The 498,680-nt window shown below is 44.2% G+C and overlaps 17 protein-coding genes and 1 long non-coding RNA gene across 41 annotated transcripts; 6 read left to right on the forward strand and 12 right to left on the reverse strand.

Annotated features, from left to right (window-relative positions):
- Positions 1-20,083: 20,083 nt before the first annotated feature.
- TEX12 (testis expressed 12) lies at positions 20,084-24,054 on the reverse strand. Of its 2 annotated transcripts, none has more exons than XM_053401990.1 (5): positions 23,962-24,054; positions 21,674-21,739; positions 21,353-21,464; positions 21,212-21,263; positions 20,084-20,681 (listed from the first exon to the last, which is right to left on the reverse strand). In XM_053401990.1, the coding sequence occupies exons 2-5, from the start codon at positions 21,731-21,733 to the stop codon at positions 20,516-20,518; spliced, it is 390 nt and encodes a 129-aa protein (XP_053257965.1). In that variant the 5' UTR covers positions 21,734-21,739; positions 23,962-24,054; the 3' UTR covers positions 20,084-20,515. The 2 variants fall into 2 exon arrangements, with proteins under 2 accessions (XP_053257965.1, XP_053257959.1); XM_053401984.1 differs by lacking the exon at positions 23,962-24,054 and adding an exon at positions 22,559-22,635.
- On the forward strand, positions 22,661-98,140 carry LOC128420398 (uncharacterized). Its single transcript, XR_008332017.1, has 3 exons — positions 22,661-22,802; positions 23,965-24,386; positions 97,951-98,140. It is a non-coding gene; the product is annotated as an uncharacterized LOC128420398 (long non-coding RNA).
- IHH (Indian hedgehog signaling molecule) lies at positions 29,617-56,384 on the reverse strand. The gene is made up of 3 exons (XM_053401945.1): positions 55,191-56,384; positions 41,581-41,842; positions 29,617-33,519 (listed from the first exon to the last, which is right to left on the reverse strand). Exons 1-3 carry the CDS (start codon positions 55,494-55,496, stop codon positions 32,870-32,872), a joined length of 1,218 nt encoding a protein of 405 aa, XP_053257920.1. The 5' UTR covers positions 55,497-56,384; the 3' UTR covers positions 29,617-32,869.
- Positions 60,101-191,225, reverse strand: NHEJ1 (non-homologous end joining factor 1). 5 transcript variants are annotated; one of them, XR_008332010.1, is made up of 9 exons: positions 190,409-190,542; positions 188,300-188,489; positions 186,578-186,787; positions 183,787-183,925; positions 181,432-181,490; positions 74,479-74,596; positions 71,337-71,461; positions 66,962-69,402; positions 60,101-60,177 (listed from the first exon to the last, which is right to left on the reverse strand). XR_008332010.1 is itself a non-coding variant. In XM_053401960.1 (9 exons), exons 3-9 carry the CDS (start codon positions 188,486-188,488, stop codon positions 69,322-69,324), a joined length of 921 nt encoding a protein of 306 aa, XP_053257935.1. In that variant the 5' UTR covers position 188,489; positions 188,964-189,060; positions 190,952-191,225; the 3' UTR covers positions 66,441-69,321. The 5 variants fall into 5 exon arrangements, 4 of the variants coding, with proteins under 4 accessions (XP_053257935.1, XP_053257949.1, XP_053257940.1 ...); XM_053401960.1 differs by lacking the exons at positions 60,101-60,177; positions 190,409-190,542 and adding exons at positions 188,964-189,060; positions 190,952-191,225 and having other exon boundaries at positions 66,441-69,402; XM_053401974.1 differs by lacking the exon at positions 60,101-60,177 and adding an exon at positions 188,964-189,060 and having other exon boundaries at positions 66,441-69,402; positions 190,409-190,541.
- A 2,592-nt stretch (positions 191,226-193,817) lies between these two features.
- SLC23A3 (solute carrier family 23 member 3) lies at positions 193,818-205,085 on the reverse strand. 5 transcript variants are annotated; one of them, XM_053401887.1, is made up of 12 exons: positions 204,150-205,079; positions 203,501-203,664; positions 203,190-203,284; positions 202,145-202,218; positions 201,017-201,198; positions 199,807-199,930; positions 199,430-199,577; positions 199,088-199,341; positions 197,667-197,772; positions 196,443-196,616; positions 195,596-195,691; positions 193,818-194,722 (listed from the first exon to the last, which is right to left on the reverse strand). In XM_053401887.1, exons 1-12 carry the CDS (start codon positions 204,246-204,248, stop codon positions 194,397-194,399), a joined length of 1,842 nt encoding a protein of 613 aa, XP_053257862.1. In that variant the 5' UTR covers positions 204,249-205,079; the 3' UTR covers positions 193,818-194,396. The 5 variants fall into 5 exon arrangements, with proteins under 5 accessions (XP_053257862.1, XP_053257871.1, XP_053257879.1 ...); XM_053401896.1 differs by lacking the exon at positions 196,443-196,616 and having other exon boundaries at positions 204,150-205,081; XM_053401904.1 differs by lacking the exon at positions 203,501-203,664 and having other exon boundaries at positions 204,150-204,238.
- Positions 205,086-205,603: 518 nt separating this feature from the next.
- On the reverse strand, positions 205,604-217,434 carry CNPPD1 (cyclin Pas1/PHO80 domain containing 1). Its single transcript, XM_053401934.1, has 8 exons — positions 217,148-217,434; positions 212,780-212,882; positions 211,271-211,352; positions 210,287-210,407; positions 209,314-209,442; positions 208,551-208,612; positions 207,956-208,073; positions 205,604-207,118 (listed from the first exon to the last, which is right to left on the reverse strand). Exons 1-8 carry the CDS (start codon positions 217,214-217,216, stop codon positions 206,516-206,518), a joined length of 1,287 nt encoding a protein of 428 aa, XP_053257909.1. The 5' UTR covers positions 217,217-217,434; the 3' UTR covers positions 205,604-206,515.
- A 6,723-nt stretch (positions 217,435-224,157) lies between these two features.
- RETREG2 (reticulophagy regulator family member 2) lies at positions 224,158-249,322 on the forward strand. Its single transcript, XM_053401928.1, has 9 exons — positions 224,158-224,580; positions 233,868-233,974; positions 237,933-237,963; positions 238,862-238,997; positions 240,459-240,543; positions 240,766-240,903; positions 241,426-241,520; positions 242,603-242,738; positions 246,296-249,322. Exons 1-9 carry the CDS (start codon positions 224,324-224,326, stop codon positions 246,976-246,978), a joined length of 1,668 nt encoding a protein of 555 aa, XP_053257903.1. The 5' UTR covers positions 224,158-224,323; the 3' UTR covers positions 246,979-249,322.
- A 2,079-nt stretch (positions 249,323-251,401) lies between these two features.
- STK36 (serine/threonine kinase 36) lies at positions 251,402-269,826 on the reverse strand. 2 transcript variants are annotated; one of them, XM_053402009.1, is made up of 27 exons: positions 269,513-269,826; positions 268,656-268,770; positions 268,268-268,408; positions 267,642-267,719; positions 266,524-266,654; positions 266,188-266,437; positions 265,264-265,357; positions 264,973-265,142; positions 264,681-264,877; positions 263,925-264,039; positions 263,677-263,820; positions 262,979-263,158; positions 262,064-262,161; positions 261,617-261,722; positions 260,970-261,111; positions 260,233-260,360; positions 260,022-260,126; positions 259,754-259,849; positions 259,198-259,292; positions 258,392-258,455; positions 257,808-257,918; positions 257,596-257,670; positions 256,206-256,377; positions 255,816-255,963; positions 254,417-254,576; positions 253,218-253,961; positions 251,402-251,846 (listed from the first exon to the last, which is right to left on the reverse strand). In XM_053402009.1, the coding sequence occupies exons 2-27, from the start codon at positions 268,737-268,739 to the stop codon at positions 251,700-251,702; spliced, it is 3,975 nt and encodes a 1,324-aa protein (XP_053257984.1). In that variant the 5' UTR covers positions 268,740-268,770; positions 269,513-269,826; the 3' UTR covers positions 251,402-251,699. The 2 variants fall into 2 exon arrangements, with proteins under 2 accessions (XP_053257984.1, XP_053257985.1); XM_053402010.1 differs by lacking the exons at positions 257,596-257,670; positions 257,808-257,918.
- A 38-nt stretch (positions 269,827-269,864) lies between these two features.
- On the forward strand, positions 269,865-278,470 carry RNF25 (ring finger protein 25). 2 transcript variants are annotated; one of them, XM_053402011.1, is made up of 10 exons: positions 269,865-269,976; positions 271,386-271,460; positions 271,885-271,987; positions 272,081-272,148; positions 272,909-272,978; positions 273,080-273,151; positions 273,827-273,967; positions 274,881-274,970; positions 275,640-275,774; positions 276,116-278,470. In XM_053402011.1, the coding sequence occupies exons 1-10, from the start codon at positions 269,927-269,929 to the stop codon at positions 276,854-276,856; spliced, it is 1,545 nt and encodes a 514-aa protein (XP_053257986.1). In that variant the 5' UTR covers positions 269,865-269,926; the 3' UTR covers positions 276,857-278,470. The 2 variants fall into 2 exon arrangements, with proteins under 2 accessions (XP_053257986.1, XP_053257987.1); XM_053402012.1 differs by lacking the exon at positions 269,865-269,976 and adding an exon at positions 270,415-270,527.
- A 924-nt stretch (positions 278,471-279,394) lies between these two features.
- LOC128406908 (olfactomedin-like) lies at positions 279,395-287,496 on the forward strand. Its single transcript, XM_053375055.1, has 7 exons — positions 279,395-279,453; positions 280,384-280,450; positions 281,738-281,911; positions 282,840-283,049; positions 284,782-284,953; positions 286,153-287,106; positions 287,332-287,496. Exons 1-6 carry the CDS (start codon positions 279,395-279,397, stop codon positions 287,058-287,060), a joined length of 1,590 nt encoding a protein of 529 aa, XP_053231030.1. The 3' UTR covers positions 287,061-287,106; positions 287,332-287,496.
- A 65-nt stretch (positions 287,497-287,561) lies between these two features.
- On the reverse strand, positions 287,562-296,477 carry LOC128420486 (mitochondrial chaperone BCS1). 2 transcript variants are annotated; one of them, XM_053402034.1, is made up of 8 exons: positions 296,370-296,477; positions 293,541-293,917; positions 293,254-293,393; positions 292,442-292,636; positions 291,663-291,726; positions 291,283-291,452; positions 289,940-290,057; positions 287,562-287,994 (listed from the first exon to the last, which is right to left on the reverse strand). In XM_053402034.1, the coding sequence occupies exons 2-8, from the start codon at positions 293,858-293,860 to the stop codon at positions 287,742-287,744; spliced, it is 1,260 nt and encodes a 419-aa protein (XP_053258009.1). In that variant the 5' UTR covers positions 293,861-293,917; positions 296,370-296,477; the 3' UTR covers positions 287,562-287,741. The 2 variants fall into 2 exon arrangements, with proteins under 2 accessions (XP_053258009.1, XP_053257998.1); XM_053402023.1 differs by lacking the exon at positions 296,370-296,477 and adding an exon at positions 296,069-296,164.
- Positions 296,478-296,582: 105 nt separating this feature from the next.
- Positions 296,583-309,648, forward strand: ZNF142 (zinc finger protein 142). Of its 3 annotated transcripts, none has more exons than XM_053402008.1 (10): positions 296,583-296,666; positions 297,260-297,347; positions 298,034-298,344; positions 299,799-300,512; positions 301,069-301,314; positions 301,854-302,666; positions 303,572-303,749; positions 303,873-307,083; positions 307,833-307,938; positions 308,909-309,648. In XM_053402008.1, the coding sequence occupies exons 3-10, from the start codon at positions 298,083-298,085 to the stop codon at positions 309,394-309,396; spliced, it is 6,018 nt and encodes a 2,005-aa protein (XP_053257983.1). In that variant the 5' UTR covers positions 296,583-296,666; positions 297,260-297,347; positions 298,034-298,082; the 3' UTR covers positions 309,397-309,648. The 3 variants fall into 3 exon arrangements, with proteins under 3 accessions (XP_053257983.1, XP_053257977.1, XP_053257982.1); XM_053402002.1 differs by lacking the exon at positions 296,583-296,666 and adding an exon at positions 296,765-296,885; XM_053402007.1 differs by lacking the exon at positions 296,583-296,666 and adding an exon at positions 296,765-296,885 and having other exon boundaries at positions 297,260-297,343.
- Positions 309,649-311,375: 1,727 nt separating this feature from the next.
- PLCD4 (phospholipase C delta 4) lies at positions 311,376-344,672 on the reverse strand. Its single transcript, XM_053402047.1, has 16 exons — positions 344,482-344,672; positions 331,508-331,566; positions 330,138-330,296; positions 327,223-327,451; positions 326,173-326,302; positions 325,087-325,318; positions 324,533-324,734; positions 323,039-323,183; positions 322,448-322,600; positions 321,720-321,887; positions 320,644-320,800; positions 320,023-320,139; positions 318,481-318,659; positions 318,136-318,271; positions 316,787-316,936; positions 311,376-315,198 (listed from the first exon to the last, which is right to left on the reverse strand). Exons 2-16 carry the CDS (start codon positions 331,530-331,532, stop codon positions 315,095-315,097), a joined length of 2,286 nt encoding a protein of 761 aa, XP_053258022.1. The 5' UTR covers positions 331,533-331,566; positions 344,482-344,672; the 3' UTR covers positions 311,376-315,094.
- A 7,317-nt stretch (positions 344,673-351,989) lies between these two features.
- Positions 351,990-363,063, reverse strand: CNOT9 (CCR4-NOT transcription complex subunit 9). Of its 4 annotated transcripts, none has more exons than XM_053402125.1 (8): positions 362,922-363,063; positions 358,521-358,700; positions 358,022-358,137; positions 357,481-357,590; positions 355,924-356,033; positions 355,035-355,133; positions 354,444-354,535; positions 351,990-353,646 (listed from the first exon to the last, which is right to left on the reverse strand). In XM_053402125.1, exons 1-8 carry the CDS (start codon positions 362,943-362,945, stop codon positions 353,475-353,477), a joined length of 903 nt encoding a protein of 300 aa, XP_053258100.1. In that variant the 5' UTR covers positions 362,946-363,063; the 3' UTR covers positions 351,990-353,474. The 4 variants fall into 4 exon arrangements, with proteins under 4 accessions (XP_053258100.1, XP_053258093.1, XP_053258108.1 ...); XM_053402118.1 differs by having other exon boundaries at positions 351,990-353,649; positions 362,922-363,062; XM_053402133.1 differs by having other exon boundaries at positions 351,990-353,643; positions 362,922-363,060.
- A 114-nt stretch (positions 363,064-363,177) lies between these two features.
- USP37 (ubiquitin specific peptidase 37) lies at positions 363,178-397,603 on the forward strand. Of its 3 annotated transcripts, none has more exons than XM_053402057.1 (24): positions 363,178-363,630; positions 368,133-368,342; positions 369,611-369,779; positions 369,946-370,043; positions 371,363-371,544; positions 371,808-371,879; positions 374,322-374,419; positions 375,450-375,534; positions 377,229-377,390; positions 378,765-378,896; positions 379,447-379,570; positions 380,598-380,803; positions 381,835-381,952; positions 383,526-383,605; positions 384,071-384,235; positions 384,756-384,821; positions 385,866-386,010; positions 386,796-387,051; positions 388,429-388,595; positions 389,563-389,626; positions 390,959-391,074; positions 392,309-392,378; positions 392,823-392,961; positions 393,738-397,603. In XM_053402057.1, exons 2-24 carry the CDS (start codon positions 368,187-368,189, stop codon positions 393,823-393,825), a joined length of 2,958 nt encoding a protein of 985 aa, XP_053258032.1. In that variant the 5' UTR covers positions 363,178-363,630; positions 368,133-368,186; the 3' UTR covers positions 393,826-397,603. The 3 variants fall into 3 exon arrangements, with proteins under 3 accessions (XP_053258032.1, XP_053258050.1, XP_053258041.1); XM_053402075.1 differs by having other exon boundaries at positions 389,566-389,626; XM_053402066.1 differs by having other exon boundaries at positions 368,170-368,342.
- Positions 397,604-399,211: 1,608 nt separating this feature from the next.
- On the reverse strand, positions 399,212-427,916 carry VIL1 (villin 1). Of its 3 annotated transcripts, XM_053402094.1 has the most exons (21): positions 427,800-427,916; positions 422,059-422,208; positions 417,991-418,096; positions 416,688-416,762; positions 415,572-415,768; positions 413,077-413,185; positions 412,244-412,354; positions 411,336-411,538; positions 410,341-410,419; positions 409,838-409,936; positions 408,414-408,567; positions 406,955-407,055; positions 405,657-405,794; positions 405,153-405,311; positions 403,807-403,986; positions 403,486-403,631; positions 402,426-402,570; positions 401,724-401,912; positions 401,146-401,214; positions 400,154-400,291; positions 399,212-399,395 (listed from the first exon to the last, which is right to left on the reverse strand). In XM_053402094.1, the coding sequence occupies exons 2-21, from the start codon at positions 422,190-422,192 to the stop codon at positions 399,282-399,284; spliced, it is 2,646 nt and encodes an 881-aa protein (XP_053258069.1). In that variant the 5' UTR covers positions 422,193-422,208; positions 427,800-427,916; the 3' UTR covers positions 399,212-399,281. The 3 variants fall into 3 exon arrangements, with proteins under 3 accessions (XP_053258069.1, XP_053258059.1, XP_053258078.1); XM_053402084.1 differs by lacking the exon at positions 427,800-427,916 and having other exon boundaries at positions 422,059-422,282; XM_053402103.1 differs by lacking the exon at positions 427,800-427,916 and having other exon boundaries at positions 417,991-418,101; positions 422,059-422,156.
- Positions 427,917-432,065: 4,149 nt separating this feature from the next.
- CTDSP1 (CTD small phosphatase 1) lies at positions 432,066-459,486 on the reverse strand. 2 transcript variants are annotated; one of them, XM_053402145.1, is made up of 7 exons: positions 458,788-459,480; positions 444,365-444,513; positions 442,007-442,108; positions 440,804-440,860; positions 439,250-439,342; positions 438,461-438,646; positions 432,066-437,580 (listed from the first exon to the last, which is right to left on the reverse strand). In XM_053402145.1, the coding sequence occupies exons 1-7, from the start codon at positions 458,852-458,854 to the stop codon at positions 437,452-437,454; spliced, it is 783 nt and encodes a 260-aa protein (XP_053258120.1). In that variant the 5' UTR covers positions 458,855-459,480; the 3' UTR covers positions 432,066-437,451. The 2 variants fall into 2 exon arrangements, with proteins under 2 accessions (XP_053258120.1, XP_053258130.1); XM_053402155.1 differs by lacking the exon at positions 440,804-440,860 and having other exon boundaries at positions 458,788-459,486.
- A 9,515-nt stretch (positions 459,487-469,001) lies between these two features.
- Positions 469,002-493,153, reverse strand: SLC11A1 (solute carrier family 11 member 1). Of its 2 annotated transcripts, none has more exons than XM_053402168.1 (15): positions 492,466-493,153; positions 486,735-486,856; positions 484,067-484,189; positions 483,520-483,639; positions 482,865-482,971; positions 481,581-481,651; positions 481,305-481,372; positions 479,810-479,965; positions 477,710-477,868; positions 476,309-476,407; positions 475,655-475,774; positions 472,980-473,129; positions 472,209-472,282; positions 470,175-470,328; positions 469,002-469,438 (listed from the first exon to the last, which is right to left on the reverse strand). In XM_053402168.1, exons 1-15 carry the CDS (start codon positions 492,482-492,484, stop codon positions 469,358-469,360), a joined length of 1,623 nt encoding a protein of 540 aa, XP_053258143.1. In that variant the 5' UTR covers positions 492,485-493,153; the 3' UTR covers positions 469,002-469,357. The 2 variants fall into 2 exon arrangements, with proteins under 2 accessions (XP_053258143.1, XP_053258153.1); XM_053402178.1 differs by lacking the exon at positions 492,466-493,153 and adding an exon at positions 488,948-489,069.
- Between the last annotated feature and the right edge of the window lie 5,527 nt (positions 493,154-498,680).

Genomic DNA, 498,680 nt, shown 5'->3' on the forward strand with positions numbered 1-498,680 from the left:
ACCTCACCAAGATCCTTCATGTCAAAGTGCTCCTTCAGTTGAGCTAGGGTGCTTTGGTAAAAAGCCTGATTCTTCCAAAACATCAGAAGATCATCAACAAAACATAAACAATACAGTTTGTTTTGCCCCTCCTCCTTGACAAACACACATGGATCAGCTTTGCCTTGGTGAAAACCTAGAGAAAGCAACGTTTCAGTGAGTTTTGTGTTCCAACACCTGGCACTCTGCTTGAGACCATACAAGGATTTCCGCAGTTTACAGACCATTCCCTTCTGTATCTGCATCCCGTCAGGTGGAAGCATGTACAGCTGCTCGTTCAAAATCCCGTACAAAAAAGCTGTATTAATGTCATGATGGGAAACATGCAGTTTCTCCTCCGCAGCGATCTTGAGCATCAGCCGAATGCTCTCATATTTGACCGTGGGTGAGTAGGTCTCATGGTAATCCTGCCCTGGTACCTGTGAAAAACCTCTGGCAACCAATCTGGCTTTGTGTCTGACAACCTTGCCATTCTGGTCTGTCTTGGCCTTGAAGACCCATTTGCTGCCAACCAGTCTCATCCCTGGGACTACCGGTACCAGTTCCCAAGTCTGGTTCCTGTTTAAGGAATCAACTTCAGCCTTCATGGCTTTAAGCCAAGGCTCAGCATCTTTAGAGGTTAACTCCTGGACCTCTTTGAAGCTTGAAGGTTCCCACACCTTCTCTGAGCTACTAAGAACAGCAGTTGCCATCTTAGCAAACTCATCAGCAAATCTCTTTGGAGGTTTGCCTTTGGTCGCCCTTTCAGACCTGCGAACCAGACGCAAGTCTTCTGGACTCATCTCCTCCTTCTTAGGAGAAAAACGACCAATGGTGAACAGTGGTTCTTCCAGTTCATTGTCAGACTCATCAGATGGTCTGACTGAGGCCTTTGCGCTCTTGTAGTCTGCTGTGTCATCACTGTCACTGACAGCAGCAGCAGCACCGCCCACTGAACTGGAATCCGAACTCTGATCATCATCATCATCATCATCATCATCATCCTCAGTTTCCTCAGCTTTCTCAGCATGATCTGCTTTCTTCACATCACCTTCATCCTCCTCTGGGTAACTCTGGAAAATTCCCACATTTTCCCCCCACTTAGGATTGTACTCAACACTCCTTGTGAACTTAATGGATTTAGAGTTAGTCATCCATACCCTGTATGCACCTTTTTCGTACCCCATGAACAAACCATGTGCCCCACGCTTCCCAAGCTTGTTGCTTTGTGGGGTGTGTACCCACATGTCAGAACCAAAGATTTTCATGTGCTTGGTGTTAGGTTTCTTACCAAACATCTTCTCATAGGGAGTGCAACCAATAGGTGATGACAATCTGCGATTAAAAGTGTAAACAAAATTCGCCAAAGCCTCCCCCCAAAACTTCTCAGGGAGATTGGCATCATGCAACAAGGTTTTTATCCCTTGCAGCAACGTTTGATTTGCTCTCTCCGCAAGCCCATTCATCCATGGCGATCTAGGCGTTGACATGTCATGTTGGATTCCCTTCTCAGTCAGGAAAGCTTCAAACTGCTGAGAAGTGAACTCCCCGCCTCGATCAGTAAACAGACAACCAATCCGTTTACCGTGAGCATTCTCCAACCAAGCACAGAATGCCTTGAACTTAGGAAATGCTTGCGATTTCTGCTCGAGCATAAACACATGAATGTACCTGGAAAAAGAATCAATTAGAACCATGAAGTACCTTGCTCTTCCCAAAGAGGGCGATAGAGGACCTACTAGGTCTGCGTGAACTAGCTGGTAGGGTTTGGAAGCCTGCCTGCTAGACTCCTTGCCTTTTGGAGCAACCTTCACCTTGTTCTCTGCACAAGATACACATTTCATGTGAAACTTACAAGGTTTGATGTCCAAACCTTCAACCAACCCAGGCATCTTGGCTAGCGCTTGCCAAGAGAGGTGACAAAATCTTCGATGTGCATCATGAATGCATCCTGCATGAAGAACCTTGTTAGTTTGTGCAACACAACAAGTATCAGCATTAGACACAGCAACATCATCATAAGTTAGACTGAACAAACCATCCACCAACTTTGCATGCCACATGTCCTCTTTGCCTTTCTGATGACACAGACAGTCCTCTTGAAGGAAACCTCAAAACCACGCCCAGTCAGCTGTGGTACACTAATCAAATTGTCCGCAGCTCCTGGAACAAAAAGTACATTACTAATGGTAGTATGCAGACTTTCAAGCTTCACAGTCCCAACTCCTGTAGCTTGCAAAGTCCTTCCATCAGCCAGCTGGACCTCTCCATCTTGAGGTGTGAAGGAGATAAACAGATGGCGGTCTTTGGTGAGATGGTGCGTGGCCGCAGAGTCAATAACAAACCTGGCCTTGGCCTTGTTTCCCACCGGCGTGGGCTTTTGCAGCTTGCTTTTAGCCTTTGGTGAAGCTGTGCCAGCAAACATAGCCTTGTTTTCCACTGGCGAGGGCTTTTGCAACTTGCCCCCCTGCTCCTGGCCATCAGACGTGCCTTTAGCCTTTGGTGGAGCTGTGCCAGCAAACATAGCCTTGTTTTCCACTGGCGTGGGCTGTTGCAACTTGCCCCCCCGCTCCTGGCCACCTGCAAGCATCTTGCTCTGTTTACATCTGGTCTTCCGGCCTCTGCAAAGGCTCTGACCTTGGTTCTCACGAGAAACAGAGCTCTCAGCTGCCGACTCTTTGGCTCCCCCTGGAGGCTGGAATGCTGCCTGGGATGACGTGGCAGTCTTCTCCCCCTGCAGCTTGCAACCGGTGCCCTCAGCATCCCTGCATTCACTAGCATTCTGGGAAACAGCCAGGACCTCCGATGCATTCAAACACTGGGCTGGGATTATTGGCTGGTGGGCCTTTTTCAAAGCATCCCACATGTCACGTGCCGTGAGATTTCCAGCAAGCGTCTTTATTTCCTCCAGAGAGACGGATAAGACAATAATATCCACGGCCTTCAAATTCTGGCCCTGCCATTTCTCTGTCCGAGGAACTGGAGTGGCTTGAGATACAGTATGCCAGACTCCAAACTGACGCAGCAAACTCTCACACCATTTTGCCCAGGTCTGATAGTTGTGCCGATTTAACTTTGGGCACTCAGTGGCCTCTGAAGCTTGGAAAAACTCCATTCCAGCTTTTTACGTGAGCCGTTAGCCTTTATTGCCTTCTAAGACTTCTTATCTCGGCAGCTCATAAATCACGATGCCTCTGGCTCGGCTCCCAGGCCAATTAGTTTTGCCGGACATCAAAGGCTCTTGCCGGCATTCAGAAAAGCCTCTGCTTTCGCTTTTCCAGCACATACCTTTTTGCAGTCTGTCGCTGTCTTACTCCTGCAAGTGCCGTGAATCTGGGCCCAAAACCTGTTGTTGGGATACTGCCAGGGAGATAAAGTCCATCTGAGCCCCCAAGCTCCTTGCCGGACGATCCATCGACCTCCCTTAGTCACGCAGTATCTAGCAATTGTAGCGACACGAAGCCTCAAGAAAAGATAGCCACATTCTTGGACTTGTGCACACTCTATCAGCAGAATTCACACAACAGAAGTTGCACAGCATGAGAGCAGAACATGCATATTTACAGTTTATTAGGCGTTGGTCAGAACAAAGAAAAGCATGACCGTCTGCTCCGACTGCTCAGGCAAAAACAGCCAAAAACGAAAGGAACTTACAACATAAACATCCTGTGAGACAGGAACTTACGCAGGCTGTTATACAAACATCCTGCTCCCTTTTAAGGTGGAACGGAAATATCCTAACAGTGGGAGGCAAAAGAAGCCAGAAGAAAAATAGCAGGCAGAGTATGATGGTTGATGTCTATTTAAATCCCTGGCTGTATTTATGGGAGAAGCAAGACCCTCTTGGGGTGATGTGAAACCGCTCCATCGTAGGCTCAGGTTGTATATATGCACAAATAAACGATAAAGACAGTCTCTGCTGGGTCTAATTTCCAAAAGGAAACACAAACCCTGGGTAGGTGATCCTGGAAACCCTGGAATATTGGAGCACTCGGAGATGGTAGTTTCATACAACCAGAGTTTTTTCCAGCTGGAACTCACTGGAACTCAGTTCTGGCCCCTCTCAGGTGGGCACTGTCGCCATTATAAGAGAACAAGGGAGGCATTCATGGTGAGTTCCAGCACCTCTTTTTCTAGAAAAATAGCACTGCGTACAACACTATTAATTGGGAGGGCAGTTTGGAAGCTGGAAGATCCCTAAGGGAATCATTCATAGAGCAGCTCATTCCAGTGGCCACCTAATTTCATAGCCAATATTTCTCTGCTTGACAATTAACTTTAAGATGCTGTCTTTAAGAGTCTAGGGCAATGGGGAGGGGTGAGTGGCAGGCACAGTCCTAAAAGGCAGAAGCTAAAGCTGGACAAGTTCATACTGTAAGGCTCCAAGCAACGATTAGGCAAACCTCCCAGAGAAAAAGGGTATGTCTACTCCTCCCATCATTCCTACTCTGCAATGCCAAACAGGGAACTCTGACAGGGTAGCCAACGTGGCGTCCTCCACTTGTTATTGGATTCCCAATAGCTACAGCCATCATGGCCACTGGTCAGGAATGATGAGAGATGTAGTCCAGCAATATTTGGATGGCACCACATTATCTATCTCTGCAGGACATTCTTTGGTCACACACATGACTATAAATCCATTGGAGATGGGTTGATCTGCATTTGCTGAGGATTAATTCTACCACCAATGTCTAATTGGCCAGGTGCTAGGATAAGCCATAGCACAGGTCTTCCTATTTAATGTTATCAGTAGATCTGAGTCCAGGAAACCCCAGCTGGGACCAGGTGCCCTGGAAATCCCACAACCTCCTCTTGAGGTCTAGATCCTGCAGTGGAAGAGCTGGGCCTAAGACTAGGGCAAGGGGTCTAGGCAAGGCTCAAGACAGAATAGAAGTGCTGGCTGGAAGGGGCGGGCACCAGTCAGTGATAGATGCCAGCAGCACTGATGAGTTCAGAGTCTGCAGGTCATCAATCAGACCCAAATCAGATTAAGGTGTCCAGGCTCTGATTAGCTTCATTTCCCATTGAAGGAAGGTGCGAGTCCATTGCCATCCGTCACAACTAGGCTGACAGCTCACTTGGCCAGCAGCAAGGATGCATGGGTGATTAAAGTCAGCAAAAGAGCAAGTGTGGGAGCATTTCTACCTGCACACCCAACTGAAAGGCAAGGAGAATTGAAAGAGGTTTCACCTGAATGTGAAGGCCCTGGTAATATGGAATAATTGCCAATTTGGGAAGGTTCAAAAAGAGAAGGGTGGGTGGGGAATGATCAAGGTAAAAGTGAGTTTCCAGCTAGATATCAAAGGTTAAATAGGACACCAAAATCAGACGGAGATAAGAGGTTCCTTCTTTTGTTCTCCTGTTGCTCAAGGCCATTAACAACAAAATATCCAGTAAATCTGTTAAAATAAAACTTTAAAGCCACTATAAGAGAAAACAGTTTGAGAGTAATCGTATAAAAAACGTTTACTGCTTGGTCAAAGGGCACCAAATTTTATACACAAAAAGAAAGACTTTTTCCTAACCTCATCCACCTCATTGAATGGGAGAAAGAAATGCAAGAAACAACAAAAATTTAAAAAGATGGGTGAAAAGGCATGTTGGATAGGAAATATCGTCCTTCTCTTACCCACCTAGCACCTTTTAATATGCCACATGGCATCTTGTAATGATCTCTCTCTTGAAGCTAAGTACCTTTTAATGCCCTTGACCCCCAGGGCCATTAAAAAGGATTACCTTTTGCTATGCACTTGAGTAAGTTTTCTCAAAAGGAAAGCTTTTTGAGCCAGGTCCTTGTGCTTGAATGGAAAACTGCATTTAGTGCAGAATACCTGCAGCACAATTGCTGACAGAAGTGAGACCTTGTCAGCATATACCGTATTTATTGCTCTATAAGACTCACTTTTTCCCTCCTAAAAAGTAAGGGGAAATGTGTGTGCATCTCATGGAGTGAATGCAGGCTGCGCAGCTATCCCAGAAGCCAGAACAGCAAGAGGGATTGCTGCTTTCACTGCGCAGCAATCCCTCTTGCTGTTCTGGCTTCTGAGATTCAGAAGATTTTTTTTCTTGTTTTCCTCCTCCAAAAACTAGGTGCGTCTTGTGGTCTGGTGCATCTTATAGAGCGAAAAATACGGCAATACCTGTGCTCAGATGTCTGCACTGGTTGCCAATTCGCAGGTATATTAGTATATAAAGCCCGTAACAACTTGGGACCAAGTTTACCTGTGAGATCACCTTACCCATATGTGCCCACTCAACCATTTTAATCTGTAAAAATGGCACTGATACAGGTACCGCATAATAGCTATTCTGCATGCGTAAGAAAACAATCTTTTAATGTGGTAGCACCTATACTTTGGAAATGCCTGGTTATTGACATCAGGCAAGCACATTCACTGTACTGTTTTTTGTGTCTGCTGAAAACATTTTTGTTTAGACAAGGCTACCTAGCTATGTAGAATGTTGATGTGTGTTTCCATCTGTTTTTAATTTATCACTGATTTTAATTTTTCTTGGAATGTTTAAAATAGTTGTTTAACTGTTTTTACTGATAATTTTATTGTATTATCCTTTTTGTAAATCACTCTGAGGTTTTTTATTAAAAAAAACAAACAGTGTATAAATATTACGAAATTTTAAAAAAATTAAATGGGGGGGGACTGATGCCGTTTCCCCCTACTCTCTATCTTTGCTATGGACATGACCCCACACACTTCTTCAGAGAAGCTTTTCATTAGCACACTTTTCCACTTGGCCTAGCAGTTCATTAAAGCCAGAGGGGTTTGTTTGAGGAGTAGCTTCATTAAATAAACAGTATCTTTGAAGAGTGGGCTGGTTGGGAGGAAACCTGCCTTGTTTACTTTCCCCATTAAGTCTGTGTACTGGGAAGGGTAGTTCTTCTCCCTGCTTTGTCAAAATGGTTTGTGCTCCTCAACCACAGGCCTCCTTCCTCCTACTCCATCCTGTCCTTTAGCTCCCCCATATCTTCACATCCAAGTGTCTCATACAGATTCCCTTCCATTCTTCCACTGCTTGTTCCAGATAGAAGATCACAGTAGCAGAACTTTGGGTGGGGGGCAGAACAGCCAAGTATGTAAGCTCTTTTTCTTTTCTTTCATCACAGCATCTCTCATGGTCCTCCACAATGAGCTGTGGGCAGGAATCTGACTCCATTGAAAACATTTTGCTTACCTGAGATAAGGTGCATAGTATCCATCAAGTTATTTTGGCATGTAAGACAGAAAATCCCACAAATGCCTCTACCCTTTCCTGGTAACAAAAATACAATAATAATACATTAAATAACTAGCAACTTGCTGTCCTTTCATGGCACCCAAAATCAGCTGCTTGAGACAGCTGCCACACTCTGTTATACTGTAAGGTCAGCCCTGCAAATAGGGAATAGGGAATCTCAGCATGTGTGACTTACTCTTACAATGAAAGTTTCCTTTTCCTAAACTGTTCATGCAGCCCTGCTTCAAATAAGGACATGAGAAAAGGCTATATACGAAGAACAGCCTGCACCCAGAGCTTTAGGATCTGCATCAGAGGTCCTTTTCATTGATTTGCTATTAAGAGCTATTAGATGGACACATACCAGGGACTGTAGGAAAATCTGCAGTCAAAGTGACAATCATGTTTGCTAAATAAGCATATGAAAGGGTTAAGGCTCACAGAGTTCCTGCATTCCTAGAGAAGACAGGTTGGTGTGACATCATATCTCCTACTTTCTGTGGCAGGAAATAGGACAAAGGATCTTAATCTTTTCTCCTTGCCTCAGTCTCTCTCTTCTTTCATGCCAGCAACATGAACACTCCATTTTGGAAACTAGTTTTATATTTTGTAACTAAGAAGCATTTTCACCTGCATACTGCTTGGATATATTTGCTGCCTGCATTGAAATGTAAGTAAACATTTTTTTGCTTTTATATCTGGTACATTCTAAAATGTCTGGAACATTCTTAGCAACAGGGACAGAGAGGGGAAAGGTTAGCAGACCACAAGTAAACTGGAATAAGAGGTGTAATTGTCTAATCCATAGCTTCCACTAAGTTGCAAAAGCACATGGGTTTTTATTCTGCTAAAAGGGTTTCACAGCCTGTTTACTCTCATATTTCTCCCACACACATGGGACAGGAGGTTTAAATTTTAATTTTCAGATTTAACCCTCAATTCATCCCCATCAGGGACAAGGCTTTTTCAGTGGTGGTCCTGAACCTCTGAAATATATGTGATTTCATTGTTGTTGGTCTTCAAGCAGCCCTTTAAAACATTACTTCTCTCCCTCCTTTAAAAACAAAAACTGATAACTTTCAGTAAGATGTAATACAGTGGTACCTCGGGTTAAGAACTTAATTCGTTCTGGAGGTCCGTTCTTAACCTGAAACTGTTCTTAACCTGAGGTACCACTTTACCTAATGGGGCCTCCCGCTGCCGCCGCACGATTTCTGTTCTCATCCTGAAGCAAAGTTCTTAACCCAAGGTACTATTTCTGGGTTAGCGGAGTCTGTAACCTGAAGCATCTGTAACCCGAGGTACCACGGTACAAGCTTTGCATGAATCTATTACATTCCATGTGAAATAAAGAGGGAGAAAAATATAGTAAATTCCATTTACAGAAGATGGAAGGAAACAGAAGACAAGTAATAAGCATTTGTGATTCCTGTGGTTGCACATTATTTTGCACTTGATTATTCCACTCCATTACAAACAATGACCATTTTTCAATAGAGTTTTTGCTTCCTTGCTGACATTCTTGATTTCTCTGTTTTTGATTATGTCTGTCAACTTTAGCATATCTCATGTCCTGTTCAACCATTCTCTTAATGATGGGGAATCTTTCTCTTTCCACTTTTTGCAAATTGGCATTCTGGCAGCTGTAAGTAAGTAAATAAATAATATAAATAAATAAATAAATAAATAAATAAGCAAGCATTTCTATTTTCTCCCCGTTTCCTTCATTTTCTCATGTTACCAAACAAAATGACTAATAGGTACTGTGTTAAATTATAACCTGCCATTTCCCCAGTATTCCCCAACAAAACTTCTTAATAAATGTACATTCTTATCCTCCTCACCCTATCGTCAACATTTGTCATCTGCTCCAGGAGACATAGACACATATCAAAATAGATAGATATCAAGACATTTCAATTCCTTGATGCATTTGGTTAATTTTTTTAAAACAAGAAAATAACTTCAAAAAGTTTTTGAGTTTAACATACAAACATTAGATGACAATAACGTCTGTAACAGTACATTAATGAGAGAATTGAGATGGTACTATGATGAGGCATCAAGGCTTCTGAGTAGAAACAAAAGTCCAATCGAGGACAATCAAATGTTGTATTAACCAAGATCAGATCTCCATGGGTTCATGGTGGATTATGGTTACTTTCTGAAGTGGAAGCATATTCAATAAAGCAATACCATACCCCTGGAATGTGTCTGATTCTGTTCCTTTTCACCTGGCCACATCCTGATACCAAATTTCTATTACACTTGTGTGTGAAGTTTTCCATTTTTTAAAGCAACTGTTAATCCTGAAGTTATTGCTACTGTTGTTGTGTGTCTTAAATTGCAGTGGTACCTTGGGTTAAGAACTTAATTCGTTCTGGAGGTCTGTTCTTAACCTGAAATTGTTCTTAACCTGAAACACCACTTTAGCTAATGGGGCCTCCTGCTGCCAATGCACCGCCAGAGCCCGATTTCTGTTCTTATCCTGAAGCAAAGTTCTTAACCCGAGGTAATATTTCTTGGTTAGCAGAGTCTGTAACTTGAAGCGTATGTAACCCGAGGTACCACTGTATTGCAAACTATCTTGTGAGAGTAGTGTGCCCTGAAAGGATTAGAAATCTTTTAAATATAGTAGCTAACTACAGCCTCCTATGGAAATGGAGGTTATCATCATCACACTGCAGCACAGCCAAGAAAAGAGAGCAGAGGTGAAGCCCAGCAGAATGGATGGATGTACATAGAGACATAGTCAAGGCTTCTCCTACTCAAAACTTATTCCCACCACCAGTCCAACTGATAGCACACTCTCCCCTTCTTCATTCCATCTTAATGCTCTTTTCATTGAGTAGACACTCCAGCACGGGCAGGAGGAGTTGGATAAATCAGCCCCCTTTCCCACGACCTTGAGCTCTAATTAATGTCATCTCATTAAAAAGATAATGGGCATTTATTACTGTTTCTCTGGCTTCTGATTAACCCACTTCTCCCTCAACACTGCCAAAGGGAGGTGGGTAGCTGCTTCCTCTCAGCCAGGTTAACCCTGAAGCAGGTGAGATTGACACCCATCTAGAAGCAGTGGGGAGTCTGGCAACAAAAAAAGCAAGGGGTGGAGGGAGCCTGGCTAGTGAAGTTGCCCCCCACTCTATGCATGATAGGAATAAATTGCACCAAAGATAACTATCTCTTTTTGACAAAGGAATACATTGTGAGCAAAACTTCACCTGCTGAATATTTGATTGTTTATTCCGTGGGTTGACAACATGATGTCTGTGGGCACATTCACACCTACAGAGGCCTTCCCTGCCACCCCAGAATCCACCCTCTGCTGAAATTAGTCTTTAGATAGTCCTTCTATTGCACTCAACAAAAATTTCATTCCTATCTATCAGGCCCATGCAGAGCTGGTCTGAGGCCGTCAGGAAGAGCTTGTCTGAAGCTTGTCAGGAGTCTAATTAGAATAAAATTATAAACTTAAACAACAAAGTAGCCTGTCCCTGGAGGGTGCCACCATCCAACTTAGCCCTCTGAGGCCAGGAGCAAGCATACCCAGCTCCTGCTGCCCCTGCCACACAGGCCTGCTAATTGTGGTGGCATGTGTGTTAAACTTACCTCTGCATCTCAGTGCCCCCACAGAAAACATTCCTCACTACAATTAGGCCTGAGAGAAGCCTTATACTGGTGCCAACAGAAGGCTTTTTTTTACATTTTTTTTGGAAATCAACTGGTGAAGGTAAGATTTAATCCCTTCCTTGCCCACAGTATTTATTATTATTTTTTGCATTTTTCAAGTCTAATTGTTGGGGGGGGGGAATCTTCTTGGAGATTGCCGCTGGATAGGGAAATGTAACTCTTGCCTCCCCATACCTATATTCTCTTCTTGCCCTTATTATGCTTGGAGAGGAAACAAAAACATTTTTTCAAGCCTAATCTCTGTCACAGTTACCTGTTTGTGGTGTGTGCCTGGTGCAGTGTATATACGGTATGCTTGTGTGGTTGCAATATGTTTGTGGCGTGTGTACAGTTTGTGAGAATTTTTCACTTCAGCCACCAAATAATTTGATGCTCCTGGCGTACTCTGCACTCTGCCATTTGCTGCTCTGCCTCAGGTAGCACAGTGGCTTGAGCTCTATGTTGTTGTTGTTTAGTCGTTTAGTCGTGTCAGACTCTTCGTGACCCCATGGACCAGAGCACGCCAGGCACTCCTGTCTTCCACTGCCTCCTGCAGTTTGGTCAGACTCATGTTTGTAGCTTCAAGAACACTGTCCAACCATCTCATCCTCTGTCGTCCCATTCTGCTTGTGCCCTCCATCTTTCCCAACATCAGGGTCTTTTCCAGGGAGGCTTCTCTTCTCATGAGGTGTCCAAAGTATTGGAGCCTCAGCTTCATGATCTCTCCTTCCAGTGAGCTCTATAGACAGAGGCAAATCAGGAGCCAAAAGCCCTGAGACTGACACCATCTCTCTTTTTTTACGAATTTATTTTCTGTAGCTTTAACAACTGGATGTGGCTGCTAGACATGATGGCTGCGTTCTTCATCCACTGTTGGAAGACAGTGTGCTTCTGAATACCAGTTGCTGGCAAGTGCCAGGCTTCCCACAGGCATCTGGTGGACCACTGTGAGAACAGGATGCGGGATTAGATGGGCCTTTGACCCCATCCAGCAAGGCTCTTCCGATGTTCTTATCATGATAATCTCCATTAAATGAAAAGCTACTGCTTTTGATTTCTGCATACCAAGTGGAAGGGAGCTTATTTGTGTTTCTGGCCAGTTGGCAACCCTCACTTGTGGTCCAGGCAAGAGCAAGGAGTCCCTTCTGTTCCTTACCCTGATGAAGCGAGACCCTCAAACGACCTTCCCTTCCAATCCAGGTGCCATCGTGTGGGTGTGAACGCCATAAATAAAGCGCCGGCTCGCTTCTCCCCCGGCAGCCTTTAAGGCTAATGAGCCCCATTATATCAATCACTCCGCTTAGCGCGGCTCTATTAGCCGGAGCGGTGGCGGATCAATCAGGCTGAGGACTTCACCTCGTCACGCTGACACCTCGGAGGCGAGGGCCACGCCGGGCGCTGCTCGCTTATTGACTCCTTGCCTAGGGAATAGATTAAACAAATTAAATTTCTGGGGCGTTTCGGATCGCCGCCGGAGGGGGCTGCCTGCCTGCGGGGGAAAGGAGCGAGGCGCACCGCTGGGGCGCACCATTCTCGCCACGTTTCGTTCTCTAGCACTTCTCCCGGCTGCGTGACAAGCAAAAATTCAACAGGTGAAGCCCCATATTGGCACGGAGGAGTGGGTGTTAACGATTGGCCTTCAGCACTGGAATCATCGTGTGTGCGCCTTGGTTATGTCCGGTCACCTAAATGAGAAAACGGGGAAACTCAAGATAGCGTTACATATTGATGGGTGCTTAGATGTGGAGGTGAAGCTGAAGTTCAGCTCCCCGACATAAAACTTGGGAGTCGATATGACTGGAATGGCATCCCAACCCCAAGGAGTGAAGGCCCCTGTATGCTATTAGGAAGCTGCATGATTGCTTCTGCCTTGTTCTGTTCATGGACCATCGGGCTCTATATCCATTTCCCGGAGAAGCGTCAAAGGCAGAAGACAAAGCTGTACTTGAGAATGAACGTGGCCTGGGTAAACAAAACTCTGGATTAAAATCGAGACGCGGAATTTCCTCTAATGATCCTTCAGTACTTTTCCGTGCCGGACAGTTCTTTGCTTCTTAAAAGGCAATGGAACCGGTTAATCTAGCCCAGAAGCCTGGAAAGAGGTGGAGTTCACCGTCTGCGCTCTGGATAGTATGTCTATCTGTACAGTATAGAGAAGCCAGAGTGGACAATAAACGCAGCATGTACTCCACACAAGTTGAAGAAAAGACTTGGGGTTGGTCACTACCAACCTCAGTTGTTGTTTTTAAAGAACTCTATAAATGCCATTGGAATAACACTAATCTAATTTGCTAGGCTGTTGCAAAAATGAAAGGGAAGGGAAGGGTTTTAAGGCACAGAGATGTGAGCTGCAATCCCACTCTGCAATGAGGGTTTCCTAGGTGGCCTTTGGCCAAGCCGCAACCTCTCTGTCAAGTTGATGTGAGGAGTCAAGTGGGAGGGTCCTGCAAATGCCACTCTGTGTTCCTTGGAAGGAGAACAGGTCAGAAGTATTGTTGATTCATAACAATGGGTGCAACAGGGAAGTGAGAGCAGGAGGCCTCTGTACAAAGCAGTTCTGGATGTGGAATGTGAAGGAAGATCCTGCTAGTCTTTGGAAACCCAACAGAAAGTTGTGAGGTTAAAAATGAGGGACTATGAATCCCAGATACAAGGTGGAAGTGGTTGGTGTTTCAATGTAAATTGTTTTTAATATTGTATTTTTATATTGTTGTAACCAGCGCAGACACCTTATGGTAGAAAGTGGATAAGAAATAGATAGGTAGGTAGATAGGTCATCTGGAGCAGCAAAATGCTTAAAACTGGCTCAAGGGAAGAATCTTTTGTGGTCTTCATAGTTTTCTGGCCACCTCTGTTATTCCTGTCCTTTTTCCTAACCCTTTCACCACCACTATGATTTCCTAATCCATGCCTTCCCCTATTTCTTGTGTTCCTCTTCCCCAGTCTTTAACAACATATTCATAGCTGTTCAGTGTGTTTGTTAGGGTTTTATTCTTTGGGGGGGAGGGATTAATTCAAAACACCCAAATGTTTGTTTTTCTGCACCCACATATTTCTTTTATTTCACAGCACAGAACAGATGTATTTAGTTCATTCACTTTCCCTGCCAATGCCCCCACTCTATGCTAAGTCCTCATTCTTAGCATTTGCCAAAGGAAAACACAGGAGATTTTAATATACTCATGCATTGCCATTACCTCCCGTCTGCAAATGTCAACGCATTCCTGTTCAGTCCTTCAATTGCCTGTTTATTTAAAGGAATGGTCCCACCTTTTCCCAGTGGAATAGTGACTCCCGCGAGGTTAGTGAGGAATTAGAAATAATTTAATTTCCGTCTCTTGACAGGTGCTTTGAGCAGAAAAGCCTCTTGTCAGGAAGCAAATCCATCTTGCTGTGGACTTACATCAAATTTCATTCACTAATTAGAAAGTCTTGCTCCCCCTCACCTCCCCAAGCCCCTACAGCCCTGCCTGCCGCCTGCCCCTTCTCCTTGCTCACAGCAAACCCGGCACCATTATGAAAATAAATTGTTCCATTAGCCGCATTGTTGCTGCAGTTGGGTCCCTGATGCCGTGAGTTATTAGCTGGGGAGGGTGGGCATTTGATTAAGACAAATGATTTATTAAGGGAAAGGGCACTGATTAGATTTGACTGGCCCCCTCCCCGCTCCACTGTGTAGGCTGTCAGCCAATTCCAATTGTGTTTCTCTCTCTCTGTCTCTCTCTCTCTCTCACACACACACACACACACACTCCCCAAGGAGTCATCCACTCGAAGGTCACCAGGAGATGGCTGTTGTCGGCACCACAAGCACATTCATTGCATATCATACATCGGAAGAAAGAACTACTTGTTGATTCAGCCAGGTAGGCTTCAAATCAGGAACCGTGGGCCTCTGAATGTATTTATTAAACACAGATTTTCTACTTCAGTAGGGATGGTGATTTTGGCCCACACAGGGCCAAAAGAACACCAGGCTACTGATTCCCTTGGTTTTGCTGCAACCAGAGGAAAATGCTATGCTTATCTCTAGCTCATAGGTGAGCAACTTGCAACCCTAGGGCTGCATGTAACTTTTAGACTAATTTCATGGACTGGCAAGGGGTTAACCAAAAAAGGGGTGGAGGGTGGCAGAGAGATAGGCGCAGCAAGCTAGTGGCAGAAAGAGAGAGTAAAGGGGGGCTTTGTCTCTAGCCCCACCTACTTTGGGATCAAGCCCTGCCCACTGCTAGTACGCAGCCCTGAGAACAAAAAAAATATTACTGTTGCACTGAGATCCTGCCTATAGTCCTCTCATAGGGATCTAGCTGGCCACTGGACTAGGTGGACCATTGGCCTGATCCAGCAAGGATCTTCTTATGTTATTGAGGTTGCCTACCCTGTCCCCGCCTTGCTCTAGATCAGGGGTAGTCAACCTTTTTAAACCTACCGCCCACTAATGCTCCTTTCTTGATGGTAAAATTTCCTTACTGCTCGATGGAAGGAGGATTCAGCTTGTGCCATAGAACCCTCTACCGCCCATATAGAATCCTGAAACACCCACTAGTGGGTGGTAAGGACCAGGTTGACAACCCCTGTAGTAACAAGCTTACAACTAAGCAGTAGAAGTAAGATTTGATTATAGAGATAGAACTTTTCCCGCAAGGGACTATCATACTAGCTGTGCCCCACCTGGGCTAGAGTAAAGGAGATTTGGGGTTAGAAGTAGTTTCCCCAATAAATCATTACTTTTTGCCTCTTGAGCCAAACTCAAAAGAGCTGGTCTCTGAAGGTCTGCAAGGCCCATACTGTAGGCCCTTAGAAGATAAAAACTTTGTGTTGTTCCAAGGAGGAAATAGGGGGCTTATTTATTTGAGAGGGGTTTAATGTGGACAGTATCCTGTTTATAAGGGACTGTCCATGGTACTGAATATTTAAGAAAAAGAAAGGTCTCTGCTGTGATCAGGCTTGGATAAGCAATAGATAAAGCTGAAAGTGGTAACTAGTTCTCAATTCCTAATTCAAAATAGAACTGTATTAGCAGCCTGAATAAGGTACTGAACTTCATATGTGCCTGTCCCCCAAAATAAGCTTTGGGTCACCTCATATCATACATCTCATTGATCAGAAGAATATCCCCTTCAGTACGCACAAGTAATAGCTCTGATCAAAAGTGCTATAGCCAGCTAGGAAACAACTTTAGCCTTGTAATACATGGATGGGGGAACTTCTGCAGATGTTGGTCTGCAGGTGTTGTTGGACTCCAGCTCCCTCCCACCCCAGCCAGCATAGCCAAAGGTCCAAGGCAATAGTATTGTAGTCCAGCAACATCTGGAAGGCTACAGGTGACACATTCCTATTGTGAGATATCAGAATTCAGAATCCAAAATACATGGTTTCTTGGAAGGAGTGACATAGGAAACCCGTTATGTTTAGCAACAGACTCCAAGCCAAGTATTGATCCTTCTTTGTTTTGGCTTTAAGCTACTTGAATTTAGTGCTTTCTCTTCTATTTTTCATTTAACCTAATTGAAAGCTCAGAATTGTGGATGGCTCTACCAAAATGCCATCTTTGCTCAGGGTTGGGGAACCTCTGGTTCATCCGATGTTGCTGGACTCTCCTAATCTCTGACCATAAGCTATGCTGACTGGAGCTGATTGGATCGGAATCCTGCAGCATCCAGAGTGCCACAGGATCCTCACCCATGCACTATATTACACTGATCATGTTCATTAATCCTACACTGGAGTAATTTAAAAATGAAGCTGAACCCAGTTGTGTTCCCTTCCTTTCTCAGCTCCTCTACTAAATCCAGTAGCGCCCGATTTAGGATGGTGTGGGTGGATCCCTTGTACAGGGTGCCAAGGGGCACAAATAATAATAATAATAATTACTGTATTTTTTGCTCTATAAGACTCACTTTTTCCCTCCTAAAAAGTAAGGGGAAATGTGTGTGCGTCTTATGGAGCGAATGCACGCTGCACAGCTATCACAGAAACAAGAACAGCAATAGGGATTGCTGCTCTTGCTGCGCAGCGATCCCTCTTGTTGTTCTGGCTTCTGGGATTCAGAATATTTTTTTTCTTGTTTTCCTCCTCCAAAAACTAGGTGGGTCTTGTGGTCTGGTGCATCTTATAGAGCAAAAAATACGGTAATATCTATATTTTAATATGGGTGAGGGGGCACACCAATTTTTGTCCTTGCTCAGGGTGCCATATTACCAAAGCCCACCCCCATACCCAGCAAAGCATTGGTTGCTTGTAGCTGATACAGAAGTCTCGGTGTTGCTGCCCCCAGCTCTCTTTCCAAATCCTGGTAGACCCCACACAAACATCAATATCAATTAGACTGATTGAATCATTAGTGTGTGACAGGCAGCAATAGTGGCAGCAGATCCCTCTCCCAGCAACCTCAAATCCATTTCATAGAGCTCAGAGTGAGCCAGTCTGAGTGGATTCAAAGCTGGCAAAACCCTTTTCTCTCTTCTGCCCTCCCTCAAGCACTGCATATTGCCACACTGAAACAGCCAAGTTCAGCCAGAATTTAGGAGAAGCTCTGTCCCTTGCCTATTCTTTCTCAGAGAATTGTGAGGAGATGATGATATCATCAGAATAGGTTATATCATCACAGGGAGCAGATTGCTTTGTCAGGCACTCTGGACAGAACAATGGAAAAGGAGGCTGAAAGGGGCAGTCATTGATGTTCAAGTAATAGCTCTTATCTTTTTGGTCATAATGAAGAACCCCATGAGAGAAGTAGTAGTGGCTGGTGCCATTGGAAGTGCTAGGGCAGAAGGTAAAGAGCCCAACAGCTGATGGATCCAGCACTAATGATTTGCAGAACCATCTAATTCTAGTTTTGTCCCCATTCTCTTTGCTGAGTTCTATAAGGGCAAGATTGGCATGAAGGAGGAGAGAGCTGGCAAGAAGGCCGGCCGGTGGGGACTAGCTTCAGACAGTGGTCAGTGCCCCATTCTTCCTACTGGGCCTAACTGGTTGGTATTAACACAGGGACAAATTCAAATGACCCCCCAAGACCCCCCACACCAAATGAAGTTTAATGCATGATGACCATTAAGAACCAAGTCAACAGACTATAAAGATTTTTAAAAATGTATAATAAAGAAATCATCTCAATCCAGTATGCAGATCAAACTTCTGCAAGGGACACTTTATGTGTTTTAATTAGCTGATGAGGGCTGTAGCTGTAAACAATAAAATGCCAGGGATGCTTAGACATGCCAGATCAAAAGACAAAAAAGGAGGGTAGGGTTGTGCATAAGCTGAATCATAGAGAAAATATTTCCAATAGATATGGGAAGGACTTATTGAGGCAGTGTTTGTGCACACATATACACAATATTGACTTCAGAAGTCTTCACAAGCATTTGGGCATCTCTGAAAGATTGCATATACACTCAAGTTTTTGGGACCCTCATCCTCTTAATCAGGCGATCAGTGAACTGAGATGAGTCACAAACAAAAGGTGGAGCTATCCAGCACCTATTGGGGGCTGTGTCATATGACTGGTTGGACCAAAAGCAACCTTCAGGGATGATGGGAATTGTGGTTTAGCAACTTCTGGAGGGCCACAGGTTCATCAACCACGGTCTAAAGAGTAGTGATGGGGCGACTCTCTTAAATGTCTTAAACTACCTAACTGCACCATGAAGGATCCAGAATAGAGTGTTTTCAATAGTCATAGCTTGGTTGTAGAAAGTCTGTTCCTGAAGAGACTCATCAAAGGTCAATGCTGTGGAACTTCTCAGGATCAGTGCAGACCCTTTTGATCAAGTATAAGCCAAATGTCTGTCCCACTGAATGAATATTTGTTAGTACATGTTAGATGTGGACCTTTCCAGTTCATGTCCAAGATTTGCTGTTCTGTGGCCCTACTTGGAGGTGCACAAGTTCCTTGATTCAATACTGTCTTTGACCTGTGCTGGGAGGGAAGCAGGTACACTGACTGGTATCAGTTTTTCAATATCTCAGACAAGGGATATTCCCAGCCCAACCTGAAGATACCTGGGATTGCACCTGGGACCCTTTTCAGGCAGAGCAGATGCTCTAACCACTGAGCTACGACCCTTCCCCTAAATGAAAGATCAACGGGAATATGTGTAAACACTGCACAAGGAAATCAGGATGAATGTTCATTGTCATATAACTGCCTGTCAATGAATTCAAATGAATGTTCAACAGATACCATAGAGTCTAACCTCTGCACAAGCTTGTGCAAGTAAATTGAGATGAGTGCTGAATAAACAAGTCTTATCTGGAGGAGTCCCCATAAGTTTGTGTTCCTGCTGCTACTGCTGCTGGGCCTGAGTTCCCAGCGCTGCCCATCTCCAAATCAACACCTCTCTCAAAAATAAGAAAAAAAGGAAATGGTTCTCTTATTTCTTCTTGACTTTGCATGACTAACTCAGCATGCAGTGATGACTTTGGGGGTTACAATGAAGGGTCAAGCCATACTTGATCAAACAGCAGGGCTGACATGACAGCAGGACAGAAGGGAAGACACCTCCTTGTTAACAACCCAGAGCTAATGAACCTTTTCCTCATTGCCTAAATGGGCATAAATAAATATACATACTCTGCGGGGGGGGGGGCAGGGGGAACACTGGTTTTGAAAAACAGGAGTCCCAAAAGAGCATCATGCCCCAATGAAGGGAGTGGTGACTATCCCAGATGGGACCAGAAGGTCCTGCCCCCACAGCTGCCCATTCTTACCCGTGCCATTGACATGGAAATGAGGACAAATTGATGGGAGACATTTCCATTGTAATGGATCTGTGGAAGGCAGGCCCACCCAGCCAGCCACCCACTGCCAGAATTATCCATCCTCCTCCTGCTGCCTGGAGGAAATGCTTGCAATGGATCACAGCACCAGGCCCTGGCTAATAAGATTAAACGGGCCATAAATAGCCCTTAGTAGAGTGGAACAGCTCCCACATTCCTATCCTTGTCCTGAGGCTTGCTTTACCTTTTTCAGAAAAAAACTTATGAAAGTGGCAGGATATCTGAACATAGCCTATAGTTCAGATATGATTAATTAATTAACCTGTCCTTCACCATAAGACCCCAGGGTGGATTACAGCAAAAAAATATAATACAACAAAACAAATAAAATAATCCCATGTTTTCAGTCTGACTGGATTTCTCCTGCAACTTGAGATTTGTTGTTCAGTGAATATCTTTTTAATAAGCATGTGAGTTCACAAATTTTAAACATTAAAAACAGGGTTGCTCATAATAAGTCCTCAGAGGAAAATATCCACAGTGCCAATGCCACATACCGGTACATTTGAATTACAGAATTCATTGTGAGGAGCAATGCAGTTGCAGAAAGACATGAGTAAGTGATGTGTAGTAAGGGCTGGAGGTCATGAATAGAGGTCACAAAGAACAGACAGGTAGACATGCATGGCAGAGATTCTATCCTCATGACAGAGATATTTTTTACAAGCAGTGTAATCATAACTTGCATGAAGACAGTATACAAGTATGTGCATCAAGCATCCAGCCAGATAAAAGGGTATTTCAATTATATATTAGTGTTCAGCAGATATAGAACTCTAAACATGCAGCCAGTGCCTTTGAATAAAGATCATTTACTAGATAATCCATTTTCACTTTGTAGAGGGCCTGTCATTGCGGCAAACCTGTGCTTTAGATTCTCCCATTTCAGTCTCAAGTGATATTCTATAGAACCAGCTTCTTTCAGAATTCCTCCAAGCTCCTCTACATATGAGGCATCCATTGCTGCTCTCTCACTTTATTTACAAAAAATAAAAATAAAAATCGGTAGTTAATATAAAGCTACAAATTAACTTTAATTTTTACTGATGTCTGCTGGAACCTACTCATTCTGTAAACATTTCTGCAATAATAATGTAAACATGCAACAGGAGCTATATATACTGGTATGTGTCTCATTTTTTAGGTATATTTTTGTATTTAAAATATTCCTAATTCACAGAATAAATAATTGTAGACCCTATATAAAATATAGTTACTTGTAATGTCAATATGTAGGGAGATCAGAACAAAATAATTATTTTAATTTCAAAGTAATTATATTATGAAGTGTCACTAACAGAGGATAGGTCTACACATAAAGCGAAGAGCAAATGTCAAACACTGAAGTTGTTCCAGATAAGGAACAATAGTTTGTTGGTTTAATGTTTTAATTAATAAAAATTTCACAAATACCACTTTGAAATTATCAACAACTTAGCTGAATATTTGTTACACCAGCTGGATAAATACTATAAAAAATAAATTAATAAAACAGTATACTTGCCTTAAAATATGAACATATTTTGATAGTAGAATATTTATTTCTTTGCTTGTATCTGTTAATATAAATATTTGTTTTAGTAAAAAGTAGATGTAAAGGTTAATTAAGTGATATTTATTACGTATATAATTTTATATACGTCACCATTCAAAACTTTTTCTAGGGCTTCAGTTTTGAGAACTGCCTGGGAGCTTTCAGAAAGAGACAAATCCATTTTCTCAAAAGAAGACATTTGTGGATTTTCTGAAGATTCATTCTGTCAACAGAAAACAAACAATGGAAAGCTGGAATAATTTTTCAGCCTTGCAGAACTGTGCACATACTTTTTTTTCACACCACACTTATCACATAATATGTGACTGTATGTGTCATAGAAAGGCATTTTTGGAAAAGAAAAAGAACCCAAACAGAAACTGCAATCATTTTACATTTAAAAAATAAAAATAGCTATTTAAAACTGCTCACCTTTTCTTCCTTTTTACGTTTTTTTCTATTTTCATCAGACTTTACTGGGTTACTTGTCATTGTTACCTAATAAAAAATGCAATGTCATATTTGATAAACAATATTTTTTTCCTGTGAAGGTATTGCAAGATGTAACTGCAAAATAATATCACAGTGCTGTCCTTACTTTAAGAAAACTAGACAGAAACTTTAAAAAGCAGGGACAAAATAACTTGCATAGCGACCAGTCCCAAGGTCTGTATTCAGGCAACAATTTTTATTTTACATGAATGGCACTGTTAACAGTTGTACAATTGTTTCCTAGAACCTATCACCCATCACTCACTGGAAACATTACAGTTTGAAACATGGAATAGATCAAAAGCAAGGAAAAACAAGAACCGCTGTTTAGGAAAAGAGTGAAATGGTATTTATTTGGAAATGAGGTTTGGCAGCTCTACTTAAACATATTGGCCCATCAATACTGAGAGGTTGAGCAGATCTAATCGGTGTATTTCATTGTGATGACCACCGTATGTTTCATATTTTCATCTGAATGTGCAGTCAAAGGAGTACAGCAGAGCTTTCCAAACTGTGTTGCGACACGTGTGTCGATTGCAGTGTGTAATTTTGTCATGCGAACGCTCCCCGCGCTCTTCCCAGGGCAAGAAAGGGGTTAGTTTAAGTTCTGGTTTGCTAGTGAAACTAATCATGAGGGGAAAATGAATCCCTCATCGACATGGACAAACGCGCGCTCTCCTCCTTATTAAATGTAAACACCCTCTAATGGACACCCTTTAACTTTTATCATCTTTATATGCGTGCGTGTGTTTCCACACGCTCCCTCCGTCCCTCGTGTGAATGCACCCCATGGGCAGTTTTCCCGCATTTTCGCCCCCTCATCACCTCACACCTCCCTTAAATGTGGTGGTGGAGAAAGAGAGAAGACTTCTCTGCGCATCCCCGCTTCCGAGCATGCGCATGGGCGGAGCGAGGGGGGCACGCGCCGCAGGGTTCAGCTACCCCCTCCCTCCTCAAAAATTTTCTGATGACCGTTAACGATCGGCTCGTGCTCAGGGAGTTTTGGCGGGAAGCGCGTGTCGTGTTTGCTCTCCTCAGCTCGGGAGAGAGAAGTCGAAGCGGAATAACGGTACAAATTGTCTTTAAGAGAGTTTATTTTGTAGGCAGCAAGCACGTTTGAGGCAGGCTTCCTGTATAGAAACTATGAAAAAAGTTGTGAGCCCTCCCTCAGAGCCAACTCAGGTCTCCTTTTATCCTGGAAGTTTATATATAATTACCTTGTTCACAAAAGCTTATTTAAAGTCTTACTCATACTCAAAGTCAGTCCGTTGAAGTGAATGGAGATGACTAACTTTTCCAGTTCTGTGAAGAATTTAGTGGGATGCAACCCAAAAACAGGTAGCCATGTTGACTCATTTGAGAAAGGAGAAGGCACAACAATAAAGTAATACTGAGGACCAACTTTTATCAGGACAGCTTATGGGTTACAGTATTTATCCTTCAGCGACTTTTGAAGGTGTATTTATCCAATATGAAACTCCCAGTTTGTTTGGCTGTCATTTAAAAAGCACAGAAGCAACATGCTGTCCGTTCAATTTGTTGCACCACATAAAACACCTATTTTCTCATAATTGCCACATACACAAAACTGCACACTGCTCCATATTCTTAATTGAGGATCACTCCTTGCAGATTCTGTTTTCAGAATTACAAGAAGAACAAATTAGAATCAACTCATTCAAAGCAGGCTACTGTAGTTATTTTTGTTTACCACATTTATATCCTAGCTTTGCTCTCCTCCAAAGATAATCTCCCTCTCCCCAGTTTATCCTCACAATAACCCTGTGAGGTGGGCTAAACTGAGATACAATGACTGGCCCAAAATCACTCAGTGAGTATCATGACTGAGTTCAAATTTGAACCCTTGGCCTCCCAGGTCCTAGTCTAACAAACTGCTACACCCTGCAACAACCCATTTGTGCTTACAAGTTTATTGTCAGAGCTGTAACAAGAACATGTGTTAATGGTGTAGAATTCACCATGTTTATGTATGTTTATTGTGTGGGGAATCATATCTGTGTTACTAGATTTTGCAAGCTGGGAATTCATGTGCCTGTTATTCCAGATTAATCCACACACAGATTGAAAGTGTGTTTGTGGCATGTTACTCAGCTTCTAAATCTTTCCAGAAACAAATGAAAATTGCAGAAGACAGAAGTACTGTATAAGAGACCAGTACAGAAGTATTTCTTAGTTTTAAATGTTGCATAATAATTACTTTTTCCTACCAGCAGGTGGCTTCTTCACTGAAACTTCTGTGTACTGACACCTCAATTGTTGAGGGATACCCTTGAGGTGACTGCAGCTCCATTTCTGGAAAATGAGTTAAGATAGATGCAAGACAGTTTGCAGAAACCTGTGAGTGGAGAAATAAATCATGCGTTAAACAATCAGAAAAGGTTTCTGACACAGAGCTAGGACTGCCAGCTTCTGAAGTGAAACATTTGGAGTCAATGCTCAATCCCAGGCATTTCCATCCACAACCTCTTTTCAATGTCAGAATGCAGCTCATGGGCAAGTAAAAAGCGTTATTGAGCAGGGTCAGAGTGCACAAACTTTCCTGATCAAGGAATGTGACTACCAAGCAAGCATCAGCTCCATCACCACCCTTGAGAAATAAGTTACTCGTGAAAAAATGAGACACAGCTACTGAGTGAGTATTTTAAGGAATTTGGTTCTCAAGTTTAGGAATAATGAGAAAAGATTAAGGATGGAGGCATATGCTACAATCCTAAATCATGTTTATGTAGCTCTTCCATCTTGTGCAGTCATTAGATTATTAAATGTTTAAATTTATTTCCCCTTTTTCATGAAAGTTCAGTAAAATAGGAAGGAACATAAGGCACTGCATTACATGAGTCGTCAGACCATTGAGCTATCTAGCTCAGGACTGTCTGTGGGTGGTGGACTTCATGCTAGCAGGATCGCCTTTGTTTTTGGAGACACACCAACTACATTTAGAATTATAGAATTTGGAGGCCAGGGATTTGATATGAGTGGCAGAAATGAACTGACATGACAGTCGTTCTATACACAAACCCACGTCTGGTTACCTCCTCCACTTTAAGTTTTCTTCTTTTCAGTAGTAATATTTTTTGTTGTTGTCGTTTTGGGTTTTTTTTTGGGGGGGGGGTCATTTTGTTGTTACTGTTATTCAGCAATTGGAAGTCAGAAATCCTTCCCTATCTATGATCTCTTCTGCCCATCCTGGTCTACTGCAATGCCTAACAGCAGCTCTCCAGTGTTTCATTGGAGATACAATAATCTTTCCCAACCCTGCCTGGAAATGCCAGTGAGTGATATAGTATATCCCCAAATGCCATTCTGCTCCAATACCATCAGGCTCCTGTGAATTCCTTCCCAGGTGCATTGTGTCAGTATTGGTCAGTGAGTGGTAAACAATGAGCTTTTGGATCCAGGTACCAGAATTGTATCATAAGGCTCTTGAAAAACAACCCTGACCTAAATGTTACATTCCATTTTATATGTTGGATCAGGATTTTCTGGCAACAAACTACTACTGCTTCATTACAGAATATGTAAGCAAAATCATTCTAGGTTGGGACATTCTTGTATTCTCTGATACTCTGGACCAAGTATTTCATATTAGTTTCAAAACATTTTACTTCTGGGCAGATGGGACATGCTTCTGATGTGAGTTTACTGGTGTCTGCTGTGGCCAGCCATGTGAAGAGAGAACACATCTCTTATTCAAACTCAGTAGTATTCTGCACACCTGAGGGCAATGTTGGCTTGAAGGGACAAATACAATTTCCATGGAAGGATCTTCTGACATGCAGCACCCCCTGCTGACCCTTTGGGGAATGTTCAAGAGTAAGGAAATTAATTAAAGCGCTGCCACTAAAAATGCAGAAAGTTGGAGGGGACACAATTCTTTCAGTCCCGTATATGGAATGTAGGGAAATTGCTCATTTACATATCCAGCCAGCACAATCATGGCATTCTTTTCACCTCCTCTAAAGACACTGAGGAGTGCTTTCCTATCAGTGCTTTCCTATCAGAGTGTTCCCTTTCTGTCACTATTGCACAACCTTCACAGTTCTGCTTCCTGCTGTTACCTTTGTTTAATCATTTGTTCAATGTTTCTTCAAGACCTTTAGTGAGATATATTTGCAGTTTTAAAGCATTTGGATTTATACCCCATTCTGTCAACAATGATCCTGGGCAGTCGGCACTAGTCATGGTGTAGTGTAGTCATGGTGTAGTGTAGTGTACAGGTTAAGAAAATGTACCAAAATTTGGGAAAGTTGAAGTTCAAATCTTTATTCCGCCAGAGGCAAGCCATTATCTCTAAGCCCCTGCCCCCATATGTAGCATGGAGGGGGGAATAATATATACATAATTTATAGTACTGTTTTCATTATTACTAAGGTAGTAATAATACTGAACATTGTTAGGATTATAGGATGCTATCTTATACCAAATCAGACCATTGGTCCATCTAGCTCAGTATTGTCTATATTGGCTGGCAGTCGGTCTCCAGAGTTTTAGACAACAGTCTTTTTCTAAGTCCTACCAGGAGTTGCTGGAGATTGAAGTCTCAGGTGATAAATTTATTAGTCTTTAAGAAACCAGGAGACTTTTAATTGTTCTTACTGAATGTGTTAAATGTTTGATTAAACTACCACTGTTTAATAAGGACACAAAAATGTATCCTACGAGTGATTTAATCTCTAGTTTAAGCATTTCCTTTCATAACCACTAGATGGTGCGCTTGTGCTTCCAACAGTTAATTACCTGGTTGTGATGGTCCCTATAGAACAGTCACTGAGAAAAGCAAAACTGCCTTGGACGCATGTGCATTAGTTAGTGGTGAACCTCAGGCAGGGCCATCTTGCACATGAGACAAGGTAAGGAAGTTGTCTCAGGCTGCAGATTTGGTCTCCGAGGAGTGTACCTCATCTTTGCCACCTCCCCCAGGCCCACCTATTGCCTCTTCATCCGGGCTCTCCTGCAGCTGCCCTCTGCCTGCTCCAGGGAGCGCTGCAGAGGAGGAGGAGGCGGAGGGAGTGCAGTGGAAGGGGAAGCAGCAGCAGGTGTGGGGAGGCATTTTCTGTTTTGCCTGAAGTGAGAAACATCCTAGGCTGACCCTGGCCTTGGGACAAGTTTTGTCTGAAAGACTGCTTTCAGTACAAACATGTTTGACCACTTAGGTCAGTAGTGGGGAACCTCAGACCCAGTGCTTCAATTTGACTCTAGGCCAGGGGTCAGCAAACTTTTTCAGCAGGGGGCTGGTCCACTGTCCCTCAGACCTTGTGGGGGGCCGGACTATTTTTTTGGGGGGGGAATGAACAAATTCCTATGCCCCACAAATAACCCAGAGATGCATTTTAAATAAAATGTAAAAACACGCTGATTCCCAGACCATCCGCAGGCTGGATTGAGAAGGCAATTGGGCCGGATCCGGCCCCCAGGCCTTAGTTTGCCTACCCATGCTCTAGGCTCTATCTGGCCCACAGACATTTATATTAATTGTTTTGTCCATTTTTCCTTCTGATCATGCCTAGTTTGTCTGTCCATTGGCATGTGCACCCTCCCAAAAGATTGCCCAGAATAAAATACAGTTTTCCATCTGAAAATGTTCTTTGCTCCTGATTCAGTAAAGGTTCTTTACTCTTAATGGTGGCATCATGCTCTACAGATCATTGGAGTGGGCGTTTTCCATGTTTGCCATCAGTTGTTTTACATTTGTCCAGGCATTTCCTGACCTCCAAGATCAAATTTTTCACTTCTGTATTTCTGCCACTACATTTTACTATGTTTTTATGATGTGTTTAACACTTTTGTACCTTGTTATGTTTTATTATGTATTGTGAACCCTTAGGTTTTTAATAGTAAAGGGTCTAGAAATTTTCTAAATGAATAAATAATATTCTAATCATGCTAAACTTAGGGTGACTCAATTGCTGGATTGGAGACTGTCTATTGCTGTATATATGAGTCAGTTAACATGGTTGGATTTATTATGGCATAAGCTTTTTCGGGGACAGAGCCCACCTCAGGATGCTCTCCTAGTTTGTAGGTATCAAACTATGAGGACATAGAGAAAAGTTTTGTTTCCTGTCTCCCAAATGAGAAAAAACTGCCAAGCAATGTATGATATATCAATGGTATGTAGTGTACTAATGAAGATCAGATCTGACCATATTAGGTGTGATATACTCCATATAGGTGGCCCCTGATGATAAATTGGCATAGCAAGTTGAATAGTGTAAATTGAATGGTCCTAAAGAGGGACAATTGCTTTCTCAGGTAGGCAAGCTGCTCCCAGACTTGGTGTGAAATTTGCTGGCAAGTTATAATTCAGCAGCTGTAGGCTGGAGTCTCTCTTTGAAGGAGAACAAATAATTGTTGAAGAATGATACATAATGTCTCCCAATTTACATCACAATAATATTGTGATCCTCCACACACCTTCTCAAATAAGATAAAGATTGCAGTCTAAAATAGTTTAAAATCATAGATTCATATTTTAAAAACTATCCAAAAGCCACAGCAGAGCAAGACCTTTATTAGTAGCAACTGAAATGTCATAAAATATGGTTTGCATGGTTTTATGTACTATTGTAAACCAATTTGATACTTTCCTATGAAATAGCAGTAGTATATAAATATTTTTTATAAGTAAATAAAATAAAAGTATGTAATCTTCTCCAGTGCTTTTTTTCAGGCTGGTTGTCAAGCAAACCTACAAAAAGGTTTGGAAAGAGGTAGCTGGGCATGATGGAGAAGGCCCAAAGACTGCAGCCTGTAAACATCTTAAGATGGAGTACAGGATATGTCATGCAGACTTAATTTGCTTAGCTCACACCAATTTGCTTCAATGGCAACTGGGACAAAAAAAACCCCACAACAGTGAATAACAAATAATGCATTATTATCATCAGGATAAACACTATTTTAAAATGTCTTGTCCTTTAAGGTGCTTCAAGCTTGTGTTTCTGCTGTAATAATAGATATAAAAACTCAGTCTAGAATCTGGCTGAATACTTTTATTTACTGTAGCACTTAATTGAAGTTAGTTCAGGATGCAGCAGGGATTGTCCATCTTAGATGCTTGTTGGTTCAGTGAGAAAATTTTAGACACTATATTCAGTGCTCTTGCAGCTACTTCCCTTTATATGGTGATACGTGTATCTTCACATTCTTCAAAATATGGGTAAATGTGCTGCATTTGGGGCCCGTCTGGCTGATTCTGAGGCCCTTGACTTCTTTCCCAAGAACTTGTCTGATGGCAACAGTGCTTTTAAGCTCCTCCCCTCATAACCAAGCCATGGAAACCCTCTTTCATGCCTACATGAAACAGACTCCATTGGGGTCTGTTCAATCTTGATTAGCTCTGCTCCAGAAATGGCTGAATTTCACAGCCTATTTAGAATTTTTGTGTTTGCAAGTGCACATGCACAAAGTGCTGCACCAGTTCCATTTGAAGTGTGGGGCAGAGATCCCAGGCATCCTAGAAGCAATGGATGGGGTACAGCTGCTAGCATCCTAGTTATTTTAAGAGAGGTGTCACCAGTGTGGCATGAGTGACCACATAGGCTTCTCTGGTTCCCACAGGTTCCCCTCCCTCTATTGAAATTAGGCTTGAAAGAAGCATTCTAGTGTCGCCTGTAGGGTGTTGCAGGGTGTTCTGGCTTGCGGAGGTGGTGACAGTTTCTCTGGTTTGCAAACATACTCACAAAAAGGTTGGCAACCTCTGTGTTAAGAAATAACATACTTTTCCTTCAGAACACTTGAACTCTCCTGATCAATTCCATAATGTCTGTTAAAGTAGAGATTGTATGCTGGGAGCCAGACCTGTGTGTGTGTGTGTGTGTGTGTGGTCTTTTGACTCAGAGAAAAAAGACACAGACACCAAGTGTGGGTCAAGAGATTTATTAGACTTCTTGCCTGTTTAGGAAATCTACATCCAGTGAAGAGACAAAAAGCTTTGCAATTCCCAATGGTCCCATTAAAGTATCACTTCTGAAATAATTCTTAAATACTTTTATCCTTAGAAAAAAAATGTCCCATCCCACCCCATTTGGTGTCATTCAGCAAAAGGGTTTCTTCACCAGGGAAATCTTTTGAGCACCCTGCAAATGCAAGCAAATAAATAAATGTCATGGGGTAGGAGATGATGCCTTCCCAGATGCTACCACCCCAGTCACAATATTGGGACTGTGGGTGGCCTTCTGAGCTACACTGCTAGCAAGGGACATGCTTATTCCTTGTTGTCTTGATGACTTAACTGGTACCAGACAAGGAAGAAGTAAGAGCGTGGGGAAGGGGCAGATTCTGGTTCTGACTAGTGCACAAAGTGCTATGGGATTTCTTTAAGGAGATGAATGAAATTAGGGCACCTGGAACCCAGCTAAGGGCTACTTCACATGTGACTATTTTCAGAATGGATATTACTTGCTTGCAGGAAAAGATTGTATACAACAGCTTTACAACTAAATTTTCAAAGATTAATAGCCTGAGAAAAATATAACCAATTTGCCCACAAAAAAATCTATTAGTCATCTTTGGCACATGGATGGTCCCAGGGAGAAGGGAGCGGGGGGCGGGGGAGAGAATAAATGAACTCTTTTCATTAGAAGACTTAACTGCCAAATCACCTGAAAGTTGTTATTACACACAATTGCACAAGCAACTATTTGTAAGCCTTGTGTACACTGCCACCTGGGGTGAGCATGAGGGTCTACTGTTCTGCATGTACACACAGCACAAAGCCACATTTTCCAACACACATGTGCACATGCGGAAAACTAGTGTGAGTGCTCATCAGACACTGTTGTGTGCATGATATGTATTTTTCCTACACAAAATTTATTTCCTTGGAACTAAATTTCTGACACATGAAGAGGCTCCAAGAATGGACGTGTGCATCTCCTTGGCAAATGCATCTTCCCAAACCCATGTTTAAATGGAATCTGATTGTTGTGTGCATGCATGTGTACAAGGATGAATCAGTAGATGGGAGTGTTTAACACCCCCCTGCCTACTGCTTCTCCTTGGCAAGTGCTCTCCCAGGTAATCTCTGTCGTCATCGTCCGTCCCCCCCCCAAAAAAAATCTGGGTTTCTTTCCTTTCTTGAAATGTGGCTGAGCTTTTTGTAAAAAGGCCAGGGAAGGGATTGCATCAGAGAATTGGTTGGTAGGGAAATTGTTACATAACGCCCCGCCAAAAAACAAACAATCAAACTGATTCTCTCCCGCAAATGTTACCCCCACAATGCTGCATAAGTGTGGTCTCATAGGAACAAGTAGTTCCACCATCCTGAGATACTATGTTACTTCTGAGAATATCCAGGACAGAACAGCTAAAACTGAGCATGTAGTAGACAGTGCATTTTTCCCCTCACATAAGCACAGGCATCAGAACCTCTGCCGGGTTAATAGAATGGGGACTGTCCCGTTAGAGTGCTGTGATAATGGAGGAAGATTATCTACCCAGTAATTACAACCCAATAGATTATATATTCTTCTCCAGTACCTTCAGGAAGCAAAGGATGGTTTTACAAAAGGTAACTGAATCCATCTCTCCTGCACCTCCATTTCTCCTCCCCATGTCCCAGTTTGCTCTAACAGAAACTAGGTATTCCAAGTCCTGCTCTCCAGCAGGACAGTCAATATGTCGTACTTTGCAGAGGACAGTCTTCTGTTTGGAGGGGTGGCAAAGGACAGTCCTTTATTTCAAGGGCTGCCTACTGTGAATCTGGATTAAAAAGAAAAAATCCTAAGAAAGGAGAGCAGCAGAGGAGTGGGGAGGCTTGAAGCTGCCCATCTACAGTTATCACCTGGAAACAACACACAACATTCACTAGGTCACTGTCTTCCCTGCTATGAAGAGATGTGTGTTTCTATTTAAATAACAAGTTGTTATTTCTAAATTTGCAACTACATATAAATTAGTATATGCAAATCAATGGTTTTGATGATGCATTTCCTGGGGGGTGGGGGGGATTGTGTAAATGTCCATCCTACCCTTTAGGTGATTTCCTTTCAAGATTACTTAACATGGGTTAACATCCTTAGTTAAACTGTTTTAGCCTCCTTTTGATGAGCATTCAATACTTAAAGCACATTGATAAGGCACATTTCTCTCCCCTATACAAACCCCTGTTCTTTCAGTGCATGGTTATTGCTAGTAGCAGATGGCATGGTGGGGTGGCGGTGTTCACCTGACCTCCTGTCAGTCGGATCTACTGGTTACTGTGAGGTAGAGGGGTGAAGTGACAACACTGATGTAAATCCACTGGGAGAAACCCAAATTTGTCTGGCTCAACCTTACTACTGCCTTGCCCCTGAGCTACCTCCTGGTAAGTAGCCGCAATGCAACCAACTGGAGGTCAGGTGCAAGCTGCCAGTGTCCACTACTGATTATAGGTGGAGTGATTCTTTACTGAATCTGAGAATGAAATGAGGCGTTATAAGTATTCCAGGCTTAAATTCACCTGATTCAGAGAAGACGGTGTGATTTTATAAACAACCTTCACTTTCTACTGTCTCTTCCCTCATCATAACTCGTGCCCACCTCTCCACTTCAGGGCTGGTGCACTACCTCTTGTCCCACTCACAAGCCCAGTTGACTGGCAGCTGGAAAGAGCAACGGAAGAGTCCCATATGTCTTCCTTACAGCCACTTTGCCTGCCACAGTGCTAGGAGGAGCACCACATGGATGTCTGCCGAGAGAAAGTGTCCTGCAGGCCCCCCATACTCAGCCCTCCCAGATACCTTCTTGTAGCAGCCCACCCCCTCCAACTTCCCCAGTCTGCATATTGAGATGCAGGATTTCCTTCCCCTCATTCATTCACCCCAGGCTTCCAGGCCTCCACTCACTACCTGCATCCACCTGGTTAACTCCCCCTCTATCAGAGGCTCCTGAACCAAAATAGCAGCATACAACCCTGTCATTGGGCATCCCCTTCTGTAACCTGCCAAAAAGGGGGCAACTCAGATAGAGGTCAAAACCTCTCTTTGGCCCTTATGCCTGGGAAAGGGTATAGGGAGCCAGTGGCCTCACCTTTCCCCCACATTCAGGATTCTGGCTACCATGCAGTCCCTCCCTATAACCACAGGAGGTGACACCTGGTTTCTCCCTCTTTAAGGGGCACCTGATGACGTCGTCTCATCTCTCAAACTGTGCTGTGGCCAATGGGTGGAAACTGTTCGAAGCCAGGAGCATTCGGCCTAGGCGATAGAGAAGTGCAGGGTACCAATGAACGCCTTCTGGTTGAGTCTGCTCACCCCCTGCCAGGCTGCGAAAGAGTCGAAGGGGCCAAAAGGCCAGCTGGGCCAGGTGCTGCTCCTGCACCAAAGCAAAACAAGATGCTACCACTCCATCCACCACCACCGTCCCATGGCGAGTGAGGGGGGCATAGGCCCCAATATCCATCTGCACTGAGGCTGCTGCTACCCTGGCTGGTCTTAGCTCACTCCCATCTGTCACCAGCACATATTGGCCGGGGTGTACCAGGCTGGCAAAAATAGCCTTCATGGGTGCAGTGGCATTCTCCCCCACAAAAAGGAGGTGTGCTGCAGTGAGGGCAAGGCGGCGGGGTGGATCCCGCGTCTCAATGACGTGGAAAGCAGTCCGTGCCGATGATGCCTTGTCCAGAAATGCCAGGAATTCACTGTATATGGGACGGCCTTGCTCATCCATGGCTTGGACCCGCTGCCCAGGCCTCAGTGCCCACACTGGAATCTTGGTCCCGCTTTCTAGAGTTGCCAGTGCCTGGGCTGGGAAACAGCCTCCTGTCTTTGCCGCTGCTGAATGCTCTAGACAAAGAGAGGGAGAGGGAGAAACAAATAGAGAGACCAGCCCAGTTACTAGAGGGAGGGAGATTTGATAAAGGTGCAAATAAGTAAACATAAATGAAATTTGGTAAGATTTAGATGGGCTATGGGTGGTTGTGATGAGGGTAAGTTTTGTTATGGGGGCCTTTAAACTGGAATCAAGTGGCCTCTGTTTTGTAGGTTGGTGGAGTTCATATAGACTACTGTTCATATAGACTACTGTTCATATGAACAGTACAGTTCATATAGACTACTGATTAATTCATCTAGCAGGGGAGTTGGGAAACTTTGCAGTCCAAGGACCACATTCCTTTCTAAGAAACCCTTTGGGGGGGGCCACATGCCAGTGGTGGGCCAAAGACAATGAATGTAAATTTCACCTTTGTACAGCAGGTTAGCTTCTACACATACCCTTCCTACACTCCATCCAGGGCAGAAGTTTAATTGGAGTTCAATGACACATTTCAGCCATTCAGGAACACTCAAGGAGGAGTGCAAAGCAGGGGCAGTAGGGGCAGGATTGAGAAAGGGGTGTGCTGAGGAGAGTTTCTAGTACCAGATAGAGAGGATGGAGGGCCTATATATGATGTCACATGCACAACAGCACATTCATCATTCATCTGATTTCCCATCTGATTGCCCTCCAGAGGTTTTGGACTGCAACACCCATCAGCACCAGCCAGCATGGCCAATGGTCAGGGATGATAGAAGTTGTAGTCAATCAACATCTGGAGAGCTACAGGTTGGGAAAGGCTGATCTTGATTAACCAACACCTAGGATCCAATGGTCTTATTGAGTATATCTACACAACTAATTTACACTAGCTAAATAAAAAACATTGGTTAACAGTCATGTCTTCCTCAAATATGCTGGGAATTGTGTGGTAAGGGTGCTAGCAGGCAACCCCTATTTCTGTTTCCTCCTTCCAATTATAGTTTGAATGAATGAACGAATAATGCACACTCTCAAACATCAACAACAAATATTCTACCACTGATCTTTTACACAGTATAACAAAGATAGCAAAGACTATCTTTGTTATACCTGGGAGGAAGTGATCATGCTCTCCTGGGTTGGAAGATACAGAGGCAAGGGAAAACTGAGTGTAGTCAGACACACACTCTGGACTTTAAGAAGGCCAGTTTTGAAAAGCTGAAGGAGCTATCACGTGGTCAGAAATGCTTGGTGAGAAGGGAGTCCAAGAAGGATGGAAGTTTTTAAAAGGAGAAATATTGGAGGCCCAAATGCAGACAATACCAACAAGAATGAAAAGTGGGAGGCATCTAAGAAAACCAGTGTGGCTGCATAAGGAGCTTACAGATGAACTGAGAGTTAAGAAGGGCATGTATAAGAAATGGAAGAAAGGGGAAATCCCAAAGGAGGAGTATACATGAGTAGCCAACAGTTGCAGATGGAAAGTCAGGCTGACTAAAGCTCAGAATGAGCTCAGGCTTGCAAGAGAGGTTAAAAATACTAAAAGGTTTATTCAGCTATGTCCGAAGTAAGAGGAATAACAAGCAAGTGGTGGGTCATCTGCGTGGGGAACACAGAGAAATGCTATTGGGTGAAAGAGAAAAGGTGGAACTACTCAACACCTACTTTGCCTCTGTCTTCACTCAAAAGGAAAGTGATGCCCAACCTGGTGATAACAGAATAAATGATGTAAGGAAGGAGCTGCAGCCCAAAATATGAAAGAGGTAATAAGGGAACACCTAGCTACTTTAAATGAATTAAAATTTCCAGGGCCTGATGAACTGCAACCAAGGGTACTAAAGGAGCTTGTGGGTGTAATTTCAGGAAATCTTTGAGATTTCTTGGAGAACAGGTGAGGTTCCTACAGACTGGAGGCCGGCAAATTTTATCCCCATCTTCAAAAAGGGGGGAAAGGAATAGCCAGGCAGCTACCGACCAGTGAGCTTGACATTGATACCAGGGAAGGTCCTAGAACAGATAATTCAACAGTCAATCTGAGAGCATTTAGAAAAGGATGCTGTGATTACTAAGACCCAGCACGGTTTTCTCAAAAATAAGTCATGCCAGACCAATCTGATTTCTTTTTTTGATGTAATTACAAACTTGGTGGATCAGGGAAATGTTATGGACATAGTGTATTTTGATTTCAGTAAGGCTTTTGACAATGTCCCCCAAGATATTCTTGCGAGAAAACTGGTAAAATGTGGGTTGAAAAAGGTAACTGTTAGGTGGATTTGTAGCTGGTTGACTGACCAAACTCAAAGAGTACTCATTAATAGTTCCTTGTCATCCTGGAAAAACATGACAAGTGGGGTGCCGCAGGGTTTTGTCCCGGCCCCATTGTTGTTCAACATTTTTATAAATGACTTGATTGAATGAATTAAGGGGATGCTCATCAAATTTGCATATGACACCAAACTGAGAGGGGTAGCTAATGGCGCAGAAGACAGAATCAGAATTAAAAATGACCGTAACAGATTGGAGAACTGGGTGCAAGCTAACAAAATGAATTTCAATAGGGACAAATGTATGGTTTTGCACTTAGGCAGGAAGAATCAAATGCACAAATATAGGATGGGGGTCATCTGGCTTACTAGCAGTACATGTGAAACGCATCTATGGGTCTTGGTGGACCCAAGCTTAACATGAGTCAACAGATTGATGCATCAGCAAAAAAGCTAATATTATTCTAGGCTGTATCAACAGAAGTATAGTGTCCAGATCAAGTGAAGTAATAGTACCACTCTATTCTGCCTTACCTCCCTGCTCACTGCGTCTGAAGCAATAATTTGCTCTCCACTTGCAAATGCAGACACTCAAAACTGGCTTGCACTGACTAATTCCAAGTGGACACACTTGGAAAACTGTGTCCAATTCTGGGCACCACAATTTAAGAAGGATGTGGACAAGCTGGAACATGTGCAGGGGAGGGCAACCAAGATGATCAAGGGTCTGGAAACTAAGCCTTATGAGGAGCGCTTGAAGGTGTTGGGTATGTTTAGCCTGCAAAAGAGGAGACTGAAAGGAGATATGATAGCCATCTTCAAATATCTTAAGGGCTGTCACATAGAAAAGAGAGCATGCTTGTTTTCTCTGGAGGGTAGGACTCGAACCAATAGCTTCAAGTTGCAAGAAAGAAGATTCTGACTAAACATTCGGAAAAACTTTCTGACAGTAAGAGCTGTTCAGCAGTGGAACAGACTCCCAAAAGAGGTGGTAGGACTCTCCTTCCATGGAGGTTTTTAAACAGAGGTTGGATGGTCATCTGTCATGGATGCTTTAGCTGCTGCATTGCAGGGGTTTGGACTTGATGACCCTTGGGGTCCCTTCCAGCTCTAAGATTCTGTGATTCAATGATTCTCTAACTGCTTTATAGATTTGGCAAATACAGTTTTACTGCCCTTCAGTAAATCTGCCTCAGTCTACTTGTAGTGCTTCTTTGGTTAAGATCTGTATTTACTATTTGGCTTCTGCTTGGAAGTAGAAAAGGTGGGAAATTAATGACATGTAAAGCAAGAAACCATTCTTTAGTCATCAGCCTTCAGTGAAAGGGTAGGAAAAGCCACGCTCTAAAAATGGGTGGGTTCAACAGCCAATTAAGAGCATCAGAATAGATCTGCTCAGCAAATAGCCTGAGAAACAAGGACCACAATAAGAAGAAATACTTACTTTTCAAGAAGGCAGCTATGGCTTCTGAAGCTTACATAACCCAGCAAACAATCAGAAAGCTGGTAAAGCACACATGGTTTCTAAATAGTACTGATTTAAATTTATTTAAAACTTAACAGAAGCCCTGCTGGATGAGGCTAAGGGCCCATCTAATTCAGTATTCTGCTCTCACAGTATCCCATGGAAAACAAAAAATAATAATAATAAATAATACGGCCTCGGTCCTGTATACCTGAAGGAGCGTCTCCACCCTCATCGTTCAGTCCGGACACTTGAGATTCAGTGCCGAGGGCCTTCTGGTGGTTCCCTCATTGCGAGGTTACAGGGAACCAGACAGAGGGCCTTCTCGGTCGTGGCGCCTGCCCTGTGGAACGCTCTCCCTTCAGATGTGAAGGAAATAAGCTATCTTATCTTTAAAAGACATCTGAAGGCAGCCCTGTTTAGGGAAGTTTTTAATATTTAATGCTGTATTGTTTTTAACCCTCAATTGGAAGCTGCCCAGAGTGGCTGGGGAAACTCAGCCAGATGGGTGGGGTATAAATAATATATTATTATTATTATTATTATTATTATTATTATTATTATTATTATTACCACCTGCTAGCAGGACCTCCATACAACAGTGCGATGATGGCAATATAAAGCATATTGTATCATGTGTGATTTATGCAGCATTGATTTCCCTCTAGCTAGTTCTTCAGATCCCTAAGATGAAAGGAGAGCCTCCCCAAGGTAGCAGAGAATACGTCCCGCTCTCTCTAGGCACTTTTCATGTCCAACGTCCTTGCACTTAACAAAAACAGTACTCTTTTCCTCCAATTCTCAGTTGGTTGTTTTTCAGTAATGATTCTAAACAGTTCTTTTTTCAGGGAGCACTCAAGGGTATGCAGTATCAGTAGCCCCCACCCACCCCTGTTAAAAGTGTAGCGCTTACTGTAACAACTTCATGGTGAGCACTGGCATCTTTTTTTTCCTTAAAAAAAGCACTGATTCTAAAAGAACAAACAGCCATCCACAGCCTTGCAGAAGAGGACCAAGAGGGCAATGCCTTTCTTTCTCCTATTCACTTCACCATTTGCAAGAATGGGGTTCCCTGTCTACAAGGAGCAGCCAACACAGCCCCAAGCTCACCTTTGGATCTGGCATGCAACTGACTTGTGAGATAATCTCAGTTTTGTGCAACATCTGCTGCTATTGTTGGTCAGATTTAACCACATGCAAAGAGATGTTGGTATGTAGAGAGCAATGGAGTTGGTACGGCAGAGCAACTCAGAGAGTAAGCTGCTATAGGCATGTTCTCCCTTTCATTCTTTCTCTCTCTTTGTCCCACATGTGCAATAAGTAAATAATAAAAATGGTCTACCGTACTCATATAATTCATTTGAAACCAATTGCTATGTCTATATGAAATGCTAAAAGTTGTCACCATGTGGGAAGAAGGCACTTAAAAATGGAGAGTTTAGCAGATGCCATGCCATAGTCATGCATCTGCATATCTCCATTGTTCAGTCTTGGCTCACAGATGATATAGTCATAGCCAAGTGACCAAGGGTGCCCTTTTGAGCATACCATATGTCAATTGAAACAGTAAAAATCAATACACAATGTATCTTCATTGTTTGGGAAGGGTCACAACTCAGTGAAAGAGCACATGCTTAGGTCCCATGTTCAATCTCCAGCATTTCCAGGTAGAACTGGAAAATATTCCTGTCTGAAACCCTGAAGAGCTGCTGCCAGTTAGTTTAATACCGAGTGGTCTGACATTGAAAAAGGCAGCTTCCTCTGTTCTTATGACCTGCTTGCTGCATGCAGTGGCATAGCGTGGGTTGTCAGCACCCGGGGCAAGGCAAGTAATTTGTGCCCCCTAACCCGTGGATTTGCACCCCCTAACCCACAGATGTTGCGCCCGGTGCGACCGGCCCCCCCTGCACCCCCCACGCTACGCCACTGGCTACATGGATGATACAGTCAAGAAGGTGCTCCTGGTACCATGAGCAAGACTGTGCCATCTCTGTGCCAAGTCCAAACAATGAAGATACATAGAGGTGCAATGAAAGAATCCCCTTCCAGAGTCTGATAAGTGCTTTACAGGAGACATTTTTGTGAATGTTCAGTTAATTGGCGTTCATCCATGGAAGAGAAATCAAATGAACATTTGAGGCAGTGTAGGATGTACGTTCATTTAAAAAAAAATCATTTTAAGCCTTATAGGTAAAAATACACTGAGCCTGTTCTAAAAGAGGGTTTTGTTTTTGTTGCTATGGGATCAGATTCAGTGGCTATGGCCAAGCTAGTGTGCAACCTGGAGGGATTGTAGTGGTAGTTGTTGTTAGTTTGGTTTCAACCCAAGTCTCCAGGAAAAGGGCAAGTTTAAATATAAAAAGCTAGTATAGCTCATTTTTTTAAAAGGAGGTAAGACTTACAGAAGCCAAGTGAATGAAGAGATTGGGGGAGGGCAGAGGACAGACAGACCAGGCCACACAAATGGTACAAAAATAAAGGCCATTTATTAAGGTACTTATGGCAGGCCAGCTGCCCTGAATACACACCATTTCCAGACACTTAAAAGTCCTCCATTAAACCAGTGTTTGCTTCTCTCACACTTCATCTTACACAGGCCAGGACATTCCTTCTGTACTCAGTATGTTCCACTGCATCAGGAGTGACCAACCCAAAGCCCTCCAGATGCAGCTGGACTACAACTCCCATCAACGCTCATTATTGGTCTTGCTGGCTGGGGCTGATGAGTGCTAGAGTCCAAATACCTGGCAGGCCACAGGTTAGCCACCCTGGCACTATACATTAGCCCTACCCACCATCCATCAGCCTGAAATACTGGAGCAATGCCTCCCTTCCAGAATAGCCTGTACTCAAGTGCTTGTCTCCACCTGTAGTAAAACCTGCACCCAGGATAAACTCTCTAGTGTTCACGCTCATCCTTTTTGCCCCACCCAGTCTCCATCAAAGCTGTTGCCAACCCTCCAGCATCCAGTGCTTTCCCTGCAAGATTGTGCTGCTCCTCTATAGTCATTTACTACCAAGACAGTTTCTCAGTCTTTGGCACTTTGTAGTGTTGCAACATCCTTTTGGAAGCATGGGCACCCAGAAGCAGACACAGCATCCCAGGAATGTGTGCAGCATCAAAGAGACAAATCAAAAGTGTTTTCCTACTCCTGCTAGTGAAGCTCAGAGGAAATGGACAGTCTGTAGAGCTCCACAGTCAAGATGCCCAGCTTGGAGGTGGCAGGCCACAGTACCCAGTGCAACCATTTGAAGATTTATGCATAATTTTTTATATCCACCGCACTTAGACCTAACTTGCAGCTTTGTAGATATCAAGGCTTTGGGGACCCAAAGTCCAAAGGGACAAAAAGTGCTTGTTTCTTAGCCACTTGGCTGGCACAGCTACTTCCTGGAGAGTATAAAGTGGCACAGTCCATATTGGTGCCAGAGGGGAGAAGGTTGTGCTCCACTCTGGCTGAGCCAGTCTCTTTCTCCAGCGCTGATCTCTCCTGGTGTGCTGCAGTCAAGTAGGTGGAGACTCGGCTGTTGGGTCAGGCAGTATAAGCTCAAGGCAGGGCAAAGGCACTTCCTTCCCATCAACCAGAGACCCTGTGGGTCTGGAAAGGGCCGGAACACCAGCAGCTCATGCTAATGGTCAAAGGATAGGAACAAGATGCCACAGTCAAAGTGTGGTACTCTGGCCAACAGGGGGAGAACCTCAGCACCTAATCCCAACAAACAACTCAGGCCCCTACTGTCCTTAATATACCTAGGGCTGGACCAAACTTGTTGCTGCCCACTGCTTGTAGAAATCTACATTTTTTTTCTGGATGAGAGGATGTGCAGCTCAGATGAAAAATATTAGCCATGTGTTCAACAGGGAGAGTATTTGCAGGGAAATATTTCCTGTGGCTTTATAACAACCAGATCTTAGAGCAGGTGTGCTTGGTCCCAGCCCAGTGAGGGAGACACTCGGGGGAACTAAGCCAAACCAAGATTAGCTAACGCTAACATAAGGTATTTAATTGCATGCAGGGATGGGAGAATATCTGTGGTTCACCAGCTATTGCTGGACTACAACTCCCATTATGCCTGATAATTGGCCATGCTGGTTGTGGCTGGAGGGAGTTTGAGTTCAACAATACTGGTAGGTCCACAGGTTCCCCAGTTCTGATGAACAGTAAGAATGGAGTACAGCATTGCTACTGTTATCCCACGGTGACCCATACAAGCAAAAATGTGCTCTTCAACCTTATAACTTACCCACTCCACCTTCCATTACCCCAAACCTTTCTTCAATTGTGCCTATCTCCCTTATTCATGATTCACAGATACTCTCCCACTGCCGCCCCCATTCCTGCCAGTCTCCCTCAATCCCATCTCAAAACTGTCCTTACCAGATTTGACAGAGCAGTGAATGTGAGCCTTCGATTCATAGTAGACCCAGTCGAAGCCAGCCTCAACAGCTAAACGTGCGAGCATCCCATACTTGTTGCGGTCACGGTCAGAGGTGGTGATGTCAACAGCACGGCCTTCATAGTGCAGCGATTCCTCTGAGTGGTGCCCATCTTCATCCCAGCCCTCCGTCACACGCAGCTTTACCCCTGGCCACTGGTTCATTACCGAGATGGCCAGAGAGTTTAGGCGATCCTTGCAGCGCTATGGGAAGTGGGTGAGAAGTGACAGAATAGAAATAGATCAGCATAGAAGAGAGCATTACCTGGAAGTACAAAACTTGGATTAGATTAGGGTGGCCATGTGTCCTTCTTGACAAAGGACAATCCTTTCCTTGAAAGGGTGGCAGAGAATAGTAATAGTAATACTGTAATAATAGTAAATAATAATAATACATTTATTATTTATATGCCGCCCATCTGGCTGGGTTTCCCCAGCCACTCTGGGTGGCTTACAGAATATATAAAACATCAAACATTAAAAACTTCCCGATACAGGGCTGCCTTCAGATGTCTTCTAAAAGTTATGTAGTTCTTAATCTCCTGAACATCTGAAGGAAGGGCATTCCACAGGGAGGGCACCACAGTGAGGGAACCACCAGAAGACCCTTGGAGGAGGACCTTAGTGTCTGGGCTGGATGATGGGGGTAGAGACGCTCCTTCAGGTATACTGAAAATCTGTTTTTGTTTTGTTTTGTTTTGCAATGTGTAAATGGGTAGCCTAGATTAAATTCCCCACCATATCAAGCATTGCTTAGCCACAGTCCAGAACATTTACCATTTGGGCAACAAAGAGCCACACCTGGGTCAACACACATGCAGCCAAATGATGTGATAACATCCTGATGCCGTAGCAATTCAGTCCACAACTAGATGCTAAAGTCACTTTGCTTTTCAAAATGTATTCTACATTCTTGTTAAACCCCTCTCTAATTTTAATAATAATAATAATAATAATAATAATAATAATAATAATAATAATAATTTTATATACAACCCTTTATCAAAAGATCCTAGGGTGGTTACAACATTAAGAACACATCTTATAGAGCATAACAATAAAAACCTAATAAAAAGCACAATAATAGACAGATAATAATAAAATAATCACAATAACAGCCACTCCCCCAGTTTTAACAGACCATAGATTATTTAATGGACAAAGGCCATATAATGATAGTGCCAGGCAAGCCTCTCTGGGGAGAGCATTCCACAGATTGGGGGCCACCACAGAAAAAAGGCTAATTCTTGTGTTGCCACCCTCTGTACCTCTCAGGGAGTGAGGACATAGAGCCTTGGATGACAAGTGCAGGGTCCAGGTTGGTTTGTATGGGGAGAGGCTGTCCTTAGGTATTGAGGTCCTGAGCTGTGTAAGGCTTTATAGATCAAAATCAGCACTTTGATTGGGTTCAGAAGGTGGTACCTCTCCCTTACATAGAGACATAATGGTCCCTCTAGATTGTCAGGATTTTGCAGGAGGGATTCATGCACTTTAGGTGTGTGCAGTTAAGGTGGATTAAAAGTCTCCAGTGCACAACAAATCCTCCTTAAAAAAAGACTTTCTGCAGTTTGGAAAATGAGTGGAAAATTCGTTGAAAAGTGTGGGATAAACTAATGACTAACAAGAAGATGTGTAAACACTCCAAAGTAGATCAGGATGGGTACAAGATGGGAGATGATTGCCATATAACTGCCCTGTAAACAAATCAGAATGAAAGCTCATTAAAGACTGGTCATACTGTAGTCTAATATCTGTGTAAAGCAAGTCAGGGTGAAAGTTCAAGAAACAGGTAATCTGGAGGGGCCCAGTTTCTCAGCTCAGTCCTTGTTCCTGCACAAGTAACATGGGTTCACCCACACCACTTTTTAAAATGCATAAGACAACTTTTGGCAAAGTTAGAGAGATGTTGTATGGATGTGCACAGAGTTGCAGGATTTGTAGAAATACCTCAATTATTTTTGTAGCATCCCCACGCCATTAAGTTTTTTCTAGATATCAGGAACTCATTATTAATATATAGATATACACACCATATGGGCATGACATGCTCTATTGCTTCTGTCCATACTGAACAATATTAAATTCATTGCTTTACTGTCCTGTTTTCCCTCCATGCCCTATTCATGAACCTCACTGATTTGGCTTACAAGTGAATGAGTCACGAAATATGTCACTTGTGACTAAAGTCCTGCACAGACCTAAAAGCTTACATTAACCCTGGGATACCTGCACAGGCCATTCTGATCTGAGAGCAGCCAAACTGAGTTTCTTGCAGGATGCCGATTGATTGGTAATGACCCAGGTGATCATGTGTACATTGGTGCTGTCAGGGCAGGACTTTGAGGCAGAGGTCCAGTGCCCCTTTCTTCAGAACAAGCAGAAGTCTCCCCATCCTGAATACAGCAGTGTGGTTTCCCACAACTGAAATAAAATGAAGTAAAACACATTTCTATCTAAAGAGGGTGTGTGCGTGTGCTAAGTTCAGAGTCAGAAATGTCCTAAAACACCACTGCACTCATGCTGCAATATTCACACATACAGTGGTACCTCGAGTTACATACGCTTCAGGTTACAGACTCCACTAACCCAGAAATATTACCTTGGGTTAAGAACTTTGCTTCAGGATGAGAACAGAAATCATGCAGTGGCAGCGCAGCAGCAGGAGGCCCCATTAGCTAAAGTGGTGCTTCAGGTTAAGAATAGTTTCAGGTTAAGAACAGACCTCCAGATGAATTAAGTTCTTAACCCGAGGTACCACTGTATTTCATGAAATCCTGGGATATCACAACAGAGAAGCAGCCCCACATTGGAATGTGTGGTTTTGTGTGTGGAAAAAGAGGGGAGAATCATCCCAAACTGCAAAAAGACAGCAAAGCCCTTCCATGTGTGACCTTGGAATGTGGCCAACAATCTGCAAGGATGAAAGGCCTGACCCTCCCACTCCTTAGGTCACGTTTCACTCAGCCTTGAGAAGAGGGCAAAGAGCAATGCAGCAGCAGCACAAGGGTGAGGCAAAAAACCCGCCCCTGCATTCAGAGGAAAGGTCATATATGGCCAGGGCTGGCCTTTGTCCCTAGTAAAACAGGGCAGGCACAAAGGGCTATCCCAGTTTCTACAACCACACACACCACTGTTTGTTCTGGACCTCAAGAGATAAGGTGCTACAGAAGGCAACAAACAGTGTTTTATATATGAGAGAGATTTATATATTTCCTTAAAATACCATAGGAAAGGTGAGGGTTACATAGTTTGGAGTTACATAGTTGGGTTCCCATCCCCATCTCTGGCTCACTTTTCCTTGTAACAACAGTTAACAAACCACTCCAAATCACCTTAACTTTGCATACTGTAGAAACAAACAAGCTGATGAGTCCCTTGGGTGAATCTGGCTGCATCAGGTTTTGTGAGATTGTTATTATTTATTTTATTTTATTCAATTTCTTACCCATCCTTCACCATATGGTTCCTGGGTGGAGTACAGCAATGCTTTTTAAAAAAATAAAGTACAATATTAAAACCAGTTTAAAACAAATGTTAAACTGCAGACCAAGAATAAGGACTAGCTCTAGACATGTCAGGGCCCCAGAACACCATGTTAAAATGCTAACTCCTGAGTTAGTGAATCCAAATACATGGGCTGTTCCTCTCATCAAAATAACTCCTCTTAATACAGCCTTCAGACAAGACTTTGTTTGTTATTCCTCACAGTCAGCTGCACAGGGAATAGCCATTGTACCCGTCACCTTCACCTCACATTCATACTCTTCCAGGCTATATCATTTACCCAGAGCAATGGGAAAGCTCATGGGAGAATTACATAGGGAATCACAAGGTACATATTCTTCTGCATTGGGAATAAATTCAGAACTGATTCACATATATGCTAATTCCAGCTGTAGCCAGAAGGTGTCAGCGTAGAGCTGCAACAGGAAAGCCAATTGGCACAAGGCAGGTGCTTTAATTCATTGACCACAAGGCAAGTTCTAAAGAAACACCTCTGATGCCCAGATATAGGAACAGATAATCTCAGAAAGAATCCCCAACATTAGGTGCGGAGGCTGCTGTACCATGGTGCAATTTGAGCTGCAATGAAGGGTTTGGAGAAAGCAGCAGAAGAGGAAAGGATCAAACTATAGTAGCTATGTAAGCCTCAGTGCCCAATCAATTCTCCCAAGGCTAACAGCATAGGGGCTACATGTTGAGCAGTAAAAAAGTGGGATTTTGTTAACAAGGTGCTAGATATTTGGTGAAGCACATAACACGTCTGCCCTTCCCACCATCCAAGGGGATAATCATAAATTGTAAATATAAATACAGGGCACATTTTCAGACTGCTGCTATTTTCTGGTGGGATTCAACCACATATTGACAAATTCAGGCAGCACAATTATACCTGATTGGCAGCTCTTGTGTAACAAGCCCATTTTCTCCAAAGACTGCACTTTTTGCAATAAGGGAAGTTACAGAAATGCACTAGAGGGTGTGAGATAACACTTGCTTTGATGCAACATCATTCAGCCTCATTAATGTTGTCTAATTTCTCTGCAAACAAATCAGGCTGAATGCTCAGTAAACAGCACATGGAGCGGTACATGCTCACATATGAAAGGGATGAGGTTCTCCTCATTTCTTGCCTCAGTTATTGAGTCCAATTCATCAGTAAAAGGACAAAATTCAGCAAGCCCTGCTTCCAACACTATACCAACATATATTCAGCCACAAATATTCTCCAGGGTTCCCTCTCCACACCCTTAGAATGGAAGCCACATTCCAGGGCATGCAGTCAGTGATGCTATGAAGAAGTTGTCTATGGTGAAAGGTGGGGATAGGAACTATATTTACTAATCATTTGGCAATACCAGCACTGTCCATTTGCTCCTTGTCCAGAAAATGTAACCTACATGAGTGGCTAACCTGTGGCCTTGCAAACATTGTTGGATTCTAACATCTATTAGCCCCAGCCAACAATCCCAATGGTCAGGGGTAATGGGGTTCACAGTCCAGCTGCTGCAGGTTAGCCTTCTCTGATTTATATTATAGTGGACAGATCTACAGTACACTTTAGAGAAGGGCTGGTAAGTGTTAGTGTGGTATAGAGCCTAGAAAACAAGGAATACCTGGGGTTCAAATCCCCATTCAGTAATGAAATTCACTGGATGACTAGTCATTATCTCTCAGTCTAACCTACTTCTCAGGGTTATTGTGAGGATAACAGGGATGAGGGAGAGAACTACATATACCACTTTGAGATCCTTGGAGGAAGAGTTGGGTTTTAAAAATTAGCAAATAAGCCTCAATGGCAAGGTAAAGAAACGGCACGTGGCAAGCAAGGGCAGGGACTACATTGTTTCTGCTTTATACAGCACTGTACACATTGCTTGTGCTAAATAAAGGTTAAATACAACCCACAGTATTAAGTAGGCAGAGCTGGAAGTTTCTGCAGCTCAACTTCTTGGAGAGGACCAGGGCTCTGCCTTGGATAGACAGGGGGAATTTACCCAGCCTGCATATTTCTGTGCTGCTCAGAAAAGTATCCACTGTTGTACAAATTGATACCAGCTCCACTAAGTTGCTGGCAACTTTTGGTCTGGAAAGCAAAGAATGGCACTTATTCCTGCAGGAACACTGAGCAGTAAATAGGCATCATGGGGACCATGAAAGCCACCTCCAGGAGGGACAGTTGCTTGAGGTGCTTGGAAGATCAGTTGTCTTGGTAGAGTCAAAGGATGATGGCTGGAGCTGAGCACTAGACCCTAGAACTAGTACTCTTTCCCCTATCAGATTGAGAGGGGGAAAGACCAGCAGCAGCTCACAAACGAATACCAGCAGCCTGTTCATAAGCATTGATGATGCTTTGTGCTAATGATGGTATTGGGGCTGTTGTCCCACTTTCAATAATGTATGCACTTGCAAAGGTTTTGGGGTGGACGTACTACTTTGTTTCCAGCCAATCTATATTCTGTAACCTTTTGATGGAATTCTATAACTTTCTATACCATTGGTGTTCTGGGTTTGGTGGCTTCTTATTCTTTTTCTGCCTGCTTTTCTCGTGCTACTGTGCAACAGTACCCCGCCCAGATGGCAATAATGCAATCATATTGAGGGAGCATCACAGAACATCTAATAAAGCAGAATGATGTGTGAACAGTTCAGTATAAATCCACCACTAATGCAATATTATTGCATCAATCACATGTTGCAGAATACATCCACAAACCTCCCTACCTCCGCCCATGCATGCATGCATGCACACTCCAATCTGGAGGAGCCCAGAGGATGTTGGCCTGGCCTAACTTAAGCTCCCTGCAGATCATGGAGAGGGAGCTTTGGTTCAGAGAGCAAGGAGAAGGAAGCTGGGGCTGGGGGGGCGGTGATGGGTGGAGAAGAGGTGAGGCAACTATTCCTGGGCCTTATCTCCACCTCTGAGCTCAGGCACCAGAAGCAAACAGAGACTGACATTCTTGAGAAAGATGGAGTGATAAGGACATGTGGGCGGGATCCTGTTGCCCAGGGATATGCAGACCCTTGGACTTGATGAAACTCAAGTCAAGAGCAATAAGAAACCAGTAATGGGGGTGGGGGTGGAGAGGAAAGGAGGGGCTGAACAAGAGCACCCCTCATGCTCAGGTGATACATTTTGAACCTCGCATCATGCCTCAGAAGCTATGCCTTCAGCATGCCTGCCTGCTCTGGAGAAAAGGTGGGGATGCTGACAAAAGTCCAAGTATTATCAGGTTAGCTTGTTGCTGTAAACATACACAAACATCATTGGATTTCAGGTTCCCTCATCCCTAACCACTGACCATGCTGCCTGGGACTGATGGGAGATGGAATCCATCTTCTGACGGGCCAAAGGTGGTTCTTCCCTGAACTATAACATGCTAAGTGATACTTCTAGCAGAGTCTCTTGAGTGCGGAGCCCTTGTTGAAAGCCACATAGATCCCAAGCCCTGTTAATAGAGGCAATGCATGATTTTATGTTATGATTGTTCAGCCAGATAATCCATCCCTATGCCTAGTCAAGCTGCCATGTGCAACACCAGTGAACCTCTTTGGTTTTGCCTACTCTGTCACACTCTCTGTATTTTAACCAGTGACAGACCCCACCCCCATGCCCCTAGGGTGGGTGAGAGCACTGACCCAGCAGACCTCCAGCTGCATCCCAGAGGCTTTAGGAGACTCACCTGCACCATAACCCTGACTGGTGGCAGGCAGGGTGGCAGACCAGGAGGGGGAAATAGCTCTTTATCTGCATTCCTGGAGCCCACAGGCATTTCTCCGGTGATACCGAAAGAGTCCTACATAACTTCCGGCTCCACAGTACCCATCCCCCAACTATCACCATCCCAGGTTCCTGCTCCAACGGGCAAGACTTGTGGAATTTACAAGAGGGAATAGTCCCCTGTGTAAGCATCTCAGTCATGCTTGTGTCAACATCTTCACAATGCTCAGCACTCACCTTGCTCAAATATCCTTCCAGCAACCCTGGCCAGCAGGGGAAACTGAGGCATGGGGGAGGGGGAAAATAAGCCCCATTCAGCATCTTGGTGTCAGAACCGAAACCTACAGGTTCTTGTAACTATGTCATTTAGGGAGGTGTTAGGAGCACCCCCTCCCTATTTCCTCTGTCTTTCAGATCACAGGGCTCTGTACAGAGCAGTAGCGACATCTCATTGGGTCTATACTCCAAGATGCAGTTCTAAAACATTCAGTGGGCCTAGATCTTTCTGACATCCCCTGTCACTCCAGAGGTCTAATCTACTACAACCAATCTATTGCACTTCTTCCCCTACCCCACCACAAAAAAGAATAGCTGGCCAAAAGTAGCTGGACCCTAGCAATTCACCTCACAGGCCTCCCTCCCAACCTTTCTTCCCACTATGCATTGGTTATCTCAGACTATTGTCAAAACCGAGGCTTTAATCAATGCCCTCCAAATGTGGCCCTCCAAATGTTGCTGGTCTACAACAACATCTGCAGGGGGCATAGATTCCCACATCCCTGCTTTAAATGTTAGGAGTTTGTTTGTTTTTCATTTACCACATCTGTAACATAAAACTTCCACTTGGCTAAAATGGACATCCATACATGCATGCACACAAACAAACAAACAAACACTACAGGGCTTTTTTTAAGGGTCCAATATGAAAACGCTCCCAGAGCTGGAGACAAAAGGCAGATTGTTTTCCCCAGTCCTTCTTATTCTAGATTTAGTATGTAACCCTATTTGGGGCCACCATCTCCTCAAAACAGGCTAAATGGAGAATCCGGATGGTTTTTAAAACAAAGATTAGACTCTGAATAGTTTGCTTTTTAAGAATTAGCTTTGATGTTACAGTATGCTTAGAAGGTGGCCTAGTGAACTCTAGGCTGCCTATAGACAGTCAGATTCTTTGCTTCCAACTTAATAAGCAGAATCACCTTGCTATAACAATCCCCCAAGACAGATTCTATCCCAGTTATGTTAACTGGAAAGCTAGGGCATCCTTTTCAAAATGTCCCAAACATAAGGATCAGCCTACCAATTTCCCCCACAACTACTTCCCCCAGGTCAATTCCCCGCAGACGTTAGCCAGAGGTAAAGCAGTGGGTAGGCAATGAGGTAAAGCTAAACACCTCCCTCCTGCCTACTAATTCTCCCCTGCAAAACCTCCTTCCCCTTCACATGGTAAACATAGGATTGGAAAAACCATGCTTCCTGTGCAATAATGTCATTCCAATCTCCATCTGAGTTAGCATACTCAGGATCCTGCTCCACATTGTGTTACGTGATTCTTGGGTAAGCACATTATAACAAACTTTTGTTACCCTAGGACTTATAAGTGAAGCGGAGGCTCTTGGGAAGGGAAGGGTGTGATGTTTCTGAACAGGTATCACTTGCGTATTAATTCTACTGGCACTTTCAAGGAAGGAAATCCCACTGAAGTTACTGAAACTTATTTCCAAGAAAACACATTTCAAATTGGACTCCAAAGACTAAAATAATTTTAATTAATAAATTCTTAGTTTTCAAAAATACGTGCATTGTGTCTTTTTTCAAATTGTGTTTTCTACAAATCAGTTTAATTTGCTGTGAGACATTAGTGTTGCATGCAGTATTAGGTTGGGAAGAAAAGAGGCGGAAAGAGAGGAAGGGTGGGCATGGTGCATGGGGTGGGGTGGGGATGCTTCTATTCTTCCATGTAGTGTATGCGTGGGATTTTGTGTCAGCATCACTTGTGTGGGTTCTCTTTCTATTCACTTGTAATATTTCTTTGGTAGTGAGAGAGGTTGGGGGGTAGCCTACGGTGTGGTTAGTTGTCTTTGGTTGGCTGTAGTGAAATCTGTTTGTGTGTGAGAGGGGGTGGATTTTTGGGTCAGGTTAGCCATTTTGATTTGTATACTGTCAGTGGATTCTTGTTGTTGTCTTGTTCAACTATGTATGTGATAAAGGGGAACCATGCTCTTCTATTCCATGCATCTTCTATTTGTCCCCATGTCAGTAATGGATCCCCATATTTAGCTTGGAAAGGGATTTCCCCTTCCAATAGTCAGAGACTGGCTGGGGACTAAAAGAGTCCGGTTTCAGCTTTTGCTGTAGCTGCATGTGACATGCTGAGCCTGCTAGGCATGTTTTACAGGGCTCTAGCTCAGTGGTGGAGTATCTGCTTTGCATTCAGAAGGTCCCAGATTAAATCCCCAGCATCTCCAAGTAGGAGTGAGCCTCTCCCATTTGAAAATCTGGAGAGCCACTGCCAGCTGGTGTGAACAATACTGAGCTAGATGCACCAATGGTCTGATTTGATGTAAGGCAGCTTCCTATGTATGCTTATCCCTAGTCCCATAGGCTTTTCTGGCATGGCATACTTGAATCCCTCCTGCTCTATGGCTATCACAACATAGGAGCCAACTCCTAGGGGCTGTAGGGGCTTCAGCTACCACAATAAAATATTTTGAGGGGGCTGGGCCCCCACAAAGTTTGTAGGCATTCCCATTCAAATGGTGTGTGTGCACTGTGTCATGTGACTGATTATGTGGGGTGGGCTTACCTGGGCCCCACAATAGTTTATTCAAGTTGGCACCCCTGTTTCACAGTAATTGCCAATGTGATGCCCTGCAGATTTTTCAGACTATGACTCCCATCATGTTATGCTGGCTGGGTTTGAGGAGAGTTGCAGTCCAAAATATCTGGAGGGTACCAGGCTGACGAAGACTGCTCTGCCATGTCATCTGATATTGAACTGCATTTTTCTTATATTGTAGGGTTTAACTGAGTGTCAATAGCATCTGAAGAGCATAATAAATAACCCACTACCCTCTAGCCAGGGATTCTGTTTTCTGACATGACCACACCAGCACAATATTCCTAGGTGGTTCACAAGCAGAGCATGTCCTCAGAGCTTTCACTATCCCTTGTTAATCTCCATCATTTGATATGCAAAGTGGGCAGCAGCCTCTGAAAATGAATGTTAAAACTTTTGACTGTTGGAGCTAACAGCTGCCAACCAACACCTTTGATGTTTTCATCTAAGCCAGGAGTGGACAGAAGGCTGATCATGATTAACCAGTGCAATGGCACAGGTAATTGGACTTAACAGCCTAACAGCCCATCCACTCATTAGATGGTAATGTGCATTGTTTCACTTGCTTCAGAATGTGATAAATCAACCCCAACATATTTGGAGCCATCCTGCTTATTCTCCCAAGTGGGGCCCCAGACTTCTGCCCCCAAGTCCTGCCCCTGTTGACACTGCTGCACCAGTTTCTGGTGATCCACCCAGCACATGCTGGCTGCAAGGATTCTTACAAAGGATGTTGGACAAGATGGACTTTGGTCAAAGCCAGCAAGGCATTTCTTATGTTTGTTTGTTTACATATTTAAATATTTATATCCTGCCCTTCACACCACAAGTTATGTGAAGGGAGCCTGAGTACAGTATGCAACTTAGATCACATTTGTAGAATACAAGAATTATGTTCTTTCTTTTTTAAGTAGACCACTCAAGACTGATCTTTTTTTTTTTTTAAAGTTTGGGACATGGTGGCGTCTGCCTGTTGCAGAGTAGATCAAATTAGGTCACAATTAAAGATACATTGATTGTTCTTTTTATTTATTTAAATAATGCTATTAAAACCAAGTGGCAAACGTCATATTCAAGATATGGCATTCCTGTCAGGTGAGACATTCAGAATATATCCTCCCTATCCTAAAATCCAACTTCTGGGATTGATTGTACCCACAAAGCACTTATCCATGCTTAACCACTTGCTCAAGTGCCAGTATTGGGTACTGCTTCTCTACCTATCACACTTTGGGTGCAATCCTATGCATACTTACATGGGAGCAAGCTGTACTGAACTTAGTGGGATGTAGTTATGGCAAGATGAGCGCTGCAACCCCAGAGTCGTCTGTGTGTGACTGGACCTAACGGACAGGGGTTCCTTTACCTTTACCTTTCCACACTAAAGCTGCAGCCCTTAACACACTTTCTAGGATGTAAATCCCATTGAACACAGTGGAATTTACTTTTGGGCATAGCAACATAGAATTGAACTGTGGGGCTACAATCATCAGTCTACTTGAATAGGTGCCAGGTCCCCTTTGTGGAGAATGAGCCAAAACAGAACTCTTGGTAAACCAGTCTTTTCATAGTAACATTAGTGGAGAAACCATAGTAAAGGGGCATTGGAGAGAAGCCAAAATAGTTTCCAAGAGGGAATGTGCTGCTTGAATTAGATGCTAGGGAAATGGTTTCTGCAGTGATGGGGAGGACAAACAGCAGGTCAGGGGGCATATATGCCCACCCTTGCTGCCTTGTAAGGCCAAATATGTGCAACCACTGGAGGTAGGTATCAAAGTATTGCCCCCCAGACAGGTCGTTTTTGCTAACAGACAGGTGCCTTGCTATCACAACCTACTCTCTATGCAAGCAAGCTATAATTGGACAGTGGCTATAGAGCTGGACCTAGATCAGAAATCGGGATCCAGTGGCTCTCCAGATGTTGTTGGACTCCAACATACAGCAGTCCCAGTCTGCATGACCAATGGCTAGGGATAATGGGAATTATGGTCCCCCAACCATACATGAACAGATCCCTGTATGAAATCCTCTCAGCCACAAAGCTCCACTGGGTAACCTTGCTTGCACTGTACTTTTCAGCCTAGACTATCTCACAGAATTGTTCAGTCTATAATAAGAATATGAAATATATTGCAAATCTGTGCTGTGGTGATCACCTCTATGGAAAAGGGTGTGGGGAAGAATAAAGTTCATAATAATAATGATTCTTAATGCACTTCAACTATCATTTTCCTCCACATTACAATATGTGTTTCCATATTTCAATTTATGCTGGTGCCTGATGAGACGTCTCATTTCTTGAAAGAAATTGAGAGCAGGGATGAGAGAGGGAGGAAGAGAAATGAAAGGATTTAATGCTGTATGTGAAACTAAGCAGGCAGGCAATCAATCCCCAAACACCTCAATTTCTCCCCATCACCATCCTACCAACCCTTCAAAGTCCTGGGCACCTCTGCCGGATTGGGACCATGCACATATAGAACTTCATTTGTGGCAATCCTTTGTGTATCCTCTCCAAGGGAAATGCAAAGGGTAATGACACAAGAACTGGCCTTCATAGTGGTGGCTCCTTGATTGTGGAATGTTTTTCCCAGGGAGCCTGAGGGAGGCAAACCTGACATCTTGACTAGCTGTTTTGGGCACCAGGTAAAAATCATGTTTATTCACCCAGGCCTTGGGAGTTTAATTTCCTGAACATGTTTTTAAGTGGGATGGAATGGAATTGGATTTGCTCATCTATGCATGTTATTTGGTATATTTTATGTTTTTATTCTTGTTTTATATCTATTTTGTTTTTTAAAGTTGCTTTGAGTTCATTTCCCCCCCCCCGAAAAACGCAACCAATGCATATAATCAATAATAACAAGAAGTTGTCGCGGAATGCATCCGCCCTCACAACACCTAAAGAAGGGTGATTTTTCCCGTGCTACTGCTACCGGTGCCAAGCGGATAAAAGGATCTGGTATTGATTATGCATCATCGCCCCTAAACTTTCATCAGGGTTTCCACCGGCAATGAGAGTCTAATAACTTTCCAGGTCTGGATTGGGGAGCAGGAAAGTGATCGGAACCCGGAGCTGACTTCCAAAAAGCCATTCCAAAGGTCCCGGTAATCTCTCCATGCTTCCACGGTCATAGTGCCCGTAGCTACGCTTTGCTTTCCTCGAAAGCCGGCGAAACCCACAGGACTGGATATGGAGGTGGCAGCAAACAGGTGGCCAGAGCCCACACGGAGTGAGCAGGTGCCCTGGAGAAGGGAAGGCGAGCGGCGGAGGATTCCTTCCCTTTTTCCGAAGGGCTCGCCGGCCACTTGGTACAGAGCAGCTCAGCGGAGCGCGGAGCGCGGCGCCGTGTTTAGCTTAGCCACGGCAGGGGGCACGTGGGTTCGGGTTCTAGCGTGCCGCTCAGGTAGACTCGAATGGAGAAGGCAGGCAGCGAAAGCGAGCGAAGGCGAGAGACGCGGCTGGAGCAGGGGCTGGGGTTGGTGCCTACCTGGGTCATGAGGCGATCGGCGCCCGTGTTCTCCTCGTCCTTGAAAATGATGTCCGGGTTGTAGTTGGGCGTGAGCTCCTTGAAGCGCTCGGAGTTGCGGGCGATCTTGCCTTCGTACCTGCCGCTGGCGCCCAGCGTCTTCTCGGGCACGTTGGGGCTGAACTGCTTGTAGGCGAGCGGGATGAGCTTCCTGGGCGGGCGGCGGCGGCTGCCTACCACTCGGCCCGGCCCGCAGCCGCGCACCGGCGGCGCTAGCAAGAGCAGAGTGCAGCCGCTCAGCAGGAGCAGGAGCCGCGCCGCCTTCATGGCTCCGACGACGACCAGCGGGCGCTCAGCAGCAGGAGGAACTGTAGCAGCGGCAGCGGTGGTGGTGGTGGTGGCGGCAGCAGCCGGGCAGCCCCGGGCAGCGAGCAGCGGCAGCGTCCATGCGGCGAGCGGGGCAGGTGCGCTGATGGGCCGCTCTGAGCCGGCCCGCTCCGGCCGCCGCCAATAAATAGCGCGGGCCCCGTTTGTTTTGGCTGCCGCGGTTAAATCGCCGCCGCGCTCCAGCGGTCAGCGCCGCCGCCGGAGCTGCTGCTCTCGCTGCCGCTGCCTCTGCTCGCGGCGCACGAGTGAGCGACAGAGAGGGGAAATTGAAGAGATCCGGGATCGGGGACCGCCAGGACCGCACCCAACCCGTGGCCGGCCCTCCCTCTCCCTCTTTCCTTCGCCTCCTCCCCGCGGAACCTGCCTGCCTGCCACTACCAGGGCCCGCCGACGGGGAGGGGGGGCAGGAGCCCGACCCACCCCCGCGCCTCGCTCACCTGCTGTCATCGGGGGAGGCATGCGCCACGGCAAAGAGGGCCGCCCCTTCTCCCCCTCCCGCCTGGCGCCCAGTCCCAACTCCACGTGCGCCACGAAGAGGGGCCAAAAGGCTGCGGGCCGAGGCACACGCTTACTTGCGAGTAAAGCCCACTTCTGTTAGTGTCAGTTCGGTCGCCGGACAAAAGCCCCCACCAAGTGCAGGATCGGTCTGCAAATGCCATTCTCCACCCCACCACAGTCCCAGGCTGCCACAATTGGCGCCAGTTCTGGCTGGGGGAGTTAAAACGGGTGTCCAACCCGCTCTCATATCCCTGGCTGGGATTACAAAAAAATAAAGAGGACAGAGAGTTGGGGGCGGGTGCCCTCAGCTCCTCAAAGCTGCTTCCCCTGCTGATCCCTTAATGCCCCCCCCCGCCAATTTACCCCCATCTCCGCCGCCCCGTGTTGTGTTTGCCTTGGGGTGTCCCCGCCTGGCTCGCGTGCCCGGCTCCCTGGGTTCCGACGGGGAGGGGGGGAAGTTAAGCTGGTTGAAGTTTAACCACCACCTCCTGGGGCCCTATTGTTCGGCAGGAGGCCCGATATTTCCACAGCGACTCGTAGGATCTGATTAACCGGCTGAGACAACAATGCCGCCTGGGCCGGGCTTCCCCTTGCAGCTGCCAGCGGGCAAAGTCAACACAACGCCCGGGAGCGCAGCCTGGAGACATAGGAGCCAACTCCTAGGGGTCGACGGGCGGGGCTTACCTGCCCCCCATATTTAATTCAAGTTGGCATCTCTGTCTGGAGAGGAGCGAGAGCTTTCTTATTCAGTCCCGGGGCCGTGTACCTTCAGAGCACATGCAAAGTGATAGGGAGGAAGGGAGGAAGAGAGCGTGAACCCGAGCATGTGAAAAGTTTTTTTTCGGATTCTCTTTCATAATCGAGAAGTCAGAGGCAGACTTGTGCTTCAGGGCTTGGGGAGAAGAGAGTTCTCAAAACATACTGAAGAGCTTCGGCTTGATCGATTTTCTTTTATATAATAAATGGACTTCCCGGAGGTCTGCCCTCCTCTGGACTCTGTTGCTCCTCACCTTTAATTCATCCATCCAGCCATGGGCGTAGCCACGATTTTTTTTTGGGGGGGGGCAGGACTTTGTTAACGGGGGGAGCAGGACCGACGTGATTGGTCAGTTAATTAAGTATTTCTATTGTTTTACTTGATCTGGGGCTGCTGCTGCCCCTCCTGAACCCCCTTGGCTACGCCCATGCATCCAGTTCTCTGCCACTTCTCTGCACAACCCAGTTTTCCCTTTCCTTACCAACCTGAGATTGCACTGGTCAGGGGTCATTCCAGTTGTAGTCCAACTGGATCTGGAGGGTGCCCGTCTTAACTACCAATGCAAAAGAGTGTATCTGAAGGACCCCTCAGACCTACCTTGATGGGAACCCGAATGGGCTACCCATAACCTCTAGTAACGCCCGCTCCCTCCTTTCACAATCACAAAACATCTGCCGATTATCTATCTGCCACCTACTTACTGCTTTCTGTCCTACCCACCACTGATGCATTTAGGTCCATTTTAGTCTCTGGACCAATAGATTTCGCTTTTTCAACCCATAGTAAGACATCCCTTCCTGGTCCTTTTGCTGAGTGGGGTCCTGGATTTGCTCTGATGGCACCACCTCGACCTACACCCACCTGGGTTACATTCTATCACCAGGCTCCCTATATGGGAGAGAGAGAGAGAGAGAGAGAGAGAGAGAGAGAGAGAGAGAGAAAACCTGCTACAGCCATACTGAGCTGTACGGGAAGCTTTTTCTGGGGGTGCCTTTTCCTGGGCTGGGCCTTCTCACCAGTGTTTGCAACCCATCCGGTGACCCTAAACCAAGATCTGATCCAACATTACCCTAGAAGGGTGCAGGAAGAGGTCGCTTTTTGAATATGGCAACCTATTACTGCAAATATAAGCATATCATAGCTATTGGTGCCTGCACAGCCATTCTGCAGCCAATGTGGAATTTGCTCTAAAAAAAGAAAATTGCAGGGTGAGCTTATGACTCGCCTTAGGTCACTCACTGAATCAATGGCAGAAGCGCAGTGGTGGTGGAGAGATTTGAATCCAAATCCTCAGAGTCAACTCCAACTATCTAGGCACCAGGAACACACTGGCTTCCTGGGTTTGGTTGAACACATACACACGTGCACGTCCATGCTGGGGCTATGAAATAATCATGTCTCCTGCAAGTTCAGTGGAGACTGGATGGGATGCAGCATGGAGGGCAGTACTGAGGTTGCAACTCTATCCACTCACTGGATACTCTCCATGGGGCATTTGTTGCGAAGAGGACACCAGCAGCCAGCTTGCCCCCGCCCCCCTTGTTGCGGCTGCTGTGGCAGACAGCTAAGGTAGGGTGGAAGCAAGAACAAGGCAAAAGGATGGAAAGGAAGGAGCCACAGAAAGGCATATGGGGCAGTCAGTGGTTCTGGCGATTAGGACGGGCAAGAGATGTGTGGACTTAGGGGGGGGGCTTCAAAACTGGCACGATTCATCTCTGGGGGAGGGCAGCTGCTTTGCATGCAGAAGGTTCCAGATTCCAGACATTAACACGTATCTTTAGATAAGGTTGGCAATATCCCCTGTCTGAAATCACGGAGAGCTGCTGACAGTCAGTGGGGACAGTAAGGAGCTAAAGTGGACCAAGTGGATGGTCTGATTCTGTATAAACCAACTCCCTAACTTCCTGTCCCTTGAGCCGGCACCCAGAGGCCAGCAATCCCGTTAACCTGTCAGGGGAGGATCGGCAGAGGAAGTAGTAACAACCACTTGATTTTAGTATTGAGCACCTTCAAGCACGGGCTGGTACAAACTTTCAGGGCAACAGGGCGCCAACCATGAGGAAACAGGTCCTGGCTCTTCGCTGTTCCCATGAGGTCAGGCATCATCCTTGCGATTTAGGGATTATTACCCCGTCTAGGCTGTAGTCTCTTCCCTGGACTGTATCAACTCTATCAAAGCGTGAGGTGGGTAGTGGGAGTGAAGAATAGCAGATAGGTTGAAAACTACCCCGCGTCCTAGCCAGTTCTGCCAATCCAACTTTCCCTTTCTCTCCCCCCGCCTCTGTAGGGGGAATCGACAAAGAGCCTACACAGCCAAGAGTTCCCGCCCTGAAACGCTTCCTCTTTACTCCCAAACGGCCCCGATCAACTTCTTCGGGCTTAACACAACACGGCCCACAGGGTTACCATGCCCAGGAACCAATGTCCCCACTGTGGAAGGACGTGTGGGTCAAGAATTGGCCTCCACAGTCACTTACGGACTCATTGTTAAAACCGTGTTTGTGGAAGACAATCTTACTCGGCTACGAGTGATCGCCAAAGAAAGAAGACCTGGGGAAGCTCAGCTGTGCTTCCCAAGTAGTTTGAGAGCTGGGTTCTACAGCCTCTGCCTTGGATGCAGGGGGCCTCTCTGGTTCTGACGTGAGGGAGTGGGTGGTGGCTTTGACTGACTCGAAAAGAGACGTGGAGGGTGTAGCAGTACTGAATGGATCCCTCCCTCCTCAGGCTGGCACACGAAAAGGGCAGCCGGAAAAATCCCCATAATCACAACTGGCATTGCAGTCCAGGGGGCACTATTTCCTTATTTTTTAAAACCGAGGCGCACTTCTGTGATAGGAGAGGGGGAATTTTCCTTGCATTACTGACCATCCAGATTGAATTTTTGCAAAGCGAGGCTGCCTACTTGGACGCTGTCCGGGTCCCACGTGCGCGTTGGGTTCAGCACAAGTTCTCGGTGTAGTCACTGCAAATCTAATGCGCGGGAGATTATCTGCTCCAGGTTTATGAGTTTCCATTGGCTTCCACTGAATAGCTCTGCCCACAGATAAAAGCAGCAGGTATCCAGAGGTAAACAGAATTGCTGCTATCTCGTGGTATCTCCGGGTAAAGATGGAGGGCGTGCTATTTTCTTTTTTCTTTTTAATAGATGCTGAGTGCCAATACTTTTTAGACCTGTTTACAGTGTGTAAAACTAATATTAATAATAATAATAATAATAATAATAATAATAATAATAATAATAATAATAATTTATTATTTATACCCCGCCCATCTGGCTGGGCCTCCCCAGCCACTCTGGGCGGCTTCCATAAAAACCAAAAATACAGTAAAATATCACACGTTAAAAACTTCCCTGAACAGGGCTGCCTTAAGATGTCTTCTGAATGTTAGGTAGTTGTTTATCTCTTTGACATCTGCTGGAAGGGCATTCCACAGGGCGGGCGCCACTACCGAGAAGGCCCTCTGCCTGGTTCCCTGTAGCTTTGCTTCTCGCAATGAGGGAACCGCCAGAAGGCCCTCGGCGCTAGACCTCAGCGTCCGGGCAGAATGATGGGGGTGGAGACGCTCCTTCAGGTATACTGGACCGAGGCCGTTTAGGGCTTTAAAGGTCAGCACCAACACTTTGAATTGTGCTCGGAAACGTACTGGGAGCCAATGTAGGTCTTTCAAGACCGGTGTTATATGGTCTCGACGGCCGCCCCCAGTCACCAGTCTAGCTGCTGCATTCTGGATTAGTTGTAGTTTCCGAGTCACCTTCAAAGGTAGCCCCACGTAGAGCGCATTGCAGTAATCCAAGCGGGAGATAACCAGAGCATGCACCACTCTGGCGAGACAGTCCGCAGGCAGATAGGGTCTCAGCCTACGTACCAGATGGAGCTGGTAAACAGCTGCCCTGGACACAGATTTGACCTGTGCCTCCATGGACAGCTGTGAGTCCAAAATGACTCCCAGGCTGCGCACCTGGTCCTTCAGGGGCACAGTTACCCCATTCAGGACCAGGGAATCCTCCACACCTGCCCGCCTCCTGTCCCCCAAAAACAGTACTTCTGTCTTGTCAGGATTCAACCTCAATCTGTTAGCCGCCATCCATCCTCCAACCGCCTCCAGACACTCACACAGGACCTTCACCGCCCTCACTGGTTCTGATTTAAAAGAGAGGTAGAGCTGGGTATCATCCGCATACTGATGAACACCCAGCCCAAACCTCCTGATGATCTCTCCCAGCGGCTGCATGTAAATGTTGAAAAGCATGGGGGAGAGGACAGAACCCTGAGGCACCCCACAAGTGAGAGCCCAGGGGTCTGAACACTCATCCCCCACCACCACTTTCTGAACACGGCCCAGGAGGAAGGAGCGGAACCACTGTATGACAGTGCCCCCAGCTCCCAGCCCCTCAAGACGGTCCAGAAGGATGTTATGGTCGATGGTATCAAACGCCGCTGAGAGATCCAGCAGAACTAGGAAACAGCTCTCACCTTTGTCTCTAGCCCGCCGGAGATCATCAACCAGTGCGACCAAGGCAGTTTCAGTCCCATGATGAGGCCTGAATCCCGACTGGAAGGGATCCAAATGGTCCGCTTCTTCCAGGCGTGCCTGGAGTTGTTCGGCAACCGCTCGCTCAATCACCTTGCCCAAGAATGGAAGATTTGAGACTGGGCGATAGTTGGCCATCGTGGCCGCATCTAAAGATGGTTTTTTAAGAAGCGGTTTAATAACCGCCTCTTTCAGCGGGTCTGGGAAGGCTCCCTCACGGAGGGAAGCATTCACCACCCCACGAAGCCCATCGTCCAGTCCTTCCCGGCTAGCTTTTATAAGCCAGGATGGGCAAGGATCCAGGAGACAGGTGGTTGGTCTCACTCGTCCAAGCAGCCTGTCCACATCCTCGGAGGTAACAGATTGGAATTGATCCCACTCAACTTGACTAGACAGAACTCTAGCACTCTCCCGCCCCGGCCCTGCTCCCACGGTGGAGTCTACTTCTTCCCGAATCTGAGCGATTTTATCTGCAAAAAACTTTGCAAAATCATTGCAGGAGAACATGCGGCCCATACTGGGCCCCGATGTTGCAGGTGGTTCCGCTAAATTGTGAACCACCTGAAAAAGTCTCCTGCTGCTGTTTTCTGCAGATGCAATAGAGGCGGTGAAGAAATTCTTCTTCGCCGTCGCTATCGCCACTTGGTAGGCTCGACATTGAGCTCTAACCTGTGTCCGGTCAGATTCGGAATGAGTTATCCGCCACCGGCGCTCTAGCCGTCTCAACGATTGTTTCATTGCCCTCAGATCCGTGGAAAACCACGGGGCTGTCCGGGCTCCATGCAATCGGAGAGGGCGCTTCGGAGCCAAACAGTCAATAGCCCTGGTTAACTCCGCATTCCAGCGGGCCACCAGGGAATCAGCTGAAAGGCCATCAACATGGGATAAAGCATCCCCTACCACTCTCTGGAAACCATTTGGATCCATTAAGTGGCGGGGGCGGACCATCCGAATTGGTCCCACCTCCCTGCAGAGGGGATGGGTCGCAGAGAAGTCCAGTTGTGTCAAATAAAACTATCACTGTAAAATGAACCATTCTATGCTCCAATCAGCTCATACTAGATATGAGGGAGATATGCTATGCTGGGCAATTAAGATCCACACCAGAAAATTTAGCTCAGAGCACCCTCCCCTTTCTCCTGGGCTTCTGAGACATCATTACACACCATACACAGTCCTATTGTCAGTCTTAAGGGACAGAAATGCATTAAAAAGAAAAGAAAGTTCAGACTCCTGAAACTGTTGCAAATCACAAGTGGAGAGAGCTCTGTTGCACTCGTCCTGCTTTTGCGTTTCCCATAGGCATCTGGCTGGTCATTATGAGAGCAGAATGTTGGTCTAGATAGGCCTTTGGCCTGATTATGATGGGGCTCTTATGTTCTTATGTGTGGTGTTCACTTTGAATACACACACCCCAAGTAAATAACAAGGTATATGCCCTGCACTAGGTGGAAGACTGGGGGCTAGAACTTAAGAGGAAGAAGTGGAGAGAGAAGAGTTAAGGCTGATGGGAGTTTGGGACATCAACCTAAGAAGGGGCGTGGATGGTATGAAGTGCATTAACATACTCTTCTCTACCCTCTTCTCAGGGCCTTTACACTCAGGTTACTGTCTCACTAGAAGACTGTAGCATTATAAATTTTTATAATACAAGCAGGAGCTAATGGAGATCACTCACAAAAATATATAGGCAGTTTTGCAGACTCCCTACAAGTTAGTTAAACACTGGAAGGCAACTCTTGCATCTGTAAACTAAGAGAACAAGTGTAGATTAGGAAAGCATGTGTATAACTTTGCTCTGCAGCTTAACTAATTTTACCCTCCCCAACTGCTTCCCTTATCTTTCATTAATGTTTTCCTTGGTTCACCGTAATAGTGTAAGTGGCCATGAAGAGCTGTATAGTTATTGGGTGGGACACTGAAGGAAGTTTTTCAATATGGGGTACTATTTCTATGGAGACAGAAATCTATTTTTGTATTCTTGAATGAATCTTTGTATTCAGGCACTGATGTGGACCAGAGGTAGGGATTTTTCTCAGCCTGAGGGCTGAATTTCCCTTCTGGGCATCTTTCTGGGGGCCATATGCTAGTGGTGGACAGAGATAGAAGCAAAAGTGGGCAGAGCAACGAATGTAAACTTTGCCTTTGTACAGCAGGCTAGTTTCTGCATACACTCACACACCCCTCTCTATCCTCCATCCAGGGAAATCAATGACACATTCCAGCCAGGCAGTAACATTCAGGGGGTCCTGGGTAGAGTTCAGTGGGCCATACTAAGAGGGCTGGAGGGTCTCTATTTGACACCCCATAAACCTGAGGTTCCCCACCCATGCTGTGGAGACTAGAAGGCAAGGGTGGAGACTGAAGTTGGTTCCTGGGTTTGCAGTTTCTCATTCAAGAGAGGTGCTTTACTACCTGAAGAAATTGGGGCAGGGGAGATTTCTTCCATAAAGTAAGTTTTCCCCCTGCAAGGTGCCCTAGTATTGCATTAAACCAAAAGCTTCACCTTTGTGCAAATAATGTCCCTCTATGCAATTTGTCACTCATAAACATATGAATGAACTAAGAAACATAAGAAACAGCAGGATTTACATTTGGGAATAGACCCTGGACCATCCCAAGCTATGCCAACTGTTTCTGATTTGAGTGTGGACTTATTTTAGGGGACAAATATTGCAGTAGGGGGTCCTATAGTTCCTTCACTTGCGGGTACATTTCCACCAGCTGGTTCAAAACACATTGACTATACTATGGCCAGCACATAATTCAGGTGTTTAAACACTTGCACTGGCTGCCCATACACTACACTACCAGGCCAGGTTCTTGTATTAATTTACAAGGCCCTTAACAACTTAGGTCCAGGATACCTCAGGACTACTGAATCCCTTATATCCCTGCCCAGTCACAGAGGTATTTGGGGGAATCACTGTTAATGGTCTCCATGGTTCAGCTGCACGACTCCTACCCACCAGAAGCAGTGCATTCAGTGTTGTGCGCCCAATTTTATGGAACTCCCAGTTGAGATCAGGTAGGCCCCCACTCTGTTGAACTCCAAGCACCTCTTTTATCCCAGCAGGAATTTTAATAGAAATATGAATTTATAATGTTGACAATTTTTAAATATTTTCTGTATTGTATTTATTGTACACGGGACATGGGTGGTGCTGTGGTCTAAACCACAGAGCCTAGGGCTTGCCGATCAGAAGGTCGGCAGTTCAAATCCCCGCGACAGGATGAGCTCCCATTGTTCGGTCCCTGCTCCTGCCAACCTAGCAGTTCGAAAGCACATTGAAGTGCAAGTAGATAAATAAATAGGTACTGCTCTAGAGGGAAGGTAAATGGCATTTCCGTGCACTGCTCTGGTTCGCCAGAAGTGGCTTAGTCATGCTGGCCACATGACCCGGAAGCTGTCTGCAGACAAACGCCGGCTCCCTCGGCCAGTAAAGTGAGATAAGCGCCACAACCCCAGAGTCGTCTGTGACTGGACCTAATGGTTAGGGGTCCTTTACCGTTACCTTTTTATTTATTGTACACCACTTAGAGACAATTGTAGTTAAGTTGTAAAATAATTGTTTCAAGAAGTAAAAATAAATAAGTGGCAATAAAAATATATATATAAAAGATACACACTAGAAAACACCTTGTACAAACATGCAATTTTGGCAGAACACAGTGGACCCTAAGGCTACTATCCTATATACAAATTCTACAGGGCTTTCATTTTAGTAAAAACAACTATTTAAAAATAATTAAAATCAATGATAAGCTGAAAAACTGAATAAAACATGTGTCTACATATCTGGATAGGCTTGCCTAAACAAAAATATTTTTAGCAGAGAGTACCAAAGAGAGTACAGTGAAGGCACCTGCCTGATGCCAACAGGCTGGGAGTGTGGGTGCTGCCACAGTAAAATATCTATTTCTTACACTGTGAGATGAGTATCATGCGACACCTGTAACAGTGCCAGTTCTGCAGATTGGTCAAGTGCCATATATGGATAAGGTGATGTTTTACCATAAAGTGGCTTCCACTGCTAATAGTAAAACCAGCTAATATAATATTTTAACATGAAACTAGAGTGACTGGCACAGACACAGTAGTTGAGTATTACTTTGTGTCATGGTAGTAGCTGTCATTAAACTCGTCAAACAAATTAATAATGTCATAGTCTTGTCAGCATACTCTGTGTCATTTCTCTCTGCTACTTAGCCTGATGAGCAAGTACGCTCCTTCTTAACGATACACCAAGTCCTAATTGCAATGGCTGCTTTTGGACCCTTCCCAGTGTCACTTGCCGCCTGATTTCCTAGCAGGAAATGTCTAATGCAAAGGTGAAAGTAGCTCAGCCAGGAGTAGTCTCTGAACAGGAACACCACTACTTCAATTTTTTATTTTTACAAAAAAACTCTTTCACTTCTCCTTATGCTGATGATGTCTCTTTAATGACAAATGCAGATGCTTGTCTGGGCTGCACCACTTGGGCAGGGCCGTGTGGTGGTCAGGGACTGTGTTCTGCAGACAGAGCTCACACCCATTCTGCCTGTTGCCTGTAGCGTGTTTGCTTGGAATGACAGCCTCTAGGACATCCTCAGACAGGAGCCAGATGATTGTTTTAAAGAGAGTTAAAAGTGGTTTGAAAGAGACTTTGATTCTTGTGGTGTACAAACATGTCCCTTTTGTCACTTTGTTGCTTATTCAAACAGGTTGTGCAGGTTTTTTCAAAAATGAAAAGCCTGCCAAACTTATTGGATCAAAGATAACAGTGGAATGAGTATACACACCCAAGCAGTGTTCACTCTTTCAAGCTGCCCCCAACTTCTTGGGAAGGGGGGAAAGATGTTTGTTTGCCTCCTCAGTTTGTATCAGGAGATGTGCAGTTTTGTCCCTTACTGTCTCAGTACAAATCTTTGCACACTTCCCCTACAGGCATGTTTCCTTTGCCTGAAATTGTAGGCTTAGGGCTTGGGGTTTTGTTTGTTATGTTTGGAGTTTTATGTGCTGTGTCTTACCCATGTGGATGAAGACAGGAAGTTGGTACTTTGTTAGTACAAGAAGTTACAGAATTGTTATCAAGAAAGCACAGGACAAGCATCAATTGCAACTAATCTAGTTTAATCACCCTGGAACATTCACAGGCACATTATTGAAAGTGCAATCATGTACAACTTCACCATTAACACATTGGGGGCAAATCATTATGAATGTGCAATAAAAAAGACATCTGGAGGGGCTCTATGTTTCAACAATTTTCCCCCTCCCCCCAATATATATTCAGATGTAATAAACATAATCATATTAATTACTTTAAAAAGACAGATATGTCAACAATAGAAATGGAGGGGTATGAAGTCTGAGTATAAAATTAGTGTTAGATAAACTAGGGAGCTAAGACTGACTGCAAGTACATTGTACACTGACAGGCAGTGGCTGACTATCTAGGGTTCCAGACAGGTGCATTTCCCATATCTATCTGGAGGTACCAGGGATTGAACATGGGATCTTTTGCATGCAAAGCATGTGCCCCCCCAAGAACATTAAGTTATATATTATGTAATCACTCATTCTATATGGTTCAAAATATGAATTTAAGACTCCAGATTTCAAGATTTCATAAACTCCAGATTTCATTTTAAAAACATTCAGTAATGTAAAACTGTACTGTTCTGGTTAATCAATCTAAGACTCTACAATCAGTTCACTGAAACCTTTTGGTCCTTCTGTTTCTGCAGTGGGAACCATAGCAGAATGTGTCACACTATGTCAGTGGACAAACCCCAATATGTTAGGATGAATCTTTAGATAATTCCAGAACTCTGCATCTACTATTTCTTCATTTTTCATATCAGTATCTTGTTAACAGGCAGCAGAGTTGAACTATTCTGGCTTCACTGGGGAAGAAAAGGAAGAGACTTTTTAGCTTAATTCCCTCTAAGGTCAGAGGAGTTAATTTCATTGTGAATGGTTCTGTGGCTATTGGGTGTGGCCCAGCAGGACAGCATGAGCACTATTTGACTGACAGCCAAAGTGGGCAGGACAGCATTTGGGGGAAGGTAATTCTTTAGCATCACTTGCTATAGCAGAAGCCTCTTCCCCTTCTGGCCTCTAGGATGTGGTTTTCCAGCTTGCTTGCAATGATAGCCTGTAATTCCTTTGGCCAAGAGCAATCTGTTTTTATTCGCCTTTTGATCCTGGAAGCAGGTATGAGGGGGTAGTATGTTAGAAACCTGCTTTGCAGCTACAGTAAACTGCTTCCTTTCACAACACTAGGACTTCATGGGCATCAAATGACACAACGTTTGCTATAAAAATCTGGAGGTTTGGTATAGTGAAGTTCTGCAGGTTGAAGGATAGACGAAGGGCATAAGAATGAAGTAAAAGTCAGTGCAAGAAGAGAACTGTACTCCAGTGAAGACAGGACTATGTAGTAATGAACTGTATGAGTAAGAAGGGTTTACAGCACAGTCCTGTACAACTCATGACCGCACAAGCCAAACAGAGCCCAGAAGCCTAATGCTATCATTGCCAGGTGCTATACAACCCCACTGTTCTTGTGGTCTCAAATAGCAAAAGCAATAGATGTACTGAGATCTCAGTGAGCCCTTATACTCGTATGAGGCAGAAAGGTGATTTTTAAATATACTGCCCTGTGATCCTCAGATGAAAGATGTCATTCAGCTTGGCAAGTCCAAAGTTGTGTAGATCTATGTTGCAGAAAATGTTTCAGGATGTGTGGAACTTCAGCTTACAAACATGATGATATTAAACAAAAAGTCCAAGAGAACCCCATATGTGCTCCGAGTTCTGGGTGCTGCAGTTCTAAACTTGTTGTTAGACATGGTATATGGCAAGTTTTGGAATATTGATAGGCAGCAAAAGATTTAAATTAATTATTATTATTATTATTATTATTATTATTATTATTACTAGGGAAGGTGTCATTTTTCTACCTCAGGCACCAGCATCCCTTGGACTGCCTCTGTGCAAAAATAAAGGTAGAAGGTTATGTCCTATCTCTAGCTATAAGGGCAGGAAAAGTCTGATCAGTCAAAGGACTAAGGTTTCACAGACTTAACATTAGATATTTAGGGAAGAGAATATTCTGTGCCTTAAAAAAAGCAAATGTTTGCATCAAGGAAAGTGGAGCCCAGGCTAAAATTATGTTCGTGTGAATTTGCTTGAATCAGTATAGTGTACCTTCATTTCATCAAAATTTAATCCTCTGCAGGATTTTTTTTTGAAAAATAGAGTAGAACTAAACAAAGGATGAGAGGAAGCAAGTGCTGAGTGGAAGAGAAGGAAGACACAGATTAAGAGACATAGATTCTATGCAGAGACAGAAGACCATGCAAATCACACAGACTAACACAACCCCAACCCATGCCCTGCTTTGGGTTTTGCACCTTTGTTAGACGATGTCCACATCCTTCTTAAACATTTATCTACCACCAAGAAGGCTGTAAGCGTGTAGAAAAAAGAAGATGTGGTTCAGCTGATTGATGCTGGCAATGCTGCATTGTATAGTGCATGTGTAAAAGACACTGCATCAGTAAGCCCAACTTTTTTATCCAAGGTCTTCATTACACACACATTAACAAAGTGGGGTATAGATTTTATGGACAGAATAGGTGTAGTAGGAGCCCAGATAACTATCAATCTTGGATTCCTATCACTGTCCACTTTCTTTTCCCTGCTTTTTACTTTGAATGCATCATCTCCAAGTTTCAAGGCTAGTATCTGTACTCCAGAAATTAAGAAAAAAATAGCCAGAGGTAGGGCAATAGACAGCTGTAGTGTGGAAGGGGATACTGCCCACTATGGTGCCCAACATGGCAAGAAAGAGGGGAGAGGGAAGGAACAGAGTGGCATAGCTGTATTCTGGAGCAAAAAAAAGTCCATCTCTCTTCCAGTTGCTCCAGGAAGAGGGAGAGGTTCAATACAACAACAGCATTTCTGTCTCTGTGGAAGAGTCATTTGCATCAGCCAAATAGCCCTTTTGCCTTCTTCCTTTTGCTCTTGGCAATGGGCAAATGAACCTTCTGGGTCTGGGAGGAAGGTACCTGGAAAGAAGAGGCAATAGTTAGAACCAATCAGTTAACAAATCAATTCATCAGTAGGAACAAACAAAAACAATTACAGCCACACAGGATCTCTCTGGTATATTCACTTTGAGCATTTGGCTATCCAGACACAGAGCTTACAGTTGTTGCATGGGTTGTGAACAGTAGCAAGTAGCTGGCAGTAGCACTTGGTAATGTTGGTTGGTCATGGGATAAATGTGTCTTTTGTATATCTAACTTATGAAGGTTACATCTGTGGGGCAAAAAGAAGCTGGAGGAGTCCACAGGACATCCATGAGTTAATCAATCTCACAGTGAACAAGGGAAGTCCCTACTCCAGACACCAGCTAGTCCTCTTGATGCAGGGCACTCAGTAAGGGGATGGTGAAGCATGGTTTGGATTGACCAAGACCCCCTTGCCTATGCCATTTCCCCTTTGTTTATATGAAAACTACATTCCTAAGGACTCTCTAGTTACTCTTTTTCATGCAGTAAATCAAATCTTGATTTTGCTTTGCACTGACATTTTAGTACTTTTGTTTTTCCACATGGCCAAACTTATATTCACTTATTTATACAACACGTGCAATTTTTACTCATTTGTAACAGGGATAGACACCTTTCCATTAGGAAGCTCCGCTGTGATAGAACATCATATTTTTCTAGCACTCAAAATGCAATATATAATCACTGGGGAAATGTAATTCTCTCTCCCAGTCACTGCAATCTGGAATGCTGTCTGGAATGCAGTTGTATGAATGTCACATACACTTATTGCCTAGTGCCTATAACAACACTACTGGCAAACGACCTAACTCCTCACACACACAAATGCCATCCTCATTTTATGAGCTTTCAAAAATTTGTATGCGCTGGCAGGGTCAGTACATGATCTTCTCTTCCCATGTGACTTTGCTACTTCACATATCACTGGAGCACTGTGGGATAGAATAATATGAAAGTGGCAACCATACTGCTTCAGCAAACTAGGCCTTAGGTCTGCTTTCAATTCCTGTTTTCTCCCCTTCTCATTAGTTTCTCCTTATTCTGTAAAACCCATCTACCCTTTTAAATCTTTCTTCTACCAACAGCATGTTACTCCACTTGCCTGGAAGAGCATTCTCCTTCTAATCTATTAAGCTACCTCCCAACACTTTTCCTATTTCATTTCTCCCCCAGCATAACATGTTTCCACTGCCATCCTTGGTCACATCCTCAATGGGTGACTGCACAGCTCCTGTGGCTCCCAGTATGAATCCCTATGAAACTGCTGCCAGAAGGATGAAGGCAGATGTACATTTTAAAATGTCTAAGTGAAGGGACCATAGCTTAGTGGTAGAGCACATGCTCTGCATGCAAATGATCCCCAGATTTAAACCCTGGCATCAGGTAGCAGTAATGGGGAAAACCTTTGGCCAAGAACCCTGGAGAATCATTGCCAGTCATAGTAGAGAGCACTGGACTTGGTGGACCATTGGGATGAGTCAGAAAAAGGCACCACTTTTCCCATGCCTTCTGCTGCTAGGGAGCTCTCCTCCTCTCCTATTTACATTACAAATATACCTTGACAAGCCTTTTGCCACGCACCCCCAACCCACAGCTGGTATTCAGTAAGCGGTGAGCAACAGCACCTCACACTCTCTTGTGTTTGTTGCCAAACTGTAGACATTCACCTGCCCCTTTCTATTCTGAGATTGCAGGACATACATGGGCTGGCAACCTATGGTTTGCTTACTCCGCCACACCTCTGTGGAGCTGGCAGACCACTATATAACATAACAGAGCTGCAAAATCTAGTAGATGCATCAGGATCTCTGGGAAAGTTCCTGTGTCTCTCCATCCACATTCACGGCATGGTTACCCCGAATCATATCCTCATACATCTATCCCTTCCCTGGCCCATTCCCACATGTACGCTGAGGGGCTCCTCTCACCACTGTGTCTTGTGTACACTGTGCAGCTGCTGACTGCGATTCAGTCTTCTTCTCCTCATTTGGCAAATCTGCAGCCTTCTGGGCAAGGTCCTGGAAGCTGGCATGTTCAGGACTCTCACAGTCTCCTGATAGTGTCAAATAAAAACAACATACATGGGAGCGAGGAATTAAGTAGGCCAATGTACATAAGAAAGAGCAGGGGCAAGGGATAGAAATCAAATAAATATATTTTTGTAAATTGACATCTCCTATCTACCTAGGTACCTACCTATACAGAAATATAAATCCTTCCCCCTAAGATCACAGAGCTGTAGAGTAACAACAGTAGTGTCCCGGGAAAGGATAATTTTAGTTTAACAAGAGGCCATCTCTTCTGGCTTCTGGGGGTAGCAGCAGCAACCAACCCACAAGTCTATCCTCCCTCCAACATCTAAGGAAGATAATTCACATCCTCACTCTATACCACTTACATAAGTTTAAAACTTGTAAATGGAAACAGCTGGAAGGAGTTGGGCCATACTGAAATGTGCAGGGGAACACTAACAGTAGGGAAGGCAAATATGACCACATTTTATTTAGTTATCCAAATGTATAGCTTCGCTCATTAAATTTCATAGTATTTTACAAAATTAAAAGTATCAACAATAAAAGAATAAAGAATAAAAAGTCAGCAAGAGTACATACAGTAGCCGTCATAGAAGAAATCAGTCCATGAAGATTTTTTGAAACATAATTTTTATTGGCTTCCATAAAGGACAGAAGGGGAAAATATGTGTGTCTCTTTTTTGGAATAATTCCAAAGAATTAGGACTGCCATTGAAAAGGCACTGATCCTTGTAAAGACCTCAACTGCCAGGAGAGAGAGCATAGAGAAGGAGACTTTCCCTAAGATAATCAGGACCCGAGCATTTGAGGGCTTTAAAGGGTTAAAAAGCAGCACTTTGAACAGGGGCTTGAATCAAATAAGCAGGTAGTTCGCACATGGGCATAGCCAGGATTTATGTTAGCAGGAACAGGATTTATGTTGGGGGGGGCAGAACTGAGCTATCTGCAATGTGATAGGTCAGTTAGTTAAGTATTTTTATTATTTACTTGATTTAAGCGGGAGGCAGCTTCACACACATACACCCTGCCCCCTGGCTACTCCCATGAGCACAGATGCCTCAAAACAGGTGATATAGGACCATACTGATAGGCACCAATCAACAGGCAAGTAGCTGCATTATGTACTAGCTGAAGCTTCTGAATAGACTTTGAAGGCAGCATCATATGGAGTGCATTATGGCAATCCAACCTTGGAATAACTAAAGCAGGGATGGGGAACCCCATGTCTAACACCAAATGCAGCTCTCCAGCCTTCTCTCCAGACCACACTCCCTCCCCAGGCTACAACCCTTGCTGGCCTTCCTTCAGAAAATCAAGTCTTTTTGCCTGGCCTTAATGTCTCTTTGTACACTGATTGACTCTTCCTTGCCTATATGGAGTATAGAGAAGGGTATGCAAGTGTGTATGAATTAGGGGTCTTTATCATGGTGTCTGTGAAGGTTTCCAATGGTGTGCCTGGGCAGGTGCAACAGACTCTGAGCTTTCACTTCTTTTTAAAGTAAGTCTCTAGCTCTTCTAGAAAGGAGGTTATGGGGCAGAATGTGCAAATTCCTTTTAAAAAAATTAGTTTTTATGAAGGAGTTTTTGTTTTAGAAAGCAAACAGATAAACAGGGAAAGGTACATCTATTGTCTCCACATTCAATTCATAGTCTTTTTCATAGTTCGTTTATGCATATTGCAGTTTAGGGGGAAGGAGTGGGGGAGAGAGATAGGGGGTATTGTTCTTTTATTCTATTGCCTATTACTGTATTAGTTTAGGTGGGCTGTGTCAGCATCACATGGGTAGGTCCTTTGTTTATGTATTATTTATTATTGATAATGTGAGAGGTTAGGGCAGGCTTCCTCAACCTCAGCCCTCCAATGTTTTCAGCCTACAACTCACATAATCCCTTGCTAGCAGGACCAATGGTCAGGGATGATGGGAACTGTAGTCTCAAAACATCTGGAGGGCCAAGGTTGAGGAAGCCTGGGTTAGGGGTTCCCAAGCTTGGTTGATTTCATTCAGCTGAATGCAGTGTGGCTTGTTTTTTGGGGGGAGGGCTAGGTTGTCGGGTCAGGCAAGCCATATTGATTTTTATGCTGTTGCGGGGGGATAGGTCATTGTCCTGTTGTGCTGTGTTTGTGATAAAGGGGAACCACACCGGGGCATAGCTGTCAACTTTTCCCTTTTCTTGTAAGGAATCCTATTCGGAATAAGGGAATTTCCCTTTAAAAAAGGGAAATGTTGACAGCTATGCACCGAGGTGAAGGCGTCCTCCTTTGCTTGTCCCTGTGTTAGTTTGAGTTTGTTGGTTAACTTCTCTAGTAGCGTGGGTTCCCACACATTTCGATACCCATGGTCTATGTTCACTCCCGATAGGTTCTTCCAGTGTTTAGTTACGATATTGTGTAAGCATCAGGTTGTTGGGGGTGGTTGGCTCTCTAATTTTGTGTTATGTCATGTCCTCCAACAGCAGTCATTTTGTAACTGGCTCTCCCAGTATTTCTTCAAAATTCAAAATGTGCTCACAAGTCCAAAAAGGTTGGCAGCCCCTGGTATAGATTCTAGCCTATTGTACAAAGATACGTGCCAGTGGTGGGCAGGAGCCAAAGGCAAAAGTAAACAGAGCAATACATGTGAACGTGGCCCTTGAAAGACTGCCCAGAAAGGAATGTGATTTGGGGGCTGAAAAAGGTTCCTCATCCCTGTACTAAAGCATGAACGATAATGGCCAGAGTAGCCAGTGCTTAAGACAGATGAGCAGGAATTGCAAGGAGAAATGGCAAGGGTGTACAAGAGAATAATACACATAAAAATGGCACATCAAGAGGTTGTTTCACTCTCTTGTGGGTAAGACTAGCTTTCTTTCTTTTTTTGAGCTAGAAGCAACCCATCTGGAGATGCATCAGGAAAACTGCATGGCTATTTTGTGGCAGTTCAAAAACATCAAAGTTAAGATTATTCCTGTTTATGGCCATTGCCAGATGTATTCCTATCTTCACAAGAGTAGTGTTGCAGTAGACACATCCTTCCCATTGCATGATTCATTTACTCACCTTCCCAATGCCGTTTGCAAGCTGCCCTAGCCTGCTTTTGGGACACTGACACATAGAGCTCTTTCAGGTTAGAAGTGAATTGGTGCCCATCTCCCAGGCAGCAAGCCTGGGGCAAAATCTGTGAAGCAAAAGGGGAGCATGTCAAGCTAGCTATGAAGCATGTCAGAGGTGGGAATACAAGAATCTAGACTACACAACACAAGACAGCCTCATTTCAACTACAGTGGTACCTTGGTACTCAAATGACTTGGCTTCTGAACACCGCACACCGGGAAGTAAATGTTCTGGTTTTCGAATGTTTTTTGGAAGCCAAACGTCCGACACGGCTTCCTTTTGAGTGCAGGAAGCTCCTTCATCCAATCAGAAGCCGTGCCTTGGTTTTCGAATGTTTTTGGGCAGTGCTTTTTTCTCAAAAATTGTTTAGGGGTACTCTCATTTTCCTACTGATATTGAAATACTGCCCCTCAATGAGGCCAAACTTAAATTCACAAAATGTTTAGGGGTATGCGTACCCCTGCATCCCCCCAGAAAAAAGCACTGGTTTTGGGAGTCAAACCAACTCCCGAAATGGATTAAGTTTGAGAACCAAGGTACCACTGTGCAGCTCACCAGATAGGCACTTAGAAGGGTGCTGATTCTGTACTACAGTGTTACCAATAATGCTTGTGATAGGAAAGGCATCTCAGTAGTTGTACTGCATACTAAACAGCCGTAATTCGGGAGAGATAATATTTAGTGGTAGAGCACATGCTTTACATACAGATGGTCCAGGTTCAATCCTTGGTACCTCCAGTTAAATGGGTGATGTAGCAGGGGAGGGGAGGGATCTCTGCCTGATATTCAGGAGAGCAGGCAATACTGGGCTAGATGGACAAAAACACTGACCTGATATAAGGAGCCTCATAGATTAATTCTTGCAATGGCTCTCACTGCGAAACAATCAGTGCTTCGAGTATCACTTCCTGGGGAAATTCTCACTATACATTAAAGGATTTCCAATTTTCAATCTGGAAGCTAGAATGAAATGGGAAAGATACCCAGTTTCACCAGATCCAAAAGGGGTAGCTACAGTGTTTGGAGGAGGAGACAGCTGCTGCTGCTGCTACCTACACCAGGCATGTGCAAAGTCCATTTTGGGGGCCTAATCCAGCCCGCTGATCAATTTAATCCAGCCCCCATAGGAGTATATGTCCTGGGGTAAAATCCTTTAAAAAAAAGCCCTGCAACTTCAAGGTAAACTTCAATCCTAAAAAAGCTGAACAACTTTGGGGGGAAATTGTAAAAAGCTCAACAACTTTGGCTGGCCCTCACACATGTTCACTTTGAAAAAAGTTTGGGCACCCAGATACACACACTGATGAGGAAGAGCTGTGAAACAGTCCCCCCTCTCTTTTATGACAAAATGGTGAGGAGAGCTATCATCACAGGGTGAGGGGCACAAGGCCTACACCCACCCCTGAACACAGTGAGCCCAGCCTGCTGCCTGCATTTCAAAGGCTTCCAGAGATAACTTCTCTGTGCACTGTGCCTGCTCCACACCCAAACAGTCGGGAGAACAAAGTGTAACAGATAACAGGGCAGTTCCTCTCCAGGCACTCACCCACTGAGCTGCTCAAGGCCAGAGTCCAAAGGCAGTGCCTGTCACCCACTCCTCCCACTCCAGGCCATAGGAGTGGCACAAGGCTCCCAGCTAATAGTAGAGGGGACAGTAGGCTGACAGAAAGGGGTGGGGAGTGAGAGAGGAATGTCACACAGGTCTTGATACAACTCCCAAACCACCCTAAACTCTTTCAGGACCATTTGAGCATCAAGTAGGGCTCCAGCTTCCCTCTGGCAACTGGTCATTTGCATATATTAGATTAAACATGTTAAGCTGCCTTATACTGGGTTGCACCATTGCTCCAGTATAGCCTAGTGTTGTCTGCTCTAACTAGCAACCACTCTTCAAGGCTTCATGCAGTGGTCTTCCCCACCTCTGCAAGATGAGATATTAGGAACTGAACCCAGAACCTTCCTGTAAAGCAGGTGATCTGTCACTGAGCTACAAAGATATTCCGCTACATGTGGCGGGGTGAGGGGAGCTTATTCTTCAGATGTGGAGATCTTCCTATTCTATCCAAATGCCAACATCCTAGAAAATATTAATGTGAGGTCCAAGGAACTAAAGGAGGCTGGGATCACTAATTTGGGAGATATCCTACTGAGTGGCAGAAGTCATGTAAAATAATCTGGGGATAATCTGACGTCATCAATTTCTGTTGTGTACAGAAGTCTGAATGGAAGCCTCAGCTTCACGATGCAGAGTAGTGGGACTCTGCCTATCAACTCCCTTCCCTACAACATGAGGTTTGTGACATGAAGCTGGGTCCATATGAATCACTCTCACTGCAATGCAAGCGTGTGTTTCTCCTTCACCAAAATGAGCAGACATTTGCCTGCTACAAGTTCAGACAAAAGGCTCTGCCATTGCATTGTGACTAGAGCACATTCTGCAAATGATATAAATAATGCACCTGCTCTTTGATCTATCACTTTGGGTTCAATGGAAGTAAATGGTTCCACATCAACAGAAGAGGCAACTACACAGTTGGGAGACGACCACACACACCAAATTAAGCTGTCCTGATGGCAACTGTTAAAGAAAGCAAGGAGGTTGGGATGCAGAGGATATAATCACCAAGGGTAGGCAGTTAAGGAGTATTGGAAATGAACCTATAGGCTATGACAGGGAATAACAGGATGAAAAGACTTATTCTTGCAGTTGCTAATGAAAGGCCCTTCCAGTGTAACCAAAGCCTTCACAGAAAATGCTTTTATTTGTATGTGCTTATGTTACTTGGTTCTTCTGAGGAATCCAGACACTTTCCTTCAAAGTGCTTCTGCTGCAGGAAAATCACATATTCCCAGTACTGAAAGGATAATATTATGCCACACAGCAAATGCAACCACTCGTCTCCCCTAATCATACACACATTTGGATTGCAAATGCTGCAGGATTGTGGGCACCTACTGACTATGGCCCATAACATGACTGGAGATGAGTGACAACCCTTTGCCATGCCGATGTTATCATATTTTTTGTTTCTCCTTAGCACTTGGAAGTTTTGAGTACTCATTTGCTGTTCCAGGAAGCCCTTTAACAACTGTGCCTGCAGCACAGCCTCTCACCATTTACACTTTATGATTTTGTTTCTCTTTTCTTTGGAGGCTATGCAAAGGAGGACACAAATATCTCATTTTACCAATACGAGCATAATGAAAAGCTGCTCCTTTGAAATAAAGCTGCCCCACCCCACACATTATGTTGTACATTATGGCACCGAGTTGACAAGCATCCAGAATAATATGTGCAACCACTGGAAAGGCCCACAGAGTCTTTGGCAAATGCTGCATTCACCTTTTACAGCCATGAAGGCTAGAAGGAGGTGCTTTTTCAAATGAAACCTAGTGTTATGACCTATTCATAGTGACAGTGTGATTATATCCACCCAGTATAATTCAGTACCTCAGCAATTTTAGGGAGCATTCACCCTGTTCACTGATACAATATGGTCCAGAATACCATATTCAAAACAGAAACAGAACTGTGTGTTTTCCTGCATGTCTCTAAAAGGAGAAGGCAAACACATTGGCCAGAGGTATACCACTAAGGAAAATGAAAGGAAGGGATTGCCAGGGACTTGAGCAATTGTTAATGGTCACTGCATCTACAAACTGTGCTTTTCTCTATAGCACATGGTTCGGCTTGCTTGCTTGAGCCATCTTGTTCAATCTGTTCCTCTGTAGATGCTTTTTCCTGCAGTACCCCTGCTCTTTTCCTGAGGAACAGTGGACTTGTTTGCAGGGAGGGAGTAGTGGGTGGACTTGCTTTTGAGAGGAGCCTAGGTTTAGATAAACCTTTGTCCCCTTCATACCCCACAAGAGGGACCGCAAACAAAAGGTTTTGCTTATAACCATTGAAATCAGCATTTTCATCAAGTCCAGCCTGTGGTGAGTTGTAAAACTGGCAGGTGAATGAACCCCAAAGGTAGGGCAAGAATAACCAATAGGCAGTTGGAGGTGCCAGATCAAAGGCAAAGACATAGTCATAACTCAAGGAAAAGTAAACAGCAGGGGACCGGCACAGAACAAAAACAGTGTACCCAGGGCAGGCACCGTGGCAGGTCATTGCCACCCTTCCTTGCTTTCCCCATCCATTCACTCCCCCCCTACAATGGTAATACTGGCAGAAATCAAGGTGGTAGTAAATCCCAGGGCATGGTGACCCCCACTGCTTTCTCTAAGCCACTGCCAGAAATTGTGCTCTGTGTATCTCAAAGCCTATGGTCCCTCACTAAGACGAGCACTGATTCTTTGCACAAAGCTAAGGCTCAAGTGCCCCATGTTACTCTGGACTGTAAGCCCCATGATGGCAGAGGACATTATGGCAATGACTGCAGAGGATGAGCAAAATCTCTGCACTTGTCATTCTAGAAAGGGATTCTCCACATATTCATAGGAGAGCCATTAGACCCATTTTGGCATATAAGTGGTATATAAATAAATAACAGGGACATAGGAAACTTATACAGTGCTGTACCATTATCCCATTTAGCTCAGTATTGTCTACACTGAGTGGCAGTGGGTCTTCAGAGCTTCAGACAGGGGTCTTTCCTGGACCTATGTGGAGATGCTGGGGACGGAACCTGGAACCTTCTGTATGCAAAGCATGTGTTCTACCACTGAGCTGTAGCCCTGTCCATGAGATCAGAAGGTATATATTCCACTATGATGCCCTTGGGGCTATTAAGGCAGCAAAGATGAGTTGGGGTTATTAGCATGTCTCTGTAGAGCAGAAACTTGCCTAAGTAACACAAAATAAGGTCATCTTGCCTAAGGAAGCTCTGGTGCCATCTGGTGTTGACAATGCTCCAGATTTGTTTTTTAAAAGAAGTGTCTCAAGGCTCAATCCTCATTAGGTAACAGACCACTATGAACCAAGCATGGCAGAGACTGAACAACACACCAACATCTCAGAAACTGGTGTTCCCTCTGTTAAAACTGCCCACCCAGTGGATTCATAGCACCTGTGCACTCACTGTTTCCATAGGAAGCCCATCCTTATAGTGCATTTTAACCCATTTGGAGGAAAAGGGAGAAGAGGAGAGCACAAAATACCTTCTTTCCTCTTTGTAACGTAACGGAACACAACATAACATCTGCTTTTGCTGTCCAGTATCTGAGCCCTGTTCAGATGGCTAGCCACTCTTTGCACCCAAGTGGCATCTACACAGTTTGGGTAATCACCCCAGTGGGGGTTACATCAAGCTGCTAGATGTGTTAATCATCACACATCATTCTAGTCTTGCATTTAGTTTAATTCCTGCAATAGCCCAGGATGGCAGCAGACTGTTGGTGGCAGCTGGTTAACTGTAAGACATCTCAATCTCAATTTGCAGCAATCCTAATTGTATCTACCCAGAAGACAAGTACTTTTGAATTCAGTGGGACTTACTCCCAGGTGAGTGGGAATAGGAATGCAGCCTCAGTTCTTAAAGCAAGTTGGATTCTCATAGACCAAATATGTAAAACCAAGTTAAAATGTGTCCAGTACAGCATATTCGAATGTCACGAATTCCTAAGCAAAACTTTTGGAGTAAAGTTATTATATAAAATAGTCAAGCTAGTAAACAAACAAGCTAACTCTCAACAAACAGAACCATTCCAAGACACAAATACTAATTGGCTAACAAGGCACATTATACTTCCTCACATGATGTCATCATGTCTTCCTCCTCAAGGCAAAACAAAACAAGGAGACATTTTTCAAGGCTGTCAGAATTCAAAACTGAATGTGTTGTTCAGATTTTCAGAAATCTGCATTGTTTACAAATGAACAACATAGGTCCACAGCCCCATTCAACTCAGGATTTCCACAGCAATCATTGTCTAAAAGAGAGGTTATAACTACTCCACAATGCCATGATTTATGAAACCTTAGGCCACCTACAAATGTCACCTAGTTCATTACTAATAAGTTACTTAAACAGTCCAGAAACTGCCCCAAGCAGCCTAAACTGTCTCCTCAGTATTCTGCTCATTCACCCCCTTCCCCCCCCAACAGATAATTTATTATGGACTCCATGTGCCTGAATCCATTGCACCAGCTCCTTCACAAGATAACCAAAGCTTTCTAGGACAGTGCAGTAAAAAATGTCCCAAAGATAGCAAAATCGCTACCAAGCAATGTCCAGAAGGGAGTCACTGGGGAAGATGCCAAAAAGCGCACATGCCATTCCCTTGCCTGGGAGCTGTTGCTGAGGTGGGCGGGTGGTTTGGATTGTCCCTGTACAAAATCAGCAAAAAAAGGTGCGTCTCAGCCGAGCATGACGGATGCAGAGTGTTCGCCAGCATGAGTTAAATGGGGGTATGCTGCTGCCTGTGTTATGACTACCTGACAAGGCCAAGTATGTATCAGATGCCAGCAGCTCAAGGCTAAGGTTGGGAGGAGGACTACAGGATTTACACAGTATGCCATCTAGGAACTCAGTGATCTGCAGGGCACTGGGGCAGAGATTCTGAGCCTTCAACTCTTAGGCCAAGAGGGCAGAACTAAGGTTTGCCAGGGAACAGGGGAGCCACAGCACAATCCATTCTGCAGCTGTGAGATAGGCAACACTTTATGAAGGACATGTCAGAATTCCTTTCTGTGGGACAAAGCTGTAGAATAGTCATGAGACCCCCCCACCCTGGGGGATGGACAGGCTGATGTTAGATCTCATGAGGGGTTGGGTGGAAGGCTGATCTGTAGCAACATTCCTCAACCTGGTGCCCTCCAGATGTTAGGGACTATACCTCCAATTGTCCGTTACTAGTGTCCACGCTGGCTGGGCTGATGGGTCCCATAGGCCAAAACATCTTGAAGGCGCCTCCTCTATTATTTGTCCCTAGCATCCGGTATTCCAAGGCATCATTTAATAACAGCTTCTATGGGCAAGACATAGTGTGGCAGATAGAAGGATTTTTAGGGAGCCAATGAATGAGTGGTAGAATTATTTTAGCTAGGAAGCATCCCCACTTTTTTTTTAATGGTACAAATTTAGAAGGCAGGCACTCAGGCCCGGTTACCTGTAAAGTCTGTAAGTCCAGACAGCTTCTATCTAAGCCAGGGGTCAGGCAAACATCTCCATACTTTATTCCAGGTATAGCATGAGTTTCAAAGACTTGAGACAATTGATAGTCAAGTAAATAATGAAACAAGGTTGGGACCAAACAGCAATGAGAGCAAAAACAGCAGTTGTCTGGGTCTCCAGCACCACAGAATCAAGGGTCTGTGGATGATCAGAGAGCACATTACCTATAGGCCATATGTGCAGCAAACTTCCATTTCCTTCTGAAGTCAGCAACTTAATTAATGCATGCAGATAGGGTAGCAAAGGCCACCAGACAATATACATTTGCTCTGCAGGAAATGATCTAGGAGGGACCACATCCTACCTTGCAGGGATTATTTATGATGGTGAATTAAAGCCATTTATCTGGCCAGGAAGGAATATTTAGAGGTACAGCAAAGACATTAATGTGTTGAACAGAAGCGATGATCAAAGAAAGGTAATCATATCTACATTTGCATCTTAGCTGACACAGTGTTGCCCTGTTAGGGGCAGATAAGTCAGAAGAAGAAAAAATACTTTTTGGAGACAGCAAATATGGATGTCTTTTTTGATTCAGGGGAACAACATACTGCCCTCCAAATAATGTTAGACTGAAATTTCCATCAGCACTGACCATTGAACATGCTGCCTGGGACTGATAGGAGACCAACATCACCTGGAGGGCAGTGCATTGGGTACTCCTGGATTAGAGCAGTACTTTTCCAACTGCGTTTCAGGAAGCCTTGGGTTCCTCGCAAGTTCTACAGAGATTATTCAATGAGAAAACCAGCAAAGAAAGAAAGCTTGACCACCATTAGCAATACTCTTCATTCAATGTACAGGAGTGAGCGGGGATAAGGGCCTGGTCTGACCCAAGCTAAATTCATCGAGGGGAATTGCAAAGGTGATTAGAGTTGGCCTGTGTCCCACAGGAGGTGAATGTACAACCTTGAACATGTCCCCAGCATCCAAGGGTTCACTGGAAGGCAAGTTGGTGTGGAAGAAATCCCCTCAACAGATAGAAAACTGGATTAGAGAAATATGAGAGAAAATGCAGAGCAACCTTATCTGTAATAAGTTCACAACATAACTGTTAATTTAGGCTTAAGAAACTTTGCATAGGATTGTGCTGCACATTCTACTAAAGTTTAGCCTCAAAAAGTGTTTTGGTTGACTTTGGGAAATTAATCAAGCACACCTAAAAAGAAAGGATTTAGATGTGCAGGGAGACTAGGATTCTGAGCAACATGGTATACTAGCATGGTATACCAGCACAGACATGTCAGAGGAACAGGCAGGAGAAACTGGTAACCTGAGTTTGGCAAACAGATGACCACTTGCTTACCCCAGATAAATAACAGAAACTCATATCTAACCTCCTTGCAATACTTATGGATGGAGTTTCTTATTGTGCCTATATAGCTGTTTTCTGACTCCCTTGAACACAACAGGCACTGGTACTTTACACAGCCTGCAGCACCAGAAGGTGACTAGGCTGTGATGACCACTGCCTGGTAAGTCCTAAGGCAAAAGCCCATTCCTAACCCTTTCCCCTCCATGATTTGTGTTCTTTTCTCCCCTCCTCTATATGTTCAAATAGGAAACAAGCTGCTAGCAGCACTGTGCAGTGGTTTCAGAGTGCTGTGTATATATTTGGGGGTGGGAAGGGGGAGTATATTGGCTAAGGTTGCAGTGCCCAATGACCAAGTCCCTATGTGAGCGCAGTCTCTAAATCGGTCATTCCCCAGGAGCAGTCTGGACCCTTTCATTATCACACCAGAGCTTGCCAAGTGGTTACAAACATTTTCCCTGGCAAAGCCCATATTCCAATTTTTTAATATATTTTTAACTGATTGGGGCTGGCTTTGAAATTATAGCCTGGGCTGTGGCGGTGCGACTGTCAGATCTGCCCACATTCCCGTGGGCAACCTCAGCACATGTTCCATCGAGGGAGGGCATGCTTAATAAATCACCCTGTGGCCAGGGGAGCATAGGGGTTTGGGCTGAGAGGGGGGGAGGGGTTTGGGGAGGAAGGAAGAAAGGGAAACAAGGCATAAGGCATTGAGCACTGGTTCGTGGCAGAGCAGTGTGGAACCCAGGACCCAAGACTGGTGTCACCCATGACAAACCATAGGGAGTGAACTGGAGGTATCCTCAACTTTGGCATGACAGAAGAGACTCAATATAAAGCTTCTTCTCAACCACTATGTGACAATAAGGCACTCTGGGACCACTGAAGAGGGCTACTGCTCCTGGAGTGTTTTGCCTTAACTTAATCCTACTGAAACACAGATTTATTCAATTTTTGCCACTTAAGCCACTGTATTGTAAAGAAGATTGGGCATGAATTTGCCAGCCGTGCTAGAAGGGGATGGCACAGCTGAACTTGAGTCCATGTATCCTAAGAAGGCAAAGTACTGGGCTCCTGCTCTTTGCATGCAGCTATCAGACTACATGTTGCACACACCCCTGTAAGACAACTCATCGAGAGCTGGGAGTGTTTGGGAAAAGCTGCTGATTGCAGGACTTTCAGTTAACAAAGCAGCACAGAGTCCCGACTCTAGATTTCCCTCTGCCTTTGGTGCAGAGGATAGACATAAGCTAACTGACACATTCAGGAGAGGTCCTACATGCACAGCTAGAGTCAAAAAGCCTTACAGGTCTGGCCTCCATAAAGGAAGGAAATGGATGTTTCTAAAGAGAGAGAGATTAAGTAAAACTTTGAGAAGCAGGTTTGAAAGAGCTAGAAGTGATCCAGGCTTAAGGTAACGAACAGGAATAGGAAAGAAGCTCTGATTTCATCCTGGCCCAGTGCCCCATATGCATATGGGTCAGAAGGGGGCAGCAAAAGCAAATGAGGGGTGGTAGAAGTGTTGGTTGAGCTGCTAGGCATCTAAACGTGTCCATGAGAGCCAGGGACGGATTTGCTCAGAAGGCCAATGTACAGGCAACTCTCAGCTTCCAGGTCATCCCAGGGACCCCTTCAGGCAGGAAAGCTCTAGGAGGGTCAAGCAATGGCTGAGGGGGACTGAGGGGTCGTAGGCAGGGCGGCCAGTGGGGCAAACAGGAAGAAGCCAGCAGGGCGGAAGTGGGGAGCGTGACAGGCCAGCGTGGCCGAGCGCTGCACACAATGTTTTCCTTTCCCCCCTGTAGCCCCGACGCTTAGAGAGTAAATGTCAGGCACATAAAGGCCGGCACTGTGGAACGGGGAATGCAGGGCCGCTGTCCCTGTGTAACTGCCGCATAACACATAATCAAGGCAGTCTTTCCCCGCTGAGGCACCCACCTAACAACTGACAGTCTATGCTCGCTCTGAGACCACAGCAGCCCGGCCTGCTGCTCAATAACCTTTTCTTTCCCCGTTTGCTGCTGTTTTCCTGGCTTGGGTTACAGGCCTTTTCTCACAGCTCTCCATTTTGAGGTGTGCATGTGGGGGTGGGGGAGAGAAACATTGTGAAAGCCCTATGTGGAATCATCTCCACTCACAGACCCCTCCCCTCCCCTTTGTGCAATTTTGGACAGTCTACAGGAGAGGTGGAAATATTTCTACCCCAGGAATAAGGCCAAAGGAAATGGGACAGAGTTGCAGGAACTTGGGAGAAAATGTATCAAGGGGAAGGGGATAGCCCTCTAGGTCAGACACTGGCCCAGAGTTTAGAGGAAATGAGTTAAGTTTGCTGCTCTGCCACAGAGACCCTGTGTCACCTTAGATGTGGCACTTAACAGCAAGGCTTTTGAAAAGAAATACTCCAGTTTTGACTAAACAGTGCCAAGAAGAGCATAATAATCATACCAAAGCTCTTCAATAAAGAATGGCAAGTGTTACCGTAAAGCAGGAGTGGGGAACCTTTAGTCCTGCAGATGTTGCTGCACAACAACTACAAAAGCAGGACCTGAACACAATAACACTCTCCCCTCTCTTCTTAGCAACTGGTATTCAGAGGCATACTGCCTCCAACCGTGGAGACAGATCATAGTTATTGTAGTTAGTAGCCACTGATAGCCGTATCTTCCATGTATTTGTCTAATGGTTGGTGGCCATCACTATGGGAGCTAATTCCACATTATAACTATATGTTGTGTGAATGAGTGTCTCCTCTTATCTGTTCTGATTGTTCCAACATTCAGCTTTGTTGGATAGTCTTGAGTTTTAGTATGAGGAGCAAGGCAGAAAAAAACGCTTCTCTATTCATTTCTCCACATAATGAATTATCCTATACACCTCCACATCCCTACCCCCTCATCTCATTTCTACACTAAAAAGCCCCAAATGTTGTAACCTTTCCTCATAGCAAAGTTGCTTTAGCCCCTTGTTCGTTTTAAGTGCCCTTTTCTGAATCCTTTCTAGCTCTACAATATCCTTTTTGAGGTGAGGCAACCAGAACTGAACACAATATTTCAAATGTGGTCTCACCAGATTTGTATAACAACATTATGATACTGGCAGTTTTATTTTCAACTGCTTTCCTAACGATCCCTAACATGGAATTCATCTTTTGTGCTTTGTACTTAAAAACCACTATGAGCACAATGTTTTTGTGGAAAATGTAGTATATAAATAAACTGACTTGGGATGTGTGTGAGAGAGATTGTCATTAGTGCCCCTTTCACCCTTGAGCTGAAATGCCTCACATTCATCTTAACTCTTTCCTGTGCAATGCAATACTAGCTTTGGACAATACTTCCTTGTTGCCTTTTAAGACTATGAAAGATGCCAGGGGTCTGACATCCATAAAGATGCATAGTTTTAATAGTTATTTGGTTCTGAAAGTTGTACAAATTGGCAAAGCAGACTGACGTGGTCATCTGAGCAATTGTTCTGTTGCTATTTGCACATGAGGTCAGAAGCACTTCTGGGGTCAGGTCTGCTATGTGGAGTGTGGGATTGCCATTAGTGTGCATTCCATCCTTGAGTTGGAGGCAGGAGTTGCCAATGGGTACACATGTGCCCACTGTGCCCTGGTGCCCACAGCAACCCCCTATTGGCTGAAGTTCAGAACTCCAAAATCAGAATAAAACTAAGTCAATTTGCATGGTTTTAGCTAATTTTCCTACTTGGTTTATTGATTTTAGACATTTCAAAGCTGTATTTCTGGACCATATGCACCCAAGGTGGCGAGCAGCAATAGAGTAATGAAACTCAATAAAACAAAACAGCATTAACAAAATTTTCAAAATTAAGAAAGATAAACCCATCAAAATGCATTAAAACATGCCAGTATAAAACCATTCCGAAGGCACAGCAGTAAAATAAAAATGTCAAAAAAAGAAAAGCAACAAAAAAGTTAAGAGCCTTTTAAAAGAAAGACCTTTAAAAGTCTTTAAAAAATATAAACCCTGTTTTAAATCAGCTGTACTGGCTGCCAGTTTGTTTCCAGGCCCAATTCAAGGTGTTTAAAGACCTAAATGACTTACGCCCCAATGGTAGAATCCAATGTAGAAATTCACAAGGATTTCTGCTTGCTCAATGGAGTGTTATGCCCCTTACCTTATCCCGTGCACCCCCTAAATCTGTTCTAGGGGTCCCCCAAATCCTCTGAAGCAGATTTGGTGAGGGTGTAGGGGGAGGGGAGGGGGAAAGTTCCATTGTGCAAACAGAAATCCCAGCACTGACAGGATATGGTAGCCAAATGCTGCTTTAAATATCTGAAAAACCGTATTCTGCCCTATAGAACCTCTCAGATGTTTTTATCAGCAGAGGAGGCCCTCTTGGTAGTTCCACTGCCTTCAGAAGTTTTTTTTGGGGGGGTGGCCCATCAGAGGGCAGTCTCTGCGTCAGCCCTAAAGTTGTGGAATTCCCTTCCCATAAAGGTATCTTGATTATACAACTTCCATCATATGCTGAAGACACACTTTTTTTACTGTGGGCTTTGACACCCAAGATAAAGATTGTTAGGACACACCCTATTCTTGTGGCTGTAATTTGTTTTAAAGTGTTTTAATATTAGATTTTTAAGCTACTATAACCTGTCCTTATGGTGAAGGGTGGGTAAGAAATCAAAATACTACTACTACTACTACTACTGCTGCTACTAAATAATAATAAATAATTATACTAACATCACCACTATACCTGAAGGGGCCAACCCTATTTCCTGTAGGAAGAGTTCTATAAGGTAGGTGCCACTGCTGAAAAGGCCCTGTCATGGTGACCTCCAGTTAAAAGTATGATGGAGAGGAGTGAGTGGAGGCTTAAGAGAGTATTGGATAAAAGTGCACAGCACAAACCCTGTTCTGATTATCTCTCTCATAAAGAAAGTGGAGTTTTCATTACAAGTTAAACAGGGGAGTTTGGGTTTCCTTTTACAACAAGGGAGGAAAAAGGCAGAACTGCATCATAAGCATGCCAAAAACAAACAAACACCTGAGGTCCAAAACTGTAGGAAGCTGCAGAACCTTTAACGTACAGCTTCCTGAGCAGGCCAGTATGTACCAGTCAATGGCCTATGGGAGGCTAGGGTTGTGTCAGTTAGGGCATAGGAGAGAAGATTCCAAACCTTCACACAATTAAAGATCCAAGCAGCTTTGCAGGAAGTGCTGTGACCAAAGTGACTGCCCAGAGCCAGTTAAATCTGCACAACTCAACATGTACTATTTTGTCACTGCAAGATCTGCTCCATATTCTGAAAACATATGTACAGCTTACCTTCAGGTAACTCAGTGTAGGATTTTTGCTATGTGATATGATATGCCATGCTACACTTTCTGGATTCTCCATGTGCATCCCTATCATCCTCAAACATTATTAACTGCTCAAGAATCCAGCTCAGCTAAGTGGTCGTTATTAAAAACTGGCCCTCTCTGATCTGATGTTAGAAAAAATTCAGCCTGCCTTTGGAATGGGCCATGTAGAAGAGGATGCTGGACTAACTGGTTTGGGGGAAGATGGATGGTGCAGTTTTCCAAGAAAAGAGAAAGCAACACTCATTAGCAAAGTCTGGAAATTTGGGCATAAAAATATGAATATTTTGGACTAGCTATTCACACATCTAGGATGGCAACTTTAGGGGGAGTTTTCACCATGACAGGAAGACCACAACCCATCTCAAGTTGGCATATTGGGTTAACCTTTATGCTTTCACCCTAGGAAGTAGGCTAGAGGTTTGCATTTATATTCATTTTGTTTTGTAGCATTGCATATCCTATTTATCCCATACAACTACATTCCCTATCCTCCCTATACAGGAGGATAGGTGAGTGGTAGAGCATCTGCTTTGCATGCAGAAGTTCCCTGGTTCAATCTCTTGCATTTACAGGTAGGACTTCAGACTCCTATCTGAAACCCTGAAGAGCTGCTGTCAGACAGTGAAGACAATACTGAGCAAGATAAATAACTGACCTGATTTGCTATAAGGCAGCTTCTTAAGTTTCATCTTCAGCTGGCTCTTGTTCCTAAAGAGTAAATCAAAGTACTATGACATCAGAGTGAAATGCTGAAGTGAATTAGTAAACTTGTTGGGGTTCTAACTCTTCAGAGCTAACAATCCTTCTGATTCTTCTTTTACATTCTTCTTTTACACTCTTAAGGGCTCTTGGCTCAGGGAAAGCACTACCAGAGCCCCCTTCTCCTGCCCAAGAGGAACACTGTAGTATTTCAGAGCAATTCTACCCATGAGAGAGCAAATGGAGTCACAGATCATTAGCAAAGTGTGCACTTTGCATGCAGAAGGTCCCAGGTTCCATTCCTGGCATTTCAAGCTAACGAGATCTCATTGGAAAGCTACCATTAGCAACAGTATGAACCATATGAGCCAATGGTCTGACTGACTATAAGGCAGCATCATATGTTCAAGTGGAAACTCGCTTGTGCCAGTTGGCTCCTGGTGGGGCTGGCCAGATCCTTAAGCACAGGAGAGGCACAAAACACATCTAGTGACAAATTGACAGCGGAGAGGAAGGGTGTTGTTTTGCTCTTCACCCCTAATCTAGAAGAAGCCTTGTAAAGAAAGAGCCATTCATGCACAGTGCTATGCCATACAGTGCCTGTGAAAAGCCACTAGCAATGGAGGGGATTGCACATGCACAGTAGGGAGGACAGAGAGTGGGTTATTCCATGCTGCACAAGGAGAGAAAGCAAAAGGTAAATAAGTGGCTGGCGAGGGGGCAGTGGAAAGAAAACACATTGCAGAGCAGCCGGTGGAATCCGTCCCACCCGAGCCAGGAGAGAAACCTTTGATCCTGCTGCCCACCCTGAGTCACTCTGCAAACCACATAGCGTCAATAGCATCCAAAGGCAGCTCCCAGCAAGCAGTGAGAAGTGAGAACCGTAGCATTACTCTCTATCACCAGGGACAGCACAGGAAAGAGGGTACCAGCATCTCTAAGCATAGCGAGTTCTCATGAAACACATTGAAGTTTGCCAGAGACTGTATGGATTTATTGATCACTGTTCCACATCCTGTTTGCAGTAGACAATGTCCAAGTTCTGATATCAGCTACAGTGACAAGCTGTACCAACCTTCACTGGACATGGCTTCAGTCTCACTTGGGTTTTCTTGCTCTTTCTCTGGTAGTTGTGTGACCCAAGTATATTATTCAATACACTTTAGACTATTTATAAATGATCCGAGGGTTACCAAAACATAAGAGTTTAGATGATTAGTATGGAATATGCAAGACAGGAAGAACCTACACATAAAGAGGGAAGATCCTAGAAGGGACGTTCTCTGTCCATTTCAGTTGTGGATCCACACACAGGTTGAAATGTCACACAAAGCTAATGACATCTTTGTTTTAGATGTCATTTTGTCTTATAAGTGTTCAATAAGGAAGCTGCAGCTTTCCTTTCAGAGCACCAAAATACACCCATATTTCTTTGACTTAATTTTCATGTCATGAATGTGACATTGTGGTCACTCTTTTTCTGCATTCAAATGAGCCTTATGCTTCCCAGATTGCAGCTCTCATTTGTAGTTATAGGCTATATTTGGTGATTGTATTTTATACATCTGATTGAGGTGAAAGGTATTCTACAGAAGTTCTTTAATTTCCCAGACCCAGAAGTGACCACAAACCCTAATATTCAATGGAGAACTATGGGTGGAATTCAATGTCTCGCTCTTCCAATCGTTCTGTCTGCACAAGCGTTTCAGCTTGCCAGCTGGGACAATTCCCCTTCTTCTCCCCTTGTGCGCTGTTCTGGGGGTTCTCCTGACTGCCTCCAGCCAATTTTTTGGGGCGGGGGAATGGGGGCAGGTGGAGAGAAGACCTGTTCCACAAGTGGTAGTCCCTATACTGGGTTAGGTGAATCCCATCCCTATTTTTAAAAATAAAAAGTTGAACTTACTTAAAAAAAAATATTGGAGTGTAATTTTCAATAGGTGATGTCTGAAACAGCACAGAAACTTAACACGGAGGCCTGGGCTGATGCATGGCTTCCAGCATTGCTAATGCTGCATGTGCGGCCAGTTGTATGCAGGCACACTGCACCTCAGATGCTGCTCCTGAAGCAGCTTTTCATTCAGCCATTATTTTTCTTCTTCTGGGCAAGCCAGGAGGCAAATTTAGACACAGTAAGGAGGAGACTTTGCAGTGACAACTGAATATTACTCCTAGTGCCTGCGTCTTCCTTCCAGGATCAAAGCAGCAACAGAGACAACCTCCCTGCTCCTTCCTCTTCCTCTATCCCTCATCAACAACAGGAGGCATAGGGAGGCAGGCTGAGGAGAAGAAACTACAACAGCAGAAATGTACACCAAGGCATCAGCTAGACTGCATCAGAAAGGAAGCTGAGGCTTCACTTCAAAAATAAAGGGCCAGATTCAACTAAGTTGTTATGCTAGCAGAAGCCAGTGCAAAGAGCTGTGCTAGCACAATGGGACTATTCGCCTCCTCTTCATCCCTGCACCCTCCCCAAATTTTCTCAGAAGTGTCAGAAGAATCCCTGGAACAACACATGGGAGGAAGAGAGAGGAGATCCTTCTGTCTGGCAAGCAGAAATGCTTGCACTGCTGAAACAATCACCTTGAATTCCACCCTTTTTTTAAAAAAAAGTAAAGAAAGTGGCAATAGTGCTGCTGTTGTGCCTTAGTACAAAAACCATCCCAGTTGTGAACTGAGCCCTTTCAACTGAAGACCAGTGTTCAACTACGGAGGGAGAGTTGTGGCAACCTACGACACTGACCACCAATGTTTCTATATAGTGCTACAATTTTCCATTCTTCTCAAGTCCAGGTACCTTTCATATTTCCTGCAATACAAAGGCTGGTAAGGCACAACCCATTACTTTTGTTCACTGGTTTAAGCAAAGATGGGCTGAAGACCACAGCATGGCATCAACCCCTTCTGTAAACAAGGAGCATAATAGTAGCATTGCGTCATCTTGCAACTTCTTGAAGATGTGGAATGCTGGCAAGAGACTGGATTGGCGAGACAGGAGCCTAAGAGGCAGAGAGCAATCAAAGGCCATGGGGATGGGCTAAGCAACAGCCAGTACACCTCCTATCAGGATTAGGCAAGACAACACAGATGGAGAATGCAGACGCTTCCAATGGAATCAACCCAGATTATGAGCTTAGGGAGGGAATTTGGGTGCGTTTGAGAATGAAGTGGGCACAGCTGATTACCAACCATGTAGGCCGGTTTGAAGGATTTGTGGTTTTTGGGTAAACTCAGAGAACCCATTTCCCCTTTATCAGTGACTTGGCCCGAAACATCACAGGAAGTAGAAAGCATGCGGGAACACTGTCCCATCCTGACCTAAAACTTCAGCAGGAAATAGTGGATACACCAATAAGTCTATCACTGAGTCAAGTGTCTCAGCCACAACAAAAACAGGAGGGAGAGAAGGGATTAACCATAGAAACATATATCTGCCTGCAACTTCCTTGTTCCCATATACATCTTCCAAGGCACCTTCCGTTCTCCAAGAACATGAACACCCAGGACTCTGGCACACCAGACATTAGTCTACATTGGAGTTTCTAAGTGAATACCTGTCCTAGCATCTGGAAGGAAGGCACAGCCTAAAATTTCTCCAAAGAGACACATATCCAGCCAGTGCAGGATTGGCTGCCCTTGGAGTACCCTCTGCTCTCAGCTATCAAAATGTGAGAAAACAGTACAACCTGACCAACTGGCTTCCAATCTTCAGAAAAGGAGCACTACCCAAAGCACCTTGCAGCTAATGTTTGTGAGAGGGTTGCTGTCCAGTTACTGGATGTCTGCATTGAGAATGGAATGGAATGGAATCTGCACAGGCATTTGGCTCCTAGATTGCTGGAGAGGGGACCTCATCCAGGCAGTACTTGGCCATCTGCCTGGTCCCTTGCATTGAATGTTAGTTCAGTGCTTTTGGTACAGAGGAGAAAGGTAGGCCTACGAGTGCACAGCTGTCTCATTCATAGCCCACAGAGCCAATGGTCTTTGGCCCAGTTCCCTCCCTCTCCCCATTTATTCAGGCTCTGGGACACCTGCCCCCACATCTCCTCTAGCCTGGATTCTCTCAGGCAGAATGGCTCTTTCTGTTGCGTAGGTTGCAGTGGGATTCTCCTCTGGCCAAAACACACATAACACAGGACGAGAAAGGTGATGTAAAAATTCTGAATGGCCCGTGAGTTGGGCAGGTCCTAGGGATGCCAACAAAAGCTTGCAAGCAGCCACATGAAAAAGGAGGCTTCTCTCCCTGCTCAAGACCCGGCCAAACATTTGGCACAAGTGCAAATACCTTAGATTGTTTCCTAAGGGGATCTCCCCAACAACAAGGGTTCCACCCTAAAGGAACACTCCTTACCCTGCATCCTAACAAAGGTTTCTCCTGTTTCCCATGCACAGCTCTCCCCTCTACACAAAGTTCAGGACTATATTGCTAGAAGATAGTATAGTGCTCTGAAACTAATGCCCAGAGGCACTGCCCAGAATCAGAAGGGACTGTTATAAAGCAGGAGTAGCCAAGGTGGTACCATCAAATGATGTTAGACTCCTATCTCCTCTCAGGTCCAGCCAATAGGATCAGTGATGATGGGAGCTGCAGTAGAGCATCAGGTTTTCTAGCCTAGTTAAAATACATTTCTGCTGACCCCGCAACCCCACCAAGCCTGCCCTTGCAATCATGGTAAAGCCAACTTACAAATATGCCACTGGGAAAGTGCAAATCTGGAATTTACACAGAATGCACTTTGGATGCTGACAGTGCTATCCAAGTACAGAATCTACAGATGTAATGGAAAAGGGCAGGTGTAAACTGGTTAAACTGCAATCTCTACACAGTGAAGTATTCTTCCAGGAAGCACTCTATTCCAGGGAATAGCCCCTTGAACTTTGAAAACAATTTGCTCCCAAATGAATAGGAACTTCCCATCAACAAAGATGGCATATGATACTAGGAAGTGCTAAGTTAGCACTTGCAGAGGGAGGGATCTCCTAGCAAAGTTCAGGCTACACCATAGGGAGTAATGGTGAAGAGTCCATTGGTGGACAGGCAGTCTCAGGTGTGATTCAGGCACCATTATGTTCTGGGTAGGCCTAAGACGGAAGAATGGGGCCTACTAATTTTAGTTCCACCATACCCATACTGTCCTCAGAATCTTGGCTTTGCATGATGTGACTAATGATTCAGATGCCCAACCCCAAAGATGATGGTATGATGGGTTCAAGATTACTTCACTCCCAAGACCCTGTTTCCTGCCCCCAAATAAGATAGATAGCTATGTGAAGCTAAAAACTGTAATTGTTGTAGTCTTGACAGAGGCATGCTTCAAACTTCATACACCTTCCTGAGCAGCCAAGAAGGGCCTGACTAGCCTGGTCTCCATCAAATACCAGAAACCTGAGGCCAAAGAAAAGGCTGTTGGCTCCCCCTGGTGGGAGCCACCACACTGTGAAGGAATCACCCTGATCAAGATACCTCCATCAAGCTTCCAAGGGTAGTTTCCTCCAGTCACACTCAGCACAGAAGCTAAGACAGTGTCAAAAATCGCCCTGTTGGGAACTTCGAAAGGGGCTCAGATGTGAGAGTAGGGGAGGGATATCAGACTCGGAAAGGATGGCTATATGTGCTCTTATGAGGTGGTGCTTCTGAGATGGGAGCAACTATCTGAATCCCAGGATTCTGGAGTCAATTAAAAACGGAGAGTAATCACAGTAGAGATGAAATTGCTTGCATCCCTCACTGCCTCTGCCAGCTTTGATACAGACATCCCATGGAAGGATGTGGGTACAGCAGGCAAGCAAAGGGTTATTGTAGCTACCAAAATGACTGAATGGGCCATGGAGACAGGGTGGGTGGCATGTGGAAACCGTTACCTGCCTGGCGATAAATAGAGGATTCAGTCTCTGAGCTTGTCAGTCAGGGGCACCTTTCACCGCCTGAGCTAAAAATTCCTTTTAAAAAGGAAAAGAAACAAAACAAACTGAAAACACAAAAACAAAAAACAGAAGGTGAAAAATTCCTTGACATTTGGAGCCTAAAAATATCCGTGGCCTGGCTGGCTGGCTGGCAGGCAGGCAGGGAGGCGACAGCACTCTGAGTTTGTCAAGCAAAGGCTTTCACACCCTCTGCGTGCTGCAGCTGGAATGCCAAATATATAGTCAAGCCCCTACCCATCAAAGCAGTCTGCTCGTAGTCGGTCTCGGGCATGAGGCACTGTGGGTTTGGCCCACAGAGACGCTGAGAACATTTCATAGGGATGCTAAAGGAAAAGAAACACACACACACACACACACACACACACACACACACACACACATGATTAACGATGGCCTCTAAGGTCATGTGGTGGGAGGGTTATGGGCTGGGCATAAGATACTTGCCCCTCCATGAGGGATCCCAGCCCACTCAGAGCACTCATTCTTATCACCTTGTGTCGTGCACTAGGGTGGGGATGTTTGGGCTGGCAGGGGGCCAACATGGCCCTGCATTCCAGTCAAGGCTAAATGTCTCAGCCAACAAAGCCGGCAGTGCTGGATCTAGAGAAACAGCGAGGAAGTGACACTTTAGGAAAAGCCTGGCAGCGGAAGAGGGAGGGCAAGCTCTAAGGCTGAGTTGTACTTGGAAGAGTAAGTACTGTTACACTGTCACACACAATGCCTCAGAGCACATAATGTCAGGCTTGACATGGTGGAGAGAACAACAATGACATTGTTTTACAGTGGCCACAGAGTGCACTAACATGGCACAGGACAGCCTGCAGATCAGGACTGTATGGGGACAGTTATGAAATTAGAAGACACACAGCTGATATAGCACACTGCACACATTATTCAGCAAATATGCTTCAGTGAGATGTTGCTTCCCTAAATATACTTGGTGGGGCAGGACTTCCCAATGACAGTGCAGCGCATGGCAAACAGCTCAATAATTCAGAGGACACCATAATCTACAACTCAGGTAGCCTCAACAATCTCAATAGTCTCTCATTTGTCTCCAAAACAATCCTCTTGTCTTGCAAAGTCAAAGCAACTGAGAATCCCCAAGGAATTCCTTCTGGTCCTGTTCCCTCTCTGCCTATTATCTCACTATTCTAAACAGACTAGGAACATTTCCAGGAGATTGGGGAAAATGTGGAGAACACTGGCTCTCCATTCTAGAAAGAGACATGAACCGAGGGCCTGAATCTAATAGCCTTTGCCTGGATTCTCAGACAATGTCAATAGCCCATCTCTCTATTACACCATGTACTGATAAGAGCGCTTTTCACCACATTTATTATGGGTGGAGCCTCCAATGGCTAATGCCCAAGTCCAGTTACTTCTCATAGGACTGCTGAATTAACCTTAAGCGCTAGAGAATTAATGTCACTAGGTAGGGTCTGTTTTCTGCAGATTTACTCCTGCTCTTAGGAGGATTACCCTCACCTCTCACACTGGATAGGCCCCTCTGTCTGCAGTGGCAATTTCACTTGAATTCCAAGGGTGGTTTTCCCTTTCGCTTCCTGCCAGACAGTGATCCAGTCCCTGAAGAGGTATTAGTGGCAGCCACTAAATCGTGGTCCTAATCCCAAGCTGACAGCACCCAGGGCTACAGGATGGGGAGGGCCACGATAGATCAGTGCACCAAGCAAACAGAACGCCATGCCACTGAGAAATTGCACATTACACGCCTGTCCCTACCAATAGGATGATGTTGTCAGGTTATGGGCAGCAATAATCTCTGGCACCGGGCAGGGATGCCCTGGTCCTGAGTTCATTGTCAGGTGAGGGGACAGAGAGAGCTCAGGTTTCAAGGGATACTCAGACACCTGCTACTAATAAAACACTCACTGTCATGGGATCACCCTTACAGGCTCTAGGCAAAGGAACCTTCCACAGGGCACAGAGGGGCAAAAAGAGTATGTTGGTGATTTTAAAGAGCTTCCAGATGATCCCTGGGTTTTATATATATGGCACACTTTCCTGACAGAAACAGCATGGCGCCATCACCATCATTCTGGTTCCAGCCTCTAGACAGATAGAAATAACCATAGCACTGAGTAAAGCTGTGCAGAAGCAGCCACATAAGTAGCATTCCTTAAAGGGGTCGTCATTTCTGTAGGACTTGTGAAGAAATATGTGTTTCACAAACTTTATGTCATTCACATCAACACCAAACCTGTTGAGACAAGTCATTATCATGTTTAATTTACAAAAGGTGGCAATTTACCCATGGCCTGCAACAGAACTGGCACTTGAACTCAAGACCCCCAGGGTCAAATCCAGAAGTGACCCATATATAAAGGTTTGCTATGGGGTTCACATAATACAGACCCCTGAATGAACATGAAGCCAAATCCTATCATCATCAGGGCTACCTTCACATGTAACACCCTGAGGGGTAGTCTGTTGTAGCAAAAACAATAAAAAGATCCCTAAAGCACCTTAAAGATGAATATGGACTAGAGACAACTTCGTGAGAGGCAGAAAATATTGTCCTCACCTGGACACCTTCAGGTACACACAGAGGGACCATGGTGTAAAAGGAGCTCTTTCCTACAAAGAACTAGCTTAATGCATGTATTTCATTTCACAGTAATACATCTCTGAGAGAAAGCCACAAGTGGCTGTGGGAATCTCGCCATCCTTTAGCTTAGCTCAGCTTCATCAGTAGAAGGTGACCCCTGGACCCATACTGGCTCCAACTAGACACTATGGAAAACTGGTATTTCTCTCTGCATTCCATTCTCAGGCTCAGTGGAGACTGCTTAGTAATCAAGGTGGCAGAAGAACACTGAACACCTTGCTTATAACCCATCCCTGTTGCTAATGCACACCCCGCCAGCTAGTCCTTCAAGGGAATTCCCCCCCCCCCGGAATAAATCCAACAACACTGCATTAGCACAGGAGATTCCCTTGTGCACCCCTAAAGCCCAGTTTTGCCACTCCAATAGCACTATTAATTCTTTTATTTATTGTTGTTTATTGGTAGGCATAATGCCAACACAGCAAAGGTCAAGGATCTGTGCTCCAAAAGAACAATAGAGACATAAAAATGCACTTGTGTGTAGTTATAACCTGTTTGCACTACCAACAATCCTCCTGCTGCTTCTAACATCAAAGGGAGATGGAACGATGACCACACCTCCAGTACTGAACATAGGACAACCACCACTGGCTTAACTTAGATTATACTTTAAAATATGATATGATGTCTTTATTTCAAAACCCCCTAAAAACTCTGAAACCCCATTTTAAAATACAATATACTAAAAAGCTAAGTAATGTCTGAATAATGTTTCCATTGCATGAAATCAGCTCTACTGAAGTACCAAGAGGATAAAAGAGCTGCTCTTAGAGCTCAATCCATTCTCCTGTATTTCTTATTTGTCTCCATTCAGTACAACAAACGGAAAAGGTTAGTTCTATGTAAGAGAATATGCTTCCCATAACTATTTCTTCTGTGGCTACTTTACACCACATCAGTTGGCCATCTAGCCTAATATTCTAGTACTCTCTGCATTCATGGAACACAAGGCTATCAAGGGTGACTAGCCACAATGACTATGTTCTACCTTCACTGTCAGAGGCAGTGTACCTCTGAATGCAGTTGCTGGGAGTCACAAGTAGGGGGAATGCTGTTGCACTCAGTCTCACCAAAGGCATTTATCTGGTTGGCCACTGTGAGAACATGCTGGATTAAATGGGCCATTGGCATAAAAGGTAAAGGTAAAGGGACCCCTGACCATTAGGTCCAGTTGTGACCAACTCTGGGGTTGCGGCGCTCATCTCGCTTTATTGGCTGAGGGAGCCGGCGTACAGCTTCCGGGTCATGTGGGCAGCATGACTAAGCCGCTTCTGGTAAACGCCGTTTACCTTCCCGCTAGAGCGGTACCTATTTATCTACTTGCACTTTGATGTGCTTTTGAACTGCTAGGTTGGCAGGAGCAGGGACCGAGCAACGGGAGCTCACCCCGTCGCGGGGATTCAAACCGCCGACCCGATCGGCAAGTCCTAGACTCTGTGGTTTAACCCACAGTGCCACCCGCGTCTCGGTACTAGGCATAGGCCTTTCCTATTACCTACTCCGTATTAACTGGAGGTATCAGGGATTGAACTTGGGACCTTTTTCTTTGCAAATCATTTGCTCTACCACTGAATAATGGTCCCTCCTCACCTATCAATCTAGGGACAAAAGGGTGTTGAGGGAATAGTAAGCATGACAACAGCACTTGCCGCAGCTAGGTTGGGCCACTTTGGGAGGTAAGAGTCAGTGCCTCGCCTGAGTCATTCACAGAGCTGATCTCCAGGGAATCTAATTGATGAGTGGAGCACCAAAAGGTGTGACATGCAGACTTTATTGAACTAAGGACTAGACGGGGGCGGGGAGAGAGAGAAAATATAGCACAACTGAAGCATTACCTTTGTGAGTCAACATGAAGAAAGGGTACTGAAATATGTGCATATGCAGCCAATTCATATATTGCCTTCAAACCCCTACATGAATACATACATAAGTAGGGAGGAATGAAAGAAATCTCTTCCAGAGTAACAGTGCTTTGAAAGATTAACAAAGCACACATTACTACAACACAGATTTTTGAAATCCGCATGGCTGTGATCACACCCTTAGACATTGAAACTGTTCTTCCTTTTCATTCTGATGCCTTCTCATCTTCTTTCATTAGTAAATCCTCTCCTTGTTGGGTGCTTCAATGACAAGCGTGGGCCCAAACAGGTGACTCCATAGCCAGTGGAGTACTCATTTGCAGCAAGCAGCCTATGAAAATCTCCCCCATCCCCATGATCCTCCATGTTTGGAGATGGAAAGGACACCATGCTTAACTATTTTGATGTGTTGTTCCTGGACAACATTTGAAGATTGAGATTTTCAAAACCTGACAAGGCCTCCTTACCATAAGAAACCCTGCACCCACCTCACAAGGTTGTGCCGAGAATTAAAAAAAAAAAGGGGGGGTAATGATGTTGTTCTGAGCTTCTTGAGGGAAGAGTAAGTTTATTACTTTTTTAACTTACCCTGTATACAGCAATTTATTCCAGTTTATTCTATACGCTGTGTACCTAAACAGAAAATAACACTAGAACTAATAATTTCCATAACGTCTAAGAAACATTCTGTGGCTATGGATACAGGCAATATCCAAAGATGTCAGCCCACTTGTGCAATGGAAATCTGCTTGCACAACAGGACTTTCGGCTTCTCTTCTCCTGCTCCATTCCCCAACGTACCCACCAAAACTGCTCTAGAGGAACTCTCCAAAGCAAGATTTAGGGGCACCCAGTGGCTGCAGGAGGGACGCAAGAAAACAGAATCCCCACTACCTAAGCAAATGCCCACTTGCACTATGTTGGATCTCACCCAGAGGCATGAGAGCTCATTTTCATGTGCATAAATGCCGACACTTATGCAACATGATTTTTAATCCTTTTTTTTTTTTGTAGTAACAGTAGCGAACCCTCCTTCTCTGTGCCATGTCACAAACAGCTTTGGAAATTACCTCAGCTTTCCAAAGCAGCTTGTCACACAGCAAGTTGCAAATGGCTATTACCAAGTCAAAAGTCCCACTTGGCCATGTAGCATTAGTTGTGCAGTCAATCCTTGTTTTGCGCAGGGGTTCTGTTCCACCCAGACACTTTTCACGATGTCTTTATAACTTTTGGGGCTACTTTCAGGTTCAATGCCATGCATGTGTGTGTGACTATGTGTCATTCTGACGTGCGTAAGTCAGGAGTTCCTTGTACAGTTATTTGGATTACATCCTATATCCAGGATCTGGATAAATCTGTATCTCCACAGGGGTCACTGGAAAAAAAGAAATAAGTAATTTGGAATCTGATTATTATGGCGATTATGTATGCCTCTCTACAGAATTTTTATTTTTCATAGAAAGCTTAGGTGGCTCAAAAGGGTAAATACATGTTTTATATCAGTTTCCAGTGACAGCCATGTTAGTCTGTTGAAGAAAAGGCAACATAAAGTCTTGTGGTATCTTAAAGACTAAAAACTTTTGTAACTTTTTAAATTTTATAGAAGTGTACTTCAGGAAAGATCCTGTAGGACAATGGTTCCCAATTAGCTAATCTCTGAGGATCCCCTATTTTCCAAAAGCCAAGCCACGGACTCCCTACTTTTGAAAATTTTGATAACTCTATGGTAGCTACCTCTGCAAAGCAATTTTTTGAACAAAATATGGGGTAGTCTCTAAAAAGCAAATGATTTTAGGTATGCTAAAATAATAGACTAGGGCTGAGTGACACCTGGTTTTCAACACTGTGATATATCAGCAGCTAAACATCACGATATTCCGATATATCATAATGTCTGAAATTGGAGATCAGGCATGGGGATCAACTGTGGAGATGGGATGGGTGAGGGTAGGAGAGGAAGCGGAGTAACCTCCACCACATGGTTTGAGTGGGAGGGGACCGGGATGGGGGGGTGCATCAAGGCGCCATTAGCAGGGCAGCCAGTGAAGATGCATGTCCACTGTGGCTGCTGCTGCTTTCCTGCTGACTAAGAAACGTGCTCCACCTCAGTGCCCGGGGAAGGTAGTGCCACGGTGCCTTGAAATGAGGGCAGTCAGCTGCCCTATTCTCCATCAGCGTGAGGGAAAGGCAGCACCAATGGAGGGTTGCATCTCCTTCTGGGCAACCTTCCATAAGTACATGCCAGTGGTGGAAGAATGGATATGACTCTTAGCTTTGCAGAGAAGGGCAGCTATATTTGCAGGTATCAAAGATTTGGGGGGGGGGGAGAGATCTGAGTTTTGCAGCTTTTACCAGTTTCAATTAAGTGAAAAAAGTTCCTTCACTCAGCCTGCTTTTGCTATTTGCAAAGGTGGCACATATCTCTCAACAAGATCTTCAACTGAATGTCCAGACTTGCAAATGGATCCTGATTTGAGTGTGTGTGTAAATGGTGTGTACATGTGCTAGCCGCGGCCACTTTGGGCACATACCTCCTCCTCCAGGGAGTTTGACCCTTGAGAGGAAAAATATACCCAACCCTGACTTACAGCATCAAATGCAGATATTTAAGCTGGGTGAATAAGTGACTAGCAGTAAGTAGCATTGCCAGTAAGGATTTAGGGGTTATGGTGGATTATCAACTAGACATGAGTCAACAATGAAATGCAGTGGTTCCAAAAGCAACACTGCATCCAAGACTTCAAGAGCAATAGTATCACTCTTCTAATCACAGGAACTGCAAGCACTGCATTCAGTTCTGGGAACCAGAATTCAAGAAGGATGTTGACAAACTAAAAGGGATTTGCAGTGCAAAAGGAGGAGTCATACGAGCAAGCAGTGAATAAATTAGATACATCAAGCACATGAAAAAGAAAAAATATGTTGAAGGGATAGAGAACAGAGAACACATCGACAGTTTTTCAAATATTTTAAATGACTTTGAAAATAAAGAGAACTCTTAATGCCCAGCCATGCCCATGGGTACATTTTCAGAGAGGTACAATCAAGATAATCATAAAAGGTGGACAAAATCCAATTATAACAGCATATCAGCAGTGAAGCAGACTACCTAGATAAGCTGTGGAATCCTCTTCCTTAGTCCCCCCCCCCTCAAAAGTCCTGGACAGGCCTATGCCTTATGACAGTGGTTGCCAAACTTTTTGGGTCCTGGGGAGCAAGTGGGCCCAGATTCAACTAACCCAATGTGCTAGTTGAAGTCAGTGTAAGGGCTCCTTCCTCTCATCCCCTCCCTGATGCCCCCATGCCTCCCCCAAATCTACTCTGGTTGATCAGGAGACTCCTCAGAATAGCACTGGTTGGTTGGCAGATGGGGCTCATTCTGTCTGGCAAGCAGAAGAATTGTTTGCACTGATGAAACTGATGAACTGACTTTGGGAAGGTGCCATGGGTACCGGTTAGCTGCCAGGGGTGTGTCCTATCACAAAATGGTTGCTGCATAAAAAGAAAAGAAGCAGGAACATAAAATAACAATGTTCTGCTTTTGCACTGATCTCTCCTCTCCGCAAACTACTTGGGAGCAATCCCTGATGTGGGCCAGGGAGAAGGAAAAGGTAATGCTAATAATGATATGTCTTATTGCCCCTCCCCAAATAATACAACTTTGGAACAAAGTTTCCCATTTACTGACAGAAGCAGCTGCCTGCGCTACCTGCCAGCAGGTGGCAAAACAAACAAAGTAGTGACAGGAGGATTCCCGTGTTTCTTCTTGCACATTTAAAAAAAGTTTCCCAAGCAGCTATCTGCTGACTGTTCCACATCCCTAGCAGGCAACAAAATGAGTGGCAGGCAATGCTCACACTTCTTCAAACCTCTACAAACATGTTTTTAAAAGTCTCTCTGGTAGTTGCCTGCTGCCTGCTTTATGTGGCTGGCAGTAAGAAAACAGAACAGAGTAACAAACAAATGATTCCAATAACTAGAAAATAAGACAGAAGCAGGAAAATTGCACAGGAAGGTGGGAACAGTAGCTTTAGGACACCAGGGATTTGTACTGCCTGGTGTCCAAACAACTCACTTATCACTCAAAGCTCTGACTTTACTCATTGGCTAAAAACATTGGCAGGCAGGAGCAGCCAGGTTGGTTCATTTTACAGAAATTGCTTAGAAGGTTACCTGTACAGCTTACTTCATTTTTTAAAAAAGGAAGTTTCGAGACTTGACTTTTTTTTTAAATGAAAGTTCAGATCCTGAGCCCCCTACCAGGGGGTGCTAATAAAGGCCTTCACAGGCAACATAGCTCCCACAGGTACCAAGTTTACAGCCTCTGCCATACAAAGTGTACTTTATTTATCATAGAATCCCACTCCCTCAGGAATGAACATTGGCTTACATGGTCCATGAGATGCCTTCAGATTCTACATCACTACCTAAAGGACAAATAGTGAAAACAACTACATCTGCCCTCGAAAGCGAAACCGGGGGGGGGGGGGGAGTTTCCATTCCACTTCACGGAAAGGGTTAGGTACAGACACCTTTGGTTTGCTCAGCCCAATAGATTCGACTGCCATTTATTGCCAGAAGCGCTGGAGGCAGTCATCCAAGGCAAGGCCCCACAAGGGATTGCTGGCAGAGTCCGCACCTAGAGGTTGACTTCAAGTACAATGTAAACATATGGACAAAAAGTGTTTATATAACAAATCCAGGCAAACTTCCTTCCAGGAACTTCACTGCAGCTGCCACACAACAGGCTAGCAATCATGACTTGAGCTAGGAGAACGTTGACAGGATTGGGAACTCAGGATCAAGTACATCAGATTATGGAATTGGCCTGGTTCACCCATAATGTAAACCATGGCTTATTAAACCATGTCTTATAAAACCATAGCTTAGTGTTTTGTGTGAACCCAAACCAGCAGCCTAACTACATGTCTTAACTACATGTCATTCATCAGCCATGGTCTGTAACTGCTTTACAAATCTTATTGTTAACAATTGCTTGGTGTTATGTAAGAACCCAGACTGCTGCAAAGCTACCTAGTTTTGTGTTAAGAGCATCTTCCTGGCTTGTATCTCCTTTAAAGGAGGAAAGAGGGAGAGCTCAATAAACCAAGGCTTAAAGGATGTGTGCCAGATGCCTTAGATTTAACTTTGGTTTACTAACTGTGATTAAAATTAACATTAAACTTGGTTTAGTATTATGTGCAAACTAAGCTACTGGCATCTGACAAGATCAGGATGCGGAGGTAATCCAACAGAAAGTAGTCCAATATTGGCAAGGAAACAGAGACCAAACTTGGATCTTAGGACCAGATACAAGAACAGACAAGACAGGGCCCAAACCCAGGGTTCAGGAGCAGAATACAATGTCAGGCAGCCCAAGATGGGGGGAAAGTAGTCAGCACAGCAGACACAGAAGTTTTTTTCTAGATACTGCAATTCTAACAAAACTCTAAGCTTCAAGCCTGCAAAGCACAGATGTGGCAGGTCACAGAGCCTTAAAACATAAGAACAACCCTGCTGGATCACACCAAAGCCCCATCTAGTTCAGCATCCTATTTGCATAGTGGTCAACTTGATGCCTATGGGCAGCCTGCAAGCAGGACATGACAACGGCACTCTTCTCACTTGTGCTCCCTTGTGCCAAAGCTTGAGTATCAGCAACTCAAAGTGTTGCAACAGACACTGCTACTTGGAAGAAATTTGCTATCTCCCAGAAAGCCTCTTTCCTTTTTTTAAAAAATAAGATATTTATTAAGATTTTTTATAATATTACAATAAAATAAAAAAAGAAAAAACAGAACAACAAAAATACAGAATAAGGAAACTTTTTAAGAAAAAAAAAACACACACATACATTTTCAATTACTTATTTTCTTTTAACTTGTTTCCCGGACCTCCTCATACCTCCCTTTTTTGTATTCCACCCCAAATTGTTAGTTCAGCAAATCCTTACCATTATATTATTACCTATTTATAATCCTTTTTTTCATATTCTCTTAAAGCATTACAGCTGGAAACCACTTAATTTCAATCCAACATCATTCTAACACTCATTAATTTTACAATATTTCTGTAGATAATCTTTAAATTTCTTCCAATCTTCTTCCACCGACTCTTCTCCCTGGTCTCGGATTCTGCCAGTCATTTCTGCCAATCCCATATAGTCCATCACCTTCATCTGCCATTCTTCCAAAGTGGGTAGTTCTTGTGTCTTCCAATACTTTGTAATAAGTATTCTTGCTGCTGTTGTAGCATACATAAAAAACGTTCTGTCCTTCTTTAGCACCAACTGGCCGACAATGCCCAGAAGGAAGGCCTCTGGTTTCTTCAGAAAAGTATATTTAAATACCTTTTTCATTTCATTGTAGATCATTTCCCTGAAAGCCTTAATTCTTGGGCACGTCCACCAAAGGTGAAAGAATGTACCTTCAGTTTCTTTACATTTCCAACATTTATTGTCAGGCAAATGATATATTTTTGCAAGCTTGACTGGGGTCATGTACCACCTGTATATCATTTTCATAATATTCTCTCTTAAGACATTGCATGCCGTGAATTTCATACCTGTGGTCCACAACTGTTCCCAGTCAGCAAACATAATGTTATGTCCAACATCTTGTGCCCATTTAATCATAGCAGATTTCACCGTTTCATCCTGAGTATTCCATTTCAACAGCAAGTTATACATCTTTGACAAAATCTTAGTTTTGGGTTCTAACAGTTCTGTTTCTAATTTTGATTTTTCCACCTGGAAGCCGATTTTCTTGTCCAAATTATATGCCTCCATTATCTGATAATAGTGTAGCCAATCTCGCACTTTGTTTTTTAGTTTCTCAAAGCTCTGCAGTTTTAGTCTATCTCCCTCCTGTTCCAAAATTTCCCAATATTTCGGCCATTTGGCCTCCATATTGAGCTTTTTCTGAGCCTTTGCTTCCATTGGTGACAACCACCTTGGGGTTTTATTTTCCAATAAATCTTTGTATCTTATCCAAACATTGAACAATGCTTTCCTGACAATATGGTTTTTAAATGCTTTATGTGCTTTAACCTTGTCGTACCACAAATATGCGTGCCAACCAAAAACGTTGTTAAAACCTTCTAAGTCCAAAATGTCTGTGTTCTCAAGAAGCAGCCAATCTTTTAGCCAGCAGAATGCTGCTGATTCATAGTAAGGTTTAAAGTCTGGCAGGGCAAATCTGCCTCTTTCCTTTGCATCAGTTAATATCTTAAATTTTATTCTGGGCTTCTTGCCCTGCCAGACAAATCTAGAAATATCTTTCTGCCACTTCTTGAAACAATCCATTTTGTCCACAATCTGCAATGTTTGAAACAAAAACAACATTCTAGGCAAAACATTCATCTTTATAGCTGCGATTCGACCCAACAAGGAAAGCTTCAAATTTGACCAAATTTCTAAATCTTTTTTCACTTCCGTCCAACATTTTTCATAATTATCTTTAAATAAGTTCCCATTTTTTGCTGTCATATTAATCCCCAAATATTTCACTTTCTTGACCACAGTTAAACCTGTCTCATTCTGAAACCTCTCTCTTTCAATCGGTGTTAAATTTTTCTCTAAAACCTTAGTTTTTGACTTGTTCAGTTTAAATCCTGCCACTTGACCAAATTCTTGAATTAGTTCTAAAACCCTTTTAGTACTAGATTCTGGCTCCTGTAACGTCAGTACTAAATCATCTGCAAATGCTCTCAATTTGTACTGTTTGGCTCCGACCTGTATACCTTTAACCAACCGGTCCCTTCTAATCATGTTCAGCAAAACCTCCAGGACCGATATAAAAAGCAATGGAGAGATTGGGCACCCCTGTCGTGTCCCTTTTTCTATCTTAAATTCTTCCGTCACCACATTGTTCACAATTAATTTTGCCTTTTGTTCAGAATATATTGCACCTATACCATTTTCAAAACCTTGGCCTACCCCCATCCCCTGTAGGTTCTTCTTCATAAAGCTCCAAGAGATGTTGTCAAAAGCTTTCTCCGCGTCCACAAATATCAAAACTGCTTTAGTATTTATATTCACTTCTAACTTTTCCAATATATTAATTATATTCCTCAAATTATCAGACAGATGTCTTCCCAGGAGAAAACCCGCTTGGTCTTTATGAATCTCTTCCATCAATACTTTTTTCAATCTCTTGGCCAGAATGTCAGCAAAAATTTTGTAATCCACATTAAGTAACGATATAGGGCGGTAGTTCTTAAGCTGAGTCTTTTCAGTCTCTGTTTTCGGTATAAGTGTAATATACGCCTCTTTCCACGACTCTGGTGCCCTTTTCCCTTCCAAGATTTCATTGCAGACTTCCTTCAAAGGTTGTAATAGCCACTCTTTCAAAGATCTATAATATCTAGAAGTCAGCCCATCCGGTCCTGGAGATTTGCCCAATTGCATATTTTGAATGGCACCTTCTACTTCCTGTTCAGATATTTTATAGTTCAACATTAATTTACTTTCTTGAGAAATTTTCTGTAATCCATTTATTTTCAAAAATCGGTCTATATCCATTTCTTTCTGAGGCCCTTGTGAATATAATTGTTTAAAGTACTTCTGGAAACAGTTTCTAATCTCAATTGGGTTATGTATGTTCTTTCCTTCCACTTCTAAATTTGTAATAGTATTTAATTTTTGTCTTTTTTTCATTTGCCAAGGCAGCAGTTTCCCACATTTATTGGCTGATTCAAATGTCTTTTGTCTCATTTGTTTAATTTTCCATTCTATTTCCTGATTCATCATTTCCATATATTGTACTTGATATAATTTTATTTCTCTCAAAATCTCCTGCGACTTTGGTTTTGCCCTCAATTTCTTCTCACTTTCTTTTATTTTCTCCAAAATTTTGTCTTTCTTCTCATTTTGACTTCTCTACTTTATTGCATTCTGTTGTATCAGAAACCCTCTCATAACAGCTTTGCTTGCGTCCCAGATTACTCTTTTTTCTACATTGGTGTTCATGTTTATTTCAAAATAGTCTCAAAGTTTTTTGGGCCTTTTTATACACTTCTTCATCTCCAAATAAGGTGTCATTCATCCTCCATCTGAAGGAGCCGGATGATATTTGCTTCATCTCCATCCTTAGAGCATTATGGTTGGAGCAAGTTTTTGGGCAGATTTCCACTTTCTTTATCTTTGGTGCCATTCCTCTAGTTACCCATATTTGGTCAATTCTAGTCCATGTCATCTTGGCTTCAGAAAAGAAGGTTCCCTCTCTTCCCAAGGGATTCTTCGTTCTCCAAATGTCCACTAAATCCATATTGTCTGTCATCTCAAAAAAGGTTTTGGGTGACTACCTGCCTTTGTAGTCCTTGGTGACTACCTGCCTTTGTGCCTTGTCCATGTTTGTAGATACTACTCCATTCATGTCCCCCATCAAAATTGTGTTATAATCCAAATAGTCCAATAAAATCTCATGCAACTTTTTAAAGAATTCAGATTTCCCCTCATTCGGTGCATAAATTCCTATGATCAAAAATTTCTCTCCTTGAACTTGAATTTCAATTGCCAAAAATCTTCCTTGTTCATCTTTAAAAATTAATTTCGGTAATAGTCTCTCCTTTGCATATATCACAACTCCTCTTTTTTAAACTTTATCCGATGAAATAAACTCCTGTCCCAATCTCTTGTTAATGAGTATTTTCCTGTGTAGCCTTGTTACATGGGTTTCTTGTAGGCAAATCAAGTCCAGAAAGCCTCTTTCCTTACACCATCCCACAAATAAGAGGACTTGGATAGTTGAAAGACCCACACCTGCTCCCACAAAAGCCTGCACAGCCTTTAAAATCATCTTCAGAGGACATGCTTAGATGATACCCACCTTCTGAAGTGGGGTGAGTGTTAATGAAGAACAAAGCCTTTGATGTTTGTTTTTTAAAGGTAAAGGTACCCCTGACTGTTAGGTCCAGTCGTGGACGACTCGGGGGTTGTGCACTCATCTCGCTCTATAGGCCGAGGGAGCCGGTGTTTGTCCGCAGACAGCTTCCGGGTCATGTGGGTCATGGTGAACCAGAGCAGCGCACGGAAATGTCATTTACCGTCCTGCTGGAACGGTACCTATTTATCTACTTGCACTTGACGTGCTTTTGAACTGCTAGGTGGGCAGGAGCTGGGACCGAACAACGAACTGTTGACCTTCCGATCAGCAAGCCCTAGGCTCTGTAGTTTAGACCACAGCGCCACCTGCACCCCTTGTTTGTTTTTTAGGAAGAGCTTAAAACATATTGGCGGATTTCTGCTTCTTCTAATATGAGTTGCTATTGCTGCTTATTTTATCTGCATTTGCTGTCTATTGCTTTATTGATTATGGTTTTAGCGGCTGACTGTGGTTTTTATTACTTAGATGAAGATGTGGGATTGAAATTTGATAAATAAAAACTTACGTGCATCTTAAGTGTTAAATATTCCTAATACTTGGAATATATGAAGATTGGCACAGTCTTACAGAGATGAAGTAGCCAAAGCCTGTTATAACATGAATCCTGACTAAATAAGGTTCAGCCATGCAACCTTTAGAAATGCGGAAAAACCTTTAGTCACTTGGCCACATTGCCTCACTGCTGAATCACTAATCAGCTGCGAATACAACACTTATTTACCACTGCCATTCCCCCAATCCACACCCCTTCCCCACAACTACCCACAAGGTACAGCAACACTAGACTCCTCTGCTTGTGCTGAGGACTTTGAAAGAGAACTATAGGCAGTCTTATTGTTATTTTATCTATTAAATTTGCATACTGCCCTTCATCTGTAGATCTCAGGACGGTTCACAACATAATTCACAACAATATTCACATATTGATATCCATAGGTAGACTGTACAAAATCCACTTTCTTAATCTTAACTCCACAGCAAGACACGTAGCAGTTATTATTATCTGCACAAACATATTTGGACTCCGGCTTGTAAAAGAGTCTGTATTTTGGAGGATTGATCTCTTAAGCACCTTACTAGTGTACTGGAGGCGAGCTGCTCAACAGAGGCAGCAATTTTCCCAAGCCTGATGCACCTTGAAAGGTTGTGGTTTGGGGATAAGCACTTCTGTAATCCCCTAGAGAACAGATGCAAGGTTGTTAACTGTCCAGAGGAACTAGCTTTCAGCTTGGTGCAGTTAGGGTCTGAGAGATGGTTTACAGTTGTGTGTGGGAGCAGTGGGGCCAAGCAGGGCCTGGGGTTCCAAAAGGTTCACACCAAGTTTAATTTGTAGCTATTATACTAAGCATTTCATCCGTACACCTCATTGCATCTAAGAATACTTCATTCCCATCAAGAGCATGGCAGAACATTACACAATTACAGTTTATTTGTGGTCTCAAATTAAGTAAAGCTTTCTCAGTTTTTCTAGCAGCTTTAGCAAAATTCATGCTGGGTGTGTGTGTGTGTGTACCACAGGAGGATACAGCCTCATGCTACTGTGTGCCAGTGAAATGCCGACAGCTCAGAGAAAGCATCCAATTCTCTCCATCCCTAAGAATGGCTAAGAACAGAACCATTTTCCCTTCCAGCCACACCCCACTCCATCCCCCCTTCCCCCAAGGGAAGCAGCTGTACAAATGGTTGATGTGGAAGGAACATGCCAACCACTTGAAAGGAGCATGGTATGAAAGCATGGCCACTCCTCTGCCTCTCAAGACGGGAGCTCTATAAATAGAGATCCTGGTGCCCACCCTGGGTTTTCCCTCAACCATTGTGGCACAGCCTTCTGCCAAATAATCTCCCCCACCCCTTGGCAGTTTATCCCACCATAGACAGCTGCTGCTGGACAAGCCTAGGATACTGAAAGGGAGTGACATGAACCCACAGCTGGTTCAGAACAACTTTGAGATTTTTAGGGAGAATCTAAAGAGGTTAAATGCCTACCTGTATGCACACCTGATATTTCATCCAAAGTGTTCTCATAATCCATCAAACTGATTTGTGCAGAAGTGTAATTGAAGAAGGCAGGGAAGTATTGCTTCCCTGTGTCCCACCCAACATGGATCCATATCCATCTACCCCCATGCAGCTCACGGGTTCCTCCTGACTCAGTTCAACTACAAAATGCTTCTGGGTCAGATCTGGGTCTTTGCCTTGGGAACATCCAGACTCTGGTCTTCTCTGTGTGATTCCTTGGGCACTAATTAGGCATCTGTGCATGCTGCTATTTCAGTCTGCTGGTTTCCTATATCTGGCCACCAGCTCTCCTGTTTGCTGCTTCCTTCTCCCATTGTTCTAGCCCCCTTCAGCAACACTCCTCAATTTAGATTTTTGCCTCTACAATGACCTCCTGGGCTGTCTTGATATGAAACTTTTTCCAAGGCTCTGCTTCAAATCCCTGGGACATTTCTCCAACCCAACCCTGGTAGAAGTCACACCTCCTTCTCTTCCTATGCCCAACTACCTACACCATAGCACTATCACTATCACAAACACATCAGACACCAACACATCATAACCCTGTTCCTCCTTCCACACTCACACATTAAATGAACACATGGGGCGGATTATGCTTGATGGTCCTGCCCACAACTTCATTGTGTGGCCATAAGGTGAGAACTCGACTAATATGTGCACAGTGGGTATAGCCTTGAGCCAACCTTGAAAGGAGTAAGTGACATATGGCTCAGGGCAAAACAAGCTTCCACCACATAAGTAGCAAACTCAGGCTCATGGGAATAGCGGTGAGAAGCTCCTGAAACACGCAGAAGTGAACAAAACAGAATAGCAAATATAAACCAACATATTTTGGGGTATCTTTTTTGTGGTGGAGCAGCTCAGCCTTGAGTGAAGGAGAAGTATTTTTTAACAGAACCAGACCAGAACTAGCAAATTTTCACTTTGTGCACCAATGATGTAGATGAGGGGAAATGGAAGGGAAATGCAACTACGACTTTTTGTCAGAGCAGGAATAATGACATCCTCTCCTAGAGCACTATGGTAATTGGCAAACCTTCCTTGCTCTGACAAGGGAATAAGACTTTCAAGTTTGCTTGTGACAGATTATCATGGAGAAAGTCAGAGAATAAGGAAAATAACAAAGCAAAGGCTAGGTACTTCTTTCCTTTAATTTGATGGAGTTCCTACTTTATGCCAGCAGTTGAAGTGGCAACACCTCCTTGCAAGATTGGTCACATTTATAATTAAAAGCTAAAGGTTGCATTTCTGCTAGCTGAAGATCTGTTGTATTAAAGCTCTTTAAAAAAATAAATAATCTGAACTATGCAGTCACAAATAAGCATCAATTAGTTCCATGAAGCTTACTCCCAGGATGCATAGGATTGCTGGTATCCTGATCCTAATAAAACAAGTATTATGTTATATACTGCTTCTCCCTCCCCTTCTCTCTCTCTCTCTCTCTCTCTCTCTCTCTCGGGAACAACACAGCTGCCTGTGTTTTAGGACTCCCCTAGGGGTGGGGGGTGTCTATACACTCTACTTGGGAACATACTATGGAGACTGATGAGTACCTACATTTATGAATGTACCACTACATCACTGATGTGAGCAAAACAGAGACATGGCAGAAATAAGAGGTTAGTCCCCACATTCTGCAGATTCCCAGAGGGGAGCCTTCCTTAAAGAGACTAGAGGATCGAATGAGAACAGTATGCACAAGCCACAGCTCATTATGTCCAAATTAAGTTAATTGCATGTGAATATGAAAATTAATTGTGGAATTGGGTTATTACTGGTTGCCACTGTAGATTTTTGATCGAAAAGGTTACTGTCCTCTAGTCTTGAAAGGAGTAATTTGTTTCTTTGCCTCAAGTGAAGACTGAAAGCTGCTGAAGACATCTGGGTCTGTTTTACTGAAGTTATTTCTTGCCATGTAAAAGCTTTTGGCATGGCATACCTTGTTCACTCATACCATCTTCCTGAACTACCGTTAAATATGAATGATCTTAGCCAAATGTAATAGGGGTATGGGCGTATTTTTGCTTATGGAACATCCAGCTTCTATGCATGGGGTTTGGACTAAACTCCTTACCATTTCGACAGTTCTATAATCTCAGGTATCCAAAATAGGGATGAGGATGTCCAGTACCCTCTCAGCTGTAAGAAAATGTGGTCCATCAACACAGACAATAATGGTTTAAGATATATGTGTCCACATACACATAAATACATACACTGAAAGTTATAGCTGAGACAAAAGAGCCCAGATGATTCATGTGTGACAATGCAGGGCTCCCCTGCGAGGCTCTCCACCCAAATGATGCAGTGGGAGGTGGACACCCTCAATATGTACAGGAGTAGAGGGTGGAGGTGGGGAATGACAATGATCAAGAATTTCCTGGCCTGGCTCTTGCTCCAACCCAGCCACCCCATCCAACGTCATAAGCAGCCGGAGGTGCTGTCTCCTCAGCACCCACAAATCCTCATGACTGGCCCCAAGCAGCCTAAGACCTTTTCCTCCGCATGACCACAAAGGGAGAAAGTTTCCAAATTAAAACACTAAATCTGGCACCAAAGTGCCCATGGCAGGAACCATTTAAACTGGCCATTAAAGTTTATACGTTAGACGGGCACCGAGAGCAAACCATCAACAGCAGGAAAACAGAGCCGCTCCTCTGGGAATGGCTAACCACTGCTTTTCCCTGGAGCAGCCACAGGCCGGCTGTCATGAGATGAGTTCACTGGCCATCAAGAAGCCTCTGTTTACTCACCCAAGCTGCCCACCCCCTGCATGCTGTCATTGACCGAAGCAGCTTCACTGGGGCTGGCAGTCTAGCACTTGGCACAGAGAGAAAAACAAGCAACAAAGAATACTAGAGTTGAACACAAACCCACAAACCACAGCACCCACAGGTCAACCTCAGAGCACTGGAGGAGGGGGAGAAATGCAACGAGTAGCCTCAAGTGGAGGACACAGCCTCCCCCACACTTGCATTTCTTATATTCCGTCTTTCTACCTGCCTCATTCTCTCTCTTGCCTTATCTTTCCATGAAAAATGAATGAAGCAACACAGAGATATCATAGGTTACTGGGAGGTGTCAAGATTAAGCCTGCATTCCCACACAATATACAGTATGTTAGAGAAACACACACACGAAGTGAGTGACCTTCAGACAAAACAGACAAGGGCGGCAGAGCTCATGAAGGACAGGATAAATGAGAAATAAGAACTCAGTTTATTTGGGGGGGGGGAGAGAAAGTGATGTTGGTTTTGGGGAAATTATGAATTTGCTTATTTGCAAATTAGGCAAATTCAAATAAGGGAATTTGCATCAGGAATTTTTCTCATGCCCTAGAACAAAGATGAGCAACCAGATGTTACTGGACTGCAACTCCCATAGTTCCTGACAATTGCCGCTGCTGGCTGGAGTTGATGGGAACTGGAGTCCAACAACAGCCAGAGGACCATAGGTTCCCCAGTTTTACTTGTATTTAGTCAGGCAACGGCAAAGGACTGCTGGACGGTTAAGTCCAGTCAAAGGTGACTATGGGGTGCGGCGCTCATCTTGCTTCAGGCTGAGAGAGCCGGTGTTTGTCCACAGACAGCTTTCTGGGTCATGTGGCCAGCATGACTAAACCGCTACTGGTGCACGGAGGACTGTGACGAGTGCCAGAGTGCACAGAAACACCATTTACCTTTCTGCCGCAGCAGTACCTATTTATTTACTTGCACTGGTATGTTTTCAAACGGCTAGGTTGACAGAAGCTGGGACAGAGCAACTGGAGCTGCTCACCCCACTGGGCGGATTCGAACTGCCGACCTTCTGATCAGCAAGCCCAAGAAGCTCAGTGGTTCAGACCACAGCACCACCAGTGTCCATTTTACCTATTTTACCTTTTGTATTCAGTAAACTAAGCTAAACACTTTGAAACTGCCAAGCTTACCTAATAATGTAATTGTGATTGGTACCCATTCACTGTTACAAAACTAGTCTGTAGATGCAAAGTTGATTCTCAGTAATGGGAAGCTTCCAGCCAGTTAACAGCAGCAGGCAGGTGTTAACGGAGAACTGCAAAATAACCAAAGGAACTAGACAAGGCTGCCCACTGTCACCTTTATTGTTAATATTAGTTTTAGAAGTTTTGGCGCAAAGAATAAAATGTAACTTTGTTGACCATAAAAATGAATGTATTACCAAGGATGGTATTTTTGTTTCAAACAATAGTGGTGATCGGCAAGACAGATTGTTTCAATAAATAGCAAAAATATATTTCTAAATATATCTGGCAGGGAAAAAACCAAGAATAAAATATAAAATATTGATAGATGTGAAAGAGAGAGGAGGTTTTCCCCTGCCGTATATGAGATTATATTACGAAGCTTCCTGTCTGTGGTGGTTGAAGGAATGTTTGTCCCTGAAGAATCCACATATTTTAGACTTGGAAGGGCATGATAATATATTTGGCTGGCACATATATTTGTGGTATGAAAAGGTGAAACCACATAAAGAATTTACAAATCATATACAGTTGTACCTTGGTTTTTGAACGCCCTGTGACTTGAACGTTTTGGCTTCCAAACGCCGCAAACCTGGAAGTGAGTGTTCTGGTTTGCAAACGTTTTTTGGAAGTCAAATGTGTGATGTGGCTTCTGACTGAGTGCAGGAAGCACCTGCAGCCAATTGGAAGCCGCGCCTTGGTTTTCGAACATATTCTGAAGTCGAATGGACTTCCGGAATGGATTTCGTTCGAGAACCAAAGTACAACTGTAATTAGGAAACATTTATATAGAGTATGGGACAAATAACAAATTTATTGGAGCCAAAAACACCACTTTGACTTTCACCACTGGAAGCCATAGAGGTGAAGAAGAAGAATATGGTGGAAAATGTAGTAAATTATAAAGAAAATTAAAGAAAGGAAGATGGAGAATTCAAATTAAATGGATTTAAGGATTTATCAGAAATGTTAACAACATGGATACAATATCATCATTTGAATGAAGTATTTTTAAAAGATATGAAAGGGTGGTTTGGGGGACAAATATGTCAATTAGAGAGAGACCTACTAGACTGCAATGCTAAAGTAGTGTCTAAAATGTATAAGATGTTATTGGTATGGGAGACAAAAGACGAACAAGTGAAATCTTCAATGATACACTGGGCAATAGATATTGGTCATAACAAAGAAATGGAGGCATGGGACCGATTGTGAAATATAGATATAAAATTTACAGCATTTTATGGTTTAAGAGAAAATTATATGAAAATATTATACAGCTGGTACTTAACACCTAGTAGATTGGCAAAAATGTATAATTCAAAATTGAATAAGTGTTGGAAATGTAAGGAGAAAGAAGGTACCTTTTTCCATATGTGGTAGTCATGCAATAATGTTAAAGCTTACTGGGAAATGATATATAATGAATCGAAAAATATGTTTAAGATAACATTTGTTTAAAAAATGCAGAAGCTTTCCTTTCAGGGATTATGGGATCAGAGTTACCTAAACAATATAGAAATTTATTTATGTATGCAACAACAGCTGCAAGAACAACATTTGCCCAAAAATGGAAAGTAGAAGTAGTCCTGACGAGAGAAAAATGGCTACAGAAAGTAATGGACTATGTAGAAATGGTGAAACTTACTGGAAGAATAAGAAATGAAGACAATAAACTTTTTACTAAGGAATGGAAATGGTTTATTGGATTTTACAAACAAATTGTAAACATATTAAGACATTAGCAGGATTACTGTAAAAACTTGCTGTTTCTAAAGCACATATGAAAATAGATGAAGAAAAGAATAACTAGAGATAATTGGGATGTACAGGTAAATATGAAAATAAATTTTTGGAACTGCAGGAAGAGGGGGAGGGAAGTTGAGGTTTGAAATGTTAAATTATTGTTGAAATGTTTATTTGTTATAAAATAACAACAACATGCAGGTGGGATGCTGAAAAACTTTTCACATACTCACTGTGATATTCCAGAAGGGTGGCAGAGTTGGACTGATGCAGCAAATGAAACACAGAATTTCGTGGCACATTAACAACTGACTGTAACTTGAACTTTTGTGGACTATCCATAGTTGGCATAGGAAGAAGCAAAGATCACCAATGTTGAAGCAATGATTCTTCAACATCAACTTAGTTGGACTGGTCATGTTGTTTGGATGCCTGATAATCATCTTCCAAAGCAACTACTTTATTCTGAACTTTAGGTGGTCAACAAAAGAGGTTTAAAGACTCACTCAAGGCAAATCTTTAAAAATGTAGGATAAACACCAACAATCGGGAAACACTGGCCTGTGAGTGCTCCAACTGGAGAACAGCCTTTACCAAAGGTGTCATGGACTTTGGATGAAAGGGAGAAACGTGCTAAGAGGAAGGCACATTCGGCAAACCCTCACCATGATCAACTCTCACCTGGAAACCTATGTCCCCACTGTGGAAGGATATGTGGTTCCAGAATTGGCCTCCATAGTCACTTACGGACTCATTGTTAAGACCGTGTTCATGGAAGACAATCTTACTCGGCTACGAGTGATTGCCAAAGATGAAGGATATGCAAAAAGCAGCAGAAATGTAAACAGGGAGACTAAAAGGCTATGAAATGCAAAAGGGCCAGAAGGCCTATGACATTTATGTGCAAAGCTCAAGTGCAGTGCTATAGTGGGCAAGAAATCCATGGTTCCTATTAAGATCTAAAAATATCAGATTTGATGACAAATTCTAATCTACCAATCCACAGGGAAGCCTTTGATTTGATTTGATTTTTTATGGAATGACTTTTTAGGAAAGTAGAAGGATATTCTCCAGGTGGTTTCTGAATGTTGCCAATTTTGATGTCAGATTTGTGTCTTTCTATTCTTTAGAGCAGGGACTGAGTTGTCTGCCCTATGCAGACAATTTAAAAAAAAAAGGTAGGATAGGCGATTAGAGGATGAGCAAGTGAAGCGAGCCTGAAATCATGTGGTCAATATTATTAGCAATGCTTTCTTTCAGGGAGTAGGTAAAGGTAAAGGGACCCCTGACCATTAGGTCCAGTCGTGACCGACTCTGGGGTTGTGGCGCTCATCTCGCTTTATTGCCTGAGGGAGCCGGCGTACAGCTTCCGGGTCATGTGGCCAGCATGACTAAGCCGCTTCTGGCGAACCAGAGCAGCACACAGAAATGCCGTTTACCTTCCCGCTGGAGCGGTACCTATTTATCTACTTGCACTTTGATGTGCTTTTGAACTGCTAGGTTGGCAGGAGCAGGGATCGAGCAACGGGAGCTCACCCCGTCACGGGGATTCGAACCATCGACCTTCTGATTGGCAAGTCCTAGGCTCTATGGTTTAACCCACAGCGCCACCGGGGTAAATAGTACTGGCACCTCTTTTTTGTTGTTAAAAAGTGTGGCACTTACTCTAACAACTTCATGGTGAGTACCGGCACCTATTTTTCTAGAAAAAAAGCAATGACAACCTGAAATTGTACTGCCTGGGTAGATACAGTGACAAACATAACATATAGCAGACTTTTTTGGGGTAGAAATTTGTAGGTCAGACAGACCAGTCTCTATACCAGGGGTCAGCAAACTTTTTCAGCAGGGGGCCGGTCCACTGTCCTTCAGACCTTGTGGGGGGGCCGGACTATATTTTGAAAAAATATATATGAACAAATTTCTATGCCTGACAAATAACCCAGAGATGCATTTTAAATAAAAGCACACATTCTACTCATGTAAAAACAAACAATAGACAGGCCCCACAAATAACCCAGAGATGCATTTTAAATAAAAGGACACATTCTACTCTTGTAAAAACACGCTGACCGTCCATGGGTCGGATTTAGAAGGCGATTGGGCCAAATCCAGCCCCCGAGCCTTAGTTTGCCTACCCATGCTCTATACCATGGGAGGAGAATCTTTTCCAGGCTGAGAGTCACATTCCCTCATGGACAATCTTCTGGGGGCCACATGCCAGTGGTGGATAGGGCCAGAGGCAAAGTGGGAGGAGAAATAGGTGTCCCTTTTACCTATGTACAGAAGGCCACATTCCAGTCATGCAAAAGTCAGTGCTTTTGATCCCCCTGCTCCAATCCCTCCATCCTCCAGGCAAGCAAGAGGCATTATCACAGCTGAAGGACATATTTCAGCCAGACAAAAGTATTTGATGGGGGCAGGGAGCAGGATCAGTGAAGAGGGCAAGATCTGGGCAGAGGCAGATCTAGGGGAGCATGACTGGTTCGGTCACACTGGGTGTGAGACCTCAGGGGCCCTGTAGGGGACACCGTAACTATGATGTAGAATAGAAGGTGAGAAGGGGGAAGTGACGGATTTTGGCATCGCACAGCGCACCACTGAAATTTGAGGCCCCTAGGTTCACCCCTGGTCTAGGAGGCCACATATGTTCCCTGGACACAAGGTTCCCTGCCTCTACTCTACACAAAAGAATAAATGGACAAAATCTGATATCAGAAAGGCAACAGTCTTCAGCAACAACAAAACTCATTTAAAAGAAGGCACCTTTTGCTGAACTACAATTCATTAACAAACCTGTCCCTGTTCATTTACTGCTGCTGTAAATAGTCACTGTCCTTATCTTTTATGTATCTGTGCTTTGCACAGAAGTGTCACAGATCTGCATTTCCCAACTTCTTCGTTCTGCTGTTTACAGCTGTTGTTTTCTCTGTAGCCATGCATCCATGCCAGCGAAGGAGAACAATTTATGCTTCTCCATGATCCTAATGAAGTGGGCTCTAGTTCAAAAGCGCTTCAGCTGCATTAACTCTGTTAGTTTTTAAGGTGCCACAAGACACTTTGTTGTTTTTCCCTGTGGTATGCGGATACGATAGTGGCTTCTGCTGCTCAACTGGTTGCCAAGACCAACCTTCAAGCCAATACCCTGCAATTCTACCCTATATAGATGGTGAATGATGACAGGGCAACACTGGAAATAGCAAGGAGAACAATCCCCAAGCAGAACCTTCCTCATTGCCCCAACCATTTTCTCCCCAACCTGCTATGAAGGGTTTGGTGTGGAGAGTGAGAACGGAGTCTTCAACCTCACAGAAACTCCTCACAAAATAACTTTTACAATATGGACATGGAACAGCAGAGAAAAGACTTTCCTCCTCTTCCATTAGAGCTTATTGTTCATCTGCTAGCTAGAAAGCCAAGCAACCAACAGCAATCAGTAACTAAGTGGGACAATTTCCTCCCCCAAATGGATCTCCCAGTGTATGTCACTGGTGCATGGTGCCGAGTCTTGTATGGATATGGAGACGGAAGTGGGAAGGGTTTGCTCCATATGGTGTGTGCAGCATGGCATCAGGCAATAAATACTACCTGCAAAATTTCACTACGATACTGTGCATACTTTCAGTGAATTTGCTCCCTGATGCACAAGACAAGTAATTCAGAACCTGTGTTAACAAAGGCCACTAACCTCCTAACAAAAACAAACAAATGAAAACAATCCCATGCTACAACTTACTAGTATTTCTACGTCACATCTAGCTTCTACATCAAAATTTACATGCTCAGCTTTGTTATTGTTACGGGCCACCTGAATCTCTGCTGAGCAGTGTGCAAGATTCTAAGGGTCTTGGCACTTAACAAGAGTTTGTCTTTCTTTCAGAAAATTAGGCACACCAGAGGCTACAGTATTTTTATGATATATGGTTTATTTATACATATATACAACCTGAAGCTTTCAATGGAGGAGCTCACACCAGCAGCACCCCAAAACATGCCAGCTTATTCCATAGTAGCAGCACCAGTATCCTCTACCTTGCAGGGCACATCCCAGCTCAACTGCTCCTCTTTGCTTCCTGGTTACATCACTTCCAATCCCCCTTCCCTAAACTAAGCCCCATTATCTACAGAGGGAGGGAGGACTTCATTCATTTGCATTCTAACACCTTTTCCCTTTGATCCTCACAGGCTGTCATCTCACAAAGAAGTGTGCCTGACTTCATAAGCACTTGTCGATTTGGCAGGATTACAATGACCAATACACAACCCAGGAAGTGTGCCTACTTAACTAGCTTTTACATGCACTAATAACAGAGGCTTATCAGTGGGTCTACTACCTCTTAGTATGGTACTATCTCTTAGTACCTCTAATATACACTTGGGTCTGGCTATTTCTTGGTTCTAACATGCCAGTTCTAATTAAATTCCAACATTTATTAAACCCAAGCATTTAGCACCCACAGATCTATAACAAGATTTTAACACCAGAAACTGCCAAAAATGACTGCCAAAAAAGGAATACCACTACATAAGGCAATCTTCATGAGAAAAGGAGGCTTTCTTCAGTTTCTGCACACTTTCCCCAAAAGCGCGTTTACTTATAAGCAAGCATCCCAAATTGGTGACTAAGGCAGATTAGACAGTTTCCCTAAGAAACTATTTGAAAGAATGTCACTGCAATGCAAGCACAGTAAATGTACTTGGGGGGGGGTGTTTGGATGCCCATGCACCTTCCTAGCCATTGGTTGAGCTCCTGTGGTATCACAGAATATTCAGCAACATTCCAAGTGCTAAGGCAGAGCTTTCCAAACTTTTCATGTTGGTGACACACTTTTTAGACATGCATCATTTCATGACACAGTAATTCAGTTTTACATCTTTTGGAGACACAGTAATTCAGTTTTACTAGCAAACCAGGGATTAAACTAACCGCTTTCCAGCCCTGGAAGGAGCAGGGTGAGTGTTTGCGCGACACACCTACACACTGCTGGTGTGTCACGACACACAGTCTGGAAAGCTCTGTGCTAAGGGGTAAACCTATCAGCACAAAGGGCTAGAGAACAAAAGTAGTAGTGTGTTGGTGGGAAGAGGTGAAGAAAGCAAGGGAGCAGCACTTTCTCAGTAGTGATCAACTGTTTTTTTTTTTTATAATATTTTTTATTACGTTTCTTTCCAAATTTTATACATTACAAACAAGGAGTTTACAAGAAACCATTTTTTTTTTTTTTTAAACAAAAATCCCAAATTGGACTTCCCCACCCCTTCCGATTCTGCGTTCTTTATATTAACAATGTCAGCAATTTGTTACCTTATGTCATACCTTATTGTAACTTTTGCATGTTATGTATCTATTATCAATGTATTATGTCAGAATTTTTATACCTTTAAAATAAACATAACATGTTCAATTTCATATTATCTCCTTTTCTCTTTTATCACTTAGTTTACTATTTACTTAATCATAATTGCTAAAGCATATCATTTTCAAATCCTGCACCGTCTTAAAATTCATACAGTTTGTAATACTTTTGCAAATAGTCTTTAAACTTTTTCCAGTCCACCTCAATTGTTTCTACATCCAAATCTCGGATTCTGCCGGTCAGTTCAGCTATCTCCATGTAGTCCATCAACTGCGTCTGCCATTCCTCCAGCGTGGGTAAATCTTGTGTCTTCCAGTTCTTTGCGATGAGTATTCTTGCTGCTGTACTAGCATACATAAACAAAGTTCTGTCCTTCTTTAACACTTTCTGGTCCACCATGCCCAACAGGAAGGCCTCTGGTTTCTTGGGAAAGGTATACCTAAATACCTTTTTCAACTCATTGTAAATCATTTCCCAGAAAGCCTTAACCTTTGGGCATGTCCACCAGAGGTGAAAGAAAGTCCCCTCTGCTTCCTTACACTTCCAACATTTATTGTCAGACAGGTGATGTATCTTAGCTAACTTGACTGGGGTCATGTACCACCGGTATATCATTTTCATAATGTTTTCCTTCAAGGCCGTACTGGCCGTGAATTTCATTCCGGTGTTCCATAACCTTTCCCAGTCTTCAAACATAATGTTGTGTCCAACATCCTGTGCCCATTTAATCATAGCAGATTTAACTGTCTCATCCTGTAAATTCCACATAAGCAGCAAGTTATACATTCTAGATAACAGCTTTGTCTTTGGTTCTAACAATTCTGTCTCTAGTTTCGACTTTTCCACCTGGAAACCAACTTTTTTGTCCATTTTGAAAACCTCTTGAATTTGAGCATAATGTAGCCAATCTCGCACCTTATTTTTTAGTTTGTCCTGGCTCTGCAACTTCCAATTATCTCCAATTTTTTCAGTCAATTCCCAATATTTCGGCCAATAGGCCTCCATATTGGGTCTTTTTCGGGCCTTGGCCTCCACTGGTGATAGCCACCTCGGAGTTTTACTCTCTAATAAGTCTTTATATTTCATCCAGACTGCGAAAATTGCTTTTCTGACAATGTGGCTTTTAAACAATTTGTGTGCTTTAACCTTGTCGTACCATAGGTATGCGTGCCATCCAAAAGCATTATTAAAACCTTCCAGATCTAGGACATCGGTGTTTTCCAACAAAAACCAATCTTTCAGCCAGCAGAAGGCTGCAGCTTCATAATACAACCTCAAGTCCGGCAGGGCAAACCCCCCTCTTTCTTTCGAATCTGTTAATATTTTAAACTTTATTCGGGGCTTTTTGCCCTGCCAGATAAATCTAGATATATCCTTCTGCCATTTTCCAAAGCAATCCACTCTGTCCACGATCTGTAAGGTTTGAAACAAAAATAACATTTTCGGCAACACATTCATTTTTATAGCTGCAATTCTTCCCAACAAGGAAAGTTTCAATCTTGACCAAATTTCTAAATCCTTTTTAACTTCCAACCAGCATTTCTCATAATTATCCTTAAATAAATTCAAATTCTTGGAGGACAAATAGATCCCAAGGTATTTCACTTTTTTAACCACATTCAGTTCTGTTTCTCTCTGAAACCCCTCTGTTTCTGTAATTGTTAAATTTTTGGTCAGAACCTTAGTTTTTTGTTTATTCAACCTAAATCCCGCCACCCGACCAAATTCAGATATAAGTTCGAGAACTCTTTTTGTACTGGATTCTGGCTCCTGCAGTGTCAAAACTAGGTCATCTGCAAAAGCTTTCAGTTTATATTGTTTCACTCCGACCTCTATCCCTTGTACCAACCGGTCCTCTCTGATCATATTCAATAGCACCTCCAGGACTGAAATAAATAACAGAGGGGATAGAGGGCACCCTTGTCGTGTCCCTTTTTCAATTTTAAATTCCTCCGTCACCACATTGTTCACTATTAATTTAGCTTTTTGTTCTGAATAGATTGCATGTAATCCATTCTCAAACCCCCGTCCCACTCCCATCCCCTCCAAGTTCTTCTTCATAAACATCCAAGATATATTGTCAAATGCTTTCTCCGCATCAATAAAGATTAACACCGCCCTTGTGTTCCTGTTAGTCTGCAAAAGTTCTAAAATGTCAATGATGTTTCTAGTGTTCTCATATAAATGTCTACCAGGGAGAAAGCCAGCTTGGTCTTTATGAATTACTTCATTTAAGACTTTTTTAAGTCTATTTGCCAAAATGTCTGCAAATATTTTGTAATCCACATTTAGGAGTGAGATGGGACGGTAGTTTTTAAGCTGAGTCTTTTCAGATTCTGACTTAGGTATCAATGTGATGAAGGCTTCTTTCCACGTTTCTGGTGCCCTCTTCCCATCCATAATCTGGTTACATACCTCCAACAAAGGTTGTATCAAATAGTCCTTCAGAACCTTGTAATATTTGGAGGTAAGTCCATCCGGGCCTGGAGATTTGCCTAGTTGCATATTCTGAATGGCACCTTCAATTTCCTGTGTGGTTATTATAGAGTTCAAGATTGATCTTTTATCTTGAGTTATTTTTGATAGTCCATTTGTCTTTAAAAATTGATCTATCTCTGATTCTTTCTGGGGCCCCTGTGCATACAGTTCTTTGAAATATCTGTGGAAGCACCTCCTAATTTCTTCTGGTTTCTGTACGGTCCTTCCATCAATCTCTAGATTTGTTATCGTGTTTAGCTTTTGTCTTTTTTTCAGCTGCCAAGCTAGCAGCTTTCCACATTTATTTGCTGATTCAAAAGATCTTTGCTTCATCTGTTTTATTTTCCATTCAATCTCCTGATTGATCAATTTTGAGTATTCTGCTTGGTGGAATTTAATTTCTCTCAGCACCTCCTTGGACTTTGGTTTGGTTCTCAGTTTTTTTTCTCCTTGGTGTATTTTCTCCAATATTTTGTCCTTCTTTCCGTTCCAGAGTTTTTTCTTGATTGAATTCTGTTGTATCAGAAACCCTCTCATAACAGCTTTACTTGCGTCCCAGATCGTTCTTTTTTCAACTGTAGTATTCAGATTTATCTCAAAATAGTCCTTTAATGTTTTTTGGGCCTTTTTCACAATCTCTTGATCTCTTAGTAGTGTGTCATTCATTCTCCATCTGAAGGAACCGGGTTGAGTTAATCTAAGTTCTATTTTCAAGGCGTTGTGGTCGGAGCATGTTTTTGGGCAGATTTCCACCTTTTTAGTCTTGGGTGCCAGCCCCCTGGAGGTCCAGATTTGGTCGATCCTTGACCAAGACAGGTGGGCCTCAGAGAAAAAAGTTCCTTCTTTACCTAGGGGGTTCTTTGTCCTCCATATGTCGATCAAATCCAGATTGTCAGTCAGTTCGAAAAAAGTTTTGGGCAGTCTGCCATCAGATGTTAAGTTTTGGTTGTGAGACTTATCCATATGTGTAGACACCACTCCATTCATATCTCCCATCATTATGATGTTAGCATAGTCCAGATAGTCCAGCAACGTCTCATGCAGCTTCTTGAAAAATTCTGATTTCCCGTCATTTGGGGCATAAATTCCTAATATCAATATTTTTTCTCCTTGGGTTTGAATTTCAATTGCCAAAATTCTTCCTTGTTCATCCTTAAATAGAAATTTAGGTATCAGGCTCTCCTTAGCATAGATCACCACTCCTCTTTTCTTTACTTTGTCAGACGAAATAAATTCTTGGCCTAATCTTTTATTTACCAAAACCTTCCTGTGGAGCCTGGTCACATGGGTTTCTTGTAGGCAAATAATATCCAATTGTTCTTTCTTCAATATGTGAAATAACCTCCTTCTTTTCTCCGGGGAATTTCCGCCATTTATATTCCAACTGAGTAGCCGCAGAGACATCCTGAACTATTCTGCTACACCTAGAGCGGTGTATCTTCTTTCTCCTCTGGTTCCGAAGGTGCAGGTATTGCTCCACCTGGGTTGGGTATAGGCCAATTAGCTGCTGCTTCTTTTTGGAGGTCTTCTCCGTGGTCGTGCTGGAACTTTTGTAAGTCCTCTGGTGATCTTATTTTAACCTTCTTCTGTTTGTAAGTGAATGATAGCCCTTGTGGGAACTCCCACCTATAAGGAATTGTGTTGAGTCTCAGTAACTTAGCCAAATCTGAGTAGGTGGCTCTCAAGTCCAATAACTGTTTAGGAATATCTCGATAAATTTCCACCCTTTTCTCTTGTATCACAATTGAGTTTTTGAAGTGTAGGCCTAGTATTTTGTCTCTCTCCTCCCTTGATCTCAAAGCTATTAAGCAGTCTCTGGATCTATCTTTTCTTACTAATCTTCCCAACCGAAAAGCCGATACAATTTTAAAATCAATTTCTTCTTTTAAGTCCCAGAACTTTGTAAACTCTGTTGTCAAAAGTCCTTTCAAATCTTCTTGTTCAATTTCTGGGACTGCCCTTAGTCTAAGGTTGGTCTCGCGATTTTTCAATTCCACCAACGAGAGATAGGTTTGTTGGTCCCCTATCTGTTTATGAAGAGGCTTGACTTCCGCTTTAACTTCCTCGACTTCTTTTTTAGCTGATGTTGCAATTTGAACGGCTTCCCCTGCCAATTTACGATTCTCTTCTGTTGCTCCTTGCAATTTTTCAATTGCTTGAGTATGTTGGGAAACCTGATCTGTCAATTTCTGAATCGAGGATGTTGCTTGGTCAATTTTTGTTGATTGGTTATCAATTTTTTGATTTATTGCTGACAGTTGTTCCAAAACTTGTTTCAGTACTGCCTCAGCTCCTCCTGCTGCCATATCTTCCTCTTCAGATTTTTCAGGCTTTTCGGTTTCTACTTTTTGTGTCGCAAGCACAGCTGGAACTGATAATCTACGTCCCTGAGTTAAAGTTGTTTGCAAAAGCTGTGCTTGCTTTTTTGCTTTCTCTTTCTCCTTAGCTTCCTTAGCTTTGGCTGCTCTTGTCTTTCCTGTGCCACTCATCAGTCAACGTTCAAGGTCAAGTGTTGTAATCCCATGGGAAAGGCAAGTCCAGAATTAAAAACAGTCTATTGAGAGAAGGTAAACAAAAAAGAACTTTCCCAGGCCTCTGTATTCCCAATGTCCTCTAGGGGGAGTGCCACCAAAGTTTTAGTAAGAAGAAGGTAACTTTAAAGTCTCTTTGTTCCAACTTTAAAAACAATTTTAAAAGCAAATTAGTTCCAGCATGCTAAAAGAAAAGTCCTGCAGAGCCCTTTTCAATATATAACAAAGTTCCAGCAAGGTGCCTGCAATTGTATCCACTTCAGCTAGATGAGCTCAAAAGTTGCAAAAGTATCTGGAAGCTTGCAACAGTTCCGCAGTTTAAACAACTTTACCCGGCCACCCGGGAATTTGGGGTTAGAGTCTTCCCTTGCCCTTGGGGTGTCCGCTCCAGGTCAATTTTATGCTGTATTTATTCTTTAACAGTAAAATTCAAATGTGCACGAAAGTCCCGATTTAAAGCTTCAAAGCTTCCCTGTTCACAGCGCTTTCCGCTCTTTAGACCGTCTGCTTTGATCTTGAAAGCAGTGTCGGAAGACGGACTTCCTCTTTCTCGTCTCCCGTTTTTAGCCAAATTTTCCGATTTAATTTGTAAAATCTTAGGTCCTTACTCACGGGTTTGATGTTTCAGCCCGATGTTTCTTGGAAGAAAGGTCAGCGCTCATCCGTGACAGCCGCGCGGCTTCGCCTCCGCAGAAAGAGCGATGAACCCACAGCACCGCTCCCCCTCCTTCACTCCGGAGCCCCTTACGGGGTTCCTTTTGTGATTTCGGGGTCGCTCCAGGTGCCCGCCGGGTCCCACGGCCACGGACTCACTCTGCCCGTGGTTTATCTTGATGGGTTGCCGCTGCGCCGTCGCGAGCAACCCTTTTCTGCGGTGCCCCTCTTCAGAGCTCGAAGAGGTCCGCCATCACGGTTTTGCGCCGCCTCCGGAAGTCCAGTAGTGATCAACTGTTAAGCTGAATGTGTCAATGAATAGTAAGTGATCTCTGTGCAAATGGGGAAGATGCATTTTATTGATTTTCACTTTATTACTTTCTATGCCACTTTTCATTATGAATACTTCCAGGGTCTATAATAATTGTTAATTGGCAATGGACAAGTAAAACACATGCCTGCAAATGTTCACTTTTTAAAGTACTTTATTGAATTAATAGTATAACATTAAAACAAAATGCATCACACTTGACCCCATGGTACACCTATGCTCACACCATTAAGAGTCTGCATCAAAAACTTTGGGCACACACTAGAGTGCGTAAGAAACTAAAACAAGAGAGCAGCTCAGCAAACAGCTGCTTGTTAAGTTAAAATTAAACTCTGCACAAATATTGACCTTTGGAGGGGAAACAAACTGGTTGCAATATATTTACTAGCTTTATAAATGGGGATGACCATATCTGCCTTATGTGCCTCGTCACTTGGTTGGGCAAAGGCTGAAGTGCCACCAGCACATGGTGACAGTGTGAGGGACTGTGAGGTGCAGGAGGACAGCAGCAGCCTACTCGGTTGCAGGTCAGTGTATCCTTCCTTTGGGCAATGAGAAGGTGCAACACTTTGGATAAACATGAAGCAGAACCTCCAACTTTTGTTACAAGCTGCAGAAGGGCTGAGCCAGCAAGAAAAATTACTGTGTATTCTGTGGAAGGCTCAGTGACATTACAGCCCTAGAGTTGTTTCATCATATTCCTCACCCCACATGTCAGATGTGGGGAACCTTTTTTAAACTCAAGGACCACATGGGGACTGCATACCAGAAGTGGGAATGGCAAAAGTGGGTGTGGCCACACACACCACTCTTCATCCTCCATGCAGGCAAGAGGAGTGCATAGGTGTGGACAGAGAGGCCAGGGAGAGGGTACATTTGGCTCCTGGGCACAAGGTTCCCCACCCCTGCCACACCTAAAGATCAGGAAAAGATTTTCCTATAGATCAGTGGTTCCCAATTAGGAGTCCAGGGACCCCTGGGGGTCCACAGAATGCACCAAAGGGGGCTGTGACATCATTCCTTTCCTCCCCCCCCAACCAATCAGAAGTCGTGCCTTGGTTGTCAAACATTTCGGAACCCGAATGGTCTTCTGGAATGGATTACAATACATTCGACAACCGAGGTTTGACTGTATTGGCCAAAACCGGTTTTGAATTCACAGCGTGATAACAATTTTGACCCAGAAATACACAGCACTATATTGCTCCTCACGCAAGGGAAAGCAGGGCAGCTGATTTCAAGGCACCACTGATATTGCATGATGATCTCAGCCGATAACGCTGTTGATCTGAGCTACCTACCCTTACGCTGAGGGAGACCAGGGCAGCCAATAACACTGCAGCCTCCCCTCAGGCTGAGGGAAAACAGGGCAGCCAATTGCAAAATGCTGCCTTTCCCTCACACTGACAGAGAACAGGGCAGCTGACTGCCCTCACTTCAAGGTACCATGGCACTACCTTCCGCTGGCACTGAGGCAGACCACCTATTCTTAGGTAGCAGGAAAGCAGCCTCCGCCACAGTGGATGTGCATCTTCGCTGGTGTGCCACTGTGGGCTGCCCCACTGATGGTGGCTTGATGCACCCTCTATCCCCATCCCCACCCACTCAAACCATGCGGTGGAGGTTACTCTGCTTCCTCTCCTCCCCCCACCCACCCCCACCGTAGCTGCTCCTTCCCTCCTCCCCATGCCTGATCTTCAATTTCAGACATCATGATATATTTGAATATCACCATGTTTAGCTGCTGAAATATCATGATGTTGAAAACCAGATATCGTTCAGCCCTCATCTGTTTTTTAGTATACGTAAAATCCTTTGCTTTTTAGGAGCTACCCCACATTTTGTTCAAAAAAATGCTTTGCAGAGGTAATCACCATAGAGTTATTAAAATTTTCAAAAGCAGGGGGTCCATGGTTTGGCTTTGAAAAATAGGGGGTCCTAATTGGGAACCACTGCCATAGATGACAAAATTATCTCAACACGTTATGAGTAGCTCTCTGCAAATGTACCATTTTGCCCCAAGAGTGGTACTAGCCTGATCACAGAGCTCTATTGTAGTTTATCAATATATCATAACTGCATACTGAACAAATGAGCCTCGTTTTGTAAGTTGCTGTGGAGAAAAAGCTTTTGAGCTAAGTATGACAGGATATATAAAAATGCATTTTTAAAAAATGTAAATTGCCTTCTGCATATCTGCCCAGTCACAGCAGAACTTCAGAAACAAAGGACTCTCTGGGTTGAATAAAGTTTAATAAGCAAACCACGCTCAGCTTTTGAATAACACTGAACATGTACGAAAATCACTACCACCCGTTTTTATATTGCATCCTTCCAGCTCTAATTTGAACTTTAGTCACTGACATAGAGAGACAGTTCTAGGGTTACTGCCCCCCTAACTGACTGAAGAAAGTGAGGCTTTCACAGTTTCTTCTTCTGATTCCTGCCCCCTAGTGCAGAGGCATCTCATGGGCATCAGAATAAGCTGGATCCAACCTCCCCAAAGCACCTGGGGTCTGAGGTTTGATTCACACAATCACTTTGGACACATTTTCATTTTGCGCCAATTCTCTTGGGGGAGGGAGGGGTCAGGCTATTATTTGTTTATTACATTTATAGGTGTAGTGGTGGTGTTGTGGCTAGAGCCTCAGATTTGAACTGAGGAGGCCTGGGTTCAAATTCCTACCCTTCCATGAAGTTCATGAAGTGACCTTGGGCAAATTTCTATCTCAGTTTGATCCACCTCACAGGTTTGTTGCAAGGAGGAGGAGAAATAACCACATTTGTTGCCTTACGCTCCTTAGAGGTAAGGCAAGACATAAATTCAGTCTATCAGTCAATCAATAACGCTGTTTTTCCCAAGGAACCCACAGAGATGTACACAGTTCTCCACCAAGACACATACATTTTATTTTCATAAAGACCCTGTGAAGTAGGTTAGCCTGAGAAAGAGAAAGAATATGACTGACCCAAGGTCACCCAGTAAGCTTTAAACATGAAACTTCCCAATCATAGTCAGACACTCTGACCACTATGCTGCATGTTGTTGTTTAGTCGTTTAGTTGTGTCCGACTCTTCGTGACCCCATGGACCAGAGCACGCCAGGCACTCCTGTCTTCCACTGCCTCCCGCAGTTTGGTCAAACTCATGTTGATAGCTTCGAGAACACTGTCTAACCATCTCGTCCTCTGTCTTCCCCTTCTCCTTATGCCCTTAATCTTTCCCATCATCAGGGTCTTTTCCAGGGAGTCTTCTCTTCTCATGAGGTGGCCAAAGTACTGGAGCCTCAGCTTCCAGATCTGTCCTTCCAGTGAGCACTCAGGGCTGATTTCCTTAAGAAGCAATAGGTAAAGTTAAAGGGACCCCTGACCATTAGGTCCAGTCGTGGCCGACTCTGGGGTTGCGGCGCTCATCTCGCTTTATTGGCCGAGGGAGCCAGCGTACAGCTTCCGGGTCATGTGGCCAGCATGACGAAGCTGCTTCTGGCGAACCAGAGCAGCGCACGGAAACGCCGTTTACCTTCCTGCTAGAGCCGTACCTATTTATCTACTTGCACTTTGACGTGCTTTCGAACTGCTAGGTTGGCAGGAGCAGGGACCGAGCAACGGGAGCTCACCCCGTCACGGGGATTCGAACCGCCGACCTTCTGATCGGCAAGTCCTAGTCTCTGTGGTTTAACCCACAGCACCACCCGCGTCCCATAGTAAGAAGGAATAGGCTATGCTAAAAGCACACTCAACAAAGTGCTCTTTTTAAAAAATATATTTAAAAAGTCATCACAGCTTTCAGAAGAAGCGCCAAACATGTGAGCTGGTCCAAATTTCATCTTTCTTGGCAGACAAGACTGAGTTATGACAGAAAATGCACATCTCAGAGTGGTATTGGGGGGCTATGGAGGCAGGAGGAGGATGCTGGGGGTAAAAGATTCACAAAGGACAAGCGGGACTGTGTATTGCAGGGGGCTGCACAGCCAGGAAGAAGGAGGATAAAAAGCTCACATAGCTTTGGGACAGGAGGGAGTTGTATGCTATTTTCCGGATGAGAAGATTGGAGAAGAGGGCTGCATTTCACATATTGATTCTAAAGACCCAGCCAAAATGTAGGGCTACAGATCTCTAGTTCTACTTAACTCCCTAACTGACAGCTTTCTTCTTTAGGTATTTGCTTTATGCCTGGCTATTTTATTTCTAATTGTAGCTACCCACTTCCCCTCTGAACCAGGATGGGATTTTGACCAAAGCAACCATCTTTTGCAATTGTGGCTTTCTGGTTGTCTAGTAAACCCTCCCAATTATTGTTCACATTTCCCTAGTGAAAATCTGCCTTTCCAGCGCATTTGGCTGGTGATGTTTCCAAACCCATCTCCAGGAAATCTGCCCTTTCAAAGCCCCAAATAGTTGCTAGCTGGCTTGAAACCAGCATCAGGTAATGACTGGAAGTTACATGCTACAACCAAGTCACTGTTACTTGCTAAGACAAGGCAAGAAATGGAGCTAACATAAATGGGTTGTCAGCCTTCATATGTACAGCTTGCTGTTATCCATGTATCAGAGGATGCTTTGCACCACCTATATGTTGATCCCCATGAAAACAAATTGGATAGGACTTGGCAAGGATATTTCTTGAAAAGAAATGTGAAGAATTCCATAGATTAGACCAGTTAGAACTGGACTACAGAACATCTCAATTAAATTGCTGCCTCCAAGAAGCAGAGACCTGAAATGTGAGTAGGTAGCAATCTGTTCTTTACTCTTTCAAAACATTTAACTCTGTTTTGGATTTTTAAGATGGGGCAATTTGGAGAGACTTAATCTTTTTCCAGTGTTTCTTTGGGTTTCTCCATGTGCTCTCCCAACTCGTAAAAAAGCAAACCCCAAAACCTCAGTTCCTGATTCCATAAAATACAATAAATAGGCATACAATATATTTTGGCCGATGTAAAACTTATGGAGAAAGACCGGAGAGGCAAAATGGAAGGCTCCAATCCAAGTAGCACTAGTCATGATTAAGGCCCAGTGAAAGCAATGCAACTCAACTGGGAGAAACTCAGTATGGTAACAGACAGAGTATTGGACTAGGAGTGTGGAGATCTAGGTTTATATCCCCACTTGGCCATGAAACATACTGGGTAACTTTGGGCTAGTCATATATTCTCCTCTATGACCTGCCTCACAAGGTTGTTATAGGGACTGAAGGGATCAGAGGAAAGAACCTTGCAAACAATCCTAAGATCCTTGGAGGAAGAGAGAGATAAAAATGCGATAAATGAGCAACATAAAATGAGTCACAACTTGTTCCATTGCTTTCAATGGAATTTCACTGAAGCTCAATTCAACTCATATCCCTAAGTTATGCTAGTGAAGTTATAGAAATTTTAAATGGTGTACGTGCTAATGAAAGTCCCCAGTCCAGTTAATGTTTGTCACAACAAAGGTCCATTGATAATGGACAGTTTATTTAGTCTAGAAAGAAAGATATCGAGATTAATCCAGTTTCTAGGTTCTCTTACGGTTTCTCTCATCAGCACAAAGTTAAACTAACAAAATGGTCATTACAAGCAAAAACAATTCTATTGGAGATAATGGAAAGCTCCGGATACTACCCTCCCCAGTACCATTTCCACCCTAGCCACACTGGGAAACAGGATTCAACTAACTCAGTAGCCAATCATGGTGCAGGACCCAGAGTATATAGTTTATCAGATTTTTCACAGATATATTCTGCCTACTCATGACATAAACATACCGTACCAAGAACCACAACTCTACTGGCACCCCTACACAAGAAAGGAAAGGGACACAGGTAGCTTATCTGAAACTGATACAGTATTCTTTTAGTGGTCATCTCTGCAGTGTCACATGTGGATTCTGCACTTGCAGAGAGCTCACCCTAGGAACATTTTTATGGAACATATTTATGGTCTCTGCGTAGTTCTACATAAGGCTGACTGTTCAGCAATGCAGGGCCAGCTCAAGACATTTTGGCACCCAAGGTAAACCACAAAATGCTGCTCCCCTCTTCACTAGGGAAGAAGGGGTGAATGATCTACAACAAGAACAAGGGAGGAATAAAGATCTACATCAGGATCTGCTGCCCCTGTGGATCCTGCCGCCTGAGGCAGACGCTTAATCTTGCCTCATGGGTGGGCCAGCCTTGCAGCTCTGTACCCAGTGGAGGGTGCAGGGAAACTCAGGAAAGTAGTTTATGAAAAGCATCTCTACTAAACATTGCATCTGCTCTGGCATGTACATGTTTAGTGAGCATAGTGCTTCACAGAGGTGAAGTGCTTCACGAAAGTGGAAGGTGTGAACCATATAGCAGCTTTACCCAAGTCAGTTATGAAAATACCCCAGCAACTTAATTTATTCCCAATGCACTCCATTACTATTAATCCTGGTGAGATATACCATGCTACTGCCCGAGATAGGGTGGGAAACAATAACAAGACCTGCAGACAAAACATTAACCAGGGGGAGGAGAAACTGGAGGGGGCTAGGTCAGGGGCCAGCAAACTTTTTCAGCAGGGGGGGCGGTCCACTGTCCCTCAGACCTTGTGGGGGGCTGAACTAGATTGTAAAATAAAAATAAAAATGAACAAATTCCTATGCCCTACAAATAACCCAGAGATGCATTTTAAATAAAAGGACACATTCTACTCATGTAAAAACGTGCTGATTCCCAGACCGTCCACGGGCCGGATTTAGAAGGCAATTGGGCCGGATCCGGCCCCCAGGCCTTAGTTTCCCTACCCATGGGCTAGGTAAACTGAAAGGTCCTTGGGGCCTGACAAAGGCAGACTGTTGTCAATGTGAGACCAAGGAGCATTGCTTGGTACTTAAAAGATTTGCGGCAAGGGCGCATAAGCACAATTTTGTGTATGTCAGTTTCCATGTATAGATGAAAATCTAGACTTTAAATGTCACAGAAGGCATGCCAACTAATTTTCCATCCAAATCACCCCAGATAAGTTATTCTACTAATTTGCACCCCACCACATATCATCCCAAGTCAGTTCTTCTTCCCCAGTTTCCCAACAGATCCGATGCTAAATCAATTCAGTTCCCTCTATTCACTATCCTCCACAGCATCTCTAGATAAATAATCTCAAATTCATTTATTTCCCAAAATTCATTACCCAGCCAGAAATACCCAGGCACTAAGGAAAATATTCAGTCCCACCCCTGGCAACCCCAGTAGTAAAGTCACTAGTCCATATGCTAATCAATCTTATTAGCTATAGCCAATAAACAATAGCACTGGCGGATAAGGGATTTGCCACCTCTTTTTTCTTGATAGTCTATAGCGTCCACAGCCCTGAAGAATTTACAATTGAGGTGGGCCAAGAGGTTAGAAGTTAGAAGAGAAAGCAGAAGGGGAGAAGAAATCAAAGGAGATAAGTAAAAATAATGGGAGAAATGGCAATATATCTGAGGTGCACCATAGCTGATTTCTAATGGGCAAATGATTGTGGTGCTTTACCTGCTGGATTTCCTGGTCGTCCCCCCATCACAACCTTTAGGCTTGCCAGAGATCTGAAAACCCCCAGCTAGACATGCTCCTGCACATTTAGCAAACATACAATATAGAAATCAACAGAGGGGATTGTATGGCATGGGGAGTACACTAGATGACCTTCAAGGCCCTTCTAACTTTTATCATTCTATGTGGATGGTACTGGTTGCTTGTTGGATTCTTGCAATGTGGAACAGTAGATCCAACTGCATGGTAGCTTCAGTTGCACAGATTTCATGTCTATTCAAGCAAATAGGCAAATCTGGGAGCTAGGTCCACTCCTCTCCCACTGACAGCCATCTGACTTCAAGGTAGTATTGAAGCTGGAACCACAGCACAGAACTCCATGCCATATCAATATTGCCTAAATAATGTGTCTGTTGAGGGTGTTGTCCTTAGCAGCTGTAATTTTCTGGCATTTTGGAGCTGAGTGAACCTTAATATAACATATTAAACGGAAATGATTTTTTTGTAAATTGAATTTATTAGTACAAGGAACTCAAGGTGGCATAGGTGATTGTCTTCCTCTCCATTTTATTATCATAACAACCCCGTGAGGTAGGTTAGACCAGTGACAAGGTGGGCGAAGCTGCCCCCCTATAAATACAAATCAATACAAATCTGAGGTTATGCCCCCCAACAAAAATCCTGGATATGCCCATGCCCCCATCCTACCAGTAGAAAGGTAGGTATTTAAATGTTTTGTTTGTAAATAGAACATGTTTTATTTATATTTGTTTATAATTTATACAAAATACAATTACATAAAACGATAAAAACATAATGAAATATTGTTGAAGCAGAAAAATATAGAATCGTGGAGTTGGAAGGGACCCCCAAGTCCAATCTTTCTAGTGCAACCCCCTGCAATGTAGGGAACTCAGCTAAAGCATCAATGACAGATGGCCAACCAACCTCTGCTTAGAAACCTCCAAGGAAGGAGAGTCCAGAACCTCCCAAGGAAGATCCATCTTCCATGTATTATAAAAAGTAAACAACACTTATTTGACCCCAGTGATTTGACACAGAGGGGGAAACCTACAGACACAGTCCAAAAGGCGCACAGGGAGTTCTGTATATATGGGAGAATTTTAAAAAGCAAGTGGTCCTCATTGACCTGGTGCAAAAAGATCTTGTCATTTGGAGGAGCCCGGGCTGCCTAGATAAAGCACTATAGTCCCCCACACCCTTACCTGGGAGAAAGGCCCACTGAACTCAGTGCAGCTTTCTTCTGAATAGACACTTAGTTATTTACTAGATGCAAGTAAGCAGCACCAGACAACCCCACTCAACTAGGTGCTAGGGTAGATTTCACCCCATGTCTTGCAGAGCCAGGCTAACACTGCCGACAGGCCCTATGCCCCGTGGCAACATCCGAAGGCCCTGATCCACTAGTCGCTGGGGTGAACTGCACCCTGCGCCTTGCAGAGTGAGGCCCACTGGGCCCAGCATTGGCAGCAACAACAAGCAGCTCCTGTTTACCCAGCCCTACCCATTGCCACCCCACCACTGTACTTACCTGACCTGGTTCCGGATTGCGGGCTCTACTGGTCAAAATGGGAGCCTTAACAATAGCCCTCTCCCGCCAGAAACAAACCAGGACTGCTCCAAGAAAACACATGTGGCAGAAAGGAGCGCTAGTCCCTGGTGGGCCACTCCCTTACCCACTTGTGATTAGCCAAGCAGATAGCCAGCCAATCAGAATTTTTAAAGTGTGTGTGTGTGTTTCCCTCCCTTCACTTCTCACTTCCCTCTGTGGCCCCCTAGCCTAGTGCTGTGGCCCCCCATTTGTATATTTTTCACCTATGGCCCCGTTAGAATATTCTGGGGGGCCCAGGGGCCAATTGACCCCTGATTGAGAAACATTGGGTTAGACTAAGAGACATTAAGTGGCCATGTCACCCAGCAAATTTCATGGCCGAATGAGGATTTGAACTGTGATCCTAGTCCAGCACTCTAACCACTACACCACACTGACTCTTTATCAGACACACTCTGCAACAAAGACAATTTCCTCTTTAATATAATTTAGCTGCGTAACTCTCTCTCTCTCTCTCTCTCTCTCTCTCCCACACACACACACACACACACACACACATATATATATATATATATATATATATATATATATATATAATTACTGCCCATTATCTTTCAATGCCTTAACCCAGGGGTAGCCCTCCAGATGCTGTTGGATTCCAAGTCCTATCAGCCCCAGCCAGCGTGGTCAATAATTAGAGGTTATCACCACTAGCTACCCCTGCCCTAAACATAAACCTATTTACCCAGGAGCAAGCCCTACTGATTTCAATAGAAATAGTTTCCTAATAAGTATATGAATGACAAGCGCATGAATCTCTTTTGCAAACAGAGTGGCCATTAAACCATGACCGAGTGAGACAAAAAAAAGCGACAGCAGTAGGTGTAAAAGGACAGCAGAAGAAGCCCACCTCTTGTAGTACACTAGTCTTCCCCAAGACCAAGCTCTGGTTATGCCTCTGGAGAAAGTTTCTATCCATAGGGAGTAAATGTGCTCCCCACATCATTAGCTAAGCTCCTATACACCACCACTCCTCTAATCCAGCAGGTAGGTCCTGACCTCTATTAGTAATATGGCCTACAAAAAGGTGTGTACATGTATGTGTGCATATGTAACACATGCACAAAAGTTTGCACAAAAGGCATGTGCATGTATGTGTAACTAGGAGGAGTTCCTCCCATTAAGCATGCCCCAGGCCTTGTGCCATTCAAGAGCCAGTGGGGGTGGCAGTGCAGGAAGATACAGCCTGCATGAAGCGAGGAGATGCTTTGCTATCCCAGGCCTCGGAAATCCTGAATAGAGTCTTATTCAGGCTGAAGCAAAACTCTGTGAAACACACAAGAATCCTTTGAGTAATGGGCGTGCGGGAAAGAGGCTTCTATAATTACCAGCAACTGTTTGAGACGCATGCTGCCCAGAGACATGTACTGTGCAAAACCACTTGAAAAGGGGCCTCGTAGGAAAGGCAAAGCCTGGGGATTTTTTTTTTCAAGGAGTCCATCATGTAAGGATCCCGGCCGTTCCAAAATAATTCTGCCATATTAAAAAAACCCTCCAAAACCTCAACTTAATCGCTTTGTCCCGCTGGGACTGGTGAGCCTTGTGAAGGGGAGAAGGGAAACAAAATCGGCTTCCAATTAGAGACTAATCCCAAAGTAAAGCCCGGGAGCTATTACAGAGCCAAAAGGCATACAAGCAGCGCAGGCAGGGGAAAAGGAAAAGAGAGAGTCAGGTCTATTTGCATTAGGCATAGCCTTAGCCACTCTGCTCATGGGGGTTGAGAACAGGGCCTACTCCAGCTCCCTGCGCCTCTGCCCCCCCCAAACTGGACGTGGTACCAAATAGCTGTTTACAGTCAAGGCAGCCAGCAGGTCCAGAGACTCCAGACTAACTCAATGGAGAAACTTCCAGGGATCTCAAATCAAGACTGGAAGTGAGCGAAAGCTTTACAAAAGTAGTACAGTTAGAAGCACAACCTCTGCAGTCCTCAAAATCTGTTTTGTGGACTGCTGTGGGTTCAGAAACTGTTTTGTGGACTGCTGTGGGTTCCGAATGGCAGCATGGGAGACACATGACTGGAGGGTGCAAGAATGAGCCCCAAACCACTTTGTGAGAGCGCGCACCGAGAGAGCAGACAATGTTAACTTTGAACGTTGGAGAGAAGCCTGCAACAAGGTACTTATAGCAGCTTAGGATTCCTTGTCACTTTTGGCAACTGAAGAATCCAGTGAAGAATCAATAAAGGAGAAGCCCCCCCCCCACATCCCTTCTCTGTGTGAAAACCAGAAAATAGAGCAACTTCCTTCCACAGTAACACATCAAGCCTGAAGCAATTACCAGCCTGATGTTAGGTTTAGAGGGCAGAAAGGTCACAGCAGATAGAAGAGGGAGAGCATGTTCAGATCCCTGTCACCCATGAACCTCACTGAATATTCTTGGCTCCATTATAACAGACCTCACAAGTTTGTTGTGAAAATTGGAGGTAACCATGTACATCCATCACCCTGAACTTCTAGGAGAATGGGCAGGATAAAAATGTAACAATGAGACAACAAAAGGCAATGATCTGAACAGAGGAGCATGTTGTGAAGTGGGTAGGAATCAACCTCTCCAAAGTGACCAAAGGAGTTCCTAAACGGACACAACACAATACAACTACAGCAGTGAAACAAGGTTTTATGAGGAGAAAAGTCCCCAGGCTAATCATCCTTCTGGCTCAGGAGTTCCTGCTTTAGTGTGACAGGCCCAACCACAAACGATCAAGTCACCACACCTTTTAGTCACTCCTGTCTGTGCGGAGCTGTGTTCTACTATCAAACAGGAAAACACAGCCAGAGCAGTAAAGGAGAAGACAGGGTTAGAGTCAGAGGGGAGTTACCCTTTCTACTGCACAAACCCTATGCTGCTTCTAACGATTTGTGCATTCTTGGTGTGTGTGGATGCCCTGTCAGCAAAATATCATGGAAGTTTTATGGTACCCCATCCATGCTCAAATGCATGTCACAGTCCCTTTTTTGAAGTCTTGCCTTTCAAGGATGTGCCTCCAAGTCTACTTGCCAGCAATTCAATCTGTAAATGCTTCCTATCACCAGCAGGAGGCTTCACCTCCCAGGCACAGTAAATGGGAGTTGAGGTTAAACCTGAAAGCAACCGTTTTTGCTGCTCTTGGTTTGCTCTCTCTGCATCAAGGGGCCAGCCCAAAGCCTTAGAATCATGGGGCACAGCCTTGAGGGGCAAGATCAGATTTGGAAGAGAGACAATCAACAAGGCAGGGAGAACGGAAAGTAGGGAGAAAAGGCTGTCTGAGGTTGCACAGTCTTTCCGCTCTCTCACAGCTCATGGTCTGGGGCCCGTCCAATGCAAAGCCAGCATCTCACCGTGGGTAACCACCAATGCCAGCACCCAAATGATTTATCCCCCTCTCTGTCCGGGGGCTGCTTTATGAGCTGTGCAGCCATGCAGTTCTATAAAGGATAGGCTTGTATTGCTTGGTCTCCTGACCCCCATGTGGCCATACACCTCCCCCTCTTCTCTCACAGCACCCTACGCTATAATGGAAACCCCTTAGCCCACAAAAGAACAGTAAACAGTGCAGGGAATAGCACGTGGTGTGACATGACAGGCTGAGGCATGCTCACCTTGAGAGCCGAAAGGCAAAGCCATGCACTGGGGTCTTGACCCAGGCGAATAGCTTGGATGGAGGGTGGGTAGCCATAGAAGAAATGGGTGGTAATTCCTGAGCAAGCAAGGGCCCCAAACCTGGTAAGAAGAGGAAGCTGAGGTGGTAGTGAGACTGGAAATTGGAGAGGGAGCCATAGTCAGATAAGGTTCACTGAGAGCGATCCAAATACTGAAATTTTGTGGTAAGGCACACCTGGACTCCTATCTTTCCTCACAACAAAGCAGAGTTTGGGGTCCTGCAAGAGACAATGCTGTGCCTGGTCTGCACTGTGAATTAAAGAAGGCCTTACCTCCCATCCTGACATTCCTCCAGCCAAGAAAGAAAGCCACCCTCACTTTCTCAGTTCTTTGTTCAGGCCCCTGTGCTTCCCTCCCCAAAGCACATTGCATTCAGAAATGGCTGGTTTATTCTACACTGAGCAAAATATGCAGCCTCCTGCTGGCTGCTCATCACAGGTTGCAGAATTCGACCATCTCTTCTACCATCCATATTCCCTAGACATCTCTTGCTCACACTATCAATATACACCTGGCCTGTTTATAATAAGCTAGAGGGAGGAGGGCATGACAGAAGAAAGCACCTTAAAGATCACATAAGAAGTCAAATTCCGTACCAAGGAAAATCCTTGGAGGGAAACCTGTAAAGAGGCCATTCTTCTGTATTATTTACACAGCGACAAGGGTGATCAACTCTAAACCATTCTTTGGACAAAATAAAGAGCTGCAAGAAATCTTGAAGGAAACTAACAATAGGTTGGAGCCAAGACCCTGGAAGAAAAAAGAGACAGTGGAGGAACCATAGCTTTGCACACAGAACATCCCAGTTTCATTCCATGGCATTACAGGATGAGGCTAAGAGCAGATGAAGGAAATGACCCCTGCCCGAGATCCTGGCAAAGTATCGCCAGTACTGGGCTAGATGGGTAAATAGTTTAACTTAGTATAAGGTAACTGCCTATGTTCATAAGGCATTGCCCCAAAATTGTATTGATATTGTCATGTTAAATTTATTACCCATCATTCACTAGCAGATCCCAGGATGGGTTACTACAATCTCAAATTCAACATTGCAAACAGGTAAAACGAATCACAATCACAGGAATAGGGTGAGTCTCAAAACACATATCTCAGTTGTCAAAAGCCAGGGCAAATAGGTGTGTCTTCAGGATATGATGAAGTGCCAGATGCACCTCTGTGGGAAGGAAATTCCATAACCTAGCAACTGCTACTAAAGGTGCCCTCTCAGGCCACCACAACCCAAGCTTCAGAGGGCAATGGAACCACCAAAAGGGCCCCCTCTGTTGACAATAACACCCAAGAGAGTCTGTAAACAAGAGACGGTATCTCAGAAATTGGGGGTCTATGTCATCTAAGGCTTTAAACACTAACAAGAGCATCTTCAACTGGGCCTGGAAACAAACTGGTAACCAATGCAGATAAAGCTGGGGTTTTTAAAACAAACAAAATCACCAAGAAGTTTGAAACCTGTCACACTCCCATCACTTTTTGACTGGCATCAGACAGGCAGGAGACAATATATGTGGGTGCCTGCACTAGAGATGGTCCAGCAGAAACCTCTAGGCATTGGCATACAAGTAGCAAATATTCCATCAGGAAGAGGAAAACAAAAGCATCTCACGACTGCAAGGCCCTAGATCCTAGCTCATATGGGCCACGTGGCAGCAAGACAGCTCCCCTGAGGCCTGGCCTAGCCAGCCAGTGTGTCGTCCCCAAGCGCGTTCTGACACTGATAGAGAGGGAGAGAGAAGAGAGCCTTGTTCTTGGGCCAAGACTGAGCCAATTCAGGCACCATCTCCCCCGGGCTTTCTTGGGAGAAACGTGTCTCTGTAACAGCTGTGTCTGTAAAATGTATGGAAATGCCAATAAAACCTGTATCAAAAAGTATATGGATATGGATGGATGGATGGATTATATATATATATATATATATATATATATATATATATATATATACATACACACACACACACACTATGAAATTAAGAGTACACAGGGAATTCAGCAGGGCTGCTTCCCTCGGAGCCGTAAACACCCCAAACAAGAGGCCAAGCAAAGTCACTGCGTCCAGTAGCTAAAAGGAGCAGCTCAGACAGCCAGGCGCTCCCAGGGATTGGGAGGAGGCCGGGGGGGGGGGTAGGCATATATTCAGTAGGTTGATGGGAGAAGTCTGTGGGTTGGATATGGCTGAAGTATAGAAACAGACAGGCAAAGGGGAATTGAAGGTGATATCCTCTACCTACCTTGTCACCACTTTGCTCCAAGAGGATTCCTTTAATCATTTTGCACTCACCTCTTGCCCCAGCATTACTAAGGCAAACAATAAAACAGAGGTGGGGAACACTTTTCAGCCCAGGGGCCACATTCTCTTCTAGGCAACCTTCCAGGGGCCATATGCCAGTGGTGGGCAGGGCCACAGACAAAAGTAGGCAGAGTATGAAATATTAATTTTAACTTTGCATAGCTGATTTACACACACACACACACACACACGGCTCGCTCTCTATCCTCTACCCAGGCAAGCAAGGAGCATGATCAGAGTTCAAGGACACGTTCCAGCCAGGCAAAAAAATTAAGGGAGACTACAAAGCAGGGCTGGTTAGGGGTGGTGCTTTGGAGGGTGTGTGGCCTGAAGGGTCTCAAGAACCAGATAAAGAAGACTGAGGTTCCCCCATTCCTGCTATAAAAGTTCTGAGAAGCATGGTTATCAGGGAAAACCCACAGATGCAATATGGTGTCGCTTGCCCAAGGAGAATATAAAGCTGCAGTTGTTAAAGTTGCCCAGTTGTAAGGAGAAAAAGACAAAGCCTATAGCCTCAGGGCCAAAACAAAATATCAAAGTGTAAGGATGGGAGTAGTATGTAGCTGTAAAATAGGAGCAATCCAACTTAACTCTCTTTACAACAGCAGATACCAGAAATGTTTACAAGCGACTTGGGGTCTGGGCTAGATGGACTGCAAATTTCTCCCAGCAGGACAGCAAAAGAGTGAGGGACAGATGTGTTTGTGGTTAATCACTATGGCAGTTATGAAGTTTGGGGTGAGCCAAAGGAAATTGGGGTAGCTGATTTAACAAAAAGATTAACTCTTCCCTAACTATGGTCAAGCCAGGTGTGTTTGTGTATTATCCAGGAAACGCTGCAAGCCTAAACTTTTGCAATCAGTGTAACATGAGTGACTGTATGAACTCCACTCATATTGACTGGCAGTTCTTAGAGTCAGTGGGACAGACATCTACCTGCCATGGGCTTTTTGTTTGCAGAATACTCTTCCACAACACCATTAAAGCACAAGGCAACAACATACATTACTCTGTGCACTCACTCTCATCTACATAGAGCTAATGGACAGAGCAGCATTATTGCCTAGCTTTAGTTTCTCTCTTGGCTCCAGAGGAAATGACAGTATCAGCCTACTTCTTGGACAAAACTAACAGTTCATATTGGTATTGAGAAATCAGCTCCCCTGATCAAATCTAGCTGGATCCTTGTCTCTCTTATTACAGGGAAGCCAAGATCCATGCTGTCCAAAGATTGTCAGAGAGTTGACACTTGAGTTCCCTATTTCATAGAAACTCACAAAAGAACTTCATTTTACCCACCATCCTATCTCCCAATAGAGTCATGTCCTCTCAGCAACCTCCTGTGGGAATCCCCAGTCCTGGAGGGAGAGTACATCATTGCTACAAGTAGCTCTACTCTTTGGGAGAGGCCAAGGGATTCTGTCTAGATCAATTCTTTGTAGGGGGATCACATTCACCCCTGAGCAAAGAGGCCTCTCCTATTACAGCTAAATTCTCAGCAGTAAAAAGGATTCTCACAGTCAAACTTTCAAGATGATTCAGTAAGATCTGAAGAGACAGCTCAGAACAAGCCTTAAACCTCAGAACTCAACAGGAAGGCTTCTGTCCCACCAGAAAACCTAGTCATGGAAGATTAAGTTTTGTGGTAATAGTAGGGGCCATGGAGAAGCAGCCAGAACTATTTCCAAATTGCTATTTCAGAGCTAGGGGTCATTTTCTTCCTAAACACCTGCTGTTCACAGATTCAGCATTAGAAAAAGATCTGTTCCTCTTTCAGTGTGACTAACAGCAAAAAACCAACAACCAGTGTGGTGCAATGGTTAGAATGTTGGACTAGGACCTGGGAGAGCAGGGTTTGAATCCCAACTCAGCCATGAAGCTCACTGGGTGACCTTGGGCCTGTCACCATCTCTTAGCCTAACCTACCTCCCAGGGTTGTTGTGATGATGAAATGGGGAGAAGAACCATGTACACCACCTTGAGATTCTTGGAAGATAAAGCTGGTATATAAATGTAATAAAATAAAAAATAAAAAACTGCTAACAAAGTTACAGAGGACCCAGCCTCGCAATGCTACTAGCCTGCAAAACATGTTATTAGCCTACAGTGAGCAGGGAGGCAGGGAGACTAGGAGCTCCATCCCTCCTGCAGCAGCCCACTATATTTCTATGCTGGGTGCAGGCACTCACTTGCCTGTATGCAATTCCTTCTCATCTATGGCTACCAAGAGAGATGGAGGAATTCTTGCCTTCAATAGGTCACCCTCCTGCTTCCATGTCGGTCTCTAAAACAATTGCCTCTCAACATATTTCTGTATCTTGATGTTTTGTGTCCTCCATACTGTCCTTACTAATACCCAGAGAATGCCACTCCACTGAGTGTTGAGTTCAAGTAGTAGTCTGTTGACTTCTGCATACTGGCAAGGGGTGATGGAGGAGATTTCTAGGAAGGAAAGCTGCAGGAGAAACTATTTGGGGCTGTGAATGAAAGGTGAGGAAAGGGGGGGGTTAAGAGACAGAATGCAGACGTTCGATCCCATTCATCTTCAAGGCTTATCCTTGAAGTAAGAGCTGAGGTTGCTACTAAGGAGGAAAGCTTTTCACAAAATCTACTCTCACAGGGCAGCGAAGGGATCTGCATTTTCACTCACTCCTGTGTAACAATTCCTGCTCCTGCCTTGGTCCCACTCTGACAGAGTCACTTTGTGGGCTGGTATGTGCCTCACAGGTGAGAAGGGTGAGCGCACACACCGACACACACTTGTGTACGCACTCATAGATATATGAAGGCTTATGAATATGGATGAGACTCTGTGGACTCATGAATATGGATGAGATGCTGTAGGCAGCAGAAACATCAACAAGACTAGTAAGAAGTCCTAATATTACTCTTGGCGAGAGAGCATATCAATATCCACTCCAGGGAAACTGAGAAAGCTCCATAACACGGCCAGGGTTAACAGGGAAGTCCCAACAACCCCTCCTCCCCACTTTCCCTTCCTACCCCCCCCCCCCCACAGCACCATAAAGAACTGACCCAAAGCCTGAACAAGGCCACTACACTGATTACCTCTCCATGAGGTGGCACCAAAATGATCAGTGTCTATTGCACAGATGGGATTATTTGCATCAGACCTAAAGATGTGTCTGGAAGTCATGCCAGACTATGCCAGCTGCACAGCTGTCTTGCAGGTGAGAACAGCCCCAGTGGGACCGATAAGGGATAGAGCAAATAGTATTGCTCATACTCAATGGTGGGAGCAATAGTGTAGCTTACTTGGGGGGCAGAAAGCACAGCTCATCTGCTACATCTGCTGAAGAGTTAAGGGGTTAAGAGTTAAACAGCTGGACCAAGGATGAGGAATGCCCTCCTAATGTTGCTGGGCTACAACCCCCACAATCCCTGACTATTGGCCATACTGGCTGAAGCTGATAAGAGACAAACAACATCTGGAGGGCTACAGGTTCCCCATGCTTCCATTAAATCAAGAATGCCTAAAAAGTATCCAAGAATATTTTTTACTCTAAATCTCATATTCAGCAACACAGTCTTCAAGCCAAACAACATAAAACTGCTAGCACATTTGCAAAGCTAAGCAGAGTCCAGTACGGTTTCAAATTGGATGGAGGATTGTGTGTTAAGATGCCTGCATTGCTGGGGGTTGGACTAGATGACCCTCAGGATCCCTTCCAACTCTACAATTCTAACATTTAAAGCATTTGAAAGGTTGGAGGAACCTCTTGCACATGTACATTTATTTTGCAGTCAAGGCCTAAATCATCCTGATTTCTGCTACAGGACCAGAACCAGCAGAATCTGAGTCACTATCAGCCTGGTGGTTAACTTTTTGTTCTTTGCATATAAAAGCATGAGATCAGGGTAGTCCCACAGTCAACCAGATGCTGATGCAGAAAAAAGAACAGTGCGGGACAAATGCAAGGATATACAGGATATTTAGAGAAATTGTGTGTGTGTGAAATGATAATCAGGCTCCATGTGAAAGAACATAGAAAGGAGAGAATGCAAATGGAATATTTAAGATAAACTAAATGAGGAGAACAGTGTAGTTGGCTTGGGATTCTAAGGTTGCTCTTGCAAGAGTACTATAGAAGATTGGTACTGTGGACACCAAACTTACAGAGACACTCCCCGACCTCGCAACACTTGATCATACTTTCCCCAAATGCCCTGAAGCTCCCATTTCCAACATTCTACTATCGCCTTCCCCCTGTAGATTTCCTCTGTCAATCATCAGGGCACAGGGTCACACCCAGGAACATGAACCCCAGACAAGGCTCAGGAATCACACTTAAGCCACACACAATTACTACACTATATGCAGCACTAATAAAAAGGCTTGAAGTTTTCCTAGTGCCACACAGTAAATGTATTTATAGAATTCCAGGCGTGAATTGGGCTGCTCAGAGTCACACTCCTCCTCGGCGTCAGTATCTCCAGGAATTATTTGGCCTTTTCACATTGTTGCTTTCACTGAGAGATTGCACTCGACCTACAGGCACCCGGGCAAACAGGCCAGCAGTGTTCCAGCCTTCAGACACTTACAGGGGGAAGGGTAGCCCAGCACGGGTTAATGAAGCTAGTTAATGTTCAATGTTTTTAGAAGGAATAATAGGGTATATGGAGCTGCAAGTCAGGAATGAAGCATAATCAAGAGAGTCAGGATTTAAAGATAGTGGTAGAAATGGGGGTGGGAGACAAAAAATAAGGAAACATGAGAAATACTAAAAAGGGGGGGTGCTTCATACAATAAGGATATTGTGGGCAATAGAACTTTGAGCAATATAATAAGTGATAGATATATTAGTTACATTGATGTCAACAATGAGGCTGGAAACTACAAGGTACCTGCAGGTCAGCATTAGAACATATTTGTGATCCAAACACAGATTATCACCCTTCAAAATGCAGTGGAGCCCTCATGGCTTGCAAAATAAGTGCATGGCTTGCAAAGTAACAAGTTGACTCCCTGTGGAAAGTGCTTCTGCATAGAAAACAAAGCACAACCCCTGTGCAGATCACCACATAGAATAATAGAAATGTAGAGTTGGAAGGTACCTCTGAGGGTGATCTAGTCCAACCCCAAGCAATGCTGGAATCTCAACTAAAGCATCCATGATAGGTGGCCATCTAACCTCTGCTTAAAAACCTCCAATGAAGGAGAGTCCACCACCATCTGAGGGAGTCCATTCCACTGTTGAACAGCTTTCCTGGCAGAAAGTTCTTCCTGATGTTTAGTTGGAATCTCCTTTCTTGTAACTTAAAGCCCCTGGTTCAGGTCCTACCCTCCAGAGCAGGAGAAAACAAACTTGCTCCATCTTCCATATGACAGCCCTTTAGATATCTGAAGATGGCTGTATTATCTCCTCTCAGCCTTCTCTTATTCCTCAACTGTTCCCCATAAAGCTTGGTTTCCAGACCCTTGATAATCTTGGTCAACCTCCACTACACACGTTCCAGCTTGTCAATATCCTTCTCATATCATGGTGCCCAGAAATGAGCACAGGACTCCAAGTGGGGTCTGACCAAGGCAGAATAGAGTGGGACTATTACTTCTCTTGATCGGAACACTTTACTTCTCTTGATGCAGCCTAGAATAGCATTAGCCTTTTTTTGCTGCTGTATCACACTGTTGCTTCCGCTGCAGAATCCAAACTGATGTGACCAGAAAACGCCATCGCTTACAACAAAATCTAAACCATGCTGAAAGGAGGGCCATAGACAATCTCAGGAACAACCTGGACATTATAATTAAAGAGGCAGACAAGGGTGAAGCTGTTGTCATCATGAACAAAACTGATTACATCCAGGAGGCTCACAGACAACTCTCCCATACCATCTTTTGCACACACAAAAAGCAAAAAACAAAAAACAACAACTGGACTCAGATCCCACACAGGAATACAAAAAAGAACTGAACAAGATTGTTAAGGAGCTACCCCCACACATCCAAGAACAGATCCTCTCAAACACACCAGCAGAACCTCGACCAGAAACTTCTATCTTCTACCCAAAATACACAAACCAGGAAATCCAGGATGCCCCATCATCTCAGATATCGGCACTATCATAGTGTGTGTTTCTGGACTCTGTTCTGAAACCGTATGCCATCAGTACTCCTAGCTACATACGTGACACCACAGACTTTCTGAGGAAAATACAATCTTTGAACAATCTACCTAACAATACTATACTAGCCACTATGGATGTGGAATCCCTGTACACCAACATCCCACACAACGATGGATTACAAGCTATAAGGAACACCATTTCAGATAAAATCACAGTGGACTTTGCTACCAAACTCTGCTGTTTTGTCCTCACCTACAACCACTTCAAATTTGGAGGTGACCTGTTCCTCCAGATCAGTGGCACAGCAATGGGCACCCACATGGCCCCACAGTATGCCAACATCTTCATGGCAGATTTGGAACAATGCTTCCTAAACTCCTACTCACTCAAACCTCTCTTGTACCTGCAATACACTGACAATATTTTTATTATCTGGACACATGGTCAGCAGACCCTGGACACCTTCCACCAGACATTCAATGACTTTATTTATTTCAGCTGTATCAGACCAACATGGCTACCTACCTGACTGTTGACTCATGTTAAGCTTGTGGTCCTCTAAGACCCCTAGAGCCTTTTCACATATACTACTGGCAAGCCAGGTGTCCCCCATATTACATTTGGGCAGCTGGTTCTGTCTGCTTAAGTGTAGAACCTGACATTTGTCCCTACTGAAATTCACTTTGTTAGTTTCGGCCCAGTTCTCCAATCTGTTAGGGTAATCTTGAATCCCGATTTTGTAGCATTAGCATCCCCTTCCAGTTTGGTGTCATCTGCAAATTTGATAAGCATCCCCTCAATTCCTTCATCCAAGCCATTTAAAAAGACGCTGAACAACAATGGGCTCAGGATAGAACCCTGTAGCACCTCACTTGTCACTTTTTTCCAGTATAATGAGGAACTATTAGTGAGAACTCTGGGTTTGATCAGTCAACCAGCTACAAATCCCCCCAACAATGATCTTGTCCACCCTGTCTTTTATCAGCTTCCCCACAAGAATATCATAGGCAACTTTGTCAAAAGCTTTACTGAAATCAAGATGCACTAACTGAAATCAAGAATCAGATGTGCTAATTCACCACACAAGGACATCTTAATGACTGCAGTGTATATTCACTGGGAAGCTACAGCATATACACAGTACATCATGAATCGAAAACATGACATGATGTTATCTATTTGTCGGTTGCATGTTATTTCTTAAATGCTTTCTATTAAAGAGAAGGAATCAGATAAAACAGCCTTCAGGCTATTCCTTTCCTGCTTGTTTGCTCTATTCATTCTCTAAGGTAAACCAACATAAGTATTTTCCATCCTATAAACCAAATGTTGTTTCAGATCCCATTTTAAGGCATCATTTATAGCTATCAATGTAGGAAATTCTAGGGCTTCTAGGGCTAGAACATAACTACTTTATACAACTCAGTCACGGTTTACATAGCAGGCAAGTTTTGCCCCAGCATGAAGGGAAGGTGTGCATCACAAAACACTCATGAATGTGCACTGCAGATCTGTGACTGATGTGTCTTCCAAGCACATAGGTGCTGCAAGTTTGGAGATGAACACCTTCCATTCTCACACTATGGCACTGCTATCTATGCCTATGCAGTTTGAATTGGCTCTAAGAGCATGCTCATACACAAGCCTCCTAGTCCCTCCATTTGGTACTTTGATGCAGTCAGAAGCATAGAAAACAGCTTCCAAAACCAGCAAATGCAATAATGCACAGGTTTGTTTACATCCATTCCCTATAACCTTAGCTATCTCTTGCTATTTCCCCAGTCTAACACATGAACTGTCTATATAGTCTATGTGCAGGCTTTGTGTGGATGTCATGCTACCTGTGAAATTTATTATTTATTACATTTATAACCAGCCCTTGGAAGAAGGAGCTCTGGGCAGCATACACTGCCTCTTCCCACACATAAACACGTTATCACCACTAACTCCCTGTGAGATAGCTCAGGCTGAAAGATAGTGACTAGCCTAAGATCACCCAGCAAATTTCATGGGTGAGTCAGGATTTGAACCTAGGCCTCTCCATTCCTGGTTTGACACTCTAACCACTATACCACAGAGATCCTGGGGGCTTAGCTGGAATCTTCCAGTCACATAATGCACATTTGGATAAACACTGAAATGCCTGTTTAAATCTGTGATTCATGGAAGCGTAGAATATTCCCTGAAAGGAAAAGGTTTTAGAGAAAAACCTGTATAGAAGGGTAAAAACAAACAAACAAACAAAAACCTTTATAGGGTTGTAGGGTACAAGAAAGTAAAAAAAAAAGTTTTGCACAGGGCCTTTTGCTCTGGATCCCTCCCAAAGGCAGGTTTAAGGCAGAAGGACCTCCCATTCTTTTCCTCCAAATTCAGAGATGGGCTCTGTCTCTCAGCTGCACATGTTTAAAAGAGAGCAAGCACACATGGTCCTTGGAATATCCACAAATTCCTTGCTGCCTTCCAATCCCCCTCCAGCCCAAAATGGGGAAAGGCCGTTTGAAAGGCTCCCTGCACTATTACAGGGCAAAGGATAAACAGATGGAATAAATATAGAATTGCTTTATTACAAGGACGGCCCACGCTGGTGGCTGGCTCATTCCAGGGCACATCCCTCTTGTGCCACACCAGGCCAGACCTCAATAAAGGCCAGATTGGAGATGCCTTGTGCTCATTTACCACTCCAGCACGCATCCCCACTCCCCTTTATGTGCATGTGTGGGATGGCGGCTTAAACTAATAGCAACAACGCACCAAGCATGATATTTCAACAGGGAGTAGCTAAAAATACTTTTTGTTTTCAGTTCCTAAAACTAGAGATTTTGAGGGGGAGGGGAAAGTCATAAAACAAATTACAGATCTAGAGCAGTGTGGGGGTGGGGAGGGGAGACCCAAGAGTAGGGAAAGAAAAACACCCACAATGAGTAAGAAGTGATGATGAGCAAATAAATAGACAGACGCAAGCTTCCTTTACACTGGCACACGTGCAAATTGTGGTAAAGAGGACATATTGGCCGTCTTTTCCTTTTCCTGGGCGTGCCATAGGGTTGGGGTAATCCTCCTTTCTGTGCTATTCTTTTCTAACAGTTCTTGGAGGATTTTTTTTTTTAAGTCTTAAAAATAATTTGATCAGAACACCAAAATCCATGGTAAGGATCCAGAGTGTGCATCAAATTCCCTAGGCCATTATGTTGTAGATAACTATTTGTAGAAGATCCGAAAATAGGCAAGTTCCTCACACAAATCTCAGTGGCAGGCACAAGGCATGAGTGAGCTTGGTCCAACTATAGCTAAAAAGCAACAGACTAGACTGGCTCTCGTTTGCCTTGATCCCCAGGTGGGAGGTCATCAAGAAGACCCTCCTCTCTCAGAGACCCTGGATAGCCATGGCCAGCCAAAAGAAAGAGGGCAAGATTAGACAGACTAACCGTCTGGCTTGGTATAAGGTAGCTTCAAAGATTCATAAAAAGGTAGAGTTGGAAAGGCCCACAAGGGTCACCTAGTCCAACCCCCTGCAATGCAGGAATCTTTTTGCCCAACTTGAGGTTCAAACCCACGGGCCTGAGCTGAAAAGTCTCAGGCTCTGGAAACATCTATTCTTCACAGAAATCATATTGTGCAAGCTGTGCATAAAATCCTCAAATACCGTATTGGCCTGAATAGAAGCCTCACTTTCCCCCCAAATTCCGACCGTGAAAAGTGTGGGTTATATTTGCAACCTTACAGTATGCAGCCAGGAGCATGGGGCAAACAGTGCCAGGAGCACGGCAAAGCGGCGCCCGCCTTGCGAGTAGTCCCCTGTCCTCTTCCCTAAGACCAGGAAGAGAGAGAGCACGGAAGGGGAAAGGCCACCAGCAACGCAGCACAGCTCCCACCCCCCCACCCCCAGTATGTTTATATTCGGGCCAATATGGTAATTTAAATTTTATTTTCCCAACAGAAAGAGTAAAAACTTTGCACATTTGGAAGGACTTTTCTGTGTAAAGACAGTGGTTTAGAAATATTTTTTAAATATTAAAAGCTTAGATTATAAGAACAAAGAACTGCAGATTTCACCCTATGAATACAGAGGAAGAGGAAAAAATTGGTCTTGCTCCCCAGCCTGGGAAATGGGGGTACTAATAATGTCACCAAAATTAAGCTTATCTGAGAATACAGTGCTAAATTTGGGCATCCACCCAGGCAGGACTTCCGCCATCAAAAAAGCATTGGAATTTTAATGTTGAGGCCTCTGTTCATGTGCAGCAAGGGTTGGCAGTAGAGCCCAGAAAGAGCAAGAAGTTCTAGAATCCAGCAGGAAATTTCAGCAAGTTCTGAATACAGAAACTCATCAAAATCTTTGCAGAGCAAATCTGAAGGGTCCTGTCCATCTTGAACTGAGTTTTTTTAAAATTTATTTCTTTTACTTACTACACACTGTATTCTCTCTTTTTTTCATAGCCTATGTAAAAGCACACATTCCTACTGGTGGCAGGACTGTGTGAAATCTGTGAAGGTGCTCCAGAAGGGCCCTTAGTACCACAGTTTTTATCTTTAATAAGGCAAAGTTCCCATAACTCAAGGCTTGTGAATATTGGCTTGAAAGTGTGAGCAATATCTGCTCTAAAGTCCACAAGCCACAGCTTGTATTTTTAGATATTCCCTGCTGAAAAGTGGGAAGCTGAGCAGGGGTAAAACTTCAGTGTTCTAACTACAGGATGAGGAAAAAAGCTTTGGAGATGCAGAATAAATTATGTATAATAAATATATGTACATTTTATTAATTTGTATAATTTATGCAGGGTGCGTACTGCAGCTATTCTTTGTAGATTTTTTATATAAAAAACCCCACACAGCTTTCATATACTACATTCAAGCTATAAAGCTAACAATCTCCTCCTCATATCCCTCATTCAACAAGATCTGTGGCTGAGTCAGATCAACAGCCCACAGCCCACAGCCCAAATATGCTTTCTCCAGTCAATGGAGACTGCATCATTAGCAACCTATCAATGGATGATTTAACAGGGCAAGAGACATCATATTTAACTGCCTTGTATATATGATTTTATTGTTGTGTTTTGAATGTTAACTCTGTACACTGCTTTGAGATTTTATAAAAAGCGGTATAAAATATTTCTAATAAATAAATGAATTGTGCCATTATGACTGACTTTCAGACGTCTTTGGGACATTCCAAGTGTGACATTAGAACATCATTCTTAGTATAGCTACCCACAATTTTATAAAAATCCTTTCAGAAATTGCAAGTGTAAAATAGCCATTTGATGATGTTTGATGCATGATGGGAAATCTACCCTTCCATGGTAGCCTTTCCACAGAATTACATCACCACAGGGCTGAGGAAAGCGAAGATAGAGAAGGTTCAGAGACACCTCTCCTTAATGCTATCCCTGCATGCGTAACGCACACACCATGCTATGCTATGCACTGAAAGGAAGGTGAATCTGTGCACAAGGGCAAGTGTGCGGAAGCTGTTCACATCCCCTAGCCTGAGGCTGCCGGGTGAGGAGCAGGGCAGCGCCAGGGTCGCCAGGTTATCGGATGATAACAAGGCAGCACAACCAAAGCACGCGACTTCCAGCAATGCAAGGCTGCTTCCTTTGTTTTGGGAAAACAATCCCAAGAATGAGACCTTTCCTGGAATGTCATTGCCCAGCCTAAAAGTGTCCCCCAATTGCACCAGTGCAAGCACAAGTCATTCCCCTCTGAACCCCTTCCCCCCTCCTTGTCTTTTTTTCCCCAAGGAGGCTCATAGAGACTGGCCATGGGGAAGGTGGAAAGCATAAAAGCTATTTTTCTTTCTGAATTCAGAAGTCGCAAGAGAGTGCTGCTGAAACAAGTTTGGTCTGGCATCCTGCTGGACAGAAAGAAAGACAAAAATCACAGGCTAGCAAGGGTTCCCACTCGTGAAGCTTTGCAAATACTACACGAGACCAGATTAAAAGCTCCACAGAGACATGATAAATCAGAACATAGGTCCAAAACATAGGTCTGAGTAAAAGACCATTTAATAAAGATAATACACGGGATCACAGCGCATATTTAAGAAAACGAAGAAAAAGAGGTAAATGCCATTTTTTAGGGTGCATTAACAGAATACAGTGGTACTTCCAGTTAAGAACTTAATCTGTTCCGGAGGTCTGTTTGTAACCCGAAACCGCTCATAACAGGAGGCGCGCTTTTGCTAATGGCACCTCCCGCTGCTGCTGTGCTGCTGGCGTGCGACTTCTGCTCGCATCCCGGGACAAAGTTCGCAACAAGGGACATCTACTTCCTGGTTAGTGGAGCTTGTAACCCATCGTTCCCAAAGAGGACAGTACGTAACACGAGGTTCTACTGTATTTGCATGCATGCATGCAAAGACAGAACTGCTTAACTCAGAAATGGCTTCCATGTCCAGCTTGGGTCACAGATGCACTGTAGTGGGAACTGTGATGTCTTTGTGAACTCAGGAAGCTGCCTTAGGGTCTCTCCAGGCTGGCAGTATGTCCACCCCAGAACTATTGCAGGTGCAAACATTACTGAGAATAGCATCATGTATCAACCCGATACCATCATGAACACAAATAAACGTGACCATACAATTAAAAGGACATCTGGAAGGGCCCTTATCATTATTTAACTCATTATTGTCTACACTGATTAGCAGTAGCTGTCCAAGATTTTAGTTTTTCCCCTGCCCTTTATGGAGATGTCAGGGATTAAACCTAGGGCTTTCAGCATGCATTGAAAAGTTCCTATCATGCAAGACAAACATGGGAACATTGTTAGAACACAACTGGTGAGTGGCAGTGGTGCTGCCCTGCTGTGGTCTTTTGCATTTCACCAAGTTATCTCTTGGTTAAAATTAAAGCAGAAATGCTTTCCTAGCACCTCTGCAGAAAATTCATTAGCTCTCAACCACGTTGTGCCAGTGCTAGTAGGACCATGGGTTTATTCTCCAATTGAATTAATCAGAAACTAGCTTTCACAGAGATGGATTATCAACCAGCAGAAAAAACAGAACTAAAGGTGTCTGCTGATATATCACTTGCCTCATTCTCTTAGAATGGTAGGGGTCTTCATTTAAAGCCATACATTTAAGCTCACTTGCATTCATGGTGGAGCAGTGGCCACAGAACAGCTGTATGACCAGCCTGCAAAATTAAGGAAGTTGTGTAGTAAAGATAGCATCCCAAGTGCTTACTTTAGTTTCAGCTGATTTCCCAGCTACCAAACTGAAATTAATTGCAATGGAACTGCTCTGAGTAGAGCAAAAATTGGAATACAAGTCATGATATATATATTTCAGACAGATAAAAAATAAGATAGGGTTTCTAGTACTTTTATGTTTCAACTATATATATTTTTAAGAGAGAAGGCATAACCTGGTTTAAAATTAAATCTAAGTTCTATTTTTAAAAGTATGTTGAAGTATCTGAGCAGAATTCAATGTAACGCTAAGGAGATTACTCTGTGAGCACAAGCATTTCCACTTGCCTGATGGAATGATCTCCTCTCTCCTCCACCTGTGCACTGCTCTGGGGTTCTTCCAACCACCCCAGAGCTACTTTGAGCAGGCCACAGAGGGGTGAAAGCCACATTGCACTAGTGAAAGTCTTTGCATGGGCTTTTGCTAACAGAAACCATTAGTGAATCTGTCCCTATGCATCAAATCTCTTAAACTGAACCCATGCTCCTCTTTCAAAGACACCAAGATAAATGGCAAAAATATTTGTAATGTTTGACCTCAAAGGTCAAATAATAGATAAAATATTAAATGCATTTTGCAAGGTTCATTCTGGGTCCAAGAAGTGGCGTGTAAGCACAGGTGGCAAGATCCAGGAGACACAATTCGGATTCCCATCAGGATCATCTGCTAACCCCTTTATAGGATTCTTTACTTTTATTTTATGCTCTCTGAGTTTTGCAGAGTATTCATTTCTCAAATTATGAATGATTATAACTATCAAAACAAATGGGATAGGTATTTACTTGCATGGAGAAACACAGATCTGCCCCATTAACTTTTCAGAAGTTCTGGACATGATGCGTTGGATACAAGGAACTGAGAGAAAGGAAGGTAGGGTTAAGGCATTAAACACTGCTCAGCAAATGCTGCTGTAAAAAGTGTGTACAAGTGTTCACAGAGTGCTGCAGCAAATTTGATAGCCGTTTTTGTGGTTCACCAAGTCTATGCACATATAGAAATAACATATCAGAATCTTCCCCTTGTATCCTGCCACAGCTCTAGTGCTGGGATAGGGAAACAGGGGCCTTCCAGATGTTGTTGGATTACAACTGCAATTACCCCTACCCACTGGCCATACTGCAGGTGGAGTTCAACAACACCTGGAAGGCTACTAATGGTGCTCTAGTGAGAAATTGTTCTAATTGGAAGGCACCTTCCGCATGTATCTTTGGATTCACCCCTTTCAGTCTAGTCCTATGTGTGCTTATTTTATTTATTGAAACAGTTATATCCTGCCTTTATGCCCCACTCCCCAAAGTGTTTATCCACGAGTCATTTCTACTATGTTCAGTGAGGCTTACTCCCAGGTATGTGTGTATGGGACTAAGAAACCTATTAAGTTCACAACTAGCTGCTTGTCTCTGAGGGTAGCACAAAAGGTGTGTCAGCTGCATGATCAAAGATTTTGAAATATGCCCCTAGTAGTACAGTATAAAGGCTCTATTTAATGCAAGCAAATGTGTTTTAATTATAGCAGCAACCAAAGAGTGTGCTCATTTATTCAGGAAACACGTGAAATACAAAATGAAGAAACTTGATTTAAATAACTGATTTAACTCAGGTTTTTGGGTAGTGATTTAAATCCATCCATGCTGCTGCCAGTTCTTATGGATTCCAGATTCCTTGTTTCAAGGATATGGGCTTGCAGGCCAAAGTAGACTGGGAGTGCTTTGAACTCTCATCCAGTGCTGTGACCAACCATCCCTCAAAGTAACAACACTAACCCACTGCCTCAAAATGTATGCTCCCCCAGCCCCGCCCCAGGGAGATCCCTGCACTGCCCTTGGGTTCTGCCCAAACTTTCACTAAAGCTGCAGTCTTGGTGGAGGCACACAGCAGATCACTGCCCTTGGGCAATTCTTGCACCATTTGGGGAGAGGAGGCAACGTAATAAGAAAAATAAAATGCATAAGGGAAGCAGTAATTACTGCGTGGCCGACAAGAGGCTGCTTCCTCAGGGCCGTCATTATGTGGCTAAATTTAACGCCCCACTTGGAGGGGGGAGTGAAGCACCCGCCCGCCGGCTCCTGCTACCTTCCCCCGGTGCCTGCTGAATGGCAGCCAAGAAAGCCATAAAGCAGGTCAGCAGGGTTTTTAATAGTCTATTTACCAAGATGCTGTTTTTACTGCCGAGGTTTTGCTCTTTTTATCTCTCCATTTTTACTCCTTTGCTCTTGAACAGACTAGGCTGTATTTTCTGGTTTGGTCTCTCTCTTTCTCTCTCAATCTCTATTTTCAGGACTCTAAATTTATATGGTATGTCCCTTTTTTGGTAAATATTTGCCATGACTATGCCAAAGCCCATCCAGTTGAAAAGGCCCCTCGGCCCACAAAACATCAGCCTGGGAAAGACACGAATCTCATTAGCACCAGCCATGAAAAGGGGCCATAGAGACAGAGCATCTCATAGACCCTCTGAACTCTCCACATGTGGATATATATTTAGCCATGTGTGCTGTACAGTCACAGAATGGGACAGTCTGGGCACATGCACACTGGCAGAATAATGGGCATTTCATCTGGCCAAAGGGGCTGAGGGGAGGGCCTCTGAGGGATGGGGTCTGTGGCTAGTGCTTCTCCAATATCCTCCTGTCTGGGATTGGGTTTTGGAAGAGCTCACTCCCCAGTGGGCCCATCCTTGTCCCAGAAAGCACAGAGGAGCCTCAGAAATTCTGGCTTAGTCAGGTCTGAATATCCACATCTCCCATCTCACCCAATCCCAGGGGCAGCCCAAAAGACCACATCATGGTCCTGTGATGGAGGCTAGCTGTCAGGGATTACAGTATAAGCCATAGATAGGAGATCAGATGGAGAAATGACATATGTCACTAAGTCTGGAGAGGTGGGGTTGGGTGTAACATGTGGGTCTGGTCTTGGATGGCTTGAAGTCCCCAAAATATCACTGGGTAGCTAGCAAGTTGGTTATCCCTTAAGTCTAGCCATTGCAATAGCAAACACAGATTTGAAAACATTAAGAAAAATAAACAAATAAAGCCCACACTGTTTTTAAAATAGGCACATTAAGGATTTTTAAGGCAAGCTGATTTCCTGATTTTATAGCAACTATTTAACAATGATATCAAAATATCAATTCAGATCAGAAAGTAATTGTGATAAGAACATTGACTGAGGCTTGGCATTTATAACATCAACATGCTGAACTTCATGTCACAATGCTGAAAAACCAAAACGATTAGACTATAGATCATTTGTGGAACTAGCTAACCTGTTATAGCTCCCTAATAAATCACAGTTGCCTGACAAAACCCAGGAGTTCTGAGTTTCCTATCAGGTGTACTAAGGTCCAGGATGGATATCAGGTTGTCTTGAGATGACTGTAGGTTTCTCTAGGTCCTCATTTATCCTGAGGTACTCCCCAATGTTCCTCAGAAGAAGTCTCTCCAGGGTCTGGGTCAGTAACCTCTTACTGCTACCTGGAAATGCCAAGTTCTAACATGGACATCAGCCTGCCTCTTTGTTACCACTGATGAGATACTCCCACAACTATGCATTCAACACCCAATCCAGGCAGCAGGTGTGATTATGTATAGCACTGGAAGATGAAACTTACAATTCATGACTGTAAAGCTACTTCTGCAATGTGATTGGCTAAGCATTCCCTGTGTCCTCCTAGGGCAACATACCAAAGAGCCATAAAAGCACCACAGCTCCCATATACAGCCTGCCCTGATCTCCCGGCTGTCCACACAGTCAATATTGTCAGATACTGGGTTGTGAACAGGACATATGTGAAGTAAGATTTTGGTGCAAGGAATCTCTTATCACCTCAGACCTCTGCTTCTCTGGAGCTGCTTCTAACACCGCTCATTGTGTGTAGCTGCATCAGCTGGGAACCTGGGAAGCTTCCTGTGCAGGCATGTCCTAGAGCTAATAATCAGTTCAGAGGCCTGATCTGGACCTCCATGATCCCACAGATTTTGGCAGAAGTGGTAGCAAAAAGGAGACCAATTTAGACACAGCACTGGGGAAGACAAATCCCAGCACCCTGATGAGGATGCAAATTGCTCCCTCCCTAGTTACCTGATCAACCATTTGATGAGCAACTTCATTCCTCAGTTGTTCTGCGCTGGTAGGGTGTGGGTGGGTGTGCTGCCTGTTAGTACGTGAGTGTGTTCAGAATGGCCACACCCACTAGTGGCATGTGGTCCAGTTAGCCATGGGCAAGTGTGAAACTCTAGCTAAAATAAAAAAGTTAGCCACCTCTGCCATACAGGAGAGAGAAACCTTTTAGCTTGATGCCTCTCCCAACTTTAAGTGCCCTCTTGTACTTTCTCTTCTCCCATCTCCTAAACAGCCAAATAATATTCATAATTGCAAATATGAAATATATGAAAATAGGCTTCGTATTGCCTCATTGTTTTCAAATGACAGGGGGCAGGGTTTGTCAAATGCTCAGATCGGATCCTCAGAAATGTGCTGGTCACCTTACTGTGAAGCCAGGAGAATTGGGAATGGCCAAATTTTTCTCTCCCTCTCTCACAATGCTAGAACTTGGGCATCATCCAAGGAAGCATAATAGTAGGAGATTCAGGACAAACAAAAGGAAGTACTTCTTCACAGAAGGTATATTTGTAACGCAAGGTGTGGTGATAGCCACTAACGTAAACGTAAAGGTACCCCTGACCGTTAGGTCCAGTCACAGATGACTTTGGGGTTGCAGCACTCATCTCACTTTATTGGCCAAGGGAGTCGGTATACAGCTTCCGCATCATGTGGCCAGCATGACTAAGCCGCTTCTGGCAAACCAGAGCAGCACATGGAAACGCCATTTACCTTCCCGCCGGAGCAGTACCTATTTATCTAATTGCACTGAGTGCTTTCGAACTGCTAGGTTGGCAGGAGCAGGAACCAAGCAACAGGAGCTCACCCCGTCACAGGGATTTGAACCATCGAACTTCTGACTGCCAAGCCCTAGGCTCTGTGGTTTAGCCCACAGCACCACCCGTGTCCCTAACTTAGATGGCTTTAAAGGTGGATTGGGCAAATTCATAGAGGACAAGGTTATCAATAGCTACTAGCTATGATGGTGAAATATTAGCTCCAGTGTGCCTCTGAATATCGTTGGTTAAGAAACATTACACTCATGTCTTGCTTGTGGGCTTCTGAGAGGCCTCTGGTTGGCCACTAGGAGAAACATAGTGCTAGACAAGATAGCTCTTTGGTTTGATCCGGTATGGCTCTTTTTAAGTTCTTAATATGTCACTAAGCAATCTATAAGAAACTGTGGGCTACCAAGTCATACAAGAGGCTTCTGTTGATTCTCTTAAGACCAGGCAGCTTGTCTGAGGGGTACAAGTAATGCCCTACAACACCCTTCCTGTCCAAAAGCAAAGTCAGGTGAGTCAGTATGCTTGGGCAATCAACGAAAGGAGACATGTTCTCATCCCCCAGAGGAGTTCCAAGGGAGTGGAAGGCCAATTTGTCTCCAGTGGTAGCTTGGTCAGCCACAACACCCTTTGATATGGAGGTGTTAGGCTAACTACAGCACCCACCTCTTGACCATATTTACATCTACACATCACAGCAGTAAAAGTATATAAACACTACAGATGTACATGCATGCAGGTCTGTCTCCCTCTAAATAAATATTGGCACGCTGTAAAAATAATAATGCATTGTACACATGTGTACACTGCCAGACTAATATTCCTTGTCTGGGTGGCTTCAACATATATATTCCAGGGATGGGGTAGGGGAGTCACACAACCGCACAGGCAAGACCATCAGTGAAGCAGCTCACATGCATTTGGAAAAGTAGAGGTACAAATAGAGGAACCCACAAATGGTCCAGTATCCTGCCACTGAGGACATCTATGGAGAACAGCACACTACAGATAGGCCTAATCCACTGCCAACTTGACAGTACCTCTTTAATATGGAGAGCATCTTCTTTGCAGTGTTTCCTTCAACCCACAGAGGTACATATATAGTCTCAGGAGGTAGATACAAATGAACACAGATGGGGAAATGGAATGACAAAAAGCAGGGTAGAACAACACGGACGGGTCCTTGTTTCAAACACTAGCAAGAAGTCCAGTTTCCTGTTATGCCTTGATTCAGACCTTGTCCTATTTCATGGAAGAGCTATGTAAATCAAACATGAGCACAGAACTCACTTACGACAGCAAATGTGGACAAATAACTTTTTCCAAACAGCGCAATTAACTTCAACAGATATGCCTGCCACCAATTGATAAAATTAAACCAATATTATATTTGTTTTGCTGCAAAACGATTTCTAAAGACCTGTATCCATTTCCCCCTAGGGCAGGCAATAGACAATGAGCCTGAAATTATTGAAGTCATATTTGCTAGATCTTTACACTTTGGCAATTTGGTCCTTTCCAGCCAAGTTCACCCAGCACACATCCCTGCAAAGTCCCACTAGCCTTCAACCAACCTTCTGCTTCAAAATGTGCTCACTAGTTTTCCTGCTGCAGGAATCCAAAGCTGTACCATTACATTAAGATAAAGAACACAAGAAGCATCATTACAAACACAGAGATGGTGGCAGCAAGTAGCTATTACTGGCAGAAAGATCAGTACAAAGTGTTATTAAATGTTGTATGGCTCTGATTTGTCACATGCCATGGATACCTCTTTACAAATTAATCCACCCCAGGCAGAACTTGGCACATTCTGCCCCTCCCACCAGATCCAAATTCTATACATAATTTATACATCTGGGTTTTTACCTAGACATTTGCAAAAAGGTGAGGAAAGTTATAATCAATGACAAGGAAAGGAAAGGCAGAGAGCTAATAGAAGGGTGCTCTACCTCTCTCTCCCTTTTGACAGATGCTGGAAGTCATACGCAAGGACCCCTTTGATTTCTGAGCCTTACAGAAAACACTGACTGCTCATTTTCATACTACCCCCTGAAGCATAGCCCGTATATCACACTGCAGAGAACACAAATAAGATCTGTCCCTGGATGCTTACACACAAAAGATCAGGATCTTCTTGTTCCTCTTGCCTGCATTTTCTTTTTCTGCACTGGAATAAGATTGTCAGCTTATTCTAATCCCAGAAAGGCCAGCTATTGCTTATTGGAGTGGGGAAATATGTACAGGCCTGCAATCTAATCCACTATGCTTCTTTCCTTTATCTAACAACAACAACAACAAGAAGAAAGTCAACACACTTTCATGCTCTGGTATTGAGAGGAAAGGAAAGAGATTTAAGAGTTCATCAGCTGTCCTTGCATCAGAGAGAATGTTTGTGCCTTAAGAGTAGGAGGACTGGATTCTATTCATGGTATGCCTTGGAAAGAAAGGCAACAAGGCCTTTCCTGGCCAGCACTAGCAGCTGGGGCATGGCCAGAAGCCCTCAAATATTAAATGACGTAAGTGCTGAACACATGGGGAATAGCCACTGCCCAAGCTCCAGAATTGGCCAGCCCGCACATCCTCCACCCTGCAAGGAACACAAGCAGAGTACCCCATTCAGATGCTCACTATGGTGATTCACTCCACATTTCAAGAATGGATCCCATAGAAAGGAACCCAGGTTTGGCAGAAGTACACCCCAGGACAGCAGCCAACAGCAGCCTTGCTGCTCCTGCCACTGGGGTTTGTTCTCAAGCTTGTGGTCTGGCCTCTATTTCAGGGGCTGCTGTGCCCAGTCTGGTTTCAGCAGCATGCAGCCCAGCTGACTCACAAGCCAGGGTAAACGGTCTGTGGTTCCTGCTCCACGCCAACTCCCTCCTCACCTGATTATGCCTAAATCAATAAATAAATACAGCGGCTCACCCTCTGAAAGACGCCTGGATGGCAAACAAATGGGGTAGGAGAGCCATAAGAACATGCCAAGTGGGAGCATGAATACATACACAACCCCGTACATAACTAGCTTGGGCAACTCTATACTGAGTCACTGATGCAGGTAATAATTACCCTTCCACAATATTGACAATATTATGCATTGACAGAACCTTTCTGTTCCATTTCATGGGCTCACCTGCACCTTTCCATGTCAGTCTACCTTTCACCAAGGTTGTTTTTCTAGTTGCCCTATATATAGGACCAGCTGTAGGATCTTTTTATTTGTGGAAAAAGTGTAAGCAGGGCTAAGTGTGCTTTGTGCTTTTTTTAAAACAAGAAAAAAGAAAAGATGGCTTCTGCAGCCTAATAGTGCAAATTAAAATATGCTAGCTGTGTGGGACAATGACATAGGCAAGACACTGAAATCCTACTCCCTGGCCACTGGAAACCCTTAATTGCTTAATGCTCCGCTTCTGAGATTTCACCAGGTGTTGACCACACACTTCCAGGCTGGGTTGAAGTTCAGTGCCAGAGCACTTGTTGTGAAAGCAGAAGGTCCGTTTCAATCCCTAATATCTCAAGGGAGGACTGGGAATGATTCCTGTCAGAATCCCTGGAAATTCATTCCCAGTAGATAAAACTGAGCTAGATGGACCAATTGGTACAAGGCAGCTTCCCAAGGTCTGATTTGCAACAGTTTAACTACAATTTAACACACAAGCATTTTGCTCCTTCCCTTGCGCCTAACTATGCTGTGCAGGGGAGAAAGAAGGCAAACATGAGCTCGTGGTGTCTTTCTCCTCAAACAAGCCATAAGCAGAAGCCAATGTGTATTCAATGGCTTACTGCTCACGGTTTACACATCACGACAAGCGAACTCATAGAACATGGGAAGCTGCCTTGCATTGTCAGACCACTGGGTCCATCTAGCTCAGTATTGCCAGCAAAGATAGGCAGCATCTCTCCAGGGTTTCAGATAGGGAGCCCCTCTCAGCCTTACCTGGAGATGCTGAGAGTTGAACCAGGGATCTTCTGCTTGCAAAGTGGATGCTCTACCTTTGCCCAACTCCAACCTGTTTCCTCCCCCTTGCATATTAAACCATACAGTTTAATGTAACATGCAAAATGGGCTGGTCTTCCTGTGTTCCCACGTCTGCATGTTTTCACAGCCATAGGATCTAGAAACTTCAAAAAACAAACCAACAAACCATGATGATCAGGTTAGTATCAAAGATTTTGTACTTGTGTGGGATCGCAGAACACACACAGTCCTAAATGTTAGAGCCAATTTAAAGGTGTAGAAGTAGCATGTGGTACTATGCATTTTAGACTATACTTCTTCTGAATATACTACTACTATACTACTCTAACACCTCTTTTCCTATATTGAGCTGCAGATCCTTCCTTGCATCGCTTATTCTTTTATCATCAGATTGGGCATTGCTTTCCTTTTGGTGTTGAGGTTTTTCTCAAAAGGCAAAGTAGGGGTTGAGCAGTTCCGCCTTCTCTCTGTCACCCAATACTATATAATTTTTCCATCTTCTCCACACAGAAGACCAACTATTTGCTTATTATTCTTATTCTGAACACAGCCAATGAATTTTTAAAAAATTATTTTTAACCTCTCTTGCAAGTTTGAGCTCATTCTGAGCTTAAGAAAACTTGACCTTATCCCTGCCAACTGTTGGCTACTCGAGTATATTCTTCCTTCATGGTTTCCCGATTCTTACATTTCTTATATATGTTCTTCTTAAATCTCAGCTCACCTGCAAGCCCCTTATGCAGCCACACTAGTTTCTTTAGGTGCCTCCCATGTTTCTTTCTTGCTGGAATTGTCTGCATTTGTATCTTCAATAGTTCACCTTTAAGAAACTCCCATCCATCTTGGACTCTTCTCTTTGAGTATTTGTTGGACCTTATACTCTTGGCAAGGACACGGGTGGTGCTGTGGGTTAAAGCCTCAGCGCCTAGGACTTGCCGATCGAAAGGTCAGCGGTTCGAATCCCCGCGGCGGGGTGCGCTCCCGTCGTTTGGTCCCAGCGCCTGCCAACCTAGCAGTTCGAAAGCACCTTCGGGTGCAAGTAGATAAATAGGGACCGCTTACCAGTGGGAAGGTAAACGGCGTTCCGTGTGCTGCGCTGGCTCGCCAGATGCAGCTTTGTCACGCTGGCCACATGACCCGCAAGTGTCTGCGGACAGCGCTGGCTCCCGGCCTATAGAGTGAGATGAGCGCACAACCCTAGAGTCTGGCAAGACTGGCCCGTACGGGCAGGGGTACCTTTACCTTTATACTCTTGGCAGAGTTTGAGTTCCAACAGATATTGGGGTAGTTGAAGTCTCTTGCCACTACTATATTTCTTCTTTTTTGAATATTTGGTAATCTGCTGTAGGAAGGCATCATCCAAATCTTCAGTCTAGCTTGGAGGTCTATAGCTTACAACCTCAGTGTCACTGTTGTTTCTCTCTCCTACAATTTTTACCCATATCCTCTCAATCTGTATTCCATTTTCCAAATGGATGTCTTCACAAGTGTACACATCCTTTGCATATAATACTGCTACTCCTCCCCTCTTGTCTCCTCTATTCCTTTTGCATAGGTCATTCACCTCAATTTCTACATTCCAGTCATGATTCTCATCCTACCAAGTTTCAGTAATGCCTATTAGCTCATGTTTGCCATCCTGTACTGAGAGCTCATCTTGCTTGTTTCTCTGTTAGTATAGAGAAAACTACAGTCTACGGTCTGAATAATTTGTATCTTTCCCTCCTGTTAGGAGTTCAAAGCAGCATACAAGGGTTTTTCTCCATTTTTATTCTCAAAAGGTCTCTGTGAGGAAGGTTAGTAGGCTGAGAAACAGAATTTGGCCCAAAGTCACTCAGGAAGCTTTAGAGTTAAGTACCACTATTTTTGAAAGTTGCTTTGAGTTGCTTTTAAAAGTAATTAATAAGTTCAATAAATAATAATAGTTCACAGAGAAGGATGCATCAAAATGTTTATTGAATTCTCAGCTTGTGGATAATTTCCTAGCAAAGGTTGCTAATAACTCTTTTTTTAAGAAAAAGCTAGTCCCTTCCCCCCCTTTATCCCAAACTCACAGCCAAGTGATACAGGAGATGGCCAAGAGAAATTCTACAAGACATTTGCTTGCCAACTGTTGCAGGTGGTGCCCCTCAGCCATGGAAATTGCCATGTTTTCCCAGCAAACCCAGCTCCCATGCTTCTCTAGGCTCCAAACCACAGCCACCTTTTGCTAATGAAAACCATTCCCCAGAAGGAAGGAGGTGACAGGAACAGTAGCTTCCTCTCCCTCCCTCTGCAAATGGAGCTGGCAAACGGAGTGAAGGTCACTGCCACGGCCGTCTGTAATGCAGGAGGATCACTGCTGCCTGCCAAACAATAGCTGCTTCTCTCAAGGAGAATATTTTTAGCACCAATAAAAATGACAGTGTGGTGAGCTGGGCAACAAGCAGGCAGGTGCTAGGTGAGGCCAGGCTGAGCATTTCAGCGACCTGGGAAATCCAGGGAAGCAGGGCTTTTTCCAGAACTGTCCTACCCAGAGTTTTCTACTTATGTGCCATCTAAGCCAGTATGAGACAGCCCCAAACTAAAAAGGAAGAACCTTCACCCTGCTGTCCCAAGCCTACTTCCCAACACAAAATAATTTAGGCCACTCTCAGAGGAATCCCATATTGACCCTTCTAGTTCAGTATTATCTAACTCACCAGGGTTTCTGACAACAGCCTTTCCTAGCCCTACCTGAAGATACCAAGGATTGAAACGGGGGCCTTCAGCATCCAAAACATACAGGTCTATATGACTTATTATTGTTATCACCACCAACATTTCTAGGTTAGATTACTGCAACACGCTATATGTAAGGCCGCCTCTAAAATTCAGCTGGTGCAGAATTTAGTGGCCAGGTTGCTCACTTGGACAAGACAATTTGAGCATATTACACCAATCCTGACCTGACTACACTGGCTGCCAATTAGTTTCTGGGCCCAATTCAAAGTGCTGGTTTTGATCTATATAGTTCTAAATGGTGCAGGACTGCAATACTTCAACAACTGCCTCTCCTAATATGAACCAAACCAGACCCTGTGACCATCATCTGAGGCCCTTCATGAGAGGTCTGGAGGGTGGTAACACAAGAACGGGCCTTTTCTGTAGTGGCTCCTCATTTGTGGAAAACTCTCCCCATGGAGGCTCACCTGATGCCTTCATTACATATCTTTAGCTGCCAGGCAAAAACATTTCTCTTCAACCACGCATTCTGCTGATTAACATTCTATGGCTTTTAAAATGTGTTTGTGGGAGGGGGTTATCAGTTTGTTTTTGTTTTATTCTGTATTATGTGTTCTCATTTTGTATTTTTCTGTTGTGAACCACCCTGGGATCTTCAGCTGAAGGGCGGTATACAAATGTAATAAATCATCATCATCTATCCACTATATAGTATAAAACCAACATATAAGTGTCATGGATTTCCCCAAATAACTGTAATTTGCAAAGGTGTTGAGGATGTTAGAAATCCTTAGTATCTCTCACAAAATTATAGTTCACAGAGTCCTCTGGGAATGATCATTCAATCTTTTTAACAGCACAGTTGTAATTGTGTGTATTCAGAAGGAAGTCCTATTGAAATCAATGGAGCTTATTTCTAAGCAAGTGGTGTTAAGATTGCAGCTGAAGTCTAAGAATTAAAAGTCATATGTACATATATATGTATATGCCACTAACATTCCTTCCACACTCTTTCTAGCCCCTACAACAAGCATGGTAGTGCCAAAGTGACTTCCCAGATCAGTTCTCCCAATTCCTCCCTCCACAATCCCCAGGAGACTTTCAAGACACTGACGTGCACCCCTTGTCTAGCCCTCTTAACCTAATCCAGGGGAGGGAACCCCCTCCTCCTCCCTCCGTTGTGCTAACAACAGCTTTGACCCAGTGCTTACTGGCGTCAGTGGGAGGGTGCTCTTCTGCAGATGTCCACACTCCCTGCTCTATCACTCACTTAGCCTGCCCAGCTACAGCAGTGACGGACACACTGGGGAACCGCCTGTTTGTTTATCTTCCTCTTCAGCATTGCTTATTTTGATGGCACATCCTTCTGGTCCAGCCCAGGTTGACCCATGAGCCCTCCACATCCTGTTTGCTGGAGCTAACTGCGCAGAGACGGACAAAGGTGCAGCACAAAAGTCAGGACCATGGTACACAAAAATATTCTGGGGAAATATTCTTGGGGACAGGCTATATTTGAATCAACAGTTACTTGCAAATGAGCAGCTAAGACAAATGTGGTTCCGGACCAAGGTCCAGGCTTGCTGCGCAGCTTGAGGAATTATAGGTACAATAGCTCTTTGCTGCCCAGACTTGCAGCACAAAATGCCCAGAAAAAAGCCTCCTACAGAGCAGCATAAGAAAAGTAGAATAGGGAACAGCAGCTGCCCTTACCTGGCATGAAAACCCTTAAGGACTGCACAGAAGTAGAGGTCTTCAGACAGTATTCATGCACTGAAGAAAGATTAGCATGCATTGCTGAGTACTGCCTACCCTTCCTCCATCAACACATTCTCCAATAGCCCAACAACTCATCTAAGTCTCAAAAGGAACTCCTAAAACCCTGTCTGCAAATAGCCTCAAGACATATTATTAGAATCTCTGTCAAAATAAAAAAATTAAAGCCACCTAGAATAGCATCCTTTTTCTCTTCTGGACTCTTACTAGGGCCAGGAAAGAACAGGTGCTCCCTCTTTCTTTTTCATTACCTTTCATAAAAAGGAAAACACATTTATTCTTATCCATCCCTCTTCTGAAGGGAAACTGCCTTTCCAGTCTCTTGACATCTTTCATTCTATGCTCAGCACCCTCTTCAACTTGTCTTCAATTTCTCAATGCACCAGGCCCTCACCAGCTGGTCTCACCTACCAAATTGGGCACTGAACCACCAATCCTTGTTTTCTCAGCTCAGCTTTCCACTCAGTTGTATACACTATGGGTGTGATTGTGCAATGGGGTTTCCACTTCTCTACAACTGAGTCCCTTCCTCAAAAAAAAAGGGGGGGGAAAGATGGCCCAGAAGGATCAGAAGAACCCCTGTAACAGCATGTGTGGGGGGGGGAGAGGGAGAAATTGCTCTTTTTGGCAAGCCAAAAAGTTTCCCTGATGGAATGATAGCCTTAGTGTGACACTAAATTCCTCCCTTCGTATAGTAGCCCTTCATAAGCTATTAAGTTTTATACAGGGCAGACACATTGAAATTAATGGACCTAACTTAGTCATATTCATTAATTTCAGTGGGTTTACTCCAAGGAAAACTTAGCTGAAAACCACCCCAATTTTACTTTTGGAAGTGTCCCAGACAATTGTGTCAAAAACTTAAGTTGATAATTTAAAGAGGTCTGCAACTTCATCCTCTGAATTTGAACAAAAGAAACTGCTTTATACAGTCCAAACAGACCTATATGCAAAGGTCTCTCTCTCTCTCTCCAGCCAATTTTCCAGCTTCCAGGCTATTTGCTCTCCCTTCAGGAAGGCCATTTACATGCAACAACAACAACAACAACAAAACTTTATTAGCAAAGCCAACAGGCCACAGCTGTACAAGAGTTAAAAGTAAAAATAGAGATAAAAGGAGGAAAAGAACAGGCAAAAGATGGTCCGTTGGATGAACAAGTCTGTCACTCAGATGGTGGCCCTCAATTTCGCAGCTCTCTCGATGTACCTCGCGACCTTCTCTGTTATCTGACTTTCCGTATCAGATAATAGAAAATACAGTGTAATGTCTGATGAACGGCCGGGGTTGGAGAGAATGAGTGGAGTAATAATCTCATTCCTTAGGTCTTTGTAGAGGGGGCAAGAAAGAAGGACGTGAGACACTGTTTCCGTGTTACCATCTCCACATGGGCAGAGTCGTTTTTCAAATGGAGTCTTTTGGTAACGACCTTCGAGTACAGCAGAGGGAAGAACATCCCATCTAGCCAATGTAAAGGCACGTCTGTATTTCGGGATGGTTAGTTTAGACAAGTATGAAGCTGGAGAATCAAAATGAGAAGGGGGAAAGTAGGTGGTGCCTCGCAAGACGAAAAGAATCCGTTCCGCGAGTCTCTTCGTCTTGCGGTTTTTTTGTCTTGCGAAGCAAGCCCATTAGCGGCTTAGCGGATTAGCGCTATTAGCGGCTTAGCGGATCAGCTGTTAAGTGGCTTAGCAGATCAGCTGTTAAGCGGCTTAGCGGCTTAGCAGATCAGCTGATAAGCGGCTTAGCGGCTTGGGAAAAAGGGGGGGGGGAGGAACAAAACACCGCAGGAACTCACAAGACATTTTCGTCTTGCAAAGCAAGCCCATAGGAAATTCGTTTTGCGAAGCACCTCCAAAACGGAAAACCCTTTCGTCTAGCAGGTTTTCCGTCTTGCGAGGCATTCGTCTTGCGGGGCACCACTGTACTAAAAAAGTCAGGCCATTGGTTCATTTAGCTCAGCATTGTTTACAACACTGACTGGAAATGGCTCTCCAGAGTCTCAGGCAGGGAGAGATCTTCCCCAGCCCTACTTGGGAGATTCCAGTGATGGAACCTGGGACCTTTTGCATGGAAAGCATGCATTCTACCACTGAAATATTGGAAGTAGGCTACCCTGATGTCCACTAACTAGCATCATACATTCACAGGAGTATAGCTGTCAGCTACACCCTAGACAGGCCTGCACAATGTATGACGCACCAAACCAAATGCTGTCCAGAAGGAAGACAGGAAAACCAGAAGATACAAAGGTCCTGGTAGGATGCCATACATGGCTGGTGGCCTACTTTTAGTCTAGTAGGTGACTAGTTGCACAGGCCTGATTTAAAGGAAGTGGCAATATTATCATAGAATAATGAAGTTGAATGAGATCTTAGAGATCATCCAATCCAGCCTTCTGCTTGGTGTTGGATTCTTACAGCATCTGACAGATGGCAGTCCAGTTTGTGTCTTAAATATCTCCAGGGAAGGAAAGCCCATTATCTCCAGAGGCAATCTGGAAATTTTCCCTAATATTTAGCCAAAATCTGCTTCCCTGCAATATCCACCCACTGGTTCTAGTGCTGCACTCTGGAATCCTGTCCCTATTATCATAAAACAATTACTGTATTTTTCACCCTATAGGACGCAATTTTTCCCCTCCAAAAATGAAGGGGAAATGTGTGTGCGTCCTATGGGGCGAGTGCAGGCTTTCGCTGAAGCCTGGAGAGCGAGAGGGGTCGGTACACACCGACCCCTCTCGCTCTCCAGGCTTCGCACAGCTCTCCGCAAGCCGTGGGAGCCCGGCGCTGGGCTCCCACGGCTTGCGAAGAGTTGCCTGCATGCCGAAGCCTGGGCATGCTGAGCTCAGCGCGCCCAGGCTTCAAGCTACGTGCAGCTCTCCGCAAGCCGTGGGAGCCCGGGGCTGGGCTCCCACGGCTTGCGGAGAGCTGCCTGTTCTGGGGGCTGGGGTTGGGGTTGGGGGAAGCTCGGGCTTCCCCCACCCCAGCCCCGTGCCTGGGGGGGGGAATAAAATTTTCCCCTTTATTTCCCCCCAAAAAAATTAGGTGTGCCTTATGGGCCAGTGCGTCCTATGGGGCGAAAAATACGGTACTACTGAAACATACACACACCAGTCATTTGACCGACCTTGGATAGACAGTGTGGAAAAAATGGAAGGACTGTCCAGAGCTTGCCAATTGGCAACTTTCACAGAAAGCCAAATACCATGTTTATTGCTCTTCACATCATGGTTTGGCTGATAAATGTCTTCTGTAGGATTTGACTTTTGCCCTTATTTTTTTTTTTTTTAAATGAATATTTATTGAATTTTCCAATTTTATATAAACACAAAAAGAAAAAGGAAAAAAAAAATATTAAAAACAATTCGGTTTCAATAACAGTTTTTCATTCACATGTTTCTTTGACTTCCTCATACCTCCCCTTCTTGTTCTCTAGTTCAGTTTATTAATTCAGCAAATCCTAATCTCTTAACATTCCTTTTAAAATAAAACCTTATTTTCCATTCAACTTTTTTAAATTTAATAACATAAACAATTATAATCCCCATTATCTTTATCATAACAGCTAGAGACCACCAAAGTTCAAACCAACATCTTTTCAAAGTTCATTAATTTTATAATATTTCTGTAGATAATCCTTGAATTTCTTCCAATCTTCTTCTGCTGCCTTTTCTCCCTGGTCGCGGATCCTGCCGGTCATTTCTGCCAGTCCCATACAGTCAATCAACTTCATCTGCCATTCTTCCAGAGTGGGTAGATCTTGAGTCTTCCAGTGCTTTGCTATAAGTATTCTTGCTGCTGTTGTAGCATACATAAAAAAAGTTCTGTCCTTCTTTGGCACCAAATGGCCGACTATGCCCAAGAGAAAAGCCTCTGGTTTTTTCAGGAAGGTATACTTAAGTACCTTTTTCATTTCATTATAAATCATTTCCCAGAAGGCCTTAATCTTTGGGCACGTCCACCAAAGGTGAAAGAATGTACCTTCAACATCCTTACATTTCCAGCATTTATTATCGGGCAAGTGATATATTTTTGCGAGCTTGACTGGGGTTATGTACCACCTGTATATCATTTTCATAATATTCTCTCTTAAGGCATTACATGCCGTAAATTTCATACCTGTGGTCCATAACTGTTCCCAGTCAGCAAACATGATGTTATGTCCAAGATCTTGTGCCCATTTAATCATAGCTGACTTAACCGTTTCATCCTGTGTATTCCATTTCAGCAGCAAGTTATACATTTTTGACATGATTTTAGTTTTAGGTTCTAGCACTTCTGTTTCTAATTTAGATTTTTCCACCTGGAAGCCAATTTTCCTGTCCAAATTGTATGCCTCCCTTATCTGAAAATAATGTAACCAGTCTCGGACTCTATTTTTTAATTTCTCAAAACTCTGCAGTTTCAGTCTATCTCCTTCTTGCTCCAAAATTTCCCAATATTTTGGCCAACTGGCCTCCATATTGAGTTTTTTCTGAGCTTTCGCTTCCATTGGTGACAACCACCTTGGGGTTTTATTTTCAAGTAAATCCTTGTATCTGATCCAGACATTAAACAAAGATCTCCTGACAATATGATTTTTAAATGCTTTGTGAGCTTTAACCTTGTCATACCACAAATATGCATGCCATCCAAAAACATTGTTAAAACCTTCTAAATCCAAAATGTCCGTGTTTTCAAGAAGCAGCCAATCTTTCAGCCAGCAGAATGCTGCTGACTCATAGTACAGTCTGAAGTCTGGCAGGGCAAAGCCACCCCTTTCTTTTGCATCAGTTAAAATCTTATATTTTATCCTGGGCTTCTTGCCCTGCCAGATAAATTTAGAGATATCTTTCTGCCACTTCTTAAAACAGTCCATCTTGTCCACAATTTGTAGTGTTTGGAACAGAAACAACATTTTAGGCAATACATTCATCTTAATAGCTGCTATTCGACCCATCAAGGAAAGCTTCAGATTTGACCATATTTCGAGATCTTTTTTCACTTCTGACCAGCATTTCTCATAATTATTTTTAAATAAGTTCCCATTTTTAGATGTCATATTAATCCCCAGATATTTCACCTTCCTCACCACAGACAGACCTGTTTCATTCTGGAATTTCTCTTTTTCAAACAATGTCATATTTTTCTCTAAAACCTTGGTTTTGGTCTTATTCAATTTAAATCCTGCCACCTGACCAAATTCTTGGATTAATTCTAAAACTCTTTTTGTACTAGATTCTGGCTCCTGTAATGTCAAAACTAGATCATCTGCAAATGCTCTCAATTTATATTGTTTGGCTCCGACCTGTATACCTTTAACCAACCGGTCCCTTCTAATCATGTTCAGCAAGACCTCCAGGACCGATATGAAAAGTAAAGGGGAAATTGGGCATCCTTGTCGTGTCCCTTTTTCAATCTTAAGTTGTTCCGTAACCACATTATTTACAATTAATTTAGCCTTTTGTTCGGAATATATTGCACCTATACCATTTTCAAACCCTTGGCCTACCCCCATACCCTGTAGGTTCTTTTTCATAAAACTCCAAGAAATGTTATCAAAGGCTTTCTCCGCATCCACAAATATCAGAACAGCTTTAGTATTTATATCCACATCTAGCTTTTCCAAGATGTCAATTACGTTCCTCAAATTGTCAGATATATGTCTTCCCGGCAGAAAGCCCGCCTGGTCCTTATGTATCTCTTCAATCAATACTCTTTTCAATCTCTTAGCCAAAATGTCAGCAAAAATTTTGTAATCCACATTTAATAAGGATATGGGACGGTAGTTTTTAAGTTGGGTCTTTTCAGTCTCTGTTTTCGGTATAAGTGTAATGTAAGCCTCTTTCCACGATTCCGGTGCCTTTTTCCCTTCCAAAATCTCGTTACAGACTTCCTTCAGAGGTTGTACTATCCAATCCTTCAAGGATCTATAATATCTGGAAGTCAGTCCATCCGGTCCCGGAGATTTGCCCAATTGCATATTTAAGATGGCACCTTCTATCTCCTGATCTGTTATTTTACAGTTCAACAATGCTTTGCTTTCCTGTGAGATTTTTTGTAATCCATTTGTTTTCAAAAATCCATCAATGTCCCTTTCATTCTGTGGCCCTTGTGCATATAATTGCTTAAAATACTTCTGAAAACAATTTCTTATCTCATTTGGGTTATTTATGTCTTTTCCCTCTACTTCCAGATTTGTGATTGTATTTAGTTTTTGTCTTTTTTTCAGTTGCCATGCCAGTAATTTCCCACATTTATCCGCCGATTCAAATGTCTTCTGTCTCATTTGTTTAATTTTCCATTCTATTTCCTGGTTCATCAGTTCCATATATTGTGTTTGGTAGATCTTTATTTCTCTCAAAATCTCTTGTGACTTCGGCTTGGCTCTCAGTTTTTTCTCACCTTCTTTAATTTTCTCCAAAATTTTATCTTTTTTCTCATTTTGCCTTCTCTTTTTTAATGCATTCTGTTGTATCAAAAACCCTCTCATCACGGCTTTACTTGCATCCCAGATTACTCTTTTCTCCACATTTGTTGGCAAGTTTAATTCAAAATAGTCTTTTAAAGTCTTTTGGGCCTTGTTGTATACTTCTTCATCTCTAAATAGGGTGTCATTCATCCTCCATCTAAAGGTACCGGTTGTTGTTGACTTCATCTCCATCTTTACAGCGTTATGGTCGGAGCATGTTTTAGGGCAGATTTCCACTTTTTTTATCTTTGGAGCCATTCCTCTAGTAATCCAAATTTGGTCAATTCTGGTCCATGTCATCCTGGCTTCAGAGAAGAATGTTCCTTCTCTCTCCAAGGGGTTCTTAGTTCTCCAAATATCAATCAAGTCCATGTTATCAGTCATTTCAAAAAAAGTTTTTGGTAGTCTACCATCTTTGGTAACTACCTGTTTTTGGGCCTTGTCCATATTAGTTGATACCACTCCATTCATGTCCCCCATCAAGATTATGTTGTAGTCCATAAAGTCCATCAAAGTCTCATGCAGCTTCTTGAAAAATTCCGACTTCCCCTCATTTGGTGCATACACACCTACTATCAAAAATTTTTCCCCTTGAAACTGAATTTCAATAGCCAAATATCTTCCTTGTTCATCTTTGAGGATGAATTTCGGTGAAAATTTCTCCTTAGCGTAAATCACCACTCCTCTTTTTTTGACTTTGTCAGACGAAATAAATTCTTGCCCTAATCTTTTATTTACCAATATTTTCCTGTGTAGCCTCATAACATGAGTCTCTTGTAAGCAAATCAAGTCCAAATGTTCTTTCTTTAATATATAAAATATCTCTTTTCTCCTTCTAGGGGAGTTCAATCCATTACAATTCCAGCTTAAAAGTTGCAGAGACATGGTTAGTTAATTGGTTTTCCCTCCTACTGCACCAAGTTGTTGTTCTTCTTCTGTCGGTGGCTTGTCTCTCCTTGGGCCGGAGCGTCCAGATAACAGATTTGCAATCTCCAAAAGTCCTTGTCCTGGCGTCAATACGTCCTCAGCAGAGTCCACTTCCTTCTGCAGGTCCTCTTCGTGGTCTTTCAAAAACTTGTCCTTGTCATTCACTGTCCTTATTCTTATTTTCTTTCCTCTATATTTAAAAGATAGACCTTGGGGGAATTCCCACCTAAAAATTATTCTGTTTTTCCTCAGCAACGCAACCAAATCTCTATAGTGGGTCCTTACCTCCAAGATATGTTTAGGTATATCTTTGAAGATTTCCACATAAGTGTCCCCAATTTCCAGGGTTCTTTGATAGTGTAGGTTCAGTATCTTATCTCTTTCTTCCTTAGTTTTCAAAATTATCAGACAGTCTCTTGCTTTGTTCTTTCCTTGCCTTCTGCCAAGTCTGAAAGCACTCACAATAGTGAATTCTTCCTCCCCCAGGTCTTTTTGCCAAAACTGTGTAAATTCTTTTGTAAGAAATTCTACCAAATTATCTTTCTCAGCTTCTGGCACGCCTCTTATTCTTAAGTTTTTCGCTTTTCTTTCAAGATCTATCATCGACAACGTCAAATCATACTCTTCAAATTTCTTATGTACCGGTGGAATCTGTTCCTGGGCAGCAGTTGCAATTTCCTTGGCTTCCTCAGCAAGTTTTCTGGTTGACGCCGATTCTTCCAATAATTTTTCAATAGACTGCGTATTAGAATTCACCTTTTTCCCTAGTTCATTTATACTTGAGGTATTCAAATTAATGCTGGCGGTGTTCGCCTCAATTTTTGCACAGGCCTCTGCCACTTGTTTATTTGTCTCTTCAACTCTGTTTGCCAATTTCTCCAGAGATGCATCAATTTTACCCAATGCTTGGGCTAACAGTTCATCAGTTGACATAGCCTTTACTTTTGCCTGTGGGGCAACAGCTCCTGCTGTGCCCGCTACACCCCCCGTTGAGGGCCTTCTAGTAGTATCTACTTTATATTGTTTTCCGGACCTGGTAGTTTTGTCCTGTGTCAACTCTGCTTTGTCTGCCATAACACTCACATGCACTCCCAAGGTCAGTCACACACTTAAGGAATTTGTTTTGGTAGAATAGAAATTTTCCCACAGCAAAACTTGCAGTCTAAAGTGTCTTTGCGACGTAGTTGCCACTAGGGGTCTCAGGCCAGCTTCTTATTGCAACTTTATAACCAATAATGTTCAAAAGGCCCCCATTTCTTAGTATCAAATTAGTATCAAATTTTTAGTCCCAAAATGTTGCTTTCCTTTCCCAGCTACTGTATCCTTTGCAGAGCTAAATCAAACTTTTAACTCCATTCTCCGTTGACAGTTCCCTCTGATCGGCTTCTCTGTCATAGGCAGTCCGTTCCCAAGTTTTAAAGTCAGCAGATGTATTTTAAAAAATTCCTCTCTTTGCAGGTCTAAGATCTTTCAATATCTCTCCACTGTTCCTGCTAACAGTGGGGTGAGTTTTCTCTTCAGATATTGGGTTTTAATCCTCCCAAAAATTCTCCCGAAAAAGTCTCAGCTTTGAAGTCTCTTTACTTTGATCTGTTAACAGTCCGGGAAGACAGACTTCCTGTTTTTTGCCTTTCCCGTTTTCGGCCAAATTCTTTAAAAATTTTCTTTCAAATAGTGTCAAATTCCTACTCACGGGTAGTTGTTTTCGAGTCCGATTAACCAGAGAAGAAATCAGCGCTCTCCGATCCTGGCTGTGCGGCTTCACTTCGCGGAGACGGGTAGACGGCTCTCAGCTCCGCACCCTTTTCCCCCGGTCCGTTCCGGAGCCTTTAAAAAGGCTCCTTTGCAGCGGGGGGGGGCACAAATGGAGCCCGCCGAGCCTACAGCTCACAGGCTTCCCCACCTGTGGTTTTTTTCGGGTCCCCGCTTCGCCGTAGCGGTAGAACCCCAGCTCCACGAAGCCGATCTCCTCCGGTGTTTAGAGGAAATCCGCCATTACGATCGCTGGCGCTGACCGGAAGTCCCGACTTTTGCCCTTATTACTCCTTCTAAAATCAAGATGTCTCAGTCCCTAGGTAACTCTCATGGGCTGTTGCGTTTCCCCTGGAAGCTCCAACCAATTACACATAAGTGCCCTACTACTGATTACATAGTCTTGCAACTGACCCTCTTTAAGCTTGCCTTAAATTCCAATTCACACTTGAACATATAAACAAATCTCAACTTTAGGCTTTGTGAGCCCACATTTGCTTAGCATGACCCTTAAAACAGTCCTTCCAATACAGGCTCTTTCTCAAGGCCACTTTGCACATAGTTCTTTTGACACAGAGATTAACTTTGACCAGTGTGAACAGCACAGCAGTTTGAGCCCTGGCACGTGCCAATATAACCAACACACAGAGAGAGAACCCCAACTTTCCATCTCTTTCAAGTGCATGCCAACAGACCTTACTCTATAACCCTCCACTCCTCAGCCTTCAGGGAATAAGAAACTTTCAGTCACGGCACGTGGCATTGGAAAGAGAGCATGAAATCACTGCAGCCGGTAAGAGTAGGAGCGTGGGAAAATTCCACAAGCCACTTCCTATGACATGAATTACAAGCTTGTACATTGTTAAGAGCGGTGAAACTCTGAGGGCTCTGATACATAATCAGTAAGCTCCTATGCTGAAACCCCGACAGACAGGTGTGCATATTGCTTAGGCGTAACCTCTCCTTGAGCTCAAACCAGCAGCCATGTTCTGGAGCAAATAAGTAAAAAAGGGCTGCTAAGGGACCTGCTCCAAACAGAACAAGCTCATAAACACTAACATCAATACCCTGGTGGTTGGGTATCAGCAGATAATGATACACACAAAATGTAGACAATCCACATGGGCCAAGATGGCCTAAGAGCAAGAGCCAACCACTTCAGACACCACTAAATGCATAGCACTCTATAAATGTTGGCATTAGCATAGGACTTCATTTGCTGCTTATTTTAACTAGTAGATGGAAGAGGCAGAAAACCAACCAACATGGAGATAAGATGGCAAGGGGGAGGGGAGTAGTTACTGCCCAGAAGAAAAATGGCAAAATGGAAAGAATGGGGTTGGAAAGGGGTACACTCCATAAAAGCAATAAGGAATGTTCAGGATTCTCAACTCTGACTGCTGGAAAACAGTCTTAACACCTGCTTTATCAAGAACAGCAGAAAAGCTAATGAGGGTAAATGGGATTTGCTTGCATAGGGGAAATGGGAAGCTTCAGTGCTAGCACTGGTGGGAAGGGCGTAAAAAAATTACTTGACAAATGTACAGATGCCATCACTTTGTCCAAATGTATAGTACAAACTAAGTGCCACAGTTTGCCCCCAGAGATTATTGGGAATGGTAACTGGTGAGGTTAGAGGGATTTCCAATAGAGATCCCTAGCTTCATCTCATAAAATTACAGTCCCTGGGATTCCCTGAGACACAGTATGTCTAATAAATCAGTCTTACATTTGCAGGAGAGATATGCCCTAAATAAATTCTCACTTAGATTCCATATTAATCCAAGCTCCGTGACACAATCACACATTATGCTAACTGCAGCTTAACCTAGCACAACACAACAATGGCTCATTTACTCTAGCACTTCACAACATGACTGTACAACAGATTGGAAAGACAACATTACACAAACCTATGCTAAACTAATCATACCTGCCTACAGTTAACCAAAACCAAAGCACACCTACATGGCACAGTCATGCTCATGCATGTATAGCTGCAGTTCATGATGCCTATTAGTATAACTTTGCAGGGAGAAGAAGAACCAACCAGAGGCAAGGGGAGAAGGAAACCAGTGAAGAATTGGAGAATCAAAATATCCCACTGGCAGACAACCACAACCAGAAGTTCTGAGTACATGTCACTACTGCCTACAATACTACCATTTACCAAATTAATTAGGAGAAGCAATTTATCCTATACAATAACTTAATGAAAACATGAAGATTCTTGTACCTTAGTCTCAAATGTCTGTAGGAAAGATTCTTCATTGAAAGGTTCTGTCTTTAAACGTTCTGCAAGAGAAGTACCAACAATAGAAGAGTGAGTGGTGCTCCAATCTGGCCAGGTATACAAGCTCTCTTTATTCTTCAGATGCTACATTACCTTGGAAATAGCTATATATCACCTATTGAAAGATAACTCAAGCAATCTTATCCCATTCCCACCTGAGAACACACAAAGATTAGTCAACACCCTTTTCCTGTGTCAAGCCCACAGCTAGGCACTGAGTGATTCAACTGGTATATACCTGGGTACAACTGCATCTAACTATGTCAACATGATGTAATATGTATGGCCTGATACATAGTGTTAAACCCAAGAGACTGAAGTTCAAACCCCAGTTCAAACAAAGGCTCCACAAGGGAGTCTGGAAAACTTTCTCTCAGCCCACTCCTCTGCTAATAGGGACAACCTACCTCACAGGGTTGGTGTGAAGAAAAATGAAAAGGGTGAATAAGAGGACCATGCTACATAGGTAATGACTAGTAAACCTCCAAGAAGAGAGCACTTTACACCTCGCTCCCAGGAAGGGGCCTGAGGTCAGTGGTCTATCTAGGGCAACTGAGGACAAATGTAACACATCTGTGTTACATCCTATTTCCTAGCTCTGAGAACACAGAGCTCTCCCCTGTGGGGACAGAACATATCTCCGGTTCTCTGTGCCTCAGGAAATCCCTGGCCCAACTCAGCCTGTCATTTTAGACTAATATAGAAGTGGGGTATGACAAGTCACATGTATGGAGTTCAGTCTTTGTAAAAGATCCAACTGTGCAAAATACCACCTCTAGCTAAATAAATGCAAGAAAGCACAGCTGCGTGCATGTGTACATGCACATATATAGGAACCATTTCAGACCCCTTGTTCTTTGAGCGCAATGGGACTTCCCCCTTCCCCTCCTGTTTTCCCCAGAACTGATACAGAGGGTTGGGAACCCCAAGAACAGATTTTGAGGCACACAGGGGAAAGGGAGGGAAGTTCTATTGTGCAAGCAGAAATTCTTGCCCAGACAGAACTACTTCTTAGCACAGTTGAATAAAACCCCATGCTCTTATATATGTTGTACATCACTTGAATACCTTTTTGTGTAATGCGTTCAATTAATAAGAATAAGAATAATTGTGAAGGCCCATTTCACAAGTGGCAGATATCTGCAAGCTGTATAAACAATCAGTGAGAACAGTGGTTGGCATCTGCTCAAAGAGACTGTGCAAAGAACAAGCCATACCAAATTAGAAGTTCCGATCCACTTTCCCCAGCAATTACCAAGTGGGGTGGGGAAAAGGGGACACTTAAGATGATATGACAATCAATCACACTACATGGTTGTACAGAGGAAGAGCAGGGCAACACAAGGCCTCCTCTGCTGTCCCAGAGTACATACTAAACCTTGAACACACATCACTGGCACAACCCAATCCCTGTCTGGCTAATCTGAATCTTTCCATTCTCTGGGGTTTAACAGCCAGCAATGGAATCCCTCCCTACCCCCAAAAGTATCTGAAACAGAACACCTGTAGGCTTATCTGCAACTTTGCAGGGGGTAAGAAGAACCAAGCCTTATGAGGAATGGTTGAAGGAGCTGCGTATGTTTATCTTGGAAAAGAGGAGACTGAGAAGAGATATGATAGCTATCTTCAAATATCTTAAGGACTGCTACATAGAAGATGGAGCAAGATTGTTTTCTCCTGCTCTGGAGGGTAGGACATGAACCAATGGCTTCAAGTTACAAGAAAGGATATTCCAACTAAACATCAAGAACTGATGGTAAGAGCTGTTTGATAGTGGAACAGACTCCCTTGGGAGGTTGTAGACTCTCCTTCATTGGAGGTTTTTTAAGCAAAGGTTGGATGCTTTAGTTGAGATTCCTGCATTATAGGGGGTTGGACTAGATGACCCTTTGTGGTACCTTCCGATCTTTGATTCGGGGAGCCCCCATTTGCTCCAAATGCTTGCAGAGCTTCTACAGAGCAGAAAGAACAGCCTGACTCCACTCAAGCTCCTTTACAAGCTGGCACTAGCCCCAGCCTCCTGGGTTGCAGCCAGATGCTCAAAGGAAAGGAAAGAGCCCTTTGGCTAGCCCCCAAGCATTTCAGCTACTGGTCAGTCTCCAGCTCTTTCCACCTTCAGGGCACTGACCCCAAAGCTTCTGGTTAATAGTCTGGAGCAGCTGTGTGTGAAATCCAGGTCAGGATGGCTAATGGCCAAAGACTGCATGCTCGGTGCCAGCCATGAGGAAGGAAGGAAGGAAGGAAGGAAGCTTGTGTCCCAAAGTGGAGCAGAGTGCAGGCAGCACCCTCCCTCCTTACCTCGACTGAGAGTAGCCCCACTCTCCCGGTAGTCTTCGATCTCAGCATCCTTTCGGAGCAACAAAGATGCCAGCTCCTGCACTTGACTCTGCAACACCAAGCTCATCGCCATCAGGGGCTGCACAAGCTGGTGGAACACCTGTCATAGGGCACAGAAAAGAAGGGCAAGGGTCAACAAGCAGCAATGAGAGCAAAGGGCCTGGTGCCAGCCATGGTCATTTAAACCAAGCACAGGGATGACAAAAGTGCCAATGAAGCCACACACTATCTTCCGCTCCATCCCCTTCAGAGAGGGACACTATAAGACCCAGCAAATGTATATTTGCAAATGAGAAGGAAAAGCTCTGCCATGTGCCATAAACTCTATTTGGGACACTGCCATGATCAATAATGGTCCTCAGACTACAGTAGCAGAGTTCCCTGCCTTTTTTGTTGTTTGCCACAAGAGGGCTCTGCAACAAGGTTTTCAACCTGGTCATTTAAAAATAAAAGCTCATGCTGGACTTTGAGTGAGAAAGGTGCAATTCAGACCTAGAGCTCATCCAGACTTGCCTGTGCCCTGTCACTTTCCCCCTGAGTGAATCTGATGTTTACTGCTGAATCAGAGCAAACGTCTTTCAAGTTTTCTCTGGATGATGTTTACTCTGATTTACTGCAAAAGAATGGATTTTCCGGGAGAAAGCAGTAGGACAAGGGCAAAACTGTTTGGATCCATGACTAGAAAGCTTGGGACAAGCAGAAAACTACCTGAACCCATGCTTTCTAGGCATGGGGCAAGCGCAAGTCTGTATGAGCCCCTAGTCTCTGCTGTTCCAGCACCTCCCAGAAAGCTGCATGAGAAAAAGCAAGGCACATGAAACATATATTTCACACTGTAGCTGAAAAGAGAGATGTTAAAATCAAGGTGCAGAATAAATATTTACCCTCAAAGCATTATGGCATCAAGGTCTGAAATACTCTATGGATTCTTGAGCTGTACTTGCCATCATGGAATATGGACTTTGGAACAATATGCTTGCTCCCTAAGAAGTCCTAATTAGCTCTGTTTTAATCGGAATAAAAGAAAATCCGCCCACCTTGGGAAACAAGAACAACCTCAACTGTCAGCCAAAATACTGGTTGCATACACCATCCGAGACATAAAGTAAGTGGTGAAAAAGCTAAAATTAGATGTGGAAGAGCTATGGCATGCAGCTGGGCAGCCCTGGATCACTCAGTTCTCAACTGATTCTAACATTTAGGGACCAATGCCTGCCAGACAGGGAAGAAAGAAGAGATATGCCACATAGGGGAACTCAATCAACCTGCCCAGGCAGCTTTCCCCAGGCAGAGCTGTTACATTTCACAGCATAAAAGTGCAAAAAACAAATACTTGAGTTAGTAACCCAGTAGCATAACTCAGTAGAATATCTAAAAGTGCAAGGTCCATCAAACACTTGACAGCTGACAAGAGATGCAGAATGATGCATAAGCAATAAATAAAATAGCTATTAACTCCCAAGTGCTAGTGCTCTTCTGAAATAGCACCAGCTACATTATCTCAAAAAGGTGTTTAGGTTCTATACAGCTGTCTGTTATTTTACTTTTTAAAAAAGTATGTCTCTCATGCTCTCTGAGATGCAAGTAATAACAAATCTCAAGTGAAATAACACAACTAAATTCTGTATCTCTAGGCCAGTCAGAAGAGAATGTTACCTGGGTATGCAGTGCCCCCTGGTGCACACATGGCAAAACTGTAACCAGTCAGCTAAAAACTATATGAGAGCAGAGCATTTAGGCATTTATCTGAGCAAAGCTGGTCCTAAGACGACATCTGCTTCCACATCCTAAGTAGTATTATGTAAACAGACAGACAAAACATACAGAGCAGGAAGGCAGCACTCTGCAACTGAGCAGAGGATGGCATAGGATGAGATGCCATCCAGAGACACTAAAGCAAACATTAAAAAAACAGAATGCAATTTTCTAGTTTCCAGGCAGCCTAAAAAACAGTAGTCTAATATTTTCAAACCTGGGGCCCACTTTCAGCCAAATATTCATTATGGACTCATTTGTTAATGTTTTACCATTTAAATGCTTGGTGGTAGTGTCACCAGCTTAACACCTTAAGTGAGGCATGGGTAGCCAACATGGTGTCCCCCAGATATTTACTGGCCTACAATTCCCATCATCTCTGACCATTGGCCATGCTGACCTGGGCTGATGGGAGTTGAGCCCAACAACATCTGGAGGGCACCACATTGGCTACCCCTGCATTAAGATGTTCAAGAAATTGGCTCCAATTCTCACATTGTATTAGGTCTCACACTCTGCTACAAGGATCTGCTTTTTGGCAGGTGATGGCTGATGCAAGTACAGTGATACCTCAGGTTAAGAACTTAATTCATTCTGGAGGTCCATTCTTAACCTGAAACTGTTCTTAACCTTAATCTGTAACCTGAAGCATCTGTAACCTGAAGTGTCTGTAACCCGAGGTACCACTGTACACAATCCTACACTTTAATAACAGGCAGATCCAGAGCATTTGCCAATTAACTGATAAGCAGGGCTGAAACCAAAACCATGACTACGAAGGGGAAGCTATATCCTCAGAACATCTCATCTAATAGCTAAGAATTATTCCATTAATCCATTTGCTGGTCTGTGCCTAGAATCCTCTTAGATCTAGGCAAACATATCTGAGTTTCTTATCGTCACTCAAATATCTTTATCCCTTCCCTGGAAGATCCAGAAACCAAGAAGTACTCCACTGAAGCACTGACCTTCCTTCTCAATCCAAGAGCCAACTCACCATCTTAACAGGTGCTGCTGAACAACGGAAATCCCAGTAGAAGGGTAGCCCTGAGAGCTCACTCTTCACACGAAGAGTCAGTGTGCTGGAGCTGAGCTGGCAGGAGAAGATGGTAGAACTGCTCTTTTCTCCTTCCAGAAGGGGACATATCAGACTGCGCAGGCGGCTTAGGAAGGAGGATACATGAGCTGTCAAACGCTTATTTAGCTCCTGGATGAGATTTCAAAAAATACAATGAGACTGTGTTATTCAATAAAGTTATATTTTTTTAAAAAAAGAGATGGGGTCAAAATTACTAATGCCCACAGAAGACTGGGCAGGAGTTTCCCCACTATCTCCTCCCTCTTCCCCACCCCCACCCTGCCAGTGGATAACATTGAAAGGTGTGTGCACACACCTGCTGTCCAGAAGATCGCAGAAACCACGCTAAAGGCATTTCTGCAAAATATGTGTGCATCTGAGGCTTATTTGTTTCCTGTTTATTTCTATTGTGCTCCATCTCTAGAGATATGGAATGAGTAAGAACATTTTTTAAAAAAATACATAATAAAAACGGAAGACCTAATATTGCAAAAATTGCTTTTGTACAGACTACACATCTTTCCTAATAGTTTTGCCAGGAACCTAGGAAGCTGCCTTCTATTGAGTTAGACCATTGGGTCCAGTTACTCAGTATTGTGTACACTGACTGGAAGCAGTCCTCTAGGTTTTCAGACAGGTAATATTCCCATCTCTACAGGGAGCCATTGGGGATTGAACCTGGCAGCTTCTGCATGCTTTGCCACTGAGCTGCAGCACTTTCCCTTGTTGCAAGGATATTGCATCTTCTAAGCATTCAATGTACAATAACCTGTACCTGAGAAAACTCTCCTCTACTCATTGGCAACTTGGAATATGGAAGTATGAGTGCTAACAGACCTACTGGATATGGGTTGTGGTGAAGTCATTAAGAGTATTGAACTAGAATCCAGAAGATTAAGGTTCAAATTAACACTCAGTCATAAAGCTCATTGGATAACCTTGGGCCAGTCACTCTCTTTCAGCCCAACCTACATAATAGGGTTGTTTTGTAGATAAAATGGGAATAGAAAGAACCATAAACATCCCTTTGAGCTCCTTGGAGATAAGGTGGAATATAAATGCAATGTTAGATGAAAAATAAAATTTCCGAGAAGTGATGATTCCACACAAAATCCCCAGTCACACTCTGGGCTCATCTGCACTTCCTTTTGTCCCATGATTTCACCTACAGTATTAGTCCTGTGATTTCCAGTCATGGGTCCAAGAGGTTCTTTTTTTGTCCTGCCACTTTCCCCAGGAATGAAAGTTAACTCACATAAAATCCAATTGATGTTTGTTCCAATTCAGAAGTAAACAGCAGGTTCTCCCACGGAAAGCGGTGGGACAAATAAAAAGAACCTCTCAGGCCCACAACTAGAAATCACGAGACAAACAGAAGTGTGGATGAGCCCTCTATGCCACTTTGAGATTTTTTTTAGTTTTAGTGAAGGCTTCTACTGATTTGGAGGCTGTGCCTACTGATAGGATAGCAGTCGCAGTGTAAGAATGCAGAACATTTACAAAACAGGGCTAGTGACAAACAAGAATGTATTGTCTGCGCAGAATTGCCTTGTTAAGGTTTCTTTTAAGCCTGAGCTGATAGAATAGCTGCTGAGGTGGATATACCATGTGCACATTTCACAACCCTAATTCTTTACTTACCTTTGATCTCTGTTGTATCACCTCAGTATCTACCTTTTCGTACCACATACTGCTGAGGTCAGAAAGGAGCAAGGCATAGCCAGCATCTCCAAACCAAACCTTAATCATCAGTTTTGTGGACTCATCAAAGCAGACTGAAGTCCAGGGCTGCAGGAGGAGTCTGTTTTCTGGGTCCTCAGTGCTCTCCATCCTATAACAATAATGAAATACACTTTTATACACTTAATCACATTATTTCTACATGGTAAACAAATTGAAGCCCTTCTGTGATGCCTAATCCTCATTTTTTAAGAAAGAAAAAAATGAGGGACATCTGAGTCATGGAACTCCCACATAAGATCAAGTTTGGCCCTTCATCAGCTGGCATATGTAACATTCCTAGTGTGGCAGAGGAACCTCAATCATAAGAACAGACTGCTAGATCAGGCCAAAGCCATCTAGTCCAGCATCCTGTCCTCATAGTGGCCAACCAGATGCATGGGAACCTCCAAGCAAAGCCTGAACACAACAGCATTCCCCAACCTGTGATTTCAAAATACGAGTATTCAGAGGCATACTGCTTCCGACAGTGCAGCACTGGCAGGAGAACGTGCTGGATGGCTGGAAAAAGAGCATGTGAACCAGGAGTGATTTGCTATGAAAAGAATTCCAGGTGTGTACCCACCTACACCACAGCAGCCAAATGTGGAAGAGTTTCTTTTCCTCTCTCTCTCTTTCTTCTCAGGTGGATTGTAAGCTACTTCTCCCTTCTTATAATGCCACTGGGAAAGCAGAAAAGGCATTTTGTTTATGTTGTTGACATTTTGCACAAAAGATTAACAAGAGGAGATAACAGAATAGAAGAACCAACACTTTCTTTAACTAACTTAGGCAAACGGGGCAGTGATGCGCCTGGGTCCTCTACTGCCCAAGGTGAGGAGGGGTACTAGGTGAAGAATGTGGCAGCCTTTCTGCTTACAGTTACTCTCCTGAGATGAGGGGGATTAAAGTGTTGCTGGATGGTGTTGGAAAAGTTGAGGATGGGGAAAAGGAAGTACTTTTTCACACAGTTCATAGATGAATTATAGAATTTGCTACCACAAGATGTAGTGATAGTCACCAGTCGTTTTAAAGAGGATCAGATAAATTTGTGGAGGATAAGACTATCCATTGCTAGCAACCATTATGGCTATATACTACTTCCACGGTCACAGGCAGTATGCCTCTGAATACTGGTTGCTGGGAATCACAAGTGGAAGGAATGCTGTTGCACTCAAATCCTGTTTGCAGGCTTCCCATACTGTTTCAGTGGCTTTCTGTTCTTCTTTCTTGTTCATATAGGTGATGGAATTATACCAGACTGGCATACATCTATCCAGTTTTGACCTTTAACCTGCTTCAGTTTGTAAGCCAGGTTTTCGACAAAGTCCCATTTACCAAACTTTTCCAAGCCAATTGTCCATCATGGCTCCCTTCAGGCTTCACCAACACCTGGCCACTGTTTAAAAAGCTGCCATCAACAAATGTCCTTTAAGTTCTTGACTTTTTTGGTCTAATTATATCCAATATATATATATATTCAGTAAGGCAAGCTGTGGGGCGATATCTATGGTCTGTCTTGTCATTCCCTCTATTTCCTTAAAAACTATAAACCAATATTCTTTTGCCAGCAGGGCTTTTCTTACTGGGAGGAAACAGAGGGAGAGTGAAGTCAGTGCTTTGCTGCCCTTTCGCTCCCCTCTTCCTGCATCTAGTTCTTCAGGAGTGACTCATCAATTAGCCCCAAATAATTGTATAAGGTTGTAGTTATGATGACTGTACTTGTCTTGAGAGGGTAGAGGGGTGGCTCAAAACCTCTTTCTTACTTCTGCATAAATCTGAAGAGGCTCAAGCTGCAAGCATCCTGTTATTAAACATTTTAAAGCATACAAGGAAAAAAGGAGTGTGTTTGTTGATTTACTAATAGGATTGTTGCTTAATACCCTATGAATACAAAAAGAGAAAGCATTGTCCCATTTGGTATCCTCCTTCCAGAGCCTCAAAATTCTGGGGTCTTCCTCGGAATTTTCCGCGGGTAAGGATTCCAACCTGAATCAGGGGAGTAATAATTGAATCCGGGCTACGAAATACCTTAACATACTGTGACTGGAAGCTGTGGAGGCGAGAAATGTTCTGAGGAAAGCCCAGCGCTACACCTTGGAACCAACCCTGACTAAATCCCACTGAACTGAAAATCGGGGTCGGTTCTCCCGCAAAGGCAAAATAGGGGCGGGACCCAAAGGCATTTAGCAACAACAACAGCCCTGCTGCTCCGACTCCACTCCCACAACCAGTTTTGCTCGGCCCGGGAGAGAAAAGGCCGCCTTTGGCGCTTCAAAATTCTAAGCTCCTTTCCAAGCCCAACCCTCGTCCCACATAGCTATAAACACATAAACACGACATAGCCTCGCAGACCAGTACAGCACATGTAAACTACAATTCCCAGCGTGCCATTCTCGTCTCTACGGGCATGCCGGATGATGTAGTCATGGAGATGCCTGCCTGCCGCCGGCCGGAATTAGGCCAAGACGGGAATTCCCGTCTTTCATCCCTCAAGTAACTGGGGCAGCGGGAGAAAACAGGCTGGGGGAAAACCTTATTATATTTTCTGTCTCCATTTACTTCCCGCCTTACCGTGACCTTCGGCTCCCACAGCAAGGAAAGTGAGGCCTCGCCGAGGAAGGGGGAGGAGATTCAGGCGGCGCCGGAAACTCTCCTGTGGCTGCTGTTCCTCAGAAGCAGTTTCCCACCTATTTAATTTACGTTAAATCCGTCGGCGACCGTTGAAAGCGGGGGAGTTTCCCTCGTGTTGGTGCGCGCGCGACATCCGCTCCTGAAGTATCGCAGTAAAAACAGAGCGAAGCTTCAAGAGCCAAATATCCGTGGCAATATAAAACGCAGTGCTGTTTATCATGTGAATATAAATAACACAATTGACAGATTATTATTATATTTGCCACTTTCAGTGAACATGGCGTTTCAAAAGAGTGTCCAAACGAAAAGCTCCCTGCCTCAGGGTGCTTACAATCTAACCTTGGGATCCTAACAGTGTCTACCTATTTATTCTATCTTAATTGTGTCTGTCTATTTATTTATTTATTTCGTAAAAATCACACAGCGCTTGATTGTAAAAAAATACAAAAGAAAAAAACAAATAGTTTACATGTTGACTCAGTCCTATTGAATTCAGTAGGGCTTGCAGGTAAAAGTGAGGCTAGAACTGCAGCCTACATTGCTGTTTGAGAGGTGTGAAACCTATGAGCAACTGAAGCCTGGCTATCCCTGTCTGGTAGGGTTAAAATATCAGCTTAAGTTAGTAAAAGGCGAGCTGAGGCTTAGAGTCCACTTCCACCTCTTGTGACAACCACAAGTTTGGTCCTTGAGGGAGAACTGCTCCCTCAAAACAGGTTGAACACCACTCCCCATGAATAGACTGCCTTTCAATAAGATGTTCCCAAAATGACATACAGCAAAACAAAAACAACAGTCAACTACGTTATCTGAAAAACAACAATAAAACTAACAGGTGATTCTTAAAACACCTAGCAAAATTTAAGTTTTCACTGCCCTTCTAAATTATGTTGCCAATGGGGTTGCTTTACATAGTAGGACATTGGTATTTCATATGATGCCTCTGTTAGGGTTGCCATGTGTCCTCTTTTTGCAGGATACATCCTCTTTTTCCAGGGGAAAATTAGAGACAAATTGCATTTATTTGATTTGAATGGTTATCATAGCATTCTCTCTTTTGCTCTTCAAAATATGCCCACCCTGTTATCTTCTATGGTGTTGCATATATCTTAGGGTCAACCCTTTACTCCAGTTATGCTAGCTGAGTGGCCTTTGGAAGCAGTTTAAATGCCACTCTCTGCTAGTGGAGCAGGAACTAAGTCAACAGAATGATGGTTATGTCCAGTGCTGTTTTTCTAGAAAAAGATGTGTTGGAACTCACCATGAACCTTGTTCTCTTGTAATGGCAATGGTGCCCACCTGAGAGGTACCGGAACTGGGTTCTGGTGAATTCCAGCTGACAAAAAGCCCTGGTTATGTCAATGGAGCATAGGACTGCCAATACATCCGGAATTTCCCAGACATTGCCGGGATTCATCCTTCTAAGATGGCGTCCAGGCAGAATTTTCAAAAAGCGCTTGAAACGTCTGGGGAAACCCAGGCATATGGCAGTCCATATCGGAAGCTGTGGTTTTTTTTCAGCAATTTTTAATAAATACCTAAAAAAAACCCACAATTTTGGGTGGAGATTTTGCAAAAAAATACTCAACTTTTCTGTCCGGATTTTCACTTTTTGAAATATGCCAACCCTAATGGAGCACCTCCTACAAAACTGGTGTATCTGTGACACAGAGAACCTGTTGTGTAGTATTGCTCTGCCCTCTAATTCTTTGCTTGCATTTATTAACTTTATTCAGGTGGCGTAGTATTCAAGCCTTTGAAGTTTCAGCTGAAGGTCTTTCTTACCAAGCCAGTGTTTTATCTGCCTTTGCTACCTTACCACAGATCAAGGAAGCCTGGTGGTAGACCACATGATTTTCTGGTTTGGGAAAATAGGTTATCTTCTGAGCACCATCCCCATTCCCAGTTATAGAATGTGGTACTAAAATTAACTTTGTGAACAGGAAAGGAGTGCAATTTTTTTTATTCATATCCAAATGAGACTGAAAAAAGAACAAAGTGGGGTAGGATCCCTCTAAGGGTTTCATTATGCTCACAAATTCCTCAGAAATCCAACTACTCAATTAATGTGGGACAGCTGTTAGAGTTCAGCTTCATCTTTACCAAATCTGGGTATATGTGTGATTAAACCACATGTCACAAAATGCCAATGAGCTGCCAGTTACCTCATTCAAGGGAAACAAAACCCAACTATACACGGTGGCCCTCACTGCCCAGAGAACTGGGGTGCACGTAATATTTTCTAAAGGTGTGACTAGTGAGAATCTTTACATGCACACACCCTCAGGTTGCTTATGTGTAGCAGAGGGCCGACCCAGCCATTGCGGGGGAGGAGGAGTGCTGAGGCTGCCATCTTAGGCAGCAGAAGCTCCTAAGGCAGTGCCCTGCATGCCCAACTGTCTCCACCTCCAGCCATGGGCATAGCCGAGGGAGGACAGGAGGCAGCTGCCCCCCCAATCAAGTAAGTCAATAACTGACCAATCATGTTAGTTCTGCCCCCCTTAAAAACTCCTGCCTCCCTCAACAAAAATCCTGGCTAAGTTCATGGGGTCAGCGAAGAAGCAGCACCAGCACTGGTGCCAATTTCTGGCAGTATCTCAACGATTTTTGAAACTGCAGAAGATGTTGCAGAGCTGCTTCTGCAACAGTGGCAGAGGTGACGGGACAGGTGGCAGGGTGGGGCAGTACTTCCTGTTTCACCTTAAGTGGCAAAACAGATCATGCCACCCCTAGCAGTGCATCTCTATACTTCTGGAAGAGGGAGACACCAAAGGTCTATTATCTCCTTGACACAGAAAGTGGGTCATGGTCAGCTAAAGAATGGTAGCCTCCTTGAGGGATTCACGACAGCTCCCTCCCTCCCTCCTATGAAAGGAGGAGAGTCCCACTTTATTAAACTAAGAAATATACAGTACCCAACAGGAAACTGTAGCCCTGGATTATAAAGTGTGTTAGGCAAGTTATTCACTTGGAATTGAGTTGGTGATACATTTAAAAACAAAAGGGCAGAAGTACAGAAAATATGTTCATCCTCTACTCTAGCTTCCCTGGGGCATGCTACAGTAATGCAGGCCTAGTTCTTGCATGCTGCTATGGGATAGTTTCATTCCCACACGCAGTGACATTAAATGGGAAGTCTTAATGCAAGTTGTCACAAAGGTATAGAAAAGAAATCCCAAAGGTGATGCTGCAGAAAACATTTTAGACTTGTAGAAGCATGCATGGTCTCCAGATTTGTTTCCATATTTGTCTGAAACCAGACTCCTCTGATGGATTTTCAAGTACCTGTCCTTGAATAATGTTTCTGTTTAGAGATCAGCATAGAGAGGTCATCTCATTAGCTGTTGGTCTGCCATATTTATGATTCTCCAAATTCCTTTGTGGAATGTTAGGTTCTTGGCACTGTCTCCAGCTCCAGTTCTGACTCCAGCACCACTGTTTCTGGTTTCAGCAGCAGATCTGTGGTTTGCTCTTCTGAATGCCGCAATTCTTCCAGGGGGTAAGTGTTCACAATCTCCACTTTGTTGTCCCCCAAGGAACAGAGGAAACAGAAAGGAAAGCCCTTACGCCATGAAGGTGTTGGATGCTTTTGTAGGACTAGAGGCAGCTGATTTCTTTGTGCAGAGCCGTTTCTGCATTGCTGCAGGGAATTCTCTCTGGCCTCTGGTTTGCTTGCTGATGAGTAGTTGAGCAGCCCACGCTCTTGCAGGGTGCCTTGATAATAACAATGACAGGACAACTTAGAAGAACTATGTATTGTGGAATATGGATTGCAGCCATTTAGTATCTCTGTCCAACCACCATAATTCTTTATTCATTACGTACATACCACCTCTCAGCCCCCAAAAGGGTCTCCCCAACACAGTCTGCAAAATTATGTAATTTATTTAAAGTAGATTGTTTTAAACTATCAAACCAGACAGCAGTAAAACAAGGCAATAATACCAAAATGTGAGCAGGAAGGAATTAAAATATACCAAAGGTCTAATGGAACAAATGCAGCATATTTCCCAATCTAACCATTCTTATTCATGGCTGTTATTTTTTTCCCATTTGTAAATTTAATGAAAAATGAAAGGAATAAAAACATAAAAGAAAATAAACAATCTAAACTCTAGTGGGTGAGAGTTCCATAGTTGGGGGCATCACAATCAAGAAGGCCTTGTTCCTCTCTTTAGATAAGCATACTTTATCTGGTGAGGGAATGAAACAACATAATGCCCCCATATATCACTAGGATGTTGTAAGAAAACAATTTTGAGACTGAAATGTTTTAGGTTGGTATGTTCCTGCGCCAAAATGCTTACAGTCACCGTAGTAACAACTGCTACTACAAATCAGGCCATGTTTAAAGAATTCCCACCATAACAGCTGCCATCCCTTAAGGTTTCCCAGGTCTAAGTGGTATCTATGGTCATCATGTCAGCAAACATGGACACTACCAATTCTTATCTGCAGTGATTATTCTATAATAATACCATACAACTAATTAAAAGACCCACTGCAGACACTCATCTGGAGTTGAGCACTGAGAGAGGGATAACAGTAAAAGTATCAAAACGAAGTAACTGGTGACTTCCTCCTTACCGGAAACTGTGTTCTCTAAGAAAAAGGATAGGAATCCAGTTATAAAGGCAGGAACCATCAACAGAGAAAGGAGGAAGAGGTCTACAGGGACACAACCTGCAGAGAGAGCATCACAGTTATCTTAGAAATGCCATAATGTGGTACCTTGCTTTCAACATCCCTAAGTCGATCCAACAGAACCTCAGATAGTTATTCATTGTAACTAGAATGGGTCAGAAATAATTTTCTGTGGCAAAAAGGCTTCCACCCAAATGCTGAAAGTGTGGGATAACTAACATGTTTAAGTCTAATTAATGCACGAAGAGATTAAATAGAGTAAGATGTCCTGCCAGGCTTAGCTCACCTTGCGAGGAAATGAGTAATCGAGCATATTGTTCACCCCCAGTCTACTAGAGAAGCTCAACATGTGAGGAGGAAAATAGGGACACTTGGAGAGTCTGATATAGTCCTTCCTCTTTATGATTCTAAGTACTTTCTACATATCATGCAAATAAAAATATTTGGCTTAAAATGAAATAACGTGCAGTGTAACATTGATGTACAACTAATAAGATTATTATTATTATTATCATTTCATTAATCAGTTTTAGATAATCAATAAATAGGGGATGCAAAGAACCAAAAGGGCACACTCCACAAAGTGCAAAAATGTCCAGATAGCTTTAGAAATTTAAATGTTTGTGAAAACTTTTAAAATGCCCCCCCCCCCCGATCTAGCTGCTTTTTGCAAGACAGGGACACAACTTGAGGATCCTGTTATGGTTCTGAATTTCCTGCAGAAGGCAGTCTCAAGCTTTTCTTCTCACCACAGCTCTGATCATGCCAGCCCCTGCCCCCCTCTTGGCACCTGTAGCTGTGGCCAGGGATCCTGGTGCCGTGAAGAGCCACTTCGGAACCAGCAGACCCATGAACATAGTGAAGCCCACAATGAAGATGTTCCTGCCTGAGTCAATGTTTGTGTACTGGAAGTAAGAGACACCGGTGCCCACAGCCATGCTGTATGTCACACACAGCACTCCTCCTGAGGATAACAAGGGAGAAAGAAGCATAACAAAGTAGCTGAACTGACTTTGGAAAAGGGAAAGGGCAAAGAATGGAGAGGGACTTAAATATGAGTAACCATAAGAATAGAGCAGGAGCCTTGAATTTGCCCATAAACAGCATCACCTGGTATCTCCCCCACTCTGGTAAGAGGCAGGGTTTTTTAATTGAAATTATAGCTATTATTTCTAAATTTGTACACACACACACATCATCATCATCATCAACAACATCATCATCATCTTATGAAAATTGCTGTCCTTTTTAGCAATGCATAACTGGTAACCTAGCCAGGAAGTGCACCCACACTATAATAATATAATAATAATTTATTATTTATTCCCCAGCCACTCTGGGCGGCTTCCAAAAGAATATTAAAATACTGTGATACATCAAACATTAAAAGCTTTCCTAAACAGGGCTGCCTTCAGATGTCTTCTAAAAGTCTGATAGTTGTTGTTCTCTTTGACATCTGGTGGGAGGGCATTCCACAGGGAGGTCGCCACTACCGAGAAGGCCCTCTGCCTGGTTCCCTGTAACTTGGCTTCTCGCAGTGAGGGAACCGCCAGAAGGCCCTCGGTGCTGGACCTCAGTGTCTGGGTAGAATGATGGGGGTGGAGATGCTCCTTCAGGTATACTGGACCGAGGCCGTTTAGGGCTTTAAAGGTCAGCACCAACACTTTGAATTGTGCTCAGAAACGTACTGGGAGCTAATGTAGGTATTTCAAGGCTGGCTCTAGGTTATAGAATTTGTTGGCTGGCAATGGCACCCTTTAGGATTATAAAATATCATTTAGAAGGATAACCTTGACTGAGAACTTAAACTCATTTAAAATTACGTCACCATGGAAAGAGCATAAGACCCTCATTTATGTCTAGGGTAGCCAATGCCTTACATAGTAGTGGAAGATAATGGTTGTTCCAACATACATTATAAAGTAGGCAGCAGTGAGAGATGCCCCAAACAGGGAGGGGGTGGGCTGGCTAGGTGGCACGGAGATATAAGGAAAGGAAAGGAAGCGTTTATTACCATGAATTGCCAGAGGGATGGTGGTAAGAATTCCCATGAGCCGAGGAGACAGTCCCAACAGTACACTTGCCAACGCACTGATCCACACTGCACGGCATGAGGGAGCCTGAATGTAGGAAACAGGGCATGAGACTGGAACCTTGAAAACCCATGACCTCAGGTCTCTCCAGGCATGGTACCCCACAGAGCATTCTGCATTCGACAGGATGACTAGTGGGCAGGGTGGGGGACTGTAGTGGATGGAAGAAAACAGGAGGAAAACCTATAGATGAGAAAAGACTATTCTTCATACTGCAGTCTCTGTGGGAAGACATTCACATGGTAACATTTCCCCCTCCTTTTATCTCACAGCCTCTCCTGGGTCCTCTAAGATGCTATCCTATCCCCAGGGTTGAAGTAAGAGTCAATCGTCCATCCAGTTGGCTTCTGTATGTGCAGTGGAGGGTGGTCCATTAGGACACTTGGGGCACTGCCCCACCCAACTCAATCTGCCCTTAGCCAACCCTCATCCGCCTCCTTTCTTACAACCAGCCTAGGGGGTGGCACCATCTGCCCCCTCCCCCTCCCTAGTCTGTGCCTCTTGCAGAACTCAACAGGGAGCAAGATGGAGACAAAACAATAATTACCGTATTTTTCTGTCTATAAGACGCCCCCATGTATAAGACGACCCCTATTTTTTGACCCCAGCATTAAGAAATAAGTATTTTAAACATTCTGTCTATAAGACGACACCCCCCCAATTTTAAACTTAAAAAAATTGGGGGAAAATATAGTCTTATACACGGGAAAATATGGTAGTTGTCACTTCCCATCATTGGTTCTGGTTCCACTTACTGTAGGTCTCCCTGTCTTACTTCACCACGCATTCTGTAGGGCAGAGCTTTCCAAAGTTTTCATGTTGGTGACACACTTTTTAGACATGCATCATTTTGTGACACAGTAATTCAGTTTTTCTAGGAAACCAGTGGGCAGCCCACTCCCTTTTCAGCCCCGGGAGGAGCGCAGGGAGCGTTTGCACAACACATGTACACACAGCAGCCAATACTAATGTGTTGCGACACACAGTTTGGAAATCTCTGCTGTAGTGTGTGGTACAAATGGAATTTCTCCAGATAATTAATATTGCACGTGTATAACGTTGTTCAGGGTTTTATATGTTAACAACAAGGCTTGAACAACAAGACCTTTAGAAGGACTGCTGCCACTACCAGCCAGAGAAAACAATACTGGGGTAGAAGGACCAATTGCCTCTGACTCAGCATCAGACAGCTTCAGATGTTAATGGGGAAAGGCAAGACTTAAGGCAATCTCTGAAACAGGAGCTCATGTACCAATTGTTGGAGGAGAGTGATCCATGGGACATCTCAGTGCCTACTCTGAACCTGCATAAAGGAATCCATGATCTCGACCCATGCTCTTACCTGGGTCAGTCTGCCGGCACAAGCATTGGGCATGCTGGATGCAGTTCCAGATACACTGCCCAGCACAGCTGCCAGGAGGGTGCCAAGGCCCTCAGTACAGAGCCCTCTGTTGCACAAATGCTGTGGTGGAGGTGGATCCCATAAGGACTTGCTGCACAGCAGATAGCAGCCCACAGAATTCACGCTTGCGGTAACACCCATAGCAGCACCAATGCCAATGGCACGGGTACTAAGTACTGGCCAGCCCTGTGCTCCTGCGGGACAAAGAGATAGAAAAGACGAGAAGTGAAGTCCAGTCATTAAGCCAATGAAAGGGCAAAGTATGGTTAAGCCATTTATTACCTGGGTAAGGCAGCTTGAGCCATGGGGACTGCAGGGTGCTATTGGTGAAGGTTAAGTGGGGTGTGGAAGGATGCAACACATCCCAAGAGGTTGGAACAGGTCTCAGCATCCCACAGACAAGCCAGATCCCAGAGAAGGGCAGCAGAATCTATAGGAATGCAAGACTGAAAGTGAGAATTTGCCTACCTGCCCCTCTTGCTGTCCCTGGATCCATCTGCATAATGCCAAAGGACACAGGATTAAGCTGTGCCATATTTCTCAGCTCAGGGCTTTGGAAATATTGGAGATTTGGGGAGTGGGGGATAACAGGGGAAGGGGAAGAGGAAAGTGGAGAAGGGAGCCAAGTTTGGCTGTACCGTTAGTTCATTAATTCATACCGAAAAAAAGTGCAGGGCTGGGCTGCCCGATTTTATAGTGAGCCCTCTTGCTTGGCTCCACTGGCAAACGGGCAGTCGGCAGGAAGCCAGGTGCTGGGATAGCAAAACGCACAGCAACACAAGCCTAAAAAGAGATCATGAGTGATATTCAGCAAAGCAATGCCCTAGGAATATAGGTTGCTTGGTCCTAACACAGAGAATATGTAAATCCCAAGAGCTGCCATGAGGACAGCTCGGCTCCAAGAGGTTTCTCAGTTGAGTAGCTACTCCTTTCCCCAATACTACCCAATGTTCTATTTCCATTCCCTAATGCAGGCACCCCCAAACTTGGCCCTCCAGCTGTTTTGGGACTACAACTCCCATCATCCCTAGCTAACAGGGACTATGACCGGGGAGCCCAGGGTTAGAATCCCTATTCACCCTTGAAGTTCACTGGGTGACCTTGGACCAGCCACCATCTTTTAGCCTAACCTACCTCACAGGGTTTTTGTGAGGAGAAAATAACCATGTACACCACCTTGAGTAGCTTGGAGAAAAAGGTGGTATATAAATGTAATAAATAAATAAAATAAATATTGTTGGGAAAACTCTGGGAATGAACAGTGTTTTCTGGGATTCTCATCCCAGCACTAATGTTAGAGCAGAAACAAATATTAAACAAAGTACTCCAGAATCTCAAACTTTCTACACAGCTCGAGTCACATCCGCACCAGACATTTAAAGCACATTGCTTCCCCCAGGGACTCCTGGGAACTGTAGTCTGTTAAAGGTGTTGGGAGCAGTATATCTGTGCAGGGTAAAATGCACTTCACAGGATTCTTATGGTGCTTTATGGAATGGATGTGACCTTATCCCATAAGGAGGACCTCAAGTTTTGAAACCCTATACTTTTTCATCATTGGGGAATGGCTCCTGAATGGGGTGGGGAGTGAAAGGAGAAGATAGGAAAGCCACCTTTCCCCCACCCCCTTCAGCTGACATGTCTCTGGTTTGAACCTTAGGTTTTGTGGGATTTAAGACTTTTGGCTTAGATTTGAATTTGAATCTGGCAGTTTTAGTGTGAGAAAGTTGGTGACTGTCTGAATTTCAATTCCAGCCCAATATGCCTCATTCATTCCCTTCACAACCTCCTTTTGAGAGGGCATGAAGCACAGTTACTGGAGCTGGCTGGTCTTTTGAAGAGAGCTAGCAGTCAGCAATCTGAACTTACAGCAGGGCAACTCCCCAGTTTTCAGAGCAGAGAAGAGCAGCAGGTCTGTATGCTGAAAGTCCAATGACAGAAAGGCTTGGGGCCAGAACCATGGGTCCACAGCGATGGGTAATCCACCCACAGGCACCTGACATCCCCAATGCCACCTGCACCAGAGCGGAAATCAACACTGCACCTGAAACCTGGAAGGGGAAAAACAGGCAGAACAGGGTCAAGTTACAAAACAGGGATGTGGAATTTTAGGACTGGGGGCCAGATGTGGGCCTCCAAGCATCTCTATCTGATGCTCGGGACTCTTGCCACACCACACACCATCCCTCTCCTCAGGTGACACCCCTCATTGGCCCTGCTTTACCCTTTCCTGGAGTGTTCTTGTCGGGCTGAAAAGTGGTTAGAGTGATCAACTAGGCCCAGCACCAGGGTTCGAATTCCCACTCAGTCATTAAGCTTACTGGGTGACCTTGGGCCATTTACAGTCTAACTTACCTCACAGGGGATAAAAGGGGGAGGGGGAAAATGTACATTCCCTTAAGTTCCTTGGAGGAAAGTGGGCAGGCAGGTGTTAAATGTAAAAATAAACAAATTCTCACAATGCCTCTTGCTTGCCTTGATGGACAAGAGAGGGTTGTGTGAGAGTGTGTAGAAACCAGCTGCCTTACAAAGGTAAAATTTGCATTTGTTCCTCTATCCACTTTTGCCTCTGACTTCACTGACCACTAGCATGTGACCACCCCACCCATAAGGGCATGTGTCCCCCAGGTTGAAACAGGTCCCCCAGCCCTGTTACTATAGGCCTCCATTACATGCTTCCTCGGGGATATTTTTTTTCATGCAGGCAAGGTGGTGTGAGAGGCACAGGCAGAGCTGGTGGGACAGCTATGGTAGGATTGGGAGACACCCCAAAGCAATTGAGAGCAGAGTCCAGCAGCCTGGTGGTGAATTACTTTCCATCCTTCATGGTGGCAACAGAACATGCCATGTGCTGCCATGACTCTGGTACACCCACCAAGCTGGTATCTTATGTCCAAAGGGATCCAAGAGACCCTGTCTTCCTGGTGTCTAACCCTAACCCCACCACCACTGATGCCAGCCTCTCCGTATTGGGTTTAACCAATCAAAGCTGCCAACCTCATGGAGTAACTGGTCCCAGTTTCTTGAGTTTTCACAATCTGGCCCAGAACATATGTCAGGGGCCTCAGTGCCTGAAAGGGAAGCAGGGACAGATAAATGAGTTGGGAATACAGTGAAATGAAGAACACAATGAGGAGAAGAGGAAGATCCCAGAATTCAAATTAGTGTTAAGCAGATTTCATATTTTTAAAAACTGATCTGCAGAAGTCATTGCTTCTGAATGGAATGCTGATGTGAGGGATAAACAAGGATTCTCGAGGAATATGTAGTGGAGGAAAACAAGGATAAAGGGCTGAAACCAGTCACTGGCGTCAAACACTGACAATTGCATCCCTTTGACTACCTACTGTATACAAGGGGATGAGACTGAAAGGTGTTTTTCCCATTTAGAAAGACAGACAACTGAGGGAGAACATGGCAAAGAATTGTAAAAGAACTGGAGAGGATGCGTAGAGAAATTTCTTTCACACAATACTGGTCACCAACAGACAAAAGGAAGTACTTCATGTAATATACAAGGTTCATGGCTAAATGATGTGGTGGTGGCCACACTGACATGGGGAGAGGCTTCTAAATCTGTGGAAGCATGGACTTGTCAATGAGCGCTAGCCATGACAGTGAAATTAAATCTATAAGATCTGAGGCAGTACACCTTTAATTGTCAAAAGCTAATGACAAAAAAGCAACAGAGAGTAGCTGGTGAGCTTTTCAAGAAGCATGTGATTGACTACTGTTGGACAGAAGGCTGGACTTGTTCTGATTGTTCTGATCCAGAAAGGCAAATTACACACCTAAGTCTGCCCAATCGAACAAGAGATGGTTGTGCTTATTTTTGGAACATAGGATTCAGCACTAAGACGTGAGTATTCACTGTGCAACAAAACAGCAGCCACCAATGGCTGGTTACCATTCTTGCTGGATCCAAAACTCCTCAAAAGAGATGGCATTTGGAAACCTTGCCATCCTTGCCCTGTGATTGCAGTGTCCTGTGCTGGTGGCTGAGTATTTGGAAGAGGACTGGGTACTTTTGCCTATAACTCACTATTTCCATTTGACTGGAGAATGGGAGCCACATGTTGGGTCTGTATCATGGCTGGGATAAGGAACTCAAAAGATGGAGCCTGAACCAGCGGCAACCTGCAGGGAAGACAAAGGGGAGATCCTGCTACAAGGAATGGACAAAGCCTAAGGGAAGGAGCTGCTAACTAGAAGCTGTGTAGAACTAGGCATTTTCCAGAATACTAGTCCCTGCTTAGACTTCTAGTAATAGAAGGCCACACCCAACTCCCCAACTAAGAAGGCAGCAAGGCTGTGGGATTCCAGTAGGTCAAGGGTTGCCTAGAGCCAGCTTACCTGGTTCCCAATCCACACTGAAAGGCTGTGGCTATGCCACAGGCAAAAAGGTTGCATGCTAGAAGTTCATTCCAACATGGAGTACCATTCAGCATCTTGCCGGGGAGGGTGGCGATGAAGAAAAAGTGAAAGATGCAGAGAAAAGATACCTGGACCAGGAGATGCTAGGAAGGAACAACAAGTTGGTCTGAGCCATGGCCTTGTGAGCCCCTTCACCCTTCCCTAGAAGATGGCACAACACACTTAAGCCCAATAGTGTGTCTCAGTCACTCCCAAAGCTTCAGATGCTGGCTTTGCTGCCACTCATACATTGCCGCTTTCTTTAATGAGACCCACATCAAAGTACAGTTGCTAACACCAATTTCTGCCTCACCGGCAGTTCCAAACTTCACCTAGTATCTGCAGGTGAGGATTTAATGAAAAACAGCCCAAACCCTGGAATCACATTCCTGCATATATTGCATCAGAGATGACCACTGGTTCATCACTGCTCTTTTTTTCACAAGATGCTCCTCACTTTTTGCAATTGTCCAGAGTTGCAATGTTTGTCTGCATTGCAGCAAACAGAGCCTTGTGACACCCTTTTTGCGGAATATGTTTCCTCTTGGGTGTTGTGCTACACCCGCCCACTCCAAGCAACCCAACTCACCTGCAAGGCCAACAAGCAGATCAGGGGCCAGGGAGGAAATTTTGGCCCTTTACGAGCATGGGGAAGGATGCTTTTAGAAGCCCTGTTGACTTTGTTCATGATGTCTGTCTTTTTCCTTTGTGCTGGAAAGTGACCTAGCAACTGAGTATATCGCCAATTCCTCCCCTTCTTTTATTTACACCCTTCACTAGCCATATGCATCTGAACTTCCACCTTTGGCCCTTCCAGGCCACAGTTGCTCAGCCTGTTAGCTATTAACTTGGCTTGCCCAGTAACTCACCACTAGTGCTGAGAGGTAAAAGGCATGACTGAGCAGGGGTTAAACTACAGCAAGCTGGTTTTATGTGGACCACGCCTGACCTATTGGACAGTATCAGCAAGGGATAGTGCTGTGGTTGGCCATCTATAACCAAGGGGCAGTGTGCATATGATAAACATGCCTAGGCACTTGCTTATTTGCATAAAAGGGACCTATTACATGTTATTATTTCTCACAGAGACCATACTTAAAACAATTAAGAGAAAGAACTATCTGGGTGGGAAAGAGCTTAGACTAGTCAGTTTAAAGCTGGCCTGGGGACATTCTTGGGGAATCATGTGAAGGCACTGAATATTACCACCTTGCAGGTATGTTTTGTCAGCATTTGAACTTGTTTACTTAATAAAATCCTAAAAGAAAAACAAAAGATTACTTTGCTGAAACCAAGTAGGTCTGGTCAGTGTATGGATGAATGACCATCTGGGAACTGCAAGTACACTCTACTGGGTTCCACAACAGATGAAAGTTAGAATATAAATTTAAGGGAATTGTATGGCCTTTTTAGCACAATTCTTCTTCTCTCAATGCTGGTGGCAAGAATCGGTGCTTCATCCCTCTTACAATTCAAAAGCCATTTTGGACAGCTACAAATGCCAGGATTGCTACTGTGTGTGTTTGTGTATACACACACAAGCTACGGAAACCCCTCCCCGAGTGTACCTGCATAATACCTAGCACATGCATTTCTTGCTCACACTTTACATTTTTAGATGGACAATGGAAGCATCTTAGGCATACACCTAACACTGTAATGTTTGAAGTGGCTCCAACACTCCAAGAAGGCTTCAGTTCTCTTTGTATTATTGTTACATTTTAATCTTGGGGTTTTTTTTCAAAGAGCTCACAGTGACATACAAGGTTCTCCCCACGCGCCTCTACCATTTTATCCTCAGAACAATCGTGGGTTAGGCTGAGGGATTAGGTCACGGCTACCCACCCAGCTCCTATTTGCAGTCCTGGCTCAACCGCAAGAGCACTTCACCCCTTTCCCCAAACATTTCATACACTGTAAAACTTTTGCAAGTTGTGCTCACTGTGACTCTGCAGGTTTTTCTGTTTCCAAAGAAAGGGAAGCTAGTAGGGAACTGGCAGCACTTGGCTTGGGGTTTAGTACAAAAAAGAAAAGGCAAGACAGTTGCACATCAACAGCTATATTTATTAGAAGAGATCCCATCTACAAGAAATAGTGAAAAAACTACAGCAAAAATGTGCTGGTAGGAACAGGGCGTAAGAAGTGGTCGCCATCCCTCCACCCCCTCCCAGCCCAAGAAATGGAGGGGGCAGTCAAGCACTCACAAGCAGAAATCCCAAAACACTGACCTGACCTGATGGATCATGAGCCTCCCCCTGCAAATCGGTGCCCTTTTCTTCTCAGACTTATGGCTAAGAAAACTCCAGGCTAGTCCTGCATGGCTCTTAGAAAGCACACTATCTTCATAAAGGAAAGCAAGGTAGGCAGGCACAGGCCAAAGTAATGTTAATTGTGTGGCAATCACTTGGTGGCCTGAATGTGTAGAATTGCTGGTATTTTTCACCATGATAGGGAGTCACCACAGATGATTACTTCCAAGTGCCCCTGGCAAATTCCCACACAATAAGAGCCAAGCTAGAGGGCCATTCATGGTGCCCTATACTAGCTCTCCCAAGGTGTGTGAATTCACCCCAAGTTTTACTCAATATAGCCAGACAAAAATAGAGTCAGGCCTTTCAGGCAGGTAAATGGCTCAGCTGTAGCAGAAGACTGGTTCCAACAGGCCCAGGCCTCGCTGATTCAGTCCTTCATCCTACCCAGCCTTACACAGCTAAGATGGGATGCATCATTCCAGAAGACTCATTGTGGCCCCTAGGCAAAGTGACCATTTTGGAAGGCAAAGATTCCTGCAGTGAGAAAGGGAAGTTGACATCCAGTGGGGCACAGACTGATAGGTACCTCCTTTCCCACTCTTCCCTGCCTTGTGCCCTACACTTTCCAGACACCCAAAGCATTTCCCATCAAGGTGCCCCCACCCCAGCCCCAAGCCCAAACTACATCCCCTCCCCTGCAGCCCTAGCTAGGGAACATGAAAGCCTTGATCCTCCCAAGCTCCAAGGCAGCCTGTGAGGAGCACTGCTTCAATGCCAGAGGTTCAGGCCAGTCTTTGCAGTTAGAGGACACAGGAAGAGGCCAACCCCAGCATGAGCAGCTGGTGCAGTGGGCAGAAAGTCCAAAGGGGGGCAACTGTGGAGCAGGGTGGGTGCAAACTGTGAGATTGGCTGCAACGCAGGTGGTGGATTGACTGCAGTGTGGACAACGCAAGGGACTGGTGGGGGCTGGTGGCTGATAAGGTAACACATTAAGGACGCTGCCCCACAGGTAGAGCGCTGTAGCCATTACACCATTGCTTCCTGGCTGCTGCCGCTGTTGCTGCTTCTCTCCTTGAATGGTTCTGTTCTCTGCTCCTGTGCACGGAGAGCTGTTAGGTAGCACTAAGCCATGATCCAGATGCTGGTCTGAAGAGGGGAGAGGCAGGTATGCAGCTAGAGCATCCCTGGTGCTGGCAAACTCAGTAGGACTGGCCCTTTTTACATGTATAGTGTGATGAACCACTGCAGTAGAAGCAAGGACAGCAGCAACACCTGTCAGGTACATCACACCTAGAATGCAAGCCAGCTGTGAAAAGAGATGACAAATGTCAGTATGCAGCATGTCTTCTGCCCCACCTGGAAGAATCCACCTGAGATCACATATAGATGAACTCAAGGAGATTCCTGTGAGAGCCATTCAAAGGCCCACCCAGCCCAGTGTCCCACTTTCCCACAGCAGCAACCAGATATACACTGGTAAGAACACTGCCCTGAACACTGTCCTTTTCAAAGGCAGAGGTTTGGTTTACCTAGCACATGTGTGGATAGGAGGGTACAAGTTAGCAGAAGAATATGTTTTCATCCAGATTCCATCATTAGGTGAGGCCAAATTGGCTGAGCCTTTTTAAAATAAAAAAATAGTGGCACCCTGGGTTGTGGAATCTCAACCCTGGGAGGACTGGTACACCTGTTTGCTTTTTCTATTCAATGAATACGTTAAAAACTTTGATTCACTGATGTGTTAGGCTGGATGAATAAATGCTGCTAGCTCTGTTGCTTATCTTTGGGATTTTTATATTTAGCCATGCTATGGTTGGTTTAGTTGCTTTGTATGTCTCCAGCAGATTTTTTGTTTGACTGAGCTACTTAAAGGGCCTATATTGAAAAGCAGCCTAGAATGGAAAGGGTAAATTTGTTATTTACTAATTATCAGCCAACAGTATAACACTGCACATAGGCATATCCGGTCCTATCTAGTAAGTCTCTGTCTCTCGTCTCTCTCACACACACATGAACAAACCCCATACCCTGGCATTGAGAGTCTATTCATTTCCAGCATCACTGGACCCACATAGGATAGCTGCTCTCTGTTCCCCAACCCCCATCCCATCCAGTAAGCTGGGCCTAGCTTGGCCTGCCTTACCTTTGCCACCTGCTGGTAGAAATGCCCCAGTGCCTGCTGCCACAGTGTTTGCTCCATTAAGACACACAGGTCAGTGTAAGTGAACCAGCCACGCCAGATGCCCTGCCTCTCAGCCACACTGCAGGAAAGGAAATAAGGAAATAAAGTTCTTGTCTCAAGACCTTGTATCCTGGCAGCATTCTGCACCATGAACAGGAAGCGTTTAAGAACTCACACAGATGCCCATTACTGCTATTTCCTATGCTGCAAAGCCACATAAAGAAGACAGCAAGCAGGATGATATGTTGGATAGCACTGCAGCAGGGGTAGCTAAATGTGTTGCATTCCAGAAGCTGCTCAATTCCAAGCTACCATGAGCCCCTGCCAGTGATCAGGGACTATGGGACCATTCCTGCCCTGGGGAACATTGTTAACATTAATGAAGCCAATCCAGGTATTTGAGAGGCATGTGGAAAGGTACTCTGAGGCCATGTTCAGCCTATTCCTAATGGACAGCAGCAACTGCATATACCCAGAAAGAACAGAGATCCCAAAAGATTCCTTCTATGCCAGCTGCAGAAGGACAATGCCATCCTGAAAAAGCAAAAGTACTTACCATCCCTCCAGCCAGCTGAGCATTTCAAAAAGCTCCTTGGGATCTGTATAGAGGCTCCAATCCTATAGAAAGTAACAGGAATTCTTAAACCAGGGAGCTAGAATTCTCTTCCTATGCACTCACTTTCAAGGTAACAAATCTTACTTGAATGATGCATGGAATACGCAGTTACCCTATTGGGAAGGCAGATCCCTCTACAAGAAGATTAGGAGTGGGAAGGGTCAGAGAAGCCATTATCACCACACTATCCATATCTAATAGAAGAAGCTTCCCAAGAGAAGTTGTTGGGGTAAGTTCACCCCTATGAATATTTTTTCACTCAGGCCCCCTGCCCCAGTTTGGCAACATTTCTACAACCGTGACAATACTCAATGCTCACCCTAGTCAAGAGACAGAAATATTCAGGCACCAGGTTAAAACCAGAATTTTCTACACAAATTGTTTTAGTGGATGGATTTGATCTGGTGTAACTGCATTTTTAAATAGTACTGTACTGATTGTTTCATCACTGCTCTCTCTTATTGATTGTACTAGTAAATTTAGATATTTTTTGGACATTTTAAAGAGTTTTATGACTTAATTGTTTAATGAATTTATTGTTGTGAACCATACTGTAGGCTGCGAAGAAAAGCAGTATATTAATTGTAACCAACATGCTCTCACACCCTTCTGAACACAGTGACTGGTCTACATTCTGCTGAACTTCAGCTGAAAATTCCTCAGCAGCCCTCCCTTCCTGACATGGTAGATGTAGCAGACTTACAATGGCACTGAGGAAATTCATCTCCAGTGTGTTCATGGTCTGTACGTCTACTTTGCCTGCGGCACCCCATTCATCATTGAAGACCTCCTCCTCTTCTCCTTCGTCATATAAGTATTTGCTGGCAACCATCTGAAAGCAGCAGGAGAGACGCTAAGAGAGTGGCACAAGGTGAAGTTTCAATGGAGGTGGGACAGATACCCCCGCTTTCCTACTGGAATCAGTTGCCCCATTTAAGGATGGAGGAAAACCCCATCCTCAACTTACCAAGATTCCCAGGTAATAAGGAGAGAGGGATCTGTACAGACCCTAGTCTGTACAGCCAGTTCAACACCCTCAGTTTTTAACAGGTTAGACAGACAAGGAGCCAGCCATTCAAAAAAGGCAAATATCTGGTTTGGTGGGAGGGGGCCTATGGCAGGAAAACCTCTGACTTGTAATCAAAAAGAAAAAGACAGAAGTCAAGTTATGGAGGATCAGGGAAGTTACATTGAAGTTTATGGCCCAGGGGAAAGAGAAGACAACAGTTTCCATTTACACAGGACCAGCTTATTCAAAGCACTTTGTATAAAATTCCTCATGGATCCTTATAAACCATTCAGATCATGATAATATCAAATGGGAACCAGCGCCTCAGAGATTACCAGCTTGCTTAAAAGCCACCCAATAAGTTCAGGGCCATGGCAAAAAATTCAAATAGTATTTCATGAGCAGCATTCTTAGCAACTACATCACAGCGCCTTCAAGATGGGGATCCACAGGCTCCTGTAGTTGTATTGTAAGGAACAGAAGACAGGCAAATGTTCTGAAGTGCTGGAGGTTCAAAATGGATATGGCAGCTGCATTGCCAGGAAAGATAGGAACCCTTTTTCTAGCATTAAAAGTGTATGCTCCTTGTGGCAGAGATCTTTGGGCCAAACAATCTCTTACTACTTAACCATTGCTTTCCCTGCTCTAAACCAACCCAGGCACCCACCATAGAGATCAAGAAGAGGTCAGAGGAGGAGATCTGCTGTAGATATTCAGGATTGCGATGCCGAAGCCTCTCAATGTAAACCAGGGCCAACATCAGGGAGCAGGGGGAGATGCAAGCCTCCCTAGGATGAAAGGTTAAGAGACAACCGCTCAAGCACTCCATCATAGGTTCATCTGTAAAGCAGATCACCTATACCCCAGAAACCTTTGGAGCTTGAAAATCCCACTTTAAAGAAATCAAGACTTTGCCCGTTCTTGGGGCCACTCTAGTTGTACAAACAAACCATCCTTAAACATCCATATGTCATATGTACTGTAAGTTGGATACTGCACAACCCCAACATCTTTATCTGCAGTCAAACTCCATACAGATTCACAAAAGATGAAACACAGCTAAGGAGGCTTGGAAGTATTAATGAGAATGGATCAACTAAGTGCCATCAAGGTGCTGCAGGCATAGAAAATTCATGTTTGCCTTTGCAAGGGCTTTGCAAGGACACAGATACTCCCTGCAATCAGGGAAAAACCTCTTAGGCTTATATCCACCCCAGCTCATTTTTCTATGAGCTCCCACTGAAGAGGTCACAGGCTGCTTTCTAATTGTCCTCAATTAGCATTCAATTTCTTTCGTGAAGAAATTAGTATTTCATCAAAAACTCCTCCCCAACCACTCTAGGCAACAGCCTCAAACTTCTTCCCACCTATTGCTGTTCCCATAAAGAGGGGGCGTTTCCTAACTTAAGGCTTCCCTCCGCTGTTTTTTTAACAGAAAAGCTGATTTTGTACAAAGTTATTATTATGTTTATATAACTTTATATTTCAATAATGCATATGCTGCGTTTTATGAGAATGATTCTCAAAGCAGCAGGGATGCAATTGCACAAATTGAAACATTGTTTAAAAAACACCCCCCCTCCCAGTTCACAGAACAGAAAACAACTCTGTATGGACAACAAAGAAACAGAAAATCATTTCTGAGCCGTACCGGGAGACGTGTGATACATATTTTTTCTGGAGCCTGCGAATCGGGCTGGGAGCAGCCTTCTGGAGCAATTCAACAGCAATATCTAGGAAGGAGAAAACAGCAGGGTTCAACTCAGTGCACATAACCCCTTGTCCCCAAGTCATTGTCATACTCTATAGTTTAGCACCATCTCTTTTCAGCAGACAATACCTGCTTCCCTCTGTAGCCAACCTGGCAAAGAAAGGCGCTTGCAAATGGAAAACATGGGGGGGAAATTGGAGTCTTACCGGGGGGGGGTTCAATTTCATCTCCAAAGATGCAACATCCATTTGGAAAATCATTTTTTAAAGCAAGGTTATGTCAACAAGAATATAACAGCTGGATAGAAAGACTAGACAGCTTGCCCTGGTTTCTCCCAGATCTGAACACACCTATCTGGAACTGTATAAGTATACAGTTTCCTTATTTGTCCTTGATGTTATTTGTCCCTGATAGCATTGTTCATGGCCCATGTGTCTTTTGTTGCAACTTGACAAGATCAACCATATATACATTCATTCCAGCAATTCAAGGCCAACTTTAGACTTCCGCCTCTGAAATACTTGTCTCTTAGCAACCACAAGGAATCTACTGAGTCAGTCACTCAGAAGTTCATGCTGTATGTTAGTATCCATTATTTCCATCCTACCCATACATATACAAACAAATAATAAAATCACAAGCCACAGTTGCAAGATAGCTTTAGGGCGGGGGAAAAAACCTCTGGTAGCTCATACTAGAGATAAAAATGGGAAGAAATAATTGTATACCACTCTGGATATCTTACTGGAAAAGAGTATACATGAATGTTCATCAAATGGAGGATGGGATATTTTAAAAAGTACAAGAGACCTACAGAGGTGTTTAGGAACTAGAGGCCTATGGCAACCTGTTGCTCTTCAGTTGTTGCTGGACTACAAGTTTTAGTATCTCTGATCATTGTCCATGCTGGTCACCACTCCCCGCCTTTCAGGGCACCTTTAAATAAAGGGCTTGTTCCTAGCTATGAAGTATTCACACATATTTGTTCTCTCTCACACAGCAGCTCTCTGGCCCATGACTCAACATTCCACCACGTCAATGATCTGGAGTGTTTAATTGGATAACAATGCAGACAAATGAACAAAGCAGGAAATGAAGTAATTAACCATATTAGAGCCAAGCAGAATTATGGCAGAAGAACACATTATAGCAACCAAACTTGGTGGTGGGGAAGTGAGCAGTGCTGTTCCAGATTATGTGAAAGAGAAAAAGAGAGGAGCAAGGGGAGAAGAGAGATCTCAGCTCCGAAAAACTTCTACCACAATCAATCAAAATGCCAAAAAGTGCAGATACAGTCAAATTCTTAAGTATTTTCCCCAGCTTGTACCCAGTTCAATTGAATATCGTTTGTACCGAGGATGGTAAGGAGGTGGTGGTGTGGAGTAGAAAGTAAGGGAGCTTGTCACCCTTATCCCCTCCCCTTAAGACCCTTTTCAAAGCCAAACTCACCGGCAACTGGGCTTGAGAGGTTATCAAGGGCACTTTCTTTATCCCAGCCATAGTAAAGTCGCTTGCGTACCCGATCACTCAGCTGCTGGTGCCTGGGAAGAAACTGAGAGAAAACTGGCAAATGAGAGTGTGGTGCTGTAAACCTCCACCTTTCTCCCCGACCCAAGTGACACACAACACCTCAGTCTCATAATTCAATGCATAAGGGTATAATTAGCGTCTGTGGGAGAAAACACTGTAATTATAAATATCTACCAACAAGCTTCCATTTTAGGCAGGGCAACCTAGCCATACACGCTAACCACTGAGCTACAGCAAAAAGGCATACCGTAAGAATCGGTTTAAAATCTCCAGGAAAGGAGATTCCAAAAACCCCATCCTATTTACCGGTATTCCACCAGGTGCCCCCCCTCTCTTTCTATTCCTACAAATCTGCACTGTTTTTTTTTTTAAAAAATTATTGATTTTCCAACATAAATTATAACACATTACAACTGACAGTACAAAGACAAACAAACATATAAACATGTATAATTTCATAATCTTTTTTTCCTTAAACCCAATTTCAACGACTTCCCCATGCCTCCCTTTTCTGCATCCATGTTTTAGACTTTTTCAGCAACCCCTGATCTCAATTACTTATAATTCACTTTCTTTAACCTTTTTCTCTTACCCAATCATTTATCGCTGCAAATCTGCTTTGCCATACCCATGACATTTTAACACTCAATAATTTTACAACAGTTCTTAAGATAAAGTTTAAATTTCTTCCAATCTTCTTCCACCGTCTCTTTCCCTTGGTCACGGATTCTGCCCGTCATCTCGGCCAGTCCCATATAGTCAATCACCTTCATCTGCCACTCTTCCAGCGTGGGTAGTTCTTGTGTCTTCCAATACTTTGCTAGAAGAACTCTTGCTGCTGTTGTAGCGTACATAAAAAACGTCCTATCTTTCCTTGACACCAATTGGCCTACCATGCCCAGGAGAAAAGCCTCTGGTTTCTTATGAAAGGTACACTTAAGAACCTTCTTAATTTCATTATAGATCATCTCCCAGAAGACCTTAATCCTTGGGCACGTCCACCAAAGGTGATAGAAAGTACCTTCCGTTTCATTACATTTCCAGCATTTGTTATTGGGCAAATGATAAATTTTTGCAAGCTTGACTGGGGTCATGTACCACCTATAAATCATTTTCATAATATTCTCTCTTAAGGCATTACATGCCGTGAACTTTATACCGGTGGTCCATAACTGCTCCCAGTCAGCAAACATAATGTCATGACCAATGTCTTGTGCCCATTTAATCATAGCTGATTTAACCGTTTCATCCTGTGTATTCCATTTCAACAGCAAGTTGTACATTCTTGACAAATTCTTAGTATTGGGTTCTAACAATTCTGTTTCTAATTTTGATCTTTCCACCTGGAAGCCAATTTTCCTGTCCTGTTTAAATACTTCATTTATCTGGTAGTAATGAAGCCAATCTCTTACTTTAGACTTCAATTTCTCATAACTCTGTAATTTCACTTTCCCCCCCTCATGTTCTATAATTTCCCAATATTTTGGCCATTTAGATTCCATATTAAGTTTTTTCACTTCCTTAGCTTCCATTGGTGACAGCCACCTGGGGGTTTTATTTTCCAACAAGTCTTTATACCTAATCCAAACATTATATAGTGCTTTCCTAACAATATGGTTTTTGAAACCTTTATGGGTCTTTACCTTGTCATACCATATATATGCATGCCAACCAAACCTGTTATTAAACCCTTCCAAGTCCAAAATGTCTGTGTTCTCAAGAAGTAGCCAGTCTTTCAGCCAGCAAAAAGCCGCTGATTCATAATACAGTTTTAAGTCTGGCAGGGCAAACCCCCCTCTTTCTTTTGCATCAGTTAATATCTTAAATTTTATTCTGGGCTTTTTGCCCTGCCATACAAATCTAGATATATCTTTCTGCCACCTCTTGAAACAGTCCACTTTGTCCACAATCTGCAATGTTTGAAACAAAAACAACATTCTCGGCAAGACATTCATCTTAATAACAGCAATTCGGCCTAACAAGGAAAGTCTCAAATTTGACCATATTTCTAAGTCTTTCTTAATTTCTGTCCAACATTTCTCATAATTATCTTTAAATAAGTTCACATTCTTGTGTGTTAAATTAATCCCCAGGTATTTCACTTTCTTTGCTACCATTAATCCGGTTTCACTCTGAAACCTCTCTCTTTCCACAACTGTTAGATTTTTTTTCCAGTACCTTCGTTTTTTGTTTATTCAACTTAAAACCTGCTACTCGACCAAAAACTTGTATTAACTCCAAAACTCTTTTTGTACTAGTGTCTGGCTCTTGTAAAGTTAATACTAGATCATCTGCAAACGCTCTCAGTTTGTATTGTTTAGCTCCAATCTTCCCATATATTTTGTTTTAAATAAAAGCACTTCTGAAATCATTTGAATGCTTTTCACATCATTCCTTAAAGTTGTGGCCAAACTGTATAGTACCGAGTGACTTACATCTTTAAGTCAAAAAGAACACTCACTTTATAGAGTCAGAAACTCAGCAATATGGTTGGGACTTACTGGGGAAGCACCAGCAGTACCTTTGTTAAAAGGGCCACACTAAAGTGGCACGGTCCACATGCTCAAAAGAATTACAGGCCTGCTTAATGTGGAAAGGGATTTTTTAAAATTATTATTAAAAAGGAGGCTAGAAACACACCTAAGGGTGGACAATACAAGCTTGGATGGTCTGGAGAGAAGTATCCCCTGACTCTGAGGCCGTAGATCGTGTACATGGGAAAAAACAACAAGGAGGAAGAAGACAGCAAAGGTTTTTCTGGACTACCACACATCCTCTTTTATTCCTGCAACAGGCTGCTCCCTCCAGACTTCTATGCTCCCAGGTCTGTGCTTGAATAGCATCTCTCAGCTCTGGGAATTTTTGTTCTTACCAGTTATTGTGGAGGATTTGCATCAACCAATACCAATTGTTACGTGCAGTGCTTTTTTCTAAAGAAAAGTATAGGGGTACTCTCTTTTTGACTCAAGAAAACCAGAATTTTATAGTTCAAAACGGGGAAAATAAATACAGTAAATAGAAAAAAAGTTTTCCTCCCCCCAGGAAAAAAGCACTGGTTATGTGGAAGCAGAGCACAGTAGGGGGAAAAGAGAATCCCATTAAGGTTGCAGCACTGAATGAGTGCCTGCTCTTTTCCTTTCCTTCTCCCCTTTTCTCAGTGTTCCCCAGCCAAATGCAAGTTCAGTGATAAAACCTATCAACTTGCTTTCCTTTATATTTTATGTCAACAACCAATCAACAGGCCTGAAAACACCAAACCCTATGCAGCCACACACAAAAGTACTATTTCTAACACTCTTCACCAGTTCTTTTTTGTGCTGTTGTCTCATGCCTTTTCTTTATAGCCCTCCTTAATGACATTCTTCCTTTTGTCTCCTGGTTCAGTTTACAGCATTTCCAAACGCTCCTTAATTACCCCTTGATTTCTCATGCATCTCCAAACCTGCAACCCCAGAGTAAATAGAGGGAGGAAACCACAGGTCCTGAAGTTCCTTTTACAGCACTTGAGTGCTGCAAAAACCTTAATAAGTTTTGAAGTACAGTAACAATCAGAATGGATTTTCCTTCAGGCTTTTAACCAAGTTAAGCAAGTCTGCATCTAATACTGCCAGGGAAGCCTGGCCCAAGCTTACTTTGAAGAAAGATTAGACTATAAAGTTGAGCAAATAAAGAATTAGCATGTTGTCATTTACTATATCAGTATGGCCCCTTTGGTGTACCAACGTACACCCTTCTAGTGATCAGTCTGGACAGACACTAATAGTTCCCATACTCCTGTCATTAACAAACAGCCATAGATTGAGTAACAAGGGATGGGGAATCTGTGGCCCTCCAGCTGCTGTTGGGACTACAACTACCACAATTTCTGAATATTAGCAGACTGGCTGAAGCTGATGGGAGTTGCAGTCCCAACAACATCTGGAGGTAAACAATGTGCTGAAAGCCAGGAAAAGACGGACCGACCCCTTAAGATTGCCTACGCATATGCCATATCTACACTGAAGTAATATATCCCAAGTTCCCACCGAACCTGGGAGTAAACTGGGATGACAGCCGTTCTTACAGAGGTGCAGCAAAGCCCAATTATGGTGCCTTGAAGCTCAAGGCAACGGAGGGAAGGAATGCCCACAGAATGGCACCCGGTGGGCGTGGCCACCCAAAGAGCAAAAGTCCTTCGCACCCGCCAAAGGAAAATGACAGACACCTCGCTGGCGGGAGGGGAGGGGGTCCCAATCAGCTGGCGAAGGCCGGAGGGGAGCGCGGTTCAGATTGGTGACAGCAGCTCACCGTGAACTCCTGGAAGCCGCTCAGGGAGAAAGCGCCCTCCTCGTCCAACAGGAGCCCGTTCAGATCCATCCTGCCGCGCGTGAAAAGGGGCGTCAAGCGAGGTTGATCTCCTTGCTGCTGCCCCCGTTGGAAGGTAGGCAGGTGCCCGGGTGGGAGCTGCCCAGAGAGCAAGACGCCTCCTCCGCGGATAGCACCGCAAAAGGAAGAAGAAAGGGCTCCGCGCAGCCTTCCTCTTCCTGGGGCGGGAGAGAAGAGAGGGAGGGAGGGAGGGAAGGAGGCGGGCTTTTCTGCGGCCTCCGCTTCTAATAAGCCGAGCGCGAGGGAGGGCGAAAGGGTTGCTTTTAGGATGAGTCACCGCGCGTGTGGCGCCTTCATCATCCCTCCGTCCGGTCCTGCCAACTCAGGTCGCAAGCAGCCGAGACGGACGTCTCTGGCGGCAAAGGAAGCGGGACTTGGCTTTTTTCTTTTTTTCTTTGCAGGGTTGGGATCCGCCTGCTGCAACCCAGCAACCCCTCAAACAGAACTGGAGAGATGGAAGTTTGACGGAAAATAGAAGTACTGGTTGTGCATAGGTATATATGCGACACTCGATTTCTCATCGTTGATATACTGGCCGCGAATAAGTGAACTGACTCCGTTTTGCGTCAGTCACATTGGTAATCAAGGGATGAACACATCTATTCGAATTAGTCCTTTGAGCGAGCATGTCAAGAGGATGGATCCTGGCACATCACGATGTTATTTTTTTTCTACACCTGTAAGAGAGTATATCTTGTTTTTTAGGCAAACAAGCCTACCCAGACATGTAACTTTATTTTGGACATTTATGTTAAAACTGCTGTTTTTATCTGTATTGTGCTAAATGTTATGTCTGTTTCCTTTTAAAGTTTCCTTTTATCAGTACTTTAATATATATTTTATATTGTTTTCTGTAATCTGCTTAGAGGTTTTTGTTGAAAAAGCAGGATATAAATCTTGTTAAATTGGACCCCATGTGTACCAATTTGATTATTTGCACTACAGATAATAAATTGCAATGGTGGGAGGAATGGAAGATAATCCTTTTGTCCATTGTGATCATTCTGACAGTGCATAGAACATACTGTGGCACGTTTGTGTTCCGCCATCCTTCTGTCTCCAAAACAGAATCTCCTCATGGTTACCAAGTACTTCCTTTCAGTGGAAGTAAATGATATTTTGTACAGAGGCATTGCAATAGATATAGAGATGTCTCAGTTTCTCTTTACATCCATCAGACAACAACATATTATGCTAAAAATGATTCTGGCCTTGTACAGGTGAACTAATATCTACTACCACCAAGCCATTGGGTGTCTGAAATGCCATAAACTCCGATATGACCAGAGCCACATGTGTACATTACTTTTCTGAAGACAGTTAATAGCACACTGCACAAACAGAAGTGGTGAGAGGGGGATCCCAGGATTCCCAATTTCTTATTTCTAGTCCCTACAAAAATTCAAAACAGCAGCATGAACAGCCTCAATAAAGAATTGAAGTTTATACAATGCCTCTATAATACAAGTAACCACAGCCTGGCAGGCAACCTGGCAATGAGAATATTACACCCGTAACGATCACGCCAGCAGTAGAGGAATTCGCATTTTATTTTTCCAAAAGAGTCTGTTTCTCATTTCTTCAACTGCTCTGTTAGGCTGTGTTCACAAAACAGTCCTTCAGTTTATTAGATGTACTTCAAGTCACCAGCATTCTTTGTGCTCATTCACATAAAGGAGTAATTAAAAATGACTATTACTCATACTTAAATCTAAGCACAACCACGAGGTCTCCTGATTAGGCATTTGGTTTGTGATGTTGAATGTTGTCTGTTAACTCTGTTCTATCCTGTTTCCCCTTTGTTTAAACCAATTCATGAACCAATAACTTATACATTCACTGCTAATAATGAACCATATGTTGTAGATATTACTCTACATTTATTATGCTATTTTTGTGATATACAAATGACATGAGAAAACTTGGTATACTTATTTGTATAACATTCTTGTTTATAAAATGCAGTAAAAAGTTATTAAAAAAAGAAAATAAAGAATGAGTAATTTAACACGTAAGCTTTTTAGTTCTCCAGAAATTGTTCATCAGACTAGATGGTAAACAAATAATATGGGAAACAGCCCTACTAGAAAAATTAACTAATAAACTGAAACTGACACGGGGACAAACAGAAGAAGACGCCTTCACCCCGGTATGGCTCCCCTTTATCACATACACAACCCAACAGGACAATGACAATAATCCACCAACAGCATACAAATTAATACGGCTAACCTGATCCAAAACACCCACCCACCTCACTCACACACGAAAACAAAGATCACCACAGCCAATCACAAGCAAACAATCACACCCTAGGCCAACCCCAACCTCTCTCACCACCAAAGGAACATAAGTGAACAACACAAGCAACGCTGACACCAAACTCTACATACATTAAACATAATAGAAACACCGCCACCCGACCCCACCCCCATCCATCTTCCCTCTCTCCACCCCCCTTTTATTTTTTCTTTCTTTTTTCTTCTCCCCCTAATGCCTCAACAAATGAAACGGATTTGTAAAAATGTTACATGGAAGAAGAAAAAAAAAATACGAGGCACTACACTTCTGTAAAACAAGAAAATCCTTAATAAAAAATATTAAAAAAAAAAAACAAAGCAGGGGAAAGAGGGGGGGGAGGGAGTTAGGTAAAGCCACGAGTGCATCATTCCATCTTAAGCCTTTTGCAAGATACCTTGTGGCTTTGCTACCAGTCTACAATTTCTCCCACCCACCCTGCTGTTTACCATTTTGCCTGATGAAGACTTCTGGAGAACTCAAAAGCTTGCATGCCATTTTGTGACATTTTTGTTGCCCTAATTAATATGTTGTGCTAATATGGGTTCTGGAATGTTGCAGTATTGTGAGGCATGTATTTTATTTTATTTTTAGTGAGGAATGTTTCGTCTTAGCTCCACCTCTACGCTGCAAGCTATCAGAAGCCACTGTCACTGCCATAGTCCCCTCCTGCAATATAAGGACAATGGATTATGTTACTATTGGCAGAGCAATTCTTAAAACGTTTAAAACCCTTTAAACACACACACAGACATTTTTTTCCAAACGAGATAACCTGAGTTAAAAAAGAATACGACCCGTCCCTTCTTTGCTGGTTTTTATTTTCTTTTTCTTTTATTTTTTTTAAAAGGATATTTATTGAGATTTTACAAAAACATAAGTTTACAAAATAGAAAAAAGTCACATAGAAAGAAAAAGATACAAAAAAGAAGACACAGAAAAATACATAAAAAAGAAAAAAGAATAAAAATACAAAATACAAAAAACAAATAGATAAAAAAGAATTAAAAACAAATCCGTTTTTAGTAACTTTAAACTCATTAGCTTGTTTCCTTGGCCTCCTCACACCTCCCCTTTTTGTATTCCCATTTAAATAATCAAATCAGCAAATCCTTACCCTCTTTCGTTTATCTTAACTCTATATCTTAACATATTATAACTCTATATTTTCATCCATTTATCAATTCATTTTTGCATATTCTTATTAACTTTGTTGCTAATGCCACTTATTTTCAATCCAACATCATTTTAACATTCATTAATTTTACAGTGTTTCTGAAGATAGTCTTTAAATTTCTTCCAGTCTTCTTCCACCAACTCTTCTCCCAGGTCTCGGATTCTGCCAGTCATTTCCGCCAATTCCATATACTCCACCACCTTCATCTGCCACTCTTCCAGGGTGGGTAACTCTTGTGTCTTCCAATACTTTGCAATAAGTATTCTTGCTGCTGTTGTTGCATACATAAAGAAAGTTCTATCCTTCTTTGGCACCAATTGGCCGACTATGCCCAGGAGAAAGGCCTCTGGTTTCTTCAGGAAGGTATATTTAAATACCTTTTTCATTTCATTATATATCATCTCCCAGAAAGCCTTAATCTTTGGGCACGTCCACCAAAGGTGAAAGAATGTACCTTCATTTTCTTTACATTTCCAACATTTATTATCGGGCAAATGATATATTTTTGCAAGCTTGACTGGTGTCATGTACCACCTGTAAATCATTTTCATAATATTCTCTCTTAAGGCATTACATGCCGTAAATTTCATACCGGTGGTCCACAACTGTTCCCAGTCAGCAAACATAATGTTGTGACCAATATCTTGTGCCCATTTGATCATAGCAGATTTAACCGTTTCATCCTGCGTATTCCATTTTAACAGCAAGTTATACATTCTTGAAAGTATCTTAGTTTTGGGATCTAACAGTTCTGTTTCCAATTTTGATTTTTCCACCTGGAAGCCAATTTTTTAATCCAAATTATAGGCCTCTCTTATTTGATAATAATGAAGCCAGTCTCGCACTTTATCTTTTAATTTCTCAAAACTCTGCAATTTCAATTTGTCTCCTTCTTGTTCCAATATTTCCCAATATTTTGGCCATTTGGCCTCCATATTGAGCTTTTTCTGAGCCTTCGCTTCCATTGGTGACAACCACCTTGGGGCTTTATTTTCCAGTAAATCCTTGTATCTTATCCAGACATTGAACAATGCTTTCCTGACAATATGGTTTTTAAATGCTTTACGTGCTTTAACCTTGTCGTACCACAAATATGCATGCCATCCAAAAACGTTGTTAAAACCTTCTAGGTCCAAAATGTCTGTGTTCTCAAGAAGCAGCCAGTCTTTCAACCAGCAGAATGCTGCTGATTCATAGTAAAGTTTAAGGTCTGGCAGGGCAAATCCACCTCTTTCCTTTGCGTCAGTTAATATTTTAAATTTTATTCTAGGCTTCTTGCCCTGCCAGACAAATCTGGAAATGTCTCTCTGCCACTTCTTGAAACAGTCCATCTTGTCCAAAATTTGCAATGATTGAAACAGAAATAACATTTTTGGCAATACATTCATCTTTATAGCTGCAATTCGACCCAACAGGGAAAGCTTCAAATTTGACTATATTTCCAAATCTTTTTTCACTTCTATCCAACATTTCTCATAGTTATCTTTAAATAAATTTAAATTCTTAGCAGTCATATTAACCCCCAAATATTTTACTTTCTTAACTAATGTTAAACCTGTCTCCTTCTGAAACCTCTCTTTCTCAATTGGTGTAAAATTTTTCTCAAGCACTTTAGTTTTTGACTTGTTCAGCTTAAATCCTGCCACATGACCAAATTCTTGAATCAATTCTAATACTCTTTTCATACTGGATTCTGGCTCCTGTAACGTCAAAACTAGGTCATCTGCAAAAGCTTTCAATTTATATTGTTTGGCTCCGACCTGAATACCTTTAATTAGACAGTCGCTTCTAATCATATTCAGCAAAACCTCCAGAACCAAAATAAAAAGCAATGGGGAAATTGGGCAGCCTTGTCGTGTCCCTTTCTCTATCTTAAATTCCTCTGTCATCACATTATTGACTATTAGGTTTTATTTCTTCCTCTACAGCCACTGCTTTTTCTTTTGCTTCCTCAGCTATTTTTCGATTAGACGCAGATTCTTCCAGCAATTTTTCAATAGATTCTGTATTGGAATTCACCTTCTGTCCCAGATTATTAATGCTGGCAGTATTCCTGTCTATTTTAGTTGATTGTTCCGTAACTTGTTTGCTTAGGCCTTCCAATTTTTCATAAATTTTATTTAACACAGAAGTAAAATCCCCTTCTGAAGCCATTCCTTTTGACCCAGCTTGTGCAAAATCTTCCCCCTGTGTCACAGGAGGGCCGGGAACAGATGATCTACGTTGCTGGGAAACTGTGCTGGGCTGCTGCACTCTATCCTTGCCCGATCTTATTGTCCTATCAGTCATCACACTTTTGTCTATGAGTCAAGGTCGATCCCACGGTCAAGTCTTACCATGGAAAATCCCCAAAGTCCAGAATGGAAAAATCCCCCAGCTGGATGTACAGCTTCAATGTTCCTCTAGGGGGACACTGTAGCAGTCATTAAAGTTACAATAAAGAATCTTTTCCAACTTTCCTAAGTCCCCCTCAAGAAAACAAGCAACAGTTTCAAGTCCAGAGAAGACCTTCAACAAGTATCTCCTTTGCAGAGTTAACCATTAAAAAGTTACATTGTCTATAAATAGTGCGACTCTCAGTGCAACAGTTCTAGTGAACCTGACAGTCCGTTCCCAGGAGTTAAATAATTGTCTCTATTTTTGCCAGAAGTAAAAAAGTCACTTTTCCATCTCCCCCCCCCTCTCCACTAGCCTGGGGGGGGGGAGTTCTTTCACTTTGATGTTCGGATTTGGAGCTTTTAAAACACCGCTCTCCAGGTCTTAGCTTAAAAAAGTATTTGCTTTGATCTGTGTACAGAAACGGAAGGCGGACTTCCTGTTTACACCTTCCCGCTTCAGTGCCAAATTAATCCCTTTTTTCTCCTTTTAGTCCCAATTTCTTAAGCTTCACCTACTCACGGGTAGTTGTTTAGCAGCCGAATTGTCACAGGAAAAAGGTCAGCGCTCTCCGGCAACAGCTGTGCGGCTTCACCCCACGGAAATTGCAATTGACTCGCAGCACCGCGCCAGGCTCCCATTACGCTCCGGAGCCCCTTGCGGGGTTCCTTCGCAAATTCGAGGGGCGCTAAGGGTGCCCGCCGAGTCCCACGTTCACAGGCTTCTCCTGCCTGTGATTTCCAAAAGGGTCTCCGCTTCGCCGTAGCGGACAGACCCAATTTCCGCGGAGCTTCTCCCTCCAGACTAGAAGGAGACCGCCATTGCCGTTGGCGCCGCCTCCGGAAGCCTTTATTTTCTTTTTAGAAGGGAGCGGCGGGCATACTCCGCCGCCCACTCGTAGCTATAATTTCTCCATGGTTTTCCAATAGACGGCCTTTTCCTTTTCGCCCTGGAAGCGGAAGGTTGAAACAGCCTCAAAAGAAACCCCAGGATTTCTATTTCTGCAGGAAGCCGAATAGCAGTCGCTCTCAACTTTTCCTATCTCTATTCTTGAATAGTAGGGACTGAGCGGCTTGCGCATGCGTGTCGCATGAAAACATCCTGCTTCACGTTCCGAGGCCGATGCACGTGATCGCTGAGTCGCTCTGCCTCGGCGTCTGTATGGCTGCTGCGGCTGCTTCCGGCCGCGGCTGTCAGGAGGACTCCTCGCTCCTCCCCCGCCCCCTTCCTGATCGGTGGCTGAAGAGATGGCGAGCGGCGGCGGCGGCGGCAGCTCGGATGTCCCGGCGGCAGAGGCAGGGGAGCCGGTGCCGGTGCCCGGTGGTTGCGCGGCCGGAGGCGAGGAGGAAGAGGAGGAGGAGCAGGAGGTCTTGGCTCTGGCCGTCCACCTGAGGCGGCGCCTGAGGGGCTGGGAGGCGACGGTGGCCGCCGTGCAGCGGCTGCTGGTCTGGGAGAGGCCGCCGCAGAGCCTGGCCGGGGCCGCCGCGCTCGGAGCTGCTCTGTGGTGAGAGGAGGCGGAGGCCACTCCGGGGGGGGGTAGGGGGGCGCAGGTTGGGGCCCCAGGAGGTAGCGCGCGCGCGGGGGGCGGTGTTGTTCACGTGCGTGGCAGCGGCGGCGGTTAGGAACCGCGCGAAGGGGGCTGAAAGTAGAGCCGGCAGGTAGATGGGGTCGTGGATGCTCCTGACGTGGTTTCAGCTGGGCGGCCGGTTCTCTCTTGGCGAGAGGAAGCAGGCCAGGCTGCAAGAGAGCCCCGGGCTTAGGGTCACCTATCCTGCTGCAAATTTAATACCACATAGAGCTGTTTTCCTACGCGTGCTTACTTGGGAGTAGACCCCTATTGAAATCCGTTGGACTTACCTCTGAGTAAACGTGAATAACCTTGTGCTACTCATAATCTTCCAGTTGTCTGCAGGGAAGCTTTCTAAGGGAAAGGAGTTGCCAGTCTGATGTGAGGTGGGCAGCTTTAGGGTAGCGTTTTCTGATGTGGGTCAAGGGTAGGATTGCTCAGGAATAGCCGTTCTGTTTCATTCTGAGTGTCTGCCATGCATTATTCTGGAATAAGTTGATAGCCCCATGTGATTATGTTTAACTTATGTATGTAACCCTTCCCTTCTCTAAAGATCTCAGGTTTTCATATATAGGGTTTCTCCGGCTATTCTCATAGCAACCCTGTAGGGTTGCTTGAGCTTACTAATAATCAGTTGCCAAAGTCAGTAAGCTGGAGCTTGGACCAAGGTCTCCCCAAATAAATCAAAACACACATACAATTTGTGCAAAGATTTTGGTTGGGACATTTGGACATAGGTTTCTTGAGGTTAGGGAATTGTGGGAAAAGGTACTGGGGAGGCTAGTATGAGGAATGGAGGAACGTGGAATAGGTAAGAAATTTGCAGTTGTGGAAGGGAATCTAGGGCTGTGAAGTTGAGTGGTAGTTGCAAGGGAGAGATCTGGTAAAATGTAGTTATGCAGTGGTGATGGAAAGGCCTTGCAACAGGTAAAACTACACAGTGCATGTGTAAAAGATCAAAGTTGATATGAGCAATAAAGCATTTGAGAATGGAGGATATTTGGTTGTGAATTCCCTCCATGGCCAAGGATTATCCTATTTTAAAGGAGGCACAGGTGTGCAGGGACATCCCCCACAAGTTGGAGTCATTCTGAAAAGAGCAGCACTTCTCCCAGAAGTAAGAGCAATGTGAAGGAACACTGAGATGAATTGCTAATTGATAGTGGGTGGAATGTGCATTAAGATTGTATGACTGTCTGGATCACTACTGCAGCCCCAAAGTAATTCAGATGGGCCTTTAAATGTCATCTGACTTTTGGATTCTTGGCCTTATCTTCTGAAAGTTAAAAAAGAACTGCTAGATACCTTTAAAACCAGCAGATCTCTGGACACCATACTTTTGCCCAATTTTGGTATCACTCTCTAGCAATCTAGAAGCTTCTGTTTGGAAACAACAACAAATCATAAAAGCAATGTAAACCCTTCTTTTGTGGTTCTTTATTAGTATGAGAAAAGTGGCAATTCTAAATATTCTTTCCTGGGACCAATTTTCTGTGCACTATGAAGGGAGGCAGATGACTTTAAAATAATGGACCCTGAAAGCTTAGTCAAAGAAACTCATAAAATCTTTGCTTCTTCGTGTAGATCTGCAAAAATTGTGAGATGACATGAGTGATTTAAAAGATAGGAAAGCATGGGAAACTTTCATTTGCTCCTACTTGGCATTAACATTACATTTTGGAGCAGTTTTCAATATCCTTTATAAACAAATCCAGAATGGTGCCTCAAGTTATAATTATCATTGGGAGTGGAAGGATGTTGGGTCCAGATGTCTAGTGAAAAAATGATTGCACCCTCCTGTAGCAAACTTTTGCTTATCTAATTGTTAAAATTCATCCCAGATGTCTGGGGGTAAAAAAGTAAGTTCAACACCCTTCCCCCTGGATTACTTGCTTATTTCAGCAATAAGAATCTACTTTACAGGGAGTCAGTACTGGGCTCAGCAGGTCAATGGTCTACTACTTTCACTGGCAGAGAAACTCTAGAGTCGCAAGTCAAAAACTTTCCCAGCCCTAGTCCCTGAGACTCTTAACTGACGATAGCAGGGACTTAACATTGGACTTTCTACATGCCACATATGTACTCTGCCTATGAGCTATAGAAAAGAGTATAGAACACGCTGCATGCATGAGTCAGTAGTGGGGGTCCCTCCTTGAAATTTGTCTGTCTGAGACTACTGCTGGTCTTGTATGGATGAAATTCTGTTGCCCCTGGCCACAGTGCAGTCATGGATTGATTAAGTCCCTGGTGGACCCAAGAAGGCTTCGCTTTGAGGCATATTTTGTGGTGTCTTCTACACTTGATCTAACAAGGATTGCAGTCACAAGCTTAGGATGTGGGACTTAACATTGGTTGGGTTTAGCGTCATGTAGACTTCCCTCTTCACTCTCAAAGTATAAACAGACCTCTCCCTGACGCACGGGTGGTGCCAAGTGCGCCTCCAGGACTTGGCTTGTGATAAACATGGACTGCTACTAGCAGCTGCAGATAATTGGAGACTCGCCCAGGAGTGTTTCTACTTAGAATTTGTGCACTCACTGTGTACAACCCACATGGTTCATACTATCCCCAGCTTGGGCCTGGTAGCTTAGTAGTAACCCCTGGCAATGTGCCAGGCTGGCAGTAAGCCCTACAAGCTGTGCTCTTGTTAAGCTTGCGGTGGATGAGAACTGTAGTGCTAGCACATTCCTTGTTTTCTGCCTATCCTGTCTCTGCGCACACAGCAACATTGAACAAGCCCGTGTGGTGGAATCCAGCATACAGCTGGGGGGGGGGAAACATCCTGTTTACTCTTGCAGACAATGAGCTGACTGTCAGCAGAGCAGATTCACAGGCTGGAGTCAAGCAGGGGTTGGTAGTACACTTCCAGAGACTGCAGTTTGTGGAGATGTTAATTTAAACTAGAAATGTTTTTTTTTATAATACTTAATAACAATTTGAGAGAAGGGAGAAAGATCCTGCCAGAAAATATTTTCTCATTAAAAGAAGAAAAATTCTCAAACAGTAATACATACAGGGCTAGAAAGAGAAGAAAACATAACATAAAAGAAGCCAGCAGCATATTTTTTAGGTACCCGCCATGCTCGGGCTAATATATTTCAAATTACTAGGTGCCACCAACATCATTTTTCTAGTTGACTGGATGCCTGTAATTTTTAAACCTTTAATTACACAGAGTACAGGTCTCTAAACTCATGGTCCGATGCATAGAAATCCAGTGCCTATAATAGATTTCAGTTGGAAGCTGTATACAAGACTTTCAAGGATGTGAACTTCTGCCAGTGATAGCTCAAATAGGTAGAAAATAAAAAGGAACGGGTGCGCATCCTATTCCCACAATAAGCTTTGGGTGAACAGAAGAGTATATTTTGTCAGAGTGTATTAATTCATTTCTTGCCCAACACTTTCGTTCAGTGTGTTTATGTCAATAATAGGCAAAATGTGTAAAAAAAATTAGGAACTTGGTGTTTCCACCTCAAATTGTGGTTTAAAGGTAAAGGTACCCCTGCCCATACGGGCCAGTCTTGACAGACTCTAGGGTTGTGCGCTCATCTCACTCTAGAGGCTGGGAGCCAGCGCTGTCCGCAGACACTTCCGGGTCACGTGGCCAGCGTGACGAAGCTGCTCCGGCGAACCGGCACCAGAGCAGCACACGGAACGCCGTTTACCTTCCCGCTAGAAAGCGGTACCTATTTATCTATTTGCACTTAATTGTGCTTTCGAACTGCTAGGTGGGCAGGAGCTGGGACCGAACGACGGGAGCTCACCCCGCCGCGGGGATTCGAACAGCCGACCATGCGATCGGCAAGTCCTAGGCGCTGAGGTTTTACCCACAGCGCCACCCGCGTCCCTTCACCTGCGTCCCACCCCAAATCATAGATCCACACATGCAGGAGAATGTTATCTAGAGATGACAGACTCATAGACTTATATCCAATGCAAGTTTTTTAAACACAGGACACTGTCAAATGTGTTGGTCTAAGCCATTGCCAATGATAGCCAAACACGCATAGAAAAGAATAAAGAACTGGGGAAGGGATGCAATAAACTTTGGTATATCACAAATCATACACCCACATCTGCAGGATGGTACCCTCTATCGGACAGCATAGAATCACGTCAGGCCCAATGCTTTTTGGAGTAGCAAGGTGCTATCAATTGCATGGGTCTACACCAATAATTGTCAAAATATGTACAACTCTACTGCTGGATGTGTGAGTATATGGTTTGGTGGTTCCTAAGTTCCATCTTATTTTTTTACACATTTTGGTTGTCGTTGGCATAGTTTCACACCACACAGTTTCTTGTGTCCAAGCACTGTGTTGCTAGACCAAATGCAATTTGGGTATAACCATTGTGGTGGTCCAAAGCAAGTTTGGGTTGCACAAACCCAGTTCCTTATTCTTTTCTACATTTGTTGGCTATTAATCATTTGTTATATTAGAATAATATAATTTCTAAAATTGGCTATCATTGGACTACCTAAAAATTTATAATCTGACATAAATTTTATGGATGTCATTCTTCATGAGATAGGTGCTGCAGCAGAGTGACAGACAGTCATTTTGGAAAATAGCTTCTGCAGACATGTGCCAATGTGCACATGATGTGTACTGATGTTTCCTCTTTCTGAACTATCTTCTATGTCATCCAAGTGGAAATTGCTTTCAGTAATGACTTTCCTCCTGAAATTTATTACAGTGATACCTCGGGTTACATACACTTCAGGTTACATACGCTACAGGTTACAGACTCCGCTAATCCAGAAATATTACCTTGGGTTAAGAACTTTGCTTCAGGATGAGAACAGAAATCGTGCAGCGGCGATGCAGCAGCAGCAGCAGGAGGCCCCATTAGCTAAAGTGGTGCTTCAGGTTAAGAACAGTTTCAGGTTAAGAACAGACCTCCAGAACGAATTAAGTTCTTAACCCAAGGTACCACTGTATACGACACTGGTCTATAGTGTTGGACTTGGACCTTGAAAACTTTGAAATGTACTCTAGCATTTGGCACAATATGGCCTAGATCAGACATAGGCAAACTCGGCCCTCCAGATGTTTTGAGACTAGAATTCCTATCATTCCTGACCACTGGTCCTGTTAGCTAGGGATGATGGGAGTTGTAGTCCCAAAACATCTGGAGGGCCGAGTTTGCCTGTGCTCGGCCTAGATCAAGGGCCACTGATGAGTGCCAAGGCACCTGCAAAGGCTTTAACTGATGCCCCAGGTACTGAGCTTTCATTTTTTTCTTTTTTCTTTTTTTTTTAAATGATATTTTATTCAAATTTCCAATACAGATTACAAAAGTAATAAGATAATAAAAAAGAAAACAAACAAAAGAGAATACAGAATAAAAAAAAAGATAATAGAAAGGACAGTAAAGAGAAATAAAAAATAAATAAATCCATCTTTCAATTTCTTACTTTTCGTTTACTTGTTTCCCTGACCTCCTCACACCTCCCTTTTTTGTATTCCATTTTGAATGGTTAATTCAGCAAATCCTTTCCCTCTTTGTTTTTATCTTGGTTCTTTGTCTTAACATATTATAGCCTTATATTTTCATCTATTAACAAGCCATTTTTACATACTCCTTTTTAACATTGTTACTAAAACCACTTCATTTCATTCCGACATCATTTTAACATTCATTGATTTTACAATGTTTCTGTAAATAGTCCTTAAATTTCTTCCAGTCTTCTTCCACCGACTCTTCTCCCTGGTCCCGGATTCTGCCAGTCATTTCCACCAATTCCATATAGTCCATCACTTTCATCTGCCATTCTTCCAGAGTGTCCCTTTCTCTATCTTAAATTCCTGTGTCACCACATTGTTAACAATTAGTTTAGCTTTTTGTTCTGAATAAATTGCACCTATACCATTTTCAAAACCTTGACCAACCCCCATCCCCTGAAGATTTTTCTTCATAAAACTCCAAGAAATATTATCAAAGGCTTTCTCTGCATCTATGAATATTAATACTGCTTTGGTGTTGATATTCACTTGCAATTTCTCCAAAATGTTAATTATATTTCTCGTATTGTCAGACAAGTGTCTACCCGGGAGAAAGCCAGCTTGGTCTTTATGTATCTCCTCCACTAATACTTTTTTTAGTCTTTTAGCCAAAATATCTGCGAAAATTTTGTAATCCACATTAAGCAGGGATATGGGGCGGTAGTTCTTAAGTTGTGTCTTTTCGGACTCAGTTTTCGGTATAAGTGTAATACAAGCTTCTTTCCACGACTCTGGCGCTTTTCCCCCCCTCCAAAATTTCATTACAAACCTCCTTTAGTGGTTGAATTATCCAATCTTTCAGAGATCTATAGTATTTTGAGGTTAAATCGTCCGGCCTAGGAGATTTGCCCATCTGCATATTCTGGATGGCACCTTCCACCTCCTGTTCTGTAATTTTATAGTTCAACATTAACTTGTTTTCTTGAGAGATTTTTTGTAGTCCATTTGTTTTTAAGAATTGGTCTATATCAAACTCTTTCTGTGGCCCTTGTGTATATAACTGTTTAAAATACCTCTGGAAACGTTTTCTAATTTCCACTGGATTCTGAATATTCTTTCCTTCCACTTCCAAGTTGGTAATGGTGTTATGTTTTTGTCTTTTTTTCATTTGCCAAGCTAACAATTTTCCACATTTATTGGCCGATTCAAATGTCCTTTGTCTCATCTGTTTAATTTTCCATTCTATTTCCTGATTCATCATCTTCATATATTGAACTTGATATAACTTTATTTCTCTCAGAATCTCTTGTGACTTTGGTTTCGCTCTCAGTTTCTTCTCTTTTTTTTTTTAATAAATTTTTATTGATTTTCCAACACATATTAAATAACAATACAAAACAATACAAAAACAAACACACATATAAACACGTATAGTTTCTTAACCTTCTTTTCCTTAAACCTTCTTTCAGCGACTTCCCCATACCTCCTTTTTCTGCATCCTTGTTTTAAAATTTTTCCAGCAACCTCTAATTTTATTTACTTATGGCACTTCCTTTAAATCCTTATTCCCATGTCCAATTGTTTATCGCTGCAATTCTATTTTACATTACTCAAAACATTTTAGCACTCATTAATTTTACAACAGTTCTTAAGGTAAACTTTAAATTTCTTCCAGTCTTCTTCCACCGTCTCGCTCTCAGTTTCTTCTCACCCTCTTTTATTTTTTTCTCATTTTGAGTTCTCTTCTTTATTGCATTCTGTTGAATTAGAAACCCCCTCATGACTGCTTTGCTTGCGTCCCAGATTACTCTTTTTTCAATGGTGGTGTTCATATTTATCTCAAAATAGTCTCTCAAGGTTTTTTGGGCCTTCTTGGTAACCTCTTGGTCTCTAAACAAGGTGTCATTCATCCTCCATCTGAAGGAACCGGTTGGTGTTAATTTCATCTCCATTTTCACAGCATTATGGTCGGAGCAAGTTTTAGGGCAAATTTCCACTTTTCGAGTCTTAGGTGCCAGTCCTCTAGTTATCCAAATTTGGTCAATTCTTGTCCATGTCATTTTGGCTTCAGAGAAGAAAGTTCCCTCTCTACCCAAGGGATTCTTTGTTCTCCAAATGTCAATTAAGTCCATATTGTCAGTCATCTCAAAAACGGTTTTTGGTAGTCTGCCATCTTTAGTAACTACCTGTCTCTGTGCCTTGTCCATATTTGTGGATACCACTCCATTCATATCTCCCATCATGATAATGTTGTAATCCATATAGTCCAGCAATGTCTCATGCAACTTTTTAAAGAATTCTGATTTCCCCTCATTTGGTGCGTAAACTCCTACTATCAGAAATTTTTCTCCTTGTGCTTGTATTTCAATTGCCACAAATCTTCCTTGTTCATCTTTAAACATAAATTTCGGTGATAGGCTCTCTTTTGCATAAATCACAACTCCCCTTTTTTTTACCTTATCCGATGAGATAAACTCTTGACCCAATCTTTTATTAATCAATACTTTCCTGTGCAGCCTTATCACATGTGTTTCCTGTAAACAAATCAGGTCCAATTGTTCCTTTTTCAATAAATGAAAGACTTTTTTCCTCTTCTCCAGGGAGTTAAAACCGTTAATATTCCAGCTTAATAGTTGCAGAGCCATGGCGTGGTTATTTTGCTTTTCCTCCAACTGCACCCAGCAGTTGTTCTTGGTCAGTCGGTGGTATCACTCTCTCTAAGTTTTCCAATCCAAAGGATAGTGATGATATGTCTAATACTCCTGGTTTTAGTGCTCTTAGCTCTTCTTCGAATCCTTTCTGCAAGTCTTCTCCATGTTCTTTCAGAAATCTTTCTTTATCTTCCACTGATCTTATTTTTAACTTTCTTCCTTTGAAAGTAAAAGATAGGCCCTGGGGGAATTCCCACCTGAAGACAATACTATTACTTCTCAACAGGTTCACCAAGTCTCCGTAGTTAGACCTAAGATCCAAAAGATATTTCGGAATGTCTTTGAATATCTCCACTCTTGATTGATGTATTTCCAAGGTCTTCTGGAAATGCAGACTCAGTATTTTGTCTCTCTTTTGTTCGGAGGGTAATCAAACAGTCTCTCACCCTGTTCTTTCTCCCCCCTCTTCCGAGCCTAAAAGCACTTACTATCTTGATATCTTGCTTCTCTGAATCTAAGTTCCAGAAGTCTGCAAATTCATACATAAGAAAGTCACTTAGGTTATCTTTCTCAAGTTCAGGTACCGCCCTGATCCTTAAATTTGTCTGGCTTTCCTTCAGTTCAATCATAGATAACATTGACTTGTGATCCTCAAGTTGCCTACATATCGGTGGTATCTTTTCCTCTACGGCCAGTGCTTTTTCCTTTGCTTCTTCAGCTGTCTTTCGGGTCAAGGTAGATTCCTGCAGCAATTTCTCAATAGATTCTGTATTAGAATTCACCTTCTGTCCCAAATTATTGATGCTTGTAGTATTCTGATCAATTTTGGTTGATGCTTCAGCTACTTGTTTACTCAGTTTTCCCAGAGATTCACTAATTTTTCCTAATGCCACAGCTAAAACATCTTCAGATGCCATTCCTTTTGGATCAGTCTGAACAGGTACTGCCCCTAATGGTGATACTGAGCTTTCATAAGTAAGTAAGTAAGTAAGTAAGTCTGTAGCCCTCCTAGAAAGGAAGTTATGGGGTAAAATGTGCAGGTACTTTTTCAGCAATTTCTGTGAAATGAGTGAGTGTGAGATGGCCTCTTTTAACTTATGTCTTTGTCCCTGTAACTTTCCAGGCTGTTTTCTTCCACTTCGTTGCGTCCTCTATTCCTCCTCAGCATGGGCTTTATTGGTGTTCTCCTGTTGGAGAGATGGAAGCCTCAATTCCTGTTGGATTTCTCAGGTAAGTGAAGTAGTGAAGGTTGTACAAGTAAAGGAAGTGGTGTAGTTCTGGAGCAGGGATAATCTTGGTTGATTCTTGTACTCTTGCAAGTTCAGTTCATTGCTTCCTGTCCTGCTGTGATTTCCTGCTGATCAAGCCTTGAACTAACAGTTCCCCCCTTTTTGCTGTACTACACTGAATAAAAAGTAGCAAGTAATTGGAGTTCTTTGGACTAAAGGCACTTGGTTAATATTTGCTGGCGTTTTTTTTTCATCTCTTTGCTTCTGCTCATGTTGAGAATGCACATTAGAGCACCTTTCTGTTTGTTGAGGGCAGTCATGTGAGAAATGCTGTTTGGCTGAAAGATTAAATGTAGCAATTTGTTTTGTACAGTTAGATCTTAAGGAGTGTGGATGTAACTTCCTGCAAGTCTTAACAAATTTTGGATTAAATAGGTGGTATCATGAGTGCCTGAGTGAGAACCAGGCAACTATGTGGTGTTGGCCTACAATTTCTAATGTCTTTCCTTCACTGTCCTCAAGAAAGATACCCCGATGAGCTCAGCATGTGGAGCACCAGTGGCTAGCCTTTTGTTGGCCCAAGGTCTGTATTTATTCTTGACCAACCTTCCAGGGGTCCCATGAGAGCACTGAGTGTAACCAGAAGTGAGTCACCCCACTCTCTCTTTTGCACACAGAGAAACAGCTTCCCTTCTCAATTGGAAGGGCAGATTACCAAAGGGGGCAGTGGTTTAAATCTCTCCACACATTGAATGATTCCTCAGGGGGGGGCAAATTGTATCCCCCATCTTCATCTCAGCGCTGTATCTACTTTGATTTCTTCTTCTTGCCACTGCCAAATTGGTGTAGTTTTTGTAAGCCATAAAAATTTGCTTGGGGGCAGGATCAGGTCCCCACTAATGTGGGGTTAGCCACCCTTATGGTAGAGGCTGTGTCTTTCCACATGGTGTAATCTCTAATCAACTCTTTTAAGGACACTTTTTAGGACACATATGAGCAACAACTTGCAGAGTCTGGTTTTCATTCATCAGTATATATGATGTTTCACAATGTCTTCAATCCTCCAAGAAAGAAGCTGATCACAAGATGTTAGAGGGAGTCTATTGTCTGGATTTAATATTGAATTGACTTAATCAACCCTGCTGTGCCCAGACATCAAACCCTAAACAAAATACTGGCAGGGAGTGGTGTAGAAAAACAGAGACCTGGGTGCCCTGTTCAAGCAGGACTTGTAAAAACATTGCAGCCTAGAAAATTGGATCACACACTCCTCTTGTGCAGTAAGGTGTACTATGTCAGTTTCACTTTGTGATTTTTGGAAGGTTTCCCATGTCACAGAATGATGCAAAGCACCAGTAATATCACTCTTAGCAACGGATTTCTGCTTTAATCTTCCTGTGCTGGAGGAATTTCCTGTAGAATAGCAGGATCAGCATCATTTTATTTTTATGTTAAATATTACTTGAGTTAAGTTAAGGCTGTTTTGTTCCAGATAACTGCTGGCAAAGAGTAGAGTTGCTGTGGGGTTACATAAGACAAAATAGTAGGCCAGCCATGGTGAGCTGAGGGTTATTTTCTTCCCACTTTTGTTAAACGACCTGGTGAGCAGAACTACTATCCAACTTGGTTTATGTAAGATCAACTGACAAGCCACCTATCCAAGACGCATCTAATGTTGACCCTCATAACTGACACAGTTATCCTGATTAGATCCCAGGCGGAGTCTGTTGTGATCCTTATGAATCGTATTGGAGCTGTATCATTAAATAGGAATGCAGCTTCCTCCCTGTTTGAAGGACCAAGAAGAGCAGTTCTTAACATGATGAACATTTTTCATATGCAGAATACAGCCAAATTCATAGAGAGACTGTACTGAGAAATTCACTGTGGATTCAAGGTTAATAACTTGCTGTTGCAGTGGACTGAGATTTCTGTGTGATCTTTCAGGCCCATAAGACTGCTACACAAGGTGAAGCAATTGTTAAGTGAGCAGCACAATGCCCCTGCCAGAGCTAACAAAGTCAAAGGCTGCATTAGCTTCCTTGTTGGTGCATTAGGAGGTACAAAACGGCGTGGTGTAAACAGTTGCATTCCTGCTGCCCCAGTACATGATGCCTGGATTCAGCACTCTGGCAAGCAACAGTACTGAAATAACAGGCAAGCACAGTAGCCCATGTATTTGGAGCTGCCGTAAACAAACATTACAGCCAGGCTTCTGTGTTAACAATAGTAGCTTTTCACACTCCTGAAATGGGCCCAAGATTTTTCATGCGGGCAGTGGCTGCTGCAATGCCTGAGTACCCACCAGAATCTCTGCTGCCCGAGGAAGATGGTGATTGGCTCCCTCTGTTAGGGCTGATTGCCTGGAATCTGGGTCACAGACTTAACAAGATTGCTTTCCGCCGCTCCACTGCTCTATTCACCAGCCTGTCAGCTCTGTGTATGTGGCCCAGGGGAAAGCCCTGAGTTAGCCCCAAGCGCTGTAGCTTGTACAGACTGTGTGCAGCTGACTGCACATTATAAATAACAGCATAGCATGTCAGCTACACTAGATAGTAATATCTGATGAGCTTTGAATTCTAGCTTCAAATCTCTAATGCAAAAGAGCTTATTCACACATCTTCTCTACAACTAGGCTCGAACAAAGGTCACATTTTAAGGAGCTCCCTGGGTGGCTTCGTAAAGCCAGGGTTTCTTTTTTCCCCTCACATAATATATTTTATTGAAATTTGGAAGAAAATACAAAGATTGATGTCAGGTATCTTTTTATCAAGACTAAAAAACTATCCTAAATAAAAACACAAAACAAAGAAAAAGAGAAAAAGAAGATGAAGAAAAAAGAAGAAGAAAAGGGGGGGTGAGAAAATGAGAACTTCTGATTCTTCATCTGTCAGCTATATGTAGAAAATTATTCAACACATCCACTCCAAGATAAACACCCAACAAATCTGCTTTCAAGAAACCAAAGCCAAGGTTTCTTCATACTGTGTACCAAGGCAATCCAACTTCTACATCAAGAAAATTCCAATCCTGTGCCCAAACTCAGTTATTTGTGTAAATGTGTGGTTTATGTAGCACAGGCTTCCTCAATCTCAGCCCTCCAGATGTTTTGAGACTACAATTCCCATAATCCCTGACCACTGGTCCTGCTAGCTAGGGATCAAGGGAGCTGTAGGCCAAAAACATCTGGAGGTTGAGGAAGCCTGATGTAGCATATACCTTCTCAGTTTTGATTACATCTGAATTAGTTCAGGAAGTTTGTTCAAAGTGCTGGCCTCTTTGATGAGTGTGGGGTGTACAGCAGAGGAAAAGCCAAATGCATGTATAGAAGTGTGATTTGAGGTGACATTGGAATGAGGACACAGATACTTTTGCACCCTGGAACTTTATGTGATCCCTGTCTCTTTCCAAAGTGTATATTTAAACACAAAAATAAGAGAAACGCTTGTGGAAATAATACAAAAAGCTACCTGAGATTCTCACATATCAAATTTGGTACCAACAACCCTGCCCAGAGCACCCTCCCCACCTATTTTTTGAGTTTGCTCAGACTTTGGCGATTGCTTACTGGCAAAATAATGTTACTATTCAAACCTGTTGGCCAGAGCTATGAGAGAGAAAGTTCCTCAGCAGAGGTGGGCTGTGATCTGTTTCAGAACTCCCTCTTCCCCTGTTGCAATTTTGTCAGTTGGCATATGTCTTGGGACATCAAACAATGCAGATCCTCTGTAGTTGTGTGTGCACAGCTACATAGAACATGATAGCTCTGTGGTTAGAGCATGGTGCTGATAATACCAAGGTTGCAGGTTTGTGTTATCAGCGCCCTGCTCTAACCAAGTGAGCTATCATGCTCTTAAGTGCTAAAGGCCAGGCTGCTGAAGGAAGTAACCTCTAGCATTTAAACTGTCACACTTCACTTACTGCTTAGCTGAATTATATTTTTCTTCTTTCTCCTACAGTGCAGCCATTGGAGGAACCTAGAGGAGACAGGTAGGTTTGCTCTGTATTGTCTTCATAGCGGAGATGGTTCTTGCCACCCTTCTGCCTTGCCTGCTTTCTTTTACTCAGTATTTTGACCTGTGTCATGACCTGAAAAGTGCTTCCCCAAATGGGTTGCTTCCCCAAATGGGCTCCTTACTCATTTCCCTTCCTTAATGGGGTCAGGTTTGGTTCTGGTTTCAGTTTCTAGAAATTGGAAGTGTCGGATGGATGGATGCCTTCTTCTCAGGATTTAATGGCATTTCAAGGCCAAGAGGAGGCGCTCAATTGTAGTCGTCACCTACTGGATGGATGCCTGTCCTGAAAATGCCACCTGAGGCTTAGGAGGCATGGGGTTCCAAGAAAGGAATGTAGGAAGGAATTAACAGTTGTGCTGTGGCAGTCATTTCATCAGCACAAGCTTTTCAGTTTCTCAGACAGAACAATCCCCCATCTCCCCCAGCCCCTGGTCTGGGAGGGTCTCCTAATCTTCCCTGTGCTGATTTCCCTGTGGGGAGGGAGTCCTATTCCACAGGCAGAGGTTCTTGTGCAAGTCCCTATTAGCAGGACTAGTTAGTTGAATCCTGCCCCTTTTGGGTGGGCTTCACCTAACCAGCCCCATTGGTGAAAGCCCTTCTCAAGAACTCTGCTTGTGGCTTTCCCTCCTCTCTTTCCCCCACCCCACAAATTGGCTCTGGGGGAGTTGAAGGAACCAATGAGGGGGAGAGGCAAGCTGAATTACTTGCACATATGGAAAAATTGAAAGAGGTCAACATTTGGCCATAACTTTGTTCCACAACAACTTTGATAGCTTTCTGTTAATACTGCCTGCAGGAAGTGATTCTCTGTTGCTTGTGGCAAGCGTACCTGGAAGGTCTAAAGTACTGATACATTGTTTCCATCCCTGTAGTGACAGTGAGATGGCAAGAGCGCAGCCTCACCTGTTAAGTGTCCCAGAGCTCTGTCGTTTCCTGGCAGAGAGCTGGATTACCTTCAGATTGTACCTTCAGGAGCTGCTGCAATACAAGAGGCAAAACCCTGCTAAGGTAAGCTGGGAGTCATCAGGCCCTCTCAGGAAAAATCCTAGAACATGGCTACTTTCCCCCATGGTGCCTTTGGGCCGTGGCTTGTTAATACATACATACATACATACATACATACATACATATTCAAATACATTTATTCAAATACAAATACATATTCAGAGTTGCTCCTAGCACTTAGGGCTGCTTCACACTGGATTATTTTTCTACATGGATATTGCTTCAGTTTAAGAAAGGATGTGCATACACAACAGCATGTGGTGTAAACGTTGTATTCCAAACAGCAATTTTAAGGGAATCAAGTATTCTTCACAATATATGTGAAAACAAAAAATGGGAGTAGGGTTTTAATCAAGTATGCCAGTACAGACAAGGTACAGTACAGTGTGTTCCAGAAACTATCCTGAGAAAAACAGCTAAGGGCAGACATACCCTTAGCCTGCACATACGTGTTGATGTTGCTTTGTAGATGTCACTTCTTTGTTTCTTTTTCCTCCGCTGTCACCCAGTTCTGTTTAGTAATCCAAAATGCATAATGTGATATATTTGTGTTGCAACTCTGTTCTTGACATTTGTCTTTCATTGCAGAGGGGCATTTCTATGTGATGGCCTCATTCCTGCATTGAAATGTGAGATTGTTGCTTGCAGCAGTTGCTCCATATAAGCAGTAAATGAGCAGTTCTGGCCCTGAGCAGAATTCAGATTTTCTTGCTGTAGTGTCTGAGATTTATGAGCATAGATGGCAAGCAGCTCTCTCTATTGATTAATTAATGGCCTGTCCTTGGAGGAGAAAGCATTACCTTATATTATATAGTCAAGATCAGTTAAAGGGAAGGCAGGTAGAGAGGGGAGTAATGTATGGGCCTTATTTTATCTCAGGAAGAGGGAAGTCCTGAAATCTGTTCCAGTCACCTTTTGCCAGTGGCAAATTTCTTCCATTTCCATTGACAGCCTTTATAATGAATCAAATACATACTCCTTTCAGAGTGTTGGGATTGGCTTTTTCCTCTTGTAGTCAGCTATTTGCCCATTAATTTTTATAATGAAATGTTTTTAGAATGTTGGATTATTTGATTGTTGTTAGCCGCCCTGAGCCCGGCTTCGGCTGGGGAGGGCGGGATATAAATAAAAATAATTATTATTGTTTGTTTGTTTGTTTGTTTGTTTGTCAGTTACTTTCAAACATGCAGCTTGCTGTTGCAGGTACTTCTGGATCCCCACCCGGCTCTGTTATAACACTACCTAGCAGCAGCAAAAGAGTAGCCAATCGTTCTGGCATGGCAGATGCACAAAGCATGCAAAATGGCTGTGTGGGTGAATACACGCAGTTATTAATTAAAACAAGGCTCTCTGGGATTGGGGGCGTCTCTTGAGCCATTGCAAAGGTGGCTTATTGGCTGTCCTGGGAATGCTTCCACTGTGCTAAACCTTTCTTCTCTATCTTCTTTTGCCTTGTACTTCCAGTTTTGTGCCAGAGTCTGCTCAGGATGCTTGATCTTAGCGATAGTAGGACACTATGTTCCTGGAATCATGATTTCCTACATTGTCTGTGAGTATAATTGGGCTGTGCCCAGGAATTTTCTTTATCCAGCTCATTTAAAAGAAATTAAAAGCACATAATAGTTCCGACACCTTGTGGGGAACAGGGACACAGATTGAATTTAATGAGGCGCAGTTGGTGGAGGGCTGGACACTGAGTATCCTTTGGAAAATTGGCTGCTTCTTTGTCTCTGAGAATATATGCTTCTAACACTTTCTGGACTGTCTCCAGTGCTCAGTATCTTGCTGTGGCCGCTGGTGGTGTACCACGAACTTATCCAGAGGATGTACACACGCTTGGAGCCCATTCTGATGAAACTGGACTACAGCATGAAGGTGGATACCTTGCATCTTAAACACGAAAAGAAAAGTAAGACAACAGCTCCACAGTACCTGAAATGCATAGCTTTTGATGACAGGATGCAGGATGTAAGTCCCAGCAAGTAAAAATTAGAAACTGGGCTGGCTAGCTAGGAGCATTCAGTCCAGTGGGGTGAGGTCCAAAATCACTGGAGATGGCTGGATTTTAATTTGCATTAGTGTTCGGTACAGTGGTACCTTGGGTTACAGACCCTTCAGGTTACAGACTCCGCTAACCCAGAAATAGTACCTCGGGTTAAGAACTTTGCTTCAGGATGAGAACAGAAATTGTGCGGTGGTGGCGCGGCGGCAGCGGGAGGCCCCATTAGCTAAAGTGGTATCGTGGGTTAAGAACAGTTTCAGATTAAGAACAGACCTCCAGAACGAATTAAGTTCTTAACCCGAGGTACCACCGTACTGTGAGGAAGCACGGTCTGTATGAAGCTTCTGATAAAATATTCCCCTAGTCCTCTTCTTATAGGACTAGTTCGACTGATGTCCCATTAAGCATTTTATATATGTTTTCTAACAGAGCGTCAAGGAAAGAGTGAGCCCGAAGCTGGCAATGAGCCCATGGCAGAGACTGAAAGTGAGAGTGAGGCGGAGCTGTCTGGGTATTCTCCAGTGGTAAGAGCATGGGAAGGGATACATGTTGGTGTTGAGCTTCATTCCCAATAATTCATTTCTTTCAAGTGATGTGAGTTTGCCTGCAGGGTTGGAAGGTCTGAGATCTTGTACTTGTTCCCTTCATAAAGGCTACTGTATTCAAGCTGACTTAGGAACTTGCAGGTTTTGGAGGGCCTTCTTCCCCCACCCTCACCCCTTTGGGCCTTGCCTTATCTTCTCAACACTATTATCACCAACTGCTCTTTTTTGTCATTGTTACCACCTATGTGCTTGCTGGGCAAAGAGCCAGTGAACAAGCAGGTATTGGCATCTGTTGCCCCTCCTCACTTTCTCAGTGGTCTTGAACACAGCAAAAGGCAGGTGAACAAGGAGATTGCAATGATGAAGAGGCAGAGAAGGTCCAGTGGTGGCTCGTCAGTGGTCGCACTCCTGAAGTGTGGCCCCTTAGCAGATCCATCCTGACCCTTGATACCTGTCCTGGAAACTTGGCATGATACTTCAGATTCAGGGGGACAGAGAGGAGTGGTCAGGTTGGCATTGTTGGGGGCATCTCTCTCCAAATTCTCCCTCCAACTTCTGACTCTCCAACCTTTCTTTTCAGAGCCAAAATCACTCTATCTCTCAGGGTTTAGGTGGAAGAGTTAGACTTGGAGGATAGCTCTTCCTCATTATTGCCAGCACTAATTAGATATATAACCAACCTGGTATGTTGGATCTGGGTTCAAATTCCTGTTTGGTCAGAGTGGGTCAAGTGGGTTAAATGTTTAAGACACAACAGCATGTCCAATTTTAAATCTGGAAAATAAGATGGCAGAATCCCAAGTCACTGATTCCTCTACAGTTAATCTTACAACTAATTTTTGTAATTGGAACAGCCATCTTTTTGATAATCCATGCATTGTTTCCATTCAGTAAAAGGTTAATATTTTCAGTGCATCCCTCTTTGAAATCCAAGTTAATATTGGCTCAGACTCTGATGGCAGAGATTCTAGGCTAACAGGTGGGACCTAGTGGCTCCACTGTAAGGTGGAGATTTTTAGCCACAAGAACAAAAAATGTCCTCACGCTCCTCCTTTTTGCAGGTGGATGTGAAGAAGACAGCTCTGGCATTGTCAATTACAGACTCTGAGCTCTCTGATGAGGAGGCCTCTATCCTGGAGAGTGGAGGCTTCACCGTCTCCAGAGCTACCACACCACAACTGACCGACGTGTCTGAAGGTGCCATTTTCTTACTCCCCAAACCCAAATGCTGCATATTATTTGGGGCCACTGTGTGGTAGAGTAAAAGTTGTGTGTTCCCTTCTAGAGTGTTCAGAGATGAAAACTAGGATATGAAGGGTAGTTGTAGTTGAATTCATGAGAATGATGAACTTTGGGCTGAAAAGGACCAAAATCAAATCTGATTCCTGATTTCCAGACTTTGAGTGGCCCCTGAATACAGCTGTCTTCACCAGGAAACATGGATGTACTTGTTTACTATATTTTTACATGTTACAGTGCAGAGTCCAGTGTCTTTATTATTTCTTGATTGATGATAGACATCCCGGACTGTTCTGTAACTTGCAGGCCATTGGGAGAATGCGAGTAGCTCCCTTACTATGGTTACCGGTGCCACACACAAACAGCCCCAAGTTCTTCTGCAGCATTGTTAAGTCTTCCAGGATTAGCTGTCCACTCTAGGCTCTCCTTGCCTGAGCTTTGACCCCCCTACACTCTTCTCCCCCACCTAAGATGAACAGCTGACATTACCAAGGCAACATATTTCACTGAGGATTGCAGTCCTTGAGGCTGTAAGCCAAAAAGACCCACTTCTTCAAGTATTCCATTTCCTTGTCACCCTAGCTTGCCTTACATCAGGAGTGGTCAACCTTTTTAGACCAAGGGCAGCATTTCCTCTCTGCCAGTGATTGGTGGACTGAGCAGAAAATGTAAATTTTGCCTCTGTATAGTAGGCTGCTTTCTAAGCACACTTGCACACCCATTTTTCTCCTCCATCCAGGCCAGCAAGAGGCAGTATCAGAATTCAGTGACGCATCCCAGCCAGGCAAAAACACTCAAAGTAAGGGTACAAACCAGGGCTGGTGAGAGGTGTGGCTTTGGCAGAGAAGGGTGTGGTGAAGTAGGAAGTGTAGCCTTACCAAATCCTGAGGGCCAGATGGAGAGGCTTAGAAGGCTGCAACTGGCCCCCGAACCTGAGCTTCCTTTCCCCTGAACATAACTTTTATTCATTTGCAAGCCTCCTACCCCCACACCACACACAACAGTGTAAACTGCAAACCAGAAAGGACGGTATTTTAATGCAGAAACTAGCACACTTGTACTATATAGATGTTGTAGTAGCTAGTGGTAATGTGGTATCATTACTGCTAAATCTCTGTGTATGTGAAAATCCAAAGTATTGGATCTTGTTCCATAATAGCTCATTTACACACTTAGAAGTAGCAGTTGCAGCCAATTCCAGTGCAGTAGCATGCAGAGCTTTTCCTGAGGCTTTACCAATGAGGAAGAACCTGGTGGAGTAACTTCAGGGAGCCCCAGCCTGCAATGCTAAGTATGATTGTTGTTGTTTGTATAGTGCCTTAGAGTGCTTTGAAGCACATCAGCTTTGTTATCATGTTATCCTAGCTGCCTTGTATGATAGGTCAGGGTTGTTGCCATGGTGCATGTTGGCACCAATGACGTGGGGAAATGTCATGTAACTCTGGAAACACAATTTAGGTAGCTAAGTTGGAGGTTGAGAGCCAGGACCTTCACGGTAGATTTATTTTAAATGCTACCTTTTCCATGCACAAGGCCAGCTAGACAGGCAGGGTTGAGTAGTTCAATGTATGGATGAGTTGGTGGAGAGGTTTGGATTTGTTAAGCACTGAGAAATGTTCTGGGACAAGCCAGGCCTGTACAGAAGGGACAGGCTCCATTTCAGCCAGGATGGAACCAGACTATATATGCTTAAAGTCTAAAAGGTGGCAGAGCAGCTATTCAGCTGTTTGCTGGGAGAAAGCCACTTGAAGCTGAGGATCATCTTGTTTGGGGCAAACCATCCAGGGGAATCCAGGAAATTTCAGGGTGGTTAGTTTAATGTCTCTTCTGGGAAAACTGGTGGCAAGCATAATTAAAGATTGGAATACCAAGCATATAGAAGGACAAGCTTTGCTGAGGCAGAATCAGTTTGGCTTCTGCAAGGGTAAGTCCTGTGTTTGAGAATGTCAGCAAGCACATAGAGAGAGAGAAAGAAGTGATCCAGTTGACATAGTGTACTTAAAACTTTCAAAAAGCCATTGACTATGGAGTCCCTTGCTCAAGACACCTGATTAACTTTAGCAGTTGTGAAATAAGAGGACATTCTGTTATAGATCAGGACTGGTTAAGAAACAGAAGAGAGTAGAAATTAATGAAGGGTTTTCCCAATGCAGTGGTGTCCAAACTTTTTTCAAAGAGGGCCAGATTTGATGTAGTGAAGGGCCATGAGGGCCGATCAAAGGGCCAACCAAAGTTTTAAAGCTTTTATCAGGATTAAAGTTGTGGAGGTTTTTTTAGGATTTTACCCCAGGAAATAAACAGCCACAGGGGCCGGATTAAACCTACCAGTGGGGCCGAATTAGGCCCCCAAAATGCACTTTGGACATGCCTGCAATAGAGGGATGTAGGAAGTGGGGTCCACCAAGGTTTGATGTTGGCACCGGTGCTTTTTAAACTTGTTCATAAATTATCTACAGTTGGGAGTGAACAATAAGGTAGCCAAGTTTGCTGCTGATACTAAATTGTTTGGGGTGGTTAAAACAGAAAGGAATTGCGATGGGCTTCAAAAGGAGAAGTTGACATTAAAATGGGAAATGCAATTAAATGTAAGCAATGTAAGATTATGCATGGTGTAGAGAAAGAGAGGTGTTTCTCATAATACAAAAATCTGAGGACATGTAATGAAGCTGCATGTTGGAAGATTCAGAACAGACAAGAGGAGGTTCACATAGCACATACCGTAGTTTAAACTATGGAATTAGTTCCAACAAGACGTAGTAATGGCCATCAATGTGGATGGATTTAAAAGACAAATTTCTGGATGATAAAGCTGTCAATGGCTGCTGGCCACAATGGCTTTGTTCACTGTCCACTAGTGGGTCTGAATTCCAGTTGCTGGGAATTCCAAGCGGGAAGAGTGCTGTTTCACTCATGTCCTGCTTGTGGATTTCTCATAGGCATATGAGAACAGGATGCAGGACTAGATGGGGCTTAGGTCTGATTCAGCAAGGCTGTTCTTATGTTTTTATTGCCCCCATATTGTAGTGCAGGGGGCAGGAGTGAGAATGAGATAGTGGTGGTATATCTAAAGCACCTAATGAATACATGGCAAAAGTGAGATTCAAACCAAGGAATTCCTGATTTGTACACACTCTTCATAGCCACTATGATACGCAGCTTTCATACATCAGCATTAACGTGCATGATACTGCATACATTTACCAGCTCAGATTTGTTCTGGTGAGATGATTGAACAAGAAAGAAAAGCAGTAGCAAGATCATAGTGGGGGTGGTGACTTTTAATCAGGGAGTACAGCTATAGAACAGCAGCAACTGACCTGTTAATGAGAGAATAGGAAAGAACATTTCTGTGCAAGGTCAGGATAAGATGATAAGGAGGCGCACAAAGGCAAGTACAGTAAGTGTATTCAGAAAACAGACTGGCAGCTGAGCTTGGAATGGCAATTGATGATTGAGAACAGGGAATTCTGGGGTGTTTGGGGAGGCCATGTTCATATTCCCAATATGCTTTTCAGATCTGGACCAGCAGAGCCTTCCCAGTGAGCCAGAAGAGTCCTTCTCCAAGGACTTGGCAGAGTTTCCTTCTGTGGAAGAGTTTCATTCCAGAGACTTGGGACCACCCAGTGAGGATGACAACTTTGCAGTGCCTGCCCACACTGCCCACCAACTGGACTCTGCTGAGAAAGACGGCGTGGCGGCAGCAGCCATGAGTTCAGACACATCCATCCTGTGCCTGGCCTCACCCCTGCACTTTGTAAATACGCACTTCAACGGGAACGGGCAGGAAGTGGCAGGAGGAGCCCTGGAGCCCCAACCTGTCACTGCCCAAGGCCTGGGGCTGCACATTGATTCACTGAGCCAAGAGATTGTCACCACCGCTATCAGTACAGTAGTGCAGAACACCCTGTCAGCCCTGCTCCGCTCCTCTGAGGACAACGAGGGGCCTTCTCTCTCTGAGTTCCTGCCCACTGAGCCCGAGGAAAGACTGAGCTTCCAGGCCCAGCTGTCTGAGAGTGCGGAGGTGGGGGCGGCCTCTCTGCCTGGGGAGGAGGAGGAGGAGGAGGAAGCTGATGATTTTGAGCTGCTTGATCAGAGGGAGCTGGAGCAGATGGATGCAGAGCTTGGCCTTTCTGGAGAGACAGAGGCTCCAGCGACACCGGCTCTCCCTCCTGAAGAAGAATCCTTGCCCAGCTCCTAGGTCCCACTGCTCCCCTGTATTTCTGCAGCTGCAAGGGAAGGACAAGTGAACACACAGCAGAGTTTGGTCTGTGCTGACTGGGGACGGCAAAACATCCACATTCACAGTGTTATGTCTGGAATAGTGAGTCCTCTTCCTAGTGTTGGCCTTCCCAGCAGGGTGTTGCGTCTTGCCCACGCTTCCTAGTGGTGATGCAATCTTTTTGGTCTGCTGCTGCAATTTGTCTGTCTTTGTCTATTCGTTTTGTTTTTTTGCACGCCGCATCCTCAGCTAGATATCCCCGCTGCTCGCACCCACTGTTCATGCCCCCCCAGTAGGAAGGAAAGCTGTTTTATTGGATGGAGGGGGGTGCCAGAGGGTCTACATTGTAAATATTTTTATGAAAACATTGGTTTGTTTAGTTGGGAAGAGGGAGAAGGAATTGGTGGTATGGAGAAAACGGGTTGAGGTGGGTTTTTCCCCTTGAGTTAGAAATTTGGGGGTGGAGGGGAAGTAGGGCTTCAAAGGAGACATTGTGTGGAGTATATTTGCTGTCAGGACAAGATGAGGGGGCACAATTGAGCTTTGCTGCCCACCTTGTACAAGAATAGCAGCTGCTTTTGCACTTCCGAGCACTAGCCCTTTCCCTTACTTTCACCCTACAACCCAATTTCCTTTATTCAGTTGTGTGAATATGACACCTGATTTGGGCTCCAGGAAGTGGGTAGTCTGGTCCTGTAGATTCTCAACTCCAAGGCCAGGCTGCCTGCAGGCTCTTTAATCCACTTGGGAAAACACAAAGCAATTTGCAGTGACTTGAAAGCTTCCTCTTCCACTGCTGCACTTTAAAAGCAAAATCCCCTTATATCTACTTCTTGTCACCTTTCTCTAAGGCCTGGCTGAGCCAGCTCTGCCCTATGATGCACCCTGGCCAGAGCACAATCTTCTGCTGCCCTCAGCCTTGCCTTAGGGGAAAGAGCAGGGCAACTTGAAAAGGAATGATGTGTTTGGGACATTGGGAAGAACGTTCTCCAACTCCAAGCTCTCTAGGCTTATCTCCACTCTACTCCCACTCTCAAATCACTTTTGAAACCTCAGGGGTTTCACTCTTTATAGTCTTTTGCTAATTGGAGTAGTGTGCCCATTTATGTTCTCAGGAGAAAGGAGGGACTAAATGGGAGTGGAGGATTGTTTGGGTTTTTTTCTCCAAAGGTGGTTACTGCCCCTGATACCTATTGCTGCTTGCACAGGTTTGCAGAATATTAATTCTAGGATCTGATGGCTGAGTCTTTCAAATATTGATTTTAAGTTGCAATGATAAAGTGAGTTTTTTATTATATGGAAGCAGAGATGCCCCCTATTGGGTGCGTATCTTTGTTAAGAGGCAGCAGTCTGTCTTCAGTAATAGCATTCTCGGCTGAGTGGATACTGCTTGCTCCCAGTAATGGATCTCATTTTTTGCCTGTTTTCCAATGATTGCTGGAGAAGCTGGGTGGGTTGGGGAGTGTCATGAATTGGCCAGTTTCTTGCTGTTGAAAATTTTCAAGCTGGGCACTTCCAGGCGATTCCTGACGCTTTCACATTCTCACAAGTGACTGCAGCTTTGCAGATGCAGGCCCTGAAGCTGTGATAGCTTGCCCTGCAGCCCTCAGCATTTTAAACTGCACTTCTGAGAGTTTATGACCAAGGTGAAGGTGCTGCCTCTCAGCAAGAGGGGCCACCAATCAATTCCAAGCACATTTGCAAGACCCCAGTTCTTGCCTTTTGCACCCTTCAAGTTTCATCGCTTGCTGAGTCAGTCACTGGCCCACTCTTTGTATCGAGGATGGCTGCCTGTCTCAGGTTCCTTCAGTCATGGGGCAATGATTTTCTTGAAATGCAAAATGATCTTGTTCTCCAGAGTTGGTTTCCTTTCTGACCTGTGTTGCCTGCCCCATCCCATCCCAGCCCCAGTCAAATGTTGAGGGGAGGATGCCTGTTAAAACAGCTTCCTCCTAATGTCTGCACTTTGGAAATGGGCAGCCATGTAGCACTGAGTGTGGAGCTTGCTCGCCTTTGTGTTGTGTCCTGAGCACAAATTTTGCTACCCCTACCACCAGCCAGAAGCCCTAGCTTTCCCATTCTGGTGCAGGAGGCATGTTATATGTTTGTGTTTTTCTCTGAAGCCCTAAGCTGTCTTCCTCTCCTTTGGTGGCAACAGCGCCATAATGCTCCATGATAGGGGCCTTCTGAGGAAGGGCTGGGAGGCTGCTGATGTCACCCAGGAAAGGCAGAGGGCTTTGAACTGTGTAGCGGTGTTTATTCTATGGCTAAATATTTAAAACAAACTGTAGTCTTTTTAATAAAAAAGGTTCAAAGATGTGAATTTTGGGTTAAAAGTTCTAACTCTTCATCTTATCCAATCACCCAGAAACCCCGCCTTTCTCAATTTGAGAAACCCCCCTTTATCAATTTCTCAGGTATCCCTGATGCACTGGGATCTGGCAGCCATTTTAAGCCTATGTCCAGGTGGTTATTACCCTAGTTATGGTCTTTCCTGATAGTATTCAGTATTCCATTGCACATGCATTGCAGCTCCACTAAGACTCCATTGTTCGCTCAAATTCGGGAAGTTACGTCTAGTGTTCAGTAACTCCTGTAGGTGAGCAGCTGGCACAACCTTGAACAGAAGGCAAGATGGCAGTAATGCTACACAAGCCATCGTATCCTTTAGTACCTTCTCAGTTCCAGTTCTCACAACCACCCAAAGTTGTAGTAAGCATGTGTCTTGTACTATGTCAGGATCCAGGTGGGAATACACACAATTGCATGCTGTACCATACAGTTTTGTTTGTTGTTGAAAACTAGTGCATTTGGAGTGAAGAATAGAACTTTGCTCTTCATGCTAATGGATATGACAGCTTGAGGTGGTTTCTTAATGCTGCTGTTCCCCTTTATTGCCTCTCATTTAACAGCTACCCTAAGGTAACTGAGAAGTCTGTAAAGCCTATTAACAGCAGGTGTCATTTGAGGATGGACATCTGGGTAAAGTAAAGGAACAGAGATACAGCTATAACTCTCCTAACTCATCTAAACTAAGTTCTTCCATGCAACGTGGAAACCGTTGTCGGTTCAGCTCACTTTTCTGCTAGATTCTCAAAGCAAGTAGATTAATCCAGTTTAGCTGCTTTTGATTCTATGGGCTCTACACCTAGTGTTCCCGGAGTTCAGCCCCCATGCACAGCAAAGATGGACTTTCCAAACAAATGGTGCTAAGCTTGCAAAATTAGTTTACTACAGGTGCATTGGGTTCTTCAGCATATATGGTTTTCAGCCCATGGACTGCATTCCCTTCAGGCAGGCTTCCAAGGACCACATGCTAGTGCTGGTGATTGTAAATTTTAACTTTGAACTGTAGGTTCTTTCTATCCTACATCCAGGCAAGCAAAGGGCATTATCACTATGCTAGGACACATTTCAGCCAGGCAAAAACACTCAAGCGGGACTGCTAAGGGCTGTGAAGAAGAGTCCTAAGGATTAGATAGTGAGGCTTGGAGGATTGCATTTCGGGCCCGAGCCTGAGTTTTCTTATCTCAGACACACTGCATGATACAGTAGCTCTCACAAAAGCCTGCTTTTATTTGAGTGTAAGATTATGGCTCACATATCCACATTTATGCAGAAGTAAGTCCTACAATGTTCAGCAAAGCTTGTTTACAGCTGAATGTGTTTAGAATTGCAACCTTACTTTTTTTCATTTGTACATTCCCCCAGTAATCCCCAACACAAATATGGAAGATAATTTTGCATGTTCAATTTTGTAACAATTGTTTCAAGTTAGGTAGATTATGTGGCAAAATGTTCATATATTTTCTGCATCTAAGTGTGTTTTTGGCATAGGGTGTAATTCAGTGTAGCACTCAGTGGTGTAGGTATGCATGAAATGAGGTCCCCAATCCTCTAGCACAGATTTTAGGGAAAGAGGGAGCCCTGTTGCATGAATGGATGCCATTCTGCACCCACAACTTATTTTTTAAGACCTCTGGGTGGGATTCAACTCTCTTCCATCAATTGCCTCTAGGCTACATCCATATGGAGGAACGTGTGAGAAAACAAACCAGGTTTTATTACAAAAGCACACTATTAAATATATAAAAAAAACAAGAGACCAACTGGGTCAGGGTCCTAGTCAAAGAAATACTGAAATAAATAATGCATGCAATCCATTACAGTTGATCAGAGGCTCCAGGGGGGATACTATAACTCCTATCAAAAACTGAAAATGCTTCCTGCCTTCTGACCCACAAAAGTCAGTAGGGATGCTTGGTGACTTGTGGCTGTCCACTCTTCTTCAAAATGAAAGGAAGAAATTCTCAGAAAAAAAGAAAAAACAACTTCATGAAAGACCAGTATCCCAAGGCACTTAATGTAGAGTGCACTGAGCTAGGGTTTTTGCTACACATAAGCTACACGTCTTGTTTAGATAGGAGAACACAGCAGCTTGGCTTTTTCCATGGATGGTTCATAGCAAGAAAATGGTGCTTGGATGGTGTCCTTACTGAACAGCCGACTGTGGTACCTCTGTTCAGATGATGTAAAACAGAGTTCTACTTCCAACTTCAGCTAGAAAGACTAGCACGCTCTTGACATTTTGGCATATTGAAGTCCACTCCAAGACAGTAGCTGCAACGATATTTCAGCTCCATGGTTCTCCAAACCTCTGGTGTTTGGAAGGAAGAGCACGTTGGAACCCTCTTGAATTCTCAGGCACTGTGTGCAGGCTGCAGGAGGTGGATCAATTTCTTACAATGTCTTGATGATGAGGGCCGTGGGCTACTGTAGGCACTAGTCTGAGGTTTGTTACATGAAAGTGCTTCCAACTTTTCACTTGCTCCGAGTGACACCAGCACCTGGAAAGGAGATTGGGACAGATATATGTTGTGCCCTGACATAGCCTATTGTGCTAAGCTATGTAGGACATTACCACAATTACTTAGAGAAGGCCTGTGTTTTTAATCCTGCCTCCAACATCACTTCCGCATTATCAGGACACTGTGTTGGGACTTCCATCTACTGCAAGTAATGCACAGCTGATTGAGGAATATGTTATGTTGGGGATGGGACTGAAAACAAGGCCCCCTTTTGAGTAATTATGGTAACTCCCTCAATGTGAATAACACAGCAATAGGATTCTATATAGAGCCTCATAACTCCAGTGTATCTTCAACGTCTGGTACTGAGAAAGATGTCATTCTGACAGAGCTGTTCAATAGTGGAACGAACAGACTCCCATGAGAGGTGTTGGACTCTCCTTCCCTGGAAGTTGTTAAACGGAGGTTGGATGGCCACTTGTCACATATGATCTAGTTGAGATTCCTGCATTGTAGGGAGTTGGGCTAGATGACCCTCAGGAACCCTTCTGACTTTACAATTCTATGATTCTTGGGGAGCACAGTCATGTTTTCATAGAAAGGGGACTAGCAACTTAGGGTTGTATTCAGTGTACTGTCAGTGCAAGGCCTTTTGGCTGTGCAAAGTAACTCCCCTTCCTCCCTGCAAACCCTCTAAATCTGTTAAGGGGCTTCCACAGCCATCCAAAGCAAATTTGGGGAAGGTGTGAGGTGCACAAGAATCAAGGAGAGTTCCTTTACACAAATGCCAATCCTTGCACTAACAGAGCAAGTACATTGGATACCACCCTTACACATAAAAAGTGATGATTGCAACTAGGTAAAGGAAGAATGAGATCTACTGTTGGATGACCTAATATAAGGTCAGGGACACTTGGAACCAACAGAAAGTTATCATGGAAAAAACATCTATTCCTTGAGAATCCAGTGGTGTGATAGTTTGGAGCTCACTTATGTGCAACTGTTTTTGAAAGAATGGAACAGGTTGAGTTATATTGATAACTGCTAATTAAGATGACAAAGCAAGTCAGCTATCACACACTGACTGTTTGTAAAGTGCTTCTCTCATAGAAAGGAAGGGTCAAGAGAATATGGCAGCTAATAGCAGCAATGAACTCTCAAGCCCCTCCCCTCCGCCAACAAGAACCTACCAATGTCATTTTCCTTTTTTGCCCCAATGTACAAACCTCAATTCTTGACCAGCAAGCAAAGCTTCATTATCCTCAACAACCACGGCAGGTAACCTTGCAATAAGGCTTCCGTTATGCATTGTCAGGAATTAACTGAAGCACAATAAATCTGACTGCTGGTTTATTAGGGCCTGCCCTCAGCTCGCCAAGTCTTTTCCCTCCACAGTTGCTGAACTAATACCTGGTGGATCCTGGGCTGCTGGCCAATAGATCGAAGAGCAATGAGTGCTGCCTCTTGCACAGCTGGTTGCGAATCATGGCAGGCCACATCCAATAGACGACCAGGTACCCTGCTCTGGATCAGCAAATCTTCCAGTTCCACCGACTGGCGGCCCAAGTTGCCCAGTGCTGAAGCCGCATTACAGCGGGTCTTGGCTTGCGGATCACTCAGGAGCTGAACAACCCAAGGGACTGCTTTGCTGAGGGCTGGAGTAAGAGGGCCAGCCTGGTAGGCTGCATTGCCAACAGCAAAGCTGGCTGAGCGTCGCACATGTTCGTCCTCATCCGAAAGGCGTTCCAGCAGATGTTCCAGCAGCCCAATCTGGTCCTGCAGAACCTGAGGAAACCCCTGTCTGTGGCGCAGCAAGTTCCCCAAAAGGCTGCAAGTTTTGGCACGAACCGGGCATTCTTGGTGGCACAGCAGGTGGCTCAGTGGTTGGGAAGCAGAGTCTGAACCACATAGGAGTCTCTGTAGGAAAGGCAGGTGAGCTGGACTGGCCCGGGCTATGTGGGTGAGCAGAGAGAGCAAGTCTGCAGTAAGGGCTACTTGGTCTGATAGCAAAACGGCAGACAAGAAGGCAACAGCATGCTTTGAGGCAGCCACCCCCACCACCTGCTCAATGACTCCCTCGTCGCTCAGCACCAAGTGGCACAGGAGACTCAATGGCAACTCTGTCTCTGAGAAGGGAAGGTGGTGAATGCAGGCCTACAAAGAAAGCAAAAGCAGAATAGTGTCTCAAAGTGTGCATATGAAGTTGGCACCAACAAAGTTGTGTTTGTGCAAAGACTTCTGCTTATGCAATGGAACTTACTTTCCTCACCCTAGCCACAAAATCTATTTGTAGTCTTTCCACAAACTGGACAACTTTGTTGGACATAACTCTGAACCTTGATCATTTTAAAAATGTTTCCCATAAAGGGTAAAAATTCCCTTATGTCTTTATGAGACTGGCATTTCCATCCCTTCCCCAGCCTACAACCCCCTTCAAAAAAGGCATGGTGCCTCATTTTATGAAAAGCAGTTTTTTGAGTGCATCCACATAAGCACAACCACCATGAATCAGGATGAAAGGCACTGCTTTGTGTGGAGCAGGACAACTGGTCTGGCTAAGGCAGAGTCTTCATCTAGTGCTTAGACGACCAACATGAGAAAAGGTTTACCTGGAGTAACTGTGCAGGGATTTCAGAGTCCCTTAGACCTGTTGTAATAAGCTCTAAAGTTTCAGGGTCCATGTCCAGAGCAAAGGGGAAACAGAACAGCTGGCAAATTTGGAGCACAACAGCTGATACCAGCTCTGGGTCACCATCCTCTTGCATCTGCCTGAAAGAGGGAAGAAAGCCGTCAAAGTGAGGTGTTAACTTCCAGTTGTAAGTATATTTGGGCTGCAATAGTAAGCTCCAGACTCCGGTCTGAAACCCTGGAGAGCCTCTTATCTGTCAAGTGTAGACAATAAATGAAAATGAGGTAGACTAATAGTCTAACTTGGTATAAGGCAACATTCTATATTCCATCTGCCCTGGCCTGGCCTTCAGCCATTATGTGCTGGTTTTAAGGGGTATCTTGAACAAAAAGTTAATCGCTCTGAGCCAAATCACTGTTTTTTATAAAAGAAGCAAATATACTCTTTTATAGCTATGTTACACCAAGCGGGACATGGGTGGTGCTGTGGTCTAAACCACTGAGCCTAGGGCTTGCTGATCACAAGGCTGGTGGTTCGAATCCCTGCAATGAGGTGAGCTCCCATTGCTCGGTCCCAGCTCCTGCCAACCTAGCAGTTCGAAAGTACATCAAAGTGCAAGTAGATACATAGGTACCACTCCGGCGGGAAGGTAAACAGCGTTTCCATGCGCTGCTCTGGTTTTGTCATGCTGGCCACATGACCCCAAAAAACTGTTTGCTCCCTCGGCCACTAAAGCGAGATGAGCGCCGCAACCCCAGAGTCGTTCGCGACTGAACTTAACTGTCAGGGGTCCTTTAACTTTTTTGTGTTATACCAAAGCAGAAATAGGCTTAATGTGCACACCTTATTTTGACTGTAATTTTTGGAATTAGGAATCAGATACATTGGCGAAGTTTGGAAAAGGGCAAGGAATAAGGTGTACATAGGGATGCTGTAATAAGAAGCTGAAACTGAGGAGAGTTTGGGAGATATGCAGAGCACAACTAGTGCCTCTTTCTAATCTAATCTAATCTAATCCAATGGCCTGTTCAATAAAAACCTTTACGGACAAGTATAATCCTAAAAACTTCATCTTTAATATAAAAACAAAGGTTGTTAGAAAGCCAGATTCAGCTGCATGTATCTGGAACATTCCTGAGATTGAACATAGGGACACAGAAGGTCCCTTCTGCGTCTTGGAGCAGCTTTCTTGCTGAAAATGGGAGTTGGTAAGAAGGGGAGGAGCTAGACCAAAATCAGGGTTGGGGGAGACTGTATTGCTGTGCTGTGTTCGGGTAAATGACAAGTATGTTTCTATGCAGCAGCCTCCTGCCCTTGTCCCACTCTAGCAGCATTTAGTTTACTTCCTTCTATAGCTCAGCCCCGGATTTATCACTCACGTTTGTGCCAAGTAAGCCAGGAAGTCAGGTTCAAGCAGCTTGCTCAGGGTTGCCATCATGACCCCATTGGGCTGGCCCAGCTGGAGAAGGCACTGGTGAGGCTCTCGTGTGAAGATGAAGAGGGCTAAGCTGAGGAAGAGTAAGGTTCCTACAGCAGGGAAAGTATGAGTGAGTACCCCTTAGCCACCTATTCAATGTCCCCTTGCCTTTCCCTATCGGAGAGGTGACTGCCAGAACCAGGCCTGGCACCATGGAAAGACTGTGAGCATCCTTATATACAGCCTCACCAAGACAAACCTCCTCAGCTCTGTCTTCTGACACGTAAATAGCAAGAGGAGACGCCCAAAGGCAATTTGGGGTGGTTCTTACTAAAGGAAAGCCACTTTGTACCTTGTGGTGAGATGAGGTTCCAGTATGGCTCTGGTGCCTCCTGGCCAGCTCTTGGGGTGTCTCCTTCCATCACTGGCTCCTGAGAAGTCAAGTGGAGCACCATGGCAAAGCGATGCCACACGATGCCCCAGAGTTCGGAGGTAGCAAACTCCCGCACTACTGCTGCATCTCCCTGACAGAAGAGGAACAAGCCCCAGAGCAGTGAGATGGGAGCCCAAACACCCTATTCTGCATTGCAGCTCAGGGATTTGGCTCATCGGAGACACCTTAATTCCATGGATGCTCCCTCTGTAGCCTGACAGACCTAAACCCTTTCTGACTGGACCTCTCTTCCCACCTGTATCTAAAAAGCAGGAAGCTGGGCGTCCACTAAGAGGAATTGCTGCACATAACTCAGCTGATATGCCCAGAAAGGGCAGGGACTTAACTGCCTTCCCCATTTTGCTAGGGAATTTAAGGTCTTCATCACCACCAACTGCAACATATATTTTCAAAGATGGAACAGGGTCAATCCTGCAGAATCCTAAGACTCTGCTTTTATTACATTTTAGCTATCATAATATATTTTAATTGGGTGGAAGCAAACTTCTAGTCCATAAGAGGGGAAAAACAATGTGGTAATATGCAGGTGGCTATAGGTGAGAATTTGGCTGGAGTTTCTTCACGTGCAATGTCCTCAATGGTATTTTTTTATTTTTTTTAACTTTCAAATTCTGTAGAAAGAACTGAGCCACCTAGCCAGAAAATATGCTTTCTATGTTATGCAGAAAATATTGCTAACTATGTTAGCAAATTGGGTTGTTTAGGTCCAGTTCTAGACTGTGCTGTCTTTCTCTATCTCAGTGTTACCCAACCTGGTGCCCTCCAGATGTTTGGAACTCCACCTCCCATCAGTCCCAGTTAAGTGTAGATTAGAAAATGGTTGGGGTGATGGCAATTGTGCCCCAAAACACTGAGGATGCCAGGTTGGGGAAGGCTGCTCCGTCCTTTGACCCAAAGTGGCCCTTCCAGTTGTGGATAGGGCAACCTCCAAGGAAGTCCATGAACAGACAGGACAGCACCTGGATGAGAGCCAGTTCCCTACTGCCAAGAGCTATGGGGCTACACATGGCCTTGGCAGAATTAAGCCAGCCATTTCTTACCCTACCCCATTCTGCTTCACCTAACAGTAAATACTTTCCCTAATACCTCCTGGATCATTTGTGTACATCCTCTTGAGCAGCCTTTGCCAACTAGGTGCCCCCAGATGTTAGACCATAACTGTCTGTTGGACCACATGCTGGCTGGGGCTGATGGGAGCTACAATCTAGCAACATCTGGAGGTCACCAGGTTGGCCAATGCTGCTCTAGAGAATGCAAGGAAGCTGCTTGGTGGGGCATGAAGTCATACCTGGCTTAATAGCTGCAGCGTCAAAAGCAGGAGCCCATCATAGAAGCCAGCTCCCATGGGAGGTGGCAGGCATAGCTGAAAGACACCAAGAGAAAGGACTAGACCTGAGACAGTGACCTCAAAGTCAACCACTATATGGCATGACAAGCATGACACAGCCAGTGGCCTATGTGTCCTGATTTGCCCCTGTCTGTCTGGAGCTGGTTTCTTACCTCCGCAGGTTCTGTGAATACAGTAGCTATAATGGCCATGGCTTCCTCTTGCCTGATCATCACAGCAGCGCCATTTTGAATGAAGTATGTCAGCAGCAATCCTGCAGCACTCTGCATAAGACAGAGAGACCCCTCTGTGTGCAGGAATGGCCAGAATGCCTTCTTTACTTGAACTGGATGCAAATCTAGTTATTAGACTCCCCGCAGGAATGGCAATGCTGCTTCCTCCTTCATAGTCTACAGAAGTCCAACTCCGATACCTCTGGTATGACAGGGTAACAGGCAGACCATTTCTTTGCAGTCCAGAAGTATCTAGTACACATTTGTGGGAACAGTGGGATACCTCTTTTTCACAGCTTGTGAAGCTCTGTCTACAATACCTCCAACTGTGTGAGGGAAGATAACTGTTTGGTCCTTTCCTTGACCTTAGTGAGAATCCATCACTCGCCATCGGGTACAGTGTGGAAGAGTTTCTCGTGAGTACAAACCTACAGCTGGGGCTACTGACAATCAGATTACACATATGGGGTAAAAGAATCTATATAGACAGTTCTAAACTCTACCCTGGAGTAGAGATTACTCACTAGAACAGAGGTAGCTGTTGCATGGTTGAAAAGAGCCATGGCTTCCTTCAGCACTATTTCAGACCTAAACCACAATCAAAGAAATAGCAGCATTAGAAGGATGAAGCAACGGATGCCAAGGCCCTCATCTTCAAAGCTAGCAATACTTGCCAGACACTTAAGTGTGTGCCTGGAAAAGGAACGGCAGCTGAAAACTAAGGCTGGGGCTGCACTGTGGCTCAAAAAATGTGGTTATGTTATGTAGCAGCTTCAGTGGAATCCTAAAAACCAGTAATTTCATTTTCTAAATATCAAAAAAAAAACTTCTTGGCAGCACTGTTGCTCACTGCTGGGTACTTTCTGCTTCAGACTAAGAAGCCATCAGTTCAGCACGGCTTACAGTCACCAGAAGTCTAGTCCTTAACACAGGTGCCAGCTCTCTCCTTATGTATACTCTGTGTAAATAGCTGGGAGGCTATTGCTACTGGGCCCCACTCTGGGCAAGCTGCTCCTGAGTTTAGGACAGCTACAGCAAACATTAAAAGAGTGTAGTGGGAGGGATGTATCTGCTTACAGAGCACAGTGAAGCACCATTGTACATCTTCCTGCAAAACATCTCTTGGACTGGCACGTTTTGCAATGGGGCATATCCCTCAAAACCAGGGTTGTGTCAAGCGCCTCCCCATTTTAGCACTGACTCTCCTTACTTCTTGCCAATCCACTTCTTTCCAATCCACACAACTCAAGTTAAGTCTCTGCAAGCCCTTTCCTTTGTTCCCAAGCAGTCAAGGCAAGAATATGAACGGTGCCAAAGCAACAACACTTACTGAGGTGGGAGGATCCGTAGCTGGAGGAGCAGGAGGGAGAAGAGTCTCAGTGAGGCTTCAGCTGCCTGTACTTGTGCCACTTCAGTCAGTGGGACCTTTCAAAGAGACAAGGCTCAGTCCTGATACACTGGGCCCATAAACCATCACCTTTCCATCCCATATCCACTCCTAAGAGAAGCTACCCAATGTTCCTCTCACAATGTTTTGCTCTAAAACCATGGTTATCTCAGTGCCCGTCCCCTGCCCATGCCAATCATGTTGGAACGCCTCTCCTGTTTCCACACCATCCTTTCCCTGATACAGTTTCCAGTTCCTTGCTCATTAACTCTCAAACCCCAGCATCTCTGATTAAATAAGGATCAGGGAGCAGGTTGATGAGAAAGACCCCCTGACTAAGACCAGGGAAAGACACTTCCAGACAATATCAGATGGAAAAATAGTTTGACCTGGTAAGAGGCAGCTTCCTTTCTCCCCCACCCCACCTTCTTAGGGCTGAGACTTTGCATGTGCTCATGATGAGGCAGTTCTCTTTGCAGTTTCAGAATAAAAAAAATACCTTGCCTTGCAGGGCACAAATCAGGGAGCTCAGCCTTTCTGGAGTTGCTAAGCGATGGCACAGAGTCAGACTGACATGGCAACAGGCATACAGCACCTGGGTGATGGAAATGCAAAGCAAGATCAGACCACCGAAGCATCATCACTTTCTTCCCAAGTGAGGAGGGAAAAGGGAATGCATTAAGGCATGTTGCCTCCAAGGATAAGATGCCCTGGGCACCAATTCCCCGACTCCCAGAGAAGAAAGGGAACATGGGGAGACGCGTTACCTTCATCCCATTGAGAGAAGAGGCAGAGCGCTCAATTCCTGAGAGAAGACTTGGAAGCAGGTCATTATCTTTCTCAATGAGCTTCTGGGCTACGTGCTGAGAGATCTGCAATGGAAATCCCTTGCCTTCAGTGCTAACACCATTATCAGTTTCCACCACTTGAGGGAGCAATATAGCCAACTTCTCAGAAACATAAATGCCAATAACCCACCTGCTTTTTGGCCTTATGACATGTGCTGTGCCCTCCTGGGATGCCGCAGGATGCAGCTAGGGCTGCAGTAGAGGCAACTGCCAAGTGTTCACTCCACTCTTGCACTGCCTTTGCTTCTTTGGGGAACACTGTTGGGGGTTGGGGAGCAAAGAGAATACACCAAGTAAGGTTAAATACACCAACTGGAAGTGGAACAGAAATGCCACTTACAGTGATATTATCTATTATTGTCTACTTTTATTTGTCACTTTTTTGCTCAAAGTGGACCCAAATGCATCCTCCATATAAAAGGGAGGTCTACTACATCCACCCTACCTTTAAACCATCAAATTAAGAGTGAAAAGCCTGGGTAAAAGAAACACTTTTGCCTAGTGCATAAAAATAGAGATGACACTAGGCTTGCCTCTCTGGGCAGAGCACTCCATAATTAGGCAGCCACCACTGAAAAGGCCTGTTTTCATAGAATCGTAGAGTTGGAAGAGACCCCAAGGTTCATCTAGTCCAACCCCCTGCAATACAGGAATCTCAACTAAAGCATCCATGACAGATGACCATCCAACCTCTGCTTAAAAACTTCAAAGGAAGGAGAGTCCACAACCTCCCAAGAGAGACCCCTCCACTGTTGAACAGCTCCTACTGTCGGAAAGTTCTTTCAGATGTTTAGTCTGGAATCAGGAGGCATTTTGCATTATCCCAAAATGCAGTCAGATGGGCACATTCTCCACAGCATTTGTTACCTTCCTGAGCTGGCTGCTTACAGCTAGCCCCGCGGCAGAGCACATCCAGAAGGCGGTGATGCTCCTCAAACAAGCTGGTGTAAAAGGGAATGGAGATGGATGGGCAGGCACAATCCATGCTCTCACACAAGTGGGTGAAGCACTGTAAGGATAAGAGACAAGAGATGCTGTTGCAGTGAGGATAGTATAGGTCTGGGAGTTGTGGGGAGCCTAGAGCAAGAGTGGGGAAACTTTTTCAACCTGAGGCCCGCATTCCCTTCTGGGCAACCTTCCAGAAGCCCTATGCTATGCTGTATGTAGCCAAAGACAAAAGAGGGCACAGAAATGAATGTACTACAGATATGTTATATATTTTGGGATGTAGGAACAATAGCTGTTCCTCATCTTTGAAAAAGTCAAACTCTGGGTTGGAACCCATTTTTGTCCCAAGCCTTAAAACACACAGGTTCCAGGGGTAGGCAGGGAGAAGTGAACATTAAATTGAGAAGAAAACTGAATTAAATTTAATATAGTTTCCCTTAAATTAAATTTAATGAAATTAAACTGAGCATTAAACATTAAAAGGATGCTGAAGGGAGAGGGAGAGAGACTGAGATAAGATGGAGATGAGTAGACCAGGAGATAGGAGGCTTCAAAGGGACCCTTACCATCAGGCTTTGTTCTCGCAGCCTGCTCTCTTGGTCTGTGGGCTGAACCAGCAGTGCAGGTAACAGGGCAAGGAAGCGACTGGCAGAACTGTGGAATGCCTGCAAACTAGAGAAGTATCTGTGTTTATAGGTTCGACATAGAAGCTTAGCCTTGAAACATGGCAGTGAGCTCAACACAGGCACTCAGATTCTCCCTTTCTTTGGCCAGTACTGTATAATTGTGTAATGCTCAGAACCTGTATGATGACAGGTAACTAGGGACATTATATGCCATTTCCAGTTCTCAGACTAAATAATGGCACAAGGCATCAGAGTGTGGAATGAAACTGCTTCTTTTTGGTATTTACTGTATTCATGCACACTGTGCTTTAATTTTGCCTACTCCCATACTGCCGACAACATAGCATAATTCACCTTCATATTTCATCTGCCATGAAAGTGTCTTACCTTTGCTTCTTTCCACTCTGCTGTCGGTTGAAATCACTGGCAAAGTAGGCTGACAGGACAGTGATTAAGTCTATCAGTAGGGTGATGTACCAGGGCTGCTGTGGGATAGAGAGAGAGGTATGTGTTTTGGGGGCTGGATTCCAACTGGTTGGGTGCCCCATAGAAAGAACCAGTAATCAAGAACTACCGGAATCATCTGCCAAGGTAAGAAGAATGGGAGGAGGAGGAAACTAACAGAGTTCTCAGTAAAGTAGGTTGAATTCTGTGCCAAATTTAACCTTTGTACAGATGCACAGGATCTGTAGAGGAAAGACTGTTTTCCATTACAGTGTAAACTCCATGCGGCACAAAATTTGGGATCAAAGAATGAGGCTTTTAAATAATCTCACCAATAAATGTTTTTAGTTCCCAGAGTTATCCACATATATGTTAAACATGCTGGTATCAGCTGTGGTAAGGTCAGACACCCTGGAGGTTTCAAGTAATCAGGTGATAAAGTTACTCAGCCAAGCCATCAGTTCCTAGCCCCTTGTCCGCCATTCATACCTCCTCTTCTTCCTAGCTGCTTATGATTCTTGTCAAAATATCCCAGATTCTGCAGAACACTCTAACAATGCTTTTAACCTTGTGCAAGTTAAATACTTTTACATAATGAACCTTCTTTTTAAAAAAAATCCAAATACTATATGCTTATTTTGGATTATAGTCCAATAAGAAAAAGGTCCAATTAACAGCCTGCTATGCACCTAGACGCTTTAACTCTTCAAAATGCAAGTACCCGACATGGTGTCCTCCAGATAATGTGGTCATCATCCCTGACCATTGGCCATGCTGGGAGGGGGAGAGTTGTATTCTAAAGCACCTGGAGGGCACCACGTTGGCTACCCCCTGTTTTGGCGAATGCCTCTTCTCTACCTGCTTGATGTTGATACTCTCCAGGATACTTCCCGCTAGCTCCACAAGGAAGTGGGATAATCCTGTGTCACTGCAGAAGTTGTACAACAGCTCCGTGTCACAGCGGGTACTTAACAAGTTGCCAATAACATGGAGGGCAGGGCGAAGATGGGAAGCTCCCTCCAGCATTCCCTCCAGCACCTGTATAAGGAAAAGGGGTAAATGTACATAGGACATACAACTTGTCCCCATACAGGGCAAGAGTCATGGCAGAAACAGAGACCTTCCCCACACCAATGCCTAAAGTGCTCTAGAAACACCATACAAACTACTGATTCCACAGTCACTCTGTCTTCAACAGCATCACAGCACACTCTTGCCATCCCAAAATTCATCCATGAGATGTTGCTCCCAACTAAAGAGTTAATGACATGCCCAGCTTCCTTTCTAGGATCCACACATTTTTATAAGACCTCTATACCCTGTCAATTCTTAAGAGTCTCCATCTTTCCAAGCTGTCCCTAGTCTCTATGTATGTGGCTCATCATGTACTAGCTGAAAGGCCAAAACTACCAAAGGAATTCAACAAGGAAAGCATGTTTCCACCAGTTTCTTTCCTCTTCTCTCTGTAGGAAATCTCGCTTAGCTTCTGAAGGACATACCCAGCATACAGCAAACATACCGTGTGTGTGTGTGTTTAGCCCTTCCCTACAACTCACCTGCCGACCAGAATCCTTGAGTCGGGCATGGATGCGCTGCACAAAAGCTGGGTCTCCCAGAAGACTCAGTGGGGCACTCAGCTGCACATGGGCAGGATCTGTGGCATCTATCAAGTGCTGCCACTCCTCATCGCTATCCAACTCCTAAGAGGCAATAGTGAGTCAGTGAGGACCACCACCACCAGAAAGCCAGGACAGTACTTTCTTGCAACTATGCAAATGACTGTGGTACCTGGCCATGCGCTCACCTCAGTCTCCAGATCCACAGTGTCAATGCTGCGTCTGCCTCGTGCTTCTGCTCTGCCACTTTCTGGCCTCAGCTCTGGGAATTCCCGCTCGTAATCCTGTGTGATCCGATTCTCTCTGTCCATGAAGAAGAGGGATGAGAGGCTGAAGGCAGGCTACACAGCAATGAAATGTTCTCACCCCGGCTTTCGTTTTCTCTTGTAAAGGACCCCTGGATGGTTAAGTCCAGTCAAAGGTGACTATGGAGTGCAGCACTCATCTCGCTTTCAGGCCGAGGGAGCCAGTGTTTGTCCGCAGACAGCTTTCCAGGTCATGTGGCCAGCATGACTAAATCGCTTCTGGTGCAACGGGACACCATGAAGAGTGCCAGAGAGCACAGAAATGCCATTTACCTTCCCACCGCAGCAATACCTATTTATCTACTCACAATGGTATGCTTTCAAACTGCTAGGTTGGCAGAAGCTGAGACATATATATGTCAGCTAATTTAGTTGTTTCCAGTGTTGTCTTGGTCATTTGGTATTACTTAGAGCAACAGTATCTCTATCTGAAAATCCTGCAAGCTGGAACTTACGTTTCTATGTATAACTTTGTCCAGAGCTGTTTTGCTGAGCCTATGACAGCAGTAAAAGATTTGGACCTTACTCTGATTCTGTGTGGTGTCTGGTACTGCCAGCTTTAGATCCACACTTCCCTTGCACGTGTATCATATACCACATTCCCAACAAAATAAATGCATTTCAACTCCTTCTTCTCACCGAGGTGTGGGGGAAGATTCCTTTTGCTCCCACTCCATTCCCTTTCCTCCAAGGCTAGGGTGCCTCTGTTCTCCAGTGCCAGGAGCTGCCCGATTCGCTTCTCTGGGATCTGTCTGAGCAAGGCAGGCTTTGTGTGTGTGGCTCTGGACCCCCTTGGGGGTTTCTTCCTTAAACGAAGCCTTGGATTTCCCCATCTCCTGAAAGAAGTCAAGCAACACAGGATGATTCTAATGGACCAGACCCCACCATACCGTAAGTTGCCTTGCCAGCAATGGTACTACCTGCCTCTCACCTTTCTCCGAGCCTCCTGGGCCATCTTCTGCCGTGCTTTCCTCAAGATCTTTGACTGGCCACTGTGAGGGGCCAGCGAGTGTGTCTGCTGCTCTTTCAGGGCCTGCAGTTCAGGAGGCAGTTTGCTGGTGAAAGGGTTGGTAATGCCTTGATCCGCTGTGTCATCAATTACTGCAAAAGAGAAATGTCCATGTCGGTGACTGGGCTTGCTTGAACTGGGCTCTGTAAGGAAAGGCAGATGCAGGAGCCAGATGGGGGGAAATTGCAAGTAAGCATGGCAGCTGGTACTCACCAGTGACCCGCCCTGCAATGAAGGGGTGATAGAGTAACTCTGGCCAGGACAGGCGCTGCCGAGGGTCTTTCATCAACAGGCCTTGCAAGAAGCTCTACACAGTAATGAGAGATGGTCACTTGCACGTCCTCACACTACTTATAGTCTATAACCCCAGCTGCTAATTTTACAAGGAAAACCTTGGAGCCAATGAAATTTCTTGGTTGCTGTGGGAAGAGTCTATTCAATCCATGCATACAAAAAGCACATTTTCCAGAATGTTCCCATTTTTTTCATTTTTAAGTTTCTAGCTCTGAAGATTACTGAAAAAAGTCTTGCAAACATGGCTGCATATTCTGCCTTAAGAAAGAAACCTGGTGGCCCCAATACCACCAAAACATGTTTGCACACAGAGCTACATTCCTTGGCACAGATGTAGCAATGTGGTGTCTTTCAGACATTGTGGACAACATTTCCCTAACCACTGGCCATGCTGGCTGTGGCTGATGCAGTCAAAATCATTGGGGGGCACCCCTGCCTTAGCAAGTATACTCTTATCCCAGTCTAATCCCCACAGGCAGTGGGGTAGGATAAGGATTGGAGAATGCACTTAAAAGCTGCATTTCTACCTTTCAGACATACACACCAACAGTGTGAAAGAGGCCAAGTGTCATGAGTGAACAAAATCTAAGGTGTTCAAGTTTCCAAGGAGAGAACAAACTCAAACCATGGATACATACAGTGCAATGCCAGAGATACAGATAGCTGAGTTTGAGTCATGGGAAACCCAAAAGTGTAAGCTTCTAGAGCAAAATATATCTCTTAGCAGGGCAATCTACCTTACAGGGCTCTTGTGTGTGGATAAAATGAGACTAAAGAAGCAATGCATCTAAACCTGCCCTGAGATCATTGGATGGAGTGGGGAAGGCATTTAAGTACAGTTACCTTGAAGTTGGGGCTCATGTTTTTTGGCCACTTGATGGGGTCCTTGATGATCAAGCTCACCAACTGGAAGATGCTGTTGGTGTAGAAGGGTGGTGTCCCCACACACAGCTCATACAGAATGCATCCCACTGACCAGAGGTCAGCTGTGTGGTCGTAGGGTTTCTCTTCCACTAGCTCAGGTGCCATATACAGTGGCGTGCCTTTTATAGATGTCAGCACCATGGTGTGAATACTCATTGCACGGGCAAACCTTCCCAGGAAAGAAAGAAGACAACTGAGACCTTTCAGTAATGAGACCAGAGATTGGTTGGGGAGATCAGTTCTTAACATACCTACCCAAAGTCACAGAGCTTGATCACTCCGCCTTTCCCAAGAAGGATGTTTTGGGGTTTCATGTCACGGTGCAAAATTCGGTGGGAATGCAGATAATAGAGCGCCGAGACCAACTGAGAGGCAATATCTTGCACCTGAAAGAAAATGACAACCCTGATACTTTGCAAAGCCCATTTAATCCTGTAGGGATGCTCCACATCTCCAGCATAAAACTTCCATTCCTTTTTGTTATCTTTGCCGATGCCCCTCAATTGTGAATCACAAGTCCTTCCCCAACACACAGAAATCTACTTGTATTATCCTAAGACAACTAGATCTATTTTTATCCTTAAGGGCAGCAGAGAGCAAGCATTTCCATTCTTCTATGTACCCTTCAGGTATTTGAAGACTGCAATCATGTCCATCTGCTGCTAGACTTCTCTTCTCCAGATTCAACGCTAGTTCAAAACACATATGTTCACTCAGGCATCACTTGAAGTGTGACTCCAGATATTCTTATTTATTTAGGATAAGGGCTGTAGCTCAGTGGTAGAGCTTTGCATACAGAAGGTCCCAGGTTCAATCCTCAGCATCTCTAGATAGGGCTGGCAATGTCCCTTGTCTAGAACACTGGAGAGTCACTGCCAGTCAAAGCAGACATAACTGAGCTAGATGGACTAATGGTTTGACTCAAGGCAGCTTCCTATCTTCTTATTAATAATCATGGTGAATTTTATACTGAGTATGTAATGTTTTATGGTTTATTGTGTTTTTATATTGTACCATACACCACTTTTGATATTCCAATTTGAGCAATATATAAATTGGTTAAAAAAATTAATAAACAAAAAGACATACAGTACCAACTTCCTTAAACCTTTCCTTGATTTAAGCTGTTCTAATATCATCCCTGGTATCAAATTCTGAGGGATGGGTCTCTAGTTTCTCAGATCATCTTTTTTAAGATTGGGACTGTCTGGTAAGCACCTCAGTCACTATTCCAGGAGATGTAACAGGTTCATATCAAAGTACACAGCTGGAGAATTTATGGCCTAGCAGAGACCGACACCTACCAGCTACTCTCCCATTCTGGGAGTCATTTATCACACTGAATCCCCACTCACTCTTCTGGTCATAGTTACCTGCTCCTCAGGCAAGTTCCCATCATCCTCAAGGATCTGAAAAAGCTCCCCTTCCGCATAATCTGTCACTACTACAACCTGAAGGAGATAAACAAGACCAGAATGCCAATGAGAACATTTTCAAAGGTGGGACACTTGTGGGTAGGGAATGACAGTATGACTAAGCTCTCTGTACTGTTTGAAGCCAACAGGAAACCACCATCAAAAGAAGAGTGTGCAGCAGCTACCAACACCTTTTTATTTGACTGATGAAGGTCCCTATGGAGAGCTCCAAACTCTAAGTGTGTTGGGACACTCTTTGGATAATGTCATTCTGCTGATAGTTCTTGGCAGGTTAATTGCCTGATGCAGCCTCATGAACCAATAGGCTTGACATGGCAATCCACACTTCTACAGACAAGATGTGTAATTTAGATAGCTGTTACCAAAATGGCTAAATTTTAGTTCACTCCTCCTAGGTACTCATTGGGACATCTGGAGAACACCATATAACCTAAACTTCATCAAACAAAATGTAGCCATTTTCAGGCCTTTCTGCTTCTTGGGGGACTTTCCACAGAGCCAGGAAGACACCATTTTCTTCTTCACCTCCCACACTTAAAAAGGACCCCCAGCAAGTCCCTTACCTCTTTATCAGTCTCAAAACTGTCAAGCATCTGGACAATGTTGGGATGATGAAGCCCCCTCATGATCTCAATCTCTCGCTGCAAATTCTTCAGCTCTTTCTGTGAACGACCCACTTTGGGGATAAACTTCAGGGCCACCACCTGCCAAATATTATATTATTATTATTATTATTATTATTATTATTATTATTATTATTATTAATTTTAAAAGGCTGGAAAGGTGTCATACACTACTTTCCCCTCTGTCTGTCCCTGAAAAACTCATTGTGAAACAATGACCACTGCACGCTCAGGAACAGGAATATAGCAATCTTTGGAAACAACTCTCCCTAAATTAACTCTCTTGCCTGTTGATGAGGTCCATCCCCCTGTTCCCTTGTGCTCTTACCTGTGCACTGTATTTGCGACGCCCCTTGTACACTCTTCCAAAAGAGCCTTCGCCAATCATCTCCAAGACATGATACTTCTCCATTATGGGAATGTGGGGAGGGGTGGGTATTAATCTGAAAGGGCAGAGACAAGAGATTAAGCTACACACGAACAGTAAATGAAAAATGTAAGCACAATGGCAAAGCATGTCAATTCACAATACCATTTTGCAAAATTATTATTATTATATTTGTATAGCTCCCTTCATGTGAAGATCCCAGGGCTGTTCACAACAGGAAAATGCAAAATAAGCATACAAATCATGCACATGTGGTCAAAACCAAGAATTAAAAAGGAAAAAGGGAGCAAAGCAGTCAGAAAAGGTTGGGGAAAGGGGAGTAGACTCTGGCAAAGCCAATATGACATGCATATCAGGCAAACAGCTCTAAAGAAGGGTCCCAGATCTCAGAATAGTTGTGCTTTTTGCATCTCCAGGCAAAAGCAGTTTTTTCACGGATGCATGAGAAGAAACCCCTCCAACCAAGGAGCTATTGGAGGAGATATCAAGTCCTTGCAATGCTGTAAAACCAATCGCTTAGCCACCAATAAAGCATGCAAGTTCCAGGACATTAGGATATAACAGAGCCATCCATGACCATCCAAATATTTCAGGGACAGTCTCACAACAAAACTAATTTGAGCAAGCACCTTCACCGAAAAAGAAGCCAAAGCAAGGCATGTTTTTAATGCTTCCCGAGAAAAAAGTTAAGGCACCCCTGGTCCAAAGTGCCCCATCAACACACACAGTCTTTTTAGCCATCTTCTTGCCTGCACAACTCTCCGAATCCCTTTGGCTATACTGTATAAAGTCCTCACCCGGCCACGGCGTCTTGAGGAGCCTCCTAAGGCGACGATCCTACGCCCACCTACTTAGGAGTAAGCTCCACAAAAGTGAAATGGGGCAGAGAAATGCACACAAGGTCGGGCTGTGCGCCGCAGCCCGACACCGGCTCCTTCGCCTCAGCCTCCTCCTTCCAGGTCACTCCAGGGGAAGGACAGACGCACCCACGTCCTACCCGCCCCGTCTCACAAAGCCTTTGCCGTGCTGAGCCCCGGCGGGGGCCGTTGGAACCCGGCGGCTCGAGAGTAGGGCGGGGCGGGGCGGACGGAGGCTAGTTAGCCGCGCAGGCCCCGCGCAACGGCGTCTCCCGGCTGTTGCCTAGCAACCCCCAGCACCGGAAGAGAACCCGGCAAGCATTCCAAAGCGGTTGAGTTTCCGGGCCTGTCAAGATGGCGGCGACCGGCGACGGCGAGGAGCAGGAGGAGTTGGCGGCGGATTGGTAAGGGAGCGGTTCGGCCTTCTGTGTCCTCCTTTCTCTCTCAGCTGAAGGCAGATGAGCAAATGTCTGGCGTACCCCCCCCCCTTTCCTCCTCTGTTTTCTGTAGCCCAGGCCATCTCTTCACGAAGGAATTTTTTTGTTTCTTCGTTCGTCTTGTTCTTATGTAATGTTCGACATGTACGATGTGTTTCGTCACCTTCCTGGGTCTCGTCACAACCCCCCGCTATTTCTGAGGGTAGGGGGCTGAGAGAGAAAGGCAGCGCCCAGTAGCCGAACAAGCAGCGATATGAATCTTATATCCAAGCCAAGGGCAAAATCCACTCCCTGGGCCAATCCTGTTCCTCCTCGCCCTTTGGTCTTCTAGCAGGGTTTTTTTTTACAAACTCCTTATGAAAAACTGTAGATAGAGAAATATATGCCTTCTCTTTACCGCACAGTTACCTGGCTAGAAGCATATGCCAACTGAGATCTCTTCTCAGTCAGCTGCTGTTATGCCACTGGTTCCTTACGGATATTATGAAAAAATACTCCATGCAACAATCTCACTCTCGGTTAGTATTACAGCTGTGTTTCTGCCCTTTGCAGTATGGAGCTGTGTCGTTTTTCAGCCACAGAATCAAAACAGAAAGAAAGTGACAGCCTTTCTCAAGCATGGTAAACTGTTGTGGGAATTGTGTGTAAGGTAAAATTCTGAGAAGGAGCCAGAGAGAAATGTTTTTGTGGTTTTCATTATCACTGGCAGCAGCAAAGGTCTGCTAGTTTAGACTTTGTGCCCCTTCACAAGTGCCTATCCTCTTAAGTGTTTTAGTGGCATTTTTAAAATTCAGGTTATTATGTTGGATTGCCACAAGATGTCAGCATTTACAAATGGGTTACATGACCCCCAAAACTTAAATTAATGTGGGCGTCTAATGTGATGTATGTGTTCTTCTTGAACACTGATTTGCCTGCCATGGTGATACTCTAAAGCAGTTTTGCCCTGGTGGGCTAGATCTTTATCTCTCCCACCCCAATGGGCCAATTTTGAGAAGTGTGTGGGACCACCTACCTGTCAATCATTTGGTGACATATTGATATCAGGTGATTGACAGATGGACTGTTCCAACCTCCATTGTTGGCCCTGGGGGAGAATTGAACTCCTTATGCATTAGCTCATGCAAGAGTTGTGTGTGTGTCTCTATGTGTTTCTGTCCTGCTCTGTACATACTGGGAGGTGCCAGTCCAGTTCCAGCAGGAAGAGGCTGATGTGCTTGATCTGAGCTGAATTGAACTTCCTGAGCATCAGCTAATGCATAGGAGTTCAATCCTGATTTCTATCTGCCCCACACATAACATCATACATAATGGACTGGAGAAACCTCAGGAAATTAGCCTTATGTATCATATTAATATATTTTTTTCTTACTCAGGGCTCTGCCTTCAGAAGTGGAAGTCTTGGAGTCCATCTACTTGGATGAGCTACATGTGTTTAAAGGAAATGGAAGGTAATTGCAACATTGTCAGATCCTTTGCTGGTTCTTTGTTTTAAAGTATTGATCACTCCTGTGATCTTGCATATGTCATTGTGGAACTTGATTCCTGGTTTAGAAGACTGTACGCTCTTTTTGGATTAGACCACAGTGTCCTGCACAAACTCGGAATGAATTGCAACCCCTGATTCATGTTTGTTAATTTCCCAAAATATTAGTCACTTCTTTTTTCCCCTCCTTGTATTTGATACTACCATTCTGAAATAGTTATCTTTGGAAGAATATGGGGTGGGGAGAATGGAAGGTCTGCATTATGCCTGCTTCAGTCTCCTTTCAGCCTGAGAAAGGAAGGAATAACAACCCACCTGCATTATCTCTCCTGTTCCATCTTCCTTTCATTTGACACCAGACCCTCACTTGAGCATTTCTTCAACCCTAGGTCTGTGCCGTGGGAAATATCTATCACCCTTCATCCAGCAACTGCAGAGGACCAGGAGTCTCAGTACGTCTGCTTAACATTGGTGCTATCCGTGCCTCTTCAGGTAAAGCCTTGTATGTCCTGAGTGACTATTTTGCTATGTAGCACTTTAGCATGGCTGTACTGCTCATTTTGACTTGGCTTTGTTTCTTATTAGTATCCAAATGAAGTGCCAAAGATAGCCATCCAGAATCCTCGAGGGCTGTCAGATGAGCAAATCCAAAAGTAAGTGTATTATGCAAACTCTTTCCAGTTCGGTGCAAGAAGTAAGGTTTTCTTTGTTTCAGTCTGTCACATTTTTAATGGAAAGTGTGGGGAGGTGGGAGCTTCTTTATATTGTGTTCCACCTGCCCAATGATCTTATGTGGAATATGTATTATGCGGCTGTTCTCTTAATTTAGAGGTGTGCTGTGAAGGCTGTTGCTATGTTACTAACATTGGGAGCATGGGGAATGAGGTTACAAACAAGACTGGAAGTTCTAATCATGTATGCAACATGTTTGGGTACATATAAATTATGGTGTTTGTGTGTAAAATTGGCATTGGGGGAATACATGTTAAAGGAGATCTTTCCCTTAAATGTTATTGATAGGTGAACAAAATTAAGAGATGAGAGTCAATGCATCTTGGTACATTACTGAATCAGAAATGCAGCATCTTCATCCAAAACAAAGTCCCAGCTTCTGTGGCTCTTTACACGTGGCTTACTAGAACCTGCTTTCCCTTCCCTGCTTTCCCTTCCCCTAGAAGGGCTTCAAGCTGCTTTTTCAATTTTAGTCTGGTACCACTTCCTTCTAATTTGTACTGAAGTACCTACTGTGTCAGATGAGATACTGGGTGAGAGGCTGGAGCCCATCCTGTGTTGGTGTTGAGATTGCAATTGCAAGTGGCTGATTTAGCCACTCCAGTTCTTGTCATCTCATTTCCCTGGACATCTATTCTAGTCTTTCTCCTTACCCTGCCCCCCTTTTTGCCTCCATTTTAGGATTTCCCAGACACTACAATGTACTGCTGAGGCCCAGCTGGGTACAGCTATGTTATATGAGCTAATAGAGGTAAGAGAACAGAAAGGGGAGGCAGGCTGTCCAGACCTGTGGCTTGGGCTATTGCGCCTTTAATGTGTGAAATGACAAACTGACCCTCTCTGTCTTCACAGAAGGGAAAGGAAATCCTTACAGACAACAACATCCCTCATGGGCAGTGTGTGATTTGCCTATATGGCTTTCAGGTACGGGCATGCTGGATTGGCATCTTGTTTTCATTTGTGGGGAGCCATAGGGAATAAAAGCACTAATATAAGGAGGTAGATGAATGAGGTGAAGCTGGGACTCACTCAAAAAGGAAGGAAGAGGGAATGGGAACTTGTTGGGATGTCTCTAGATCCCTTCCTTAGTGCTGTGTTGCATTCTGTTCTACAAAAGTGTGTGCATGTGTCCCCATAGTGGGAAGGGGAGTAACAGTGGGAATGGGGTGCAAAAAGCCCCTGTTAATGTGATTGTTTGAATCTGAGCCAGCAGCCACATATATTACCGTATTTTTCGCTCTATAAGACGCACCAGACCACAAGACGCACCTAGTTTTTGGAGGAGGAAAACAAGAAAAAAAATATTCTGAATCTCAGAAGCCAGAACAGCAAGAGGGATTGCTGCACAGTGAAAGCAGCAATCCCTCTTGCTGTTCTGGCTTCTGGAATAGCTGCGCAGCCTGCATTCGCTCCATAAGACGCACACACATTTCCCCTTACTTTTTAGGAGGGAAAAAGTGAGTCTTATAGAGCAAAAAATTCAGTACATATGAATTGAATTGAAATTGGATTGAATGGGAATTATTATTTCAATGTATGCTGAAAACGCACAGTGTAGCTGATTTGTATTAATAGGAATCTGTTCCTTCCCCTGTGCAGGAAAACGAAGCTTTCACTAAGACACAATGCTACCACTACTTTCACTCACGTTGCCTTGCCAGTTATACAGAGCATATGGAGGAAGAGATCCGTGCAGAGAGGAAAGAAAGAGTACAGCCTTTGGCACCTCTGCCCAAAGAGGTAATAGCTCCTTGCATGCACCCCACAGCTGCTTCTAGAACTTCACCAACTTTTTCCTCCAGGAATGGCTTCTGAATCTGGATCAGCATTTCCAGTTCATTTTGGTTATTAGTTATGGCGTTGAGAGCTGTGGACAAGATTTTCCCAGATAAATGTTGAAATGGTTTTCCATGGTTCAGTGCTGTGCATACTTTCGCATTTGCAAGTTATTTTTTCTACAGAGAACAAAATGTTAAGTGATGTGTAAAGTCTGGGAATCTAGTTAAAGACTAGAGGAGATGGTCAACATATCTTCCTTTGCTTCAAATACTAAAGAACTGGAGTTCTGTAGATAAAGGCAATCTTCACAGCTGTAATACAAGTGACCAAAAAGTATACTCACATTATATCTCCTTGAACACCTGTGTTGCTGTGTTTCCTGGTGGAAAAGATTGTGAATGGACTTCAGCATACACAAAAAAGCTTTGCCAAGAAACAAAAGTTATCTTCCTCCACTCCCAAACAATAGAACAGTTCTGAGGGCAGGGTTGCTAGTGGTGAATCTTCACTCTGAGATAATTTTTGCACTAGCTTTGATGCAAGTTGTGATTGCATTAGGAAGGCCCAGTAGCATCTTATAAAAGAGAACGCTTTACTGATGGATGTTTATAGAATGAAATTAACTATGTTCCCAGGAGGCTTGGATGATGAGCTCAGAATCCAGGCTGCCCCATGACCCTTGTAGTCAAACTGCACAGCACTCTTCTGCCGATAACACTGTTGTTGAGTGCTAGAGCTCCCCAGGACGAGTAGCAGTTTATCAGGAAAATACTACTCTCTTAAGACACACTGGCGGAGTATGAGAACAGTAGCTGTATATCCCATGACTAGGTCTAACCAAGGCTGAATTTTGTTGTTATTACCCTCTGTACAGGAATTTGAAGTGCAGTGCCCTGTGTGCAGGGAGCCTCTGGTTTATGATCTTGCAACATTGCAAGCGGCACCACCTCCACAGCAGCCAATGGTAAGGAAACTTTCAAAACAGACCTTTCACATGGACTTGCTGCTCTTTAAAAGATGCACCAGGCACCCTCTTGCTTCACTAATCTCTCTCACTTATTGGACCTGTTGGGCAACCCCATTTCTCCAAATGAGCTCTGTTAAGTGTTATTTCCAAATAATCATATACCTGGTGCTCTGTACTCCTGCAGGTGGCTAACATTCTTGTCGATTTTTACTTCTACACCAGGGAGAGGAAAATATTTTCAGCCAGGGAGCTGTCTTCCTTTCTATTCAACCTTCCAGGGGCCACATAGGAATTTTATTGTTTGTATAGCAGGCTAGTTTCACACCCTTCTTCATTTAGGCAAAAAGTATTAACAGAGTGAAACAACAGATATATTCAACCCATGTCTTTGCTTCCCCGTTACACAATAGGTAGTACATTTAGTTGTGTTTAGAAATACCAGCTTAGGTTCTAACTAAGAATCCTCTGGGAGGAGCATGCTGTGAGTGGAGTTTTACTAATGAGATGTTCTTGCCTGTGTAAGGAGGTGGGAGGCTGCATTTTTTCCCCAGTCTTTCTCTCTGCCTGCCCCCCAGCAGCCCCTTTGCCCATCAGATCTGGAGGGTTGAGAGACCCAGAAGGCTCTGTTTGGGCCAACCATTTAATTACATACCTCTCTTTCCTCAGGAGGTGTACCAACCTGACACACAGACACTGCAGCACAGAGAACAACTGCGCCTGATCTATCAGAAGCAGCAGGAGAAAGGAGGCATCATTGACCCTGAAGCAGAAAGAAATCGCTACTTCATCAGCCTGCAAAAGGTTAGTGCAGGCAGCAGGAGTACAAAGAGGATAACTGTCATAGGGAAAGAATGAAACAATGGAGGTAGCAAATTTTACTTGCTGAGACATCCTGTCTTGTAGCAAGAGAGAGAGCTTTAATATTTGCATCCTAGGCAATTCTATTAAAGTGCTGATTACTTTTGTTGCTGGCAATTTTTCAAGTTACTATAGGGAAAGATTTAAGCAGCAAAGCCTGGGGAAGACAGATGGGGCGACATCAATATATTAATTCCTGTGGGATCTTTGCCACTCAGACTGAGAATCAAGCCTGCTGGGTTTATGCATTTTCTGCCCTTCATTTTGGTTTCTATCCTTTTTAGCCCCCAGATACCACTGAACATGAACAAGTAGCCATCTCAGAAAATGTTCTGGATACTGACAAGGAACTGAGGCCATCCGTAGGCTCAGAACATACCCAAGGAACTGCAGAGGCTGCTGTTCCAGTGAGGAATGAACCTGAAAAACCAGAGAGACCTTCTGTCCCTTTGCATTTCCATAGCAAGAGAGAGAGGACTCGAGAGGAGAAACCATCTATACAAGGCCCTGGCTGGCAGCTGCGCTACAAGTCACTGGAGACACCAGCAGAAACTCATTGTCTTCTCACCGTTGAGGGGAAATCCAGAACCTTCAGTAGAAGACCCAACTGGAGAAAGGAGAGGGGACAGCGAAGCTGTGGGAGGTACAATCAAGACTTCTCAAAATCTTGCAGCAGAGACCAAGTGTCTTCACTGGTGGAGAAAAAAGAGCTGCGCACCAGAGGAATCTCACCAACCAAAGAGGGAATGTATTTGAGAGAGGAGAAAAATGTTGTGGGGAAATGGACGCAGGAGCAGAAAAGTCAAGCCCATGACAGTGAGGAAGTAAACTTGGAGGTTAGCCATAATGAGCTCAGGGGGTCGGCCAAGTGGCAGGGTCGCCGTGGGATGCAGGATTGTAGGCAGTGGGAAAAGACCAAGGGCAGAGAACATGGATCTTATATTAAAGTGCCAAGAGGCCGAGGACGCACCACATTGAACTCAAGGAGAGAGCTGCAGAGCCAAGAGACTGAGGATGGCTCCTAGCAGGCAGGAGTTGAGGCTTGAGGGGCTTTTTCTAGGGATGAACACTGGTGATTTTGTTGTGCTGTCAACCATTGGCCTGGATTGTACAGAAAAGCAGATCTGTCTTGAAATTCTTCTCTCGGCCATGGGTGGTTTATGTCTTGCAGAGTAGGGGTATATTGTCCTCAGAGATCAGAATTACTGTCTGTGGACTGTAGTAAATAACTGAATAATAAATGGTAGCCAAATGCTATTGCCCATGGGTAAACTGTAGGATCTTACAGTGAATCAGCGCTGTGTAGAGGACTGTTTGAGGCTGAATCACTGAATAAAAGCCAAGCTTGAAAAATAACTATTAAGTAACCCTGTTCTAAAATAGGTGCTAAAAATAGAAGGACCATAAGGGAGTACAGGTCTCCTTGTTTACTGTCCAGAACTATGGAGAGGACTTGCCATTAATAGTGTCACTATTTTTAGACATGCCTTATTGATGGTATTGGTATATGTGAAAAGAGTGGACTTGAATCAACATTGACTTGGCGGCTGTTGACCACAGAGGGTTCTTTAAGCCCCCCAACTGTGGCCAGACTGAATGTTGGAGTCTCCCACTGCCTCATTGTAATTGGCTAATGTTCAGTAATGATTGACCTTGAACTGCAAACATCAAACATGCCTATTCTAAAGGGCCTTTAAATTATAATAAGTCCAACTCCTTACTCACCCAGTAGTTGGATTTGGAGCTAGTATTGGCAACAAAGGCTTCAGCTCCAGGTACACCAAGGCTCTTGTCTTTGCCTGTTTTCACAAATGTGATATCCTGCAATGGTTTACTAACTGTAATCCTGTCCAGAGTTCATGTGACTTACGTTTTGGGTCTTATCATCTTTGATTCGAGCCAAATTTGGTTTTATTGGGGTTAGAAGTCTCTCATGCTCAACTGGCTTTCCCCTCCTAACCTTATGGCTTTGTGTATGTGCATTCACCCACACACCATTCAAGAACAGCCCTACTCTCCATTTGGGAGGGTAATACCAATGTACCTACCTATTTTTAGGCTACACAGTCCCTGTCATCTCCCTCAGCAAAATGCAGCCTTGTCTTCATGGGTATTTCTGCTCAGAGAAGGAATCTGTAGTAATATGGAGTACATGTGGCCACTATGCAAACATTTTGAACAGACTTTCCTCCACTTGTATTTCTATTTTGTCACATATTTATGGCCTTCCTCCCCCCACAACAAATTTTACCCTAGGCTGTGTGAAAGTTCCCAAGCTGCTTAAATTCCTTATATGTCTGCAAAATGTCCCCCCACCCCTCCCCAAGTGAAGCTTTGCCAGACTTCATAATTTTCCTTTTCTGCTTAGCCACAGTAACATTGTAGATGTGTGACAACTTTACAGAGCACAGTGGCCAAAATGACCTTACAATAGAAGTGTGACTGATTTTAAACCACTTCATGCTAGAGGCTAAAGGATCTCATTACTTATTGCATGCATGCACATATACCAGTTTGAACAGTTCTGCCTATTAAAAGGATTGATGTGAGATTGATTTACCTCCCTGCACTGTGGTGAGGTGGAATTTGTGGTGATGTGATGCAAAACAGGAGTATTAAAAGTAATTTGAGTAAACCAATCTATGATTCTCTTTCGTGGATAAAGAACATAGCTGCTGTGCTGCATGTGATGAGACCATTCAACATTAGAAACCATCTAAAAAGAGGCAGGGAGGTAATAACCTATGACCCATGTAGTTTAGCTAAAATGAGGAACCTTTTGATTATAAATGAAAAACAATCGGGTTCTAATCTGGACATCTTTCTGTTGGATTCACATTTCCCCCCCTCTTTTTTTGTAAACTATTCTTCTAAGGAGAAAGGCTGCTTCATTTTGCACCACTTGAAACTTCTGAACAATAATGAATGGTAGCCTACATAGAATATAAAACATGGGTAACACAGTATCTAGATCCTGATTGGATTTTCTGGACAGGGTTATAATACCGACATAGGTCCAGGTCCAGGAATACCTAAAAGCTATACATCTTAGGGACTTGGGTCATAAAAACTGACCCAAAGGGGCTAATTGGTGAGCAAAGTGCATATAGCTCCTGTAAGTGTGCATTAGGTAAAAAAAAAAAAAGGTAAGAGCTGGATGACAGGCTACTTTATTAGAGTACACAAACTGTTCATTTGAGCTTGGATGGATTATTTCAGATTACCTGTTAAACTGAGCAGTCTTCCTGATTTGCTTGAACCAAACGTGCAGATATACAATGTCTGACTGCCCTATTGAGCAGCCATCTTGATCTGAAGGGAGGTTATACAATGATGAACACTCATCCTGATGTGTGGAGGTTATATATATTTCCATTTATATATATTTCCATCTTTTATACCACACATTTTCATGCAGTTCCCAAATTGCAAAGAGTCTGGTTTTTAAAAGTGGATTTTGTTGCAGCAAAGCACTTATTCCACTTGAATTGTATAGACTTATTTTTCTGATATGCAACTGAATCCCTTCGAAATGTGTAATGGGAGGGTGCCATGCGAGAGGTATGGCAGAAGAGAGAGATGAACGTGCTCAAAACTGGAACAGGAGCCAAACATTAGACAAGTAGGAAGGGATGAGGCTGGGAAATAAAGGGACAAGAGGAGCAAAGGAGTGAGGGTACCATGTTGTGGGACTGAAGGTGAACAAAATACTGTTTGCCCCATTTGCTCTCTAGGACTGTTGAGATCCTTAAAAAATATCCATCACTATTAATAAGTGTTTGATTATAGGGCATACACAGCGTAATAATGGAGGAAACAGCTGCTGCTTTTTTTTTTTTCATTCTGACATCCTTGGTGAATGGCTGTGCCTTCTTTGAGTAGGTCTCAAGGCTTCTGGATCTGTGCTGTTGATCACATCCTCTGCTTGACACTTTCCCCTTCTATTGTTTTGCTGTCTCCTGATTGTTCTGCCTTCCTTTTTACCAACTGCTCTCGATCCTTTGAGGACTCTCGCCCTCATTTCATAAACCCACCCCATTTTCTTCCATCATGTCCACATCCAGCAATTTCTTTTATAAAATCTCTGAAGTGCAGGATCTGTTTCTTCCTGAACCTTCCTAGTCTTTCCCATGCTTTCGCCTATTTGTGATATATTAGAGTTACTGTCCCACCCTGGGTTAAAACTAATACCTCAAGTATCTTCTCTCTCCACCCCCCCCCCAATGTATGAAAGAACAATTCCCCCTTTCCATGTTTTGCTGTTGTAACATTGGCAAGAAGAGCAAGTGCTGTTTCACACCTGGGTGTTGCTATAAATAGAAGTGGAACCACCCGCCTCAAGGAGAACACTCAATGGCACTAACAGTACGTCCTAACCCAGCCTGCATGGAGAACCTCATTGTAACCATTAACTCAGATCAAACAGACTTGGGAATCGTTAGAGATCTGGCAGTGCTGTTTACGGCATACGTAGCTTACTGCGCGCGTGCACATATATATGTGGTTGTTTGTTGTTGTTTAGTCTTTTAGTCGTGTCTGACTCTTCGTGACCCCATGGACCAGAGCACGCCAGGCACTCCTGTCTTCCACTGCCTAAACTCGACACAAGTATTTCCAAGGTGGGAAGAGTGAGTGTGTACATTGATGTTTGGGTGATGGGCACCATTTTGAATGAAAATAGTGAACCAAGACATTATTTTGGTGTTACTTTGCCCATTTTTGGCACAGGTTCAGTCATCTGTCGAGATCATAACGAAACATTGCACAAGGGTTCCCAAGATGGGGGCAGCAATCTTTGGCAATGTTTGGATGCTGGATGCCAAGCCTGTGCAGAGCTTGTCTGAGACCCATGGCAGAAGTCCCCTGTTGACTGGGAGGAATGGGGTATTATTGGCATGACAGTCCAGCAAACCCCTGCCCCGTCCCCCAGCTGGCTTAGCCCTCTGAGGCCCGGGGCAGGTATGCCTGGCTCCCCCCACTCTACAAAGGCTTCCTGGACACCATCTTGAATCATGATGGCAGACCAAAACATGACTTTGGCATGACTTCACCCAATTTTTGGCGGGACATGTCTAAACTCACAAATTACACTCCGTTTAAAAATAACAACAACAGGTTTCTAAAAATTCCCAGGCAGCGCCAGGCACCCCCTGCTAATAAAAGTGGCGGAACCATCTTAGTGATATTTTATATTAAATCCTGATAGGGTTGTGTGCCTTGTGTCTTACAACACATATCTTCCATCTAATAGATAAGAGCAGAGGTTAGACATAATGGTCACAAGTTATCTCTGCTTTGTTGCCTTTGCAGTAAGTTTCACTCACTGCAGGAAGCAGCATTGCCAGATCTCCAAGCCAAGTCACAATAAAGAGCTTCTCAGTCCTTTGAAGTTAGCTAACAGTTCCAATAACTGTAAGCGACCCTAGGCCAGTACATACTGTCTATGCTTCCATAGATAGCCAGGTTTCCCCTGCAACGAGTACCTATTAGCGCCGGGAACAGAACAAGCTTCTTCTAAAAATATCCCATGCACACATAATGTGTAGGGAGTTCTCTCCATTCAAAACAGTGATCAGTAATGGACAATCGGTGTTCTGTTTAATAAATATAATGAAACCAATAAGGAAGTATCAACAGAGTTTCTATGGAATCTACAGTGCAATCCTATACTCAGAAGGGAAGTGAGCCTTGCTGAGTTCAGTGGACCTTACTCCCAGCTCAGGTAAATGTGAATGGTATGACATCCTTAGAATCCCAATATCTTTAAAGCTGACCAATCAGCTCTTTCCTGAACAGGTTGCTGTTCTCAGGAAACTATCCTGACCTTAGTTGACTATCAGGTTATGAGAAAGGGCTAAATCAAGCGATGAAGCATCCCATTTGCCTTTCTGCATCCATCATCCCAGGTTGCTGCAGATCACATCATCTTCCACGATGGACCAATAGCAAGTGATGACGAAGACAATAAATGTATCTGCAGCATAGAACTCCCCGACACTACTTTTCCTTCACATCTGATGGTTATCCTGGAAAACGCTTATAAGAACCTGACCACTATTTATAAAGAAGAGGTGAGCAAGGTAAGGGGGCACATAGACAGCATGCCAAATATATATTCCCTGCCTTGAATCACTAATGCTGTCTAGTTCTGACTGTTTCCAGCAGCTGAACAATATAACACAACATGATCAGTGACTACAGTATCATATGAGCACTGATCCAGATCTACAGCATTTATATTTGCTTAAATGTAAGATTGGCTTGTTAAGAAATTGAACTGCATCCTTCTCATATTAATTCTTACAAGTCTGGCTGATGAAGAATTGATCAAGATTGGCTGATGAAGCATTGAACGAAACAGATTGGTTATCCGGAAACTCTGTTCTGGAGATATTTGGTGACAGATTATGTATATATCAAACTTTTGAATTACTCTACCGCGACTGGTGAAGAAGATTTAGAGACTTTGGCTGTAATTTCTGATCATTTGTATTAGTCTATAAATAGTGTTTAGTGCCATTGTTATTGGCCATCATGCTGTGTTATATTGTTCAGCTTGTCTATATTGCAACACAGGGGTCTGTTTACGGATTACTGTTTCCAGCAGCTGGCAACACTACACAGGGGAATGGTACTGGCGGGGGGGGGGGGGGGCGTGTGTGACAGAATGTGGCTCACAGATCTTTCAAGGCATGTTAACCCTTCCTCCAAAGCACTGTTACTGGATAGCCCTGGTAAAATAGTCCACCACCACCCACTATAAACTAATTTTGTCAGTCACAGAAGTGCTCCGAGTTCTCCCGTCTCCACACCCCAATGTTTGTGAAAGTGCAAAGTTGAAGTCTACTCATTGTCTGGATACACCTTCAAAACTGAGTGATAAAAGAACGGTTGTTCCAGAGAAAAGGACAAGCATGGAAGCAACAATTGTAATGAAATGGTTGTTCATGATTTGTGGAAAGATGTTTTCAGTATCCTGCTAAGTGTGTGTCCTGCAAATTTCTCTAGGCTATGAAACTCCAGACAGACTTGACATCATTTAATGGTACCTTGGAGAAATTAACCACAACAGTGCGTCAGGTTGAGATGGAAGGTATCAAGGATGAAGAAACTTATCAAGACCTCCTAGAAAAAATTAATCATACGAAGCGATGGGCTCAGGATCTGACTAATGCTCTAAGTGCAACTGATGCGGGCATTACATCTTTAACCGAACAGGTAGGTACAAAATGTTTGGGAGCACAGCAGTTGGAATTGTGCTTGCACATTGTACTGAATACACCAAAGGTGGTGCTCCTGTTTGAGAGGATTCAAACCTGCTTTAGAAAGGGCATTTGGGGGACTGTTTGGGGTTCTTCAAGGAAACTTTTAAAATATTTCTGTGCAATGCTGAGTCCGCCATGGCTAGAGAGCTGCTTCAGGGAGCAGGAAAACATGGGATGAGAATTTTGCCTATTTTAATGCTTACCACTAGCATAAAGTCTCAAAAGAGGTTATTCTTTCCTTACCTCTCCTCGTTATTTTTTTTTTAGAAAACAGACACTTTCAACATTCCATGGCTCATGGACCTAATTAAGAATGTTGTGAGCAAAGGCAAAAACCTCTGCTCTAAGGAATTTAAGATGGAGCCAAGCATCATTTTCATCAGGGATTTGGGGACTGGTAGTCCTACTAACTTAGTAGCACTAAGCCCATCCCTGAGCCAAAGGATGCTCTGCCAAGGCTCTTTGAGCACCTGCTGCCACAACCACTATCCTCTTTCCTGGCCTCAAAGGTGATTTCTTAGCAATTGAGGACAGGGATGTGAGGAGGGAGGCTGTGCAGAACACAAGTGCCTTCAAGCCTTTTGCAAGTGCTTGCACTGACTTCTTGCAGAAAGCTTAAGCTCACAAAAGTGCAATCCTTTGGAATTCACTTTTGACTAGATGCACCTAAGTCCTGTTCAAATGTTCTTCAAAAGTGGGTGAGAATAGCACATGGAGGGGAGGGGAGGGGAGTTGGGGCCATGCACTCACATCTCCATCCACAGCATCCCTACTGCCCCTCCTCTGACATACACACATTGAACGAGGAGGTCTGGAAAGGGGACCTCAGTGGCTGAGCATATCGTAGATCCTCCCTGCAATTGGAAAACCAGTACTAGCAGGTTTCCTGATCTCAAGGAGGATTCTAAGGGCATTCCCTTAGGCAACATCCACACCATACATTTGAAGCCCATGGCTTCCCCCAGAGAATCCTAGGAAATGTGTTTTGTGAAAGGTGCTGGGAACTGTAGCTCTGGGAGGTGTAAACTACACTTCCCAGGACACTAACTGCCCAATTTCTGGTTGAAGCCAGAACTGGGCCTCTGGTTGATCTCAGTGATGGGCTGAGATATAAGGGCTCAGGCAGGCCTTAAGATATCCTGGACCCAAGTTGTTCACGGTTTTGAATTTTTGTGAAAACTGCAGGTTCTTTTCACACATAGTACATCTTTGTTGTATGTTGCTTAGCTGGGGGGTAGGATTTGAGAAATAAAGGCATGCCCCCTTAGCACCTTTGAGATATTTCCCAGCCATTCAGAAGCCTTGGAGAAGATTCAGCTATTAAGAACAATCAGTCAATGTCTCTGGGTCATAGAATTATAGAGTTGGAAGGGACCGCAAAAGTCATTTAGTCCAACTTCCTGCAATGCAGGATCTTTTTGCCCAATGTGGGGCTTGAACTCATGTCCCAGAGATTAAGAGTCTCATGCTCAATCCATACAATAACAAGAGAGGTAATTGGTTACATCATCTCTCTCTCTCTGTATGTGTGTGTGTGTGTGTGTGTGTGTGTGTGCATGCTTTAGCCTCTCTCATTCAATCACTCATGAAGCTGTCAAACACATCTACCACCACAACACACAGGGAGACGCTGCAGTAGAAAATTGCTTGGGCTGTTCAATTAAACATGTGCTAATATGTTTCAGGTCTCCAATGTCTCCAGTATTGTGTGGGAACTAGAAAAGTTTGACGAGAACAATGTGTTGTTGACACATAGGGAAATAGCCACTCTCAAGAAACAACTGGCCGATTGCGAAGACTCTGTTACAAATCCCAATTCTGGCCTCTCTCCCTCTGGAAACGGGACTCCAGAGTTTGGTGAGTCCTACTGTGTGATTGTGGGCTGGAACTTCTCCTTACATTGGTTTGTCTATAAGCTACATTATCATTATCATCATCATCATTATCATCACCATTATCACCGTCACCAGTATTAATATTTATTTGTTGCTTTTTTCACAAAAGTGACTGAAAGCAGCTTGCACTGTAAAAACCACCATTAAAAACAAATCTAAGAAAAAGAATAACATCACGGCATAAAATGCTCGTTGTATAAAAAAGAGCAGATCCAAGTCAATCTGCCCCACTAAAATGTGAGTGGAAGAAGACACCACAAACATAGTTAAGTACTCTCCCAAATGAAGGGCCAAAGGCCTAGGAGAATTAAAAAAATGTTTTTGCCTGGGACCGAAAAGCAGATAACGCAACCAGGCATGCCTCCCTGGGGAAAGCGCTCTACAAACAGGGAGCCACCACTGAGAATGCTTGCTTCAGTCTGGACACCCTACAAACTTAACCCAGCTTCTTCTCATAACTGGCACATCCTCAGCGAGCTATTTGAGGCACCACCTGACCCAGGAAAATTTTATGGTTTAAGCCTTGAGCTCTTTCACTAGATCAGTTCTCAGCCTGTACCGGTAGAGATCAGGGTAAAAGGAATTTCCTAATAATTACTGGATTACCTCCCACTTAATAGTTCTTTATATTATAAAGAGGCCTGCAGAACCCTTCTGGTGCCACAGGGTCCCCCCGCCATTTGACATTAGACTTGAAAGAAGCATTCTGTCGCACTTACTAATAGAATGTAGCATGTGCTTGTGCTTAGTGCTCACAGCAGTTCTCAGGTTTGCAAATGATCCCAAAAGGGATGATGACCACCTGCTTTAGTGAGAATTTTGGAAGGCAAACATGTAATGAACAGCTGATCAATGACAGTACAGAGGAGGAATTGGGAAGCATTATGCAGAGAAAACACGGCAGGGCAGAGGAGTCTGGGTTGGGGGCCTGACCCGTTTTCTAAATGCAGTAGGATGAAACTTGGCAGAGCTTTTGAAACAAGCAGAATGCCTAACATGGTCACAGAAAACAAAGATGATTTAGTTACTTATCTTGTAAAATTTATGCACCTCTTGATTGTTAAAAAAACACACAAAAAACCTCAGAGCAGTTTGAAGGCGGAGAAAAACTTGTCAAGAGGAGCCACAAACAAAAGTAATTCCCTTTCTATTCCCTGGCAGGTAACTGCGACAACAAGGTGTTGATAAACGTTAGCAAGCCACTTATAGTGAAACTCAACTGGCGAGGTTTAAGCTACAAATTCGGAGCTTGGGGAAAGGACTTTGCTGTTGGAAACAAGAATCCTGACGCATACTGGGTTGCCCCGCTCAACACAGACGAGCGTTTGTTGGAAACCTACCGCATCTACAACTCCTATTCCGACCTGCTGCTCTACAAAAACCAAATAGAGAAAAGCCTTTCTGAGTTTGTTGGGTTCACCTGGAACTACATCAACTGTGGGCAGGGAAGCGGAACTATTTTGTACAACGGCAGCTTCTATTACAACTGCTACAACTCCAGGAACCTGTGCAAGCTGGATGTGGCAACCAGTAAGGTCCACCGCAAGGCCGTCGAAGACGCCGTGTTCAACAACTGGTACTCTTATAGCGGAATCAATTGGCAGGACTTTGATTTCTCCGGGGATGAGAATGGACTGTGCCTCATTTACTCCACGGAAAAAAACAAGGGGAAAATAATGATTGGGCAGCTGGATCCCAAAACTCTGACAATAGTCAAGTCATGGCAAACCTCACTGTACAAGCCTAAGGCAACCGGTACCTTCATGATCTGTGGGGTGATGTATGCCTTGATGCGGGTGAGTGAACACAAGGAGAAGATCTTTTACAAATATGACACTAACACAGCCACAGAAGGCTCTATGGACATCATCCTGGAAAAGCTCACAGGCACACCGCAAAGCATAAGCTACAACCCCAATGATCACAAGCTATACATGTACAATGATGGCTACCTGGTCAGTTATGATGTGATATTCCCACGCGTACCCCTGTTCCAAAAGAGGAGCGTGGTCAGTGTGAAAGAGCCATATACTTTTGCGATGGTCGGTAAAAACCACTTCAGCTCATGAGACTTTGCCATAGCCTGAAAGAGAAACAAGGCCAGGCACGCACAACGTTTACCTATTGGCAAATACATATTTTAAATGGTAAAAGTCTTGATTGTAAGGCCAGCAGACAGATTCTATCTTTAAAGGGTATAATTAAACAAGCCCTTTTCTTCACAGTGCAGTCAAGTGTCTACCTGTGTGAAGAGAACATGTCACAGGGTTGGCTGCTCTCACCATTGAACCTCCACTGCCTTTCCCTCGCACCAAATGATTCTGGCAGTAACAGGATTAGGGCTTTGGTGTGGAATCTGCTATAGATCATGCCACTGAGTAACTAGGAGTTCATAAACAGCAGACATACACCCTGAAATCACCTTGCGTGTGTTGTGTTTGTGTGTGTCTGTCCCCGCCACCTAGTTATGACACCTTTTGGGCCTCTCCTCAGGTGTTAACATTTGCCATCTGGAGGACATAAGTTCCACAACACCTGAGCTTCACATTTATTCATTTTCAAGAGTTGCATTGTAGGAGTTATGTTGGGTCGCTCTTTATTTTCTTTACAAAAAGGTGGCCTCACTGAGGTGGACATGTGGATGGCATCATCCTCATGATTATCTCATCCCGCCTAAACAAATCCATGCATGCAAACAACCCTTTTCCTGGGGAAGCCATATGCAAAGCGGTCTCGGGGCTTGTTCAACGTCAGGATATAAGAGCTTGCACGTTCTTAAGGGCTGCGTCCGGATCCGCCTTGTATAGCATGAAGTGGCCTTGGACTTGTGCGGCACTGATCCGATCAGAGGCAGACACGGCCTGTTTGGCAAACTCCTCGGCCGCAGCTGCTGGCTGGTCTGGGTAGAACCTCTGGAACATGTGCCCGAGCTGCCACTCTGAGCAGTACCCCACGTACTGCTTCAGGTCCACCCGGCCAGGGCGAACTAGGGCTGGATCGAGCCTGCAGGGAAAGAGGAGAAGACAAATGAGGCTCAGCAAATGCTCAGATGGGAAATATGGTTCTCTATGCTCCTCTCACTTGGGTATCATCTCCTTGTTCTCTCTCCAACCCCAAGAAGATACAGGGCTAGGGGAATCTGCTCTCCCCTTTATTTTTTTGAGCTACTCTCTAAAAGAATATAAAGTAACAGTGCCTTGTAATTTAACTACACCCACGTCTTGCTGCACTCACCCATCATGCTCCTCTTTCTCCATACCTGCCAAGTTACCCATCCCCTCCTACAATCTCAGAGGAGCCTGCATGGAACCAGGAACAGTAAACAAGGACAGAACCAGATCTTCAGCTTCTGTGTTAAATGCTGCAAACCAGCATGACCAAAGGAGGCAGAAGTCCATATGTATATATACCCCAGACCACTCCCTAGTAAGCATGACCCCAGCGTTACCCAAAGCCTTACCCAGCCAGTTTTAACTGGCTGGCCCTGTCTGCTGAGCATTTGCTCTTCTACCCTGCACATGACTCCTTCAGCACCAGGCTTACATGGCTGGCAGAGTCCTGTGCTTGTGGGGGAGGATGTGTCACAGGTCTTGGAGACTACAAGAGCCCCAAGATAAGATTCTCTTCCGTCTTCTCCTATAGTATCATCTTCTGGAACAGGAAGTGTGTCTTAATTCCTGCTGCCTTCCTCCTTTTTATACTTAAAATAGTTACCAGCTGGTCCCCAGAAAGGCAGACTTTGCCTCATAAAGACAGCATTTCCAAGGGGTGGGACACAAACTGCCCTCCTCTGTTACTCACTGCAATCTCCTTCTTGACTGAGTTACAAGGAAGCTCATGGAGTTGCCTTGTGTGAGCTAGGGATGGACGGATCAGTTTATTTGGGGTCCATGTCCAAAGTGTTACAGGTGTTAAGTCTGCTCTGTTGCTTTTCCACTTTAAGATCTGTATTTTTTTAATTTAAAAAATCCATACAAAAATTCGTATTTAAAAATGCATTTTATTATAAATGCATATTTAAATAGTATTTATCACAGGGTATGCATCTCTAAATGCATTTCCTCCTAAAAAAAAATAATCTTAATGCATTTTGGGAACCAAGGACTGTATTGCAAAATTTGGAGGAGTGGGGAAGCTGAAGGATAATTGTGAATTCGTTTGGGAGGTACAAATTTGGCTAGCTTGCTTGAAAATGCAGACAAAACAAAACTCTCCTCCACCACTAGCTTGTCTTCACCTCAAAAACACCAATGGAGACATCTTAGGCACTGTGTTACTTGAGGAATCCTTGGTCCCACCAAGGGAAGTGAACCCTTTGGATCGATGTGGCCTACCACCAGAGGGACTCCATTTGCAGGCTTCCTCCCAGCCACTGAGCGGTGAAGTAGGCTGATTTGCTGGAATACTGGTCCTTCCTCTGTGTGTGTCTGTGTGTGTGTGTGTGTGTGTGTAGCTGTTTCCCTGGCAAAACAACAGTCCTGCTCCTGTCTCTGTTTCAGCTACTGAGGGATTCAAAAACCTGCCTCAGGGGATACCTAACTTCTCCTCGTGGCATGCTTTGGCACCGAATGTGAGAGGGTTGAGTGGAATGGGTTGGGCGAGGTTATCATGGTGTTAGTGTCCTCACCACATGCCGGCTGGTGGTTTCAATGCGTCACCAGTGTGGGACTTCATGTTGTGAGGGGAAGGTGATGAAGGAATTTCTCTATGGGACTGTCAGTTGTTGCTACATCGTCTCCTTCCCCTCCCCCTTTCCCCTTCCTACTTCTGTTACAACACTTTTGATTTAGCTGCTAGAGGAATGTAGAATACTAAACCACTGTAGACTCCAGCCTATCAGCCACTACCTTCCTTGGGTGCCATTAAATGATCATTCCCAAGCAAAAGGTTATCTTCTGCAGCTAACAACCTCTCTATCTGCCCCCATTTTCTGTGCAATGCTTCTGACCTGTCCACATAGTTGGTGGTCATGAATACGATCCTTGCTTCGGAGGAAGCCACACCATCCAATGCGTTGAGAAGGCCACTGAAAGTCAGGCGTCCCATGCCTTGGTATGCGCTGGGGTCTGGAGGGAAACACAGAGGCACAGAGACAGCTCAGAGGGAGACACTATAGGTACAGTTGTGACCAAGGGCTGCCCAAATTCTGTCTAGGTTTATAGCCTTCCAGGGGAAGGGCAACAATCCCACTGTTGTGGTCTTATGTTACAGTAGTACCAGCTTTATGCTCCCTGCCTGATGTGCAGTGGTTTGCGAAATGTTCCTGACACACTGCTGTCCAAATAGATACATGAAGGGTCAGAGAAAATCATGCCACCTGGTGGCAAAATGCAAATCGATAGAAAGCAGGAGAATAAACAGTCAGGATCCTATGTCAAAAGAAGGCTGGCAAAAAGAAGTGCCTCTAGGATCTCTGCTGGCGAATCTCTTCCACAATGCAAAAGATGTAAACCTGTCCCCAAGCGCCTGTCTTGTTTCAAGTCTCTCTTTGTATATGGATAACTGATTTGGAATAGGTGTCACATTAAAGCCTGCAGATAATTATTTATCATTATATTTATTCAATCTATTGGTAGCTTGCTACGTAAAAAGTATCGAAGTAACTCACAAAATTTTAAAGACATAAAGCAAAAAAAAAAAAAAAAAAAAACTCAATAAGAAGAAAAGAAAGCAATACGTTGCAATTAAAAAGAAACTGTACAAAAATCCAGAGAACAGACACAGTAAAGCAGCAGGGGGGGAAACTTGGCAACAAAGCATATCCAGCAAATCACCACCATCTGTCAAATACCTGAGTTAAGTTTTTACCTGGTGCCAAAAGAATTTTAATGATGGCCCCAGGAGGACCCCACTGTGAAGAGCATTCCACAAGTGGGGAGCCCTGACTGGAACACCCTCTTCCTTGTCACCACACTCCAGACCTCCCTCAGAGTGGGCATTAGTAGGAGGATAAAAAATCGAAGGGTCTGGGTAGGTTCGTAAGGGAAGACATTTTCCAAAAGACATTGGTGTCCTGAGTTATTGACCCCTCTTTGTCAGCACCAGGTCAGCAACCCGAATCCCATTGCAAAGTGCAGCTTGGAGGAAGGAGCTACTATTCAGCTCTCATTCCCCCCACTCTGAATGAACAGTTAGCTTGGGGAAGTTGCTGTGGTGCAGCACTTAATCAGGATGCCTCCACAGAGTTACAACACAGGGGTGATGAACGCTTGGTCCCAGCTCAGTCAGAGGCAGCAGAAAAGGGCAGCCTGGAACAAAAGAGTGGGGAGGCGCCATCTGCCTGTCACTCACTTTCGGCAGCAAGATCCCGACTGACGAAAGCAGCGTCCACGTCCTCCAGGAGGATGATGCTCTGTTGAGGAGCTACGCTCAGGAGGTGGTTAAGACGATCATCAGCAAGGCTGCGGTCGCTCAGGCTCAGGAGACAGATGCTGTACTGAAGTTCTCCAGCAAGAGCTGTGCTGTGATAGACAGAGGACAATGTTTCCGCTGAAGAAAACTATGACAACACCATATGCAAAGATAAACAGGGTAAGCTGGAGGGGAGTGATTCCTGACCAGGAGCTACACAAGGTGTCCAGGGAGGTACCCTCAGAGACTGTATCCATGGTCAACTCCTTTGAGAAAAGAGTTTTTTTTTTTTAAAGGAAAGCTGAGGACATGGTACTCACATGAAACTGCTCTTTCCACAACCTGGGGGCCCGTATAGCAGGTATCCTCTCCGATAGGGGATTCCTACAGACAAAGAGGCTAGTCAAAAGGCAGAAAACTCAGCCTATTCCAACTTCCTATGAAATCTGAGCTACCATCATCACACCCAAGAATAAGAATGAGCTGATTGATGATTCCTTGAGCTCACCCCATAGTGGCCAATTCCAGCTGCTGAGAAAGAAATATATTGCACAGGGCCCTGACACAGTACCCAATTTCTTGCCACTCTAAAGGTTTAGGGCATCCTGAGCAAAAGCACTACTTTAAGCAACTTGGCAAACAGTTGATACAAAATATTGTGGCAAATGCAAGAAACTTAGTAAACATTTGGTTTATCAGCACTTGGCTGTGCAGAGACTAGCCAGGACAGTCTCTCTCGTAGGAAAGTAAGGGATAGTTCCTAATTCTCAAGGACTGGGACTATGCAGGGGCTGTTGTAGAGACTGCAATGAGGTTAGAAGAGGCTTCCCGCTGCACTCATAAGAAGAGAGAGGCATCATCACAGTTGGGAGTCCAAAGCAGGAAGAAGGCGTAGACAGGTTGGAAATGACAGGGATGCTGATGGCAGCAGAGATGCCTTTGTGTGCAATAGCAGAGGGCATTGAGAATGATAATCTGGGCTAAATAATGGGATATGCTGGCTCCGTAAGTGGCATCCCACCTGCCTTAATTTAGCTCATAAAGGAAAAGCTCAGGTTGTGAGGGTATCTGAATGTCGTTCCCTGAAAAGTAAACTCACCTCGATCAATGTACCACTTGGGGTTACCAGTGAACTCTTTCACATCCTGCACAATTCTCTCGGACACTCCTTTCTCGAGCACTACAGAGGTGAGCAGACGCCGACGTCGTGGGAAACCAAATGGCCGCCATTCAGCCCCCATGGCTGTGTACATGACCGTCTTTCCTTCTTGCTGCCTCAGAGCCAATTCTTTGGCTGCAGAGAAAGGAACAAAGCTGAGGAAAGGCGGCTAACTGCACATCTGGATACAGATGGGAAGGAGGAAGAGAGAAATCGCCTGTCTGCTAAATATAACCAAGAAGCAAGGAAGCATCACCAAAGAGAATGTGTCAATTTGGAGGGTAGCCCCAGCTCTAAGTAGGGGTACTTAAGGAACCGGAGTTCTGTGAATTCTGATGCAGAGTGATATAATTTCTACCTCCTGGAATCAGGTGCAGAACGGAACATAACTAGCCATCAGACTTTGGCCTTCTCTAAATTTTGAAATACAGTTTTCAGTTAAAAAAATGCCCAAAGCCATGAAAAATGCATAATTTGGAATAAAATACATTTAGAAATCCATACAATGAGCTACAATTGTAGCTACTTCATAAAAATATATTTAGGTATGTATTTAAACATGATTTTTTGCATATTTATTTTTTTTAAATTGCAGATTAATGCAGAAACAGGATGGAATGGACTTACTAAAGAACACATGTAAAACAAACCTGGGCCCAGAAATAGACTGATCTATTCATCCCTAGCGCCAACATCATCATTAAATGTATTACCCACCCTTGCCAGCCTACAACCAAGGAGTGCTATTGTACCTTCCTGCAGGATGTTGAAGAAAACTTCTCGGTTGCTACCGATTGCTGTGAAGGTGACAGATTCCCAGGGGGTGCCCGTATGCAGGTCAATCATTTGTTTCTCCCGGTTCCGTTCTATGCGGATCCACTTCCTTTTATACCTGGAAGCAGAGCAGGGAACATGTGAACAGGAACTGGTGGTGGGGAGACAACTGGACAAGCAAGCGTGCAATATTCATGACCACCACTTCCTTATTAGCCTTGCAATACTTCTGCCCATCCCAAAGACATTCCATGGCCTCACTTACCAAATGAAATGGTTCCCAGGGCTGGGGATAAAGTCAAACTTGGTACTGATACGGCCACTCTCATGTTGCAGGTATGAGGTCTCCACGCTCAGGTGCTGGGTGTGCTTTGCATGGTGAGAGATCCAGCTCAGCAGCCAGTGGTAACTCTTGTCCTTGCTTGGCACCTCTAGGGTGATCATACAATGCCGCCTGAAAGCCACCAAGCCAAGCTGTGCCCCTTTACGGGCCAGGGCCAAGGCTGTACCTACACCCACCAGGCCAAAGCCTGCTCCGAAGTATGGATTGTCCTTCAGGGCCGAGACAAAGTCAGAAAAGGGCATTGTTGTGGGCGGGGAAATAACGCCAGTGCTAAAGAGGCATTCCCAGCAGCATTTCTTCTAAACACCATAACAACACATGGAGAGGAAGAGAAAAAACCAACAAATTAATTATGAAGATATGGGTTGCAAGTATATTGCTCACCTAATTACTTCTTCCAGAAGACAAGCTCTATTGACAAATTCTCTTTAACCCAGGTGTGGGGAACTTTGACCCTCCAGATGTTGCTGAACTACAACTCCTTCCCTGGCCATTGGCCATGCTTGCTGGGGCTGATGCTAGCTGGAGTTCAGCAACATCTGGAGAGACAAAGTCTCACCACACCTGCTTTAGCCTCTTCCATGCTACCTTATTTTAGCAAAATAAATACCATGGCAGATCCCTCCCCACTGGAAAACCAGAATACAAGTAATTATGCATACATACTTACAAATTCAGCTTCCCTCTCTATAGTAGTTTGAAAGATTGCAAAGCAATCTGGATATTCCCTAGCTTGCTTTTGTTGGTGTAATCTGGAAAAATTGGTGAAATTGCACTCTGTGCTTGGGCCATGTCTTCAGCAGCCCATTCCCCATTCTGTTAAGTTAGCACACCAGCTTCACTGGGTGGCTTAAAATAGTCGAAGGCTAAATGCCTGGAGCGTCACTCATTCATCTTCTCTTTCTCTAATGTGTGTATGTGCAGAGATGGGTATAAAGCCAAGGCTGCAGCAGCATTGGCAGGAGTATGAGGTATTCACTGAGAAGAGGTTTTGCTTGGTGCAAGGTACCAGCAGAGAAGCTGAAGGTTACATGCTGTGTGGTTCCCTATAGCATGCTGAGCTCGTTAGGATTCTTGCTCCGTGCTTGCAGTCATGGGATTGTTTTATGTTACATGACGGTGTATGTTTTCATTCCACAGTGTGGGAAGTGGCGGAGACGGAGCTAGTATGGTAAAGTTTTACTTCTAATTAGTCAAACCTTGGTTGTCGAACATAATCCATTCTGGAAGACCGTTCAACTTCTGAAATGTTCGATAACCGAGGTATGGCTTCCGATTGGTTGCAAGAGCTTCTTGCACTCGAGTGGAAGCCGTGTCAGACGTTTGGGTTCCAAAAAACGTTCAAAAACCGGAACATTTACTTTCAGGTTTTCAGCATTTGGAAGCCAAAGCGTATGGTAACGGAGGTGTTTGGGAACCAAGATTTGACTGTATAGTAGAATAGTTCATGATGTACCAGCATCTCTTAAAAGTTTATGTAGCTAGGGTGTTTATGCTTCTCTTAAACACAATAAACACTTTATACTTTGAATTGAACTGAATGGGGAAGGAGTCTTCTTAACTAGGAATTCTATTTGCTTTCTCCACATCATGCATAATTTTATATAACATGGTCCCCTTTACCTGTTTTTTTCCCTGAACTAACGTTCCCCCCCACCCCCACCATTGTAGTTCTTTATCATACGGAAGTTGCTCAATTTGGACTGCCCCTTTCTAGCTCAAATGCTTAGGCATGCCCAATGAAGTTTTTGATTTCTTGGGCAGACCTCCTCCCCATGCTACCACAATCAAATTTTGAAAGGTCACTCAAAAGTAGCTTGTTGTGTGGCCCAGAAAGCTAGTTACCGGTATTTGAGAAACATAACTCGGCAACTAGTTACTCTGCCAAATACATGGGCACCAAATAGTAGATCAATCATGTTTTGCAGCTCATAATCACTTTGAATTTCTTCTGTTTGTGAGTTAGCATTTTGTCTGCTCTGTGGAGCTTGATGTTTATTTCCAATAGCATTTGTGGAAAGTAGAAACTGAAAAGATGCTCTCTGAACAATTTCATTACTTGTGTGTGTGTCTTTTTGGAAAGTCAGCCACAGCCCAAATGTTGGTTGCTGGTCTGCAAACATTTGCCTACCACGACTAGAGATAGGAAGATTTATAATACTTTTCTCCACACTTTTAAAAGGGGTGCGATGCTGAGGAGGAAACCTCTCTATGGGGTTAAGTCCCATTGAGTCCAATGGAACTGATTCCCGGCTGAAATGATGGTCTCAGGCTCAATTTCCTGTCTCGAAAGGAGAATCGTCTGAACCCGCCGCCCTTTTCTCTTGCAGCACTTAATCGCCCCCATAGCATCAAGAAGGTCCTTTCCTTCGTGCCCCCTTCCACACGCCCGGCTTAAAGGAACAACACCCGCAGAGTGGAACACGCTCTCCACGCATTAAAGACCTCACCTCCGGGTAGCGCCTCTCTTGCCTTGCTTTTCTCTATGGTTCTTTTGACCGGAAACAATTCTTTTCTCTACTCCATCGTCCCCCTAGATATAGAGATATGAAAAACGTTACAGTAAACTTATACTGTAAATGTATAAACTTATAAATGTATATTAGCATAAATATCCTTTGATGTTGATTCTCTACAAATGCATAATGACAGTTGTTTTGACATCTTCGGGGTGAATCCTCTATCTTGCAGTAGGGACAAGAATTCGATCCTAAATCAGAAGTTACGATAAGGGTAGTATGCAACTCTCACCTTTTTCTATCTCTACGATAACCCCCAGCTTCAGAAGGCGGAAGTTGGACCGAAGTCGGCATTTCCTGTGCTTATATGTGACAGCAGAGCGGACGCGTTTTCCGGCACTCTATGGTCCCTGAGGGAGCGTTACGTGTCTATATTTTTTCCTTCGCGGTCGCGCCAACCCAACCATTTGCCTGCCTGCCTGGGTTCTGGATTGCGAGGTGAAGATTAACCCCTTTAAAGCGGTTACGGCAATCCCTGGAAGTCGCTCTGGAAAGCTTCCCTTTATGGTGCCGCCTCTGGTCCTGGAACGTCATTCAGCAGTTACCATAGAGTTGCGGGGTGGGAGCGGGCTCTGGGCGGCACAAAGGGGGGAGGGGGATGAGTCTCGCTCTTCCTGGGGGGGGGGGAGAAGTGAAAGGAAGAGCTTTTGTTTTGTTTTAATTGGGGAGGGGCTGTGGGGCTCCTCGTTGGCCTAGGAAGGCGGTGGGCAAGCAAGCCAAAGAGGGAAAGGGAAGGAGGTGCCCGGTGGTGAGTTGACTTGGGTGGGCCCACCAAGACTCTCACAGCATAGCTGTCAACTTTTCCCTTTTCTTGCGAGGAATGCTATTCGGAATAAGGGAATTTCCCTTAAAAAAAGGGAAACGTTGACAGCTATGTCTCACAGGGATGCAAGGAAGGCAAAAGGTGCTCCCAGAGACTCATTGGCCCTCTAATGCTGTTGTATGTGTGCTTTGTAATGGGGTTGGGGCGGGCGGGTCGTGGCCTGAAAAGAAAGGGGCCCCCACAGGGCTAAGCTGAGCCCTGGAGTTGGTTACTGGCCATTCTGCCTCAGGCATCCTCGTTCATCCTTTCCCTTAAAATAGCCGTGTTTTTCTCTCTCTTTCTCTTCCCTTGCACTTCAGAGAGCAGTAAATATGGCCCACGCCTGGCACTGGGAGCCTGAACGGCTGCAGAAGAAGCCCACCAGGAGGAGGAGAGGAAACCGGGTGTGTAAGTTCAGCCTCATTGTCTTAAAGCCCGCTTCACCACCCAGTCAGGTTGCTAGATTCCTGCAGGGCTGCTTTACCCCAGCTAGTTAGGATCACTTGCCAGCTGCTATCCAAAAACATGCAGGAGAGGGGATATGGTAAGATGTGTATAAAACGATGCATGGTGTAGAGAAGGCAAACAGAACCATACTTTTCTCCTTCCCTCCTAATACTGGAGCCTGGGGTCATCTAACGGAGCTGAAGGATAGGAGATTCAGGATATACAGAAGGAAGGACTTCTTTATACAGTGTGTAATTAAGGTATGGAACTCACTGCCACAATATATAGTGGTAGCCACTAGTTCGTGTTACTTTAAAAAGGGAGCTAGACAAATTCACAGACAATAAGGCTATTAGTGGCTTCTAGGTGTGATGGCTATATTTTGCCTCTAGGTACAGGGATATCATGTTTCTAAATACCATTTACAGGGGAACAACAGTGGGCGAAAGTTTGGCAGAAGCTGACAGGACTTTTAATTCTAAATGGGCAGTGCTCTTCATTTTTTCTGGAAGTTTTGTTAATCGTAGAAATAGTTAATATTGGGCATTACAAAACCACCCCATACTCATTTATTTTGAAAAACTTAATCATTGGTTGCTTCTCTTCAGGAAAGCAATGGTACAATTTTCTTGCTATGTTTTTGACAGGAGCTGTACCCCACTTTATGTCATGGTGCAAGGCTACACTGAGGAGTGAATGACAATGAGCACAGGAGCAGTTACAACGGAACCTGTGGGAGGAGACAAGATGAACGCACTATGCCAGGAGCTCTTGCTACCCGGCTCAACAGATGCAGGAAATGAGAACAACCATGGCATCTCCAGTGAGAACTTAGTGGTGGGACAAAGCTTGCTTTTAACAGAGGCTTCTGTGGTAGGAACAGAAACTGCTGGTGTTGAAATATTTGTAGAAGCCGTGACTAGCAGCATGTCCCTCAGCAATCCTGGCAGCACTACAGGTATGTTGTGCCCTGATAGGTCTTCGTAACCATGTAAGAGTGAACCACTTTGTCACTGTCAACTTTTAGTGTGAGTGGTTTCTGTCGTGTAGCATTTGTATTCTAAAGAGCAGCAGAAAGAAGCCTTAGGATCTTAGGTATGGTACAAAAGGCCAAGAGACCTGTGAAAGAAAGCCTGGCTTTTCTGCACCTGATGCTGTATTCTGTAATTGTAAGTTGCTTTGAGACATTTTAAGTAGTCAGCAGCAAATAAATGCAAGAAATAATGAGGGTGAGGTTTGTACATCTGTTATCTGGGAGAAGGGATATCCGCCATATTCTGTTATCTGTTCTAGGAGTGGAGAGAATGGAGATTGTGTTCTGATCGGGGTTCCTGGGTCCTTGTTATTATCAATTGTCCAGCAAGTCACCAAGATAAGCTATGACTGTGGCTAGATTTGCTTGAGGTACTGTGAGCAGCTGAGATGGAAAAGGTGCAAGGTGTATTTGCCTAATAGGAGGAGGCAGGGATTTATTTTCATTGTATCTGATGGGATATTGCTGAGCTTGCAATAGACATGAAGCTTACTGTGGATCTGTTTGCTGCACCTTCATAAAGCTGCTTATGGGAGCTACCCTTCAATGTCATGGTGATAAGTATTGGACTAATGCTGTGGAATATAAGGACCAGAGGCCTTACTATGTTCTTTGAGGTCTGCAGTTTTGACACATCAAGAGCATAGGATTTGCAGGGTACCATATTTACAGCAAAGTAGGGTAGGATGTTTAATGAAGGAGAAGACACCACTTACAGGGATGTTTAGGTGGTGGCATGTGGGAAGGGGGCTTAGGTGTTGAGGAGTTGGAAGCTTACAAGGGAGTGATTGGCATAATAATAATAATTTATTCTTTATACCCCGCCCATCTGGCTGAGTTTCCCCAGCCACTCTGGGCGGCTCCCAATCAAGTGTTAAAAACAGTACAGCATTAAATATTAAAAACTTCCCTAAACAGGGCTGCCTTCAGATGTCTTTTACAGTGATCTTGTAAAGGAATTTAAGAGGCAAGATTCATATAGGTGGTACACACTGAGACAGGATAGTAAGGGACATGTTTGAAAAATAAGCACTGGTCCTACCATTGCCCCCCTTCAAATCAAAACTGGTGATCTTTTCCCGTGAAAATGTTTGGGTGTAGTTCTAGACACCTGAAGCATGGAGAGTCCCGTCCCCCCTCCCCCCCCCCGCTCCAACCCATTTGAATTGAATCCTGTGTTCTGATAACAGTTCTTATAGATGACTCACCACCTTTATGCTGATGGCTGTGACAGAGCTTTGGAGAATCCTTGCCTGTAAGCTGACACAATTTTTAGTAATTTTTGCCTTGGACGAAATTTGAACTGAAACGTAAGGTAAGTGTGTGTGTGGATTTTTTTCTACCTTATTCTCAGCTGTTTTTTAAATATCTCCTTACAGAGGTCTTGGTCAAAGTTGTGGAGCTCTATTTCTGCGAACGGTGTGGGCAGAGCTTCTCTGACCCGGGCCTGCTTTCCCAGCATCAGTGCATTGAGCTTCCCAGAGGACAACTTGCAAGCATCCCTCAGCTCCAAGAGCTACCACTGGGCCTTACAAGCCAGAGCCTGGCTGTCTCTGGAGAGCAGTCGGCAGTCCACGAGGCACAAGCGCAGGGCTTGCTGGATACAAGCAGGCAGGACCCTGAATTCTGTACCGATCCCCTCTTGTGCCCTGTTTGCCAGGTAGAGTTTGCCTTGCCCACTGAGCTGAAGGAGCATTTCAGGGACCACCAAAAACCTACAGGTCCCCAAGTGTGCTTTGAAGAAGGCTGTCATTTCAGCTCGGAGGATCGCAAGCAACTCCGGGGGCACCTGCGGCATGTCCACCAGGTGTGCCCAGTCACCTGCACCTACCGTGGCTGCTCGCTCTTGTTCCGAAGTCGAGAGGACATGGACCTTCACCGCAGAAGCCACTTCCCGTTTCACTGTAGGCACTGTGACTTCATCAGCGGCAACACCAAGCAGTTTGGGCAGCACCGACACAGCCATCTGCAGGAGCCCACACAGCAGGATGTGGAGGCAGCGCTGGAGACGGGAGCAGTTGCTGAGAGCACTGAGCACAGCTTCACTGCCATAGTGGGGAAGCGGCTCGCCCATCATCTGCTTCTAACATCAGGTACTTGGGGCTGAGGAAGAGACTAGGGTGGGCAGAAGGGGGAATGCTTTGGAGTGATGCCAGCCACCTACTTCTTAAAAAACCCACTGGATCCTAGGGATCTCTTAACTCACTTGTGACAGCTTCCACTTCACTTAGAGACAGCGCCATAGGCAGAGGTAAAGGGGTGAAGCTCCGTTAGTCAGCTGGCTTTGTGGAATGATATTATTTGTGGATGTGGAAAATTATAGCATGAAAAAATGGTGGTAGATTCTGAATGGTGAACCATGGCAGGGAAAGAGATTTGAAACGGTGGGAAAGTTGGGGGAATGCAGTAGCCGAGAGCAGCTCTCCCTTTGAAAACGCCCAAAGTTTAATCCTCCTCTCTGTCAAACCATGAAGGTCTTATTTCCACTTTTTATGTGTCTTACTTTTAACCCTCTTTTCTAGTTTCTGTTCTACTTCCCTTTGCCTGGTTCTCAATATGCATTTATTTGCATGTTATCATTTGCTCACCTCAAGCCTTTTCTCTATAAAAAAATGGAGTCCCTGGTTTATATTTCATTTTCTTTCCAAGGAAGGGAAGAACCACTAAGCAAGGCTGAGAATTGCTTGGAAGTTCGGAGTGGTTGGGATGTGACTGAAATGGAGCCTGGCCTGGGGGCACATGTTGGTAGCAGTCATGTGCCTCCTGAGGACTCAGGACCCAAGGAAGACACAGGGGATGAATTTCAGGAGGAGGAGGAGGTGGTGGTGGTGGTGGTGAAGGAGAGCTTTGAGAAGAAAGCATCTTCTAAAAGAACTAAGGCTCAGCTGATCAAAGGTAGAGACTTGCATTCATTTGCGAGCAGTACAGTTTCTGGCATTTCTTAGAAAAGCTTTGCCAAACAGCAAATGCACAGGCATATTACAGCATGCCCTATATTTGAAGAGGGTCTCCCTGCCTGAACTGGTTGTTTTCTTTCCTGAGTTCAGAGGCAAACTACTTCACACATTAGTTCCCACTTCTGCTTGGAAATCTATTTGTGATGCTTTCTTTTCTTGGAGCATTGAATGCAATGGCTATTCTCCAGTGGGTGCTAACTGATTCCCAATTATCCCTAAATCTCCTGACCTACTAGAAGCTCTTAAGCATAGGGTGGGGTTTTTAGATAAATTTTATATCTGTAAAAAAAACCCTCTATTGTTATAGGCCATTGCAATAAATTTTTATTGTAGGGTAGAGAGAACATGGGAAGAGATTGCAGTTCGGAGCAACTGTTATTGCTAGAGATGAGAGGCAGGCAAAATAGACTTCTGGAGCATGACCAAAGGCCCTTTTATTCATTCCTCTGCACTTAAGGCATGCTTCTCTCATTGCAGAAGGTGCGGTTGAGGACTCCAAATACCTGTTCAAGACCCACATGTGTCCGGAGTGCAAGCGTTGCTTCAAGAAGCGGACTCACCTGGTGGAACACCTTCACCTCCACTTCCCTGACCCCAGGCTGCAGTGCCCAAACTGCCAGAAGTTCTTCACCAGCAAGAGCAAGCTGAAGATCCACATGATGCGTGAGAACGGGGAGAAGGCCCACCGCTGCCCACTGTGCCACTACAGCTCTGTAGAGAAGAATGCCCTCAACAGGCACATGGCCAGCATGCACGAGGACATCTCCAACTTCTACTCGGACGTCTACTCCTGTCCTGTGTGCAAGGAGACATTCAAGCTCAGCCATGCCCTCAAGGAGCACCTGAAGACCCACAAGGCAGAGCCCAAGCAGCTGAGCTGCTTCCAGGCCGACTGCAGCTACTGCACCGAGGACCGCAAGGACTTCCTGCGGCATGTCAGGGAGGCGCACTACATCAAAGCGGTGGAGTGCAAGTACTATGCCTGCTCCCTGCTCTTCCCCACCGCGGAGGTCATGGAAGCGCATCGCAAGACGCACTACGCCTTCCACTGCCAGCAGTGCGACTTCATCTGCTCCAACAAGCACGTCTTCCGCAAGCATAAGAAGCAAGGCCACCCGGGGAGCGAGCAGCTCCAGTGCAGCTTCTGCCCCTTTGCCACATTCAACTCTGTGGAATTCCACGACCACGTGGGCAAGATGCACGCCAGTGAGAAGATCCACAAGTGCACCGAGTGCAACTTTGCCACGGCACACAAGAGGGTCCTCATCCGCCACATGCTGCTCCACACAGGCAAGTTTGCTTCCCTGCATGGGGACTCCTAGGGAAGCTCTGGAACGTGTCAGCTTAGGTTAGACTTGTTCTTCCTGTACAAAATCCTGGCCTTCTGGGGCCAGGTTCTGCCCCACACCTCTTGTTGAAAGACCTAGATTCTGTACTGGAAAGGGATTGAGATTCTTTAGTAAAATTTAGGCATATTTGCCAGATTTCCGAACTTTAGTCTGATAACAGAATTTCAGTTCTGGTTATAGAGTTCAACAGTCTTCAGTAGAAAGTTAGATTCCCTGACTAGACTTTTGTTGGAGTTTGCAATTTTTGGCAGCCCATTCCCCATTTTAGTTGCAATTTCCCCCCAGCCTTTCCTTTTCCCAGCTAGCAGCCTTGGATGCAGCTAGGTGAAGGCGCTTAGAGCACTGTTGCATTTACCTGCCCACCCCAACCTCCCAGCAAGCCCCTCCAGATCAGGAAGGTCTGGCAAGCAAAGGGCAGAAACGCGGAGAAGGACTTTCCAGTTTGTGGCCCTGCATGGCGAAGGCACTTGCAGTGCCATGGTGATGCAGCGGCCAAGCAGCCCTAGCTTTCCTCCCCGCTTTGGAGTGAGAAAGAGGCAGGGATTGCTGCTTAGCCAATGGGATCATTGCCACTCACCTCTACACTTGCACTGTGGGAAGGCATGCTTGTTGCTTGTTAATGCTTACTTGAGGGCAGTGCCACACATGGTTAAAACCTGGGCGGCATCCATATGCAGTGACAGTAAAGCAATATGCTGTGGGAAGGAAGTGCTACCATTTATTTTGGGGTTTTTTGTGGGGCAGGGCAAAGTAGGGCCTCATTTTAAATTGAAAATCTGCTGCCCTCAAGGGGCACTGCAGGCAGGACTGTCAATCTACAGCTTCCAGTTTGCTCTGTGACTTTAGGAGAGAAGCCTCACAAATGCCAGCTGTGCGACTTCACTTGCCGAGACGTGAGCTACCTTTCCAAGCATATGCTGACCCACTCTGACGACAAGAACTACATGTGCACCGAGTGTGGCTATGTGACAAAGTGGAAGCACTACCTGAATGTTCACATGCGGAAGCACACGGGAGATCTGAGGTACTGAGAGACCCCCTTCCCCTTCCCCTGGCTTGTTTCCTGTATCAGGAAGTAATCCGTATGCAGAGCTGAGGCCTTTCTCCTTCCACGGCCTTGACCCACTCTTGTTTTGTGTGCAACCAGGTATCAGTGTAACCAGTGTTCCTACCGCTGCCACCGGGCCGACCAGCTGAGCAGCCACAAGCTGCGCCACCAGGGCAAGTCCTTGATCTGCGAGGTGTGTGGCTTTGCTTGCAAGCGCAAGTATGAGCTGCAGAAGCACATGCAAGCGAAACACTCCCAGAACTACCAGTCTCCCGTCTTCCAGTGTCAGTACTGCAGCTACCAGACCAAATACAAGCAAGCCCTGCTCAACCACGAGAACTGCAAGCACACCAAGCAGAGGGAGTTCCGTTGTGCCCTGTGCCCTTACCGCACCTTCAGCAATACCAGCCTTTTCTTCCACAAGCGCAAGGTCCACGGCTATGTGCCCGGTGACAAGGGCTGGCAGGAGAACTATGCCAGCAAGGAGCTGGAGGTCACCTCGACGGAGGTGCTGCTCAGTTACAACCTGGCCATGACCCTCCATGCTGAGCCCAGTCCCTCCCTCTCCAGGAGGCATGACAAAACCAAGGCCCTTGTTTCAGAGGTCCAGGAGGAGGATGGCCCCCAGGAGACTTTCATCATGTCTCTCTTTGGGAGTGAAGGCAATGCTGAGACCGGGAGAGAGGAAGTGGTGGGAGAGCAAGACCATAGTAAGACAGATGCAGCCCCTTCAGAGGAACTCTCAACCAAAGCCTTTCCTAAGGGCTCAGGGGAATCGGACAGTATTGGGAAGCCCCTTCCGACTTGCACGCTGCATCTGGAGACCCTGTGCAGCTCTGACCCAGAGCAGCTGGTTGAGGAGATGCCCGCAGCAATGCCAGACAGTGGGGCGGCCCAGAATTGTAAGGAGGTGGAATCTGCCTATGAAGCATTAGGTTCCAAGGACTCCCTCCTCCTGGAGGACAGTGAATCTGCTCTTGACGACATCCCTGACTTTGAGGAGGAGGCAGAGGTCCATGAGGACAGAGAGATGGAGCTGGAGAAAGGTGCTGGGTCAAGGACTGTTGAAGAGAACAAAAAAGATGCTCAGCAGGATCTGGGGGACAGTAAGGGTGATGGGCGGGACTCTGAACTTGAGCAGGGATTGGGGTGCAAAGAACCCAGTATACAGGAAGCTTGGCCAAAGGGGTCAAAGCAAGATTCTCTTCAACCTGTTACAGGCCATGAGACTCTCCTTGCCCCGGAAGATATGCTTCCTCCCTCTGAAGAAGGCTCCGATTCAGAATCTGTGCTGAAAGCTCTAAGGAGGCAGGACAAGGAGCAAGCGGAAACCCTGGTCCTGGAAGGCAGGGTGCAGATGTTGGTGGTTCAGTCTGAGAGCCGCGTCTTCAAGTGCGAGAAATGCTCTTACATCACCAGGAAGGAGAAGTCAATGCTGGTGCACTGCAAAGCTGGCTGTCAGGGCAGGAAATGCCCCTTGGTGTGCCAGGAGTGTGGGGCCACTTTCAAGCAGCAGAGAGGCCTGAATACCCACCTCCTTAAGAAATGTCCGGCCCTCGTGAAGAAGACTGGCGGGAAAGCAGCCTGCTTAGACCAGCCTGCTGCGGTACAGCCCAATGGCAAGAGCCTGGAAATAGCGGAGGCTAAGAAGAATGGGACAGGAACCCCGGACGAGGAGGTGAGCGAGCTTCAAAAGGCTTCCTGGGATGCAGAACCGAGGCCTGTGAATGCTGAGTCTACGGCCGCTGTCCTTCCCAACACACAGTCCTTGGCCATCAGTTTGCAAGAGAAGCCATCTCAGGATGTCCCTGAAACCATGGTAGAAGAACAGTTGCCAGGAGCTACCGCTGACACAGCTAGCAATCCCTTAGAGAAATACTATGTGGAGCAGAGCAAGTTCCACTGCAAAGCCTGTTCTTTTGCCTGTTCGCGGGTGTCCACCATCCGCTCCCACGTAGAGGACGGCTGCCGTGGCTCAGAGCAGTTCTGCTGCCCGTTGTGCTCTAAGCCGTTCCGTTCCAAGAGGGCCGTTAAGATCCACCAGTTGGAGGGGCACGTTGAAGCTCATCCCACCCAGCTGCTAGAAAGGACCAAGCGCACGGCGGACTCAGAGGGCGGAGATCAGCAAGCAAATGGACAAATCATCTGTAAGGAGATGGGTCGGGCCAATGAGCCAGCGGGAGCAAGCTGTCCCCGCCCTGTGGCCACACACAAGAAGCGGCACTTCTCCTGCCCCTCCTGCCCCTTCACGTGCCACCAGGAGCGTGCCCTGAAGACCCACAAGAAGCGGGGCTGCCTGAAGCTGGGCGAGTTCCGCTGCACGCTGTGCCCCTTCACCTCCAAGGCTGCGGCAGCTCTCCGACTGCACCGCAAACTCCACCGCAAGTACTACAGCAGCCGGCCGCAGCTGGCCTGCCGCCAGTGCGACTTCACCTGCAAGCAGGTGCGCTGCCTGCGCCAGCACGTGCGCATCAAGCACGAGGGCGTGAAGCCCCACAAGTGCCCTTACTGCGAGTTCAGCACTACCCGGCGCTACCGGCTGGATGCCCACCAGTCCTTGCACACGGGCGTGGGCCGCATCGCCTGCCCCACCTGCGGCCAGACTTTCGGCACCAACTCCAAGCTGCGCATCCACCGCCTGCGGGTCCACGAGAAGAAGCCCACCCACTTCTGCCCGCTCTGCGACTACAGCGGCTACATCCAGAACGACATCACCCGCCATGTCAACAGTTGCCACCAGGGGGAGCTGAACTTTGCCTGCGCCCACTGCCAAGCCCGCTTCAGCTCGGAGACGGCCCTCAAGCAGCATGCCTTGCGCCAGCACGAGGAGAAGGTCTCCTACGCCTGCCCTCGCTGCGCCTTCGTCTGCCATAGTGAGGCCACACTCAAGTGCCATGTCCAGAAGCAGCACCCGCACCTGGAGTGCACCACCTGCAAGGCCACGCTGGCCACCCGCGAGGAGCTGGAGGAGCACAAGAAGCTGCACTTCAGCCACCGCTGCGACATCTGCAGCTACGCGGCCAAGGAGCGGCAGCAGCTGGTGAGCCACTACTTGGAGGCCCATGAGCCCCCCGCGGCCAGCGAGAGGCCGCTCAGGTGCTCCTTCTGCGACTTCGGCTGCTGCCACCAGCTGGTCCTGGACCACCACGTGAAGGGCCACGGTGGCACCCGCATCTACAAGTGCTCCGACTGCGAGTACGCCACCAAGAACAAGCAGAAGATCACGTGGCACATCCGCATCCACACCGGGGAGAAGCCTTACAAGTGCCACCTGTGCCAGTACGCCTGCGCTGATCCTTCGCGCCTCAAGGTGAGAGCCGTCCATGCTCAGGATGATGGTTAATAATGATTGCCTTGCCTGATTTGTCCACTCCCTGCCCAATATGTACCTACCTGTTTTCCCTTTCGGAGGGACTTAACTTTAGCTTCATTTGTTCTGGTTTTAATTTCCTGTTATAAGATTTAATTGCCACCAGTGGAGGCAAAACCTATCCAGTAAGATCGCCTTTCAGTGACAGACCATATGAAACATCTGTTGCTATCTGGGGGTTTTTCCAGCTCAGCTAGACTGGCTGCTTCCAGTCTGTGATTCTGGTCTCTTCCTCCTCTCTTGAAATCTTACAACTCTCTCTTATGCTTCAGCCAGTCTTGCCCCTCTCCTGCATGCATTTAGAAAGGTGGAAATGAAAAACAAAAACAAAACACAAAACTAAGGAGTGCCTCAGATGCAGTGTGTTAAGTCTGGCCTTTGTTACTGTGACTTTTCAGTGCCTTACTGCCCGTAGTATTCCCTCTCTGTCCTCATGCAAGAGGTCTATCATCCAGGTTGCCTGCTAGGACCACTGATCCACTGGGTGAATTATTTTTTTCTTTATTCAGTTTATATCCTGCCCTTCCTCCCAAAGGAGCCCAGGGTACCTGTGAAACATTTGTCTCACTGTTTAGTCTTCCTGGGTTCATATAATAATGTTCCAATCAAGTAACTGGATTAAACCACTTGTGAAGTTGGTGTCCCACATGTGTGACCCCCCTCCCATTTGTCTCCCTCTCTCTTCCCAGTATCACATGCGCATACACAAGGAGGAGAGGAAGTACCTTTGCCCGGAATGTGGCTACAAGTGCAAGTGGGTGAATCAACTGAAGTACCACATGACAAAGCATACAGGCAAGTGCTTCACTGGCATATGGAGGTCTTGGGAACTCAGGAGCTAGAAAGGGCATCCTCTGTCCCTCTTGGGGGATAAAGCCTTGCAGGGCCATGTGTTTTGTTCACATGATGTGAAGAGCAGAACCTCTTGTAGCCTTCCAAAAGCTGTATGCAGAGACAAACAGTTGGCATGGTCCAGATTTGATAGAGATTTCTTTCATCACAATTGGACTTATGAGAGTAGGCACGGTGATCTGTAGAGTCTTGAAGAAATGTGGCAGCAGCCTGTTCTATGAAGAACTAGACAGAATATTGTCCCTTGTGAGATGGTGCTGGTCCACCAGTGCATCTATTTTGGGTGGGGATATCAGAGTAAAGAACTGACTGTAGCTTTTGGAAGTGTTGGTACGCATCAATTTTTGAAATACGTATCTCACCGCAGGCATGCCTTACACGTTAACAAGTTTAGCCCTTACCATTTTCATGCCTGTGCCTGGGAGCAATTGTTGGACCCTTGCAGGCTGAATGGCACTCTTGCTTTCATTGTTCCACCTCCAATCCTTCTGGTTAATAATGCACTGAATGCCACACTGATGAAACTTGGGCCGTGCTTAGAGTATACCCATTGAAATCAACAGGCTTAAGTTAGCCATGTCCATTGATTTAATAGGTCTGCTCTGAGTCTGATACAACCGCTTATTTCCATTTGAGAGCATTTCTGCCTGGCAGCATTTGGGTTGCTGAAAGAGTTTTCATTAGAATTTGGGGTATTTTTGTAGCCATAGTTCAAGGCCAACATATGAGGCTGCAGTACTGGGTGGAGATTTGGGGACACTCCTTTCGCCAGGGCATGCACCTTCCTGCAGAACATGGATGAGTGGCAATGTTGAGCACTGTTGAGGTGGAAGATACATGGGCTGTGGTTTGGTTTTGATGGTCTGGCATCTCCCACCTGCTTCCAGTGTGTTGCTCTGTGCTTTCTACACAGGGATCAAGCCATATCAGTGTGACGAGTGCGAGTACTGCACCAACCGTGCCGATGCCCTGCGCATCCACAAGGAGACGCGCCACCGCGAGGCCCGCTCTTTCATCTGCGAGCAGTGCGGGAAGGCCTTTAAGACTCGCTTCCTCCTCAAGACGCACCTGAAGAAGCACAGCGAGGAAAAGCCGTATGTCTGCAACGTCTGCTACCGGGGTTTCCGGTGGGCAGCCGGCTTGCGGCATCACTATCTCACGCACACCAACGAGCACCCTTTCTTCTGCCGCTACTGCAGCTACAAAGCCAAGCAGAAGTTCCAAGTGATCAAGCATCTGCAGAGGCACCACCCTGAGCAGGGCGGGACAGAGGGGGATCTCAGCAAAGGGGTGGGCAAGGACCCTAGTACACTTCCTGTCCACCTACATGATGCTCAGCTGGAGATTCCCCCCTCCAAGCACCCAGAGGTGATCGAGGCCCAGGTGTCACCGCATGGCTAAGTCAAAGCTGGGGGGAAATGGACTTTGCACATTGAGACGACACTTTGCTGTGGTTTCCATGAACTGGAAGTGGGTGGAAGCCCTCAGCCTGGAAGCACACAATGTGCCCATCCAAGCTGTTTCAAGCCCGCTAGGGCAAACACTGGCCTCTCTAGGTCAGGCGTACGCCATTATGTATGTTTTATAGTCATATCTGTACATGGGATGTAAAATATGTGACTGTATAAAAGGGATCTCCAGCTTTCTTTGCAATTTTGATGGTGTTGAATTCTTTGCTTTGCCCAATAGGGCAGTCAAGGTGAAGGGTGAGTGCTGGGAGAAACAATACTTTATAGAAGTTGGGAGGGAGGATTGAGCCTGGCTTCTGAAGAAGGGTCTTGGTATGAGAATAGTTACTCATAAGGTCCCATGTTTTCTAATAAGTCTGCACTATTGGGAAATGGTCTTCCCTGCTGAAAGTTGCATCCAAGCACCTCAGGACAGAGCTTTGTGATGCACAAAGTACATTTTTGTGCTACCACCCTTCTGCCTGATGCATTTAAAAATGAAGTTACTTCTTTCATATCCACCTGGACTTAACCATCCAGGAGTCCTTTACCGTTTTTTGCCCCAGACATTTGTGTTACTGTGGAATGATGTTCATTTTAATCGGACAGTGCTAATTTGCAAGAGCTGCTTTCTGCTTGCAGGAATTTCAAAATTAGCATGGAAGGTCTTGTACTTACTTCTTGCCAGTGGCTTTAGTGGGAGAGGCTTGGCATTTTCTTCCTTTCCTCTAGGGAGTGCAGGGACACATGTCAATCTTACTTGGAAGTAATCAGTTTGTTCTAGCTTGCAAATGATGAGAGCATTTGATAAAGCCTCTTTATGACGGGCCAGGAGCACTTAGCAGGTTGCTGTCTTGGAAACCCTTATGACAAAGTGAGTTTATAGCTGCACTTAATTGATTTTTGACATCGTAGTACTGTGCTGCAAGCCTTTCTGGGCAGCTTTACTACACTAAGCCTTGCCTTTCAGGTTCACGTACTTTCCCCCCCTGCAGTGTTTCCTATGAAGATTGTTCATGACGTGTGCGTTCGCTTTTGCTGAAAGTCAAGTTAGGTGCTGAGGCTGCAGAACACTGAGTGTTGTAAAAAATTTTGAGCAATAAGGTCATGGCATACTTGTCCACTTTTTAAATTTCATGTGTTTTTACTAACTCTAGTGTCCACTGTGATATGCACAGATCAGACACTCGCCCATCCTTTATTTCCCCATAAATGATGTGTTTGAGACCAGAAATATTCATTCTGGGCAACAGAACTGGCACCAGGACCTGGAGTCATCCTTTGCCTCCTAGTTTGAGCTGCTACTCCAAGAGCTGTGTTTTGAGTGTGAGTGTGTGATGCGCAAAAAGAGAGGCTCCCTCTTGTTCCTGTATATGCATATGGTTGCTGTGAATGAAAGATGTCCTCTTCTTTGGAAACTCAGCTAAGCCCAGTCTTCCTCATATTATGGTAAACTCCAGGGGTTTGTGTTTCCTCTTTTTCTGTAGCCCACAACATTTATGAAAGGCTTTGCAGCTTTAATTATGTCATGGAATGGATGTCTTCTAACAGAAAATTGAGTAGGTACTGCCATTTCCTAAGAATTGCAAATTTAAGGTGGATTTCTACTGCTGTGGTAGTCTTAAACATTGCTTTTTTGTTCCTACATGCTCATGTTTTGCTTGTGGATTTCTCATTTCTCATGGGAAATGGGATGCTGGACAACATAGGACTTCTTTGCTTCTTTTCTATAGCTCTTCATTTTCCCCTGTGTTTTAATCTTTATTCCCAACCTTCAATTAGCCAAAATCTAAATTGTGCAATGAAATGAAGCCGTGAAAATGTGCATAAATCACCCCATGGCAGAACTGTATGTCTCCTCAGCTCCCCGCTTTGCAGTGTTTGAAACTCCCAGTATTCTAGGCACATTTTGCAACAGGGAATTTCAGACCATTTTTAACTTGTCTTTTTATTATTTTGATAAAACCAATTTGCATATGTAGGGTTTCGGCCCTTTACAAAGGAGGCCGAAGTATTAGGGAAGTAAATGACATTCCATGCATTGCTATAGATATTTTTAGACATATATTGCATCTGTAAACATACCTGAGTTAAACAAAGATGTACAAGTAGGAGGGTTGTGGCTAGGGAACAAGACAAGCTGACTGGATGCATAGGCATGCTGTAAACAGGCAAGCTAGCTTGCAGGTAACTGTGTCACATCCGTCACAGCCAAAGTGCTGTTTCCACATGAATTAGGTTTCTGTTCTGTGAGACTCTAGCCCAAGGGCAGCCAACATGGCACTTTACAGATATAGTTGAACAACATCTCCCATCATCATCAGCAGATAGCATGTTCAGTGGCCAGGTATGCTAGGAGTTGGAGTCCAGCATTGAGGGCATCATGCTAGCCCTGATCTGGGACTGGCAAAGTCCAACTGGCCTCCAGTGGGGTGCATACAGGGTGTACTTCAAATGATGAGGGACTACAACTCCCATCATCCCTGGTCAACCTGGCTAATGGTAAAGGATAATGGGAGTTGTAGTTCAGCAGCCACCACATTGGCTGCCTCACTGCTCTAGCCCATTTAGACTTAAGATGGAGGCAGCTTTTATAGTATCAAATTCCTCTTCTCTTGGCTACCTTAGAGTTGCGGTGAGTTATCCTGTCTTTTGATTTTTCAACCAGCAGGCCTCTGTAGTTCTATCTGCTATTTCTGCTTCCCAGCAAAAATCATTCCACCCAAAAGGGTTGCCTATCAGAGGCAGAAGCCTGTGGCTGCTATGTGGAAGTTGTACATGCACTATTTTGTGTGACTGGATAATTTAACAACTGAAATTGCTAGAGCACAAAAGCACTGGAGTATACCTACTGCAAGATCAGACTAAATGGTAAGGAGCTGAGCCTTGGCTATAGGGGCAAGCAACCTTGTTGTTTTGCCTTGGTAATGGACTGGATGGGAGCAAACAAACTGAAGCTTAATCCACCTAAGATTGAATCACTGTTAGTAGGTGATTCCCTAGACTGGATGGATGGGAGGTTCTTGATGGGGTTACACTGCCTCTGAAGAAGCAGATACATAGCTTGGGGGTACTTCAGGGTCCTTTGCTGTCGCTTGAGGCTCAGGTGGCCTGAGCAACCCAGAATGCCTTCCATCAGCTTGGACTGATGGCCCTACCCCTATGCCCCTATCTGGGCAGGGATAGCCTAACTTCTGTCATCTATGCTCTGATAACCTATAGGTTAGTTTATTGCAACGCATTATATGTAGGGCTGCCTCTGAAGATGGTTCGGAAACTTTAGCTGATGCAGGATTTGGCAGCCAGGTTGCTCACTGGGGCAAAGCAGGTTGAGCATATTACATCAATCCTGGCTTGACTGCAGTGGCTGCCAATTAGTTTCCAGGCCCAATTCTAAGTGCTGGTATTGACCTATAAAGCCCTAAACGGCTGAAGACTGCAATACCTCAAGGACTGCCCCTCCCCACATGAACCTACCCAAACAATGTGATCATAATCTGAGGCCTTTCTTTGTGTGCCTCCACAAGAGGTCAATAGGGTGTCAACATAAGAACAGGCGTTTTCTGTGGTGGCTCCCTGTTTGTGAAATGCTCTCCCCAGGGAAGGCCACCTGGAACCTAGGTGCCAGGTGAAAACATTTCTCTTCAACCAGGCATTCAAGTGATTAACATTCTGTAGCCTTTTAAATGTATTTGTGGGAGGGGAGTTAATGGTTTGCTTTTGTTTACGTTTTATTATGCAGTTTGTATTCTCATTTTGTATTTTTCTATTGTGAACTGCCCTGGGATTTTTGGATGAAGGGCGGGATACAAAATTAATTAATAATAACAGTAATAAGAATTGTGCCACTGGGTACATTTCTTGAGGAAGTGCTGCGGGTACCAGTCACAAAATGGCTGCTGTAGGAATGTGGCATAACAGAAAATGACTACCACATGACTAAGAGAACAGACAAGGAGGACAACAAATGGTACAGATAGCCCAGCCCTCCCCCCAATCATTAGGGGGAGGAGGACACCAAAAGCATGTACAATCCTGGTATCTAATGAAATAGGGTTGAACAAGAAGCTCAAACAGTCTCTTACACATTATGGATTTTTGAGATGTTTGCTGAGACCTTTTTTTGAGCACCATAGGAACTAGTTGATGCACTGTCACCTGTGGGTTCTGTGTTGGTGACCATTGTTCTCATCACATTTTTGTGGAGCTAGCATCTTAATTGCATCAGAAAAAAGGCGTTATGTTTATGGAGGCTTTGAGAATACCAAGGCATTCCTGCTGTGGAAGAATTCTTACTGAGGAGTCAGTTGTATGAATATTGTTAGTGCTGATGCAGAAAAAGACAAGCTCATCTATAAGAATCTTATCACTTCCTACTTGGAGTTGATTTAGAGGATGATTCGAGTCTAGCCAACATCTTTCTATATAAAGGCAGAATTAGACTGTCAGAGCTCCTTGGCCAACACATACTTGACAGGAAGCCAATGGTTATTGAGCTGAGAAAAGGAGTTGTTGGCATTCCTTCTATCTTTATGGCAGTCTTCAAGGAATCAGTGGGATAAGTCCTTTCTACTTTTTCCCTGAGGGCTGATAATCATAGGCACACACTGTACATCATTTGATGGCTTCTACCTAGCTGTGCAAACTGCCTCCGTTGGAAAGTATTGTTAGCGGCTCTGTGGAAGGCTTTCCATGTGCGATGTCAGTTTCCCAGATGCATGTTGTCAAATGTTTGCTAAGCGATGCAACATCCATTTATACAAGCACCCTATTAGCTGCTAACTGGGTGGTGGTAACGGGAGGGCTACAGCTAGGAGACGAGGAAGGGAAAATCTTGCAGTATCTCAGTACCATTCAGATTGGGCAAGGGGAATAAATAGAGCAGGGCTTCCCCTTTCTCATGCAATCTGCAAGGAAAAAGAGCAGGTGGTCCAACAGCTTAGCTTCTTCCTGTCTCTTTTGCTCAGTTAGAAAGAGATGCTGCCACAAGAGTCAACACCGGAATCCTTTCTCTCTTCTCTTGGTTATTGCCAAATCTTGTCAGGAGCATCCAGGAAAAGCTTGACCAGCCACCTTCTGATGCTACTTTAAAGGTGGCTAGCAGACTGGACCTACTTCTGGGCCCAGATCAGGAGAGTTGCCCTTGAAGACAGGTGGAAAAACAAAGCCCTTTGGAAAGACTTGATGGTTGGCTGACGTTATTGAAAGAAATTCACTCTTCCTTTTGAATATCGTTAAGTCTGCTTTGGGGTAGGTCCCATTCGCGGCTGCAGTAGCCTATCCTACCCTTTTTGCACAACGGAGGTAGATTTTAAAACTGAACCATACGAGTGGACAGATATAGTAGGAGGGTCTGGGAACTGTGCAAATCACAATAGTTTAAATTCTTTCTTTAAAAAAATAGCAGCAAAATGATACAAAACTGTTGGGTTGGGTTTTTGTTTTGAAAAAATAATAATAATATATATATATAGTAGTGCAAAGTAACTTTTCAGTCCAGTGCTGTGTAGGAACAAGAGAGGCAGGCAGATGGAGTGGGGTATGGCATCCATTCTTAAGACAACTCTTGTCCCCTTCCCTCCCCCTCCCCCCACATTCTCCAACCTAAATGGGGCAGAGAGGGAAGAGCTGCATTTGGAGACACAGTTGCTTTAGTCACTCTCTGTTGACAACTCCCTGATTCGGATATGGACAAATAGGGAGGCTGGTGGGATCCCTGTCCCATCCTTGGAAAGAAGGTGGATGTGGCGGTATCCTGCATGGGAGACAAAAACAAAAGAGCCACACACAGTGTTTGAAGCTGCCTTGTGTTGAGTTAGGCCAAGGGTAACCAACCATGTTCTTGGGCTCCAGCTGCCATTAGCCCCAGCCAGCATGGCCAATGGCCAGGGATTGTGGGAGCTGTACTTCAACAACACCTGTAGAGTCCCATGCTTGCTATCCCTGAGTTAAACTACTGGTCCATCCAGCCCAACTCTGCCTACTATAACCAGCAGAGCCCTGGTGGGATCCTAAAAAAACACACAAACCAGCGCTCATCTGCATGCATAGCCTGTGCTCTCCTGCTGAGCTCTAGATAATGATACAGGCAGGGATATGGGCGTAGCCAAGGGGGGATGGGGGGGGGCAGCCACTGCCCCCCAATCCACAAAAAAATTTGAAAAGCATTGAAAGTACTTAGTTGATCCTGGCTACACCCATGGGCAGAGAGCACATTTGTCTCTAGAGTCAGCTTTTCCTGGCTGTCTCTCGAATTTCCTCTGAATGGTTACAAATTCTGGGTTTCTCTCATTCCTTTGAATAGATTTGATGCAGCAGATGCATTTATTTGGTTGATCCCAGCTACAGCCTGTAGAAGTGTGTATTCTAGCACCAATACAGGGCACAGTATTTCTCTTCTCCACTAGATGGAGGCAACATGAGCTCCCTCCCTCCCCCTACAAAAAATAAAAATAAATGTATGTACACAGAATGGGAATGCAAAACTCTGCAGTGTGATCTAGGAGCAGCTACAAGTATGGTAATAAGTAATCCAAATACTAAGAAAGCAAATCCATTGATTCTGAGGATGGAATCATACATAGTTGTCCCCCTCCCCGCTATCCTGCAAAGTGAGTTGTACTTCTCATGGGGGAGAGTTAATTTGTGGGTTGTGATAAACGTCACGCCTGCTTTAGGATTAAAAGTTTAAAAAAAAGAATTCAGGGAGCAGCTGTATAGGTTTAAAAGGGCAGCAGCTTTAACTGCATCTCAATCAAACTGATTGATTGAATCCAGACTTACAATGCACTCCTAATTCCACTTACCTGGGTAAGCCTCACTGAACTCAGTGGGATTTACTTCTGAGAAGACATGGTTAGAAGGGCCCTGGTAGTCATTAAGGGCTCCTCCACACTTCCACTTGTCTTGTGCCTGGAAAATGGGTCCAAGCAGCTATTCCTTTGCCCCACTGCTTTCCCCTGGAAAACCTGCTCTTTACTGCTGAATTGGGACAAATGGCAATTCAACGAAAACCTGATTGCTGTTTGGTTCCATTTAGCAGTAAACCACAGGTTTCTCCAGGGGAAAGTGGCAGGGCAAACGGAGGTGTGGATAAGCCCGGAGTCTGGATCTCATCCTATGTGCTTTTGTGTTGTGCTGTGGTCATAATATCCATGTGCTGATTTACTGAGTTGCTACAGTCTCTGTTGAAGGGGGTAACTTAGTCTGCCTTCCTTATATACACAAATAACTGTCTCTGGCTAACCTTGACTGACCTGCCAGGGATGCATTCGTCTCTTGATCTTGGCAGCAAACTGGCACAAGATAGTCACACCCCACAGGGCTAAGAGGGAGATGCTCACCTGCTTTGACACTAGTAAGAGGTAGAGTGTACTGTCCCACAAAGTCATTCCGAGATGCCTTGTCATAATCCTCCACCACAAAGCGCAGAAGTGCCAGCTCTGGTACCCAAACCTGGAACTGAAAGGCCTCATTCCATTGTGGGTTAAAACCTATCCAGGGATATTAAAGTGAAAAGAGGGTGTTGTCACAGCACATAATCTGTATGTGTCCCCCAGCCTCTCTCCATCTTCACCTCCATAAAATCTCACACAACTTCCCTCTGCATTGCTGCTTCTGAGATTCCTCAGCTGCTCTGGTCAGTTTATCATCTAACCTCAAAAACATCTGGCTTCTTTGTATCACTTTTCTACCAATGGTCCAACTGGGCTTTTAGCGTTTTCAATGCCCCAGGAAAAAAGAGAGAAGATGCCTTTAAGTGGGAAACCAATGTCCCCACTGTGGAAGGACGTGTGGATCCAGGATTGGTCTCCAGAGTCACTTAATGGACTCATTGTTAAAACTGTGTTTATGGAAGACAATCTTATTCGGCTACAAGTGGTCGCCAAAGAAGACGATATGCATATACTATTGTGGGACCTTGGTGGAGAATTTACCTTTCTGCAAAGTTCAACTTCCTTTTCAAAATGACTATGAAAATTTCTAGCCTGCCAGGGTGCAGAGGAAAATATGAAAATGTAATGGAGAATGGACACATGTTAGTCATGAGGTGAAGCTTCACTTATGTCAATGGGACAAATCGGCTGCAACTCATTTTATTTGTTTTATTTTAATGTATTTATGGACTGCTCTTTAGGTAAGACATTTCAAACTGGCTAAAATAATAAATACAATACATAAGAACAGCATAAGAACATCAGCACATACCAATCCACTGTTTTCAAAGAGGCTTAGTCATACAACTAACATTTGCTGGATTGTGCCCAGTGTGGTAGGCCACAGACATGGAAACCCAAGGCTTCCAAAGGTGGCTCATATGCCCTACACATGAGTTATTTGCTTCCTTGGGGTTCCAAGTCCCCCTAATAAATCCTTCCCCTGTTATCTGTTTCCACCTCTGCTGCTTCCTTGTACTTCACCACCCCAGGTCTTACTAAAAACAAAAACAAAAATATAACAATTTAAAATCATGCCTGACATGCCTAGCATTTTAAGGACATTCATTCCTATGGAAGAGTTTGGTTTTTTTAAATGTAGAATCTGAGTTCCCTTGGCATAGATAACACCAGGATATTCATTCATTCATCCTTAAGTAATTAAGAATGAGGGGCATTCGTGTTGACACATGCATGAGGTCCATGTAAAACCCCATCTCAGCAGTTCTTTACAATAACCAAGAGAATTGCCTCACCGTTATCATCAATATATTTGGTCTCCTGCTTGGCACTATCAGCAGGGATCCCATGAATCTCCACTCGCACTAGTGGATCGATGATGGAGCCTTCTTTGCTGTTGGGCATCTTGGGGAGCTGCTGCCCACTAATGATCTGGAAGAGAAGATTATGGTGAGCATAGAAGGGCAGTCAAGTCCACATGTGCAAACAGCATTGTGTCAGCAGCTGCACCCTGCAACTCACGCAGCTCACTCAAAACAGTGACAAAGGAAGTTGGTCACTATGGCATATAAGCCCAAAGACACAAAGGACTTGGAACAACCCTGTTAGGTTAAGGTATGGGCAACAAACTCACACAGTACCTTAATGGCTATGTTAAGTGGGCTACCATTCTCCCTGCTTTGGGGGTTCTCAGGACTGAAGGCTGTCTCTGGGTCTTTCATGAAGCTCGGCTTTAACACGTAGCCACAGCGGCCATTTTTACTGAAGAGCCCATCGCACAAGTCCATCTCTGTACCAGCCGTTTGAAAATTCAAGGCCACTGGGAGGAGGAGGAGGAGGAGACAGGAATCTTTCAGACCAGCAGCAATTGGAGGCAAACGAGAGAGCAGTCTTCTAGCTCTTGTTAGCTTCTTCCATGCAAGGCATCTTAGAAATACAAATTAAAGCCCAAACTGCATATTGTGGAGAAAGGGCCATCAACCCACATCTCCCTAATAATGGGGGGGAAACATATGACATATCATTGTCTTAGTGTTTCCCTCCCTACACCCACTTTCACTGGCTGCTGCTTATCCCATTTCTGGATCTCTATCTTCCCTCAGTTCCTGCCTTTCAAATCTGCATTTGCAAGCTTGAAGAAAGCTGAGGAAACCAACATTCAGAAGAGTTGGGGGAAAAACCCTTCCCCCATATAAGAACAGCCATGCTGTAAAGCCCAGTTTTGATCGCTAAAGCTTGGCAATAGCAGAACAAATAGCAACAATTATTTATATAAAGCACCACTTTGAACACTCTGAAGCACACTGCATATTTATTTTACATCTTGCCTTTCTGCCATCATAGAACCCAGTGTGGCATACATATGGCTCCCAGACAGTCACCCCCAGACCTGCAATGTTGTAACCTTATGTGCCTTCAGATGGTGGGATCAGGTTTACTTACTTACTTACAATATCCAAGGTTGGAACAGCTTGCTACTTCAGCAAAGTTCGCTGAGACACAAATGCAGGAGGGAATTTCCAGGAAAGGATCAGTGTAGTAGGAGTAGTTAACCCTTCCCTAGATTGCCATCTTGCCAAAAATACTCCCTGGCATATGACAACTTGTCCCCCTCCCAGAAAGAAGGATTCTGAGACTAGGCAAATGAAGGGGAGGCAGCATTTGTGGGAATAAGTGAATAAATAGAGCCCTGCTGGCTCAAACCAAAAGCCTGTTTAGTCAGCCTCCTGTTTTCCACAATGGTCAATCAGATGTGCAAGTGTGTGCTCTCTGTCTCTCTGTGTCTGTGTCTGCGTCTCCCTCTTGTTCCCCAGTGACTGCTAGTCAGAGGAAAGCTGCTGCTGATTCTCAGGTAGCAGTCAGACATTATGACTCATAGCCATCAATAGTCTTATACCCCAGCAGTTTGTCTAATCTCCCTTTTAAAAGCCATCTAAAGCCCCATCTGCACTTAAAGCAGTATCAAACCACTTTAGTCCTGGCTTCCTCCACACACACACAATCCTGCAGTCTGTTCAAGGTCCCAAGAGATGCTAGGAGACTTTATTCCCCTCACAATCCCCAGAGTTCCCGGGGAAGACGGTCTGATTGTTAGACCACTCTGGGAGCTGCAGCTCTGAAAAAACACACAAGGGTGACTTCCTCACCCACCCACCCCTTCAATCCTTCTGGGGCTGGCATACCCAGCTGGCACCCCACATTCCACATCGCCTGGGGGTTGTAATTGGAGGAGTCCGTCCGCAGACCGCTGGGGAAGATGCGTGTCAGCTGCCAGGCATTATGGCGGATGAAGTCATTTCCTGCAGGAGGAGGCACACCAAAAGTTTAGAAATCTGGTATTTGGGGAACTCGCTCTCCAGTTATTAGTGTTTGGAGAATGTGACCATCTGCAACTAAGTGGGGTGTGTGTGTGTCAGAGAAACAGTTTGCATCCAGTTTACCTAAAATGTAGACAGAGAATGTGGAATTTCTAGCTGGTTAGTTGGAATTAGGGTGCGCACCCCACCCCGATGCGTGTGTAGGTCTTCACAAACTGCTTTCTGGGAATTTGATGCAGAATTAGAGCGGCTTTGCTGCCTGCTTACAAGAGGTTGTTTGCTTCCACTATGCTGTGCTGGTATGTTCTCTGACCCAAAGGAAACTGAATCAGGGAGGGCTGCCTCTGACTTTCTGACTGCTTGGCAATATGGGGCAAATCATTAACATCTTAGTGGATGTTGGGGAGGAGTCAGAGGAGTCAGGGGCCCGTCAATGCACGTTCCTAATGTCTTGCCTGCTGGCTGCCTCCATCCCCGGTTTCTCACCAGCCTCTCGGATGAGCTTGCGGGCCTTGGATTCAGCAAAGGAGGACATCTCATAAGACTTGTAGTGGCTGCGGGAGTGCTGGAAGCTGTGAAAGGGCACACTCTTGCAGTAGACAATGCAGTCAGAAAGCTCCTGGGAGAGGGACTGTTTGGCCTTCTGCAAAGAACGTGAGACCAACTTGTAATTGATGACCATGTGTACTGCAGACACGGGAGTAAGATTGAGTCCCACACCTGCTAAAAATAGAATCAAAATATCAGGCTTTGTGGGGGGAAGGCTCCTTTTGCCTTTAACTGGTGAGGGGCAGGCAGAGTTTTGGCCCCGGGAACTTTACCTGTCTTTTGTTAGGAGGAGTCATACCTCAGCAGGGAGCCTATGGGCTTTGCATCCCTGGCATTTCCAATTTTTAAAAAGACTAATTTAAAACCCTGCCTGGGAGCTTGGAGAGAGCTGCTAGTCAGAGAACCCAACGGACCAGTGGTTTGACTCACATACAAAGGCAGCTTCACATATTCCTGCAATAGGAGAAGAGCCCCCTTTTGCTCCTGAGAAAAAGCCACCAACTCCAAATGATTCAAAGGCTGTAGTGCAGTGTAAGAAAGTTTGCTTTCTCTCCACATCAGGGTTTCCGGGTTTCCCAGTAGAATCAATGTAGCTCACATTCTATCAAAAACTAACCTGTATGTGTGTATTGTCATCAGTCACTCCTGCTTTTGAGGGCAGGTACCTCCCACCTGTCGGTATCTGGCAGGTGAGGTTCAAGTGCATATTGCTCTACCACACTAGTGGCAACAATTTTTTAAAGCAAACAAACCCCGGACTTTTAGCAGTTGGGGAAATGATGGGGAAATGCATTGAAATTGAGGGATGAGCAAACGATTAATGGGAAGATGTATCAACACTTGGCTGGCAAATTGTTGCATAACCTCCCCACAAACACATTATAATGAATGCTCATAAAGACTGGACGTACCTTAACTGCTATGTGAACTTTGTGCAGGCAACTCCAGGATGGATCCTCAAAACATAGCTGCCACTACCTCTAAAGAGCCAACTAACCAGGGTTTCCATGTACCTTCTCTTTCTTCTTGTCTTCATTGCGCAGGACTTCTTCCTCTGCCTCTGGTCCCTCTTCCTCCTCCTCCTCCTCTTCCCGCTCAGGCGGCTCATCCAGATGCCCATTCAAATAATCCTCCAGGTGTCCGATCTTCTTCCCTTTCAGGATGATCTTGCCCTTCAGTTCCTGCATGGCGACACAGGGTGGGTCATATCAGGGCAGACATGGTGGTGCTTTGAGTTCAGGCGATGGGGAAGGGCCTCTAGCAACACCAGCTGAGCCAGGCTGTCCTGTAAAACTCTGCCTTTTCCCACAAGTATGACAGCCTCTTAAATATTCTCACAGCAAACATCCTGCTCAGTTAAAGGTCCCCTGATGCCATTTTACTCAATCTTTCACCATGATTTTAACAAAGTGTCCCAATACTTCTCTCTCCAATAGCTCTGCTCCTCCAGTGCTCCTTTCGGCCTTTAATTCTCTTCTTGAAGTTCCCCTTAGTGGTTCTGACAAAAAATGCTTTCATTCCCACAATAGCTACTTTGGAACCCCCTCCAGACCCTTCATCTGCCTTAACCTTCACCCCTCACTTCTGGTTCCTCCCCTTCCTATGGCCATCATTTTAATACTTCAGACTAATACATAAAAGAATTTGGGTCACCTGAGTGTTAACATAAGAGTCCTAGGATTGCAATCAAGCTCTGTAAGCCCAGGTTAAGGAAAGACAATTGACAACACCATGTCCCCACCTCTGGTGAAGGCAACTGCACTGGGACACGTCCATCTATGGTGGTGGTGAGGAGCTGCTCTCCCAGAATCCCCTTCAGCTGCTGGGCCATGATGTCCTGCTGCTCTATGCTGCAGTGGTTCTCAAGAGACAGGATAATGGGGTATTTAGAAGCCTGGGAGAATGGAGACATAAGAAGTTAGAGGCAGTAATAGCCCTAAAGTGTGGGAGGTTGAAGGTGGAGTCTGATGACATAATGAGGGGAATGGAACGGTTTGAGGGATAGCGAGCCACCTTTAACTCAGGATTCCTGGAGACCAGACAAGTAGGATAGAGGGAAATGAAGCCACTGCTAGGATGTGGCAAAACTATGGAACCACAGACATTTGAAACAACAAGAAGGAAAGATGGTGTGCCCTGTTTAAATCTAAAAAAGGGAGGGGTTTGGGGACAACTGGAACTAAAATTAGGCTCTCACAACTTTGATGTTCTGTCTGGAGGATGGGGGAATTTAATCAAAAGCAACACCTTGAATTTGGCTGGATAACCAATCAGCAGCCTTCACAATTCCACCCTACTGACCCCATCCCTTGTGGCAAAAAGTCCAACCTACCCGGAAGGCATATTTATCGAGGGTTGTCACAACTTCCCAGAAGGGGATCTTAGAGGTGAAGGTATGGCCATGGTAGACAATGGGCTCCCCATTAGGTCCGTCCCAACAGTCCACCTCTAGGCACCGGCAGCCCCGCTTCAGAGCCCTGCAGAGGAAAAGAAGGCAATTCATGAGCCCTTCCTAGCCTCTCGGTTTGTGAGCAGCACCTTTTGCTGCTAGCTTGAAACATGGGGGTGGGGGAATCACTTTTTACAATGCCAAATCCTTTGAGGCAAAAAGGCTCTCAGGTCATACTTTGCCTGTGATTGCCTGAAACCAGCAATGGTTGGGGGCATTCAAGCTCAGTGCTTGAATATTAAACTGGAGCGGGTGAAGACTGAGGTAATATAAAAGGAGAGGTTTGAGTGGGTCCCTGAGATAAAGGGTGAGATCCCAGCTTCCTTCCAACTTCATCACTGAAATGACAGGTGCACACACCAGCAAATCAAAGAATATCAAATGCTGGGTCACCTACTAGTTTTCCCTTCTCACCAGGGTTCAGCTGGGGTAGTGTTTGTTTTTTTAAGTGCTGCATGAATTTTCATGCATTTTATCCATTTATTAATCACCTTATTATTTCAAAATGGGGACTTCTGAAACTACAAAACTGCTCCAGGGATTGAAGGGTCTTGGCAACATTACAGCAATGGGTGCAGAAGCCAGTCAGCACTATATTCTACTTGAAACTTGCGGAACCATTTTTCAGAGGAAATAATAAGTAGCATTTCCAGCTCAGCCCCTCCACTCTGTACACATTACATCCATCTTCACTCTAACATTGTGGATAACATGAAAATGTGGGTACCTTTTTGTGAGCCCATAATTCACACTTTTCAAAACAATACACAAACTGAAACATAGTGCTTCTTTGAAATTCACATATCTCTGAATTTTGCAGTGCAGTTCTCCAACCATGTAATGTGTACAAAAATGTAAAGTAAGCATAAAAACGCATATGTTCATGAAAATAGCACACCAAGATGCATTATAGTAAGGAAAGTTGCTTTGCAAAAAGTTAGATTAGGCAAAATTGTATACAAAATGTATATTGGAAGAAATCATCACTAAAATGCTGATAGATTTTCATGAAGACACTTAAAAAACAAACAAATGCAAACTGATGTGGAAATATGATGTGGAACTGAACTTTAAAAAGAGGAATTGGGAGAAATTGACAGATCTATGCATGAGGTTCACCAGTGTGTGAAGCAATTCCAGTCAATGTTTTATAAAAAGCTGAGGAGATCTGGGGGCTAGGCCTTGAGATGCAGATTTCTGGTAGGCTTTTCATGTATTTGAGTTTGCTTAACATGTATTTGAGTTTGCTCTATATCAAGTGGTTTGGTCACCAAGCTTTGTGTAAAGAGCACATCTTACAGAGGTCATAATTGTGAAAGGTATCTTGTGAGTGGCTTTGTTATGGAAGTGAGTCAACTGCCTTTCGATTGCGATCACCTGATATATCCCTCCACGCTGCTTTGTCCTCTCAGCTGGTCCTCCATCAGGTATGTGTTGTGGGAGGAGGAGATAAAGTAATGGCAGAGGGGCTGAGACATATCCTGAAAGACCGTCCTGTGCTCAGGGTTGAAGATGGAGCCATCGGGTGAGCAGAGATACATGAGGAACCCATCAATGCTCAGAATGTGGCGAGCCTTGGCTGTGGGAAGAGAGAGCCAGTTGGAGAACAATACTGAGGAGGAATTAGCCTCTGAAAAAAACAAAAGACACTGAACTGGACAAAGCCCGTGAAAGAGGAGCCTTTGGAGTGCTGGGGGAAAGCATCAGTTTCTATGGCAATAGGTGTCATGAAACTGATACAGGTGGTGATAAGTGCTTTGTGGAGATCTAGTGGGACAAGAGAGACACACAGATACCCTCTCCCCCTCAATGCCTGGGAGCTCCTATTCTGAGAGAGGATTTGGCACTATTCGAGGGCCAACCTGTGCTGGCACTTGTCCAGGTTGTGGGCCCGCCAGCTCTCCCCCCTCCTCCACCCCCACCCTGCCAACCTGTCTCAGACGGCTCATATCTGTCAATCATCTCCATGGCGAGCTCATCAATGCCAGCCCCCTCCATCTGCTCCTGTTGCAAGAAGTCCACAAACTCCAACAGTGTCAGCTTTTTGCCATCCTCGGAGTACTCCTGGAACAACTCGAGCACCTCGTCCCGCTGAGTCAGTGCTTTGTAGAAGAGCACAAACTCCTCCCCCTCCAGTGTACCTGTCTCTGATTTGTCGGCCATCTGCAAGGAATGGAAGGGTCTCTGACCAAGGGGGCCCTTTGCGCAGAAAGAAGAACATTGCGATAAAAGCAATGGGGTGAGGCAGAGCCAGCCAGTGTGAGGCCGTCTAGATGGCTTGGACTACAACTCCAACCTGTCAGCTTGGCCAGTGGTTGAAGGATGGTGATGGGAGTTTGTAGTCTGCAACATCTGGAGGATACCACATTGGCTACACAGAGCATACAGGATGAGAGGTTTACTCATGAGGATTCTTGAGATACACCGCTGCTGCTGCTGCTGCTGCTGCTACAGCACTAAATGTGCCCTAGCTGATGCACAGTACATCATAGCCATGTGGTCCTTGCCCAAGGAGCTTTAAACTACCATAAAATGACTAGATGGAGGCAGGAGTAGTAAAGGGTCAGGGATTAAATGAAGAGTGTGGGTAGGATGGGGGGCAGCTTCTGGATCTGGGATGATCCACCACTGCTCTTGCCAGTGTCTATTGTCAGCCCCCACTGGGATCAACATGATAGAGATACTTGAGGATGCCATAAGATGTCTCTGCAGGTGACCTGCAGTGATTTCTGTACTATATCACTGAGTTTGACTAGACAACAGACAACACACAGAGATGGGCAAGGAGCCACAGCCAGGTGGATGATGCTTTGATGGAGAGATATAATGACACTGGACAACAGAATAGCCAGGTTTGGGGGCACAGCGTGTAAGCAAAGAAAAACAGAAGTGAATATATGTGCACTAGAGTGTATCATGGGTGGAAATGAGGTGCTGTAGTCTTTTGAAGAGCAAGCTCAGGGATTTCCCTATGCAACCCAGTACCGTATCTTCCCCACCAAAGCACCCAAATTTACTTGGAAGAGCCGGAAGGCATGGTCTTCATTCATAGCCACGTTCATCATCCTGAGCAAGTGCTGCACCTCCTTGAAATTCATACGTCCATCCTTGTCCTTATCAGCTTTCATGAACCAGTCACAGATCCATGTGCAGCCCAAGACATGGGTCAAGGAAAACAGTCTCATAGTGGCCGAGCAAAGCTAAGTCTTCAAAACTAGCCATAGCGCAAAAGAACACTCTAGTGTTGCTCAGCCAAGATGCTTTGAGAAACGTGTGTGTGGACTGCTCATCAGCCTAATCCCTAGAATTTGGCAACTATTAACAATTGCATCTTGTTTAATTTTCATAAGACTAAGCCCTTCATTCAAAATGTTACCTATTTATTGGCCAATTCATTTATGTATTATTCTCCATTTAAAATCACATAGTAGTTCACAGCAGAAATCAATAAAATACTACAACTTGCACCACCTTCCCCCCCCATACATTCTATTCAGAATCTGTTATTTGCAGTTTTGCATGACTTCAAGTAGTGTTTATAAAGAGAGGAAGAGCCAGAACCAAAGCAGACTGGAACAATGGGCAGTTCAGGCAAGATATGGGTGAAGAAAGGTAGGTTCATTGCAGGAAGAGGGACACGGTGTGACTGCAGAAGTAATGAATTGATAGGGAAGCACCACAAAAGAGATAGTGGAGACAGCTGAAGCTGTGAAGGACAGGAGAGAAAGAGATCTAAGTGTCAGCAATTGAAGACAGGAAATTACCTTATGTCAGGTCAGACCCACTGGCACTCTAGTTCAGGATCATTTACATGGGCTGAAAGCAGCTGTCCAGGATTTAAGGCAGGAGTATTTGCTAGTGCTACCTGGAGACACCAGAAATTGAACCCAGTATTTCTGTGTGCAAAGCTTGTGCTCTGCTACCAAGCTACAGTTGATATCAACCTCATATTTGATATGAATCGTGGGTCGTATCTCCAGCATAGGAGAACAAATACAAAGTTGAGCTCCTGAGGTTAGCTTTTACAGGCATGGAAATGGACAGTCAATAATTCAACATAAGGATATTGATCCATCTTCTCCTTCTGGTCCATGTTAGTGACAATCTCCACAAGGCGCCGCAGGCCTTGGATCCAGCACTGAGCTTCCTCCGCTGAGCTGGCAATTAGGTCTAGATTGTTACGGCGTCCATGGAAGACGACCGTGAAGCAGCATTCGGCTGGGAACTCCTCCGCTAGACTTTGCAGGACCTCTGATTGGTGTCCCTCACGAACAGTCTCCACATCACTCACTGAGACTTGGGAGAGAGGGATAATCACCAAGAAACATCAGCCTTCATGCAAAGGTTAGAGCTTAAGATACAAAATTAGATGCTTGCTTCTTAGGTTGGGCCCCGCACGATACAGCAGCAGCAGCATTACCTAGCATTTATCTATTCACATATTCAGCTTATTTAATCTGTCTGTCTGCCTATTCACCCAACTCTTTACTAGAGGTTATATCCAAAGCAGCACTACGTGAAGATGCCATCAGCACAAGAATTTCAGCTTGTGCAGTGGAACCCTCTCCACTTCTTCTCCCCCTGTGCATGCTCCCTAAATACATTCTAGGGGTTTTCCCCAACCCTCTGGAACTTATTTTGTGGGGCGCAGGACCCACATTGGGGGAGCAATGGGGTGTGCCCTGTTGCACAAGTGGAAATCCTAGCACTGATGAGATGTGGTAATGGGCTTAACCGTCCAGGGGTCCTTTACCTTTACCTTAGTTGAACAACCCCGTAAGAGCATAGAAATCTGCCTTATACTGAGTCAACTCATTGATCCATTTAGGCCTGTATTGCCTATATTGGCTCACCAGGATTTCAGACGGGGTCTTTTCCCAGTCCAATTTAGAGATGCTGGGGATTGACCCTAGGATTTTCTGTGTCAAAGGCAGATTTTTCTGTCACTGAACTACAAGCCCTTCCTATCCTGTCCTGAGCTACTGTGCTGTCACAGAGTTTTGACCTCCGCAGATCAAAGGGGAAGAGATGAAAAAGCATTTTATTGGATCAATTAATGTTGGGACATAATGTACATCCAGCATAAACTGATGGCGGAAGACATCTCAAAGGAGGTTGTGGGCAAGATAGTTTCACCCAGTGGACCATTAGCCTGGAGAAGTTCCAGCAGCAGGGTGAGCGTTCACAGAATCTCCAAGAGAAAATTAAACATCTCTGTGGATGACAGAATGAAAACATCCAGTACTAGAACAGATTATGCAACAAACAGAGGGAAGATGCACAACTTCCGGCACTCAAGATTAATCCAAATATAGTATATTCTCTTCCAGCCAAACATATTTTAGTGACCAAGGTGGAAAATCTAAATTGCACCACATGCATAAAAACTTCAATTAAATTAGCTGGCAATTTGATGTCCAATACCTGCTGCCTGAGGTCATCACCTCACTTAGCTTTGTGACAGGATCAGTCCCACTTCAAGTGTCACCATATATGAAAGTCAGGCTCAATACACCATGCCCAATGCTCTTTTAGTTTTTAGATAGGCACATCTAAAATGCCCCTTGCAAGACATTCAGAACAGAACATGCACATATGCAGATGCACACAAACATTTCCCTTTGTAGTACACATTGTGATGATCTGTTGCTGGATATCAGATGATGACAGGGACTTGCAAGTAAGTATTGGCAACAGCTGGATGGAGAAGAAGTGTGTGTGCTTGTGTGTGTGTGTGTGTGTGTGTGTGTGTGCGCACGCACACGAAAGAAAGAGAAGTCATATTAGATGTCAGACATTACTTGCAGTTATAATAAGTATATAAGAAGCCGTATGTTGAACCAAAGGTAAAATGTTCTGGAAAGCATGCAAACACCATCTTGGTAGTTGAGATAACCCTAAACTAATTGGTAGTTGTTGCAAGAATGAGCTCAAGTGTGTTTACATCCACTTGCTTTGATGTATACTAAGTGGCTTGCGTCGATGCTATGCTTATATGTGAACCTTGGGACGCTGGGCTCTAGCCCCTGAGAGGGGAGAAGCCTTGGATAGCTGCCACCCATGGCCTCACTGGCCAGGTGTGATGGGAGCTTCTGAGTAAACTGATGTATGTTGTTTTGTACATCTTAAGGCAGCCCTGTTCAGGGAAGTTTTTAATATGTAACGCTGTACTGTTTTTAACACTGATTGGGAGCCGCCCAGAGTGGCTGGGGAAACTCAGCCAGATGGGCGGGGTATAAATAATAAATTATTATTATATTATTATTATTATAAAGGATGTCTACATGTTTGCTTGGGTGCGGACAAGCCATCGCCTTGCTGCAGTGTCCATTCTGCATCTGTAAAGGCTGGGAGACCTGGCAGGCTGATTTGCTGTAAGTCTACACCTTCTTTTAATAAAGCACTAGAACTGATCACTCTGGCATTTTTTGACATCCTTCTTTGGTATCCCTGCAACCAACCACTCCCACAAGCTTTTCTTTCGGCTGGTGGATCAGGACGAGCAGTTCTTGCCAAGAGATTGAAGGTGGGCCTGAGGGTCAGATCCAATTGTATTGTTCCCAGAACATCCTGTTGGCACCCCATGACATCAAGAGTCAGAGTTTTTACACCCCAGTCTGAAATTCAATCTAAATTTGCATCTAAATTAGCATTTATGTTATGGGCCTGTTCCCTGAATCTCTTAAATACCTAGCAGTACTCCTGTACTGCTGCAGCTCAGCACTTTTTAAAAATCAAGCTAAGTAGTCTTTTGGCTTGGAATTGTGTGATTTTTGCATTCTGATCTCTTCCAATGACTGGTGTTGCCAGACTGTCATTAAACAGTTTCATGTGGGGGCTTCTGCAATCTGGACATGCTCCAACCCTTATGAAAGGATCCCCACATTATGCTATATGCTTGCCTGAAAGTGCAAACTCAAAGACAAGGTGACATGGAAACCAGCCTTGCTAACCACCATTCAGAGCAGGGAGTGGAACTCACAGGCAGACTTGGCTTTGCCAGACATCTTGGATTTGTACCAGACAGTCATGCAGTCATCCTGCAGCATGAAGTACCGGGGTTTCTTCCAGTTCTTGGACTTCACCTTGCGCATCATTGTCCCCTGTTGCATCTGCTCCAGGTTCTCATCCAGCTGAAGGCCTGAGCAGGAGATTGAGGGGACTGCATTTCACATCAGAGAGTGAGTGAGGGCCACTGCCCACCCAGGATGGGGAACACAAGGAATATTTGTTTGTGTTTAAGCATACAGATAAGGAACAGAAACTGACCCTATAGAGATGGGATGCCAAATTCAAGATAGAAAGACCCAGCTTCTGGAGGAAACATTATGCTCTGAATGAAACAGCCATTCCATAGCATCCTTCTAAGCAGCCTACCCCAACCTGGTTCCCTTTGGTTGTTGTTGGACTACAATTCCCATCATCCCTGTCCATTGGAGATGGAGTCCAACAAGATCTAGAAGGCACCAGGTTGGGAAATGCTGCTGTAGGGCAAACATATTGATTCTACATTCAGATCTCCTTTTTGCTTCCAGCAGCAGTAGTCACAACTTGCCAGGTCCCCTATATTTCTCCCTTGGACCTGGAGGCTGTGTGGGATGTATTATTACTAGAGCAGTCAAGTACAACATTTTCCTTTTGTCTAGAATGGACACACAGAGGGATGTGGCTCCAGACAGGGAGAACTTCCTGTCATACCTGCTCTGGAGCTTCCCCCCCCCCTGTGTGTGACCAGGTAGATGGGCGTGAGTGACCCTAGCTGACCAGATAAAAGGGCTGGTCATGCAACCATCTCACTCTTACCTTCTTACTCTTGCTGGCTCTTAGCCAGCACATGGCTCAACCCACATAGGATGGAGCCCACAAGCAGAAAGTCTAAGATGTAGCTCAGACGTCTTTTCACTGTAACCACAGGATAAAGCCTGCCTTCAGATTACTACCGTGAACTGAATGTGAGTAAAATTTTATTCTTACTTTTAATGAAGACTCTGTTGTGTTATTATTATTTTAAGAGGGAAATAAAGGGGAAACTTACCAGGAACAATCCAGACTGGATTGCTTAATTAAAGGATTCTAATGAATCATCAACTTACTTCTGATAAGTTGCAAAAGGAATGTTGCTCTGCTGTTTACTCACTAGCGTGAGTGAGGAGGGATAATATCAAAACAATATATTCTCTCCTACCTTCCTTAACATTCCCACAGGGAGAGGATGAGCAAGTGAGCAAGCACCACTGATGGCTTCAAGGGCTGTCACTGGGGGAAGATCTGTGGATGGCATCTTGCCGAAGGCCACCCAAAACCTGGAAGTAGCAATCTAGAGGTTCCCTGGAGACTCAGGAGAATACTCACGGACACTGTAGAGAACTGAAGTCATGGTTCTTCTTCCCGTGGGTTGGCACAACAATCACCTAGAACACAAGAGGGTCAATTGGTTTCAGAATTGCCATATCCCGTAATTTGACCTAGTACTTTCTGAAGACTCAGTATCTGATTTATTTTCTGATGTTTTGCATAAGCAATTCTAGTCCCACAATCATACAGAAGTGCCTTTTTATCCTTAATCGCCTTATCAGTCCTTTGACAGAAGTCACAAAAATATCTTAAGGTCAAGAAATTATATCTGGTAAAAAAAAGGGGGGTTATTTGTTGCTGCTGCTAGGATTTATTTCCACAACCTCTTAGCATTACCATTAGCAGTGATAAAAATATATGTTCTCTCTTCATAGCACTTCAGGAAAATATCAGAATAAGCACCCTCATTTTGATGCAGTTTTCTCTCAGACATGGAGCCGCTGTGTACTTATCTGTGTGGTTCCACATATGTTTTCATACTTGCAATGATGTATCTTTTAGAAAATTTCCATTAAATTTCATGGTACATCCTGGTTGATCCGTCTTAATGCTCAATGTAATACAAAAAAGTCTGGGATAATGATTTCTTAGGTTTGTCGACTAAGACTTGTTCTAACTGGGTCAGTGATCAAAGGTTTCTTTACTTTGCTAACCCATTAATACAAAAAGTGCCTGGTTTCAAAATACTGGGAGAGGGAGAGAGAGTGACAGGCCAAAGCACCACCAGTGACCAATCAGATGCCTATATTGGAAGCCCACAAACAGGAACTTCCCCTCCATCCACCAAGTTTTTATTAGGACTGCAGCACACAAAGAGAGAAGGTTTAACCTTTTCCTCCACAGCTACAATTTTAATTAAAATAGCCCTCAACCACAGCAATTAGCTTTTTTTGGGGGGGGGGGTTTGCTCCACTAGGGCACCTTCTGTCTGGATCTCAGCTGGAAACAAGACCAGCTCTCTTTCAATGCAGAAAACCTTCCCAACCCTATCAGAAAGAGATTTTTACTGGCCACTGGCCACTAGATGAATGGCCTGTTTTAACATCTGTAGTTTTAAAAATGGGCAGCACATTTACCTATTTAATCCCTTTCAAACTCCAAAGCAATTTAGAGAAGGAGAATGCTATCCTTTTTACAAAGGCTTTCTTTTTTGCAAATTCCAAACAGGTGGCTATGCTAGTCTGAGGGCAGCAAAATAAGAGTCTTGCGGCAGCTTAAAAAGTAACACATTTATAATGACATAAGCTCTTGTGGACCACAGTCTACTTCCATCACATGCATCCATGAAAACTCATGCCATAACTCTTCTTTCTTTCTTTCTTTCTTTCTTTCTTTCTTTCTTTCTTTCTTTCCTCTGTCTCTGTCTCTGTCTCTGTCTCAAAAAATGCACTTCTTAGTCCCCCAAGCAACAGAATGTTCCAGGACAGTCTTTCATGGGGTCTGTTTCCTTGTGAGGAGTGAATAACTGGAGGCACAAAAAACCAAAATGCTAATTTAAAAGTACAGCAGGACAATTGGCAAACATGCAAGGAATACTAATTCCCAAAACAGCACCAGTCCACCAAAGCAACAGCATCTGCCCAAAATTACTCCATAACAGCCAGTGGCAAAATCCTTTTTCTCTTGCTAAATACAAAGCTTAAAAATTGTTTTTTTTTCAGGCCCTACAGAGCAAAACATAACCCAAATCCCTGTAGATGGAAGTAGTCACCAGCCATCAAGGGCCATTGAAGTACCGTATTTTTTGCACCATAACACTCACTTTTTTCCTCCTAGAAAGTAAGGGGAAATGTCTGTGCGTGTTATGGAGCGAATGCCTGCGGGTGGCGGGGGGATCTGCTGCAGTCGTGAGCAGAGGATCCATGGTTCCCCTTCCTTTCCTCCTCCGTGGTTACAAAGCATGGATCCACATGGATCCTCAGGATTTTTGCATTGGGCTACTCCAAACTCACTGTCAGATCACATGTCTGTGGCCACAGCATGAACCACAAAAATCATATATCCACTATTTCGTTTCGAATATTTTTTTTCTTGTTTTCCTCCTCTAAAAACTACGTGCGTGTTATGGTCTGGTGCGTGTTATAGAGCGAAAAATACGGTAAGTGCTTTCCGCCATCAAGCACTACAACAGCCTGGAAAAAAACCCAGTTATGCATATGTAAAGAGTTCATTTGAGAAGCTGAAAGATACTTCAAACAAACGATAGAGTCTAGAGAGGGCACACATTTGAGCAATCTTAACAGTTGCCTGGGATGTAGGGAAGGAGATGATCCAAGGAATACATGAAAGCAAATTTTCCATCAAAACAATGAACTGGGAAAACCAAATGCTTTACCCTGGAGTTGGGGGTGGAAAGAAAATAAAATTCTTCAGCTGCTGAATAGACAACAGAGAGCAATTGGGAAGGATCTCAATCATGGCAGAAAGCTCTGGTTATTTGCTTTTCCTATATAATTTGGCAAAGTGCATGTCCAATCATTCCAATAATGTACCACTTCATTAAATTAGACTGAGGAACAGGCTTCCTGCAGTATCTTTCATTAAGGTAATCAAGGAACTGCAGAATCAAAAAGACTAGCTGTGTTAGTTTGGTAGAGCACAAACAGCAAAGTGTTTTGTGGCTCCTTCAAGGCCAACACATTTACTAGCTTTTGTGCACCAGAGTCTGCTTTTGTCAGAAGCCTGAAGGGTAATTCTGAGACGTAAGACCACCCTGTGACCTCTGGAACTGGCCTGAGACCTCTAGGTATAGGGCGGTATATAAATTCAATAAATAATAATCATCATCATCCTGAATTAGCAAGTGTACTCTGGGAAGAAGAGATGTACAGGAGTGAGTTCAGACAGAACTGAAATGCAAAAAGAACAGGCAGTAATGTTTACCTAAAAGCAAAATAGTTACAGTGTCCAATTAACAGGGCAGTACTGGTAGTAAGACTAATGTTTTGTCATTGATAAGCTAATGAACCCATGTAGTGTGATGTCAAAACAAAATCAAGCCTACAATCTGGATTCAAGCCGCACGTGGCTTGAATTAATTGCCTGATAAATTGTAATTCAGCAGTTTCCTGGCAGAATTTCGTTTGAAGTCCATGTTCATACTTTATTCCAGCTTGATGCCGCTTTTGCTTATTATTGGCATTTCAAGAAAGGATGAGAAGTGGGCGGGGACTGCGTCTCTGGAAATAAATTTGACCCTTGGTGGTGACCCCTCTTTAAATGCTGAACCTTTCTCCTCCTAATGTACCTCGGAGGCGTTTTTTTGTATCCTCTCAAAAATGGGCTCTTAGGCAAACAAGGTGCACTGGGGTATCAAAATTATGGGTGTGCATTTAATGGAACGAAGCAGCTGACTTCTGGGAAGAGGTAAAAGTCTGTAGAACATGCAGTCCTTTCCCCTGCATGACGGCGAAAGGCAAGTGCAATGCTTTGCCATGAGAAATCATCATCTCCATGCATAAGCTCATTCTTTCCCATTGCAAAGCCAATCTGTCTTCCCCAAGGAGATGGCTATCCAGAGAGAAAGGACAGAAAAGGATATGAACCTTGAAGAAAGCCCGTGAACATGCGATCTTTGTGCAATGTGACAGCTGTGAGCTGACGCTGACCTTGAAACAGCTCAAGCAACAAATTATAGACCATGTCAGGATTTGCAAGTAGCACCCTAGGAGCACACTGGCTGACAAAAGTAGGTTAAATTAATGTTAGTTTCTCTTCTTATTTTCCCATGCCTTGTCCAAGGTGCTTTGTAATCATTACTCTTAATAATTTACATAACACTTTTCATGTACAAAAGTGTACCACAGTATTTTAAATTTATTGGTTCTCTCCTCCCCCAGTAATTTGAACTTGATAATAATGATAATGATAATAAGAGGTATTATCTGAAAGAGCATCCCACCTATTGACTGGGACCAGTGCTTAAAAAAAAAAAAAATTAAAATTAAATAGCCTATCCATGAGAGCTGGTGGGGTATAGTGGTTACAATCTCAGATTTAGGTGGCGGAAACCTGAGTTGAAATCAGTGCTCAGCCACAAAGCTTACCAGGTGACCTCGGGTCAATCTGTCTCTCAGCCTAGCCTAAGCTCACAAGGTTGCCATGAGAATAAATGTGGTTTGGGGTGAGGGGGGGAGAGAGCAGTGTATACTGCCTCTTAGCTCTTTGAAGGAAGGAAATACACCACGAGAGCCAGTGTGGTGTAGTGGTTAAGAGCGGTAGTCTCGTAATCTGGGGAACCGGGTTCGCGTCTCCGCTCCTCCACATGCAGCTGCTGGGTGACCTTGGGCCAGTCACACTTCTTTGAAGTCTCTCAGCCTCACTCACCTCACAGAGTGTTTGTTGTGGGGGAGGAAGGGAAAGGAGAATGTTAGCCGCTTTGAGACTCCTTAAAGGGAGTGAAAGGCGGGATATCAAATCCAAACTCTCTTCTTCTTGCCATGAGAATAAATGTGGTTTGGGGTGAGGGGGGGAGAGAGCAGTGTATACTGCCTCTTAGCTCTTTGAAGGAAGGAAATAATGTTTAAAATCTGATACGCAGAACCCATTTCCACACACTCCTTTTTAAAAATCACATCTCTTTGATAGGGAAAAGGTTTCCCACCATGTGCTAAGCCAGGGTAGCCAATGTGATACCCCTCCAGGTGTTATCGAACCACAATTCCCACTATCTCTATCCTTCGGCCAGACTGGCTGAGGCTTATAGAAATTGTAGTCCCCAACACCTAGAGAGCACCACAACTAACAGCATCAACATCTGCAGAGACTAACACTGTTCTAAGGCTTCCATTGGTAACACGTAACAGACAGGGTGATACTTTTAAGGAACCAGGATATCTGTGCCACTATTCAGCTTTTCTTACAAATCTGGCTAGATGTAGCCTCATGCAGAAGACTCATACAGTAGATTGTTCACCCTCTCTCTCTTTTGGAAAACAAATAAAATGAAACTTAAGAACAGGCACACAAAGCGGAACAGATCCAGGTGGAAGGGAGAGAGTTCTGTTGCAAATGACATCACAGACAATGGCACAGGGATGTCCATAACACTCACATAGCAACATTCAACGCAGCAATAGCATCAGACATGCTATCAGGGTTTGAGGGGGATAACCATGTACACACCGTATTGAGCTCCTTGGAGAAGAGGTATAAATGTAATAATAAATGCACTGCATTTTCTCAGGCACAAAGCAGCATACTTCAGATGCTCAGAAAAACAATGTAACACCACAACACAAGCAATACCTTTATGGCAGATATGTAGATTATGTGCTAGATTTTCGGAAGCACATATCTTATACTGCATAAAAACGATTGTGCAGAAGATCCTGAGGAATAAGTATTTCCTCCAAAGCCACTGCATAAGTCTGTGTCTAAGGTGGGTTCCAGGATTCAGCACTCTGCATAAAAGTGCAAAGGAGTCCCACTTTTGCTATATTCATTCTTCGATTGTGACCTCTGGAAATTGTCACACTGTGGTGTCGTTTTCCTCCAGAAGAAATAGCCTTGCTTGAAAAACCTATTGGGTTGAATACAAGTTACCTTATTTGGAAATAATGGCTCCTGTGCAGCAAAGGTTAGCCCTGACCAAATCTTGTTGGAGTCAATGAAATAAGTTAAGCCTAGCTCTGTACCTGGAATACTGGGATGTCTACAGGTATATGCATAGTCAGTCATCAGTGTTCAAGGATAGAAACCTCCACCCAAATTATGCATCGGAAAATGCCTTTGCACCCTACTATCCATGGCAAGCAAACTTTGATTCAGCAAAAGCTCAAAATACCTTCCTCTCCCCCCCTCCCTCTGTCCCAATAAATGTTCTTCCTTAGATGATCAAACCTTTAAGAGTTTTCTCCTCTAAGCTGTCAGTGTCTAGATTCAAGTTGCTCCATGCTATTTATGTCAATATCCTCCTCTCTTTATAATAAACCACATATTCTTCAAATCCAACATCAGGTTTATTGCTAACTCACCCTTGTATAAGTTGTCCCATGGCATGCTGTGACTCAAACTAGCTAAAAACCCAAACGTGTTCCGGCTGCGCACATGTAATCACAGACATGTGTGGATGAGGACATGCAGTAACAATCCAGGTTTATACCACAGTTTATTTCACACTGTCATCAGTAATGGATATTCCTAGGATCTGGAACTCAGTTGCCTGTGATCTGGAAGTGATTGATGAAAATGGAATTCTATTACAGCCCAGAGCTGATAAACATTTCATCTGCAGTACTCAGAATAATAGCCATGAGAGGATTCCAAAACCGTAATGCTCCTGGCAAGACTATGTATATGCTGAGCTTCTTGGCTAGTAGCCATTTGATAACCGTTTGTTCTTTACATTCATCTGGTCTGGGGGGATTTAACCTTGCAATCACCAATGGACTTTGCCATTACTGTAAATGTCATTACAACAACTGTTAAGAGGCTTCTAAGGACAAATGTTTTAGTTGCTTAAACCCTGCATCTTATCATCACGCACCACACCATTTGTAAAGGAACAAGGTTGCTAGAGATGGAAGAATATTCAGGAAAATCCTATGGGCTTTTTAAAAATCAAAGGGATCTGTTGTCCCTCTTAAAAACAAAAAATCTGATCCAGCAAGTGAGTGAGTGCTTCCTTCCACCACCAAATGTTTCTCAGGCTTACACTTGTATTTGTTTAATTGTGAAATGAATGTGTTAAATCCATGAAAAACACATTCATTTAAGCTACATTTCATTATCATGTTGTTTTTTAAGTGGCTACATTTGCAACTCTCTCACACCACAATCCTGTAAGACATTTGGGATTTAAGCATAACGGCACTCTCGCTCCACAACAGATCTGTAGAATGTTGCTGTGTGCTTTCATCTGTTTTCAGATTATTACTGGTTTTTATTTTTATTTTGTTTTAAATAGTTTTATGCTTTTCATTGATAATTTTAATGTTTTATTTGCTTTGTAAACTGCTTTGAGGTTTGTTTGTTTGTTTGTTTGTTTGTTTGTTTTTACAATCAAGCAGTGTATATATTTTATGAAATGAATGAATAAACTCTCTCTAAATATCAGCCATATATAAAAATGTATGGTTATTAAGATCCACCACCAGACCCACTGCTACTGTGTTTACTGGAGTAATAGGGCTCCCGTGCCTTTAACAGTTGTTTGGATAAATGGATTTTACTATCATTTCACAGTGCTGCATGAGCAAGGAGGACTGCACTTGCCAAAAATTCCTTCTAAAATGCAATGCGTGAAGGTACAGGAGCCCTGTGCTCCTTTTGCATCTCATCAGCCTAGCGGCATTCCACATCACGAAGGCGATCCAGGCAAAGCAGTCCGCCTTGCCTAGGCAAGACGGAGGGAATCGGACTAAACAGTTGACTCAGCTTTTTCATGCATTAGCAGCAAGCTCACCAATTACATGTCCAAGTCTGGTTCTTGGAAGTTCTGATGCTCTTAGTTTTGCACCATTCAGTCCCTTTTCAAAATCCTGAGCTCTCTCTCTAGCTCTTCTCAATCTAATCACCCCCCTTGTGCAGTTTATTGATGCATCATTCATGTTACTAAGCATGTGGTTATGTTGCCTAAGGCTTCTCTGTGCCATTTGCATGTGGGTTTTCCCCAAGTATGTTCTCTTGCACACTGACTCTTGCTATCAGGAATGGGCTGCTTTGCTGTGAGACAGAAGCTGACACACACACAGTAGCGGGCCTTAGGGCATAGTGCTGTGAAAAGGATCCAAAATAGCTAGTGGGGGATGAAAACCTTTGTGAAGATGGAAGAAGTCCAAAGAGATTAACGCTGAAAAGATGGTGAATCCCAGCTTTTGCCCTGAGGCCAACATAGTGTGATTTCTGAACAAGACAGCTTTATGTAAGTAAGGTTTCAGTTTTTTACCCTGGTCAGGGATCTGGCACGTGTACATTTTTGTCAGTGTAGACAATACTGAGTTAGATGAAACAATGGTCTGATTCAGTGAAAGGCACTAAGGAGGCTTCCTAGTGTGGTGCCCCATTGCTGGTGTTGAACTGAGATTCAAATGCCACTCTCATCAGCTTCTGTACATGAAACAGCAGGTGCTACAGTGGTACCTCGGGTTAAGAACTTTATTCGTTCTGGATGTCTGTTCTTAACCTGAAACTGTTCTTAACCTGAGGTACCACTTTAGCTAATAGGGTCTCCTGCTGCCGCCGCCACGCAATTTCTGTTCTCATCCTGAAGCAAAGTTCTTAACCCGAGGTACTATTTCTGGGTTAGCAGAGTCTGTAACCTGAAGCGTATGTAACCTGAGGTACCACTGTACCTTGTTCTTGCCTCAGGCAGCAAAATGCCTTGGGTTAGGTCAGCTTGCCAGGAATGCTCCCTGTTATCTGGTACCTGTTCCTGGTACAACAGTGAGACTATTTTGTCTAACTTTACATTTGGGGAGATGTTGGAGATACTTCTTAGATGTTGTTAGTTTGTACCCATAGGCACTAGAGTGATCTTGCCTCCCTCTCCCTGTTCTCTGCAAATCAAATGGGAAGCAGGGGAGCTGATCTCTAGTGAAGGTTGGGGGGGGACCTTTGGCTCTCCAATTGTTGCTGATCTAGGACTTCCATCTGCCCTAGCAAGCATGGCTAATGGCCAGGGATGGTGGGAAATGTATTTCAGAAACAATTGGAGGGCCAAAGGTTCCCCACACCAGTTCTCGTGCATGTACATGGGCATAAACAGGAAAATGCTTCCATTTCCTCTCTCCCCCAATAACCAAAGCTCAAATATGTTTCTGAATGTGTCTAAGTATTATTATAGTGGCCATTTTGCAGCGATTACAGTGTAATCAACGCAACCATTGTAAGAGCAAACTATTAAACATTCCTAAGGGGGTGATCAGTATACTAACATGCTCTGCTTCAGAATTTATTGCAGGACAAAAATAGCAGCTATTGTGGAATAAACAAATACAAGATTTAACAGCTAGCATAGAGTCTGCAGCAATACATAATGAATGGAGTGCAGGGAATTGTTAGGCTGATACGGTCATATAAGTAGCTGTAATCAGTGCTTTTTTTCAGCTGGAACTTGCTGGCACCTCTCAGGTGGGCTCCATTGCTGTTATAAGAGTACAAGGGACATGTTAATGGTGAGTTCCGGTACCTGTTTTTCTAGAAAAATAGCATGGGGTGTAATAAATGTGCAAGTATCTAGAACAGGAATGAGTAACCTGTGGCCCCGAGGATGTTGTTGGAGTATACTGACTTTGTTTGTGACACTGATCCCAGCCGGTCTACGAGCCACACCTGCAAAGGAAGAATTAGGAGCTCACTTTAAACTCCCCAACTGTTCCTTTGTAGCCACATCCTTATGACAACATCACACACGACATCAGGTATGGAGCAGGTGATTGTGGTTTGGGGAAAACAGCTTTGTGGACCAAATTGGGACTTGTGCTGGGCCAACTTAGAACCATAGACTAGAGATTCCCTACTACTGGACTATAAGGTTCATCATCTTCAACAGGTTATCATTCTCTTGTTTAAAACATAAGGAAACCCACGCTGGACCTGATCCAAGCTTCACCTAGGTCACAGTCACACCATACATATGAAGTACTATGATACCACTTTAAACAGTCACAGCTTCCCCCAAAGAACCTTGGGAGCTGTAGTTTATTAAGGATGCTGAGAGCAGTTAGGAGACATTTATTCCACTCACAGAGCAACAATTCCCAGAGTTCCCTGGTAAGAAGGATTGACTGTTAGAAACAGAATCCAGTGACCCTTTACTGTGCTGAAATTGCACAATAACTTTGGACCTCATAGCTGAAGGGCACTTTTAGATGTCAAATGTGGTGAGCCACGTCAAAATGTGGCAAGCCATTTTGACATTTCCCCAGAGTGGTTTGAGAGGGCAGTAAGGTGTACTGCAGTGAAATAGTACAATTATCTGTACATGCCAGGCAAGAGAGGGGTGAGAAGGAAGGAATTATCTATTTTTTGTGATGAAAGAGACAACAAAATTATTAAATACAGAGTCCCAAAACAAATTGAGCTGCCTTGCAGGAGTCACTTTGGGACACCAAGTTTGCCTTGTCTCAAATGTGCCTTGCTTCAGGCTTTCCCAGAAGCTGAAAGCAACTTATCCTGGATTGAACTCCAGGGCTTATATTTAATTCCTCTGAGGTCTGGCACAGTAATGCAATCTCCTGTCTCAATCCTGCAGGAGCGAGCAACACACCTCCTCCCCTTTGCATACACAAGAAAGGAAGGGGGGCTCATCATTTGATTTCACATGCTGGGCTGCATGGATTGTGAAAGCAGGAGGCCCAGGGTGCCTAGACACACAGGCATATCAACAGCACGTACTACTGCCTCAGTATAATGCAAAAAAGCAGGCTGTGCTTCTTGATCTTTTTATGGAGAGAGAACAGCTTCTCCCAGGGCTGGGTCAAGACATTCCACTGCCTGAGGCAAAGGGTGAGATGGCAGCCTCATCCATTCCATTTACAGAAGCTGACCAGACTGGGAGTTGAATCTCATGTCAGCACTGGTCCTCCACGGCATCTAAGGGCATCAGGCTTGCCTAAAGGGTGCACAGATAGACCAGTCCTCCAGCACCTCACTGCACACCAGCTTTTGCCATCTGAAATGGCAGCCTCACTCTACCTAATGGTAGCGCCGGCCCCAACATCTCCTATCTTCTGCCTTTTTGCTGTTTTGCTTAACGTCCTATCTGATGAAGACTTGTGATGAACCCCAAGGCCTGCTAGTTATTTTGTTAACAGCTTCCAAAGGCAGAGTCTGTCAGGATTGTATATTTTCAAGGGATCCATCTGAGGATTAATAGTTTGATGCAGCAAAAGCAACAGTCTTGTAGCATCTGAAAGACTAATGCATTTATTCTGACAGAAGCACTTGTGGACTAGATACAACACATTTGCTTAAGTCACAATAAACTGACTAGCTTTTCAGGTACAGCAAGATTGTTGCTGTTGTTTTTTGTGATGTTTTAGTTGGTTTCAAGTGACACTAGCAGGAAGCAAAGGTGGACATTGGGTGAATGCATAGTAATATTGTCATTTAAAAGCAACAACCAACATTTCAATGTTATGTGTATGCCAATAGGAGTATAAATGAAGAACAGCTTGCGGGATAGACGAATACGTGTCACCTGGAGGCTCTTTGCAAGAGGGGATCTAGGGGCTTGCCTAATAGAACAGCTTTGCAATAACCGCATGCCCAGTTTTGCAAGATCTCCTTTGCCTTAACAGCTATAGCTGTGCCTGATCCATAGTGGAACTCCGGTACACCCAAAACAAGAACTTTTAGTACCAGAGACAGAAAGAGATGGAAAAGTGCTCAGGGGCGTTTTGGTGTTTCTTACAAGCTTATTCTGCTGCTCAGCAGTCACTCTGACCATAAATCTCTGTTTCTAAACAGATGCAAAAAAAAATCTGCTTTTGGATCAGGGTTCAGATCCCACCTCTTGACAACTCATTGGCATGTCATTACACAATCTTAGTTCTGTGTCCTTAAAATGGGGGGGGGGGACGGACAATGACCCTATCTCTCAGAGTTGCTGCTAGGATGCAGACTTACTAGGAAGTAGATCCTACTTAAATCAATGAGGCTTACTTCTGAATAAGCATAGAAAAAGTCATCTTGAAATCTGAAAGACTGTAAAGCACTTTGTACATTAAAAGAAAACAAAAGTACCCTTGGCCTCATTGGTCTCCACACCCCACCCTTCTTTCCCAAAGTATTTTCTTGCCTCTTTTTAAAGCTTTTTCAAGCTCCTTCTTCTTATCTCCTCACATTTTTCTTCTTCAGGAAAATCTAGCCATTCTCATTTCATTTCTCACAGCACCCATCCCTCAGACTCATTATATTTCCCCATCCTAATTCCGTCCTGCTTTTATTTATTATTCACAGATATGACAAAAGCCAGGAGGAAGATTTACTGACCCTTAAGCGGTAGCCAGCAGAACAAACTGCAGCATTTTAAAAATGCCAGCTTTCCTTTATAAAACTCTCAGGGATTTAATCTCTCCCCTGAAACATTTGCCCTTTCCAAGGCAGCTTTCCAGGGATGGGGACTCAGGCTCATTTCTGAATTTAGTGGAACGCCATACAAATGCATGCATGAACCCCCAGAATCAAAAATGCACATCGGAACAAAAGCAGAGTTGAGGCGGCAAATGCCTTCTCAAAGGCTTTGCTGCTGTATGCGCCTTGTGGCTGTCAAGTGCCGTGATCAGCAATTAATTTAATTTGCTCTGTCCCCTTGCGGCTTGCTTCAGTGCTTCACCCTGTTTCATGTCCTGGTACCCAGATGTCTGGGATTTTCTTGTAATAAACAACCCACCACTGCCTGATGCAAAATAGCTTTGGCTTTGTTCTGTTCAGTTTTGCCTTCAACAGTCAAGAATCCAAGAAAGAAAGAAAGTTAATTCTAACTACTACGTTTGAGCACAGATGCTCGACATCCTGCCTGAGCATCACCCACACATGCTCCAAGTAAACATGCACACATTTCTCATCTCCATGCGAGCCCTCGGTGAGCTTTAGAGCTCACATCAAGAGTGACACCTATCTGTATGCATGCTCGTGAGCTCACATCTGATCAATAACTCACTCCACTCAAGGCTTTCATTTATCAGAACCCATTTGCAGGACTATCTGTGCCTCAGCCAGGGAATGGGAGAAAACAGCCATACCTCTGAACCCACACAGAGTGCTTTTTCCTTGCCACCAAGTAACCACAACAAAATCCTGTGCATCCTGAATTAGGCTTGAAGCTGTCCATGGTAGATGGTGTCATTTCTGTGCACACCAGAGTAACGTTGTTTCTCATTTTAAAAATATAGCACACACTCGTGGCTTGTCTTTGAGTGCATGTTCCTCCTTCCCTCGCTGCCTCTCTGTTTCCAGTGAGCACTGCAGCAAAATGTCCCAATTTCCCCTAGTTGCACCAAGTCCTTGCAATACAGCTCTCTTACCAGTAGACAGAAGATCCCTGGGTTGGAACAAGGGCCCTGTTTCAAAGTGTCTCCAGGTCTTGGAATGGCATGGCGGCGGCGGAGGCAGATCCTGCTCCGGGTTCCCCGACTACTCTGCCTTACCACCTCATGCTGTTGGCACACAGGACTGCTACTGACGCAGCAGCTGAGCTTGCACGAAGGAAAAGGAAAAATGATCTCACAGCAGTTCAGCCCTGCCCAGTGCTTTGCCTCTTCACTTAAAGGCACAGAGCTAGAGGCTTACTTGTCACCCCGCCACCTGGCAAAGCTGATCAGCCTTGGCTCAGAGTTGAAGGAGACAAAAATAGCCGCTCTGACAGTTACAGCATTTGGATGAATACATATAACTATGCATAAATATCAATACCTATGTATAAATATCTATACATATGGATGCATCTAATCAGGCAGGTGTTCAGTCCAGTTTGGGGCACCTCCAGAGTGCCACTGTTTTATGGGAGAGATTCACATGCATCCTGGGAAATTTAAGTGCACATAGTTAAAGCGGGTTAATGTGTTGTGCCGCTCCAGCGCGACTTAACACTGACTTTTTCCTGAGGTTAGGAACGTGACTAGGGAAAGGCATTGAAAAGGGTGGGATGAATGAATGACTAGCTGGAAGATGTATAAACACGCGGCAAGCAAATTAGGATGGATGCTCATTGTTATATAGCCTCCCAGCAAACAAATCAGAACAAATACTCAGTAAAGACCAAATGTCATCTAACCTCCATGCAAGCTTTGTGCAAGTGAATCAGGATGGAGGCTGAACAAGCAGGTCATCTGGTGGAGTTCTTAGTTCTTGTGAAGCATTCCACACACACACACACACATTTTATTGGTTTTTTTAACATATCATTTCCAACAGTCATATATCTTTTCATCTTATACAATATTTTAGACTTCCATCAACACCTCTGATGATTTTTTGTTCTTTATCACTTATTCTGTATTTCTTAATTTCACCATTACTCTTAATTATCATTAACATTCTCCTCATAGTCTTCCTTGCAATATTTCAAATAATCCTCCTTACAAAACTTATTGCAGTCCTACTAGTGTAATCTGTTCAGTACAATTACTTTCCAAATAGTTCGTATATTTACTTGTCTTCTAAGAATCTCTGATCCCGCAGGTTTCTAATCCTTCCAGTTAATTTATCAAGTTCTGCATAGTCCATCAATTTCATCCTCCATTCTTCTTTCGTCGGCAATTCTTCTTGCTTCCATTTTTGTGCCAATAATATTCTTGCTGCCGTCATTTCATATAAAAACAACTTACAATCCTGTCTGTTAATCTCATCACCTACAATGCCAAGTAAAAATGCTTCTGGTTTCTTAACAAATGTATATTTCAACATCTTTTTCATCTTGTGAAGCATTCCTGCCCATATTACCCTATTCTTGTTAGCTCTGCCACCACTTTAGAATTACCGAGGGGCAGTGAATTAGCAAATGCAGAGGGCATTTGAGAATACAGGGACTAAGCAATTTAGTTCTGCCCTGAGCGATAAGTCATTTTAGAGTTGCATATATTAAGATGCATAGATATTTGTAAATGCATTAAATAAACAATAAGCAACCAGTCTTTCCTTTCCAGTGCTTTCCTTCATGAATAACAGAGCCTTGAGTATCCCTGTTCACATGTTGAATTTCAGTATTGTTATATGCCACCCCAGCCTCTCAGTGGTGTTAGATTCCAGGGGTCCAGGCGTTTACCCAGGGTCTGTGTTTCCTTTCGAAACAAGGCACAGGAGGGACTTGGTGTCTTTATGATATATGGTTTATTTATACGTATATACAATCTGAGCACAGATGGAGGGAGAGCAGAGTATTTACATCCCAAGAGGGTCCTGTTTCTTCCATTGCTGCAGCTTCAGACTCTCTCTGTAGCATCAAGCAGACTTCTTGACCACTGACCATACTGGCTGGGGCAGATGGGAATTGGAGTCAACTGTTAGGGAGTGTAGGGAGAGGGAGGAGAGAAGGACAATGGTTCCCCCACCCCAGAAGCATAAATCCTTAGGCTGATGAAGTGTTGGCTTAGTGCTACATTGCATTCCACCCCCAAAATATTGGTGACCTACTGCAAATAACCCAACCATCTACCACTCTACCTTCTGCCTGCCTCATAAAGAAGGTAAGATGACGAATTACTTGCCCAAGCCTGACTCAGCTTTCTACAGTGTTGCCCAAGTCCAACACACACACACACACACACACACACACACACACACACACACACGTGAGGAGAGAGAACACTTTACACCACACTCACCTGTGGTAGTTGCAGTGGATTTCTAATAATAATAATAATAATAATAATAATAATAATAATAATAATAATAATTTATTATTTATACCCCGCCCATCTGGCTGGGCCTCCCCAGCCACTCTGGGCGGCTTCCATAAAAACCAAAAATACAGTAAAATATCACACGTTAAAAACTTCCCTGAACAGGGCTGCCTTAAGATGTCTTCTGAATGTCAGGTAGTTGTTTATCTCTTTGACATCTGCTGGAAGGGCGTTCCACAGGGCGGGCGCCACTACCGAGAAGGCCCTCTGCCTGGTTCCCTGTAGCTTTGCTTCTCGCAATGAGGGAACTGCCAGAAGGCCCTCGGCGCTGGACCTCAGCGTCCGGGCAGAATGATGGGGGTGGAGACGCTCCTTCAGGTATACTGGACCGAGGCCTTCCTGCCCTACCCACTGGCAAAGTATAGGTAGGCCTGTTGGACCATAGGACAAGTTCCAAGACGACATTAGGGTGATACCTTTATTAGGGTAACCAAAGGAGTTTTTCTATTATCTGTAAACAGAAAAAACCCAGCTGTTTTGTAAATTTGTCTACATCCTTAGGCAAACCACACAGGTTCCTTGCTATGTAGAAAACAGCAATAAAGAGAAACTTGATTACTGAATAGCTGGAGGGTTCTGAGCTGTTTGGCGGTGGTATCCTAAACTGGAGGAATAGGATTTTGCACCACCTGAAGATGGGGCTAGGTTCTCTGAGGCAACATATTGTTTCCAAAGATTGAGAGGCAAACATTGTTATGCTTCCTTTCCCCAGTAGACCAGGTGTGGGAAGCCTTGGGCCCCCCAGCTGTTGCTGAACTACAATGCCATCAGTCTCGGCAAGTATGGCAAAGAGGCAAAGATGATGGGAGATTGGGAGGCGTTGCTGCTCAGGGAAAAGAGAGGAAAGGCAACCCCATCTTGTGATATATTTATTGCATTGCATTGTATTAATTGGTCACTTTTTTCCTTCAAAAATTGAAAGTGACTTTTCCCCCTACTGCATTTCTCTTTTAAAGTGAGCCTCACATAACAGCTGCTCTCTGGAGGATTGTATCCAACTTCTACAGCCACAGGATGCATTTTCAGATATAATGTGTCAGATATAATGATGCAGCTCAAATGTCTCTGAGAGACCTCTGAGCTAATAATCATACGCTCAGCCCTCATATCCATAATCACCTTTATTCAGCTTGTGACAGTAGTGACACCTTTGTGGTAAGTTTGCTTTAAGTGGTCTATTACTTGTTATAAAGTTGTAACATCTCACTATAAAAACATTTATGGAAAGCGCATGCCTCAGGTATGTGAGATCTAAAAGACCTCTTGCAATCTGATAACTGAGTACTTAAATACTCAGTATTATTTAATATTCTTAAATAAATATTAGTTAGTGGAAACATGCTTATTCTTACTGTTTTTGTGAAAACCTCTTAAGAGTTTTATTATTTTAAGCAGTATAATTTTTTGAAAACTAAATATTAATACTCAGTTTATTAGTACTAATTTTAATGAGTGTGTGTGCGCGCGCTTTGCAATGCAATATATAAATGATTGTACCACACAGAAGGATCTGATCCACGCAGAGTAACCTTACTGGGCCATTGCTAGTACAATGGGGCTTCCCCACCTCTCCTCCCCACCGTTGCTACTCAGATTATGATTTAGGACTATGAGGAAAGATGCCTCTCTGAGCATTTGAATTGTGGCTTTGATTTAAAGATTTGTCAGCATGGGATGTAAGATTTATTGCTCAAGACTGTACAAGCCCATTAAGAGTGTGTGTGAATCCTCATTCTCCAAGATATTTGTTTGCTGCAAAGCTCATGCATGTAGTTTTAATATGCATGTTGGAAGATGACTTGAGTACAATCCAAGTATATACAGTAATCTGGTATTGGGAACATGGGGAAATGCCTATTGTCTTTCTCTGCAACACAACCCTCTGTATAAAGGTGTCCCAGTTTTATCTATGCCATCTGAATCTGCATGTTATAAAGGTGTCCCAGTTTTATCTATGCCATCTGAAGTCTGCGTGTCTGCCTTTGATAAGGAGATAGCCTTGTGCTGTGAGTCAGGGCAATCTTAGGGCTTTAGAAGGCATTTTTTTGCAGCAGCCAAGAATTAAGGGTCCATTTTTGTGAGTATGAAACAACTGCCTCAAATCAAACACCAGTGTCTTTTTTATTGTTCAGTTGCAGTTCAAGAGATAGGTGACAGACAGGTACAATGATTCTGAATAGCTTGAGACATTATACACACCACACTGCTCTGGTCTGAAATCTGAGTGTCCTGATGACTGCTTTGTTACTTGTTGTACTTTGAAAAGCTAGCTGGGAACAGAAACTCACAAGGAGCTTTCCAGGGAGTTTCATGAGCCTCATGACAAAGCTCACTACAGATATGCAACTCTCAAGGGGCATAGGAACACCCTCTGCTGCCCATGGCAGCTGCTTTTAGACCAGTCGGAAAGCTACTTGATCAAATACCATCCATTAATTATAAAGGGCGAGTCTGTAACTCAAGAGGGGGAAAGCTTAGTGCCAGGGAACAGGAGGGGAAAGGTAACACAGCCAACCTGGCTACTTGCACACTTAGGATCTTCTCTTTCCCTAATCTTTGACACGGAGCTTAATCGGAGTCAGGACTCACCTCTAGAATCAGTTTTCTACCTAAGGGTTTTTTAAATACAAATAATTGGACTGCCTCCAAGCATGAAGATTATTCCCATATTAGAAAAGGTGGTTTCCAGCTAAGAGATGAGATGTGCTTTGAGCATATTTTAGAAATTAAGCACTGATCACATCCACTGCAGCTTTGGAAGCATGACCTATTCAAGAAGGCAACTAGAAAGGCACTATAACTAGGCAGTTTTGTATATGTATATGTAATATATGACCTTATCACCAAGATGTGGCCTTTCCCCCAAAGTTCCATACAGTGGTACCTCGGGTTAAGTACTTAATTCGTTCCAGAGGTCCGTTCTTAACCTGAAACTGTTCTTAACCTGAAGCACCACTTTAGCTAATGGGGCCTCCTGCTGCCGCCACGCCGCCAGAGCACGATTTCTGTTCTCATCCTGAAGCAAAGTTCTTAACCTGAAGCACTATTTCTGGGTTAGCGGAGTCTGTAACCTGAAGTGTATGTAACCTGAAGCGTATGTAACCCGAGGTACCGCTGTACTTGCTTTTGGATGCTAGTGGGCAAATTTTAGGACTTGCAATACCTTTGCTCAGTTCAGGATGTAGTGTCATTTGGGTAATGAATTCAGAAAATTGTAGTACTATTTTTGGGAGTGAAAGCAAAAGCAAAATAAAGGTCATTAAAAGCTTTCTACATTCATGTGCTATTAATGCATTAAGAAACAAATACACAGTGGTTGCCGCAACAGATCACCCATGTATCTATTAAAAAATAACAAAGTAAATACTGGGCCGAAGAGAAGGCTGTTTGGCTTGTACATGGGCAGTGTTGGATACAATCCATTGAAAATTAATTAGCAAATGTTATGAGAAATCTTTGCAGTCAGCTGTGATAAACAGAGCACATGTTGTGAACACATGTATGCACCCAGTTTATGTCATACGGTTAAGGTGACAATCCAGAACCTTAACATCAATGGACACTTTGCCAGTGGCTAGAGTGGGATGTGACTGTACCATTACTTTGGAAACATATTTCATTCCAGCCTGCTGTCCCCTTAAGCACTGGAATCCCAACTCTCGTAGTGCCTTACGCTACGAGAAGGATTAAGCTTTCGGCAGCACCCACTGCTGATGTATTAACTGAACATTTCATTGCTATTCTTGGTAACAAAGAGGACAAGTTTCTTAGGTCTTGGCCAGGTGCCTGCAGAAGCGATTCAGTGGCAAGACAGAACCCAGAACAGAACAGATGATCCATGAAATGCCATTCTGATTGGAACAAATGCAGCTCGCTGGCCAGGATACAGTCTACAAGCCCATGGATATTGTATTCCATAGTTCTGCAAGGCAGGGGCATAATGTGGTGGTACAGTGTTAGAACCAGATTAGGACCCAGGAGACCAGGGTTCAAATCCCCACCCAGCCATGATGCTTACTGGCTGACCTGAGTCAGTCTCAGAGTCTCTCAGCCTAACCTACCTTGCAGGGTTGTTGCGAGGATATAATGGAGATGGGGGAGGAAAATGTATGCTACCCTCAAGCTTCTTGGAGGAAAGGTGGGATATAAATGCAATAATCATAAAATTATTTTTTTATTATGCTGAATTCTATTTATTTTAGCATATTGAAGATTCCGGTAACATTTTTATATAGATCACCAATCTTCTTTGAATTGCCTAGTCATAAATTAACATACCAAAAAGGCCATATTGTAAGAGATGTATTTAAAAGTACACTTGTTGTTTCTCTTACACCCTTCCTAATCTATATATCTTGTTCTGAACATTAAGGATGCTGAGAACAGATCACATGGGAAGCCAGAAGTAGCTCTCAAGCAGACATTGTTACACTGGCCAATATCTGCTCAACTTTAACAATAGCACTTCATACCTTCCCAGCTATTCACTTTTATCTCTTTCTCAGATCACACTGGTCCATCTTCTGCAAACCAGAACATTCAAATTATTTAAAGATCTTGCTAAAAGTATGCCATACTCCCTTTATGTCTGTGATGCAGTGAAGAATATTTTATTGTACTCTTTTTGTCACCTGTTTAAAACATTTTTTAAGGCAAACCTATCCAGACATGTAGCTGTTTTGATCTCTTTTACTGCTCATTTTAATCATTTTAAAATGTTTTCAATGGTTTTTAATTTATTGATAATTTTAATATTTCTTGAAAACCGCTTAGGGGTTTTATTGCACTCAAATGGTATATATATTTTGTTAAAAAAATGACACTATGCTCTTGAACCATGGTTCTCAAAATAAAGCAGAGTTGCTAAGCAGAAGCATGTGACTCCACCTTGGTTTAATAATATAGGCTATATGTGCCCCCCCCCCACACGTTGTGAACTGCTACCCAGCATAGTGACACTCACTCCAACTCAACAGCTGAGGGCTCTCTGGGCAAAAAGCACAGCTCTCTCAACCGGAGGGAAATGCTATATTGCCCAGTGATAAAAGGCTTTGAGAGGACATTTTTGGTAATGTCTACAACCCTCCCTGCCATTCTTCCAAGCCATTATTTTAAGTCAAAGAGGATCCAGATTCATTTGGCTTATTTTTTATTCAAGTTACAAAACAGAAAGCAGTTGGTAAAGTCCACTCAAGGCAGGGATGGATAAAACAAGGCTGTTATAAAACGGAGCCGCTGTAAGAGCAAAAGCAGTCCATGGAGAGGGAAAAGTTAAGACACCCTTGGCATGGCATGGCCAGCCATCAGCAAAGAAAAGAGAGGAAATGGAAGATAGGTTCCTACCCAAAACAGCAGCAGGTGCTGAGGCCAAGGGATCTGGCAAGGGACCAGAAGCCACCTGCTCCCAGCCTTGTTGTGCAACTGACAAACAGCTTGGATGATTTCCCCCTCCCTCCCCTTCTTTTTGTTTGCTTCTCTCATTTAGAGGGCAGGGGAGAAGATGTCTCTGCTGACTGCTTAATAGCTCCTCATCCATCGCAGACGCCAACAAACAGGAGCAGGTTCAAGGTGATAAATTGGATGCACTTAGCCTGGTAGCAGGGGAAGGATAAGATAAAGAGCATGAGAGCCCTTGCGTTTTGCAGCCATTATGCTTTCCAGCACTAGCCAGCAAGGCTGAAATACCTGCAGCCTTTACAGACTGTCTGAAATAGCTCTTGGTCCCTGTCTATTTGTTCACACTTAGAGTTAACCCTACCCTAACCAGAGGCATGGGCTGCTACAAAGTGGAAGGCCACATGGCTTGCCGGCCATGGCATCCATGCAACAACTTTCTCCTCTGGCACAGTTTGAAAGCTGAAGGAATGTTTTGGTGGCATTCTGGATCTTACTGACTAGGTGGTGGAGGATCATCCATAGAACATTTGACACTGGTTCAAATACAGTCACAGAGGCAGGGACTGTTCTAATATGTGGCCAAAGGAATGGAGTCCAGGAAGTCTCTGCCTTCTGACATACCAGGAACAATCCTTTAAGAACCTGTGGATATACTATGTTATCATCCCTCTCCCAATCCCCCCCGAGATTGGGCTTCAGCCCCAAAGGCTGAACTTTTTTTTTAAAGGATCAGTGGGGCTCCTCTTATGAAAGCGCAATTCCCAGTTCGGAAAAGGGAAACAGGCCTCCTCTGCTTAGAGCTAGATTCAGCTCAAAAGGTACGCCTAAGAGGGTCAAATGATCAGACCAACCTTTATTGAACTTACATGTAAACACTGAATAACAAAGAAACTGAGGAATACTTCCCAAGCCTGCCGCACTGAACCAGAAAGGTAGATACACCATTGGTAGCAGCACTGCCCAGCTTGGTACTCAACTGATCATCGCAACAAAGCCCACACCCTAAAAGAGGGCTTCTCTGTCCCAACTGTGTTTGCTGGTGTCATAATCCTCAGAGGCATGGTGAGACGTTGCTATAGAAAGGGCCTGCAGTCCAGGTAGCTACTGACAGTCCAAGGAGCTGCCCAACCATGCCTGACAGGATCTGGAAGAGGTCATTGGTTCCTGGCTCTCTGTAAACCTGAGCTGTTTCCTCCTGGGTTCTGCCACCTCCTTGGCTGTCACTGCGGAGGAAGGGGGATGCCCCTGGGGTCGGTGACTTGGCCTTCCTGCAGATTCTTGACCAGCTGTGCCAGCCAACGCTTGGTGGTAGTATCGTCTTTCAGAACCTGGGCAAAGGTGGTGTCTTTCAGCTGGTCAGGAAGGCACTGCCTGAGGGCTTCCCGTGCCCTACATCAGGAGACAAGAAAGAGGGGGGCCAACAAATAAACTCACATGGACAAGAGGGGAGCAAGCCCCCCTCTTGAATAATTAAGGCTACAGTTTCTGTATCAGAAGCATCTACACATACCTGCAGGGTACAACCATATTCTTTATACCAGGGGTGGCTAAACTGTGGCACCACAGACATTTGCTGGACTACAACTCACAGCATCCCTGACCACTGGCTATGCTAACTGGCACTTATGGAGGTTGGAGTCCAATGACATTTGGAGGCCACAGGATAGTCATTTCAACTCCATACGCTATCCTGCATCTTCTCCATCCTAATCAATGGAGTCAGAATGTGACTTATGAAGGAAGGTTAATGACTTGCCTAATGTTAGGCATCTAGAGCAGTCAAGCACATGATGACTGCTGGCTGGCTTAATAAACACAGACATTTTTGCAGTTAGAGATTGAAGGGGGAAAGATTATAAACTCTCTCATAATTACTGTCAATACATGTTCCTGAACAGTGAGAAGACTCTGGTGCTAAAATAAGTTTGCTTAAATAAGTATAATCTTACATGATCTTGCTTCAGTCTTCAGAATCTTGATGAGGTGGTCAGAAGAAACTACTTAGACTTTAAGCTCCTGGCATTTATTGTACGAATTGCCATGTTATGCTTGATTTGCTCTGGAGATACAGAAGGAGCTGGATCCCCATCCTGGCACTGCAAAGTGCAACTGTCCCTGGTTCTGCAGCACAACACCAACCTGCACCCCACCCCTATCAAGAGATCCCAAGAAACTTCTAAGGTGTCTACCTTGGATTATCAGAAAGGCGGAGGTAACAACGGACCACATGTTTCAGCAGCCTGGCAGAAGGCTCCTTGGAAAGCTGCAGGACCATTTTACCCTGGTTTAAAAACAGAGAATTTAGAACAAGGACATTTGCTGGTTAAGTATGTGTAACAGCATTTGTTCACGTTTATCCCTTGTTACCTTTTGCTACTCCCATCCCCACCCTAGTTTAATTTAGATTGTAAAGTATAAGCTCCTAAAAAGCAAGGCAAATGTCTGGAAAGCTAATTCTGTCTCTAATATGTCTCACCCCACGAAACACTGTCAAGCATTAGCAGTGACTTGCTCCTCAGGTGTTGGAAAACCAATCTCCTAAAAAATGGGAGTGCTTTCACACAGCCATAACACCATGAATTGTGTTGCTATGTAATGCTCTGGCATATTTCTTCCTTGAGATTAGGAGTATGAAGAGGTGACCCTGTTGTTATGATTAGACGTGACTACTACAAAGATCCAAACTACATTCACTACACTTTCCACCAAACAGCATTTAGCTTCCCTAAATGCAGGAGCAATGCTGAGTTACCAAGCCCTTTACAATCAAAGCCACATACCAATATCATTGCAACGTGAGAAAATCGTTCGTAAGTCTGACAGATATAAGCCAACCCCGTATCATCCAATAAGATCTTTTGTAGAATAAAAGTAGCAACCTGAAAGACAGAAAAGAATAGGGTTGAACAAACGCTTGAATTGCAGACTGTGCAGGATTAGGGTGGGATGTCATATTACTAAAAACTCAGCGAAGCTGGAGGACAAAGAGCTTGTTGGGAGAAGACCTATGAGAAGAGATTTTGCCCACTATGAAACCAAATAAAAACCTTATATAGCACTGACAAGAGGAGAAGCAGGTACTGCAATTATCTATCTTGGTGCTAGCAACTAAAATTTTATTGATCCTGTTGACCAGAGGAAGAAACCTGCTTACATTTTGCAGACAAATGGTGACAGGTTGGTGGCTATCTAAAATTAATAACCTAATGAAGAGTGACAGATGCATAAAGGTGTGACTAGGAATAAACTGACTCGTGAGTGTGACATAAAAGATGCTAAGGATCTTGAGAAGCACACAGGCACCACCTGCAGGCTTCTCAAATAACTGATACTGGGATGGCACTTACACAATAATAGATCCTTTTCATACAGTTGCTGGAAAAAGTACTGCAGAGTTGCAGCAAGAAATGAGTACAAAAGCACCTTGGGTGAGAAACTGCACAAAAAGAGAATAAATGTCCTATCCAGCTTTCCTCTCATAATAGTGTTTTGAAAGAGGCAGCCAGTCACGACAATTTGAAGTGGGTACATCTGCAATCACTACTCAGAGAGAAACAGCCAGCTAACCTCAGATGGAGAAGTCTGCTGCATGCAGGAACATGATGCATTGGAAAGTAAAGAGAAAACAGTCAAGAAACTAGAACCACTTCATTACACTAAAAGCAATACCGTTTTGGAAAGTTCGCTGCCAGACTCCATGATGCGTAAGCACAAAGGGATAATTTCCGTTGTCAGTAAGAAGTTGATTACTTCTTGCTCATCTGTCTTCACCAGGGCCCCTTTGAAATATAAGCAAAAAACCCAAACTGCTTCATATAACTTTGCAAAGGCCTAACAGAAACATGCATATAGGAAACAACCAGGGCTAACAGAAAATCAGTGCAGAAGAAGTGGGAAATTACTGGATAAGCACATGGTTGAGCTCCCAAGAACCCAGGAGCAAATACTAAGGATTATTATTTTATTGAAGCAGCAGCCTTTTAACCTTTCCTCCACCAATCACAAATTCCTCCTTTAGCCAATGAAATATCTAAAGCCTTTTACACTCTTACCTATAGAACAGCAATTCCATCTGTCATGCTTGCCAAGGCAAGTACAGCACTACCTTGTGACAAGTATGACAAGCAGCCAGTCATGCTTTCCATTGTGAAGCTGCAGCAGCGGGTAGAGATTGCTCTGACAGTTGTGCTGTGATCTCTGCCTTCTCTCCAGCTCCAAGGTTCAGAGGAAAGGTGCAAGTTGTTGGACAGTGGCATGGCTGAATGTTACTGCTGCAAGATGCTCTGCGCATCTTACAACTGTGGTATCCAACTGGCTGCTCTTCTTACTGGTCCTCCACTCACAAAAGACAGATGGGGGGCACTGTTCTGCAATGGTGCTAGGATGCTTTTAAGGAGTGGTACTCAAGCCAGAATACTCTCCTTGCACTGTGTGTGTGGTTTACCAGGGTAGGATGGGTGTGAGGCGAGGTTGGCAACTACAAGTTTTGGATTGTCCAGCAAAGTTAATCATGAAGACCAGTGAACATAATACATTCAACTTTTTTAACTCATTGGGTTCAATCACCCAAAGAGATGCTGCTATGATCTTTATAGAGCTGCTAGCCCTGTCAGCTAGCTAGGAGCCCGTGCAGCTTCTGCACTGGCTGGCTATGTGGCTTCTCAATGCCAATAAAAAGGCAGCTTGTTACATGGTGCACCAAATAAAGCTTCCTGAAAAATTTCTGGTGTGGTCAATGAGGTTACAATACACAGTTGCAAGTACTAACCATTAAATCTATGAGCACACTGAAGTTGTGTACAGTATTTGATTGGATAGATAGGATGCGCATCAGTAATGATCCCTTCAGTGTTCTAGAATTCCCAGCCCTGCTATTTCCATCTTTCCCTAAGGTAATTTGGGAGAATGAGACTGGAAATTTATCATTCACCCGAGGATCACAGGGTGATTTACAATATAAAAACACAAATATACATAACTTTGAATTGGGCCCAGGACTGGTGTACTTCCCAGAATCCCAGGTGCTAACAACAGTAAAGAGGAACAACATGGAAATTATTTCTAGAAATGAGAGTCTGCTACGTGATTCTCTATTTCTCTGGAATGTTAGAATTCCCTCTTTTACAATGCATGGCTAAGTCTCAGAAGAGTTCAAATCAGATCGAAACCCTTTTCTGACCTACAAACGGATGAGGACTTACCATTCCCAGCATCACAGTCACTTACCAATTACTCCAAGACTTGTGAGTCGTAGGTACTCAAAGGGTCGAGTCTTGCTGACAGTGTGCAAGAAGGGATACAAGAAGAGAGGGATGTGAGCAGCAAGGAAGGCTGACCTAGACAAAGGAAGAAAAAAGCATTTAGAATGTATCTTTTGGATATTTGTTTACACAGAGTTACTTTGTGAAGGCTAGAGAACTGAATTAGGACCTCACCTTTAGAAAGAGAAAAAATATGAGGAAATATGCCTGTAAAACTAGTTTTTTTACTGACAAACTGACCAGTAAGACAGGCAGCTTGACTGTTTTATTCACTGAGTTGGCTCAAGTCACTAATGCACTCTAAAACAGTGTAAAAACCAGCAAGTTACAGATACCATGTGCTTCTAATGTATGGTGTGGATGTGACTGAGAATATAGTTCTGTTGACGTACAGAGCCCTGCAGATAAAGAGGCTTGGCGGAAGCATATTTTCTCTAGTCTAGACATATACCACACTAACCAAAAGTTATTTTTTCCAGAGATCCAATACACCCGAGTATATTAACCTTGTTTCTGGATGCGATGCAACACACTGCAGAAGTGCCAGAGCATTGCAGACTCTGTTGGACTGATGAGCTGTCAAAGTTGGTGGATTTATAGATGGATAGATATTTACAATTTCCTATGAAAGAAAGCAAACAGGAAATATTTGTGTGAAAATTCTTCCACACATTTAAGCACTCCAATATTCAGAGTCAAAATCCTCCCACTAATTACTTGTGATTGATTAATGTCTGTTTGATAGAATTTCTGCCCCCACACTAACAACTAGCTACAAAAGCTGTAACATATTAGACAGGAACTAAAATACATATGCCCCAACAAGATGTCCTTACTTGGGTGGCTCAAGTTCTTCATTGCCATCTTCTATTGTCCCAAACTTTTATTAGGTCAAGAGACAGAATTTCAAAACCCTCAGTATCTCAAGACTTTCAGAAAGACATCTAGCAGATTGCTTGCAAGAGTCTAGCAAGCTATTTCAGTTAAAAGTAATATGCTACCCACCTGTAAGAGAGCTGCAATTGTACCAAAAGAGTGCCACAACATTGGTGCGAGATCAGGGACAGACTCTCGCTTTTTACTCAGCTCCAACAGTGCATTCTCACGAGTCTCTGGGCTGGAAAGCTCATTGATCCACTGATAAATCTTCTCTCGATCAACCTGAGCCAGTGCCGTTGGCACAGGCTTTAAAGGAAGACAAAAGGTTCAAGTCAAGGCCTTTGGTCCCAAGTCAAATCAGTATAAACAGTAATACAACCTTGTACAAAACTTCAAGGGTGACCAGGAGTGATTAGTAGACACTTCCAAGTAAACATAGTTGAGATTAAGTCCCACATATTTTAGTGGGACTTGCTTCTAGTCAAGGCACAATAACGGCACAGGGGAAGGAATATGTCACAGCGGGGGGGGGGGGGGAGGTTGCCGGATGATAGTTCCATTGGTTTGTGTGTACTCACTGCAGCTGTGCAATCATTTTACCATACTGTAGCAGCTGAGTTATTAAAATCATCATTGTTAAATATAAAAATAAATAAGTAAACAAAGTCGTTTGGGCACCAAACAAAAATAATATAGCACTTTAAAAATGACTGTCAACAAAACTGGTTAATACAGCACAAAAGGCTACAAATCCATGACAACAAAAACAAAGCAGAGAATCAATACCAATTCAACTTCAGCAACTATCATAAAGAAGTGGAGCATAAAAGCCTTCCATGCTCAAGATATTGAGATATAGTCCCTCTCTCATAGCCTCCAGATTAATTAATCCAAAACACTTCTGTGTATGGCTCTGCCTCTGCCTATTGCTGCTGATACTTCTCCCTCCCTCAATACCTGACAGAAAAAAGGTTGCCCACTCCTGCTTCAGGGGGGTGCAAAGTGATGATTAAAGTTAATAAATGAAATATTCCTCTACTACTGCATCCAATGAGGAGTAGTAGTCCAAAGCATTGCACACTTTTTCAACAGCTGTGCAAAAAATCCCTTGTTCAAAACTCTAGGGCTGCTCCACAGCAAATGAATCCTCAGTGCTTTATGTCTGCTTTGTTAACACATTCCTTCTATTATGGGACTCTGCTTTCTTTTGGGACTTTATTAAAGGCCCAACATCTCTTACCCAGAAAACTATTAGTGAAATAATTGTGTTTAAAATGGCTCATAGTGTCACCATGTTGAACAGTTGGCTCCAGTCACAGAACATAGATTCAGGGACAAATACAGGAGTGGAAAGTTTCAGGAAAGAAAGGCTGATAACACCCCATGATCCAACTGTGGCAGTTCAACACGAAGATCAGAGCCTGTAAATATGCTTTATCCGAGCAGCAGCACAAGAGACGAGCTTAACTTTCCATTACTTACAGAAATTCAGGCAACCACAGTAATAAAAAATTGAATATAAGCGACCTTTTTCAGGATAATTGCTACAGTATTGCTTTTGTAAGCTAGACATTTCTAGTCACTTACTATTTCACTTGCCTTAAAGCATATGAAGGTACTTTGCAAAGGAAATTATTTTTATAGCCCTTCAAGAGGCCTCATTTCATAATTACCTTCATGGTAAATGGAAAGATCTTTAAAATCATTTTTCCAGTGACAGATGCTGTAGTGGTGTGCCTACCCTATCCATTAAATATCCACAGTTCCAGAACGTCAGCATGAACTTGATAAAAATAAACGCACTGATTAGACTAAAGTCTGCTATTAAGACTGTCAAGACCTGAAAAAGTCAAGTGTTCACCATCTGAAGTAGCAGATTCACTTAAAACTACAGTAAGTATAATACAAGTAAGAAAATGCCTAAATATTATGTCAGACAGAAGTACTGCTTGTTAGTGGAGCTAGCACAAATTCTGTTTCACCTGAGTGAACTGTCAAAGACCAGAACTAGGTGAGACAGAGCTGCCACAAAAATCAGCAAACCTGTGTGACGTTCTCTCTACACTCCTACATAACATGATCAGAGATATGTATTGCAATATTATTCTATCCAAAAGTAGTCACACTCAGGGCAGACACATTAAGGTTAGTGGACATGGCTAACTTAGGCTCATAATTTTCAGTGGGTCTACTGAGTAGAACGTAGCTGGATACAATTCATCACGTTTATTATTTTATTAATTTTATTTATTTAATTTCTATACCGTATTTCAATTTCTGTTAAATATAGAAAAGATAAGGAGGGTTTTAGGATGAAACTGCAGTTTTTAGAAGCAATTCCATGTTCTTCGTTATGTACAGTTTCACCCAAAGTTGATATAGTGTTTACTATATATATTGAAAGCTGCCCAGAGTGGCTGGGACAGCCCAATCAGATGGGCAGGGTACAACTACCATATTTTTCGCCCTATAGGACGCACTTTTCCCCCTCCAAAAATGAAGGGGAAATGTGTGTGCGTCCTATGGGGCGAATGCAGGCTTTCGCTGAAGCCTGGAGAGCGAGAGGCGTCGGTGCGCACCGACCCCTCTCGCTCTCCAGCCTTCAGGAAGCTATCCGCAAGCCTTGGGAGCCCAGCGGGAGTGCTGCTGGGCTCCCAAGGCTTGCGGGCAGCAGCCTGCAGCCCGAAGCACGCTGTGGAGCACACCCCGTGCTTCGGGCAGATGTCCGCAAGCCTCGCGCGCCCGGTGGGAGGTCCTGCCGGGCACGCAAGGCTTGGGGCGGCAGCCTGTTCTGGAAATTGTTTTTTTTTATTTCCCCCCCAAAAAACTAGGTGCGTCCTATGGGCCGGTGCGCCCTATAGGCCGGTGCGCCCTATAGGACGAAAAATACGGTAATTAAATTGGTATTATTATTACTACTACTAATGGTGATTTTTACTGGGCAAAACCCATAAATACCTACTGAGCCAGAAGAGACAAACTACCTAAGTCAGCCTAGCAAAATAAATCAAGCTATTTACATGTCTCTACTTAGCAAGCAACCTTAAGAGTATTAAACTCAAAGCATACAAGCAAGTGCTCAAACTGAATCATTCTGGATTCATTCCCCTACTGGTGGCTAGAAAGGAAACGTTGCACGGCAAGTCCTGTGAAGATGCTGCACAGTTCTCTAATATGGGTTTTTTAAAAAAACTTTTATTAATAATTGCAATACTTACAAACACAAACCAGAACACTAAACAAACTTATTATACATAGATACATACATACATACAGCTCATACATACAGCTCTCAACATAATTACAAAAAACAAACAAACATACAAACTAAACATACAGACATAAATATTGACTTCCCTCCACATATATGTTGCTTCCTTTGTTTCTTTTCTTCTTTTCACTGTGTTATCAGTATTATTTTTGACTATCTCATCTTATACCCATTTCTTCTAATTTTTTTACTCTAAGTTTCATCCATTGCATATCGATATATTAATACCAGAACAATGTTTTTTATGTATTCCTTCACGCAAGTCCACTCCTCTATCTGTCTTTGGTCTGATTGGCTTTTTACCACTGCTGTAAGACTTGCTGATTCTATATATTTACAAAATCTTATTTGCCATTCTCTTGTTGAGGGAGTGTTTCTCCCTTCCAATTTTTTGCTATAATCATTCTGGCCACAGCGGTTGCATATAAGAAAACTTTTTTCCTAGCGGCAGGGAATGTCAGTCAATATAATTCCCAAGAGGTACGCTACTAACCAAGTTATTTTACTTCCCGTTATCATCACCACTTGTCTCATTACAAGCAACGCACACGAGCCACGCCACTGTTAAATTAAAACATGAATGAATGTCCCACATGGAATTTATGCATTTTAAGGCTGCAATCATAAACACCGAGAGAAAAATCGAATTCAACTCAGTGTGGGGCTTACTTTCATGCAAGCGTGGTTATAAAACGACTTCCCAGACAACAGATGAAAGAGAAGTAAACCCTGTTTTGTGGCAGCACATTATTGCAGACGTGAAACTCCAGAAGAGAGAAGCCCGGCAAGCCTTGTTGAGAGGCGCTTGAATGAGAGTGGTCGCGGTGCGCCTGTCAGGATACGTGTCTGTCTATATGCATCTGCATCCAGCCTCTCGAGCCACCTTTTTATCCAGCAGCATTCAGCCATGGGCAATTAGGAACCCGCATAGATTAGCATATGGAAAACGCACACAAGCGACGCCTGGCTCATGCACGAGCACCTGGAGGGAGAAGCCTGCGGAGAAGCTCCCTTTGCCTCCCCTTAGAGGACAGCAAAGGCCGCCGCCTCGCGCAGGAGGAAAGGCCGTTAGCAGACGCCCGTTCCTTAGGAGGGCAATTTGGCGGGAAAATAGAGCCCCGCTCCGTTCTGTGCCCCCCTCCCCATATCTCTCCGACCAATGAGGAGAGAGAGAGGGAGAGAGAAGGGGGAGGGTGCCTCTCACGCTTCTCAGCCAAGGCCCTCGTCGCCCTGCGTGGAAACGGCAAGAGACTTACCGCGGCCGTTGCCAAACTGTGCATGGTCGGAACTTCTGCGCGAAGTAGAGCTCAGGAGGCCTCTTCTACTTCAGCCGCCGCCATCATGGATCGAAGCAGAGGTCGCCGCCTCTTCCTCCTCCTCCTCCTGGCTCTGCCGCCGCCGCTGCTGCTACTGCTACCGCCGCGACCTCTGACCTCTCTCTGGGCCTCAGCGGTAGGCCCAAGGAGACTGGCCGGGCGCATGCGCCATGCTATCTTTAAGCGAACTAAAAAAAAAAAAGACACGAGTTTGCGCGTGCGCAGAAGTTACGAGCGTCGTCGTCACTTCTCGAGTAAAAGTTGCTTCTTTCGCTAAGGCTTGTCGACGGCGGAGAAAGCCAGCCAGCCGTCGCCGTAATGACGTAGGGATTCCCCCCTCGTTGCTCCTCTTCCTCCCCCCTCCTCCCGTCGCGCAGTTGTTTTTTCTTTTTGCGTGCTGCGTGCTTGCGTCAGGCGGACCGTGGCGCGGCTGATCTGGTTCCCGCCATCTGCCCTTTCCACTAAGCTAAGAGGAGGCCGGGCCGCGGTGGGTCGAGCCAGGCCGGCGCCGGGGCTAAAGTGGAGAATAACCCCGAAGAAGGAAGGAAGGAAGCGGCGGCAGCAGGGAGACAACATCCAGGCCGGGACTGGTCTGTGAGGAAGCGGGAGGTGGAAGGGAAAGCCGCCGCCCGCCCGCCCGCCATCGCCGGTGAGTGCGCCCGGGCAGTGGCCGCGGGTCTTGGGGCTTCCTCGGAGCGGCTGACTGCGGGCGAAGGCACGAGGGAGCCCCACTGGTACTCGCGGAGCAGGGAAGGGTCGGGGGGCGGCTGTGCGTGGGCGGCGGCCGTGGAGGCGAGGTGGGGGTCTCCGTAGCCGCTGAGGGGGGGGGCGCCGCGCCTCAGCGTCTCTCTCCCCCCCCCCGCGCCCTTGACCTTAGCCTGGCCCCTTTCGCTTCCTCAGGCCCAGCCGGCTGGCCGCTCTCCGACTACGGTGCGGCTGCTCCAAAGCTGACCCTCGGCCCTCCTCCCTCTGTTGCCTTCCCCCCGCTGGTTTAGCTGCCTCTCCCAGGCGTACCCAAGGCCCCAAGACGTAGCGGCCGGTCGGGTAGCCAGCTAGCCAGATTACTAGCTTTGCCCCAGGCAGCACGTAGAGATAGGACGAGAGCTGCTCCTCGTGGGGAATTTCTGCCTGCCGGGCTGTTCGCAAACACGACAAAGGTTAAAAACAACGCAGCGTCGGTAACTAGCGCCGTCCTCTTCTTCGGTTGCTTTCCCGCTCCTGCTCTGTTCCTCCTGGGATTGTTCACGTCTCCCTTCTGAAATGTAGACTTGGCTGGTTTTAACTTTGTCCCGCTGATCAGAAATTTACTTGCAAGGGTCCAGCAGCCACTTTCCAAGTCAGTGTAGCAGGTGCTGTACAGTATTCAGGTGACTGGGTTCCTGCTTGCTTTTCACTGAAAGCATTCACAAATGCAACAGAGTTTGGTTAGGAAATGATAGTAGGGGCACAGATCTCCATTAGGGCTCCACCATGTCTTTCACCACCGTTTCTTTGTTTGCCTTGAACTCTTTGCTGAGGTGATATATGTGTTGAAAATCCACCCAACATTCTTTACTGTTGCCCTTGCAAGTACACTGTTTGGCCCTAAACAGTTGTTGTAGATTATGATCTGTATGGAACAAGTGGTTCCTATTTTGTGGAAATAGGCTGGGCTGAAAACTTCAATGTCTCTTGTACCTGTTAAAATAATGGATTGTAATGCTGTTATATTTAGAACATTAAGGCTCCTGATTGTCTTTTTGAATGCTGTGGAGTGTAGGCACTTTTTGTGGATAGTTCTAGTGCATTTAAGGATTTACACTCTGTTTTTTTTCGGTATGTGCTCACTTATTGTGCAATTTTGTACATGCCTGCTCTGAAGTAAGTCCCACTGAATTCAGTGATGCTTACTCCTAAGTAAGGATTGCAGAGTTAATTTTTCATTTTTATTTGTTAAATACACACATCAGGTTTTATGGTCCCAGAAGGCTCTCAAAGTAACTTGCAGAATTTACAATAAAATAAAATGCTAAAGAAACAACTGTTTATAGTACATGCTGATATACTCAAATTCTAATAATGAACCAGACAAGCAAGAAGACAGGACTTGGCACATGCCTACTGTTCCCTTAACATATTTTCACTGAACTTCATGTAGTTGGGTTTCAACTTGGATGACTAAACATCTGGAAGATGTCCCCCCCCCGAAATTGGGGGTACACCCCTAACTTTTAGGGAACTGTCATCATTGAATTTTAAAACATTAATAGTATTTATAGGGCAGTCACATTTGTGCAACAGTTTTTGCAGCTTGAGAGCATGCAGTGGTTTTAACCACCATGGCGTATGGCTAGTAGGGAGTGGTGAATGCATCATTGCATCAGGAGAAATTTCCCACTGCCTTGAAGGATGCAATGACATGACCCCTGTAAAAGCCCTCCCTGGACTCCTTGTCAGTCACAAACCTTTCTGGGCAAGATGCCTGAGAGGGGGGTGGCCACTCAGCTGCAAATGCTCATGAAAGAGACTGGTTATCTTGATCACTTTTTAAAAAAATGTTTATTAAAATTTTATAAAACGTACATCACATATAACAAAACAAAAACAAATCAACAGACAAAAAATAACAAGAAAAAGAAGAAAAAGAAAGAAAATTCCACTTTTAAATTTCAAAATTCCATATCCCTCTTTCCTGACCTCCTCACATCTCCCTTTTTTGTATTCCTCTTTACTCCGTCAGATTCAGCAAATTCTAACCCATTTCTAACCTCGTTTATAATTATGTATTTCCACTTATTATGTCTCTAATTTCCCTTATCTTGATCCTTTACTCCACCTCATATACTTTGACATAATATTATTCTAGTCATACCCCCTCCTTATTAAAATTCTTCTTTTCATAACTCTTTTAACTATATCCCAAATGCCATGTTACCTTCACATCCCACATCATTTTAACACTCAAACATTTTACAATATTTTTGTAGGTAGTTCTTGAACTTTTTCCAATCCTCTTCCATCAATTCTTCTCCCTGGTCCCGGATTCTGCCAGTCATTTCTGCCATCTCCATATAGTCAATCACTTGCATCTGCCACTCTTCCACAGTGGGTAGATCTTGTGTCTTCCAATACTTGGCAAGAAGTATTCTTGCTGCTGTTGTTGCGTACATAAAAAATGTTCTATCTTTCTTTGGCATCAATTGGCCGACTATGCCCAAAAGGAAGGCCTCTGGTTTCTTAGGAAAGGTAAATTTAAATACCCTCTTCAGTTCATTATATATCATTTCCCAGTAAGCCTTAACCCTTGGGCACGTCCACCAAAGATGAAAGAATGTTCCCTCAGCTTCTTTACATTTCCAGCACTTATTATCAGGCAGGTGATAAATTTTTGCAAGCTTGACTGGGGTCATGTACCACCTGTAAATCATTTTCATAATATTCTCCTTTAAGGCATTACATGCCGTAAACTTCATACCGGTGGTCCACAACTGCTCCCAGTCAGCAAACATAATGTTATGACCTATGTCCTGCGCCCATTTAATCATCGCTGATTTGACCGTTTCATCCTGTGTATTCCATTTTAACAACAAGTTATACATCTTTGACAAAATCTTAGTTTTTGGTTCTAGCAATTCTGTTTCCAATTTTGATTTCTCCACCTGGAAGCCAATTTTTAAATCCAAATTATAGGCCTCTCTTATTTGATAATAATGAAGCCAATCTCGCACTTTATCTTTTAATTTCTCTATCTTGATCACTTTTAGTCTGGTTTCAGACCTTGTTTGGGACTAAAATTGCTTTGGTCACCCTGATAGACTACCTCTGGAAGTGAGGCAGAGTAGTGTGACCTTGTTGAGTCTGCTGGATTTCTCAGTGGCTTTGGTTTAGTGGAGGATATGATTTTGCACAGGTTGTACTTCAACTTATGGGACAGTACTAGAAAGGTGCAGTGTTAGAAACTAAGATATGAAAGCCAGGAGCTAAATGGCACCGTAAACCTAGGTTATGGGTGCAACAACAGAATGTCAGGCAAGCTTTTTTAAAAACAAGAAAACAAAGCTGAAAATGAACTGCAGCTAAAATATTATGTTCATTTTTCACATGGTCTTCTCCTTCCCCTGCCCACCCGCTAATTATTAGCGTGTCTCTTCTCCAGTCTTCAGAGAGTAGCTGGAAGTGGGAAGGCAGAAAAAGTTCCTCCTTTCCTTCCACTCTGCAGTTTTAGTCTGAAATCTTAGGCGCAGTGCTGTGCCCAGAGCTCAGAAACTTCTCACGCCAATGAAATTTCCTGTTGCAAAATGTGCCTAGAACAATGGGAGTTTCGAACACTGGAGGGGTGGTATTGCAATACGTTGCTCATCCGCATGGAAGTTAATCAATGGAGTTCTTCAGGGAATTGAGTGCCACCAATATGTGGATGACTTTGAGCTTTACTTACATTAGTCAGTTGAGGTTGCAAGTTCTGGACCCATTGCCTGTAATGGGCTAGGTGAGGGCAAACTGAATTGAAGTTGAATCCTGCTAAGACATGAGATGCTGTGCCTTGGTGGTTCCAGGAAGTAGGGGAATTACCTCTTGATGGGATTTATACTGCCCTTGAAGGAGCTGGTGCATTGACTGGGTGTACCCTGGATACAAATCTCTCACTGGAGGCAGAGGTATCTTCAATGGCACAGAGTGCCTTTGCTCAGCTGCAGTTGATGCAGCAAATACAACCAAAGGACAGCTTGGCCACAGTGATTACGGTAGCAGTGTGACCAGCTGTACATGGAAACTTGAAGAGTTCCCAAAGTTTCCCTAGAAACATGTTGGTCCATATGCCTGTCGCATTAACTTCAGCAGTGGCTAAAATGTGGGTGCTGCTAGTAAACTGACAAGTGTTATCAAGTTTAATTCCATACTCTGTTGTGTCTTTTTTGTGTGTGATACCTGTTCTCAATTACCTACTTTGATTTTTTTAAAAAAAGACTTAAGTAACGTGGAGCAGATTTAATAATCTTTGGGAGACCAATACTCATATTTCAAAAAGAGTCCATGCACACTGAGTACATATCCCGAAAGATGGAATAACTATCTGTAAAAATAATATAGCTCTTTGATTTAAAACAGTTGCTCAGTTTTGAAGATGGTTATTGAGAAGCTGCTAACTTCGTTCCTTTCTTTCTAAAACAGGATTTGTGTTTAAAAGCAAACTTCATTATTTTCATAGACTAGTTGTATGAAAACATGGCTCCACTGAAATTACGTGGGACTATTCGCTTGCGCAGCATACAGACTGGGACTACAAAATGGAAAGAAGGGACATTCGAAATAGTTGATAAGGATAGCAAAGTGACTCTGGCGGTTCACTACAATGCTGGAGGAATGCCAAAGATATTTCAGGTACCTCAGAATCTCAAAGGCCTTTTGTTTTGAAGTTGTACAGGAGCTGTATGCCCTTTTAAAGTCCATTTAGCTGTCACTTGAACTTTCCTTAGAGACTTATTCTTTTTCTGCTTTCTAGAACACTGATCCTACTGTATTGCACTGTGAATTATTGAGGTGTACTGTTCAATGTACAGTGGTACCTCGGGTTACATACGCTTCAGGTTACATACGCTTCAGGTTACAGACTCCACTACCCCAGAAATAGTACCTCGGGTTAAGAACTTTGCTTCAGGATGAGAACAGAAATCGTGCTCTGGCGGAGCAGCGGCAACAGGAGGCCCCATTAGCTAAAGTAGTGCTTCAGGTTAAGAACAGTTTCAGGTTAAGAACGGGCCTCCGGAACGAATTAAGTACTTAACCTGAGGTACCACTGTACTCGTAGAGCAAGGATGATTTTAAAAAACAACAACTAAACCTTGGGAGAAAATAATACCTAGATGTTTCATTATTTAGTTATTTAGAATATTTTAATCCTATTTTTGTGGCTCCAAGAGGCCCTCAAACTGGCTTACAAAAGATTTTCAATGAGACAAAACATTTTAGGTATTAGGATACTACTGGCACTGGTAATAAAGAAAAGTTTGTTTGTTGTCTGTTTCATTTTCTGCTGGTTATAGTATTGAAAATTCTTAATGTAGATTCATTGTTAGATTATTCCTCTGTATACACTCTTCCCATAATTAGCTGTGAGTCATAGTGGCATTTTAGATTCATGGGGATTTTGTATCCAAGGCTACAGTCTTATCACACTAATCTGGGTGTAAGCCCCAATGGCCACAGTAGCTCCTGCATAAGATTTCACTTCATGTCTAGCTGGCTGCTGGTGCACAGCTCATCTCTTTTCTTCTATTTACAACGTTTATATGTAGTCTAGTCTGGAAAGATAACCAGCATTGCTATTGCTTTTGGGGGGAAGAAATTCTAGAGACTAAAACAAATTTATTATGGTTTAAAAGTCCTTCATAAATGGAAACTAAATTTTTCTTTAGTGTTTTTTGTTATATTCACTATCCTTAATGTGTACATATAAGTGTTGCAAAATTGAAAAGATAGGAGCTGAGGAAATTGTTTTTAAAAGTGTACTGAGTAGGAATTGTTTACGGTGTGGGATAGCATATGAACATACATAGTCTTTGTCAGTGTGAAGCATATTTAAATGCATCTTTCTTAGTATGGAAATATGTATCTTTTAAACTATCCATATGATACTTACTGTTTTACAGCTAAACCATAATATAAAAAGTGTGACTGTGCGACCAAGTAGAGGGAAACTGTGTTCCTTGATTATATCATTAAAGGATACTAGTTTCCTGACAGTGGATAAAATATCACCTAAGGATGCAGAGGAAATGAAGCAGTTTCTGGAAGCTGTTCAAAATGGAGTTCATACAGGTTAGTGTTAATTATAGATTTGGAGTGTGGGGAAATGACTTCACTACTTGTTTAGGCTAAAATCAACTTTTATAAACAAAGTCTACTGTTAGTGAAAAAATAAAATGCTAGTAAAACTTATTGTAAATACATTTAAAAATCATAAAATGGTGTATTTTTGTTGTAGCTGTGAAATCATCCCAAGGGTCTGGCAGTTTTGGTGTTCTGGGCAGTAGAACCACACAGAGGGATTCTAATAGGCAATTCCCATATATTGAAAACCAGGTATTTTAATCTGTTTCTTTCTTTTCTTATGCTCCTATTTCTATATCTGCTGTATACAATAAATATTATCTGTCCACATATTTAGTAGTGATAAATGGGAAAAATTTGAATTTGTGTATTTAATCTTTAATATCTCCTGATAAATTTCATTCCAGAATAAAACAGCCTGTGGGCATTCCCACCAGATATGGAAAAAGTCCCTTTATTCCCACGGGTTGATGATTTCACTGATCTCAAAGGTTAAAACTATCTTATACAGAATACAGTAACTTTGCTTCCTGTCCTTCTGCCCCAAATTGTTGCACCTAAGAGAGATTAGGCAGAACCTTCTTGGTGTCTGTAGGGAAGAACAAAAGACTTTATTATTTCATTCATCTATTCAGGGAAGACATTTCTAAGTTCACCTTCAGTAGGTGGGTCTGTCAACCTTGGCTACCAGTTTTGACTTCTTCCAATCCCAGAAGGTCTCTTGTCCTGCTCAGTGTGGGGAGTAGCCATATTGGTGGCCTTTGACACATACGCTTTCCTTTTCAGATCAATTTAGAATGTCACACGGGACACATTTGGGGCAATTGTTTCTAAATTTTGTCTTCGAACTGAGAGGAGACAGCCCCCCTGCCCACCAAGAATGGAGATAGGAAGTTTAGTGTAGCCCTTCGTCTGGAGACTGATGGGTGGAGTCACTCGCAGGATGCTCTCCCATCTCCAAGGAGAAGGAACACTCACGATAAGTTCAAGGTTCCGTTTCAGGCCACTGTTCTTAAAGAATATATATTGCTTCTGACTCTGTAGCACTTGTAGTCTAGTCTGCCAGATAAAGGAATAGTAGTTAGAGGCCGATTGAGACTAAATCTGAATTCCACACCTGTATCTTAACTTTATTTGGACGGTAAGGAGGTGCCTCCTAAGATCTTGTTCTTCAAACTGTTCTACTATTCTTTTTGCTTTTCATTTACAATATGCAACCCGGCCAAAGAGGATTTCTGATGTGAGGTGGTTACGTACAGCCAGGCATCTAGTTAGCCTACACAGGTAATCTAGCAGGTTCACAGTCCATTTGGGATCCTATGCGTGAATCAGTGACTGCAGCGAAGTCTGTCATCATGGCAACTTGAAATATGGCTACTGCAGTAAAATTATGTCAGCTGCTTATAAGTTCTGTAGGAAAGTGCCAGTTACTACAGATGTAATCCATATGCAGTGTTTGCTGGGTTGCCAGGTGGCCTGCTGATAGCATATGTGCCACTGACTCTCTGAAATGGGTCCATGATTTGAAATACAGTATGCTGTACTGATTACAGTGTTTATGATTCTCATAGACTCCTTCAAAAAAAGGGATTGTAGAAAATAAAGATGAAACTCAACTTCGTAAGGTGCTGGGCAACCCAGGAAGGGCATCCATTAAGAATTCTTCAGTAACTGGAACGCCTGGCTACCGAGTTAACATTTCTAGTCCTTCTGCTGCTTCAACACCTCACAGAACAGGGCTGTTGGAAAACCGGTATGAAAATAAACTTTTAAGGCACTGCAGCCTTTGATAGGCATTCATTAAAACATGAATAGCTTTGAACATAGTATTAGTAAACTGCTTTTCCATGTCTTTACTAACACTCTTTGGAAAATGTACTAAAAGCTTTAACTCTAAACTAGCTGGAAGGCAGTTAACCATTTTATGATAAGGCTTATGGAGGTTGCATGAGTATGTGAGTTGGGCTCACATTGTTTCCCTGTTGGCTAAATGATTTCCCCCCCTTAATAAAACAGTGAAAGAAGGAAAAGGACACCACCTACCTCCGAGATGAATGAAGATTACCCAAAAGAGAATGATTCATCAACGTATGTTGTTATGGTTCTTACTTTTTATTCCCCTCCCCCCACATTATTTCTGTTGTGAAAAAACTCCTTAATCTCTCTTCACTCTTATTTCATAATGCCTTGCAAACATGAAGCACTTGAAAATAATGCCTTGCAAACATGAAGCACTTGAAAATTGTAAGAATTCAGAAATATGGAATGTTGTATGTTTTTAGTTTGGTATGCCAGTTAAAAATGTTCTTCATAGTTGCCCTTCATGGTGATTACTGAATGAGTGATTTGAATCTAATGGTCTTTTATAATTTTACTATTAAAATGTAAGTCTAGATTATTATTCTTTAGCATCAGTGAGTGTAGTTATGGTATTTTTAACAAGATGTATTGCTGTGGTTGCCAGTGGAATTGGTGGCATCCTTGAGGACTTCCCCTGAGGCCCACAAAGTCTTTGTACCTTCTCCTCACTCCTGCAAACTATATAGAGCTTAAAATGAAATTAGAAGAGAAACACCCTTTCCTCTTAATTTAAGTTCTCTGGCTTTTCAAAGTTATGAACAGGCACCTAAGCAGCTGAACAGAAAGAAGAGTGACTGAGTAGGATAAAGGAAGTGTTCTGTGAGACGGAAGGGAAACCATAACCAGAGGGGAGGCAGGAATATGAGTTGGAGAGAGCACAAATGAGAAGAGTGCTGTTGCAGTCAGGTCCTGCTTGTGGACTTCTTAGAAGCATTTTGTTGGCCACTGTGAGACCGGAATGCTGGACCAGATGGATCATCGTTTTCATCCAGCAACACTTCCTATGCTTTTAAGTTCTAGATGGGAAGAAGAAAGTGAGATCCTATATGAGTCAGGAGGGAGAGCATGCCAAAGAGAAAAAGAATGGACGTTAGAAGTAATGTGTGCACACACATAAGTTGGATCAACAAAAATGATTCTCTTGAAATTGTTTTATGATTTTTTAGGAGTCCCCCAAACCACAGGTATCTGTGTCCATTCACTAAAACATAAAAATCATGTTGCAGATACGTTGCAAAAACGTGGATCAGAGGCACAGAGCCTTATAAATCATTATAATTTTTACAATGTATCTCCTCAAAATTACAATCATATCATAGGTCACCTTAGCGTCCGGAGGTATGTTTCGTTTTTCGTTATCCTATCCTATACACAAATCATAAATGTCTATGCCTTGGGTCATTATTTTTGTGGTGCTAGCAGTTTCTGGATCTCTGACTTTAGTTTTAGTTTTAGTTTTTAATTATTTTGTGCTCTCCCATTGTAAACTGCAACTTGATGCTTTTTTTGGTAAAACCATGCAAATTCAAGAGGATCCGTTTTAGTTCCACTAGGTCTGACATTTACTCAGACCCTAGGAAAAAGCAGAAGTTTGTGTGTACACACCGTCTGTCTGAGGGACTGGTGGGGAGACAAGTGAGCAGACAGGCTGGTGCACCCAGCAGCCTCTCAAAATTCCATATGGGCCCCCAAAATTTGACAGTCCCCGAATAGTATACAGTGGTACCTCCGGTTATGAACTTACCGTATTTTTCGATTCATAAGACGCACCGAGTTTTTAGAGGAGGAAAACAAGGGAAAAAACATTCTGAACGAAACAGTGGGTGTATGATTTTTGTGGTTCATGCTGTGGCCACAGACATGATATATGATTTGACGGTGAGTTTGGGGTGACCCAATGCAAAAATCCTGAGGATCCATGTGGATCCGTGCTTTGTAACCACGTTTTTATGCCACTGCGGCCCCACGAAACAGTGGATGCGTGGGTTTTTTGGTGCAGCCTATAGGTATGGACATGCTATGTGATCTGATGGTGAATTTGGGGTGACCCAATGCAAAAATCCTGAGGATCCATGTGCTTTTACTTCCCCGCTCCCAGGCAGCCTCCCTTATCTCTAGAGTCCCTTATGTCCCTCCCGATCCCTTGCCGATCAGCTGCTCAGCGGCTTTGTTTCAACACCCCTCTCCCGCTTTCTTTAAAAAAAAAAAAAAGCACGATCTGTTTTCTGCCCCTGGGCAATTCGGCTCCAGGCACCACGCATTCGCTCCATAAGACGCAAAGACATTTCCCCTTACTTTTTAGGAGGAAAAAAGTATGTCTTATGGAACAAAAAATACGGTAATTTGTTCCGGAGCTCTGTTCTTAAGCCGAAACCGTTCTTAACATGAGGCGCGCTTTTGCTAATGGGGCCTCTCACTGCTGCCACGCCACTGGCGCACGACTTCCGCTCACATTCTGGGGCAAAGTTCACAACTAGGGGCATCTACTTCTGGGTTAGTGGAGCTTGTTACCCGAAGCATTCCATAAGGTGGATGGTATGTAACCCGAGGTTCCACTGTACCTGAGATTTTAGGGAACTTGTAATGGTGGTTAATAAATGTAAACCAAGGGAAGTGGTGTACAATATTGTTTTACATAACTTATTTAAAGTTATATGGGTTTATCTGCAGCAATAACAAAGCCATGACTGATCCAGCACGGAAATTCTTATATAGCAGCAGGGAAAAACAGATGAGCTTGAAACAGACTGAGGAGAATAGGACATCAGGTAAAAAAATGATACTGTTTTTGAGCATTTTGTACAATGGCTAACTAGTTAAAACTAAACACATTTTGTTTTTATTTTGAAAATTGAGCTTCTAAAAGTCTCTGTATAATGAAATTATTTTTGTTCTCGCTTGAGAAACATTAGAAGGGCAAAAATTAAAATGTAAACCATATTCTTGAGGTTAGCTGAAAGTAAGGAAGTCCAAACGAGAGTTTTATCTTGATAATTGTTTAAATGGGGGATTAGGAGGAGGAGAGAGTGCTACGATTGCAGAATACAGAAATGAGTCTGCAATTTTTTTCTGACTTTCCACTGACTTTCCTTATTATTCCACCATGGTGATCAATAAATTAATTCCCCCTGGAGATAGTAACTAAATTAGACATTCCGTACTTACATTGAAATTTAGGAGATAGCATTTTAAATTTATTTTGATAAACAATGCACTGTGTATTTTCAGTAAAAAGTAATGCTAAAGTTGACTGTTCCAGGAGCAATTATAATATCATCACTCAGTAGATGTTTGCTGGAAACTATGTTGGGGAAAGGCATGCTTCTTTCTTCTTCTGGCTTTGAATCTGAAGTTTCCAGATTAGCAAAGCAACCCTAATAGCTAACATTGTGCCTCTACATATAATATAAAAGCACATATGTCCTGTCTTGGAGGGTTTTAAAATACTTTGTGTGTAATATAGTTACACAAACACCCACTTATATTGCATAAAACTAAGCTTTCTGGAGGTTAAGTGAAGCCATGACGTAGCTTATAAATCTCATTGCTGTAGCCAAGGCATAGAGTTTTGAGACGTGATAAGGGCAAAAGATTCCCAAGGTTCATATGATGTGAAATATCTGTATTTTGCCTGGCAGATATATCCATTGCAGTATTTTATAGCAGGGATGAAGCCTTTGGCAGAAACTAATCACAGTTTAATTGTTGCATCTCCTTTGAAATGTTGACTGTTGGACAGTTGTATAGTTTACTTTCTAAGACAGTTCTTACAGAAATTGATTTCTTTTGCCTTTTAAGGAGTATTGCCTTTACAATCCTCTTCATTTTATGGAAGCAGATCATCTTCAAAGGATTATTCAGCTGGCAGTTCTAATTTGGACAGGTGAGTACAGCATTCCTTAGCTATTTTCTTTCAAATTCTTGGTCACTGGAGTGCTCCATTCATCAAATGGTGTAATTTGTTCATGAAAACAGCTTCTTATGTTACTCTTAGCACCATTTCAAAAGTTTTCTGCACAGGAGTAAGCAAATCATAAAATGCTGGGTGCTGTGCTAATTGAATACATCTAGGTGATATAAGAGCGCATGCCCTGTCCTGTATAAATGGGTAAATACACACATGCAGATCAGCCTGATACTAGTCAGCAAGACATTTTGGCAGACCTTTGTACCCAAGCAAAAAACCCTGTGGCTCTTGGGTTGTTGCATCTTCCTCAACCAGTAGCTGCGGCCAGGGAAGCTCCTTTTCTACAGTGACAGAAAACCTCTTGGTTGTTTAGTATGTACAAGACTAAAGTACCTAATGGTGCATATGGCTTATGGCTGCCATCTAATGCCTTGTCCAAAAGGTAGTAATCAGCCACTACAGTCAGGGAAAACCTTTAAGTTAAGCTTTCTTGGGTAGAGTAATACTGATTATAGTCTACAGAAATGTGCACAAAGGAAAACTTGGAATGGGTGGCCATAATTTATAAACTCCCATGTTGGTGTAGCTAGGAGGAGATTAGAGCAGGGGTGGTAACCTGTGGCCTGCCAAAGGTGCAGCAATAAAAGGGCTAGTACATTTGCAAAGCTAAGCAAGGTCTAGTATAGTTTCAGATTGGATGTGGGGGGGGGACCTGCATTGTAGGGGATTGGACTAGATGACCCTTAGGGTCCCTTCCAGCTCTACAATTCTTTGATTCTATGACTACAACTCCCTTCAGCCTCATGCAGTATGACCAGTAATCACATCCATGGGTTAAAAAGATAGAAAGCAGGTATTATTTTTGCTAAGACTGGTCTAGCCTGCTTCATCTAGTATCTGCCACAACTGTGTATTATGCTTCAAACTCCCATGCCTGTGGGGTATTCAGCATGCTAGCCAAATTTTATTTCTGCTCAACTTCTGCTGGAGTATGTTTAGCACTGTGAGCAGCAATGGAAGTATACATATTTTAAGTGTTTGGGGAACAGATGGCATTTATTTATTGGGGGGGTATTTGTTTTTGTTTCATTATGTATTTTGTATTCTTCTGTTATGAACCACCCTGGGATCTTTGGATGAAGGTAATAATAATAATAATAATAATAATAATAATAATAATAATAATAATAATTTTATTTCACAATGCTTTATTCCAAAAGTGTGATCTTCAAGTGTAAAGTATTTTTAAGGAGAACTTGTTATACATACTTAAAAACCGTGCAAGTTGAAAAATGAATTTAGAATTCTTTTTACTTCTACTTCCAGCAGGTTTATCTATAACAGGGAGCTGGAAATGTGTTGCTCTTTAGTGGGGTCTGTGACTAATACTCAGAGGAGTCTTTGTAGGCTGTATAAATGTGATTCATAATCACATATGGCCCTTCTGTGGATGCAAAGCATCCTGCGTGTGTGAGAGGAAGAGGAAGAGGAAGAATGAACAAACATTTTGGGAGGCTGACCACCTTGTGATAACTTCCTTTTGATGCATCCCCATTCGAAGCATCCTCAATGCTCATGGAATATGACTGCTGCTATATCACTGGTGGCAGTAGCTGGCATTGTTATTCTTGAGATGGATCTGATGGCTATTTATCCATCTCGCCTTGTAGGACTAACCTGTTGAATCAGACTCCTTCTGCGAAAAGAAGCTTGGGGTTTCTTTCTCAGCCAGCCCCTCTCTCTGTTAAAAAAATGAGACCTAACCAGGATTACATGGGATGGAACAAGCCACGAGTCCCCCTTTCCACTCACCCACAGCAGCAACTGCAAGGGTAAGTTTTTAGATTTTCAGTATCTGTGTGTGGGCACACTGTGTGCTCAGTTTAGGTATTGGTAACATAGAAACAAATCCAACTTGTCAGCTTTTTCTACAACTAGATATCCTTCCAGCACCATATCTCCGTGTCTTCATTTTTAAAAAAACTATTATTCGTTTTTGTGCTGTGTGTTTAACATTAAGTTAGAGTCCCTTTGAGCAGGGGCTGCCACTTACGTTCATGCAAACTCAGTATTTAACAGTTTAATAGCTTTGTAGATTGTTAAGACAGTGAGCAAGGGCGGACCAGAGTTACTATATTTTTCCGTGTATAAGACTAGGTTTTTTTCCCTTTAAAATAATGTCAAAAATTAGGGGGTGTCTTATACACGGATACATCTCCCCCCATTTTCTTAAATCCGAGTCCCCCAAAACAGGGGGCATCTTATACATGGGGTGTTTTATAGACAGAAAAATACAGTACTTACATTCTTACAACATGCCCTGTTTTACAAGTAGGGTTTTGAATGTATTTCCATTGTCCTAAATCTTTTCATCTTCTGTTTCCTTTTTTACCCCTTCGTCTGCAAATTAAACATGTGAAGTAATGATTCCTTGTATTGAGGATTGCCCATCAGGTTTCTAGAAAAGATCTGTGATAATAAGGAATCTCAGTGTGTGACAAATCTATTAGTTCCCCCTCTTCTGCATTCCTTGCATGGTTTGTTTCAAGAGCCTTTTTGTAAAAAAGAAAATATTTTTTTTGTTATGTTTAAAGAAAATTAATAATATCTTCAGATGGATTTGTCACAAGCATCTTATGGGTAGTTTGGATGACAGTTTAGAAGATCATGCTTATAGACCTTACAAGTACAGGTCTACTACTTAAGAAGCCTAAATGGAATCTGGAGTCTAATTGGCTCTTATCTATAAACATCATACAAAGGTTTGTTTAGAAATCTTTCCACACTCTGTTGTGTAATGTTATGATTGTTATTCATTGCATACTCCAAGCAGACAGACTCCTACTCCTAATCAGTGTGTGTATGCATGTGTGTGCACACTGTAGTCCATAGGTAGGCAAACTAAGGCCCAGGGGCCGGATCTGGCCCAATCGCCTTCTAAATCCGGGAATGGTCCGGGAATCAGTGTGTTTTTACATGAGTAGAATGTGTCCTTTTATTTAAAATGCATCTCTGGATTATTTGTGGGGCATAGGAATTCGTTCATAATTTTTTCTTCAAAATAAAGTCTGGCCCCCCACAAGGTCTGAGGGACAGTGGACCGGCCCCCTGCTGAAAAAGCTTGCTGACCTTCTGTAGTCAGTGTAAAATATCTGTGTTGGAAATGTTCCAATGTAACAACTGTGTCACCTTGTGCTTCTTCACAGGTTTACAAACTTGGGGAATACCTGTTACATGAATGCTATTTTACAATCTCTATTTTCAATTCAATCATTTGCTAATGATCTTTTGAAACAAAATATCCCATGGAAAAAAGTTCCAAACAATGCACTTATCAGGTAAGCACCAGCTTTGTGAGTTAAGTAAACATTTTTTCCTAGTACAGCTTCAAAAGAAGCATTCAGATTTGGCGTGCTATTTGTAACTGTTCTTGCATATATTTTTGATAAAGTCCTATATTTTCTAAGGTTGCTGCTTTTATTACTGCAGTTCCTCATTTATTGAGCCTCTGCTTTTTCCTCTTTCTTTGCTATGGTAATGAATAGATGTGTGCATTGTATTGAAAAAGTTTTGCAAGCACAATAAATGGATGCTTAGAAAAACAGTAAGTCATAAGTTTCCTGGTTATGTGGAGAGGGGCATACCAAAGTTTGAATAATACATTCCTATAAAAAGGGTATTGGGCCAGTCGTTTTTTTACTGCTCATACAAGACCCTGCTAATAAGCATAACATATTTTATGTGAGTTGATTTTAAAATACATGCAATATAATGGGAAGGAGTGTGAACAAATTTCTAAGGGTATGTTAATTTTGCAGATATTTTTAGCATTAAACAATGCCTAACTTGCTTTTTGACATTTAAATGTCTCTGCATTAATTTGTCCAGGCGCTTTACCCATCTACTTGCTAAAAAAGATGTTTGTAGCCCTGAAGTAAAGAAAGACCTACTTAAGAAGGTGAAAAATGCAATTTCAGCTACTGCAGAGAGATTCTCTGGTTACATGCAAAATGTAAGTATTTCGCTTTTGTAATGGTTATAGGGGTTGCTTGTGCGTAAGTTGCCACCACTCCTGGCTAGGTTGCCTGGTTAAACCTTTTCTGTCTGGACAGCCCTTCGCTTCGTGGCTGTTTCAGTCGCTAGCAGAATCCGTCAGTGGGCGTTTCTTGAACCTCTTCCAGCAAAGAAGTTCTTTGACGCCAAGTCGCCGCCTACTCTCCCTGTGCAGAAGTCTTCTGCACAGGGTGGGTGTGGGCAGCGGAGGACCCGTGCTCTCCTCACTGGTCTCCTGCGAGGAGTCCTAGAGCCCCCTCTCCGCTTCCCCCATCGGCCCCCCTTTATCCCTGGTGTTACGCTGATTTCCTTCCCCAACCAAAGAGCTGCCTCTCTCCCTGCTGGGCCCTTCTCCAGCATCGCTGTGGAGCCTTGCCTCCGCCTCTAGCTCCGATGGCAGTTCCCTGACAGCTTTCTAGCAGCTGAAGTATTTTAAGGAGTGATGTGACCAACTATGGAAATATTGATGCAAAAAGAGCTGCATAAAATTGTACAATTTCCCACTGAAAAATACCCTTTAAGCATGAGATGCATTTGGTCCCGTGTCTGTATACACATAATGTGTGTTTTGGTTTAGTAAAATGTTTAGTTTATTATTATTTTTTGCATTCTTTTTTTCCTTTAGCCTCTCTCTTAATTTGCTTTTGTTTGGTTAAAGTTAGATCTTTTTCTGTTTTGTTGTTTTTCACCTTAAATAAACAAAGTTGTGATTACGTATTGAGGGAAATGAAAACCACAAGTACGCAGAGCTAGTAAGGAGGAGAATTTTAGGTTTTATTAAAACTATGTTTTAAAACTTAGTTATTTGGGATATTTGTAATTCAAATTGAATTGAATATGTGGATTCTGGTATGAATGTATTGTTTGGGACCTTACCCTTTTTAAGAAATTGAGGTAAATTTGGTTTATATATAAGATACATTTAAATAAATGTGTGAATGGGTCTTGAAAGTCACTATTCTAAGGAAATGTATACATGTTTTTAGGATGCTCATGAATTCTTAAGTCAGTGCTTGGATCAGCTGAAGGAGGATGTGGAGAAGCTGAACAAAACTTGGAAGACTGAGCCAATATCTGGTGAAGACAGCTCTCTAGGACGTATATCTGATGACTTGTCAGCCACCAGAGTGTACACATGCCCAGTAATTGCAAACTTAGAATTTGAAGTTCAACATTCTATCATATGTAAAATGTAAGTATTTTAACAGTTTCCCCCCCCCCCTTGTTTCATTGTACTACGCTTCTGTCTCCTCCTTTCCTTTTCCTCTGCTCCCCCAAAATCTGCTCCAGAAGTCAGGGTGGGTGGGAAGAGGAATTCCATCACATCCATTGGGGTGGTGCTGGATCTCATGCCTAGAGAGCTATACCATCTATGCTGCTGTCATGTAATACCCATTACTACTAGGCATTCCCTTTGTAATTCTAGCTCTTTTGCCCCAAATGATAAATACTTTTCTACTTTTCTCCCACCCTTCCATCCCTTCATTTGTAATGTTAATGTTAGAAACAACTACTTCATTTTAATAAGTGCTATTGTTGTCAAAGAAGTTGCAGTTTGGACCTCTTTTTGATATCCTATTCTATTTTTTAATGTTTATTTTGGTTTTTATAATATTAAATAAAGTAACTACAAAATACAGCAATATAGAATTCCTATTAATATAAATTACATGTTTCATTGCTTCAATTACCGTATTTTTCGCTCTATAAGATGCACCAGACCAAGACGCACCTAGTTTTTGGAGGAGGAAAACAAGAAAAAAAATATTCTGAATCTCAGAAACCAGAACAGCAAGAGGGATCGCTGCACAGCGAAAGCAGCAATCCCTCTTACTGTGCTGGCTTCTGGGATAGCTGCGCAGCCTGCATTCGCTCCATAAGACGCACACACATTTCCCTTTACTTTTTAGGAGGGGAAAAAGTGAGTCTTATAGAGCAAAAAATACGGTACATATCCTCTTCTATCTTTGGTAGTTAATTCAGTGAGACTATTTCTCTTACCTCTTCCACTAAATATATGCCAAAATATGTATTTATTTATTCTACATGGTTTTTTACAGACTGGTATTACATCTTTTATGTAATGCTTATTCTTAAGATATCTGAGTATGACTCATATACTCAGAAATTTGGATATATTTATGAGTTACTAATACAACTTGTAATGAATAGGGAATATGTGGGTAGACTAAGATACACAAGGACATTTTTTTTTCAATGCAGGTGCGGTGAAACAGTCACCAAACGGGAGCAGTTTAATGACCTTTCAATTGACTTTCCAAGAAGAAAAAAACTTCATCCGTCTCGATCTATCCAAGATTCCTTGGACCTCTTTTTTAGGGTATGCAATATACAAGGCTTTTTAATATCATTCAGCATATCTTTGATTAACAGATCCTCCCCCCTCATCTCACCATCGAAGTGTCTGAATACTTCTTGCTATCCATTCTTTTCTTCATGCAAAGCTAAGGATGAATGCATAGATTTGCATGGGTTCCCCATCAGCTCTAAGTGAAGACCTATGTCCTTTGTAGGAATCACTGTTTGGTCAGGTGTGGTGCTGGCATTAGTTGAACAAGACTCAAAATATTACAGAAGCCCAAGCTTCTGCAGCAATAATCTGTTCCATATGTTATGATTTATTTAAATATTTATAAGCCACAATTTTCATAAAAGTACAACATGATAGTATATACCACATACAAAGTTGCAATAAGATCAGTAAAAACATTAATAAAAACTGCTAGGGTGAAAGAAATCTGCATTTTGAAGGCCTGTCTGAATAGCACAGTTTTCAGGAAACACCTAAAAGTAGGCTGGGATGATTCCTGACAAGTCTAGCAAGGAAATCCATAGGGCCTGCCACATTAAAATCTTGGTTCCTAGTAAAGGCCAACTGAATCACAAGGGCATGGGGAGCCACCAGAAGTGCCCATCAGAGGATCTCAGTGATCCAGGTAGAGCACGAGGAACTGGATGGTTTTTAAATTACTTTGAGTCTAAGTAATTTAGGCCTTTGTGAATTATGCACGGAGATGGGGAGTGGAATGAGAGAGAGAGTCAATGAAAATTGGTATATAAATCTACCTTTGACACTGGGTGGCCAAGTACAGGAGAAGTTGCCTTTGGTTAGGAATATTAGAATCGTTTGTCCAGTTTTTGTGTTGTAATCTCGGATAAGCGACACATCTCCAAGTATTTTGTAGTACTTACTTTGGACAATAGCGCAGAGAACACATATTGAGAAGAAATAACTTTATTATTCTACACTGCTCAGCTTTGACCCCACACTTGGCAAGGCTACCTTTCCAAAACTAAGCTTATTTGTCTCACTGTTATTCTAATTATTTATTGAATTTATATACCTCCCTATACCCGGGGGTCTCAGGGTGGTTCACAGAATAGCTAGTTGGAACCTTCAAGGCAACTTATGTAACCATTTAGAGACCAGTAGCAAAATTCTAACCAACAATATCTAACACATATGCTGATCAGACCTCATCAGTATCTAGTCACATTAATGAATCCTTTGTTGCAGTCATGTGCACATTTACCTGGGAGTAAACCCCTTTCAAAGCAGAGCCACTGCTGAATGAAGATGCATGGGTTTGTACTGATTGATAGAACGAAACACTTCTTTCAGTGCTGCCATACTGTTGGGTTTAGTCATACATCTGAGCTGATTATAGTTCCCATAAAGCTGGAGTCCACAGGGTAGCCTCTGCGCTAGACAGACACCAGCCTCCCGCAGAGCACTATAATCAATGTGAACCATACAATTTATTTGCCAATTGCATTCTGAAATAGAAAGTGGGTCTCTGCACTTCTGAGATAGACAGTTACCTGTTCCTAAAATAAGGTTTGATAGATTACAATCCTTGTATTGCATTCATTGTTTGTATTATGTCTCTTAGGCAGAGGAGATAGAATATTCTTGCGAGAAATGCAATGGAAAATCTGCTCTTGTTACACACAAATTCAGTCGGTTTCCCAGGTAGGTATATGGTCTTGGTACAAAATTGTATGAAAATACTAGTAACTTTCAGGATATATAGAAGATGAACAAAATGAATGATGGGTAAAAGTTTAATATTGGTTTAAAAGTGGCTGCCTTGCTCGATTGTAAATGTAGAACAAAATAATGTTAGCCCTGAAAATAGAAGTTCAGTAGATGGCCCTGAGGATGCTTTATAGCATCCCTGTTTGACAGAAGGGACTTGCAGCTGCAGAATTCTCATTCTAACAAAAATTGTGGCATACTTTGATGCTAGATGAAAAACTACATATTCTCATGACCTTTCCCACCCACACAGTTTTATTACGTATTGATAGCAAGCTGGGGAAAGAGCACCAGGTCTCTGTGTTGTGGGAGAAGTATTCTGTCTGGGAATAAACAACTCCTTTGTATCTTTGTTAAAAAGACATTTATGAAGTTTCCAACTGTTTTTGTGTCTTGAAGGGTCTTGATTCTTCACCTGAAACGGTACAGCTTCAATGTGGCACACTCCCTCAATCACAAAGTTGGGCAGCAAGTGGTTATACCAAGATTTTTAACCCTGCAGTCACACTGTACAGAAAGCACAAGGTCCCCACTTAATCTGGGGTGGAGTGCACAGTCAGCAATGTAAGCTACGCCTTTTATTCCTCCTTTACCTACAAGCCTACAGACATCTTTGAATACTTCATGATAGATACTTTTCTTTAGGAAAAGGTTGTGATCATTTTCTTTTTATATTGTGTTTAACCAACTTGATCTTAGAGGTTTGACTCAGTTGTCCTGTTCTGCAGGTCGTTCTCGCTGGTCTATGACTTCCAGGGCATAACAAGGAACTTGAATAAAGTTAATTGAGGGTGCTAGTGGGGGATTGCTTAAGAATGAGGATAACTATAAAGTGTACATTTGGAAAAATGAGTTAGACAGGAACAGGCTTCAGCAGTGCCCTACTGAGAACCATTGCAAAAAGTGTAAAGGGATAAGGTATTTTAACATATATTTTGTAGCATTGTATTGTTAATCCAGTGCAAAGGTTTCTTGTCACATTTTTTTAAAGATATAGACTAGAGTTTGGGGTCACCGTCAGAATGGTCATGCATAGTTGGCTTTCAAATGTCATACAGTAAACACCTGCTTTTGTTTTAATTAGCTCTCGACCACTGAAAGTATCCCAAATGGTGAATTCTTGTTCTGCCAGCATTTTCACGCCCTGTCGGTAAGTAACAGGTTTCATGGCTATGGAACCTGCAGTGAATAAGTATACAAAAACAACCCTGATTCTCCTCACTTTTTTATTGTACATCCTTGCTTTTATAATCAGATTAATTCTGTGTGGGGATTAGCGAGCAGGCTGAAGCATGTTGGACATTTGGTAGCTATATTTTCTCCACTTGGTTAAATTGTAGATAAAAGTAATATTTTACTGCTGTAGCTGTTTCAAGCTAAGACCCTGTCTGACACAATCCCAGTCTGACAAATTGTTTCTCCTCTCTGTGGGAATGAGCCATGTTCCTCTTCGCCCCTCCCAAACGCACCTGGCTTCAGCAAAACATTTTGGTTTCTTAATGCACAGCTTTCCAAGCCGACTGACCCAGCTCATTTCATATTCATAATGACAATTGAAAAGGATGTGTCATGTATTTTATATGGGTTACGCTGAAATAGTAAATTTTAGCATGAAGCATTCTATGAGCAGATCCACACCGTACACCTAAAGCATGTTTACTGCGCATGGCTTCCCCCAACAATCCTGGGAACTGTAGTTTGTTAAGGCTGTTTGGACTTTTAGCTCTGTGAGGGAGGAATTACAGTGGATTCTTTGGGGAAGGTCATTTGCTTTACACGTATGGTGTGGATTTGCCCTGTGTATATTATATCCGAACCAGTTCAAAATTGCTGAGCTGGTTACCAAACCATTTTTTTAAAAGTTGTTGAGTGACCACCATCAACCATTAGTGACTTGGAAAATGCCATTGAACCAGACGGAAGTTTGTAATCTTGGTGCTCAAGAGCTGCAGGAATACTAATCCTTACCTTGTGCAGAACATTCTAAATGTGGATTAAGAAATTTTTAATATCTTATTGTTAAGGGTCGATGTTACCTGAATTGTAGAATTGCTGTAGGTTGGTGGATTTATTTGAATTCGTGTATGAAAACTGTATAGCTGTTATGTGAAACCTCCTTTTTTAACCTGATGTTATTTGTCCCTGGCAGATTTTTTCAAAGGTAAGGAATAAAGGTTCTGTGTTTACTTTTCAGAAAGTACTCGTTCAAGTTTAAATGTCCTAATCTAAGCACCCTGGATTCAGACAGTGAAGATGAACCGCTGAAACGTCCCGTTGCAAACAGCCAAAAACAATGTGATTTCCAAAGCAGGGAACAGCAACGAGAAGAACTAGAGAAAGTAAGGAGAGGGTTAGGGGCAGGGGAAGCAAACACGCTCTGTGACCTGTCTTCCCCAATCTAGTGCTCTGTTACCTGTCTTCCCCAATCTAGTGCTCTTCATATACTTTGGGCCACAACTTCCATCGGCCCCAGCCAGTATAGCCTAGTTGGGGGAGCTAGAAGTTGGAACACAAAACAACTAGAGGACATCAGATTGAGGAAAGCTGCTTTATTGCCCGTATGCAAAGCTGATGATTGAGAAGACAGGAATAGAGAAAAGTGTGCTCTCGCTCTGCCTGTCTCTGTGTGGGTGTGCACAACTGTGAAAAGCTATGGCGGGTGCCAGCCCAGTTGGGAACAAATGGCATTAAAGCCTGAAGAAGAATGAACAATCCAGGTCCATAGAACGTGGTTCACATTGCCAGACATCTCATTGCTGGTACTTTCTGGCTCTTTTACACATTCTTCTTTTCATCTTGATCTGCTTTGTGTGGAGAGATTTTCAAACATTTGAAGTGGCTCGTGGACTGGTGTAAATACTAGAGTAGTTCCAAATAGCCATAAGTTGGTGTGGACATGCACTGAAAAGATACACTGCAGTGTTTGCAGCAATGCATCAGGTGGTAACAAATGGAGAAGCCCTTCTCAGGGCGTAACTGTGCCTCTTCAGTCCTGAAAACCTGACACTTGTAGATCTGGTGATCAGAGACAGATTTGGCAATGTCGCACTAGTTTTGTGAGTGGTTAGCTCAGCCTCTGTGGTAGTCATACCTACCCAAACCTTTGTGCCTTTATCACCTGCAGGGTTCAAAGAAAATCAAAACAGAGAGTGATAAGGCTTCAGAGCCAACAAATGCTGGCTTTGATGGAATGAGTGAGGAGGAACTTTTAGCAGCAGTCCTGGAAATCAGTAAGAGGGAAACATCACTGTCGCTGAGCCATGATGAAGACAAGCCCACAAATAGTCCAGACACTGGCTTTGGAGATGATGAGCTGCAGGAATTGCCAGATCATATGGAACCTATGGATGTGGAGAAGCCTAAAGCCCTTGCAGAGCCAGGTAAAAGTAACATTTCAAGCAGTTTTTTTAAATAATATATCATTTTTCTACATTTCAAAATCATTTTACAAACTTTAAAATATCCAATGACTTCCCTTCTTCTCCTTCCATGGTTCATATTATATATAATACTTTCCTGCATATTTTACTATAACCATTCAAATCAATTTTCCACTTTTACATTGATCAAATATTGTTTGTTGGATTTATCTTCATGCTGCCAGCGTTTTCAGCTGTGTACAAATATTTTCCATATATTCAATAAACATTTCCCACTCTTCTTTAAATAAAATCCTTTATTATTTTATTCACATAATATACATTCTTTACAGCAAACAACTCCAAAATAAGCAGACAACCTTTCTAAAACTTTTTTAAACTGCTCATCCATGTTTTTGACCAACATTTTGGTTTTGTCTGAATTTATTTTAAAACCTGCCACTTCTCCAAACCTTTTAATTTCTTCTAGCGGTTTGGGAACTTTCTCCAATGGTTGTTTCATTGTTAACACCACATCATCAGCAAATGCCCTTAATTTATAGACTCTACATCCCACTTCAGTACCTTTCATTTCTCCTTATATTCTGAAGCAATATTTCTAATATCAAGATAAATAACAATGGAGAACTTTGTCTGGTTCTTTTTCTTACTTGACATTTGTCTGAGAGAATACTATTTACCAATATGATGAGAGTTACCTGTAGCTCCATAAATCAATTCTGTTGGTTTTCCCAACACTCTGGAGCAGATTTGGGGAGGGCACAGGGAGAGGAAGTAGAAGGGTTTTTTTATGCAAACGCAAATCCTTGCACTAACAGAACCATTTTGGATACTGTCCTATGTTGATCTTTTCACATGTAAAAATATGGCCATCCATTTTAAGTTCCACTTTTATTATAAAAATAAGCATAGGTTACTTAAAGACAACCCATGTGGAGAATCATGCAAAAATTGCCTTCTATTTCTCTTCATTCTTAGAAACTTAATGTAAAAAAAATTTAAAAATGGGAATACCAAATTAAATCAGAAGTCCAGAAAGGCAAAGTTTAGGGTGAGCTTGGTTTCTCATGCTGCATACTTCAGGGACATAGGTGCAAATAATCTTTGCTCAGTGTGGGTTTTTTAAAAGGTGTACACTAAAATACTTGATACCACTCATTTTTAAAGCCTTGATCAAGTGGGAAAATGTTCTTCACTGCAGAAAACACTCCCTCCCCCTTGATAGAATTCATCCTGAAATACCAGTAGATGTCACTCTGCTCCTGAGACTTGGGTAGAATGAAAAGGACTTAGCTGGTGACCACCAAGAAAAGTCCCCCGTGCAACCGCTGCTAAAAACAAAATTAAAGCATCAACGTGGTATTTTTGTTTCCATAGGTTTTGCCAACTTCCCTGAGATAACTAAAGATTTTGATGAGAATAAGGAAAATAAAACTCCGGAAGGCACTCAAGGGGAGGTTGATTGGCTTCAACAGTATGACATGGAGCGAGAAAGAGAGGAACAGGAGCTACAGCAGGCTTTGGCTCAGAGCCTCCAAGAACAAGTAAGAGCCAATGCTCTTTCACAAGCACTTGGAAATCAAAACAGCCAACCAGAGATTCCTTCTCTGGTGATAGGAAATCACAGGGCACAGTTAGTGTCTCCTTTAAGAAGACGTATAAGAGGGGTTATTTTAGCCTGCTCCATAACATGGTACAAGAGACCTTTGATTACTCATCTTTTTTTGGGGGGGGGATTGAAGAGCTTTTGTAAAGTTGGATTTGAAAGCTTTCATGAATACTTTCAAACTGATGAGCTGAATAGGCATAGTAGTGTTTAGGGAAGCTTTTAATGTTTGATGCATTACTGTATTTTAATATTTTGTTGGAAGCCGCCCATAGTGGCTGGGGAAGCACAGCCAGATGGGTGGGGTATAAATAATAAACTTATTATTATAGTCTTTGGGAATTATTGTGAATTATGAGGGGAAATACTCTAAAAATAAAAGGGTTTGTCTTATAACTGCCCTGATTGAAGTAAGTGAGAGGGCTTTTGGGGAATACAGAGCCACCTACCAATGAAATCTGTTTTTTGTTAAGCTGCAAGCACTGATACTCTTAGAATTCTTCTTAAATGCAGCAGATTTTTCCATTCTTCATTAATGGCTTGTGTCCTCATTTAGCTTTAGGCAGAGAGTAGCACACGTTTTGCTACATTGGGGGAAATTTTGTTCAGAACTATTGTGCTTTGCAAGCAGTTCACATTCATTTCAAGACTTTTCAAAAGAAAAGCTGTAGAGAGCTTGTTGTGGCACTTGGGGACTTGCTGTGTTGCATACCAAACTTGAGCAACTTGAACAACCTTTTAATTAAGGCTAGCCCTGTGGAACATTTGGGCTCTGGCTGGTCTCAAACGTGGGAATTAGGTTTGTTGTAGAAACTAGAGTTGCATAGTTCTCAGTGGCAGTAACAGAGAACCTAAAAAAAGGACAGGAAGTGTCTCAGTGAACTAAGTTTGGTTCTCTACCCCAGCAGGAGGCGCGGGAACAAAAAGAAGATGATGACCTTAAACGAGCCACTGAATTAAGTCTGCAAGGTGAGATGTACAGGAGAAAATAGGGATGAGTTTTCATATCATTCCACAATTGCTCACAGTACTTGAAAGGAAGCTGGTATTTTGTTCTTTGCCTCATTTGTATTACTTTGTGCTCTAGTCCTTCCAGTTTAGGTTCAATATAAAAGCACATTCAGCTGGTAAACTCTGAAACACAACATGCAGATCAGTGGAATTGTTTTATTATTCTTTCTTTTTTTCTTCCCTTGAAATTCCTCATTTTCTGTCAGAAAATCCTCATTAAGTTCACATTCCAATTTCATTTTCTGCAAATTTTTGGCAGCAACTCTGCTTAAAAGCCTTTGTAAAAAGTAAATGGTTTAAGCTCTCCCCCAAGTGAGTTTTCTTTGCCTTCCAATGAATACAACGGGGGGAAATGTGTTTGTTTGGTAGACAGTTACAGGACATAAAGGAATTGACTGATATGATTGCTGCATGAAAGCACAGATTGTTAAGAGATGCAAAGTACTGGTTTTCTACTGAAGGCTTTTGCTACTAGAGAGAGGTAGATACAATGCTGGTAGGATTTGTGGGCGTAGCAGAATGCTCTATAGGCAATCATAGCTTGTTTTCTGTGGTTCCTTCTCCCTTTCAGTTCGTTCTGCTAACCAACTGTACTGTGCCTTGTATGTAGGCTGATCTGTGATCCACCAATCCTGACCTGTCTTACCGAGTCAGTGGTAAAAATGTGAATGTCAAATTTCCAAATCTGTAAAACTTAACAACATGGGGTTTAATCCTGGTTTAGGTGATCTACAGCAAAAGCTATGACAAGTGGCATAACTTTCATATGCAAGTAATTAACTAAAAGCAGAACTTTTTTATTTAGCAGTAAGCAGAGTTGGCTTCAGAGTATTATTATTGCGATGATGGTGGTGGTGATAGTTCTGTGAAAACTAAAGCGGAAATGTTACAGAACCTCAAAGCTTAAAATTTCCCGCTACTTAGAAAAAGTTGCATGTATTTTGCTCAGTCCAGCAACTATTAAATTTCTATATTTTGATCACTTCTTGCCATGAGCGAAGAGGCAAGATGCTAACACACTAGTTGCATTCCACCTTTTAACTGGAGCAGCAACATTTGAGAGCAGTACCTCAATGAAGCCTTAAAAGGATGTTACCTTGCATAAAATTGAAAATACAGAAACTATTTGCTGTGTGTATATAGAATATTTACTTGATGCCCATTATTACAGTGCTTTATTTAGCAAAGGAGAGGGAAATATTTTGGATAAATGGTGTGCTGGTATATTGTCAGTTTTGTGATATGCTTATGATCAAGGGTCTTACACAGTATCATTTTCATGGTGTTTAGAGTTTAACAGCTCTCTTCTGGACAGCCTTGGCTCTGATGAGGACTCTGGGAATGAGGATGTTCTGGACATGGAGTACTCAGAAGCAGAAGCTGAGGAATTGAAAAGAAATGCTGAGGTGATGGTCTGGGCTATTGGGACTAGCTCCCATTTTATTACTATACGTGGAGTAAAAGCATATATAAATGCTTACAGGGAGCTTTTCTGTTTTGATGGTTCAGGTTGTTTGGTATGATATCCTTAGCTATCTTTGAGACTGTTTGTAAAGTTCTCTCAGTGGGTGGTGTTTGAGACTTGGGTTCAAATGCCTGCCTCATCATTTGGATGAGTTACTCTTCCTCTTGGAGATAAGGGTGGAGAAATAGTGATTTCCCTTTAGGGAGAAGGATGGAGTGGGGGAAATGCACATCTTGATTTGTTGGCTAAGCAGGGGTGGGGGGACTTGTGGCCTTGTATAGATTGTTGAACTCCAGTTCCTATCAGCTCTAGCTAGCATGACCAGTGGTCAGAAACTAAGGGAGCTGTAGTGTAGCAATGTCTGGAGGACCACAGACTCTGCATCACTGGATTAATTAAGCTGGTATTTCATGCAGCACAGTAATTACATTATTGGTAAGATAAGTTTCTTAATTGTGAAGTAATCATACAAGCACCTGTTTAGTATTATGTTGAAGTTTTGTTTTGTTTGTTTGCTGTATAAATTGAAAAGGTTATTTTTATACTCAAAGGAAAAGGTTTTACAAGCCTTTCAACCTGCATTCCTAAAACCCAATTTTTAACATAGTGAAGTGTGACAGTAACTAGCCTTCCCTTTTAGAGAATGCAGGCAAACAATTATTTTTCCACTGTTCCTTCATACATCTTGAATATTGTTGTAGAGATGTTTGAGACAGTCTTCTTCCTCACAATTTTCTGGCTATTGTGCCTGTTGTATTCTGTTGATGTTTCAGAATAGTTTCTTTGTGCTGTCTCTCTCCCTGCTGGTTTACACATGCCCTCTAGGAAATCTTCCTGTTAGTGCATTGTAGGCTGTGACCTAGGTAACACCCAGTAAGGTCAGAGTTTCCGTACTGAGCCTTTTGGAGCTCTGCATTGGCACATTGACGGCATTCCAGTTTCTGGGGTTTTAACAATGATGAGAGCTAGTTTAAAAATGAGAGGAAGTTAAGGCTGTATGTTCTCTGCTCCTGAGTTACCCGTAAGCTTTGACCTGAGCAAATTAGCAATATCTCAAAAGGTTTGCTCCAGTGTTTGGCGCAATAAAGATTTTATGGCAGCTAAACCATAATCTACCTACCTTTCTCAGTCTGGTAGAAGAGCAAACTTAAACTAATAATTGACTTTTTCCTCAGACAGGAGAGCTGCCCAACTCCTATCGACTCATTAGTGTTGTCAGCCATATTGGAGACACTTCCTCCTCAGGTAAGGCAAACATCACTTCCTTGATAGCTCTGCTCTCTACAGGAAAAGTGTGTCTCTTGTGTTTTTTCAGCAACCAAAACCACAAAGGAAAAAGAAGAAGATTGTTAATATTTCATTTTGTGTGCTTGGGGGGAAAAAATCAGTTTTCCCAGAACCAACAGGGTTGTTGCCTAAATTCAGCAATTGAGTTAAGCTCACTGAAGCCCATAGAAATAATTATCCAAGAGAAACCAGCTATTTTAAGTGGAATTCATCTTGCTAGTTTAAATCAATAATTTTCAAAATAGCAAAATGCAGTTTGTACTAGGGAGTGTTATTGTCTTTCAGTTTATTAATTAATAAACAAATTTGCTTGAAAATACTTCTGATACTTAATGTAGTCTGGAAGCTACAGTCTATGGGGTTCTAATATTTTCTTTCTCTCTCTCCCCCATCATATTGAAGGTCACTATATTAGTGATGTGTATGACATTCGCAAGCAAGTATGGTTCACATACAATGACTTGGAAGTATCCAGAACTCAAGAAGCCTCTGTGCAGAGTGACAGAGACCGGAGTGGCTACATCTTCTTTTATATGCACAAGTAAATGTACTTTATGTGTCCTCCCCAAATGGTCCAATCCTTTTTTATTTGCATTTGCATCCTCTAAAATGGTCTCGTGTTTCTAATTCCTGTTTTCCTAGTTGCTAGTTATAGTATGGTCCTGAATAGCTTATAAGAATTATTGGAACCTGTTTAATAGCCCTTTGACTGGGAAGGTGCAAAATAGCGAGGCTGTAACTCTGGAACCTGAGCAGATTCTCTTGCATGCATTTGCCTGTCTTTTTCACCCTCTACATCAGGAGTGGGGAATCTCCAGTCGACAGGCCAATCTTGACCTGCCAGGAGACCCAGTTTTTTTCCTTGAGGCTATCCCCACTTATCAGCCAACTGATATCACTGTGTGATAGCAGCTGATGGATTGGGTGGAACAGGGTTCAATCCTACTGGATACTGCTTCATCAGCACATTCCCTGTAGTCCCTGCCGAGAATATGATTGAACCCTACACTCAGCAGCTGGTGAGCAGAGAGTTCAGTCCTGCTAGGTGCTGCTTTGCTTGCAGGTTTTTTGTGGGAAAAGCAGACCTAACCCTGGCTGGCCAGCTTTGTCTAGTAAATGGGACCTCTCACCTATCACTCATCTAATGTCATCATGAAGTCAGCTGGTTGACAGGCGAGTGGCCCTACCCGTGGGGTACAGGAAGATAAACATCTGGCTCACTAGGCCCAGAAGGTTTCCTACCCCTGCTCTACAGCTTTGCTTCCCCATTAAAAGCTTTCCTTCTTCTTTGACATGAACCTCTTTTGTGTTTCCCAGGGAGATATTTGATGAGTTGCTAGAAACGGAAAAGAATATGCAGCTGCCTTGCACGGAGGTGGGGAAGCCAGTTCGGCAGCCCATTTGAAGAACGTCGCTTTAACTGAGCACAAGTGATTTCTGAACTTTTGCCTGACATGCAAGAGCCACAAACCCCCGAGAACTCAGGGCGTAGTTGAGACAACCCCATGGAACAGGAGGAATGGACCACTTCACGCCTTCCTTTTGAATTTCAACCATGCAGCTAAGCTTCTTTTACCTGGAGTTTCCTTCTTATTCTTTTGTTTTAAATAGTCAAGGAATAATTGTGCCAGCAGCCATGGCGTTAATCAGGCCAGAGGATTGAATGGCTCCTTCAAAAACTCATAAAAGGATGGTGTGAGAAGCGACTGCAAGTTCACCCATTTACCTCTCACCGGGAAACTGAGAAGATGCTACATATTGGGTGGTTTTCTATGCCTTCCCTACACGAGAGCAAAATAAGCAATAGTCTCAAATCTGGTAAATATTGTGTACATAACGTGAATTAGAAAGTGCTGAAGGCTGACCCAGCTAAATGGAGTACCCTGGCATTGCTGAAACTGGGACACCCATGGTCTTTAATACAGGATCAAACAGATCCAGGAAACAAACTGTCGGTGCTTTGGAACCCATGGATTACATCTTCACATAGTTCACTTTCGTCCTTGTTTTTAAAGTTAAAATATATACTATATAAATATATATATATAATTTTTAAAGTTTTTATTCTTTTTTGACTGTGTTCTTTTCTAAGTACTGCCGTTTGCAGAAAGGTTTTATTTCTCTGTGAGCATTTGTGTGTATAATCTGTATTAGTCTGTGTATATATATCTAGATATATATTAGCTGTGTTTCACTGAAGACTGTCCCGGTTTGGCAATGAGAGAGGCAGCTAACTGGAAGTGCAAGTCCTGGCTTTTGGCAGGCCTTTTTTTACCAGTGCCCAGCTAGTGCTAATCAGTAAATGAAGCACGAACGAGAGTTCTGTTTTCCCTGTGTTTGTGTTGGCTTTCAGCCCTGAAAAACTGCACATGCTTGAAAGGTGTGTGTGTGTGTGTGTGTGTGTGATATCCCAGCTTTACTCTGTTGGGCAAGAGTTGTATGCCAACAGATGAAATATTAAAATGTACCTGGATTTATTCTAATTGTGTGGTAAGTGCAGTTAAATCAGTTGAAAAAAATCAGAGAACTCTCAAAAGTGGTTATTTGATGTTTTCAAGACATTTCAGGGTGTAGATGTTAGGGTTTGGTTATTTAATAGTATTTGGATAACACTAAATTCATTTTGTAGCTTGTTTGACAAAAAGGACGAACAAGAAAAATACTATCTAGAATTAATTTGTTTCAGTTCCTCATTTTAATACTGGAAATTTATTCCAGTTTTTTCACTTTTACTTTTGTGGCAATAAAATTGCTAATAATTGAGGTGCCTCTTGGTTTGCCCCTAACTCAGACTTTTCTTTTGAAAAGGTTAACAGGTGTTGAGAGGGTTGTCGTCCCCCCTTCTAGACAATTGTTTTTAATTACAATTAGAACTTCCTAAGAAATATAATCCTTTGACTAGAAGACACAAACCATGGGCATTAGTAGGCAACAGGTATTACCTGTTGTGGAAGGATTTCCCTGCCGGGCTTATAGAATTACAGGCTGTGTTAGGCAACTCTGAATGACATTTGCTGTGTCAAGGGTAGTAGTAGGGTGATAACTTTATTATTTGCTTGGCTAATCTGCCAAACCAAACAAAAGTTCTCCCAAGTCATACTGCCAAAAGCATAGTGTTTAAATTTATTCTATCATTGTGATTTTGCACTGTTGACGGTCAGAGTTATTTGAATGCGTTTTTTAGTAAGGAATAAGGGGTTTTTCTTGAGGTGCAAAAGAGGAGCCTCAAAATGAAATACTGTTCTGGAGTAAGGCTGTACATCTCTTACTGATTCTGAGGTAGTGCTGTCCATCTCTCTCCCCCCCCCCCCTTGAAACTCCCAGATAAATGCATTAAATAGTTGTCATGACACCTACAGGTTCATATTGATAGCATGGTCAAGATAAATTAACTCCCATATTTACAGTCAAAATATTATAGGTAGGTGTCATAATAAGACAGTATAGAGCATCCAGGTTCAGAGTCATCCGAATTGTCAGGAATGTGGAATTATTAGAGCAATCATATGTTTTTGCTTCATCTAGTATTGAGAATGCAACTTAGCCAGAAGTGACTGTAAGCCAGTGATTATGTCAAGTTATGGCAACATTCTAAATAGTTTTTTGCCCCCTAAGGTGAAATTTGCTGGCAAGGAAGGTACTATCTAGTGCTCCCTCTGTATATGTAAATTTACATTTACATCCTTGTTGGCATTTGCAGTCCATTAAAATCTGTAGAATGTGTTGTGCGAGGGAGATTCTAAGCTCAATCAGTTTTTATTGTCTACTGTTTTAACATGAAGTGCTGAAACTGTGCAAGAGTTTACGTTTGTACAGTTTTCTCGGCCATTCAGGATTACATTTAGAACCAAATTTTAAGTATGTGGTTTATAGCATCTTGTACTATAGGTAATCTTGAGAAATACAGAAACTTTGGGGACCTAAACAGCAGTGGCTTACTGCTGCTGTTTAGAATCCTGTTGCCTGCTAAAGGGAAGGTTTGTTTTTAGAGCAGTGTGATATGTAACTTTCTGAGACATTATTCTTGGTTTCAAAAGAAGGAAGCAACTAAACATGAGTTCACCCAATAGAATTTATTGTTTGGTTCATGCCTGCATATTTTAAACCTCACTTTTCTACATTTGCCCTATTTTTGCTGTATTTTTCTGCTATATTTACTTTTTGATAAAGAAAAATAGCCATATATGTGTTTGCACTAAGTAACTAAACTCTCCATAACCTCCACCCCTCCCCAACAAATCCTGTATATAGCTGGATTAATAAAATAGCTCAGGTTGTTTGCTAAAGAAAACTTTAGAAATCACCATGCACCTATTTTTTAATGAAGATTTTTCCTTATATAAGAAAAAGCTTGTTCTTTCTAGCCATGGGCTAGAAATTAAAAACCTAAGCATGCAAATATAGGGCATTAGGCATCAGTGTTTCACTTAAAGTTAAATCTGTCCATCAGTTTTGCCCTCACTACTGGAAGATGAATGCTCAGTGTTTTATAAATGGAGTCTGTTGAAATAACCTTGAAGATACAGAGGATTCCAGTGATTTCTCTATCCTGGGCTCCCCGCCCCTTTCCACCATGGGGGAGTCAACAGCATAAGGTGTACTACTTGTTTCAGGCATGCAGGGTCTTTCAGGTGCTAGATGGGTTAACAAAACCTGCTTGCCCTGCAGCTAATTAAAGGCTGGATTAATTATAATTAAATAGTATTTCATTGGAAATCCATGGATTTTTTCAGATCCCTGTGATGGGAGTTTGGGGTAAGATGCGGAGCTGAGTTTCTGTACAAGAATTGGTGTTCTTTTTGAACCAGTGTAACATGGGGAGTGAACAGTCTTGGAATGAAAATGAAGTGGGTGGGTTGTTGCCCCTATGCTACTTCCCAGTGTTAACCTACTTCTTTGCTCCCCTGCTTCTTTAATAAGTTATTCTCTAAAAACTTAGGGGGAGTGAGTGAGTTGGGGCGAGAGTTCTTGTCATGTGTGTTTGAGGCAGTTGTCTTGGGGATTTTTTTAAAATGTTGGGAGTCACTTTGTGTCCCTTGACACTTAATGTGGAGCAGCACTTTTCTGTGTTTTAGCAGACTTGTTTCTATGTATTCTTTACTAAATTCTGCCTTCTTTTCTTCCTCTTTAAATGATGTGTAGATTGATTTCAGAGAAATTAAACACTCTTCATTAATGCTGAATCTCGTTGTTTTTTTTTTAAAGATGCAGGTGTCTTACAGCTTTGTTTACCACAGAGTTACATTCCTCTCCTCCCTCTGCAGTGCATTGCACACCCTCAGAATATGCTTGAGAGGGTTGGATGGTTCTCAGTTTTCACTGCTGTTTATTGTTGTTGCAGTTGATACTCTAAATTTATGGCCTTCTATTTTTATGATTCTTCAAAACGTATTCCATTCCTTGGGGTTTGTATCCAACAACTGTTTTGCTAGTTCAGCAGGCTTCCACTTGCGTAATGGACTTTCCCCCTCCTCTCCCCTCTAGCCCCCCGCGAACCCTTAAAATCTACTCCAGAGGGTTGGAGGACTCTCAGAGCAGATTTTGAGAGCATATGGGGAGAGGAGAGGAAGGAGAAGTCCTGCTTGCATAAAGGCTTTTGCTACAATCCCTTGTGTGCTTGGCTTAGTTTCATTTTAAGCGTAAATCTATTAGAGAAGATACGTTTCAAAAAGCCATTTTGATCCATAGAGGAAAGAAATGTGCATTAGAAAGCTGACTTTCTCAGAAAGTCACCAGGCCACCAAATGTGCAGTTGTTCTTGCATTTCCCTTCAGAGAAATGAAGCACTGCTTCTGCCAGTATGGAATAGGTATAAACCATTCTCTGAACAAAGTCTAGCTCCTTGAGACACATTATCAACTGCCTGTGAAAAATCCATCCTAGGTCTGCTTTTGTCCTGTAAGGTAAGGTGTGGTAAGTTGCTTCTCAAGTGGGTAGCAGATCCTCATTTTGAAGACCTATATATCTGCATTATAAAATGCGTATGGTAAGCCATATGGAATACTGTTCATTAAGGAAACTTCAGATTGCTGTTCTACTCATTGCTTAAAGCCTGCTAAATGGAAGTAACTGCAGTTGCTAGTCCTGTTGTCAGCATTTTCATGTGTGATTATTGAATAATGGGAATTTGGAGTCATGAATTTTCTGTAAAATTTATTTGAAATGCCTATGATTAGCCCTAGCCCACTAAATGTGATCAAAAACCACACTTTGGTGTGCAGGCGAATTGGAATTCACTCTGCACTTCTGGATTCAGAGAAAAACCATGGAAAGTGGTGTGTATGTAAAGAAACAATTTAAAATGTTGTGGAAATGTAGTTGCATCAATTCCTGTTTCACAGGGGCGGGGTAGGGGGACTCCCCCCTATAGTATAATACTGGGGTTGGCAAAACAAAACTGCAGAAATTTGTCAACACTGAGCATACATAATGTAGATCTTAGTGATGTCATTGCAGACATATTGGGGAAAACAATGTGGAAGTGCCAAATTTTATTCAGGAATTCAGAGAAGGCAAGATCAAGGGGGAAATGGAGTGATCAGCTACAAGACAGCCTGGTGTTGGTGACTCACTAGAATAAATCACTACCTCGTTTCATAGGTGGAGAAAGATGAGACTCAAGTGGGCAGACACAAGTTTTAAAGGCTCCTTTTTCCTGCCTGGGCTGCCCTGTGTTTCTAGTAACTCAGAACTTGACCACCTGTAGGGTTAATGAATAAAATCCCCTTTGTTGCTGCATATAATCCAGTGGCAGAAAATGCTTGATTGTTCATTCTGGGACACTCCAAACAAACTTGGAATTATTTTTATTTTAAGTAAAAATATCCACTTTGAGGCAATGACAGCAGAAAGTTTACATTTTTAGAACAGTCCTTTTTCCTTCTTGAGAGTCTGTTGCTTCCATTGAGGAAGGGCAGCAAAGTTTTGTCGGGACATTCCAAAGACAGCAAGAAAATCTTCATCTGATATGTAGTCCTATGGGATGGGAGGAAAGGGCAAGGATGAGAGAGAGAGCAAGTCCAATCATAAAGGTAACACACTGTAGTGAAAACAGTACATCCAGATTTCCTGTGAGTATTTGGGGGCACAGCCTGATAACACTTAGACAAGATGGCATGCTCAGAAGAAGTCTAAGGAAACTGGAGATTGTTCTGTATTTTCCTCAAGTTGTTGCCACTTTATGCTGGAGCAGAATGAATGAACAGTGGGAGGTATTCAGCTAACTTTTTACGCCAGTGCAAAAATTAGCGCTGGCACAAATTTTCTTCCTCCTCCTTCTCCCATACCATCTCCAAATCAGCTCTGGAGGATCAGGGGAACCACCAGAACAGATTAGGGGGGAACACATGGGGAAAAGAGGGAGAGAATGTTCCATCTCTCGCTCACACACAAATCCTTGTGCTGATGGTCTCCCAGCCTTAACACTATCTTGAATACAACCTAATATTAATTGGGGCAGATGGGGATGGCTATGGAAAGGAACTGTGCATATCTAATACTTGTCCAGCCTTCAAATGCTTCAGCACACTAGCAAGCTTTTATTCCTACACCCATTAGATGTTTGTAGCCCTGATTTAGCATACGCTAGCCTATTCTGTACCTGGATTTGGTGATGTGAGATTAAGCTGTGCCAAGATCTGCATACACCACCACTTTGAGCTCTTTGGAGGAAAGGCAGGATATAAATGCAATAAATAAACAGGAGAAATGTGAATGCAGCCCTGGGATCTCACCTCCTTCCTGCTGGGGTTTACATCGCTGGGTAGTTCCTCTGCAGACACATTAATCAATTTCTCCAGAGGGTAGGTTGACATTGAGATACTACCCAAGGTTGTGTTGGCAGTGAAAACTGTTTTTGCATCAAGGATTTCCTGAAAGAGAAATTGGAAGGGGGAATCCCCAAAGCTCAAATGTGTCTTGTATCTATTTAAACAAGAGTTGAGGCAAGGCTATTTTTCAGCCTCAGCAGAATTCAGTTCCGGCATCTCTCAGGTGGGCGCCATTGCCATTATGGGAGAACAAGGGAGGTGTTCATGGTGAGTTCCAAGACCTCTTTTTCTAGAAAAATAGCACTCAGTTGAAGGAAGATAAATTGGCATTGTAAACTGAACTGTTTTAGATCAATAAATGCATTTATTGATCTAAAATGCAGTATTGTGGGTTCTGGTGCACTTTGTAAGAAAGGAATTTAAAAATAAAAATTCTAGCGCCATCCAGAGGAATAAGAAGTGTAGAGTTGGAAGGGACATGTTGGTCTGTTGCAGAAGAAACAGTCTAGTGCACAATCACTTGTGCCATAATGCTCTTGTCTTTAAGGCACTGCAAGAAGGTCAGTCACTACAACATCAGAGGAACAGTGAGGGAGGTGGAGAGGGCATGCTGTGGGCAATGTCCTCTACAAGCAGTTAACCTCATCCTTAAAGAGGAATGCAACTCCGTTGCTCCTCAGCTGTGATCATACTTACTATCCTTCTAAAGGGAAGTTTTTCTGGAGTAAGTATTGCAGCCTTTTATACTGAAATAACTTTAAAAGAAGGCCTTACATCCCCCAATCAGATAGTACAGGCATGAAAAGCTACACAGCAGTTACTGCTATAAAATGAACTTGGGTCCTAATTTTCCTGGTTTCCTATAAATTAAATGGCAGCTGTGCTACCTGCACTTGTATATGATCAAACACGTGTTCTCCTCCCTGCTTTCTATCCCACTCTTCAGTAATACTTACAGAAGTGATCTGGCCAAGGTTGTCCTCATCTACGAGTTCAGCTTTTAATTCTTCATAGGATTTCTTCTCCTGCATGAAGATAGACCACAAAAACCCTGGGAGTTACCAGACTACCCACACACACATGAACATTTTGATTTGACTGAAGGCTAGAGAGTTAAAATAGGATTCCTTAAAGAGAAGTCTGCTGAATCTTAAGTCTGGTAACCTATGTGCTCATCATCATTTGTGGATACAGACAGTCTGGATGTAGCTAACTACACTTCAGCATGTTGAAAGTTCATGAAAGCTAATTCTGATGAAAATCTGTAGGTGGGGTGGCTAACGTGCTTCCAGCTCCCATCGTCTCCAGTCCACCTGGCCAAAGGTCAAGGATGATGGCAGCTGTAATCGAACAACATCTGGAAGGTTAGAGGAGAGCTCTAACAAGGCAGAGCAATTAGAGGGAAAGTAATGTTTTCTACACATTTCAAACAGATGTCTTTGAATTCACATGGGATTAACCTTTGCTGCATGATGTGGTGTTCTCAGCTGCCTTTTGTTAGACCTGAAAGAATAAGGGCCACTAGGTCACTTACTGTCCCTTTGAGGGGGTCCCATGCTAGGAACCAGCCAGTGAATGTCGGAGGCTCATAGCCTTGCTTCACAATCACAATGGGAGTGTCAAGGTCACGTCCACCCGGGTGAGTTCGCAGGTACTCCTGCACCATTACGGCTGCTGCCTCCTTCTCAGCCTCATTTGCATCTTTGCCGATCCAGAAGTAAACCTGGCCGGAGAAAAAGCTCTTATGAATGGAAGCGGACATGCAGCTCATGTGCCGGTAGCTGGATCAAGGATCAAAAGGGAGAAAAGAGGTTCAGGGAATTCTGCCCTTGCATTTGTGTTTGCCTGCGTATATCTCTCAAATGTAGACTTAAAGCTTCTGTCGCAGACCATAACCCCCTAAACCTTAGGGAAGGAGATAGCTAACAAAGTTTCTAGAGGGGTAGTGGTCATATTCATTTCTTACCCCCAAAACAACAAAATTGTGGCACTTTAAGACAAGGTTTCATCAGCTGCATGGTGTGTTAATATAGCTCAGTAATTATATCAGATGAGAAGTGTTTGTGCGCGAACAAAGCAGCTATAGAGAGATCCCAGCATGCAATATTAGCCATGAAAGTAAAATTCAATAGCATTATTACGGGGGGTGGGGCGGACATTCATTTGCCAATGTGCTTCATTGAGCAGCAAATGCTTCCTCTCCCTATTCATTCTTCACCCCCCACCTCAGACCCACCTGGTCCCAGGCATCCAGTAGGAACACATCATCTTCTTCCAAGTCATCTTGAGTAAAATTTGTGATCTCCATGGCAAGGAAGCGCCCCGTCTTATTGGAGCACTGAAAGAGCCGAGGTGTGATGGCAATTGTTTCCTCCTGCAATCTGCACAAAAAGAGGGAGAGAGACAGGCCAGGTGGCAAGTCAGCTCCCTATTTACACACAAGCACATGGAGAAAAAGCCCTATAGCCAGCTTTTCTACCAGGCCACATCAGATTGGAGCAATCTAGAGTAGAGAAGCAGCCAGAATGGGTGTGCGAGGGTTTCATTTCCCCCTGAAACTCCTCCTTGCCACTTGCCTCTAAAATAACCACCCTCTGCAAGTGGATTTGCAGGGGGTGGAAACTGACACTTGAGGTTTTCTCACACATGCCTTAAAAAGCCACCAGTGTCTTCTGATTTTGAGTGGAGATGGAGGTTGTGGCTTCTTCCATCCAATTCAGACTTTGGCATTAGGAGAGTAAGGATTGGCGCATAAGAGTGCATCAGCTAGGCAGGACCGGCCCTGCCGTTAGCCAGTGTGAAGTAGCCGTTTCAGGCAATGGAGGCTGGGAGAGATGGCAACCACACTAAGAAAATTTAACTATGAACCCCCAAATTTGGAATCCTGTTCCAAACCTGTACCAAAGGTTTGCACGTCTTTTACAGCAAAATCCCAGCATATTGCAGCACGCCATAAACTGAGCAATTGATACATCAAACACAGGCTTCATGCTTTATATTAACTATGAACCACAAATCGGTGCCAAACTGGTGGAGTTCTAGCCCCCCTGAGTGGAAGCCTCAGTAGCAGCTATGCTGCCTTGTTGGTGGCCTGGGCTGGTTGGCTTCCTTGGCTCACAGTATTCTGCAACCAGCATGCCTGGAAAGGGCCCCTTGCCCAAGTGATCAGCTGTAAGGTAGTCAGTGGAGGCCATGCATTCTGGTAGCCATGGTGTGCACACATGTGCTGCTCTGATGATGTGATGCAGGCAGCTAGCACTGCCCCTACACAGCAGCACTGTGGTGCCAGATGTTACCTTTTGTTGTTGGCGTATTGGGACTTCCCACCTAGCGCAATCCAGAACTCCGCAGGCTCCTGTCCTTCTGCGATCACTGCTTTCTCGGTCTTGGAGATCAGGTCAGCCACACTCCTGGCCATCTCCCTCTCATCCCCACTGCAACCCTGCAGGAAGGAAAACCAGACTGTGGTGTGGGGGTTGGGGAGGTCAGCCTTTCAATTAACTAAATTCCACTCCCTCTTCCAAAGCTGAGGATGTTTGTTCTGGATCACAATTGCTAGTGCCCTCAGCCTCCAAATCACCCACCAGCTGTGCCCTTCTCCCGGAAAGGATGCCTACCTTCCCATACCAGAGGTAGCAGCAACTCTGAGTCTTGAGGATAAAGACATCGTTGGAATTGAGGGAGGAGGCCCGGGGAGGCACCTCAAAGGCCTTGGTGTTGAACTCGTTGGTCCCATGCACCTGGAAAAGGCGGGTGGTGGGCACTGGAGCTGTGCTGCCAGCTCGGGAGGTACCACCCTAGGTGTAAGGAGGAGGGGGGGAAATAATTTAGACAGCTATGAGAGTCCAGGCATTACTCCAGGCTTCTAGGGCTTGGATACTACAAGAGCAAGAGAAATTATGCAAAATTTTGCACACTTTCTGAATGGGCGCTGTGTTGAGGAATTCCACAGCCTCTCAGCCATGCTTCTATAGAGCATGAGCATCGCTGCACTCCAAAGCCCAGTGCATTGGTTATATCATCCCAAATAAAGGTCATAGGACTGCATAAAAGCAAGATCTATTAGTTAAGCCTCAATCTTCCCCCAGAGACATAAACTATTTTGTACAAGCTTTGTCCCATCCATCATTTCACCTTCCACTGCAGAACTATAGGAACTGGTCCCAAAAGGCCCCTTTCCTGACACAGGTGAGGTCAGGTCACTCTGTGACTGACGCATTCTAGGTTCCCCTTTGCCTTGATAGCTTCCCATTCCACAGTAGCCTTTTCTGCCACTGGAACTGAAACCCGCTGCTCCTTGTCCTGTTCAGGGCATGGAACGAATGGGATATTTCCCCCTCCCCTTTCTGAAATCTGATAGGAGGGTCACATCCGCTCAATATACAAAGCACCGCCACCAAAGGAAAAGGGATGAGGAAGCAGTGGAGTGCTCAACCACAAACAGCTTATAAAGTGGCAACAAGAATACAGCCTGTCATAAAACTCCCTTGAAGTGGTATAACTCCAGATTAGGAAGCTTTGAGACCAAAAGACATGTGAAGTGGGAAAGATGTGTTTTGATCTCCCAGTGGGCTTTTAATATTATTATTTAAAGCCCCTCTGGGATCTCAGATTTTGATTGGAGCAGTGCTGCTGGTTGGCGCAAGTGTTCACTTCTCTGTGATTTTCCTAGTCTAAATTGCTCCCCAATCCCCAAAACTATGATTATCTCCACTGGGGGAGGGGAAATAAGGGAACCTGTATTGTGCCTGTTATTCCCCATCCCCCCAAAAAAATACCTACTTGGATGCAAAACCTAAATCCCCCTTAGAACTATTGTTCTGATCAAAATTAGAGCCACCACAATATACTCTAATGTTCTCTTTGGATTTCCTGTCTCTTATCTGTTTTGCTCCCCATTGCACAGCTGGGAAATGGAAAGGGAGGCAATTTTAACCACCGAGTCTGTCCCTCTTGTGCTCACCGAATACACCACCATGCGTCCCTTGAAGATGGCCATAAGATGAGCAGGCTCCTTGCCCATGGTCACTCGCACCTGCACAGGTTCACCATTATACTGTTGGTCCAGAATGACAGCCTGGTAAGCAGAGGCAGTGATCTCATCGGGGCTGGCGTGGCGACCCTGGAAAGCAGCAACAGAGTAGGCTGACGTAAAAGGCTGGGGTACAGCTCCGACTGTCTCTCAGCTACAATTCAATGGAGAAAGGACTTCAAAACTCATGACTGTGTTGTGAGCAATGGAACACAGCATCTTACAACAGAATCCAGTGGCATCTTTAGGGTCCTGAGAACTTCAGACTCCTTTGGAAAGGCAAATTCCTAGTACTTGTTATTGTTGTTCTGAACATGCAAATGGTTTCTACTGCTCCTTGGTGACATGTGGAAGGTCTTTCTTCTCTCTCCATCTCCTTGGCCTATACTCTGCTTCCTTTGCCGTAATCCCTCCTGCCCACCTCCACCTGCTCACCTGCCAAATGTAGACCATGTAGTGCATTTTACTGGAGACTAGATACTTGTAGAGGATAAGGTAGCAGTCGCCGCTGTAGAAATGACCAAGCCAGCGACCCTCCACTGGTACCAGTTCCAAGTCCTCAATTCGCCAGACCTGTCAAGGCAAGTGGAACATGAGCAACAGGGTAGCAGTAGACATTCAAGGGGTGGGCAGGGGTTGGTGGGTGGAGGTTTCCTCAGTATAGCCAGGAATATAGTGCTTGGCAAAGTTAGCTCGGTTAGCAGTTAGGTCCACCATAAGTGGACACTGCAGATTCTGCGATAAAGAGTGAGATTTCCTGGGAGAAAACAGCAGGGCAAATGGAAGTGTGAACAAGCCCCTAGAGTAGTGGTGTATATCTGAATTTCTCAACTGTGTACATTTGGGGTGATGGTGGAAGGAAATGTGGCACTGGATACAGAATTCAGCCTTCTAAGGATCTCGAGTCTCATTTAAAACATCACCAAGTCATCACTTTTCAAGTCCTTATGGCTATGGTGATATGCTTCAACTTTACTGTGTGATGCCTTGTGAAGTCCCAGAGAAAGAAGTAGTAATGAAAATGGTCCTCAGTTCCCTTACGTTCCTGCTGATGTTGTCCTTACAGGGCCTGTGGTGAGCCCAGGGCAAAGACCTTCCCCAGCCTACAAACCTAAGGAGCACCAAAGCATACCCCACAGCCCAACCAAAGTTATAATTGAATGGTTTTGAATTTATATCCCACCCTTCCTCTCAAAAGTGTCCAGGGCCTTATGTTATGTGGCATTCATGTTGCTGTTCCCCAACTAGCCAAGTCACTGGCACTGGATATAATTTCGCAGCTTGTCGTCCTTTCAGAAAAGCAAATTTGGACAGCTGTAACCAAGGAGATTTTCAGTCCTTTTGTTGCCACAGGTTCAAAAGATGTGGCTAGTTTGGGGCTGGTCTTGCCAGATTTATTGCAGCTGCTCACCTTTAACTCCAGCTCTATTTTCATAATGCTAGCATGGCAATTCATTTTGCATATTTGCAGAGCTGAGGCCAAGAGGAAGCCTTTGAGATAGACCTGTCTTGTGCTCTTGTGTCTCACAACAGGTTATCCCACTAAACACAAAGCCAAAAGGGGGTGGGGACTTGGGTGGGCCTGGCTCTTACCCAGGGCTTTTTTCCCCCAGCCGAAACTCTCCTGAGCTCAGTTCTGGCACCTCTCAGGTGGGCACCATTGCCATTACAAGAGAACAAGCATGTGGTGATTTCTGGCACCTCTTTTTCTAGAAAAATGGCACTGTCCTCACCTCTACTTCTCCAGAGCCGTCATCCACCATCTTGTGCAGGGCAGCCATCTCCGGCTTGGCATGGAGAGTGGTGGCATCAAACTTCACCTGCTCTACTTTGGCTGTTGGGCAGCCAGGGAAGAAAGTAGGTAGGTTTGGTCTTAACTAGCACATCTGCATTGAGGGACCGTGTGGCCCCAAGGATGGGCAGTTACAAGCTAAAGAATAAACTTTGATGGGATGAATGGAAACTGCATGTCTTACTCCTATAGGAAGGAGGCACCACCATGTATGGTTTCCACAGGAGAAAGCAGAGGATAGGAACCCACACGCTTATAAAACCCAATGTTTGGGGTTCTGCTGAGAACTGCCCTGGGTTTGTCAGATGTAGGGCAGCATGCAAATTTTAACAACAACAGCAACAATAACCTTTCATTCTAAAGGTGTGTTTGTTCATATACAACACAAACCCTCAGCAGCTCATGTCAAGGATGCTGCCAATATTAAGAAGGGGGTTCAAAATAAATGCTTCCTTCAACTCACATTCAAGGCCACAATAACCCAGTGTGGTACTCTCCCATCATTCCTAACCATTACCAGTCATTCATCATGCACCTTCTGGATGACAGGAACTGGAATCCCACAGCTAGAGGGCACCATGTTGGTTACCACTGCACTAGACCTCTGTAGTGGGTTTTTTTTTTGTGTGTGTGTGTGTGTAAACAAGAATGAGTCTGGCAGAACTTTAGCTCCAGAATTCCCAGAACGGTTTCACAACCAATTCCTCTTCCCAAAGGACTCTGGGAACTGCACCTCTGTGAGGGGAAGAGGGGTCGAATAAAAACAACTCTAAGCAGCCTTAATGAACTACAGTTCCCAGGATCCTCAGTGAAAAGCCATGACTCTCAAAGTGGTATAATAGTGTTTTTAAGGTATTGTGCACATATGGCCCATATTAACTATGTACAGTGGTACCTCAGGTTAAGAACTTAATTCATTCCAGAGGTCCATTCTTAACCTGAAACGGTTCTTAACCCGAGGCGTGCTTTCGCTAATGGGGCCTCCTGCTGCCGCTGCACCACTGGTGTGTGATTTCCATTCTTATCCTGGGGCAAAGTTCTTAACCTGGAGCAACCACTTCCTGGTTAGTAGAGTTTGTAACCTGAAACGTCTGCAACCTGAAGCGTCTGTAACCCAAGGTACCACTGTACTTAAGTACATATTTAACTGTGGATTTTCAATTTTCTTTGCAAATTGAAACTCTGGGATTTCAAATTTCTTTGCAAATTGATACGGAAACAGGAGAGAATGAATTGAGGAATGAACCCAGATACTGACGCAGAACAGACTGATCTGTCTACTCACAAAAGAGACAGGCCAAAACAACATTCTTTCCCACCTCCTCTTGTGGGGCCCATACCTGTCAGAAGCAGTCTCTAAACCATCAGCTGCACTAAGCTGATCAGGCTTCAGCACTTACCTATTTTCCCAACAGTGTTGGTTTTGCCAAAGCCAGTGCTTTGATGGGGGAGAGTCCATTTCTGAAAGAGCTGCCTAAAGACAGCAGATTCAGAACCGTCATTTTCAGTCTCCACACTGGTACTGGGTGGGTAGTTCTTTGCCTTGATGAAACCCTGAGATGACAAAGAGAAGACCAGAACAGAGCAACTTTCACAACAAAGTGAGGAAGGACTCCACAGAGACTTCATTAAACAGAGCATATTTGGAAGTATCCTAGACTATCACCCTCAACAGGCCCAGTGTTATCTCTTTAACACCTGGGGTCTGCAACAAAAAATGATAAGTGTATTCCTCGCCTACTATAACAGCAGTGCTCATGTACATGGTGCCAGCCAGCCAGCCAACAATGCACCTGGTAGAACACTCCATTCCATCCCTCTGCCACTAGTTTTCTTTTTCAACTAACACTCAGCATTCTGTGGTTACTGAGCATGCTTGGCCCTCATTGGTCAGGATGTTGTTGGTTTTTTTGGGGGGGTGTTGCCCCTTACATTTTGTTGGTTTTTAAAGCTCTATTTTGTTGTATGGTAGCTTCCTCTTGTTTCTCATTAGCCCACTTTGGCTCTAGTCCTGTTGGCCCTCAACACCTGCTTTGGCTATTAGAGGGGCTAAAGATGGCTTTGGGTTCATCCAGGCTTTATGCTCTTACATTAACTTAGGCTAAAAAGGAAACAATGTAGAACACAAACTAGCTTGAGCTTCAGTCTTTTGCACCCCTGATTTCTAGCATAGCAATGCGAGACAGAATCGCTGCATTTTTAAACACTGTATATTCTTCAAACTGGAAAACGAAGGTCTAAAAAAAAAGGCACGAGTTTGCTTGTTTTTTGCAAATGGTGTCCTGCTTAATAAAATCCACCAAGAATTTACCTTAATTTATATGATTTATTGGGGCATTTGTCTGCATTGGTACAGTCATTTTTTTCTTCTGACGGAACATTAAACAAAGGACTGGTGGAAGAATTCCTGCCCAGAATTTGCTATTCAACACCATGATTTCACTTTGCTTCATTATAAGGACTGTGATTAAATGATTTTTTTAAAGCCTGTAAAGTTTTTTCTGTTTTATATACTTGCTTGCCTGATACCCTCCTCAAGCCTATGAAATGGATAAGGCTAAAAGGAAGACAGGCAGGTAGGCAGAAGGTAATATCCAAGCCCTGGTCCAAAATCCAGACAGAGAATCTAAAAGAGCTGGTAGCATTCATGTTAGTCAAGATCTGGAATCATGGAGCCAAAAATGGTTTTGATCCCTTGAAATGGCAGAAGAGAGAGTGGAGGCACTTTGTTCCAGTATCTCCAAGAAGTTCTGGAACATTGCTAAAGGTCCTTGCCCAGATATGAGACTGTATGGGCTCAGCTTTGCCTTATCCTCTCACTCACCAGGGCCCGAGTCATCGCTTGCCGCTTCTCCTCCTTGCTTGAATTCCTACCCTTCCACACAAAGATCTTCACACCACCTTGGTCCAAGATGAAGCAGTCCTGACAGGAGACAAAACAAGATCCAGTTGTTTCATTACAAAGAAGCTGTTTAGGTCAGTATAGCCTTCTTCCATTACTAGGCTCTCTCTCACAGCATAGGTGGGTAGCTAGTAATCCTCTAGATGTTGATGGACTCCAGCTCTCATCAACCTCAGCCACCATGATCAGTGGTCAGGGATGATGGGCATTGTAGTCCAGCAACATCTGGAAGGCCACAGTCTCACCATTTTAGACTAAGCCATTCAGATTACAATTTTGGGGTTGGAATGGCAATAGGCAGAACGGCTACAACTGTGTTAGATGACACTGGAATAATGTCTCCTCTAGTCTTCCCTTCCCTCCAGCCCCCAACCTATGCTTTAAGCTTGTCATGGTGCAACCAATCCCCCAGGGATGAGGCTTACCTCATTCTTGAGGAGGTCCTGGGTGAGGGGCTGGATGGCAACTTCTTGGATAAGAAGGTTCCCTTCTATCTCAGAGACTCTGGGAGAGGAACAAGAGGGTAGTCATTGGACCAGCTCTCCAAAATGATGTCACTCGTCTACACTCTGGGATCATGCAAAACAATAATGGTCTTAAAAGCTAAAAATCATGACTGGGCCTATTCAATATATGAAACCTTGCAGAATTCAGTTTTCTAGAGAACCTCACAGCCAGTTCAGTTAACATAAAAGGGGTGTGTGTGGAAATAACAATGATAAATGACGCCTGCTTCTTTTTTCCTGTATTTCTCCTATGATATCTGAAGCAGAATGTCTGCATCTCACCTGCAATGACATCACTGAACCCCAGATTGCCTCGGCGCATTCACACACTAATTTTAAAAAGGAGAGGAAGAGCCAGGAAACTAGGAGGATATTTTCTTACCTTCATGGTTACAAGGAAATATTTGAAAATGGGGGCAGTGTTGCCCAAAACAGCCCAAAAGCCAAGGTGCCCAACTGTAGGGTCGCCTTCCCTTTTGAGGTTTATCTCTAGTTTATTTTCTTTCCTTCATATTTCCAGGCTCCTGCCCTATTCCTGATCTCCCCATTGTCCTCCCTCTTACATCCCTTCTGAGTGCCTTTTGCCATTGTAGTTCTTTCCAAATCATTTTGAATCCGCAAGAAAAAACCCCAAACATGACAAACAGAATTATACTCATTAAGGAAGGTCACACAGTTGCTCTCAGGAGCAGTATTGATCCCATGAACAGAATAAATGGGCAAAATGCTCAATATGGAACATTTGCTTTCTTGACCAGTGTCTGTACTTTCATCAGAGGCTTTCTTTCCCGCATTCCTTTGTTCCTGCATCCATCAAAGAGATGTTTGCTCCTCTCTCCCGCAGCTGTGCATCTTTCCACACAACCTCTTTGCCTCACCTTAGTCCCCACTACCACACACCCCATGTCACTCACTGGTAGAGCTTGAGAGAAGATTTCAGCTTCTGGTCCACCACGGCATCTGGGATGGCTGGCTGAATGTTCCTCTTCTCTCCCAGCACATACTCCATGATCTTCATGAGAATAGGAGATGCAGCTTCGTCCTCCCCATCCACCACACCTACCTGCGCTCGACCCCCACGCTCCCGGTCACGAATGTCCTTGGCTAGGGTCATCCCCTGCAGGAAACAGGTCACAACCACATGCCAAGGTCAGGGGTAGCAGGAGGAAGCCTGAATGGCATTAGAAGAATGAGAAAACCCACAAATAAGAGCATGGTGGGTGTGAACAAGAAACCCCATGCAGGATCAGGCCTAAGGCTTATCTAGTCCAGCATTCTAGTCTCACCTCAGCTATCATCCAATTCATTTATTTCCCTTTTTGTTTTAGCCAACTCAGACACAGAACTTAACACCTTGAAGCACCTTGTAGTCATGAATTATTCCTACCACCCTTCCTAGGAAGGGGAGATATACTAAAAAGAATGATGCCCAATGGCCATTTTAATACACTGAATTTATGAATGGCTGCTGAACTACATGGAACTATGAGTTGATCATCACAGAGTGAATCCATCAATGTAATATACCGTAATCCCAAGGCTATTAGGAAGGCCATTCAGTGTCTTTAGCATGTCCCACCGCTGGGTTGTTATGTGATAAGTTGGTGGCTTCACTTGATCCTGTTTCTCCCATTTCCTCCCAATCCATATTTTTTTGGGGGTCAGCAAAACAACCCTCGTTTTCTTATAATAGAAATGTACATTTGGATTTCAAATGTCAGATGTCCCACCCAAGAAAGGACAGGCACCAAAATTCTCCTTCCTTGCACAACTCCCGTCTCCCCTGCTTCCCCACTTCCACCACCCATGGCAGACTTTGCACCTTCAGTCGCTCCAGGCGGTTGCTCTCTGGACCGTTCCATTGGATAATGAGCTTCCCCAGGTCTAGCAGAAACACATCGCCCAAGTTGAAACTGTTCCAACTCAGCTCCACCTTTGGAAGAGGGGGGAAAAACAGCTGGTGGGAAAGCCTATGTGAGTTTACTGAAAAATACCTGGATTCTATCAGTCTGGGGACCTCACACAAGAAGATCCCTGTGGGATCAGGCCAGAAACCACATCTAGTTCTCATTATGGCCAACCAGATGCCCATGGAAAATCTGGGAGCAGTGCAAGATTTATGCACAAGCTGTGTAAGCTACAGGGCCTCAGATTACAAAGGGCCGCTAAATACAAATACAAAATTACATATTTATTTCATGGATATATTGCTGGCTTGCAGTTTGTTGGTTTGTAAATAAAAAAGTTATTTCCATTTCCACTGTCCTTTCTATTAAAAGAACACCTATAGTAATACAGGTGTCGAAACACGATGGGCTGCCCCTGCCAGCAGCTGGTATGCAGAAGCACACCACCTCCGACAGTGGAAGTAGAAACATAGCCATTGTGGCTTCAGTAGCCACTGATGACCTCCACAAGCACATCATTAAAAGTGCATCTACTGTACTGCTCCAACAAGAGGTCAAAAGCAGTGCAGATCTTTTTGTAAGATCTGAGTGCGCCTTCATGGGCTGCAACACTGTGATGAACCTTGTCTTCATGATCACCCACAAGTGTTCAAAGACCCCAGTGTCTAGATCTCACAGTTTTACCAGGAGCTAAGCTACCAGTCCTGGCCAGCCCTTTCCCAACATCGCCAGCCCATCTTTGACCCACCTCTCCTGCCATCACATTCTTCTTGCCCTTGACGTGCAGAAGGCGCCGTACGTTGTACGTGTTGGTCTCCACGTGCTTCATGCCAGATGCTACTCCACCCTTCTTATAGCTGCAGAGGAGAGGCAGGGTCAGGGTCTGGACTGTGGAGGAGAGCACCAACATTCCCAAACAGCTAAGTCTTCAGCTGCAGACACACCATGCATCTAAGGCACATATAAAGCACACAACGTCCCCCAAGGAATCCTGGGAAGTGTAGATCGTTATGGGTGCTGGGCATTGCAGCTCTGTGAGGGGTAAATTACAGCTCCCAGGATTCTTAGGGGGAAGCCATGTGCTTTAAATATAGTGTATGCAGACCTCCCATAGAAGAAAGGGTTGACCTCTACCCAGTATGCCTCATAGAAGCATGGGGCAGAAAGGGGCGGGGGAAGACCTGCTGCCTTCCACAGCCACTCTGCTTTAATTTTTCCAGAGCCTCTGATGTTAAGAACATTATGTTAGCTACAACACACATTTCAGGCCCTTAAATGGACAGACCTCTGTTCTATATAGTGGGGTGGAGGGCAACCTTCTGCTGAGCATTACATTCCCCCAAGTATAATCTGTTGAGGGCTGCATAACAGCAGTGGGCATAGCTGAAGCCAAGTGTGGGTTGGGACCCCCCTCCCACATTTCACCCCTCTTTGCCACTCGCATGAAACTAGGACCAAGGACCTCATAAAATTGGACAACAGGCTTCCAAGTTTCCTACCACTGCTATAAGGTGTCAACTTTAGACATTTTTGTACCCAAAGCAAAAGTGAAAATGATGCCCTTTGCTTTGGAACCCATTTTTTTATTTTATTATATGTAGTCCTGGTTCAAACATAAGATGACGAGCCTCACATATATTCAGGCTCCCATTCCTCTCCCCCACCCGCCCTGGCTCTCCTTCATATGCAAGGGGGAAAAGACTGGAAACTTCAACTGTTGGTTTTGAACAAACCACAGTTTATGTCTGCAGTTGGGACATGATGGTTTATTTGCAGTGTGGTTAGTTCAAACAAACCTAGATCAGAAACTACAGTTAGATCCTCATTTGAGCTCCCTAGAATAAACAACAGTTTTCCAAGTTTAGAATAGCATGAAACTATGGCTTACTCAAAACCAAAAAAGGAAGCTTTCATTAACCTCTTACATACAAGGAGCAGAGGGCAACATACAAGGCCAAGTCTCACTGTGGTTCTTTTTTAATGCTAAACAATGAGCGGCAAATCTCTTTCAGCTGAAGTCTGAAGTTGGCCACCCCTCCAGTGACATGTGCCAGTGAGAAGTGTGGTCAAAGCACACTTACCACACATACAGACACAGAGACCCACCATGCAAGCAGGGACATACACTCACATGCCCGGCAGAGGGGAAGAGATACACATATATTCAGGAAGGCAGGCAGGCAAATTTACTCAGCAGATGGAGGTCACACACGCAGGCAATCACACCCACACTTTCAAGTAGTCAGTCACATACAATCCACAGAGGAAGAACAGGCAGGATTGCTAAACCATGGTTAGTGTCATGTCCTCTGAACCTGGCCAGACAGAGAAGAAAGGCAGTGCAATGGAACCCTCTCTGGAATCTGCCACTTTGAAACAACTACGGTACTTTGTAGTAAGGACAGCACTGTTCCTGTCCCTATCTATTTTTGCTTTTGACCAGTTATCTCCAGTTCCTCCCAGCTGCCCCTTTTCCTTCAGCTGCTCACTTTAGGCAAATAGATTGCTTTGTGTTAGGCTGCCTGCAAGGATTCGTCAAAATCTGCTGGGCTTCTTTCCCCAGCACTATCACTGAACTGGCTCTAAGTCCTGTCCTCTTGGGACGTGGGTGGCGCTGTGGGTTAAACCACAGAGCCTAGGACTTGCTGATCAGAAGGTTGGCGGTTTAAATCCCCACGATGGGGTGATCTCCCGTTGCTCGGTCCCTGCTCCTGCCAACCTAGCAGTTTGAAAGCATGTCAAAGTGCAAGTAGATAAATAGGTACCGCTCCAGTGGGAAGGTAAATGGCATTTCTGTGCACTGCTCTGGTTCACCAGAAGTGGCTTAGTCATGCTGGCCACATGACCCAGAAGCTGTACGCCGGCTCCCTCGGCCAATAAGGCGAGATGAGCACCGCAACCCCAGAGTCGGTCATGACTGGACCTAATGGTCAGGGGTCCCTTTACCTTTACCTTACCTGTCCTCTCGCCCCATATGGCCCCATCCCACTAGTCCCCACCCAGATATCCAGATTTTTATTTTTTTTCAAGAGTTGTCAAGTACCTATAGGAAACACCGGAAGGGCTGATGTGTGTTTCTAAACACACAGTGGACATATACCGGAGGAACTATTGCCAACTGAGACTACCTAGCATGCTTCTCTTAACACAGGCACAACGCATAAAAATGTAAAGTGGCTCAAAGAATAAGAAGCTGTAATTGCCTGGATCAGCCACCAGAAGGCAATAAGGAGCATTACATACATTAGCCCCTGTTTGAAGTAGCTCCGGAAGGCGTCACTTTCGTAGCCCTGGACCTCACGATGCTGTACGGCTACTCCTCCCAGGTAGTCATCCATCTGGGTAGTGTAGATGGCAGCTGAGCCCTGCTCATCCTGAGATGATGAACTGCCCAGCCAGAAGTGGACGTCATAGGTGAAGTTGTTCCCAGTCTTATGCGTCTAGTTGGAAAATTGAAGCTGGTTAGCAGGCCCACCAAAATTGCAGAGACCTCTCTGTCCCACGGCGCTCAGTCAATGCCACAATGATGGGCATTTTGATTCACATACTCAGCTCTCCAAGTCCACCTACTAGTAAGGGATTATGACTTCAACGCTGGTCATGGGACAGTGTTAGGGGAATGGCCATAGGGATAAAGCACCTGCTTTGCCTGCAAAAGGTCACAGGTTCAATCCCTGCTATCTTCAAGCAGGGATGGGAAAGATCCTTTGTTTGAAACCCTGGAGAGCCACTGCCAGTCAACATCAACAATATTTAGCTAGATGGACCATTGGTCTGATTCAATATAAAGCGGCTTCCTATGTCCTCTAACACACCTAAGGCAGCAGACTACTGGTAGTTTAGAGGAGGCCAGGAAAGGAACCATTGCTGTCCTCTTACAGAAGAGAATGGTTAGTGAGGGGCAGAGAGGGCTGCTGCTGCTGTTCCCCAGCATCTGCTGCCTAAGGTAGTCACTTTGCCCAATGGTAGGGCCAGCCCTGGTCTGAAGGCACATAATGCAGTCCTAATGCTGAAGACAGCCCATCTCTGGGAACCGCTCCTGACTTCAAAAATTAGGTATTAATGTTGTTGCTGCTGTTGTTAAAATCTAAGTAATAGCAACTTAGTGTGGCCTTTAGGGTGGTAGCCTACTGTATACGTAAGTTTGACAGGACTGGAGTACATTTACTCCTAGCCACATAGAACCTTCCCTTGAAGTATCCTTCTTTGGCCTCATCATGCTCCATGGTGCACCCCCCATACTTTACATGAGGCAAGTTCCTGCTTTTTTCTTGGGCTGAGCCTCGTCCTTTTCTCCAGCTGTTTTGTCCCATCAAGCGTAGTGACACAAAGGCCTCCACCATTCTTAATTCCTCTTACCGAGAGAATTATATAAGCATCTCCTTCGTAGAAGTTCCCATATGTTTTCGGTGGAATAGGCACCATCTCCATATTCTGGAAGGGAAGGGGGGTGGAATTAGCTGGAATTATATACAGTACTAAAGATCATCACACACCCTTGTGTTGTGTAAAGAGCATTCTTCCTGCCTTTATCTTCATTTTAAAACATTTGTCCTGCCTTCCTTCCTTCCTTCAATAGCCTATTTTTTACCAAGTCGCATCACCTTAATTTTTTTTAGTTTTGCCAAATCCCATCACCTCAGTCTTCTGAGGAAAGGCCATAGCTCAGGGTAGAACCACAGATGAAGAGAAACAATAATTATCAGGATCAAAGAACAGGAGGGGAAGGGGGGGAATTAACCCTATCCTCCCCTGTTGCGGTCTTGATGAAAATCCATCATCCAAAGCTGCTATTTGCATTGGGAGGAAATCCCCCCATTGATGGCCAGCTGTAACACCTTCTTTTGCCCCAGCTCAGCTGGTGGGGGCTTCCCAGTGCTTACAGCAGCTTCTGAATCAGGGAGTATTTGGGTTTGGGACTATGGCTGTAAGTGAAAGGATTAACCCCTTTCCCCTTATGTGATCCTAATGCTGACCAGCCTCTCCCATAGCTGCTACTTCGTGCACATCAATTGCATTTATATAATTAATATCAATCTAGTTTGGCCCTCAGAATAAGAGATTCAATACCAGGACTCTGCACCACTGAGCTGGGAGTCTAGAGCAGGGCCAGGAAACCTTTTGCAGCCTGAGGGCCACAGCTGTTGCCAGTTGTGGGCAGGGCCAGAGACAAAAACCGGGTGGAGCAACAAATTTGTTTTTTCCTTTGCTAGTTTCTACACATTCACACAGACACACACCCCGCCTTTCCTCCCCACCACGACAGGGACTGAAGGCTCCATATAGAACCACATACCCATACACCCCTTTGTATCCTCCACACAGGCAAGGAAGCAGCATTATTCGAGTTCAAGAACACATTCCAGCCAGGCAAAAACACTCAGGGTGGAGAGCAGAACTACTGAGTAGTGTGGCCCATGGAGAGTTCTGAGGCCAGGTAGAGAAGCCATGGGGGCTACATTTGGCCCCCCAGGCCTGACACCCCCCCACTCCTGATCTAGAGTGAATTGTGTTTCAGCTTCTCCTCTTTCTCCTTTAAAAGGCAGGAGATCCCAGGAGAAGGTGGAATCATGGGAAGAGAAGAAACACATACAGAGACATGCCTCCAAATGCTGGTCTCTTTCTCACCTTTATACTACCACATACTTAAACAAACACTCACCTCAATTCTCCATATCTGGAGTCCGGGTGTGGTTTTGTTCAGAGTCCTGGTCACTTTGGCACTAAGTTCTGCTGACATGGTGATGGTCAATGTTTTGTGGGGGGATCTGCCCTTAGGAATGGGAAAGTTCATTAGCAATGTAGCCAGGTTACAACCAACCAACGTTTAAATATTGCAGAAGAATGGTCTATGCTCGGACCCCAAACTTCACATCGCTACTCCCCACCTCCACATTAATGTTGTTAAGAAAACCAGACTATTACTCCTTGCATTCATTCAGATCGCATTCCTAAAAGTGTGCTAAAGGGGGAAGTATTAAGATGGTTCACACTGCTGTGCTTTAGGACTTTGCTCAACCTGAGCTGCTAGATAACTCCTAGATCTAATTTCTCCTCGCAAGAATTTAGAGCGGAACTAACCAGTTGGTAGCTAGTTTAAAGGAAACTAGACATTTTAACTACCATGCAGATGAACTGAGATCTCGTGATGTCTGTGTCAAAAGCCCAAGGGCTTTGCTTAAGTCAAACTAATTCAGCTCTTGCCAAAAGACTTGTTATTACAACATTATTATTACCAAAAACATTGTTTGGGTTCACTCAAATGAAAAGTAAAGATTTTTACAGCTGGTGGGAAATCAGCCTTGAACCTGTGTCTCCTGAATGAGTAATTATGTATGTACACACATGCTTTCAACATTGCCAAGGATGTCACAGCTGATTTCCTTTAAGTTTATTTCCTATTTCCAGAAGACAGAGTGAGAGAGCAAGTGTGTAGGTGTAGGAACAGAAACATTGGAAGTTACTGAGTAAGATATTTGGTCCATCTAGCTCAGTATTGTCAGCACTGACCAGAAGCAGCTCTCTGAGCGACATGGAGATGGTGGGAACTGAGCCTGGGCCCTGCCCCAAAGAGTATGTGAGAGAACGGTTGAGGGAGAGAGGGCATGAGCCCCAGCCCCCTTCATCCCCACAGTGAGTAGGATGGAGCCATGTGTCCTACTTTACACAGTAAAGAGTTATCATCTGAGGACAGGACGGTCCAAGCCCAGTTTAAAGAGAAATAATCTCCAGAAGGGACAGCAGTATTGGACCTTGACGTTGTCGATCCAAAGTGAGCACCTGGACGACAGACAGGCTGAGCAGGCACACACAGGTCACCTAATCAGAGTCTTCTCCACTATGGTGAGATGTACTTTATTTCAATTTAAATTGTAGTAATGGTTTCTAAATTTGAATCTATGCACATGAATTAACCTATGCAAATCTTATGGAAATTGGTGCCCTGGGAAAACAATTTGCTGTGATTCAAACCTAAACCTGCCTCTCATGCCCAGCTCTCCAGCTCCTCTTCACTTGAGCTCCAGGTGTTTCCCTAGTCAGCTAAGTTTGGCTTTTAAGGGGTGAAAAAGGCAGCAGTCGCTTTCTACAGACCAGCTCAGGATATTAGGGAGTGCAATGCAGTCTAGCTCAGGCACGTAAATCATAAAGTCCATAGAGGTGATGCACACCTGTAATTTCTCTGCCTGGTGCTAAAATCTGAATGCTTATAGGCAATTTATAGGCAGGCCTGTACGCACGCAGGCAGAAATGCAGAAAAGCCATTGGACATATCCTTGGTCACAGAAGTCAGCTTCTTAAAGAATCTTAAGATTTGCTTAAGGGGAAAGCAGCTTTCAAAACCTTAAGATTACAGAGCTATGCTTGGAAGTATGATGGAAAAAATGCTATGAAGATTAAAAGTTAGAAAATGGACTGAATTAGATTTTTAAGGGTCATTGGGGAGGAGGACTTCTGTGTGGGTTCCTTGCTCCTCTTCATGATTAGCAAAAGCAAAAGAAATTATGCAAAAGAAAACAAAACCCAACAGTTTGCATAATTCAGCTTTCATCAGAATGTGGGATATCTTGGTTCAAACCCTTTTTATTTTTTTAAGTGCTATGCATGCAGACAGCTCTGGATTTGAGAACTCGAGAAGGCTTGGAAAAGGGATTTCCATTATCCCTTCACTCTACATAACTGCTACAGATTTTACTGCAATGGGTTTTAAGATGAATGTGTTAAATTGGGCAATGAACATGAAACATGATTTCAGGTTTGCAGGAATGCGGCCATAGCTCAATGGCAGCACCCACGGCTTGCGAACCAAATGCCTGGCAGCCTCCAGTTGGAGTCTCAAAGAGCAGAGCTTAGAAAGACTTGCTTAAGACCAGGAATCCTTATGCTCTCTACAGTAGATGATGATGAGCTGCAGCTCCCATCAGCACCAGTCAACATGGCCAGTGACCAAGGGTGATGGGAGGTGTAATCCAGCAACATCTGAAGGACCACAAGTTTCCAATCCTGGTACAGCAAATACAGGACTAGATGGGCCAATAGATTGATCAGGTATAAGGCAGATTTGTGTTTTTATCAATTAATTGATTGCATTTTTTATCCCTGTTCCATTAAAAGGAGCTCGGGGGATAAACAATCAAAGTTTTAAAACAACAGAATCCAGTCAAAATAATTGAAATACTCACACAAGTACCTCAACATTTAAAAAACCATAGCACAATCACAAAACCAGTATTAGAATCATAGAACTGTAGAATTGGAAGGGACCCCGAGGGTCACCTAGTCCAACCCCTGCAATGCAGGAATCCATAGCAGTCCCTGGGTGGGCTTGAACCATCAACCTTCTGGTTAACAGCCAGACACAATTAGCATGCCTTCATTCTGCTAAGGCTTAAGCAAACAGATGCATCTTTAACTGATGCTTAAATGTTAAACAAGGAGGAGAATCACAGCTCTAAGGGTAGGGAGTGCCATAGTCAGGGTGCCACAGCGAAGAAGGCTCTGCCATGTGTCTTAAAGATAGGCAGGGGAAGCATATCAGAGATGAATCCTAGCAAGGAGCATGAGTGAGAACTTCCCCTGCCTGTCTTAAAGACTAGATCTGCTGATATAGAGGCACTCCTTTGGGTATTTGGGCCTTGAGCCATTTAAAGCTTTGCAAGCTAATACAGTACAAATCCTTGAATTGGGCCCAGTAGCTCACAGGCAGCCATTGCTGCCTTTCTAGGATCAATGTCTTATGTTCCCATTTTGCTGCTCAACATCCAGGCACTCTCATGCAGTTCTTCACATTTATTCAGCAATTTGCTCTGGATCCACAATGCCCCCTGGTTCCTATTAACACTTTTAAAAACCAGGAGAGGTCCTCTCTACCGGGAACAGGGGAGAAAATCAATTCAATTTGCATTTAAAACTGAATTGATAAGAACCACACTTTCTGAAATAATATGAGAACGGAAACACCGCCACCCTTCAAAATCCACACTTTCCCAAATTTTGTTCTCCAGCGTTTACCCAAACATGTGTGCTAGGGGGAAATGAGCCTAAAAATGAATATATTAGTGGAAATAAGATACAAGAAGACATTACTGTAGGGGAAATTAGTTGCAAAAACAATGTGCACATTGGTGAAAACTGCATGTAAAAATGTGTTTCTTAGGAGAAATTCGCACAAAAATGCTGAATAATTTTCATGAGGATTTTTTTAAAGCACAAATTGCTGCAGAAATGTGAAGAACCAAATCTAATTTCCCCTAAAATATTTCCACTCCCCCCCCCCGGTCTTCACACCTCTAACTTCACGCAGTGTGGAGTCCATAGAAAAATGAGTTCAGTCCAAGCAGGAGGCACAAGCATCATTTTTGTCTCAGGAGAAACCTTGAAATTGGAGTCCCGGACCCTAGCTTCACTATAAAGGTTCAGAACCTCTTCTCACCCCTCAGAAACCTGAATCATTTGACAAGAAAAGCCACCCAGACTAAGCAGAGGGGGGAAGGAGGCTGCTTGCTATCTTCTCCTAGGACGGCCTTCTTCGAGCTGGTGCTCTCCTCGTCTTTTAGACTACAGCTGCCATCCACTTTCACCTGCACATTCTGCTACCCCCAAAGATCTAGAAGGCACCAGCCTGGGGAAGGCTGCTTTGGGCAAGACAATGCTGGCATGAAGCCGAGGGCTAGAGCAAGGTCAGATGGGAGTCCAAAGCAGGCTCTGGATCTCCCCGGAACCACCTCCTTACCTTTGCTGCAGTGTCTGTTTGGTGGGCACACAGCACCTTGGAGACGGACTGTGCCTGAACAGAGCAAGCAGCGGGGTGACCTTTGGACCCTCCTTCCCTCGGCACGGAATGCCATCGCCACCTGCCTTCGCCATATAAGGGCAATCGTGTCTAAGAACGGAAGAATGGCAGAGTGAGCCCAAGGTCCTTTGACACACGAGCATTGGCATACGAGCCTCATCTCACTCCACATGTGTGCACACACCTGAGCAGAAATTGCTGAAATGTCCAGATGCATGGCAGTCCATGTAGGTTTAGTACATTTCAGTAAAGCTCAACAACTTTTGTGTCCTGATTTTCACTTTTTGAACTATGGCAACCCTAGCCCAACCTTCTACAATGCAGGAACACTGGAACAAAGAACTGGGCAAACCTTTGCAGTTTTGATTCTTAAAAATGACAGCAAGTTTTGGCAACAAATTAAGATGCAGGTGGAAATATATCACAATCAATGCACCAGGCTTTTAGATGTGGGGGACGGGGGTAGCAGAATAGTGGGAAAGTATTATTAACAGTGAGCTAGCAATCCGTTGACTTTTTGAACTGCACCCTTCTTCTAAACACATTCTATCTTTTACCCTCAACATCAGTCAGCACCAACTGCCCATTCTGCAGGGGAGCATAGGGTGATCCTTGCACACAGTCATAAAAAAAGCTGTAGGGTATGGCATGCTCATCTTAAATTTTCAAATTAAATTGTCCTTCAGCCAGTTAATGTTGCACATTAAGATGCATTTATAATTCATATACATTCTGAAGAGTCATAATTAAATTTATTTTCATAATCATGTTTCATCTCCAATCAGAAGGCATGTGATTGGATATTCTGTGTGGATGAGTTCTCTTATAAAACTTAGGGAACTTCCAGACCACCTGTTTGGTGAACATTCATCCTTGCGTGGGAGATTGTATGACATGGCTAACTCCTCCTGACCCTGGTGAACTGGAACACACACAAAACATGGAATGGGCTCCCCAGCTTTGTACACATTACACAGCAGCCCATCTGGAAGTGCCCTTCTACTCTTGGCAGAAGCAATAGCTTCCTTTGCAGCCACACCTAGCTCCGAAAGTCTCCCTCAGTCATCCTACCGCTCTAACCATGCGATTAACAGCTGTCAGTGACCCCGTGAAGGGCCAAAGGCCTTCTCTTACTCTGGCAGTGATCTTTTTATGGCTCTGGGGAAACGCTCGATTTATCTTATCTCTGCTGTTGAGCTAGCAGAAATAAATCTCTCTCCAATACAACTCCTGCTGTCAACCGCTCATTCCTATCCCCCTAATTGACAATGTACTAGAAGGGAAGGAGTTTTAACAATTTTCAATCCACAGTTCAAGCCACGATCAAGGCAGCTTACAACATGGAAAAGAAAGGTTAACTACAACATAACAAAAGTAAAAGGTAAAGGGAGCCCTGACCATTAGGTCCAGTCACGGACGACTCTGGGGTTGCGGCGCTCATCTCACTTTATTGGCTGAGGGAGCTGGCGTACAGCTTCCGGGTCATGTGGCCAGCATGGCTAAGCCGCTTCTGGCGATCCAGAGAGGCATGGAAATGCTGTTTACCTTCCCGCCGGAGCAGTACCTATTTATCTACTTGCACTTTGACATGCTTTCAAACTGCTAGGTTGGCAGGAGCAGGGACCAAGCAACGGGAGCTCACCCTGTCGCGGGGATTCGAACCACCAACCTTCTGATAGGCAAGCCCTAGGTTCTGTGGTTTTACCCACAGAGCCACCCATTTCCCATAACAAAAGTAGTCATAAATAAATCTCAAGATCTAAAATAAAGATACAAAAAAACTAACAACACCCAAGAGCAACAATAACAATAACCCACCATCAAAAGAACCAAACAGCACCCCAGCCCAAGACTCTGTATTTGCTTATAAGGAAATGCCAAGTGATAAGCGATCGATTGGTGGAAATGATCAGGACTCTCATAAGCAATGTTCAGAACAACATTGTAACTTAAAATAATTTCATCCCCCTCCGGTCCAAACCAGCCTTGAAAGGGAAATCTACAATTAGGCTCTCCCATGGCTACTGTTTTGCTAACTGGCAACCCCACTGAGTGGTTCTGAAGATCAAGGACAAGGGTGTGGTGCCTGTTATCCTGTTGCTCCAGGACAGGGCATGTAACTCTTTCCTCGGTGTAAATTTCCCCACCTCCCCAGCTGCTATGAGTGGGAGGGGCATGGGAAAGAGAGGAGCAGATGAGATTCGTGCATCTGCAGTGCTAATAGATAGAGGGTGGGAGGAGGAAACAGCCTCTCCCAGAGCACAAAGTCCCAGTCTTCAAAGCAGCCACTGAAAAGAAATCACCAGCACCACCGGACAGCAGAGTCACATTCAGAAAAGCACACTCTGGTAACCAGCAGCCTTGATTACCACAATGTGTTATATGTGGGGATGCCTTTGAATACGTTTTAAGGAACTTCAGTTAGTTTAAATAAAGCAGCCATGCTGCTAACAGGCTCCTGTCCTAAGGAACATATCCTGCCCATTTAGAAGGTGCTTCACTGGCTGCTTATTTGTTTCCATTGAGCTTGTTGACAACTGCAGATTTCAACCCATATCTTACTCCACGGTCAGTCCCACATTCTACCCCTGGCACCACTCCAGCTCATTGAACTGTTGCATCAGCCTAGCGCAGACAAAAACATCATCTAGGCATCATTTGTAAGAACACGATTCCATGCAGCGCAAAGAGGAAGAATCTTATAGGACAGGTGACTGAATAGGCTTGCTATACCTCTGGGAAATCCTGGACGCGTCCTCTTTTTTGGGGGGGCCAACATGCCCATCTGGGGGGATTTTTACATTTTAAAGGGAATGTCCGGAATTTTTGTTTTTTTGTTTTTGGGGGGTGGGAGCGGCTTGGGTGCAGGCACTCAGGCATAGGCTGTCTGATTTTTTTGCTCTTCAAGATACGGCAATCCTATGACTGAAACCTTTGACCCTCTAGATGGTGCTGAAGTACAACTCCCATCATCCTTGGCCATTGGCCATGCTTGCTGGGGCTGATGGGAGTTGTAGTTCAGTAACATCTGGATGGCCGAAGGTTTGCCACATCTGGTTACTGACAAGGTTACTGACAGGAAGGCCAGGATTTAGGATACTCGTGGGTGAGGGGAAGATGCTGGAGTGGTCTTATTTAGGAGAATACCAGTGGTTTCAGATGGGAAGAAAGTCTGTTCCCCATTACCTAGCTGATTCTCAGCAGCTTATTCAAATATTAACAAGCAATTTCCTACTTTTATTACTTTTATCGCTTGAGGGAAAACAAACAGTGTATGGAGAAGAGAAACCATTTATGATGTCGACTCTGCCCCTGGCCTGTGGACTATCATCTTTTGCAGTGCCTTGGAGGGATAAAGGAATTAGAGCATGTGTAGTAATCTTAGGACACCCACACTAGAGGCAGGATAAAAATTGAACTAAGATTTTTGGCTTATTAAAGGGACACTGTGTACACGAGGGACTACTGATACTCACATTGGGGTCTTAAAAGTGCATGTTGACTGTTTCTGAAGACTCAAGAGGCACGCTTGCTGCCACTACCCTCAGCCAAATATTCCCACAACTCAGTCCGGCTGCTAGGGACAATATATCTTTGTACCCCAAATCTTCTCCAGTTGTACTTCTGGCTGCTTGGACAGTTTAGCCAGTTTAGTTATTTATTCAAGGCACCCTCTCAGACTAAGTCAGCTCCCAGCTCCCTTCCTTCATCTTCTCTAGGTGAGTGTTGATAAAACACAGAGTATTAATATATAGGCCTCAATTGCTGCCTGGACCAAATGGGAATTGGAGTGCAAGACCCTCCGAAGGGCCACAGGTCTCCCACCTCTGCTTCAAGGCCCCAATTAAACCAACTATATTTCTTAAGCAATTACTGTTACTATAACTTCTGCTAACAGTATTTTTTTTTAAACAATTATGCAATAGCTCAGGAGTATGAATCGTCAAACATCAGATAGTATCTTGGTTCCATAGGGATGCAGTCTCTATCCTTGAAGACAACCCTATCAGCCAACAACCTGGCAATTGCATCTATAGCTATGAATTGGCCTTTGTTACTCACAGTGCAGAACACTACGTTACAATGATCAATTGTGAATGGTGGGGGGAATATTTTTTGCCATTTAAACATTACTGCGTTAGTTTAATCCTTTTGCATTATGGTAAATGAATGCATTTTCTAGTTTCCTCATTCTGCTCATGCTTCTTAGACCTTTAGAATATATTCCTGCCTTGGGGGTGGGTGGGTGTGTTCCAGATAATGACTGTTGGGTCAAGCCCCCTCATTTAAGAAAATGGGTGATGGAGAAATCCCAGGGTGAAATGCTTTGCTGCATTTCCATTAATTTGACGGGTGCACATCCCTCAATCAATTGCAGAAAGTGCCGGAGCACAACTCTCAAATGGCATGCTGATGCTTCGGTGGCTACATTGAAGATATGGCATACCGGGGGCGCCAACTAGAATAACATCTTGTGGGGGCCTAGGTAAGCCCCGCCCTGCATAATCAATCACATGACATGGTGCACACACACCATTTGAATGACAATGTCCATCACCTTTGTGGGGGCCCAGCCCCCTCAAATATTTTATTGCAGGGACCAAAGCCCCCACGGCCCCTAGGAGTTGGCTGCTATGTGGCATACAATGGAGCTGCTTCTGCTTGAGTTGTTTCTGCAGTCAGGCCTGCCTGTCTCCTCTTTCCCCTGGCAGTCTGGACCCCTGTTTGGTCATCCACTCCTGTGATGATGGGTTGCACTTTAGCCTCACTCAGCTTTTCAACCCGTGTCTCCCACATAAGAATCTTTTAAATACCTGCAACATCTCAACAAAAATGCATGTCCTCCAATGACCCCTGTTTCCTGCTAGTTCCTATTTGGGTGCTTTTCAAAATGCTGTCTGAATGAACTGCTTCTCCACCATCCCATCCCATAACTGTCTATTCAGATAAGTAATGGTGCTGATTATGTTTCTGAGTTGCCATTATTCTGTAATTAGCGCAACCAGAATAAATTTCTTTCTTCCTTTCTTTTTCTTTTCTTTCTTGCATAGCAAACACCAGTTTAAACCTCTCAAGGATGAAAAAGTGAGGCATACATTAAAAATAAAAAGTAAAACTTCTTATCCATGTACTAAGATGTCCACTTTCAGAAGTCAGTACAAGGTGAGTTGTCGGCTGTCAATATGATTTAATATTGCATAGTGAGCAAAGAGCCTCTAGCAATGTGTGGTGGAAGGGCTGTAGTTTAGTGATAGAGCCTCTGCTTTGTATGCAGAAAGTTCCAGATTCAATTCCCAGCATTCCCAGAAAAGGCTGGTAATGTCCCCTGTCTGAAACCCTGGAGAGCTGCTGCCAATCACCATCTCTTCAAAAGGCAGAAAATCATTGTTTCGCGCAAAATTCTGGTTTTCCAATGATTGCCATCTGACCAACCCATTGGTTGCCAACTCACAAGTAAACACAAAACAGCCTGGCCTGCTCTTGTGATGTTAACAACAGCTTGATATGAAGAAATCAGAAGGTGAAGCTTTTCACAGCAAAGAGATAAACATCACCACTGACTATCTGGATCCTAAGCTGTTTTCCAGAGAGACAGCTACAGTGGCCAGCGGATAAGTTGGCAATCCTACCTGCCCCACCTTGTGACATTCCAGCTCAAAGACAACAGCCTCACAGCTTACCTGATGCAGGAGCAGATGCCAAATGTTTTTAATACCCCCAAATTATTAATTCGGTTCTGTAGTTTGTTGCTGGTTGTTGTTGCTATGCCCTAGTCTGTGTGGGAGAAGCAGAACGGTCTGGGTGAGGGAGGGTGGCAAAGCCAGCAGCCTAGGCATGGATTATTCCTGCTCCAGTAGACAGCCAGTTAACACCCCCCTTCATGGCCCCCAGTGAGCTGAATTCCAGCAAACACTATTTAAAAGGCGGTGTGGGGAAGACAGAAGCTCATGCAGTGGGGGTGGGGGTGGGGGGAAGAGAACAGAGAAAACAAAGGCCAAGTCAAGCCTAACTAGGAGGAACAGAGCCAGACAGAGACTGAGGAACAAACAAACAAGATGAAGAAAATTGGCCTTTCTGCAGCCTCTGGGTGGAACTAATGGGTTAGATCGAAAGCACAATAGAAAAGATGAACTGAATGTGCAGGGACAAAACTTCAGGGCTGAACCATCCCTCTTCACTTGACCAGCCCTATCATTAGGCAGAGGGAGGCATCTGCTTTAGGCAGCTGGTTTGTGGTGTCATAAAAGGGCTACAGATTTTTTTATTTTCACTTTAGGTGCAAAAGTAACTTCTGTACTGGCCTTGGGTACTATGGCCCTTGATTAGGGGCAGGGGCAGCAAAATGCCTTGGTCCAGAACGTGGCTGAAGTTGATTCCTGGTTCCGTATTCTGAGCATGGACTCTTCAGAGGCATGGTGGATTAAACCATTGCACCCAGACTCCCAAACAGGTGCAGAGAGGGACACTCAAGCTTGTAGGATTGTTGGGTCCAGACCCTCAGGCAGCTTCTGTAAATTAGAGAGTTACTTAGCAAGGGAAACCATGCATGACTTCTCTCATCATCATGAAAAAGGAATGTGCAACAGGTGAAATTCTCCCCACTAAGATGTATAGTGGTACCTCTGGTTACATACTTAATTCGTTCCGGAGGTCCGCTCTTAACCTGAAACTGTTCTTAACCTGAAGCACCACTTTAGCTAATGGGGCCTCCTGCCGTACCGCTGCTGCATGATTTCTGTTCTCATCCTGAAGCAAAGTTCTTAACCCGAGGTATTATTTCTGGGTTAGCGGAGTCTGTAACCTGAAGCATATGTAACCTGAAGCGTATGTAACCCGAGATACCACTGTATGTGAAATGACACTTAGCCCTGTGACGAAAGAGGCCAACCCCACTTATCCTGGTGCTGGGCAACGGGCAGAAACTCTCTCACAGAGAAGCAGTAACAACAACTTTGCAGTAAGCTGACGCGGGTGGCGCTGTGGTCTAAATCACTAAGCCTCTTGGGCTTGCTGATCAGAAGGTTGGTGGTTCGAATCTCTGCGACAGGGTGAGCTCCTGTTGCTTGGTCCCAGCTCCTGCCAACCTAGCAGTTTGAAAGCACGCCAAAAAAGTGCAAGTAGATAAATAGGTACTGCTCCGGCAGGATGGTAAACGGCGTTTCCGTGCGCTGCTCTGGTTTCGGTGTTCCATTGTGCTGACCACATGACCCGGAAAAACTGTCTGCAGAAAACACTGGCTCCCTCAGCCTGTAAAGCAAGATGAGCACCGCAACCCCAGAGTAGTCTGTCACGGGTCCTTTACCTTTACCTGTTGTTGTTTTTTTACTAACTTTATATATTAGTTAAATTTCTATCCCAGTCTTTCTCCCTGGTGTGGTTGTCAGGGACTGACTGGACACTGAGGGCTGGTGGCTGGATAGTGATGAGCGGGCATTGGGAGAAGGGGGGGTTGGAGACAGACTTTGAAGCAGGGATCAGTGAACCGGGGGAGCCTGTAACAGCCAGGAGATGAGAGTCAAGCAGCAGAAGCTGCTGCAGGACTGAATAGTGAAGAACAGGGGCAGGAGGAGGAAGAGATACTGTATTTTTCGCCATATAGGGCGCATCGGCCCATAGGGCGCACCTAGTTTTGGGGGGGGGAATAAAGAAAAAAAAATATTTCCCCCCCAGGCGCGGGGCTGGGGTGGGGGAAGCCCGAGCTTCCCCTGACCTCAGCCCCCAGAACAGGCTGCTATCTGCAAGCCTGGGGAGCCTGGCGGGAACTCCCGCTGGGCTCCCCAGGCTTGCGGATATCTGCCCAAAGCCCGGGGCGCGCTCCGCTGTGCTCCCCGGGTTTTGGGCTGCAGGCTGCTGTCCACAAGCCTTGGGAGCCCGGCGGGAAGTCGCACCGGGCTTCCAAGGCTTGCGGATAGCTTCAGCGAAAGCCTGCATTCGCCCCATAGGACGCACACACATTTCCCCTTCATTTTTGGAGGGGAAAAAGTGTGTCCTATAGGGTGAAAAATATGGTAAGTCAGACTGGTGTGGAGTCAAGGGTTTCCACACCTCCCCCCACCTCTCCTGCTCCCCTGTGTCCCAGGACCAGAAGAGGATTGAAGAGGGAGGAGCAGAAACAGGTTACACACAGGTGTAGTCTTCGCCTGCTTGCCCGCAGCTTTGGGTGGCGGAGATACATAAGCAGAAGGTTGGGGGTGGAGGTGGGGGCTCCCTGTTGCTGCAACTGCCTCATTGGGTACACACGTAGGACTGATGGACATGCCTTTTCTTGCCCACCCACTTTCTGCAACAAATATTGCAACACCTTTCATATCAGCACCCCCAAACCACTTAGACACAGTCAAGGTGGAACCATGCCGCCTTTTGCAATGGTATTGGTTGTAAAGTCAGGCATAGGGAAATGTTGCTTCCCCAGTGGCTGTGTTCTGCCTCCACTGTCAGTGGCATTATGCCTCTGAATCCTAGTTGCTGAGTATGGCAGGTGGGCAGAGTGCTGTTGCGCTCAGGTGTAGCTTGCAGGCTTCCCACAGGCATCTGACTAGTCCACAGGATGCTGGACTAGATGGACCACTGGCCTGATCCAGCAGGGCTCTTCTGGTAAGTTCTTAAGGCTCCAGCTTCCTTCACCCATGACTATTGGTCATGCTGGTTGGGGCAGCTGCAAGTTGAGAGTCCAAAAATGTATGGGGGGTACATATTCCTCATCTATTTTTCTGAGACACAGAAACCAACTAGGACATTTGGAGGCTGTGCGCATAGATGGGAGATGTAGAAGGAGCAGGGAACCCTCTTCTGTAATGGAGTAAAACTATTATCATTTTCTGGGAGGAGCATGTGTGTTTCCCTGTGTGCAAAATGGCCTGGCCCACGTCAGTGGTTGTTTTCTTCTTTTGTAATCCAGTCCCATCCAGCACCCTTACCTCTTTGTTGCATAATTGGGTTACTTCTGTTGGCCAGTTGAGTCCTTTTGAAGGTCACCCCAAAGTCCAGTTCAAATTGAAAGCATATGCTCCACCACTGATCTACAGTCCCTCTCCACCTCTAAATACACCAGGAAAATGGTTAAATATCCTGCCTGTAATGAGTTCCAGATCCAGATTATCAGATAACTTGTCACTCGCTTTGTCAACGGTTTTAAGTTGTTACCTCCAGAACTTTCTACACACGTCAATTTGGATTTGGTTTGTTCAGTTCCAAAGTTGGGAAGCTCTGCCTCCACCACCAGATGTGGGTGGCTTCAGTTCTCATCATTCCTGACCATTGGCCAATTACACAGGTGCGAAATGGGGTCTGGCAACACCTGGAGGGCCACAGGTTCTCCATCATTTTTATTTGATTTCTCACTGGCAACTTTTTCATTCTTTTGCTCTTTTGTGCATATTTTCTAGTTATAGTGAGAGATTTTTAAAAGATGGGGTGACTCTACACAACATTTCAAATGCAGCCACACCACAGGTTTATATAAAGATACTGACGATCCTGCCTTTTTCATTTTCAACCTCTTTTCTAAAAATTCCTAACATATAATTTGCCATTTTTTGCTGCTGAGCACTCAATATGAATTTCAGACATCTTCCAAATATGACCCAAAGATCTTTCTCGTCCTGCCACAGCCAATTTAGACCCTGTCTGTGTGTTCTCAGTTTCTCAGAGAGCTTCCAGTATTCAAATGTGGAGGGAAGAGTTGGCCAACGAATGTTCAAGTGTGAGGAAACAAACCTCCATAACTGGATTTATACTTTTAAACTGCTCAGAAGCCCTTTTGACAAGTAAGCGACATATAAATTAGACAGTAACCGTAACAATCCTAAAGCATAATCCTCTTTTAAAGACTATTTCACTAATAAAATGAAATTCCCTTACCTGTATTGCATTTCTTCTTATCACCCATGATCAGCAAAGAAACAACAGCTTATGCTTTAGGTTACACAGGAAAGAAAACAAGAGGCTGTTCTCATGAGTTTGTAATTTTTTTCTTTAAAGATTATTTTACAGTTTGAATCACACAAAAAGGCACTTTTGATCTGGAATTGTGATTTTCTTACACTCTCTCTTCCATTTGTTAAAAAAGATCAGCTTGTGGTCAACAGAAGATACACAGCATGAGTCTGAACAGGTGTGAGTGGAGAGGATCTCCATCTCCTCCTCCAAAGGCAATCGCTCGTGGGGGGGGGGAGCTAGGCATTGAGGCAGGGATGGGGAAACATGTTGGACTCCAATTACCATCAGCCTCAGCCAATAGCCAGGGATGATGGGAGTTGTAGTCTAGCAACATCTGAAGGGCCACATTCTACCCCTTGCCAACCTGCATTAAGGACCTTCCAGAGGGCAGTAAGGCATAGCTTCAATAAGAAGCTTGTGGCGTGAGAATCTGAAGGGACAACTTTCTCTGTCACCCCCGAAAACTCAAGAGGGCAAAATGAGGCATAGTGACATGGCTAGTTGAAAACTTGTGGCTCTTTGTAGTTTCCAGGTTGGCACTGAAAAGGTTATCAGCTTTTACTTTTCCCAATAAAGCATGGAGTTTCCCCAATACTGCGTTGAACTTGCTCGCTGTCACTGAATCTCTGCCCCAGGCATGAGGAACCTGTGACTCTCTCTTGCTGGACTCCAACTCCCATTAGCCCCAGCCAGCACTGCCAATGGTCAGGAATGATGGGAGTCGGAGTCCAGCAATGCCTGGAGGGCTTCAGGTTCCCCGGTACTCTTCTACTCTCTCTCCTTTGCTGCGAAGAAAATAAATGAGAGGAGAGAGGGGTGCAATTTAATGGAAAAAGGAGAATAGCTTCACTCTTGAGCAAAAGCCATTCCCCTGTTAAGGATGGGCTTGCTAGCTACTGCCTCCGCAAGTATCATTTTTGGTGTAAATAGCTAGCATCCAGTGAGAAGGGGGTAGAGGTGGATGGAAAGAAACAGAGAATGTGTCTGTAGCAAAACAGGGAAAGGGAGATGTGAACAGGTTTGGATCTTCCATAATCTGATGCAGGTGGAAAAACAAATTAAAGGTGAAGTAAGTGTCTTATCCTAACTACTGGCAAACTAAGCTTAATTAATGCTGAGCTTATTGATGTGTTAAAAATGAGGAAGGGGAAATCGGCAGGCTTTTGGAGAAGGGGGAGCATACTCTCTGACAGAGGTGTCCACTCATGGGCAAAGATCACTCGCACCTTTTACACCAAGAATAATGGCAACCAACCACACAAAAACAATCACCATCTCCCAGGAACGTTGTTAAAAATACAGCTATAAAAATCCTCAGATGGTTTCCCTCCCCCCCCATCCCGCTTCATTGTTTTTTTGTTTTCCATTTTTCCTAAAATATATACACATTATACATATTTATATAATCTAAAAATGTGCCCAGTTAAAATTCTTCTTTCCACATTCTGTAAAAAATAAAAATATGTTTTTTCTGTGGGGATGCACAGGGCAACTCCCCACACAGAGGGCTTGTCTGGATGAAGCTCAGACTAGGAGCGTTTTGTCTGTTGGGCATTGCAGATCATGAGTGACTCACGGCCTTGAGTAAACGAGCACCTCAACACTGCCAGACTAGAACAATTGCTGAATGTTCTGTGCAGAAGGATGAAGAGTTTCTGCCATACCACGCTGCAAGAGACTGGAGAGGCCAGTGGAATTTGATGCAATTTGGATGGTACAAACTTGGCCAAATGTAGCTACTCCAATGGGAGAGCACTGGGTAGAGCAGACTGGTGTTTGTGGCAACTTCAACTCAGAGGCAAAAACAAAGAGACATGCAGAGCAACTCCGTGGAAGTTTAATCAGAAGCAAGCCCCACTGCATTAAATGGAACATGTCTCTCAAGAAAGGGTGCATTCGGTTACAGCCGCAATTCCCCCACAGCCCCAAGAGTGGTTTGCATCTTAGACTGCTGTAAAAACAACAAAGTGTTAGCACCTAAGGTACCACAAAACTCTTTGTTGTTAATTTCAGTTGACTTTGGTACAGATTAGTTTAAAAGATATTATGCCTAGGAATCTTCTCTATTTCGTTTTGTGCCACTTTGGCATGATTTTACCCTTGCTTTTAAATAAAAAAGTCATTTGAAAGTTCACTATTTAAATACATATTTAAATGTGCATTTTCTCTCAAAATACCTATTTATACATTTAAAATGCTGAGAGAACTGTGTTGCACATTCAAAGAAGGGCTGTGGGGAGCTGTTTCGATCCATCCGTGAGCCGAGGAGATGCAAATCAGGGCTTTTCATGTAAGAACCTGCAACCTTCCTCAGGCATCCCAAGGAGCGACTATGGATCATGCGTATCCTGCATCCTATTGGCATAAACGCTACAAATATGCAAGAAACAAAAAGGAAAGAAAAAGGAGGGATAATTTTTTTTGTTTAAGAACATTTTCTTTCTAGGGAATGCTTGGGATTTCAATGGAGAGGGGAGGTGTATGTGTGTGTTATGGTAGTCTTATTTTTACTGTTCCACTGAAAAAAAAACTTTTATACACAAGAAAATTTTTCTGAAAAGATATTTCCCTCCTGCCTGCTCTCATTGCTTGGTTTTAAATTTGGCAATACTAAACATTGCACATTCCAGAGGGATAAATCCAGCATCAGCTCAGGTGTGGGGAAGCTTTGGCCTTCCAGGTGCTGCAAGCATGGCCAATGGCCAGGGATGCTGGGGGTTGTAGTTCAGCAACATCTAGAGGGGCAAAAGCTCCCCACACCTGCAGTAGCTGCTAGAAGCAGGAACGGCCCTCCAATTGTTGCTGGACTGCAATTCCCATCTACCTTGACCATTGGCCAGGGCTGATGGGAATTGAAATCCAATGGCATTTGGAAGGGCAGAGGTTCCCTGCTGCTGTGTTAATGAATGCCACCCCATGCTCAAAGGCTTCTAAGCATCCAGCATCCCCCATAATGTCCAATCTGGCAGTGATGAGGTACTTCAACTATGTTACAACAGCAATTTAGTAAGATTTAAATAGAAGGTCATAGTTTGCTGCAAAGGACTGCTTGCTTGCACCCTGGCAGTGAGGTTCAGCATGGCGCTTTGCTCTGACTCAATGGGCAACTCCAGGAGCCGCTACTGAGAGCCAAATCCTGCCCCATTCCTGAAACATTCCATCCTGAATGGGCTGAGGCTCTGAAGAGCCCTGGCATCATGTCCTTTCTTAAAAAAACAGCCAAGAACAATAGTAAAAAAAAAAAGGCACAAGGTTTTCTTGTATCCAAAAAACATTTTAAGGCAAATTCAGAGTGGCACTGGAAAGAAACCAAGGCAAATCCATTATCTTGCAGAACAGATTGGCAGAGGACCAAGGCAATTCTACTCTGACTTAAAGATTCTCTTTCCTTTTGAAAAACAGGCTGTCAAAGCTGCTGGGCAAAGTGGGGGGGGGGAAATATGGTTCAAAGGGAAGGAACGGCCAGCTTGATTTTGGCCAAAACCACCTTTGGGAACTTGAAGTGGCTGGACTGTCGGCAAAGCATTGGAAACAGAGGCGCCAGCCGCCAGCACAACCCAGCATTGTGTGTCCATCCACTCTTGTCTCTTTAGGATACCAACAGGTCCATCACTTCCAAAAGGCACAATTTCCCCCACATGCCTCAAAAGTCCAGGAGGAGAATTCCAACCACAGCCCAAAGGCAAGAGTTGCACCTCAATGCCTTGTAAGGTTTGAAGGCACTACAGCATAAGAGGAAAACAAATAAACCCACAGCGGCAGAGAAAGAGATTGACCCCTCTCCCTGTATGGCCTATGCATATGTGATTTATGATCACAGGAAGGGCTGAGTTGAAGGAGCTGAAGAATAGGCCTTGGAAAAGCCAGAGGCTGAAGGAAGAAAAGCTCAGGGCTGGCGTAGAATATAGAAAAGCATTAAGGAGGACAACTGGAGTGAGTCATACATGGGTACTGCAGGTCAGTGTCACCAACCCACACTTTTAAGCCTCAGAGTCTTTGAAGAATTTATTCTGGGTCAAACCTGATTGTTCAAGGTGGCGGCCTTCCTCCCTAGCACAGATCAACCAGTAGCACTTACTTTCCTCTCAGCCATCTTCACAAACCCATCTCTCATCTCAGACCCCCTTCTCTACTAGCGATTGATATTGTGAACCATCTTTCTCTTGCTCCAAGAAATCACAGCTTCAGGCATTCTCTCCAGATAGAATGAAGGATGGGGTTAAGGCAGGCGATCTGGGGCTGGTATAACCACTGGATTGGTCACTCCCTCCCCTCTCAAGGCACCTGTCACAGGGCCCTGTTGACAAAACTGACAGAGCTAGTTTTATCTTGCGTCTCAGTGGAGAAAAGCTTCTCTCCTCCCCAAACACACCAATTTCTTCCCTCTCGCTCCTCAAGTATCTCTTTTTCCCCTCTGTTGGGTTGCTACCAGTTCCAAAACATTAAGTAAAACTTGGGATTTTCCTCTCCAAATCAGGATTTTCTCCACCAAGGGGAGGGAGAAACAACTCAAATCCAGTATGCACCCCAAAGGAGAAAACTTATTCAACAATGCCAAATAAGCTGCATCCAGTTTAGGACCCCCTCAAACGTTCAGCCGAAACCCACCAGCTTTGCCTGTCTTTCTGAAGCAGAAATGCCCTCTCTCTTTGACAAGATGCAACAGAGTCCCTCTAAATGTTCAATCCACTTTGTATTTCCCCACATCTTTCCAGCCCCCGCTTTATCCTGAGTCCTGCCTGTTCTCTTTCGTCTCCCCATCCCAACTTCTCTCAGATACTTCCCACCTGGGGTCTCTCCCTGCCTCCAGTCAAGTCAGTGGCCGCCACCACCACAAACAGAGCTGGGACACTTATAAGCCCAGAAACCTAGGCCTCAACACCTAATAAAGAAATAGGAGGAGAAGATGCAAACAGTGGCAAGATGCAGTGGGTACCTGGGACCGGTTCTTGTGTAGCACCCCCGACCTGGTGGCAGGGGAATGGGGTAGGGTTCTGGTTTCCCCCCCTTGATTAGAGGAGAAAGGACCACAGGTTTGGTCCCACTTGGTATGAGAGGGGCAGGGAAAACTGGGCTGAGGTCCTAGTCTCCTCAGCCCATTATTCAAGGGGGCAAACCGTTAAAAACACAGCGTCGAAAGGGGCTTCCTCTCTCTGGAGATGAAGGTCACACTCGGACACTGAGAGAGAGGGGTCCTGTCCTGCTGCACCACGGAAACAAGCGCTCTCTGATGATGCCCCCTGCAGGGTTTCTTGTGCTCTGCACTGTGCGTTGAGGCTGCCAGGGGCTAGGCTGAGGGAAGGAGCAGGCTGTCCTGCTCAATGAAAGGGAAGCAGCTGAGACGGGCAAACGCCCCTCCTCTCCTCTCCCCTGCCCAAAGCTCCCCTGCGGTCACTAGCTGCTAGTCCGGTGCTGCTTTAGCACTGTATAGACGTCGTCCACTTTGCTGAGTCTCTCAAAGAATGGCAGCAGGTCCAGGAGCTCCGTGTCAGCCATGTTGTCAAACCACGAAGCCACAGGCACCTGCCACGGTGGGAGAAGGGAAGCGGTTAGGAGGCAAGTACGTAATACATACAACAATGATAATGAGTTGTAGGTAGGCGTGCTTTGAGCCCAGAACAGTGCTCCGGCTGCCACCAGTGTGCAAACAGTGAGAACAGTGGGGCCAAGACCAGGAGGCAGAGCCCCACTCTCCCCATCAGGGTGCATTGTGGGAATGGAAGAATGCCAGCCTAGTGCAAGAGCAGCCCAGACACACAGTCTCCCTCAGCCTTTTGTTGAGGGAGCTCTGCATAAACTGTGAGTTTGCCCAAATGTAAGGGGAATCTTGTAAAGCTGCTTTTGCCAACCTGGCATCCTCCAGCTCTTCCTGGAGCAATTTTAAAAGATCCCTGTTTACCCCAGGCATTTGATGTCTGAAATATGCTGCTCCCGGCAACCGCTGGCTGAGAGAGTGTGGTTGTTCTTAGCTATTTTTAAAATGCTTTTCAATGAGGTTCTTACAGGTGTGTTTGCTACCCTGGGCTCCTGTGGGAAGAAGGGTGGGATATAAATTGAATAAATACGGTGATCCTAGTAATCCAACTCCCCTCGGCCACAGCCAATGAGAGTTGTAGTCCAAAAGACGGCACCAGCTTGGTGAAGAGGAAAAGGGAGAGCACTGCAGCCAGGTGCGAGAGGTCATCCCAAAGAATGGGCATGTGCACCATCGCACTGAGGTCCCCGCTTGCTCTGTTCTCCACCTGTATATTTTAAGCTTTGCTATAGCATGCAGCTCTGGGCAGCAGGGTGGAGAAAGTGAGCCTGTACAGCTTTTTTTTTAGTTTTCTGCCTACACAACCCCCTCCTCCTGCTCTGCATTCCCAGCAAAAGCCAGGAAGCTGATGGCTACCTGGCCACTTACAGCATTATCTGGGTGGAAGACATAAGAAGCAGGTGAATTGTCCACTATGATGATCCGTGTCAGGTCGCGGCCCAGGCGGCTGAGGTCCTTGACGTAGTTTCCACGGTGGAAGACGCATGACTCGCGGAAGAGGCGGGCACGGAAGGCTCCCCACTTATCCAGCAGGTCAGCTACGGGGTCTGCATACTGGGGTTGGGAGGAGAAGGGGAGTCAGTGCAACCACACTCAGGTGTGCGTGCCTATTAAAGGGATGGGACAGGATGGAACTGCTCCACTTGCATCCACGGAAGCCCGCATCACCTTCCTCTGATTATCAGATTTCCATTTCTCCCATCCCAGCAGGTAAGTGTGCGTATTCCCGGGGTTCTCAGCCAGTTTCCCTTGCCCAGGTAGAAAAACGGGGGCTAGGTTAGAGGAAAAGAATCGCTGCAAACTCTTTCCTTGGAGTGCTCATGTTTTACATTCAAGCTCTTCCAAATGCTTTATTGCAATGCACTCATTTTAAAAAGTTGTCCTCTCCTGACGACTTAATCCAGCTCTAATCCTGGATGGGAGGCTAACCCTCTCTACTCCAGTTTACAGTAGGGGATGAAGGGCTCTGTATTTCTGTTCGACAATCCACTGCGGAAGAAAAATCAGTGCATGCCTGCCCAATGCAGCTTGCTTTTTCTTCCCAGTGTCTCAAGTTTCTCCAATGAGCCCACTATCTGGGTGTGGTAGAAGCAGGGGAGGAGTCTGAAGTCAACAATCACCCTTTCCAGTGTGGAGGTGGGAGGAGGAGAATCTCACCTTTGCCAGACTAGCGGTGAAGAGCACACACTCGAAGAGCTCACCCATCCGTCGTAGAAACTCATCCACGTGTGGTCGCTTCAGGACATACACCTGGGGAGGGGAAGGGAGAGTATGGAGGTGGGGACGCAGGGCACAGATCCGTTCACTAGCTAGCTGAAGCATGGGGAGTCCCCACCCAGTCTTCCTGGCTAATGAATACCATGGGTACCATGTTGTTCTTCTCTTCAGCAGGTTTAGATTAAGCATCAACCCCAAGAGTGGAAGAAGAGACTGGCTGGTGGAACAAGTTGCCCAAGGAGCACACAGAGATTTAGGAAGGTGCCTCTCATACCAGATCAGGCTTTTTGTCCATTGAGCCCAGTGCTCCATACTCTGACTGGCAGTGGCTTGGGGAGTGGGGTGTTTGTCACATTATCCTTTCAGACTGGAAATTATGGGGAGTGAACCCATTATGCACTCTTCCACTCTTGGGGTTGATGCTCAACCTAAACCTGCTGAAGAGAAGATCAACATGGTACCCGTGGTATTCGCTAGCCAGGAAGACTGGGTGGGGACTCCCCATGCTTCAGGTGCTCTGTCCCCTAAGCTATGACTCAACCGCAGCATGCGGCTGTTCAGGTACAGACGCCTGAGTCCAAAACACATATGTCTGGCTGCAAGTGCGACAAAAAACAGCCACTCTCCAAAGCTTCAGTGGGAAGAATTTGGAAAAGGAGGATACCACACAGATTTAATATTAGTTCTTAGTATTTGAGGACAGGTTGGCAACTGATGTGAACTATTAAGATGACTTGTGGACATCAGAAAGGAATACAGGTTGGAGAAACTTCTGCGAAGGATAGTTTATCCAGGCCTACATAAAAGATTGGCTCTAGAGGTCCTTGTTAGCCTTTGGAATCCAACTCTAGGATCTCACACATCCCAAGACAAGATACTCTATGACTTTTCATCTAGTATCCTGATTCCACCCAGTATCCTGGGGCTGGCTCCCATGCATGGGCAACTTGGTACATCAGAACAAGAGGTTCCTTTACTTCCTACATTTCAACATGCAGCACTCAGATGTCCCCTCTGAGATACAAAGTGTGTGATATGAAATGGTGTGGTTGGTCTAGATCACCCAGGAACCATTCAAAGCACCTGAAAAGTGTCTTCAGTGGATAAGTTCCTCTTCAAAGGCTGATGGTACAGAGCTGTTGTATCCATCCTGGCTGGTGCTGCTGGCTGCCTCCAAGGCCAAGTAATCGAGAACAGGCTGACTGCAGTATTCACAGCCTATCCTGGATTACTTGAACCTGGCCACTGCCTTTCTAAGTAGGGATGGCAAACATGAACGAAAGGGGTGCAAAAGCTCAGCCCCATCCTCCACCACAACTGACCCCCAAGCGGTTTCTTTCCTTTTCCTGAGCGCTGCATACCAACGACTGCCCCATAGTCACCTTTGGTGATTCAACATCAGCTATGAAATGCAGCAACCCCCTTTTGAGAATAGCACTGCCAATACCAGAACCCCTCTTTTTACCCATTAGGCTCTCCCGGCAGCATCCATACCTGGTGCATGACCCCGTCAATCTCCACTGGGATGATGAAATCTGCATTGTTCACCGGCTGGGAAGGGACAGAGTTGGGAAGTTAGACCTCCTCTGCTGGGTTCCTCTGCTCTTCACATCTTCCCCACTACCAGGGTTGATTCTCATAGCCGTACTCTCTCATCATATAAGATTAGGTTTCTGCAACAAGGCCATCTCTATAGACTTTGGTCTTCCTGCAAGTGAGCCATTTTGCTCCCTCACACCGTACTTCCTCTCCACCTGCCACCGTCTCTCAGGGCAACTGGCACTAGCACACATCTTTGGCAGCAGGAACTGAAGATGGCTCCTCTCTTACAGAGTGGTAAATGGAGCCTTCTCTTGGACAGCAGAGCTAATAGTCAGCAGTGGTGGGAGTCTGGCAGCATCTGGAGGGACAGGTTCCTCACCCTTGCCTTACCCACTGCTCCAGAAGAGCTGGTGGCAGCTGGTTAACCAGCAGCTGAAAGGCAGCACAAGGTCCATATGGTGTAGCCAGGGCTGTTTCTGGGCAAAGCACAACTAGGGCTCTTGGGTTTGCCAGGAAAGGAATCCAGAGGCCTTTACTTCCAAGGATTTATATGCTACCCAATAACAAAAGGTGGCTTACAACAAAGAGAAACTATTACATTTTTAAAAATGTTGTCATGGTAGGAGAATGGGAAAAGGCCAAAAAAAATCCCTCCAGATTTTGCAAACCTGAATGGCAGATTCCATTACCTGGGAAATATCAAATTGTGTAGCCTGGTTATATCATGAAACTAAAGGCAGCTAGGTATAAATGCACTTAAAATGCGGTGCAACTCAGGATGAGCAAGCTGAGAAATGGAGCTACACATTCCGTAGGTGCTTCACCTAGCTCTGGACCAGAAGGATGAGAATATTGGATTAGGGAAGAGAAAGGTGGGAGTGACACCTCTGGATTTTATTCCTAAACTTGGGAAGCAGAGGAAGGGGGGGGGTGCTAGTCATTAAAGGGATGGAGGCAGGAGTTAAAAGGTGTCTTGGATTCTGCACTAAGGAGAGGATAATCATGTGAACCTCCTTGATTTCCAAATAGTGGGGATGTGGATTATAAATTCTCTTAAAATTTATAAATAAATAAAGCTGTCTGGATGGAGAGTCAACAAAGGGCTAGAGCAGGCAGTGGGGTGTTTGTGTGCAAAACAGTTGAGAAAGGACTAACCTTAAAGGAGCTATGTACCAATGTCTCATCCAGGTCAATGACCACACAGATTTTGCTGGAATCTTGAGGCTTGGTTTCTGGCAGGAGGTATTTGACAGTAGCCTGCAGAAGCACATACACACACAGGAGAAAATATTGTGAGGAGGAGTGCAGGACACAGAGTCATGCTGCAAGGGAAACTGGCAGCTAGCAGGGCAGTGGAGATGGTGGGCTCAGAACCTGTGCTGACTCCCAAGTCTTCAAATCAGTATTTAGGGATGCTGTGGCTGGTATAAAGACCTTGGACACAGTTCTCCTGGAAAGCAATGATGAAGTCCAAGGTAGCACCAAGATAAAGGGACTGGGGACTGGAGCATCTTAAAAAAAATATATATCCAAACCATTCCCCATCTTGTGAACTTGCAGTCACAAGTTTTACTTTGGGGAGGAGGAGGAGCTGTGTTGGGGTGACATTGGAGTGGGAGTAGGATCTGCTCTGAAACAAAGCACAAACATTTGCAATTACACAACTGGGCACCAGAGGGCACTAGCGACAAGGATCAAGATGCTCTAGTATAGAATCCACTGGACTTTTGACTACCAGTTTGAAAGGAGCTGGTAGCTCAGCAGCGCTGGGCTAACAAAGCCACCAGTGCTCTTCCTAACTTGGCTAGCAACCTAACCCAAGCAGCCTGCCATGTGTTTAGGCCCCTGGCTTCATGAAAAGAGGAAATCTAACCCAGCAACAAACCTGGACAAACAAAAGGACAAACAAGAAGAGGGCTTAAATAGTACTTAACCAAGGGGGTGGGCTCTCTTTCAATAAAGGTTTTTAAACAGAGGTTGGATGGCCATATGTTAGGGATTCTTTAGCAGTGATTCCTGCATTGCAGGGGGTTGGACTAGATGAGCCTTGGAACCCCTTCCAAATACCATGATTCTATAAATGCAAAAGCTCCGTGTTACACCAATAGTTAAGAATCCTTAAAACATCAGAGCACTACAAAGATTAAAAACAGACAAAAGCTAGTCATGGATTTGCCTAAGAGAGCCACCAAAGTTGCTTGTTTCACATGCAGCAAATTGTGTTTATTCCTTTGGGGGTAGCTCATCGGTTATTTGTCTGTTTTCATACTCCATAGTTATAAAATGTCTGCACAGTGTTTGTGTAACTGGAGAGCTCTGCATTTCTTAATCATTAGCCCTACACACACACACACACACACACACTTACTTTTCTTGCTTCTCCTTTTTTAAAATTCAAGGCAGCTGCATCTGGGGCTCTCATCCATTTCCTTCTCCCCCCATCCTGTCACCTGCCCCCCCTCCCTTACCTGTCATGTGGCACATTGGAGGTCCTGCTGAGCTCAGCAAGGGAGTGCAGAGGGCATGTGACAGGGCCAGCAGGGGGGTGGAAATGGACAAGAGGAGCTCAGCCGGCCTCAGCTCCTACAGCAAAGGAAAATGTAAAGGTCTATTGCCCCGATGCTTGGGGTACCAAGGTAGAAACCTTGCCTCTGTAGAATGCAAGTGCCCTCGCTGCAAGGACGAGAGGCCAGTTAATGTGTGGAAAAGGGTAACTAATGCATATTAAATGATCTGTAATGTGCACTCCAAGTCTCTTGCGAGGTGCGCAGGGGCTTCATCATGCCACATGATCAAGCCCATTAAGATTTCTAAGCACTCTCCTAGCTGCAGCCTGGCCTGAATGGTTTTGACACTGAAAATATTTGCATCCATTCAAAAGGCTTGGGAATTTTGCCCAAAATGAAATTTAAAAAAGCATCACGACTATGAATGGATGGGGAGAAGCAGAGCCTGGGAGTTGGAGGGGAAAGGGAGGCAATGTTCCTTTTTGTAAAATCTTGGAACTCCTGTAATCAACCAAGTTTGCTGCCCTAAGGGAGGGGTGAGCAGAAGGCAGATCAGGATTGAATGGTAGATCTTTGGGTCATCTGCAGAGGATCGACAAGGGTTCTTACTCCCCAAATGTTTATCAGCGAGAACAGCAAAATGGCAACATCTAAATTAGGCTGCTAAAACGAAGGAAGCTAACCAGAAACGAACTTTTGTGCGAAAGGGCTATGAGGTCCGTTCACTTCTGGTGCTGAAAACTAATTCCTAGGCTCAAAGGCCCCCTGCTTTTTAATTCCAAAGCTGTCTTTTGCACCCAGCTTTGGTTGGTAGATCTTGGGGTTGCGGTTAAACACACACACACACACACACACACACAGAGAGACACACACACCCCAAAGTAGATCCAGCAAAAGTCTAAAATGTCAATTCGCCCAAGAAACCAGCCCTGGCCTGCCCCACTAGATACTTAACCCTTCCCTTGGTCATTTCAAGCAAGTGATCTGCCAGCCAGCTGGGGCCTACCTTGGGCACCGATCCATTTTCCTCCACCAGGAGTGGGGCGTTGTTGTTGACAGGGATAGGCTCCGAGTTGTCATGGCAAAGGCAGCAGAAGAGGGACTGGAAGATGCTGCGGTTCCTGGGCTTCTTGGAAGGTGATGGGTTCTGAGCACCTGCATGAGAAGGAGGGGAGGGGGATGAAGGGGGGGAAACAGAGATAAGTATAAATAAGATGGGAGTGCTGTCTTGTCAAACCCTCATCTTTATTCTCCCCGCTCCCAGGCCTGGCTGCTTCAGAGGTATTTTTCCACAGCCCTGCCCATAAGACTCAATCTTGCAGGTGAGACATGGTACAGATTGGGCCACTGTTGAATATACTCTGCACTTTGTCCATCTTATCCCTTTGGTCCTTTGCAGAAGTGCCCTAAACACAGTGGAAAAACTCCTGCAAGTGTCTTAAAATCTCAACAGGGGGCACTAACAACAAGAGCTTCCTGGCCCAAGGGATATTTGCTTTCCCTCCCCTTTGTGGGTCGTAGTTTTAAGGTGCGCACCAAATAAACACTTTGCACGTGCACAGAGCAGGTGTGTTTTCAACCGTGTGCATGAGAAGGACACATCTGCCATGGAACCAGTATTGGCTGTGGCTTCCTGCACAAGGTCAAGAACGTACACTTGCCATTCTGAGAGAGAAAAGAATAAACCATGGGAAGTAGAATCAGCCACAGGTCCTTGGAAGACATCCAAATCAACCCATCACCAAAAGCAGGCCACAGTTCTGTCAGCTAGAGAGGTCCATGCATCTGGCCGACTAGAGAGGAAGATGGAAGGCGGGAGGTGCCAAATATAGCCAGGCCAACTGCTCTGACACAGATGGGGAGCTTGCAGCCCTCCAGATGTGACTCCAAAACTCCCATCAGCCGTGAACCAGAATGGTCAATGGATGAAAGCAGCTGAGCAAAGGTGAATTTCATGCTAGGGAGCACTAGGAAAGGAAAACAAAAGTGCCAATATCATAAATGCCATGGTAGAAATCCAACCGCACTTGGAATACTGCATACAGTTCAGGTTGTGTCACCTCCAAACGGAGTGCAGAGAATTTGAAAAGGTTCAAAAAAGGGCAGCTGAAATGATCGAGGGCATGGAGCACGAGGAAAGGTTGAAGCATTTGGAGACTTTTGGGTTAGAGAAAAGGTGACAACAGAGAACTACAAAATTATGTACGGTGTGGAGAAAGCAGACCGAGAAGAGTTTTGTGCACTCTCTCGTCATCCGACACCTCATAGACATCCAGTGAAGATGAACTATGGAAGATTCAGGACACATAAAATAAAGCACTGCTTCACAGAGAGAACAATTAAACTATGGAACTCACTCCTCAGGAAACAGCGATAGCCGCCAACTTAGATGGATTTGAAAGAGGATTAGGCAAATTTGTGGAGAAGGCTCTTGATGGCTACTAGCCATGATGGCTATGCTCTGCCTCCACAACCAGAGGCAAGCATGCTGCATGCTGGAAACCACAAGAGGGGAGAGGCTCTTGCGCTCGGTTTCTGTTTGAGGGCTTCTTCCCCCAGGCATCTGGTTGGCCACTGTGAGAACAGGATGCTGGACCAGAGGGGCTGCCGGGTGGGATGTTGATACAATCTAGGTAAGGGAGGAGGGTTTGTGGGTGGGATGGGCAGTGAAGGAACAAACCAATTAAAAAGGCTCAAATCCTACCTGGTAAAAGACCCGCCAGGATTCAAATATTTGCTATTATTTCCAAGGTTTTGGCATTTTCAATGGAACGGATGTGCTGCAGGGGCCCCTTCCTTTTGCCTATCAGAACAACAACAACAAAACACACAAACCACCCCATCTTCTTTTCCTACTTCTCACACAAACATCCTCTTCTGGGTCTAGGCAGATGGGAAATATGGTCTCGCTTTTCCTGCCACCTGCCAATCTCTCTCCTGTCACACACTTGCTCCAGGCACCTGGAGTTCTTGAGGAGTTTTTAATCACATGCCATTGCCAAGGTTCTGGATTAAATTCACTTTCACATCTAATCCCTTTGCTTGTGAGCAGCTCCCGCTCCATAATCCGGGCCCCAGATAATGAGATTCTCCTCTTGGAACGGCCTGGATCTTAAGACACCAAAGCTGTGGGCTGGGAGTGAGCGGCCAAGGAAGCCAGCCAGGCAAGGAGGTGCAAGGGGGCAGGGAGTTGGCAGGCCCTCCTGCAATCCCCATCTCTGCAGTCACTGCCTTTTCAGCTCCCTGCTGTTCCAGGTCCCCAATTCTGCCAGTCCCAACCAACAGAGCTCTTGCTATTCTGGAAACATGCCAAGATGCAAAGGAAGAGCCATTGCTCACTGGCAGGGCACCTGCCTTGAGCGTAGAAGGTCCTGGGTTCAATTATTGTCCCCTTTGGTTTTAAAAAGGAAAGAGGCAGCAGCAGGTGATGGGAAAGGGTCCCCTTGGCTTGAGATCCTGGAGGACTGTGGGCTGCTAGTCCCAATAGCTATGTTCTACCTTTAGTGTTATTGCCCTCCGAATTCCAGTTGATGGAAATCACAAGCAGGGAGAGATGTCCTGCTTGTGGGCTTTCCATAGGCATCTGGTTGGCCACTGTGGGAACAGGATGCTGGATTAGATGGGCTGTTGGCCTGATCCAGGAGGGCTCTTCTTATGGTCATCAGTGGGGAAGAAATCTGAGCTGGATGGACAAGGGCAGCACTGGCATCTGAGCCAGCTATTTAGCCAGCTATATGAAAGCCGCAATGAAGGCTCCTGCAACCCTGCGTCAAGGTGGGTTCCTCTGCCTTTACTTTTAACGACTGCCTCAACACCATGTGAAGAACAAAAACAGGTATTCTCCAAAGATTAGTCAGTAGCCACGAGGGAGAGGTTGAAGCTGGGTGCAAGCGGGTGAAGTGTAGGCAAAGAGGGGGACAGCCTTTCAAATACTGCAAGATCAGAGAACCAAGAACCTGCACAAGACACGGCTTCAGATATCTAGAGTTGCCGTCGGCCCTACGTTGCTGCATGTAAGATGGTGTGCGGAGCTCTTTTAGCGAGTAAGGTTGATGCACACAAACAAAAAATGGAGGGAAGGGCTAGCCAGAGGTAACACACGTCTTGCAATTTTATCTCTTGCTGGTTGCGCTCATATACATTATCTTCCATGTGTGAAGGAGGAAAAGGGTATTGCTTCTCTGCATCTCAGAGCTCTCACTGAGGGGACGCAGCTGGGGTGCAAAGATGTACCGCTTCAGGCTGTAGGTGGAGGCTCACATTACTAAGCGTTCCTCTCTTCGTGTGTATGTGTGTAGAAATATACGTCCAAAAAGACAACTAAATGTCAAGGTGTAGAGTTCCAGCCTACACTTCTCTCAGACAAGCTAGCTTTCCAGGCACAATGATTGATTGATTGATTGATTTGCTTTCAAGTTATGTTAGCTCCCATGTGCAGGCTAATGGAGCACAGTTCAGTTGCAGTTTTACCACCACAGTGAGGGCCAAAACGGATGTAAAAGCAGCAGGGGCACAAACTCCAGGGGGTTGAGCTCTTTTGGCCTCTCCAATATTTTTTTTTTTGGGGGGGGCTAGACACCCCCCAATGTTCCCAAATGTCAGGAGACAGAGGAGGCCCATTGCGGTGCCAAGCGTAGCTTCAAGGTCTGGTTGCCAAGTGTGAGAGAGGAGGAGCTGCCGGCTACTGCATTCAGCTCCACCCTCTGGTAGCCCGTTGCACGCATGGTGTCATTCGTGTGATCTGGGCCCCTCAATCTTTGGCACAAGTTGGCACCCCTGAACAGCAGCAAACCTGTGTGCAGAGTAGTGGCCTGCCACCTAAACCCCATATGTGGGGCACATATGCGTGAGGTTTGGCTTTAGGTTCAGTTGCAGCAAGTGTCTTTAACTGGGGGGGGGGGAGTACAGAAGTACCGAAAGAACAGCAGTAGGGGAAGAACAGCATCAGGCTATCCTAGTGACTTATGCATTAATGCCCACTTGTAGTTTGCAGGTTATGCAAATGGTGTTTCAGGACAAGCAGTGAGATGTCAGAAGGCAGAATAGCAATATTGGACATGTTGATCCAGAGGTGACACATTGTTCCTATGCCAGCGTATTTGCAATCTCGAGAACTGTTTGTCTTGTATACTTAATCACCATCCCTGCATTTGGCATATTTTATTAGGTACACCATGTTCTTTGGTTGGCAGATATACATTGTAAATATGTAGCAAGGGGGAGGGCTATGCCTCTTCCTGTTTGGTCCTCATTTTCGCAACAACACGGTTGTTGTTCTTTTTACTGTCAAGGGCAACCGGAAGGAAACAGCACAACCTTTTTAGCCCCTGCTGTTGGGGAATTTTTTATTAAAAAACATTTCTGTATTTAAACCAGAAGGCCAAGTAAAGCAGTTTCAGCTAACCACCTATACAGCCTTTTAAAAAAGAAAGGAAAAAGAGAGACCTGGGACGCGTAACATGAATACAAAACACCACCTGAATATTTGCTGGGGCTTCTAAGCATGAATACTGAGCAGCTGCTGAAGCATAAATGCAAGGCAATGTGTCAGTCACTGGCCAGACACTTGTGAAACATACACCCCGCAAAAAGGAAAGCACAGCTCCACCACCTTCCCACGGCCTGCCATCCTGGTTGAGAAACGACATCCCAACTCAGAATCTGCTGTAATATCTGATCCTTACAAAAAAAAAATCACCAGGGAGAAATCACTTCTGATTTCCCAATGCAAACCAGAATACTGCTATTGTAAGAGGATGGTGTGGATACTATACATTGAGTTTCCCCAGGCTGGATAACAAAATGATGCATAGGAAGCTGCCTCATGCAGAGTGAGATCACTGGTCCATCTAGAGTAGCATTGTCTACACTGATTGAAACTGGGACCTTCTGAATGCAAGCCTGGGGCTCCACTCCTGAGCTACAGCCCCTTTCCTCTCTTCGTTTTGTTTTTGTTGTTCCACATCTGGCTCATGGCCACTCTTTTCAGCAGATGTCACAAATTTGTTTCGGGGGGGGGGGAATCAAAAGAAAAGATGGCACCACCACAGAGAACTATGTCAAATTATGTCCCCATAGTGAAATATGCAAATCTAAAGCAATATCCCATTAAGAGCAGAACGCAAAGCAGGTGACCATAATGATTCCTTAGAAGACAAAAGCCTGTGCACTCAAAAAAACCAAAATCTTTATCATTTACACTTCAGACATAAAAGCAGGCAAGCCCAGTTTCTGACCCAACAAGCTGTGTTTTATCATTGAATTTATTTATTTATTATAATTGTACGTTCAATTGTTGTAACGTACCACCTTATGCTGAAGGGCGGGGTAAAAAATCTTATAAATAAATCAATAAGCCAATGAATCCAGCTTACTAGGCCTCTGACCACTCCACTGCAGCAACCATTCCGTCAAGGAACCCTGAGAATTCATGCTCCAAAGTCAGAATTCTTAGCAGGGTAGAGAAGCAGTGTGTGTGTGTGTGTGTGAGAGAGAGAGGGGGGGGGAGGGAGGGAGGGATGGAGAAAGAAAGAAAGAAAGAAAGAAAGAAAGAAAGAAAGAAAGAAAGAAAGAAAGAAAGAAAGTGCCAGTGTTGTTTAATGGATGTATAGAGGGTCTCTCTCCTTTGCTACTTATTAAATTGGGAAAATAAGAGAGTCTCACTCTCTCAATATTCTGGGTGACAGTCGAGTCCTTGGGCTTGCTGGTGATCAAAATCTTGAGTTTGTCATACTACACATTTGTGACATTTGGGAAACCAAAAGGCTGAATTACTGAGGGATGACATTAAAGAGTGCTGAAAGACTCACAGGAATGTGGAATTTGTTGATGCCTCACAAGATTCCTGCTGCTCTACTTATGTCTAATAATAGTGGTACTAAATATTTTAATAGCATACTTCAAGTTTTCAAAGGGTTTCAAACAAACCCTCTAAGTAATTCTCACAACAGCCCTGTAAGGCTGGCCAATATTATCATTCCCATCTTCAGTATGAGTCAGATGGAATAGCAGTTTGCCTTTAGCCACCTCCAAATGTTAAAAAATTATTCTCTGAAATCCTGGACAGCCACTGCCTGTCAGTGTAGACAATGCTGAGCTATGAATGTGAGAATGAGTCTCGTATTCAATTCTCATCTCACAGTGCTGGGCGCACAAACAAAAAACTGTGCAGGGTGTCCTGCTGACCACTGTGTGCCAATGAGCAGAGCCACTCCCAACAGTCCACCATGTGCCCAGGTGGTCTGCAAATTTGCCCTAAGCAACAACGGCTCCATTTATACATGATGCAATTCATGTGAGTGGAGTGGCATGTCATAAGCCGAGACCCAGTGTGGTGTACTGGTTAGAATACTGGACTAGGACCTGGGAGACCAGGGTTCTAATTGACCTTGGGCCAATCCCTAGCTCTCAGACTATCTGACATCACAGTCTTGTTGTGAGGATGAAATGGGGAGGAGGAAAACTATGTGTGTCACCTTGAGCTTGGAGAAAAAGTGGAATATCTTTTTTTAAAAAAAAAGAAATGAAGGATGAAAATAATTTCTAAAAGCAACTCCTTGTGTGGCAGACCTCTAAGTTTTAAACCCACACAATCTGTGTAGAGGTTTACAAAAAGGTTTATCGCATGGAGCTCTGTCCATTTGGTTGTTTTGCAGATACCCACATGGACCATTGCATCTATTAACTGTTCATTGCTATCAACAGAATTGGTAGTAATCTTGGGTGTTATCCAGTTCAATTCCTTGGCCTTAGGTAATCGCCCCTACAATTATACTGTGCCTGAAAGGCACTGATCCAGATTCTTAATAAAAAATCCCCATAGAAGGAGATGCAAATATCATTTTTCCTGGAATGCAATAATCAGAGAGTGGCTGGATGTAAACAAGTCTGTAAGATCATTTAATCCTTTGCCAGCCCAGTTCCTTCCAGATGTTTTGGACTACAATTCCCATCACCCCTGGCCAGCCCCAGAATGAGGTTGGCAAAGGCAGCTTAAGATAGAGAGAAGCAACTGTCTTTTGACAGCTTTTCTGCCTCACAAAAACATCCATGACCCTTGAAAAGGTCCCTTCAAGGACACACGTCCTTCCCCCAGCCCATCACTTGACCTGGTTGGCTTGAGAAAGGAGGAGGAGACCAAATTACCATGATCAAGGGGATAGGAGTTACCCTACGTGAGTCCAAGTCCAGCACAAAGCCCTGGCCATCCCAATCAGAGATACAAAGCGCCTGAAGATTTGGAAGGCATGACAGTGGTGGCAGGTGGGGGTGGCATATTGTGGGGAAAGGGAAATATTTGCCATACTAATGAACTGAATTATGAAATACAAAATGTACTACTTTGAGAATGTGAGAAGCACTTACTACTATTTAGTAAACAGCACATAAAATTGTGCTTCTGCTATTTGGTATATTTTGAAGGAGAGACAGAGAGACACAGACACACACACACACACACAGAGAGAGAGAGAGAGAGAGAGAGAGAGAGAGAGAGAGAGAGAGAACATTCCTTCATTTTAATGGAAACAGAAACCTTCAATGCTCTGGTAAACAAAAGTGAAAGTTATACTTTGGGCTTAGAAATACAGCAGCCTTGCCCAACCAAGTACAGTACTTTTCTGTCACTGTGTAGGACTTCAGCCATGGACAACACAACCAATGGTGAGTGACTGTGTGAGCTGTAATCTGGTAATATCCATAGATTCATAGGTAATGATAATGATAATAATATTATTGTACCCCAGCCACTTTGGACAACGTCCAACAGGATATCAAAGAACACACCAAAACTTCAAACATTAAAAGCTTCCTGAAACAGAGCTGCCTTCAGATGTCTGCAAAAAGTCATGTAATTGTTTATCTCTGACATCTGATGGGAGGGTTTGCCACAAGGTACACAGAACTACCAAGAAGGCCCTCTGCCTGATTCCCTGTAACTTCACCAGAAGGGCCTCGGAGCTGGACCTCAGGTTCTTCAACTTGGACCTAAACAGACCTAGAAGATTGCTGAACACGCTGATTCCTGGACTCTCCGTGGGCTGGATTGAGAAGACGATTGGGCCGCATCCGGCCCACGGGCCTTAGGTTGCCTATCCCTGCTCTAGATGTTTTGACATACCACCCCCATCAGCCTTGGGCTCAACATAGAGATGCTGATTGGGATTGATGGGGCCATAGTCCCAAACATCTGCCATGTACCGAGCTGGGAAATGCCCCTACATAATATGCCAACCGCTGCATTATCATGTATCTCCCAACAACATTTCTATTTTTTCCATATTAGACTTTGGGGCTGGGAAAATGGCACACTCTCGATGAAATCTACGACTGTGCAGATAATCATCTCCTGCAGGTTGGGCTGAGACAGGGAGGTTAATTCAATCAGTTAAGGGTTCCAACATCAACTTGCCTAGGACATTAGTACTTAGCGGGAGGGTTGTTGTTGTTATTGGCTGAATTTATGTACCACCCTATACTCGCGGGTCTCAGGGCGGCTCACAGGTTATTATTATCCTTGCACACTTTCCGTAGAATGAAGCTGCAGACTGAGGTGTAGGACTCTGGGGCGCTTGCTTCAGAATGTAGATGAGGAGCTTGTAGCTTAATGCCCTTTCATATTTAAAACGGCATGTGATAAACTAGCATATCGTGGTGGAAGGTTAGGAGCAGCTTCCTCCACCCCATCTGATAATTTATTAAAATAATATTTAACATAGCACTTTCAACGTACTTCGCATGCTTTGCTCAGTTGTAACCCTTTCAGCACCCCTGCAAGGTTAATTCAGTATTATGCTATTCACTGTTGCAGGTAGGGAGAGACCCTGAGGGGCTGAGAGGCCTTTCCCAAAGGCCCTCTAGTGACTTTGTGGCAGAGGCCAGACTCAAACTGGGGACTTCCTGACTTGCAGCTCAGCCTGCAGTGAAACAGCACAGAATTCTGCCACAACTCATAAGTCAGCATAATAGGCAGAGCTACTCGGAGAGCTAGATTTGTGTGGTGTGGGAAGAGAGGCTTGAAAGTTGGCTGAGACACAGAAAGAGAATGACTTATGGAGCCTACAGAAAAGCAGGTAAAAGAGCTGTATTGAATGATTAATCACCTTTTAGAGAAGGTGGGAGACAGAACTGGGCATTAAACAACTTTCTGGTCAAGCAAGAGGAAACAGAACAGGAATTGAGTGGGAGTTAAAAACATGGGCACTTCCCCATTAAAATTCATAAGTACTTTTTAAAACACACAGAGAGACAGAGACAGACACACACACTGGCGGAGGAAGAGGGGTGCAGGGGGAGCGCACTGCTCCCGGCAGCGTAATCCTGGTGGGGTGCCGTCGCTGCTGTCCCCCCCGCCCGTGCTGGGTGCCCTGCCCCCAGGACGCCCGCCAGCCCTGCCCCCGCCTGCTCTCCAGCCCCTGTGCTGGAGCATGAAGCTCCGCCACTGGACACACACACACACACACACACACCCCTTTGGAACAGGCTCCTTAAGCGGCAACCTACAAAAAGAGTCTCTTTGGTCAGCTACTGTTCCACTCACAAAACACAGCCAGCTCCGCTTGGATGGACAGTGTAGCCTCTTGGGTGTCTCCTCTGATCTCATTACTACAGACTTTGTGTGGCACTTTTGGAAACCAGAATCGCATTGGCAGGTCCAGATTCAAGAACAAGGGGGCTGTATGTGGGCAATAAGAGAAGTCTGCTATATTCTGTGTTCATGTGACATTTAGATTTACAGCCAATCCTCTAAAATAGGGCAAAGCTTTTAAATAAAGAACGTTTGGGCTATCTGGAGGTGAATTAACACACATACCATCTGCCATCAGCAGTGTCTGCACTGGAAGCAGAACCATCCTTTGAGCCCTTTACTGAAGATCCTGTGTCTAGACATGACTCTGCAGGACACTGCTTCATAGAGGACCAGTACTGCATACTTTAACTGGGAACAGCTCTCCAGAGCCTCAGGAACCACCTGCTCCCCGCTACTCATTCAACTGGAGAAGCTGTTAAAATGTGGGCTGGATGAGGTAACTGTTAGGTGGATTTGTAGCTGGTTGACTGACCGAACCCAAATACTGATCACAAATGGTTCCTCGTCATCCTGGGAAAAGTGACAAGTGGGGTGCCGCAGGGTTTTGTCCTGAGCCGGTTGTTGTTCAACATCTTTATCAATGACTTGGATGAAAGAATTGAGGGGATGCTCATCAAATTTGCAGTCAACACCAAACTGGGGTTAGCTAACGTTGCAAAAGACAGAATCATGATTCAGTATGATCTTAACAGATTGGAGAACTAGGCCAAAACTAATAAAAATGAATTTGAGTAAGAACAAATGTAAGCTTCTACACTTGGGCAGGAAAAACCAGCTGCAGAAATATAAGATGGGGGACACTTGGCTTGCCAGTAGTACATGTGGTCTTAGTAGACCACAAGCTTAACAGGAGTCAACATTGTGATGCAGCCGCAAAGAAAGCTAATGCAATTCCAGGCTGCATCAACGGATGTATAGCATCCAGATCAAGGGAAGTAATAGTATCACTCCATTCTGCCTTGATCAAACCACACCTGGAATACTGTGTCCAGTTCTGGGCACCACGTTTAGGAAGGATATATTGACAAGCTGGAACATGTGCAGAGGAGGGTGACCAAGATGATCAAGGGTCTGGAAAGAAAGCCTTATGAGGAACAGTTGAGGGAGCTGGGTATGTTTAGGCTGGATAAGAAGAAACTGAGAGGATATATGACAGCCATCTTCAAATATCTAAAAGTCTTCCACTTGGAAGATGGAGCAAACTTGTTTTCTCCTGCTCTGGAGGGTAGAACCTGAACCAATGGCTACAAGTTTCAAGAAAGGAGATTCGAACTAAACATCAGGAAGAACTTTCTGACAGTAAGAAATGTTTTACAGTGCAATGGACTCCCTCAGACAGTGGTGGACTCTCCTTCACTGGAGGCTTTTAAGCAGAGGCTGAGTGGCCGTTTGTCAAGGATGCTTTAGCTGAGATTCAGAACTCGGTGTCCCAACCTTATAATTCTATGGTTCTCTGATTCTATGCCAGGAATTGAATCTAGGAAATTGCCCTATACTGAGTTAGACCTTTGACCCATCTAGCTCAGCATTGCCTACACTGACTGGCAGTGGCTCTCCCAGCCTTGTGGGGATTCCCAGCCCTACGTGGAGATGCTGGGGATTGAACCTGCAACCTTCTGTATGCAAAGCAGATGCTCTACCACTGAGCTACAGCCTCTTCCCTCTCTTTGTTTTGTTCCACATCAGGTTCATGGGCAATCTTTTAGGGAAGAAGAATAGCTCAAGGGCAGAGGACATGTTTTGCATCAGAGAGATTTCAGATTCAACCCTTGACCTCTCAAAAAAAAAAAAAAAAAAAAGGCTGGAGAAAATCTGTTTCTGAAATTCTGGGACTGTTGCTAGACAGTGTAGACCTACAGTAGCCAACATGATGCCCTCCATATGTTTTTGGACTACAACTCCCATCAGCCCTGACCAATGGCCATGCAGGCTGGTGCTGATGAATGCTTAAGGACCCACCAATATTCAGAGGGGACCACGTTGAACCATCCCTGTAAACACATCATTGAGCCAATTGGACCAGTGGTTTAACTCAGTATACGGCAGCTGTAGTGCTAGGACTCAGTACCCCACAGATTGTAGTGTGGCACAAGCTAAACACAACTGGCCAGCCACATACAGTGGCAAGATAAAGCCCTCATTTTGGTTGCCTGCTCAGAACAGTTAACACAAGAAGAGCCTAGGTGCATCAGGCCAAAAGCCCATCTCATCTTCTCCCAGTGGCCAGCCAGAAACCTACAGGAAGCTTGCAAATAAGACCTGAGCACCACAGCAGTCTCCCAACCTGCAATTACCATAAACTGTCCCACAAATACATGTCTGCCAGGATGCATTTTTCTGTTCCATCCCTGTTGTGCCTAAACCGCCAGCTTTAGGCTCTACCTTCTTGCTTCAGACAGAGTGTTTGCAAAATATCACCAATGAAAAGGAAGGCTGATAGCACTCCAGAACCCTGTCACACAGGCCTGCTCATGCCCAACCTCTCACCCATCAAACCATACACACAACACCAGCCGTTTATCATCCCCTACCAAGTACATGCCGATCAGAAGGTCGGCGGTTCGAATCCCCACGACAGGGTGAGCTCCCGTTGCTCAGTCCCTGCTCCTGCCAACCTAGCAGTTTGAAAGGACGTCAAAGTGCAAGTAGATAAATAGGTACCGCTCTGTTGGGAAGGTAAATGGCATTTCCGTGCGCTGCTCTGGTTCTCCAGAAGCAGCTTAGGCATGCCGGCTCCCTTGGCCAATAAAGCGAGATGAGCGCCGCAACCCGAGTCGGTCACGACTGTACCTAATGGTCAGGGGTCCCTTTACCTTTACCAAGTACATGATGACACCCCCACCTCATTTTGGGAGCTGCAGGCAGGCAGCATAAACAGGATGTTTACTGAGCCCCTGGTGGGGCTATAATGTGTGATTGTTTGGGTCAAAAGTTGGCTGAGGGAGTTACAAGTTGCTGCAGACCCTTTTCTGCACCACCACTACCCGCTGTCAAATATCTTAGTAGCCCAAGAGAAATTCCTGTGCCTCCCCAATTCAGAACAAATATTGTCTTGCACCAAGGTCAGCTCACTGGCCCACCTCTCTCAGCACTCTCTACTAAATGGCATTGGCTCTGCCCAACTCACCCCACCTGCCTTCAGCCAAAAGGTGTTGTTGTTGTTGTTGTGTTTTTAAAGATGGCCGAAAGCAGATGGGTCCAAGTGGGCACATGAGCATGGGGGAGCAGCATCCCCTTTCTCACCCGCCACCGACACATCTGACCCAAGAAATGCCCCAATTTCTTAGTGAAAAGGCCTCAGGATTTCTTAACCTTGCCAGCCAGCTTCCTTTCCGACAGAGCCAAGATCACCAGGAAGCAGTGGGAGAAAAGCTAAAAGCAGCTAGCAAAACACCACACCACACTCACACCATCTTGGGCTATTCCACTCCCCCCACTTTCCACCAGCAATGTTTACAACTCACCCGGCACCGAGAGAGGGTGCTAGGAATGGCATCTTTCCTCAGCCCTATCAGAGCAACTCCTTCCTAATGGCCTATCTAGTGAGCCCACGTGTGCCTCACCTAGAATGGAAAAAAGGGAGGTGTAAGCTAACACCCAGGGTCAAGAAAATGCTGCTCTTGCTACTAAGTCAGGCAAAATCTCTGGAGCTCCAGGAAGTTAGAGAGAGCCACCCTGAGTCTCAGCCCTGAAATAATGTTGAATTGGGAACAGCTCCCTATCTAACATCTCTGGCGCCATCAAACAAGACTCCTCCTACAGACGTGTGTTTACTAACACCTGGCACAAGTCTGGGTGCAGCCCGCCCCACACCTGCTCAAAGGGGGCTTTCCCCTGCTCACAATCTCCCAAAGCAGCAAAGCGCTGAACCCAAAAAACCCTCACCGGTGAAAAACGCACTTTCGCTTTAAAATCCTCTAAAGCAACAACAACAACTGCCCCATAACACGCAAAGGGAAAGATGGGGGGGGGAGATGCATCCAGGATATGGGGTGTGGGTTTTTTTTTGGTTTGTAAAAATCAATAAGAGGATGCCTTATACGCCTCCCTAATGAAGCCTGTTGCCGAAGCACAGCTTCCTCTTCGCTCAATAATGCCACACACAGTGAGGAAATCGGGGCGGGGGGCAGGAAAGCTATAGGATCCAGAATATAGAAGGGAAGGGAAGTAGGACCCCGCCAAAAAACCCACCCAGCTTTTCTCCTCACCCCACAAAGCCCTTAAGGAAATAAAAACTCGAAGGAGCTACTGCGCCAAGCCAGCATTTCAGTGCACCCTCCAACCCCACGGGGCGAGGCGGTTATTTCGAGAGCCAATACACACAGACAACACATACACGTGTGCAACGCGCCGCGCTCGCTACCTCGGTGCCTCCGTGTCCAGGGCGCAGAGGTGGACTGGGCGCAACAAATCGGACAGGTTTCCTGCCTCTTGGGCCGACCACGCACCAGGGCGTTGCATCGTGGATCGATATATCCGCGCAAGAGAATGGGGAGACGGGGGGGGGCACCCGGAGGAAGCGCGCGTCGCCAGAAAAGCGGCTTGGCCACTCTTCTTTTCCTGCCACCGGAACCTGAGGCCGGCGTGGATTGATTTGCGCGTCCGAGAAGGGCGCGCAGGCTCCCTCAACACCCCGCTACACCCGCTTATTGACGCGCGCAAGGCGATCCTAAGCTCCCTTGTCACCGATCTGTCAAGCTGAAGAGGTGGCGCGTTATGGGAACAAGTGGCCCCAAGCCCCGTTTCTTGGCGATCTGGAGGTGGGCATCGAGAAGATGCCCTCCCGGCCCCGTCTTTGACCTCTGCCCCTCGGGGAGGGCAGTTCGCGCGGGTCTCTTTACCTTTCTCCTGCAGAGGCGTGTTCACCTCTTCCTTGCTAACCTGGGTGATAATGGACCCGCTGTCCATTAGACCAGAAGGGCAGAGCGCTCTCTCTCTTCCCTCCTTCCAATTGTGTCTCCGCCGCTTTGAGGAATTTTCCAGGAGTTAACAGATTGTTGTTGAGGTGCTGGGGTTGTTTTTTTTTTGTTGGCGGGGAGCTTTTTTAAAAAAGAAAAGGAAATGAAAACGGAAGGGGAAAATAAAAGGGTGGGGGAGGGGCGGGGGGAGATGGGGAAAGGGGAAAAACAAAACAAAAAAGGGGGAAAAGAAAAAGGCAGCGGCGGAGGAAACTTTGTTACAACATGGAGTTCCCTCTTCACGATTTTCTGATACAAACATGGAGCCCAGGCGCGGTTTCAAGCTACCCCTTAAAAGGGCAATGGTTGCGGGCCGCCCGGGATAGCCGGCGGCGGCGGCCTCCGGAGCGACCCCTCTTGGCCACCATCCGAGGGGAAGGGAGGGATTTTGTCCTCTTCGGGTTCTGGGGAGGTGGGAGGGATCCGTTTGATCCGAGTTTGAGATCGCCCCGGATCGGACCACAAAGCCGCTTTCATCCTGGTGTTTCGTCTGTTTCCGTTTTGCAAGGCGACGCTCGCGGGCCCCGCCACCGGGATTAGTCGTAGTAAAAACTGCTGATTTCTCCAAGGATCTTTCCCTGCCCTCGTCGCTGTGACGCCGCCACCACTGCGCCTCTGTAAAGAGACCCGCCGCCTCCCTCTTGAGAGGGGGTCGTTTAAATGAAAGAGACACTGGATGGAAACCATCGATCCAGTTGAAAACACAAACCCCTTGCCTCGTATAGAGCAGGGTCGCTTTAACAGAGTGACACTTTTTCTCACATTGCAGCAAAAGCTCTTAAAAGTCTACTGCATAGGCTTTTGTCTTTCTAACTATTTTTGGGTTGAGGGAGGGGCCCCTCTGTTGCCCTCTGGGGCACAGAGCCACTCCCTTTGCCCCCTAAAAAGCCATTTTAGCAGGCCATGACCAGGCTGACCTGGCAATCCAACATTTGAATCTGTGCTGGATCCAGGAATTAGAAGAGGGACAAGGCATTCAGCCTAACCCCTTCCTCTGAACATGATTTCCTGAACATGGGAAGCCAGCCTGGCTTGTTTTTTAACATGCAAAATCCAGTACCTGGCACCCCACAATACACATAATAGAGGGTAGATAGAATTGTGTATTGCACAGTGTATAAAACCCAGGAGATCCTTCTGCGTTCTCATATGTGTGCTTGTTTCTGGGGTTGAGAGAACTGTTCTGCTGCTGTGGTGAAGTTAGGTGGTTTCATAGCAGTCTTGCAACCAGCCTTCCCTCCAGGCTGTGTACGTTGGACTGTTTCAGAATTCCATCCTTGGCAGCAAAATTAAAAGCATAGGAATTACGCTGTAAAACCTTGTTTTGAGCAAGTCCAGCTATGAAGTAAGCTGGCGTCCCCCTTCTTCCTTCACTTAACAGAGAATCAGGCAACAACTTGTAAATTTGAAAACAAGATTTACTTACTTTGTTCTCATGCATTGGCTCACAGCAATGGCACCAGTAAAAACGATGGAAGCAAAATACTTATATTTACAGTATAACCAGCTTCAGGTATGTGCCTAAAGCTGGAGGAAGTGAAGGCATGTCTACATCCTACACTGGTCAAAGTAAGAGAGAGGAGAACAAGAAACACTATACAGTGGTACCTCAGGTGACATACGCTTCAGGTTACATACGCTTCAGGTTACAGACTCCGCTAACCCAGAAATAGTGCTTCAGGTTAAGAACTTTGCTTCAGGCTGAGAACAGAAATCGTGCTCCAGCGGTGCGGCAGCAGCAGGAGGTCCCATTAGCTAAAGTGGTGCTTCAGGTTAAGAACAGTTTCAGGTTAAGAACGGACCTCCGGAATGAATTAAGTACCGTACTTAACCTGAGGTACCACTGTATGCTCCTTCCTCTCCAGGAAAGCAGCAGAAATGACACCACACACAGCCCCCTCTACTAATTGTACTTCTATGGTCTGAGTATCGGCCCATTAGCAATACAGCTCTGTAGACTTGGCCCCTTCTCATGCTGACTAGCAAGAATATGTATTTGTTTGGTTTGGCTGCTGATCTCCCACACATATAAGAGCCAGTGCTCAGAGATTGGCTCTGCTGTTTCATGTTAGGAAGACCCCTTGGAACAAGCCAAAAAACCATCTAGTCCAGCATCCAGCTTGCCACAGTGGCACAAGGGCAAGAGTGCACACCTGCTGTTGTTTACTGGTACCCAGAGGGATGCTGCTCAGGGCAGTGCACCTGTTTTGCATTATTTACTGCTCCCCCCCCCCCCCGCTACACCCATGCACCAGTCTATTAAATTTGACACCTCTTGCCTCGCTTTATCTAAAGACTAAGACCAAGGCAAGCTTCAACATCAAGCCAGATTTCCCTCCTGCCAAAAGAATTCCGTTTCGTTTGCCATCTTGTAGCCTGATGAAGGGCTCTGTAGGACTCTGAAGCTTGCTCACTATTTTATGACATTGTGTTTGTCTGAATAAAGGTATGGCCCTACTATGGATTTGGGTTTTTCTTCTTTTTCTTATCTCCTTTTTGCGGTGGCGCCCACGCGAGGACACACCAGAGACGCTTTTGCCGAGTTCGACCTCGCCGCCGACTGGCCCCTAGCGCAACAGAGCCATTGCCCTTTTAAGGAAGAAGAAATTCTTCGCATAAACAAGCTTTTGGGCCTGGAAGCTGGGTGCCCCGTCCTCGCAAGATTCCGGAGCGATGGGGAAGGCAGCGGTGCGGGGGTCGCTGGGTGCTAGGAGCGCGGGAAACTTTATCTTCCCCGAGAGAGCCGGCGGCGTACGAGGAGCAAATCCGGGGCGCCTTTGGAAGTTGATCGGGAAGGGGAGGGAGCCGGAGGGGGGGCGCAGGGGAAGACTTGAAACGGGCAAGGGAGCGTCGGGCAAGAGCGAACCCCGGCCAGGGGCGAAGCGGCTCTTTTGGGTGGGGAGGAGCAACGGCCCAGGCCGGGAAAGTGGGACGCCCCTGGGCCCAAGAGCGCGTTTCTCAGCCAGACGCTCCCTACGAAACCCGAAAGGCCTTTCCTCCGCGCCCAGCTGGCGCCAGTCCCGCGCGCCTCCGCTCCCTTTTCTCTTGGGAAGGCGCCAGGCGCGGGTCTCGCTCAAGTTTCCCCGCTCGAAAGAAATAAAAAGGCAGATTTCGCCCCGACGTGATCGAGGGTGGAAAAGCAAGAATCCCTTTGCGCCCTTTGGAAGCCTTGATGTCCCGGAGTTAGCAAAAAGCAGGAACAGGAGGGAAGGTTTTTACAACCACAGGAATGACGTCTTTTGAAAAAAGGGAAAGTGGGGGGGGGGGGAGGAGGGAGAGAGAGAGAGAGAGAGAGAGAGAGAGACCTCACAATCTTATCAAAGTTCCCTTAATGGCGCCCTCTACCGGCGAGTCCAGGTACAGCAAGGTCCCTCGCGGGGCCCGCGCTTCTTTTTGCATCGAGTTTACTTGGTCGTATCCCATCCTGCTTGTCTCCACGTAGAGGTTTTTTTTTCCACCGTAAGGGACCGGATAAAAGTTCCTTCCTGATTCTGGAGCGCAGAAGTGCTAGCTTGCCGGGTTAGCTGTCGCTGCCCCGCTAGAGGGTGATACGTTTTTAATTTTTCCTTTTCGAGATCCCCGTTTTCCCGAATCTCAGAGGCACTTGGAAGGAATCCATGTGTGGGCGAGCGGAGACTAGCCTGTGTTTACAACCCATCCCACCCGACGCGATCCAATAAGCTTCTATGGCTGTGCGCAGCGCTAGCCCGGAAAGTCTGGGCTCCTCACTTCGGCTATGATCAAAGAAGGCCTGCAGCAGCCGGTCCCTGAATATCAGGGTTACGCTGCACATGGCCGCTCCTGCTCCGGTTGTGACCCAAGGCAGAGAAACACGCCCCTGGGTGGGGCATAATTGGGGTGTTGCGGATGTCCCCAGGGCCTTTGCAGCTTTAATTGCGCCCACGCTTAATTCTAGCGCTGCTCTTCCCAAACCGCTTGCATGATTGCCTCTTATAGCGAGCACATCCCACGCGCGTCTTAAGGAGCAGTTTTCTTCTAAACGGTTCAGCGGGCTATTGTAGGAACGCTGCTTTATACTGAGTCAGCCCATCATCCTTGTAGCTGATATTGCCCGCACTGACTGGCAGTGGCTCTCCGGGGCCCGGAAACCCACCCAGACGGGCGGGGTATTAATAATAATGATAATTTTCAAACAGGAAACTTTCCCACCCCAACCCGGAGATCCTGGGAGTCGCATTTTACATGCAAAGCAGATGGTCTAGCTACAGCAGAAATTGGCAGGATAAATGGGAGCCAAGCTGGTATTTAAAGAAAAATCGGTGCCCCCTCCCCCTTCAGAATGCATTCTTATTTGTTGTTATTCTTTATCATCTAAAATCTAAAAGGGGGGAAATCAGGCTCCAAACTGCTCCACTCATGTTGCAGACTATTCGGTGGTTTGGGGTGGGTGGATCAATGGTCAGTTTCTACTGCTTCCCTTTCCATGCCCACTACTTCCTTCGTGCTTTCATTTCTTTCCTGGCTGTGCTTGTAACTTTTCAGTGCACTCCTGAAGGATTTCCTGCCTGTTCTTTTGATTCCTCAGATTTGCACAAAACCAGAAAACCGCACAAGCTAGTTTACAATTGCCTGTGTGCTTTTGCACACTTCTTGTATGAGATTTAAACAAAAATAACAACATGTGCATGCAGCTATCTGCATGTATCCCTTGCTAGTTCTTGATTGGCATAATGGAATAAGCAAATTAGGAGGCAGAGACAAACACCAAAGGGAACTCCTACTGGTATGAATGGGAAATATCAAGTTGCTCTTCATATACGAATTCAAATATGCACAGCTGTGGACTACTTAGGTCTAATTGGAATATGGAGGGGGAGTGGATTAATGCTCAAATGTGGACAAGTGTTAAGTGTAATTAACTTAGTCTGGATACAACACACCCTCTTTTATGTTTTGGTTATTGAAGGGCATTGATTTAACACAGTATAATAAACACAGTTTTAAGAATTCTGTCGCAGTTAACTGTAGCTGCTGAACAGTGTTCCACTGTACTCCGGCCACAGTCTGCTACCCAGTACTATTCATGAAGACACCTTTTGATTGAACACAATTGCTGGCTATCTTTCCCTCTTTGGAGCTCCAGCAGACAGCAAAACTGTGGTTTACAGGACCTCAGGACACAGCCTGCAAGTGATACTTTGTGCGATTAGATTCCATTTTGTTTCTATCACTCCCGTTGTTTGTGAGGTCAGCTGGGTTGTCCTGCACAACTTCCTGATTCTTCCCAATGCTAACAATGCCTCTCTGCTTCTCACAATCAGCTGATTTCATCCACCGCCTTATTTCATTACTACTATAGATTGCTCATGAGCTCTTAGCAAATTCTAGACTTTTTTGCTTGCCTTATCCAGCTTTTGCTGCTTCTTAGTTCTTACAATACCTATATTGACACCTGTCTCTGTTCTGTTTAAGTTGTCGTAATTGTACTGTGTTGGGTCTGAATACTTTTGAAACAGTCCAAACACATGAAACAATCTGCACATTTTTCCTACGCCTGGAAAAATCATTTTATACATTCAATAGAACCAAGTGGTAAAGCTTTTCCTGAACTTTAGCATCACTTTAGGCTATAAGTGTGCCCATCATATATTCCCACCCCCAAATAATAATAATAATAATAATAATAATAATAATAATAATAATAGTAATAATAATAATAATAATGGCTCAACTTCTCCTTTAAAGAAGATATTTCCTGGCAGGTAGTTGTGTCACCTTCCCAGCTTCAGCTCAATTTCCCTGACGACCATCTGCAGTGTGGGGCTGGTGATACTTGACTTTACAAGGCTGCTGTAAGGCTTTGCTGAGACACTGTACAAAAATGACTTCAAATATTTGAAATACTGGTGCCAAACATATTGCTCTGCTCTCCTTTGGACCACATCAGTGAGAACGAGAGCAGGGTCTTGTCGTCTGGGCAGCCCAGAACCTCCAGACACACTGCCCAGGCTTGCACCCTAGAGAGGTCACTTTGGCACACTCCATTGTCTCCCCAAACAGACAGATGCCAAGAACTCTATAAGTGCTGCTGCTGCTGCTATTATTATTATTAGTAGTAGTCATAGTATTAGGAAAACTGGTTGGCACAACTGCACACAGCCTTTCCATGCTCTTTGGACTGCTATAGGTGTTCAGCCTTTGAATCTCTCTGTCCTGGGATTGACTTTTGGGTTTCCTTTTGGTTCAGAGAGGATTGGGATATACAGGTGAAACTCAAAAAATTAGAATATTGTGGAAAAGTTCATTTATTTAAGTAATTCAACTTAAAAGGTGAAACTAATATATGAGATAGACTCATGACATGCAAAGCAAAATATGCCAAGCCTTTATTTGTTATAATTGTGATGATCATGGCGTACAGCTGATGAAAACCCCAAATTAACAATCTCATAAAATTAGAATATTGTGAAAATGTGCAGTAGCTATTCAATCCATAACACCTTCAATGGGTTCCTGAGCCTTTAAATGGTCTCTCAGTCTGGTTCAGTAGGAAGCACAATCATGGGGAAGGCTGCTGACCTGACAGTTGTGCAGAAAGCCATCATTGAGACTCTCCATAAGGAGGGAAAGCCTCAAAAGGTAATTGCAGAAGAAGTTGGATGTTCCCAAAGTGCTGTATCGAAGCACATTAACGGAAAGTTATGCAGAAGGGAAAAGTGTAGAAGAAAAAGGTGCACAAGCAGCAGGGATGACTGCAGCCTGGAGAGGATTGTCAGGAAAAGACCATTCAGACGTGTTGGGGACTTTCACAAGGAGTGGACTGAGGCTGGAGTTACTGTATCCCTTAACTGTTTATTTATACGACTACATTTACCACTGGGAGTGAGGAGTAGCAACTGTAATTTGGTGCCCGTTCAGCTAAGGAGGGTAGACAGCAGGTTTAGTACTCAGAGTGGAAAGCTTAGCCCTTAGGGAGATTCTGAGACACAAACTAATTGGGACGGGATCATCTCTGGAGACAGCTAATTCACTTAGACCTGAGCTGGAGTAGCTATGGTGAGGGCCAAGAGGGATTCACAAGTTGCTTGCCTGGAGGACACTTAAGAATGAGCACTGTTCTTGCCAGAAAAGGCTAGGAAAGTGTCCAGAGGGGGTGTGTGTATGTGGTCTCAGGGCCAATAGACAGGAAGGGAATCCTGTGAAAGCAATTAACAGGCATATTTTTCCCCTACGGTAAATAGTAGGCTGAGCACCTCTGGGAGCAGAGCTTCACTTTCCCTCCAAAGATGCTAGTTGGCGATTCCCTTGAAATGCAACATATAGGTATTGGTGGGTAGAGCAATCCAAATTTGGGAGCGAACGACATGATGGACAGCCTGCCACTTCAGAGGTGGCTCACATTGGCATGGGCATGAAGTGTGTGTGTGTATGGGGGGGGCGTTGGTTCTCATTCCCAACGTGTTTCCAGTGTGGGGGATAATTTACACTGCTAACTTTCAGGTACAGTTGATGGGCCCAATCCTGGGGCCTAGCTGGGGAGCTTTGGAGACAGTGGATCCTAAGCCAACTCCGTCCCACCCAGCCCATTTCAGACCCTACAGCTGGTGAAAAGAAGCATAGGCAGTAAATTCATTCCTGCAAAGCTGTTTATGGGCGTATCACTGGTAGAGCCCGTTTCCTCCAACTGAGGGGTCACTTCTGCCCTACCCTAACCTCCTCCAGGCAGTGGCTATGTGGATTAGGACTGCTCTGCAAAGTGCTGGTCACATTATTGTTGAATGACAAGCCTTGTAAACAGGATGCTGAATTTGGGCATAACAAGCTTTATCAGGTTCAACTCTCTACTCAGTTAATTAAGTTTTGATTTCCTTAACTGTAGGCTGCCTGCACAGTGGTACCTTGGTTCTCAAATGCCTTGGTACTGAAACAACTTGGAACCCAAACACTGCAAACCTGGAAGTAAGTGTTCTGGTTTGTGAACTTTTTTCAGAAGCCGAACCAGCTCCGTTTTGAGTGTTACACTTCTGATTTGAGTGCCACACTTCTGTTTTGAGTGTTACGTTGAGGTCTGTCTGTTTTTGCTATTTATTTTGTGTTGGGTTTTTTTTGCAGCTTTTTTGTTTTGTTTTTGTGACTGTGTGGAACTAGTTCACCTCCTGATTGATTGTGTGACTGCAGTACATTGTTTATTGCTTTTATTTTATGGATCAGTGGTCTCGTTAGATAGTAAAATTCATGTTAAATTGCTGTTTTAGGGGTTGTTTTTAAAAGTCTGGAACAGATTAATCCATTTTGCATTATTTTCTATGGAAAAGCACACCTTGGTTTTGGAACGCTTTGGTTTTCGACCAGACTTCTGGAACGGATTAAATTTGAGAACCAAGGCACCACTGTATTTACTTAACCTGTTGTAAAGATGAAGGGAAGTAACTACAAGGCACTTAGTATACTGGAACTTTCCGTAGAATTTATAACCAATCTTTAATTTGACTTTAATTAAAGGGTGCTCCCTCTGAATGTTTCATTTATGCAGTTGTTTTCAGCAGACCCATTAGCACAAAATACACAATCCAATCTCTTTTGGTATGAGCAAAGCATTTTATTGTCTTTTCCTCCAAACAACCAACTATTTATTTATCTTCTTTAGTTTAAGAAGAAACTCACCCCCCGCCCTAAGCAGCTACAAAATCCTTCTTACACTGAAATGGTCATATTTATTTCCATTACTTCACCCATCAGTTAAAGAGTGAGGCAGTTAACAGAACCGAAGACGAGATGTAATCAGTTCACCAGCCCAGAGATAAAACCAGAAGTGCAGGGAAACATGAATATGCTTAGGCTCTTTAAATCAGCCTTCCCCAACCTGGTGCCCTCCAGATGTTTTGGACCACAACTCCCACCAGCCACCAGCCACCACAGCCTTTGGGGAAGACTGCTATAGGCAAACCTTCTGGTGAACGGCAGTTGTCTTCAGCAGGTATCAAAGGGACAACTATCTGCCTAGACCCCTCCCCCAAATTTAATTGGCTCTTATGCCTCTGTCAGTCAAAATCAGCAGGTGAAAGTTATTTGCAGTAGGAGATAAAATCTACCACCTACTAATATCTGCTCATAAAGCTGCTGTTAGAGGCACCAGAGCAAAGTATAAAAGCTGGCAATCCAACTTTTGGTGACAACTGTAGGTGCTGGCATTCTGCTCTCTCACAAATGTGCAAAGGGACCTTTAACAGCCGTACAGATAATTTCAGCAAGTGTAGTTTTTTGTATCCTAGGACGATGACAACTTGTACTTTGCCAGATTTTCCTCTTCCGTGCAATTATTAAAGGCACACGAAATCCACCAGTCTTTCAACCTAGTAATTCTGCTTTTCAGGCCATGAAACGTTCAGCTTTTGCCCAAACAACAACGTTTTGTGTCTAATTCCCCATTTCCTCTCTTCTGTAACACCATCGGCAACCTACCTGTGTCCTGCTGCCATTGCATGATGCAAAAATAACACAGTCTTGTGGCACCTTTATCAAACACCAAATGGCATTTGTTAGAGGTGCCACAAAGACTGCTTTTGCTTGCTATGGCAGACTTAACGCGGCAGCCCACGAAGGGCAAGAGGCCTCAAAAACCCTGCAAGGAGGGTTGTGGCTGCATCAGCTGCTCCTTCAAAGAAAGTTGAATAGGCCACTGTGCAGGAGCAGCCGGCAAGTAGGGGCAGGGCCCAACTTCCTGGCAGTGTCCTTGCTGGGACACTTTCAGAGGAGGAACACTACTGAACGGACGTTGCCGGAAACTGCAGGGGGGAAGAATGCTGTTGCGCTCAGGTGTGGGCTTTCCCTGGGTATCTGGCTGGCCACGGAGAGAGCAGGATGCTGGACCAGATGGGCCACTGGCTGGATCCCGCTGGGCTCTTCTCATGTTCTTATGGCAATGCCGGAGTGGGGCAGTGAGGTTGGGGCAAGGTGCGCACGCCAACCGGGCCCGATGCCACCACCACCTTGCAGCTGGTGCTTACTGTCTCAGTAAGCAGCAGTGATGCCCCTGTTGGAGGTCAGTGCCACAGCATCTCCCTGCTCCCATCACTATATGTAGCTTGGAGTAGGGGGTAGCATAGGGAGCCAACAGAAGAGTTTATTCGTTGGACTGTCTTCCCAAGAGAGTTTATTCCAGCTAAAATACAAACAACCATCTTGTGCTGAATCTGGACGATGGCCTGTGAAGTCCAGGCCCACCTACATGGGGGCACTGACCACAGCTCTTTCACAGAGTCTGAAGATTCCTTGCAGGATACCGGATATGAACCCTGGAAACTTCTGCACGCAAAGCAGGTGCTCCACCGTGGATTGCCAGCTACCAGTGCTTAAGTCCATCTCTTGCTGGTGGACACCAGTGTCCTGGAGCCTCTGCCTTTCAGCAGATCCAGAGGGGCAGCTGCTTTCAGTCCAGGAAGGAGGAGGAAGATTTAGCAGCCTCTGGCGTGTGTGAGAGAGGGATGGCCTATCACTGCAGCCCATAACTGAATCGAGTGTGGGGCCCACGGGCCAGGAAACGAGCTCCATGTGAGATGAGACACGTCCAAATCTAGAATGGAGAAAGAGCAAGACGAGGATCTAGCATCAAACTTGGGGTCTTCACAACCATACCAAAGATTTCCCTCCTACCTGCAATAACAGCCCAACCATTCTCCCTGATCTGCCTCAAACAGACCCCCCATGTTTTTTAATGACTCTGTTAAGTCATCCAGCAGTGGTTCCTCACTGTCCTTCGGGAGACACTCACTTCAAGGGGTGCCCCTTCACTATCCAGGGGCTAATGGTCTGTGCACCGGATGCTATGGCAGCGCTATGCTTTATAAATACCTTCCCAACCCTCATGTGGCTACACCGTTGATGGTTATTGTCAGGAAAAAGGGAAACAGCATTTTCTATGATATTCAGTGGATCGTCAGGGCTTGCAAAGCACCATGGGCAGGCAAAAATGGGTCACACAGTGTCACTATGATGTCAGTTGACAGGCAGCCCCACCCACCCATGCGTGGGGTGGGGGAGATAAGGATCTAGCCCAGACCTAGTTCTGCAGGTGTTCCTCATAACAAGCTTGCAATATAATCCTAGGGCTAGGATATGGGAAATGATGAATATCCTCTTTGGGGATTTTTCTTCAATTGTTTTCAGTTTCTTCCCCTTTAAAGCTAAGAATGAGGAGCAACCTTATCAGATCAATGATCTACTAGTCCTTGTATCATCAGTCGTAATTTGGGAGGGGCCTCCAGCCCAGCCCTACAGATGGTGCCCCGTTTTATCTATGATCTTCATACCAGGTAGCAGACGAAGGCCACGTATGCAGCTAGCGCCAATGATATGACGATGTAGTATGCCAGATGATTCAGGCCCATTATAGCTGTCACCACAAAGTACAGGTTGATTGCACAGATCAGTCCAGTGATGAGGATCATAATGATCTTGCTAATGCTAAGAAGACCAGAGAGGGAGAGGGAGTTAAAAAAGAAGAAGAATATTCAAGATCATGACTATCAAGATGGAACAATCCTGGTGGTCAATCCACAGATTTTTACATCCACATCTGCCCCAATCATTGTCTGGGGGCAGATGGTCCTGTTTAAAGAACTAAATGAATATGAGGAGTGTTGCAGTCCTCCCTCTGCTTGTGTAGGTTTTTATAGTATGTATGTATGTATGTATGCATGCATGCATGTATGTATGTATATATGTATGTATTTATAAACCACATTTCCCACAAATAAGTTGTATTCAAAGTCATTCACAAAACATGGACAATTTGGGTTGAACCCAAATACACATGTATAAACAAACAAAGAAAATATGACGACTTCTGACCATGCAGTGGGATTTTCCCTCTATCTTATTCCCAACCTCCTCAAAATCTGCTCTGGGAGGTTAGGGAATCCCCAGAGAGGGGGGGGGGTCTACAGTGTGTGGGAGGTGACATTCTACTGCATTATCAGAAGTCTTTCTACTCGTGCAACAGTTTATTTGGATATAACCCTTCCCCTCCCCCAAAGTCTGTATTTGTGTAACAATTTATGACATAATCTTCTACCACCATGTAGCGTCTGACTCAAAGACTCTGGTTTAAATCTACTAACCGCAACAGGTCAGATTTTAGGGGACAAGCAGGGGAGAGAAGCTTCCAGTAGGAAGGGCCACTCAAAATGGTATCCAAAGGGAGATAAATAACTACTGCTGATGGACTGGCACACAAATGTGAGAGGGCTAAGTGTTTCCAAGGGATCCCCATTGCTCTGTGGAGGGGCTGTAGCACAACAAAAGCAGGATCCTCCCAGGAAGAACATTTCTCATATGAAAAGTTACAGGAGTTCATCGGAAAGTTACAGAGTAGGCACTGAGTGAAGCAGCAGCAGTATGACTTGTGCCAAAACATTTGCAGGCACAAATAAGATTGAAAGCCGGATTGTGTGACCACCCCGATAGCATCATGAGCACAAATCATCATCTATGCACAATGAAAAGGACACCTGGGAGGGTCCTGATGCCACTTTCCAGTATGTTTGCTCCTCACTTTCCTTACTGCAAAAACTGTCTTTTGGGGGAATCAGGTTTGTTGTGCAAGACCTTCCAGGCAAATACAGTGGTACCTCTAGATACAAACGGGATCCGTTCCGGAGCCCCGTTCACATCTAGAGGTAAACATAACTAGCGATGGCGCGTCTGCACACGTGTGCGGCGCTTTTCACCGCTTCTGTGCATGCGCGTGACGTCATTTTGAACGTCTGCACATGCGCAAGCGGCGAAACCCGGAAGTAACACGCTCCGTTACTTCCGGGTTGCCGAGGAGCGCAACTCGAACGCTCTCAACTCGAAGCATATTTAACCCAAGGTATGACTGTATAACTGACCTCATTTGCCAGTATGACATTGAATCCTAATCAACATTAGTCTGGAAGTGCCCTGGGTGGCAGATGCAGCAAAATCAAGGCATGGATATTGTAGAGCGCATTGCATGTACAGTGGTACCTCGGGTTACATACGCTTCAGGTTACATACTCTTCAGGTTACACACTCCACTAACCCAGAAATAGTGCTTCAGGTTAAGAACTTTGCTTCAGGATAAGAACAGAAATCGGGCTCCAGCGGTGTGCCAGCAGCAGGAGGCCCCATTAGTTAAAGTGGTGCTTCAGGTTAAGAACAGTTTCAGGTTAAGAACGGACCTCCGGAACGAATTAAGTACTTAACCAGAGGTACCACTGTACCAAGAATGTTCCAAATCAAACATTGGCAATGGGAGCATACGCATCCTTCCTTAGGAAAATAACTCCTCACAAAACGAGCTTCCCTATGGAGCAACTTACATCCCATTGACGAAGTCCTGCATGAGAGGCTGCATGCTGGTGAAGGTGAGAACAGGTATGACAGCAAAAGGTAGCTGGAAACGGAAGGAGACACAGGGGTGAGTGTGGAGGCATATTTTCAAAATGAATACTGTTGTCCATTCTCCTTTCTTCGCCACTTATTTTGTCACCACTTATTTTCACTCGAGGACCACAAAAATGTTTGCTGCCTGTTTGGTCATTCCTACTCCTTTCCAACCCATGCCGGTCCTATAGTTTATTCATTTTATTCCATTAATATCCCAGCTTCTTCTCCAAGGTGGCGTACGTGGTTCTCTCCCTCCTCATTTAATCCCCACAACAACCTTGTGAGGTAGATTAGGCTGAGAGGCGGTGACAGGCCCCCAAATCACCAATGAGTTTCATGGCTGAGTGGGGATTCGAACTCTGGCCTCCCAGGTCCTGGTCCAACATTCTAACCACCATACCATGCTGTAAAGACTAGTCAGCCCTTGGAACCTGAAGGTATCTTGCCTTTCCCTGTGACACTTCTACATGCACAGGAGCTACTCAACAGGCCAGTATGAAATAATACATTTCCAGAATGACAGAGATGGAGGGGGTTTCACAGGGCAGATTCCTGAGGCCCCTGCCTCACTGCCTAATGGCAGTTTCAGTCCTAGTAAGGAAGAGAGGTATGGGCAATTGACATGGGGCTCCGCAGCCGGTCATGTCTCCTGCAACCCACTGCTGACAGAGGGCTGCAGTGTGTGCGTGTTTCGGACCTCTCACCAGGATGCTCTGCAGCACATTGAGAACGTCATTCAGGCTCGTCAAATCTTCTATCCTCCTGAAAGCAGCAACGAAGACCGTGGGAAGGATAGCGAAGGCGCGAGTGAAGACCACCCGGGCAAAGCGAGACCAGCGAAGCTTCAAGAAGCCCTGAGAAGGGAGGGAAAAAAGCAGCTCCTGAGTTTACAGAAGTCAACACGCCATCACCCATTGAAGCACATGCTATTCATCAAAGATCCTCTCTCCTCTGCTTGACACATTGGTCTTGAAAAAGGCTGCCACCTGGCGGCCAATTTAAGTCACCAGAAAAAGATGAAGAGCTGAGGAAATAACAAGGGGGAACGGCTCCAGTCTCTACATGCCTCTCTAGTGGGGAAGATGACCTCCCTTTGAACAAACATACCCCCTGAACAGTAACTGTAAAACTTGACGTTACTAGTATACTGAATCATCCGCACTCTGAAAGCATGGTCTAATATTTTTTTAAGCTATGGAGGCAGGTGGCCCCCACTGCTATCTTTCTGAATTTCTAAGCTTGAGGGAAGAAATGCATTTCCTCACTTCTGTCTGGTGTGCCCATAGTGCAACCACACATTTGTGCTGGACCAGAGCAGTTACTAGGAGAAATTAACTATCACATGATAGATGAAGATGATGGTGGATGTGATGGGCAAATCTCCATGTAAAAGAAGCAGCATGCCTCTAAATACCAGTTCCTGGGGAACAAAGAGACTGTTGGCTTCGTGCCTTGCTTGTGCAGTGAGCTTCCTGGAGGCATCTGGTTGGGTATTGCGGATGCAGAAGTCTGGACTAGATGGACCTTAGGGGTGCTTCCAGTCCAGGCATTTAGTGTGGAATTGCCATGCTTTGTCCACTCATCCACACAACACTGTGATCCAATCATTGTCATGCATTTTCCCTGTAGTTTTCCCATCTTTTCTCAGATCACAGAAATACACTTTTTTTAAAAAAAAGAGTAGCAAAGTGTCTACAAGTGCCTTTAGCATGACTCTTTGATATATTTTTTTAAAGGACAAGATTTTAAAATAGGCCATGATATATCAGGAAAGTGAACTTACCACACTTCAGCAGACACTGTGCATACCATTCTACAACCCTGCCTTTTTATATATAAAAATATATTTTAATTATGAATAAAATGTTCTCCCACTATATAATGAAATTTACCGGTATGTATAGCACTATAACACCCTTCTGCTACAATGTTCTCTTTTAAAAATGATTTTGAAAAAAAAAACACTTTTTGCTCACTGCCATTAACCATCATGCTGCAATGCTGCTGATTATTTTTTTGTAAGGAACATTCTGTTTAAACAAATTGTTTTATGGTTGTGTATCACTATAACTTTTTTCATTTAAAAATTATGGCATCTTGGCAAAAATTAGGAGACTGGTATTAAAAATTAAGGAGGATCATCCAATGGCATTCACTGGATCATCGTGAATGTGTGCTGAGCTTCAGATTCAAGTCCTGACCCACTGAGAGGAGGTATGTCACACCCACTGGTATGTACATAAAGAAAAAAATGAAATCAAGTCAACTCAAATGTCAAAAATCAAGTCAAAAATGACTGGAAGTCAGCTGCACTTCTGCTTGTGGTTTAGAATGTGAAACTATAACTGGCTAGCTCTAGGATCCACCTGCCTCAAAACAGCCTCAGCCATCGGATCCAGGAGGCCTCTTCCTATGGGTAGACTTGCAGGTGGAGCAGCTTCCCGCTAGATGTCAGCACTACAACTATAGAGTGCATGACCCACAACCTATTTACCACATGAGTGTGGGTTGTTTCACAATAAAAATGCAGCTATGCCTTCAGCCTGCTGTGGCTTGACTTACAGACTGCAGTTTTGCAATAAGGTCCTGCCCTGCCTTGCAAAAGAGGCACATTTTCTTAACCATCATACAGAAAGCCTTTTGGAAACATAGCGTTTCTGGCCTTTCGTGAATAGTGGGACAGCAAAAAACGGATCAGTTACGGCTCAAAACTTTGCTGCTCAAGCAGAGGGTCTTGATCCTGCACAACAATGGCTCCCCTGACAAGGCAGATGCAGGCAAACTGTACTGACAGGATGTGGTCAGTCGTGGTGAGCAAAAGTTACTTTGTACGTTCACAGAGAAGTCTTGTCTTTATCATTGCTTGTTACCTTCTTGGACTAAGCAGTGGAACTGCAGCCTAATACTCATGTTGCTCTAAGCCCAGCAAGCAAGATCCTCACCCCAGCCCCCACATGCCAAATTTGACAGTTGAGCAAGGTTGCCCACCTGTCAATCAACTGGTGCCGCTATGACATCAGGTGATGACCATCAGGACTTCAGGTGCTTTTCAGTGCTGCCAATCAGCTGAGACTTTAAGCCACCCCACCCCGCCAAATCAGGGAAGCAGCATTCACACTGCTTCCTGGAGCCCTGCTTCCAAGTGAGCCAAGTGTTGGCTGTAGGATTGCATCACATCACCATCCTAATAACAACACGAATAATACTAACAATAACTATTGCTTTTTATTTTTCAGCACACGCCACAATAATATCGACAACCGCTTTTTTCCGTTTGAGCAGCACGTAGCAGAGCCACACCTTTGAACTTGCCTGCAAGGTTCTATCAAAATCAGGATTAACCAGCCCCACAGAAGACAGCCCCACATATGTTTCTCACCTCCATCACAAACTGCCCGGCGTATGTCCCTGTCATGGTTGAACTTTGGCCTGCGGCAAGGATCCCAATGGCCCAAATGTAGAGAGCAATGGAGCCAAAGTAGCATCCCAGGATGAGTCCCTGGGCAGGATAAATGGGATGCAGATAGTTAAGCCAGGGTGACCAGGTGTCCTACATTACAGAGTACCGTTCTTTATTTGGGAGACAGTTCATTTTGTTTTGGGAAGGTGCTCTCTGTCTGAAGGGCTGCCCAGTCCAAGTCCAGTTTAAAGTGCAGTAAAGAACGCTGAGATGGGAGAGCAGCAAAGGGGGCCTAGAAGCAGCTCATCCATACTTAGCAGCCAGACCACAGGCTGGGCAGATGCACAGGTTACCCGGCCAGTCTTCCCCACTGCAGTGATATGCATCATATTTCCATCTAAATTATAGTAATTATTTCTGCATTGGGACCTACATATATTAAATAGCATGTGCAAATCTGATGCACATTGGTTTGCCTTCTTGTTTTGGGATGGCGGTAAGTGGCTACCCTAAGTGAAGCACTGATACTCTTAAAAGCTAGACACCATCGTTTTCCTATATTTATGTGCAAGCTAATCTTCTGTCTACTTCTTTCAAGCTGGGGAAATGGGCATCATTCCGCCAAAAACTTACCCCCTGGAAGATGTCCACGGAGACAGTTTCATTGTTGTCAGGAAAGTTTGGGAAGAGGCTGCCATTGGCGAAAATGCTGGCATTGGCACAGGTTTCATGCTGGAATACATGGGCGGAATAAAATGAAGATAATTTTTTAAAGGACATCCATTGGGGCCTCAGAAAGGTCACATCCTTTGCACTAGAAGGTCAGGGCAAAATATTCCCACGTGCTGATGGCCCATAGAGACAAGTCTACAAGGAAGAATGCCTCAGAGCACAGACACCAGGAATGGCTGCATATACACCATAAATTTAAAGCACATCTCTCCCCTGAAAGACCAGTAATGGGAAGTGTAGTTTGTTAAGTGTACTGTGAAATTTAACTCTGCGGGGTAAATGACAGTTCCCAGGATTCTTTGGGAGGAAGGAGGAATGTGCTTTAAATATATGGTGTGTATGCAGCCAAATATGCCTTAAACAGCTAAACACTTGGGTCCTGTCCCTCTTTATTCACAGCTATTCCCCTCTTTCTTGAATGAATGCACTGCCCCAGAGCAGATGACAACTCAGACACACAACCCGGGAGGTCTCTTAACTCTGGAAGAATAATCCCAGCTGGTACATAGCAGGAGTTTCCAAATCGAAAGTCCACAAGGGGGAAACACTAGGCCTATGCTGCATGTAATACAAAGTGTATATCCCTTAAAATAAAGGCACACATCATTTTTAGTGACAGTGTTCATTTTGCACTTTGGTACTCACAGGCACTCACGAATGAGACTAGCTGGGCCACAAGGCCACTGCCTCAATTAGGAGAAGAGTGGCAGTCCAAATGGGGCATTCCTACCCTTTTACAGACCTCATCTGTTTCCTCCAAATGGAGAAAGCAAGCCCCTTTGGTTGCCCTAAGAAGTTTCCAATAGGAAACTTATTAGTGCTGTTGTTTCCTAGCATTGACAGGGAGCCCCACGTGCAAAGGAACAATCAAAAACTCCACTTAAGTTCCCAATTGTTCCTTTGCAGCTCAGTCTGTACCTGCCCCACACCTGACACTAGGCAGCTGTGGTTTTTGTGGAATAGCCTCTCAGGCCAAATTGGGACCTGTGCCAAGCCTTGTTCAGTCTGCAGCTCAGAGGTTTCCCACTGCTGCCTTAATTTGTCGCCATAGTAGTATCACTGCTAAGAAAGTCAGCTCCACCCTTGGAAATTTGATGGAATGAGCAAAGAGGAAGAAGTTGGCCAATCACTGACTGTCTAAAAAGAAACATCACTCTTCCTTTCCAACCACACGCCGCCCACTCATGGATAATGTAGTGAAATAAGAACTCTGAAGTGATAGAGGAGGAACTATGGGACCTTAAGTCCCAACCACTCTCAAGTGAGCAGGGCCTGGGGGCAACACAACGCTATGTCACTCACCACATCATGGTTCTGTTTACGAAAGAAGGCCTCTCCAAACACAGACATAACGAAGAGGTTTATGAGGAAGGAAACGAAGAGAGCAATGGTCGACTCAACCAGAAAGTACATGTTGGCCTCCTTCACTGCCTTTTTGTCAGCGCGGTCAATGTCTCGGGTCTGTGGAGAAAGCAGACAGTGTCTCATAGCTCTATCACATGAGTACTCCTTAACCCCCCACTCCCAAAGGTACTGGAGCCAGGAAACATTGTGGCTGGGGCTGTTCTTGTGGCTGCATGGATGGTTTTTCCTAAATTCCTGTCATATAACCTCAGGCTGTGAACTCACCTTAATAAGAGAAATAAGGAGAACCCTCCCTTCAGATGGCATTTATTTTCCCCTTTCCATTATTATGGGCTGGCTCAAAATTCCCTTATTGGGCAACATTCAAGACCTCCCTTCAGCGGAGGCAAGGTGCTTTCGAAACAACTGTTTGCTTGTTCTGGTTAAAAATATTGCCCGTTATTTATTCCAACACAGAAGAAATGGAATAAACCATCCCTAAAGTATTATTTTAAAAAATTAAATCAAAACCTAATTAAGGTACTACATGTTCCAAGGAAAACACAGGATTCCAATCTCATGCTTAGAAACATAGCTAGCTGCCTTTGTCAGACCATTGTTCCATCTAGCTCAGTACTGTCCACGCTGACTGGCAGCAGCTCTACAGGATTTCTGGCAGGAGCTTTTCCCAACCTTATCTGGGAAGATGCTCTTCCGCAATAGCCCTTCCATAGTTAATTGGAGAGCATTTGCAGGGTAGGATCAGCAGGTCTGTACAGAATTCTTTCCCTTCCCTCCCTTTCTTTCTAATGCAAGATGTCGATACAGTTCAGACTCTTCTCTCCTGTGCTTCCATGGCTGGGATAGATTACAGTGGTACCTCAGGTTAAGTACTTAATTCATTCCGGAGGTCCGTACTTAACCTGAAACTGTTCTTAACCTGAAGCACCACTTTAGCTAATGGGGCCTCCTGCTGCTGCCGTGCCGCCGGAGCATGATTTCTGTTCTCATCCTGAAGCAAAGTTCTTAACCTGAAGCACTATTTCTGGGTTAGCAGAGTCTGTAACCTGAAGCATCTGTAACCTGAAGCGTATGTAACCTGATTTACCACTGTAGTAGCTTTGGCCAGTGGGACGCAAATGTCCTTGCAGTTTTATTTGTGCTGCACTGCTTCAGCCAGGACCCACTTCTAAACCTCTGCCACCATGTTAGAAATAGTGTTTGCAACCACTTATAACTTATAACTTGTTTCTTTTATGAAACAAGTAAATGGACTTCCTCATGCTCTATGTCTGTGCTGTTTGCTGAGTCAGATCCTCTCAATCTGTGCTTTTGCTCTGTGCTGTGGAGTTACACTTTCTGTCAGCTACCCCACTCTCTTACCTAGTTCCACATACGTTAAGGGGGGGTTTAATCTTTTCTCCACCAACTGATTCTTCCTTGCAAATGTTCCTTTATAGATAGTAATATTTAGCCTTTCCCCCCAGCAAAAGCACCAAATTACAAGTAAAATTAGATGAGGGGACAGCCTTAACAGCAGCAACCACCGCAACAGCAACATTGTTATTTATACCCCACCTATCTGGCTGGGTCACCCCAGCTACTCTGTGTACCTTTCAACACATATAAAAGCATAATCAAACATCAAACACCAAAAATAGCAATACAGAGCTGCTTTCAGATACCTTCTAAAAACTTATATAGTTCTTTATCTCTTTGGCATCTGCTTGGAGGTCATTCCACAGAGAGGGTGCCACTGGCAAGAAGGCCCTCTGCCTGGTTCCCTGTAACTTCACTTCTCACAGTGAGGGAACCACCAGAAGGCCCTTCAAGGGAAGAATGGGTGACCAAGGGGAGGACTGGCCACTTTCTCTTCTCATTTGTCAATTCTTCCCTGCAAGGTCTCCCTTCCTCTGCATTTGTAATCATTGTTGTGAGTTTGGGAGTACATGTTTGTTGAGACTGAGCACATGCCTCCCCCATGAATGAATGAGAAGACAGGTCTGAAGACAGCCAAGAAACCTTCTTATCCAAGACTAGGAGTTTCCTATGACTGACCTTCACGAGGGAGGAGTGCAAGTAGATGTTATGGGGCATGATGATGGCTCCAACCAGTCCCACAGCCTGTAGAAGTTCGTTGTGTCCACAGCCCTTGCAAATGGGGAGAAACATCCCCTTCATCACCTTTCCCTGGTCTGGATGCACTACCACGTACTACAGAAGGGAAAAGGAAGGAAGGGTCAGGCCATGTGCTCTGAAGGCAGTCTGCAAAGCTAAAACAGCAAGGCTGATGAGGCGTGGGACAAATCTGTCACTTTCGGTTTTTCTCTGTTTCCCAGCCTTGTTTATTTCACCACATTTCTGCACCAATTTGCAATTATTATTTTTAAAGTTCATCATGAAGATTTATCAGCGTTTTAGTGTACACTTCTCCTAATTTTCATTTGTAATTTTGCACAATATACTTAATTTTGCAAGCAATTTCACCCAGTATATTTTTGTAGCTCATTTTCACTAATACATGCATAGTATATGCACATTTTCACCCATTGTTATAAGTAATTGTTTTGTTGCAGAATGGCACCGCAAAATTCACAGAAGTGCGAATTTCCAGGGATCAGTGTACTGTATTTCAGATTGTGTATTATTTCGGGAAGTGTGAAAATCTCACCCTCTCATCCCTATTTGCAATGGGGTTAGGTTTCCTTTTACACTCCAGCCTGTAATTTTTGCATGTTTAAAATGGGAGTCACTCAAGGAACAGGAGGGGGCAGAGCCATGCAAAGGTTCCTGGGAAAATCCCTTTTGAATGCGGAGCAAAGTCCAGGCAGACATGCTCAGTTTTAACTTAGCTCCACTGTTTGAGTGCTATTTGGATATCGGAGTACACACAAAAATCTTTTCCAACACTTGTAGTTTGAGTGTACTATTAACTTAGGTATTCATTGCTACTCAGTGTTGGTGTGTTCATTACCCTGGATTGATTTTTTTAAAAATTATTAAACAAATCCAGGGCTTTTTTCCAGCTGGAACTCTAAGGTGGACGCCATTGTGTTCATTTGCATTCTGGTACATCTTTTTCTAGAAAAATAGCACTAGACAAATCCATAGAGCATAACTATGTAAATGTTTGTGTAGCCATGAAAGGTAATTGGAACCTCCACATTCAGAGACAACACTAGAGTACCTCAGAATACCAAATACTGTGGCCAAATAATATTGGCTGCAGTGTGGGTGGGTGTTGCTGCCTTCATATTGTTCTTATGAGCTTCTTGGAGGAATCCAGTTTTTCAAAACCACCAATTAGATCAGTCTTGAGATGTTTTGGACTACAACTCCCATCAGCCCCAGCCAATATAGCCTTGGTAGCTGGGACTGATGGGAACTGCAGTTCAAAATATCTTGAGGGCAACAGTTTGGGGAGAGTTAGATGGATCCCTGAGGTGACCTGGCAGTGCTCTTCTCAGATCTAAAGGGTCAGGGCCCGGCCAGAATGGAGGAGAGTGGATGAAGGCATTGTTTGCAGTGGAGCCTGGGGGATGTGTGGGCTTACCTCATAGCCAAATGTCAGTGCCATGATTGTGATGAGGAGACCAAAAAAGGCTTCCAGCTTTCTGAGACCTGGGAAGGAACAGAAGAGGCCAAAGCAAGCTCATTAGGGGAGGTGTTGGGATTCAAACCTGCTTCAGAAATGATTAACTTTTAGCTTGAGTGCTCTTTGTCATGCAACAAGCACATTTCCTCAAGAAATCCCCTTGTAACCTTTGAAACACTTCACTAGCTGACTGAGTCACACATTCAACTATTTCCCCCTGTACAGGATACATACCATATTTATCTAAGAAGAGGAAGAAGAAAGTGTCCACAATGGTGATCAGGACTCCACCCCACAAAGGGATACTGCAAAGGAAAACCAGAAGTTACCAACCTGATAGAGGGAGAGGGGACACTAAGCCCTCTTTCCCCTAAACACGGTTAGCTTTTTAGGGCACAATGACTACTCAACATCTTGCTGCCACAAGCAATATCTCTGTCTGAAGGGAAGAGGAGACCTGTGATTTGGGGGGGGGGCAGACTCTGGGTTACCAATTCATTTCTTATCTGATGGGCCTTCTCTAATTGTTAGTAGTTCTACAATGGGCAGAAATCTAATAGATGCACGCCTGTTAAAAGGTTCTGCTTTGCGAGAAAAGAGATGGCAACCTTACTAAAGTATCCCAAGAGCAGAGAAAAGCTTCTAGGCTTCCTGTAGTAAATTCTTACATTTAAGAGACCATAGGAGGCTGTGAAACCAGATTGTTGATCCACCTATCTCTCTATTGTCTACACAAGCCTTCGACTTGCTGCTCTCCTTCGACTTGCTGTAGTTTTGAACTACATCTCCTATCATCCCTGAGCTTTAGTCATGTCATCTGGGGTTGATGGGATTTGTAGTCCAAAACATCTATAGGGTACCATGTTGGGAAAGGTTGGTCTGCACTGACTGCCACTGGCTCTCTGAAGAAGCCTTGGTGATGCCAATGGTCAAACCTGGGACTTTTCACATGCAGAGCATGAGCTGTTTCACTGAGTTATTTGCTTTCCCCCAAGGATTATCCCTTATTCAAGGTCATTATAGCTTTACAGCAGGGTTTCCCAAACATGGGTCTCCAGCTGTTTTGGGACTACAATTCCCATCATCCCTAGCTAGCAGGACCAGTGGTCAGAGGTGATGGGAAATGTAGTCCAAAAACAGCTGGAAACTCAAGTTTGGGAAACCTTGCTTTATAGGATCCCTTGTTTCTATAATTTTCCTTTAACGGCTCAGAGAGACATCTAATAATCAGTTTGCAACAGAGGAAGCAGGCATCTGCAGTATTAGTAGCTTATCCCAACCAGTTTATGAGGGAGAGTGTTCACTATTAACTGGGGAAAGATTATACCTGATGTAAAAAGAATAAGAGAAAAGTCAAAACTGTTCTCATTGTGTTGTATTTCAATATCTGCCAGCATCTTCTAGTCTGAGGAATCTAATTGCTTAACCCAGTGCAATATGGTTGTGGTGCAAAAATGGTCAGCAACATCTTGGAGACCTGCCCACTCACACATGGCCACAGAAGAATGGGGAATTTACCGTCCAGCTGACAGAAGGTTGAAGGCAATGGCTGTGCCTATCACTTCCTGCATGTCAGAGCCAATGATGGCAATTTCTATCATGATCCAGAGCAGCACACGAGGAACCTGCACCAAACAGAATGGGAGTCTGTCAGATACATCATGGACAGGAGCTGGTACCCCCAAACTGCTCTATGGCCAGGTTTAAGCAGAAGCTCCCTATGCCTCTAACAATGATCACAACTCCAGAAGCTTCACATGTGGCATGTACACCACTCGATATCGTACCACTTGTTCAACCCTTTTCAGTGCAGAAATTGGCATCTTTAAAATCAGACAGCCCTCAATCAGAGCATGCCTTCAGATAGAGGTAAAGCTGATTCCATGTTCAGATTGAGAAATGGTTGGGCTGCGGGGTTCAATTCACAAAGCCCTTCCTTCCTTGCTAGCTAATTCATACTGGATATTTCATTCATTCATTCATTCATTCATTCATTCATTCATTCTTGACTTTGAGGTAATCAGAGAAATGGAGGAGATTTAGTTATGCCTTTAACCACAGTGGCATGGCAGACCAGAGTCCCTTCCACCAACTCACAGGAAAGGGGGATGCCGTAGCCAGTGTTTAGTACCTAATCATGCAGTTCACAGCCTGATTCTCCATTCATACTCACCTTGGGATAGTAGAAATGGCATATCTCTCCCAAATCTTTGCCTGTAACGACCCCGAGCCGGATGGCCAGTCTTTGGCAGAGCAAGCCCAGGATTGTGGACCAGAGCAGAACCCAGAGCAGCTGTGCAGGGAGCAAGGGCACATGGCGTCACTAGGTATTTGGGGGCTTCTGCAGCAATACAGCAAGAGCACAAGCCCAACCTCAAAGCTTTTGCTTAGCCTCAGGCTTATAATTCAGTGGTGGATAATACTCAGATGCTAGTTGGCCATGCAGCATGGGGTGGATGGAATAGTGCCAACTCTACTAACCCCTGCTGAACCAAGAAGAGGACCATTGCAGATTGCAGCAGTGCAGGTCCTATCCCACCCCCACTCTTGGCTGAGCGATGATGTTCCTAAAATGGGGTGGGAAAAGGCTGCAAACACTGAGTACTTAGAATTGCCCCAGCAGAACCCCAAGAAGACAAGGAGATGGGTGTGTGAAGTCCATGGGCCTTATAGTGTCCAGGCACACCCTACAACAAATGCCTGCTCTCTCCTGCGCTCACCTGAAAGCCGGCAACAGCTCCACACTGCAAGTCTGATTCAATGTTTCCTGGGTCCAGGAAGGCAATGCTCATGAGGAAGCCAGGCCCGGTGAATGCCCAGAGCTTCCTAAAACTGAAACCATACTGGGAAGGAAAAGGTGTAGCACAGTCAATGAAAAGGGACTGGAGAGAAGAGAGAGAGATTGGAGGTCATCTTAGCTCTACTACACTGATTCACACTTAGCTCTTCATTCTGATGGTCTTTATTTAGGGGCAGCTGCTCTGAATGCTGCTATTTTTCACACAGTTTAGGAGAGCAAGTACCATAGACACCATTGCTTTCAACCAGCCAGCCAGAGCAGGGCAGGGCCACTGGTAGGGGGGCACAAGGGGCACACATGGACCATGCTCTGAGTCAACATGAGCCCCGACCTCTGAGCTTGCTTTTTTTTTTTTTAAAAAAAGTAAATTAATCAGACATTTATAAAAAAAAGTTAGAAAGCAAAACCTGGAGGTAAGATAAACAAATAATAATATATTCTATGGTGCAAATAGATAAAATCCACACAATTCTTTCTGAAAGTAACATTTTGGAATAAGCTGTACTCAGCATTTCTGTTTAGTTTTTGTAAATATGGAAGCTCTGTTCTTCTCAAACAACCTGTTAAATGAGGCTGAATTAAGGTTGGAGAACTGAGGCTGCAATCTTGTAGCCTCTTTCCGAGGAGTAAACCCCATTGAGGAGTAAACTTAATGGGACTTACTTTTGAGTGAAGATGCAAAGGATTGCATGGTAATGGTTGCAATCATATGCAGAATTGGGTGCCATAGTTCATCTGTGATGATTGCACAATTGAGCTGTAAGGTTGCAATGCCACACACATTCCTGCTGAACAATCACTCTTAGGGGAGCTGGCTGATAACGTCACAGAAATTCTGTCTTGCTTAACCCTTGTTAAGGTACACATGTTAAAACACATGATTGCATTGGAACTAAACACTTGTTGCAAAACCACTTCCTCAGTGTGAGAAAGGAACTGAAATGTCCTACTGTTCACCCCAGATAATGACTCCTCTTTCTATTCCTTCAGCAATTCATTCAGTTCCAGTAGCCCTCTATCCTCTTCCCCCACCATGGTAGGAGAGTAGCCTTACAGCAGGGGAATAGCCATTTACCATGCTTTTTAAAAAATCATCATGGAAGATGCATGCTCCAGCAATGGAGTGGAAGAGTATACCGACATCAGATGACGGGCAAAGCAAACTTCCACTATCCTATATCCACATTATGCCAGGATTGGAGATACCTTGCCAGTTGAATGTCCACTGTCTCCAATGTGTGCTCAGCCCAGAAGGAGGAAACCACATCAGAGAAAATACAAAATGGCAGGAAAGCAATAGAGATGCTCACAGGATCCCTTGAAACTCTGCTGGTGCTGTCTGCATGGAACAGGCCAATGAACTCACAGAGACACCCACACTCCACATGAACACACTAGACCAGATGTTTTCAACCATTTTGAGTCCATGGCTCCTTTGACCAGCTACATTTTTCCTGCGGCACCCCTGTGGGGCTCAGGTGCCCAGTTATGTCACCCCTTGCCTGCAGAGCTGACAGGCTCTCACCCCTTTTCAAACACCCTCCCTTCTGGAGTGTTCCCTCAGCCTCCTCTTCTCTTCAGAGAAGAGGCAGTCGCCGCCACCACCCTGGTCTCTGAGCTGGCCCCCCACAGCCCCAAAGAGAGGGGTGTCTTCTCACACTGCCCCACAGGGCCTGGGACTTGTGTGTCCATTCCCAACAGCAAGGGCTGGTGGAATGGCTGGCTGGGCTCCCTTGCCTGCCTACCTGCCGGCCTGCCTGCCTGCTTACTCTGAGGCTGCCTCAGCTCCTGGCAACTAGTGCTCCCTGACCAGCCCCAGAGGCACCATTTGCCTGCAGAGCTTGTAGCCAAGGCTGCTGCAACAAACAGCTGCACAAGCCTTTGGGAGGCAGAGATGCAAGACGGCATCAGAGGAAGGGAGGGAATGAAAGAGGGACAGAGGTCAGTGTTGCCCGCTGCAACCCTAACCATCATTCAAAGCACCCCAGGGTGCCACAGCACACTGGTTGAAAACCGCTGCACTAGACCATTTTACACGGCATTGATATTTATTAAAAGGATCCATCTATCGCTCTCAGTTCTCCATATCAGGCCAACAGTCCAGCCCCAAGAGAACGAGCCATGTGTTAACCATCTGACCAATGATTTACTCCACTCGTCAGGATGGATGAATCTCTCAATTTCAGCTTCCCTTAGCTCCTGATTTTTCCAGTCTTAAAGTCAGCTGTCCACATTTTCCCAGAAATTTCCAGTGGGGGGAAGGCGCTGTTTTTTAAAATCTTCATGAAAATTCACCAGCACTTTAATGCAAATTTCACCTAATAAACACACATTTTGCATGCAGTTTTGACTAATACACACATTTCTGCAAGCCATTTCCCCCAGAGAATGCATTTGCGTATGTTATTTTCACTAATATATGCATTCTGCATATACTTCCACCTAATATATGCATGTTTGTACATGTTGGCTGGAGAAATTAGAAGTGTGAATTTCAAAGGGGTGGCTGTGTTTCGGTTTGCATGAAAATTGGGACATTTCTCATTAAAATACAAACAAAGTCAAATTCCTTCTCCAACCCCACTTACTCCTGCAACATCTGGAATGGCAATCTTTTCATCCAAGTAGGTTTGATCTCCAGCCTCCTGCTGATTATTCGGTACCAGTGAATTAGTGGCGCCATATCTTGGTTTCCTTCTGATTTCACCGTCTGTGAAGAGCCCAAGGAAAAGAGAGGGAGCTTGTAGCAGGCATTAAAAGAAGAAGAGAATCTTAAAGAGAGACTTGCTTAGTGACTGAAATGATACAGCATTATTATGATAATCAGTGAAAATAATACTTAGCATTTTGCAACACATTTGAAGTGCTTTGAGTAGTCCTCAAAAAAACTTTGCAAGGAAGGCCAGTATTATTCTTCTCACACTGCAAATGATGGGACTGAGATGGGAGCCCTATATTGTCCATGATGCTGCTGAAACCTCTCCACACTCACCGTTACATCTAAGAGCACTTACCTGATGACGTAATATCATTACACTGCAAATTTCACTGACCCTGCCAGCAGCCACAGCCAATGATTTGAAAGGGGGGGTGGAGCCACTTGCAACAAGGTAACCATTAGAAGAGCCCTGGTGGATCAGACTCAAAAGACAATCCAATCCAGCAAGCTGCTTCCCACAGGATCCAACCAGATTCCTCTGGGAAGCCCACAAGTAGGATGCAAGGACAATATCCCTCTCCGGCTGTTGTTCTCAGTGACTGGCATTCAGATGCATGCCGATTCTGATCCTGGAGGTAATACAGGAAGCTGCCATATGCTGAGTCGGACTTCTGACCCATCTAACTCAGTATTGCCCACACTGACTGCCAGTGTCTCTCCAGGCAGTAGATATTCCCAGTCCTACCTGGAGGTGCCAGGGATTGAACCTGGGATGTTCCGCATGCAAGGCAGATGCTCTACTACTGAGCTATGGTCCTTCTCAAGGGTCATAGGAACGTGCAAGCCCACTCACCATGACAAGGTGATGATCAGTGTACTGGATAAAGCAAAGATCACCAGTGTTGAAGCAATGATTCTTCAACATCAACTTCGTTGGACTGGTCATGTTGTGTGGATACTTGATGATCGTCTTCCAAAGCAACTACTCTATTCCGAACTTAAAAATGGAAAGCGTAATGCTGGTGGTCAACAAAAGAGGTTTAAAGACTGTCTTAAGGCAAATCTAAAAAAATGTAGTATAAACACTGACAACTGGGAAACGCTGGCCTGCGAGTTCTCCAGCTAGAGAACAGCCTTTACCAAAGGTGTCATGGACTTTGAAGACGCTTGAACTCAGAACACAAGGAAGAAATGTGCTAAGAGGAAGGCACACCTGGCAAATCCACACTGTGATCAACTCCTGCCCGGGAACCAATGTCCCCACTGTGGAAGGATGTGTGGGTCCAGAATTGGCCTCCATAGTCACTTATGGACTCATTGTTAAAACTGTGTTTATGGAAGACAATCTTACTCGGCTATGAGTGATCGCCAAAGAAGAAAAGAAGATGAATGGTCCTTTCTCACTCATATAATGCCATCATGACTATATCCTCTTTGTCTAATTCCATCACAAGGCAGCACTGTCCCATCATTATATTATAACTCTTACCTACTCCTGAGATAACAGTGGTTTTGCCCTAAGGATATCTGACAAAGGTGAAAATTGAACGAGGGGATTCTGTCTAACGGTACAATTCCAGTCCAAATTCAATGGTGCTTACTCCCAGGTATGTTGAGGTTCAGATTACAACACAAACCACTACACTGTACCAATGAGTCGCCACCATTGGGACTCAAGCTCACAGCCCCGTTTGGCTCAGTGACTCGGCTTGCAGTCTTCTCATCCATGTTCTCAAGGGACAGGCCCATACAAGTGCAACCATGCTCTTGGAGGAAAAAGCGACGCTACAGCGACTCTATAGGAGCTGCTACCTGCATGAATGCCTGCAGTGCCTGTCACAGCTATTATACACCCAACAGCCTATCTCTTGGAGCTGTGCGGTAAAAGAAACTTGAGGCAGAAGCTCTCTGTCATTCTGGGACCACTGCTTTTATGAAGTTGTGTTTACGGATGCCAGTTCTGCTGAGAAGAGAGACACGCAGAATTGCATTAAACAGAAACAGGAAATAATTCATAACTCACAGGTTCAGAGAAGCATACAATAGATTTGCAGGTGACGCTGTAACAATGCTGATGTTTCTAAAGTCAGTTCTATGCTAGAAAATACTTTGGCAAATGTCAATATCCTACCACAATCTTACCCATGCCGTCTATCTGTCCTGCATGTGCTTTCCAAGCTGAGCTCCTGCGCAGCCAGATGAGATGCTCTGCTTGCCGCTCAGATGCATACAAGCCAAAGTTCTGTTTTCTGATGAGACTGAACAATCTGGAGAAACCAGTCTAGTGAGTCCTCACTCCCTTTTTCACTGCTCCATGAGGCGAAATCTCATTTGCATATTCAGCTAGGGATACATACCAGCAGGTCTTACTGCCAGATCTAAGATGGAAAAAAACACCCCTACCCTGACACAGGGCTTGCACTTATCTTGTGCTGGATCTAGGCTTAAACTCATCATCGGAGGCCAATCTCCGTGCGCCTTCTCCAGAAGAGGTCTGGAGGGCAGCACAGAAGAGTGGGCCTTTTCTGCAATGGCTCCCTGTTTGTGGAATGCTCTTCCCAGGGAGGCTTATCCGGCGACATCATTATATATTTTTAGGCACCAGGCAAAAACTTTCCTCTGTAACCAGTCCTTTGACCTTTAACTATCTGTGGCCTTTTAGAAGTGGGTGAGATGCTTTTGAATGTATTTCTCTTTCCTCTTTGTTTTAATGTATCCATGTGAGATTTGTTGTATATTTGTTGGTTGTGCTTTGGGTTGCCCTGGGCAAGACTGACAAATTTAATGAATAAATGAATGAACAAAAAAACAAAAACTACTTTAAAATGAGTAGATTTCCAGTCATTCTTGCACCATTCCAAGAAACTTCTTAAAATTGCTGACAAAATAAAGCAGCTGCCTGTATTCCTATGAATCTGCAACCTTCTGCATGCAAAGAAGATGCTCTACCATTGAGCTATGGCCCTGCTAATTTCTTCAGGACAAAAAATAAAATGTATGGGCAAATGTTAAATGAGGAAATTTGAATGTTGCTTTTGCAGGTGTTGGTAGATTATGTATCATGGCAAAACAAACAAATCCCTGCATGCATTTACTTATATATGGACTATGACGATGCCTGGAAATCTAAATTCCTCTCAGCATCAAAGACTGCATGCATAGCTTAAGTTTAAAGCACATTGCTTCCCCCTAAGAATCCTGGATACTGTAGCTTACCCATCACAGAGCTACATTTCACAGCACCCTCAACAAACTACAGTTCCCAGGATTCTTTGGGGAAGTCATGTGCTTTGACTGGGTTTTGAATGTATGGCGTGTATTAGAGGTGCCAGCTTCCAAGGGAGAATGGGGGGGGGGTGTTTTGAGGTCACATGGTGTGTGGCGTTGCACATGTGATGTTGGGATGTCGGAGGAGCCAGAGGCAGAGCTGAACGCAGAGGCAGTGTGGCTCCAATGACTGGCAGCTCTTCTCTTCCTCCTCAGCGCCCAGGGGCTGCTTCCTGTCCATGGCAGAAGGAGGAGGAGAAGGAACTGGCCACTGAAGCCATGCCGCATTCAGCTCTGTGCTTGGCCTCCTCCATCCCTTTTGAACGTTGTGAGGGCAGCCCCCTCCCCCAAAATTATTGGGACGCCCCAAAGGTCTTGTCCCCTAGAAGATGGCATCCCTGGTATGTACACAGACTCAAAACTGCAGGAGGTACTAAACTTTTTCAAACTTTCCCTTTACTTTTACAATAAAAATAAAAGACTAACCGTCTGCTGCCTTTCCATGATGCCCCAAATCAGCTGACTGAGGCAGCTGCCTCACTCTGCCTAATGGTAGGGCTAGCCCTGAATATTTGGTACATGGCATTCAGAGACAAAAAAAGTTAAGTGCAGAAAAATGGAGGGGTCACAGTCTTCCCCATTACTAATTAAACTATAGTAATTATTTCTAAATTTGCACTTATACAAATACCTTATTCATTTTTATTTATTTCACAAAATTATTTTATTTCTTGATTGTAAAAAAACCCAAACAAACCTCAAAGAGGTTTACAAAAAGAATAAAACAGGGAAATTATCATTAAAATAAAAACCCAGTTAGAAACGACTATTTAAAACTTCCAAAAATAATTAAAATCCACAATAAGCTAAAAACCAGATTAAAACACACATCAGCATTCTATGTCTCTGGCTAGGGTTTGCCTAAGCACATTTTTAGCATGTGCCAGAGAGAGAACTGTGAAGGTGCCAGCCTGATATCAAAGGCAGGGAGTTCCCCAATTACAAACTGAAAGTCTTAAGCAAATTTGTGTTCCCCCCCATCCCTTTCTTGCTGAGGAATTTCCTGTCTTTTGTGTGATTCATCAGCATTTATTTAATTATAAACCACCCTTGATATAACCATACATTTTAGGGTGGTATCAACTTCAGTTTATAGGCTCTCATTCAGACAGTGGTGCAGTAGCACCTTTGCTGAAGTTCAGTAATAGCTCTCCAAAAACCATTACAGTTGTACCTCGGGTTAAGAACTTAATTCGTTCTGGAGGTCTGTTCTTAACCTGAAACGGTTCTTAACCTGAGGTACCACTTTAGCTAATGGGGCCTCCCACTGCCGCCGCGCTGCTGCTGCTGCACAATTTCTGTTCTCATCCTGAAGCAAAGTTCTTAAGCCAAGGTACTATTTTTGGGTTAGCGGAGTCTGTAACCTGAAGCGTTTGTAACCTGAAGCATTTGTAACCCGAGGTACCACTGTATATAGTTTCCTCCTATTTTATCCCTTCATAGCCTATCCTGCTTCTTGCATGATTTACCAACCCGTTTTCCTCTCTTACTAATCAGATAGTTTGCCCAGGCTTTGCATATGGCAGAGACAATTCAGCATCCTTTGAACGAAAGACCAACTTAGACTTGATGTTACATCTTTAGCCCAAGCTATACATGCTGATATTCTCTTTTCCCACACAACTATTAAAGGTGCAAGAGTCCCCTGTCCTCTTTTTCAACTGGCCACTCTTAGCACTCAACTTCTGCCCTCCACCAGTTCTGGATTCATAAATAATCCAGAATAAACATAGACATCAATCATGCCCTTACATGTGGATCACAACTCCACAGAGGGTGTCACAGACTTCAGATGAACCAGCTCAAAGCCTGCCATGAAGCACTAGGTTGCTGACACAAAGCAATGTGGTAAACATGTAGAAAAAGGCAAGATTTCCCCACACTGTCAAGTTCCTGGAATGTTTACACAATGCTATAGCAATCTCTGTTATTTACTGTACTGTATATAACAGTAATTGTATTCATTTACAGTTGTCACGGTTGTTTTTAGCAGAGCCCCTGTGATAGGCAGACACTAAAAGATACATACATTTTCTTGGCTGGAGATGAGGAAAGTTGTGCTTCTTTTCCATTAAGAAGCCGGTTGGAGGCACAGAAAAAAACAAAGTTGCAGGACTGCAGCACCAACAGTACTTAGTCATCTCATGGAAAACAATGTAAGCTACCATGGTAAGGAATATTTATATTTTCATATGTCTTTTTTGTTAAAGTCACATGGGTTTGAAAAAAGGGGCAGTAAATCAGATGAGGACAGGCAGTGTCAAAAAAGATCCATGCTTTAAAAAAAATGTTATCACCATTACAACAGAGGGAAGAAGTAGAATGAAACTTACCTGGTTCCGGTGATCCCATTGAGAATCTTTCTTTCTTTCTTTCTTTCTTTCTTTCTTTCTTTCTTTCTTTCTTCTTTCCTTCCTTCCTTCCTTCCTTTCTTCAGAATTGATGCAAAACTGGGTATCCACAGATTATGAGCATCAAATTAAAGCAGTCCACATGTCTAAAGAACACAGAGTGATCAGAGGAGGGCAATTCTTGAGAGTGAGCTCAGTTTAGTCAGTCCGGGATTTTAATAAGGAAGCAAAAGAAGGAAGTCCTCCCCTGACCGTAAAAAGTAATAATGGCAATACAAATCTCTGCCCCTTTCTCCTATCTACCCATGTACAACCCTGGGTATCTTTGCCTATCCAAGGAAGAAGGTATGTTAGAGACACTTCTGGTTTTAGTACCATAAAGAAACCTTTCTAAAAAATGTTGTGGACGTGGGGAGGGAAGGTTGGCACACAATGCCAGAGTTTAGGGCTTATCCACACTTACTTTTTGTTCCACTCTTTCCAGGCAGAGTTCCACATTTTAACACTTTGTATCAGCAAAAGCGTGGTTTCTTACATGTTTGTGTATTGGGCTGCTTTTAAAAGGACCAGCTGAAAATGTGGTCATCCCAAAGCAAGTGAATCCTATAATCGTGGATAATCTGATAAATTTGAGAAACTAAGTAACCTGAAGGTGGTTCATTATTTTTAGAGCCAGTTTGTCCTGCCCTTGATTAAATCTGAAAGTATGCAAACACCCGCACTCCTCTTTCTTTCTCTTTCTCTCACTCTCTCTCTCTCTTTCTGCCACACACACACACACACCCGCTTTTGCAACTGGAATTCTAATAGCTGCATGACATCATCAAGAGCTCCATCAAGTGCAGCTTTCATAGTTATCCAGCTAAATATACTATTAGATCACAGCATTTATCCTCAGTTTATGCTGGCTGTCTTGTTTCCCATCAAAGTTCTAACAACCTGTCAGGGGACTGCCATTGGAACAAGGGAGGGAGGCAGGGGGATACAGAGAGCCTCCTTGAGGAGCAGCTCCTCGTCCAGCAGTGGGGAAAGCCACACCTCCAGTGGAGCAGATGGGGAAGGGGACAGCCAAGCGAAGGGCATCTGAGAGCCCAAGCGCCTCACCTAGCCCGGCTGGCCAGGAGGCAGACATGCCGTTTCCGTCGCCCAGCTTGCGCAGAGGAGTGAAACGTAAGGAGGGGAGGTGGAAATTTGGGGTGTCTAAGTTCTTATGTTGGGGGAGAAACCAGGAGGGGCCACTCCCAGAATCAGCAAGTGAATAAGATGGACATGAAGTTTATGGTTCTGCACTGTAAATAGTTTGCACCAGTAAAACCTGTTAAAGACAGGTCGGAGTCCTGCCTGGTTACTCACGAGCAACCACCACCAGCACCTGACACAACCCTATTTGAATTGCTCCTCCATACACCCCAAGGTCCAATACAAACAAGAGCTGTGAGCTTTATAACCTGACCTGGTTGTGGTATATGGAATAGCTTCAAGGACACCTTGCCATAAATATTTAGCAACTTGCAGAGTCCCCCTGGAAACCTGCATTTCCTGCTAACACAAAGCAGCCCACCCAGCCCACCTCTTGAGCTGTGCTAGCATGTCTGAAACTACTCAGTCACACAATACAGAACCAAGCATCACCTTCTGTTGCCTGCTCTACACTCCAATGGCAATAAACTGAGGGCAGCATTGTAAAACCAAAGATGCGCCAATGATCCTTTTTTTAAGTTAGTGTATTTGGAAGATTATACATTTGGTAGTTTGTCACACATACATATTGTTGCAGGCCACCCCAACCTCTGAGTGGTGCGAGATTCCAGGGTCTGGTTTTCTTGAAATGAGGGACAGCGGAGACTGTGGTGTCTTTATGATATATGGTTTATTTACACATATATACAATCTGAGCCCACGACGGGGGGCTCACAGCATTAACAACCCTAGAGGGTCTTGCTTCTCTCATAGCCAGTGCCTTGGATTCTAGCAGAAATCAAGCAAGACCCTCTGGCTTCTGTCTGCTTCTAGCCCAGCTCACGCACTTTCAACTCTGGCTGTTGTTGTTTGCACTACCAGCCAAAGGAGCAGAGGTGGATTTAGGGCAGCACAACCTAGCTCAGTTGGTTAAAACATGGTGCTCCTAATGCCAAGGTTTCAGGTTTGATCCCTATGTGGGACAGCAGCCTATTTCTGTGTTGCAGGGGGTTGAGAGACGTCATAAAACAGAGAATGTCTAAGATGGGGATAAAGAACCTGTGGCCTTCCAGAGGTCACTGAACGTCAGCTACCATCACCCCTGCCCTTTAGTCACACTGGCTGGGGGCTGATGGGAATTGTAGCTCTACAACATCAGCAGAGTGTGTGCTTTCCCACACTAGTGTAGGAAGTGAGATCTCCTGCCCACCCCCTGTGGCCTATGCTCCAGTGTTGAAACAGTGAACAGCTTCTGCATTCTGAAACAAAATCCTTATTCTGTCATCCTTATTTAGCTACTTTACTTCCCACTGTGCAATGAATAAACTCCAAGATTCTGCACGATCTTTTGAGGAAGTGTGTGTGTGTGGGAAGACTCTGTTGGTTTCATCCATCCCTTTGCGCTACTTGCTTTGTCATCATTTTTTTCTAGGTTTGAACTATGTCTTGTAACTGTCATCAACTGGCTGAATGCACAGGAATAGTGGAAGACACCAGCTGGGGAACCCCCAAGGGAAGAAGGCTCAGAGTGGTGGTGGGACGACGATGAAGGAGAAGAGGGAGAAGACTGGGAGGAGCAGGCGTTGGAAGCTGAAGAGGCAACAGGATTTAGTGAGACGGGAGAGTCTGGGGCAGAGAGAAGTACAAAGTCAGAAGTGGAAGCAGGAGAGGAGGAAGGCCAAGAGGCAGAGATGAGTCAGGCTGGTGAAGAAGCCAGGGTGTCTCCCCCTCCTGCTGCAAAAAGCTCCCCATGCCCCAAGTCTCCCAGAACCAGGAGAGGCATGAAGTGGGAGGAGCAAAGGCAGGCATGCTGGTGTAGTCTCAGATTGCTCAGATTGGGAAAATCCCTGGAAAGGAGGGGATTTAGGCAGCTGTGGGAAGGCTGTGGGAGATTTTTGTCTCTGCCACTGCCTTATAGGGGCAAGACCTACAGAAAAAGTGTTGTGTGCTCATCTATCATTAGTCCTAGCATTCCTGTGCAAATTCTGTTTTTCTAATAAAGATTTAACTTCACCTACTCCATTGAGCTGTCCTGAACCTTCCAACTTTCAGCGTCATGTCCATGAGTTATAGCTTTATGAGAGAGGGAGAAAAAATTATTTATCCTCTTTCCCCGTGACTCACAAATTGTGCTAACTTTTATCATGTCACCTCTTACTTGTCTATTCTCTAAATTAAAAAGCCCCAAATGCTGCAACTTCTCCTCGCGTGGGAGTTGTGCCATCTGCTGGAAAATTTTGGCTGGCTGCATTTGGCTTTCACATTTTTGCAAACCAGTCTTGCAGAGGGGGTCCCTCTTGTTGTGGTCCTCTTTCCCACAGAGGCGTGAGGGTAACACAATGACACAAATGGAAATGCACATGAAAATGGAACATGAATGTTCAGTAACGTAACCGGCCTTAGTGAATGAAGTTATCCTATTCTTTTGATCTTCGTGTGATCATTGCTTGCATTTGGGTTTTGTAAACCACTCAGAAAGCTTGGTTGGAAGGTAAATCTGACATCATAGAATAGTGCTTTGTTTGCGGAAGGGGAATCATTTTGTTACATGGAAGATGTAGCAAGCATTTGTGCTCCAGAGGCTACAACCCAAACCAATGGCTTCAAGTTACAAGAAAGGAGATTCCAACTGAACAAGAGGAAGAACTTTCTGACAGTAAGAGCTGTTCAATGGAGTGGAATGCAGTCTCTCAGAAGGTAGTGGACTTTTCTTCAACCTCTTTCTAAGCAGAGGTTGGATGGCCATCTGTCATGTGCAATTAGTTGAGATTATTGGATTGCAGGGGATTGGACTAGATGACCCTTAGGTTCCCTTCCAATTCTACAATTCTACGATTCCAGTATCCTGCTCCTGTAACTTTCCAAGCAGTTTGATTTGTGGACATTTGGAGCTGTTGGCATTTACCTCTGCACAATGAAAAGTTTTACCTGATTTATTTTTTGCCCATAAAGCTGTTCACAGAAAAGACATACAGTTCACTGAGGAGGTGCTTTCCTCCCTGGCGAGCTGATAACATTTGTAGGAAGAATAAGTCATGTGATTTCCAAGCTGAAGAACTGAGGGATTTTATGGTGTTTGTGTGGTAGAGGAATTATCCAGATTTCACCACACTTTGAGACATACAACTGCATTAGTCATCCATGAACAAACCTCATATTCCTGGCACTCACGTATGCTCACTTCAATAGTAACAGTCGCTTCTTTGTTTGAAAGCAAACTTACCCTGCCATGCCGCTACTCTCCATTAAGGCACCTGGCCAAATTGAAAGCAAGCAGCCCCCATAATTAAATCATTATCTCTGTACTTGTGTTTTTCCCGTTTGTGGGGAAAGAGGGAGGCAGAGAGAGAGAGAGAGAGAGAGAGAGAGAGAGAGAGAGAGAGAGAGAGAGAGATCCCTGTATGCAGATATAAGTGGGGAAACATTTACCTATTGAATTTCTGCTTGTCTCACAGGTGTTAAAAGGACCAGGCACAACCTTAAAATGCTACGAATGATTGACAGACAGACAGGGTAGTTAAAGAAGGGAGGATGGAATAGACACTGGACTAGGAAAATGGTGGGTTGTGGAGCTGGAGGGAAAAAAGGTTGAGTGGAGAATGTGAGATGTGCCCCAAAGGTCGCATAGGTCCCAGTGACAGTGGGACTGGAAGGCTGTGTGCAATAGGCTGGGAAGAAGTGGATTAGCAAGGGATCTTTTGAAGGCTGTGGATTATGGGGCAGAAAGCCAAAAGACATTATTACCAACTCTAGGTCCTAAAATAGGGTTGCCATATTTCAAGCAGTGAAAATCCGGACAGAAAAGTTGTTGAGCTTTAAAATTGCAATAAAATTTGCAGTTTTTGAGCTATAGTCGTTTGTACCTTGGAAGTTGAACAGTATCCATTCCAGAAGTTTGTTTGACTTCCAAAACATTTGAAAACTCCAGCGCGGCTTCTGATTGGCTGCAGGAAGCTGCTGCAGCCAATTGGAAGCCGCAGAAGCCCCGACGGACATTTGGCTCCCAAAATCGTTCGAAAACCGGAACGCTCACTTCGCGATCCAAGGTATGACTGTATTTTTATGGGAAACTGACAAAAATGGCACTGCCAACATGAGCTTTGGGATTCTTAGTTCAGAAAAAGTTGAGCAAGGGGTGGACACTGTAGAGGTTTATAAAAATGATGCATAGTATGGTGAGAAGGTGGATGAAGAGTAGTTTTTCTCCTTCGCTCATAAAGCTAGAATGAAAAATTATCCAATAAAGTTGAATGATGGGAGATTCAGAACAGACAAAACTGAGTACTTCTTCATACAGTGCAGTTAAACAATGCAGATTTCACTTCTACTCAGCGTGACAATGGCTATAAATTTATACGGCTTCAAAAGGAGATCAGACAAATTTGTGGAAGGCTAACCATGACTATTAGTAATTATGGCTGTATACTACCTCTAGTATCAGAGGCAGCATGCCTCAAAATACCAGTCTCTGAGGAACACCACTAGACTGGGAGAGGGACCCACCCCCTCATGTCCTCTCCGTGAGCTTCTGAGAGGCATCTGGTTGGCCCTCTGGGAAGCAGGATGCTGTACAAGATCCAGGAAAACTCTTCTGAAGACAATGAATTCCTAACAGAGGGACAATGAGGACCAGGACATAAAGTGAATGTCAAGTTCCTTGGGGAAGAGACCAGCCTTTTTTTGGTTCTCTGTAAAGCACCATGTACACTGATGGGTGTGATGATAGTGGGTTATGGTAACAGCTGCTTGCTGTTCATATAATGACTTCAGTGCTGCATTTTTATTGTGAAAAAGATTGTCTTGTATTACTGATTGCTTCAATTTCTGCAAGCTACTTTGGATGCATGCTACAGAAAAGTGGGTATAAATAATAAATATAATTTTAAAAGTATTCTTATTATATTTTTAAATTCACAATTTGGACAGTTCTTTGGCTGCAGGCACGCTACCAACTATGTACAGCTAAGCTAAGCTTCAGCATATGGCTCTATGTAAATGCACATATACTTTTATAGCTC

This window comes from Podarcis raffonei, chromosome 1 (genome assembly GCF_027172205.1).
Source record: "Podarcis raffonei isolate rPodRaf1 chromosome 1, rPodRaf1.pri, whole genome shotgun sequence".
Taxonomy (NCBI): domain Eukaryota; kingdom Metazoa; phylum Chordata; class Lepidosauria; order Squamata; family Lacertidae; genus Podarcis; species Podarcis raffonei.

Coding starts and splice junctions, on each gene's coding strand:
- TEX12 (XM_053401990.1), bottom strand. CDS start 21,733: ATGACAAGTAACCCAGTAAAGTCTGATGAAAATAGAAAAAAACGTAAA. Junction 21,465..21,673: donor AACGTAAAAAGGAAGAAAAG/GTGAGCAGTTTT, acceptor TTCTGTTGACAG/AATGAATCTTCAGAAAATCC. Junction 21,264..21,352: donor CCTAGAAAAAGTTTTGAATG/GTGACGTATATA, acceptor TTATATTAACAG/ATACAAGCAAAGAAATAAAT.
- IHH (XM_053401945.1), bottom strand. CDS start 55,496: ATGAAGGCGGCGCGGCTCCTGCTCCTGCTGAGCGGCTGCACTCTGCTC. Junction 41,843..55,190: donor CCGATCGCCTCATGACCCAG/GTAGGCACCAAC, acceptor CACTTCCCATAG/CGCTGCAAGGATCGCCTAAA. Junction 33,520..41,580: donor TCACTGCTCTGTCAAATCTG/GTAAGGACAGTT, acceptor CTCTTTGTCTAG/AGCATTCAGCAGCGGCAAAG.
- NHEJ1 (XM_053401953.1), bottom strand. Junction 181,491..183,786: donor TGGGGCTACTCTCAGTCGAG/GTAAGGAGGGAG, acceptor CTTCTCTTGCAG/AACGTTTAAAGACAGAACCT. Junction 74,597..181,431: donor TACAGACATTTGAGACTAAG/GTACAAGAATCT, acceptor TTTGCTTCACAG/ATTTTGCCCCAGGCTTGCTG.
- SLC23A3 (XM_053401887.1), bottom strand. CDS start 204,248: ATGAACAAAGTCAACAGGGCTTCTAAAAGCATCCTTCCCCATGCTCGT. Junction 203,665..204,149: donor TCTGCTTGTTGGCCTTGCAG/GTGAGTTGGGTT, acceptor GTTCCTTCCTAG/CATCTCCTGGTCCAGGTATC. Junction 203,285..203,500: donor CAGTGTGGATTGGGAACCAG/GTAAGCTGGCTC, acceptor TCTTCCCTGCAG/GTTGCCGCTGGTTCAGGCTC.
- CNPPD1 (XM_053401934.1), bottom strand. CDS start 217,216: ATGGATCTGAACGGGCTCCTGTTGGACGAGGAGGGCGCTTTCTCCCTG. Junction 211,353..212,779: donor CCTCTCAAGCCCAGTTGCCG/GTGAGTTTGGCT, acceptor TCTCCTTCCTAG/ATATTGCTGTTGAATTGCTC. Junction 208,613..209,313: donor TGAATTTCCTCAGTGCCATT/GTAAGTCTGCTA, acceptor TACTTTCTATAG/GATTGGAGCCTCTATACAGA.
- RETREG2 (XM_053401928.1), top strand. CDS start 224,324: ATGGCGAGCGGCGGCGGCGGCGGCAGCTCGGATGTCCCGGCGGCAGAG. Junction 240,904..241,425: donor TCTTAAACACGAAAAGAAAA/GTAAGACAACAG, acceptor GTTTTCTAACAG/AGCGTCAAGGAAAGAGTGAG. Junction 241,521..242,602: donor TGTCTGGGTATTCTCCAGTG/GTAAGAGCATGG, acceptor TCCTTTTTGCAG/GTGGATGTGAAGAAGACAGC.
- STK36 (XM_053402009.1), bottom strand. CDS start 268,739: ATGGAGAAGTATCATGTCTTGGAGATGATTGGCGAAGGCTCTTTTGGA. Junction 264,040..264,680: donor GAATCTTCCCCCACACCTCG/GTGAGAAGAAGG, acceptor CTTCATGGACAG/AGAGAATCGGATCACACAGG. Junction 257,919..258,391: donor CAACAGCTACCTCTGTTCTA/GTGAGTAATCTC, acceptor TGTCTTATGCAG/AGTGCTGCAGGATTGCTGCT.
- RNF25 (XM_053402011.1), top strand. CDS start 269,927: ATGGCGGCGACCGGCGACGGCGAGGAGCAGGAGGAGTTGGCGGCGGAT. Junction 272,149..272,908: donor TCAGATGAGCAAATCCAAAA/GTAAGTGTATTA, acceptor CCTCCATTTTAG/GATTTCCCAGACACTACAAT. Junction 275,775..276,115: donor ACTTCATCAGCCTGCAAAAG/GTTAGTGCAGGC, acceptor TATCCTTTTTAG/CCCCCAGATACCACTGAACA.
- LOC128406908 (XM_053375055.1), top strand. CDS start 279,395: ATGGCAGAAGAGAGAGATGAACGTGCTCAAAACTGGAACAGGAGCCAA. Junction 280,451..281,737: donor TCGACACAAGTATTTCCAAG/GTGGGAAGAGTG, acceptor CCATCATCCCAG/GTTGCTGCAGATCACATCAT. Junction 283,050..284,781: donor TTACATCTTTAACCGAACAG/GTAGGTACAAAA, acceptor AATATGTTTCAG/GTCTCCAATGTCTCCAGTAT.
- LOC128420486 (XM_053402034.1), bottom strand. CDS start 293,860: ATGCCCTTTTCTGACTTTGTCTCGGCCCTGAAGGACAATCCATACTTC. Junction 291,453..291,662: donor TGTGGAAAGAGCAGTTTCAT/GTGAGTACCATG, acceptor TGTCTATCACAG/CACAGCTCTTGCTGGAGAAC. Junction 287,995..289,939: donor ACCACCAACTATGTGGACAG/GTCAGAAGCATT, acceptor CTTTCCCTGCAG/GCTCGATCCAGCCCTAGTTC.
- ZNF142 (XM_053402008.1), top strand. CDS start 298,083: ATGACAATGAGCACAGGAGCAGTTACAACGGAACCTGTGGGAGGAGAC. Junction 298,345..299,798: donor CAATCCTGGCAGCACTACAG/GTATGTTGTGCC, acceptor ATCTCCTTACAG/AGGTCTTGGTCAAAGTTGTG. Junction 307,084..307,832: donor CTGATCCTTCGCGCCTCAAG/GTGAGAGCCGTC, acceptor CTCTCTTCCCAG/TATCACATGCGCATACACAA.
- PLCD4 (XM_053402047.1), bottom strand. CDS start 331,532: ATGACTTCAGTTCTCTACAGTGTCC. Junction 327,452..330,137: donor TGGCAAAGCCAAGTCTGCCT/GTGAGTTCCACT, acceptor CTCTCTCCCAAG/TCTCAGTGAGTGATGTGGAG. Junction 322,601..323,038: donor TCGATAAATATGCCTTCCGG/GTAGGTTGGACT, acceptor CCATTCTCCCAG/GCTTCTAAATACCCCATTAT.
- CNOT9 (XM_053402118.1), bottom strand. CDS start 362,945: ATGCACAGTTTGGCAACGGCCGCG. Junction 357,591..358,021: donor GCATCGCATCCAGAAACAAG/GTTAATATACTC, acceptor TCCTTTGTCTAG/GTCAGCCTTCCTTGCTGCTC. Junction 354,536..355,034: donor CTCACGTTGCAATGATATTG/GTATGTGGCTTT, acceptor TTTTTAAACCAG/GGTAAAATGGTCCTGCAGCT.
- USP37 (XM_053402057.1), top strand. CDS start 368,187: ATGGCTCCACTGAAATTACGTGGGACTATTCGCTTGCGCAGCATACAG. Junction 377,391..378,764: donor CCACAGCAGCAACTGCAAGG/GTAAGTTTTTAG, acceptor GCTTCTTCACAG/GTTTACAAACTTGGGGAATA. Junction 388,596..389,562: donor CTCAGAGCCTCCAAGAACAA/GTAAGAGCCAAT, acceptor TCTCTACCCCAG/CAGGAGGCGCGGGAACAAAA.
- VIL1 (XM_053402084.1), bottom strand. CDS start 422,267: ATGCCAATGCTCGTGTGTCAAAGGACCTTGGGCTCACTCTGCCATTCT. Junction 412,355..413,076: donor AGAATGTGATGGCAGGAGAG/GTGGGTCAAAGA, acceptor CCTCTTCCAAAG/GTGGAGCTGAGTTGGAACAG. Junction 403,987..405,152: donor GACGCATGGTGGTGTATTCG/GTGAGCACAAGA, acceptor CCTTACACCTAG/GGTGGTACCTCCCGAGCTGG.
- CTDSP1 (XM_053402145.1), bottom strand. CDS start 458,854: ATGGACAGCGGGTCCATTATCACCCAGGTTAGCAAGGAAGAGGTGAAC. Junction 444,514..458,787: donor CACGCCTCTGCAGGAGAAAG/GTAAAGAGACCC, acceptor CTTCTCATGCAG/GTGCTCAGAACCCATCACCT. Junction 442,109..444,364: donor AAAATGGATCGGTGCCCAAG/GTAGGCCCCAGC, acceptor GTGCTTCTGCAG/GCTACTGTCAAATACCTCCT.
- SLC11A1 (XM_053402168.1), bottom strand. Junction 477,869..479,809: donor TGCACTCCTCCCTCGTGAAG/GTCAGTCATAGG, acceptor CTTTCTCCACAG/ACCCGAGACATTGACCGCGC. Junction 475,775..476,308: donor CCGTGGACATCTTCCAGGGG/GTAAGTTTTTGG, acceptor TATCCTGCCCAG/GGACTCATCCTGGGATGCTA.